Consider the following 451,586-nt stretch of genomic DNA (forward strand, 5'->3'; position numbering starts at 1 on the left):
GTGGATGGAAAGGCTGCCTGGCACTGGGTAGAAGAATGGCCACCAGCTGGAGACACATCGACCTGTCTCTATGGGGGGCTTATTGGAAAAAAATAACCTCAGATTCTTCCATGTTAGTTACCCCCTGCGGCTATGCCCCAGGCCACTTTCCTTACCACAAATCACCTCTAAGAAGTCTCCTACGAGTGTCCTGTCCTTCATTTAACCCTTAATCATATATTGTTTTAGGTTAGAGTGCTTCGTGTACTTGCCTTTTAACACAGATTGTAAATGCCTCAAGGGCAAAAACCTTGGTTTATAATTTTTATTCATTCATTGATGAACAAATCAGTGATTAAGCCACTCATTTTGCCAGCACCCACGATAGCTGAGAGCACTGAGCAACGCTAATTTTTTGCTACTGCAGAGACCCTAGAGATTTCTGCCTCCAGGCAGCTCACAATGTTGTTGGCTAAACTCACTGTGTATGGAGAGAAAGATACTAATGGATTCACATACAGTGAGATCACAATGGTTCAAAAACATAAAAATCGCTACAAGACAAAACTTTAATACCGAGTTTCTTTAGTTACTACCATTTGGGTTCTTTTTTTCCCTTCTACTTTTTGGATTTTCCAGATTTTCTATAATGCATATGCATTACTTTATTAATCATAAAAATGAAACCTTAAAGAATCCATTAAGGAAAAGGACATTTTCCCAAACTCATCAAAACTAGCCAGACTTGTCAGTATGGTGATCAGTCTACCCGCTAGAGTTGTAATTTGTTGACCTTCAAACTGTTACGATGTTTTCACATTTTAAAAGCAAACCACCAAGGGGGAAATATTTGGTTTTCCTGGCAAGTATGAGGAAACTAAAGCTGATTTCAATTATTTTGGTAAAGCAGATCAATCCCATTTGTTCTGAGAAAATACCACCTTGGTGGACTTACACTGAAATGGATAACCCATGAACCAAGTTTTGGTAATATTATTTCGGACGGAAATCACTTTTTGAGGATAATGAGGAGAGAAGGGAGAAGGCTGATTGATTTTTCCAAAGCTGGTGTGGGAGTTGGGAGGCTGAATCCCTCTAACCTGTAGAGAAAGCTTGTAGACTGCTGGAAGAGATCATTCCCTGGTACCTACTAACTGGACCAACTCTCCACCAGCCTCTGAATATTATCAAGCTGCTCTCCCCACTGGGTTCATGCCCAGTAAAATAAATGAAGTCATACTTTTGTCTGGCATAAATTATTAAGTTGTTCTATGCACGATTGCTTTAAATCAAGGGTGTATTAGCATATTCCTGCCACTCAGTGTCCTACCTGCAGCATTTTCATGTACATTTGGTCTCGGGTGAATTTGCCTCATTCATTCATGCATTCATTCATGGGAACTCAGGATGTGCAAGGAATCCTACACCCTGTGAAAGAATAAAAAATGAAAAAGGCATTTGCTCTGCTCTTTAAGTACCTTCCTCTGGTGGGTGGGGGTAAGAACAACATATGCGTCAAGCACAGATACTTCAATGATGGAAGCGCTAAGGGCCGCGGAAAAAGTTTGAGAATGTTCAGGAGAGGGAGAGGTTATTTCCTCTGTCCTTGGGGGATGGGGATCATTGAGGACTTCACAGTGGAGATGGTCCATAAGCTAGCTCTTCAACAGGTAGGCGTTGGCAATATAGACATGCCTGGGGGAGGGCTTTCCAGGAGGTGAGAATGGCCAAAGCAAAGACCTAGAAGGAAAGCCTGGAAGAAATGGGATAAATACAGACTGGGAACTGGTATGGTTTTATTGCAGGGTAGAGATGGAAGGCAGGTGACAAAAGTGTCAGGAGAAGTTTGAAAGATCAGCCTGGGCCAGATCAGGGAGGCCCTTAAATCCTCTGGAAGTAATGGCAGTCTCAGCAAATCTGATGCTTTATTTGAAACAAAAGATGTGCTAGCTGAATAAAGATATTACTTCTGAACTCTGTACTTTACTGGCCAACCTACCCACTCAAATGTTAACAATTTCATTGTCTGACCTTTCTGAACATTGTTTTCTGCCTAACATGGACAAGGCTATTGATGGAAGTATGGAATGTGGAATGTAAAATGGAAGTTGACCTGCATTGCTCTACTTTGTTCTGGTTGTGTTCAGTAACAACAGTGGCTTTGCCTTTTGTCTGGTCACTTCTTTTTTTTTTTTTTTTTTTTTTAATTTTTTTTAAGGTTTTATTTATTTTTGAGACAGAGAGAGACAGAGCATGAACGGGGGAGGGGCAGAGAGAGAGGGAGACACAGAATCGGAAGCAGGCTCCAGGCTCTGAGCCATCAGCCCAGAGCCCGATGTGGGGCTCGAACTCACGGACCACGAGATCGTGACCTGAGCTGAAGTCGGACGCTTAACCGACTGAGCCACCCAGGTGCCCCTTGTCTGGTCACTTCTTAACGCTAGAGGAACTTTGCTTTGCAGCTGACAGGGGTGGAGGGAAGAGATTTTAAGAAGTCAGCTCAGGCGTCTTCACACTCAACTGGGGAATGGGGGAAAAACAACTTTTTACTTCATGCATCTACATATACGGTTGGCTTAGAAATAAATTACATCAAAGAGCACTCGGTGAGAACCAAGCCAGAGGATCAAATCCAGCAATATTATCTAGTGGCATGTTGAGGTGGTCACGTAGAGCATCCTCTCTCTTTTGAAATGGGCATAAGGAGCACGGAGACAAGGTCTGGGCTAAACCGCTGCATGCGCATGTGCGCGCATGCGCACGCACGCTCGGTTCACCTTGCGTTAAGGGGAGAGGGGAGCCGCAAAGAAAAAAAATAACTGAAATCTCTCTGTATTGAACTGTTTTTCATCTGGTCCTCTTTAAACTGGTTCCTCAAGTCCTGTCACTACATCTGAGCTAGCCGGCATGCCCCATCCCGTGGTAATGCCGCCTGAGGCTGTTTACCTACTTGTGACTTCTCTCCTTGACCTTCACATTTGACCAAGCTTTGGTGATTTCGAAATGCTTGCCTATGCTCACTTGGTGCTACAGGATTACAGATGATGTGGAAATGGAAGTCACATATCTGTTATTCTTAATGGAAAAGCTACCAAGAATCTAATCAGAACAATCCAAGTAGAATAACTTTCCAGGCGGACTCCGTGTGCTATGGATAACAGGACGGTTTAATGGGCTGAAAAGGAAAATTGTTCTAAAATGTTCCTGTACATCACAAATTGGGGGGTTTGGTTCTGTATTGATTTTTGACATTGGTTCCACACCTTCGGTTCTGTATTCACACTCCCTTCCCCCCCACCCCTGCAATTTAAAAATATTTTACACACACACACACACACACACACACACACACACACACACATTTAAAGAGCTCATCATCCACTTCAGACCATTTCACTGCTTATTTCAGTTAGTCTTTATGTATTCTATAGGGCTAGGCTGTTTGTTTCTGCAGCTAATCCCATTAATATAATTTAAAGAAGCCCTGGAATGAGATAGAAGTAAAAGATCTCTAAACAGTGTCACGGTGTCGGCAGCAAACATGAAGAAACATAATAGGAGAGCTGGAATCTCACCAAAAGGAACACCGTGGGTGACAAACAAAACAATAGCAACGACAAGCTATCTCTTATCAGAAGAGCGCCCCATTCGTCAACAGGAATTAACCATATTGCACTCCAAGCGAGATGAAGCACAGTCTCATTTTGCTGGCCATCAGAAAGGTTTTCAACACCCCCAAGTCACAAACACCCCTGCTTCCTCCACTAAGCCCATCTCAACTACCCAGAGTCCTTCGCCCTTCTGAATTTCTACATGGTTTATAGTCCAGATCACTTTGATATTTCATGCTTTACTCCCTAGGTGAGTTTTGTCTATCCAGGCAGAGTACAGATAATTTCTTCCACTTCTTCACTACTTGGCCACAGAATCGAAAGTGGCACTGTGTGTTAAAGAAATACCCTCTCAAGATCACTCCCCAACCTGAAAAAGGGCCAGCAGGGTGAGAGGTCCTTTGGTCCCTCTGACTTCTCTGGCATAGTCCAAAGAGAACATCAGATTAGGCCCAAGAATATGAAAGCTGGCAGGATCTTTCAGCTAATTCTCTAGCAGATCATTGTGCTTACGTGTTTGATCTCCATCCTCCATGATATGAGCTCTGCACACGCTAACCCACTACTAGGGTCAAATCCCCAGACACAACCGCAGTCACAATGCATTGATTCCCTCAACACGCTTCAGTACGTTCCAGCCAGGGAAATATTTATATGCATGCTCTTAGCTAATATCAGGACAGCTTATATGCTCAATTGCTTTACGCCCCTTCCTTCTTAGGGCCTCAAGTCTGCCATTTCCAACCGGAGAGGTGGTTTTCTACTTTATTGCCTTTGTAGACTTCTTTCTCTCTCGACACCAATGCTATTTGTGTCATGGTAAAATTAGGATTTTTTCACTCATTAAAAAAATTTTTAATGTTTATTTATTTTTGAGAGAGAGAGAGCGTGAGTGGGGGAAGGCCAGAGACAGAGGGAGACACAGATTCCAAACCAGGCTCCAGGCTCTGAGCTGTCAGCACAGTGCCCAACACAGGGCTTGAACTCGCAAACTGTGAGATCATGACCTGAGCCGTAGTTAGACGCTTAACTGACTGAGCCACCCAGGTGCCCCTCATTCATTTTTGATTGAGGAGTAAGACATTAATAAAAATTTGAACAATTACGTTCTATCCAGAGTGACAACTTCTCGTGCCTGGTTGTCCTTAATATGTAACAGGTTTATTGATCCCTTTAGTTCTAAAACTTGGGAGCCTTTTTTTCCTCTGGAAGCCACATCAAGTTGTGAAATATACCTATATCTTTTTATATAGAGATACATATAAATTTACATTCATATTTATATAAAAAGATATTTTAATAAAATATTTATTTTTTCTCTAGGAGAAGAGCTTTTTGAAGGTATGACATCACCAATCTTTGAGGGACACCGTTGGATGACCAGATTAACAGACCCTGGGGACACTCTTTGGGTAATGGTGGGGACTTGCCTGTGGGGAGAAAGTCCCCTTTCGTAGAGAGGCTGGGAATAACTCATAGCTCAAGGCAACTAAAGGTTTAATTTCTGTCTTCAGAAGGCCCCATAGGAAGCACCAGCTTTAAGCAAAATCTTTATGAAAGGATTCCTTCTCTGAATTTTCCAAACAGGCCTCTTTGTTACTCCCCCAAGAGAGTGAACAACCAGTCAGGGAATTAAATCTCCCTTATCGTTTCCAGACTATTTTACCTTGCTGCTCACACCCCATTGGCGGGAAAGGCACAAACGGTTCTCTCAAGCTTCACTCCAACCACCAATCTGCCGTGTCTGAAATGCCCCAGCCCTTTCTGGCCTCATGTATTTGACTCCTACACCATGGGGAAGTCCCCCTTGGATTCCAAAAGAAAATTCAACTCCTTGGAATCCAAAACTAATAAACTTTCACAGAGTGGCCCCAGGTGGATTGGTTATCATGATATGTCAGTCTCACCTAACCAATAAGACGGCCGGCTGGCAAGTTCCCAGGATGAATATTCTCATATGAGCATTGGATTAGAGGAAGCCAAAAGATTTTCGGCCATCTACACGCTCAATTTACACCCCACCTGGGTTCTGGGGTAGAGATCTTGTGACGGTTGGGGCCCTGCAAGGCAATTAAAAGAAATAAAGCAAAGTATTATATTTTAATTGATGTAATCTTCAAGCTCCCAGTGGAATCTGGGGTGATATCTGACTAGAGTTACCCTAGGTAGCAATAGATGGCTATTCTGTGAAAGTGCATTTAGGAAGACAAAACCCTATGAATCCTGAACTTCATTAACATGTGTATCCGTTTGGGGGGGGGGGGGGAGAGGGCAGTGGTTGGCTCAGACTCCCAGGACTACAAATTGAAAGAAGCCACCTAGACTTTCCTGGGATCTGAACAAAGAGCTCAAGGGGGTGGGGGAGTGGAGAGGGGAGAAGGGGAGGAAGAGAAAGAGATAGAAAGAGAGAGAGAGAAGGGCAGGTGGAGGGGAAGACACCAAGTGGGTTTATATTTTTATTTGCTTTTAGGGTACCTGGATGTCAGACACACCAAACTATTCTCCCCAAACCCAAACAGCTTTCATCCATCACTAACACTTCAGGGTTTGTTTCTGTTTTATTGTAAATATTCCAGTTGAAGAAAGATAAACAGACAAGAAAAAACTGCTTTGTACAGTATACAGAGTCAGATAGAAAATACAGAATGGAAAAGAAAGCCAACGACGAACAGATAAAAAGCGGAGACATACCAAGGAAGACAACTAGTTGGGGGCAGGTTCACTCACCAGCTGGAGTGAGGTGCAGCGATAGTCCAGCAGCTAATAGAAACTGTCTAGCGCTGTCAGTCTTATCTTTATTCCACGCAGTGAAAGAAACAGACTTTATAAATGATTCATGGGGACATTTATTTCCCTAATCCATTAAAAAAAGGTTTGCTATTGATCAAGATATCCTGCTCATAAAAATGAGGTTGGTTTTTTTGTTGTTGTTTAAAAAAAAAAAAAATACCCAACGCTTCCTGCCCCAAATGTGATCTAACAGTAGGGACCACATTGTGAGAAGCAAGCGATGAAGCTGCGGGTTGGAGCAGTGTGGCACCATTGGGGTCTGCGGTCAGGGGGCCTGCGGTGTCCTCCCCACCAAATCCGTGGGACTTGAGGCAAGGTGGAAAAAAATACTCGTGTCCTCTTGTAGCTTGTCCTTATTTGATGGTCAAAGAGGAAAAGGAAAAAAAAAATTGAGATTCATGACAGAGAAGGTCAGCCTAGGACAACACTGGCATCCCTTACAGGAATAACCAGGAGACCATTTGCGCCCCTCCTCTTCCCCCCAAGGTTGGGTGGATGTCAACCTACCCAAATGGTAAAAAAAAATAAAAACAAAAAACAAAAAACAAAAACCATGGAATTAAGCTCATCATCTTCCAAAGATGTCTTTATTTTAGTACATTCAGAACAGAAATGTGAGGGCAGTTTGATTCAAGGTGGTGGCGGTGATGGGGGGGTGGGGCTGGGAGCGGCTGATTACTTCTCTCTCCCTCTGGATTTTCGAAGTTGACAATCAGAAATTGCATAGAATTTGTTTTCCATCAGCAAGTGAAGACTCTCTGCGTGAAACTCCCAACTGGTGAAGCCAAGCAAAGGTCAAGGTCAAGGTCAAGGTGAAGCAGCGGCTGGGGAGCCTCACCCCGCCCATCAGATGAGGGCTCCCTACGGACCCTGCGAACATCTCACAAGTACAGCAGTAACTAGCAGCCATCTGCTAGCCTGGAAAGCATCAGTAACTCAGATCTTGCAGATGAAAGAGAAGTTAAATGCTTTACTTAAAGTCACGCAAGGGGACTTTTGCCCAAGCTGAGGGTAGGACTCAAGAGTTCCCAGGCCGGTGTATGAGCTGTGACACCCCACCTGTCTCCGAAGAAGCTGGCAAATTCTTGATTACTTAAGGTCTTTCCATTTAATACACACAGCGCGCGCACACACACACACACACACACACACACACACACACACACACATTTGCACCCAGGTCTCACATCTAAGAAATCACCCGATCCGTGACAGCCTAGGGGATCTGGCTTCACAGGCAGCTACTGGGTTTGGTTAAAGAGATAGCGTTGACAGAGTGTGCACCATACTGACAGGGCAGCCCCATCCTTCCTTCCCTGTGAACAGCACGCTCCGGGGGGAAGCCAAGGCCAGGGTGTGGGAAAAGTGTATCACCTGCCCCTGCTCCTTAAGCAAGGTCCCAGGGCACCTTGTACATTCTGCTCTCCTCCCCTGTCTCTCTTCTTTAGAGATCACATTGACAAAAGACCAAATCGAACCGGTCATAGTGAAAGTCAGAAAGAGAAAGAGAAAGAGAAGACATATTAACCCCTGAAATCCCAGGCATTTCAAGGTCTCTCTGAGTAAACTATGAGTGGGTTGGATTTTGGCATTTAAAAAATTACTTTAATGGACTTTTGAGACTCTCCACCTCCTTCTTCCCAAGACTCTTCTCCTATACTCCCCATTATCCCCAATCCCCACTCGGAAGAGAGAGGTCAGCACCTGAAATCAGACGCACTTGGCCGCTCGAAATCCTAAAATTTAGGAAAAAGAAACAGGGATTATTTAGAATTCCATTCCCTAACCCAGCCTCCCCCTCCAAAAACAAAAACAAAAACAAAAACAAAAAAAATCCCAAACAAACGAATAGAACGGAGAAGACAACAAAGAAGAAAAGGCGGGGGCGGGGGGGGGGGGGCGCGGTGCAAGGGAGGGGAAAGAAAAGGAAAATAAGAGAGCATTAACAAAAATATACAAATCCAGAAAAGAAAAACTTCCCTGTTTAGTTTAATTTGTTTGTTTTCCTGTAAGAACTAGACCCAAGGTACAATGGCCCCTTCCTAGGGGAGAATTCCACTGATGGTTCCACCAATTCATTGGACAGGTCTGGGCAAGGCCCCCCACCCCAGACTCTGTAATTTTGGCGGGAGGGAAAGGCCCACTGGGAGAAGGTGGGTCCTTGCGGTCGGGAGGGCGGGCGTCCCCTCGCCACTCGGGGTGCAACGTCTCTGGGTGGACCCAGCTCCCGGACCAGGGCGCTGGCTCTGGCTGGGGCGTCAGGCTCTCCGCTCTGTGTGTCAAGTTCCTGGATCCAGGCTCCGGAGAGAAGCGTGGACGCTGTACAAGTCCGGGCTCCCTGCGGAGCGCAGCATCTGCCCCCCGGCCCTCCCGCCTCCCCACCTGGCCTCCGCGTGTCCGGCGGCCCCCGAGGCTACTCGGGCTCGCTGCTGTTGGTGGTCTTTTCCCACTCCAGGCTCTCCTCGCTGCGGGCAGGCGACGGACGCGCCCGCAGGCCCTGGAACCTGCGGCACTCGGGGCAGACGCGGATGTGTGTGCAGCCGCGGGCCACCAGGGCGGCCTCCTGGGCCAGTCTCTGCGCCAGCTGGTCCGGCTCCCCGGCCCCGCACAGCTTGCCGTTGCTGAGCGTGGCGGTGCCCCGCGGCCGGCGCTCCTCGGGGCCGGGGGGCCGGGGCGGAGGCACCCCAGCGCGCCGCCGGCGGGGGTGGACACTGTCCTGACACAGGATGATGCTGCGGAGCTCGGTCACCATCTCCTGGCAGACGGACACCTGGAGGGAAGGAGGAGGTCACAGCCTAACCTCTCAGAAAGAGCCCCTGTGGGTCTCTTGAGCGTCCCCTGCGTGTCTCTGCAGGAGGGGGACTGGGGGGCCCGTGTCTCAGAATCACATGATCATAGGGATGAAGATAACATGAAGGCCTTGCAACCCACCCCCTCCTTCCACCTGCCACTAAACATTCCAACGCCCTCCATACCCTAGAGGTCAACAGCCCTGCCAGCTGGTTGTCCTGTCTTTGTTCGGAGGCCTCCAAAGATAACGTCCTCACCATGTTGGGAGATAGACCGTGAAATGGTGCTTCCTTCTACTGAGCTCACAATCCCTCTGCGTGAAATTGTCATCCATCGATCCCAATTAAATTTGTAACTTGAAGCCTAATAAATGAATATCCCCTCTTCTGCAGGTCTGTCAAGTATTTGAAAAAAGCCATGTCTCCAGGAACGCTCTGTTCTCAAGCTAAAGACTCATTCTTTTGATCAACTGGGTATAGCTGGAGACGATAATCACTGTAACAAAAGCAACAACAATCACCACCTCTCCAGGTTCATAGTCTCCTGATAGGAAACCCTTGGTCCATCTATGTTTCGGAACGTTTTAGATTTTAGGGGCGCCTGGGTGGCTCAGTGGGTTAAGCGACTGACGCTTGATTTCGGCTCAGGTCATGATCTGACAATTGGTGGGACTGAGCCCCACGTTGCATTCTACTTGGGATTCTCTCTCTCCTTTCTCTCTGCCCATCCCCCGCTGAAAACAAATAAATAAACATTAAAAAAAAAAGAGAATGATTTAGATTTTAGAGAGGTAATAAAGCATACATAGAATATATTGCACATCATACCCCGTGGGGTCTAGGGCAGACTCTATATATTCAAGCACATTAAAAGTTGTTAAGAGTGGGGCGCCTGGGTGGCTCAGTCGGTTGAACGTCTGACTTGGGCTCAGGTCATGATCTCGCTGTTTGTGGGTTCGAGCCCCGGGTCCGGCTCTGTGCTGACAGCTCAGAGCCTGGAGCCTGCTTCGGATTCTGTGTCTCCTCCTCTCTCTGCGCCGCCCCCCCACCCCACCCCATGCTCATGCTTTGTCTCTCTCTGTCTCTCAATAATAAACAAACGTCAAGAAAAAAAAAATTTTTTTAAGTTGTTAAGAGAGTAAAGTCTGAGAGTTCTCATCATAAGGAGAAAACTGGTTTTCCTTTTTTCCTTCTTTTCTTCTTATTGTATCTGTGTGAGATGACACACGTTAGCTGAACCCATTGTGGTAATCATTTCACAATAGGTGGAAATCAAATCATTATCCCGTATGCCTGAAACTTACACAATGATGTATGTCAATTATTTGGCAATAAAACTGGAAAAAGCACATTAGTTATTTATGCAGCAAAGCCTATGTACCTTACACCGAGTGAGATAAAGACCATAAATACTAACATTAGCCTCGCACCGGTTCGCATGTTGTCGCCAAATGCGTTTTGCATCAAATTTATAAACAGAACTCGGCACTTTCTAAGCTTTTTAGGCTTCAGAATTGTGGGTGAAGAATCACAAGCCCGTGTTACTGCTGCTACCACTTCTACGTCTACTACTCCCGCTGCTACGTCTATGATACCCATTTCACAGATGTGGAAACAGAGGCTCCGAGAAGTTATTTACCTTGTGAAAAATTACTTGACTCATCGATGGCTGACCCGGATTTTGAACCTAAACCCACCTACTCCAAAGCACATGTATGCTCAGTTTAGTTCTCTACTCTGTGCTGGAAGGGATGCTTTCCTGGACTCTGATGGAAGAAGAAACCCGCTCTTTCATGGTCTTTCTTCCAATCTTCCGGTTCTGTCAACAGGACAGTTGTTCTACCATGGCCAGATAGCTAACGGAGACTTTACTCTTCATTTTGGTTCTCGGAAGTCCTCGCTGAATTTTTTAAGGTACATCCAGACCATGGGTGAACTCTTGGGAGAACCAAATGTGCACAGATCCTCTACTTAAAGCAGCTACAGAGAAGTAGTATCACCTGATGGGATACGGCCAGCATCAAGAATGAGGACCTGGGTTCTGGACCTCCTACTGTTACCAAATATCAGAGGTTCTGGGCAAGCCCCTTAACATCTCTGTGCTTCTAATAATGACTGTAACAGCTAAAACAATACCACCTGCCTACTCTATTTTATGTGGCGAGACACTCATTTGTTGGATGCCAATTAGGTATCAAGCACCGTGCTTTGGGGGGAAATATAGAGACAGAGGACACGGTGCTTTCTTTCAGGCAGTGTTTAGTAGGAAGGCAGATCCAAAAATAATTGCAACACAGTGTAGGAGTGCTCCGTGCACAGGTTATAGTGGTGACGGAAAGGAGGAGAAATGATCAACTCCTCTCATCCAGGGCAGAAGGCACGAGAAAAAGCTTCACAGGGAGAAGAACACTTAGGTTGAACTAAGTCTTACCAAGTAAGTAGCACCACCATTTTAGCAGTGGACAAAGAGAGAAAGCCAGGAAAGCTGGAGGGAGAGATAGGAGGGGAACCAACAAAGCTTGGTGCCGGGAAAGGCAAGGGAGGAGAGAGCTCCTGGAAGGAACTGTCCACTTCATCAAGGGGCACACTGAGGTCCAATAAGGCCCAATGGGTTCTCTGGTTTTGCCCACTGGGAGGGGTTAGACCTCTGAGCAATGACCTTTCAGTGCAGGGATGGGGAGGAGCCAGACTGCCTTGCATTAAGGACTGGCTGGGAGGTCCGGAAATGGAGACTGAGATAGTCGGATCACCTTGGTCGGCCAGAGGGAAAAGACAGCGCAAGAGCAACAGTCATCCTGTTATTATTTTAAAACAGAGGATAAACTTGCGCATAATTTTAGATTTTGGGGAGTCAGCAGGCAGCAAAAATAAAGGGGAGAACGAGGAGGACCCTAGAATAGCCAAGGAAAGATGGGATCAAGGGGGAGAGAGAGGGATGCCCGGGAGCATCTGCGGTGGGCCGCAGGGGTGGTTTTAGCTGTGGGTAGAGTTTTAAGCGGGAGTTGTAACTTGGGGCTGCCCACTCCTGATTTCCTGGGGAGATGGGAGATAAAATCAACCTCTGTGCACGGAGGGGCCAAGAGATGTGAAGAGTGGGTGACGGTCTGGAAGTATTAGCGGGTATGGGAAAGAGGCTGAGCACAGAAAAGTAAAAGGACGGGCAGGCAGTGCTGTACTGACGGCCCTCCCCCCACCCCCACCCCCACCCCCACCCCCGCCTGAGGCTGGACTCCACTGATGGACGGGCACACGTACACCCCTGTCCTGCTAGGAGTTGTTTCTCCAGCATCAGTGAAGCCAGGAGGCTCAGGGAGATCCAGGGTTGAGAAACCGAGAGAGAAGCGACTGTACTTTAAAAGCCGAATGATGCGATCAGCACATAAGGATTTGTGCCCCTTCTCTGAGGCAGAAAAGGACACAGTCTTCTTCCTTCTAACCAGACCCTTCAGTCTGTGGGAAATCTACATTAACCCAGTTGGGAAGCCACAGGTTCGGGAATTAAAGTTACTCAAAATCCCCGGGGGAAAAAAGACGTAATTCTTGGGCTCACGTAAATTGGGGTATCTCTAAACACCTTTGCCGGGAAGTGAAAAACATCCTAAAGATCCAAGAACTAACGTCAACGGTTTCCACTGGCAGCCTGGTACGTTTGCCTGTTTTTCTCTGCCATACTACATCTTAAATTGTAGTTGTAGAAGGCTTCGTTGTGCATAAAACATTCATCCCATATGTATTTTGGCCGTTTCGGAAAAGAATCTGCAGCTCAGAGGTTAAGTGTGCTTTCTGTGGCTGCATCATTAGTAAGTGATAAAGCATGAACCCAGATCTCTCGCCCTCAGGATTGAGATTCTTTCCCCTGCACTGTCTCGTGGGCGCTCCACCCTTTTATGGGGTCTCAAAAAATGATTTTTGTACATGCCCGAGCCCGTCTGCCAACACTCCAGGTCGTACCCCTTTGAAGGTTTACCTCAGTAGCTTCCGAGTGTCGGAGGGTCCATAAAAACTCCAACATAGCCATAAAAATGGCCACGATTAAGCCACAAATAAGAACCACAAAGATTCCACCAATATTCTCCATTCCCAGTCCTGTAAGAAAGTGAGAACAAACGAAAGGTAACGTAAGAGGGCTGGAAGACATTATTATTCCACCAAAGATGCTGAAGGTCATTTACATAGCCAGAACTTGAGTCGTGTAAATACTTTACACACATATTCCTTGATAGAGTTATTCTTTTGAAACAAACAAACAAACAAACAAACAAAGGAGCGGCATTGATGAAGTAAAAGAGGGGAGAAGGGATCTGGTTGCAAAAAGAGGAGACTAGAGAGAAGCCTTCAAAAAGCCATCTGGGGGTGGGAGGGGAAGGTCATTTTAAGAAAAGGGTCATTGAGGGGCACCTAGGTGGTTCAGTCAGTTAAGCGACTGACTTCAGCTCAGGTCATGATCTCATGGTTCGTGAGTTTGAGCCCTGCATCTGGCTGGCAGTGTAGAGCCCTCTTCGGATCCTCTGTCTGCTTCTCGCTCTCTGACCCTCCCCGGCTCCTGCTCTCTCTCTCTCTCTCTTAAAAATAAATAAACATGACGGGTGTGCCCTGGGCATCTCAAGACTTCAGCTCAGGTCATGATCTCATGGTCTTTGAGTTCGAGCCCCGTGTCAGGCTCTGTGCTGACAGCTCTGAGCCTGGAGCCTGCTTCTGATTCTCAGTCTCCCTCTCTTTCTCTGCCCCTCCTCCACCCACACTCTGTCTCCCAAAAATAAACATTTAAAAAAAAATTTTAAAAAAACATTAAAAAGTTTTTTTTTTATGAAAAGAAAACAAAACAGATTAGTGAAAATTTGATTTAGCCTACAGAGACATGATAGCAAAATACCTGTAAAGTCTAGACGTTTCATAAAAAATTTAGTGAATCTCTATAACACTGGGTTTATCGGATATAAAGCAGTTGTTTTAACTGAACTGTCGGTAGAAAAAATTCCGTTTACATTATCTGCGTCAACATGTTAGTTAGACAGTAAAACTTTTAATCCCTCCAGACCAGTGTTTGTCAAACTGGGCTACCCAACAGAACCACCTGGGAAGCTTGTTCAAAATATAGATTTCTAGTCCTTACACCAGACCTATGGAATCCATGTCTCTGAAGATGGGGCCTAGGAATCTGCATTTTAAATGTTTTAAATGTTTTTACTCATTTTTGAGAGAGAGAGCGCGAGCGAGTGAGCATGAGTGGGGGAGGGGCAGAGTGAAAGGGAGCTGCAGAATCCAAAGCAGGTTCCAGGCTCTGAGCTGTTAGCACAGAGCCCAACGTGGGGCTTGAACCCACAAACCGCAAGATCATGACCTGAGCGGAAGCCAGACACTCAACCGACTGAGCCACCCAGGAGCCCCGGAATCTGCATTTTAAAATACATTTCACCAGTGACTCTTTTCTAGCCAGGCCTAAAACGAGTGTGCAGATTGGTATTTTCAGAAGCAAGGTACATGACTAAGTTCCTTGAAGTCAGGCAGTTCCCAGTCGCCTCCTCGCTGCCTAGCATGATATACAGCACGTACTCAGTAAATATTTGTAGGTTGTTTCATTTCCACAGTGTCAAACACTGTGTTTAGCTACGTAACTGGATGCTCTGTTTGGTCTCAGAGAAACCCAAACTTTAGGGGCAGTGTCATAAGCACAGGAGACCCTGATTCCCCAGGGGCCACATTCATAAATCAAAAAGCATCTTTTATCCAGGAAAATGCCAGGAGGGTAGCTTACACCCTGGGCTGGTCTAGAACGCTTGCATGTTTGAGTGTTTGTTTAATCGGTGAGGGGATAGGGAGCTATGTCAGTGTCAGGGAAAGCCAGCCTCAGGCAACACTAAGAAATGAGCCTAGTTCAGGAGCAGAAATCCGACACTACTTTCTGCACCTTGGAAAGCTGGAAAAATAGCCCCACCTAGTCATTTCAAGACTCCCTGGCTTTCCTCTCACGAAGCCTCAAGTGTTGCTTTTTTTGTTTTGTTTTTACAACAGCCCGGCTGGGTGCAGTGCCCGCCCACACTGATAATTTGCTACCACGGCTTACACCATGAATGCATCGCAAGGACCCTATACTTTGGTCTGCAGGTCTATGCAGTTGACTTTTGGAAACCAGTGCAGATATGAATCCTCTATTTCGAATAATCAAAAACAGCGGGGTAGTTAAAAACTCAATTATAAGGGAAGGCATAGAGGGTTTGGAGTAGATTTCTACTTTCCAGGAGGAAGATGCTTGGGGTTCCTTTGAACACCAGCCCCAGGTTACTGGGACCATTTGGGCAGAAAGTTGTTGACCATGGGAACAAGAGGATCCAGGTGAACGGGGCAGACACAGGGGGACACTTGAGAAAGAGGGCACAGAGGGGCCTGGCTGGGGCGTTCTGGCACATGCTCCAGCAGCAGGTTAAGGGGTGGCGAGAGCCGGGTGTCCAGATGTGCATCTGAGCCTCATGGATGAACCAGAGCCTCCAGCTGGCCCCTGTGGAGAAGGCCGGATGAGGGCCTCAGTGAAGGGGAAGGTGACCACAGTGATCCCAAGGATATCCACCTGTTCAGGTAAACGGAGTCCCCAAGCGACCACTGAGGTATAGAAGACTCTCTGATCACTTTGCGATAGTTCTGCCTGATACAGGAAAAATCCCCAAAGAAAAATAAGGAGCCTTTCTTCCCCTTCCGACTCCATCTCTCTCCTTCCTTCCCTGGCCAAGCTTTCTGAAACAGTTGTCTATATCAGAACTGTTTTAAGACATTTTCAAGCCCTTAAAACCGCGTACCTTTGGAGGCCCCGTCTCACATAAAAGCCAGAAGAAGAAAATGCACCCACATCTCCTGTTAAATGCGTTTTAAAAATTTTGCTCGTGACGTGGCTGAGTAGCAGGCAACAGTTAATTTCTAATGGGCTGTGATTTCTCAGCAATCATCGCGCATACCAGGGAATGTTTGCAAAATGAGAAAAAAAAAATCTAAGCAAAAAAACTGTCTCTAAATGTAATGAAGTTTTTATGAATATTAAATTTAAAAATTAATGAAGTCGAAACAATGTTACATTTTGGGGATATTTAATTAAACATGTCTTAATTTAATTTTGCCGTTTCTTTTTGCGTGTTAGAGCTAATACATTTTTTCAGACCTCAAACATAATTTTGGATTCTTGAAAAGCTTTTAGGCCCTGGGTATCTGAAGAAGAAAGCGGTTCTGTTCTGAATTCACTTTTTGTTTTTCCTGTTCACTCATCACCCCATGTGATTTTGTCTCGCATCACCAAAACCAGCCCCCTACCAAGGTCACCAACGAACAGTGTGTTTCGAACCTACTGGAAGTTTTCCAGTCCTGATCTTAAGTGACCTCTTGGGGCACCTGGGATTGCCAAGCACTCTCCCTTCTTGGCTTTTTATAAAGACATCGCTGTCTTGCAACCTCCTCGGTGCCTCCGCTTGCTCTGAGGCACATTCTCCCATTTTCCTGAATTTGGTCTCTTGTCTCTCCTTCCCGCACTGGCTCGTACCAAGTCCTGGTGATTTTACCTCCTACATGCTTTTCAACTTCTTACCCTGCTAGTACTTCCCTAGCTCAGGCTCCCACTGTTTCTTGCTGGGACTGTTGCATGAGGCCTCCAAAATGATTCCCTGCTTGTAGTCATATAACTCAGCTCTACCCTCCACTAAGTTTGCCTGAGTGATCTTTCCAAGATGCTAAAATCCAACCGCAATAACATCTCTAGTAACTGTTCCCAGTTCCCAGAGCACAGCATTCTGTTCCCAGCACCCTACCTTCTGTACCTTTACTCCCACTGGCACCTCTCCCTGGAGCCTACCCCCCCCCCCAGCCCCCAGACACGCACCAGGCTAACCTTACTCTTTCCTTCAAGACTTAGCTCATCTTACCTGGCTCTGTGAGTTATACCGCTTTGGTGTTTCATTGACAATGCACCGTGAATCATTCTAACGTTGCATAAAATAGTACCCTAGTTTAACCTGACAAATCTGGATTTCCCGCTAGGCTGTGAGTTCCATAAGGGGATGATCCAGGTCTGGATCAACTCTGTAACTCCACCATCATGGGGCCTGGCCCATAATAAGAGCCCAGTAAATGTCTGCAGAAAGAATGAACAGAAAGCAAGAGGATAAAGACATCTCATATGTGGAATCCTGCGTTATCAAAAGCTTTGGATCCATACTGTGAAATGTATTCATTCCTAATTCATTTTAGTTTGAAATAATAGTAAAGTGCGACAGCCCTTGTCGCGTGCTCGCAGCCCGATCACAGAGGCAGAAGGCCCAGACTGCACAGAGTGGCTGGCCAAGGTGGGACTGAACACTGACGGTCAACCTACCACGCGGACCAATGGTACCGGGTCCCAGGCAGGTGCAAGGGAACTGGGGAGGGTTATAAACAGAAAGGTGATCTGTGCGGGGAGAAGTCTGATCAGATTAGGGAAAGCCTCTTGGAGGAGCTGAGGTTTTAACAGGATGCGGGTAGAAAGCACGAGTCACCAAAACACCCCACGGTCCTTCTTTCTCAGCTCCTCGTGTTTCAGGGCCAGCGTGTCAATCATGGCTGTTGGCTCAAGAGTGCCGATTCCTGGCTGAGCGGCCTCCCCACCCAGGAGCGAGGCTTGTATGCCACCGGTGCCTTTAGGAACTTACTGGAAAGTGGAAGCAAGAATAGATTGCTGGCAGAGCCTGAGTTGAGAAACAGATGGAGCGGGAGCAGGCAGCGAGCTCTAGGAGAACACAGTGGTTCCACTTAACACTGTCATCAGTCACTCTGCTAAAGTCAAATGCCTTCCGCAGCACACAGCCTCTACGCTGGCATGGGCACCCTCCAGTCCGACCACAGGCCCTCGTTGTGCTCACAGGCGCCCCGGCCCTTGCGAGGGGACGGCCCGCCAATCACCCCTCCCTTCCCTTCTTCAGACGGCCCACACAGACGCCACCTAGACAGATGGCTTTCAGACAGAGCCTCTCTTGACACGTAAGTCTCGGAGCCTCAGCTATGCCCCAGCCACGAGACTGCATTCACTGACATAGAATCGAACTCCCCCTGCAAAGTCTTGGTTGATTCAATCCTAATGCCGGCATCACTCATAGCTTGTCCACAAATACAAATTACAGTTGACAAATGCCAACAGACAGCATTCCGTGTCTCTAGAACTAACAGAGGGAAATGGCAACCTGGAAGGGACTGCCGGTGATAAGACTGGAATCTCCACCCAACTGCTCTGCCATCAGCTCTGACCCGGAAATAATCACCTCTTGGATTCAGCGGCACATGCGTCTCAGGCCTTAACACCCTCTAATACCTCCAGATGGCACCGGGGAAATTTGCAACGGAGATGCAGGGAAGTTCCTTTTGAACGAGGAAGGGGCAGGGCTAGCCTGGGAGGCAAGAAGGCAGAGGCCACAAGAGCCACGGAGGTAGGTACACAAGAGACTAGCATCAGCATCCCAGCAAGGGAGAGTATAATTACTCTTGAACAACAGTCAACATACCTTTCTTGAGAAACCTCCCTGACCTGAGCCCTCCGCTGTGTGCAGAAGTGCTGTGCAAAGTTCCACACTGAAAACGCTTGACGAGACCATGAATTCCTTGACCAATAGGACTTTCCAGCACTTTCTATTTCAGAATCACCTTCACCTACATCCATGCAAATAGCTTCCGTGGTCTCATCTCCACGGACTTATTGATCGTAAATAGCAACTTCGCGAGTCCGTGTGGGAGCTGACCTCTGTGACCTTCCCAGAGAACACAGAACAATTCGTCAGGTTTGCACGACTGAGGACTGTGAGACCGTAGGCATCCCACTTACTCTTACTGTGACATTCATTGACTAGAACTGGCTGAGTCTGGAGACAGTGATGGAAGGAGAGCAGGCGAATGGACACGAGATAGAAGAGGGATGGCAGAGGCATCTGATAAATTTTGCAATTTATCAAAACATAAGCCTGGGGGAGGCACTTTACAATTTATCAAAATATGAGCGCGAGCGCCTCGGTTTTAAAAACATGTGCTATCTCATTCAATTATCATTAAAAACGCTGTGAAGAAGGCTCACTGTCGGCATTTTCCAGTTAAAGAAACAGGAATTCAAGGAACTTAAGCTAAGTTGCCCACGTTTTCAGGGCAGAGGTGTGAAATCTACATAAATCTGACTACCCAGATAGTGTTCTTTATAAAAATAGGGCCGACCTTCATGACTGTTTACTATGAGCAAGGTTACCAGGCTAAACATTCTAATTTCATCCTAACAGTTGCCCTGTGAAATTGGCACTGTGTTTACGTCCATTTTTCCGACAAGGCAAGTGAGGTACTGGAGTCAGCTAACTTGTCCGTGGTCCTGTGGCCAGTACGAAGTGTCAGATCCAAACTGAAGCCAGAGCCTGAGTCCTTACCCCCAGCCCACACTGCCTCTCCCTGGAACGAGCGTTCCTGATGCTACAGGGAGAGGGGATACAGAACTCACCCTGACACTTTGATGACTGAATTCATTCCTGGGACCCCTCCCCCAACCTCGCGTGACCAGAAAGAGGGTCCTATTAGTTCCGCTTATAAAATTCCCTGCTCTCCTTGACAATGTTACATCGAATGTTTGAATCGACGCTTTATCGACCTAACCTTGGCTCAGTATCCAAAGTTGGGCTGCAGCCTTCGGAGTGGCTGACCTCCTCTGATGCAGACACACTGGACCACCGTCTACCTCTGTTCCTGATCGTGCTTTCTGGCACCCCCCGGGAGTTTCTCCGTCTCTCAGCAATCAATCTGATTGGATGAGGGAGAGGCTTCCTCTGCGAGCATCTCTCTGAGACACTATCTAAACTCCCATATTCAGATTTCCCGTCTTGGCTCTCTCCAGAGAAACCAGAGAACCGGGATAATCAGGCTGGGCCCCCTGAGAAGAGAGAGAGAGGATAACAGCCCCAGGTTCCATCCCCCATCCACCCCTTACCCTCCTCTTGCTGAGATGTCTCACACTTTCATTCCCACTGTGCCAGACAGCAAACTTCCTGCTCTCTAAGGATTTTGTGAGTCAATACCACTGGCCTCTTTTCCATCCTTGAAAGGGGACCCTGATTTTCACAGCCTGGTGGTGTATTTATGTTCCTTTGAAGCCCAATTGTGAGCCTGTGTTTTTCAAGATAAAGGTATTTAATTTCCTTGGAATTTACCGACTACCTTTTTGTCTGACAATTGTTCTGCAAAGCCTTCAGTAACCCAATCCCCTTGAATTGGGGTGCCGGCATTCTGTGAGTGGCTAACGGGATTTCTTTTTATAGGGGCGGAGTGAGAGAATAAACAAGTGTTGCTGAAAAGAAAAGGCAGAAGAAAATGCAAGAGCTTGGAATGAAGCCTGCTGCTTTTTGTAAATTCCCACGTAGCCTTCCACACGCTCCATTTCATTTTTCAGCTGCAGACGAAGGCAGATGGTCACTGAGCCATAGGCAGGGAAAGAAATTGGGGAGATAAAGCGAAGGGGTAATGTTGTGGTTGCCACCAGAGCCAAGGGAGGCCTGGCAAAAAGACTCAGGAGCAGTGGCTCCATCCCAATGTTAGGGTTCTTCTCCGAAATTTGGCAGCGATGTTTGAACTGTAATATTGGATTCGAAGCAGGGTAGCACCAGATCCTTTTCTTTGAAATTGCTCGCATTTTAATAGGATGATAAAGTAGAGACGAATTTCATCAGCTACTGCACGCTGCCTGCTACCTTCGGCAGATCGTCCTCGACTTAACGACGGCATCACGTCCCCGGTAAAAACCCATTGTAAGTTGAAAGTATCGTTAAGTGGAAAGTGCATTTAATACACCTAACCTACCCAACGGGATGGCTTAGCGTAGCCTACCTGAGACGGGCTCAGGACGTTAGCCTATGGTTGGGCAACATCATCTCACACAAAGCCTGTTTTGTAACAAAGCGCTGACCAAAGCGAAAACTAGAACGACTGAACGGGCACCGGCGGGTGGTCGGTGTATCGACTGCTGACCGGGGTGATCTTGGGGTGACAGGGAGCTGCTGTCCAGCGTCACAGGAGAGGAATCACCCTGTATATCGCTAGCCTGGGAAAAGATCCAAATTCAAACTTCCAAGCACGCGGTACATTAAAACGTGTATAGCTTAGGCACCATCGTAAAATCGAAACACTGCCAAACCATCGTAAGTCAGGGACCGTCTGTACTTGAAAGCAAAGTGCCTACAGCCACGGTCAGCTTCAGAAGTCTCTGCAAAAAGGACCTTCTTCACAGTTCACTTCATTGCCATCCCTGTCTGCGTGCTCTACGTTCTCCCCCTTCCCTTAGGCACACGTGAGAGCCCACTGACTCACATCACGAAAAGAAAGATCACCTACGAGCTACTCTGGAAAGCAAATTAAAGCGACTGCCCTTTGTTCAGTCTGAGACACAAGGGGAAAAAAAAAAAATGTTCCCGTGGCTCCACTCCGGGCAGCCACTTAAAGACTTAAAGGAAGAGATCCTTCGGGTTACACCGGTCCTGTTCTTCTGCCGCAGGAGGGGCTCCGTTGAGCAGTAGCTTATATTCCATAAGTCTGATGGCTAATTTGCCAGAGAGAGGCCAAGCAATGCAATGGTGCCTTCCGTTCCAGGCTGGTGCTTCTTGCTTGGCTTGGAGGAGGTCACACGGACTTTCGCTTGGCTTAGGAAGCCTTTGTCGCCTCACTGAGTAACGTTTGTCTGGGCTTCAGCCATGGCAGAAATGGGGCCGCTGCATTAAATGGGCACTAGCTGCCGTGGCTGGGAAGGGAGCCGAAGCCCCAGCTCTTATGATGATTTGCACCGCGTCTCCCAGACAGCACCCTTTGGACAAGACTGCGTATTAATACAGCTCACATCCTTTTCTTCCAAAGGACGGCGGCACAGAAGCAAGTTAACCCCGGCCAGTTGATAAAACCCTAGCATCTTCTGGGGCATTTGGGACCCGGGCAGGAGGACTTGTGCTATTTATTTTTCCTTTTCATCTGTTCCATTCTCTTCTCTGTGCCAGAGAACATTTGGTCCCCAAGTGCAGCTGGGAGCCTCCTGTCACTATGTCCTACCTTCCCTGGGAGCCCGATCTCCCTGTCTGCCTCCCTTCCAGCCCTCCTGAACTCTGCTGTCAGATTGGTCCTCCTCAACCTCTGTGGCCTGGGGAAGGATTTCCAAAGCTAGTCCCTCGGCAAAAATTCTAACGTAAGTTTCCTCTAAGTTACCGAATGTCTACCTCAAGCCCCCATTTCCACCTGATTGCCACAAATGTAGATTTCTCAGTCATTTCAGGTTTAAATTTAGCTAAAGGCAGTGTTGTTTCTGTTCCTGCTTCACCCCAGATATATTTCAGGTCCGAGGATAAGGAGGTGATGTGCCATGGGGGTGGGTTAGGTATCTGGTCTTAACGCAGGATTCCACTTAGATTTCTAGTATCTTTGGAGCCTAGGAAAATGCAACCCTGCCACAGGACCCTCCCTGCCCTAGGTCCCCATGTCCCATCCCTCATGTCCCTTCCTCACCATGGCACGACACATATTTCTGGGGCTTTCCAAACTCCAGAAGTAAGCAAAAGTCTCTTTACCTCTTAGAATCCCCAACTAGTTCCATCTACTACTGTCTTGTGTCCCAGCAGGGCACAAGGCTCCCTCTCAGGGAACCTCCCGATTCTAAAATATCCTTTTCCTGCTCAGAAGCTCCCTGTCCCGGCCAGGGTGTTTTCTGTCTGGTGTGCAGACTGGGTGGCCTGGGTTTTCTATTATTTTTCCACTCTCTAACTTCATGCCAAGCTTCCTTTAGTTATTAGCCTTCTGTATGGCAAAATATTCTTCTGGCAAATCAAAAACCTTGACTTCCAAGAACAGTGTCTCTGCTGAGTTGCAAGAACTGTTGAAACTTAAAGTCAGTAAGTTGATTATTTCTTCCTCCTGAGGCAATGACTGTCCCCTGAGACCATGTATGCCACCGAGAGCTCAGAATTCCACCCCACAGCACCTGCTTTCATCATGCCACATCTTACCCCAGCACCTCTGAGATCTGTAACTAACACTCTCAAACCCAGTCCAGTGTGCTATCATAAGCAATGCTCAGGATGTTGATGGGGCATCGTCCTGGAACGCTAATTTCACTCAGAGTTGAGGTACAAAAAGCATTTTTACATTAAATAAACGTGCCTATGTTTTGTTGTAAGTTGCAGAATTCCTGTATGTTTTTAGGATAAAACACAGGACTCAGGATATTCCAAGCATGGTGAGCCGTTTTAGACTATGGCCCCAGCCCCCCGGGGTATTATGTTCAGTCTCTGCTGCTACCAGTTCCTTCCATGGAAAATCCTGGGACATGCTGGTTTGCAGTCCAAATGCCTTTATCTAGTTTTCAATGCTCTCTTAACTCCAACCCCATCTTACTTATCAAAACCAACTTCTGAGTGTGGTGACTGTGCTCTACAACATTCCGAAAGCAGTGACTCCTGATAGAGGCTGCAAGGTTCAGGCCAAATGTCCCTAAAGCCTTCCCTGACCATTGCTCAGAATTAATCACTTCCTCCCCTGGGCTTCATAAACACTTTTTTTTTTTTTTTATAGTTCTCATAAAGCATTCCTACAGTGCAACCATTAGAGTGATCATCTGTGCCTCTCTCTAGGTTTCAAACCTCTTGAGGACAGGGCCATGTCTTACTCCTTTTCATAATCTCAGAGCCTAGCACAGTGCCTGATGTGCTGTGGTTTACGATGTGTGCTGGATGCAGTGGGGGCTATGTGAACACTTTCTACGCCGACACCTGGGGTGTCAAGGTTCCTGTTTGGGAGCCAACAGACATAGGAAGTGGTACCAGTCTGGAGGTCCATGAGATGATTGCCCACCCATTCATTCATTCACTCATATTCACTCATATTCATTTATTCATATTCATTCATTCATTCATTGCTCATCCTTTCATCAAATACTGATGTCAGATGATCATGCTGGTCACTGAGATACAAAAACAAATAAGACACAGTCCCTGCCTTTGAGTTTTTCATACTCCATGGGGGACAAATGTCAATGGAAACAAAATAGATGTCACAAGTGTTGATTTTAGAAGAGCTATCTAGCCTCGAGGAGCACAGCCATACTTGTGGCTGTGGACGCTGTTCAGACCTCTCACTGTGCCTTAATTGCTCCCTTAGGCCTAGATTCTGGGATAAAATTAGTTCTCATTTCCTTTGTGACAGTCGGTTTTGTGGAGGGTTTAACACGGTTTGTGTCATTCACTCTTCACAATAGCCCCGGGAAATGACATTATTATTATCATCCCTATTTTCTAGAGAAGGAAACTGAGGCTCAAAGATGTTTCATAGTGATTATAACGAGGCCTTTTATGGAGTGGAGTCCATTTGACCCAATGTCCATGATCCTGAACCCTTATGAAAACTGCCTGAGGGAAGAGACCTAGCCTCGTGCAGACAGTAGAACCAACACGTAAGCAGGAGAGTAAAAGTCTGATGAGCTTTTACTCATCAGAAGGAGGGTTGGGGAGGGGCGCCTGTGTGGCTCAGTCGGTTAAGCGTCCGACTTCAGCTCAGGTCATGATCTCGCGGTCCGTGAGTTCGAGCCCCGCGTCGGCCTCTGGGTTGATGGCTCAGAGCCTGGAGCCTGCTTCCGATTCTGTGTCTCCCTCTCTCTCTGGCCCTCCCCCGTTCATGCTCTGTCTCTCTCTGTCTCAAAAATAAACGTTAAAAAAAAAAAATTAAAAAAAAAAAAAAAAAAGAAGGAGGGTTGGGGAAAGTCCACTAGACTTTAGGTAATACCTAGAGAGGGAGAGAGATGATCCAGACTGGGGACTGTGAGTGACAACTCTAAGGCACCCAGATCCTGTGTCATCATTCCTATACTTGCCAATTTTGCTGCCTTCCAACTGTTCCTCTGTAGGATTAGCAGGATGCATAAATAAACACAAACAAAGAAATATGTGCACAAAAGGGAAAGACCGGTGGCTGAGTTCAGGGGTCAGGGATGAAAAGGGAAACTGGAGACATGGGGCCAGCTCAGCAGTGAGCCTCAAGGGGACATGTAGATCAAATGGGGGTCGTGTTTAAAAAGGCAGGGGAGCTGGGGAAGACTGCAACTAACTAGTGGGAAGCAGGAGGGGAGGGAGATCTGGAATTGGAAGAGCCAGTGCAGGCCTGGGTGGCAGGGGAGCGGGGGGTGCGGGGGGCATGCAGGATTCTGTGGGGGTCCCTGCACAGCTCTGAGCCCTTGCTCCTGGCCACTTCCCATTGAGTTCTAGCCTCCCTCATCGAGAGTGTCTCTGCGTTAACCCATAAGTTTGGTTGGCTGCTCAGAGGCAGGAAGGACTGGACCTAGGGGACAGCTCTGGGTCTGGAGGTTGCTCAGGGAAGTCACTGAGGCACCATTTCATTGGTTGCTTTACTAACGTGACCAAGGAGAACACGGCCACTGGTAGCTTTGGACAACTAGCAGCCGGTAGCTTTAATCACACATCTCACAAATATGTATTGGGTACCTACTATGTGCCAGGCTCTGTAGGGGGCGCTAGGGACACAGAAACAAACAAGACTGGGTCCACATCTAAGGTGCCGTCTACCAAGCAGAGGAGATTGAGAGCTGCAATGCAGAGTGTTGAGTTCTCTGTCCAAAGTCACAGAAGCGCCCAACTCCCTGTGGGAGACCAAAAGCCACGACTGTTTCCCTCCATCTGCTTGGTAAGACAGGGCCCTTCGCTACCACTCTCAAGTTCACCGTTACCACAGAACAACATTGGCGTAAGTTAGCTTATCAAGGATCGCCTCTTATTTTGACTATTCCAAGCCCAGACCGCTTGAGATTATTTTCAGTCCGTGTGTCTTTGGATGGGGAGGGAGTGGTGCAGGAGCATTTTGCTACCCTGTCTTCCCTAAGGACCGACCCGCTGTCCACCTCAGAGCTACTCGTGGGACTCTGGCTCTGTTCCACGTGCAGCACACAGAGCCCTCGCCCACAGCACAAATGTCAGCTGCTGCGTCTCTCCTCAGGGTGCTTATTGCCTGCAATACCCCCTCCGCCCCTCCCCCCCTGGTCAGGTCCTGAGTATCTTCAACACCTACTTCATTCTATCAAATCCACAAAAGTTTCCGGAAACTTCTCTCTGTACCACCCTCATTTCTTTCTTCCTGTTTTTTCTTCTGAACAGAGTTATAGCCTCCTCCCCACTTGATCTTTGGGGAGTGGAGAGCCAAGGCATGTGTGGTCTCAGGGGGTTCCTGTGAGGGGAGGGGCAGAGTGTCTAAATTACAAAGGGCCTGCCCCCCCCAGGTCTGTATTCCTGAGCTCCTTCCTTGCAGGAGAGAGATCCACAGACAGACACTTGGAAACACAAAGTCATTCATTCACTGTCTCATCACGGATAATCATTCACGCTGAGCAGAGATGGAAACACATGGTATTATTCATTTTATTCCTGAGCTGCCTTCCTGGGGGGACAGCGTGTAGAGGTAAATTTGTTGTGGATTTTAGCAAGGCTGCAGGAGATTGCGAGGGTGACCACAGGATTTATTGCCCCAACCAGGACATTGTGAGACTTAAAGGGAGTTCTAAAGATAACTAATAGGCATTAACTGATCTATAACAGATGTAGCATGGGACTATCCTTCGCAACCCCCCTACAAAATATCCCGGATGCTCAGGGACCCTCAAACTCCTCAACCACACATATCAGTCAGCGACTGCTTTCTATCCAGCGTGATTTAAACTTCATTCATTCATTCATTCAAATATCCACCTGCCAGGCCCTGTGGACCACCCTATGAAGAAGACAGTCCTTGTCCTCACGAAATTTGCATTCGAGTAGAAGAGGTGGACAGTAAACAAAGAAATGCATAGAGAACAGAACATGAGGGAGTGATGAGGTCTGAAAAGAAAACCACAGCAGAGCTCACGTGATGGGAGGGATGTGTGGGGAGGGGAGGGAAGACCTCTCTCGGGGACCCTCCCCAGGGAGGCCACGGAAGGCTTGTGTTTTATTCTGAGAAGGGAAGGTTTGTGCAGGGGAATGCTGGGGTTTCCTCGAATCATGAAAAGATTCACTCTGATTACTGATGGAGAAGATGCTGTCGAGGGGCAAGAATGGGAAAGGGAGACCAGCAGTCGATCGGCTCTGGGACTAGCGAGCCGATGGGCACTGGATGCCTTCAACCAGCCCAGACTCTGGGCCAGGACTGGCCCTCAGCCCAGCCCAGCCCAGCCCAGCCCTCCGTAGCTTGCAAGGCTTGCTGTCCGTGTGTTCCAGCAATCATCACCTGGACCTCGGACGCCAGAAACAAGGGACAAGCGCGCCTCTAGAACAGGAGGGGGAAGCCGCTGAACGCACTCACCTTTGGCTCTGTGATCTTCCTCCTTGGGGCACTTGCCGCCTTCCCACCATTTACGCTTCAGAATTTCGAGGCGGTTGTTCTCCTGCAGCTGGAGAATGGCCAGGTCGAACTCATCCCGGAAAACCGAACCTGTGGGGTCACAGGAGAGCCCAGAACACAGGGCGTGAGTGCCCTCTCAGGCATCACTCTGCTCCTTTCCCCAGTAGACCTCCTCACCAGTTTCCCCACCTAACATCAGGAGAAGAGAAACAGAGGTGGCGGGGGTCCCTGCAGGAGCATGGCTCTCCCCTCTGCTTGTTCTGAGGACCCTCCGTGCAGAGGAGGGAGTTCTGGCTTCATGCAGGGCACTTGGGCCTTCCTACTTTCCTTCTCTCTATGCTGACTGGCCTGTTCAGCCCATGGCCAAGAGCCCAGTGTGGGTCAAGTTGAAGCTTTTCAGACAGCATTGTGGCCCTACTCACCCACCACTTTCTACTAAGGTTACCCAGCCTGCCCACTGACACTCAGGAAGCTGGCTGCAAGGCATCCCGTCTGCCTCCTCCAGGTGGGAAATCTGTGCCATAAACCTCTCCCTTGGTCAGTTGTCTTCTATTTTATCTAAATTAATTTCTCAGGCACTTGCAACTCTTGCCACATTACCCCTGACAACTGTTTACCCAGAGCAGCCTCCAGTGAGAGAAGCATCACCCCAGAGTGTGACGGAAGCCACCTCTCATCTGTGTGCAGAATCCGGTCACCAGCCACCCCAAACTTCCCACCTGCCTGAGTGGCCGACAACCCCCCGTCCCCATCCATCACTCTGTGCACACCGCTCCTCCCTCTGTCCTCAAACAGAAGGCTTCTGTTCAGTGCAATTCCTTTTTAATTTTTCTAATGGAATATGGTCAAGGAGCTTTGGTTCTGGAATTTGGCTTTAATCACAAAAATAGGCTTAAATGAGACCGTGGAAAGCTCAATGTCCCAGCACAAGCTGAGGCCGGAGATCATAGAGAAAAGGCTGCCAAGAGGCTGGAAACCAACTAAGCTGCTCAGTTTTCTTGCTCAAGCTCTGTGAAGGCCTGATGTGGACAGAGGCCTCGGGGCGGGGGGTGGTGGGGGAGGCTATGATGAAGGATGGAGGCAAAAGCTCAGAACAAGTAGATTTGTGCTCTCAAACCATCACAGGCACGGGAATGACCTGGGGATCTGACTGACCCGCCGACTCTCATTCTGTGGGTCTGGGGTGGGGCCTGAGATTGCGCATTTCTAACAAGCTCCAAGGGGATGCCCCGCTGCTGGGCCACAGACCGCGCTTTGACAGGCAAGGAACTAGATCAGCTCCCAGATCTCTTTGGACTCTGACAGCCCATGACACCACAGATGGAACCTTCCCTACTGGAGATACAACCACGCTTGGGCGGGTGAACCCCAAGCCCGCAGCACAGAACATGTCTATGCAACTTATGTGGGCCCATGTATAGTAGGTACTTAATACACTCGTGCAGTGGATGGCTACTCGAACTAACAGATGGTGCTAGGTGGTGAGACTAATGAACATTCCAGGTTTACAGACGACTGTCCAGCCCAGCCAGGCATTTCTAGCATTTCCAACCCAACCTCAGTGGCACACCAGGGGCCTTGAGAAAGGATTATTCTGTTTATTCCACATTTGCCTACTTTGCTCCTAAACCACTTGACTAATTGTCCATCTCATTCCTTGTACTGTTTCTCTTCATTTCCCTCAGTCCCACCACATTGCTTATTCTCTGGTTATGCCCTTACCTCCCGCAAAAGAATGACACACATGCTTTCTTGGACGTGACCTCAACTCAGATAAATTCTGGCTCATCAGTGGGTGGTGCGGTGCCCTTCTCAGCCTGATCTGAGAACCCGGACAAGCCCGTACCTCACTTCCCCACCTATCCTGTCTTGTCGAGCTGGTGGGACCCCCTCCGGCAACATGATCCAGTAAGCGAAGCACTGAATTTGGAGACAGGCTCAAACCCAGCTCCTCTACTGACTGTGTGACCTTGGACAAGAAACTTGCCAGCTCTGAATCTCAGTTCTCTCCTCTAGAGTGGGAAGGACCACATCTAACTCAGGTGGGATGACATGTGAAAATAGCATCACATTAGGGGTGCTTGGGTGGCTCAGTCGGTTAAGCATCCGACTTCGGCTCAGGTCATGATTTCAAGGTTTGTGAGTTCAAGTCCCGCATCGGGCTCTGTGCTGACAACTCAAGAGCCTGGAGCCTGCTTTAGATTCTGTGTCTCCCTCAATCTCTGCCCCTGTCCTGCTCACACTCTGTCTCTGTCTCTCAAGAAGTCAATAAACATTAAAAAAAATAATAATAAAAATAAATAAAAAGAAAAAAAAGAAAATAGCATCACGTCAGACATAGAATAAATGCGTTTCCTTCCCTTTTTCCTTCGTCATTGATAAAAATTTCTAGAGTTGGTCCGCTTTAGGTCAACTCTCTAATAGGTGTGTTCCACGAAAACTTTGGAAGCATTTGACATTTCGGTTAAATTTCTTAAATTGCTGGAGTATCATCAAGGTGCATCTCACATTTGTTTTGCGGTTTACTCCACCATCTTGAAATAAAATGTAAGCCAATACATTTCTCAAAGGGGCCCATGATTTGCATATTAATGAACATCAATGAAATATGATGGTAAGAAGGGAGTACGTGGGTTTTCAAGGGCCCCGAGTGAGGCGTCTAGTTTATAGAATTCGTAGCATCAGAATTCACAGAGTTCGAAGAGGAACCGTATCATTGCCTACGGTCACTGGTGTGGTTTCTGATCGGTGTTTAAGGAGTCATCTGCTTTTATCAAATAACACAAGGGACTATGGAAAAAATGGGGAGGGCACCAGTGTTCCTCCTGAACAGGCTAAGTATGAGACACTGTAGTAAGGCACCTGACTGGATTTTTAGGCTTATCCCTCAGTTGCCCCAGTTTACAGAATAACTGAGATTCAGAGAGCTTAAATAACCTATCTGAGGTCCCACAGGCCGGAGCCAGGTGCATTCCCAGGTCTGCCTGACTCCAAAACCATGCTTTTCACACTCCACAGGTATATAGTGAAGCCTACAGAGTTCTGAGTTAGGTAAAGATCAAGAGAAGGCATGTGTAAGGTAACAGCAAAGTTGTGTATACTGTATATTGATCTCCCCACATTGGTCTGATGGCCTCAGTTCCTGCCTTTCCCCCTGCTGCCTTGTACAGGACAACCTCCTATAAGAAGAGTGTTGGGCGAGGACAGCCCTATACGGCATGGCTCTCAGCGGTTGGGTGGGGGAAGGGTCCATGTCCCAAGCATCTGGGGAACATTTTCAGATTCCCTCTTCAATCCAAAAAGCCGGTCAACGTGTTCCCTCTCATCTTCCAGTTGAGGTACTATCAAGGCATGAACATCCTTTAGAAAGCACAGCTGGGATACCTTTCTGGAAGCCAAACATCCCTACCTTGGTATAAAACACCGGAAGGTACACAGCTAAATACAGAGTTCCACTACCTATTCTCAATTACCTACGCTGATTTGGAGTAGATGGGTCCACGAGACCCACAAATGAATTGAAAGCTACCCCATCAATCATGTCAGTCTCCTTCTGTAATAAGCCTTTCACCAGGGACACTAGCAGCAAAATTCATGGAGCTTCGCCATTTCTTCCTTCTCCTTCCCACTGCTAGTAGAGAGACCCTCAAAAGGGATATGGCCAAAGGGCAGGAAGCAGGAGGAGGGAGAACAAAAGCCCTAAAGAGTCCACCGAGGGCATCAACCTGCCCTTTAGTAATTAATCAACTACTAACAAACCGATGGCCAGCCCTTCGATAACTAAAGATTGAGAACTGATCACTGATTAGTGGAAGTATGGGGGTTTGCTTATTATTTTTTTAACCTGGAAAATGCCCACCTAAAGTCCCTGTTAAGTGGTTCTAGAACGGGGTTGTCAAATTCAATGTTGCATTCAGTGGTCCTAGCTACTCTGACCCTGCCTGGATGGAGCCACCCAAAGAGGCTGGTCCTCTCCCGCATACCGACTGGCATGCCAATCCCATAGCCCTTGGTGTCCAGCAGGCCCCCAATCTGAGTGAGGTTGCAGTTTCGCTGCCGGTAGTACTCATTCATGGTAGATTCCAGAAGGAAGGCGTAGTTGGAATTCAACACCCTGGCGATCCCCTCCTCTGTGCTCTTCACAAACACGCTTGGCTGCTTAGAATACATGTAATTCCACATGCGCTGGTAGGTCTGATAGCGGGAATTCTGGGAAAAGAACACACGGAAGCAGGCTTAGGAAAAGAGGAAGGAAATGTTTTCCTAATGGGCACGTTGTCAACGTGGAGCCTGATGTGGGGCTCGCGCTCACAGACTGTGAGATCATGACCTGAGCCAAAATCCAGAGTTGGACGCTTGACCACCTGAGCCACCCAGTCACCCCAGGAAATGGTGGTTTTAAAAGGGAGGGAATCAAAGTAGACCTTAAAATCCTGGCCCCTCTATTACTCAACCCCCTCATTATATTCAATAACCTTTTCCCTTTTCATCTCTCAACTGCCACCGCATCACGGCAGGAGGCGGGGATTGTGCCTACGATAAACTTTTACAGAAAAGCAAGGAAAGAACAGGGTCCTAAGGCACTATAAACTCTGTCTACTGGTTTGATCATTGGTTTTGCCCCATCTACCCTTGAGAGGTCTACCACTGCCAACCTCCATGTTCTGACAGAATTAAGAACGGAAATTCTGGAACTATCCTTTGCTGTCCTTCAGGCTGGAGGTGGTGGATTCAGGTTCATCAGGACGTCTAAAGACACCATCTGAAGGAAGAGTGCCGGCTATTTTCTATTGATCCTAAACCAACTTGTCAATCACATATCCAGCACCGGCTTCTCTCTTACAAATAAGAACAAGGCCGAGAGAATTCTGGGGGTCTATCCACACCTGGGTTTGCACGATGCCTTCAGTGGTTATGGGGCCAAGAGACACTGAGACTGTCTAGGAAACAGAAAACTGAAGGCCTTGGACCTGTGTCCTGTGACAATGGACTTCTTGGGCGGTAGGTTGGTTAGACACCTATTAACTGCAGGGTAAGTCTGCTTTCTTAGAGATCCCGAAGCATATGAAAACTGCCCCTCTTGCCTGGCCCAGATCTGCCAGTCTTGGTGATCAGTCACTTGGTTTGTTGGCTAATACACAACTGCGGCAAGGTCTTCTCCAGAGCCTTGCAAGGAAACCTCAAAGCCAACAGGGTCCCGATCTGACACCTGTCTAGTTTGGGATATGTGCAATCAGTTCATACTCATCTTCGTGTTCCTTATACTTCAGACATTTGTGTAGTGTTCTAAACTTGCTTTATGTAAGTACTGCCGATAAAATTTAACCCACTTAGCCAAACTTAAATGTATACATTAGCCTCAACCTATGCAGTAGTAGAAATAAAAGTACAGGTTAGATTCGCTGCATTTACGTGTATTTTTCTAATCGCCACTAAAACAAATACGAAACTATTGCCATTCAAAGATAGTTTCAACACGTCATGCTTAAAAGCATCTCGACTCCCACTAACGGTTCTTGCACAACACTTTGGGAGGCTGAAATTAACCCCAAAGTGCTTTGGGGACCTCATTCCAGGGGTATTTTGCAGAAGGGGGGGGGGGAAACGAGCCCCAAGTGAATCTGCAGACTAGATGTTCAAAAGAGATAATGGGATGAGGATTGATGTTTTCATCTGCAGAGGACAAACATCTCAACTTTATCCTGCTCAATTCCCCATGTTGGTGAGCAACCAAATGGGTTTACTTGGAAGAAGGTCATGCTGGAGCCTCCGTGAATTGTGCCATACTCAATGGCGGTCTGGTCAGCCAGGTCATCCACTGACTCAATGGGCACATCCATGCGTTGCACAGTCAGGAAGGCTGCTAGGTTGGCCGTGTAGGATGAGATGATGATCAGCGTGAATGCCCACCTATGTAGGAAAAGACCAGGAAGTCATCGTTGCCCAGGTACGCCCAGGAGTCTTAGCCCCCGTCCCCAGTCCTGCTGCGACATAGGGGAGACCAGGTGTCCCTCTTTGGAAGGAGCTCCCAGCTCAGTCGGTGGGGGGAAGAGGAAGGAGGCAGGGCATATGATGTCAACAGAAATGAATCGGGTGTGTGAGGTTGCTTGGGAGACCATTAATTTTTTTTTTTTCTTGTTTCCAAAAGGAGGTGGTTCTTGGGTTGCTATTCAAAAGAGGTGTGTCCATGCACATGAGACTGTCTGGAAGACCGTGAGAAATGAGATAGGGAATGAGCTAAGGGTGCCGGCTCTGGGGGCTCTGTTTAGAACCCGAGCTGGGTCAGCTGCCCCTGTCCTCTCATGATGCGGTCCACCATCAGATGAACATCAACCGTGTACTGAGCACCTGCCCTGAGCCAAAGACACAATCTCATGTAACCCCTACAACGAAGGGAGGCAAAATTCTTATCCCAATTTTGCTGATGAGAAATTTGCCAAGTAACACAGTGATACATCCATATTTTAAAACCAGTCCTACAAAACCAGAAACCCTTTGAGATTAACTGGTGACAGGCACCTTTGAAGTGCTAAGAAGCTGGAATTAGAAACTACCCTTACAATGGGCAAGCTATTTCAAAACAGAAGAGTGTTTTATTGGGTAGAGCAAACTCATTTAAAATTAGAATAATTTTGCAAGTCAGGCGGTATACATGTTAAAGGCGTTAAAACTAGTTTGTTCACTTAAGTAGGTTAAATAAGCCCTCTGCCATCTGGTCAGCAGTGTGGATCTGCATCCCAATCCATTTGTTTATGGGAATTCAAAGACATATCCAAGCACAAGTGAGGCTGGATAATCACAAATTCGGAATTAGTGGAGTCTGAATTAATGAGGCTTTAGTCATTATGAAGACATTGCCAACTAAAGCGTAGCATTTGCCACAGGATTCAGAGGCCAGCAGCTTCCAGGAGACTTTTAAGAGTGGGAAGTCCCATTGTCTCCTTGGCCTCTGTGTCCAAGGACCCCTGCTGGCGGCCTCCCAGATGTGAAGTGACGGGCATCTACCGACTCAATGGGTGCATCCGTATGCCAGACCACCAGTGAGGTGAGCTGGTTTAGTTCTGGCCTTGTTCCCCTCTCCCTGTGAGACCTTAGGGGAAAAGCCACATTCCTCCTCTGAGCTTGCCCGCTCAGGGAGAATAACGCCTGCTCTGCGTGTCTTTGGAGAACTGTGAGATCAAACGATTGGTGACTAATAATCTGTAAAGGACCAGATGAATGTGAGATACAGAGAAATGCAGGGATAGACCGTTACGCCGAACATGGGATGACGACCATCTGGTCAACTTCCCTATTTGTGACCTATAAGTGCCCGGTGTCCATCCATTCCTAAGACCTGCCTTCCTTGCTGCTGCCTCAGCTCATACACGCTGCTGGAAGTTCTTTCTCGTGACCATCCCCCAGAGGAGGCCAGGGAGGTGGGGTGATCCATCCCTAGGTGGAGGCTAGCATTCTGAAGCTGTTTGTGCCCTGGCTAGTGCCGTGAGTTAGTGAGCCCTGGGTGTGGCCTTGACCTCAGAGTTGGCTGGGGAAGTTCCCTCAGCCCCACGGCTACACTCCAGCGTCTGTTCCACCCTGGATGGCCATGTGTCTCTTTATGCCACTGGTCACAAGGGAATGGGTCAGAGAACAAAGTAGCTCAGGGCAAGCCTATCTTCTCTGCTGAGGAAGCAAATCACACACTCTCTCCAGAGGGGTCAGGGGAGCCCTGCTCCCTTGTGAAAGGGGCATCACTGGTTGCAAAGTTGGCATTCTTGTTAGCAACGTGGTATCTTCCATCACTTGCTCTGGGCGAGGACTCTAAGGGAGGCGGCGATGGCCCTGTCTTCTGACCTCACACTCCTGCAGGGAGCTGACCAAACTGAGGCCTTGATTTGATAACTCAGAACTCCGAGAGGCAGAGGGGCTCCCTAACAATTCAGGCACCCCCCCTTCCCACACACCCTCAGGAGTGGCATAATGGAGCTCCCTAGGACATGGCATAAATGTCCTCCCTAGGACAGCTATTTAAAGTACTGGCGACCCTGTGGGCCAGGGCGGCACAGCCTGCAAGACTAGTGGCCCTCCCAAGCGCTCAGGCAGACGTTGTCTGCAGGAGGGAAGTCCTGGGGTTCAGGGATCTGACAGGTGGATGAACCTGACAATGGGGCCCTACGTGCAGTGCATGGGAACACCCCCCTCTGGAAGGCAAAGCCCCAGGTAGAAAGAGATCAGAGTCTGCAGCTGACTTCTGCAGGGCTTCTGTCCAGATTTCCAGGATTTTGAGGGAACTCTGTGATTTTCCCTGCCAAGACCGCCCCTTTTTCCCGGTGGAAAGTTAAACCGGGTTGTCCCAGTTGATCCACTTGGTGATTTCCGGGCACAATCTGGGAACGGGTGAGCACCTTGCCCAGATGTTTTAAATCCTACTGTATTCATCATTTAGCAGAGAAAACAAAAGTCCCAGCTGCGTTTTCACCTCTCCATCAGCTCTAGTCCAGTGGTTCTGGTAAATGTCCAGACACCGGTGTCCAAGGGTGAAAACGCCACTTTTCCTTTGGTTTACACAGGCTGAGAAGGAGGGGAGAGAACCAGGGTTGGAAGTCCTATAGGCTGTGACAGCCAAACCTGACAGCGGGTTTTTACGTGAGGGTGGGGACCGGTACTCTGCAAATGTGCCTCTCTGTGCTACACGCACGCACACACACACACACACACACACACACACACACACACATATGTATGTCTGTTTCATTCCCCCCCATAATGCTCAAATAGCAACTATGAGTCCACACATTTATGTATCATTTTCAAGTTTGCAAATTGCATTTCCATGCATCGAATCATTCGACCGTATTCTTTTCGCCCTGAACGAGCCAAGAGGAGAAGGGAGTTTCAAGCTGAGGCTGGCGGACTGCCCGTGTGGACGGCTCCTGAGGTCCTGTCCAGCTCTGAGCCACTAAGAATTTGCCTTTCCCCACACCTGCCGAGGTGGACAGGTCAGGCAAGGCCCCAGAGCCGGGTGCAGAGGGACAAAGTTGGAGGAAGCTGGTAGAGGAGGAGAGATGTGACAGCCAGGTTTGAATTCTTCCAGCAGCCAAGTCCTGTTTCACACTCACATTTGCATAAATCTGCATATGCCTTGGCAGGCCCAGCCACCCAACCTCAGGTCATTTTCAGGTCAGCAAGTTACAATCGCTTTGCCTTGGGCCTTACAAGGCTGTTTTCTGCATCTCCTTTCCTGCCCTGGCTCCCCTCTGTATCCAGACCTCTGAGGCAGAGGGAAAGAGGAACCAGATAAGATGGCACAAAGTGTGCCCAACCCGGTGCTCCCGGGCCTTTTGAGCTGGCGGAATGCAACCCAGCTCCCTGCTAATCTGTTTTGAAAGGCAGAGCTCTCTGTGAGGTTCCTGCCTACCCGCAGCCAGAGCAGGGCTTATCTGAAGACTCCCTTGGTGTCCCCACCCCACTGGGCCTGGCCCCTTCTCTGCCCCGGATCTTACCAGACGCCACTGACACAGCGGGTGGATAAGGCTCGGGGGGCGATGGTGGACCCCTGCTGCATGAATCCCCCAACGGGAAACCAGAGGCTGTTGCCAAGGGAGTACTGATTCACCAGGAGGTTGCACCGGCCTTGGGCACAGGGGTGTGGGCTGTACCACTCGTAGGGGGTCAACCTGTGGGAGAAAAGGAACATAGACTAGTGCCACGGAGGGTGGGCATGATGGAAAGTGCTGGAGTCAGTGGGAGCGGCTCTCCTTTCTGGCCTCGCCTCTGTGCTTCAGGACCTGGCCTGTGGCCTTGGGTAAGCCACTTCCCTCTGCTGGACTTGGATTTTCCCAACCCCCAAATTGAGGGGGTTGGAGTATGTTGGCAGTTTTCAAACTGTTTTTCTTTCATCAAAAAAAAAAAAATGTTTTTTTTTTTCCCAAATAAATTATGATGTGGAACTCCAAACCTAGAATAAAGTGACTGGAAGCTGGGAGTGTCAGGGGTGGACAGCGGGGAAGCTCCGTTTTCTGCACCCCCTAGTCCCCAAAGTGGTCACAGAGGGATCCCAGGGCCCCACAGAGCCAGTTAGGAAACTCTCAGCCTAGGGGCGCCTGGGTGGCTCAGTCAGTTAAGCGGCCGACTTCGGCTCAGGTCATGATCTCGTGGTCTGTGAGTTCGAGCCCCGCGTCGGGCTCTGGGCTGACAGCTCAGAGCCTGGAGCCTGTTTCAGATTCTGTGTCTCCCTCTCTCTGACCCTCTCCCGTTCATGCTCTGTCTCTCTCTGTCTCAAAAATAAATAAACGTTAAAAAAAAAAAATTAAAAAAAAAAAAAAGAAAACTCTCAGCCTAGAATAGCAGTTCTTGAACTTTAGCCTACATTGGAATCACCGAGAAGGCTTGTTAAAACACAGACTGCTGGGGGCGCCTGGGTGGCTCAGTCGGTTGAGCGGCCGACTTCGACTCAGGTCATGATCTCACGGTCCGTGAGTTCAAGCCCCGCGTCGGGCTCTGTGCTGACAGCTCGGAGCCTGGAGCCTGTTTCGGATTCTGTGTCTCCCTCTCTCTGACCCTCCCCCATTCATGCTCTGTCTCTCTCTGTCTCAAAAATAAATAAACGTTAAAAAAAAAAATTAAAAAAAAAAAGAAAACTCTCAGCCTAGAATAGCAGTTCTTGAACTTTAGCCTACATCGGAATCACCGAGAAGGCTTGTTAAAACACAGACTGCTGATGGGGTGCCTGGGTGGCTCAGTTGGTTGAGAGTCCGGCTTCGGCTCAGGTCATGATCTCGTGGTCTGTGAGTTCGAGCCCCGGGTCGGGCTCTGTGCTGACAGCTCAGAGCCTGGAGCCTGCTTCGGATTCTGCGTCCCCCTCTCTCTTTGCCCCTCCCCCACTCATGCTCTGTCTCTGTCTCAGAAATAAACAAACATTTAAAAAAAAGTTAAAAACAAAAACAAACAAACACAGACTGCTGGGCTGGGCCCCTGATGCTCCTGATTCAGTAAGTCTGGGTGAGGCCTAAGAATATGCAAGTTCTTCCGTGATGTAGATGCCACTGGTCCAGGGACCACGCTGAGAAACACTGGCCTAGACCGTCCCTTGGGCCGAGGGTCTCCACCCTGTTTCTGTTTCAGACTCACCTGGGGGCGTTGAAAGAAACGTCAAAGACGAGATTCTGCTCCCAGAGGTTCTGATTTACTTTGTCCAGGTGGAGCCTGAGCATCAGGAATTTTTAAAGTCCCCCAGGTCAGTGTGATGGGCACACGGGGTTGAGAAGGGCTGCTCTAAGCTCCCTGCCCCCACCTTCCCTCCCTGATGCCCAGAACACCCCGTCTTCCCGCCCACCAGACGCACGCCTTCCCTCCTCTGCTCAGTGGCCCTGGCCGGTCGCCCACGCAAAGCATCCCAGCTCTGAAGAGAGAGATGTGTCTGGGCATGTGCCGAGCAGGGCAGGCACTGTGTGCTCACAGGGTACTATTCGCATCACTGGTCTTCCTGTCCCTCCCCCAGCCTCGTCGGCACTCACTCTACAGTGGCTCGCCCACATTTCCACTGCCGCCTCTTGTTCCTGAATATGATGCCAGCGTGTCATCGTTGGCCCGCGTCCTGACATGTGCTCCTTCTCTCTGTGGCCTACGGAGCTGGCTTGCGCTCGGTGGTTCCCAAGCCTACAGGCCACTGGAAGTGAGCTCCAGAAATACAGATTCCCCGGCCCCGGCCCTAGAGGTGCTGAGATGACGGGACCTGGGAATCAAACTTTTTAAAAGCTCCCTGTCTGACTCGGATATCAGCTGGCTTGGGAACGGCTGCCTTAGATCAGTGGTTTCCAAACATTTCTTTTCACCTCTAAAATCTTACCCAGCAGTACAGTAGCTCAAGAGATAAAAGCGGAACTGGTTTGGATGAAGAGGAGTTGAGGCTCCAGAGCTCAGGCTTCTTCTCACCTCCAGAGTCTCTGGTGCCTCCCAAGAGCCTTCCTGACCTATGGAACCCTATTTGAAAACCAGTACCTACCTCAGGTCGGTAAACTATCCTATGTTCATGTACATACACACACACACACACACACACACAAAGTGGTATAATCAGACCTTTAGTACATTTTTTTGGTTAATCTTTTTGTTAATGCTGGATCCTGGGGGTAGTGAGTGAGAGTGTGTGTGTGTGTGTGTGTGTGTACGCGTGTGTGCGTGCCGCGTCTAGGGCAGGGAAGAAGGGTTGTTGAAGCCCCTGGGGCTGGTTGAAAAGCTTTAGGCTGCAGTGGGCATGGTGAAGCGGGTTTGTATGTCTGTATATCTAGGAACCAAGCCTTAAGACTATTTCCAGGGCCTTCGGGGTCCCTCGAGAGCTGTGGCTGTCTACCCGCGGGGGCTCAATCGAAGGGGGCAAGAGTGGGTTTCAGAGAGGTGGAGCCAGGGCTCAGGCAGACAGCTTCCTAAAAGCTGCAGCACACAGTGCGGTGGAGAGGAGAGAGGAAGTGTCACGCAGCGTGCCAACCTCCTGCGTGTCTCGTCCGTTGTCACTGACAACAGATCCTTGATAGTGGCAATGCCTACAGGCCCAAGGGGGTAGATGAGTGGTACACAGCAGCCTTTGAAGACTACTGGCTTGTAAGCAAGGCCTTCCTCTGTCTGGCTGGATCTCACGGGTTCAGGATGACTTTCCTCAACTTGGCTTTGATCTCCACTGGAAGAGGCAGAGGCTGGGTGATAGAATACTCCCTGGGCAGGCTGGGGGCTGCCCTGGGGGTTAAGCACTCCGCTGTCCCTTGGGGCTCCGTGTTCCAACTGGAGAGAGCACATGCTCTCCCTGAGCCACTGAGCAGACATGCCCTTGGGGAAGACCCTGCCAGGCAGAGTTGGGACGTACGCTAGAATCATCTGGCCCCGCCACTGTGGCCCCGAGGCAAAGGAGACTGCTATGGAGGCAGCTGGAACAGACACTGCCAGTTCCCTTGAAGCTCATTCTGTGGTTCTCTGCTCCTGGGTAACAGCCCTTTCTGGTCCCCCACTATGGTCAGCTGAGCACTGAGCAGGGAGCTGGGATTCTGAATGAGTGACCTGTGAACCCCAAGGGCTTGTTCTGTTTCCAGATAGGTAAGCTGGCTCTCCTGAAGCCCAGGCTGACCCAACGGCCCAGCCCCAGAGAGAAACAACCCTCTCTGTGCACATTCATGGGCGGCCTTAGCCATGGGATGGTCTCAGGTTCTTCTGGAGGCCCAGGGATAGTTTCTATTTCTAGCGAGAGGGGAGGGATTAATTGTCGCCAACCCCTGATCTGGACCAATTGTCTCAACTCAACACAACTTGCGAATGCCTCTCTCCAACCCGTCCTCCTGTCGTGTACCACCCTCCATGGCTCCCATTCACCAAGGCAGCTGTGTTTTCACTGGCAGATCCAGGCTAGGGGATGGGCCAGACCCTCTCCAGAGGGAACCTCCTCCTTCGCCCATGCCACGAGGCCTCTGGTCCCCTCACTCTGGATTCACAGGCTCTGTTTCTTGTCACTTAGCACTCTGCAGCAGATCCTGGCGAGGTCTGATGCCAGGACAGCCAAATGCATAGTGATCAATCCTGTCTCCCTCCTCCCCACCACTCTCTCTCCCCAAGCCCCCCCCCCCAAGCAGGGGGCTCAGAGATGGGAGGGAAGAGGAAGGGGAAGAGGAGGGATGCAGAAGCAAATTCAGACAAGCTCACCTGTCTTCACCATGCACCTTGGGGAACATGTGCACGTAGGTGGGGGAACGGGTAGTGCCAGGTGGACAGCAGGGCAGAGGGCAGGTGGGGTCCTGAGTCCCTCTCCTACCCCCTCCAGTGTGGTGCCAAGGTGTCCTGCTCCCCACCCCTCCCATGCAGTTCTCCGCAGCGGACGCGAGGTGGCGGTGTGAGGACAGGGACGGGGAGAGGAGCGTTACCGAGCCACCAGGAAGAGGACGCAGCTGACGGCCAGATAGGCTAGAAGCATGAAGAGCCAGACGCCTGGAGAAAATGGGTCCAGGAAGGAGAAATAGCCAGGTTTGCGCCCCTGGAAATGGAGACAAAACCAAGATTCACCATACACATTCAGTCAGGATGGCCCTTGGGCAGGGCAGGGCAGGGCAGGGCAGGGCAGGGCAGGGCGGAGGGTATGGGGAGTGCGGGTCTGGCCCCAGATGGCATTGCGTCGGGTTCTGGGTGACCGGTTTCAATGGCACTGGGACCCAAGGTGCAGAGGGGCTGCTCCAAGACCTATTCAGCCCTGACCTCAGCAGATGAAACAAAGGAACAGCTGGAGGCATGTCACTTCCTAGGTTGAGGAAGGCTTTGTGCTGGGCCAGGGGAACAGCGCTCAGCGCCCCCTACATACTGCCCTGTGTCGCCCCCGCCCCCGCCCCCGGGGACGGCATGGCGGGCTCAGGGGCACCTTAGAGCCACCGGTGTCTGCAGTGCTGGAGTACAACAGCACCCCTCTCGGACTCTCACGTCTTTCTCATGAGGATGCTAACGTGACACGCCCCTTGATGTTTTTGTTTGCGGGCTGATCTCACACCGGGTGAGATTTCTCCCGTAAACCTCAGGACGGTGCCATGAGGCAGATTATTATGTTCATTTTACTAGCGAAGAAACCAAAAGCCAAGGGCAGTCAAGAGATGTGTCCAAGGTTACACAGCTGAGGAGTGGAAGAGTGGAGTCTCAAATGCACGCCTTCTGACACACAGCTCAGGGCTCTTAGCGTAATGCTGTGGGGAAATGTGGGCTGTCCCCAGCCCAGGGATGTGCCTGGCCAGAGTCAGAGGAGACAGCGGATGGAGCCAGGAACAGACACCTGGCCACCAAGCTCCCAGACATTTTTCTGGAGGACAGCAAACTGGAATGAGCTGTCTGCAGCTGTGTGGTCTTGGACGAGGGCACACCTTTCTCTGGTCTCGGTTGGAGGTACCTTAGATCAAAGGTGACACACTGGTGACTTACCACAGACAGCCCTCCCCTAATCTGTCTACCCTGCAATGTTTACCTATTCTGTATCCATTGCTAACATTACATGATTGGGAGATGTCATGTAAAAATCCAGGTTTCCGGCTTTTTCTTCCTTTGTTTTTTTTCCAGCAAAATGGGGCTTTCTAGAAACACTGGGCCCACCTTGTCAACTGGCTGGAGCTCAGTGGTGGTTGCCCCCTCTACATATGGCCTGCTCTCTCCAGCTCGTCTTTCTCTCTGTCCTTCCATACTGCTGCGGTTTCTCTGGGCAAACAGACATGAATTCTAGTGCCCTGTCGCTCATGACTACTTCCTTCTGTGTCTCTCAATTGAGAAATACCCAGGGGGGAAAAATCTTTCATTGTTGCTTTCTGAATCTGAAACCCCATTAGATGCTCAGTGTCAGAAATCTATACCTGATTATATCACAACGAGTGAATCGAGAAAAATGACAGCACTATTTAAAGCTGCCATATTTGGTTATGGGTGATAAGGAATGACACACAGTCATGGGAAAAACTCCTGGAGACTCAAGTTATAAAACACAGAACATCACACAAACGAGGATCAAGACATAAACATAGCTCCACTGGAAATGTATCAGTCATGCTGGCAAGGGAACATCTGATACTTCCTGCGATTGACTGACGCCAACCAAAAGAGCAAGGAGGGGGCAGTTATTTGAGATTTGGGTCTGGGCGTCTACCGCCTTGGTCGGGGCTGAGCCCAAGCTGTTTAGGTGATGCCAAAGAGAAGTACGTTCCTTGCAGGCTCTGAACACCTGCTATTGTTTTTTTTTTTTTTTTTTTTTCCTATGCGGATGCATCAGAACACTTCCTTCCCCAAAGACATCTGAGTTACTGGTGCTTGGGGGCAAATCAGGTGTTATACGCCACAGGCATTTCTTCCGAATAACAGCTTTTCCTTAACCCAGAGATATATGATGGTGATACTTTCCTTCTGGAGAACTCAAAATGTTTCGCGATGTTCCCTTGATTTCAATACCCGGTCCTCTCTATTGACAGATGGAAGAACTGAGACCCGGGGAGGTTAAGTGCCTTGCTCAAATCAGTGGCGATGCCTTCCATTTCTCCGGTGCTCGTTCGTCAAGCTGCGCCATAGAGATGCCACTTCTCTTTCGTTCAGATGGCAGCTGTACCGCGTCTCCCTCTTCCTCCTTTATCTTTGCAACTTGCTCCAATAAACTCCCTAATTAATCTCACGCCTGCTCCCCAATGCCAGCAGGATCCCAACCTACTCCATCTCAACCCCTGAAAGTGTGCTGACGCATTATTTATTTATACCCATCATCATTTATTTTGACTCTGTCATATTGATAGGCATTTGTATTGATTTATACCTGTCTCTGTTGACTGCGAGTTGGGCCGGTTGCTTCTGGGGGACGATAGCCACTTTGGAGGCAGATAACTGATTATATCCAGTCTATGCCCCAACCATCTAGGACAGGCCAAGCCCCACGGACGGAGCTGAAAATCAGATGGCACCAAAATTTAACTAGTTCCTTGACTTTTGTACCGTACTTCAGACAGACCACACCAGCGCCAGCATTCATGATGCTGTCTGATGGTGGCAAAGATTCAAGGGGCTGGTCACCAAATGATGGCAATCCCAGCATGGTAAGGCCCTTTGAATGTTAGCACCGGACCTGCAAAGTGGCCCTAAACTCCCCTTGCATGTTGAAAATCCCTCTCTTATCGGGGCGCCTGGGTGGCTCAGTCGGTTAAGCATCCGACTTCAGCTCAGGTCATGATCTCACAGTCTGTGAGTTCGAGCCCCGCGTCGGGCTCTGTGCTGACAGCTCGGGGCCTGGAGCCTGCTTCAGATTCTGTGTCTCCCTCTCTCTCTCTGCCCCTCCCCTGTTCATGCTTGGTCTCTCTCTGTCTCAAAAATAAATCAAAACATTAAAAAAATAATTTTAAAAATAAAGAAAATCCCTCTTATCCACAAAAACAACCTGATGCGTGATACTGAATTCTATGCGTACTAGAAGAAATGAATTATAGTCAGAATGCTGCTGCTCTCCCAGGGTCCGGAGCCAGATGCGTAAGGACACCAGAGCCAGGTGACTCAGGACAGGCAGTGAATTGAGACACAGACTCTGGAGCTAGCTTGCCCAGGACTGAATCCCGGCTTTGCCACTTACAATCGAGTGACCCTGGACAGGTGACTTAACCTCTCTGGGCCTCCGTTTCCTCTTTTGTAGCATGAAGGTAACAATAAAACCTACCTCAGGGGGTGGTTTTGAGAGCTAGGTGAGTTAACACACAGTGAGGGCTACATACGTGTTGGCTTCCCTCTAATGGTAGCCATGAGGGAAGGGGGAGGGAGGAGGCAGTAAGTGACAAAGGATGGAACTTCTTTTTATATTGATTCTTGCTCAGCGGACAAGAAATCCCTTTTTCTGTCTTGTAGAGACACACGCTAAAGATGCTTGGGGGGAGAACGCTACGTGGCCACAGTCACTTTCCGTAACTCCTAGCATTCCTGTGTGTTATGATACACGAATCGTGAGGATTCGCCAGGGCTCTCCAGGGAAGCCATTAGCGCAATACCAGGCTCTCTTCTGGAAACATGGCTTTTAGAAGCCAGCGATTCCAACCTTTGGAACTCAGTTCCGCCTCAGCCTTTCCGCCAAAGTCACGGAGTGGGTCAGACGTGTGGCGGGTTCTTCCGTGTTTCTGGAAGGGCTGTGTATCCTAGTCACCATTTCCTTAGCGGTGACATCACAGAAATTAGCGACGCTGACTCTCTTCCTGCCCCCTCTGCTCTCCCCATGCCCTCCATGTGGTTTTGCCAGTCTTTAGAACTAAATGGCAGCATATTCAGAGTCTTCTTTCAACTACTGGCCGTGGTCAGCGGTCAATAAAAACTCTTTAGGGCTGAAGCGATAAAAGAACAAAGTCTCCGTGTCTCCTGGAAGAGGCAGAAGAAGATGATTTCCTCTTGTCCCACCCTGGGAACCCATGGACAGCTTTCCTCAGTGTGTCTGCAATGGGCTGCCTTGATCATAGTTGGGTCTGCCATGCACTTCCCACCCCTGAAGCCAAGAAGAAAAAAAAAAAAGCAAGCAATTCATCCCTCCTCACAAAACCTACCCACGTGGGTTTGCTGCCTATGTAACCCACATACTAGCTTATCTATTTTCACTCTGCTGATTGGAAGTCTAGTATGAGGAGACCTGAGTTCTAATCCTGACACTGACCTTGACTTGCTGAGCGATTCTACACAAGCTGCTCAACATCTCTGGGTGCGATTTCCTTCTTCCAGGAGATGGGACCCAACAATCAACATGAAGGGGGAATGTGAGAATTACTACAGCAATGTTGATAAAACACCTTGAGCTTCTTGGGATAGGAACGCTCAATAAGTAACCCAGATTAAAATGATCATATGCTCAGGAAACCATATTTCCATTATATGGGCTATCATGTTGCTTAGCTTTAAGGAACAGAACTCGATTCATTTTCTGTTTTCTTACAGCAGCTTATTAAGCAGTATTAGAAATGACTCACTGGTTTACTTAGCATTGTTCTCCATTTTTCTAGGCAGTCTTTCCAAAATGAAACCGACCTTCTTGAAAACATGGGTAATATATCCAGCGAAAACGCTGGGCATTAATTTAATGTTGGCATTTATTTCTCTCTCACTTTTTAATTACTGTCTTTTTTTTTTTTTTTTTTTTTTTTTTTTACTTTTCTTGACAGAGAAGACTCTAGCTAGGAGTTAAGGGAAAAGAACAGAGTATAAAACTTTCCCATTTGTTGATCAGAGGTAGAGCGGGACAGTACAGGGAGAAAACAGTAAAGTTACGTTTTCAAGGTAGTCCAAGGTGCTCTGGCTGGCTTGGGACACTATATAGGATAACAGAGTACGATAGAGTATAGTATGGCATAGTATAGATAGTATCCTCAGATTAGAAAGGATTTTGAGGGTAGCCTAGGTGGCTCAGTTGGTTAAGTGTCTGACTCTTGATCTCAGGGTCATGAGCTCAGGCCCCTCACTGAGCTCCACACTGGACGTGGAGAACTTCCAAACCACCCCCCCCCCCTTTTTTTTTTTAATGTTCGTTTATTTTTGAGAGAGAGAGAGGGAGAGAGACAGAGCATGAGTGGGGAAGGGGCAGAGAGAGAGGGCAACACAGAATCCGAAGCAGGCTCCAGGCTCGGAGCTGTCAGCACAGAACTCCACATGGGGCTCGAACCCATGAACCGTGAGATCATGACCTGAGCCAAAGTCAGACGCTTAACCAACTGAGCCCCCCCGCCCAGGTGCCTCCCTCCTTTTTCTAAGTCGAAAAAGAAAGGATTTTGAAAATTCCGCTGACACAAGGCCTTGACGCAGAGAAATACACCCAACTATACCATGAAGATGGGTAGTTGGGAGTATATGAACTTGCAGACCAGAAACTTGGTTCAATACAACTTCCACCGTTGGGCTCTTTCCTCTTTCCATGGCACCGCTAGCCACCGCTAGCCTTAGAGTCCTTCCGTGGAAAACGGGAATCCCGCTACCTGCCTCAGGGGATTGCTGTATGAAACCAGAGACTATAGGCGAAAGAGCTCCATAAATAAAGAGGTGCCAGGCAGATGTTAGTCAACACACAAGTATCCTGGACGTACACCCAACCTCGCTGAATATGTCAACTCTGAATTTTTTAAATGTAATTATGCATCTGGGGGCTACCTATGCCAAATGTCAAATCTCAGGTTGGCTTCCGGCACGCTCTGATGATGCCTTGCTACGACAGTCAGTGCGTGCTTGAGAAATACAAACTTACTTTAATATTAATCTGAGCAAAACCTCATTAGGCAAATTACTGCTGCAGAAAGAGAGCAGAAACTGCATGAGACGCTCTAATGTTAAATAGGAATGTTTTCGTTTTTCTGGGCTCTTCTCCCCTCCATTCACACAGATCTTTGAGAGCTTATGGTGTGCGTCAATTTCATTAAACCCGGCACTGCAGATGGCCTAGGGGTTCTACCGTTACATGCAGAACTTCTCAGTAAGAATGAAGGAGCCGATATGCCAAGGAAATCGAGACAGTCTTGAACTTCAGATGTCCTGTCACTTGATTCCCATCCGTAGAGTACCAGGGGACACCTCAGATTCTAATGGCTGGACTCTGTATGTATGGCTTGGGAGATCATCTGGCCCCGGCCAGGGATTCCGATGCCCCGTCAGGTGGGTACGATGCTGCATGAAGGATACGCGGGCTCAGGGCGGGAGGGAGAAGTGAGTCCTGGTGGTAGCCATGTAGGCCTGGAGCAGAAGATGCCCCTAGGATGCCTGTGATATCTGCCTCCCATCTCTTCCTGTTCTCAAGACCACTGGAGTCAAGGTCAGGAAGAAAAAAAAAAAAAGAAATCTATTTAGGGCATTCGTTCTGCTGCTTGGGATACTAGGCCTCCTAACGGAAGTCAGGCTCCTAGAGCTCTGCCCTGCGCCATCAGGAGCCACAAAGGAAGGTGATGCTCACTGCCCACAGGACCACAGGGTACTTCCCTCATCTTCCTTCCTGCCTTTCTTCTCTCCATAATCACGAAGCTAATATTGCCTGTTTGGGATGATCACATTTCCATACCAAAAATCAGATCATAGAAATGTATGGCCTGACAAGAGGGTACCTTCTCCTCAATGTATCTCCCACTAGGATCCACTTGAGGAGAGATGAAGAATAGCGCAACACAGCATATGAATGCTATGCTAGAGGTGTGGGCAGGGGGCAGCCGCTCGGGGAAAGAAGCAATCGGCTCCATCCGGGGGACTCACACTGAAAAGCAAGTGCCATTTGAGCTGGGTATTGAAGGCTAGGGAGGAGTCTGTTACATGGTTGAGAGGCAAGCAGATGGGCATGAATCCAGGTAGGGGACAGGAAGAGGCCAGCTCGATGGTGAAGCGGCGAGCAGTATGGGGTACAGATGCCTGCGGTGAGGCGCGGAACAGGAAAGATCAGCTTTATTCTCCAGGCTGAGAAGGATGGACTTTGTCTTGCAAATGATGGGCAGCCAGTGAATGATTTGAAGTAGGAGGCTGATACGATTGCATTTATTTAAAAAAATAACAGTAAACTAAAAAACTACAATCCTCAGCAAGTCACATACATTTACGAAATGTAACAGCTAACACTTTCTTGTGTATATGTCGGGCACTGCTGTAAGTGCATGACTTATGTACTGCTGTATCCTCATCAAATTTGCATGACAACCCATTTTCGCAGATGAAAAAACTGAGACACGGGTGATATGCAGCTCGTACGTGTTTGATCTGGTTCCAGGACTTTCACTCCAATGTGTCTTAGTGAATGTTGGCAATGCCCTTGACCCCCCTTTAAAAAAAATTTTTTTAATGTTTATTTATTTTTGACAGAGAGAGACAGAGACAGAGCATGAGTGGGGGAGAGGCAGAGAGAGAGGGAGACCCAGAATCTGAAGCAGACTCCAGGCTCTAAGCTGTCAGCACAGAGTCCAACGTGGGGCTCGAACTCACGGACCTCGAGAGCATGACCTGAGCCAAAGTCAGACACTTAACTGACTGAGCCACCCAGGCGCCCCTGGGCTCCTTTGATGAAGATACTGTACTGCATAAGAAACACTCTAACCTCAAGGAGAACACAAGCCACCATAATGGCAGGTTAGAGACAGAGAGCAGCAGGTTAGGGACAGAGAGAGCCTGAACCAGGTGGAGTCATTGGGGGATGGACAGCATACTTGAGAACTGTTTAGGAGGTGAGCTGACCAAGTGAAGGTGGAGGGGTAAGAGAAGTGAAGGGCAGCTCAGCTCACTGGGCGGAGATGCGATGATCTGAGATGGGACAGAGGAGAAGCAGGCAGAACTAGACTGAATACAGCCTCTGACACTGTTTTTGAGGTGCCCGTGAGACACCCAGGGGCCCGTGAGACATCTAGGTGATGTCTAGTTGTGTGTTCAAAATACGCTCCTAGAATTCAGGGGGGTGGTCAGGGCCAGATTTACAGATTTGGTAGTGGGTGAGATTACCCAAGCAGAGAGTTGTCAGAGTGAGAAGGAAAATGGGTCAGGGACATTCATGGGGTAGACAGACAGAGAAAGAGGGGTCCACAGAAATGCAGGAGAGGCAACGATCAGAACAGCAGGAAGAAACCGTGACCCGGATCCCAGGAATGGAGAGAGTGTTCAAAAGCGGGGGAGGGACCAACAACAACAAATGCCAAAGCCAGAACGCTCAGCTGGCCTCTGAGCGGCAGCGAGTAGGTGGTCTAGAGAGCGAAACATTCTTCTGATTTTGGTCCTAGAGATGCCTGGGCAGAAACAGACGTTATACCCCAACAGTGAGAAGAAGGAGAGGACCACATAATTACCTCTTGGTGATCCCATGTTCAAGAAAAACCCTAGATAATCTCAGATTGCCGGAAATTCCCAAATAATTTCTGATTGCCTTTCGACTTCACAGACATTCCTGCCATCCTTATTATTTTTGGAGGGTCCTGCGATATTTTCTAAACCGGCATTTATACTCCGGGTTAATTATTTTAACCTTTGCACACAGGTTCGACTATCGCCAGATGCTCACTTTTTGGTAATAATCACTCATGACTCAGGTGACCTCAGACATAGAATAAAGATAGAGATTCTAGGTCATGAATAGATTATAAGTGAAATTAAATTACCATATAGTTGTTCACAGGTAACTATCGATTAGAGAAAATTCACAAAATAATAAATACTCAGTATTCAACTTTAATTTTGTTAACACCATTTTATGAAGGATAGCTTCTCTGTGTAATTTTAGATCTAGGCTTTTGTGGTGAACTCGGCTGGGCTATCCTTCGGCATCCGCTGTTCCTGCCAGTTCAGGGTACAGATGTTTCAGATGCGGCCAAGTTCACCTCCAATTTGTTCTCACCAGGTCTCCCCTGGTTTCATTGATTCAGGATTGTTCTCTCCCCAGCTGACTTTTTGGTACTTTCTGAGCAAACTGCCTCACACACAGAATGCATTCAATAAATATTTGTTGAATGAATGCATAAACTGTCAGTTCTGCTTAGTGTAAGCTGTTCACGCCAATACTCAGTTTTTACCCAGCTCGGCCCCCCGTTATAAATCAGATCTGAGCAGCCATGTGGCGTACTAGGCTGGAAAAGGGGAGGGGTCCTGAACAGAAAGGGGAACCGTATCAGTTAGGGTTCTCCAGAGAGACAGAACCAACAGGGTGTGTGTGTGTGTGTGTGTGTGTGTGTGTGTGTGTGTGTGTGTAAAGAGATTTACTTTAAGGAATTGGTTCATGCCATTGTGGGAGCAGTTAAGCCCAAATATATAGGGCAGGCTGGAAATTCAGGCAGGATTTCTAAGCGACAGTCTTGAGGCAGAATTCCTTCCGCTTCAGGAAACCTGTTTTTGCGCTTAAGGCCTTCAACTGATTGGATGAGGCCCACCCACCTTAGCAAGGGTAATCTCCTCTACTGATGATAGCGGTTAATCACCTCTACAAAGTATCTTCACAGAAATCTAGGCATCACAGCCAAGGCAAGCTGACACATAAAACTTCACAACCCAAGAACTAATGCGGTCATGGGTTTGTGGTGGTAGGAAACACTTGGCCAACAATCCAATTAAGGGTGTCCAGAGGGTTGGTGAATGGGAATTTTGTTCTGGCCAGAGCTGATATTCCAGGCAGTGGTGGCCTGGGTGGTGAGGGCAGCCTAACAGCAGATGTCCCCGGGCAGTGAGTGGAAATACTTGGTGTCAGGTGCCTTCACCCCCACAGTCCATCGGGTCATGAGCGAGGCTCTAGAATCCTTGGCATTCATCAAGAGATCAAGGCCAGAGCCTAGTTGTACAGCCTGGCCACAGCAATGTGGCGTGGAGAAAGCTTCTATGTCCCCATTACTTTGGGATGCTCCCTCAGGGCTCGGTAGCAAGATTGGGGTGGGTTCAAGAGACTGTGCTCGCTGGACAATAGCTGAGGGAGTAGTGACAGGTGTGACAAGAACACTGTCCCCAGAATTAGGAGACTTGGCTTCCAGGCCCAGCCCTGTATTAGTTCCAAATGTGACTTTAGCTTCCTCGCCTGTCACTTTGGAATTATAATACCTTCCCTCTCTTCTCAAAGAACAGTCCGAAGGACCGAATGAGAGAAGGCACACAAGAATGTTTTCCAGAACACGTTATCCAAAAAAGATCACACAGATGAGGGGGTGGCAAGCCTGGTGTCACAGAGAGAGCAAGCTCGAATCACACCATTCCTGGGTTTGAACTCTGCTCTTTCACTATTATAAGAATAACCCGAGTATACTGGTGTCCTAGGGCCTGCTATGACAAAGTGTCAAAAATTGGGTGGCTTAAAAAAAACAGAAATGTATTGTCTCAGAGTTTGGAGGCTAGAAGTTCAAAATCAAGGTGTCAGTGGGGCCGTGCTCCCTCTGAAGGCTTTATAAAAATTTTTTTAAACGTTTATTCATTTATGAGAGACAGAGAGCACAAGCAGGGTAGGGGCAGAGAGAGAGGGAGACACAGAAGTGAAGCAGGCTCCAGGCTCCGAGCTGTCAGCCCAGAGCCCGACGTGGGGCTGGAACTCACAAACTGTGAGATCATGACCTGAGCCGAAGTCGGACGCTCTACTGACTGAGCCACCCAGGCGCCCCTTAGACGTTAGGGGAGGACTCCCTCCTTGTCACCTGAAGCTTCAGGTGGTCCTTGGCGTTTCTTGGCTTGTAGATACATCATCCCAACCTGTCTCCAAATTCACACGGTCTTCTCCCCTGTGTCCCCATTTCTCTCTTTTTATACAGACACCTCTCGTTGGATTAGGACTCACCCTAATCCAGTATGACCTCATCTTAACTTGATTGTATCTGCAGAGACCCTGTTTCTAAATTAGGTCACAGTCACAGGTCCTGGGGCTTAGGACCTCAACATGTCTTTTGAGGGGATACAATTCAACCCATAACAAGAGTCCATAACATCACAGGTGTCTGGCACATGGGAGGCGCTCCATGAACCGGAGTTCTCTTCGTCGTGAAAGAGAGGAGGGGGAATCAGAATCCCCCTTAATTCACAAGACACACACATCAGTGACAGCGTCTACAGAGACCAACTGCTCACATTTTTTTCTGTTTTAGCCTAGAGGGCTTGGGATTTCGATGCTGCCTCCCCTCTCAGAGGATCGGCCTCCTCTCCTAAGACGGGCCGTGATCGTGACGGATGCTGAGGCCCAGCACGAGACAGCGCTCTTCCGAGCTGCTTGAATGGGCTCTGTGACGAGGGGACCTTTCCTCCTGCAGAAATGGGCCGTAGCGGCTACCAGCTCCGTGCGCCCAGGCTGGGACTGTGAATACAGGCAATCCCCTTTCTGCAGGGCTGGGATTTGGGGCCTGGGAAGGAGTCAGAAGCCAGAGGGTCACTTCTTCAGCTGGCCCGTGGGATGAGCTCTTGATCCCTCCCCTGTAGGGCAGGCTTTGGTGGTGGCAGGTAACACACTGGAAGACACCATGTTAACGTGACCTTGGACACCTATAATGACTCGAGTATTGGGGGGGGATCCACGTAATAGCTGTGTGCTTAGAGACAGTTTGGATGAAAGGATGAGAACAAGTTTCTTCTGGTTCGGTAAGAAAACTACGGAAAGTCAACTCTGCACGGGCAACGTAACTATCCACTTTGCGGATGGGGTACAGCCAGGGTACCCTGGCAGGCCCGTCCTCCGCTGCCCATTGGTGTGCTTTCGCAAACTCCTGTAGACGCTCACTGTACTTGCGCCAGCCAACCTAACCAGAGAAGCCTTTCTTTTCTTTTGTTTTTCTTTTTTTTTTCGAGGACGCAGAAGAGGGGACAGACCAGAGATAAGCGATGTTATCTATTCACCAGTATGGATAACCCAGAGAGGAAAGAGTCCACATTCCCTCACCAGACGCAATGCTTGGCGTGAACCAAGGTGCACCGGGGAGTCGGTGAGATCCTTGAAAAGGCTGGGATAACTTATCGGGACTGGGGACCCTGTCCCTAGGCAGAAGCAGAGTGACCACTCTGTGGTCCCACACCCTGTGCACCAAGGGATGAGCAATCACTCTTGGTCATCTCTATTCAGTGAGGCAGAAGCAATTTTTACTGGAAAGCCCACAAGTGTGACTTTTCCATTCTTCCTGTTTGCAAGTCCGTGCAGCTGATGGGGGAAAAAATAGCCCAGCTCATTTGCATTTAAGTCTTGAAATCTAAATATTTCCGTGAGTCATTCATTATTACCATATAACTCAGTGTTTGCATGCAAATAACTTTAATGACATAAATGCTTATAAAATAAGTCTCTTACCATATGAACTCGGTAAAGAATGCTAATTCCCAGAGTCATGAATGGCTTGGAGAAATCAATCACCTTCTCCCGTTCAGCAGTAATGGTGAGGCCTGCCACAGCCAGGTCTGCTTTCTGAAAGGGACAGAGAAAGCCCATCAGTGGGGTGGCCATGTTAGATGCAGGTATGGGGACTTGTGACCGGAGGTCATCACTACTGGGGAGATGTCACTCTGGTCTGGTTTCTCTGTGTGGGAAGTGACTCTAGATAGTCACAGTACATCCCAGGCCTGAACATAACAGGACATGGGTATTGAAGCTATAGCTCATGGTCATTTGAGGTCAGACCCCTCTAAATACATCAGTAAGTATAAAAAGCCGGGGGCATCACTACAGACCGTTCAGAGATAGTCTCGCAACGCCCTAGGCGAGGGAAAACTGGCACATAGGCTGCTGGATTCTCAACATCAAGTAGTTTTTAAATTCAACTTCTTAATTTGCTCTGTCAACAGAACTTGATAGAGTTGCCAGGTTGTAGAGGATGCGTGGTGGGAGGCAGTTACAGCGAAAAACAAAAATGATGTAACCACGGAAATGAGAAACAATCTAATGCAACCCCACTCATTTCATGGTGAGGACATGGAGGCTCAAATTGAGCTGGTGGCCCGACGTCACAGAGTCTGTCCTTGTCGGAGCTGGGGCTGGACCCAGGGCCTCCGGGACCACTGGCCACTTACGTTGCTGTTAAGGTTAAAATTCAGGTGCCATAGAACTAAAAGAAGGGTCTCTGGCCCTTCATGCAAAACCACCAGAATCTGTTCCAAGGACATTTCCTTCCTTCCTTCCTTCCTTTCTTTTCTTTCTTTTTCTTTCTTTCTTTCTTTCTTTCTTTCTTTCTTTCTTTCTTTCTTTTCTTTCTTTCCTTTCTTTTTCTTCCTTCCTTCCTTTCTTTCCTTCTTTCCTTCCTTCCTTTTCTTTTTCTTCCTTCCTTCCTTCCTTTCCTTCCTTCTTCTTCCTTCCTTCCTTCCTTCTTCCTTCCTTCCTTTTTCTTCCTTCCTTCCTTCCTCTTTCTTTCTTCCTTCCTTCCTTCATTTCTTTCTTTCTTTCTCCTTTCTTTCTTTCCTTCCTTCCTTCCTTCCTTCCTTCCTTCCTTCCTTCCTTTCTTTCTTTCTTTCTTTCTTTCTTTCTTTCTTTCTTTCTTTCTTTCTTTCTTTCTTTCTTTCTTTCTTTCTTCTACTTGCACCTCAGGTGCCCAATTTGGATAACAGTCTGTCCTGAATTCAAGCCCTCTGGGTAAGGAGATGCTATAGGCTTCCTCGATGCTCCTCTTGGCCACAAAGTCCTTCCTTGAACCTAACTGAAACCCATCCTGTGGCAAAGCAAATTCAATTTCTTCCTATTGGGTCGGCTCCCTTTGCACATGCTATGGAGGGGACAAGCCCAGAACTGGTACACAGTTCTGGTCTGCGTGCTGCCCTCATCAACTAACTTAGCCTAGTCGCTTCATGTCTCTAGATGTCCTTGACCTCATCCTTAAGCCAAGGATGTGAGGTGAAGACAGGGCGAGGACCCTTCCCAGAAATTCTCTAACAGGGATTCTCCACATCTAGTCTCTGACCACCAGCATCAGAATCACCTGCAGGCCTTACAAAAATGCGAATTTCTAAATTTTCTTAATGTTTATTTTTGAGGGGGAGGGAGGGGCAGAAAGATCTTTTAAAATGTTTATTTTTTTTGAGAGAGAGATGGGGAGGGGGCAGAGGATCTGAAGCGGGCTCTGTGCTGACAGCAGAAAGCCTGACATGGGGCTTGAGCTTACGAACCGTGAGATCATGACCTGAGTCGAAGTCAGATAGTTAACCAACTGAGCCACCCAGGTGCCCTTAAAATGCAAATTTCTGAGTCACATCCCAGACCCCTGAATCAGACTGTGCTGGTGGGTCACCAGCATCTGTATTTGTAACAAGTTGCCCACGTGATCCTGACTACCACAAATATTGAAGAGCCATGTTTTATAACCGGGGCGTGTATCTCAGACTGGCCTCCACCGGTTTCCATTTCAGCTTAACTCCTTCTTCTAATTCTGGTGGATCAGCTGATGGAGAAGAGGTAGACAGAAATAAGAAAGGGAAGTGTCCGACCATCTACAAACAGGCCGGGCTGTTCTGAACGAGTGCACACACATACATACACACACACACACACACACACACGCACGTACATGATTCTTCCTAAATCACTGCAAAGAAAATAGAGAGATAAACACGCTGGCCCTCATTGTGCACACAAGGGAATCTGAGATTTGTGTACAAGAAGGATAAATCCATTGGCAAAGGTCAGTCTCTTCTGCATTTCAACCTTGAGTCTCCACTCCTGGTCCGTGTTCCGTCTGCCAGAGCAGCCACGTGATCCTGGCGTAGGTTAACAAACTCAGGGCCTTATAAAGCGAGACCGGGCTTAAATAAAAGAAACAAGGGTGAAGACGTAAGAGATTTTTAATAAAAAATAAACATGTGAATGCCTCATTGTGCTCATTCTGCGTTTCTCCAAGAGAGCGCTGATTGCTGCTATCAAGTGAATCAATCCTTGAGATTAAAAAATGAAGTTTGATGAGAAGATTGTTAACACCTTCATTTGGGACACTTTGGAGGGCTGCTGGGGCCTTTCAGAACCTCAGCCCCCCGATGACAGCGGCACTGGCTGGAGGCCCACTCGAGAGCACAGGTGTACAGCAACAGAAATCAACCAAGCACAAAGGCCCAGCAGGTGCGATGTCAGACTCATGAGTGTGGGTTTCCAGCCAATTGGCAGCCCAAGCCCTGCATGAACCTTCGGAGGAGACGAGTTAAGTGGGTTGGATTGAAGGAACTGAAGAAAAGATCAGGAAAACCAAAACTCATAAAACGGGCAAAGGTACACAGCTTCCGGTCCCTCCTCTGGTTCTTTAAGAGCACATATTCCATCCACCCCCCAAATTAACCAAATTCAACAACTCTAGCCCCAAGGTTTTTAATTTTTTGATGTTTGTTTATTTTTGAGAGAGAGAGAGACAGAGCATGAGCGGGGGAGGGGCAGAGAGAGAGGGAGACAGAATCTGAAACAGGCTCCAGGCTCTGAGCTGTCAGCACAGAGACCGACGCGGGGCTCGAACCCACGGACTGTGAGATCATGACCCGAGCCGAAGTCGGACGCTCAGCCGCCGAGCCACCTAGGCGCCCCTCTATCCCCAAGTTTCTTTTCCTCACACAGCTTTCCTCCAAAAAGGGCAAACTTTGAATTGAAATTTGGAAATCATGGCACACGTTTATAAAAGTTGGCCAACAATGACATTAGGGTAAAACAATTCCATATGGAGAGAAAGGTGGAAATGGACGGTGTCACAGGAGTGATACTTTCCTGGGTGCTTACAGAACTACCACATACCCAGAGGGGGTGTGTGCCCCAGGCTCAGACAGGGCATTTCTGTCCACTCACAAAGAGACGCTTCCCAAACTAGTTGGGGGCAGGGGAGGCAGGAAAGGAGGGGTGGGGTGGGAAAAAGCTAAAAGAAACCACGGAGGTGTGCTCGTGGCTGTTTCTTACACTTAACTTAGTATAGAATAGTAATTGTCTACCCTGGCTTCCGTGCATCCTGAAGTATCAGCAACAACCTCTCAGGGTCAGGTTATTCCAAAAGATGTGCCTGCATTTTATTTCATCTGAGTTAAAAAGACATTCTGCTACAGGAGCACCTGGGTGGCTCAGTCGGTTAAGTGTCTTACTCTTGGTTTCGGCTTAAGTCACCATCTCACACTCCCTTGTGTTGGAGCCCCGCATCGGGCTCTGCGCTGTCAGCACAGAGCCTGCTTGGGATTCTCTCTCTCTCTTCCTCTCTCTCTCTCTGCCCTTCCCCCACTCACGCTGTCTCTGTCTCTCTCAAAATAAATAAGTAAACCTTAAAAAAAAGACATTATGCTATAGAGCCATCTTCGATGAGACGATATGCCACGAAACCAAATGGACAGCCAAAGGGAGGTGGGAATGTTAAACTGTTAGCAACTGTCAGTGTGGGGGAAGGAAGGAAGTACGGGCATGCCCATAGCTCAGGCCAGCCCTGCCGGGTCTCTTGGCCGCTCACAGCAGGAGGGCTGTGCTCTCCCGTGGAAAAAGCAGTAGGCAGGACATCTCAAGACCCGGCTCTTGTTGCAGCTGGGCCACAAACTCATGGTGCCCGTGGGCAAGTCATTCCCTTTTCTGGGCCAAAGTTGTAGCCACTGTAAAATGAAAGGGTTCAACCAAATGCCCTCTAAACTCTTCTTCCAGCTCCCAGACCTCACACTTGGCATTTCGCTTTGCTAGAAGAGGCGGAGCTTAGTTTAACCGACTCCTTTTGCTCAAGGAGATGACGGCGGTCGGCAGAATCGGATGCTGTGGAGCAGTTGGGGAGAATGAGCTCGGAGGAGGAAACTGCCAGACGTGTCGGGCCAAGAGCAGCAGCCGACAGGGACCCCAGGCAGGGGAAGGAAATCCAGAGAGGTCGGGAAAGTGCACCACCGTCTGGAGAGCAGGTCCGGGAGCGGTCCCACGGGCAGGGAAACCAGCAAAGGCTGGGACCCCCAGAGCCAGAGGAAGAGAGGGAGGGCTGACAAAAGAGAACTGGTAGAGAGTTCTGTATGCAGCATGGTGTTCCTGATCTTGGGGTGTTGAGTGTGTGTGTGTGTGTGTGTGTGTGTGTGTGTGTGCGCGCTGCGCGCACATGCGCGGGCACACAGGGGCATATAAATACATTCCCTCCGAAAACCCGCTCTCCTCCCCATTTTCAATTGAAAGTGTTCTTTGAAGAGCTTCATGTTCTGCCTCTGAGAGATCCCCCTCTTTTATCTCCTGGATGTTTGTAGAATTTACAAGGGGAGGGCAGGCTGGAGCCAGCCTGGAGGTGACTTCCAAAACAGACTATCCTTTGCCTCGTGGAGTTTAATAGGGGTCATGCAACTGCCTCCATTGCTATCAAAGCCTGGAGGCCCAGTGTGGCTGCCGCTCTCCTCCCGGGAGCTGGGGCTTGGCTGGGAAGAAGGCGGCAGGTTCCCAGCAGGGCTCCCGGGTCGCCTGAACCTGCTGCCGCCACCCTGCGCCTCCCTGAGAACACCACTACCACCGGGAAGGCGGGAAGGCGTCTGATGGCCGCAGATCCCGGATAGCCCGAAGGGAACGAAACACTCTTCTGTGTCCTTCTCCTCTTTCAGAGAGCTGCTGCCCTCTTTCGGGCAACATGCGCTCCCACCCCCTCAGCAGTGCCCCAGCAGCACTGGCCGATGGCCTCCGGTGGCCTCAGCCCAGCCTCCCCCTCCCACCTCCCAGAGAACCAAGCTAAAGAGAGGTGGGACAGGGTGGAAGGCCATGTGCCCAGAGCAACTCGGCCTCTCTGGGACTCATTTTACCGGGCTATACAGTGTGGACAATGCCTGGGAGAGTCCAGAGAGATGCTGGACCTATGTCTGGAGTGGCCGTTGACACAGGGCTAAGACTCAGCCTTCTGTGTGGGGCAGACCTGTCCTGACTCTGTTAGTACGCACTTGTTTGCTGTGTGACTTTAGGCGAGACATTGAACCTCTCTAAGCCCCAGTCTGCCCGTATGCAAACTGGGGGTCATCACAGTGCCTACCTCCTAGAATTGCTGAGAAAGCGAATGGTTCAGAGTAAGTACTCGGTAAATGTTTGCCTTTAGGATGATAATCTCAACAAGGGCCTCTGGAGACGATATCTTAACCCGGGATGAGATATCTTAACCCGGGATGAGTAGGAACGTCTGGGCGGGGGTGCTGGGGGCAGCCAGGCTGTTCTACTTCCAGGTAGGGCAGAGGCCTCTGGACACTTGGCCCCTGGTGGTCTTTCCCGGGTGACCTGGGACATGCACAGAGCTGTGCTGACAGGACGTGCTTCTCTGGTGTGGCTGCCTGTCTCTGAAGATTCACCTAAGGACCCTCTGAGGCCTCATGCTGTCCCCATGCTTAGAAAACTCTGGCTTTTTTTTTTCACCGGGTCCCCCTCCCCCCCCCCCCAAGTCCTCAGTTTCCTGCCCCCTGGGCGGCGGGGGGCCTGGCTGTTTTTCCATGCCAGCCCCTTTCCGCCCCTTTGCCAGTCACATCTGCACATCCCTTATTTCACCTGCTACTCAGGCCCCATAGTGCCTCCCATTCTTTGCTGCCATTTATTTAACTCTGTAATTGTGTTACTTAACTCTGGAAAGCTTTGGGAGGCTACAGTTGGAATGAGAAAATGCTACACAGAATGAGGTTGTACTGAGCATTCCTGGAAACCTTCACTCCAAGGTAATTGTGTCTGGAGATCCCTTGTATATCGAAGAGGCTTACAGAATTCCAAGCAAGGCCGGTCTGAGGCTGCAAGATGGGAGCTGGCATAACGCATATAAATACCCAGATAGGGAGGAGCTCCGTCCGAGTCCATCAGGGAGGCTTGCCAGGGAAGGATAACTAACGCACATTAGGCCCTGGCTGAGGATGATATGGGGCCACTGAGCAGGCGCTGTGTCCCGGGTTCCCCCCTTGAGTGTGGGCTCTCGGGGTAGGCAGCGACAGCCTGCACAGCCCCCAGTGTCCCCTCCTCCTCTGCAACGCTCAGCATTCCCTCACCCCTCTTTACGGACTCTCCACCTTGCTGTAGGCAGCGTGCAAGGTGCTGAGATACAGGCGTGGCCCCGTGCCGCAGAGGGCTTGCAGTCCGGAGGGGAGGTGGACAGTCATGAGACAGTCGAACTATTTGTAAAGTGACAGCTGCAACAGGTTTTATAAAAGGGTCATATAAGGCACCATGAGAAGGTACAAGAGGGGGTGGATAGAGTCTGGGAGGTCTATGGGGGCTTCCCCCAGAGGAGATGCAGTTGCCTGAATAGGAGCTACCTGTGAGAAGGCCTGGGGTGAGCACGCCCAGTGGAAGGACCGCATGTGCCAAGGCCCCGAGGCAGAAAGGTACTTGGTGCATTCCAGAGATTGGAAGAAAGCCAGAGTGGCTGGAGAACACAGGACTGAGGAGCCTGCTATAAGATGAGGCTGGAGAGGCAGGCAGAAGAGGCGACAGCTTGAAAAGCACTTGGATGGCCCTGAGTATTTTAAGCAGTGGATGGCCTACAAGATACAGTTTGGAATACTAACCTCGCTAACACCTATAGCCCTTCCTGTGTGTCAGGAGCTGGACCGAGCACAGTATGTGTGTCATCTCACTTACTGCTCACAAAACCCCTAGGAGGTAAGTTACTATTATTATCCCCATTTTACAGGGCACAGTGAGGCATAGAGAGGTTAGGGAACTTGCCCAAGGTTGCACAGCAAATAAAAGGCAGAGCCGGGACTCCAACCTGGGCAGTTTCATTTCAGAGGCTGTATCGTGAACCTGCACCAAATTCAATTGGCTCTAGTGAAGAAAAAAGATTAAAGAGAGGCAAGAAAGGACCATCCTCATTATTATTTTCCCATGTTCGCTATTTAAAAAAAATTTTTTTAACATTTATTCATTTTTGAGAACCAGAGAGAGGCCAAGCATGAGTGGGGGAGGGGCAGAGACAGAGGGAGACACAGAATCCAAAGTGGGCTCCAGGGTCTGAGCTGTCGGCACAGAGCCCGACGTGGGGCTCAAACTCGAGGAGTGCGAGATCATGACCTGAGCCGAAGTCGGACGCTTAACTGACTGAACCACCCAGGCGCCCCGCTTGTTTGCCCTTTATACCACTCCACACAGGGCAACCTGATGTCCATGCCCCCACTCCATCAACATCAGCCAGCTGGACATGGTACCACATCCCAGAGATGCTTTCCAGCCCTTATCCTGCTGAACCTCCTAGCCAGCCATTCTTCTCAGCCCCTTGCCCGGCCCTCCTGAATGAGGTCAATGTCAAGGACACACAGCCCTCCCTCCACGTCTCTGACTCCATTGCCACGCATCACCGGCACCAGGCCAAATCGGGCTCACGTTCCAGCCCTGCCAGTCACCGACTGTGTGACAGTGGGTAGGTTTTACATCCCCTCCAAACTCACTTCTCGCTTCTGTAAATGGAGACGATAATCACCAGCTCGGGGCTGTTGTGAGGACAAATGACACGTAACGCGCAAAGCACGGGGCCCGGCATATACAGAGGCTCAATACATAGTGGCTATTAATATTCTTTTTCTACAAAGATGAACTTTGACACCACGACAACTCTACCCTTCCTCCCTCTTAAAAAATTATCCACGATCCCCACTCCCCTGAAGTCCGCCCTCATGAACTCCTGTGACTTCAGCCTCACTTCCCAGGACCCCTTGGGCTCCCCCACCCTGCACCAGTCTGGCTCGGCTGACTCCAAACACCTTGTACTTCCTGACAGCAGTGGCTCCCAAGGCGTTGCTTCCTCCACCTAGAATGTCCAACCCACATCGCCACCTACCCTCCAAGGCCCATTCACAGCTGACCTCCTCTGCAAAAACTTCTATGGCCTCCCCAGGAATGAGCCCGTCCTCATATCACCAAAGGTGATAAGACACTGCTTATACCACTCACGTGGCATAGGCCATATAATGCCCTGGATTCGAACAGGGGGCCAGGGCTCGTACTCGAACTCTGTACTTACTAGCTGTGCGACCTTGGGAAAGGACTTACCTTCTCTGTGCCTCAGTTTCTTCTTCCATCAAGTGGGCAAAATAGCAGTTCCTACCTTCATGGGGTCTCTGTGGGAATTAAATGAGGAACCCGTGCAAAGGCTCTGCCTGGCACAGAATAACTCAGAAGATATTAGCCCTTCTAATTATTCTTAGTGTCATTGTAGACATTCATATCTTAGCTCCTCATTGGATTATAAGAAGCAGGGACAAGGATTTTAAAATATTTAATGCATATAGCATTTCAAAGTTGCCATTGGTCTCATTTTACAGAGAAACCGAGGCCCAGAGAGGTTAGTAATTTGCTCAAGTACACAGAGCTAGGACAAGGAGAAAGTGAGCTTCAGACCCATATGGGGTATTAGGACCATTTATGTGGCTTTCTGATGGCTGCACTGGGCACAGTGATTTTCCCAAAGTGGGCACACGGCGAGTCCCTAATGAACAACCAGGACGGCCCATGGTGCAGGACACGGGAGGACAAGCCACCAAACGTGGCCTGCCCTCGAGTCCCTTCATGCTGACAGCAGAATCAGGCAGATGTCTGACACGTGCCTGTAAGCAGGGGGGATTTTATCAGGAAGTCAGAATGTTACAACCAGATTCAGGTCATGACCCGGATCGGTCAGATACAATCCTCATCCTCCAGCCTAAGGCAGACTCGGGGCCCTGGATCCCGGCCAGAGGGCTCCCTTTTCCCCTTATACCCTCCCAGGCCCAGTCCCCCCGTAAGCCCGCTCAGGAGAGAGCTTGCCCAGGTTCTGTGCTTACAGGCGGCTGTCAGGGGAGAGGTGTTCGTTCTCCCCCCAGGAAAGTCTAGGGATGGTGAGGACAGTCACGTCCTCGCCGGGCCCGGTGGCCGGAGAGAAGAGGAAGGACTGGCTCCATGGAGCCAGTTTCTAGACTCTGGCCGGCCCTCAGTCCCTGCTGTGCAGTGGAACAGATTAACATCTGCAGCTCAGCCCATTTGAAATTAGATTATCTGCTTACTTCCTGTCTTTTGATCGATTTACCTGCTGGGTGTCTTCCTCCACCCCCCTCTCCGCCACCTCCCGCCTAGTGAGATGCCCAGGGACCTGCCATGACTCACTGAGGTCACCAGGCAGAGCGGCAGTGGATTCTGAAGGAGACGGGGGAAGCTCACTCCCACTCCTGGCGCGAGCTTCTGCAGAAGTCATCATTTAGGCCTTCCTAATAACATGCCTGAGAAGGGCGCACATCTGCTCTCCTGCCACAGGAGGCAGGCTGTCTTCCCCCTCCTCCCCGTGGGCACTGGGGCCGAGCATGAACTCACTCTCAGGGCTCACATGCCATCTGCACGACGTCCGGCGTCCTCGTCCACTGGGGACACTGGATGCCAGCCCCACCCCTTCTGCTTTCAGGACATGGGAACAGGGGTAAGGGCAAAGACAAGAGCACCCAGTTAGCACGCACGCCCGCACGCACCGACCAGCCAGCACCCGGGCCCCCGAGGCTGCCCGCCCCTATCGAGGGGGAGGCTCTGATCAGAGCTTTCGCGAACCGGTCTGAGCCCAAATGTGTGGGATTTATCCGTGCTCACTGGGCTGGGTCCGTCCTCAGTAATGCTCGGGGCGCAGAGGGCCAGAGCAGCGTTAGTATTCCTGGGGAAGCGGCGATGTCATTCGCAGGTCCGAAGGCTCCCCGGTGCTATTTCTCGAGGTGACAGTCTGCTCTCAGGGTTGGATGAATTTCTTTAGAGTTAAATTAAAATCCCCATGAAATATTTAGTTGGCTCAGCTCAGGGCTGTATTATTGGCCTATGCGGGCAGATTTCAGTTAAGAACCAGGCTGAAGGTAAGAAGGGGTTGGCAGGTCAGCCACCAGTGAAGTGGTGGAGCACCGGAGGGTCTGAGCAAATGTTGACCTTTGACCTCTTGTCATAGTCTCCCATTCACGGGCCATGGGCCTTCTTGCCTTTTGGGGAGAGACAGATGTCTGTTTAAATCCCAGCCCTGCCATTCGCCAGCTGAGCAAATTACCTCCAGTCCGGGCTTCAGTCTCCTCCTCTCTAAAATGGGTGAAATAATGTCTTTTATGTTTGCTGTGAGGATTAAATGTAATAACCTATGTAAACGGAGCTCAGGTGCGGTCCTGCCTCTTCCTCTCTCCCCTTCCAAATGTAGTTTTTCAAGGGTCTCTTGAAAAACGAAAGCAGATTATGCTGTTCTAGTCTGTATTGACTTAATCTTTTTTATGCCCGTGGCCCCTTTCAGCACTCTGGTGAGGTCTGTGAACCCCTTCTTTAGAAATGTTTAAAAATGATTATTCTGCCTGGGTGGCTCAGTCGGTTAGGCGTCCGACTTCGGCTCAGGTCATGATCTCACGGTTTGTGGGTTCAAGCCCCGCGTCGGGGTCTGTGCTGGTAGCTTGGAGCCTGGAGCCTGCTTTGACTTCTATGTTCCTCCTCTTTCTCTGCCTCTCCCCCGTTAGCACTCAGTCTCTCTCAAAAATAAATAAAATTAAAAAAAAACTAAAAAATGATTATTCTATTTACTGTATTGCATAACTGTATTACACAGAAATACAGTTGTCAGGCTGTCTGGGTGGCTCAGTCACTTGAGCGTGTGACTTTGGCTTAGGTCATGATCTCACGGTTCGTGGGTTCGAGCCCTGCATCGGGCTCCGTGCTGACAGCTTGGAGCCTGGATGGAGTCTGCTTCAGATTCTGTGTCTCCCCCTCTTTCTCTCTGTCTGCCCCTCCCTTGCTTGTGCACTGTCTCTCAAAAATAAATAAGCACTGGGGGGGGGGGGGAAGAAATCCAGTTGTAAAATATTTTTACATCTTTGTGTTACAGTGACCTTGGAGCTACAGGTAGGTCTAAGACCAGCACTATACTGACATGACTGGTGACAAAGTCACAGGTATGGTTCATATCAGTATGCTTTGTTGCCCACATTCGTAATTAAAAGAAATAACACATTTCAGTTTAAATTTAGAAACCAAATAGATGTAAATTTTCCTCTTCTAAGTTTATGGACTCTCCTGATGCTATCTATCCTCAGACCCTTGGGCGGGCAGGCAAAGAACCCACAGAAACTTCTCAGCTTACAAACAGTACAGGCTGATCCTTGAACAATGCAGGGGGCGGGGCGCTGACCCCCTGCCCAGTCGAAAATCTACGTAAAACGTTTGGCTCACCCAAAACTTAACTACTAATAGCCTACTGTTGACCGGAAGCCTAACCGATAACAGTCGATTAATTCGTATTTTGTAGGTCATATGCATTAAATATCATATTCTCACAATGAAGCGAGTAGAGAAAAGAAAATGCTATTCAGAAAATACGTCGTACTGTATTACACTACTGTACTGTATGTATAGAAAATAAATCTGTGTCTAAGTGGATCCAGGCCACTCAAACCCAAGTTGATCAAGGGTCAGCTGTAATCGTTGACCACGGCCCACGGGCGTCAGGGCCCGCAGCCTACTCACCACACTCCGGCCATGCTGGCCTTCGTCTTGCTCCTCCGACAGGGCAAGTTCATTTGCATCTGCACATCTACGCTCTTCTCCGGCTGCAGGGCTCTGCCTTGGCCTTGGCCTTGGCTAGGCTGGCTTCTTCCCACCGTCCAGATCTCCAAGTGGTTTTCCTCGTGTGCCCATCTAACGGACCCCTCTCTCTGACGCTCTGTCTTATTGTCCTGTTGTGTCTTCTTCACAGCAAACATTACAATGCAAAGCTGTCTCATTTATGCGTTCATTTCGCTGTTTATTGTCTAGAATGCAAGCTCCAGGAGGCAGGAACCTGTAATGTGTTTTTTTTTTGCTACAGCCTTATGAATACCCCATTTCCCCCAAACTGATAAATCCCCCAGGCCACGTGACAATAAAGTCATCAGCAGGCCGTGTGTTAAGAGGCACTAGATCTCTACTGGCAAGCTTTCATACTTCTGCCCGTCTCCCACTCCCGCCAGCTGCCAAAAAAGCCAGGTGGGATCTGGGGCACAGCGTGGGGCCCCGCCACTGAGCGCCGCTAACTGGCCCACGGGGGGATCAAACTCGCAGCCCCGACTTCATAAGCAGGGGGCTTGCACTGACCACGCCAGCTCTACAAGGTTCCGGGCCTACGCCGTGAGAGCACGTTCAGGTTCAGACAGGCTCAGGCAAGTGGCTTCTGCTGCTGGAGGAATCTGACAGCACCACTAGCCCACGATGCTGTCTTTCTTTTATTTCCCTTCCCACCTGTCAGTCTTGTAATGAAAAATGGTGCCACTCGCAGGCCTGTTATTAGGACTGTTTCGGTGCGATGAAATCAAGCAGCACCAGGTGTTGGAAGCATTGCTGAAGTTACAGAAGCTTCCCCTCCTCCCCCGTCTCTACTCCAAGCCGATAAGTCCCCTCCACTGTCTCACTCAGCCCTCACTGTCCTGTTGGACAGGAGGGAGCCCCCAGCTCTGCTTCAGACTGGCCACTGAGCTGCCCCACGGCACGAGCAAGGGTGAGCGGTGATCTGACCAGTCAGATCCAAGAACCGGGTAGCCCCAGCTTTGTTCTCGTCTCTTATCAATATAGGCACAAGTCAAAACCGTTGCAAAGGGCAGGAGGGGAGGGCATTTTCTCAGGGATCCCTGTAGTTTTTTGAGGAGAGAGCTAGAGACGTCGTCATAAACCTCTGGCCACTCTTCTTGGGTGGCAAAGTCCATCTGGTCGACTTCAGAAAGGTGTCCCACCTTGTTCATATGGGTCATGTGCCTACCAATAATAACATCCTCAAAGCGCTTTTCACAAGGCTGCATTTGGCTCCACAACAACTACAAGGTCAGCAGTAGCCAATTTAGAGACTGGGGAATGAGGCTCAGCAGAGTTATGTGGTATTAAATTGGGGGTAATGGTTGCCTTTGGGAAGGAGGGGTGTATAGAGAGAAAGGAGGCGTGTTGGCGGGGTGGGACAAGGGGCCCTCAGCGTGCTGGTCATGGTGTTATTTCTTGACCCGGATAGTGATTCCATAAGTATGTCCCCTTGGTGACAATTCATCAAGCTGGCACTTAAGATTTATGTGCTTTTCTATCTGTGTATTTAAATTAAAATGTTTTTCAAAAAGTTAAGTGATTTGCCCGAGTAGAAGAACGAATGGCTGCCTTCACGCCTGACACTGAGCACCTTGCTGACTCCGAAACCCACAGGGGCTGCAGCGGCTGCATTAACTGTGCCACAGTCTGGGAACTTCACACACCCAAGAAAGGGACACTACTGTGGATCTCTGTTTAAACGCCTGAGTGATGGCTAATTCAAGAAGGACGGGAAGGGACAGCTGGATGTTTTAACGCGATTTGCATTCGCATCTGGATGGAGAAAAGTCTAGCTCCCTAGTCTGGTCCAAACAGCTGAACAGACTGAAACTTTTGGACGAGCCAACTCTTTGTCCAATGAACACCGGGCAAAGCCCCGGGGAAGCCTGGCTTTCCCCTGGGGAAGCCTGCTGGGAGCTGCAATCACCCTCCAGCACTGAGTGGTTCCCATTCTAGGTGGGTCTTGAAACCTAGAGGAGAGGGGAAATTCAGCCTGTCACAGATTCAACAGCAATGCTCTCGTAGTGCTTTGTGACAGAGAGTTGTCAGAGGGCCCCGGGTTTAAGTCTGCCTCTTGGTAGCTGTGTGACCTTGGGCAACTCACTTAGCCTCTCTTAACTTGTTGTCTCATGAGCAAAGTAGGAAGGGTAACGGCTTCTATTTCACTGGGCTGTGAGGGTAAAATGAGCTAATGTATAGGGCCTGATGCAGAGGAAATGTTCATTGATCAACAAATGCTCACTGCCATTGTCACGCTCTTCCTGATCCTGGCATCCTGCCTCTATCCTCTGTCTGTTCTCTTTGAAGCCCCCAGGACCTGGCCTCTACTCTGGGCTGCACCATCCTGCCTGGGGCGGGGCGGGGGGGGGTGGTCCTCTGAAGGCTAAGCCCTTCTACCCGATTTGCTCCTATGTGAGTCCCCTTCACTTTCGACGGACACCAACGTACACGCGTGCTGTTACCTGACGCCATCCACCTTGTTTTGATCTCTTGCCTGTGGCCCCACTGTTCGCCACTCCCCAGCTGCCAGCCAGGGCCCCAGTCCACTGTTCCACTGCCATCCAGGATGTGGTGGGTCTGCTCAGGGTGTCTCCCGGATTTGGATAGGGGATCCATTTGGCAAGAGTCGACAGCATCTTTCCGAGCAGTCCAAATTCATTGAATGGACCCCAGGCTGCCATTTTAAAAGAGGTGGGCCTTTGTTCTGTTGCCTCAATTGCAAATGCGGATGCAGTTGGAGCAGGAATGTGTCACCAAGCAGGGGAGCATATCTGAGGGCTGCAGAAGATAAGGAATCATTCCACAGGTTCTAGAAAGGGTGGAGCAGAACAGGGCTCCCGGCTGCTTCGAGAGCTGCCAAAACACCACCATTGGCACGATCAAGACAGGCCTGGTTCTCATGCTGACAAATGGCGGGATGTCAGCTGCTCCTGACAAGCTATGGGATGGCAAGAAAAATAGCCTGTGAATAAGCCCCTCAAAGCATATAACGATTCTGGCCGAGAACTGTGAGACGGGGAGGCCAAGCCATGGCAACAAGCAAGTTGAACACCACAAGACCTTCTGGTGCAAATTCATTTCTGTGAGTGAGAGATGGCCAGAGGACAGAGGGAGCTGTCACATTCAGATTCTTTGAAGCAGGCCTATTTATTCACAGGGAGACAAGAGATGAGCGGGGCCTGCCTGCTGGGGCAGGGCAGGGAGCCACAGCAGCAGGATCTGATGACTGAGGTACCGCTAGGTAAGCAAAGCCTGGTATGTGTTCGGGGCGGCTCTGTGTGGTAATTAAAAGAACACACCGTGGACCCATCTGAGCTTGGAGTCCACCACTTTGCAGCCACCACGTGGCTTGGATGAGTTCACCTCAGGGCCTGTTTGCGGATCTACAAGACGGGGGTAAGAAGACATTGCCTTGTAAGGTTCTTTAACGATTAGATGAGATAATATTTGCAAAGCGATTGTTAGTACGTAGTGAGTGCTCGGTCAAAAGCGCCCGTTAATTATCTTTAGAGTACTTTCCAGCCAAGGGACAGGCGGAAGGTCAGCACAGGGAGCCACAAGGGCTTGAGCACGGCACATGAGTCTCAGGTGAGGTGACTCAGACGTCCGGGCAGGTGATCCGGGAGCCTGCTCCATGATGCTCAGGCCACTGCTACCCCTCAACACACAGACTCAGGAAACAAAGCCAGCAAGTACAACGGGACAAGGTTTACTCCAAGGGCAGTTGGAAGATAAATGTATGTGATGGGGGCTGAGAGGATACCCAGTTAGGCTAACTGAAGATTCAAGAGAGGACAGAGGTGGGCTGTGATTCGGGGAACAAATTAGGAGACGGGGGTCGGGGGGTGGTGGTCAATTTAAAGCCAGACAGCCAGCCCTGGACATCCTTATACCTTGGCGAGAGGAAAGAGGGGTGAGGTTGCTTATGCAGGGGGTGAGCTGGAGGCCCAGCTGTACGTTGTGGGGGAAGGCAGAGATTTATAGGAAGCCTGTGTAGGCCCAATGGCTGCTGTGAAAGGGCAGCCCCAGAGAAGACATCAACTCCTACAGCACCAACCTGCTGAATGCACCAGCATATCTAGGCCAATTGTGTGCTTTCCCTGTTGCTAGTCAAAGGGATCATCTGAAAACTTGTAGCTGGTTCTTAGCATCGGGCTGTTCTGTCCAGGCTTGAACTTTCTTGGGGCCAGGGGGTGTAATGGTCCGTTCTTTTGCACATGCCTTCACAGCATCCCATCCATCCATCTATCCATCCGTCCATCCATCTATCCCTCTGTCCATCCATCCATCCACCCACCCATCCATCCACTCATCCATCTGTCCATCCGTCCATCCATCCACCCACCCACCCAACCATCCACTCATCCATCTACCCATCCACCCACCCACTCATCCACCCACCCACTCATCCATCCATCCATCCATCCATCCCATAATTGCTGAGTGCTAGTGTATCCTGGGCCTGTTCCAGGTGCTACCAGTACACGAATAAGACAGATGTAGTCCCTGATCTCAGAGAACTCACATTCTAGTGAAGGGAGATGCACAAGAATCAAATAGTCCCATTATAAGCAAGAGGATTTCAGATGGTGATGATCTCTTTGAAGATAATACAACAAGGTAATGTGGTAGAATGTAACTAAGAGAAAAGATGGGGGTTCCTTAGGGTGGCAGAGAAAGAATGTATCTTGGAGGAGGTGACACCTGGTTTAGACCTAAATAATGAGAGGGAAATAGTAGATTGGAGACTTGGGGAAAACAGATTTTTGGTAGAACGAAGAGCAAATGTACGGGTTGTATGTTGGCATGAAGCATGCTGTGTCCAAGGAACCAAGGCAAGGCCAGTAGTGATGCAGCAGAGAGAGCGAAAGCCAAGTGACAGGAGATACAGGGCCCTGGGGGCTCTTGATCAGTCCTTCAGATCCTAGGGATATTGGTGAAATTGTGGCTGATGCAAAACAGGGCACAGGGGGAAGAGATACGCTCATTTAACATGTGAGCAACAGTAGCCCAGGAAGATTCAGCTGCTAATTTACGATTCAGGGACAGACCTTGACTTGCAACTCAAGGTATTTTTCTCTAAGCCTAAGAGGACATGTGGACTGCCTAGCACCTTGTCACCTAACACAGGTGCCTCTTCCCCCAAGAGATGGCCCGGAGAACCTTCCCTCCAATTTCTGCTCCTTGTGCCCCCCTTTCCCACAAGAAAAGGGCAAGAAAAGAGGGGGGCTCAGAACAGTACAGCAGGCCACCACTATTGCATGTAGCATCTGGAAAGCTGCCGGACCTCCCCACTGTGAGAGCAGGACTGGTTATGGGCTGCTTGCTCTGTTGATCTGGTAAACTTAGGTAGTGTCCAGGCATGGTGTGGCAAAGAGGAATCAACCCAGGTCAGCCTGGGAGAGGGAAGGACCAGCCCCAGGTGCCTACATCTCAAGGGAGCAGGTGCACATCCCTGAGTGTGTGTGTGTGTGTGTGTGTGTGTGTGTGTGTGTGTGTGTAGAGGGGGATGGATGGCAGGGAGGCTGAGGACCTGAGCTTTAGGCCCAGAGACGAAGTACAAGGACAGCCTCCTGCAGAGAGAGAGGGGTAACAGGCGACAGGGACAGGAGAGGGCTTGCACTCCCTGTGAGTTACCACATGACAGGCACACTATGGAGACTGTAGTTCACTGATTTCTAACCCGGAGGTGGCTGCCATTATTTCCACTTGGAGAATGAAGACCCGGGGGTCAGAAACGCTGGGTGACTTGCCCTCACAGCTTTCACCTGGAAGAGCAGAGATCTGCACAGGTGGCCCAGGGGGCAGGAAAGGGGTGTGGGGACAGGGGTGAGCATGGCCACTCCTTCCATTTCTGCACCGCGTGTATCCTGATGACTCCCAACTGGAGAGCAGGCCCAGCTCTGCCCTCCCGCTGGCCTCCCTCACCCACGACCTCCTGTCCTTCTCGCCCTCAGAGTCCTGCTGGCACTTCAGACCCATGTCATGTACTCCGTGTATGTCTTCGTCTCCTAAAGGTACTCTTTTTCTATGTACTATTTCTCAGTTCATGACTTTACCAGCCACCTGTCATCCAAAACAGAGAGCAGGAGTCAGCCCGGAGTCTGCCCTTGCCCTCCCTCCCTTGCTCTCTCCCCATTCAATAACCAAGCCCCATCCATTTTACTTCTGCAATGCCTGCTTAATCCATTACCGCAACTCGACTCTCACTGCTGCTGCCATCATTCAAGTCTTCATTTGAATTATTCAGTAGTCTCTGCACTGGTCTCCTTGCTTCCAGTTCCTTCCCACTCTATCCATCTACTGAACTGCACGGGCAGCAGCGGTTCTCAAAGTCGAGAGGCATAGGCACCAGCGGTTCCCGAACTGGAGATCACGGGCACCAACCAGTGCTCTCGAACTTGAACGTGCATCACAACCACCTGAAAAACCTGTTAAAATGCAAACTGCTGGGCCCCACTCCAGAGTTTCTGATTCAGTAGGTCGGGATGGGGCCCCCGAGTTTGGATTCTGCACAAGTCCCGGATGATGCTGATGCTGCTGGTTCAAGGTACACAATTTGAGAACCACTTCCTTGGGGTCTGTTTCTACACCAAGGACCTACTCAGGTCAGTCCTCTGCTTAAAAAACAAACAAACAAACAAACAAAAAAACAAACACCCCAGAAACTCCCTACTATCTTTGAAATCTTTAAAATCGAGCCCAAACTCCTGCAGCACCTGGGTGGCTCAGTTGGTTAAGCACCCAACTTGGGCTCGGGTCATGGTCTCAGAGTTCATGGGTTCGAGCCTCGCATCAGGCTCTGTGCAGACAGGAGATCCTCTGTCTCCCTCTCTCTCTGCCCCTTCCCCACCTCTCAAAAAAAAAAAAAAATCTTAAAAAAATAAAATCAAGCCCAAACTGCTTACAGTGATCCTCACCACCTGGCCTAGCCATGCCTTTCCCGCATCACCTCAAGCTACTGACCTCCCTTCAACCTGTAATGAGCCTACATCGCACTACTCACGTTCCTTAAGGCTGTCAAATATTTCAGACTCTGCGTCTGCCCACACAGTTCCCGGCCTGCAACTCTTTCCCCCCTGGAGCTTGTCCACTTCCTACTTGTCCATCAAGGTCCAACTTGACTGTACCTGCCTTTCAGGCATCATAGTGTGTTAGAAGGGCTGTGGACTTTGATGTCAGCCAGGCTTGGCTTTGAATTCCAGATCAATCCCTTGTTAGCCGTGTGACCTTGAATTAGCCTCTCCGTTAAGCTGGGGTTAACCTCAGCGTCTTCATTATAAAATGTGAATCATAATAGTCATCTTTTAAGATTGTTGTTGGAGAGGAAATGATGTATGATAAATGTCTGACAGGTAGTAGGTAGTCAACAAACAATAGCTATTATTATCATTAGCTCTGTTCGAAAGTTCTGCCTGGCTTCCTGGAGACGAACAGTTTCCTTTTTCCTCTGTGTTCCCACAAAGTTTTGTATGATTCCATTTTGCGTACATCACATACTATGGTCTCATTATTTTTATACATTGGACCTCATTCCAAGTATAGCTGGGGCCATTGTATGACTTAGAAAAAATTGATCCTCTCAGCAGGCGTAGTGGGCACATGGTTTGGCAAACTAAAGGCTTCTCTGTAGGAAGAGAATCTACAGGTGGATCCATGCCCCCACCACTGCACATGCTTGGTGAGCAGTGCGAGTGTTAGGTTTCAGGCCCTGTTCACTCCTTGTACAATATACTACCTGTACAACTGTATTTGGAGGTTCTATGTATATAGCATGTGAGTTCAGGGCAAGTAAGAACTGTGTCTTATCTACCTGAATCCACAACTGATGTTGAATCAATGTACCCACGGGCAGGTAATATTGGCTGAGGATGGGAAATACATCAGCAGGGTTAGTTAGGGCTCTGGCCTCAGGTGCAGGGGTAGGATCCTTACTCCTGTGGAGAAAGGGAGCCCAAGGACCAGGGTTAGACTCAGGCTTGAGGAATAATCAGGGGCCGAATTGCTAAAACTAGGTGGTGAACAAGAACGTACTTTGGGGACTGAGACAGAGGTTAAGTGCCCAGGTGTTGAACTGGAGTTCGAGAAAGAGCTCTTAGAGCCCAGAATATGAATGAGCCTGCAGATAACATCTTACCTCTGCCATATGGGGTGGGCAATCAGGACCAGAGTACCCTTAGAAGATACTAACATACCATTTTCTATAGCTTCCTTCCCCACCCCTGCCCCACATCAATTCCTTACTGCCTGTCTCTTCTGCCGAACAGCAAGCCAATCTCTTAGAAGGCTTTCAGATGCCTTAATTAATACATTTCCATTTCTTTTGCAGACCCCTCGCTCCCCTTAACAGCTGGCACTCAGTGGGGAAGGAGGAAATAATTCCCAAGAAGTGAGCCTCTGACAATTTCCCAGCCTGCTTCTAGACGCCCATGGGGTTTGGAGGAATTCCCAGTCTGAAGCTGCTGATATAACTCTGAACACGACTGAAGCCCAATCCCCCCGAGAGTCCCATGTCAATTCCTGTCGAGGTCTTTTCCTGAATCTGGGCCGACCTTCTCTGGACCTCACACTCTACAAGGCCACTCTAAGGGAGATAAGGATTGAGGTTGTGTACCTTCACAGGTGATGCACAATGCCCTTACTTGGCCCCGCCTTGCTCAGGGCTGAACTCACATCCGTCGTGGCCACACCGGAGCAAACATTTCTCTGATGGGTCTGTACTCCCCCTACCTCCACACCACCTCGTCTGTAACCTTTCAAAGGCAGAACCAAATCTGATCTGTCCTCTTACCCCCACCGAGGGTAAAAGGGCACAGTGACCTACACACAGTACGTGTTAAATTACCTTCTGCTGATTGATTATTCAATTGATAGCCTGGTTTTCTAAGCCTTGGGTTGACATCTGCATTGACATAAACTCGCTGATGGGTGACCTTTCTAAGTTTATGCAAAGAATGCTTATTGTATGGCGCCTCGTTCCGTAGGATTCGAAGGAACTGTTTCTTAATGCTTTGCTGTGTTCTAGAAATTTCTGCTTGTCTGCCTGCCCTTCTAGCTGGAGGGCTCCTAGAGGGAAGGAACCTGGGTTCAAATCCGAGCACTTCCAGTGTTGGCCTCTTGGGGGCTGTGCCTTCTTAGCCTCTAAGAAGGAAGCAGTTACAAAAGCCCCCACCCCCAGGATTAACGGCAGGGAGGACAGAAGTGTCATCCGGGTGTCCCTCTCAAGCTGGCCACTCAGAGCCACCTGCAGCCTATTCCTTCCTCCCCGTTGTTCCAGCAGATCGGGAAGGTTCGGCCGCAAGCGTTCTGTGTGCCAGTCAGCAGTTCACATGTGCTCTTTGCAGCGCAGTGAGGAGAGCGCAAGATTGGGGTCTGGGGGGGGGGCAGGAGTCCGGGCTCTGGCCACCCGGGGTGTATCTGCGCTTGCGTTAATCACTCAACTCTGAGCCTCCATATCCTCATCTGTGCACGCTGGAACAAGAATTCCTGCCTCTCGGGTCATATGAGGGTTAGATGAAAGGCCACGCGTGGAGTTCCTATAAAGTGCCTGGCCCTTGTCAGGAGTGATCAGCCCCCTCTCCTCCTACGTGCTTTCCTGGGGGCTCAGCTTGGAACTCAGGAGAGACGTGACCAAATGTCTGGAGCACAGGAGACCCCCATCCTGATTCACCACAAAGCCAAGGGAAGTAAGAGGAAGAAAAAAAAAAACCCTGAAGGCCTTAGCAGAACCCTCTGGTGGATCTGGGGGCTCGTCCCAATCTTGCGGGGTGCGCGCAGGTCGCCTCTGGATGGGGAGAGGGAAGCAGTCCCCAGAGGTAGACGGGACAGCCCAGCTGTATTGGTGGCCGCCGTCACAGTCATCTCAGAAGAATGGGAGTGTGGCTGCAGTCTCAACACTGCTTTTATTGGCTTTTTATCGGGTAGGTAAAAGGAGGTGCGTGGCAGAACAGAAGCTTTGAGAACTAGAAATGAGACAGAGTCGTGTAAAGGCAGGGACTGCTGAGAGGGAGGGCGGAGGCGGCCGTGGCCCAACATGCAGTCCAGGGCTCTGGCCCTTTTCTTCTCAAGGACAATGGTCTGTGAATAATGAGCCAGACAGGACGGATTTTCTCCCGTCCGGGTCTCGGGGAGTCGCAGGCCAGCACTGCGACTTGACCTGCATCCCTCACGATGCTCTTCTAGAAAGGGCCATTCCCAGAGTCAAACAGCCATCCCTCTTTCCCTGAGAGGCAGGTGCCCAAACCCACACTTAAAGGCTTACACAAGAGGGACGTTCACCCCCACTCAATGGGCCCTAGAATTAAATGGTGAGATCCCCACATGTCGCCATCTTTTTCTGGGCACCTTCACTGCCACTGCCTTGACTCGAGGCCCATCCCATCCACCTGATCCTGGGACAGCTGTCTAGTGAATACGCCTGCATCTGGTCTCCCCAAATCCAGTCCATTCCCCTCTCTCCTGCCAGAGGAACCTTGGCGACCAAGACAGAGCCAATAATGCCGCTCCCTTCTTCCAACAAAACAGACCATCTTGCTCTTCAACAGCTCCCCGTTAGCCTCCTGGACAGAGTTTAAATATCCAAACACACGAGTCCTATCACAACGGGCCCCTGTCTACAGCCCTACTCGCCTCTGCTCCTTCCCATGTCTGACTTCAGCCACACAGAATCACTCACGCTGCTCAGTACGTATCTTGGCGTTTGCCGCATCTAGAGTATTCTCTTCTACCAAGAGGATTCTTCTCCATCCTCAATACTTCCCTTTCCTTGGTGAGCCCTTCCCCGTTCACACCTGTACCACCTTGCCTGTCCTTCTGCCAGACCTGTCCTTGCCCCTCACTACCCACCTGACCGTGAACAGGTTCCTCATCTGCAACATTTGATCGCTGTGTGGACTAAATGAGTTAATACAGTCAAGTGCCTAGAACAGCACCTGTCTCATAGGAAACACTCAATAAATGTCAGCCATGATTATTATCACTATTAATACAGCGCGTATCACATGGTACTGTAATTCTTGCTTTACCTTTCTGGCTCTTAGAGTAGACCCTGGACTCCTTACTGGCCATTCCCCACATCCAGATAGTGCTTGTCAGGGAGTGGGTACTTTGATGAATGAATGAGTGATCACTGAACCCCATCTCTTCCTGATTTGAGTAAATTCAGAAACCAAGGGGAAGATTGAGTAAAATTCTCCCTGAGCTTGGATATCACATGGGGGAATGCGCTGAACACTCAGTTTTAGCCCTTGGATTGGTATCTTTCTTTTAAAGAATAGAATTCTCTGACCTATTTGCAGTTAAAATAGTCTGGCTTCATGGTGAAAAGTAATCCCAGGGGGACTAGTTGTGGTATTTTTTTAGTTCAGCAAAATGTCTCTGGACAACCTTCCCAAGTGGATTGAGGCCACGGACAGCCCACAATACCAGGCCTCTGGCAAACTCGCTCCCCAATCCTCTCTCAAAGGGGCCCGGCAGGGGAGATGGAAGGAGGCATTTCGGCTTCATTTACACTTAACTCATCAAAATGTCACTGGAAAGAGCGATTTGATGTCAAAGGCTTACGAGCCTTGGTTCTAAGCCTTCCAAAGCCCTTTTCTCTTTGAACCTAAATGTGCCATTCTGCCAACACGGTGTTGAATGCCAACAGGGTGGTTGGTTCTGAACTTTGAAGCCAGAGGAGGACTCTTCCTCTTCCCGAACGTGATTTGCAGCTGGGTCCCGAGGATGTGAAATGCAGTCTCTCCCCTTCCTGGTTACCAGTCCTCGGGGCTTAACCGACAAGAACGCCTCACCCACACTGGGGGAGAGAGGAAGGGGTCACAGAAACCATTGCCCGGCTCTTGCCCTTCACAGATGGAGTGCAAACCCTTCATAGGCCAGAGCCAGATCTGGGTACCAAGTCCTGGGCACCCTCCAAATCCTCTGCCTAGGAGGACATCTCCAAAGTGAATGCCAATGGTGGCTGCGGGGACCCGAGGCTGCCATTGCAGCAGGTGAGGTCGTGTCCTGCCGCGGACTGGTGCCTGGGCTTGACCCTGCTTCTCCGCTTGCTGGCTGTGGGACACTGGGAGAATCATTTTGTACTTCTAAGTCTCCGGTGGCTTATCTCTACAATGGGGATAACGACATCTACTTCACGGCGCTGCTGTGAAACGGGTAAGGAGTGAATACTGGTGAAAGCGGTTTCGGATGGGAAGTCACTGCAGAATCTTGTGAAGCGTTACGGAGACAACAGCCCGGACGGATATGCCCCTGATGGCGCTGCTTCCCAGTTATCCGCCTTGGGAAGAAGTTCTCGCGCCTTGGCCAGGACTCCAAAACCCTTTCACAAATGCTCCACCCCCCACCCCGTGCTCGGCCCGGTCCTGACGGTCACCCAACCCTGACACTGCTCCAGCCTCGTGGCGGGCTCTGCGTCCTCCCCCCGTCCCCGCCCCCATTCTCAACTCTGGGCAGCTCTTGTCCATAGGGAGTTCATTTTGAACAACAGCCAACCTTTCTGCTCCACAGCTCCCTCTAGCGACAACCCCTTCTCCTGCTTTCCCATAAAAGCAAGGCTTCTTTACAGACCATTCATTCCTCCCAGGTTCGACCACTGCCATCGTATCTCAATCTGGCCACCCACGAAACTGCTCTTGCCAGTGACTTCTGTATGGCTAACTTTCTGTACTTCCTTTCAAGGGGTGGAAAACGTCTTTACCCATTTTCTTTCCGGGGCCTTCGGCAGCCTCCCGAGCCTGTGTTTTCCTCCTGGGTGATTCCTTCCCCACTCGTGGCTTCAGCAGCCACCTCCGATTCACCGCGCACCCTAGCACCCACAGCATCAGGGTGCCGAGCCCACTGTAGCCAACTCCTTGCTGAATGCCTCTACCTGGATGTCCGAAAGGCATTTCACAGTTCCCCATTCCGAAGCTAACTTCGTCCTCCCTTTTCCTCGCAGACCTGATTTCCTTTTGAATTTTCCACCTCAACGACTGGCATTACCATCCACCCCGATGTCCAAGTTAGAAATCTAGGAGTCTTCTTACTGAAATACCTGTCTCTCGTGGTCCACTCTCATTTGGTCCCTGTGTCCTGGTGACTTCTGTATTAACATATACTATGACCCCATTTTCACTTGTGTAAAATACATATTCATTAAGAAATCAGAAGGGAAGGGGCACCTGTGACTCAATCAGTTGAATATCCGACTCTTGATTTTGACTCAGGTCATGATCCCGGGGTTGTGGGATCGAGCCCCGCACTGGACTCTGCACTGAGTGTGGAGCCTGCTTAAGATTCTCTCTCTCTCTCTCTCTCTCTCTCTCTCTCTCTCTCTCTCTCTCTCTCTCTCTCTCTCTCTCTCCCCCTCTGCCCCTCTCCCCCACTTGTGCGTGCTCTCTTGCTCTCTAAAATAAAATTATTTTTAAAAGAAAGCCAATTTAAAGGATTCACCATCTGACCACTGACAAGTAGCATCTATTATAAGCCTTTTAATGGCTTAACCAAAGAAGCAAGAGGCATCCAGACAAGGCATAAATGAGGTAGCCCCACGATCCAAAAGTTTACTCCTGAAATGAGTCTAAGAAAGCCAAGACCTTTGTTGCACAGGCAGGCTCCCCTGCCTCTGTCTTGTCCCACTCCTCCAGCCGTCCACACTCCACACTGGGGGCCCTTCGTCACGTGGGACCTTCATCAATGACCGCTGCCTGCTTCCTAGCCTCATCTCCCACCATGCTCTGCTTCAGGCATCCTAACCTAAAATGGAAATATCCATGCATCTTCAGCCTGGCAGCTCATGCTCCTTCCCTCCCGGCACGCTCTTTGCTCTTCATGTCCCTCCTGTGCCTGGCCAACCTCTCTTCGTCCTTAAAGACTCTGGTCAAACATGACCCCCTGCAGGTGTCTCTCCTACACGTCACCAGCAGAATCAGGAGCCGGTCCTTCAGCCCTTGGTCCATACCCTGCTCTTCCCCATCAATGCCTTTCTCACTTTTACCCAACTTTCACCCAACTATCTCCCATCAAAGAGAGACCCGGGAGCCATCCACTCATCTTTGTATCTGAATACCTTGAACAATTTCAATTAACACTGTAAGTAAGTTTACTGGAGTGACACAGGAGGATCCCTGAGACTGTTCCTGGGGTACCTCCTTCTTCACACTACTTCACTCCACCCCTTCCCCTCCAAGTTCACCTCCATCAAGACAAACCATCACTGTGGGCAGGCCTGCTACGGGCTCATCCGGGAAGGATCTGACTGGGGCCAAACGAATCCAGATCCCCAAATAGATTCATCCCGCTCACCTCTGCGGCTCAGCCACAGGACCGGGGGGAGAGGCCACCCACCTGGTCCAGTTTATGTGAATCTACTTGTCACTCCAAGCACATTCCCACCTGTAATGGGATTTGTGCCAGAAGACATATTCCGATGATTTCCAAACAGATGCAGAACACATGCTTGAATGCTCTTCTACAACTAATAGGCCATGTGTCCAAGCCCAAGAGCCTTAGATAAGCAGGTGATAATGGACGTGAACTCTGAGGCTCTCGAACACCCACTGGAGATGGCCCACGCCTCTGTACTTCACTCCGTGTCACTCAGACATGCGGGAAGCTGTTGTGCTCTTCAGACTGTCTACAGAAAGAGATTCCTTAGCCAAGGGCTATCGGCCCCTTGTGTGTGGGGTGTGATTCCCCTTTATATCTAGCCTCCGTCTCTCTTACTGCAGGCCAACCAGGCCTCATCTTGCTGGCTGTCCAGGGGAAGCGGGTGGGCAGCCTTGTCCATGCACACCCCGGGGGCCTCACCCTTTACACGGTCTCTTCCCCCAGATGTCACATGTGCCACGTGGGTGAGCAGCCCCCAAAGCCACAGGCGTGGACAGTGCGCACGGACGCACTGGCCCAGGACTGCTGCGCCCCCATGACAGAATCTCAGGCTTACCCCAGTGTGATGTTGTGAACAACTCTTTTCACTTGCAGCTGTTAACAGATGACGGGCTTAGTTTCCTTTTTTTTTTTCCTATGGGGGAAGGCATTCTCCTTGAACAAGAGGGGGTCACGGAGACACAACCTGGTGTACCTCCAGGAGCCTAATAATAATCATTCCTGAGGGGTGCCTGGCTGCCTCAATCCGTAGAGCATGTGACTCTTGATCTCAGGGTTGTGAGTTCAAGCCCCACGATGGGCTTTGAGCTTACTTAAAAAAAAAAAAAAAATCACTCCTGGTCCAAACCAGCTAAGGCTCGCCTCCGGGCTCCCCCAGCGAGGAGGGGGATGGAGTCATGCTCAGTTTTACCCGTGGCCCCTGGACAGATGGCGCGACAGCAGCTGTGTCCTAACAATCCGTAGCACATTCTGTCACTGGACAAGGCCGCAGGCAGGAAGGGGGTCAGCTGCTCACACCCATTGGCTGCAGCTTGAATTAGGGGAGCTGTCACTGTTGATTCAAGATCTGACTTGTCTGAAGGCAGCCACAGGGTTTGGGGCACATGGGGAGGTGACACCCTGCGGGGTGAACCTCAGCCGAGGAGACTCAGCAGGCGCATTCTCCTCCCCATCGCTACGGGCTGTCCGGTGAGGCGGCACTTTCCTGGGTCTCTCTGAAGAGCGAACACTCAGCTGGGCTTGGAGCAGAGCTATGGCCAGCCCAGGGGACGTACTCCTTTAGAAGGACGGACAGATGTCCTCTTGGCCTACCACTCCCCTCCCCTCCCCCTCACTTCTGCTGCCTCGGAAGTGCACACCCTCAATTAGCATGGGAACTTCCCCCTTGGGCTCAGTTTTCCAGGGAGCCCTGACTTAAGGCAACTCCTATGCCTCCTATATGTCAAACCCTCTGTATGTGTGTGTTATTCCTCTGTATGTGTGTGTTATTTTATTATTATTTTTAGTTAATTTACTTTTTGAGAGAGAGACTGAGCAGGGGAGGGGCAGAGAGAGAGGGAAAGAGAGAGAATCTCAAGCAGGCTCAACACAGCACAGAGCCCGACACGGGGCTCGAACCCACGAACCGTGAGCTCATGACCTGAGCTGAAATCAAGAGTCAGACGCTTAACTGGCTGAGCCATCCCAGGCGCCCCCATGTGTGTGTGTTATTTTAGATCCTTAAAATTCTTCCCAATGAACACTGAAGGCTTGCAGAAGGGACAGAAAGGATAAAATAACTTGTCAAAGAACACACAGCCAGTAAGCGCATGGACTGAAACGTTAGCTTAGGTCTAACATCGGGATCTGTGCTCTCTCAGACCATGAGCGCTGAAGCCAGAGAGCCCAGGGCTTCAATGTGGACTCGGTACTTATTAGCTATGTGATCTCTGGCAGGTTACTTGACCTCTCTGACCCTCCCTTGCTTCGTCTGCAAAAGTGACAGATTTAGATGTGGTGAGCTCTGAGGTTTCCTTCCGTTGGGACATTCAAAGCCCTGCCGTTCCAGCCTCTGCAATGTTTCTGTACGACAGGATGGATCTTGGCTTTAGGACTAATGGAAACCTAGGGAACATCTTGGCAGACACATCTAATTGTTGAACCTGGGGAAGGTGGTGGTCCCAGCATCACCCGTTCCAGCCCAGAATCAATCCCAGTGGCATCCAGACAGCCTCTGGGCTGGAATGCTCTTCCCATCCTTCAGATACCAGCTCCAACGTCACTTCCCGAGGGAAGACTTCCCTCCCCTGCCCTCTCGCCTCTCGAGACTGGATCCCACTGCCCTCTGATACGTCCTCACGGCTCCTTCTACTTTTCTTCCCTTGCGCTAACGGTTTGAAATTCTATATGCATGTGATCCTTCATTAACATCTGTCTCTCGCTGGTAAGTTTCATGAGGGCAGTGTCTGCGTTTATGGGGTCCCCCCCACTGTATCTCCAACATCTGGAATAGCAGAAGGCATTCAATAAATATTTATTGAATTAATGGTTTAAGTAATTAACTAGTTGATATGAGTAGCTATGTCTAGATGAGACCAAAGCAGCAAGGGTTTGGGCTTGAAAGCCAATCTGGGGTGAAGTTGAAGATCCCTGGCTGATTGCCTAAGTCATTCAGTGTGTAGCCGCATGTCCTTGAGTCCCAGGCTCCTCCCCTCTCCCTGCCGGTCCATGTCATAGCTCATTAGGGGGCTGATAAGGGGACTGGCTATATACTAACTCTGACATCCCTGAAGTCGCCCTACCAGTCACCAGGTAGGCCAAGGAGGGCTGAAGAAACGGACTCAAGGTGACCAAGTTTGCCGGTAAGAGAAGGAAAAGTCATGGCAGTTCAGCTTCCTGGGGTTTAACCACCGGGCTCCACCTCTGCAGTGAAATGCAAATAAAAAATCTGTTTTTTTTGGGGGGTGGGGGATGAGGGGTTGAAGCATGGGCACCATCAGCAGGGTGGGCTCGAATCTCAAAGATAGCAGACAGGGTCACCTTGGTGGCTCAGTCGGTTAAGCATCCGACTTCAGCTCAGGTCATGATCTCACGGCGTGTGAGTTCGAGCCCCGTGTTAGGCTCTGTGCCGACAGCTCAGAGCCTGGAGCCTGCTTCGGATTCTGTGTCTCCCTCTCTCTCTGCCCCTTTCCCGCTCACACTCTGTCTGTCTCTCTCTCAAAACTAAATAAAAACATTAAAAAAAATCAAGATAGCAGACAGCTCTCTGAGGAAATCTTCACCCCTATGCCCTGCCCCTGTGAAATGCTCCCTGGGCTCCCTAGGCCTTCTGTGGCCTTCTGTTGACTGGTCTGTCCTCTGTATGAGAGCCTCTCCTTGCCAGCAAGGCCTCACTTCTGAAACAGCTCACACTGGAGGGTTCAGAGTCTTGCTATGTACCCTGTCGGGTCACTGCAAATGCTGTCTATACAGCCAGGCAATCTCCTAAGCACCCCTTCTCCTCACCTCTTAAATAGCTTTTCATGCTCCTGTCTATACAAACCATCTCACCATGAGGCATCAAAGACTGCTTATTTAATACCCAACAGATATTTTTATCCTTGAAGACGATCATGGCAAAAATGTATCTTGTACCCCAAGCCTGGTACATATAAAGGGTTAAAATCGTATTAACTCAAGAGATAAAGGGCAGAGAAAAAAGAAGGAAGGGAAGAAAAGAAGAAAGCCAGGCAGAAGGGAAGAGCAGTGTGGAGGGAGGGAGCATGAAAAGGAAGGAGAGAAGGCGGGGCCCAGTTGGAAGGGTACCTTTCTTGGTGACATCAAAGTCCAGCTGTGGTGGGGTGCGGCGGTGAGAACAGCGCAGGCCCGGCTATTACACAGATCTGGGTTCAAATCCCAGCCCTGTCTCATACTAACTATGTGGCTTCAGACAAGTCATTCAAGCCCTCTGAGCTTCAGATGGCTCATTTGTAAAGTGAGGATAACATCGAGCTAAAGGGTATGTTTAAAGAGGATTCAAGATAATGTATGTAAAACCCTTGCACGTTGGCATTCACTGGGAGGCTGCAGGGGCTCCTTCTGCACATGGAAAGCACAGAGAGGGAAAGGGCTTGGTTCAAGGTCGTGCTAGGAACCCAGGTCTGTGCTCTCTGCACTGAGTGCCCATCACCAGGACCCGGCCACAAAAACTCGGTTATGGAAATAGGGGCCGTGAAACAGTAACGACTTAATTAATTTGTACAGCTGTTAATAGTGTGTGCCAAGAAAACAAGAGATGTCCCCCAGGAAGAACTTTCTATATCCTTGCTCTAACCAAACAGATGACTGACATTCTACGATGCTCACCTGCATTTTAACCAACTCCCCACATTCACCCTGAAAATCTACAGCCTGTCCAAGTGCACCTTGGCTCGGGTCTGTAGAAGCACATTAACGACAGCAGAGAGTAGTACGAGAAGTAATAACAAAATAGCCGTAACCGTGACCATCTCCTCTGACGGTTGAACCTTTTCCCCCTGTTATTTTACCATGTCTCCCTTGACCGCCACTTCTCCAGTGTCAAAGTCAACTGATGTGGCGTGTTCTATTCTCCCAGGCCCACCCAAACTCTGCCAGGGGGTGCTACCGAGCCGTAAAATCGTTGGAACGAACAGAAAGCACCAGGCGTATCCAGAAAACGGACCCCGAACCCAAACCTCAAATCCGTATTAATTGGTCAAGACCTCCATTACCTGTTACAGGTGCTGAACTGGGAGAGCCACAGGGCAGGGATCATGGCGGTCTGCATCACTAACGTTTACCGCCAGTGCCTGGCTCAGTGCCGGCACGGAAAAGATTTGTGCAAAAAAATGGACAAATACATGAAAAAGGCATGACTGCCTGAATACGTGGATGGTTCATGAGCATTCGGCAAACCTCATGCCCTTCAATTCCCCCTCCCCAGCCCACCCCCAAGTCTAGACCACCTGTTCTTTCCTTACCCTAGCGATCAGCTCCCCGACCATTCCCGTCCAGGTGCCATTGGCCTCAGGAACACCGTACACACCATCCCCGACCAGGCGGATCTTGTAGTTGAACCGGAGGATCTCTGCCAGCTCCTTGAGCATGTCCACACAGAAGCCCTCGTAGCGGTCATTGCCTTCCATCTCCTGGTGGTTCCCCTTCAGCATTAAATACGGGTTTTCCTGCAGCAAAACTGGGCAGCTGTCATTCTCATCTTAGCCCTGGTGTCTCAGCCACGAGGGATGGGGGTGCCGGGGCAGAGGTCGGGGAGGAGACGAGGTAGAGGGACGGAAGTGACTGGGGCGATGGGCTGCTCTGGAGGTGGCAATTAGCTCCCCTCCCGGCCTCAAGACACTTCTCTTACCAGGAACACACAAGGGTCTCAGCGCACAGAGGGTCAAGCTGAAGCTCCTCCCTCTGGTGCAAGGTCATCATTTGACCTCACCCCCTTCCCATCCCTTCTTTCTTTCCCTTCTGTTTGTTTATTCCACATGGACCTGTCACAGGGCATTATGAGATACTAGGATACTGACAATATAGTGGGTGAGGTAAGAACATGTACTGACCAAATGCAACCCAAGGCAGAGCAGGTCCAACCACGAGAGCTCTGGGAAGAGGGGTGGGTCTCTCTGGGGAAAACGTCCAGAGAAGTTTCCATGGGGGAGGTAAAACCCAAGCTGGGTTCCAGAGGGGGATGGAATACAGATGGAATAGTGTTAATGGAAGGCATCAGAGGCAGGGGAAAGGCAAGATCAAGGGCATAATCTTGAGTGCAAAGGAGCATGGCCTCTTTAGGGGACAACGGACCCTCCATTCCGTTGGAGCATGGCTTGTGTGCCCGGAGGATAAATTAGGGTCAGAGGGGCCTTGGGTGCCAGGGCAAGGTGGGTACACAGCCTACATACATAGTAGGGGAACATGGATGGTTTGAAAGACTTAAGGATTAAGAATATTAAATAATAAGAGAGAGCATCTTGGGGCTAGGGCAGACTCTCTCCTGATGTGAGATACTGAGTCCTGAGCCATAGTTTGGCTCAGGATAGAGCGCAGAGAGCTGGAAGAAACACAGAGAGGGCCAGGCTTGAGGGCAGGTGGGGTGTGGGGTACAGAGGGTAGGGGTCCTCAGACTATTGGAGCCTGGGTGGATGTCCAGAGGAAGGTGTCATCACGGGCATGGATGGTCTGGAAGGGAAGACGATTGGGGACGTGTTGAATTTGGGGTACCGGCAGGCTATCCCGGAGGAAACCCCTGACCGAATGCTTAAAATGTGGACTGAGGGCAAGACCGGGGCAGGCATTGGGAGGCCTCTGTACAGAATGGACGGCTGAAGCTGCAGGAAATGTGAGGCCATCGGCGGGGGAAGACATGGGGGAGGACAGAAGGGGGACAAGAGGACAAGGCCCTGATCTTAGACAGTGGGAAAATGAAGAGCAGCCATAGAAGATAAAGCAGAAGCAACCAGAAAAGTTGAAAATCAGGAGAATGGGGCCATGAGAGCCAAGGAGCAAGGAGGTTCAGGAAGGAGGGTGCACACGTTCCCTTACAGAGATGAAGCAGGGCTGTGAAGGGGGCCCCTGGCCAGGTGTTGCTGGCAACCCTCCCACGGCAGGTGCAGCGGGGCGGCAGGACTCCACAGGAATGGGGAGTGAATGCAAGGTGCATGAGAAAGAAGGTACCGGAACTTTGAGAAGTCAGGAGATAAAGGCAGGCAGGCACACGGCCTCTCCACCCACCTTCTACTGGCCTCGTCTCTCCTCCAGCCTCGGTTGCCCCATCTGCAAACCACTGGGCTGGAGGATTCCCCGAGGGCCCACCAACACCACGACTTACAATCCCCCAAGCTGGAGGCAGCTGGAGGGGCAGCAGGGTGTGGGCAAGGGGGTGGCGATGGTATCTGAGGATGGGAGAGGCCAGGGTGTATTTGCAGGTAGAAAGGAAGAATCCCATGAGAAGGAGAGATCAGAGAAGGAAGAGAGGCGCTAGCTGGTGCAGTGAGGTCCTGGGGCCAAGTGGAAAGAGACAGGGCCAAGGCGGCAAAGAAGCTGGGAAGGAGGCCTGTAGGTGAGGTGGAGACATGGACGTGGACACAGAGAGGAGGGGAAGGGACAGAGGTGAGGGAATCCGTGCCAGGCCCCAGAGTCACGTTGGGGGCGGGACTGAAGGCTTGGTGTGCAAAGGACTTAGCAGAACTGCTCAGGGGATATGACAAGGAAGGGGTAAGACGTGGGCCCAGGGAGTACCAAGACCCAGAGGAAGTCGGGAGGCTGACCGTTGATGGGTAGCTGTGAGTGGGGATGGTGAGGACGACCGGGCTTGGGACCCGCACGAGATGAGATGGCTGAGCATCAAGGTGGAGATCGTGCTAGAAGCTAAGAGACACAAGTGCTGAGACACTGGTTTGCTGAGCTCAAGTCAGAAGGGGCTTCAGGGTTGGGGAGGGCTGAGAGTCAGACAGCCCAGAAGTCATGAGGGGAGGGTACAGGAGGGTGATTTTGTGAGCGTGAAGTAGGAGAGAAGAAGGCAGAAGGCTGTTTGTCAGGGAGAGGGAGCTCTGTGTCGAAGGTGGCCTGGTTCTGTTTCATGGCCAAGTTCACTGCCATGTCCATGAGGTGGGCCAGTCTCCTGTCTTCCACACCTGCTGTCCTCCACTCAAGGGTTTCTCTCTGCCCCAGCTGCTCTCCCTCCCTTTCTCCCGCCTAACCTAACTCACCTCTGTCCTTGGGGGTCCCATCGCCTCCTCTGATGCCAACTCATTTCTCAGAACTCTCACTGCCTCACATGGCCCAGTCGTCCTCTAGGCCATGCTCCCAGGTAAAATGTAAGTGGGGCCTGGACAGACTCTTCCCCTTCTCTGGTACCCCTCTCTGGCTCCGGCACCAGGCCCTTGTGGACTGAGTGAATGCACAATGCCAGGACAGGGCTTGGCTGGGGGTTCCAGCCCTGGGTTGGCAACATCCCAGGCTACCTTTACTTATCCCAGGGAGTACCATGAAATTCTTTTCCCAGAAACATTCTACTCTCAAATTAACTTAACACTCACGGGCACGTTCATAGTAAACATACAAAAGGCCAATCTTGGGGGCGCCTGGATGGCTCAGTCAGTTAAGCATCCCACTTCAGCTCAGGTCATGATCTCATGGTTTGTGAGTTCGAGCCCTGCATTGGGCTCTACAGAGACGGTGCAGATCCTGCTTGGGATTCTGTCTTTCCTTCTTTCTCTCTCTGTCCCTCCCCTGCTTGCGCGCACTCTCTCTCTCTCGAAAACAAAATAAACATCCAAAAAAAAAAAAAAAAAAGCCGATCTTGGGGGAGGAAACGTGGGAAAGCCAAACTGTCAGGAAGGTTGGGGCTCCCCAGCACTTTGAAAAATGTGGGGGCCGAGTGCTGGCTTGGAGCTGGAGCCCCTCTGTGCTGGCATGAGGGTTGGGAGAAGGGAAAGGGGAACACAGGCAAAATGTTCAACTCGGGGTAAGCGCTCAAGGAGTTAAGAGCTACGGCTAATTCTGTGTGTGTGCTATTAACCAATAAATCGTTCACATGTCCCAAGTGTACCCGGACAGGGATATGTGCTGAGTGTTAAGGGGTGAGTCGTTCAGGATTACTGTTTGCCAAGGATAACCCACAAATGGTCACCGGGGACTAAATTAAGATAATCGTTCCTCGTGAGAGTTGTAGCAGCCATCTTAGACACACAGGCACAAGAAAAGACGTGTGTCCGGATCATACTTACCATGTTGTTAAACGTCACCCGACACCAAAGTGCCCTGCTGTCACAGTTGATGAACACACGTGTGCATATGTGAACCACATGCGCGTGTGCGCACACACAGAGAGTCAGATTGACTTTCCCCATCTGGAAACACACCCCTGTGGTCTCCGTGTCCCCGTGGGTCTGTGCCAAAGCTCTCAGCACCGTCCAATTCCAGCCCCTGAGAGGCAGGAAGTACAACCCAGCAATGTCCCCATCTCCCTCTCAAACTCGCGTTGGCTTTTAAGGGACATCCTTCTACCCTGTAGGAAGGAACTCCTTTATTCAAATTCTAATCGCCGAGCTCCTACTTTGCGTCAGGAACCCCAATCTTCGAGGAGTTCCCATTCTAGAAGGGGATATAGAATGTAAACAACAACGTCTGATAGGAGAAATGCCACCATGGAGGTGTGGGCAAAATGCTAGAGACAAGGGAGGGCAGGAGTCAGGTTAGGGAAGATTTCACGGAGGAAGTGACATCTGAAGAGAGGTCCGAAGGGTGGGTGCAGAGGCATTTCCAGTTGGAAATGGGATTTCGGGGGAAGGGTATTCTGGGCTGAGGGAACAGCAGGGGCAGAGGCAGGGAAGGGCATGATACAGTGAGGAAGTGTCGTGCAGTCTGGTACTGCTAGATCCCAAGTTGCGTGGAGAGGAAGCAGGTAGGGCAGGCTGGGCTTGATTAGGAGGGGTTTCTACTCCGAGTGCAGGGGTGGAGGGTCCTGGGCAGTGCTGAAGGATTGTGGGTGACGAAATAACAGCATAATTCTGATTTCAGAAAGACCACGCTGACAGAGGGGCAGGGAGTATGGGGAGGTAGACTGAGAAATTGAGAAGAGAGCCTCTCAGGACGTCGTGCTCAGGTGAAAGAGGTAAATGGGCCTCAGTGAGAGCACGGGCTTTGGGGACGGACAGCATGGGACTCCAGAAGCCTGCGGGCGGGAGGTCCCAACAGTGATGCTGTGTGCTGACCCCCCCCCCCCCTTGGCCAGGACCGCAGCTCACCACTGCCCAGCTCAGCCAGGCTCTAGGAGCCCTCAGGGGCTGTGGTGATACCACCACTCTCCAATCTTTCTGGCATTTCCAGGTTGGTTCAGAGAGGCTAAAGCTGGAGCTGACAGTGGGGAGTGACCAACAGTCTGGGAGCTGGAACTGCTCTCTCCATCCTTCGCTCCAATCGTTTCCTCCTTCCGCCTGGAATATTCCTTCCCGGACAGCCACCTGGCTCTCACCTCTCCCCGTCAGGTCTCTGCTCAGATTTCCCTGGCTCAATGGGTCCAAACTGACGCCTGTGATCTCAGCTCTGTCTATTCCTGGGTACCCACAACAGCACCCAGCATAGTGTCCCCCAAATATTCACTGAAAAAGCGAATGAAAATATTCAGTGACTCCGTGTCTCACATGAAGGGAACACTCAACAGTGTGGCATTCAAGTTCCTAAGCACCATAGCCCGTTTTCTGGCCTCCTGTTCCCTCCTCCACCAATGCCCATTTCCTGGAAAACCGGCCCTTTTCAGCATTTCCTAAATGCCCACAGTGCTGTCCTTCATTCACCTCTCCCTCCCCATCTCTCCCTGTCTTTTGGAGCCTGTCTTCTGTGTCCCTTCTTCTCCGGGGGGCTTTGCTAACCTTCCTGATGGCATGGGAACCCCTTCCTCCTTCAACCCCCATAGGGCTAGCTGTGCACCTTTTTTCCTGACTTTTACCCCAGTCTGCCCGCAGATCAAAAATTCTAGTCTAGGGTTCCTGTGCCCCAGGAGTTCATGAATGAAGTGATGGAAGTCCCTGAGCTGTTTCATTATCTCAGAAAGCCTAAAGAAACAGACGCATTTGCAGACCCTGCACATGTAGCAGTGATAAGGCTGAGCAGACTACCCAGCGCATCGAGTCTCTGCTTTGGGCTGGACTTATATCAGTGTGGCAGCATTGGTTATCTCCTGCTGATAAGATACTGTGCCAGGCAGGGAAATACGCTTTTGATTAGTCAAAAGCGGAGAGTGAGGGGAGAGAAACAAACTAATTATTGCTTAATATATGCAGTTGGTTTAACGGATACATCTTTGAAAACACGAGATCGTCACGGGGGAAGAGGCCGACCTTGGCCGTGAATGCACTTGACCCAGGCCACCTACTAAATTATGACCTCTTTGAGGCTAGAGACCGAGTCTTCTTCATCTTCGTGTCTCCAGGAATGAACACGGTGCCTGATCCATGGGGAGAAGGGTTTGGTAATTGTTGAGGAGAATTGAATCAAATAAAAAAGGCAGATGGTCCCTTGCTCTATAGATTGAGAACTTTCTTTTGACCATCTGGAAATGAAGAAACAGGCCATAAAAACCCCCTGGAATTCAGATGTCCACTGCAGGGGGGCATCTGGTACACAGTAGGCACCAAGCAAAGTAGGCTGCCGTGAAAGAGTAGGGGCCACCCCGGTGGACCGGATCCAGCCCCCTGCTGGGCTTCTCGGTCATAAGGTTCCCTTCCCCGGGCCATGCACAGCACCCTGGCTGTCAGGGTGCCCCTGGAAGAGGTATGCACAAACTGTGGTGTCTCTTCACCCCATCGCTCTTCCCCAGCTGCTCTGGAACTCATCAAATATCATTTCCATATGAAACAGCAACTCGAGTTTAATTACACTGTCATAAATTGGCCTCGGTGCTGTGATTAGAGCGCCCGTCTTGTGTTCACTGGGACCCCGGGAGCTCCTGGAGCTGGAAGAGGCACCGTGGGGAGCTGCAGCTGGGAGGCCCAGGACCACCCCGCTTACCAGGATGGTGGTGACAACCAGGGTGGTGTTGAAGAGACTGTCGGAGATGTTGGAGGCGTAGAGGCGGCTGTCCATGCTGAGGCCATCAGCCACGTGCCACTGGCCAATCTGAGGAGACAAAGGAGAGAGGGCTGGGAAGAAATGGGGAAAGGAGGCGGCTGGGGAGAGCGGGGTTGCTGAGGTCACGCAGGCCTCCAGGGTTGAGAAGCAGCAGAGAGGCCAGTCCCCTGCCTTCGGCTGGGCTATATGTAAGGCACAGAAGGAGGCAGGGATATGGAGCATGGACAAGAGGGGCGGGATTAGGGCAGGGTTACCGTTCCATAGGGTTGACGGGGTCAGGGAAGGTGGAGGAGGGATCTGAGAGGGGACAGGAAGATAGGGGCAAAGACCTAGGAGAGGTAGAGGAGGAAAGCAGAGAAACAAATCAGGAACCGAATGCAGTTTGGCGACATTCTCTCAGACAGAAGGGAAGGGACCAAGTGGATCACATTATGTTGTGGCAGGCATGAGCCACAAAGCTCCTTCGCTTCAGCCTTTCCTTTCCGTGATTCTGATTATCCAGATAAGAATCAGAATGGTATACCGGACAGAAGTGACATCGCACTAGGTCCTTCAGTGAACGTCGCTGAGGGTTCAACGAGTGAACGAACCCGGAGAGGAAAGAGCTGGGTTCTTGCCCTGGTCGGTTCACTTGCTGGCTGTGAGAACCCGGGCAAGCTGCTTAGATCTTTCTGAGCCTCAGTTTCCCCAGCTATCAACGGGGGTGGTAATGTGTGCCTTGCCTTCTTCTCCGAGCCAACCAAGACCACGGATGCTCCAGTTTGAGGCTAGGTTATTCAGCCAGGCCCAGGAGCATGCACCTCAAATGCGTAACCTCCCCCCAAAATTACTGAACCTCTCTGAGCGTGTCTCCTCATCTACAAAACGGGAGTAATAGCAAACCTTCCCTGGGTCATAATCAGAACGTATTTAGCCTGACACTATTTTCCTCCCTCTTCCCCGTTGCCTTCACTTCTAGGGGGAAAAGTACACAACTTACCCAGCTCTCCATTCTAGAAAGTCATCTACACCTAAGCTCAACATCACTGGGTTTTCAGATGGTTTGTTTTCTCAGCGGAACCCTTTTTATAAATACGTATGTGTGCGTGTGTGCACACGCATGTGTGTAAATACCAATATATTTCTACTAGCTGAAGCCCCTGGCAAATCATGTCTGTTGCTGAGTGTCCGAAGTGGGCGGCCAGGAGACGTGGCTGACAGCTGGCTGGAAACCCAATGAAACGCACACATCTATCTCTGCCAGGCACCTCCAGGCACCAGCAGCAGCTTCCCTGGAAAACCATCACAAGTTCCATGGATGCCATGTGGCTCTGCTCACCAGAGCTGGGCTCTGGGTTCCCCTTGGGGAAAACTGAACAACAACGAAGACGCATCTCACCCTTGGTCCCCACCCCCTCCCACTCCGTAGGGCCAGAGGGTTGAGGGTCTTGGGGAACAGTAATCACCCCTCTGACATCCTGGCCTGGAGCTTGAAGAGGGGAAGGCCAAGCCACAGGACCGATGGTGTCCACGGGTGACACCATCGGTGTCACCTGCCGAAGGGGAGATGACCCAGATGACCCCAAAACTCCTCTCCAAGACTCTGTGAGGATGCCACTTGAAGAGGGGGTGGACAGCTTTCTCCGCCTCCGCACGGGCAGAAGGGTCCTGGACATACGCATATTCATTTCTAGTTTATAAGCAGCGTCTCGTGCACGTCCACACGGGAGGTCCCATTTGACAGATAAAGAAACTGACATTGAAATAAAAGAGCCTCCCCAACTTGTCCTGGGGCCACCTCACCCACTGGCTGAGAGGCCTGAGCTTCAGCCCCAGGCACGTCTTCCCAAGGAAGCCTCCGTGGCCGTCCTGCCTGGCTCTTCCAATGCCCTACTGCACGTTTCTGCTTGCCTGTCTTCCCCACCAGCCCGTGTGGGGCTTGGCCAGTTTACGCTCATGCCCCAGCATCTCGCTTAGGGGCTGGTACTTGGAAGCAGGGGAAGCCATCATCTCATGTCAGCAGGTTGCTGCTGTTGGTGAAACATGGACAGAAGGCGAGGGAGCCTCGTCTGGGTCTCTGGAGCACCTAACTGCCTCTCAAAGGGACCAGCCACATCAGGTTCTTGCTGCGCTTCCCTTCTGCCTCTCTCTGCAGGCGAAATGGGTGGGGAGAATGAGGGATGAGCTTCTGGCTTTTCAAGCACAAAGGGGAAGGGGAAAAACAGAGACCAGACACCTGCTGGGCTAGATGTGTTCAATCATCTCTCTGAACTCTCCCCGCAACTTTGCGGATAGTGGTGGTGTTTTGATTTATAAGGAAACTGGGGCTTGGAGAGGTTTAGTGCCTCGCCGAAGCTCATCCACTCGGTAGTGGTACCCGGGCTTGAACCCAGAGCTGTCCGACACCCAGAACGAGACTCTCCTGTCTCTGCTGCTGGGCCTTGGGTAGGGACGCCGAGACGTGCTTCATGAAAGCGGGCCCAGCAAACCAGAGAAAGGAGCCTCAGCCATTGGGCAAGAACCCCGGACAGAGCTTTCCTCTCCTGGGTTTGGACCCTGCACAAAGTCAGGCGGAAACGACTATCCTCTCGGAGGAGGCTCATTTGAAGATAGATCCGGCCCGTCTGCAAAATGGCGAGAAATGGTTCCCCATGGTCTCTGAGGGAGGGAAGGGCCAGATTTAGACAGAAGGACATAAAGAACGCTTGGGCTGGATGTCAGCATTTGGATGTCTGACACAGGAGTGAACTTCTCAGAGTCCTATCTATAGTCACCGAAGGGCCCGCGAGACACAGCTCCCCCCAGCCTCACCTTCCCACCTCGGCTGTGCTCAGGGGACCTAATCTTCACGAACCGCCTGCCCTGGCCCCGGACTCCCCGATCTTACCCAAGCCACGAGATAAGTTCCCACAAAAGCCAGGGATAGAAATGATTTACCCGGAGCCAGATCTGAGAAGCCTGAGCAGTGTACTGCCCCCACCCCCCACCTCTGGGGACACAGCAAAGAGACTAATTAGCCCCTAAGCGCTAGTCAGGAAATGCATCTCCCACCCACCCTCCCATTAGCCCCCAAGAAATTAATAAACTCGTCAGATGCAACAAAGCGGCTTGGCAGTGATTCCTCAGAGCAATCTAATTGCAGAAAGGCGGTGGGAGGGAAAGCGAGAGACAGAGCCAGGCGCCCTGGGATACAGGCTAATTGCCCCACCCACCGGGCACCTTCCATGCCACACACATGCCAGCGGTGGGCAGGAGATCCGGCTCTCATCGCTGACAATCTGTGACTCTGCCTCCAGCCAGATTCCCTCGCTCCACCGTGCTGACGCCTGCCCTCAAAACCTCCTGCAGGAACAGCTGTTTTGTAAGCCTCTTGCACATGCCCACATGTGTGGGCCTGATTATGTTCAAATAATGTCTTTCCATGGGCCTCCCTCTGCACTTTCTGTCTCTGCCACTTGTTCTGCCTTTCCTCCGTGTCCGTGGACTCGGGCAACACCGTTAGCCTATACGGAGCCTTAATGCAGGTAAGGAAAAGGCCCCCTCCTCCTGGGCTGATGTGGCCCCGCCCTGCAGGTGCACAGCTGGGCAGGCCGGATTTCAGCCTCCGCTCGCCCTTGAGCGCTACGCTGTGTGCATCACGAATGCAGTGGCCCCGGAGCGGGAGGACCTGAGTTGAACTTGGGTTCTCTGCTTATGAGCTGTGTGGCCTTGGGTAAGTTACTCAGTCCCTCTGAGCCTGCTTCCTCCGTCTACCAAGTGGGGGTTAAAATAGTGATTATTACTTCATAGAGTACTTAGGGAGATTAAATGAGACAGTGTATGGGCAAGTACTATGCAAGCGTTCATTAATTTTTAACGCCGCGGTCTGAGGCAGAAGGTGGATCTCTTCTGTGCCCCACAGAGGGCTTTGCACTGTGGACTTGAGTTTATTAGACCGATGAGACCAGCGTCTCAAAGTCTGGTTCCGGGATCAGCAGTACCAGGGACAGAAGTACAAATTCCTCGGCCCCACTCCAGACTGACTAAGTCAGAAACTCTGACTTAGGAGAAGGGTCCAGCCATGTGCGTCGTAGCAAGCCCTCCAGGGGATTGCGATGCAGGATGAAGGAGAGCATCGCAGGAAGAGCAGCTCAGACGACAAACACGATGACGGGGAAAGGCGAAGGTGTAGAGGTTAACAGGGATTCGGTGGTGGGCCAGGAAATGTTTAAAATCCAGCTCTGCAGGAAAAAAAGGCTCCGATTTGTAACGCTGGGGAGTAAACACTCCCGGCCAAGGTTGAGTGCAGGCTACCAACGTGATGTCACGGAACAGAGTCGGGAAGAGATGTGTTTAGCAGCCCTCGCTAGCTGGGGCAAGCTGGCTCCATCACCACACTGAGGCCCACCTGCCCTCACAGGCTCTGTGTTGGATGCTCGAAGTAGATGCTTACAACTCTCATTGCCACTTCACTTTATTAGGAAGGAAAGTAGGGGCACCTGGGTGGCTCCGTTGGTTAAGTGTCTGATTTTGGCTCGGTCACGATCTCACGGTTTGTGAGTTTGAGCCCCACATTGGGCTCTATGCTGTCAGCACACAGCCCGCTTTGGATCATCTGTCCCTTTCTCTCTCTGCCTGTCCCCCATTCATTCTCTCTCTCTCTCTCTCTCTCTCTCTCTCAAAATAAATAAATTTAAAAAAAAAAGGGAAGGAAGGAAAGGAAAGTCCATGTAAGATCATAACCAACCCAAGTCACAGAGCTGGTGAGTAGAAAAAAAACAGGATTCAAAACAAGGCCAATGTGCTGCTTAATGGAGATCATAATTTTGAAAATGAATGTGTACTTTGTCTCACAACCCATTCTGCTGCTCCTACAAGAAATATCTCATGATTGGAGTGCTCAGTCGCATATGAGCATTTCTGAAAATAAATGATACGGGATGTGTTTGCACGGGCACAGAAAGTATCATTTACCCCACATTCCTAAAGGACACACGACTTATGCTAATTTGGGTCCATACACATTAATTAGCGTCTTGCTCCTTAAGCACTAACAGTTTGGAGATTTCAATTATTTACCCGAATATTCTGTGAAAGAGAATTCTACTTTCCACTGTCCTCTCAAACAGAGTGAGCGTCTTGACCTTGGTACGGTGTCATTGTTACAAGGCCAGTTATTATTACACTGTGCTGTGAGATAACGTTGCTATGGATTGCTGAAATGTAGATGGCCACTTCATTTCTGTGCTTTGAGAAGTTAATTTGTCCACTTTACACAGCGTCTACTCTCCTTAAGAATTGTCACTTGGTAGTGCTGTTGGGACAGCTGCCTTTGACCCCAGGGCGAGCAACCAAGGGACCGGGCTGGAAGGAACCGTGGTAAGGAGAACACAGATAAGGCTGGCCGGGGCGCCGGGGCTCTGGTGAATGGAATCCGTGGCATCGATACAGAATACCCACAGTCCTTTGGGAAGGCCACTGGCTGTGCAACTGAATGAGTGTCTGGGACCGGCATTTAATTGGTGTGTGACCCTGGGGCAGTGTAAGCAAGCTGTTCAGTCCTTCAGCAATATGCCTCGGGAAATGCCTATCCAGGGCCATGACCACAGGGGTCCCCTGCTGCTTCCCGAAAGAGCTGGTAGCGTGTCACGTGGAGTCTGGAGTCCCGCATTAGCATCTAGCACTGTCACCACAGGGCCTGGTGGCCCTGAGCAAGTGGGCAAACTTCCCGGACTCTCCCCCTTCCCTGGCCTCCACTCTAGTCCTGGTCCCCATGGAATTTCCCCTGGACGAGGTTACACTCTGGGCCTCTGTTCTGCTCTCCACATAGCCCTGGGCGGTCATCCCTACAAAATCTCAAATATGATTGCATTAGCCCCTGCTTAAAACCTTTCAATTGTCCCCCTTTTGCTTTTTTAAGGACAGAGATCCTTCACACGGCCCAGCAGGCCCTGCAAAGCGGGCCTCTGCCCACTCTCCACGCTCACCTCACACGATTCGCTCCAGCTTTCTCTGCGTTCCAGCCACACCTACGTGTTCAAGTGCAACAAGCTCCTGTTGCCAGGGTCTGTGTGCATGCAGACCCCTCTAGAACTTTCTTTGCTGCATACCACCCCTGACCCCTAGCCTTCTCTCAGCTCTTCAGGGCTTGGCAAATCAGCCTACAGGCTAGATCTGGTCCATTGCCTGTTTTAGGAAGTAAAGTTTTATTAGAACACAGCTAACCACCCCCATTCACTTACGTAGTATCCATGATTGCTTTCATCTATAGGGGTAAAGTTGCAAAGTCTAAATATATGTTTTTTAGATGTTTATTTATTAATTTTGAGAGACAGCGTGAGTGGGAAAGGGGCAGAGAGAGAGAATCCCAAGCAGGCCCCACGCTGTCAGCTCAAAGCCCTGGCGCAGGGCTTGAGCCCCTGAACTGTGGGCTGAAATCAAGAGTTGGACAGTCAACCGACTGAGCCACCCAGGCGCCCACAAAGTCTAAATATTTGCTATCTGGACCTTTGTAGACGTTTTCCAAACCCAGACCTAGTTCCTAACAGTTAATCCTTCAGGCCTCAGTTTGAGAGTCACTCCCCCCCCCCACCCCCCAGGAAGCCTTTCCTTTTTCTCCCAAAGTCAAACTTGTCCCCAAACCATATTCTCTTTCCTTTCAGAACATTTGGCTAGGCTGTAATTGCGCACTTAGCAACGAGACCATTGCTCACTGCTTGTCTTCTTTTGCTCTGTCATCAAGGGAGAGCCCTCTGCTGTCACCTGAGGAGGGTGGTCCTGCCCGGAGCAGCCACACCTGCCTCTCCCTCACAGCCCTCTCCCTCCCGCCTAGAATCACTCTGGGCTGTCATTTTGCCCATTTGCTCTGTCCCAAGTAGGTAAAATAGGGATTCGCTGTAAAAGCCCTGAGGGATTTCCTCACATCCCTGCTTGTGTCTGTGCGTGTGCACTCTGCAACATTTAATACTTTATGGACATTTAGATGATTGTTCTTTGCACTTAGCGCTGTCGGGATCCAGCTTCTACAGAAGCTGACGTAACTCCAAGGCCAGGTGAGTCCTTTTGCTCCACAGTCAGAGTTTGGAAATACTTATCGATCACCCTTGTGTGCTGGGCACTCAGCCACTGGTTGGCTTCCATAAATTTCCCAAATTCTGCATAACAGCCCTGTTATTCTTCCCACCTGAGAGATGTAGACACTTCAGACGACAATAATAATGCTTAACACAGGCACTTCATACAAGTTATTATTGGGTGAATGAGCAAATTCGTGAAAGAAAAGAAACCGAGACTCAGAGATGTCAGGCAACTTGCTGTGGGTTCCAGTTAACAGAAGGTTAAACTGGGATTTGAGCCCATGTTCTATTTACTACTCTACTGTCTGGTCAAGTTGGGGCAGGTGTAGGCCATCTTGACCTTAAGACCTGGGTCTTCCCACATACCTCTCTGATCACTCTAAACTAGTTTGTTGGTGAATACAGCCCTGAAGACGGTCCGCTATAGACCCCACAAAAGTGATCCTGGTCAAGGTGCAGGGTGCTTGCTTAGGGACTTGACACAAGGGAATGCAGGGTTCGGGCGGGGGTGGGGGGGTGGGATGTCCCAGAAGATCCACATTTTCTTTCCTAGTCTGCCATGCCTAAGCTGTGTGGTCTTGGGCAAGTCACTTAACCTCCCTAAATCTTTTTCATCCGTAAAATGGAAACAAGTGAACCTACTTGTCCATATGGCACAGCATGACTTGATAATCAACTGAGATAGTGTTATGATGGCTTTTGATGGGCCACAAATGTGAGATAACGGTAGTACAGTCTGGTGGCAATGCAGCTGACCAGAAGTCAGGAGATTTGACTTCAAGTTTCATCCTGCCCTTGCCATGTGGCTTGGGAAGTCCATTTTGCTACCGATAAGATAAGGGGAATCTTCCTTCCCTTCTCTACTTACTGGGATGATCTGAGACGATCACATGTGTGACAAAAGCTTAAAGTCCTATCCACACGGAAGCTCTTTTCATTCCAGATCCTTGTTCTCTGGGACCATCCAAAATTGGATAAACCATAACCACGGACTCATTTTTTTTTTTTAAACCTCAGGTTCAGGGTTCAAAATCGAAATGCTCATTAGGAAGGATGCATATAATAATATATATTGGCATCTCGTTGAGTGCACAGAACTGTGTGACATATAGGCTGGAAAAATGACAGTCAGGTGTGAGACACTATGGCTAGAGACCCCAGGAATGAATTGAGACGGGCTTACAGATTCAGAGTCTCCACAGTAGAGGACTGTACCTCGTTTGATTGAAGGCCAGTTACAAAAGGCTTGTAATGTAAGCCGCTACAGTAAACACCCCGGGCATGAAGGAATTAAATGTTTACTGAGTTTAAATCCAATATCTCCAACCATAAAAGTTTAGTTTCAGTGGGAGGTGGGAGACTGGGTCAGAACTAAGGACCCAGTTGATTGCCTGAGGGGTGATTTGGGGAACAAAGGGTGTTGCTGATGTCGGCCAAAGACCGTCCCTTAGCCAAAATATTCTTTCAATACAAAACATGTGTTTCCATGCAGAATGTTGTGAAAATTCAGGATCAAAGGACCACAATGGCAAATGCCAAAGATAAGAGATCAGAAACAAGCCTGGAGGAAACTGGGAAGACAGTGGTATATCAAAGGAATTTCACGGGTAATTTCTATGAAGCCACGACCCAGTTGGTCTAAAGCAGTGTTTTGTTCAATTGTGGCTGCCCCCCATTAGTGGGCTATGAAATCAATTTGGTGGGGTCAAGACCTGAACCTTAAAAGTGAAATATATATCCGGACTATATCAGAGCACAACGCGCGTGACAGGGGCAACCATCGTTTCATAAGCTTTTGTTTCGGTTATGCGCAGCCGTGCTGTTAACGTGCATCTTGGATCGCAACCTACATGCGGTTCGTGCTCCAAAAGTAGGAAAAAAGTATCGGATACCTTGCCTGTTCACTATCATCAGCCCCTAGCAGAGTCCCTGGAACAAAGCTGATGCTCAATAAATACTTTTTTGGCCTCAATAAACTCCTAGTCCTAGTCACTTATAAAGACTAACTATAGGAAAATCATACAAGCTATTGCTTTTGAACATTTATTTACCGCATGCCAGATACTGGACTAAATGCTTTATATTCATTAACTTAATCTTCCCCACCACATGACTAGGGTGGATGCTTCTATCATCCCGTTTTACAGACTAGTAAACTGAGGCTCAGGCTCGGGAAGATGAGGTTTCTCGCCTAAAGTTCCACAGTTAGGACAGAGTCAGACCCGGGCAGGTCCACGGGACTACACTGTCCCCAACATATTAATTCTCCTGGGCTGTGGATGTGTAGTTAAACAGTTAGGGGACATCTGAATTGCTATTCTTTATCCACTGGTATTTGCCGTAAGGTTCCTGAGAGTCCGCATCCCTGAAGTCAGCCTTTGCTTTTCCCTCTCTTTGATTCCAACCTAGAAGAGGATATTTAAATAAAACTCGAGGAAGGGAAGCTTCAGAATTCCAGCCTCGCAACCTGGTTGTGTGCCATCAACCGGCTCTGGTCTCAGAGGCCCGCACCAGACTACCCGCTCTGGGAGGCCCTTGTTTGGGCTCGTCACGCTCCCCTTCACTTGGGGATGCCCCCCACCCCCAACTCAGTCAAGTCCCCATCATAAAGACTCACGCAGAGTGCCCCGAACCTCTCCTTTGCAGCATGCATCGCACTTGTAATCACACAATTATTTTAGGTATTATCTGTTTCAAGCCCATCTCCCCTACTAGACAATACACTCCATGAATGATGAGGCCCTGTCTCATTCCCTATCATATCCCTAAAGCCTAGCACGGAATCAGGGCTTAGTAAGTAGTTGGTGATTGCATTAATAAATTCTTCTTCGTAGTTCTAGCTCCCAGGACAGTGCTTGGCCCGTAATGTATAACGGGTGCTCAATAAAGATCTGATTAATTGCATTATGAAATTCCTTTGGGAAAGTCACTTCTTTTTTAGCCTATAAAAGAAAGATATCGTCTAGTCCTATCCAGTTCTAACCTGAATTCCTAAAAATGCTGGGTATATTTTATGATGTGGTATAGTGTTTCTCAGTGCCTTGGGGGCAAAGCCAGGGAGAGAGAGCTCCGAGAGGGACAACACAGAGGCCTTGGGCAGGTGACTGGAAGCTCGGCTACCCAGGCATGTAGAAGAAGCACCATGAAGGTGGCCATCAAGAAAAGGGTGTAAGGAAGGGCCCTTTCCTTCCTGCCATGAAGTAGCTCTCTCTGAGCCCCGTGGCGGATGCCTGGCATTTCTCCATTAGAGCTTGGTCTTGGGGCTAAGACCCTGTGTTTGGTTAACATGAAAATAAACTGGAAGCGTTAGCATTTCTCCCTTGTGGATACCATTTACGAAGGGATGGCTGGTTTGATGCGAGGGAAGAAAGGAGTCTTCTACTCAGACCACACCTGAAAAACTGCATACTGTTGTTCCAGGCACCCTCTTTAAGTGGAGCTTAAGTGGAGCACCTTCTTTAAGTGGAACACACTAGTGAGTGTTTTCCAAGGAAACTGAGCAGGCAGGTAAAGATATTAAAATCATATTATATAAGGAAAAAGGAAAGGCAGACATGGGAAGGGTACATGTGTGGACCCAGGAAACAGAAATAAGGACAAAAGGAAGAGGCTGCAGAAAGAAGTAATTCTGCCCCATAGATAGAAAATCTTTCTAACAAGAGCTTTCTACTTTCTATAGGCAGTGAGTTCCGCGACACTGGGGGCATTCAAGCACACACTCTATTTCAGGAAAACACATTTGCGAGAATCCAAACATCTGATGAGAGTATTGGTCTAGAGGACCTTTATGATTCCTTTTTGGCCCCAGGATTGTAAGACCTAGATTCTACTTCCTATGTCAAGGGAACCAGAAGAAAGGCCAGGGCATCAAGGAGCAGATGAGGCCCTCTGGCATGATAAGATAACAAGAGAGGAGGGGTCTGGGGTGGTGAATACAGAGAGAAAAGGCCACCGTAGGACAAGTGCACACATTCCTGGTCTTCTCTCCTGGCTGTATCTGATCACAGTCGATTCTCATCATTTGCACTGAATGACATTCACTAAAGTTGCCACAAACACTGAACTAGGGAGATGCGGGATTAGGTTCCTAGGAGCCTCTGTTTACAACATTTTCATCAACCAGACCACACATAACCTCGCTTTATGCGTGTTTCTGCTTACCACCACCTTATTGAATATATATTGCCAGTTCATTGATATTAAACAACAGGCTATAACTCATGCCTGAATGATGCTTTCTGAAAACCTGTATTTTGTCCGTAAGGCACATCACATCTTTCTTGAGCTTAGCTCCACTAGACAGCATGTCTGCACTAAGCTGGGGGGTCATTTGCAACAGCAAAGTGACCAGGAAAAAACACACCGGTGTGAAAGACATGACACTAAGTGGGCCACAAGAAAGGCCACGTGTTTACCATACCAGGGCTGAAACAAGAAGGCAGACACTGCCTGTTCGACCTCAGCTGGGAACGTGCCTGTCGGCTGACTCACATTTTTCACTGTTCTTTGCACGTCTTATTTTTTTTTTTTAATGTTTGTTTATTTTTGAGAGACAGAGTGAGCAGGAGAGGGGCAGAGAGAGGGAGTCACAGAATCGGAAGCAGGCTCCAGGCTCTGAGCTGTCAGCACGGAGCCCGATGCAGGGCTCGAACTCACGGACCGCGAGATCATGACCTGAGCGAAAGTGGGACTCTTGACCGACTGAGCCACCCGGGCGCCCCCTCACTGTTCTTTGCCCGTCTGAGGAAGCACCATGAGCCCAGACTCCGGGATAAGGTAAATTTTAGGGAGTGGACAGGTTTGCAGAAATGGAATCCACCAATAATGAGGATCGGATGCACTCTGTGTGTGCTCAAACGTTGGGCTTTTGCCAAGATGTGCCCAGACCTCCATCCCGAATCCCGAACCTTTGGGATGCGAAGTGGCGTTTGCCCCAGCCCTCACCACTTCTGCCCAACAGAACAAACCCACAGCGGCCATTTTCGGGGACTCTAGCGACAGATAAATACCATCCAGGACAGAAGCAGAGCTCAGTGCACAGCAGCTCGGACTAAAAACGCCACCCTCCAAAGATGCGCTCGGGGACTTACTAGGCTCTCTGACCAGCTCAGGACTTCAGCAGTTAAATTTCCCTGCTCAGGGCAGTGACAGTGCCCAGACTGCCTTTCATTTTTGTGGTTTTGTTTCTCTTTGTTGGACAGAAGTGCTTTGGGAGTTGAATAATTTTCTTTATCAGGCCCTCCTTTTCCCTCGTGTGGTCCAACATCTCGCCGACTCTCTTCCAAACGTCCGGGGGGGATGACCAAACCGGTCTGGCTCAGACTGGCACGGGGTGGGTACATGGCAGAGCCTGTAAATATGAAGGGTCAGCCGCACATCCCCCTCTCACCTCCCAGAAGGTGGAAGGTATTGCAAATTAGCTGCCAAGGAGAGAATTTATCAGGGAGCTCAGGAATGCTTGAGATTTTTCATCTTCCAAGGAAATTACCGCCAATGAACATGCCACAGTCAGGGCAAGGAGAGAGCCTGGCTTCATTTGTTCAACTCACCAGGTGGAGAAGTGTCTTGGGAAAGCAGTTGTACTAATAACACACGACTCTGGGCTCTGAGCGGCAGATGCCAATTGAGCTAATGGTTCTAATGAAGTGTCTGCGCTTGAAGGAGGCTGGTTGTTCCCTGTCCTTCAAGACCTGGTAAAATGCTCAGCTCTCAGGGAAGGGCTGAGAGTGGCCCATCGCTGCCCCGGGAGGGATGTGGGCCCACAGGGCGGCGGCTGGGCCTCACTGTACTCCGGGCAGATGGGGAGTTTCTAGCGTGGGGGTGTGGTGTTAGAGAGGCCCTAGATGGTCCAGATTTCCCCCAAGGAATGGAGCCTTGACTTCTGGCTCTTGTCTTCGCCCCTCCCAGAGCCACTGCAAAGTGGTGGTACATGGGACGCTGTCACATTAAGGAGCAGAGGAAGGACAGAGGTCAGGGATGGAGAAGAAGAGAAGGGGAGAGGAAGGCAGTGAGGAGCCTACCCTGAAGGAGGGAGGGAGGGCTGGACGGCAGAGCTTATTTCCCTCAAGCACGGGCCGGCCTTCGCAGCATGCTTGCAGCGGGAGTGATGAGGGCACATGGCTCAGCCCTGCTTTGTCCTTCTCTCTGCCATGAACCAGCCGACAAGCAAGGGTCCGGGAATGCCGCGTTCCAAGATACAGAGAACTATCCACACAGACATCTTCATGAGAGATGACAGGACTCAATTTTGCACCGTAAAGGAGAATCCCCCAAACACATCTATAAACAGCATCTCATTTTGTTCTCACAGTAATTCTATAAAGCCCGCGAAGCAGATATTATTACGACCATCAACCCTATTTTACCGGGGGAGCCGCTGAGGAACAGAACTCTGGGGACCGTGAGAGCCGGGGCCCCTGCACACGGCTCCCCGTCACCTCCCTGGGTTTTCCTTCCCCACCCCCCCGCCTTCACTCCCCACACCTCTGGTCTGTGGCGTGCCCATCTCGCATCAGAGCGGATGACGCGGGCTGCTTCATGAGACCAAATTAGCAGTCAGCCTCTTCCAGCTCTCCCAGGCATGAGCTGGCTGAAGAGGCGCAGAAAAGAGTCACTCTGTACTGGCAAACTTCCCCAGGCTGGGCTCAGGCGGGACGCGTGATGGGGCACAGTGCAAGAAATATATTTAAACTGCGGCACTTTGAAGCCCCGCTCGTCTGCCCAAACGCGGCCCCCCGGTTGAAAATTTAAGTAGCTCTAATTTGTTTGCCGGCTGATGTGTGAATAAGCTTCTGCAGTCAGTGAATTTCCCATCAAAGCTGATAAGCAGGAAGTGCCAGGGCTCTGGGAGAAAGAACCAGATGTATGTGGGCCAGGGAGACAGGGGGAAGAGAGGGCCCTTCAGGTCACGGCCTTCCAAAGCCAGCTCATCTGCCCCTTGGCTGTCATCTGGGGGGTGGCCGGGAAAGCCAGATGCCCTCACAGGAGGAGGTACTGAGGAGCCCTTTAATTAACTAGAGAGGTGCTGCTCTGGGGGCATCGAATGAAATGAGAAGGGACACATGGATGGTGATTTGCAGGCCTTTTCATGTCACGGCTTCGAATTCCAGCTGTCAGCGGGGAGGCTTGTCATATGAACTCTGAACAGACTGGGGAACAGTAGCTTTAGAGAGCTCTCGTGACAGCATCCTAGGTCCCCAGGGCTCTGGCGTCCCTACGGGATGGGAGGGCTCCTCAGAGCCGAACGGCACATCCCGAATGTTCCCCACACAGTCCCCGGACCCTGGCACACGCCAGACCCCCGGTCGCCGGCTCATCCCTTTCTCCAGGCCTGTGCTGAGCCCCACTCTCGGCAGGGGAGGACCGGGTCTGCCCCGAAGGGGTGCCCAGCCCTGGTGGGTGACTGAGAACACCACAGGAGAGGCAGAGCATCTGGGCGGTTGTGGCACCAGGGGGGGCTCAAGGTGAGCAGGGCCCAGGGTGTGACTGCCTCGCTGGGGAGCGGCCATTTTGCTCTGAGAGCCAACGGGGCCACTGAGGGGTCTGAAGCCCCGGGCAACACACAGGCCCATCCACATTCTCCGGCGGGAAAGCCGGACCAGATGGCCTTTCGGGTCTCCGCCAGCTCTAAGAATTTATGATGTTCTAGGAGACGTCGGCTATTTCAAACCTCACGCCAATTCCCTTCTCCTGACTCCTTAACTAAAAGGAAGCCGTAAGTGACTTCTGAGTAACCTTCAAAGCAGGCCCCCCTCTCTCCCCGAGACAGGCCGCCTCAGAATTTCCTCATCAAAGGCAACGTCGCTGGCTTGCGGGGAACGGCCCGCCGAGTGGCCTCCCCAGCCGGCCCCCTCTTTTCAGGTCTGTCCCCCAGCCGGGGAGCTGGCACACGAGGCCGCTGATTTCCAGCAATCAAACCCCCGCTCCAGCGCTCTGAGCCAGGTTCCGCACAGGCAGCTTCAAAGGATCTGCATATTTATGGTAAACTCCTTCCCCAGACTGAAAATGTATTAGACGGTAGCAGGCATGACACTCTCTGAGCAGCGTCTCCCCCTGGCGACCTGTCTGAGCCGTGATGGCTGTTCTCGTTAGCGCAGATGGGACCTGGGCTGTCACCGAGGCTCGTGAGGCAGGGGCCGGGGGAAAGGGCACAGATGTGGGGCAGCGCCTCCCGCATGGACAGGAGACACCCCCACCCCCCCAACCCCGGCCCTCACTCTTCTCCCAGGGCCACCTGCAGACAATGGTAGCGTAGGCTCTCATCCGACACGGTATTTTTAGGGGTTTCTGGTGTTCCTGGTTTGTTTGCTTCTGAAGTGGGGAGCGGGTCTGGAGGTGGGGACGGGGTGGGGGGGACGCCACCAGCAGGTCTGTTAAAACTGCCATCGAAGCAGCGGAAGATATTTCCCGCGTCCCCGGCCATGATAAGACATGTGGCTGGCTGCCTTTACACGACTCAGGGGTGCCATCAAAACAAGCCACAAACACTGGACCATCCCAGACGTCCCCGCCAAAGGGGCAGGCGTGCCTGTGTGTGGGCCTGCAGGGAAGGCAGCAGGAGAGGAAAGTCAAGAGAGGCAGCCTGTCCTCCTAGCAAGCGGTGGGACCTGTAGGGACTCAGGAAGCTGGGGCTGGATAGCCTGAAGCTTCTGGAGGACATGGGACCCCTGAGTTCTTGGTTTGCAAGGGTGACTCACAAAAGCCATCTGGCCCATCCTCCTGCCTCGTTAGAACTACACGCAAGTCATTCCAGAGAACCAGCCCCTCAAAAAGCTGAGTTTACATCAGCTTTGGAAAACGAAACATGGCCATCAGTTCCCAAGGCTTTTTACTCGCCCACTCTTGGCCAGATCTGCAAATCTCTCCATCTCCATAGGAACAGACTTAAGTAGATAAGTGGTCCAAGGAAAGGGTGGCTCAGGGATGGTTTCTATGAAAAGTTCATGTGAAAATAACCCCGGGTATTTTGGGGGGAGGGGGGCACGTGGAACAATGAATTGACCCCAAGGTCCCGATTTCAAAGTGAATCAAAAATGTGAAGGCTAATTCCGGAAAGGAAGCTAATGCAGGGAATGGAAAGTTAGTGTTTGTGAGGGTGGTGCTCTCAGCTCTGTGCCATTTGGCCCCATCTGGAGTGTGGTCCTCAACTGGGGCCTCATGTTTTAAGAGAGACCCAAACAAACCCAGAAGCGTCAGTGGCACCAGATTTGGAAGCCACGTTGCATTGGGAACAGTTATGGGCCACTGTTTGCCGAAGGAAAGAAATCAGAGAGGCCACTACAGTAACTGTTGACCACAATTTCTGCCTTTCCCCAAAGACCATGAGCCCTTGAAGAAACCATGACTCCTTTATCTTGCATTCCCAGCCCTTGACACAGAGGAGGTGCTCAAACAGTGCTAATGCTAAATCTTAGGAAGAAGAGAATGAATGAAGAGAAATCGAACTATCTTCAAATATATGAAGAGTTGGTAAAAAGAAAGAAAGAAAGAGAGAGAGAGAGTGAAAGAGAAAGCGAGCCATTCCGGCTGCTTCTGAGGGAAGAATGAAGAGGCAGACTTTGATCTAGTACCTGGAAGACTTGGGAATGTGTCCTTGGGGAGGTAGTGAGTCCCCCAGCCCAGGACAGACTCAAGGAGAAGATAGGTGGCTGCTTCTCTCGGGGTCCCCACGGAAAACATTCTTGCATTGGGATGGGACATTAGACTAGAAGCCTTGGAGGTCTCCCCCAACACATTCTGGGGCCAAGCTGCAAAGTAGAAAGATGTGGACGTTGAAGATAGCTAGACCTGGACTCAGTTAAGCCTGGAACGTACTAGCTGTGCGGATGTGGACACATTACTTTATCTCTCTCTGTCTCAGTTTCTTCACCTGCAAGACAGAGAGCGGCCTTCAGGTACGGCTGATACAAGATGACAAATCTTAAACATCTCTGTATACCACCCAGTATGGGGTGCCATGAAGGAGACACCCAATAATACCGTGAGCTAATACTGTCATACGTCAGTAGAGCCAGCTTGCTACCCAACCGTAGGCAAGCAGAAGACAGTGCCAAGCAAATCTAGTGTCAATCATCCTTGGGTTTAACGAGGACAAACGTCGAGGGGCCAAATCATCCACATCCCACAGAGGAAGAAAATGGAGGTACTCCTCTGGTGATAATACAGTCTAACAGGAAAAGTGAGATCTGCATCTTTGGCTAGGGAGGTCCGGCCCCCATGTCTTAGCCCTCCCTCTCCCAAAGGCTTAATTAGAGCCTGTTAAGTCACTTCCGATCCTTAGATGAAAGGTGTGCTCATCTTATTACAGCCCTCCCAAAGTCACTTGGGGGCTGCTCAGAATCTCTGATCGTTAGACTAAGTGAAATGAAGGAAATCAAGGGCCCGCTAATGCTGTACTTCTATTTTTCCCTTGTCTCTTTCAAATCTGATTTATCCCGAATGAAGTAGGGAGATTATACTATTCCAATGCCATCCAGGGCATCTTCTGGGAAATGAGAAGGGAGACTGTGGGATGGAGAAGGGAGATCTCACGTCGGCAGCACTGGAGGATGGGCTTAGGGCACCTAGAAGCAATTGCCTTGACCTCTATGGCCATAAATAAGCAATATGGAGCTGGTCCAGGTTCAGAAATGTCACTTAGAGGATACTCTGGGGAACATGTTCCCCCCTCCCAACAGAATTCCAAGATGGAAAACACTCTCTAAACAGAATCAAAATAGTAATTTTTTTTAAATGGTAAAAAAAAATAACCCTGGATTCTGAAAGACTATTTTTAAAATGGTAATAATCCCTTAATCAGCCACCAGCAGGGAATATGGCATTTGGTTCAGACATTTTACCAATTACAACCCACTGGGTCCCTGTGTGGTGCTTTCTAAATAATCAAAACCAGCTCTTAATAGTCACTCGCCCAGACAGGAAGAGAAAGAACGAAACCAAAGCCCGATGAGAAGACACCATTACTGAAGAAAGCCCAGCCCAGCAGGTCACTGGGAGTAGGTGGCAGACAAGCCACAGGCCTGGGTACAGTGTTTTGATTTGGGGGCTTAGGGATTGATTCCAGGGAAGTGAGGGAAAGCCAGGAACATGGGCTTTGGAGCTGGACAGGCCTGAGCGTGAATTTCAGCTCTGCCCGAAATGCTTGCTAATAGTGGGCTTTGGTCAAGTTCCTGGTCTTTCCTGAGCCTCGGTTTCCTCATTTGTGAAGTGGGAGTTTATCTGCCTTCAAGGGCTGTTCGCCAGGTCAGAAGTGATCTGTGCAAAGTGTCTGCGTGATGTCTGGTACACGACAGGTCCTCAAGAGATGTTAATTCCCTTGTTCCTGGTCACTCTCCCTTCCTCTGTCAGCACCACCTTGGATGGCATTGGAAGAATGTTAGAGCAGAGATACTGACATTCCTCCCACCCTGGAAAAGAAACCCAATTAATCATCACTCCCCAAACCACTTCTTCATCCTATAATAATCAGGGGAAGGACACCTATCAAGAGGCAAAGATTCAGCTGGTGATTGAGATGGGACCTGGGGACCAGAACTGCAAAGCTGCCTCCATGCCCATGATACAGTGTTCACTGATATTCACAGAACCTGAGCTAGACAGGAAAGCAGCAGGACAGTCACTAGATCTGTTGAAGAAAAATGGGTAATAAAAGAGGATTATCACAATCCACTTAATAAATCCAGTCAAGAGTCGTGTCCCTGGAGAAAAAGGAGCCCTCTTGCACTGCTGGTGGGAACGCAAACTGGTGCAGCCACTCGGGAAGACAGTGTGGAGGTTCCTCAAAAAAGTTAAAAAGAGAATCACCCTGTGCTCCAACAATCGTACTATTGATACCAAATGATTTCACTCATGTGTGGAATTTAAGAAACAAAATAAACGGGAGCAAAGGGAAAAAGAGAGAGAAAGACAAATCAAGAAACAGACACTCAACTACAGGGAGCAAACTGATGGTTACCAGAGGAAGAGGGTTAAATAGGTGATGGGGATTAAGGAGGGCACTCGTGATGAGCACCGGGTGATGTACGGAAGGATTGAGTCACTATATTGTACCCCTGAAACGAATATAACACTTTATGTTAAACAACTGGAATTTATATAAAAACTTAAAAACTTAGGGGAGCCGAAGGTCAAAAATACCATCTTCTCTGACGGTCACACGGGCTCAGAAAGATGGGGATGGGACGTGGGGAGGTCGAGAGGAAATTCTATGCACAGAGAACACTATTTGTCAAAACACAGCCCGTGGCCCACCTGCACTGTAATCATCTATCTGGGCGCTATCAAGAATATGCAGATTCCTGAAAGGCACTCAGTTCTCCCGACTCAGAATTTATAGCTGTGGGGCTTGGGAATGCACAATTATAGCAAGCACCGTTGGTCACTCCCGTGCACATCTAGGTTGGAGATGCCCTATCTACACCGACAGCATGTGCCGCCGAAGAAGGACCAGTAGCTGCTGGTTGGGATGTCCCAGAGCAGAACCCTTTGCTGGGCTGGGCTGGGCTAGGACCTCGGGGCCGGGGGCTGGTGATGCTGTTTCTTAATGACCCAGGCAGTCCTGCAGCCTGGCAGCTGGGAAAAGCCAGGCTGAGTGGCAGCTGCTAGAGAAGCAGAGTTAAGAAGAGGTCCTTTGAGCCTAATCAGCTGTCATTCAAGCAGACGGTGGGATCAGGGTCACCAGCCAACTGCCACCGCAGGTGTTGCTTGGGTGATGGAAGGGGGCTCTTTCCGGGGGGCAGAAAGCAGGCCTGAGGTCTAATGGGGAGTGTTTCAGAGCCTAGAATTGGGCTTTCTATGGAGTAAGTCTGGGGCTTGGTATGAACGTTATGTTCTTCTAACTACTGCTTCCCCACCATGATTATCTCCACGCACTTCATTTCCTTACCCTATTTAATTTTTTTTTCTATAGCACTTATGACTACTGACGCTATATTATACATGTATTTGCTTGCCTAGTGTTTGTCCCATACTACGATATAGGCCCCACAAAAGCAGACACTTTGCCCATTTTTTTAAAACCTGTGCTTAGAAAAAAGTCTGGAACATAGTAGGCATCAACAGGTATTTATTGAAAAAATGAATGAGCGTTCTTCACTTCACATCCCTGAGCACAGTGGGGGCTCACGGAAGAGTCAACCTAGCAATTTCCCTCCAGGCTGGAGGCTTCATTTGTTCAGGGAATTATGAGCTCGAGGGCAAGATCTGAGCTTAATAACCCCAAATTGTACTTATTTTGGCCCTGTGTCACCAGACTGTGAGCTCTTTCTCAGTTCAGGGACTGTGCCTTCTGCAGCCTGGTTCCCTCTGTGCCCAGCACAGTGCCTGACACATAGCACATCCTCATTTATTGGTTAGCTAAATGCGATGACCATTTGGTGATATTCTATCCCAGAGTTTCTGGCTATCTACCTAAACCTGGACTCTCCTTTTATCTTGTTTTCCAAGAAGGGTGACCTTGCCTTGTGGCCTAGCATAATCGCTGTCGTTCTGGAAGGCACTGCACTCAATGTCATGAGAAGGGCTGAACTGCAGCCTCTCAGACATGGGGACAGGATGGTGGGACAGAGATGTGGCAGGGACTCCACAGCGTAGCCTAGGGTTTCATTGGGGCCACCTTGGGTGCTCAATGACCATATCAGTTCCTGGGTCCTAATCAAGGCTTACCCAATCAGACCTTTATAGGGTGGAGTCTAAAAATCTGTATTTTTAACAAATTACCCAGGTGATTTTGATGCATGATTTGTCTGTCATAATGGCTAAGAACTTCAGCGTCATAGTCAGAGATCTCTGGGTTCCAAACCAACTGGCATTACTAACCATTCAAGACCAGGTCAGTCCATCTCCTTGAGCCTGGGTTTCTTCACTTATAAAATGGGGATTAATAAAAGTACCTATCACAAACTACCAACTAAGACGAACAAACCCTAATGAGGATGAGACAAATAACCTGAATAGTCCTATAACCATTAAAGAAATTGAATTTGTAATTTACGAGTCCCCGCAAAAGAAATCCCCAGGCCCAGATGGCTTCCCCTGGAGTCTTTTACCAGACATTTAGAGAAGAATTAACAGCATTTATATACAACTTTTTCCAGAAAACAGAAGAGAAAGGAAAACTTCCCTATTCATTTTGTGAAGCCAGTATTACCCTGTTACCTACACCACACAAAGCGGGTAAAAACAAAGCAAAAAAACCCCTACGCTCACGGTAGGCCAGTATCACTCAGAAGTTAGATGCTAAATCCCCAAGAAAATATTAGCAAACCAAATCCAGCAATGTCTAAAAACTATACACTATGTCCAAGTGGGATTTATTCCAGGTGTGTGAGGTTGGTTAAACATTTGAAAATCAATTAATATAATCCACCATACGATCCAGCTAAAGAAGAAAAAAATATGATTGTATCTGTTGACCCAGACAAAGCACTTGACAAAATTCAACACCCGTTCACGGTAAAAATTCTCGAGAAGTTAGGAAAGGGAACACCCCCAACTTGATAAAGAACATCTACACATCACCTACAACTAGCAGCATGTTTTTAAGTTTCATGGTGAAAGGCCGAATGCATTCCCCCTAAGGTCGGAAACAACTTAACAGTATTAACGTTGAAGTTCTAGCCACTGAATAAGGCAAGAAAAGGGAATGCATGGCGTCCAGATTGGAAAGGAAGAAATAAGATCGTCTCTATGCGCAGGTGACAAAGAATTAAAATACAAAGAAACTGAAAGTACTTAGTTTGTAAGGTTAAATGAGAAAATACCTATGACACACCTAGCATGGTGTATGGCCTGTGGCAAGAACTTAAGAAATGAAAGCTGCTATGTGATGACGGTGACCATGGAGAAGGAGAGAAAGAGAAAAAGAAGGGAAGAGGAGGAGGGAGAGGAGGAGGAGGAGGAATTGGAAGAAGAATCTTAATGATCTCCCGGAAAGGTGAGACCCTTCAGAGGCCCTGTTCAGCTACTCTGACAGCCAGATGTTCTCCAATACGTCTGTTTCCCGCTCTAATCAGTGCATCATTTCCTATTTCTCTGGCTTTTCTAAGGCTGGAGAAGGGCTAGCCTAAGAATAGAGGGTTGATTATCCGGGCGATGGAGAGGCTGGGAGACCTTCAGAGGCACCTGGGATGGCTGTCAGAATCCCTGTTTCCTCTGGTGCGAGAGGACGGGAGAAAGGGAGAAGGAGTTGATGGAAGAGAATGTGGAAAGGAGTGGGGAGTTGGAAGGGGCCTCAGAGGCCGGAGACGTCCTGGGCAGACGGGAGAAGACAGGTAGCAGATGGGAGAGGAGGGCTGTGACCAGCATCAGCCGGGCGTGGGTCAGTCAGGAAAGAGCTGGCGGAAGAGGACCGGCCATCCACTCCGATGCTGAAGGGATCCAGTCGGTTCCTTCCCTGCAAGCTCTGGAACCTGACACTACTTCAGGGTTAGGGCGAAATTCAGGGAGTAGAGGAACCCAAAATAGCAGGCCAGGCCTGGGAATTCCTTCCTTATGTGATTCCCTCTCACCACCCCCCCCCCCCCCCCCCCCGCCACCGGCGTCCCCTACAGAGCATGACTGACTGCTCCCTCTAGCTAATCTGCTAGAACAGCAGTCCCTGACTCACGCCAGCGGACGCGGTGGCGGGAAGGGAAGCGGGGAGGCCTGTGCATGCCAGCATCTGTGCCCAGGATGCGGCCTGTAGCTCCTGGGGACAAGGGAGAGCAGGGGCCATCCTGATGACAGGGGAGAAACGGGAAGGCTGGGGACACGGAAAGGAACAACGAGGAAGGATGTGCCACCATGGCGGCAGACCAGGACTTACCTGCCGGAAACCGTTCCTGGTGAACTGTAAGATTTTCAAGGCATAGTTGGACCTCTGGCCTTTGCTGTTGAATTCGATGTGGCCGGTGAGACCTTCCAATTCTACCTGTCCAAGAGAGAGTGAGTTACAGCACCAAACAGGCCCCGTGTGCCACTTGGCTCCAAGCATTCCACCCGTGTGCTGTGCAGGATGCCCAAGAGAAATGAGGCCATCAAGGTCCATTCTCCCGCCTGTCTCTCAGCCACAGGAGCTGGTGACTACAAATGCGATGTCTCTGGAACCAATTCAGACTTGGCTGGGGCTGGAGGAGGAGAAGGACGCCCCACACCCAGGGACCTCGCAGCTGCCGTATAAACCAACACAATGCCGGGACGGGAGCCTGAACTCACATCCTCCCGTGTCCCTCCTCCAGGCTGTTGGCTGCTAGTAGAATCTGTCCTCTTTGGAGGACACCCACCTTCAGGCCTGCAAGAAGTCAGGGAGACCTGACTCTCAATGCAAAACGCGAGCTACGGTGCACCAGGCTTCTCTGCCGGGAGAGGTCTTCTTCGTGGGCTAGAGATCCATTTCCATCCCGCTAGAGGACACGTGGGCAGCACAGCACCAAGCCCGGCCCCCTGGGTGGGACTTCCGGGATCAGAGGACAAATGTGATCCGCGGTGCACCGAACGGGGTCACCGCAGATGGCTGTTGTCTCTGGGACTGTGATGTACGGCGGAGGCCCGGAGGAGCAGGGCCTCGAACCGGGGATCCCCCCCCCCACGCCCCGCAGGGCCCCTGCCGCCCCTCACCATGCGCAGGTAGTTCATGAGGCTCGTGCCGTGCTGCCAGATCTGGGCCGAGCCGCAGGACAGGGGCTTCACGCCGATCTCCTGGCTCCGGTTCAGCTCCTGCACCGCAGTCACCACAGCATAGACGGCGTCAAACAGCAGGGCCGAGGAGAGCTGGGAGAGGGTGGACAGCGGGCCGGGGGGCAGAGAGAGAGAGGAAGGGATCGGTGTAAAGGGGGAGGGGGAGGGGGAGGGAAGGGAAAGGAGGAAGAAAAGAGGAGAGGAAGACAAGGGAAAAGAGAAACAGAAGAAATAAGGGCACCTCTTTGTCGCCCTTGGCTCACCTCCTGTGTCTGGACCCGCTCTGCTCCTCACCTACGAGTCCAGGCGCTTGCCCAAGGCAGACAGGGGTGGCAAAGGCTTCTCTGGGATTCGATCATCAAGCTATCCCTTTGGACCCCAAACGACTTCAAGGCTATCCCTTTCTCTCTCCGCTCCAGGGGTGTAGCAACTTCCATTGCTCTCAGAATCCCCAAGAAGGGGATGGAGCTGCCTACCTCAGGACAGGGAAGGACCCGGGACACTACGTTCGGATATGCCCGTGCCACAACACTCAGCGGAAGGTCCCTGACCCCTAGAAGACCCCACGATGTCCTTTCTTCCTGGAGACACCATCCTACCCTCAGTCTACTTTGTGCCACTCCGTGTAACGGGTAACTGTTGAAGCACAGGGTTGAGTTCAAAGCCCGAAGATGAGCAGGACCCTATTCTTGTGACAGATTACAGCAGGATGGAGGAGGCGTGTGGGGAGGCGGGACCCAAGTAAGAGTAACGTGAAACTGAGTGAGGGGGCGCACAAAGGTCTGTGGGGTCCAAAGAGGAGGATCCCGTGGGGTGATGAAGAAAATGTTTCTTGGAGGACACGGCGTTGGCACTGAGCGCTGAAGGATTTTGGTAGGACTGTCATTGGATCTGGGAGGGGGAGCGGCTGGGAAAGGGAGAAAGGCACTCCAGAAAATGGAGAGGTGGAGAGTGTGGTATGCACTTGGGGGGGGGGGGAGAGGTGGGAGGGGAAGAAGCAATAAACCAGAAATGCAGACAGGGGTCGCGCTGCAGAGGGAATTAGAGCCAGAGGAAGAAGCCAGTGAGGTCTGTTCATATTATCACCTCCCTATTAAATTGCAAGCTCTTCGGGCAGGACCAACCGAGGTCATAACTCTGTATCCCTCACAGCATCTAGCACCAGGACCTGGTATGTGGCAGGACCCCCCCAAGACATGTTTCTTGAACTGAATGCAGCTTGGGAGTGAAATCTGCCCACAAGACTCAGCCAGAGCACTACTCGATGAGGTCACTTGGATGTCCGCAGCTTTGGGGAGGTGCAGAAAAACAGAAGATGCCCGTCCTTGAGGGGTGGGCCCTCTCAGGAGGCAATGACACCACGCTGGGCACACAGTGTCCCTGACAAGAAAAACCTACGGGGAGTAAATGATGATAGCGTCAAACCATACAGGAGCCCTGAGGGGAGGCCCCGGGGGAGCAGTGAGATTGGGGTCCGGAGGCCCACACACCATCCGATTACCAAGCAAGCCCCTCCACTGAAGAGCGACATTGCCATGGGCAATTCAATACTGTCCCCCTGGACGGTCCCCTGCTGTGACTTCTTACAGCCTTCTCCTACCTGGCCAGGCCCTGGGAGAGACACCCCTCCGAGGGCGGGGGCAGGGAGGCCACCTTGGGACCGCTGGGATCTTTTTCAAGCCCTCAAGACAGAGTGTAAGCATCTTGAGGCCGGAGGTGCAGGAGAGAGCGCTTGAAAGCGGGAAGACCAAACCCAGAGTCTGGATCCCAGCCCTCGCGCAGGTGCTGAGCGATCCCAAACACGCCGTGGAACCTTGGAGAGAACAACGGTTTCTGCAAACGACTGGCAGCATCCTGCCTCACAGATCCGCAAGGTGCTCTGCAAACTGCAAAGGTCAGGTGCCACCGTTCCTGAGGGGGGGGTGCCGCGCACCCCCAGGTGCGGGCAGGTGTCAGCTGAGGAAGCAGTTGCTGGCTGAACTAAGGCTATGGGGAGTAGCGAGAACGGGGAGCTGCGAGGCAGGAAACAGGCTGGGAAGAATGACTTCTTCCCTTTGCACTTCTGCCACCTGCCTGTGACGGCAGCTGGGGAGGCTGACTCGGGATAATCTTTCTAAAAGGCAATTACAGGGGAGAACAGCCCAATAGAGTTTCTCTGCCCTGATCCAAGCTCACTTGTACTGTAAAACTGCCTCGCGCGTGTATTCATTCCTCCCCCTTCTTAGTCCACCCCCCCCCTCCTTCTCTCGCTCCTTCTTTTCTTTCTTCCCACATTTATTCAGCTTCCACCATCTGGCAGCACTGTAGACCTCAACATCTCCCATTCTCCTCTGAGACATCCACACAGGCAGGAGCACCGGGTCCCCGGTGTCTGCACTGGGCCTTCTTCCCTCTCAGTGCCATCTTTTCTGTCCCCTGGTCCCAAAGCACCCTGTGGCCAGGACCGATAGAATCCTCTGCAGTCCTGGTGACCAGCCACCTCCCCCGAGTCCCTCCCACCGGTCACCTTCCGCTCTCTCTCCTCTAGCCGCTGCCCTTCCCCTCTGCAGCTCAGCTCCTTCTTCATTGATTTGAGGGTCACCTGCTGGCACTTGAGGCTTCCCAGCAAGCCTACAACTGTCCTTGTCCTTTGCACATAATTCATTTTCCCCTGCGCACATGTGGCTCCTTTATTAATGGACCTCTCACATTTCCTTGCCAAGAGGACATATGGAAATGATCAATGCCACAGACTCTCCCCTTCCAGCTTAGACAAACGTTGACCCGAGGTGAGGGGGGGGTTGGCTACCCCTACTGACATTGGCCCCTAGACCCTTCTGTTTGGCTATTTAAATGGTACGGTAGGCTAATTTCTGTCCCGCCTTCTCCTTTGTCTCCCAGCTAATCTCTCCGTCCGCAAAGTCTCAAAATCTCAGCCTGTTAGGTTGGAAAGGATCCTAGAAATCAAATAGTCCAACTCTCTCCTTTTACTGATGACAAAACCGAGGCTCAAAGAAATCATCTCCTGCCCAAAGTCACCAAGCAAGGCAGTGGCAGGACCAGGACCAGATGCCCGGGATCCTCTCCTCAGTCTGGTTTTTCCTCCTGTGCCTGCAGCATGGTCTTTCCACCCTGCTCCCCGCCACCACCACCAACCCCCCCCCCCCCCGGGTCTCCTCTTGAGAAGCTGGTGGTGAATCCTCACTCTGTCAGATTTATTCTTGTGCCCGGCCTCACGGGACTACATGGGCAATCTTCTAGATGTGGTCACCTTCTCAACAGCAGACAGGAGAGACTCTTGGGCCAGAGAGTCAGCAGGGGAAGGAGAGTGGGCAGGCCTCTCTCTTGTCCTGGGTTCGGCCATCACCCACTGCGCCTCCTGTTCTGATGGGTTGTTTGTTTTCACGCTAGCCTCTCCGTTAAGAGCCATCTGGAAATTCTGTTGGGACAGGACTTATAAGCAGGACAGAGGGGCAGTGGGAGGTTACTATCAGTTGCTTAGATAGCGCCCTTCTCCCCTTTTTCCTATCAGAACCCCCATTTTGTCGCGGGACGCTCCATCCCCCAAGCAGCCATGTGCTTCAGGGGTGGCTGACCCAGCCCCAGCCCTCCAGTGACGCTGAATGGTCCAAGAGTCATCCCATCCCCCTACCGATAAGTGATTCAGGACCGGAAAAGTGGCCCAAGTCTGTCCAAGGAGACATGAACTGAGGCCCAGAGCAAGGGGCCCCTCCTCAGAAGAGCTTCCTGTCTCTGCCAGAGGCAGCCCTTCTTCCTCCACTGGGCATTACTGTGTTGGGACGTGATGCCTGGGCCGATAGCAGTCAGCCTAGCTCCAGCCTGAGGATGGATTTGACACCAAGGGGAACGGAAGGAAACCCGATTTCCAAACACACCAGTCCCGAGTCTCGACTCTCGACCTGCTGTGACTTGAGGTGACACATTTCCTTTCTCTGCATAAAGCGATTTAATACAGGATTCTCCCTGCTGGAAGCTGGATGTACTTTAACCAGTACCGAGGCCACAGGGATACCCTTCCTCCCAGGACACAGCTGCCCCAGGCCCCCCAGAGAGGCCTGGGCCGCACCCCTCCAGAGGCCCTTCTTCTCAGGAGGCGGCATGCTAGTCCCCGAGAGACCCCAGTCCCCATAGACCGGCAGACGCAGCTCACCGCGCCATTTCTCACACCCTCCCACCAGGCCCCACGCTCCTTCCTGCCACATGCTTGCTGTTGTTCCCACTCGTCTGGGATGCGGGTTTCTTGGCTGATGTCCCCTTATTAGCAAATGATCCGGATGCCGGGAGACTGGCGTGTGGCTGTTTGCCGTGTTCCTTGACGTCTCTGGGACCTTCAAGATTCTTCCAGGGCTTCTAGTAATGACACCCCAGAGGGGGATGCTGGGGGCAGGGGCCGGTGGAAGGGTCAGCCTCAAGGCCCCTGTCTCCTCTCCATCTGCATACTTCCTTCAGAGAGGCGACACGGTGACTGTCCCCGGTGCGCTCGGGGCTTCACGGTCCTCTCCGCGGCTCAGCCTGGGCCGATCTGAGCTGAAGACCTCCCAAGCCCCGAACACCATCCCTCCAGACTCCCGTCTCCTCAGGGCGCTCCGGACAGAACCCGACCGCCCCTCTCTCGCAGGCTCCTGGCAGCCCGCCCTGGTCTCTCACCTGGATCTTCCAGCGGCTGCTCTGAGCCCCGGCCGCCCATCCTGAACTCCTCCTGCTCATCTGCCCCCAGATGCCAATCTCCTCCACTCAGCCCATTTCACCTCCGGCGCGACAGCCCGTAATGTCTGCCTCGTCAACTGTCCCATCGCGCCGCCGATCTCCATCCCCAAGCAGCTCGCTGCTTTTCTGCTTGTTTCCTCCCTCTGCTATTATTTACTAATTTAGCTCTGGCAAGCATTTGGGATTGCGGTTGGGGGACAAGCGGCTCTGGTACCAAAACAGCACTCTGTCCAATGCTCCACTCTGAGGCCCCAGTCCCCTCTGTCTTCGCTCCTTCTCTCCTCCATCCCATTCACCACCCTTCCCTCCACCGCCCGGCCTCTTCCTGTGGCTTCTGTGCCCCATCTGTGAGCGTGTCTCTCTTGTCTTGTCTCGGCTCTTCCCTGTCCCCGTGTCTTCTAAATATTAAATCCCCCAAACGGCTCAATCCTTGTTTAAAATCCTCTCCTCTTTCTTGGCACCAAAATGGTGCTTGGCAAGGAACTCTCGATTCTCTTGCTTTTTAATATTTTTATTTGGTTCTTCATTGTTATTTTCTTTTGAGCTGTTTGTAAATTGTTTAGGGGAGTGCAAGGCTTAGTATAAATTAAGATGAATCGATCCGACTCAGGGAGTTGTGGCTTGAGTTTCTTCCCCTTCCCCTGAAGGAAAAACTAAGAGTATCTCCCAAGCACACACCTGTAACCCTCACCTCCCCCAATGTTCTCGCCCTAGTTCTCCCGATGCCCATTCTCTTGGATACCCGTTTGTCTCTGAACCTCTGCAGCTTAATCTCTACCCCTCAATATCAGACCAGGACAGGAACCATTAAAATCTCATCGAGTAGTCCGTACAATCTGGGTTTTATTCAATGAAATAAACACTTAATGACAAACATCTGTTTGAGCCTAAATTCTAATTACTTAACCTAGCCATCTGTAATTTTAATGATTTTCCGCGATTTTTGTTCTTTGCAGCGTGATTAATGGGGCCGGCGTGGGGAAGTGGCGGTTCTGTGTCTCCATCCTCGGCTCTCCCGCCTGCAGCTTGCACAGTGTTGGGCAGGGGGCACGGGCGTGGCTTGCGGTCAGCCAGCTGGTGGTGCCGCCCGGGCCCGGGCGGCCACGCTCAGCTTGAACCGCTGAGTCCCGCAGCTCGGAAATGCGACGAGTGCAGAAGGCACATGGGGCGTAGGGGAGGCGGCGGAAGAGAAAGGGAGGGAAAGGAGTCATGGGGGATGTCAAGCGGGGGAAGGGAAGAGTTGCGGGGAGAAGACACGAGAAGGAAGAGAGATTGGAACTGAGACTGAGGGCAGAGGAGAAGGGGGGAAAGAAGAGGGCCCTGGAGGCAGCAGAGAGCAGGTCCCCAGAGAGCAGGAAGCTCGAAGGGGAGACAGAACCAGCCTGTGCCTTCCTGGAACATGATTACTTCTCGCCTTCCAGCTCCCCGGCAAATGAAAGGGCTGGGCTGTTTGTGCTGGGAATTTCAGCCCCCAAAGAGACAGGAAGAAGCACCGCTTTTCAAAAGGCAGTTGCTAAGTGAGAATCCTCGAGAAGGATTTGTTGCTGTTTGAAGCTGTTCACCCTTTCTTTCCACATTCTTCCGGGTGCGGGGTTTCTGTAACACTTTCCCTTCCCTCTCTGGGGGGTGGGAGGGGTTGCACCGAGACCATGGGTGCAAGGCTCCTGGCACCGAGAGGCAGGCTTAGGCTCTAATCTCACTCTTCCGTGCCTCAGTTTCCTCATTTGCCACGGAGGGGTGTGTGACCACTCTCGCTGGCTATTGGGATGTCGTAAGGAGGAAAAAGAGGTGGGGGTGGGATACTTCCGTGGGAAGTGCTGCCGTAGACTTCAGCTCTGTGCACGGATGAAACAAATGGAAGGGAGCGCCCCGGTCCCCTAAGCTAGAAAGAACACATGTCCCGATTTTGCTGGCAAGAAAACCACAGGGTTTGGCCAAGAGAAAGCCGACTGAGGTACAACCACAATCCGGGACCCAGGACCGGCTGTCCCCTCCCGGTGACCGGGGCTAGGTGTCAGGCTTGCCCTTAAGCTCCTCACACCTCCCCTCTGAAATAGGCTTGTACTCTTGTTCTCCACCCCCAGCATGGAGGGAGCCTCTGGACACGCCCCCTCCCTGAATGCCCCCCAACATTCTTGAGGAACATAAGGTGCTGAGGCTTCGGGAGGTCTGAGACTGGGATTGGGAAGGAGAAAAATGAGGTCAGGAGGGTTGCTTCCACGTGACAGGACACGCGGCCTCGGCTCCACCCGGCACAGCGTCTCACACACTAAGTGAGCAGCAGGGCGGTCTTGGCTTCCTCCTCCTCTGGGATGCCCTCCCTGATCGTTCCAGGCCGAACTGAGGGGCTTCACTCTGCTTCCACAGGGGGAGCAGCATCCCTCTCAAGGGACATTCTGGGAAACTGATTAAGAGGTCTGGTGTGTTACCACTTGATCTGTTACTGTCCTGCCACCACTACCACGAGACTATGCCAGGCTGGCCTCCCTGCTGGGCCAGGGGAAGCAGGAGAGACAATGTGGAGCAGAACTGCCCTAGCCCAGATTCACTGAATGAGTTGTTTAGACGAGCTGATCCCCGGCCAGATTAGGAATCCGGAGCTAATCCCTCCCCCCCTCTCCCCCTCCCCCCAGGTGCTCCGATGCACGAGCGGCACAAATGCTTCGCGTTACACGCTTAGTGAGATTTAGGGGCTGGTCGTTACACAGCATTTCTAGCAAAAGCGACCTGATGTATTTACTGATGCCTATCCCAGTGGCTGGCAGATAGCATGTTGAATAAGCCCATTCAATGAGTAACTGTCACTTTAAGACGGCATTATAGCCCACTTTATCTTCCCGAGAATCTTCTAAAGTGGTCTAGCATAATCAGCCCCAAATTATAGATGAAGAAGAATCTGAGGCCCCGAAGCGTTACAAAACTGCGACCCAAGATCACAGAGCAAGAAAACGGCAAGGCTGGTATTTAAATCCAGATCCTGTGCCTCCGAGGCCAGTACTCTCTTCGGCACGTGTGAGCACGGCCAGCCCTAGAGACCCGTGAGAGGCACGGGGCTGGCTTCCTCGTTGGGTCCTTACAAATTCCCCCACTGGGTCCCAGGGAAGGCCTCTCGCCTGCCTGCTTGTGGTCAACGTGAATGCTGATGGAAGGGCTGAGACCCTCAGAGAGTAACTGGAAATACGTCACACGGAACTTTTATTTCACGAGGGCCAGATGCCAAACGTGGGACAGCCTGGGTTGGAGAGCAGGCAGCAGTTTCCTTTCCTGATGTTATGCTGTGAGTCTTTCCGGTCCGCCAGCCTCATCCAAATACCGGAGCCACGGTGGCAGGACCGGGAAGACAGGCCTGCATCCGGCTGGGAGGGATGCACCTGGTCCTACCGCGACACTGTGCTTGAAGACATCCCGCGCTGTCCCTGACGCATCTACCGGCAGTGAGAATCCCCCTTCTTCAGATGTTTCACCCCTGCCAACTCCTTTCTACGGATTCTCACTTCTTTTGGGTCTAACATACGTTGTTGGGATGTGCCCCTTAAGCCTTTCCTGAAACTCAGTTCTCAAGCGCCCTTCTCCCACCTGGCTCCTTGATCAAAGCCCCCTGAGCTTTGCATGAGCTCTGACCCTTTAGTTATCTCTTCCTCCCTAAGATTTCTACCAGGCTATGCAATCAAAGAAGTACAATGTTTGCTGGGAGGTCACTCTGTCCATGCCCTTGCCTTCAGCAAGTCTGCCACTGGATGACCGCCTTGGCCAACCACTTAGGTGTCCATTGTGCAGATGTTCAGAAACGTCCTTGCCCCGGACGTGTACCAGAGGCAGGCGTGCTCCTATTTTTTACATGTTTTTTTCCCATTTTTTACTTACTTTCAGAGAGAGAGTATGTGCACAAGTGGGGGAGGGGCAGAGAGAGAAAGAGAGAGAGAGAGAGAGAGGGAGAGGGAGATGGACAGACAATCCCAAGCAGGCTCCATGCCGTCAGCAGAGAGCCCAACATGGAGCTCGATCCCACAAACCATGAGATTATGACCTGAGCCGAAATCAAGAGTTGGATGCTCAACTGACTGAGACATCCAGGTGCCCCATATGGCTCCCATTTTAAAAGCCACAGAATGTCCCATTCCAGTGGGGTGCCCAATTCCCCTGCACCTCTCAGGCCTACTTCTTTTCCGGTTCTTTCTATCTCTAGCTCACTGTTCCACCTGCCTCACTTACTCACTCATATGACAAATACCCACGAACTACTTTCACTTCCCCAGGCCGACTGACAGAGGCAAGAGAATGATGGCCCTAGAAAGAGGTAAGATGGCCGAGCAGTTAAAACTCTGAACTGGGTTCTGATGCTCGTTCCTTTGTTCACTAGCCGTGTGACCCTGGGCCGTTCACTTAACCTTTCTGGGCCTCAGTTTCAACAGCTGCGAAGTGGAGATACTGACGGCAGCTCCTTCAGAAAGTTATGTGAGCATCACCCGAGCTGTCTTATGGGGCTTCGCGGGGCTGACACGTCACACGGCTGGGACGGGACCTAGAAAGCCAGGCAATCCCAGTCCCCTGAGGACTTGCCTTTTACCAGACGGACACGAGCACACATACTTGACCTGTCCTCACAGAGTAAGGACATCAAACCCAGCGGAGTATGCCAGGGACGGCTTCCCTTCCATCACATACGCCGCAGGGGAAGGGAGTACAGAGAGGAAGAGCGTGGGTGAGGGCATAAAGGAAGCCTCCCCGGATGAGGACCTACTCAGGGCGGTGGTCCAGTGTGATGGAGAGAACCGTGGACCCGGAATCAGGAGTCTCCGACTCGAATTTTGCCCTGCAAAAGCCCTGGCGTTAGACTTTGAACAAGACCTCCACGGCCCCACCCTTACCCCCATTCCCAGTCTGGGCTTCAGTTTCCTTTATCGAAAAATGAGGAAGCAGATGAACTAAAAGTGCCTTCCACTCAGAGGATTCTTTTTTTTTTTTTTTTTAATGTTTATTTATTGAGAGTGACCACTCACGATCAGGGGAGGGGCAGAGAGAGAGGGAGAGAGAGAATCCCACGCAGGCTCCACACTGTCAGCAAAGAGCCTGACATGGGGCTCGATCTCACAAACCACGAGACCATGACGTGAGTCAAAATCAAGAGTCAGCCGCCTAACCGACTGAGCCACCCAGGTGCCCACAGTCAGAGGATTCTTGGATCCTAAACTCAGGCAGGCCCCAGCAACAGCACGACCGGGAGTCTGGCCATAGGGGACGCGCAGACATCACTAAACGACGGCTCCGTGGCCCTGCAGGGCGGTCGGCCTGCTCCCCTCCACCAAGCTCTCCGTTTACAGCTCATCCCCGTCAAACCTCTCTCGTAACCACTTCCCAGCACCCGTACACACCTCTCTTTGAGCTGGGTGGGGCCGGGCAGGGCAGGGCTCTAGGAGGGAGTGTGTGTGTGTGCAGGTGAAGGGGCACCGGGGGTAGCGGGGGCTCCGGCAGGTACTTACCGCAGGGCCAGTGAAGGGCACGTGGTCGCAGTTCTCCTGCCAGGACTGGTTGAGGCTCTGGGCAAACTCTTGGAAGAAAGCATGCGACTGGTTGAAAATGGAAAATCCCAGGATGTTGACACGATCATCCACGAGGCTGTCCATTCTCTGGAGCGAGAACTCCTGGAAGACCCGGCAGTCAGAGAAGAGGGTTAGGTTAGCCAGGGAAGAGGTGTGGGGACGCACTTGGCTGGGGCGCATCTGGGGGGCACATCTGGGGGACCAGAAGGACTTCTGGTCCAACGGACACTTGCGGGTGGGCACCCTGCTCGGTACTCAGGGTCCAGAGAGAACCACGAGTTGTTCTCAGAGGGCTCACGGTGTTGAGGGAGGGGAGGAGAAAAGAAGCGAAAAAAGCGGAATGATCTCTAAGAGAGGTGTGTGCGACACGTGCTGTACGGAGAGAGGAAGGAAAACAACAAAACTAACGTGCCTGGTGGAAGCAGGGCTGTGTCCAAAGAAGACGCGACCCCTGAGCTGAGTCTTGAAGGAGGCAGAGGCATTTTCTGGGTGGGGAATGTAGATGGGCAAAAGCGATGCCACACAGAAGTGGCCGTGATACAAAGGCATGGAGGTGAGGAAGTGTGACCCCCCCCACCCCCCCCAGCCAGCTGCCTGCGATGTACTTTGACAGGGCATGGCTCCTCAAAGTGTGGTCTCCAGAGCACCTGCCATCGGAATTCTCCCGGCTGTCTTTTTTTTTTGGTTTGTTTATTTATTTAGTTTTGAAATCGAGCGAGAGAGAGCATGAGCAGCGGAGGGAGACAGAAAATCCCAGGCAGGCCCAGTGCTGTCAGCACAGAGCACGATGATGTGGGGCTCAAACTCGCGAACCATGAGATCGTGACCTGAGCGGAAATCAAGAGTTGGATGCTTAACCAGCTGAGAGCCACCCAGGTGCCCCAGTCTCGCGGGTAACTATTTATTTTAAAATTTTTTTTCATGTTTGTTTATTTTTTGAAGGAGAGAGACACGGAGTGTGAGCGGGGAAGGGGCAGAGAGAGAGGGGGAGACACAGAATCTGAAACAGGCTCCAGGCTCTGAGGTGTCAGCACAGAGACCGACGCGGGGCTCGAACCCACGAACCGTGAGATCGTGACCTGAGCTGAAGTCAGATGCTTAACTGACTGAGCCACCCAGGCACCCCTCCCGGGTAACGGTAAAGGAAAAAAAAAAAAAGTGACAATCCCTGGGCCCCACCCAACACCATCTGAATCACCTGAGCTGAGGCCCAGGAGTCTACGTTTTTAGCAGGTGCCAAGGCTGTTTGCACACCGATGTCTGGGAGTCACTGGGTGAGCACGTGGGATGCAGGGGCGTGGGGGATGGTGAGAAATAAGGCCGGAGAGGTCAGCAGAGGCCAGAGCACAGGGGCTTTCTCCTGTAGGTGATGGGACCCGAGGGGACTGTCAACAGAAGAGTGGCCAAACCAAGTTTGCTGTGGAAGAATCTCAACCTGCCGGTCTGCACGGAGGGTTGTGCCTTCACTTGTTATATTTTTTTCCATTCATTTAACAGACATTCAAGTGTTTATCATGAGCTAGACACAGGCACAAAGGATGTTCTGGGTACAGAAGATACGAACAAGAGAGACACGTGTCTTGCCCTCAAGGAGCCTGTGGGCTAATGGAAGAGGCAGATTGTAAGCCCGTAAATAAATAGATATAATTTTGGTCATCTATGGGAGGCCGTAGTGTGTGTGGGGGGGGTGCTGCTACTTTAGAAGAGGCAGTCAGAGAAACCCCATGTGCAGCAGTGACGTTTAGAAACTCAAGGGAATTCTCCCAGGACCCGTGGCTCTCTTGCAATCCCTGGGCCGGAGCCAGCCGATCCCTCAGCAAGCGCGAACCTGCGGGCATGAGTCCCATCAAGGCTAGTCCGTGTCAGAGGGAGAAGAATCGCCCTCCTCAGGCAGGGCTGAGCTCAGCGTCCAGGACCTCTAAGGCTCTAGGCAAGGAAACCAGGCAAGAGGGTGTGGATTGGTTTAGCTCACCAATCCTGCTCCTGGAAGAATTCTCCGAATGCAAGTCAGGTCACTTTCACACACTGAAGTCACATTCGTCACACGTTCGCTCTGAGTACCTCACACACGGCTCCACACCCCGTGGGCACACAGTAGTTATGGACCCCAGGACTAACCCATCGGCCACTCTGCCTGACATGACAGATGGGAGGTGCCTGGGGCTTACTTTCCGGCTGGGCAGAAACATTGCTTTCCTTCAGGCAGACTCCCTTCCTTAAGACTTAGCTCCTCCAGGCCCCTGGCCTGGCCCCTCACATCTAGAGCCACTGCCAAGGCCACAGGTCTGATCTCCCGTGCCCAGAGTCTAGCCTGATAAACTGCAGCTTACAGACCGAAGCTACAAAGATTCCTTTGGAGCCTCTCATCCCTGACAGCGTGGAGTCGGATGAGGATTAGGTAGATGTTAGATCCTGCCACATTCCCGTTAGGGGAACACAGACACCTCAGAGAATGTATTGATTCACAAACTGATACGATCTCCGGGCTCTCAAACAGGGCAGCTGTCCATGCACCGTGGCCTCCCAGCAGCACAAGGCACAGGTGGCTAAGAAGAAGAGATGCATCTGGCAGGGGAGGGGTGTGGCGGGACAAAGAGCCAGGCTGCTGTCAGGCAACTGAGGGGCCTCACCAGCTGGAAGATGTCCCCTCTCCCTTGGTTTCCTTGTCAATGTGGCCACAGATCATCTCTCCCCCTCTTCCTCCTCTCCCCCACGCAGGCTGACAGAAGGAGGCTCATCTCAAGGGAGCCCTGACGTCTCAGGTGTCTGCAGACTCACAGAGGCCATAAGAGCATAGAGTGACTAGGGCTTTGGTGTTCAAATCCAGGTTCCGCAAATGCGTGCAAAAGGCTTGGCATCGTCTTGGGCACACAGAAGCGCTCAACGTATGACAGTGACCAAAATCCGACCCTGAGATCTCAGGCAGCTTCTGACCCTCTACCTGAGTTCCACTTGCTGTGGAAACCTGAGTTGGAAAGGCGTTTCCTTCAACTCTGTGTTCTGGGCAGAGGAAGAATGAATGAGTTAATTACCGACACTTAAGAGACAGCCCCTCCAGAAGTCAGCCAGGGTGTCTTTTTGCTTTTAATTCCTACCTTCTCATCCCTCAATTATATCCTTTTTCAAAGGCCCCCTTAAGATAAAAAGATCCAACAGCTTCCTTGATAACTCAATCTATTTATAATGACTCACGGGAGAGCTTGTGGAAGGACAAGAAAGGGGGCGGTGTGTTCTCTTATCAAAATTTCCCGGGACACTCTTAGACTCTGCTCCCTGAGTGCCCTCTCAGTTAGGAAGTGCCTCTTTATGTCTAAACCTGGCCTCTCCTGCCGCCGTTGAAGGCTGATTTCTAAATGAATATGCAAAACCGCCAGTTTCTATACAATGAACATCTTCTAAGCCAGCGTTTCCCAAAGTGTGTTCCTCAGGACACTAGCTTTTTCCAGGATGTTAACAGGAATTGCACCACAGCAAGGTTCCACGTTACGGTAAGAACAGACTGCTTAGGACACCTGCCTTTTCACGATTCGTAACACACGCTAGCATGTTAAAGGCTTAAAGACGTCCTTCAGCAAAGCAGCTCGTTTACGTTTTGTTCAACCCAGAACCTTCCAAACATATTGACCATGGAACGCTTTTCCCCTCCAAAACCTGAGCGTCTCACAGTAGTGCTCTACAAAATGTACTCAGGGAAACGCTACTCTAAACGCATTCAAGCAAACATGGATTATAAACCCCAAATCAAGCGGTGGAAACATTTTGCTGAGAGGGATGTTTCCTAAAGTTAACACATTTGAGGATTGGAGGGGATTAAAAGCCATCTGGTTCCTGCTGCCCACCACAAGCTCTAAGAATGCACACCTGGCTCCCTTGGGTTCCCTATGTTCCCCTAACCACACAGCCTGGCTGGCTGCAACCTTCCTTGAAAGGAGAGGAAGGACTGGAAGCCGTGGGGTGGGACAGATTCTTACAGGAGCCTTCATTCTCTTCTTGTAAGTGCTTCAGGAAGGGAAATCCTAAGGGTCCCCACTCCCAATGGGAGTGGATTCCATCGTTGTGACACCGCGGGAAAGCAGGGGGAAGAGCAAATGGTAAAGCCGAATGGCAGAGGACGCCAAGACCAAATCTTCCGTTACTCCAAGTCTGAATGAATTTGTGACAGGCTCTGTACTGCACCTAGAGGCCTGATACCCAGAGGCTCTTTGGTAAATGTTGGCTGAGGACTGTTGATTGAAGATGTTTCTCATTGACTGAGGACCCTGGGGTCCTCAGCGCGCCTAACTCTTACCACTAATCCACAGTCTTGCTCCTAAAGCAGGCGTAAGAACACGCGTAAAATTTGCGCCACCCCCCGCCTGTCCTCTGGACGTCGCGTTATCGTACTTCAAAAGACATGTTCCTGACAGCTCGTTTTCTTACCACTTGGCTTTCGCATCAGGACATTCTTAAATGTGTACGCGTGCACGCACGTACGGGTGAGGGCGTGTGTGCGAATTCTTGAGTATTCAATGATTTGCAGGGAACTCGATAGCTACAGCCGAAGGTCATGTCGTGAACGAATTCAGGGGTTACCCTTGGATGAGGGGTATTTTGAACAGGCGTGGAGCAGGGCTTGAGAACACCATGGAGAGGTCATCGTCACGAGTGGCACAACCCGTCTGAGTGTCCCCTCACTTTCTCCAGCAGGTGGGACGTTTCCAGGGTCCTGGTCTACCAACGGGCATCTGCTCACGTGCCAGCTGCAGAGACTTCATGGCTCTCCAGCCGCCAAGCTTGGAGCACGGGCAGGCTGTGAGCCCGGGGACAAGGTCGGGCGACGAGAGCGCAAAGCGCAAGAGGTTTGAATGGTCCAGATTCAGTTCTCTAAGGAGAAATGCAGAAAGCCAAACAGAGGCCCCCGGGTGCAGTCCATTACCTCACCCTACATCACCTGGGCCTGGGCCCGCGTCAAATGGGGAAGTAGCGGAAATGGCATTCTATGATGTTCTATTTGCCCTACAGCCCCTTCTCCCTTGTATTTCTAACCCAGTAGCATATTACTCTTCCCCCAGCTACATAAGCTAGAAATTCCAAATTTTCCTTCATCTTTTAACTCCCCATCCAGTCCATTGCCAACTTTGTCAAATCTGTCTCTTGCACGTCCCTCGAATGTCTCTTAAGTCTGTCCCTCCCTTCCCATTTTTTTAAAGATTTTATTTTAAGTTCTTTTATTTATTTTTATTTATTTTTTTGATCTTGAGGGAGAGAGTAAGAGAAGGGGAGGGGCAGAGAGACAGGGAGACAGAGAATCCCAAGCAGACTCTGCAGTGTCAGCACAGAGCCCGACACGGGACTCGAACTCATGAACCGTGAGATCATGACCCGAACCAAAAACAAGAGCTGGACGCTTAACCAACTGAGCCACCCAGGCACCCCAAAAACTGTACCTTTAAATAATCTCTGCACCCAACGTAGGGCTCCAACTCACAACCCTGAGATCAAGAGTCACCGGGCGCCCCCATCCCTCCCTTTCCAATCCCACCAGGTCAGGCCTTCATCGTTTCCCCTTTCTAACAGCCTGTTAACCAAGGCCACACATCCGATCTCAGGAGACGTGGCCACTCCACTGCACAACCCCCAGGGGCCATTTACATCGATGGCAGTGTGAGGGGTGGCCGCTAGAGTTGTGCCGTGTGGCAGTCCCATCACGAGACATTAGGGTGCAGCAGAAAGAACACAGGGTTTGAAATAAGACAATCCTGGGTTCTAATCCTGACTGGCCACAAACTAGTTGAGTGATCTCGGGCAGGTCAGTAACATCTCTGAATTGCTGCCTGGTCACCTGTAAAATGCAGAGAATACCTGCCCTGCAGGGATAATCCATGGCAAGCGGCTGGCGCAGAGTAGGCATTCGTAACATGTGAGTTCTCGTCCCTCCAAGTGCCGTCCCTCCTCCACGCTGCCCCCTTCTCTTTCCTCTTCCTGCTCCCCACGCTACAGCTGGATCCTGACAAAGGGAAATATCGGGCTTGGGGGTTTCTCCTCTCTCCCTCTCTTCCCCCTCACTCTTCAGGAAGCTTTTCTTAGCTACTCGTCAAATGAGAAAAGTTTTGCTAAATAAGTTGCCATAAGGTGTTAATTGCTTGGTGTGGCTATTTGTGTCAAGACAGAAGGCTTGGCGTTCCAGATCTTCCAACCATAAATAATTACGACAAAGCAATATTCACAATAATAACAACCGCTACAATTAATTGAGCGCCTACTATGTGCCTGGCCGAATTAAGCACTTCACACGCAGGATTTCAATCCATCCTTACGGCAGCCCCATGACATAGAAGCTGCCACAGTCATCATGTAGCTGAAGGAACTGAGGCCCAGAGTCGTGATGTGGCTCTTCAGAGGCCACACAGCTGTCAACAAAGGGGTTTGGATTCAAACCCAGGCCCAGCTGACTTCAAAGCCAGGGCTCCGTGTTCTCATACCGCCTACTACTCACCACTGTGCGGCCGCGGTGGGGAGAGCCCCAAGGGTCAGGGGTGCTACGAGCTCACTGGGAGAAGGCGGTAGAATTGCCAGCAAAATGGAGTTAAAACTGATTTCAGAACACACGACTCGTAAGACCGATGAGATTTGCAGCTACAAAACGGACACTGATAGACTGAGTAAGGGGATTACCACACATCAACTAAATCTCGGCACGAGAAGGATTGTAATCACAAAGGGAAGGGGTCTGGGGCTTGGTGGGGGTCCCAGACCGAGCAACTAAATGATGACCTCGAGAGCACGGGCGAGCCAAGGTTTGTGCCACACCACGTATGCTCAGCATGAAGAGCCCAGAGAAGGAAAGTGAGCGGACCCCAGGGTGCAGCAGGTGGGAAGGAAGTGGAAAGAAAGGCGGTATGATTGAAGATGTGTGTGGCCGAGGTGCATCGAGAAGTGGGCAGTGAACGCAGCTTCGTGAACTTGGCCGTCTTGCGTGAGTTGCTCAGGACCCTCAGCCATCCCTAAGACGCCTCTGCGGTCACCATCGTTTGCGCCACAAACGCTTCCCTGCTGGCTTGTCGGCTCTCTCGCTCATTGCTGCGTCCCTAGTGCCTAGAGAAAGGCAGTGAAAGCCAAAGCTGCCTCATTGGTTTAATTAAACGATTAGGAGAATAATTGTTCCGGACAGAGCAGGCATAAATGTAGAGTTATAACGTTTTAAGGCACATACTATCAATTGGTACTTTGTCCTCGATTTTCCTCACTGAAATCCCATGTTCCGAAACCAATCTTTGCTTTTTGCATTTTTTAATCTCTTTATTTTTATCTCTTTTAATTAGACAAGTTTTCTCGTTACAAAGTGAGGGGGAAAAAAACACTTCACAGTGAGGCTTAAAAGAGATCACGTACAGGAAAAGCACTATACAAACTCAAAGGAAGATACAAACTCCTTGAGTGATTAGCATTAGTAATAGTAACAATAAAATCGCTCAAGGAATGCATTTTGCGTGCACTTTCAGGCATCGTTAACAGGCAGCGAGGAGGCAGCATGGGGTGGAGGCTCCCAGATTGTGCCACAAAGGCGAGCCTCTCTGTTCCTGCGTGAAACCCTCAGCTCCTGGTGGCCCGTGGCAGTGGCCCAAGAACCTGAACAGCTCCCTTCCTGCCACGCCCATGGACAACCCCTAAAACGTGCCATTCTGATGCCTGATGGCCTCTGGAATCTCCCTGAATTCTGCCACCCAGACCTAGCTGGGTTCTTTCTTTGGTTTCTATTCTTTTTTTTTTTTTTTTTTAATTTTTTTCTTAACGTTTTATATATTTTTAAGACAGGGAGAGACAGAGCATGAACAGGGGAGGGTCAGAGAGAGGGAGACACAGAATCTGAAACAGGCTCCAGGCTCTGAGCTGTAAGCACAGAGCCTGACGCGGGGCTCGAACTCACAGACCATGAGATCGTGATCTGAGCTGAAGTCAGCCGCTTAACCGACTGAGCCACCCAGGTGCCCCTGGTTTCTATTCTTAACAGTGGTGTCTTCAAACACACCCTTGCTTTGTGGCTGCTTTCGCCCAAGACTCTGCCTTTGATCCCTTCACCTCCATGCCCAGCCCTGGCCTCTCACTGCCTGAGAGGGGAGGCCAGCAGCCTACCTCACCTAAAGCCCAAGTCATTTATTAAACATCTATTTATTACTGAGTTAATAACATTCACTGCTTCTGTCGTCACGGCTCTGCTTAGCTCACAAGGCACTTCCATAGATCACTTCTGGTCCCCACAAGGACATTCATATTCCCATTTGCGGGAAGAAGAAACCAAGGTGCCTGGGAGTTAAGTGTCTTACCCAAAAGACAGACACAGGATTAAGACCCGGGTACTGGCATAGAAGATCAGTGCTTATTATCCCATTTCTCCCGACTGTGCACCCAGAACCAGGTCACCAAGAGGCACAGGATAAACTAAATACATGTGCCCTTCCCTGAGGTTGCTCAGGATTGACAACCTTTTTTTAAGAACTTTTTTTATGTTTTATTTTTGAGAGAGAGAGAGAGCGCAAATAGAGGAGGGGCAGAGAGAGAGCGAGACACAGAATCCAAAGCCGGCTCCAGGCTCCGAGCTGTCAGCAAAGAGCCCAACACGGGGCTCGAACTCCCAAACCACGAGATCATGACCTGAGCCGAAATCGGACGCTCAACTGACTGAGCCACCCAGGTGCCCCCATGACTGACAGCCTTTTATGTTCTCACCCCAGGAGTACTGAGAACACCAAAGGATTCCAACTTCTTAGGCTGTTATGATGAAGCAAGATATCCTTAAGACTTTATCATTCCCATACTTGAACTCCTGATCCTTCCTCCCCCATCCGATTCCCGCCCTTGGTTGCCTACTTGTGAACGTGACCATCATCCACCTGCCGTTCAGTTTAGAATTTGTAACTCCTTCTCTGTTTCTTTCATTCTCTCACGTTGCCCATCTCATTCAGTTGTGCATGCATTCATTCCTGGTCATCGAGAACATTTTACATCCTCCACATCTCTTGAATCTTTCGCCTGCCCACCATCCCCACCACCTCTGCCTCAATTCAGATCTTCACCAGCTTGTTCTTGGACTGCCAACTAAGCCATTTACACCTCTCCGAGCTCCTTCTCGGGGCTACTGCTGGAAGGATCTTCCTAAACTATACATTTGATCACGAGTCCCCCTCTACTTCCCAATGCTCTTGACCGCAAACAGGGCAAAAACAAACTTAGGTTTACGCACACGTCTTTTCATGCTGTGAACCCTGTCTACTCCTCTGTTCATTTTTCACCTTGACCTCCTCCATCCCCCAAGACAGGCGGGACGAGCCCTTGCCTCAACCCGGCCACCACCGTAGATATACATATATCAGAACTTTATATCATGTGAGTTTGTCCAAAGCTGCCTTCCAAGGACTGGGTGCTCTGGAGACAAATGTGCTCATATCACCAGCACTTACACTGGTGCACGACACAGAGAAAGAAATCAACACTTTTGGTTGAACGAACCTAAGAAGAGAGTGCCTGGCCGCTTGTCCCTCACCTTACCCCATGGACAGCATGGACCTTTCAACTTCCCGAGGCTCTTCTCTATGGCTATATCCATTCATTTTTTCCGGGGACCCAAGGCATGGCGGAGGCCAGGTCCCAGACCCCTGTCTCATAAGTGCCCTCTCAGCTTGTCTCAGGAAAGCCCTGATGGCTCCAGCCATGAGGAGTCCAGAGCGGTGGGTACCCGTGCATCCCCTCCCTCCCCACACCCGGTTTCTGTCTGTCTGTTAATCTGCATCAAAGCCTCTGCTCTCTGCAGGCTGGGCAATCGCTTTTGTGGAATAGGGCTTTGAAGAAAGTAGCAGCTGGGAGGCTAATTCATACCTGTCAGTGAATTCCATTTAATGGGAGATTTGGTCCTAAACCTCTCAGCCCCCAGATCTCCTGGATTCTTCTCCCTACATGCCTCCTATTCATTTCTCCCCGTGACCTAAACACGCGTATCTGTTCCTCCCAGGGACCCAGTCCCTTCTCTGCTTCTCTTTCCCAACACGAATCCACAAACAGGACTTCAAATGCAGACCATATTCCGTCTCGTTTATTGATCTGTTCCCTGTACCTTACCCCATGCCTGTGCTTAGCAAATGCTCAATATACACTCGTTAAATGAATTAACGTTCACCTGTAAACACCCGTCAGGGTGGGATCGCCTTTCCAAAGCCTTTGGTCATTTGCTCCCAGGAAGAGGAAGGCAGAGGCTAGGGGGAAAGACCTTCCTATTTCCACCCCAGCAGCCGTGACCGTCTTCGTTTTGCACTTAGAAATCTGTTCTGTGCCTCTGGGACTCAATAAGTGGTTATCAACTGTGAAGCTGAAACCTCCGTGGGTCAAACTGACATGAGAAATAGTGGACACTGTGCTCTCCCCTTAGGCTGGGGATTGCTACTGCTTCTCTGCAGGTCTGCTTCCTTTATCAGACATCGATTCCTTACTTCTGAGGTCCCCTGCACTCAGGATCCATTGATCAGGCCTCCCGTCTCCACATCAGGCGCTAAACCTCCCTCTTCCCAGGTCCCAACTCATTAGCCTCAGGCACGTAGAGACTCGAGGCATCCCTTTCACAAGGGACATAAGGAGATTCTGAGGAAGGTGAGTGATGCGGTCAATCCGTAGCCCTGGCCTCCTACTGACTCTGCCCCTCGGCATCTCTGCAGCAGGACCAAAACGATGGGCTCCCGCAGCGGCTGGGACTCTCGCTGTCTCTGACATGCTCAAGATCAGTCAGGACGAATGTGACTAAGGCAGGACCAGAACCCAGGCCACCGGGCTCTCAGACTGTTTCCCACAGGGGAGGGAACTGTAATACCAGGAGACTTTCAGATCTGGGCCATTTTTACCTCATTCGTCGCACAAAAGATATGAGCATCTCCTATAGATGACACATCCCACTAGGCACTAGATACACAACAAAGCCTGTCGCTGTCTTCAAGGTCTATATATACCTACTCGGTGGCAAGCCGGAGGCGAGTCCCAGACAGTTGGTCAGTACAAGTGCTAGGGGTACGGATCAAGGGGGTCCCTTGTATCAGAATTTCTGTGGATTTTCCTAAGCTGAGGGCTGGTTGCAAGACAAGGCCTGACGGAAGAGCAGGAGCCACCCGGATGGAGAGGTGGGAGGAGGGGCCCGGAGCCCCAGGAGCGAGGGTGTGTGATAAATTCAGGGAACTGTACGTCTCTCAGTCTGGCTGGGGCGGGCTATGGGTGGTAGGGAACAGGGCAGGGTAAAGCCCAGAGAGGGAGGTTCGTAAGAGGCTGCTTTGGACTTTATCCTGAGGGTAATGGGGAGCTACTGAAGGATTGCAAGCAAGACAGAGCATCTGGAATGGTTTCCAGAAGATCTTAACTCCTGGGCAAGATAAATCCAGTTTTGAAATCCATGGGGGTTATTGCCGGAGGCTTCACCCGGTTGGGCAGATGTCACGTTCACTGCTGGGCTGGGAACGTGAGGTGTCAGAACCGCAAAGACGGGGCTGGGGGGAGCCTCGGATGGTGATTAATTGAGCTGCTGATGCCTCTGACACTGAGTGGAGCCTGATGCTGGTGACAGAGAAGCTGGATTGCTTAATAATAACATTACTTGATACTCCTAATGGTGCTTGTAATACAATAGCACTTATAATGTAATAATAATAATAATACGATTTGCCATAACGTCTTTTATTCTCAGACTCCCTATGCTTTCCAAACATTCAGTAAACCGCAAACATTCTTCTCAGCAGGGCCCAAATTCCTCAGGACCAGGAGCTTCTGTGGTGCGAATGCAGTGCCAAGTGGCCTCAGTTTCCCTCTCCGGCTCTCAATCTTCTCTCTGGGGCTGGTTTACGGACCACCAGCAGGAACTGGGGTGCTCCCTGCCCAGAGCCCTGCAGCGGGCCAGCAAGGAGAACCTGGCTGTATCACCTCTCAGGAGATATGTCATTTCCTGTCCCAAGACTCTCCAGTCCCTTCTTCCTGGTTCCACGGCTGTATCTCTTGTCTATCCTTTCAGCAGGTAATGGCGGGGACAGATGGCAAAAGAAATAAACCAACATACAAGGTTGGCGCGTGGTAGGGAGGATTGGAAGGTGGCCCCCCAAGAGTCCCCCCCATCCCACAACTCACTCTCTCTCTCGTCAGGACTGGGGCTATGATGGGTTCTACTTCCATGATTATGTTATGTTATAAGGCACAGATTATCCAGGTGGTTCTGACCTAAGCACTTGAGCGCTTTAAAAACAGTTTTCTCTTGGGGCGCCTGGGTGGCTCAGTCGGTTAAGCGGCCGACTTCAGCTCAGGTCACGATCTCGTGGTCCGTGAGTTCGAGCCCTGCGTCGGGCTCTGGGCTGACGGCTCAGAGCCTGGAGCCTGCTTTGGATTCTGTGTCTCCCTCTCTCTCTCTGACCCTCCCCCGTTCATGCTCTGTCTCTCTCTGTCTCAAAAATAAATAAAACGTTAAAAAAAAACATTAAAAAAAAAACAACCAGTTTTCTCTGGCTGGTTACAGACAAGGAAGTCACAGAGATTCCAAGTGTGAGAAAGGCTGACATAGGAGGAGGTTCTGTTAGTGAGATGAGATCGGGATGTCACAGAGGACCAGAGAGTGGCCTCTGAATGCTGAGAGCAATCCCCAGCCAAGAGCTGGGAAGAAAACAGAGATTTCAGTCCTGTAACCACAAGGACATGAATCCTGACAACAGAAATGAGCCTGGAAGAGGCCCCCGAACTACGGATGAGAAAACGGCCAGCCACCATCTCGATTTCAGCCCGAGCAGAGAGCCCAGCCACGCCATGCTGGACATGTGACCTACAGAACTGTGAGCTAATAACCGGGGTTATTTTAAGCTGCTTTGGAGTTATTTGTTGCACAGCAACAGAAAATTAATACAGCACGGAAAAAGCAATAAAGATCAGTGTGATAAGGACAAGGTGTGGGCTGGGAGGTCACGGGCAAATTCTCAGCTCCACAAGCTCAGCACATGTTGACTGAAGGACCCCAGACCGGGCTCTCAAACTTCTCTGGTTCTCACTTTCCTGCTTCGTAGAACTGGAACACCTATCTGGTGGTGATATTCTGAGGACTCAAGATCCTGGACGTAATGCTTAGAACGGTGTCTGCACATGGGTGGTACTCAGAATCAGGAAGCGATCACTATTTCATTGCCAGCTATGGAAGCGGGTAGATTTTTTTTAAAAATATTTACTTATTTTGAGAGAGAGAGAGAGAAAGTGCCTGCGTGTGGGGGGGGGGGGGGGGAAGCGGCAAAGAGAGAATCCCAAGAAGGCTCCCCGCTGTCAGTGCCCAGATCGACTCAGGGTTCCATGTCACAACCATGTGACATCATGACCTGAGCCAATATCAAGAGTTGGATGCTTAACCGACTGAGCCACCCAGGCCGCCCTGTAAATGGGTAGGTTTTTATGATCAGACCCGTGATTGGACATGACCGGGGACTACTGGGTCACCGGACAGAAGGGGAGGCCGATTCCTCTCACTGAATTAATGGCACTTCTGAATCGTTAACAAATTTGTGACAGAGGGCAAGGCAAGTCTTCCTTTCTCCCAAAGCTCTATTGCACAGAAGGCCTGGGCAGTCACAGGGGTCCATTTCCATTACGTTTCCAGAGATTCTAAACCAGAGGAGTCCCCCGGGTCTACTTCTTATTTCAATTTGATTGATTTCATATGCACAGTCTGGTGCACCCAGTCGGCGACACACACAGGCGTAGATGAGCGTGTGCGCGTGTGTGGGTATGCGTGTTGGGGCAGACAGAGGGAACAACTTTCAATTACTATTAAACGGATGATACACAAATATCTCAACCTTAGTTCTGGGAGCCCCGCGGGACCCACGTTCACTGTCATGCTGTTTGTCAAACATCAGCAAAGGGGTTGTCTGATAATTGGCTCCTCCGATGCGAAGCAGTTTTTTCCGCCTCCGCTAGGGTCTCAAAACCCCCTATCGAATGCTTCTCCGGTTTCCATCGATTTTCCTGGCAATATTCATTCCACTCTTGCATCCCCTGCCCCACGTGGTAAGGATTCAAGTGCATCTGGAAGCTCCTGACTCAGCTTTAAAAACCAGACTCCAGCGCGAAGCCCAGATGCTGGGCTCCTCCCCCAACCCAAGCTCTGGGATAAAGGCCTAACTGGGTCATTTCCAGTTTCAATGATCCCGCATCCCTGCTACCGGTGCCTGGTTCTTCCAGGATAATTGACCACAGTGCCTCATTCCCCCACCGCCCCCTCAGATATACGGATTAATCAGCCCCGGCTGAGACCAACTCTTGCTTTGGGTAGACAGCAGATGAAGAAACACGAGCGGCATATCTCAAATATGGTAGTTCTTGGAGAAGCCTCCTAGGCAGCTCGGGATGACTCTCTCGGTCACCCGGGCTGGCCAAGGGGAAGGTCCTCGCCCAACGTGACTCGATGAACATAGCCACACATCTGCCAGCCCAGGCAGGCCGTGGCTCGATTCAAATGCCTCCTGGTCCGTAGCCCCCTACCGGGTACGGTCAAGAGTGAGGAGAGAGGAAGTTTCAGAAGCTCCGAGGCAGGGGTGGCCATCTGAAGAGCAGCAGTAACACAGGAGGACTGAGTATTAGACACGAGTCCTGCCGGCCCAGGGCTGCTGGAGCTCCAGCTGAAGTTAATCTACACCACCTGGTACCTTGAGTCGGGTCTGGACCCGTGCCTTCTGTCATCTGCCCCCTTGACGGCCACCACAGCCGCCTGCGGCTTTCCTTCCCCAGGGCTCGGGCTTTGAAGGTCCTGCCAATAAAGAAGAGCAGAGGACGGGCCACTCTGCCAGTCCAGGCTGAGCCTGCTTCACGACAAGGAACGGGGCAGAATCGTTCGTCCATCGGATACTTACAAGTAGCTGGCTTCATGAGCACATCAGGGCCACCCCACTATAGGACCGGCCCAATCTCCCTACTTTTCCCCAGGCAGCCCTGGCTTCACTTCTCTCCTTAGGTCAGCAGTGCCCATCACCTTGCAGGGGGACAACTGTTGACAGCTATCCACGTGAGCCTCAAGTGTCTCAGGCATGTGTGACAAGCTATGTCCACACTCGAGGTGTTAACTCGGGTCCACTTGGGACTCAACCTCCCCTCTCCGCCCGCCTTACACAGGACAGCAAAGCTGGCTGCCTGTGTGAGGAATGAAGGCTCTGAAAGGTTCTCCCCACCCCAAAATACCTTCCTCACCAACTTCACAATTTTCCACATTATCTGCTTCCTTGGTTAAGGCCTTGGTTAAAAAGCAAATGTTGTCTAAGGCATTAAACTGTGTGTATCCTTCATTTAGATAGAACGTCCTGCCCATCCCCCTTCTCCACCTGGCTAATCCCCAGAGATTCTTTAAAGGCGCCTGGGGTGCAGCCTCCTCCAGGAAGCTTTCCCTGAACCTGTCGGGCTAGGCCAAGGGCGCCTTGTTTGATGGTCCCATAACGCCCTGGGAATATCTTCCTCGCTTTATTTAACCTGTTCACTTACAATAATTTACTTGGGTTTATCTCCCCATCTAGTGTGACCTCCTCGACGACGGAACTTTATTCATTGTTGCATCCCTGACACAGTGAGTCCTCCGTCAGTGCTGATCCAGTGAACGTGTGGGCCTGCGGGCCGGGGGACCTCCGGTCCCCACTCCTGGCTCTCACTAGGAGAGCTCAGGTGAGTCATAACTCCCTCCTCAGTTATGTCCACAACTGTGAAATGACAAGATTTAGCTAGATGCTCTCAACGGTCCCCAAATTCGATGCTATCCTCATCCATTACCATATTGGCACAAACTGAGTTTTGAGACCGGGGAGGCCCGTCATCCATTGGGGAAGCAGGCTGGGCACAGGGGACAGGATGGCTACTTCCGGGCAAGGGAAAGTAAGAGAGCCGCACAGCTCAAGAGTCAGGGGTGCTCGGTCCCACTGTGGGGACCTGGCCTGTGGGGGCCACGGGAGAGATATGCAAGGCGGACAGAGACACTGAAAAGCCGTGTGGAGGAAAATCACCTACTTCACGTGGTAAACATGCTGGTCAGGAGAAGTCACTCAGCCATTATCATATAAATGGAGTCCAATTCATGAAGTCAACAGCATTTCAGAGTCGAGAGATCTCTGGAGACCCTCTAGTTTATTGCCAGGGGAGGAAGGACTTGTTCAAGGGTACACACATGGTCAGTTGGTGGGACAGCCAAGACAAGACCCTGGGCCTGCCAACGCCAATGTTAAAAAGTCCATCAACTCTGCGGGGCAGATGGGATGTCATCTGACCCAAACCTGGCTTTGCTGGCTCTGGTTCCATCTGTCTCCACCCCCCTCCCTCGCTCCAGCCGCATTGCTGCCCCCACACCCTTGCTCAGACTCATGCCTTACCTCTGCCTACGTATCCCTCAGCCATTCTCATTTCTCACCATCCTTTAAAACACGATGAAAGGAAGCCATATCTGTAAACCTTTCTTCACGCTCCCGAAGAAGCACCAAATGCTCATCTCCTCTGGCCTTCCATACCTCGCAATTACAAACAGAGCTCTTCAAGCCCCACCACGCGGCTGCTTGGATTCCCCAGCATACAGTAGGCACTTAATAAATCTCTGCTGAATAAGTATAGTCGATTTTAGCATTTTCCAAAGGTAAGTCGCTAAATCACGGCTGACTAACCACTTTATAATCCTATAACTCGGGCCAAGGGGCTTCCAGCAGTCAGCCACAGTCTCCCCAAGTGCAATTGCAACGAATAACTCTTCAGTCAATACCTCCTAAATCTCCTTCCAATTCTCCCTGCCATTCCTCTTTCTGAATACACCCCCTCCGTACCAGCGACCTAGCTCAGAGCACAGGCACAGGGGGGTCAGCAGCCAGAGAGCACAATTTTGGAGTTAAGAGCTTCTCCTTAAGATGCTGGCATACCCACGTGTGTGCCCAGGAGACATTCGATACTGCCGGACCCGCTACGTCATAGGGTTGGCTTTGGAGGGGGGTGGTACCATGGAGGTTCAGACAGACACATGGGGAGCTTCCACTCCATTACTCCTTTCCTAGTTACACTAAAAACATATTTATTCACCAAAGTGTACTGTATTATGCAGGGTAGTTCTTCTAGAAGGCTCAATAAAGGTGAAGTATGTAGATTGACTTAATAATTTTGCAATGAACTACACTTTAGAATCAATTGCTCTGGCACTAGAAAGTTGTCTGACTGATGGATTGTTAGCTGCTGGCTAGCTCTGTGTGTGCATGTGTGTGTGTGCAGGAGTGTGTACCCGTACGGTGTGTGCTTTTGGTAAAAGACTAAGCTACAGAAGACGTTTGAGCACCGTGGGAACTGTCATTCTAACTAGGTGAGAAGCCAATTGTGAAAGGTTTCTGATATTAGCTCTGATAAAACTAAAGGCAATAAATTGGGAAACTGAGGTTTAAGGATGGACATACCCAACAGAGAAGCGGGAAAGAAGGAAGGGAAGGGAATAATGTTTACTGGCAGCCCACTGAGGAGTTCCACGTCCTTCACAAATATGTTCTGTGAACGGAACACAGGGTGCTGGGAAGGTATCAGGGGAGACCCCCCTGAGGAAGTGACATTTAAGTAAGATCTGAAAAAAGACAGGGAGGGTTGGCTCACCAAAGCAAGGATCGGAAGGGACGGACAGTGAGCACTTCCTCTGGAATCAATGGTTTTCTTCCTCCCTGTCTGCCCTGGCTCCCCTTTCTGTAATCATTTCAGCAATTCCAATTCCTTAATCTCTCTGATAGACCTTTAGAAGAATAAACATAGGCTTGGTCTGCTTGACAGTAAAAATGAACTCGGAGGAGAAAAACTGGCTGCATATATTCATTCTGCCCAAACAAGACAGAGACAGGGGCTTAGAAGGGTTATTCCTTGCAAGGACTCATTGGGACCTGGCTACTCTTTGGGAAGCCGAGGAGCTGTTGGCTGAACAGAAACTGCTCTCGTGGGCCATGCAGGCCCTCCAAGTTCATGGTCATTCTCCCTCACCTCCAGGAAACATTCTCAATCTGAGGGTGCTGTGATGTGGAATGCCCCTGGCAGGGTGTAGGATAAAACAAGTTCAGAGCTGGAAAGACCCCGAGAGATCACCTAATACAACTTCATCATTTAAAAAAAAATGTTTTTTAATGTTTGTTTACTTATTTATGTTGAGAGAGAGACAGACAGACAGAGCGTGAGTGGGGAAGGGGCAGAGAGAGAGGGAGACACAGAATCCAAAGCAGGCTCCAGGCTCCCAGCTGTCAGCACAGAGCCCGACGCGGGGCTCGAACCCACCAACTGTGAGGTCATGACCTGAGCTGAAGTCCACCGCTCAACCACGGAGCCACCCAGGTGCCCACAACCTCATCATTTTATAGATGAGGAAGTCAAGCCCGATGGGGGCACAAATGTGATAGAATGAAGTGGTTAAGAGCTAGAACCACCTGGGATCATGACCCAGCTCTACTACCTTGAGTTTTAGGAGCCTCCACTAGCTCATCCCTAAAATGGGAATAAAGCGGTGCCTTCCGCTTGAATGGTCTTGAGGTTTACGTGAGAGAATAACTGAGAAGCACTAATGACAGAGCCTTGAGTGTGGAAAGTATTCACTAAGTCAACCATCATTACTGCTGTGTCACTCAGCTAGTTCACAGCAGGGCTATAACTAGAAGTCATAGCTGCTTCTCTGGCCTGTCCTCTATCTGACGAGGGCTCCTGCCGCTGCAAACCCTCCCCATGTCTCCCAACATGGCACGGCCAGCACCCAGCCCCTTCTCTCTAGATTCCCCAAGGGAAGAACTCTGCGGTGGCCGTGGCCTCTCTCTACACCCCACAAATGGCAGTCTGCCCTCCGGCACAATGGTGGGACCAGGAGCACCAAGGTGTAGGCCCGGCCTGGGGCACCACAGCGCATCGGTGATCACGGCACCCAGCCAGCCATGCCACCGACACCTGCCAGCCCAGGGCCCAACTATTTCCTGCCTTTCGCTGACATTTCACCACTCGTGACCCTTAACCTTAACTCTCTACGCTTCTCCCCAGAGGCTGCAGCTCCTTCCTTTGGCACCGGGCCCATCTGTAGTCTCTGGCAACAGATTAGGGTGATTTTATCTTTTCTATTAGGCGGTGATTGCAAATCTCCCTGGGTTCATTAGTAGCTGGTAATCCCTCCAGATTTATTAGCTCAAACTGTGCCTCCTCCTTCACCTCCTCTCTTCAGACGACATCTCTGCTGTCTCAGCGGCCAACTGGGCTTTGCCCAAAGGCCCTTAATTCCTCGCGTCCTCTGTCCGAATTTCCATCACTCTTGCCGAACAGTGGTTCCTCTGCCAAAGCCCGAGGCCGAGTGGAGGACAGAGACTCCTTCCAGACTCCAGAGGGGAACGAGCTCGGCGAATCCATAACAGTCCTGAGCGTGCCCCACCTGGAGGTGCCAGATGGGACCGCCATCCTGGACACGCACTCCAGGGGCCGACCCTTTTAGTTCTAAGGGAGCCGACACCCTTATGACTAGGTGCTAGTCAGACTTCCACGTGCACGATCAGTTGTCCCGTAACAGACTTGCCAGGGCTTCGCATGCTAATCGTTTTTCCAGCACACGTGAAAGATATGTGTGACAATGATTAATAATTTAATAATGTGGCGGTGTGGCTAACGGATCACCAAACCCGTTTCCTCATCTGCTTGGGTGCACAGTACCCTGCTGGCAGGTAGGCAGGTAGGTGCAGGCATGTGACTGGGTGCTAGCCAATGGAATCATGAGGAGAAATACTGTGTGTCGCTCTCACAGCCTCCTGTGTCTGACCCGCCATGTTTTTCTCCCATTCCGGGCCACTAGGAGGACATTTTTACAAGCCGGAAGAAGCCTAGGCCCTCAAACAACATTATGGAAGGCTGCCCACTTATCAGGAACACCCTCTGGGGGCTTGAGTTGAATGAGAAATATAGTTCGGTTGTGTAAAGCCAGGAGATTTAAGGGTTTATCTGTTACGGCAGTTGGTATGACCTACCAGATGCAAAGTGTTATCAATAGCTGATTTTTAATCTCACCCGAAATTTTTGAGATGGATATTATTATTCCCGCTTTACACATGAAGAAACTGAGGTCCCCAAGAGCTTCAGGGGGCACACAGCCAGGAAGCTCCTGACCTGGGGGTTTTCACCAGTTCTGACTGGGTTTTTAACACACTGGCTACTTTCTCTCCTCACAAAGCTTCTTAATCAGTAGGACTCTCAACTTCAGCCATTCTTCAACAAAGAAGCCTTGCTTCTTTTGATTTGCAAACTCCAGAGAGAAATAAGAAACACATCTGACCACTTCACACCCATGAGGATGGTGATTATTAAAAAATAAATAAATAAATAAATAAATAAATAAATAAATAAATAAAATAACTAACAAATGTTGGTAAGGATGTGGAGGAACTGGAACTCTCACACATTGCTGGTAGGGATGAAAAATGGTGCAGCCACTCTGGAAAATATGTGGGGGGCTCCTCAAAAATGAAGCATAGAATTTCCATTTGATCCGGCAATTCCATTCCTCGGCTTATACCCAACACGACTGAATGCGGGGACTCAAACAGATATTTATATACTCACGTTCATAGCAGTATTATCTCCAATAGCCAGAAAATTGAGGAACCCTAGTATCGGCTGATGGATGAATGGATAAACAGAATGGTCTACACATACAATGGAACGTTATTCAGTCTTAAAAAGGAAGGAAATTCTGACACATGAATGACCCTTGAAGACGTTACACCAAGTGAAGTAAGTCATACACAAAAGGACAAATAAGAGGTACTTAGAACAGGCACATTCATAGCAACAGAAAGAACAATGGTTGCCAGCGGTCAGGGCAGGGTGGTGAGGGGAAGAAAGGATGGGGAGTTATTGTTCAGTAGGTGTGTGAACTTTCAGTTCAGGAAGCTGAAAATAGTTCTGGAGACAGATAGTGACGACGTCAATGTGAGTGTACTTATTTCTACTAAGTAGAAATTTTATGTTTTGTGTATTTTCCCACATAAAAAAAGTAAAAAAAAAATAAAGCTGTGATGCCTGCCATAACATGGATGAACCTAGAAAACAGTGTGCTGGTGAAATGAGCCAGACACAAAAGGACAAATATTGTATGATTCCACTTGTATGAAATATCGAGGAAAGGCTAAGGCACAGAGACAGAGAACCTGTAAGAGGTTACCCGGGGCTGGGGGGAGGGGGATGAAAAGTTACTACATAATGGGTACAGAGTTCCTGTCTGGGGTGATAAAAAAAAAAGTTTTAGAAACAGTGATGATGGTTGTAGGACATTGTGAATGTAATTAATGCCAAGTAATTTTCTTGTTTGCCCTGCTCTGCTCCCTGTTTGGGTCTGGACTCTCACCCTCCCTCTGGTCTACCTGCCAGGACTTGCTTCCTTCTGGTTCCCGTCCTGATCTCTGGCCAAATGAACATCCTGGTTCGTAGTTTTCCATTAAAGTTTTAAAAGTTATGAAGTTACCACTCCTCTGCCCTGGGCTCCCACGTTAGCCAGGTACCCGCAGAGGCCTGTTCCCACCTGTTCATTAGAGATTTGCTTTGTTGGGACTAAATCGCGACCCATCAGAACCAGAACCAGGGCAAGAAGCTGTTTCACCAAACCTCCGACCCCAGTACAAACTATCCCAAATCTCATTCTGAAATTGATGTGTAAATAAAAGCCCTGGACATCTGTTTTGCTGTTTGCTACAACTGTGTGCCTCCAACATCTATAAATTTCCCACCAATGACACCCTCCTCTGGTCAGGAGAGGGCCTGTCCCTATACCCTGGTCTCTCCCATCTCACTGAAGTGTCTCTCTCATTGCCTGACATCTCACTGTCACTCCTTCACTGAGCCTCGGCCTCTGCTCTACCACCAGACCTGGCTCTTCCCTGGACCTGTCCAGGCCTCCCTGGCTCTGTCCATGGTAGCTGCCTGGTCCTCCTGGCCAGCAAGCTCTGGCTCACTTCCTTCCCTGTGTCAGTCACCCCTGGCCCCCAAAGCTCGGGACTGGCACACTCAGTCTCCTGCTGCCCAGACCCCGACAGAGAGAAAAAACGGCTTTCTATAGGGTCAACTAAATTGATGGGTTAGAAGTTTGATTCATGATGGATATTTTTCTCCCAGCTCTTATGATGGGCAATCAACTGATCAAATCTAGAGTAGTCAATCGAATTCCTTTATTACAGATGCCCTAAATCAACCAGCCTTCTTTTTTTAAATTAAAAAAAATTTTAATTTCCATTTATTTTTTCATGGAAATGTAGTTGACATATAATATTACATTAGTTTCAAGTGTATAGCACAGTGATTTGACAATATTTTATGAAATGCTCACCACGAGAAGGGTAGTCACCATCTGTCACCATAAAAAGTTATTATAATATTATTGACTATATTCCCCATGCTGTACTTTTCATCCCTATGATGTAAATTTTTTTTGTAACTGGAAGTTTGTACCTCTTAATCCCCTTCACACATTTCACCCATCCCCCCACCCTCGTCTCCTCTGGCAACCATGAGTTTCTGCTCTATATGTGAGTCTCTGTTTTTGTTGTTGATTTGTTTTTTAGATTCCACATATGAATAAAATCGTGTAGTATTTGTTTCCATCTGACTTATTTCATTTAGCATCATAGCCTCTAGGCCTATCTGTGTTCTCACAAATGGCAAGACCTCATCATTTTTATGGCTGAGTAATATTCCATCACACACACACACACACACACACACACACTCTTCTTTATTTATCCATCGATGGACACTGGGTTACTTCCATATCTTAGCTGTTGGGGATAATGCTGCAATAAACATAGAGGGTGTGTATATCTTTTTGAACTGGAGTTTTCACTTTTGTTGGGTAAATATGGACAGAAGTGGAATTATTGCACCATACGGTATTTAGATAGGCAACAGACACATGAAAAGATGCTCAATCATCACTGATCACCAAGGAAATGCGAAAGCAGAACCACAATGAGGTACCAACTCACACCTGTCAGGATGGCTAGAAACAAAAAAAGGTAAGAATAAGTGGTGGTGAGGATATGGAGAAATTGGAACCCTCACGCACTGTTGGCGGGAATGTAACCGGTGTAGCCATCAGGAAAACAGTATGGCAGTTCCTCAAAAAACTAAAAATGGAAGTATCCATCAGCCTTCTTAATGCCTAGAAGGGAATGAAGTATGAGAACCTGATCAATTACTCAGTAATTACCAACACAAACAAACCCTACTCTGGTCAGTTCAGCCATGTATAGTAACTAACCTAGTTCTATTCATCCCTTGGAAATAAATAAGATGGCATTACAGGAGTCACTATTACAGGCCATTAGAGGCTGGGTAGCAGATAAGTATCGCCTGTTCTTTTTAACACATGGGAAGCATCAATAGGACTTCTAAAAATAATACCTTCTCTTTACGAAACGTGTATTGTGAGGCGGTTGCTATGTGGTTATCATCTCCAGAGGCAGGTATTATGAGCGTCCACTTACAGATGAGGTGTCTGAGGCTCAGAGAGGTTAAGTTACCTGCACAGGATCACACAGCCGGTAGCTGGTCAAACTAGAGTGCTAAATCACATCTGCCTAATGTCAAGGCCCATGCTTTTCCAGCTCATGGTGGTAGCTTTCAAAAAGCTAATCTGAGTACCCGCTGCATCACGGTGGCAGAATTCAGAGAGCTGGGCCATGATGGTCATCCCCGAGGAATTCAGAGAAGGAATATATAAGTATTAAAGTCCAGGCGGCATGTGTATGTGGGGGAAAGGGATGTGAGAAACATGGAGGGAACTCATTCCCTCTGTACAAAGCCCCTCCCTCTCTGTTCCAAGGCTTCAACTGCCACTAGGCAGGAAGAATGGACTTACAAATAGTTTCTTTACTCTTGATAGGGGCCTGTCCTTTCTAGAAAGCCAAAGCACTAACGAGAGGCTTCCAGAATATTCTCCCACTGATTCTTGCAATGGCTCTGCTCCTATTTTCTTGAATGTTATTCAGCCATCATCACTCATACAGATATAATTTTTTTAATTTTTCCTTGCAAACTTACAAACTGTGTGAGTCCTGTTAATTCCAGGTTCAAAGAACTCTCTGACTGAGGCATGTTCCCAGAGCTCATCACATTCAGTTTCGGGCCCCCCGAAGAAAAGAAAGCTCTTTGAAAGCTGCAAGTATCACAGTGTTATATATAAAACAAATACAATGCCTTAAAAACACACAGTACTTTTCAATTGACAATGCAGTTTTGACTTATCCTCACAACAAACTTGTGAGGTTTTATCATCCCCATTTTTTTTTTACAAAGGAGAAAACAGGCTCAGAGAGTCAGCGTGACTCCCCCCCAACGCCACACAGCGTATAAAGCAGAGTGGGGCATAGACCTGGGTCTCCTGACTTCACAGGCCTGTGCTTTTTCTCCATGAGATAAATCGTCACACTCATTATTATCAGTCCTGAAAAGAGGCAGTGGCAGTACATAGCGTGGGTGATGCGTTCTTAAAAATCTCCAAGCCAAGCAACTCCACCTCGTTCTGGTGACTGTCCTGGGAACTCATATTCCAAATGACTGGCCTCCTTCCATCTGCTAAGTCACGGCTATGACTTGCTACTTAACTTTGTCCTCCTTTGCTGACGTGGCTGCCCAATGTGGGGGGCACCCCTGGCGGGGGTGCATGAGGCAGCCCCTGGCTTGCCTCTTCCCTCTTCTTCCCTCCACTTCCCAGCTCCCCAGATGGAACCCGATTGTACTTCCATCTCCCTTTACTCTGCTGCCAACTTCCCCGGGCTCCCCCAGATGCCTCCTTACTTTAAGCAAATGCTTCTGCATTGCTCTGGGAATAGTCTAATCCTTTTCTCCCTTTTTACATGTTAATGCCGTGATTTACAGCAGCAGTGCTGGATAGGAAAAAAATAAATAAGCAAACAAAGAAATTCTTTCTGTTCTACATTTTGCCCGGTAGTCACTGGGAGGGGGCATGAGAGGGACTGGGGTGCTGGTCGTGTTCTAATGCTGGATCTGGGTGCTGCTTACACAGGTGCAATCACCTGAAAAACATTCACTAATCTGTGCACCTATGATTCGTGTGGTCTTCCGTATGTATGCTAGGACTCCATTAAAAATCCCAACCACAGGGGGCGCCTGGGTGGCTCTGTCAGTTAAGCGTCCAACTTTGGTTTTGGTCAAGATCTCGCGGTTCGAGAGTTCGAGCCCTGCGTCAGGCCCTGCGCTGACAGCTCAGAGCCTGGAGCCTGTTTCGGATTCTGAGTCTCTGTCTCTCTGTCTGTCCCTCCCCCACTGTGCTCTCTCTTTAAATAAAGAATTAAGCATTGAAAAAAAAATTCCAACAACAGAGTAGGCAGTTGGGTGGGGGTGGTGAACTGGGAAACGCTGAATGGCTTTCTGGCAAGCCTGTGTTGAGGGAGTCCCTATACCAGAAAAGAAGCCACACTCGATTCCTCCAAAATGTCTCGACTCTGAGAGCAAAGGCCTCTGCACGCTTCAGGGATAGCAATTCCACAGCAGCCCCGAGAAAGGGCTCTTCATAAGAACCTACATACAGCTGGAAAAGAATACAGATCACAGAGTCCCAGCCTGTCTCTGGGAGCAGGCATCTCCTCAACCGTGCAGGACATTTCAGGAAAGCAGGTCCCTAAATCCAGGAGGGACACTGCATGATCCCCTAGATCGCCCATCACATATGTTGGCTGAGAAGGTCGTAACTTCTCCAGAGCCTTTTTCACTTTAAGATTTAAGAGTCAAACCTGTAGATGTCGTGTTCTGCTCCCCAACCTAGCAGGGATCTTAAAATTCATTGACATCGGCCTTAAATCCTCTCAATAAGTAACTTTCAAGGATGGATGTAAATAGATAAATGAACAGTAATTAGCTAACATGCCCATCCTGGAGCAGGCAGTAAGTCTGAAGTGACTCACTGTTTCCTGGACTTGCCATGTCCTTTCAAACCTCCAGAGACGTGGATAAGCTGTTTCTTAGGCAGAACGCTCTTCCTTTTTTAATCTAGAAAAAACCCTTAACCCCCTTTAAGGCATAGCCTAAAGGCCTCTTCTTCGGTGAAGCATGTCCTGCCTGTCCCACATTGAGCAAGTGGCCCCTGTTCCAGGATCTAGAGTGCTTTGTCCACACATCTACTAGAAGTTACCCCTTTGCAATGCAGTAGGTACTTTGAGTTTTCCCAAGGCAGGCTTGGTTTCTTATTCTCATTTTCCTCCCTAATGCCTGGCCCGGTCCCTGTTACACAAGAGGTGGTCAAAAGCACGTCTGCATGAAGGGGCCACCGAGCTAAGTGATCTCGACATCCACGCATTTATGAAATAAAATAAACCTCTTCTCTGAATGACTGTTTATGACAGCTCTGTTTGTAACAGTCAGAAAGTGGAAACAACCAAAATGTCCCTCAGTAGGTGGATGGTTAAGCAAACCGTGGTACATCGACACCGAGAAATACGATTCAGCAATAAAAAGGAACGAACTACTGATTCATGCAACTTGGATGGTCTCAAGGGCATCACACTGAGTGAAAAAGGTCATACACTGCATGATTCCATTTATGTAACACTCTCAAAATTATAAAACTGTAGAAATGGAGAACAGATTAGGGGTTGTGAAGGGTTAGAGGTGGTGGGAGGGAGGGTGGCGGGTGAGACAAAATGGCGGCATGAGGGAGATCTTTGGGTGATGAGATGGGGTCGTTTTGGTTACAGTGGCATTTAGATATATCTACACAGGTTTGATAGACTGGATATTTTGATATCCTGGTTTTGATAATCATACCGCAATTATGCCAGATGTAACTAAATGGAGGAAACTCAGTTGAAGGTACATGGTACCTCTCGGTACCTCTCTGTACTATCTTTGCAACTCCTGTGAATCTATAATCATTTCAAAGTAAAGTTAGAACATTTTTTAAAAAACCAGTTCTCTGAGGTTCCTTCTACGGAGTGTCCATCCTTCACCACAACCTTGCATATTTCTTAGTATTTTACGGTTTCAAAATGCCTCCGTGTAGATTAAATCATGCAACTCTATGACATATCTGTTCTTATCCCATTTTACAGATAAGGAAACCAAGGCTCCATGCTTGTTGAAGAGCACACAGTGTGTGGCAAAGCTAGTTCTCCAACCTGAGTCAATAAAATTTCTATAGACCTGTTTTTCTCATCTGCAAAATAAGGGGATTCGGCAAAGGCAGCCTCTGTAGGTGGATCCGGTTCTAACCTCGTACGATGTGTACTTTTGGGGCCCGGCTGTCCTACCTTTGAGCATTAAGGGTCTGACAATCCATGGTTGGACTGCAGGCCAGTAACTGGACCTACAGAGAAGACACATCCACCAGAGGACTCGATGCTAGGTAGCTGGTGGCATTTGGATGGAGGCATTAGACTCCCCCAATTCCCACCCTCCCAAGGCTAAGAGTTGTTGAGATGAGAATCCCAGTAGCTCCTGGACTTCCATGTTTCTAGAATGCCTTGCCTCTCTGGTTGGCTTCTGTTCCTCTGCTTTAATTTCCCCCATTCCCCATCTCCTGGGCTTCATTCCGTCACACCCCGCTGACTCTAATTATTGATACTCTGTGCCAAGGAGGTGAGCTGTGAAAATGTCTTACCAGATTAGTGAAGATGTATGTGTAATAGGCCGACACCATCCCGAGTTCAGCTGCCTGCAAAGGGAAGAGAAGGAGATTAGAGAGAAAACAAAAACCCACTAGAAGTGAATGAGCAGTAAGGGCTCCAAGTGTCCGCCATTTGTCTGACCCCCTTCCCTTCGGTTCTTACATTGCCCTTGACTTGGAGGATGACTTGGTGGAGGGTCTCTCCCCTGCCACCCTGCTCTCCACCCCTGCAGTGACACTCACAGCAGCTGATGTTCTCATGCACAACACATTCCCACGGATATAACCAGATATTATGGAAACCAAAATGACTTTAAGGGAAATGAAGCAAATAATAAAACAGACTAAAATAATTATCTCCCAAACTATTAGCAATAACAATGGCTAGTACGTACCCACTCCTTAGTATGGGCAAAGCACTAGAAAGCATTTCGCTTGGGTTAAGTCGATGAGGTAGGCACTATGACTCCTCCCCCACGCCCCATGTTGACAGCCAGGGACATCAAAACACCAAAGGGCTATGGAACTGGTACAAGATCATACATCTCATAAGTGGAAAAAGATGAAATTAAAGCCAGGCAGCCTAATTTCAGTCCTTTTAACCAAACTATACTCTCCCCCAGAGGACCGTGATATTGATGGAGGTACTGACAACTCTCAGGGGCCGAGGCAGAGTCGGGAGAGTCTGTGGGTTGTAGGCAATTCCCAAATTAACTCAACCCGACAAATGCGAGCGAGCCAGGCTCCTAAGAGTCTTTGAATCTGCAGTAATGTAGGAAACAAGTGAATCATTTGCAAACTTTGGTCCTTTATTAGTAGTAAGGAACAAGCTGCTTGTGACATGCCTCACCCTTGATCAGAGCACACCCGCGTGTTATCGTCCCAGAGTTGGGAGGCTGTGACTCCAGAACAGCCTCCCTCTTGTCTGATCTTTGTAGCCATCACAGGTCCCCCACACCAACCTCCCCCGTCAGTGTGCCCGGCTTTGAGCATGACAGGTGCCACAGAAGCCGACAAGTAGATCAGGTAAATAATGAGCCCGGCTCTCCCCAGGGTCCTCATGCCTTCTGACAGTCAGATTTTCATCATGTATCTTGCAGCCCCAGGGCCACTGGGAAACCGCTTCTGTCGTGACTATGGAGGTGCGTGAGGGGAAAACAAGGGCCAGGGTGATTACATTTTCCTGTTACAAAGTGTTTTTCTCTTGAGGAACTCTGGTAACTTTGTGAACGTTCTTATAGGAGCCCCCACAGACTCCTCTAAGAGCAGGCTGGAGTCCTTCTATTGCCACGATTCCACTGGAGACCGAAGTACAGAAGGGCTCTACACCAGGGCAAGACGGTGCTGGGGTCGGTCACATGGGGCTCGAGGCCTTGCTTCCTCCTCAACTGCCAAGAGGCTGGTATGGCCTGATGCCCATCCCCGCCCCCCAACAGTCCATATAAAAGTGCCGTTGCCGGTTCATCACTGCCTAGATGGGTGGGAGCCCCCTGGTTGCAGGGATGGGCAGGGGCCAGGGGACGGGGAGGGGGCACCGTCAGATAGTTAAAACCCATTTGTGAAGTCTGCTACCCAAAGATAAAAGACAAGAGATCCTTGGTTTTTAAGACCGGAATTCTGGGTAAACACGAAGTTTGTTGCCGGAACAGCTGCTCAATAAAGTAGGGGATTACTCTGCAAATCCTTCTGAAATCGAGAGACAGCAAGCAGAGTGTTGCCAAGCTCCAGGGCCAGGCTTGCGTGTGCACACCGAGCCTTCCGGAAGCTCCCTGTGCTCTCTGCTCACACTGCTTCCCACACTGAATCCATCCTTCGTGGAGCCCCACCCCCCAGCCCCCAGGGCTGTGCTGTAACCCTGGAGAGGAGCTGCCTGCAGCCCCAGCCCAGACCCGATGCAGGGCATCCCTGCTGGGGGCACTAGGAAGTCAAACGGAAACAAAGGGAACTGGTTTCCGAAGCCTCGCTCGTCATTGACGGGCTTGGTTCTAAGGTCACAGGGGCTGAGGGCAACAAGTGGTCCCAGGAAAGCCTGCCACTAGTCACCCAGCAGAACCCTTTGCCAATAATCATCATTATGGGGAGAGTTTTCTTCAAAAGCACAGCCACTGACAAAAAAGTGTCGTGAATGAAAATACCCAGTATTGGCAAGGGTGCCATAAGATACCTATACACTTATGGGAGTATAAATTGTTATGGCCTTTTTAAAAGGCAATCTGGCAAATCATATCAAAACCCTTAAAAGCATGCATATCTTTAACTCGGTAATTTCACTTCTGGAAATTTATGCTAAGAAAATATTCGTGAACATGCATAAAGATTTATGTACAAAGATGTGCATCCCACATTGTTTATTACAGCAAAAGATTGAAAACAACCTGTACCTCCAACGATAAAGGGATGGTTAAATAAATTATGGTATGCCCACATGATAAGAAATGATGCGCCATTAAAATATTTGCAGACAAATACGTAACGACACAAAGCAAAACGCATGGCATATCGTTGAGTGGGAAAAAAAGCAGGTTACAGAAGTACATGGGCCATGCGACGATCATTTTGAAAACAAACAAATGTGTCTACAAAGGTAGATAGGCTAGACCACAAAATTTCACAGTGGCTGTCTCTGGGTGACGGAATGTCTTACTTTTCCATGTGTCCCTGTAAGATTTTTCTATCAGACCTCAAAGTCAAGGCTTCAAGAAAGAAAGAAGCAGCTATGATGATTTCTATTTGCTTCTATGTGCTTTTCTGTACTTTCTAAAATTTCTTTTTTTTTTTTAAAGTTGAACTGAATAGAGGTGAGAACGGTTATATGGTTTTTAAAAAATTTTTTTTAACGTTTATTTTTTTTTGAGACAGAGAGAGACAGAGCATGAACAGGGGAGGGGCAGAGAGAGGGAGACACAGAATCTGAAACAGGCTCCAGGCTCTGAGCTGTCAGCACAGAGCCCGATGCGGGGCTCGAACTCACGGACCGTGAGATCATGACCTGGGCCGAAGTCGGATGCTTAACCGACCGAGCCACCCAGGCGCCCCTGTACTTTCTAAAATTTCAACGATAGACATATTATTAGAAAATAAAAGAGCCCGATCACGCATGCTGGGAGCCATAAAGCATTCCGGAGGTTATTACACTATCATTATAAGGGATGCCCCCAAAAGGCTTCAGCCTGGAGGCTGTCCAGGGATGGGCTCTGGCTACTGCAGCAGGGACTGTGCATTGTCCTGACTGCTCTCTGCAAGGAAGGGGACGATTATCTTACTCCCTGCCCCCAGCTTCCCCTAAAACCTAGAGGATTTTTTCCATCATTGATAACTTCATTGATCATAGGCCCAGACATAAGAAAAGAAATACAGAAAAAAATTCTGTTTGAGTGTGTGTGTGTGCATGTGTGTGTGTGTGTGTGTATGTATGTGTGAGAGTTGGAGTATATGCTCCCAGACAGACGTGGGTTTGGAGCTGTGCAAAATTACTATAGCAACGGGCTGAAGGGACAGCCCTCAGTACTCAGAGAACTCATTCAAATCTCTTATTAACTCTGAGACCAAAACTAGCTGAGGAGGGGTGGGTAGGAGAGGGAGAGGGGGAAGGGGAGGAAGAGACAATCAGCTGAGTGTCTGGCGGGCTCCTCACAGCTTGGCAGAGGTTAACAAGGAGCCTCGCTCCCCCAGTGGAAGATGGCAGGTTGAGTTTAAATGTGCAATTAGAGGGGCCCTGGAAGAGGCCAGTGTGCCTGGGGGAGCTGCTGGGAGCCACAGGGGAGCCCGCAGCAGGGTCTGTCTGGGGTTACATGGCTAGCCCAGCCACCAGCCCAGGAACTGGTGGCAGGGGACTCTGAGGCTGCCCAGATGTTTCCAGCTGTTCCCCTGGCACCTGACTTCTCTCTTGGTCTTCCTCTGTCTCTCTCTCGTTCTCAGATGGGCCTCACTCACAGAGCTCCAGGTTCTCTTACTGTGAGTTCTGATCCAGGGACCGCCACCCTGCCCCTTGTATTCTGAGGAGGGGTAGGTAGAAGAAACTGCTGATTAGCTGTCAGAGACAATGGGTACCGGCCCGACTCTGCTCCTCACTGGTGGAGCCTCGGACAAAGCCGTTCCTCTCCCAGAGTCTCAGTGTCTTCATCTGTCGAGGGAAGACAGGATACCGGCCCCACACAGTCATCGAGAGGATTATGCTGGGATATTACACAGCAGCAGTCTGCAAACTAGTACACCGTACGGGGATCACAGAGGACGGTACACACTCACGGGACTGCCCAGCTTGTCAAAATACGGAAGTACTTTTGAACCACTTGGCACACAGCCTCTGCCCCAAGTGCCCTGCCCCCACTGCCCCGGCCCCTCCTGGGAACCCACCGACCCTGGCAGGGTCTTAGCTGGGGGCTGCCCGCCCGGCTGCACCAGGAGTTAATATTTTTATAACATCATCCTCAATCTGCTTTTTCTTTCAGCTTGCAGGAGCCATCCATCGCAAGTGAAGCACAGAGAAGTCTGCCAGGGTTCGGAGGCCATGACCCAGGGAGAACACCCAAGGCAAAGAGGGAGCAGGGCACCAGCTCAGGAGGAGAGAGGGAGGAGGGAGAAGGATGCTCCCCGCCCACCGCACCCGGCCCGGCTCCCACCTTCAGGAGGATGGTGTGGGACATGGAGGCGTTGGCATGGATGATGATGGTGGCTGTCTTGTCGTCCCGGATCTCCTTGAGGAGCGGGGTGGGGTCCCGGGTGTCATCCAGCATCCGGACGGAGAGTGTGTCCTTGGAGATAAGGAATTGCCGCAGCAGCCTCTCCAGGTTTAAAAGGCCTGGAGGGGAGAGAGGATGAAGCCCCTGAGGGTCCGCCGTGCTGCCTGGGGAGACACTGGAGCAAAAGCGAGACAAGCAAAGACCGGGGCTGGAGGCGGGGTCGTGGGTCCGGCCCTACTGCCGGTGCTGAGCAGGCGTCTCAACCTCTGTGGGCTTCGACAGTCCCTTCTAAAGTAAAAAGGATGCTCCCGAGCCCCTATGGCCTCCCCCAAAGCCCTCAGCAAGGCTCTTCTAAAGAGAGACGGAGGTCCCTCGAGTGGGTTGAGGGCCCACTCTCCTTCCCACAGCGCTCGGGAGCGGCCGAGACCAGGGTTCAGAGACCAGCGGGCTTGGGGTCTCCCCCTAACTTGGCCACCCACTCATGAAGTGACCTTTTCATGTGGCCGGGGCTCTTGGCCTCAGTTTCCTCATCTGAAAAACGAAAGTAACAGCAGCCGGCTCCCAGGACGGTGGCGAGGACTAACTGAGATAATCTGTAAAGTGCTCAGGCCCACGCCTCACCCGTCACGAACGCCCATGGATGTTCACAGATGTTCCATCTAGCCCTACAAGAGCCCAGCCTTTGTTTTCATGTAGATGTGGGGGAGGCGTTTCCTCAAGATCATAAGGCCCAGTTAACAGGCCTAACAAAACCCTTTGAATTCCTCAGAGCAGGGTGGCTGCATTAAGACCAGGTATCATTATGATGGTAAGAGGACAGGCTTTGAACTGCACTCCAGCAGGCAATAACGTGGGCCCAGAACAAAGCGAAAATATGGGATTGTGAGCGAAGGACTCTCCCCACCACCCCCTCCCTCCCCTCCCCCCAGCTGTCTGCTGTCTAGGAGCAGGGGTGGGAGGAGGGTTTCTGGAATGTTATCACTGCGACACAAGGGTCTCAATTCAGCTTTGCCTCTGAAAAGGCAGGCCAGGAAGAAGGTGTGTGTGAGGGGTGGAGGGTGGGGTCTCCCGGGAAGACAGTGGTCTCAACTCCAACGGAAAGAGAAGCAAAGGCATTCGTTCCCAAAAGCAACGACAAGAGTAACAGTTATTGGATCCTGATTCTGTTTCTATTCTGTTCCTATTCTGTTCCAGAAAATGGGCTAAATATTCTACGTGGCTTTTCTAAGTCCTCACCACAATCCTACGATGCATTTCAATCCCACACACAGAGGGAAACATGAGGCTCTTGGACCCGGCTCCATACCCTGGATGGCAAGGAAGGACTGGCTTTCTAACCAAAGGCCCCTGGGCTCCACTCTCTGCCCCAGCTACAGGATGTTCATTGCAGGCCTGTCTTGAACGTGACCCCAGACTCCCCTGGTGCAGATTCCTCACCCTCCCGACCCTCAAAGATCAAAAGGTGAGAGAGAGACCGGGAGGGGGGCGCGGGGAGGGCTCTGAAGGGCATCTCTTCGACCTCCCTTGATTTGTAGAGATGATGAAACTTGCCTAGTCACACAGGGACGCAGCTGGGACCAGAGTCCCCACTTTGTCATCTCCAGCCAGCCCTCTTCCCATGAGACCGGGTGCCTCTCAGGACACACGCATAAGCAGCAGCACACACAGAACCTAGGAGGGGCTCGGGGGCGTGTGTCTTACATCTCTGGACTCGGGGACGAAAGCCCCACACCGGGCATGTTATCTGACAAGGATGAGGTGGCAGGGTGGAGCCCGAGGGCCCGGCGGTGAAGCCAGGGGCTCTGGGAAGGTAGTGCCAACCCCCATCCTCCCACCATGGGTCCCAACAAGGCGGTCCGGCAAGCCGGCAGCTGCAGCAGGAAGGGAAAACTCTGGGAGGGGCGGGCGGTCATTCAAAAGAGGCTCCATGGGGCACCTGGGTGGCTCAGTCGGTTAAGCGTCCGACTTCAGCTCAGGTCACGATCTCGCGGTCTGCGAGTTCGAGCCCCGCGTCGGGCTCTGGGCTGACGGCTCAGAGCCTGGAGGCTGCTTCCGATTCTGTGTCTCCCTCTCTCTCTGCCCCTCCCCCATTCATGCTCTGTCTCTCTCTGTCTCAAAAAGAAATAAACGTTAAAAAAAAAAATTAAAAAAAAAAAAAAAAAAAAAGAGGCTCCAGAACCAGTGGGCCTCTCCTTCCTTCCCCCACAGGGTCTCGAAGGAGACTTGTGAACCTCCACTCCCACTGCTGTCTGTGCCCCCTGCAGCCCCTCACCACCACCCCCATCAGGAGGGGCTTGACCCTCACCAGCTGTGTGATCTTGAGAAGTCGTCTAACCTCTCTGAGGCTCCGTTCCTCATCTGCAAAATGGGTGTAACAGGGGAGAACTCACTGAGATGCTGGAATGTGTGGTTTCACTGTTCCTTCCGCATTTACTCATCCCCACGACAGCTCAAAGGCAGGTGTGGTGGCTCAGTGAGGCCGAATGAAAAGGGACTAAAGTCCAAGCCTGTTCAACCAACATCTGTGCGTCCCAAGAAGCCAGGCACTGGGCCCAGAGGACGTCAGCAGAGAAGAGGTATCATACGGGCCCTGCCCTCCGGGAGCTTAGAGCACAGGGACTTGTAAGTAAGTCTATAACAAGGTTCCCACCATACCCATATTTTGTTTGATGGGCTAAGTCATCTGGGTTTCCACGGGGCAGCCTCTTTTAGTTCTGTGTGTAAAATGGAGAGAACATTCACCTTCCTGGAGAATATTCACGCCTTCCTCAGAGCTCATGAAAAAGCAAAACCCCACCTGCACGAAGGTCGGAGCACCTGACCCCAAAGACCCTATCCAAGGGGGGCAGGGGAGGCCACAGCCGGTGCTCCCGGAATGCTGGCCATCTCTTTGGCTCAAGAAAAGATCTGCCTGGGCATGCGATGGGGGAGAGGGCAGCTGGAGGGGTGAGTCAGGGAGTGGAGGCAGAGGGCAAGGCTACTGGTCCTGGAAGGTAGCAGGGAGGGTCTGTAGGGTCTCTAGAGTCAGCCTGGGAAAGAGGCCAAATCCCCTGGGATTCCTCGGAGTGGCGGTGCAGTTCAGCGGGACGAGACGGGGAAGCTTGGAGGATGCCACGGGGATTAGGCACAGCATGGAGACGCTTGGCCAGGGCAGCATAGGGGCAGTTCATCCCTTTAAAACTGGCAGGTGCCCTGAGCTTCCAGGGAAGACCTCCTAGACGTGAGATAAACTGGGGACCCTGCTTCAATTAATGCCCAGCGTGCCTCACCCGACTGCCCCTGGGGTGCTTTGCTGCCCTTTCAACAAGGAAGTAGCACCCCCCCCCCCATCTCCTCCAGCACACTGTGCACATGCTGAGTGAGAAGCAGGGTGGGGACAGGGAGGGGAGAAGGGCAGCGAGTGCTCGGAGGGCTCTGCATCCCACCCAGGATCTCTGATCCGTCACCCCTTTCCCAGGCTGGAAGCAGCAGACAGGGAACAGGGTGGCAGGTGAATTCCAGGTGCTGCTGGGATTGGTTAGTTCTGATGGCTCCCTCCACCCCCACCCCTACCCAGCACCTCAGTGTCCTTACCTGTAAAGTAAGGATAACAACTGCCTTACAGGGTTAGTAAGAGGATGTCAAGTAAAGCAGAGCAGTATCCGTCCCCTAGAAGATGCTTCACAACTCTGGTTTCCATTCGACCCCTCCCCCACCCATTCACATCCTAACTGTCCTTTCATCCCATCTCCTCCTCTTCCCAGATTTATTATCCAATCCGCAAAATACGGCTCTTGGTTAGAAACCACGTAAAATATTTGGTAGCGTATACGCATGCATATAGGTATATACATTATAGTATATGCATAAGCACTCAGTATTTCATGGTGGTGGGTAGGAATCCCACTTCAAACTCTTCTGCACACACCCAGCGTGAGGCAGGGGGCACAGTGCTGGCTGGTGGGCTGAACTAGAGACTCCCAAGGAAGACTCCCAGGGAAGACTCCCTGGGAGACTGTGGCGGGGGAGGGGGGGTGCAGAGAGAGACCCTACATCTCAATAGAGCAGGGGAGCAGCGGTGCCAAGTGGGGAACAGACACCATGCCACTTGAGGAGCAGCTGAAGGAAGGGGGTGCCTGGCTCAAGAAGGGGCAGACTTGCTCTTGGCAGCCTGAAGGACGACACCCTAGAACAGGGTGGATGGAGGTCACAGGGAGACAGATTTAGCTTAACCTAAGGAAGAACCTCTGTCTGAGCTGTCTAAAGATGCAGTGGGCTGCATCATAAGGTAGTGAGTTCCCCGTCACTGGAGGTAATCAAGGAAAGCCTGAAGCCCCTCTTGATGACTGTCAGAGAGTGAATTAACCCAGGGAATGGTAAGTTGCTCTAGAAGAACACTGATGTTTTTCCAGTCTAGGGATTCTTCAGTTCTATGAATCAGAAAGGGATCCCTTTTTCTTTTTTATTCCGGGCAGTGGAAGGAATTTGCAGAAGGGAAAGTGTGGTTTAGTTACATTAGGAGTTTTTCAGCGCAGTGTGGCATTTTCCAATCGTCATTCTCTTCCCCTCGATCTGTTTAATGGCACTAAGGGATTCGCCGAAGGCTGCTGCTGCCACCAGAGGGGTTAAGAGCTGTTCTCTTCCCAGCTTCCCCTCCACCTCCACCCCAGCCCTCTTCTCCTGCGGGGCCCTTGGCCCAGCAGCAGGTCTGCCTGCCAAGTCCAGGGCTGAGAGGGACCTGGGGAACCCATTAGTCTCGCTCAGGATGCAACGGGATGGATCGATGAGAGCCTCAGCAGGCCGGCTGTTCTGGGAAGAAGGAGGGAGGCTGGCTTCTGCAACCGGAAGGCAGGGGGCCAGGCAGGGCGGGAGGAGGAGAGAAGAGCTGTGAAAGGCACAGCCGGGGTTGGACAGGGCCGTAGGACAAGGACACAAATACCTAAGTGATGGGTCTACAGGGGCACAGAGGACCCTTGTATCAAAAAAAAAAAAAAAAAAAAGAATAAACACCCATTTCGACTGGCATCCCTCTCTCTCCACAGGCTGATTCCCTTGGCTACGGGCTTTGGTTCTAGAAAAATGCTAATACTCCCAGAACAGACAGCACTTTGACATCTTGTGGGAGGCAGCTGATGTAATAGTGACCTCAGAGGTCTGTAGCAAGGATTTAGGGAGATAACATGGTTCACCATTGCACCCACTGCCCTGAACCTGGAAAGGCTCCATTTCCCTTCTCCCCGTGCCGGCCGCACAGGCCTCAGGGTGTGTCATTTTCAGTTTTCAGACCTTTCCTCGGCAGCAGATCCTGATGGAGAGATGGGAATGAGAGTCTACGGTGTTGCCAGTAGGGAAAAGGCACAGAACAAGTTCAAGGGCCTGAATGGTGCATTTCACCTGCTTCTTGGTTTTTGTCTCATCCCACACCTGGGCTTGGCCCTGAGGCCAGGCAGGGGAGACCAGGCTACAGGAGCCAGAGGAGGAAAAAGACAGGGCCTGGGGGACGAGGTGAGGCTTCCTGCTCACAGGAGGGCTGTCCTCTGCCTTGCCTGGCCCTGTGGGCCATCTTCTCTGATGGTGAGGGTGGGTGTGGGAAGAGCCTGGCCTCTGCACTCCTGCTGTCTCCTGGAAGGAGGAAAGAAAAGGTCTCTCTCTTCTGCCTTTTCCACAGTACTTGGAGAAGCAGGGGGAGGAGGTAATAAGAACCATGTGTGTTAAAACACTTAATCTCTCTTTTCCTCATGCATCTAATAGGAATGTTTATGGAGTTCATCTTCTGTGGTTATCACGAAGTTTGTTTATTTATTTATTTTTAACGTTTATTTATTTTTGAGAGAGAGTGAGAGAGAGTGTGTGAGCAGGGGAGGGGCAGAGAGAGAGGGAGACACAGAATCCAAAGCAGGCTCCAGGCTCTGAGCTGTCAGCACACAGCCTGATGCGGGACTCAAACCCACGAACTGTGAGATCGTGACCCGAGCCGAAGTTGAATGTTTAACCCACGGAGCCACCCAGGCGCCCCCATTATTGTGAGATTTAAATGGGATACTTTAAAAAGCCTTAGCAGGGTTTTGGGCACATAGTGAGTGCTCAACAAATGGTTAATTTTTTCTCATATGAGGATAAGGCCTCCCACAGTGAGTGCCTCCTGGGGCTGGCATGGAGAGGTCCACTAGTGCCCCAGTATTTTCACAAGGGGCCCTGGGTCTCCTCCACCCCTTGCTGCCATGACCTCAATTACAGGATAAAGTAACAGTGAGTAAATGTTTATTATGTTCTGGGCCCCCATACCTTCCACCCGAATGCCCTGAAAAGCAGTATTATTCCCACTTTACATAGGAGGGAACTAAGGCTCAGAGAGGCGCAGTGATGTGCGTGATATCACACAGCTCCTGAGTGGCGGAGCAGCTTGGTTTGACTCCAAAGACGGTTCTCTTTTACTGCACATTCTGCACTTCTCTCCAGCTGTGCCTCCTCCCCGGGATCGGAGTCTGCTCCTCTCCCACCACCTGGACTGAGTTTCGCAAGCACAGGGACAGTAGGAGGACAGAGCTGAACTCTGGTGGCTGTCCTCCAGGTCCTGACTTGGCGTTGTTCACTAGGGCTCCAACGGGGGCGCCCGGGGAAGCTCAGTCGGTTAAGCGACCCACTTCGGCTCAGGTCACGACCTCACAGCTCGCGGGTTCAAGCCCCGCGTCGGGCTCTGGGCTGACAGCTCGGAGCCTGGAGCCTGCTTCAGATTCTTTGTCTTCCTCGCTCTCTGCCCCTCCCCCGCACGCACTCAGTCTCTCTCTCTCAAAAACAAACATTAGAAAAATTAAAAAAAAAAACAACAAAACGGGCTCCAAGAAGGAAGGGAAGGAAAACTGGAGTGTGCCTCTTGTTTCCTAAGTGTGGCTGCCGTGTCATGCTCGGTGTATGTCATCCTATTGAATGCCCTCAGCCATCCTTCCAGGGATGTGTCGTTGTCCCCACTTTATAGGCAAGACAACAGGAGGCTAGAGAGTTCCTAAGTCACCTTCCCAAGGTCACACAGGAAGTAAACAGGTGGCAGAAGGCATAGCGGCACACGACATGGCCACAGAGAGCGTAAATACTTAGAACGCCAAGGCGAACGTAAGAAATATACATGTGATTTGAACTTAACACAAAGGTACCAGGAAGATACGTAATGCCTGTGACCAAAGGGAGTCTAAGGCTCTGGGTCCATCCCGAGCGTCTCAAAAGCTTACTGTGTGTCAAGGCTGGGTGATCTCACCAATGGGGCCTCAGGGGCCATGGTGGGAACCCCAACTCTCCTTGGAAGCCCCCGAACAGCCACGTCCCCTACGCTCAATGGTGATGACCAATATGGCATGCCCAGGCCCCTTGCCTCTCCCCCAGCCTCATTACAACTAAGCACTTGTGGGTGTTCTTTCTCCCCCGATTCAAGAAAAAAAAAAAATAATGTAAAACACAATACAACTCTACTTGGTCCAAAACCCGCTTATTAAAAATCTACTTTTGGAGAGAAGGAGAGTGAGTGGTACAATTCCCCATGGAATGATCTCTGTTATGCCTAATTCTGATGGCTGGAAAATAGAATTAGATGCCTGTTCCTAATTCAAATTGCAGTGTCTCCTGGACCTGCATTAATAAGGAAGGATGGCAGAGTTTCTCCTCCGAAGCTCTGAGCTACATTTCCCTTCAGTCCCTGATTTCTTCACCCTTTGATTAGATTTTAATCCTCCTTGCCCTTGAACTTCTCCTGCGCTGCCCGCCCTTCCCTGGGCCCTGGTGGGTGGGACCGGAGTCACTCAGCAAGCCTCAATGGATGAGTTCTTCAAGCAGAGGCAGCACTGTGTGGTCGATGAGTCCCTCCTGGGCTGTGGCCCGGCCTCTCTGGGACTTGGGCAGGCTCATCCTTTTCAGGACGGGGTCTGGGCACGGCCATCCTGCATCCCGCTCAAGGGAGCGAGGGGACACGCTGCTCCAGAGAGAGCTCTGCCCCTCAAAGGACAACGTGCCCACCCTGAGCTGGGGCTCTGAGTCTGTCTGTGCAGACCAGGAGGGCGGGAGGGGCCGTGGAGGAGGACATTCCGGCTCAGAGTCAGAGGACCTGAGTTAGAATCTCGCACCAGCTGTGCGACCTCAAGCAGGTCCCCGAGCAGCTTCAAGACTCTGTTTTCTTGGCTCTGGAACGACCGGGGAGGAGGGAAATGGAATGGCAAAATCGTAATTGAAAGTGCTTTGCCATCTGCAAGGACTCATATGAATGTCAAGGAATATTGTGATTCTAAGGGAAAGACCCTGGTCTAGGAGGCAACAGACTCTAGCACAGTGCTCAGTGCACAGTAGGTGCTTAACTGACAGAGGAGTAACTTCCTTCCCAGGAAGAGCTGAAGCGGAGAGAGCAGGGCTCACCCTACGCGCAAGAAGGACTGAGGCTAGACGTAAGAAAGAACTTCCCATCAGGCTGGTGAGACATTGGACTCGGCACTAGGGAAGGGCTGCAGGAGGATCTCTGCCAGGAGAGATTTACGGCCTGCCCTTTGTCTCTTAACATTCCTGCCATATGCATGGAGGGCACCAGTTCGGTCCTGCCCGAGTGGGTCTCTGGCAAACATTTCTAGGGGAGAATCCTTGAGTTTGCGACACCATTCGGCGATTCGAGGATGCCGTACGAGGAGGGCCAGCTGGTGGAATGCGACGTTGCCCAACTCCCTTCTATCAACTACTAGCATCCGGTGGGCTTTTCTATCAGCAGCCTTTTGGGACTCATGGTCAAAACTATTTGGAAGGGAAGAGGTAAGTGGTTGCTTTGGCCACAGGACAACTCAGAGCATCCGTGCTAATGTGTGCTGTGAATCTCCATGAGGGGGAAACAGAATGAAGTGTTTATCCAAACGTTTCTCCTTTTTGTTTTTTATTTTGGCCACAAAACACTTCTCGTCTAAAGCAGTGCTGTCCGGTAGAGCTCTCTGGGATGCCAGACATGTTCTGTGTTTGCACTGTCCACAGGTGGCCAACGAGACTGAGGAACTGGATTTTGAGTTTTATTTACCTTCCACGTGGGGGAATTCCAAGACCTCCACACCCACTGGGTCCTTGTAATAATTAAAGAAACTATATAGAACGCACACAGGGTTGGGACTGTTACTTTGTTTCTTGGGTAGCACCGAGTAAATCATACATCTGTGTTTCTGCGAATAAGGGAATGAATACACATCACCGGGAGGCCGGGGCGTGCAAGTGCCTGGTAAAGAAGGTGGTTTTGACCCTTGACAGGGAAAGGGCCTTTGTTTACAGATGCTGTAGCGATTCAGGGTAGAGAAAAGACTTAAGCATGCAGAGCAGTTCGGGGAACCCATAAAAAAAAAAAAAAGGAGCCACGATGGGAGGTGACAAACCTTTGCCAACAGAGCCCACCCAGCCCTGCAGGGTGAGGCCTACATAGGCGAGGTGCACAGGACACAGATGCCTGGGGCTCGGGCACTGGGCCCCAGGGGCAGGTAGTGGCCAGCACCTGCCTGACCACATGTGGGTACACAGCTGTCACTGGAAGCACACAGATGCACAGATTTGCTGGCTTAAATTAGCTAAATCTCATAAACACTAAATTTATGTTACAAATCGTCTGACAGTCAGAGACACCGTATTTCTAAAACCTGCATTTGCAAAAAAATGCTTTATCAGGAATTGCCCTTGGACCTCGTTCCATCAGCAAAACCCGCTCTCCAGGGGAAGAAGCTTTTCAACCCATCAAGTACAAAATGCATCCAATTTTATATTTTCCCTCTCTCTCTCTTTTTTGTAGCTCCTTAACAATGAGGCTGAAAATGTGGGAATTGAGTCTGTGGATGCAAAAAGGCTTGGAGGTTGGCCAGTCTCCCTGTAACCCAGTTCTCTCTGTTCCACCCATGCCTGGCAAAGGGTGTTCCTGGATGTCTCTCTCTCTCCCTCCCTCCCTGCCACCATATAGACAGACAGCCAAGGACACATGGGAATCATCCCCGCCATCTGAGGGAGCCCTCCCCAACCTGGCTTACTCCCAGCCAGGGGCAAATCGATCAGGCTGAAATCCACAAGCCAGGACTGTGTGGGGTGGAGCCCGGCTGGGGAAACTTACATTCTGCTTTGGCACAGATGAGGCAGGCGGTGGTGCAGTTGAAGAAGTTCAGGATCCCAGCTACAGCCACGCTGATGTCGGTGTTGCTGGGGTGGAGGTTCAGGGTTGTGAATCTCTGGGACTGGAACTTGATAAATTCCTCTGGGGCCACTTTGAAATGGGGGACCTGGGAGGAGGAGCAAAGAATAGGCAGCAGGGAGGATCCAGGATGAGTGAAAAAGCCAGCAAGCCTGAGTGAGGCGGGGCTGTGGACGGTGGATTCTTCCGCGTAAGAAGAAGGTCTACGGAAGACCTTTGACGCACGTCGGTGGAGGTGCAGCTTGCGGGATTCGGGACCCTCACCAGAGGAAGAAGACAAGATGACATCCTTGATGTTGTACTTGACAGTGCTTAAAACAGGACCACCCAGGATGAGAACCCCTTCCACCAGAGACCCGTATAAACATACTGTGGGCCTTGGAGCTGGGGTCTGTGGCCCTGAGAGGCCAAAACAATAGGTCTTTATTCTCAGAACAACTGCCCACTGCAAGGCAGCCAGACAAAAGGCTCGGGGAGGCGTAATCCTTATGATATTTTATTTGTAGTTAATAAATCAGAGCAGAGACGACAGAAAGAGAAAAACACTGCCCTGGGGACTAAGCAAGGAGTCCCATCAGACCAGCCTGGCCGACAAGTGTATAAACCAGCTCCCAACAAACTTCCTATGTGACAGCCTGGACCGGGTGCCTCCACAGACATACACATGGAGTAGGGAGCGCCTGCCGCAGGCTAAGGAGCCATCCAGAGAGCCTCTGAACAGAGCCAGGTAAATAAAAACCTGCTCTGGCTTCATTAGGACCGTGTCAGCTTCTCTCCGCGTCTATTACTGATCTTTCCGGCAGGCACTGCCCCTGCCTGCTGCCTCTCTTCTCCCGGGAAGAGATATTAACAGGCTGTGATGCTGCTTTATTGGCAGCTTAGGCTATTGGGTGGGTAATAGGAAAGTTAAAGCGTAATAAGCTGCCATCCACCTTGATTTGGTTTTGTCACCCTCATCCCTGGTAGCCAGAGCCAGGAGAGCTGAAGGCTACTTGTGTCTATCAGAGATGGACTCAGGAAACCTCAACCCCTGTCCTTCCTTAGGACCAGTGCACTATGGGAGGGCCAAGGTACAGCCAGCATGGTTTGGAATGATGTTAAAGCAAGCAGGACTGGGGGTAGACAGCAGAAAGGACTTCCTGGTGGTGAGTTCACCGGCTCCTAGAGTGGATTATTCAGAAATGACTGCAGACGTTTTCTTTGCCTGGGCCAGTCCGAAGTCTGGGATAATGTTGAGACGGTGTTTATAGGGGTCTGCTACCTTGTCCTTTTAAGATTCTGGGAGAGGTCAGCCAGAGACCAGAGCTCCTCTGAGACTGGGGGCAGGAGAGAGCGAAGATTTAGCAGAAATCAGGAAACTCTTGAATTCAACTAGGATTAGCCCTTGAACCACAGAGAGGGCACCCAATATTTTCTAGCAGAGACTGAAAAATGCACACCTGGAGAAACCCTGGCGAGTTATGAGACAAGACTCAGAAGAGTGAGGTGGATCTAAGGGGTGTCACAAGGGGTCCTTCTTCCCAGCTTGTATTTTGCATCCCATACAATCTAAAAAGAACAAATGCACCTTAAAAGGAGAAACCGTTCACCAAGGAGCAAGATGGAGGCCAAGGCCAGGCAGGGGCAGGGTGGCCAGGCTGGCTAGCCGCTTCCTGTGTGGCCACCCAGCCTACGCGGTTCCAGCTAACTCACCCCCAACAGAGTGTAACCTTAGAGACACCCTTGAATCCACAGACCCTAGAGATGGATCAGGAAAAATATTCCAGATATTCAGGAAAGTGAAGGACAAATGAGGATTTTGGGGAGGAGGAAATGAGAGCCTGTGTATGAAGGACACAATGGCCCAGTACCTAACATGTAGTAAGCGTTCCAGTAATGCCTACTTGCTTCCCTTCCCCTTTTCTCCCCAAATCTAGGGGCTCCTGAAAAAGCTCTTGAAACTCTTCCGTGCAGGGGTGAGGCTGGAGGGGCCTCCCCAGGAAGTGGAGTCGGGTGGGAAGTCTCCCGCACAGCCCGGCCATCTTGCAGGCGGCTGGAAAACCAGCCAGCTGCTCTGATGGGCCCAGGCAGGGATGGCCCGGGCCAATCCAGCTGATTCTCTCTCTAGGACAAAGATCAATCCGTAATCAATTTGCAATTGCAAATGCATCCCAGCAAGTCATCGTGGAGGTGTGTGGGGGAAGGAGAGGTGAGGCAGAAAGCGAACTCCTCGGTGAGAACTCCATTTCTTTTCCCTGGAGCGGAGGGGAATCAGTGTGAGGCAGTTCAGCCTCATAAAATATGAAAAGAAATGCGTAATCTGAATGGAAAGGAAAGGATGCTCTGGAAGGGACATGACCAGACAAAGGAGGGGTAACCGGCTGGCTGTTCCCTGGGCAGCACAACCTGTCTGGCTGGTCAGTGGCACAGGGGCCAGGGTGGCAGGGTGGGGAACACGGTTATAAATCAGGGTCTCTGCCCCTGGCCTGAAATGCCAAACAGGGTTAAGGGATATGTGTTAGCGGAGGGAAAAAAAAAATCCACTGAACCCCACGAGGAGGCCGTTTTGGAGTGGGGGCTGGGGGGTGACTGTAAGGGACAGTGAGGCAGTGTGATGGGGAGGGGGGTGAGAGGAGAAAAGAGGAAACGGGGAGCTGAAGTCTTGGCAACCTCACTTGGTGAAGATCACAGGGACTGCTGGAATAACAGCCTGCCAGAGATCTGAGCTGTTTCTTGGAGCACGGCAAGAAAGATTTAAATTAAACATCAGCTCTAACTTCCTGGGGCCAAGGCCTGTCAGATGGGGGGGGGGGGGCGCTGAGTACAGGGGTGGCGGGGGAATGCAGTGAAGACAGAAGCACCTTTTTTGGCCTAGGATGAGTCAAGAGTCATCTTTCAGGACATCTGAGGGGGTAGGGATGGGGAGCTCTCCGCAGAGACCTGGCCTGTGGCAAGAAGGCTCAGGGGGCTTAGCCTATAGGGCAGTGGCCCAGGGCTGGGGAGGCGGGGGTGGGGGGACAAGACCAGCCACAGGACTAGAGCTAGGACGGCAAAACACTTTAAAGTGCAGGTAACGGGGCGCCTGGGTGGCTCAGTCGGTTAAGCGTCCAACTTCGGCTCAGGTCATGATCGTGGAACTTGCGAGTTGGAGCCCCACATCGGGCCCTCTGCTGTCAGCGTGGAGCCCGCTTTGGATCCTCTGTCCCACTCTCTCTCTGCACCTCCCCCGCTTGTACATGCTCTCTCTCAAAACTAAATTTAAAAAATTAATAAAAAAATAAAGTGCAGGTAACAATTCTGAGAGTGGGTTCATGAAGAGGCAAGATAGATATCTGGGCAAAGACTCAGGGATTCGGCGGGCGTTCTTCTGACTGTGAGAAAAGTGGGTGACATTAAGGGCATAGGCTCCAGGGGACAGTAGGGGGGTGGTGGTAGGCTCCAGGGGACCGGGGGGAGGGGGTTAGGCTCCAGAGGATGGAGGATAGGCAGCAGGGGCGGCTTGCTGAGGCAGTATCTGTCCCGTGGTGGGTTTTCTCCTATTTCTAGAATCAGATCCTCCCAAAGCTACTGCTCCTGGAAGGCTGAGCCTCCAGGCCCCAGAAAAGGTGCAAGACTGATCCTTCCTTCCTCTGTCCCTCTGCCCTGCCCTCTCCCCGGCTCCTGACCTTGCACCTCCCGTCACTGAGCTCTGTCTGTTCTCGAAGGACCCTGGCTAGAAGGCTCTTCGGGGCAGAGAAGGGCTGAGGGGGTACTTTGCCACTGTCTCCCAGGGATGTATGTGAAAGGGAAGACTGACAGATTCCTGGAGAAACTAGGAAGGGTTCCAGCAATAAGCGAAACAACAAAGTTTCGAGTTCGTTTTCTCCAGGGGAAAAGGAGGGAGAGAGTTGATGGAACAGAGAGCAGGCTATTACTCAGAAACTCATCCCCAACTGTCTTTATCCCCTATGGAACTGGAACCAGTGGAAATGATCTCAACACTGAAACGACGGAAGCTCAAGTTCGAGGTGACACCTGAGGAAGAATTCACTGATTGAAGAAGTAAACACTGGAATTGGTGAATGGGGAAGAAAACCAAAGACAACCTTTTCCTAGAGAACTTAGACAGCAAGAGTTTCAAACTTTATTTTAGCAATAAAATGTAGCAGTGCCTCCCCCGCAAAGGCATTCTTTGCCAGAATCGCCGTATCTAAACAGAATCATGAAGCAATTCCTGGGGAGCTCAGACTTCTGTCTTCTTGGTGTCCACAGCCTCTCCCTCCACCCATCACCTCCAAGGCACCCCCCCCCCACCCCCGCAACGCCCCGCCCCGGACGCAAAGACCCAGAGCAGCTCAGTTTAAAAGTCCTGTTGTGAAATCTCCCCTCCGTGTCCCCTCCACCCAAACAGCCTGGAGAAAAGTAAGTACCCAACAAAGGACCACTTCTTTTCACTGTTTTGATGTTGCCGTTGTTGGTAAACACCAACCAGGCCCCAATGGGCTCCTCCAGACCTTGAGAATCCATGACATCTTTGGGCCCAGGGCACAGGTTGCCAGCCCGGAGACAGTCCCCGGGCTGGCGTAGCACTCACCTCCTTCTCCCCACAGATGTTGCTGATGATAGAGCTGGAGGCCGGACTGGAGGAGGGTCCCAGGACGGCGACCACCCCCTTGGGGAGGATCTGACACACTGCGGCCAGCAACAGGACGGAGCGTGGGCAGCAGGAAAGGAAACAAGGCACTCATCAGGCGGGATGGGGGCCGGCTCCCCTGCCTGGGGTTCAGGCTCATGCCCAACCTTCACCTGCAGGACCCTCACCTTCCGCCACTCTCCCCCCAGCCTCCTCCCACCTTTCCAAACTCGGTGCCTCTCCTCTTCTGGACTATGGGGCTCCAGGACAGCTTTATTGGAGTTTATGGAAGGTATTAAATGAGGAAATGACCCAGGTTATGACAACATACGGCCACAGCCAACAGGGTGTGTAAATTGTCTTGGCTGTCACTGAAGGACGGGGGCTAACGGCGGAAACCTGCGGATTCCATCCTGCCAGACCTGCAGCGAGGGTGCTGGGAGCCTCAGCATGGCTGCCTTGGGGGCTGAGGGCCCAGCTCACAGAACGGTCACCTGCCGTGCAGTCTGTCAGCCCCTCAAATCTAAAGAGGAAGGGGAGGGGCGCCTGGGTGGCTCAGTCGGTTGAGCGCCGACTTCGGCTCAGGTCACGATCTCGCGGTCCGTGAGTTTGAGCCCCGCATCGGGCCCCTGTGCTGACAGCTCAGAGCCCGGAGCCTGTTTCGGATTCTGTGTCTCCCTCTCTCTGACCCTCCCCCATTCATGCTCTGTCTCTCTCTGTCTCAAAAATAAATAAACGTTAAAAATTTTTAAAAAATAAATAAATAAATAAAGAGGAAGGGGAGGGGCGCCTGGGTGGCTTGGTCGGTTAAGCGTCAGACTTCAGCCAGGTCACGATCTCACGGTCCGTGAGTTTGAGCCCTGCGTCGGGCTCTGTGCTGACTGCTCAGAGCCTGGAGCCTGTTTCGGATTCTGTGTCTCCCTCTCTCTGTGACCCTCCCCCATTCATGCTCTGTCTCTCTCTGTCTCAAAAATAAATAAAAAAAAATTTAAAGAGGAAGGGGAGGAAGAAAGGCAGACAAGCAGTGGGACAAAGGGTGGTAGAGAGGATACAGAGAGAAGAAATAAGACTCAGCTAAAGCCAAGGGAGCAGGAGGGAGATAAGCAGAAAGAGAAAACAAGAGGGAGAGAGAGAGAGAGAGAGAGAGAGAGGCAAGGAGGAGTCTCATGTCTCGATGGCATCCCCTGTCACTCTTGCTCACCTAGACCCCAGCTTGGTGCACCTGCTTCCCTGAGTGTATTGGGCCCTTTGTGATCTTGGGCTTCCCCACGGAGAAGGAGCCCTTCCTTCCTCTACTCTGGACACTCACCCTGTCAAAGAGCACCTCAAATGCCCTCCTCCTTGCGCCTTCCCCGGCTCCTTTGTGTGGAATTAATCTTCCCCATCTCCCCCAGGGCCCCTGAGGCCCCTCGTGGATCCCTCTGTACTGAGACGCTTGTAAATGTGCCGAATTCAGCTTGTTGCTTAGATGTCTTTCTGCTCTCACTAGATTTCAAACCCTGTAAGGGCAGCAGCTGAGCCATACTTGTCTCTAAGACCCCGCTTCTCACCTCCTCGGTGTCCAGCACAAGGTTTTCTAGGTGCCCAGCTCACAGTCATTGAACGAATGAGTGGAGGGATGGATGACTATGCAATCAGAAGAGCAGGAGAGAATCTCAGATTTTAAAACGCTACAGACGGAGCACCAAAGGATGGGAGAAAAAGGAGGTGACAGAGAGAACCTGACCGTGGTATCAGAACCCAAGAGTCGCCCGCTGGAATATGCACTGAGGTTCCCGGACACCCTGCAAGGCATTCTTCACTGCACAACTCGAAACTTGACTCTGGACACATTTTCTTCCTACTCACGTCAAGAGGCAGGCTGAGCCATTTCCAAGGCCAGTAAACTGAGGTTAAGGGATCAGTCCAAGGTTCCTTACTGGGGAGGCGGCTGCAAAGCCACACCTGCAACCTAGATGTTCTTTCTCCTAGGGTGGGGTCCTAAACATTGGTCCACACAGCCACGTGATGGCCCTCAGGGGCCCTCACGGGGGGAGCACCAGAGTCCAAATCCCAGTGTTGCCGTTTCACACACAAACCACAGGCTGTCCTCCCAGCCTGAGGCTCACGCAGGGATCCCGCCACACCGGGCATCTCAGCTGCGGGCCGTGGGTACCCGAGCGGAGCTCATCTGTACTGTGCCCGAAACATTCCCAGTGACAAAGTAGCCACAAGCCGGCTTCATCTCTGAAGACTGCTTTTCCAAGTTAAAGCAGTTGGCATGTAAGTTAGGCCATGTGATCTCAGCCAGCTTAACTCTTACTGGCCACTAGACGCTCTAAGTTCGTCGGCCGTCAGACTCCTGCACCTTAGTGCGTCTTAGTTCCTGATTTTACCGATAAGGAAACACCACCCGAGGGATGTTCAGTGACTCCTCCTTAGAGGAGTCAGGCACCTAACAAAGGTCAGAGCCAGCACCGGAATTCAAGGGTGTTGACCCCATCCTGTCCGGTGCCCATTTGGCTATCTCGAAGCCCCCCCCAGCTCCCTGCAGCCACCCCACCCCTCCCTACCCACCCCTCCGGTCCAGACCCCCATCCCATCTCTTTCTACTGAATCTGCTTCCCGAGGTCACCAGTGACCTCTTAGCAGTTTTCCCATCCCATTCTCTTTCTGCAGCACCTGATGCGGCTGACTGCTGTGTTCTTTTGAATTTCATAACCGTCCAACCCTGATTCTGGTCAGTCTTCTTCACTTCCTTTGCTGATTCCTCTTCCTTTCTCCACCTGCTAAATCCAGGTTTGATCTGTGCCTCCCTCTCCCCGGGCAATCTCACCCTTGCCTTGACCTCTACTCTCCTCCCTGCCCAGGTGATCCCGTACTCCGACCTATGTCCTGGGTTAAAGGTCAAGTTCCAACCACCTGCCAGACATTGCCACGGGGACTTCGCTCTGGTATCACGCACCCATCATGTCCATGGCAGAGAGGAAAGCCTGTCTTATTTACCTCTGTCTCCTCCATACTTAACACAGGGCCTGTGCTTCATAGTTATGTGCTCAATAAATAGTTGCTGAACCACCCTGCTGCCTGCTCAACACTTTCCATGGAAAACTGGAAATAAGCTACAGGTCCAGTCATAAGGGAACACTTACCTTAAATGTCGGTCATATACCCACATGGAGTATTATTTAGATATTTAAAATGCTTAGGAACAGTTTATGACAGTATTAAAAATATTTATGAAATAATATTAAGAGAAAGAAGCAGGATATGAAATTATACATATATCCACATGAAGGCTACAACCAAGCAAATACAAAAAACAGGCGCTCAGGAACAACTGTAAGAAGATGTTATAAAAGCCCGCATTTACTGAGAGCTAATTATGCACTTTATATGAACGGACGTATTTAATTCTCATAACGACCCGATGAGATAGGAACTATGACTGTCAACTTCATTTTACAGATGAGAGAGTGGGACAGAAAAATTAAAGGGCAGAGTCGGGATTCACACCCTCAGTCCCTGAACCCAGGTCGGCACCTTCACCTTGGCACCCTGCAGCCTCCCACCGTCCCACGGTGATTAACTGGGACGTTAACGGGGATCACTTAGGCCAGTTCGACGTTGCATGATTTTCTTCCCCCTCTTCTTTTCTGGTACTTTCTATAATGAGCATCTACACATTTTATAACATGTCATTATAAAATACAGAAGGCATAAAAAAAAAAAGTTTCTTCCAAGGAGGAAGTAAAATTCAAATGTGTGTGATTTCCTCAAGATACTACCTTTCCTGGGGCGCCTGCGTGGCTCAGGCGGTTAAGCGTCCGACTTCGGCTCAGGTCACGATCTCAGGTTGTGAGTTCGAGCCCCACATCAGGCTCTGTGCTGACAGCTCAGAGCCTGGAGCCTGCTTGGGATTCTGTGTCTCCCTCTCTCTCTGCCCCTTTCCTGCTCACACTCTGTCTCTCAGAAATAAACATTAAAAAAAAAAAAAAAAAAAAAAAGGATACTACCTTCCCAGCCCTTCCTCCCATCGCACAACTGACTATTCCACACCAGCCCACCAGGAACATACTTCCAATTTTCCTACTCGAGTAGGAAAGTTCTCCCTGACCGGACCTGGGATTCTTAACCTGCTGCCTCAGATCTGGGGGGTAGAAGTCAGTGGTCTGTGAACACTTTGCGGGGGGAAAACGACATCATTAATTTCTCTCCTAAGTAAAACTTGGCATTTCCTTCAATTGTGAACATAGGCGACAACCACGGTATCTCAACAGTACGTGTGACTTTGTCACCAACGGACACCCCAAATCTTTTCCTGCCACGTTGCAGTGCTTCAGATAATCTCAAGATAACATTTATATCATTATTTCAAAATCAGGCCAGCAGTTGCACCTGTTGCTAGGTGTGGCCATTTAATACCTTAATGAAGAAGCACATTTGTTAATGTATCGTTATACAAATATTTTTAACTCATTGCCATATAACTGGTTTCCTTGGTCATCCTTTCTATCTTATTCATTTAAAAACACTTTTCTGAGAGGGAGTCCATTAGCACTATTCGCGCCCCCAGGTGACCGTGGTCTAGGCCCTCTCTTGCCCTTCGGCTTGGCAAACTCCTACTGATCCTCCAGTGCCCAGCTCAGACCTTGCCCCCAGGCAAGAACACACTTCCCCCTCCTTCTACCACATCACACTGTGGCTCTGAGTCAGTCCTGCCCTGGAGCTGCTGAGACAGATCCTTCCCTGTTCTCTGAATTCCTGGCCAGCTTCTGCCCCAAGCTGGTTCATTATGTTGGGCCTCAATAGAGAGAAGCTTCTCCTAAAAATAAATTCTTTTAGAAGGCTACAATCCCTTATTCCCAATTCCAAAAATCCGAAAGGCTCTGAAACTGGATGGTTTTCATCAAGCTCATTTGGTGGCAAAATCTGATCGAAACAGACAGATGTGAGGTTATTTATAGTATGCGAATATTTGAACGTAAGTATGCATTTATTTGAGTCTGGGGTTCTGCCCGAAGCCCCGCTAGAGAGGTTACTTGATGCATGGTGCGTGCACCTCATGACTTTTCCCGTAGCTGGAAAGTTCTAGATTCTAAAAACATCCAGCCTTAGAGGTCTGTGGACCTGTGCCGTTCCGACCATCCATTGTCCATCTCCCACAATAGACTGGGAATCCCTTGAGGGCTTGGGTCACATTAGTTCGGTTCTGACAAAAAGGAACTCTTCAAAAGATGTTTGCTCAACTGAATTGAAATGATCCAAAATGATCCAATAATCCCCATGGCCTGGGGACCTCCTGGGGTCTGGGAATCGTTCTTTCGTTCCTTACGAAGGATGCCTTGCTCAAGAAAAATGGAAACTTTATAAAGGGCCTCAGCTCTGAAACCTCTGGAAAGCTGACTCGATGGGCCCGGGCCAGCTGCATGACAGCCCTGGGCAGTTTGTGAGAGGGACCGCTGGGGAGGGAGGTGCACCTTACCTCTGCCTCCCAGGGGGGCAGGGAAGAGAGGGAATGGAGACGTGAATGACATTGCCATGGCAACAAAGTTTCCCAGCCAGCAGAGAGGCATCGGAAGACCAGGGTCAGAGAAGCTGCTGGAATAAAAGACCATGATGGGGTGTTGTAAGGGGGGAATGGGGTGGTTCTTCCCCTCAAGATGCCAGTTCTGGCCTTGACCCCGAGTCCTTCTCTTGACTCTTTACAGGGAGAGGAAGGGTCTGTCTGTGATGCAGACGGCGTAAGAGGGGTTAAATGTAGGCATCGCTGATTACAAGGCCCTCCAGGGCAGGGGCAGCTTCCTGGGTGGGGCAGGGTCCTCCTCACTCACAGCCTGGCACTCGATGAGTCACTCAGTGGCTCCCTGAGCCCCTTGGTGAACAGGCCTGGCCACGGGGAGCTGACAGTGAGGTGGACCAGCGGGGGCTGGGAGAACTCCGAGCCCCCTTCCGGTCAAAACACCTCGCGATGCTAAAGCCCAAGTCGGGCGGGAGGGCAGGGTCTCTGGGTCTGGTTACGCGGCAAACCCAGTGCAAAGCGAAGCCTGACTGCCCCGGAGCAAAGCAAACAACGGCCTCCATCACCCTGGAAGAACCAGCCTGTGCCAGAGCCTGTGGGAGTGTGCTCCATCCTTAACCCTCCGAGAGCGGACAAGGGCTGAATGGGGGGCCTTGCCGACCCCTGAGCCGATGAAGGGGGCATGTGACGGTGACAGCACCAGGCCTCTGAACCATCCTGCGCTGTGGGGGGAGGGTTCTCCCTGGTCAGAGAACTCAAGTGCCCTGGCTCCCCCCACCCAGGGCGTCTCTTGAAAGCCCTCAGCCTGGTCCTGAACAGCACCACCATTTACTGGGACATTCCATGTGCCAGGCACCGGGCTGGCAGACGGGCCGGCGCCCTGTATTCTTACAGTCACCCTGCAAGGGAGAAGTTGGTATACGAATTCTCCTTCTACTCCTACTCGTATTGCTGCTGCTGCTTCGTAAAATTTATCGAGAGTTCACCCTATATTGGGCACTGCTCTCAGTCCTGTCAGCCCATCGCCTCATTTAATACACACACACACACACACATACACACACACACAAAACCCCTCTTAAAGTAAGAACTTTTATTATCCTCATTCTATAGGCGAGGAATCTGAGGCACAGGAGCTAAGCCCAAGGTGCTGGCAGAGCCCAGGATTAGGATCCTGGCCCGTCCGACTCCAGACCCTGACCCCGAGTCTACACCGCTCTCCAACCCCGGCCCTCACCACTGCCCCACAGAAACTCTCTGCTTTAGCCACGCCCAACTGTCACTGTGCCCCCAGCCAGTGTGGCTTCCTGCCTCGAGCGCTGGCCCGTGCCACCCCGCAGTCCGCATGGGTGCCTTCTCTTCTCTTTGCCCGCCAAACATTCCCAAGTCCAGCCCAGAGGCACGATCTGACCACCAGCTGCAGCTAAACACTAGGTATTTCCACCCGCCCTCTGCCCACGTCTGAGCCACGCGGCACAGCTACTGAACTTTATGTCACGTTTCAGACGTTTCTGGGTTTTAACTGCCTCCTGGGAAAGACTGTGAGCCTCCGTCTCCCCACCTGCCCCCCAGCCATGAGGAGGTTGGACCAAATGATTTCAATGCGTTTCTGAGTCCACATTACACACATGGGATGTGGGGAGCTCAGAGAGGGGGCAGCGAGGGATGTTTGTTGAGTGACTCATCGCCGTTCATAAGACTTTCTCTTGGCTTCTCACTTTCTCCCCTGACCGGACTTGGATTTGGTCTACTGAACTGATGGGAGGAACGCTTGCCCTCACTTACTGGAGGCAGCTTTGCATCACCCGAGGTCATGCCGCTGGAGCCTGTGAGGCGCTCGGGAGCTCATGGAGGAAGGGCAAAACCCTGCGGCCCGAGCACCCCACGCCGTGCTCCTCTCCGTGGGCACAGGGGCCGCGTGGGGCCGGATAACCAGTGCGCCTCTGGGTCTCCAGGGGAAACAGTGTGGACAGCTGATAGCACGCTTGGCCTCACAGAGACAAGCCAAGGCAGAGGCGAGGGGTTGACAGGGAGGCCCCTGCTTCTGGCTCTGCAGTAAATTAAACTTCAAACTGGCTCTGGCAGCAGCAGGGACAGTGCCTCCGGGCGTCTGGGTGATAAGGGGGCGGGCGCTCAGTTAAGCTCAGATACAGCAGCCGCGGGAGACGCGCTGATCTGTGGAACAGAGCCGGGCAAGGCCTGTGGGAACCTCCCTGCACGAGAAAGGCTGATAAGGTGCAGATAAGATACAGAAGCAGGGAGGGAAAGGGCCAGGCGGGAAAGAGATGACCTAGCAGGTCTCGTCCATCCCTCTCATTTCAGATCTGCGGGCTGCGCGGAGGAAGTGGGGAAGCCAAACATCAAGAAGCCCGAGGCAATGACAGTGACAGGGCAGGGGTGAAGGGAACCCCACGTGGGCTTGAGGAAGCCTTACGGGCGACCCTCACTTTAAATAAGCCCACTATCTGAAAATCTAAGTGAACCAGAGACAAGAGGAGGTGATTTTGCACTTGTAACTTTCCAGCGTCTGGGGTTGTTGTTAATTAATGCCCCGTCTGGTCCTTCCCATCTCCCAGCCTGGTTTTCAACCATCAGATGAGGAAGTGGAACCCTGGACGTCAGCATCTTCGGTTTCTTGACACTTTGAGATCTTAGATTCTTGAAAGAGTCGTTGTTCTCCTCGACGGATAGTCCCGCCCTGAACATAATTCATTAAAGCGTGATCTATCCAGAACTTTCTGAAACCCACCTACTGCTAATGAAAGTGGACAGCATGGTACGTTGCTGGATTGCTACCGCAAACTTAGAGCTGGCCTCTGCTTTCCACAACCAAGAACCGCTGGCGTCTCCTTCGTCCCCTTGGAACAGAGCTCCTGGCCGTGGGTGACAGGTGTGAGTCTGGGGGCATTGCTCAGGGCCCCAGACTGACTCAGATAGTTTTAAGTTAATCATGCAAATTAGCCCTGGGCCACCAGCCTGGGGAAAACACAGCCCATGACACTGAGCAGCAGCTGGCTTTGGGTGGCCCGTCACAACTTCCAAAGGCTCCACGCTGTCAGGTGCATCAAGTCCGGAAAACTGGAAAGGGAAAGGGAATGTCCAGTTACGGCGGACGCCCCGTGAGGCGTGCTGACATTAAGACAGGCCACTCGAGAAGAGCTGGGAGGCAGACGGTGCTGTCACCTCCAGGTGGCTGGAGTCTGAACACAGGAGAGAGGGAGAGGATGATGAGACAGGAAGGAAGCCTGCTCAAAGGAGACGAGGAAAGAAAGCCAACAACAAAGTCCACAGGGGCCGTTTACCGAGTACCAGTAACACGCAGGGTACTAAACATCTCACCTCCACCGACTCATGCTGTGCCCTGAGCGACCCTAGGAGGTGATATTACCATCACCCTCATTTTACAAACGAGGAAACTGTAGAGGTGACTGGGTGGTTCAGGCAGTTAAGCATCTGACTCTTGATTTCTACTCAGGTGATGATTTCCTGGTTTATGAGTTTGAGCCCCACATCATTGCGGTGCCTGCTGGGGATTCTCCTCTTCTCCCTCTCTCTCTCTGTCCTTCCCCGGCTCATGTTCTCTCTCAAAATAAACTTAAAAAAAAAAAAAACCACAAAAAAACAAGGAAACTATAGTACATCCTATGCACACACAGCTAATAAACAGTAGAGCCAGGATTTAAAACTGACCGGTCTGATTCTAATATCCATGTTTCACTCTTTATAACACAGACTCCCCAACGTAGGGATTGCAGATCTACCGTCCCTCCTTGATCCGGGGACCCCATCTCCCTCCTATCTCCTTCCCCCAACACGGCCACTGAAGTCCAGTCCCTGCCTGGAATCAGCCGAGAGCACTAACCCAACCGCCTGTTCTCTCCCTTACTTCGGGAGGGAAACAGCTGGGCTGGAACATTCCTATGAACTATCTGGGTGGTGTTTAAAATCCATTGTGGGGAAGCAGCTCTGGCTTCAGATGAAAGGCCTTTGGGGTAGAAAGATCCAGAAACCCTGTTTCTAACGAATGCTAATCATGCCTCAAACACAGTGAGATGTAAAAGCTGAACCATGGGTTACTAGCTAATAAAATACTTGCGCCTAAAAGAAGGGCATGAAAAAGACGCCCCAAAGCTCTGTAACGTGGAATAAAAGTATCCGTTTCCTTCATTCCCCTGATTCATCTGGCTAAATATTTTAGATGTATTGACTTTACTAAGACAGGCTGCATGGGTCACTGGGAGAGGAAATTTACATCTGCTAATGACCCCCAACCACAACTGGCAATCTGTGCTCTCTGTTCTGCCCCAAGAAACCAAAGGGAAGGAGGGAGGAGTTGGCTTTTCAAAGTACGTGCCGCAAAGCTATTTAGGAACCTAGATCCTTGTCTGGGACCCAACCTCCTAGACAAAGATCCACGACAGACTGGACTAGGAGATCTCACAAGACGTTGCTGGTATTTCTGATTTCATTCAGAAGGTGTAGACATTTGGAATCTTCCTTTCATTGTACTAGAATTTCATCTCTTTGACAGCTAGGATTTCCATCTGCTCCTTGCTGGATCCCCATTGCCGAGAAGAGAGTCCAAGAGGCACTCACTAAATATTTATTGACTGACCTAGTGAATAAGCGAAGGACTATTTCCGGTACCTGTTCCCTCATTCCCCTGTCCACAGGAATCTGTGTCAATAGATCCTGTTGGACTCAACAGTCCTGTTCTGTATGGTCCCTAAGAGTGTTGACTCTCCCCAAGGGTCGTTATCAGGCCATCTGGCCAACACCTGTGACTTGTGACATCTGCCATGGCAAGATGAGCTGGACCCATCAGATCCTCTACCTTGCAAATTCAAACCAAGAGGTGCCGAGGGAAGTTGCCACTGACGTGCACGCTGAGCAGAGACTGTAAACCCCTGATGGCAGGGACCGTGTCTACCTTGTTTTCTGCATCGTTCCCAATGCATGATATTCCGAATCATGCCTGAAATAGAGTAAATGCTCACTAAAAGTTTCCTGAATAAATAGACATTGGGCCTGCATGGCCATTATGGAACAGGTGCATGATGAATGAGCCAGGGAAAGCAATAAGCCAGAGAGGGAACAGCACAGATTCGATATCACAAGAGCCATAAAGGAGCTATGAGACAAAGATCCTAGGCTTCTTCCCTTCCTGCCCTCTCCGGAGCCACACAACGTCCTCCCTACCACACGTGGGCCAGTGTGATGTGTCTCTTCTCTTGCAACACTAATGGTCCAGATCAGAGCAGTGCTGAGTCCACACACAGAAGACCAGTTGTCTCACATGTACACCTGAGCGGGTGGCTCTTTTATTTTAGTCTGGTTTTGCCAGTGAGCGTAACCAAAGGCTGACGTGTGTTACAAAGGGAGGAGACGGGGCAAAGTCTTGGGGAAGAGACGTTATCACCTCTCTGGGCTGAGAGGCTCCTCTCCTTCCCTCTGCACTGGGGTTGTTCATTTCCAGCTCAGCTACGAGCACCAGCGCACCGAGTGGGAAGCTCATCCTGTAAAGTCGTCAAAGGGATACCAGCAACACACCAGAGAATTCCAGGGAGGGCATAGCAGACCAGGTGCCAGCCTTGCAGGGTGACCACGTGAATGCAGGCTTCCAGACCCGCTCAGCCCTCAGCTAGCTCTGTGGATGGGCAAGATATTCAACGTTAAGATACTCAACGTTGAGCCTCTGTTTCTCTTATAAAGTGGGGCCAATAACACCTAGCTCTCGGGGTAGTAGCGTCAAAATCAGTGCCTAGCACATAGTAGGGGCTCCACGCATGTGACTCGAGCGACCTGTTGCAGAGGGTCGTGTGTTATTTTAAGTGATTTAAATCTCACACCAACCTGCAAGATTTGCAAAGTAGAGGCTAGCACTCACATTTTGCAGATGAAGAAACTGAGTTAAACGGGAAAAGTAACTTGTCCAAGGTCACCCACACAACAGCCAAACTCCATCCCAAGTCCCACGGTGCTGCCCTCACCACAAAATTGCAAGACGGGTGATCAGATGTGCCTGGATTAAGCTGGCCCTGGGCTGGCCATACCTCTCTTAATCACACACAAGGTTTCGTTCAGCGGTTTGCGCACGATACGTCCAGGAGTTGGATGAATCAATATATGAAGGAATGAATGGGTGGGTGAATGCACGAATGAGTATCCTGTCTTAATTCTACTCCACACATAACTGGCAACGAAACCTGGGGACCTCATCCAGACTAAGCCCTGTGGGGCCTCCTGGTGCATGTTTCTCTCCCTCTCTTGGGAATGGCTGATCGCAGGCCTGGTGTGGGGTACAGCTCACACTATCAGCCCCTCCTCTGCCAGCAAGGAAAGCAGAGGGCAGCCCTGCCCATTCTACGTACTGGTTTCTGCAGTCTCGTACTCGCTGTCTCTGAGAAGCTCAAAGATGTCCACTTCGACCTTGGCCTTGCCCAGCCTTTCAGGAGCGCGGTTGATGCGGTTCTTGGCCAGGGTGATGGAGAGCCGCTCCCCTCTGCTGCACTCCATGGGGTCATCCAAGATAGCAGCTGTGGGCAGGCAACCACACGGAGACAGTTGGTACCCTCTCCCGTCACCCTCCTCTTTCTCCAGTCTCCCCCCACTGCCACCTTCCTCTTCCAGGCAGCTCCCCGCGTCCCCCTCCACCCTGCCATCCTCGGAACTATTCCCAAAGCCAGCTCTCTACATGCTAAGGGTCGTGGTTCGTAGCCAGGTGCAGCCATGAATTCTAATGTGCATCTCTGCCTCAGGAACCCCATCACGTCATAGCAGGGCCCCGGGGGCCAATGTGTACGAGGTCCTGAGACCCAGGCGTGGCGATACGCTTGGATGTACATGTGCACACCGGCCCGCGTGTGCAAAGGAAGGGAGACGGTGGCTGTCCTGTGAAAATGGCATTCTGGGCCTCTGCGAAACTCTCCCTGAGATGAGAGGGTTAAAGGAAGCCAGGCATGAGAGGGAGAGCTGTGGCACGAAGGAGCAGGGTCAGGGTCCTGCCGAACCCGGGTGCTCCCGGCTCAGACACTGACGAACCATGGCAGCCGGTGAGCGAGGCAGTTTCTCTGAACTTCCTTTCCTCACTGAATGTTAACAGTAGTAAGAGAACCTCCAGGGGTTGGTGTGTGACTTCAGTAAGATAATGTACATGGGTGACACATCACACGGATTTCATCGGCGTGACTTAATAGGAATGGTTGGAGGGAGGTGGTACCGATAGCTGCCCAACTTCCGGAAGTACTATTCAGGTAGCACAGAGGCCTAGGTTCGAATCCCAGCTCCATCCTGAATTAGCTACGAGACCTCAGTTTCCTCACTTGGAAAATGGGGAGAGCGCCCAGTCCTTGGGCTTCTGTGAAGATTACGGGAACAGTGTATGCAAAGTGCTCAACATAGTACCTGGCACATGGTATAAACACTCAACAAATCGAGCTCGGGATATCGTTCATTCTCTCGGCAGAGGAAGTTACAAAATCGAGCATCTCTACAAAGCTCGTATGTGAATGCTCAGAGCAGCACTATTCATAATAACCCCAAAGTGGAAAACTCCAAATGCCCATCAACTGACGAGCGAATAAGCTAAATGTGGTATATCCACGCAATGGAACGGTATGTGACAATAAAAAGGAAGGAAGTTCTCACACATGCCACAACATGCATGACCCTCGCGAGCATGATGCTAAGTGAAAGAAGCCAGACGCAAAATACTGCACATTGGATGATTCGTTTATATGGAATTTCCAGAATAGGTAAATCCACAGAGGTGGAAGGTAGATTAGTGGTTGCTTGGCGGCAGTGGTGGAAAAGCTGGATGGCATGGGGGAGTAATTGCTAATGCACACACAACGTTTCTTTTCGGGGTGATGAAAATGTTCTAAAATTGATTATGGTGATAGATGCATGATGCTGTGACTATACTAAAAACCACTGAGTCGTATACTTTTAGTGGGTGAATCGTGTGGTATCTGAGTTATATTTTAATAAAGCTGTTACAGAAAAAAAAAAGGAGAAATATGAAGTTTATCTTTCAGAGGTTTGAAGGCTCAGAAAAGCATCACGGGGAATCACGCCAAATAGATTTCACCGACTCGTGGCCCTTGAATCTCTGTGGCTGGTGTGGACTGAAGAGACCCAGGTCCCATGCTGTCTTCTCTGGATCCTGCTCCCATACCTACTGTGACCCATTTTCCAAACCAAAAACCAGGACACAGAATATTACAAAGCCTTTTTTTTTTTCTCATTTGTGGATGTATTTATACGCGTTGCCTTGTTGAACGATGAAAATCAGATTCATTGACACAGGTTGGGCCATACACTGGGCAACGGAGGTGCATCCAAAGACGTAGGCATTTAAGTGGGCTTCCGTGAATTAAGTAGCAAAGTCCTCACACACCTGGCGTGATCACCACCTGCCTGAAGACACCCACAACCTGCCCAGGTGGCCTCAGAAAAGCGAGACCAGGATGAGACTACTACTTGGGAAGCAAAAATCTAAACGATTGTACGGGGCTGGCCCAGGAGGAGGACCCTGGGAAGAGAAAAGAAGGGCAACCTACAGAAATGATTTTCAAATGGTGTTCCTTGGAGGGCCCTGGGTCCCATTAGGAAGCAGCGGGGGAGGCCACATGGAGGTCTCCAGCCCACGCCAGCTTCAACCAGCACACCTCCCCATCAGTTTTGGATATTTGGGGTTCCACGTAAGACTCGATATGAAAAAAAAAAGTCGCACCATTAAAAACAAAATAAGGGGCACTCAGGTCATGATGTCACAGCTTGTGGGTTCGAGCCCCGCATCGGGCTCGGGGCTAACAGTGTAGAGCCTGCTTTAGAACCTCTGTCTTCCTCTCTCTCTGCCCCTACCCTTCTCATGCTCTCTCTCTCTTAAAAATAAGTAAACATTTAAAAAAATAAAATAAAACACAATAATATAAAATAAAGTAAAATAAAATAAACTAAAATAAACTAAAATAAACTAAAATAAACTAAACTAAACTAAACTAAAATAAAATAAAATAAAATAAAATAAAATAAAATAAAATAAAATAAAATAAAATAAGAGTTAGAAATCACTAGTCTAGGGGCGCCTGGGTGGTGCAGTCGGTTGGGCGTCCGACTTCAGCCAGGTCACGATCTCGCGGTCCGTGAGTTCGAGCCCCGCATCAGGCTCTGGGCTGATGGCTCGGAGCCTGGAGCCTGCTTCAGATTCTGTGTCTCCCTCTCTCTCTGCCCCTCCCCCGTTCATGCTCTGTCTCTCTCTGTCCCAAAAATAAATAAAAAACGTTGAAAAAAAAAATTAAAAAAAAAAAAAAAAGAAATCACTAGTCTAGCCTTAAAGCATAGAAAAGAGACATCTGAAATGCCAGGAATGGGCAGAGCCATCCCACACAACTCACGGGAAAGAGGGACTAGATCCATGGCACGCGAGCTTTACGTTAGCGGGCACGCATTTATTCAGTGACAACATTAGCGTAAGTGCTTAGTAGACACGATCTCACTCAATCTCTGCAACACCTCTGTGAGAAGTGTGTGTTCTGTGTGTTATTCTCATTTGAGGATGAGAAAACAGAGGTCAGAGAGGTCGAGGGACCTGCCCCAATTCACAGGGCTGGTGAGCGGTAGAGGCAAAAGGTAACCCCAGGTCAACCTCACGTAGACCCTGGGCCCTGAACCAAGGCTCATCTTCCTTCGGTGCAATTCGTCTTCAGGGGAATTTGCTGCCGAGAAGAGGGTGTACCAGGTAGGTGCATCTCAATCAGCTCAGGCTGCTGTCACAAACAACCACAGACTAGGTGGCTTATCTAGCAAACATTTTTTCCTCACAGTCGTGGAGGTGGGGGATCTGAGATCAGCTAACATGGTTGGGATCTATTACAGACACCTGCCTTCTTACATGGTCCTCAGATGGCGGAGAGGGAGGGACAACGTTCTTTGGACTCTTCTCAGAAGGGCACTAATCCCATCACGGAAGTCCCCCCCCCCCCCGACCCTTGTGACCTCATCAAAATCGAATCCCCTCCCCAAGGTCCCACCTCCCCCAAGGTCATCTTGGGGGTTAGGATTTAACACATGCATCTCGGGAGGACACAATTCAGTCCATCGCAACAGGGTGCACGAGCCTTTCACACACCATAAAGAAAGTCTTGGGGCCCCTGGGTGGTTCAGTCGGTTGAGCATCCGACTTCGGCTTAGGTCAAGATCTCGAGGTTCATGAGTTAGAGCCCCGCATCGGGCTCGCTGCTGTCTTGCTGCTGACAGGCTGACAGCACGAAGCCTGCTCTGGATCCTCTGTCCTCTTCTCTCTCTGCCCCTCCCCTGCTCCCGCTCTCTCTCAAAATATAAGTTAAAAAAAAAAAAAAAAACATTAAAAAAAGAAAGTCTCATCAAGGCAAATCAACTCTGAAACACTAATAGACAGGACCCTGGGCCTCTGGAAATTCCCCCTAGCTAATGCTCCCAACCCCCAGTAAATTTCTAAACTGGGAGCCTTTTTCTCTTTGGGCTATATGACCTCGCTCTCCCCAACTTTTCCATCGATCACCTTGTAAATATTAGTAAATCGCTTGTAACCAAGTAAATTAATAAAACAATCTCTCGGAAAATGCCCACGTCCCCTGTAAGTCTGGGAAGGAGCTCAGCCCTCTAGGGGGGCGGGGGGCGGGGGGGAGCTCCCTCAGCGATGTTTGGATCAGGCTCATGCTATCGACGCCTCACTTGTCTCTGTCACATCAGTACACGAAGGGCACAATCCCACCTGGACCAACAGGAGGCAACACACATACGATCGTCTGTTCCGGGTCTCTTCTCCTCGACAGCACACCTTCAGGACACATGCTGGGAACTGAATGTGTTCCCCCCCCCGACCCCCCACATTCACATGTTGAACCCTCAGCTTCCAAAGTGACTGTGTTTAGAGACAGGGCCTTTCAGAGGTAATGAAAGTTAAATGAAGTCATGAGGCTAAGTCCCTGCTCTGAGAGGATTAGTGTCCCTGCAAGGAGGGACACCAGAGAGCTCTCTCTTTCTCTCCCCCGGTGTGAGGGTGTGGCAGGAAGGCAAGCCAGGGAGCAGGCTCCCCCCAGAAAATGAGTCTGCTGGCATCTTGACCTTGGACGTCTGGCCTCCAGAACTGTGAGAAATAAATGTCCGTTGTGGATGCCACCCACTCTGTGGTGTTCCGTTATGGTGGCCCGAGATGACAAGGAAAATGTGCCAACACCAACCCAGATGTACAGGACGGCCGCCAGCCACGGAACACCACATAATCAACTCACAGAGCATCACTGGACACACCCGGAGACAGAGGGATCATGACCAGGTGGGGAAGAGGGAATGTGGCAATGTTATATTAAGGGGCATATGAGGTCCCCTGAGCACCTCTTTCTTCTTTTCCTCCCCACTGGGTTCAACGAAGGGACTCTGCAACTCTCTCCAACCTCCATGCTGTTCTGGGCACCACTTTTCAATTCAGGGTTTAGGTTTTTGACAATGATCAACTCCTGTCTGGGAACAGCCTCAACTGGGTGGCTGGTTGGCCTCGGCCATATTGAGGTCAGAACCCAGATTCCGGGGCTGTGGGCACAAAGGATGAGGTACAGGCTCAGGCTCTTAGGACACCAGAGGAACACGTCCCCAACAGGCAGTCACCAAGAGCAGGCTTGCTGTTTGGCAGTCCCTGGCGAGGGGCCCCGTGTGTGTCTGGAGAGCAGCGTACTCAGGACTGAGTGAGCAGCTGACGCTCCTGTCCCCCAGGCCTGGCTGTCCGGTTACGCCAGGATGCTGCTCAGAGTTCCTAGCCGCCTGCCGAAGGAAGAACAGTATCATCTGGCACATCGTCCAGCCCCGGGGATGGTTCTTCAGAGAAGTCAACGAGGAAGCATGGTAATTACGGCTGGGAGATCGGGGGCTACAGCAAGGACAAGGCTGAGATGGAGAGATGCAATCAGGGGCCAGGGTCTTTCTCATGCTTCCGGCCATGGGGACTCTGTGCCCGGGGACTCTTCCACAATAAGCTCTCAACATGCCTCTTTCATGCCCAGGGAGCTGGTGACCCCTTACATTGGGCCTTTCTCCCCACAAGCCAAGAGCTTTACCTCTGCCCAGTTCTCTCAGAGTTCCTTTCAGGCTCATGTGAAGGAAAGGGTGGCCTCCCGACTCTGTGCCCACCTCCCCTCCAAGGTCTCCTCCATGTTCTAGACCCAGACCGAGCTCTACTCCAGAGAGGACACCTCCCCTGGGGCTGGCTGGCCTGGCTCTGCCCACTCTACTCCCTTCTGGTTCACCCAATGAGTGTGGCCATGATTATCACTGACCTGCTCAAAGTTCTCAGGCCTCCCCATTATCCAATGGTTGGTCCCATTTGAGTTTCTAAGATGGCATCGGGGCCTCTGCACTCTGGCTTCCGCAGAGCACTCCCTTTCACCCCCATAGCGACAGCGCCCCTATATCAGGACCAGGACTGGCCTACGTTCCTTCCTCCATTGCCTCTGCTGACACCGGCCCCACCCCTATTCCTCCTTTCCTTATAAGGACCCTCCTTCTTCCTCCTCAGACCCACCTCTTCTAAGAAGCCCTCCTTGACTTCCCCAGCCCAGTACTCTCCTGAGATTTCCCCAGCGACCACTCATTGCCCTGGAAGGGTGCTTACCTTAACATCGAGGTCTTTCTGTAACTTCCCTCAACTAAATTGAACCTTAAAAGCTCAGAGTGATCTCTCCTTCCTTTGAAACTCCCAGGTTCCCCGTCCCAAATTAATTCCCTCTTCCTTAAAACTCCCACAGAAATTTCTCTGTACCTCTCATGAGACACTCATCACTTTTGACTTTTTTATTATGCCTATCTGTTTATCCGTCTTCTCTCCCGGAGGCGGCCGGCTCCTTGAGGGTGAGGGCCAAGCCAAATTCATCTCTGTACCCTCACGATTCCAGACACGTATGCCGGAGGCCCTTAATGAATGGTTATTGAGTGAGTGAATAATAGGAGGGGGTGCAGAAGCATGAGATATCACTCAGACTGAGAACAGTCCCTCGGAACCGGCACTGCAGGGTGCAGGGCCCGCGTGGGGGCCTCTAGGGCACCTGGGGGCCGGCCCACCAGCTCTCCCTCCTCGAATTCTCAACAGCCTGGAAATCACCCCTCAGGTTGGAAAAATCAGCCTCCTTTAATCCCTTGGGTCTTCTAGAATCTCTCTACTCAAGATTTCCAAGCACTTTGATAACTTTTATCTCTGTAAGGTGGGTGGGGGGGGGTGTTGCAGAGAATTACGGGAGAGCCTTTACAGGCAGTATCTGTAACACCGCCCGCAGCTGTTAGAGCCCTGTGCTCAGAGAAAGAGATGCTTGGAGCCTCCAGGGAACCAGTCAGCTTTGCTCCCAGGCCGAGCCCCAGCCCCAGGATCACCATTCACCTGACACCAGCTTCCCATGCTCACCTCTGACTTCTCGTGCCTCTCTTCTTACCCCTGATGGTCCCTGTCATCCTTCCTGTTGGAGGAGGTCACATCGCTGTGTGGGTCGCTCCACCAGAAACCCACACCCTTCTTCCTCACCTGGGGTGCAACACAGGACTGCCATCTGCCCCTGGCCTCGCCCGGCCAGCTCCCCCTCACATTCTGGACTGTATTTGTTTCCTGGGGCAGACGTGGGGAGGGGGGGGCTTAAATAACAGAAATTTCTTTTCTCACGGTTCTGCAAGCTAGGAGTCCAGGATCAAGATGTCAGCAGAACTGGCTTTTCGGAGGCTTCTCTCCTCAGTTCATCTCCCTGTGTCCTCACGTGGTCTTTCCACAGCTGCATCTGTATCCTAATCTCCTCTTCTTATGAGGACACTTGTCATTCTGGATTAGGGCCCACCCTAACGACTTCATTTTAATTTAATTACCTCTTCAAACACATCATCTCCAAATGCAGTCTCTTAGTTAGGACTGTAACATATGAATTGCAGGGGGGCGGGTCAGTCTTGAAATACGTTGGACTTGGGCTCAGGTCATGACCTGAGGATTCTTGGGTTCGAGCCCCACATCAGGCTCTGTGCTGACAACCCGGAGCCCGCTTCAGATTCTGTGTCTCCCTCTCTCTCTGCCCCTCCCCTGCTCACACTCGGTCTCTCTCTCCAAAATAAAGAAACATTAAAAAAAAAAGAAGAAGCATATGAATGGGGGGGGGGCACACTAGTGAGCCCATAACCTGGACCTTCACCTCCAGCCATTGCCCAGCTCCCACCCCCTCTCCCAGTCCTCAGAGAGATTAATCCGAGGCCACTTTCTGGAACTGCCTTCACTTTGTGCCCCCACCTTTTTTTTTTTCATGTAAGTATGTGAGTAAGTAAGTAAGTAATCTCTACACCCAATGTGGGGCTTGAACTCATGACACCGGGATCAAGAGTCACATGCTCTTCCAATTAAGCCAGCCAGGTGCCCCTTTCCAATAGGCTCAGATAATGAGGTCTCCGGTTCTAGGAGAGCCTCCCCGCCCGCCCCACCACCTCACCATGCCCAGCTGTCCTCTCCTGACCCTCTGCCTCTCACCACACTTCCCTTCCCTCCTTTACCTTCAGTCTCTCCCCAGACCAGCTCGTTCCCTTTTGCTAAAACGTGCTCAGGCCCTCCCCTCCCCCAGGGACCCTCCATGGACCACAGTGACCATGTGTCACCCTCTGACTGTCCCTTCCATCTTACCTCCGATTCGAGCCAGACTTCTCAAGTGATGACTCAACTGATGCTAACTTCACTTCATCTCATTTTCCCTTAAACTGCTGTAATCCGCCTTGTGCCCCCACCACCCCACTTGGACTGTATGCACAAAGTCACTGTCAACAACCATGTGTACAAAGCCAGGGGACGCTTTTGATTCTCCGTCTAACCGCATCACTAGCTGGCAGTATTGTTTACTATCTGACGGGTGCTGTTCCAAGGACATCGTATGATTGTTCCGCTTAGTTCCACACAACCCCACAGCTTACGGTCCCGTTTTACAGGTGAGAACACAGAGACAGGGGCAGGTGGAAACAACTTGCCCGAGGTCACACAGCTCTTGATGGCAGCCTGGGTCCACAGCCTGTGAGCTGCCAGACCACTTGGTTAAGCTGCGTCTCAGTTTCCTCTGAACCTGAGGGTGCTGAGTGTTCGAGTGACAAGTTCTGAGTCTTTTGTCTGAAACCCTCAATTTCCTTGGCTTCCATGACAAGAAGTCCCTGGGGTTTTCTTGCTGCTCCTCTGACCATTCTCTCAACGTCCACAGTCTCTTGCCTACCCTTTAATACTGGTGAGGCCCCAGGGTCTGTGCAGAGCCTTCTTGTTGCCTCCCTCAGAAGCTTCCTAAGTGATCTTGTTCACAGCCCCCTCCAGGAGGATGTCCTAGGTCACCTGCCTGATGACATCTCCACGTAAATGTCTGATAAGCATCTCAAATTTATTAAGACTCAAGGCAAACTCATCCTCTTCCCTCTTATGTTCTCCTTGGGTTTAGCTAATGGCAGCACCAGCCACACAAGCATCATGGCCTCACCCCAACTCCTTACCTCCAAAGGCCCCGGCTTTGCCCCTCACTGTATCCCGAATCAGTCCCCTGCTCTCCATCTCAACACCACGGTCCAAGTTCAGTCCTTTCACGTCGGCTACTCAACTGCAACCTCTTGACTCTGGTTTTCCCACCAAACTTGCCGCCACCACCTGGCAGTCCCCCATCATGCCCACACACAGCTGCCCGTCACTCGAAGGTGCCAACCCCTGCTTTTAGCTTTGAGTCTCAAAATAAATGGAACTCCTTGGCATGGCAGACAAGACCTGGCTCTCCTTCTCGAACCTTATGTTCCGCTTCTCTGCTCATCCCTCTCTACCTTCTGGAAATACCAAACTACCCTAGCACCACCTAAACCCACACACATGCCGTTGAGTGCCTGCACGTTTTTACTCAGGCTCTTCCTTCTGACTTCCCACCTTTGCTCACGGATCACTCTTATTCAGAATGAGTCCTCCACTCAGACGCCCCCTCCTTCCAGAAGCTTTCCCTGAACACAGAAGTTGATCAAGGGCGGCAAGCATGCATCCCCATAGAATCCCATGCATCTTATACTCTATTTCAATGATCAGTTTCATCTTTAACTTCCCCTCTTGAATCTTTTCTATCCCCAGTGCCTGGCATCCTGCCTGACAACAGGAGGCACTCCGTAAATGTTTAAGCCAAATCTGTCTTGGCTTTTGAGGGATGTTATGCCAACTTCTAATCCTTCCTTCAAAATTACTACTCTGACCCATACGTATATGGCCAGCTGATGTTGACAAAAGCGCAGTTAGAAAAAAACGGTATTTTCAACAAATTGTACTGAAACAGTTGGATATCCATACGTTTAAAAATAAAAAATAAAAAAAAAAAAAAGAACTCCCAACCCTGCCTTGTGCTATGTATAAAAATTAACACAGAATGGATCCTAGCCCTAAATGTAAAACCTAATGCTATAAAACTTCTAGAAGAAAATATTTGTGGCTTTTAATTAGAAAAGACTTCTTAGACATGACACCAAGAGCCAAACCCATAAAATAAACAACTGACAAACTGGAATTCATCAAGATTTAAAATGTCTGCTCTTCCAAAGACACCATGAATGGGAGAAAAGACAAGCCACAGACTTGGAGAAAATATTATACAGAAAGCATATATGTGATGAAGGACTTACATCCAGTATATACAAAGAACTCTCAAAAACTCAATAATAAGAAATCAAGCAATCCAACTTTTTAAAACACGGGCAAAGATTTGAATAGACAGTTCACCAAAGAAGTTACATGGGTGGTGAATAACATATAAAGATATACTGCTCCACATCATGAGTCATAACAAGATGTCACCATAAATCTTTTTAGAATGGCTAAAATTAAAAAGCTCAACCACATCAAGCTGGCGACGATGTGGAAGAATTGGAACTTTCATAAGCTACGGGCGGGAATGTAAAATGGTGTAACCACTTGGGAAACACTTTGATCATTTATTTTTATTTTTATTACTTATTTTTGAGAGAGAGACAGAGTGTGAGTGGGGGAGGGGCGGAGAGAGAGAGGGGGAGACACAGAATCCGGAGCAGGCTCCAGGCTCTAAGCTGTCAGCAGAGAGCCCGACGCGGGGCTTGAACTCATAAACCGGGAGATCATGACGTCAGCTGAAGTGGGACGCTCCACCGACCGAGCCACCCAGGAGCCCCAACGGTTTGATCGTTCGTTAAGAGGTGAAACATGCCCCAACCATATGACGCAGCCATTCCACTCCTAGGTATTTATCCAAAAGAAAGGAAAGCTTGGGTTTAAACAGAGACTTGTACATAAATGTTCACAGCAGCTGGCTCTGTGATAGTCAAAGATGGAAACAAGCATCGAGAGGGAAGTGAATAAATACACTGTGGTATATCCATACAACAAAAGACTACTCAGTGACAAAACGGAATTTAGGAAGCCAGACAGGGGCTCTGTGCTGACAGCGTGGAGCCTACTTGGGATTCTCTCTCTCTGCCCCTCCCCTGTTCTCTGTCCCTCTCAAAATAAACATTTAAAAATAGAAAACTTTCACTGCTTTGACTGTGGTGATGGTGTGAAGGGTGTACGTATGGCAAAACTTACCAAATTGTATACTTCAAAATACAGGCAGTTTACTGTAGGCAAATTATACTTCAACTTAAAAAAAAATGCCGTGATGAGAAAAAAGTTACTACTCTTCTGGCTCCTTCCCACTTTCTCCCCACCCTCTCTCCTCACCCTCAGCAAATGAGACATTTTAAACTCTGTGGTCTATACCTACTGCCTCCAATTCCTCTGCATCTTCTCTGTCCTGAGCCTCCGCCATCGCTGAATTCATCCCCAGAAATCACCAAGGTTCTCCTTCCTTCCAGATCCAAAGGTCTTTCTGTGGCCTTTTAGGGTTTTGAGGCTCTGAGTCATATGCGACTGGAGGGTTTTTTTGGGGTTGCCGTGTTTTAACATCCATGCTATGACCCTAGTCTGATTTTCATTCTGGTCACCTTTGCTTCAACCCTGCTCTGCCTCCAACTCCCTTCCCTCATTCATTCATTTATTTATTGAAGTTTATGTATTTGCTTTTGAGAGAGAGAGAGAGAGTGCAAGTGGGGAGGGGCAGGGGGAGAGAGAGAGAGAGAGAGAGAGAGAGAGAGAGAGAGAGAGAGAATCCCAAGCAGGCTTCGTGTTACCAGCACAGAGCCCGCCGCGGGGCTCGAACCCACGAAACCACGACATCATGACCTGAGCCGAAACCCAGAGTCAGATGCTTACCTGACGGAGCCACCCAGGCGCCCCTCCTCCCTCTTTCATACAGCCCTAGCTGGCAGTGTTCCCCAGACCTCACCCTCCGCATTCAGTCCTCGGTCCACATTTTCTTCATTGTGTACTTTCTCCCTTGAAGGATTCATTCTCAACTAACACCTCTACGCAGGTAGGTAATTCCAAAACCCCTATCCCCTGCCCCGCTGCCCAATCTCCACGCCAGACTCCTATCTCTGGGTGCTAAAGGGAAATGTCTCCTTGGAGGTCCCGCCAAACTCCATGTCCCAAAGGTAACCCATTATCTTTTCAGAGAACGGGGGGCTCCTTCTGCCTTCCCAGTTTCAATGAATGGCCCTTCTCTTACACGTGGTCCACGGCACAGCCGTCCTGCACTCTCTCTGGCCCTTTGGCCACTCCACTTGCTCACCGAGGACCCCTGCTCTCTTTCTGCCTCCCCTGCCACCAGCCCTGCCTCTCTCCCGCAATACCCCTTACCTGTTTCCCGCCTCCAGGCTCTCCTGTGCTAACCCAGCGTCTCCGCATGGCAGATTCACCTGCCCGGTGCCCCCGTCCTCCACAGTCCGGCGCCCTGACCCAGGCACGTGCTGGACTGCTCTGGCCCATGCTGATTCTGCCCTCTTCCAATCCCCTAACGTGCTCACGGTCCGTGCCATTCATTTAGCACTTAACCCGGTGCTTTGTAAGTGACAGAGGCAATGCATCCATCTACTTAATCATTCCTTTGTTTATTAATTCATCAAATACCTATTAAACATCAATCTTAAGCAGGGCACTATGTACACAGAGACGGGTAAGATGTATTTCTGCTTTCAAAGCGTCCAGATAGGGCCATCAAATCAAATGGCCACAACCCAATATGGTAAGTAATAGGACAGAACCCCATTATGATCCACCCATGAGCCATCCAGGTGCACTGGGAAATGGCAGAAAACTATGACTGGGTCTTTGGCTCTCAAAGACATTTCCGGGAAGGGGTGGAGACACTCAGTGGTGTAACGGAGAAAAATCACAAAGCCCCCAGCTTTTCTGGGAAAGAGAGAGACGTTTTAGGGAAGGCCTCACGCACACACGTGTTCAGTGCCTCCTACGCACCAGGCTTCACAGAAGAGGCAGCCTCGAAGTAGGCCTGTGAGCTCCCTAGAAAGGCAGGGAACTGAGGCGTGTTCCGGTGCGCAGAGCCCCCAAAGGCGTGACTGGTTCAGTGGATGCGGGACCGGCTGGAAGGGAGGACAGAAGCCCGAGCAGGAAGGATCTTTGTCCTGCCAGGGACCCGGAAGGTTAACAACAGAAGGACCTGTGACAGACGGTGACATCATCAGATTTGCATTTTAGCGCCATCACTCACAGCACTGAAGATGGGGGGGGGGGGGGGTGGTAACTGAAATTTGAATAGGGGAAGGTGAGTTTGGGGGTGACTTTAATAGCCCAGGAAAAAGAGGTGAGGCAGGTATTGAGGGGCAGGACAACGAAGATCAAAGAAGGGGGGGCAGAGCCGAGCAAGATTCACGAGGTGTAAGGCAAGGGTGGCCGGCTGTGGAGGGGGAGGAGGAGACACAAAGGGCTTCTGGCCTGACTACTTAGATGGTGACGTCACTGACCAACATCAAGAACACAGCGGGGTAACGACGAAGGCTGCTCTGTTTTGCTTCTGGAGAAGGGCGCAGATGATGAGATTGGGGTGGTACTCGTTTAAGTTTGGGGCACACCGTTTAGCAGCGGACAGTCACTGGCCTGGCTCCCAGAGAACCATCCAGGCTGGACACGCAGACCTGGGAGAGCGCAGGGCGAGGCTGGCAATGACAATTTGGATCTGCCAGCGAGGAGAGAGGAGGAGGGTCGAGTCAAAGACCCCGGGGACTCGACACCTGGGGAGAATGTGGAAAAAGGGAAGCTGATGCGAGAGGCTGGACGCAGCGGTGAGGCCGGCTGGAAGTCAAACGAAATAAGGACTGGGAATTGTCCATGAGATTTGGCAACCAGGAGGTCACCAGGGACCCCGGTGAGAGCCATTTGAGGGGAGGGGTGGGGGCAGCACGCAGACCCAGCTGCTTGAGAAGGGGCTAAGAAGGCCAACGAGTCAGGTATAGCTCTCTTCTGGGGAAGGAGCGTGATTAGGGCGGAGGTGGAGTGAGTCACATTGCCCAAGGGAAGGGGCTATAAATTCCGAGGACAGGGGCTCAGAAGAAGGAGCCCGAGGGGAGGGAGAAGCGGATAATGTCAGCAGCAAGGGGGCACTTTTGGAAGCAAGTCCTGCAAAAAGGCCAGTAAGAAAGAGCCTAGAGCACAGGGTACAGGTTCATGCAGGCTGAGGGAAGGGAAAAGCCATGGCAGAGACTGCTCGCTGGCCACCAGGGGTTCCTTTTTTCTCTTCCTTTTAACAATAAAACACCCTCAGTGTTACCTGGACACGTGATTGCCCAGCTACAAACCACATTTCCCAGTGTCCTCTGCAGCTGGGGGAGGTCTGGAGCTGAAGTGGGCCCGTGAGTTTGAGTCGAAGTAACCACGGACCATCGGGCCATCCCCATGCCCTAGACGCTCCTTTCTTTTTTTTTTTTTTGCCAACTGGAAATGGTGACATTGGAAATGGTGACACTCCAGGAATGGAGTGGAGGGGAACTATAGACTGATAATGGCAACAAGGCTTCTTGGCTCCCCTCCGGCCAGCCCTGAATCATGACTGACCTATAGACTCACTCACACTCCTGAGCCATACCCTTCGATCTTTGAAATTCGACACGTTCGGTCTCTTTGCTACTGAAGCTTAGCCTATGCTCCAGCTCGGTGCTGTCCCACAGAAATACAACGCAAGCTATGTTTGTAACTTTAGGTTTTCCAGGAGCCACATTTAAAAAAGTAAAAAGATATTTAAGGGAAGGGAAGCAAAAATAATATAAAAACAGGGAGGGGGGGCAAAAACATAAGAGACTCTTAAATATGGAGAACAAACAGAGGATTACTGGAGGGGTTGGGGGAGAGGGGATGGGCTAAATGGGTCAGGGGCATTAAGGAATCTATTCCTGAAATCACTGTTGCACTATATGCTAACTAACTTGGATATAAATTAAAGAAAGAAATAAAAACTAAAAAAAAAAAAAAAAACCAAAAAAAAAACTAAAAATAAACAGGTGAAATTATGAAATTAAGTAATACATTTTATTTAACCAAAATTTCCAAGTATTACTATTTCTATATCTAATCAATATAAAAGTGTTGAGGGGCCCCTGGGTGGCTCAGTCGGTTAAGCATCCGACTCTTGATTTCAGCTCGGGTCACGATCTCACCATGTGGGAGTTCGAGCCCCATGATGGGCTCTGCACTGACAGCATGAAGCCTGCTTGGGATTTTTTCTCTCCCTTTCTCTCTGCCCCTTCCCCACCGACTCACGCACTCTCTCAAAACACATAAATAACATCGAATATATATAGACGTATAAAATCGTTGAGATCTTTTGTACTGTTTTCATACTAAAACTGTAAAATCCAATGTATCTTTTGTACCCAACAGTACATCTGAATTCAGACAAGCCGCATTTCAAGCGCTCAAGAGATAGTGCCTCTCATCCTAGACCATGCAAACGTAACACTAATCGATACGACTCTAAATAACCATTTGGGGGAAGGGGGGTTGAGACAGACTGAGCTTGGGAGCTTTATTTTCTCTGAAAAGAGGCAAGACTGTCACCTTCTGAGCCGTCACTGCACAGATGGGGGAGACGGTTTCAGGCTCAGGCTTAGAAGAGGCGCTCCAACGTGTAAATAAACGTCTTTGTGTCGGCCAGGTGGAAAGGCAGAGAAGTCGGTGTCTCTCTGCAAGCAGCCTCAGGGCAGGCAGGTGCCAGAAGTATCAACAGTGGGAGTTACTGGGTGGGAGGGCAGGACGAGGGGACAAAGGAGGTGAAGGCACTACCAGGAGAGGGTTTGGTGAAACCCACAAAAGGTTATCCAAATGAACAGACCCTGCGGGGCTGAGAGGCTGCATAGGACTTGGACATGTGGATATGGCAAGAGCGTTACCAGTGGGAGCAAGATGGAAAAGGGGGGAGTATATAGGAAGACTGTGGGGTTTGAAATTTAGGGTTTCGGAGGCAGAAGAGGGTCAAGCGTTGCCACAATCCAGGGGGTGGATTAGACAGTGATGTGGACAGGAGAAGGCCGCTGGAGGTGTCCCTTAAGTATCCTCAAGGTAATGGGACTAGAGGGATGGACTCATGGACACAGATGATCCAGCGAGAACAGAGAGGTAGAGAAGAGAGGAGGCGGTGAGCCAGGGACCACAGCCGTGCACGACAATGGCAGGTGCAAGGTGAATGGAGACACGTCCTGGGGGACACCGCAGGACGGGCGGGATGTCTGTGGGCTGCACTGGGAAGCAGGGAAATACATCTGCCACTCTCTCGAGTGAACAGCTGTCCCCGGAAACAGGTGAAAGGGAAGCATTCCATGGGACAGATTTGGGTTCCCCACAGAATGGAGCTCCGTGTCAAGCTGAAGAGGGCCCACAGGGAGGTCCGGAGAGGGGGTACGAACTGGGGAGAAAGCACAGAGCAGCAGGGGGAAGTGAGCCCAGGGAGGACGGGCGGTGGGGCCAGCACACGAGAGGGGGGCACAGTGCCATTTCCTGGCGCCACGAGTGGCTCTCTGGACGGTGAACACCTCGAGCGCAGGAACCACGTCCCATCGTCTCCCGTGTCCTCCACCGGACTCAGCACAGATCCAGGCAGACACGAAACACGCGTGCCTTCCAGACTTGTCAAGAGACCTGGGCCTGTGGGCGCCTGGGTGGCGCAGTCGGTTAAGCGTCCGACTTCAGCCAGGTCACGATCTCGCAGTCCGTGAGTTCGAGCCCCGCGTCAGGCTCTGGGCTGATGGCTCAGAGCCTGGAGCCTGCTTCCGATTCTGTGTCTCCTTCTCTCTCTGCCCCTCCCCCCTTCATGCTCTGTCTCTCTCTGTCCCAAAAATAAATAAACATCAAAAAAAAGAAAAAAAAAGAGAGACCTGGGCCTGATGTGTGTTGACTGTTGGACTTTCACAGCACGGTTCACCTTTAGCTTCATCCCTTAATCCTTCATGCTCCCATAGTTAACAAAAGGACATGACCCCTGAGAAGAAATTTATGAATAAAGTCCCTGCCATAACCAGCAATTACATCTGCATTTAGTGCCTTATTAATACGGCCACTCTGTAAGGTCTCTGCATACCCCATTGATATTCCCAGTTAACCCGAAGCTGTTCCTTTCTCCCTCTGGATTGTGCCGTCTCCCTCTGGGTTCTCTCTGGGGGAGGACAGTCCCCAAGTGTTCTCATGGTCACAGAGGGAGCCACCGGCTTCGCCCGTGGCAGCTCCCCTGGCCGGCTTTGGCTGCACCAGACGCACGATGGTGGCAGGGCAGTGCCTGGCATACCCACGCTCAAGGCTCCCTGCGCACAGAGCCAGGCAGGGGAGAGAATTAGCGGGTGCTGGAGTTGCCTGTTTGTCTTTTCTAATAGCTGCCGGTGACAGCCTTCTGGCCGAGTTATGGGCTAAAGCAGAAGGAAGACAGAGGCTCAGGGAGTGATGGGGGCTGGTGGGAGCCCTCACGGGTCTAGCACATCCAAGGATGCCAGGGAGGTCTGCCTTGCGTCCAGAGGACGCTGAGCCCGGGTCAGCTTCACTGTCCGGGGGAGTTCAAGTCGATGAGCTAGCAGAGCAGACGCAGTTGAGAACACAGGAGGTGGAGACACGAAGCAACACGGGCCCCTGATATCCAAGACTCAGGGACTAGCTGGGGAGACAAAAGTGGGGAGTGAGGCAGACAGCACAGGCAGTGTGCCAGGCAGACTCTGCCAGGTGAGCTCGGCGGGGAAGCGGGCAGGTGCCACCCCCAGAATCCCTCCACCTCTGAGTCACCGGCGCTCCACATGGTCTGTGACTCTCCCCCATCAGTCTTCATCTGGTTACATCATCATTACCTCATCCCCCTCCCTGAGTCTATGGAGAGACCCTAAGCCTAAACACTGAGGGGCTCTTGTGTTTGTCTCTGCATTTTCCCCAAGAGTGTGAAGAAAGGAGGGCCATGCCTCCTATAGCTTATAGCGCAGGACCTCGTCACCTCCAATCAGAAGTGACAATTACAAGGGGAACTAGAAGTCTGGCACCTGTGGATGATGCTGACGTCTCTCTACTCAAAGAGGGCAAGTAAGAGATAATGACCGATTAGAGCAGCTTTGAGTTCTCTGTAAGAATATGGCCAGAAAAATCCAAAAGGCCATGACTGTGACTGTTTCCGCCTTATGGTTACCTGTCTCTTTTCCCAGGAGGTCAAAGCACAAATAATGGATCCTATTCATTGTCCTCATCCCCCCTGGGAGTGAGACCCGGACAGGGAACATTTGTCCAGGAGGACAGTGGGGTTGAGAGAGTAAGCTAGGGCCTCACAAAGGGAGAAGAACAGAATGTTCATTTGCTCATTCATTCAAAAAAAAAAAATTCAGATAATGTCAGCTGCTCTGTTGCCTTCTTCCTAATGTGGGAAGAGAGGAGCTTCATATCAACAAAATGTGTCAAACTTCTAACTCACATTGTAATTCCTGTTTGTGATTGGGGAGGACAGTCACTGTTCGCTGTGCTGGAAAGCAATGTTCCCGTGGAGCCTCCATCTAGAACGTAGGTAGGAACTCTGTCTCACTCCCCATCAGCCTCCCAGAGGCTGGCACCTCCCACATAGTCCACTGACGTCTCAAACATCTTCCGTAGCACCTCACCAGAACAAATACCTCTCACGTCTATCCTCCCTCAAAAACTCATTACGTGTGCCATATTTCTCCTTGAGACTAACTTCCGTTTTAGCTGGTGTCCCTGGGCACCTCAGGGTATCCCTGGGGAATCATGGAGGCAGTGCTTGGTGGAGGGGATGGTGAGGAGGGGTTGGGTGGCCCCGTCAGGGGAGATCAACAGCCTTTGCCACCTAGGGTCCGGACGAGCAGCCCAACATGCGGGAGTGAGACACGCTGACAGGGGCATCTGCCCAGGTTCTGTGGCGGGACTCGGCAGACCACATCTGGGTCTTGGCAACCTCACGCCTGACTGGCCGAGTTTCCTGAAGACAATGCTGTGGCCGTCATCAGAATATTCAAACGCACAGAGGGACAAGGGAAAAGAAATAGCTCTAACCTGCAGGAGATAAAAAGCAGCCCCCATTCAGATGCCATATGCCACAGAAGGAAAAAGCTAGTAAATTTAATTTAGTATAGACTATGCAATTACCTGCTTTAAAAATTAAGGACTGAGACCATAAACCCACTAAACTCCGAATCTTCATAATGAGCAGTTAAGTGAGAGAGAGAGGAGAGAGAGAGAAGAAGCAGAGAGAGGAAGGAAGAAAAAGGCAAGAGGAAAGAGAAAGGGTGAAGGGAAGAGGAAGGGAGGAGGAAGGGAGAGAAGGAAGAGGAGGAGGACAAGAAGGGGAAAAGCGGGATCAGCAAGAGCGTGAGACAGGTGCCAAGTCAAACAGGGCGAAAGCATGACACACGCACGTTCCCAGGGGAATTTTCTGTGCTTGGGGTCTGCTGATTCTGTTGCCAGAAAGACGTAAAGTCACAACTGCAGGCACAGATGAGGACAAAAATCGTACCCTGTTGAATAGAAAATATTCACTTTTTTTTTTCTTTCTACTCCTGCAACCACCAGCCCGCTTAGAGCGGGGTTTCTCAGCCTCAGCACTGCTGATACCTGGACCAGGAATGTTCTTGCTATAGGATGTTTCCGGGGGTGGGGTGGGGGGCACGTAGTAAGTTTAACAGCACCCTGGCCACCATGACTAGATGCCCGTAGCACCTTCCCCAGTTGTCACAGCTCCCCCTCCCCCACCCAACGCCTCTGGATACTGCCGTTGGCCTGGGGCAGGGGGAGGCAGGCTGCCCCCCGGGGAGAACCACCAGCTTAGACCCCTGTCACCTCACAACTCCACTCTAGCCTCAGCAGCTCCCCTCCTTTCCTGCTCCACACCCCCAGCCAGCACTTTGAGGGTGTCACCTTCACTATTCAGAAGCACCTAAAAGCATCCCAGGGTCTACGGAATGAAGAAAATAATACTGGATATCCACTCGGTGCCAGGTTGTGAAAGAGACCGGCGAGCTGGACTGAGACCCACACTCAAGATGTCACGCCCTTGTTGGAGAAAGCAGACAACGAGCATGTAAAGAAGGACGTACAGGATAACTGCAGAGAGCAGGAAGTGCCATAAAAAAATAGGGTACACCACGATGGAAGGGGTCAGGGAAGGAACATCTCTGAAAAGGCGTCACCTGAGCTGAGAGGCAAATGAGGAGGAGGAGGAGGAGGAAGCCATCCATGGGGAAGAGGGCAAGGACGTTCCGAGCCAAAGGAGCCCGACAAGAAAGGCCTCAGCAGGTGCTGGCGCTCAGTGGCTTAGTGAATGAGGGGGAGAATGGAAGAAGGTGAAGAGGGAGACAGAGGGGATCATATTGCCTCATGGGCCATGGTGAGAAGTTGAATCGTATTCTGGCTGCAACGGGCAGGCACTGGAGGGTTATAAGCAGAGCCGGAACTCCCTGGCCCAGCACTACGCTTCATAAACTAGCCTCTAACCCACGCCCAGCTTCATCAGCTTCTACTCCTCTGTACAAACTTGAGCTTTGCATTAGGAGCCCCTGGAGGGGTATGAAAGCAAAGACTGCCAGGTCCTGCTCCCAGAGTTTCTGATTCAGTATCGGTGTGGGAAGCACCCCCGCACCTTCATTTCTAACAGCTTACCGGGAGCTGCAGACATCGCTACTCCAGGGACCACACCCTGAACAAACTTGACTCTTTTCCGAGATATGTCTTCGATCCACGCCATTTCCATTTGGAGACTATGCACCACTCCATCCCTCCTCTGCAATCTCGATGCATTGAAAACCGGGTTGTTCTCAAGGTCTGGCTCCAAAACGAACTCTCACACGTACCTTCAGTGGTCACCCCAGGCAAAGGGGCCACTCCCCACTGCCCAGCCATCATACAGATTTTGTTTACAAGTGACCTGTAATAGACACACTCATCAGAGAATCTCAGATCCCTTCTAAACCATGACCTCTAACCAGGGAGGGACCCCATCTTCATCAATCTGTTTCCAATCCCCCTCTATTTTCTGTTTTGAAGGAGGTAAGTTACAATTAAATCTATTGCTTCTAAGAATGACTAATATCGTGTCCTCTTTCCACCTCGCACCCATTCGGATGCCTGTTATAAAAAAAAAAAAAAAAACACACAAAAAATAAAACAAAACAAAAAACCAGAAAACAACAAGCACTGGTGAGGATGTGGAGAAAGTGGATCCCTTGGTGCACCATTGGTGGCGACGTAAAACAGTACAGCCGCTAGGGAAAGCGGTACAGGGTTTCCTCAAAAAAATTAAAAACAGAATTACCATGTGATCCCGCAATTCCACCTCCGGGTATATATCCAAAAGAGTTTGATGTATATGGGTGTATAGCAAAGAGATGTTTGTACAGCCATGTTTATAGCAGCATTACTCACAATTGCCAAAACATGGAAGCAATCCAAGTATCCGTCAAGAGATGGCCGGATAAACAGAATGTGGCATATAACTATAACGGAATATTATTCGCCCTTAAAAAGGAGTGAAATTCTGACACGCGCTACGATATGGATGAAGCCCGAGCACATTCTGCTAAGCGAAAAGCCAGACACAGAAAGACAAATACTGTACCATTCCACGATATGAGATACCTCACAGTGTTCAGCTTCATAAAGACAGAAAGTAGAAAGGTAGTTGCCAGAGGCTGGAGGACGCGGGGAACGAGGAGTTATTATTTCACAGGTACGGAGTTTTGCAAGAGGAAGAGAGTTCTGGAGACTGGCTGGTGGCAATGGTTGCAAAACAGCGTGAATGGACGTAATACCACCAAACTGTGCACGCAAAAATGATGAAGGTGGTTTTGGGTTATGTATATGTTACCACACTTAAAAATGATTTTTTAAAAAAACACAAAAAAATTGTGTGTTCTTTTATAGCTTACAAAGCACTTTCGGCCATCAAATCTCACGTGTATCTATCTTGTGCTAATCCAGGAGATAACGGTAAAATCCCACCAGTCCCCCTTTCATAGATGAGTACGCAGAAGCCCAGAAAGATTAAGCCCACTCGAGAACACGCAGCTGACGTGTCGAGGGATTAGAAGCAAACATCAGATCCTCTGCTCCACTACAATACGCTGCCCAGTATATCACAATGCTTCTCCTAGAATGTTCTGTGTAGTAAATCACCTTTAATGTGCTAAGTGATGCATAAATAGTAGCTGGCTAGTTGAGAGGAAGGAAAGAAGGCAGGGAAGGGAGGAGGGGACAGAAAGAATTATTTGACTTGCGGAGGCTTCCTCTCTCATGATTTAGGGAAAGGGGGAAAAAGCACTATTTACTGGATGTTACCATGTGCCCAGAAGTTGGTATATGTTTTTCCTCTTAACTTTCACATACCACAACCCTATATGGTGGGCATTACGGTTATCATTTTACAGATGATGATAAAGAAAAGAGACCCCTGAAATCAGGGGTCTGACCTCTTTCACTATGACTTTGAATCCAGATCTGTGTGACTCTGGGCTCAGGCTCTCACTCCCAGGAGACACAGAGTTCTAGAATGTTCTAGAATGTTTGGTTGCCAGCATGAGGCATCCATGTCTTCTTGCCTTTGGCTGGCAATCAACCCAACTCTCTCTCTCCCTTCACCACCCACCCACCGGAGTAACTCGAACTGAAAGGGGACGCTTTCCTGAAATTTTCTCCCCTCCTCATGGACTCACCCACCAGCTGTATTTTGCCCCATCCTGACCACCCACTCTGTCTAGGCTTCAGGATGAGGAAAGACAGGGCCTATGGGAGCTTCTCTTCTCCTCTGCTTTCCTCCTGGCCCACACAGGCTTACGGACCATCTCCTCCAACAGCCATTGGTCCCTCCTCTGTGTCACTGGACACACACCTCCCAGGGACTTCACAGGGGGCAGAGAAGAATCACACCCAGCCAACCACACCTTTCTCAAAGACCTCCCCCTCCCTCCTGAAGGAAGGTACAACTGGTTCTGGTGCACCTCTTCTACCGAGCCAGCACTCACCCCTCCCCAGGCTGACAGATGAGCAGCAGGGGTGTGTCCCATCCAAGGCTGGACAGGTTCCCAGGGAACCCACTCTCTGGACTCACAAAGACATCTCAGATCACCTCTTCTGAGTCAGTGCTTTCTCCCACCCTTGCCTCCAAGTAGTCTGCTATCCCGAGCTGCCTGAGCCAAAGGCATCCACAGGCCACTCTGTTACAAGAATGTGGAGGGATCTGAGTTCCCACTGATTAGAAACAAAGGCTCATCGACCTCTGCGTAATGAACTTGGTTGCAAATGTGGCTCCAGCCCCTGATTCGCCATCAGAATCTATCATTTAGTACTTTCCTTCCTCAGCACCCAGAACCGGTTAATCTCCCAAACGTTACCCCACTCCATGAATCTGAGGGTAATGAGGTCGACTTGCGCTTTTATTTATCATTAGAGCTGGCAGACCCAAAGGGTAATTTAGTGTTTGAAAAGGCTGATTTTAAAACTTTATGTCAGGGGACGCGTTGCCAAATGCAGTCTAATAACTGCATCATTAAATACAGACTAAAGTCTTTATTTAAATTCACGTTCATTTCACCTCTGTCTATAAAACATAGGGATGTACAACGGAGCAAGCCCTCAATCCTCAAAACAAATTTCTCTCGCTCGGTTTTCTCCCCACATCAGTCGTCCTGGAGTCGGTGGGAGTTCGCTGGGTGTCTGATCCTGTCTCTCGCACTTTTCAGCCCCCCACTCATCAAAAGGACACTCATTGTTCCCCAAGCTTCTACAAGGCAACACTGTGCTAAGCAGCGGGGATGCCGAGTCGACGTGCTCCCGGTCCCTGCCATCGAGGAGCATCCAGAAATGAAATGAAAGCACGTTTTCCAACGTGACAGGTTCAGAACACTCTTTCTCCAGCTATCTCCCCGAGTCAATCCTCACTTCCTTCGGGTCTCTGCTCTGCGTGGCAGTAGAGCACCGAGTAGGAAATAGCCCCTTGTCTCCACTGTCCCCGACGCTTCCCCTCACCCTGCTGTGCATCGGTTTTGTCCCCAGCACTTATCAACATCCGGCACACCGTGCGTTTCCTCATATGTGGCGGGCTGGTCCCGACTGCCACGTAAACCTGTGGGCAGAGGGTTGTGGGACGGGCGGGGATTTTGTCTGTTGTGTTTCCCGCTAGGTCTCCAGCCCCGGCAGAGCAGTGGACCCACAGCAGGCCCTGGAGCCATACTTGTCGGTGAGGAAGGAGTCGATGCTGTAGTAGAGGTACACGTACAGGGACTCTGGGGTGCTGGGGAGAGACCTCCACTTTCTGTGGGGGGTCATCCAGGAAGGTTTCACAGAGCAGGAGGCAGTTACACCGGGTCGTGAAATATACATTTACTGGCTGGGGAAGGGAAGTTGCCTAGTCCACAGGCAGAGACATGAAAGCACCCTGTTCATCCAGCAGGGACCGGGGGTAAATGGAGAGAAGGGAGAAAATGAAGCTAGCGGTGGTGGTGGTGAGGGGGGTGGGCTGTGAAGGACCTTTTAGGCCATTTAAAGGGATCTGAACTCGGGGCGCCTGGGTGGCTCAGTTGGTCAAGCGCCGACTTTGGCTCAGGTCAGGATCTCACGGTTTCTGAGTTTGAGCCCCGCATCGGACTCTGTGCTGACAGCCCGGAGCCTGGAGCCTGTTTTCGATTCTGGATCTTCGTCTCTTTCTAACCCTCCCCCACCCACGCTCTGTCTCTCACTCTCTCTCTCTCTCGAAAATAAACAAAAAAAATTTTTTTAAATAAATGAGGGAATCTGAACTTTATCTCAAAGGTGCTAGTTGAGCAACCTGTTAACAGTACCTGGGGCAGACCTCCAGGCGAAGTTTCTAGGTCCCTAGCTGCTATCCCAGTACAGGTCTCTGCTAGTCAGCCCCCAAGGTGGCCCCTATGACGTCAGCCTCCTGGGATTCACAGCCCTCACACCTTACCAGGGTTGGTCTGCCCTGCAGCAGACAATAGGAGTGATGGGATGTCACTTCTGACACCGTGTTCTATCTTAGGGACACACACACCACCACCACCACCCCCCCCCCCCCACCACCACCCAGGCTCTGCTCTGGGGACAGCAAGCTGCTGTGCATCAACCAACCCTACGGAGAGACCCACAAGGTCAGGTGCTGAAGCCTCCAGCCAATAGCCACCGAGGAACCTAGGTCTGCCAACAGCCACGTGTGTGAGCTTAGAGTTGACAGCGGCCATGGTCAACAGCACAGCTGCAGCCTTGTGAGAGACCCTGAGCCCATCCACCCAGGTAAGCAGCCCCTGGATTCCTGACCCCGAGAACCGCATGAGATGATAAACACTGCTTCCGTCACTAAGAAGAGAGAGAGAGAAAGTGAGAGGCAGAGACAGAGGGAGAGAGAGAATTCTAAGCATGCTCTGTGCTGTCAGTACAGAGCCTGACGTGGGGCTCAAACTCGTGAACTGTGAGATCATGATCTGAGCCTAAACCAAGAGTCAGACACTCAGCCGACTGAGCTGCCCAGGTGCCCCCTCGTTAATACTCTTGATAAGACGGCTTCGGTGCCCAGGTTCTCAGCCACGCCAGACGCTTTTTCAGTGAAGTTCTCCCAGCCTGCCACGGCACCACAGGGTCAACTGTCTACCAGGGGACCACCGAGTGGCAAAAGAGGCTCGGCCTGACCCCAGTGACCATATTTTATTTTCTTTGTTATTGAGATATCATTACCATATAACACTGTGTTACTTTCAGGTGTAGGCACGCTGGTGTAATACATTTATGTACCGCAATATGATTACCACTGAGCTAACATTAGGATCACTTAACATTTCTTTCTGTGGTGAGAACAATGAAAATCCAGTCTCTTAGCAACTCTGAAGTTTACAGTATAGTATTGTTGACTATAATCACTATGCTGTGCATTACATCTCCAAGCCCTAACGACAATAATAAAAATACCTCGCAAACAACCCAAGAGGGGTGCACTGTGTGATGGGGAGACAGTCACGTACTCTCAAACTCCACTTTCCACTCTACCATTTCATGTTGGCCCTTGGGCAATGCGCGTGGTTTGTCTGACCCAAGGGTTTGCCATTAGAGTCTCCATGCGGTTTAAATAAGCCGCATATCAAGCGGCCCCCATGGGGTCTGGAATACAGCAGGTGCACGGTAAAGGTCTTCTCCCGGATGATACGTCAGAGACCTATTCTACCCCATGCCACTCCACCAACACACTGGAAATTCCCCTTTTCTGCGCTCCGTGCACCCATGAAATATCCGCAAACAGTTCCTGTCACTACTGTCATGTTTTATAATTTGCGAAGTGACCTCGTTAGATCCTTAGATAACCTGCTGAGGTCTAAGGGGCCAGTATTGGTAGCCTAGGTCAGCACAAGTCAAACAGGTGGCAAAAGGAAAAGTGGGGACTAACTTCCAGGCCTCTTAGCCACCTAACCCCTGTTGCACCTCTATGCACATCCCCAGCCTTTCCCCCTTAGGGGTTCCTCTTGTGTGGTTTGCATGCGGTTTCACACGTGAGAGCCCAGATTCTTCAATCCACGCCACATTCTGGGAAGCTGGGGCCCCAGGCTTGTCAACAGACCAGGTGCAGAACAGGCAGAGGCCCAGGGGCGTTCCAGAACATGGGATAAGGCGTGCCATGTCACAAGGCTCTCATCCAATACCAACTCAAATGAAGCTAAAAGTATTGAAATCATAAAGCAACCCAGGGTGCCCAGGGCAGAGAAAGGGGTGGGAAGGAAGAAATGCTGGGCTCCCTCATTTTCCTCCCCACCCCCAACACCTAGCTGCACCTACCTCTGTCTTTATCTCCTGTCCCACCTCAGTGGCAGAGGGGCCACACATGCTAGCATCATCTAGTCCTTCTGCGGTCACTTAGATTTTCATCCATTCATTCATCCATTCCCTCATTCACCTACCCTCAGCTGGGCCACCACATGGCTCAGCAACCCCATGCCATGATCCTACCGTGGTATCTCGGACCCCCCACTCTCCTACCTTGCCTTACAGATGACAGAGAGAACACAGGCTATCAGGTCCCACTTTGCCATGGTTAATTCTGTGTGTCAGGTTGGTGATGGTACCCAGATACATGGTCGAATACAAGTCGATGTCACTGTGAAAGCATTTTCTAGGATGTGATTTCCATTTAAATCAGTAGACCGTGAATAAAGCAGACTACTCTCCATCATGTGGGTGGGTCTCATCCAATCAGGTGAAGGCCTTATAAGAAAAAAACTAAAGGGGTGCCAGGGTGGCTCAGTCGATTAAGTGTCTAACTTAGGATTTTGGCTCAGGTCATGACCTTGCAGTTTGTGGGTTCGAGCCCCACATCGGGCTCTGTACGCTGACAGTGTGGAGCCTGTGTGGGATTCTCTCTCCCTCTCTCTCTGCCCTTCCCCTGCTCCTGTTTGCTCTCTTAAACAAATAAACTTAAAAAAAGAAAAGAAAAAGGCTAAGATTCCCAAGGAAGAAGAAATTCTGCCTTCAGACTGCTTGTTGGCCATTTGTATGACCTCTTTGGAAAGATGTTTATTCAGTTCCTCTGCCCGACTTTCATCAGATTGAGTTCTTTTGTTTTTTGTTTCACATATGATTTCATATGTTTCATATATAATTTGAAAATATTTTCTCCTATTCCATAGGTTGTCTTTTCCTTTTGTTTCCTTTGCTGTGCAGAAGGTTTTTAGTTGGATATAGTCCCACGTATTTTATTTTTGTTGCCTTTGCTTTGGGTCTCATACCCAAAAAATTACTTCCAAGATCGATGTCAAGGAACTTACCCTCGATTTTTTCTTCTAAGAGTTTTACGGTTTCAATGCTTAAATTTAAGTCTTTAATCCATTTTGACGTAATTTTATGTATGGTGTAATACAGAAGTCCAGTTTCATTCTTTTGCATGTGGCTGTAGTTTTCTCAACACCATTTCTTGAACAGACCTTCTTTTCTCTATTATATATTCTTGGCTCCTTTCTCATAAATTAATTGACCATATACACACGGGTTTATTTTTGGACTATGATGTTCCATTGATCTATGTGGCTGTTTTTAAGTCAGTACACACTGTTTTGGCTACTCTAGCTTTGTGATACAGTTTGCAATCAAGAGTATATGCCTCCAGCTTTTACTTTGGCTAGTAGGGGTCTTTTTTAGTTGCATACAAATTCTAGGGTTGTTTTTTTCTATTTTTGTAAAAATTGGCATGGGATTTTGATAGAGATTAACCGAATCTATAGATTGCTTTGGGTAGTATGGATTTACACCAATATTAATTCCTCCAATCCACAAGCTCAGAATATCTTTCCATTTGCCTTAATTCCTTTCATAAATTATAGTTTTCAGCGTACAGATTTTTCACCACCTTTGCTAAATTTATTCCTACGTATTTTATTCTTTCGGATACTATTATAAAGGAAATTGTTTTCTTAGTTTTGCTTTTTGATAGTTCACTGTTAGTGTATAGAAATGCAACCAGTTTCTGTATGCTGATTTTGTATCCTGCAACTTTACTGCATTTGTTTGTAGTTTTAACAGTTTGTTGGTGAAGTCTTTAGGGTTTTCAATATATAATATCTTGTCATCTGAAAAGAGAGACAATTTTATTTCTTCCTCTCTGATTTGGATATTCTTTTCTTTTTCTTGCCTAATCGCCCTGGCTAGGACTTCAGTACCACGTTGAATAAGAGTAGTGGACATCCGTGTCTTATTCCTGATCTTAGAAGAAAAGCTTCCAGCTTTTCACCAATGAGTATGATGTTAGCTGTGGGTTTGTCTCATGCGGCTTTATTGTGTTGAGGTATGTTTCCTCTATACTCAGAGAGTTTTTAATCACGAAAGGATGTCTGCATCTACTGAAATGATCTTATGATTTTCAGCCTTTCATTGCAGTAATGTGATGTATCATAGTGACTAATTTGCTAACGTTGAACCATCCTTGCATCCCTGGAATAAATCCGACTTGATCGTGATGTACAAACCTTTTAATGTCCTGCTGAATTTGGTTTGTTACTATTCTGTTGAAGATTTTTGCATCTATGTTAATTGGGGATATTGGCTTGTAATATTTTTTTTTTCTTGTAGTGTGCTTGTCCGATTTTGATCTCAGGTAAAGAAGTAAAGTCTCATAAAATGAGATTGGAAGTGTTCCCTGCTCTTCTACTTTTTAGAAAACTTTATGAAGGGTTGGTATTAATTCTTTAAAGGTTTGGGAAAATTTACCAGTGAAGCCATCTGGTCCTGGCTTTTGCTTACTGGGAGGGTTTTGATTATGGATTCAACCTCCTTAGCAGTACTTGGTCTGTTCAGAGTTTCTAGTTCTCCATGATTCAACCTTGTAAGTTGTATGTTTCTAAGAATTTATTCATTTCTTCTCAGTTGTCTTTTTAGTTTCTATTTCATTGACTTCTGCTCTGATCTTTGTTATTTCCTTCCTTCTACTAACTTTGGGCTCAGTCGGTTCCTCTTTTTCTAGTTTCTTGAGTTGTTAAATTTGATTGTGTATTTGAGATCTTTCTTTTTTCTCAATGTAGGGGTTTATCACTATAAACTTTCCTCTTTGAGCTGCGTTTGCTGCACCCTATAGGTTTTAGTATGTTGTATTTCCAGTTTTCTTTGTCCCAAGATATTGAATTTCTCTTTAATGTTCTTCTTTGCCCCATTCGTCATCTAGTAGTATGTTGTTTCATCTCCACATATTCGTGAATTTTCCGGTTTTGTTCTTATAATTGATTTCCAGTTTCATACCATTATGGGTTAAAAAAATATGCTTGATATGACTTCGATCTTCTCAAATTTATTAAGACTTGTTTTGAGCTTAACATGTGATCTATCCTGGGGAATGTCCTCTGCGCACTTTAGAAGAATGTGTATCCTGTTGCTGCTGGATGGACTGTTCTATGTCTAATAAGTCCACCTGGTCTAATGTATTGTTGAAGTCCAATGTTTTCAAGTTGTACTTCTTGAGGGTCTGATCCTGATGTCTGCTACACTTGTGAACTCTCGTTCATGGGCTTTATCTGTGGAAATCCTTTGCAGCCAGGGCTGAGAGATTTATCCACTTGTGGGGCTCTGCTTTGCGGTCAGGAGCTTTGGGATCATTACCAGCCTGCTACCACTTTTTATACTGATGTTGCAACTTGCTAATTCTTGGGCCGGCAGTATAAATTCAAACCTCAAGCCCATTAAGGGTACCCCCTGGTTATAAAGTCTCAGAGAGGCTATTTATTCTCACTCAGTGCCCAAGTTATCACCCTGTGCTTAGGAGTGGACTATTTTATAAGTCCCATTTCACTGAGGGCGTCTTTATGTGGGATTCTCAATTCTAACACTCTGTCTTACACAGTTCCAAGGTCTTGCCTCTTACCTCTTCATGGCCAATGAAATCCAAACTTCTTGAATCCTAGCAATGCCCCTACTTCCCCTTTCCAGGCTGCCACAGCATCAATTTACATGCTTACCACTTCACTTTTCTGCTTTCTCTTCATTTTCGGTCCCTGGTGGGTTTCTTACTTTCCTTCTTGTTCTGTTAGAGCTCAAAGGTTTGTTACTGTATTTTATCCAGCATTTCTTGGTATTTTCTAGGAGAGGGGTTTTCGGTTTATCTAGCCAGCCATATTGCCAGAAATAAACATCTGCCGTACTTTAATTGTTTGCCTGAACATCTGTCTACGACCACCACCCCCTCCTCCCCCCGCCCCCCCGCCCGGGTCTGCAAGCTCCTCGAGACGGTACTCTCAGTGGTTACAAGCATGGGCTTCAGAGCACAGGCTGACCGGGGTCAAAGCCTATTCTTGCCATCTACAACTATATAACACTGGGCAGGTCACCTAATCTCTATGCCTCAGTTTAGCCATCTAAAAACAGTAATAACATTAGCATCTACTGTGTTGATGATTAAATGAACACGTGCGAAAATCTTCAAATGAAAACCAGAACACTTAATACATATTGCTATTATTGTCAGGGTAGCACACAGCAGATAGAGGCTGAGCAAATATGTATTGAATTCATTATTTTCAACTTTATATCCTCATTACCTAGCCTAGTAATGCTGGCCCATCACAGCAAATACATATTTGATGAGTTAATATGATGATATGAGTGAATGAATGCATCAATATTTATGCATATTCTCTTTACCGTCCCAGGGGAAGAGACACCCCTCACCTGTGTAAGACCAAGACTTCCAGCAATATCTTAGCTCCTGCCCTTCTCCACCTTTTCACATGCTTTGTCTCCTAACTCCACCTTCCCACCCCTCTTTCCCCTTAGAATATAACACGCTCTCATTTGTCCCATGTAAAACGCACATACACCACACACACACACACACACACACACACACACACACACACACACCTTCTTTGACTAGAGGTCTCTTTCTTGCATATCCTTGGCTATTCACCAAATTCAGCTTCGGGACCAACTCCTTTCTTGACCTTCTGAGCCTGGGGCAGATGTCCTTCCCCATGAGCCACTGTTCCCTGCCCGAATTTCCATCCCAATGCTTAAGCACGGCATGGTAATTGTCCATATGCTAGAGGCTAGGGCATACAGCTCTCCTCTTGGCATCCCCAGTGCCCAGCACAGAGCCCAGCATGTGGCAGGTGCCCAATAAATGCTGACACAATAAATGAATGACTACAAGCCAGTGATGACACAATATTTTTGCAAAAAGTTTTTTAAGTTTACTTATTTACTTTGAGAGAGACAGAGATAGTGTGAGTGGGGGAGGGGCAGAGACAGAGGGAAAGAGAGAGAATCCCAAACAGGCTCCGTGCTGCCAGCACAGAGCCCGAAACGGGGGTTGAACTCACGAAACCGTGAGATTATGACCTGAGCTGAAACCAAGAGTCAGACGCTTAACCAACTGAGTCACCCAGGTGCCCCATGGTGACATAATATTTATTATTCCTACTCCCATGAGCTAAAAGAGAAAAAAGAAAAAGGGAAGGAGGAAGGACGGATGAACCTTCCATAGTTGCAGCCCCATCAGCCTCGGGATTAGCTAAGTGACTCCATTAGCTGTGAAAGTTCCTAATTAGATTTATCTTTATGGCTGTCCTGATGAACAGGCCTGGAAGAAATGATGGCCAGGGGCTAGGAAAGAAGCCGCATCTCACACATTTTGACACAGTCTGAACTTCTAGGTTCAACTCTCTGTCCCACCAATACACTAGCTATGGAGCAACTCTGGGCTTCTAGTCTCTCTGAACCTCAGTTTCTTCACCTATAAAATGGGCATAATGGTAACAACACTATCATCGCCTTACTATCTCCCAGAGTTTTGTGAGAAACAGTGGGTGTGCGTGCAGGCATGCATACGCACCCTGTAAACAATAGAGTAAAACCCAAACATTCTCGGATGTTGCTGTGACGTCTGCCCTTTCTCTCCCAGCATCGATCCCCACCACGTGCTTGCTTTGGCCAGAAATTATCTGCCCCAGAGACAAAGTCTCATCGCATGAAATACAAAATTAAGCCTAAAATACCAAAATGTATACACAGGGTGAGGAAAAAAAAACCCCTAAAATTCATTCAAAACAAAGCACACCCTGCCAGCCAGTCTCCAGTGGGACTGGCCAATGGCAGATCCTTCTTTATAAAGGACAGAGCAAGGTCAGAGAGGACACAGAGCCTGATGGGGTGATGGGGCCGGGGAAGAGTTTGCCTCTGACGGTGGGAACGCGTCTTCAGAAAGGCTAGCTGGAGTCAAAAAATGCACTTTGGTTGACTTCCCAGTTTTGCTGAGGGTCAGCCCTCATTAACTTTCACTGTGTGGCATAAACAGATGCTGGGAGTTGAGGTCGTTTTATCATGCCACTGTCACACGAGTGGCTCTGCACCGCAGAGTTTGGAAAGATTTGTGTGTGTTTGTTTTGTACGCCACGCCTTCACTATAAAGGAGAATCATTCAACCTTCCTGCTTCCCCGACTACACCCAGGGGGGCTGCAAACCTGGTGAGTCTTTCGGTGACTTCTTACTGACTAATTGCAGGCGCTCCTTAAGGTCTGGCAACAAAAGTGGGGGTCCCGCGCTCACGAAGGCCCTGCTAACATGCACGCATTTTGATGTTACTGGGAAATGTCAGGGAGACGGCCCAGCCACCGATTTCCAAAACTCACGCTTTAAATGGTATGTTAGTTAAGCTGGGAGGGTGTCATGGCAGTACCCAGGCAGGGAGAAGGGGAAGAGCTGCCCGCGCGCTGTTGACGAAGGCTTTGTGCACCACGAAGCGCTGCCCAGATGTTATAATGTCCCATATTCACAGTCAAGCCACTTCCTGCGGCCCCTCAAGAGTCCCAGTGAAGGACACTGAGGTTGTCTCCCCATCCATTCTACCCGCCTCGCACACTGTACGACAGCAACATGGTTTAGGGACTGAACCCTGCTCTGGGATTAGTTTAAATCAGAAGTCAGCGTGCTATGTGGCCCGTGAGCCGAATCTAGCCTGCCACCCATCTTTTGGGAGGGTTTGTGGACGGCCTGCAGGCTGCGAACTGTGACATTTTAAAATGGTTGGGGGAAAAAAAAAAAAACCAAAAGAAGACTATTTCGTGACACGTGAAAATGATGCGACATTAAAATATCGATATCCATAAATAAAGTTTCATTGGAGCACAGCTATGTTCATGTGCTTCGGCCACTACAAAGCACCATATGCAAAGACTGTATGGCCCACAGAGCCTAAAATATTTACTATGCAGCCCTTTATGGAAATAAAAAGGTTTGGTGATTCCTGGTCTAAGTCAATCACAGTACTCTCTTACCAGTGTTTCTCTTGTAAGAACCCAGACTAAGCCATTCAGAGCCAGGCATTCCCCCATGACAATAATTGGTTCAGGGTGGTTAGCTTGCTCCAAATTGGCCCATTAAGACTCGTGGAGAGAGAACTCTGTCTGGTGCTCATTCTCGTGCTAGACCTGAAAACATCGCTACTGAAAGCCCACAGTATCAGGGGGGGCCAATCTCAGGATAAAGCCAATGCCACGGCCAGCGCACTCAAGAGGTGGGAGCAACCCGAATCCCTGCTGCCATCACTGAATCACCAGAAACAAACAACAATGGCTCCCGCCCGCCCTGCCCCCCCCCCCCCATCCACTTCCTGCTGTGGAAGCCGATTCATTACCTTATCCATTAAGCTGCACTGGGTTTGGTTTTCTGCTACTTGCAGACTAAAGCAACCCTCAATTTTCTGGCCATTTGCACATGCTATTCCCTTTGTCCAGAAGGTTCTCCTCTCCCTGTCCCTTGTCCCGTCAGCCCTGCTCATCCCTCGAGTTTCACGATAAATAACAACATCTTAGGAAGGCCATCTGTGACGTCCTAGACTAGGTAATGTCCCAGGGCTATACACTGTCCCCATCCACAGAGCCCTGGACTCACCCTTCTGTAACACACACCATGTATCTACCATTAAGTGTTTGTCCCTGACTCCTTGCTAGTCTTCTCGCTCCGTTATAGCCCAGACCATGTTTGTCTTGTTCTCCACTGTGTCCTAAGTGCCCAACGCAGTGCCTGGTAACTAGGTGTTATCTAAACGGCATACAAGCAGCATTTCCCTGCCTATATTTTGTGGAATAGCAGTGTCCCATGAGATGTCATTAGGTAAGACACCCGAGACATTCTCATTTATTCGTGCCTGTGTAGACCAATTAACATCCGGTGATTATCTTCAGCTACTCCCTTTTGTCTTCTGCAATGTTTCACTCCGTGTCATATACGACCTATATAGTCAAGAGACACTCAACTGTTATTAAGTGTGCAAGGTCTGAGATTTAAATAATTCCAAGGAACAAAGCTAAGCCATTGTCTTCACCGCAGGATTTCTCAGAGACCTCGTTACACCGCTGGGCATCGCTGAGGCCCTGATTCGGCGCTGCTAAGAGTGGAATGTAACATGCGCCATTTTCCAAACTTATCTGCCAATGGTACCCTTTTCTCTAAAGCAAGTCATACCCATGGGGTGCCTGGGTGGCTCAGTCGGTTGAGCCTCCGACTTCGGCTCAGATCGTGACCTCAAGGTCGGTGAGTTCAAGCCCCGCGTCGGGCTCTGGGCTGACAGCTCAGAGCCTGGAGCCTGCTTCGGATTCTGTGTCTCCCTCTCTCTCTGCCCCTCCCCTGCTTATGCTCTGTCTCTGTCTCAAAAATAAATAAAACATTAAAAAAAATAAAAAGGCAAGTCATACCTTACTAGACTAAACCTAAAGTTTGTGGAATGCTGGTTTATAGCCTTTGGGGAAAACACAAATATAGAGGCAAAGCACTAAGAGGTCCCCAGAAGTCTCCAGAATAAAGTAGCTAGTCTGCAAAAACACTCCGGAAACACGGATGTTAGGCACAGGGCCCCCTAGGTCCTCAGAATGGGAAAAGCGAGGCAGATAGCTAAAAGCAGGGGTGTGGTGCAGGGGAGGTCCTGCACCCACGTTGTGTCCTATTGCTGAACAACGAGCCGCCCCTGCTCCCAGCGTAGTGTTAAGGGGCACAGATTGTGTTGCACTGAGAGTAAGGGATGTCCAGGCAACTGGGTCCTCAGGGGTCCCATAGAGGCCAAGGACAATCCCCTGGCTCGCAGCTCAGCCCGACCTTTATCCTGCACGGGGAGCTAACACCATCCCTGACACTTGGATTGTTGGCCCTGGAAATAATTCCTCTCTCTGGTGAAGTGGGGGCCAGTTACTCTGCATGGTTCCCCACTGCTGGCTACAAGAGTGGGCTCCACCCTGTCGGTTCTCTCAACTGCGAGGGATCTGCAAAATCTTTCATTAAGGTATTGCCGAGAAGAGGTCCAGGGGAACAGCCCGAGGCTTCGGGTTCCCTTCTTGTTTTCTGACAGCATCCAGTGCTGGGAGTGCGGAAAGCCCACCCCCAGAAGCCCAGAGGGCAGGACCCGCATGGAATCAGCATTTTCCCTCATCCAGTCTCTCCTCCACAGACACGTGAGACATGGTCACAGCTCTCTGATCACTGCAGACCGGTGGCTCCACGCCCAAGAAGGAAAACCAGTGTTTGAATGTAGCCCTCCCCCTTTTTGGAGACCAAGTCTTACTTTGCAACCCCCAAAGTAAAAGAGAGGGCTGGGGGACTGAGGTTTCCCTGCTGCCCCCTGACCCCACAATTTTTCTCCCTTTTATAGCTAAGGAGGTAGACTGATGATGGATAGAGAGAGGCTAATGGTTACTGAGGCCTCCCTGGGTCACTGGAATGTTCCATACGTTACATAGTTCTGCCTCCTAACCCCCTGGGAGACAGACAGTACCATCATCCACGTTTCGCAGATAAGGTACCCGAGGCTCAGAGAAGTTAGGGGACTTACCCAAAGACATAGCCTGAGAAAAGTCAAGCCACGATTTGGCAAGAAGCCCATTCTCCTTCCAGTAGGTCACCCTACCTTCCAGAAAGGCCCAAGACAAGTATCATGGCCCAGTACACAACACACACCAGGCCCAGCCTAGCAGCTGCCTCCCCAAAGGCTGCTTTCAGGGAGTCTGCTGGTGTCTGCAGGGCTGGTGGCTCCTGATGGCCAAGGACACGCCACCAGTGGCCTCTTGGGTCCACTCTTGGAGGCTCTCCCCTGCCGGGAGAGGGGGCAGCCCCACCTGATGCTGCTGCTGTGCCACCGATGAGACACTCACGGGCCATTGAGCTGATGAGCAAGTACACGGGGCTCACTCAAGGGTGGAATTCTGTACCTCCTTCAAGAGCAGAAAAATCAGCTCCACTGAACTGTGTTCTTCAGGCAGGAAATGAGCTGAGCATAGGCTGGGATGTCTGGCTGCAGGTGCCTTGTACAGTGGGAGGCAAAGTGGAAGGGGAGCGGAGTTATCCAGGCTGCATCAAGCCCGCAGAGAAGGTAGCCGGGTCGCAGCCTCCGGGTGTGGTAGGCCTAAACGCTCCCCGAAACCTGCTTCCTGCCTCTGGAGAAATGAAGCCGCCCAGGGGCCAGAATCCGAGCTGTGTGCTCACATCAGGTCAATGGCAAATCTGGAAGATCTACAGGGTGGGACTACTGGGATCATTTTGCATGAGGGACTGAGAAGACACAAGAGAGGAAATTCTCCCTGAGAGAGAGAGAGCGATGGTAAGCTTGGTTTAAGCGTTTAAGAACTGGCAGGAAGAGAAATGATCTGGGATCCAGCATTGCTCATGGATATCACCCTATGCTTTGAGTCAAATCCTAGAGGGCATGCAGTGAAGAACAAGCAAAAACAAGAGAGAGGTTTTCTTTAGGATAGTGAGCAGAGAAGCCAGTGCGGTTTCCTTCCCTGTGCAGCAGAGGGGGACACATTTCCTCCACATTAGGACACCACAGAGGACTTCAGGGTCAGGAGTCAGAGACGTGCCGGGAGCCACTGGGGCCCACAGAGGATCTGAGGGCGGGCTCCAGCCATTTGCCGGAGTGTGAGGCACGATACAGAGAGGGCGCCTACGCTAAACTGTTATTCCTCAGGCCGGTGTGGCAAGAGCAATGCCATCCATCAGTTTCGGGTGGTGCCGGGGACCAGCTTTACCATCAGGCCGGAAGCATCCCTCCTGTCTTAGGGAAGGCACCACGGGTGGGGTCTGGAATCCCGTAAACAGATGTCGCTGGGGGAGGCACACGTCCAGCACTCAACCCCAACAATTAACCTCCGCCACCCTGGGCAAGCCACTTAACCTCCCCAAGTAAGTTCCCTCCTCTGTAAATAGCGACAGTAACAGTTTACCCGGCAGGTCATCGTAAGGAGCCAAGATGATAGAATGTCTGGGACCTCACAAGACGCAGCAGAAGCAACCAAGTCAAGATGCCTCCCAGGACAGGAGGACAAGGCCAACTGTGTCTTCCGTTAGCATCACCATGAAAGTCATTACGGGGATTGAGGGGCTCTCCAAAAGCACTTTGTTTTCCTAAATGGTTTTCACTGCTCATTTGCTTAGCAAACCTTTTCTGAAGAGCAGAGTTAGCTCTTCCTTCCCCGGGGCTCTGCCATCAGGGCTCAGCCCACTGGCTGGATAATGCGTGAATGTTCTCCTCACTACAGACTGTGGACTGCGAAGGCAGGCACTACCCTATTCACGCCATTTGCCCCTCTATCCTCCGTGCCTAGCCCAGGCCTTGACCAGAGACCATCTCAATCACTGTCTGTTGAACAAATGGACTTTGAACCTCTGCCCTGACTAATTCCAAATTACCAGAGCCCAAAGTAATGGGGTTTCAATGTAATTAACATGGACACGTTTTTTTGCAATTCAGATTGATATCTCGCTTCAAAGGACGCCACTGAAAAAGTGAAGAGACAATCCACACAAAAGGAGAGGAGATTTGTAAATCATGTATATGCTAAGGGACTTGTATCTAGAATATATAAAGGACTCCTATAATTTAATGAAAAGACAAATCACCCAATTAAAAATGGGCTAAAGATCCGGATAGATATTTCTCCAAAGAAGATATACAAATGGCCCATCTGCACATGAAAAGATGTTCAACATCCTTAGCCATTTGGGAAATGCAAATCAAAACCACATGAGACAGGATGAGGACAAACACATCCTGGCAGGAATGTAAAATGGTGTAGCCCCTTCAAAAAAACAGTTTGGCAATTCCTCAAAAAGTTAAACACAGAATTACCATATAACCCAGAAATGCTACTCCAAGAAATAGGCCCAAGAGAAACGAAAACATGCGTCCACCCCAAAACTTAGACACTAACGTTCAGAGCAGTGTTATTCACGTTAGCCACAAGGCAGGAAAAAAAAAAACCCTCCAATGTCCATTAAGATGAATGGATAAATAAAACGTGGAACATCCACACCATGGAATATTATTCAGCCATAAAAAGGAATGAAGTCCTCGCACATGCTGCAAGGGTGAGTCTTGAAAACATGACACGTTCGAAGCCAGACACAAAAGGCCACATTTTGTAGGATACTGTTCACGTGAAATATCCGGAACGGGTAAATCCATAGAAACGGAAACTGGACAGGTGTTTTCCAGGGGCTGGGAGGGATGAGGGGGTTGAGGAATGACTGCTAAGAAGGTACCGGGTTTAGGGGCACCTGGGTGGCTCAGTGGGTTAAGCATCCAACTTTGGCTCAGGTCACGATCTCACGGTCCGTGAGTTCGAGCCCCGTGTCGGGCCCTGTGCTTGGAGCCCGGAGCCTGCTTCCGATTCTGTGTCTCCCTCTCTCTCTGCCCCTCCCCCATTCATGCTCTCTGTCTCAAAAGTAAATTAAAAAAAAAAAAATTAAAAAATTAAAAAAAAAAAGAAGGTACCAGGTTTCTTTCTTGAGGTGATGCAAATGTTCTAGAAGTGATGCTGTTAATGGGTGCACTCATCTGCACACATGCTAAAAACCACGGACTGGTTTACTTTAAGTGATGAGTTGCAGGGTTTGTGAATCCTATCTCAGCAAAGCTGCTCCAGAATACAAGACAAAACAGATTTGGACGATTTCATTTTTCTGACATCTCACTCTTAAGACTCTTAACTCTGGAAAACAAGGGTTTGAGCTGTATCTTCCCTACCCAATCCCCTCCAGCATCTAAAACAGGGCTGGGTGTAGAACAGTACATCTTCGTTGCGTTGAAAGTCATGACTATTTCAGCCCAACATGAAAACGGGGTATGGAGACTCTCGTTTGAATTCAGTATCATCAGGGTCATGATCTCCTGGCATCTAGAGGGGACACGCTTACCTACTTTACTTTTGTCTGACCACAACTGGCTAGGACGGTTATGATCTCTATTGTGAAGAGGAAACAGAAGGCCACTGAAACTAAACGCCTTGTCCTAGGCTGCAGTTGGTGAATGACAATGGTACAAACAGATTCCAGTATTGATGGCCTCTCTACTATTCCTGTCGCTAGGCAGAGCCACCCTAACTTTCTCTCTCTCACTCTGTCTCTCCCAGCAGGCAGGCAGACAGACACACACACACACAGCCCACACTGCTGTCCGCTGGCCCAGGGTTCGGTATCTGCCTCTGTTCCCCAGCCTCTGGCCGGACGCCCTCGAGACCTCTCAGATTCACCTAGACAGGCTGAATGCAGAGCAGGGCTCAGGCAAAGCAGCTCTGTTCTGCTCTGGGGAAAGCCGGGCAAAGCTCCAGAGCTTTCTTGTCGTCGCCAAATCACCCATCCTTCACTCAGCCTCCCCCCATCCCCCCGACCCCCCGCCAAGGACATGGTAAGAGGAGCAACCCACACTCTCAGGATGACTTCCCTGGAGGCTGCAAGATGGAGGGGGGGGGGGCACGCCCAGGAGGGGGCACCCAAAGGGCATCTTCCAGCCGATTCCGGCATCCCTGCAGCCTCCAAGCCAGGATGGAACAGGGGCTCCTCGACCGCACTGCGTAGAGAAGGCAAACGGGCCCCGAAACCTGCTCTGTGTCACATTCTTGGCCACACTCTGCGCCTTGGCTGCGTAAACAATGGCAACAGGTGGCCCTTTCCCCTGATTTCAGGACCAGAGAGCAGAACAGAAGAGAAGCACCCACGAGGAGATCTCTGAACGGGAGCCTGGCCCCTCAGCGAAGCTATGAGCTCCCTGCCACCTGGCTGCCATAGAGGGGGCCATGAGACAGTCAATCTACAAAAGTGGGGTGCCTTTAAAAGGGAAACACAGGGCGCCTGGGTGGCTCAGTCGGTTGAGCGTCCGACTTCGGCTCAGGTCACGATCTCAACGGTTCATGAGTTCGAGCCCCGCGTCAGGCTCTAGGCTGATGGCTCAGAGCCTGGAGCCTGCTTCCTATTCTGTGTCTCCCTCTCTCTCTGCCCCTCCCCCATTCATGCTCTGTCTCTCTCTGTCTCAAAAAAAAAAAAAAAAAAAACATTAAAAGGGAAACACAAATTTAAACTGATGACCTTTTAGGACTCATTCAAAGGCCAGCTTTGTAAGACTACCCAGGAGCGTGAGAAGAAGCCGCGGAACTCAAGAGAGGAGCGGAGATCCCCACTCCCCATCCCACTGGGACTCCTTTGGTCTTTGAGCCACTCCTCGATGATGGGCTGGCCCCACCCCGGCGGGCTGAGCATCCGGCAATATGGGAGGGGGCCACCATGCTGAGGATGACTCCCCTTGCACAGTGACGCCCTCTGTTCCCCACTCGTGACCACGGACCACCTCCAGGAGAGCCGCCGCCTCATTTTCAAGGACTTCTACTAAGACAGAGCTGGATTTGAAGTCTCAGGAAGGACACCTTAAGGGTTTGTTTTCATATTTATTTATCTCTTTTGAGACAGAGACAGGGCACAAGCAGGGGAGGGGCAGAGAGAGGGAGAGACTGAATCGCAAGCAGGCTCCACGCTGCCAGCACAGAGCCCGAGGCGGGGCTCGATCCCGCGAACCATGAGGCCATGACCTGAGCCGACATCAAGAGCCGACACTTAACCGGCTGAGCCCCCCAGGCGCCCCTCAAGAACGAGATCGTCAAACTCTCCTGCTCCCTGGCTGAGTGGCCCTGGGCAGATCCTGACCCATCTGGGGAGGGTCTTTTCCTCATCAGTCATCTCTTCTTCTCAGGTTGTGAGGGCAGGGCTTGGTATGAGGATGCTGTCACCGGGTGGGGAACACTGGGTGTCTTATCAGAGCCCACCCCAGTGCCTGGGAGCAGGGGTCCTCAAACGGTGAGCTCCCTGCCCCCAGCTATGTGCTGGAGGTACACATAGATCCCTGGGCCCCACTCCTGACACACCACGTCAGTCCCTGGGCTGGGACCAGGGGACCTTCGTTTCGACAAGCTTGCCGAGGACTATTGTGCTCCCTTGTCTTGGAGAAGCGATGTTCTCAAAGCACAGAGCCCAGCCCGGAAGGCCCGCGGAGCTGGGAAGGGAGGGGCAGGGCCCGGGAGCAACCTGCAGACCCGTGTTCTGCTGGAACAGCGGGGCTGCTCTTACCGGGTCCAGGTGGCTGCCCTACCATGACCCTGACCTGCCTGCTCCCTCAAAGCTGCATCCCGCCCCTCCCCCGCCCCCACAAAGAGCCTTGCAGCAAGGGCTCCTGGGAACTCTAAGGAGAGCCCAACAAAGCAATAACTCCCCTCTCAGAGCACAGGCTTTGGGAGTCTGCCTGCCAGCTTCGCCAGCCCATTCATTTTATTTATTTTATTTCATAAAGCTACCGATAGGGCTTCCTATGCAAATGACTCCCAGATGAGATGCAAATTGGGATTCCGAGCCAAAGAACCACCGAGGGTTTTTTTTTTTTTCTTTTTTTCTCCCCCCCCCCCTTTTTTTTTTTTTTCCTTTTTTAATTGTAATAGCACTGCAGCACCCCCTGCCTGGTCCTCTGCCCTCCACTCAGCAGCCTCCTTGCCACGTGCTTCCTGCTGGCAGCCACGGGCAGGGCTCTGCTCCCTCCTGCCAGGCATGGGTTCTGTGCTTGGGAGAGCTGGTTCACTGTGCATGGGGAGGGGGCCTGGGTGGTGAGCAAGCCCAGAGGGGGTCTTGTCAAGGTGAAAGCATAGCTTCCTCTCCCCCTGAGATTCTCCTGCTGGAGTCTTCCCCCGCCCCCCCTCCTCTGCACCAGTCACATCTAATGCAAACATTGTTGCAAGGAGACTTCTCCTTGCTTAACTTTCGCGGTTGCAACCCGGCTTGACTGCCCATGTGTTTCTTTGAGCCTTGCAGAGCCGGGTTCAAATCCTAACACAACCACAAGCCAGCCACGGGACTCTGAGCAAATGACTTCATTTCTCTGAACTTCCATCCCCTCATCGGTGATGAGGATAATAATGCCTACCTCCTGACTTGGTGAAGATCACGTGGAATAATTTATCTAAAGTACTCAGTACAGAATAGCTCATCAGTAGACTCTTATACCATTTTTAAAAAATGGCACGTGGGAGAGCTCACTTTGAGGAGCCTGTGTACGAGAATGAGAGAGGGAGGAACAGAGAGAGAGGGAGAGAGAGAATCCCAAGCAGGCTCTGCACCGTCAGGGCGCACCCCAATGCGGGGCTTGAACTCGCAAACCGTGAGATCATGGCCTGAGCCAAAATCGAAAGTCAGACATTCAACAGACTGAGCCACCCAGGTGCCCCTCAATAACATGTTTTTAATGACCGTCGTCATGGGAGAGACAAAGAGGCTCCATTTTTGTGCTCAGTAGCTTATCCCTCGTCTCTCCACAGAGTGGTATCAGCTGGGGGGGGTGGGGTGGGGGACAGCCTCAGGTCCTGGTCTCAACTCTGCTACAAAGTAGCTATGTCAACTCCAGCAAGTCACTGCCTCTCTCTGCCTCACTTTCTCCACCTCTAAGACGCGGAGGTCACACCAGGACCTCTGAGGCTCCGCGCAGAGCGAACACCTCGGGATGCTCTACGCCAGACTTTGGCCTCCCCTCGGCTCCCCCTGCACTGCCAAGAAAGCCCATTAACAAATGGCTCTTGCACACACAGCACAACATCAAACTTGGGACCTACTGCCAGATTGATTTCTCTTTCTCATCCGTCAGCAAAACAAAATAATAAAAGCAAATTTTCAAGTAATTCCGAAACTTTTCGCCACCCCGCCAGAGCCCATTAGCCCTCCCCCGGGGAGTCATGTCGCGGCTGCCTCAGTGGGACCGCCCTTCTGCAGAGTGGCGGTGGGTATTTCCCGTCTCTTGGCTGCCTCTCCTTTGTGGGGCTGTGCTAACTGCACTTGGCTAAGCCTCCGAGTCTCAGCTGAGCAAACCCAGACCTATGGGGTCTGACTCTTTTTGGGGAGTTCCTCTGCTCTGTTTTGCTGCCTGGAAAGCTCACAGCAGGTTGATCTGATCCACACGGCAGCATGGTTTCCACAAATGGGGGTACACGGGGACAATGGCAGGGCTGTTCGCTTCTCTGGAGCTCCTCATCACTATATGAGAGTTGGGCAAAGAGAAGCCCGCTGGTCGTGTTGCAGCCCCTCCCCCAAGTCATGCCCACAGCACCCGGGGCCACGGGAGCGAGGGGGGGCTCTCTTCTAGCTGGCACCATGGCTGTCCGGGTCCACAGGACAGCTACTCTGGAGTTCGGGAGGGCTCTGTGTCCTCCCCAGCCACACCAGATCAGCAGAAGACTGTGATGGGCAGGGAGAAGAGGGAGGAAGTGTTCGCAGAACTCACGGGAGCACAAACCAGTACAAGGGGGGGCCGAGTACAGTTGTGACTCTGCCTACAAAACCCCCAAACCCATGCAGCTCTCACTCCTGCTTAAATACACCCACCCTAGGCTGAAGGCTCGGGGGGCAATAAGACAAAAGAGAAGAGGGTGGCTTAAAACACTTAAGAACAGCCCCTGAGCCCAAGCCAGTGAGTTAGAAACAGATACCCACGAAGTTTTCAATCCAGGCAATGGATGGTCAGCAGACCATCCATAGGAGGCTGATTGGATTAAGAGGTTCTCAAGCTCTTCTGGGCTCAATTCCCCAGCCCCACTCCTGACACACATACCAATGACATGGATTGCCTGGAATTTGGCTAAAAGGCATTACCATTGTCCCGAGAAAGACAGGGATGGTTTGTAAGAGGTGCCGGGGAAGAGAAGCAGATTTCTATAATAATCCTAGGCAGATGGAAGGCTGAAGCTTGCCCAGCCTCTCTTGCTCCCAAAGGACCCTGGGTGATTCACTGTCCAGTGGTTTCAATAGAAACCTTATCTTCCACATGCAAAATGCTACAGCACATCTATGAGACACCGAAATTCTCAGAGGCAAGATATTAATATCACCCTCATAAGCACGGACAAATATTAATGGAGGGCTCAATACTGGGTAGCGAACACTGCCATCTATCTTGTGAAGGGTCTCAAAGAACAATAACCTGATGCCAATCCCCCAGCCACTCCTTAAATAATTGTAGGGGGAAAATAACCAGTAAAGACAGAAAACAAGTGGCGAGTTGCCAGGAGAGAGAGGCCGGGAGCTCCAGAGGAATCTCAGGATCTGAATGAAGTCTTGCCCTAGGTGTGCTGTGAGATAATCCTGGAAAGGTGACTCTAGGGTGGGGGTGGGGGTGGGGGTCACTTTACTCTTTCTCGAAATGAGAGTTTGGAACGAGATGACATCCAGTGGTCAGCAGAGGAAGTAGGTTTGGAGTCCTATTGTGAACGATGAGTAGGAGTGAGGGGGGCATTCAGCATCAGATGAGAGCCAGGTACAAAGACTAGAGCCAGAAAAAGACAAGGCACGTTCCATTCATTCATTCGTTCATTCATCATTCTCTCCAGCTAGTCATTACTCTCTCATGTGCTGGGTGCTTTCAAGAAACCGGGGTCACAGCCAGGAACATTACAGCATCTGTTTGCCACACAGCAGCCCAGGACACATACCCAACTCTCTCTTCTCCCTGCAGACATGGGGGCCTGCTTATATCAAGGAGAGGTTTAAAAGTGATCAAAGAAAAAAAAAGCGAGCAGAAAATGAGGTACAAGAAGAAGACAGAATCAATTATTTCAAGCAAATTAAAAGCGCTCAGCAGGGGCGGACGGAGATGGAAGGAAGAAGGAGGAGGCTAGGAGTGTGTCTGGTGGACTCAGCAGCCAAGTGCTTGAGGAGGGCCACAGAGGGGGCGGGGGGGGGGGGTTCACCTGTCCGCAGGCTTCCCGAGACCACCTTCGGAAACGACCGCAAACCCCCCAACCAGGGTTCGGTGGTGAATGGAGAGGCTGAAGGCTGGTTCTCAGAACAGAATCACATTCCGGACCGTGCTTCTTAGAGAGGATACTGAATTAGCTACATTAATCCACAGAGGCGCCTGGCTCGGGGTAGCAGTGATAAGCTTAATTAAACCATTGAGTTACTGGATCATGGGCTTGGGCTGCAAACAGTCAAGTTCACACATCATGTTAAGGATTCAAACCCACATGGCCCTCACCTTGGGTCTTATTTGAAAAGCATACTTGAAGAGGGCGAGCCTTCAGAATTGGTGTGTGTGTGTGTGTGTGTGTGTGTGTGTGTGTGTGTGTGTGTCTGTGCACGAAGACTTTGTGCCAGGCCCTGTGCCCATTTCTAGAAACCATGTTAAAATTCCGATTAAATTATCTGACAATAGTGTGCACAATATTAACCACAATACAAAACATATTAACAGTAATACTGGGCTGTGCTCGCAAGAAGTCATTAAGCTCAAGTATGGCAAATGGCATATGGAACCAGGAGTCCTGGAAGCCTGTATGCCTCCTCTCCCCGCTCACACACACCTCCGGACTCTTCTGAATATTTCTAAAGCAATTTCTAAAGCCTTAGCTATTTGACTTTCTCATGAGCCTCAAACCACCTTAACACTCCTGACTTTACATCTAGGGTAATCCGTTTATGGGGGTTTTGGATTTTTTCCATCACTCCCTGGCCTCCTTCCAGACACCTTCACCACCCCTAACATAGACTCGGTTTGCCACAAACCCTCAGAGGGGACAGGACTGCGGCGTGTTGAGACAGGCCGGGGATGCCCAGGTCTTGCTCAGAACTGAGTCGCCGGGCGCCTGTTAGGACATGCAGTTAGTTAAACAGCTTCCGGCTAATGTGAGCTAACGACCAGCAGATGAAAAGGATACGCTGAAGAAGCGCCTTCCGCTCGCCCACTAATTGCTTGTTTGTGTAACTGATGATCATGGTACTCATTAGGGGTTGTTAGCACATCAAGGCAGTGCCTGCTGCTATTGGGGAAGGCTTGAGTTTGTGGCCCTTAATTGGTTGTTGGGAGTTGGGCAACAGCACACACATAGCTGTTACTTCAGGGGTGCTCTACCTCACAGAGCCACCGGTACTGAGAGCTTGCTAGGTTCCAGGCATTTTACTTCATGTAATTCTCCCAGCAAGCCTGCTAGGAAGGTATTATTATCCCTTGTTTTAGAAATGCGGGAACCCTGGCTCAGAGAGGTTAAGTGATTTACATAAGGTCACACAGCCTACCAGTGGTACAGCAGGAATTCCAACTCCAGAGCCTCAACCACGTGGTTGAACTGTCCCCTTCTTCCAACACCTGCCTTCATACATCCTGTCTTCATAAATTCAAGAGTTGTCTGTGTTTGAAATTCTACTGAGTGATATGCTAAGAAAAGGTGAGAAAGCCTGAGCTCTACCGCCTCTCTTCTGAGGAATCTGGGTTTCCTGATGATGACGGAAGAGACCTTTCCATCTGATGCCTGCAACTCCTGCATATTTCTTGATTTCCCCCACAGCACGGCTGATTACAAATGGCAACTTCATTCCACCTTTTGGGATGTGTGCAAGCAAGCTACTGCCAGTCTGCTACCTTGGACAGTTCCTTGGCTCCTAGGGTGTCTTCTCTGCCAGCACTCCACGTTCTGAGTCCTTGGTCTCTGAGGGCACAGATCCCTCCCCTCTAGGCAGGACAGAAGAGGGGTTTGGAGGAAGCAGCTGTTAGCACGGCTCATCTTGCTCCCATGACTTATGTATCTACCTCCCTACTCGTCCTACCTGACTGTTCTGTCTTATCTACTTATCTGCCTGTCCTCCCTCCCTACCTGTCCTACCTCCTTACCTATCTAACCCACACTCTAGTCAGCAGAGCACCTCTGCTTACACGTACCAAACTAGATGGATGTACTCTGGCAAAAGACGCTACGGATCACAAGTTTGAGCTCCTTAAACGACTGTGCTTCCTTCAAGTTTTCAGAAGGGGACATGACATTCTGGCTTAGAGAAGTTTGGAACGCGCCCGATCTCGTCTGATCTCAGAAGCTAAGCAGGGTCGGGCTTAGTTAGTTACCAAGTACTTGGTTAGTACTTGGATGGGAGAAGTGTGATAACTTTCCCAAGGTCAGCGAGCAAAGAGGAACAAAAAGACATCCTTGCTCTTTAGGTCCTAGGACACTTGGCACTGTGGTGGAGGCTGGAGGAGGAGGGAGAACACTGGTCCACTTTAAATCAACCCCAGATGCGTTATCAATAAAGACACTGACATTTAAGGAGCGCTTTCTACTTTACAAAGCAATATTACAAGAAAAAATAATATTCAATTCATATAGTAGCTCTGTGAGCTGTGTGTACGATGGTGTCCATCTGACCCAGGGAGGGGTTAAAAACCACACTCAAAATCATGAGTTAATAGCACCATTCGAATCCCAGCGCTGGTGCTGCATGGTGAGTCCTGATGCTGGATGGCGAGCCCTGAGGGCTTCATTCAGGCTTAGCGTTCAGTGGCAGGTATTACTGTCACCAGATGAAGTAGCACAAGGGGCTCCCATTACCCTCGAATCCCTCCCAGGTCACATCACTGACATCATCAGTGGGGATGAGGCTCGACATCCTGTACTCCAAACCCAGCTTCGTCTCCCTCTCAACCTTTGTCCTGACCCCTAAATAAGCAAAAGCACCAATTTCCAGAAAGATCTTTCACAATTTTGCCCACCTGTCTGACATCACAAGAATCCCTTTGACGTATGGGACAGAGGTTGTCTGGTCCCGTTTTTCAAGGTCAGTAATGCTCTAGTTGATTCTAATTTAAAATGTTCATACCCTGTCCCCAATCTTTCACTTCAAAGAATTACTTTCCAGAAAAGCTCCCGTAAGTGTACAAAGACTCGAGTACAAGGATGGAAACAACCCACACGTCCATCAAAAGGGGAATGTTACTTAAACAACAGAATATTCATATAAAGGAAGAGCATGTAACTTTTAAAGTGAAGTAGGTACATTTATATAAACTGAATAGAAAGCTGTTCACAATATAGTGGGAAAGGCCAATTGCAATACAATACGTAGAGGACGATTCCCCATTTGTTTTGGAAAGAAGAAAAGTATATAGATTTAGTATGAATAGGAAACAATCTGTAGGAATGTTCCTCCATGGTGGTTAAGCTGGCAGGTGGGGGAAGGGAAACCACAGGGGCTGGGAGTAAACTTTCTAGAAGAGTCCAGCAGACTCTGGCAGGAATTGCTCCTGTTTCCACTGTTTGCCCTCCAGCTGGGACTAAGATAGAATCTCGAGGCTTCTCCCCAACAGTCATATTTGGGCATCAGTATAGATGCTTCGGGCCAAGGTCATTGCTAGTTACACCCCACCCAACTCCCTCAGCCCCCAAGGCCCATCCAATTCAGAATAAAATCAAATCATAAAAGTGAAACACAAATTTATTTACCACCATGGTAGGATTGGGCCATTTATTTCTATCAATGTTCTACCCAGAAATTGCCTTTTAAATGGATAATGATGATTGTGAGGGTCCAGTTATTACCTTGAAACCTCACATTTTGATCTATCCAATGCTGTTCTCTTATATAAATAACAGTTATTACTGCAAAGTGATTTTTTCCCTTGCACTTCCAAAGCGTTCCTGCAGGAGACGGCAAGAAAATGGATTCCATTAATATTCCACTTAGAACGGTTGCTTTTTCCAGCACTACCTTCCACATACATCTCCTCATGAGTCTTTATTTTTACAAACACCATTCCCTCCACCCCGTACCGCCCCACTCCCTCCGCCTATCTCTCTTCCTGCTTCCTCCACGCTGGAGAAACAACACTCCATCCCCTGGGTGGTCAGTCCGTAGCTGGTATGAGGCCGCCACCTGTTTTGCCAGAGACCCAGCGCCGAGTAAATGGTGGCTGACATTATTATTGTCACCATTTGCAGCCCTACTCCCTGCACCGGCCAGAGAACAAGGCTTTCAGCATTTTTTCCCCGCCCATTTGGTACTAATTAAAACCCCAAAGCAAAATGCATAAACAACCAAAAGTCACACTGAGTGACATAAGCTGAGGACGGTGGTATCCTGGGTTCGGTCCCATGTCCAGGCCTGGTGGGGGGAAAGGAGGCGGCTGAAGCCCCACACAGCTTCTTGAACATTCCCGAGTCCACGCGGAGTCTGATGGAGCCTGGTTTTAACAGACCCCCAACAGTTTCTTTAATGCTCCCTCCAGCCCCACTCCCTCTGGAAATAGGTTGTTGTTATTAGGAAGTATTTATTAGGAAGTATTCATGAAAGGCTCTGTCACCGCAAAGTGCTTTACAGCCATTGCATGGGAGAGACCAGGGGCTGGGAGAATCGCACTCCTGAAGTCGCTGTCGCGAGAGTCCTTCCGCAGAGCACCTAAAAGGACCAAACCTGTCATTCCCTGCAGCAAACCCAGATCCTGACTTCCCTCCACACAGTGCCATGCCGCTTGTTACAGTGAAGGGGCCAGTTCACACCCTGAAGCTCTTTCATTTGCAGTAAATCATTTTGTCCTGACCATAATCTTTAAAGGCAGATAAGATTGGTCCCATTTTATAAATGGGACAATTGAGGCTCAAGGAGATTAGCTAACTTGTTCAAGGGCATAAAGCTAGGAAGTCAAAAAATATAAATCAAAAAAACATTTGTGAGACCTCGTCCGTGTTAAACCCTGTGTTGCCTCCTTAGACACATCATCTATGCAACAACTCCACAGTAATTGGCAGGGCTAGGACCGTCCTTATGCTAACTCTGATGATACCCAACCTTTCCTCAGTTCCTGAATGAGATCCCCATCTCCAGATTCCCAGATCAGGTACATTCCTCTACATCTCTACTGCTGCACCTGCTTGGGGCCATTGGGTGTTTCCAGGCCTGTTCTCTCAGCCTGACCACTCCTCCAGGGCAGGCAGGGACTCATCTTACTCCTCCTCTCTCAAGCCCCAGCATCTACCACAAGGCTCAGTGGCACTCAACAGGTTCTGGCTGCAGGCAGGCAGGCAGTCAGGCAGGCAGGCAGGCAGGAAGGAAGGGAGGGAGGGAGGGAGGGAGGGAGGGAGGGAGGGAGGGAGAGAGAGGAAGGAAAGAAGGAAGGGAGGAAGGAAGGGAAAGACAATGATTGTGATGCATATATATGTGTGAGTATTTGCATACGTGGGCATGTGCATGTGTCGGATACCCAGGAGAACAGAGGCATTTTATGTCTGACCTGGAAGGGTCAGAGATATGGGGAGGGTGGGGAGGGTCGGGTCCCTCAAAGCAGTCTCAGCCCTTGGGTTCATATAAAACCAAAGGGAGACGCTGTCTCCCTGGTAAGGTGAAGGTGCACAGGAGAGGTGGGAGAGACACAGGAGATGGCCCATAATCAGAGCGTTTTGCAAAGCACATGGCCAGGAGAAGGCTGAGGGAGGCCACCGCACTTTATAGATGCATTAACGAAGGCACTCACAAGGAAGGGGACCGGCTCACAAGGAGGAGAAAAGTCCCTCCCGCTCCGTGGGAACACAGTGGCAGGGAACCCGGGAAAGCCAGGATCTCAGGCAGATACCCGAGATAGCTACCCAGGTCACCAGACAATGTTGGATTGCTTCCCTGGCAGTTCCCCCGCCCTCCGCCTGCTGGGGCTCACTCTCTATGGGTGGGGTGCACGGCAGGTCGTGATGCTCAGAGGCCCGGCTGAGACAGGGCCATGGGGCAGCCGTGGATGATGTGGGGTCGGCAGGTTCCTGAGCGGATGCCCCAGCCCTTACCCTTACTCTAGCTGGAGTCTCTGCCCTTCATGTGAAGGTGGGGAGTCTGGGGCTGAGAGCCACTGCCTCTGTGAGACACCAGCTGTGATTGTCCTCAGTCCCCTTGATCTTCAGATCAAAAGCAGCTGCCTGGGCAGCATGTGACTGTCCCAGTGGCCTAACTACAACCCACTGCTATGCGCAGGTATAACAGATTGTAGATTCTAGAGTCCCGCCAGGCTCAGGCATTTTATGAAAATTCCCGGAGGCTGAGAGTGGGCTCAGAAGGGGAGGGGGGGGGTTGCAAGAGAGAGCAAGCTAGACCTATGCGATGCCAGACATCTGGTTGGATCTGCACAGGCTCAGCCAACTGCCCATGGAGTCCAGATCCCAAGCTGTTCAATGTCATGCAAACCAGCCATCTGCATTTACCAAATACAGACTCTGGCCACCAGATGGGCTTTTCTGGTGGACAAGCTTGCAGCACGTGAGGTCTGCTGGCTGGAGCACAGTCGTCTGACACGGGCAATGGGTTTGGTGGGCGTGTGGTCCTGTTAGTGCGATTCTGTTTACAGCCACAAGAGTCACCTTTAGCCTAGGCCTGCCCTTTAGATATTAGACAGGCAGGGACTGGGCCAGTTCCGTGTAAATTCACCACAAGTACGAGACAACAACTGTATCATGTAGAACTAATGCTGAGCATTGCCACCTGAGGATCGAAAGGCTATCTATCCACAAAGCAGTGTACGATTCTGGCTCCGATGTATTTAGAGGAGAGAGCGAAACATTTTGTCTCCCAGAAAATCAGAATGGGAGAGAAAACTCTAGAAGCAAAAGAGAAAAAGGAGGATTTCTCTCCTATGGGCCTCAGTTTTCTCGTTTACAGAAACCTTCCTCTGGCGCCCTTGCACCTTACGACTCCCCGGGGCAGGGAGCAGGCCGAATGTGCAGATTTGCAGCCCCGTGAGAGCTCTGGGAGGTGCAGCAAGGCTTGCCGGGGAGGCTCCGCAGAAATGTCCAGGCCACCCATGGAAAGCTTACGGGGCCAGATCAGCTAAGCTGGCCCCCCTGTGTGGCAAGCTGCGTCCTAAGTACTTTTGAGACAGCAACCCATTTCACTCCTACAGGAATTCTCTGAGGTGGGTATTCCACACTATCTCCATACGGATGAGGAACCCCAAGTCTGGCTCTGTATCACTATGCCATCCTGCTCGAGTGCCCCTGACCATTGAGGGTGCGTGGCTGCAGGGTGGGCGGGGTTATCAAACTGGGCAGTGGAGGTCTGGGGGACAGGTGTGGATCAAGGACTACCATGCTCCTTTTAAACTGCCAGGCTGCTCTGAAGAAGGCATCCAGACATGCTGTTAAAGTTTCTCCGCCCCAACTTTTTGGCTCTGATCTTTCAACGAACAAAGGGCTGCTGTGCTTCTCTATTTGGACAAGTCAGAGCCGGCTCCCCACTGGCTGCGTCTCCAACAGCAGACCCCCGCTCCACGCCTGCCTTGTCATCAGGCGCCAGGCCCTCCTGTCTCATCGAGATGAGAAAGGGCCACTGCTGAGCTTCGGAAGGAAGGCATGAACAAGACGCGGGGAGAACCGGCTCTCTCAGCTTTGCCAAAGCAGGTGGTACCAGAGATCAGAAATCCGGGCCGATGGCTCGTTGAGCCAAGTAGCATCCTCCCGACAGTTGTCTGTTGTTGCCAACAAGCGTGGTTCCTCCTGCCCTTCAGGCCCCGCTTGCCCAGCATGGAAAACACCAGCTGGCCCCCCACCAGCTTGCTCCAGGTCACTGGCTGGGGCAGGGTGTGGGGAGGGGTGTGGGGTGGAAGGTGATGGACTCTGGCAGAAGAATATGCCATGTAGCTCATCTTCTGGGCAGAATGCCCATGTCATGGAGTTGGGTAGGATGCCCTTGCTGCCTGGCACTAAGGTTGTTCAAGGGCTTTGCTGACCCATCCCTCAGCCCCTCTTCTATATCACACGATGCGCCCTTGAAACCGTGGTCTTCATAGTCTCCATCTCACTTTCCATTCTCACCTCAACACACCCCTCTGGGCTCATCTCCTCCACTCTGAGATGGCCCTGGCCAAGGTCACCGATCACCTCCATCGCTCTGAAGCCCATGGGTAATCACTCTGCTTAGCCTCTCAGATACATCCATCAGTGAAATACCTTTCACTGGGTTCCTTTTTTTCTTTTATGGTTTTGTCACCCACGTGACACTGTAGTTTAGTCTTGCCCATTTCTCGAAATTCTTTCAATATTCTTCAACTTACACAATTTCTCCTTCATCTCCTCTTTTTCTTTACAACCTACCCGTTCGTCTGCCCGTGGGGCTTCCCACAGTCTGGAATCTGAAGCCTGCACACTCCTAATGCAATTCAGCATGCAACTGTCTGTGTTCCCATCCAGAGGCTGCATCAAGCTCAAGTCCAAACCTTTAGCCGAGACTATAAGCAATGCTGCTATGCCCTTTCGTCACGAGGCATATAATGTCTGCCTTTTGTTCTTTTTCCAGTATGAGCAACTGTTGTTGCTCAGTGTCTGAAATCTAAACCTAGATCCATTAATTCATATTTCCTTTAGTTTTCATATATCAGCCTGGATCATTTTACACAGAGACGCTACGTCCACCTAGTAGTTGGTTACCCAGGGTCACAGTTCATAGAGGAAACATAGCAGACGTGCTCATTGCCTTTTATTTACCTGGTTTTCAAGGTAACAGATTAGCTTCCTGTCATCCTCAGATAATGACCAATTAGGTAAGTTTTAAAATGTCATTATGAGGGGGCACCTGGCTGGTTTAATCGGTGGAGCATGTGACTCTTGATCTCGGGGTCACAGCTCCGAGCCTCACGTTGGGTATAAAGATCACTAACAAAAATAAACCTAAAAAATGTCATTATGGACTCACGGATATACACATATTAAGCCCGTGCTTAAACATGGGTTTCAATTCACTGCAATTATTATCTTTATTAAAGCTCAAATTGTCCCCTTGACCAACGGGAATCTCTTTAAGTTGGCCTTTGACATGACCTGTTCCAGTCTTATTTTGTATATTTCCTGCCCAGACCTGGGGAATCTGTCATTTCTCCGGGCAGCCCTGGTTTTTTAGTGGGAAATGGTGCAGCAAGACCATAATCTGGTTGCATCTTTTGGTCAGTTTCTATGCCTTTTTCGGTGGACGGAGCCAGGGGCGGCAAAATAAAATAGAGCCATGATATTGCATATATTATGTGTGACATACAAATACAATGTCTATAAAACATGCACGCAAAATTTATAAAATAAAAAATGCAATTCAGGTCAACAGGGTTTTTACCTTCTCTACTACTTCTATACTATACTATCAGCCCCTTCTACACTATTGATGATCTGTATTTCCATTCTTTTTACACTGACAATCCTGGCTCACAAGGAGACAGCAATGATGGAATTAGAACAACCCAGAATGACTCATTTGCTTTATCCCACACCAGACATACAACAGTCTCAGACTAACAGTATCAATACAAACACTACTATGTGCAATTATGATTATTAAAAAGTCTTAGAATGTTTTTGGAAATGTTATCTCTATTTCCACCTTTTTTTTTTTTTAACGTTTATTTATTTTTGAGTGAGACAGAGAGAGAGCCCAGGTAGGGGAGAGGCAGACAGAGAATCTGAAGCAGGCTCCAGGCTCCGAGATGTCACCACAAAGCCCAACATGGGGCGTGAACTCACAAACGGCGAGATCGTGACCTGAGCCGAAGTCAGACGCTTAACCGACTGGGCCACCAAGGTGCCCCCTGCCTCTCTTAAGACTATGTCTATACTGTCAGATCATGTTGACATTGCATCGTATACTACAGCCCTTCCAACCCTCACATAGTTCTGGTGATACAAGGAACCGTGTGTTTAATGTTCACTCCCGGGCTCGTGTCAATGTGTCTCTGGTCATTTGGTTATCGGAAGTCATTCTCCAGCAGGTTCCTGAGGAAGGACTTGTGGGAACAAAATTCTCTGAGTTCTTACACGCTCTTCTGACAATAGTTTGTGCTCTTAATACTTGAAGGTCAATCTTGTGGAGTATAAAATCCTTGGCTCTCACATTCACATTTTCTTTCTGGAGCACCTTTAATATGTCACTCCATTTTCTTCTGTCATAACATGTGGCTGCAGAAAAGTCTGATGACAGTATCATTTTCTTCCCCGTATCAGTCACTTACTTTTCTGCTTAGATGCCCTAAGGATTTTTTTTTCTTTTCCTTTAAAGCTCAGGAATTTCACTAGAATATGTCTTGGTCTTTCTGGGTCAGTATTTTCAAATGTACAGTGTGCTTTTCCGATGTGCTGCTTTAAATATATATATTTTTTTAATTTCAGGAGATTTTTTTCCTGAATTCTAATTTTTAGGATTTGTTTCATTGTCTCACTTTAATTTTTTTGTTTCTGTTTTTTTCTTCAGGGATACCCATCACCCACGTATTGAATCTTCTTTGCCTTCTTCAATATTTGTCACTTTCTTTCAAACCATGGTTACCTCTTGATTTCTTTTTGGTTTTAATTTTGTTTTCCTCCTTTACGTCTTTTATTTCTCATAAGGCATTATTGACAATGTTTATTTGCTTTCATGTTCTTTGTCATTTAGTCTTTATCTGTAAAACAATATTTTTTCTCTTATTTCTAATTGTTTTTTTTTTTTTTTACGTTTTTTCGTCTTTATTTATTTTTGAGAGAGACAGAATGCAAGCAGGGGAGGAACAGAGAGAGAGGGAGACACAGAATCGGGGCAAAGAGCCCAATGCAGGGCTCGAACGCATGAACTAGGAGATCATGACCTGAGTCAAAGTTGGATGATTAACCAACTAAGCCACCCAGGTGCCCTGAATTCTTAAATTCTATCGCTAAATTTCTAAGTTTTTCTAATCCCGATTTGTGTTAGGTTTCATGTCTGGTATCACTGCTAAATTTAAGCTCATTGTGGAAACAGCATGTTAGTGGGTTGTTGTGTTTTGCTTTGTTTTGTTTTGTTTTGTTTTGGAGCAGGTCTTCCTGCTTTGGACACACCTGCTTTCACTGCCTGCAGGGATATTACTCTCATTCTCTCTTACAGGAACTTTTATGGGGTTTGGATACAACCAGTTCATTTTTGTGTGAAATGAGTTTTCCTGAACTTTGATAAAGAAGCTTCGTGCAGGTGCCTTTTCTAACTCCACAGAGCTCCCTCTTGTACGGTTCATGTGATGTTAAAAACACAGAGGCTTGCTTGCTGAGATCTCCTGGTCCTGTTCTCTTCCCCCATCTCTTACCTGGACTTTATTATGATTTCCCCAACGCTTTGGGTTTTGATTCCAACCCCTGCAGTTGCTCTCCAGTGGGGACTCTGGCAGGGAGCCCTGGCAGGTCAGGTTCAAGAACATGCAGGAACCATCCCAGCCCCTTCGGCCTGCGTGCTGGGCTCCCTGCCCTCACCTACTACTGTAGGGAGCAGAACCAAGGCGGCCCCCCAATTTCAGCTGCTCCTCTCGAAGTGCCCCACCAGAATCTCCACTGAACATGTGTTGCTACTTGGAGGTTCTCCTGATCTCAGGTCCATCTCTCCTCTATCCTCCCTGCTCATCAGGTATGGACATCAATAACCAGGTATGGGCATCAATCAATAACCAATCAACAAGTCTTCTATTTGTTTCATGGGTCCTCCCCATCTTATTGTAACTTGGGACTCCATGGGGGAAACCCTATCACCTAGTTTCGTTGTCACTGTTGCCTACAGGGTTTTGGCTTTGCTCTCCCATTGTTCTGTCTCCTTTACGTGGGGATTTGGGAAGGTCCAAAAACTGTGCCACCACTATCTCACCAAAATCTCTCCTGCTAACTTTCACATATTATCTCCAGGCCGCATGTCTCACCTGACCTCATCTACCCCAACTACTAATCGATATGGCCACATGGAAGTCTACTAGGTGCCTCAGACTTAACTTGGCCAAAAGAAGCCAATTTCCCCCCTCCAATCTACCATCTCCAACAGTCTTCCCCCTCTCAATAAATGGTACCACTTCCTCCGCCCCCCCACCCCCCCACCAATTGCTCAGGCCAAAAACCTCTTACCCTCACACCCCAAATTCACCGTCTCCATCAGCCCTGGCCATTCTCCCTCCAGAACACATCCCTGATTCAATTACTAGGTCCCGCCTCCATGTTTTGCCCTGGTCAAGGCCTCCTCTTCTAGACTTTTGGCCTCCCTGCCTCCACTCTCCCTTCAGGGTAGCCAGGGTGGTCTTTCTAAAGCATAACTCACCTTATGTCATTTCCCTTGTTTAACGCAACCCAAAGGTTTCCCACTGCAGATTGCCAAATTCCAACACCTCACCATGGCCCGTAAGACCCTGCCTAATTTGGAGCATAGCATTTCCTTGGATTCCATCTCTTTCCACTTTCTCTATATTCTCTCTGTTCCAGACACCTGCTCTTGTTTTTGTTTTTGTTTGTTTTTTTTTTTTTTTTTGTCCCCCAAAGAGCCCCATATGTGTCTCATCTCAGGGCCTTTACCCCTGCTGTTCCCTCTGGTTGGAATGCTATTCCCCTATGCTTTTGCTAACACTGCCTTTTCCTCATCATATAGGTCTGAACTCATACCCTAGGCAAAACTGTTCACTACTTTATCTTACTCTTAGCATTTTGCCTGTATTTCTCTTTTTTGTTCATTCGTATATATAAATATTGTCAGCATGTAGATCTTCCACCACCACCGTGAAAATTCTCCTTGTGGACGGTGATACCACCTGGTACATATTAGGTGCCCAATGAATATTAGTGAATTATTTTTCCATATACCTCTGGATGTGGCCAAGGGAACCAAGCCCTCTGCCACAGCAAACTCTAGAACATGAATATTTTCCTAAAATTGCCAGCTGCCAGCCTCAACCTTTCACTCAGGACAAGGCCCTGCCTAGGCTTCTGGATAAAGTGTCTGGACCACCTAATTCCTGTAAAGAGTCATGAACTCTGTTAGAACCAACACTCCCTTTCTAAAACCAGTATTTTATAACACACCTTTTCTATTCTGAAATAAAATTTACATATAACCGCACACATCTATCTCATTGTGTTTGAAAATCCACATAATTCTGTATAATACAAAGAAATAATTTCACAGGTAATTTATAATGAACTATTTTATTATGCAAACACTTGAGTATGACTAACCCGTAAGACACGATGAAGTAGATGTTTGCACCTTATGCAGAATCACCGTGAGCACAGCAACTATAAATTCAGACCAACAGGGAACGTTGTGTTAGCAACTCAAAGGCCACATGCTGAGTTGGCTACACTAATGAAGAGTGATGGAATTTTCCAAAACGTTGAACAAGTTTTGGTAAAGTTCAGAACACAACAAAATTACTTAGTAGTTACATTAGTGGAAAATTCAATGCATGCTCAGCTTTTCCAAAAAAATATTCTGTATGTATAAATAAAATGTACTTCGTGTCTAGGTTCAGGTATTTATAGGTCAATAAGTTTATCACTTACAAACATGTCCAGTAAACACCTAAGTCTTGCAGGAAGCAGGATACGTCTTCATTGTGGACTCTCCTGAACCTTGTAGAGTGCTGGCCCATTAAACACCCGTAATGCTCCCTCCTCAATCATTGTGAAGCCAGAAGTGACCCAACACAGTTACAAAATGCCTCCTCTGTTAATATTACTGTAAAATACCAGCCTTGCTCATGGTCACAAAAACTGGAAACAACCCAAAAGTCCTTCAGCTGGTGAACAGATAGACAGACGTGTTGTGGCCCATCCATACGATGGAATACTATGTCGCGATAAAGAGAAATACACTTCTGTTACAGGCAACAACACAAATGACTCTCAAATGCATTATGCTAAGTGAAAAAAAGCCAGACTGAAAAAAAGGCTATACTACTGTAGGTCTTAGAATACCATAGACTAAACGGCTTGTAAACAACAGAAATTTGTATCTCATAGTTCTGGAGGCGGGAAAGCCCAAGATCAAGGCACCAGCAGATTCAGTTTCTGGGGAGGGCTCACTTCCTGGTTCACAGACGGCCGTGTCTTCTCTATGTCCTAGCATGGTGGAAGGGGAGAGGGAGTTCTCTGGGGCCTCTTTTATAAGGGAACTAATCCCATTCATGAGGGCTCCAGCCTCAGGAACCTAACCATCTACCAGTCTATAGCACTGCCTGATTCCACTTCTATGATCTTTTGGAAAAGGCAAAAAACAAAACGAAACAACAAACAAAAAAAACTACAGAGCTAGAAAACAGTTTAGTAGCTGTCAGGAGCTAGGGTGGGGAGAAGGTCTGACAACAAAATGACCCAAGGGAGTTTCTAGGGGGTGATGCCACTGGTCTATATCTTGGTTGCAGTGGAGGGTTAAATGCTCATATGTGTTCGTCAAAACTCACAGAATTGTACACTATAAGAAGTGAATTTTACTATATGTAATTATACCTCAAATTATTAAAGTATTAAAAAAAAATCGGTACCACCCCCACTGAGAAACACTGGTACAGAGCTTCTTAGCTTCAAAGCATTTTCAGATGCCCTGCCCACTGTGAGGAAGGCTGGGCAAGACTCACTGACCCAGTTCTGGAAATAAGCAGGAGAGCACGTGGGAAACTATATGGGACTTTATATGGAAAAACCAACATTTAGGTTGATGATCTGGTTCCAAAACCTGAAATTGACCACTTGGGTATATTTGTGTGACCCAGGGCAAGAACATTTCTCCTCGAACCTCAGTGGCCTGTTAGTCCTGACACTCTCTGATTCAATGATTTGCCCTAGGCTGTAGAGCTCGTTAAAGGCTGGTTAATGACAGGCTTCGAAGTCCTGACCTGATTGTTACCCATTACCTTCCCTGTGCTAATAACGAGGAGACTTCTCACAGGCCATGCACAAGGGAGACCCAGCAGCTGTCCCCTCCTGCTGAGGGTCAGCACAAAAGCCAAGGGATGGGGACAAAACCTAAGCACAGCAATGGGTGGAAATCACCGGCAAAGGGTATTGGAGGCAAGTGCCTATTTGCATGTGGGATAGGAAGCCCAGAAGGTGGCAGGCAAGTCTGGGCAAGGCAACTTTGTGACAAAATCAGAAATCAAGGCCATTCTTGCTGCGAACTGTCCTGACTTTGACAAGGTCCTCTTTGAGGACCACAAGGTCCTTTGAGGTCCTCTTTGATGACCAGAAGTACAGGGATTCTCAGGGGCTATTTCCCACCCCCCTCCGCCACCTCTCCCCATCTTACTCTGCTGCCCCATTTACAGAACACTTACGGCTCAGTCTTTCCTGAAGGCTGCCTGTCTAATCACCTTTAAGGGGTAAAGGAAGACACTTCACACCATAGACCTCTAGAGGGTCTTCCCAGGCTGGGGCCTGAGCTCCAGCTTCCAAAGGAAACGCTTAGGGTACCTTCAAGAAGAGCCAATACTAACTGAAGACTGTTACAGACCCTGGGGCCTTACCCAAACAGGAAGGAAGGCCAGTTATCAGAAATGGAAACCTACACCCCAATCCTCACTATTTCCTTTCTCCCTCTTCAGCTCACCGCAGCCTTTCAGAATTTGAACCCTTCAAAATCTTTTGTTTACGGTGCTGCTACTGAGGCGCCATTTACTGAAAGGCTGTGTTTCTGAATAAAGCCCTGCTAGTTACCGCCTCCTTTAAACTTCCTTAAGGAAAACATAATTACCAAGTAAATCTCATTTGGGTTCACTCAATGCTCCAAAGGCTTCAGTACTGACTGTCTTTACCCCTTCAAAAGATTCCTTGAAGCCTGGAGACACTTTGTGTGCATGCAAATGAAGAAAGGGCAATGTTTGGGGGAAGCCTGTTCCTGCCTCCCAGGGTGGGAATCGCCAGTTCCTTTCAGACAAAGTGAGGAGGCTGGCTCCCAACTGAATCAAGATGCCTCCTCGGAAAAGCCTCACAATCTTTCTGATCCTCAGCTAATCCAGCTGCAAAATGCCATTACTTCTATCACGGTGGAAGCGGTAGGATCAAGCAGAGGGTTCTGAAAAAGAAAAATGCCACCACAGAAAGGCAAGAAATTCTCCCCTGGAGTGAAAATGGTTGGGACTGATTGAATGTCACTTGCACCCTGCGGTAACCTGCTGGGCACCCACTAGGGTGGCGGCATAGCACAGTGGGTGAGCTGGCCCGAAAGCCTAGTGCTGGGTGGGACTCCAGCCACTTCCTAGCTGGGTGCCTTAGCTCAAGCTAACTTCAGTTTCCTCATCTGTAAACTAGTATTTCATTCCTAAAGATGCTGTGAAAACTGGGCTGAAACCTGTAAATTACCGAGAAGAGTACCTGACACATAGACGGGGTCATTAAATATTATCTATGATGGGGCGCCTGGGTGGCTCAGTCAGTGGAGCATCCAACTTCAGCTCAGGTCATGATCTCATGGCTCGTGAGTTCGAGCCCCGCATTGAGGTCGCTGCTGTCTTCTGTCCCTGGCTCTCTCTGCCCCTCCCCCACTTGCGCTCGTTTGCGCCCTCTCTCTCTCTCTCAAAAAGAAATAAATCTTATAAAAAAATGTTATCTATGATGATTCCTTTAACTGCCTGTATTAACCATGTCTGTCATTTTCTGGATTGAGGCTTGGACCTCTGGGGCCTTACAGGCCACAGATGGACTGACCCTCTCTCAGGGTCAGCCAATTCCTAAAGATGATAGATAATTACTTTTCAAATACAAACCAGCCAATCCTGAGCCCACACCTCCAACCACCTCCTTTATTGGGCTCTTCCACGCCAGGCCACCATCCACCTGCCCTCATCATCCCAGGCAACGGGGGACAGCCCCTCTGCTCCACAACCCACAGGAATGACTCAAACCAGCCAATCCAAAGCCTGCTCACCTTGCCTCACCCCTCCCTTCCCACAAAAACCACAACAACGGATCTTGCCCACATGTTAGCCTCACTCCCCTGCCTCCAGACCGGCCCTGGTGTTTCCCCACGTGTCCCCAAGGTGTGGCATGTCCCCGCCTCTGGGGGAACTGTGAGTCATCTCCTGATCTGTTGGCTTCACCAATACCTCAAGTTTTCTAGTAACACACTGTATTTTAAAACACTGCCTTTGTCATAGCTTTTATTCTCCCCAAACTGCTCTCCTGACGGTCACCCACGATGTCTTAATTGCCAAGCGGGTGGCCTCGTGTGTGTCCATTATTTCTCTTGCCTTTACTCTAGTATCTGGGTTGGTTGACTAGCTCACAACTTAGAGGTCACCTATTCCAAAAAGTTTTCCTAAACCACCTCCCCGAGCTCCCCGACCGGTGCCCCTCCTATGTGCTCCCACAGCGACTGTAATTGCCCATTTTTGTGGCTACGGACCTGCCCTTAGCAAGTCAGCTCAGGAGAGCCTGAGCCGCATCCTCCCTGCGGTGCTCAGCCGAACACGTGGTGCTCGGTAACCATTACTTGAGTGAATGAATGACTGCACGAGGACATAAACTCATCCAGTTTTTATAACTTAGCAGCCCTCAACTATTCACCCCTCTCTCTTCTGTCCCCCATTCTTCTCTCTTCCTTTCCTCTTCCTCCACCGCCTCCTGGCTCCTCTGTCCTTCCATCACGCTCGGAAACACAGCAGTTACCTCTTTGTCATTTCCTTTATTGCAGTATGTCCCCCTCCAACGCATACGGCACCCCCACGGTAAAATTCCTAACACATAACTAAAATCTTCAGTCTACATCCGTCCCTGCCCCTCCCCGGCCTCTGCCCTCCCCAAATAAATATGAAGTCCCAAATGCTCATCCTTGTGCTGGCTCCTCCCCTCTTCCTCCCCTGCCCCCACTCGGCCACCACTCCAACCTCCAACTACCCATGGCTATGCACCATCACTTCCCATTGGAGAGCTTACTGCCTTCCCTGAGTGAATCCCGACCAAGGCAGGGCACACACACACACTCAGCCTGCCCCCCACACTGTCCAGGCCTGGGATCAGGGTGGGGGGCGCTCTCCGGCACCACCCCAAATGACCCCTTCTCCCCCATGGCCGTAGAACTGCAGGGGACTCAGCCTTGAGACCTGGAGTATGGTGGGAAAATCTGTATTTGCTCACGGCCAAAGACACATCAGAGGATGTCTGGAGAAAACAGTCTACAATAAACCAGAGTCAAACACAAAACACGGTGTTGATCAATTTCATGACCAATCCTGCCTCCGCAGACCTTAATGTGCTATGACTGTGACCAGGAGAAGTCATTTTAATGGTCATGCCAGCAGGAGCCCTTGCTTCTCAATCTCCCCCCTGCCCTCCTCTCTTCTCTCCACACACACACGCGCACACACACAGTGTGCTCCACTTTCTAGATATGGGGCAGCAGAGTGTTGTTCCTCAGCTCAGGTGCACTTTGCTTTACATAAATTTGTTTCCTGAAAGAACCTGAATTTTTATAAATCAAATCTCAGTTTCCCCAAATCTGACTTTTCTGGTCTACTTATCCCTTTCTCTAACTGATCCCGTAGGAAACAAAGGTTCCCGACATTTCCTCATGTTTTCGTCTTTCGCTTTCAGCCTCTCTTCTCGGCCTGTCACACGGGCAAGGATGCTGTGTAGCAGAAGGAATCTAGCTAAAACCTCCATGCACAAAGAAGGTCCCTTCTGCTCTATGTCTAGCCATTGCCCATTAGTTTTCTGTTTCGTAAATTCCGATTTTGAAAATGAGGTGGGAGAGGGGCGTGTCTAGCTCTCCCGTGCCAGATGCATCTGGTTCTGAAATGAAACGCCTTTTTCATATGGGAAGGGGTGTCTACAGATAACTCTGGACCCCTGAGGCCTGAAGGAAAATGAGAAGGGCAAGCAGGAGGTAGCACTAACATGTACGAGGTTGCCAGGCCTCTGGGAGCCTGACTGCACATCTCAGCCCATCTTCACAACTAAGAGACAGGTATCACTATCAGTCTCCCTTTACCAAAAGAGCCAGCATTCAAGATCCGAGGGGTCAGGCAGGGGATCCAAGGTCCCGCAGACAGGGGAGTGTCTGAGCTGGGATCTGAATTTAGATCTGACTCTAAAACCTTCACCTGCTACGAGGTAGTCTCCGGAAGGAGGCCCTCTGTGCAACTAATCCCCCCCACCCCAATGACCTCTGAGGCCAGAGGACAGGAAACACTGCCTCATGTGTGTCTACGCAAGTTGCTATACTCTTTCTGTATGTTAAAAACCCGTTGTTTTCCTTCTTTAAAGCTCTACCTCGTTCTAGAAAGGACCGGGCGGGGGCGGGGGGGGGGCGGGTTTAGCAACTCTTGTTAAAGCTAGACTCAGCCAGTCATGAACGATGGAGAGGAGAGTTATCATGAAAGGGAAACCAGCCAGGATGACGGGGAAGGGGGACAAGGTCCAGGCAGCCAGCTAGGGAGGCAGGCCGCAGACAGAGTAAGGAGCTTCCTGTGGCCTCGACGTAAGGGCCCAAGGCAAAGAGGCCAAGGCAAGGCAAGGCAAGACTGAGTCAAGGCAGGGCGCTGGTGGACGGACCGTGTTCTGGGAGACAGGCATCAGCAGGGGGGCTGACCTTCCCGGTGCATCAGACTCCAGCCCTGGACGTGCATCTCTCTGTCCGAGCTGAGGACGGCACAGGAGGTAAAAAAGCACTATGCTCAGCTTCCTCCTACAGGCAGCGCTCAATACGCGCTTGATGCTCTCCCTCCTTTCTTCCGTCTTGGGGCCAGGATTAATCTCATGCTGGGACAAGGCTGTACTTACAGCTGCAGGTTAAGTGTCCCCAGCTTAGAATACCAAAGAGAAGAAGGAGCACGAAGCCGGGCAAAATCACTCTATTCAACGACACCAAGCTCTTTCTTAACCTCAGCCTAAATCCGGCTTGTGGCTGTCTACGTCTATTTCTTCTCGCTCAGTCCTCGGGGAAAATGGAAACTGGCCAGCATCCACTTCTGAATATGAATGCTTTAGCAACTTAGACACGTTAGCCACATCACTCCTCAGTCTATCAAGAGGGAGGTTTCCCCGCTGCATTCCCTTCCAGAATGCCTTGGTAAAGGCAGAAGAGAAGGGGTCCGGGGGGCCCCGACTGCCTTCCAGAGGCACTGGGAGATGGCGTGCTGCTACCTTGGGAACTCCAGTGACAGTCTCGGGGCCGCTGTCTCGTGGCTCCAGCGCTGAGCCCCGTCTTTGTTCTTGGTAAGGCATCAGAAGGCAGGAAGGCATCGGAAGAGAAGGGAGACCACAGGCTTCTCAGCACCCAAAGCAGCAAGCACACGACTTATGACCTTCCTTTCCCGGAACCATGTGTGTGTCTAGACAGACACTTAAGGGGGAAAAGCCGCACTGACTTAATTCTGTTTGCACTTTCCCCAAGCCCTCTTGCAGCAGGCGATGGTCTCAGTTCAGGGGACACAGCTGGCACCAGCGAGGCTCTGAGAGGTGCGCCTTGGTGATGTTCTGCCCCAGCACAGCGTGGAGCTCAGTCCCCATACGTGCACATTCAGCCAGAACGTCACCGTGGGTTAGGTTTCTGCACTAGAAGCCCCTACACACACACACACACACACACACACACACACACACACACACACACACACACACACAGAGAGAGAGAGAGAGAGAGAGAGAGAGAGAGAGAGAGGGAGGGGGAGGGTGCTTTCCACCGAAGAGCTCTTTTACCACCTCGTTCAGCCTCCTCACGTCATCCTGGTGAGACAGGAAGCAGGATGATTCTTCCTTCCCTTCTTTCAAGGAAATGGGGACTGAAGAGGTCAGCTGCTATAGCCACAGACACAAACCAAACTCTGGAACCCAGTTTTTTGGCTTTGGGGCTCGAATTTCCTGGCCCTACACGGTCCTTGTAAACAGGCTAGGCGGTCGGGGTGGGGGTGGAAGAGAGGGGAGGCGAACCCTGTCCTTCTGCACCACCTTAGCATTGCTGGGGCCTTGGCAGGCTCACAGCACCTGAGAGCAGAGTCAGGAGTAGACTGCACGAGGGTGGAAGAAACCCAGAGGGGTGGCAGGGTCCCCACCCTGCTGACAGTAGGAGTACTTCCAACAGGACCCCAGAACACTTTTCTGGAAGCATCTGCTCCTGCCCTGCAGGGCTGCTCACCACCCGTGTTTGCAGTCCCTTCCTACTTCTCTGCCCTCAGTCCTGCCTGCTGCTGCCTTAGCCCAGCCAGACAGTTCCCCCCAACCCCCTGGCTTCCAGAAAGGCAGCCAGGTCTGCCACAAGCATGGGGCATTTGGCCTCCAGTTAAAAAAAAAATTAATGTTTATTTATTTTTGAGAGAGAGAGAGACAGACCGAGACCTTGAGCAGGGGAGGGGCAGAGAGAGAGGGAGACACAGAATCCAAAGCAGGCTCCAGGCTCTCAGCAGTCAGCACAAAGCCCGACACGGGGCTCGAACCCACGAGCTGGGAGATCACGACCTGAGCTGAGGTTGGATGCTTAACAGACTGAGCCACCCAGGCGCCCATCATTTAGAAGTCATTCGGTCATATGTGGCAATCTTCTGGCTGGACCCCAGACTGCCAGTCTGAGCACCAGGGGCTGCTTCCTCACCATCCCCTCCCCTCTTGAGTATGAAGTGGTCCCCACAGCAAATATTTATAAGATTTGGCCCCTGATCCCTGCCAAGACTCCATCTCTAACCCTTCAAGCTAAAATCCCAGCTCAGGGTTGTGCAAATAGGCCATTGTACCAGGGCCCGAACCCACTAAACGTGGTTCAGGGAGCTATCATGCAGCAGACCACCCCTCCCCGTGAACCCCTCATTAGGGGTCTACTCAGGGATGCTTTCTCTCCGAGCCCCTGGAGGAGAAGATTCTCTCTTTCTCTTCGCCCTCTTGGAAGGGATCCTGTGCAGGGTGAGTGATGGCTGGGGTGGGGGCGGGCCAGGGGCCTGAGCTTCCTTCCTCCCCGTCTACTGGTCACACTGCGTTTCTGTTTTCCCAGCCAGCCTGCCAACTCTTTGAAGGCAACGACTGCATCCTTTCTTTGCGTCCTTCGGTTTGCGATCTGAGCCTGCAAATAGCAGGCACTCGAGTCACGTTGGGTAAATTAATGAGTTCTGTAATTGCACCAACCCAGGTTTGAGCTTCCGCAAATCAGGCTCTGGTTCCTCCGCCTCAGCTCTGACACGGTCAGTCCCATTTCAGAAACTGTGGCCAGCTCCCGACTGCCCTACAGAACGGTCTGGACCCCTTGCCCTCCTTGTATCTAAGATCACCGCCATCAGGCTCCCGCCTACCCTCTGGCCCCACTCTCCTCATGGCGACTTCCCATGCACCCAGTTCTTAAGCGACCCCAAAGCCCCTTCTCTGCTCAGATTGTTACTGACTGGGTGCCTCTGCTTGGTTTATTTCCCACGCCTGGAATCCACTGCGCTCCCCACAAAGAAAAGGCTCAGGAAGAGGAGGCTAAATTCATTTGAATTTAATTAAAATTGGAACCCAGAGGAGGCCGTGTCGTATTTTCCGCTTCAGTTTCTCCCGTTCTATCTGCAAAGTGAGACTCTCTGTGCCCGAGTCCACTGCCCCCACGGCAGCCAGCCAGCGAGTCACTGTGGAGCCTGGCGCGAGAGAGAACGCTGTAGGAGCGTGATGCTTCCTTTCCAGTGGCTTGGGGCCGCCGGGATTCAAGAATCCTAGAGCCCTTTGCAAATGTCATTCTCCATACCTGACTGGAAAGTCATCGGTGGGGAAAACGAATGTCTAGAAGAGGAAATGTGAAGGGGCGGGGGCAGACAATCGGGGAAAGGGAGAGGAGGGTGAAGGAGCAGACATCCGTGCCCCCTGTTGGGAGGTGCCCAGGGCTGCGGGTTCTTCTGATCAGATGGACTTCACCGGCCAGCCTCTGGGAGGCTCGTGAGCTTTTGGTCTCTTTGTTTGTTTTGAGAGAGGACTCACAGCTTTCATTGGCTATGACTCCAAAAAGGGCTTCTTTTTCCTGGATTATCTGCTTGCCCTGCTACGGGAGGCAGGGAATCCTGTCTCTTCAGGATTCTGTCCCCGGCCCTCTGCTCCATTCTGGTGGGAGCATCCACCCCCAGGGCCTCAATTACAGTTTGAAAAGCAGACTCCCAGCACCTGGTCTGGACCAGCGCTCGTGACCCTGTGCGAGCACAGACGTGGTCAATCCCTATCGCCAGCTGCATCAGTCTCCTGAGCTCCAGATCCACGTGCATATGAAGTTACCCACAGGAGGCACAGCCCCACTGGGAAGCCCAGAGGCACTTCAGAATCGGCAGGACTCAAACTGAACACCTCCGGTTCGCTCTCCTCACTGCAGCTGCGGCAGTGTCTCGAAAAAGAAATCTGACCACGCTCTTCCCTGCTTCTCACTCTTTAGTAGCTTTCCCCTGCACTAGGCTAAAGTCCAACCCTGCTCAACAGGATTGCTAAGGCCCTTTATGATCTGGCCCCTATCTACCCTTCCAGGCCCATCTCTTTGCCCTTCCCCCACCCCTACATTTCATGAGAATATCAGGTACTCTCTCACTCAAGCCTGTGAGCATGCTTTTCCCTTTGACGGCCCTGCCTTTCCATGCTCTGTACACCCGTGCCAACGCCCACTTTTTATTTAAACTTCAGTTCTCAGTTTATGTCACGATTTCTTCTAGGAAGGCTTCTCTAGTGGCTTGATCAGGTCACAGGCCCTTGCTAAGTGACCCTTCGGTACCCCATCCTTTCCCCTGTGAGGGACGTATTTGACACTTTTCAATCAGCGCTTAGTCCTCTGTATCGTCCTCTAGATTCTAAGTCCTAAGAGGCCACAGACTGCTTCTGCCTGCTCACCACTGGGTCCACAGCATGTGGTTCAGTGCCTGATACACAATAGGTGCTCAATAAATAGTTGCTGATAGACAATATAACTGGGAGAATAAACGAATGGAGGGAGGGAAGGAGGTGGAAAGAGAGGGAAGGAAGGAGGAAGGAAGATATCAGTCTTTTCCTTCTGAGAGTCCCTTGTCTTTACTCCTGTTTGCAACAGACACAGGCACCAGCACTTTCCTTTCTCCCAAAGCCCCAGATTGTGGATATAAACTCAAGAAGAGCCTCCAGGCCGGGTGAATTCCTGGCATCATTAAACATCACTCCTACCGAAAAGCCAGGATAGCGCATCACGCACACGGCATCCCGTGTGGGGTGCGGCACCGTGTCTTGGACACAGCAAGTTCTCGGTCCTAACGACGGACACTGTGGACAGCACCGCCAGGCGTCAGTTTAAAGCATGCCCGTCACACCCGTTATCTCGCACGGAAAAGGTGGAAGAGGAGCAGAAGTGCAATGCTGTGAGTAATGCTGGGCATGCCGTGCGCTCTGGGGTACGACGATCAGGGTCTGAGACCCAGATCCCAGCCTCCCTTCTGTTCCTCTCAGTGCGACCGGGAATCGGCAGCAAATCCCTTCTCGACTCACTTTCCCGTTCTGTAAAATGGAGACTCGAGCCCTCTTCTCTCTCTCCTCCAAGGCTGCTGTGAAGAGATAAGGCTAGCGATGTCCCACCTAGGCAAACGGAACCATGAATATTCATGTTGTACATCTCCTAGGACGACCTTAGCGGCCGCAGCTCATCCAGTCACTTGTGGCCACCTTGCAGAGCTGGTCCCATTGTCTCCCCTCCTCCCTGAGAAATCCTTTGTAGCCAGCGAGGATGAAAGAGACATAGCCACATCCATTACCTCCTACAAGCCCCGGCCATAAATCCCACTGCAATTAAACCTAGCCTGGGAAAGGGCTCGAAGCACAAAACACGCTGCTGCTTTTGCATTTGCCAGTTACCACATGACAGTGACTGAGGAGCCCAGTGTCAGCCACGAGGGGCGGGGGGCCCACGCAGCCTTCTTCCTGAGCCCATACGGAGTTTACCAGCCAGGGTCTGGGGGCTCACGGCACAGGAGCACCACCCCCCGAGCCTGCCGATCAAATCTGCAGAGGGCACAAAACTGGGAGGGCGTGCACTCAGCCTGTCAGGTGACAGGACCCAGATTCAGAAGGACCAGAGGAAAAGAATACTGAGGGCACCCGACAAAATAAAATCTCAGGCGGAAAATGCAAAGTCTTACATTTGGGTTCTAGAATTCAATAGCAGGCCTATAAACAGGGGGACACTTTGGGTAGGTTTACTAAAAGAAAAAGATGCGGGGGCGCCTGGGTGGCTCGGTCGGTTAAATGTCCCACTTCGGCTCAGGTCATGATCTCATGGTTTGTGGGTTCGAGCCCCATCTCAAGCTCTGCACTGACAGCTGGAAAACTGGAGCCTGCTTCAGATTCTGTGTTTCCCTTTCTCTCTCTGCCCCTCCCCTGCTTGCGCTCTCTCTTTCAAAAACAAATAAGTGTTAAAAAAATTTTTTTTACAGAAACAGGTGGGCTTTCCTCATTCGTTACTAAAACCACAAGCGTGATAAGGGCCGACGGTGACGAATTGCTACTCATTTTTTAAAAAGCACAATTTGGGTTGTGTTAATAGCACAGCGTGTGGGTCAGGGAGGGGACGGCCTCTCTGATCTCGACTCTAGCTGGATTAATGCTCAACACGGTGACCAGGGTGGTCACCACTCTCAGAAGGACAATGACAAACTAGATGAGGACAGAGTCCAGCCAGTGACACGGAGAGGAATCAAACCACGTGACAAGTGGCTGAAGGGGCAAGAAATACTCATCCTGGGAAGAGGAGATCTGGAAGGGGCATGGAGACCGACTTCCAGGGTGTAAAGGACCATCAAGAATTAAGAGCCCGCTTCCCTAGGCCCGTGAGGGCCAAACCAGGGCTTGCAGAGGGAAGCAACAGGCTCAGATTTGGACTCGACATCAGGAAAAACCGACCCTCAAGAGGCAGCAAGCAACCTGTCCCTGGCAGGATTTAAGCAGAGGAGGCATTTAGGAGACGGCAAATATGTGAGAATCTGTGGCCTCAGCTGATATTGCCTCTGCAAAGCACAGAACTGTGCTGGAGAGTTCCTGACTGAGCAGAACAACGGTTACAGACCGCTTTGGCTGAGATGCTCCCGGAGACCAGCAGGCCAAGTGCAGAAGGGGCAGAGAGAGAGAGGGAGACAGAGAACCCCAAGCAGCCTCCACGCTGCCGGTACAGAACCTGACGCGGGGCTTGAACTCACAAAACCGCGAGATCATGACCTGAGCCAAAACGATGAGTCGAACGCTTAAACCTACTGAGCCACCCAGGCACCCTTCCTTTTTCTCTCTCAAGTCCTGCCTCTCGGGACACAGTTTCTGCCACTTCTGCCTCCTCTCCGCTCAGCGCCCAAACCAGCATACCACATGGCTGGACATCAGGACGCAGCGTCTCCAACAGCTCTTCTGAGGAGGCTTCCGGAAAGCATCCACAAGAGCAGGTCGGGTGCCCCTGCACCCCAGCTCCCTTAGCACAAAGTATTTTCAGTACCAGAGCACTTAAACGTTTTACAGTTACCACCTACTAATCTAACGTCTCTGCCGCACGAAGGCTGAAGGAAGGCAGGACCTTGGCAGGTCTGTCCGCTACCGTCTCTGGGGCACCTGGCACCATGCAAGGCCCACTGCAGGTGCAAAATAAGTATTTCTGAATGCATGAGTATATGAATGAACCGGATTCTAAGTGAAGGGACTCAGAGTACAGTATGTTTGGGTGGACCCAGGACTTCTAGGCTTCTCATCCCTTCAGAACACCCCTCCTGTCTCCTCTGGGTCGTATGTCACCTTTGAGGCTTTTCTGCCCTGACCTCAAGTTCTGGTGAGGAAGTGCCTCTCCCCTCCAAGCCAACAGGACTCCTGCAGCTTCCAGATGCATTAGCTAGCTACACCTTATCACTGGATAGTACCATTGCCAGCAACATCTGGGGAAGTTCTTTCCTGGGAAACAGGAAAGACTGATCTGTTTGATATGGTTTTGCCAGACACTAGAAAAGGTGGTCTCCCTTCTGTCACGGGAATCTCTGCCCTGGGATTCTATCTTCCTGAACTTGGGCTATCCTGGGAGATGCCCCTTCAATGAAAACACGCCCCACTCCAGGGTGTGACTTGGCAGTATTTGAAATGGATCCACAACACCCCCAGGCCCAGAGGCATGAACCACACCAGGGTTAATATGCTCCTTCCCCCTGCACGCCTTGACCTAGGCTTGTGGCAGAGACAGGTGAGGGTCCCCAGGAGGTCTCTAACTAGGGCCGACAGATAAAATGCAGGATACCCACCCCAACCTGGCCAGCCCACTGAAAATGTGAAGCCCCAAGAAGATAAATGCCTTTGCCCTATGCCTGAAATGCTCCTTCTGAGGAGTGAACACGGCTGATCTTAAAATGAACATTTTATACCTCACTTTTGTTTACCTTCTGCCTCTGCTTGCTGCTGTTGCTATTAATATTTAATGTCTCTCGAGGAAGGCACGCTTCCTGGACATAACAGGCTCTGGCGCAGAGGTGCTCACCGCCTCTTACAACTTAGAGGGGCCCACCCTGAGCCCTACGGCAGCCAGGGCACCCTCCCCACCTCCTACAGGCATCCTGGGTACAGCTGGGAGGTTCTGCGCTGCCCTCCAGAGAATGATAGTCTTGGAGTCTGCTGAAGGTTTATTTATTTACCTGCTTCCTGACTCACTGGGCCTCTGGCAAAGAGGCCTCTGGGCACACAAACAGATTTTAAAATAATACAAATCATTAACATTTAAAGTAGTAAAGCGGCAACAGTTCATCCCGCTTTCCAAAGCTGGCAAAGCGGCTGAGAGAGAGGAGGGGAGCGGGGGTGTGTGTGTGCAGGTCTCCATCTGTGCAGGTCAGACCCACTGGGGAGTCAGAGTCTGGAGGTGCGCTTTCTTCCTGGGAGAAATACCAGGGGTACCTGGCGCCCCCTGCTCACAGAAACCCCCATTCATTCCAACCGATTAAGAAATGCTCTACGGTGAGGGGTGAGTGGCAGTGATCAGGAGAAAGGGGCCCACAAAGCTGGTGCCTTACACAGCCGGAAGCGGGGACCAGTTTACCCCAAACTGGGGCCAGACTCAGAACCAATGTTTGCTTGGCCGGTGAGGGGTCAGCGTGAGACAGCACGGTCTACCAGAAGAACGTGGGTGGAGGGCCAGAGGCCCCAGCTGCATCCTGACTTTTGTCATTCACAAGCCGGGTGTCTCAGTCAGACCTCCTCGCCTCCCCATGCCCCGGCTCAGTTCAACTCAGTTTTCTCATCTGACAAGTAACGGCGTTATTTAATTTTAGGGCTGGAAGATGCCCCAGAAAATATCTAGTCCAATCTCCTCGCTGTACAGAGAACATCTGGCCTCCTTACTGCTCAACGCTGCGGTAAGGATTCATCGGCACACAGGAAGGACACTGGTACTTTATGGCATCAGGATTTAAGATTTGGGGTCAGTCATTTCATTTTGTTTTTGTCTTGCCTCTCGCTGGCCACGATTCAGCCGCGACCAGAGGCATCTCTGAAACAAAACTCAGAGTTCCTTTTACTTATCAGAACGTGCTGCATGCGCGTGACTACTGAACCGTCTGATCCCTATGAGGGAGGCAGGGCGGGTGGGGAGAGGGGGTAATCAGTGTGGCAGATGGGAAAATGCAGACAGAAAGGCACACTCTATGTCCCATGGGTCATAAGTGGCTAAGGGAGGACTTCCTGGTCATCTTACTCTCTGTCCAGGGTTCTTTCTTCTACACGACTCTGGGTTTTTTTGTTGTTTTTTGTTTTTTTTTTTTCTGTTTGTTTGTTTTATTTTATCTTGTTTCGGAAAACTGAAAACTCTCTTTGGTGTAACCGGAAAACCTCAAAGAGCCTCAGAAAGGAAGGAGCTTTGGGAAACGCGTGAACAGCTGTCCAAAGCATTCTGTGTATGAAACAGTTTCTAGATTTGTCTATTTGCAGGGATAGCCAAAGGTGTCATATAAAAGGTAAGTATGGTTACTATTAAAATCCCACATTGCAAAACCAGATGGCATTAATTCCCCAGGACTCCTATCAAACTGACCTTTTGTTTTCTATAAGCTAGTTAGCATTTGGAGAGAATCCCTTAGGAAATAATTCCAAAACGCTGGTAGAAGGTGATGAAAGGGGTCAAGGAAATGAAGCCTCCTTTTCAGATGATAACACTTAGTCCAGGAATCTCTGGAACTATTTCTGGAGTATCCCTTCCCTGGCCGGTACCATGTCTTAATTACCGTCACGTCTCCGGCACCCAACACAACCAAAGTCACAGAGTGGGCACGCTGGCATTCTAGATTCGGGGGAGGGGCTACAGTTGGCTCTCAAACTTCAGGATTCTCATGAATCACTGGGGTGCTCGTTAAAATGCAAATGCCAGATGTGAAGATTCTGCAAGTCTGCGTTTGAAAGAAGTTCTCCAGGGAAGATTCTAAATAGGTGATCTTCGGCCCCCACCCGCCCTTTGAAAAACACGGACCGGAAAGGACTCTGAGTTTCCAAGCTGGCAGTCCTCCTGAGGGCTATTAATATATCTCCCATCCATAGAGTCTGCCCCCAGGCTCTTGGGTTTTATAAATATCCCTAGGCCAAGCAGGTAAAGGTTACCACCCAGACTTTGCTCAGGCTCTGGGCCATTAGCAAGGAGCCAGCTGGCTTTGCTGGAGTCCTAGGAACACCCAGGCAAACCTCCCTCAGTGAGGGAGAGGGTGGGGGGTGGGAGACGGGAAACGGGCATCTGCGGACAGCAGTCCTCGGCTGTCGGCCACGGAGCACTGGACTGCCGCACAGCAGAGCCTCAGCCTGTGCAGCAGCCAGAGAGGAGAACATCAGAAGGACAGTGGGGGCTCAGCGACTGTTTTCTGGCCCAACACAGCTGAGGGCAATTAACCTTTGGAGGGGCAGCTTCATTTCTGGAACGAGCAGCTGCCTCTGTCTTCTGGAGCCTGTTCACATTCCCACAAGGAGCATCGGGCTCAGGGCATCTCCCTGGACGTGGCTCCGTTCCAAGGCCCAGAGATTCAAAAGGGGGAGGAAAAAAAAAAAAAAACCAAAAAACCAGAAGCTGGCCAATCTGCCAGCTGCCAGGCTATACCTCCGAGCCCCACACTCATCCCCGCCTCTGCCTGGCTGTTAAGTAGGAAGATATTTCTGGTTTCTCCCTGATCAGGATTATTCATCAGGGATTTCTGGTGAGCTGAGATAGAGGTGGGAGGGGGTGGGGAGACTCACCACACACAAATCCCACTTCGCGTTTTTCTCACAAAGGGTCTCTCGCGTGTATCAAAGAAGCAGATCGAAAGCTTCATGCCTGTGCCCCCCGCCCAACCCAGAGCAGAAATGAGGGTTGTGGCCAAGATTCGCTTCCTCAGCACCTCGCCTTTATACCCATTACTACATCACCAAGTCCCTTAGGGTTCCGAGCATGTGATGACATCCAAATGACTATTCCTTCTCCATGGCTCACGGGGAGACTGTATTTTCCAGAAATGGTCACACCTCCCATTCCGTACGCTTGTCTCATGACGAGACCCTGGCACACTTCCCATTGAGAGGTGGGGTCTGTGGCCCTCTTCCGGAGTCTGGGGACGGGGGGTGGATTGGGCTATGATGGAAGTGATGCTATGTGATTCTGTGAGGTCAACCATAAAAGGCAATACAGCTTCTGCACAGTTCTCCGGGGTTGCTCAGTCTTGGGACCTAGCAGCCGTGCTGTGAGGAAGCTGAGGCAGCCTGAGGAGGACCCCACATGGAGAGGTCCGTGCGGAGGAGAAGAGAGGTCCCTGGTCTTCAGTTCTGGATGGGTCTCCAACCAGCACAACCTGCCAGGCACCTAAGTGAGCCATGTTGAAGCGTATGGTCTAGGTCCACACACACACTCACACACATACACCCTACTCTCAGCCACCCCCGTCGATGCATCATGGAGCAGAGACGAGCCTTCTGAACCCACCCCCACTGAGCCTTGCCTCACGGAAGGTTCGTGAGCGAAATAAATGACTATAGTTGTATTAAGTCACTCTGGCTGTCCTGCCTATCGGTCCCTCTCCCTTACCTTTGCCAGTCTGTCACCGAGAGGGCTTTCTGAGGTTATGACGCCATATGGATTCTTGGAAAGAGACAAATGAATCTGCAGGGGGACAGTTCAGAGTTGATTCTGCCCTCCTGGACAGGTCCCTCCTCAGGCTCCCCCTCGACGGTTTGCCCTGAGCAGAGGGGCTGTGCCTGGCAGGCTGGTGGCCAAGTCAGGGGGTCTCAGCCCGTGAAGTGATACATTAAGAGCTGCCAGCTCCAGCTCCCAGGGCATGTGGTTCTAGCTCAGGTACACAGCCCCCGCCCTGTAGCTCTCTAGAGCTAGCTCGTCTCCATACTTTCTCACACACAGCCCCCTCCTTGTCTCCAGGTCTCTGTAAATGAGCAGCACGATGCAGCATCCTCCTGAGGAGCCCAGCGCTGGCAGGGTCACCCAAGCCTGGGCGTGGGGGGTTCGATGTTGATAAATACAAAAAAGCCCTGCTTGGTTATAACGAGAACTCTGAGGAGCCTCAGGATCTTTGCAAGCGTCAGAGAGGATCCCTGGCTATTTATTCCTTTCACGGTGCCTGAGATAGTGTCAGGCCGTGGCCATGTGGTGTCAGAATCCGGTATGGTAACATGGTGATGACAACAAGAACAGTGCTTGTAAGGGACAAGGCCCCCGAAGAGAAATCAGGAGACCCCCCCCGGGCAGGCACCCCACAGAGGGGCTGGGACTGGCCGCCATCAATTCAGCCAACAGCTTCCCAGGGCCTTGCTCTTAAGCCCTCCTCTCTCAACCTTCCATAGTGCTCTGATATGGCATGGAACAGACCACCTGCTCCCGTTTGTCTGGTGTGACTAAGATCCCAGCGGGTTGAGTATTTCCTGGGCCAGAAATCAACCTGTGAGGGGTTCCCTGTGCTCCTAAAACTTCAGAAACCACCACACACAGCCTATCAGCCAGGAGTCCAGCTGCCGTCCCTTCGCCCGTGTGGCTTATCCAATGGCCTCCGTGCTCCCGTGTTCCGCAGAAGAGGAGGGACTCAGGGCAGACTTGAGCAGAGGTTCACGTACAGACCCATGAACACATCCCCACGTGCACATTCACACCCACTCCCTCAGAGCCCCAGCAATGGACACAGTCACAATGAAAGAGGTGGGGAAGCAGGAAATGAACAAAACACGGGGGCTGAATCAGACAGGAGACCAGAAGAAACCTGGTCTGAATGTTGACAAGAAATCTACACAGAGTGGCTAGAGGGGTAGGTTTAGGGGTAGGTCAGGGTCGGACCTTGGGCCTTCCATCCCTTCCTGGGAGAGGTGTGGATTTCAGGGTGGATCATCAAACTTCCATAAACAGGCAGGAGGAGGTTTCTGTGCTTCCCCTGAGTGGATACCAAATGGGCCTGGTCACGGTCCATGACCATGGAACTGTGCAATGCTCAGACCAGGCTGGACAGCAGGAAGCAGTTCTGGGACCCAGTGCTGGGAGTAAGGGGGTCCTGGAGGCCTCACAGCAGCTACAGGAGGATGTCAAAGAGTAGTCTGAGATACTAGGCCTCTGGAGAAGCCGAGTGGAAAATGAAGATTGGCTTTGGACTTTGGCATTGAACTTGACCCCCCCAAAAAAAGAGGTCACGGAACTGTGTAAAAAGTGGCTTTGAAGTTTTATTAACCATGACCCACGGGGAAAAAAAATATCTATCACATCATTAACCAAGATCCACATACCTCTGTGTATAAAACCGAAAGACTATTTCATGAGACAATAACTCTTCGCTGTCTAGGATGCCCCTGGTGTGTTCTAGTCCCTTCTTTTTTAGTTTGCTACAATTACTGGTTGCGACCCACTAAATTGATGTCCCAACCTACTAATGGGTCCTGGCCTGCAGTTTGGAAAGAGTGCTCTAGAACAAGGGTTGGCTAATGATGGCCCACGGGCCAAATCCTGCCACCTGCGTGTTTTTACTTGAGGTGAAATTCATACAGTTCATCTGATTTCAGACACGTGCTTCAAAGGGACTTCATACACGTGCACCAAACTCAGGGGCATTTGGTGCATATGCATTTACAATGTCGTGCAACCATCTCTCTCTAGTTTCAAAACGTTTTCATCACGCAAAAGAATGCCCCATCCCCTTTCGGTAATCACCCTCATCCCACGTCCCCCCATCCCCTGGCAACTACTAACCTGCTTTCTGTCTCTAGAGACTTGCCTATTTCAGATATTTCACATGAAGGGATTCATAAGATATTTGTCCCTTTGTGACTGACCTCTTTACATAGCGTTTTCAAGATGCATCCATGTTGCAGCATGTATCAGGACTTCATTCCTTTTTTTTATGGATGAATAATATTCCATTGTACGGACAGACCACTATTTGCTTATCGGTTCATCTGCTGATGGACATTTAGGTGGTTTCCACCTTTTACTGATGCTATGGATATTCATATACAAGTCATATACAAGACATTCATATACATATGATACAAGAATATCATACACAAGATATTCCATACAAACATATGCGTGGACACACGTTTTCATTTCTCTTGGGTACCTACTGGGGAGTGGAATTGTTGGACCATATCGCGATTCAACGTCTAACTTTTTGAGGAACTGCCGAACTGGTTTCCACAGCGGCTGCGCCATTTTATATTCCTACCAGCAGTACACAAAGGTTCCCGTTTCTCCACATCCTTGCCAATGCTTGTTATTTTCTGTGTGTTTTTTAACGCTTCTCTATTTTTAAGGTAGAACCATCCCAGTGGGTGTGAGGTAGTAGGTCACTGAGGTTTTGATTTGCATTTCCTTAATGACCAGTCAAGTTTAGTATCTTTTCGTGCACAGATGATAGACATTTGTATATCTTCTTGGAAGAAATGGCTATTCAAATCCACTGCCCATTTTTAAATTAGGTTGTCTTTTTGTCGTTGAGTTCTTTGTATGCCAGATACTAAATGCTTACCAAATATATGATTTGCAAATATTTTTCCCCATTCCGTAAGTTGTCTTTTTACTTTCTTGATAACGTCCTTTGATTCCACAGAAGCTTTTGATTTTGATGAAATCCAATTAGTTAATTAATTTTTTGCTTATGCTTTCGGTGTAAAATCTAAGAATCCACTGCCACATCTAAGGTCCTGAAAATTTACCCCTATGTTTTCTTTTAATAGTTTTGTAGTTTCAGTCCTTATACTTAGGGTTTTGATCCACTTTGAGTTCAATTCTGTATGTGGAATGAAGTAAGGGCCCAAACACATTCTTAGCAGATGACCTTTTCCTATGTATAGAAAATCCTGAAGAATCCACCAAAACACTACTAAAGCTAATAAACAAATTCAGCAAAGTGGCAGGGTACACGAACAACATAAAAAAAATTAGTTGTGTTTCTAGGCATGCCTGGGTGGCTCAGTCGGTTAAGTGTCTGCCTTCGGCTCAGGTCATGATCTCATGGTTTGTGAATTCAAGCCTCACATTGGGCTCTCTGCTGTCAGTACAGGGCCCACTTTGGTTCCTCTGTCCCCCTCTCTCTCTGCCCTTCCCCTGCTCGTTCTCTCTCTCTCTCTTTCTCAGAAATAAGTAAACTTTAAAAAATTACTTGTGTTTCTAGGTATCAGCAATGAATAATCTAAAAAAGAAATTAAGAAAACATTTCTATTCATGTTAATGTTAAGAAGCATTAAATAGCTAACAATAAATTAAACTAAGGAGGTGAAAGATTTGTACACTGAAAGCTAAAAAACATTCCTGAAAGAAATTAAGACGATCTAATTAAATGGAAAGACATCCCATGTTCATGGATTAGAAGACTTAATACTGTTAAGGTAGAAATATTCCTCAAAGCATTCTACAGATTCAATGCAATCCCTATCAAAATTCCAATGGCATTTTTACAGAAATGGAAAAGCTGATCCTTAAGTTCATATAGAATTGCAAGGGACCCTGACTATTGGAAGCAATATTGGAAAAAAAAAAGTTGGAGGACTCACACTGTCTGATTTCAAAAATACCTACAAAGCTACAGTAATCAAAACATTCTGGTACTAGCATAAAGATAGACAGGTAAACCAATGAAATAGAATTGGGAATCCAGAATGAATCCAAACATCTATGGCCAACTTATTTTCAACAAGAGTGTCAAAACTATTCAATGGGGAAAGAATAGTCTCTTCAACAAATGGTGCTGGGACAACTGGAATACCACATGCTACCTGTTTTAGTAAATTAAGTTTTATTGGAACATAACCCTGCTCATTTGTCTATGGCTGCTTGTATGTATCATGGAAGAACTGAGCAAATCACAACGGAGACAACATAACCCACAAGTCTAAAACATCTATTATTTGGCGCTTTAGGAAAAAAAAAAAGTTTACAGACCTTTGTATAAAATATTGCATCTCATACCTACCTGTGGGGGCATTCCTTCATTCAACAAACATTTATTGAGCAATTACCATATACAGCAGGTGTTGCTCTAGATACAACACTGCACAAAACAGACTAAAATATCCTCCTGGAGCTTACATTCTAGTAGGTGAACTATCCAGGACAGCCCTGCAATCTAAAGAAATTCAACGGCCCCTTGGGGAGGAGAAGCAGTAAGATTGTCTGTAAATTACAAGCAGGCTCCCAAACTGAGATAGAAGCTATGAATTCCCTAAGCCTGGGCTCACCTAAATGCTCCCTGTTTGTTGGTCCATGTCTCATTCAGCTGTATCTCCGGAGTGGGGGCCAGAGGTGCCTAGCAAGCAATGAATCATACGGCTCTTTTAAAGATCCTAATACGGTTACAGCATTGCTACAGAGGACAATGGTAAGTAAAATGCAGTCCCTACATTGCGGAAGATCCCAGTCTAGTGAAAAATGAACCAAACGCACATCACCATAAAACACTATCTCTTAACGAGCACCTGATAGGTGCAAGGCACTATGCAAAAACTTCTCTAGTTATTACCTCATTCAATCCTCACGGGAACACAAGAAAGTCTGTTATCACATTTGATAGGTGAGGAGGCCGAGTTTCAAAGAGCTCAGTATTTTGCACTTGGCCACGAAGCTCGCGGATGGACACCAGAAACCTGAACCGAGACTGTATGAGTCTAAGGTTAACCATTCGATTATGAAATAGAGATACACAGAGCTCTCCCAATTGTCAAAGCACCTGTCTAGGCTCTAATGACACAATGATGATGGAGACCAGTACTCCTTACACCACAGCATCCTGTATCTGTATCCACCCTGACCCGGAAGCAGGACCTGGCATAATTCACCTGCCTGCAGGAATCTATTAGTGATTCAGAAAGCAGGACACAGACGTTAATGAGACAGTGACAGGAACACCAGGTACATCCTCAGTGCCCCCCCCCCCCCCCAAGAGGCTTAAATAACAGTATTTCAAAGGAATTGCTTGGGGAGATACAAGAGACAAGGAAAGCTGCAACAAGGAGAGGAAATGGACGGACAGCAGGATTTATAAATGATCACAAATAGTAGGTATGTGCTTCTCTCCGGTTCACCCAGCCCACAGAGCTGGGGCTGAGCTGAGCAGTAGGCTCTAAAGGCTTCAGAGCACGCTGGAGAACCTATAAACTGACCAATAAACACAACAAGTCTAGGTGAGCCCTTAAGTTGTATATATTATCTCCTTCTCCCCCTCTGCTCTCTTCAAAACATATCAGCTCAGGCCAGGCTACCTCTTTGGAACATTCTACTACCTTCTTGGGAAGCAGAGGGCAGACTGAGAAGACCCGAGGCCTTGGGTCAGAGATCCAGGTTTCCCCACTTAGCACCGCACTGTCTGTTCACGTGGCCTTTAGCCACAGGTGGTTCTTTAAATTTAAATCTAAATTAACTTAAACACAATTGATAAGACAGCTCAGTTGTACTAGACACATTTCGAGTGCTTGATGGCCACACATAGCCCATAGATCCAATATTAGGCAAAGCATCCATAGAATATTTCCATCACTGCCGGAAGTTGTATCAGCCAACACTGATTTAAAAGTCCAAGACCACGGCCACCCGGGTGGCTCAGTCAGTTAAGCGTCTTGACTTCGGCTCAGGTCGCGATCTCACAGTTTGTGGGTTTGAGCCCTGCATCTGGCTCTGCACTGACAGTGTGGGGCCTGCTTAGGATTCTCTGTCTCTGTCTCTGTCTCTCTCTCTCTGCTCCTTCCCCCACTCGCATGTGCGCTCTGCCTTTCTCAAGATAAATAAATAACCTTAAAAAAAAGAGTCTAAGACCTAAAGGCAGCTGCGTTTCCTCTTTGCACCTTATTTTCTTCATCTGAAAAGGGGAATAACACTACAAATACTGCCCTAACAGGACTTGCCATGGGAGTAAAATGAGATCACGAACTCACAAGTGTGCTAATGTATTCTTCTTTCCCTTTTGATATAATAGGTCTTCCTCCCCTGACCTCTACCCCGCCTCCCCCCCAAGCTGCTTTCTGCAGGGCTCAGCCCTTCAGAAACATCCCTACCCCTGGCTCAGCTACTCTTTCCCAGACTGTGACCCATGGAGTGAAGACAATGGGGAGCATTAAAAAGCAAAGTGAAACAAAAACACCCACAGGAGTGAGCCCCACCTCTCAGTCCGCATATTACTGGATCTCTTGGGGGCATTTGTTAAAGCAGACCACTCTTCCCTTGGCTTCCAGAAGACCACACTCATCTGGTTCTTGCTGTTAGATCCTGGCTGCACCTTCCCATCTCTTTAATCTCTTTTCCTTCCTTCCTTCCTTCCTTCTCTTTCTCTCTTTCATCTTTTAAAAAAATATTTATTTATTTTAAGGGGGGAAGGAGCAGAGAGAGAAAGAGAGAGAGAGAATTCCAAGCAGGCTCTGCTCTGCCAGGGCAGAGTCCAATGCAGGGCTTGATCTCACGAACCATGAGACCGTGACCTGAGCCAAAATCAAGTCAGAGGCTTAGCCGACTGAGCCACCCAGGCACATCCATTCTTTAATCTCGTATTGTCAAAGCACCGAGAGCTTTGTCCTTGGTCCTCTTCTCTAGCCACAAAAACCTAGGGTCATGGCTTTGAGCATTATCTGTAGGCTGATAAGTTTCAAATCTGTATCTCCAGCACAGTCCAGGGCTTGAACTCCAGACTCACATTTCAAATGCCAGCCGCCAGTCCTCCGACCGGCCTCACAGACTGAGCCCAAGACCAAACTCAGGCAGCAACTTCTTCTGAAACCGGCCCAGGTCCCTTCCCCGTCTCAGCAAACGCCAACTCCAACCTTCCGGAGCCAAGCCAAAAGCCCCGGAGTCCCTCTTGCCTCCCCTCTTTCTTTCACATCTCCTGTTTAAGCCATCAGGAAATTCTGCTGGGTTTACCTTGAAAATCTGTGCAGAACGCCACCCGTTCTTGCTGCCTGTGCCAGCCGCCCACATCTCTCCCCCGGAGCCTCACATCCACATCTCTGACCTTACCTCCTGCAGCTCTGCCACTGCTCCTGGCCAACCAGCCACGTGGTCCCCGCGCCGTGCCCTGAAGGGGCCAGGCCTGCTCCTGCCTGGCGGGGGCCTCTGCGGTTTTGGACTTGGTTCCCCCTCTGACATGCTCTTCCCCTCACATCCGCATGGCTCCTTCTGCCACTTCTTTTAAGCCTCTATTCAAATGTCACTTTCTCAGTGAGGCTTTCCCCGGCCACCCTGACATGTCACACCCCTTCCCTCGGACCCTCCCCAGCCCCCCTCCCTGCTTCATTTTTCTCCCTAATACTCACCCCTAACAGACTGGATACACGCACACCTGTACCTGCACATACAATGCACACAATTCACTGTTTATATTCTTTATGAGGTGGGGATGACTGTTTTAATTCACCGCTTCACACCCAGTGCCTAGGACAGTACTCAGTCCAGAGGAGGCACTAAATAAATATTTGCTTGGTGAATAAATGGACCAAGAGGCCCTGGTATAGACCTTACACTTCATGGGGCTATGGAGGCCTCCGTGGTCACCAGTGGCCCCAAGTCCAGAAGCTCAAGGGCAAGGGCCCTGGAGGAGCCAGCCTGATCTTTCCTCAGAAAGTACAGTTTGCCGCAGGCTTTGGAGGAATGGGGCTGGAGAGCATGAGCCACCAAGAGGGGATCAGGGCAGTGGGACAGCACCTTGCCACCCGGGGCCAGAGGGCCACACGCAGCCATACGAACTGAAGCGACTGTTCTATTAACACCTAGTAGCGATGGGAACCATAAAGCAGGAGACAAAATATGTGCTGGGGGCTGCCAGTGATGCCCGCAGGAAGAATTCCCTGAGCCAGACAGGGTTTCTCCCCATTATATACAGCAGGAGGGTAATGGAGTGTTAATTAAAAACTCTTACCTGGGGCGCCACCACACTGGGGGCAGATGAAAGCCAAGAGCCCACTTGCCCTGATTACAACAACACACTGACAATATATAAAACATATAAACTCAGGGTGGGGTAAATGGGCTCCTGAGATCTGTACTCCCTCCGTCCCAGGGTGGCAGAACCAAACAAGCCTCAGGACCATCAGAAGCTCAGGGAGGTTTGAGGGGCTGGAGGGCAACTAAGAAGCAGGTAGTGGCCCGCTGGGATGGTGGGACGGGAGCCGCAGAGATGAGGAGTGGCGGGGGCGGGGGAGGGGTGGGGTGGGGGAACCCAGGCGTCATGGCATGACCAAGCAAAATCGCTTCCCAAGGTGAAGTACAGAACAAAGGTGAGGGTAAGGATATTATGCATATTGCCTGGAGATGGGCATCTGGGGCAGAAGCAGGGGGGAAGTCAGCCCCATGTAAAGAGCTCCGAAATCCTGCATCTTGTTAAGGTCTCATCCCCCCGGGGGGCGGCCACGGTTCTGCGCAATTTACAGACGAGGAGCCAGGGCTCAAAGAGGTTCACTGGCCCAAGGTCACGCAGCAATCGGCGGCCAGGGACAGAATGTGAGTAGGGGGTCCCTCTAACTCCAAAGCCAGCGGTTCTTAACAGCAACCCCTACGAGCCTTTCTGGAAACCTGGGGCACATTTTTGCCCTCCATGTGTAGTAATGACTAGGCATTTATGTATTGAAATCCGTTTTGTTACTTCCTTTTAACTTATCCTTTATATCTAAGACATTATGTGTTTTTAAGTCACGTGCGCAGAAAGGTTATATACTGTCTCTAAATTTCATTTTAGGACAAAGTGGCCTTTTACAAAAGACTCGTTATAAAATGGATTGGGCTGAAACTGCGAAAAAAGGCCACACCACACAAGGCCAGAGAGGCGAGTGGCATCACTTTGGCTCTGGCCAAATCACTCCACCCCCTACCCCTGGGACCCTGGAACAAGAGAAGAACAGGGTAGTGCAGGAGCTGAGACCCCCTGTCAAGACCACTCTGGGCCCCCCCACTCACTGCTACCAGCCCTTCCCAGAGGGACGGGCCCCACCCCCACACCACCCCAATACAAATCCCACCCTGGGAGTGTGCGGTGGCCCACATGCCTGAGCGTGCTGCTGACACCTTCACAAAAGCCATTCTGCGGCTGGGGAACTTGTCCCCCCATGTGCTTTGCAGCTCGCTCCTAGCTCATCTGGAACCCCGGAGCTCCCTCCCCTCTGGCAGCTGGCGGGGGCTAAAGGAACGCATGCTGTCCTAAAGGTCAGACTTTTGTGAGACAAGTTTGAAGACAGCGTGCTGTCAGGCATTTAGGATTTGCAGTGAGCTGATGCTTCAGGCTGTCCCTTGTCATCCCCCTTCACTAGCACAGCCAACCAAGGGCTCGAACGGTCCCCCCTTCGAGAATAGAACTGGCCGCTTAATCCCAGTTGAACTGCAAGGCAGAGCTGGCCCTGGATGGGACTGGAGGGCCACAATCAGAGGGACCAAGAGAAAAAGTTGGGGACAAAGGTGACTTTGGGTGGGTGGAGGCAGAAGGCAGCTTCTTTCATTAGAGGCAACACACAAACACCAGTGAAGTCCAGCGGTGACACCGGACAAGGGCCACATCAGGGGTCCAGAGGTGGGGCTGTTCCACACGTCTTATCTACTCCTTGGGTCTGTTTCTCTTCTGAGACACGAAGGAGTTGGACCAGAAGATCTGTAAAGGCCTCTGCTCAGGTGTGACAGCCTATGAGCTGGGGTTGGGGGGGGGCGGGCCGGGGGGGGGGGTAGGTCCGTTCATTGGCAAGGGCGGTCCAGAGAGCAGAGCAGGCTCGCTGTCGCTGCTGAAGGTGCCAGGGTCTGGGCGTCACCCCGGGCGTCTTCCTGTCCCTCACGTCCATCCCTGCTGCCACTGTCTTCCTTGGCCAAAGCCTCAACATCCCTCGCCTGGCCTGTAGCACTGGCTTCATCCCAGCTCTCCCTGGTGCTGCCTTAGCGCCATCCCAAGTCCATCTGGTTGCCCCTGGTTCTCTTCCAAATAGAATCATGAGGAAGCCCCCACCTACACCGAGTCCCCACCGCTCCCAGGACAACACCTTGACTCCATGCTGGACACAGGGCTTCAAAGCCCCTCTCTGACCTCAGGTCTCTCACTTTGGGCCTCACTGAATTTGAGCTTCCCGGGCTCCTCCCCTGATATTTCTTTCTAGAACCACCTTGATGAAAATTTAGCTTAGACTTCACCTTCCCTAGGAGGCCTTCCTGTACCCCTGGGCAGAGCAGAGCGTTTGCTACTCAGTTCAGATCGTGCCTCCAGTGCCGTGCGTACTGGGTTATAATTATCCGTAGAGACCGCCTCCCTCGTTAGACCCTGAACACCTCAAGATGTGTGGGACCCGCACACATCGTCCCAGACGCGAGGCAGGGAAGACTGACCTTCCTAAACCTCAAGTTCAACCTTGGCTCCAGCTGGCTTTGTAGCTTTGGGAAGTCCCACCTCCTCCCTGGGCCTCGGTTTCCTCATCTGCAGAACTGAGTGCATAGGATCTGATTCTGAGGCTCCATTCTGGTCTGATGCTCTGGGCCCTGTCCCTCCCTGCCCACCGAGCAGGACTGTAAGATACCACGTGGGTGCGTGTCTCTCCCTGGCTGCCACTGGGGCAGACACACTTCGGCACAGACATGCTCAGACACAGCCCCTGTGGAGATTCATCCTCTTGCTCTGCGCTCCCAGGGTTAATTAGCCTGCAGCATCCATAGGGCTCCTTTCTCCTTTAATAGCCAATTAGATCTCGTTAGCTCTATTGTCATTTGTAGGACAAGTCACAGAGGCGCTCCCATCTTGCAGAAGAAGGTAGCCCAGATCCCTCTGCTGGAGAGGGAGAGCCGGAGGTCTGCTGTTGGAACAGGGGCTTCAGGAAGAGCACGAAGGGAGGTCCCCTCGGGAGGAGAAGAGTGTCCAGGCCCCCAGGCATGTGAGAGCTTCGTGCTTGCCTCCACCCGGCAGACCACGGGGCAGGGCTTTGCGTGACTGGTGCGAGGTCCCTCGGGCCCACGCCGGTGCTCTCATGTCAGAGGGCTCCTTGGGGGCGGCACACAGCTGGGTCCACGGGCAGTGGTCTGCATGGTGACTCCATCTGCCAACCCGCCAGGCCTCGACAGGGCCGATCGACATCCAGCCAGACTGCTCTGCTAATCACACTGCAACTCACCCTGGTCACCAAGGGCGTCGGCCTGCCGCCGCTTCAGCTCAACACGGGGCTTTGGCTGCGCTAACGAGGCAGGGATGGCTCTGCCCGTCTCCACCCTCCCCACCCGCGGCTGCCTTCCCGGCCAGATCCCGCAGGCTGACCTCTCTCCCTCTTCTGCATAAATGAAATTTCTGACAAGCATGGCCTGAAGCACCCTTGGCACCGAAGAGCTAACGTCTCGATGTGGCCAGAGAAACCTCCCTCCAACTTCGCAGTGAGAACAGAGTGAGTCGTTCTCACGGGGGCCTGGGTGAAATATGTGCCTTGGAAACAATCCCTAGGCAAGCCGCAGGAGGCCCTTCACTGGCAGGTCATGGCCGTCACCCTGGCTGGAGGGAGAGCCAGGGCCTCTCTGGAAGGACAGACTGACGCCATGACAGGCTGGACAGTCGGGGCGGGGTGGTGGTTGGGTAGTGGCAGACAGAAAGCCTCCAAGCACAAGCCCAGGGCCACCAGAGCTGAAGGCCACTGGCCCATCGACAGCCCCTCTGGGGTCACGCAACAGTTTGTAAACTCCCAGCTAGGAACACAGGTCACCCATTTCTGTCTACAGGTGCAGCTTAGCTTGTGTGAGGGATCCCTCCCCCGCCTTCTCCTGGGCCTGGAGGAGCGGGAGGAGGGCTCTTAGCCAGGGGTCTGTGGGTCTCCTCCCGTGGGACTGTGATCATAGATGGCACAGGCCTCCGACGGGGGGTGGGGGGCAGGGGGTGAGAAGCAGAAAGTAGCCTCAGCTGAAGCTCAGGATCGTTTTTTTTTTGGTTTTCTTTTTTTTTTTTTTTTTTTAACCTTCCTAAATGCTCTGGAGGGGAAAAGGAAATAATAAGGTTCCTGTGATCAAGCCTGAGGATGATAAACTAGGAAGAATAAGAACTCCAGGAGGGAATGGGGAAACATTAGGGAAGGCTGCAGTGTTTTATGGTCTGTGCTGCTTTTCTTTCCTTCTCTCTTTTTTTTTTTTTTTTTTTTAAAGGGAAACAAATTAAAGGGCTTGGATTTTAATGAGGCTACAGAAAGATACAAATTATCCTGAGTTTGTTGGAGGGGAGTGGGAATAGACTCCAGGCCTCCTCTTTCTCCTTAGCCTCCCGCTCGCCCCACTGTGACCTCCGGGAGATTCAAGTGTCTATTTAACCACACCCAAGTGACCTATGAATCAGGCTCCAGGAGGCCGGTGCTGGATGGAAGGGACCTCAAAAACCTCATTAATTTCTATTTCTCAAAGTGTGCTCCCCACAATACCCTTGGGGGCCACAGTGGGGTGTTGGGAGGCAGGGAGAAGGGAACCTCATCCCTAAGCCGCTGATGCTCTGGCTTTGACCACAGCGGTCCCATCTTTACCTCCTGGGATTCTGTGTGTGATCTTATCTGCACAAAAGGTTGAACCACTAAAAACAAGTTTGGAAAACACTGAGCTGGTCTGATCATCTCATTTACAGATGAGGGCGTCCAAGGCTCTCCAAGGGGGAAGAGCTCAGGTCATACTGCCAATGAATGGAGAAGCGGAGATTCAAGCCAAGGTATCTTGACATTTAGGCCGGCGTCCTTCTTCCCACGCCACTCTCCCCCCAGCCATGCTGTCTGCTCTCATAGTTTCTTCAGCCGACAATGCAGAAGCGATGCTTCAAATCCAGACCCCTCCTTCACGTCCCAGAGCTATGCATCCAGTGTTTGCACCAGTACTGCTTAGATGTCCATGGGCACCTGCAGTCCCCCACATCTGCCGCTCACTGCCTGCCCCTTGCTGGATGCCTGCCTCATTGGATGGATCATCTGGCCATCCAGGCACCCAGTGGCAGCTCCAGGATTTTTATGGTTGGGAATAAAAGGCGGTCGGGCTGAAAAGAGGGGATGGTGCTAGTGAACTTGTCTCACAGCTAAGTCTGCAGGACAGGCATACTGCTCTTCCTTAGGTTATATACTTAATTGGGGTGCTAGGGATGTAATGGGAGATGTCCTCCTGACTCAGCCACTACGGTCATCCTAACTAGAAAATGGGAGACATCCTTACCTCCTCCCTCATGTTCACCACCTCCCCGCCCAATCGATGACCAAATCCTACTAAATGGACCTCCAGAACGACTCCTTACTTCATGGTCCTTCCTCTATTTGCTCTACAAGACAGGTCCAGGTCTCCTCACCTCTCCTAGATCAGCTTTGGAGGGCAGGGACTCTGCCTTTCTTACCTTCTTCTGCATACTCAACACTCTCCAAGTACCAGACGCATACTGGGTAAATACCTGTTCAAAGGATGAATGAACAGACGGATGGATGGATGGATGGAAAGATGGAAGGATGGAAGGATGGAAGGATGGAAGGAAGGAAGGAAGGAAGGAAGGAAGGAAAGACTACTATAACCTTCTCTTGATTGGTCTTTTTTATCACCCTCTGGGGCGCCTGGGTGGCTCAGTCAGTTAAGAGTCTGACTTTGGCTCAGGTCATGATCTCATGGTTCATGAGTTCAAGCCTCGCATTGGGCTCTCTGCTGTCAATGCAGAGCCTGCTTTGGATCCTCTGTCTCCCTCTCGTTCTGCCTCTCCCCCTGCTCGTTCTCTCTCTCCCTCCCTCTCCCTCTCTCCCTCTCTCAAAAATAAATAAACATTTAAAAAATTACATAAAAAGTAAAGTTTTATCACCCTCAAATATGCCTTCCAGCTTACCGCTGAGATGACTTGTCTAAAATGTAAATTTCTAGGGCGCCTGGGTGGCTCAGTCAGCTGAGCATACGACTTCAGCTCAGGTCATGATCTCATGGTTCGTGGGTTCGGGCCCTGCATCAGGCTCTGTGCTAACAACTCAGAGCCTGGAGCCTGCTTCAGATTCTGTGTCCTCCCCTCTCTCTGCCTTTCCCTTGATCATGCTCTGTCTCTCTCTCTCTCTCTCTTTCTCTCTCAAAAATAAATATACATTAAAAATTAAAAAATAAATACAATGTAAATTTCCAAGGCGCTCTCCTCACCTAACCCCTCTCTGAGAGTTCGCTGTTACTCCCAAAGTTCTCTGGCACACTGAGTCTCCATGGCTTGGCCCTGGATTCCTCTTCAGCCTCACATCCCTGACTCCCTTACTGTCTTACTTTTTATTCTCCTTTGGAGTATCCTTCTATCTTCTTTTCAACCCAGCTCAGGGGACATCTCCCTTAGAAGCCATCCCAGCCTCTGCCACCCCTGTTCTAGGCTGGTGGGCACCTTGCCTCCGGTTCCACGGTGCAAATCTCCTTCCCTGCAACTGCCACACTGAGTTATCATAATCTGTGTGTCATTTCTCCCACTAGACTGCACACGCCTTGAACACCAATCCCGTGTCTTACTCGTCTGTCTCGCCAATGCCCAGCAAAAAGACCAGCACGACGAGCACAGTTGGGTTTTGAAGTGAGTGCATGTGCCCCCATGCAGTTATTTCTGAGAACTGAGACCCCCTCAAACACCTTCCCCAGAGCTGAGGGTGCTCTGAACAGACGGGTGTCTCCACCATGGACGAGCCAAGGCTTTCCCGTGACATTTTCTGATGGGGCTCTGCTCTTGTGGGTCTACTCCTATGACAGGCTGGGTGTGGGGACACGAGTAGAGTGGCCCCTTCCTTAGCTCCCACCAAGTACACGAGCACAGTTGACCCTTCCTACGTCCCACCATGTACACCGGTATGGTAGACCCTTCCCTACCTCCCACCGTGCAACAGGGAAGGTAGCCATTACAGCCGGTACCACTAAAACTTGGCTAGTTGTCCACGCTGGGCCATCCTGTCTTCCCTCTGTTGCCTGGCTGGTCTCAGAAAGGATGGGATGGGAGGCCACCCAGAGAGAGGCCATGCTCAGGCCAATCCAATGCACACAACAGAGGAGGGTACCCTCACAGCAGCCCCAGAGGGGAGCAGTGAAAGGTTGGGTGCAGTGTCAACCTATGGGGAAAATTCCTAAACTCTAGGCTACAGAAGGTGTTCCATCCAGCTCTACAGTGCGTGGGGGGCTCCAATGTGCCCCTCAGGCCAAGGGCAGGGGAGCTGGAGGCACGTGCGTCCCACTGCACAAGAGGTGGGGAAATAACCTGAGTTCAGGATACAGGCATTAGGACTAAAACAAGTGAGTTTGTTGTTTGGATTTTTTTTTTTTTTCCTATCAGACCATGCCAGAACAAAGCCACTAGCCCCCAGAAGCTGGGTTCAATGAAGACAAAGGAAACCGAGTCCTCAACTTAATGCTACTCCCTCTGCAAAACCCTCTCTCCCACTTTCTTTAAAAGAGGCTGCATATTGCTTCAGATTCTGCGTTTCCCTCTCTCTCTGACCCTCCCCCGTTCATGCTCTGTCTCTCTCTGTCTCAAAAGTAAATAAACGTTAAAAAAAATAATAATAGGGGCGCCTGGGTGGCGCAGTCGGTTAAGTGTCCGACTTCAGCCAGGTCACGATCTCGCGGTCCGTGAGTTCGAGCCCCGCGTCAGGCTCTGGGCTGATGGCTCGGAGCCTGGAGCCTGTTTCCGATTCTGTGTCTCCCTCTCTCTCTGCCCCTCCCCCGTTCATGCTATGTCTCTCTCTGTCCCAAAAATAAATAAAAAAACGTTGAAAAAAAATTAAAAAAAAAAAATAATAATAATAATAAAAAAGAGGCTGCATAGAGTGGAAAGACAGACTTTTTTGGAGTCGCCTCACAGCCTGAGTTCAGATCCCAGATGCATCATTCACTAGCTATATACTCTAGGGAAAGCAGCTTCACAATGCTGAGCTCAAGTTTCCTTAACTGCAAAAAGGAGGCAGCAACATATGCTTATGTGTGAATCACGGAGGTAACGCATGTGGAAGTCTCACACTGTGCCCATGACACCACAGTGCCCAGGCACTGGTACCTGCTGGTTCGCGCCTCGGTCCACTCTCAATCTTCCCGACCTTAGCATCTACACACTTACAGACTCCTAATCCCCATCCCAAATCGGGGAATCGGATCACAGTGAGAATAAGCCCATTGTACGGGAAGGTAAAGTTTAGGGTAGATGACTGGGGAACACTGAGGCCGAGGTAAGACAAGAAATACACAAGAGCATCATCGGGGGGAAAGGAGCAAAAAGCCTCCAAAACAGGGGTCCCCGACTGCCCCCCATTTGGTTGGAACACACTCTGAAGTTTGCGCCCTCTTGTTTTTACAAGAAGCTAAGGAGGGAGACTGAATACGACGGAAAGTAATAAAAATGATTAAAGGAATTAGGAGGCTTGACCTATAAAGGGAGGTTAAAGGCACATAATATGTGGAAACCAGAGAACTGGGCCCTACGAGGACATGATAACTTCCCATAATTATGCGAGACAGAGCCACATAAAAGAAGGGCAAGAATTATTTCAGGCAGCTTGGGACACCATTAAAAGAAGAAATGGCCTGAAACTAAAATAAGAGAAAGTTAAATCTGGACCTTGGGAACAATGGCTGGTGTGTGTGTGTGGGGGGGGGGGGGAGGGGGGGAGTTAGGGGACAAGACGGCACCTGGCTGCTGATGCCAAGTCATCAGAAAGTGAAAGCCACAGGTCCCAGGGCTGTTGTCCCCGTTTGGGAGAAACGGCCCCTTCGGGACCCATCTCGGCTGCTCAGAAGGTGTTCTCACTCTCCACGCTGAACTGCTGTCTCCAGGCATCCGATTCATGATGGGCAGGGCCCTGGCTCCCGGTGCCCAGCTGCCCAGCGTCAACTTCGCTCTTGAAATAGAGAGACAGGTGCAGCCAGCTCCTGCTGCGGCAGTTGGTTCGGCCGGCTGGAGCATGAGGCCAGGAGGCCAAGGTCACGAGTCTGAGCCCCGTGTGGGCTTTGCCAGGGTTGCAGTGACAGAACGTGCTAGACAAGAGCTATCCCCACCGGTGCAAATGTGCCTAAGAGCACAAGCCCCACACAAAAGGACCATCCCCAAACACGGGGCTGCAGAGTATTATTACATGTGAATGCTACTCACCAGCACCCTAACACACTCTCAGGAGTGAGCATTTTCATGAAGTACTTGACCACCACACTCTAAAGCTTCTCCCAGGCCTGGGGCGGGGGTGGGGTGGGGGGGGTGGGGGTGCGCGGCATTCTGCCTGAGGGCCTCCGGCCTTGGCTATGGCTGCCGAGGGGCAGCTGTGCCTCTGCACAAGCTCGGGCCGACGCTGCCTGTGAGCATCTCCCCAACCTGTTTGCACAGATCCTCCCACCCAACCATAAATCATTTTTACAGCGCTTCTCAAAGCTCACATAAAATTTATCTTGCTTTTTGCCTGAAATTGACTCAAAAAAAAAAAACTTTAATTACAATAAGAGACACCTGGAGCAAAACACATAGAAAGCCCATTCAATACTCATTTATTCATGCGATCAATAAATATTTATCGAGCACCAGGAACGCACAGGCATTGTGAGGCCGATGGAGGCTACAAGATGAAGAAGGGATTCTCCCTGCCTTCAAGGAGATTGCCTTGGTGCAGGTCGGGGCTGCTACCAATAGACGGCACAAAACACAGAGAGGCAGGACAGGATGTCTGTTAAAGGACGAGCCAACTATCAGGTAGCTCGGAGGAGAAATGAATCATTCTGATGGGGAGGATCGGGGAAGTTTTCAGAGAGGAGGTGACATACGATCTGGGTGTCGAGGAAAGAGTAGAATTTCATCAGTTATACGGAATGCCATGAACAAAGCCGAAGCCAGGGGGTGAGGAGAAAGCTGCATGTCTGCAGGAAGGGTGAGTGGCCCAGTAGGACTAGAGAACAGGGCCCCAGGGTAGGATGGGGGAGGGTGCAGAAGAGGACAGTAAAAGGGAAGTACGTGTTGGTCAGATCGCAGAAGAGCTTAACCCACACCAATTATTAGGTACTTTACTTTATAAACCCTAAGAAGTTCTCTTTTTTTTTTATTAAAAAAAAATTTTTTTTTTAACGTTTATTTTTTTGAGACAGAGAGAGACAGAGCGTGAACGGGGGAGGGTCAGAGAGAGGGAGACACAGAATCCGAAGCAGGCTCCAGGCTCTGAGCTGTCGGCACGGAGCCCGACGCGGGGCTCCAACTCACGGACCGCGAGATCATGACCTGAGCCGAAGTCGGCCGCCCAACCGACTGAGCCACCCAGGCGCCCCAAGAAGTTCTTGAGCTGTGAACAATGGCCAGGTCTACATGTTAGAAAGAAAACACAGGTTCGAGGTGTACAACAGACTCAAGAAGAGGAGATGGGAGGCAGGTAGAATGTTCTCCCAGGCAAGAGGTCAGAAAGACCAGGGTAACGGCAGTGACCATGGGAATTCTGTTTCTGCAAAATTATGGGCACGTTATAGCAATACTGGAGCAGAACATTTCCTCAACCTGTTCCTTTTGCCTGGAATGTTCTGCACCCCATCCATTCGGCTCACTTCGGAGGTCAGCTCAAGCATTTTCTGGCCCACCCAAGCCCTGTCCCTGCCCTGTGCTCCCAATGCCACAGGGACATTCTTGCATCCAGAACCCAGCACCTCTGTTATTAGTCATCTGGTTACTTGTCAACCTCTACCATCAGACTGTGAGGTCCTTAAGGGTTGGACTCTGGTCTTCTATTTATCTCTGTATTCCTGGGACCTGGTCCAGACTGGGCACCCATAAAGGGTTCTGTGATAGAAGGGAACATCCCGGAAGCACTCTCTGTGCATGCATTTTCTCTTTCTTTCACACCCACACACATAAGCACACTCTAATGGGGTCCACACAGGGGCCAGTCCCTTGTCCAGTGCCTCTCGGCCATCCCACCCTCACAGTGAGCCCCATCGCCCTACTTCCATTGTAAGCTATCCCGCCTAGCCTCTCTCCACCCCATTAAAATATGACAAATTATTTTCAGCTCTCATGCAGGACTCCATATTGGGTTATCTGGGCTGAAACACAATCTGTTTGCTGATATCAAAATGCTGCTGCTCACCCCGGGGATTAACACTCTGACAAAATCATTAGAAACCTGATGGAGTGGCGAGGCCTCCTGAGCTTGCCGAAAGCTCATTCCTCAGCCTAATGAATGCCTTCCTCCCGGGTATGTGCTTACAACCCATCCATTTCCTGGCATCTTCCTGGCCAGGCAGCCTAGACACTCTAGTGAATACCTCCAGGAAGGTTCACACCAGTAGGCTGGGCCACCTATCAAGACTCCCAGCTAAGAATTGCCCTTGTAAATTCCGTGGCTCTTAGACGTTAATAATAAACATTTGATTTCTACTTCCGGCTAGGATGGGATAGTATGTGGCAGATCAATACTTCCACTGAGAACAAGGAGAAATGATGAATAAAATACAATAATCTTCTGTTTTAAGGCAGCATAGACCTGTTGGAGCAACGAGGATCAGAGAGGCTACAATGACAGAGAGAGGAAAATGAGGGGAGGTGAGCTGATGTTCCCTATGATGTTCTCTAGTAGCTTCTAACCTGGAGGGATTTGCCATTTCTGGGCACAGGATGAGAGGCTGGAAGGCCAGGCTTTGCACTGGCATCGGGTGGCGGCTAGGGAACCAAAAAAAAAAAAAAAAAAAAAAAAAAAGCCAGCAAAGCTTCCAACAGAGTTAGGACTAGAAAGAGAAAATTAGAAATCTAAACGACTTCAAATGCATGGCCAGTTTTCCCCTGAGGTCATTTACAGAATTCTCAAGCTGATGGAGCAGAAGGTCAAAAAACAAACAAACAAACAAACAACCTAAGCACAAAGCATCTATCAAAACAGAGATTTTCCTGTAGTTTCAAGGTACTGAAGAGACAAGACTAGAATCAGGACCCAGCAGAGAAGGGAACCAGTGAACACGCCAGGCTCTCAACGCTGGCTACTCCCTCGGGAAGGGGTGAATCAGAAGTAGATTAAGCCATATCAAAACACGATGCAGTTTGGACTCAGTTCAGTCTTTAATTGGATTAAGATCATTAGTTTTACTCTGCCTAGCAAAGAGTGAACTCTCTCTTGAAGATTACAGTGTCTATAGCCTATACAATGCCTAGCATTCAATAAAAAAAAAATTATTAGGCATACCTAGACATAGAACCATATGACCAAAATCCAAGAGGGGAAAAAACAACAACAACAACAACAACAACAACAACAGATGATAGAAACAGATCCATGGGTGATTCAGATATCAGAGTTAAAAGGACTTTTGATGAATTTGTTCAAAAATGGAAAGTGAATGTACAAGATAGATGAAAATAATGAATTTCACCAGAAAATTGGAAACACCTGGAACCACCTGGAAATGTCACAAGTGAATAATAATAAACATCTTAAAGAACTGGAAGTTCATTAAAGGAACACGGTAAAGTGGGAAAAGCATTGGGACCCAAGAATAAAAAGACAAAGGCTTGTGGTCTCTGTTCTGCTCGTATCTAACTAAGAGAGCCTGGGAAGTCACTTTACTTCCCTGAACCCTGGTTTCCCCATCTGTCAAACAGGCTAGAGAGCTACTCTATCTACCTCAGGGCATCAGGAAGATATAATAACATACACGAAAGCTCTTTATAAATGACCAATCATTACACAACTATAAGGTACCATATTATATAATAGTCTGACATCAATTCAAAAGCAAGTGTTTCAGCTCCATCACCTAAAGTATTTTCTGTTTATGACAAGTAATTCGCATGCCCTTGACTAATGCCCGTAGTGTTATAAAGGGTTTTTACCAGAGAAAGCTAAGACAGGAATAATAGTAAAACAGCCAATGCTCAGTTATGCTGGGGTTGAGTATTCACTCTGCGGGTTATCCCCACAGGACATTTGAAAATCCTAACCTAGCTTCTCCCCCTGCTCAGCATGCTTCTGGATCATCCCCTTCTGGTTTCCAGATGGTGTATGCTCATGGAATGCACACCCATATTAATGTATGCCAGAAGAAACATAATCAGCAAGGTACATCTAAAGCACAAATACCTCAATGCCTTCCAAACCCAAAGGCAGTAATATCAGGACAGTCTGGTATTTTGATTCTCCACACTCTGCTAGTATACGGAATGGAGAGTAATGGATTAACTTTCACATGTAAAGCCAACACAGCCCATCCCCTCCCAGTAGGACATTTGAGCTTCCCTGGCACGGGATGGACAGGCACAGTGCTACGCCTTTTAGAGAATAAAACTATCGTAAGGTCATAAGCTGGCCCGAGTGGAGATTTCAGTCTCCCAGGGAAGATGCCATGTACCCAAGTAATGACCATACGAGGTATAATGTGATTCAAGTACCATCGGAGTGACAGTTAAAGAAGTACAGGAGTTTGCGTGAAAGCTGATTTGGGATTGAGTTGATCACAGACTTGGCCAAGGTAGCAACACAGTTTGGCCTTGAAAGACAGCAAAATTGGAAATAATCCCAGCAGAGGAAAGAGGATGAGCAAAGACACAGAGCTAAGAAAATGCAGGGTGGGTACAAGGAATTGAGTTCAGTTGGATAGAGTTATCAATCATGAATAACTTTTTTTATAAAAGAAACTCATATTTATTAAGCATTTGCTACGTATTATCGTTTCATACAAATTATTCCAACCGGATTTGGTTCTGAAGCCCATACACTCACCGCCTCTGAGGGTAGCATTACTGACCCATGGCCTGAGTGGCCCTATCAATAAGTGTGGGACCTTCTGCACACAGCTGGAGCTGCAGAGGGGTAGGGTGGCAGATGATCTGGAAGTTGTTTACACAGAGATGGTATTTACAGCCACAGAGTGGAAAAGACAGCCCAGAAAGGGTGAGGGAAGCAGGAAGAACTCAAGGAAGAAGAATAACCCGAAGAGAGACAAAAAAGGAGTCAAGAGTAAAAAAAGTGAGAAGGAAGACTCTGGTCTGATGGAAACCATTACCAACAGAGATTCGAATGGAAATTGAGATCAAAAAGGAAGGCGTAGTCAAAATGGCACCAGTCACCAAGAGGTAAAGAAGGATGGGAGGAGGAAGACCAAGAAAGCACCATTTAGCACTTTCTGATTTCATTGGAGAGAAGAAAACCAAGAAAGCACCATTTAGCACTTCTGATTTCAATGGAGAGAAGAAAGCCAACAGCAAGGTGTACGCATGGTGAGAAAGCTGGCCTGACCCAAGGATGTGGGCACAACCGAGAGATTTCAAAACTTTCCCGATGGCAGGCATCCTCTGGGGATGTTTTTCAAAAATATGAATTTCCAACTCTAGTCCCAGTCCTACCAATCAGAATTTCCAGAAAGGAGAGTCCGGGAAGCAGCCCAGAAGATTCTTAAGTCACCAGGACTAGATTGGTGTTTTCCAAAATTGAATGAACGTGAGAATCACCTGGGGATTTGGCTACACTGTAGATTCTGGTTTTGTAGGTCTGGGGTAGGGCTTGAGAGCCTGCGTTTTAACATATTCCCAGGTGATGTCAATGCTGCTAGTCTGAGAACCATATTTTTCATGACAATGGACCAGACCAAGGCTACCTTATCCCAGACAGCTAGGTAACAGCACCTGGCTCCTCTTGGCAGCTTTCGTTGTTACCACCTGAGGACCGTACTCCTGGCTCCTTTCCACACTCACCAACAGATGGCAGCAGATCTAAACGTCATCTTCCAACAGAAGCACAGGCGAGATTTCCATCCCATCCCATCTGGACTTCCTAGATGCCTTAAAGAGCACCCTTTATTCACTTTCCCAAAGTGGATCAGGTGAGCACAGAAATGCTTCCCTTGACTACTTCAACAGAGATAGAGGGTGAGTTCTCCCTCTGCGAGGCTCTTATACCATATATTGTCTCTACTATCCACTGGGCACTTAAAATATTTTGCCTTACTATAGTTATTAAATTGTCTTGCGTCCTCATTCAATTTTTCATGCGTGTTAGTATTATCTCCCCAAGCTCTTAGAGGTCACGGAATCAAATACTATCCTTCCTCTCAACCTTGACTTGTGGTTTGCCCATAACACTGAGTATGAACGAGTGACTGGATCAATCAGCCATCAATTAAATCAAGTGCATATTCTATTTGTTTCACTCTTTCTTCCCAGGAAAGAAGAATGCTTAGCAGAATTTGTTAATGGTCTGGAAAGGCTCTGTACTTATCTGCAAGTCTGCATTCATGATGTATCCCTTGAGAATCTTACAACACATCACTAGGGAAAACTTCTCCCAGCCTGGCAAATAGACGCTCCAAGACTAACGTTTACTTTATCCAGGGCAGGATGGCAGGCTGCACTAACCACAGTATCAACTGGCCCATCAAAAGAAATACTGGTTTTTCAAGACAATTCTTTTCTATGGCTAACCTAGCATTATCAGCCAATATGCTCCTCAGACACAAAATTCACAACTTTCCACTCTTTCTTGCTGGTTAAAATACTTGGGGCTGGTTAAGATTCGTACCAAAGTCCTTTAGTTTTGCACTAGACTATGGCTATTTTGCAAAGTGGCCCCTGAGCCTTGATTCATCTTTCTTCTGTGAGCTCAGTCATAGGCCCTCCACATGGTTCTCTCCCTAGAAGACTCCCAATAACACCCCGATTTATATATCTGTCCAAGACTTCCTGTCTGAGTTTAACATGTTATTTCCATTTGACACTCTGGCATCTCCACTCGGACATCTGTGGATTCCCAGATGGAATCCTTGATCTCCCCTTATCCTCCACCCCAACCAGGCTTGCTCCTCTTCCATTCTCCCCTTCTTAATAAATAATACCTCTGGCTACCTAGTTGCTCAAGCCCGAAACCTGGTCATTCTTGACCTTTCCTTCATGCTCTACGTCCAATCTACTACCAAGACTGGGCAATTCGACTTCATTTTTTTTTTTATTGTTTATTCATTTTTGAGAGAGAAAGAGCACGAGGCAGGTAGGGACAGAGAGAGAGGGAGACACAGAATCCGAAGCAGGCTCCAGGCTCTGAGCTCAGCACAGAGCCTGACATGGGACTTGAACCCACGAGCCATGAGATCATGACACTTGAAAAAGAACGATTCACTTCTTCTACTGTTCCCAGATTGTAAGCCAACATCATCGCTGGCCTGGATTATTAAATGGTACCCCCAAACTATTTTTTGATCTTTCAACTCACTCGTTCGTTTGTTCCCTCGACAATTTATGGAGTGTCCACTCTGTGTTAGTCAAAAGAGCGTGACAAGCTCAGGAAAGACCCATAAACAAACCTGCTAGACCCTAGGCACTTATGAGGCATGATGACACTGAGGAAGGGTGTGAGCACCAGGAGGGAGGGGAGAACGTATCAGGGAACACTGCATGGGGACTGTGACATCCAAACTGCATTTTAGAGAATTTTGGACAAAAGCGTTCTGGGTGCGGTGGCAGGTAGAAAACTGTGGCATGTTCTGGGTGTGTCAAGCACAGCCCAGAGTTGGGAGAGTGAGTGGCAATGTGACTGGGGGGATAAGTAGGGGGACTCTCTGAACTGACCTGTGTCCCCTGAAATTCATATGCTGAAACCCTAACTAACCCCCTATACCTCAGAGTGTGACTGTATTTGGAAGGAGGGCCTTTAAAGAGGTGACGAATGTTAAAATGAGCTCATTGGGGTGGGTGGGTCCTAATCCGATCTGACTGGTGTCCTTATAAGAGGAGGACATTCTGGACACACAGAGACAAACCAGGAGTGCACCTGCACAGAAGGAAAGACCACGTGAGGAAATGGTGACAAGGTGACCATCTGCAAGCCAAGGACAGAGGGCTCAGGAGAAACCAAACTTGCCAGCACAGTGATCTTAGATTTCCAGCTGCCAGAACTGTGAGAAAAGAAATTTCTGTTGTGCAGGCCACCCGGTCTGTGACACTCTGTCATGGCGGCCATAGCAAATGAATCCTGCTATAAAATTGCTACCACATGCACCTGAGTTGGGACCTTCTCCTGGAGGTCACGGGCAACCAAGGAAGGGTTTAAGCCAAGAAAAGACTCTCTATCCATCTATCCCTCACTCCCCATCTCCAATGTGGGGACTGGGCCAGAACTAGAAGTACAGTCCAAAGGTTTATCTGCAGAAATGATATCTTACCTGAGGGATGAATAGGAGTCGGCCAGATTGGGGGGAAAAAAAAAAAAGGCAGCAGGACAAGTAATGGTCTAGACAGAGAGAACAGTGTGTGTGTAAGCCCCTGACACAGGAAGGCTCTTGGCACAGGGAAGAAACTGGTGTCAGGTCGGTGTGGGCAGAGCTCGGGGAGAGAGGGAGGGGGTCAAGGCTAGATCATGCCTCATAGGCCTCAAAGGCAAGTGTGTCCCCCCTCTGGAGAATTTTCCTGGAAATTTCCAGGCCAACTGGAAGGGCCTGCTTGGGGCAGAGGCTGCAGCCACAGCCTCTGGTTGCTGGCATCTTTCCTCCCACTGGGCAGCCAGGGAAGCCCTCCCCGTGGCCCCGACTGTCTGCCCATCAACGCCAAGGTGACACCACCAAATTGTCTTCCCAGCCAGTGCTCTGAGAGACACCAGGATTTGCATTTCAATTTGACTTCGTTCTGATGATTCCAGCCAAAGCTTGGAAATCGCTCCCCCTGCCATTCTCTGCCCGATTCTGTTTTCCTTTTTTCCCCCTCCACCCCTGTGGAGGGCTGTTTTTTTTCCTTGACGTCCTGCTCCTCGATGCAGAGAAAAGTCATCCTTAACAGCAGTTTTATTGCCCGGTGATATTAACACAATGAAGGAAATCACTGCTAATTTTTATGAATTATCTCATCATCTGCAACTAATTAACAGCTGCTCCAAGAGCAAGGCCACAGGCTTCCCCTCGGAGAGCCTTTACCACAGCCCTACCCTTGCCGGCAAGGAGGGTCCTCTGCTGGGGACGGGCACGTCCTCTCCGACAGGGCTCCCCACCTCGAGGCCCCCAGCCCCAGTGCTGCGCTCTCCTGCCTGCCCCAGCCTGGGGAGGCAGCACTGGGCAGACAGGCACGGTTGGCGGTCTCTAAGCGGCCCGTGACGAGGATGATTTAGGTTAGCTGGAAACTTTATTAAAATCCAATCTAAGTGGGCCGCCGCTGTGCTCTGTTCTCATTACCCTCCCTCTCCAAAATCAGGCCTTGGCCTCTGTGCCACGCTGAATGTGTCTATAAAACTGAGCGAACAGGCAGCCAACAGCTAAATGGCACTTAATCAGGGGATAATCCAGACCCAGGTGGACAGTAAATACTTGGAGGGGCAGAATGAAGAGAGGGAGGGAAGAGAAAACAGCAGAGGAGGAGGACAGCAGGGAGGTTACGATGCATCTGTTGCAGCCCCGAGAGAGACGAGAACTGCACAGAAACACCGAACCCCAGGCTGGGGGCGACCACGGCTTGAGAAACAGAGGCCCAGAGAGTCAGCAGTTCCCGCAACCCGGGACTCGTTCTCCTCCTGGGTTTCCCTCCCAAGCCCTGAGTTTCTCCAGTCACCGTTCCCGCCGCAGCCTGGCTGTCCCCCGACCCCTCTCTACCCCTCCCCCCAACCCGATCTGACCCTGTGAGACTCCTCTCCTCAAGTCCCCTGGCCCCCTGGCATCTGGCCAAACCCCCAGGCAGCCGCTGGCCACGTCTGCACAAAGGGAAGGCCACTGAGGGAAGATGTAAAAGGGTGACAAAGCCTGAGGCCAACCCACTCCATTGTGGGGTGGCACCTCCCTGGGTGGGGCTCGGGCATCAGAGCCAAGCAGGGCAGGGGGCCCCTGGGATGCCGGGTCACAAGCATATACAATCTCTAAAGGTCAAATGCTTCACGCAGCGTCTTCCACTATAACTAGAAAGGCTGGAGACAGCACATTGTAGTGACAGATAGATAGGACGAGGTATGGGGAGGGCGCACCTGAAATCCCCCTCCCAGGTCTCTTCCTCCCTTCCAAACTCTGACACAGCCAGTTAACAGCTTCCCCCCTTCCCCCAACCAGAATGTTCCAGGCTCTTTGCTGTTCTATTTCAAGATGCATAACTTAGCTCATTTAGTCCCTGTTTCCTGCCCCAATGTCCCCATTTTCAAAGCCAGTGGGTATACGGTCCCATGTGGAACAAATTCCTCCTCCACAGCAGCCCAGGATAAGAATGAGTCATTCATTTACTCATTCATTCCAGCGATGTTTATTTACCACCTGCTATGAGCAAGGCCTAGGGAGTGCAGGTAATAAGAGAAACCAATGCCTAAAAAGCTCCCATCGCTGTTGTCTCTTGAGTCACACACACCGTGGAATGGGTACACAGGAGAGGCAAAGTCCTGGAGCTAGAAAGGGTGGAAAGGGAGGTGTCTTACAGGAGGAGCTCACGGGTCAGCAAGCCGTTGAATGATGACTAAAATCCCACCGGCCGGCAAGGTGAGAGGGTGAGCATTCCAGGCAGAGGGAGCAAAGGCCCAGACACCTGAGAGGCAAGGATGTTCTGGAGACTCCCATGTGTCTAGCGGGTGGGAGGCATGCTAGTGAGTGGTCATGTGGCAGACATGGGGAGGAAGGCGTGGTACCGCACGATGATGCCATCTGGAAAGTCTGCAGCCTGCCTACAAAGGCTTCAGATAGCCTGAAAAGAAGTTTGCACTTTCCTCTAGAAACACAAGACTACAAAAGAGTGGGTAAGTGAGAGGTGACAGGGAGGGCGCCAGGGGCTGGGAGGGGTGGCAGTGGGTGTTGAGAAGGTCAGTGAGCCAAGTTCTCCCCATGAGGCAGGTCCCGCTCTCCTCCAATACCCGGGTGGGGAAGCCTTGGCTTTGGATCCTGGTGCATTGGGGCCTGGAAGTGCCCAGGATCCCCGCCACCTGTCACTTTCCATGGTCTTGGCTGCCACACTCCGTGGTTTAGGCAGGATGGGGTCCACCCATCTGAGAAACCTTTCCTCAGCATCCCGAATGGCACATTCCCTGCCCCTCCCTAAGGGGCCCCCCAGGTCTATGTTAGGTAAGTGGCCTGTACCCTGGGGACCGCAGACGTCTCATCCTGAATGGCTTGTCAAGCACCGCAGGAGAGCACAGGGAAGCCAAGGACTCCAGCCTCCACGGACAAGAAGCTTTCCATTCTCTTCCTAAGCTGTTTACTCAAAAAGTTAAGCTTGGTCCAAAGAGGAGAAGGGCACTGGTTTTGAAGTCAGGCAGGTTGGTATAACGGGCATAGGGTCTCCAGAGGCAGACGGGGCTCCAGCCTCATACCAGCTGTGTGACCTTGGGTAAGTCATTTAACTTCTCTGAGCCTCAGCTTTCTCATCTATGTAAAATGGATATGACAACAGGATTAAATAATTTTAATCTTTACATTTTATTTATTTACCTTGAGAGAGACAGAGACAGAGAGTAAGAGCAGGGGAGGAGCAGAGAGAGGGAGAGAATCCCAAGCAGGCTCCACGCTGTCAGCGCGGAGCCAGATGCGGGTCTCAAACTCACAAACTGTGAGGTCATGACCAGAGCCAAAATCAAGAGTCGGATGCTTAACCCACTGAGCCACCCAGGTGCCCCAGGTTAAATAATTTTGAAAAGCACAGTCCCTCGCATGTAATCAATACTCAATAAACATTGCTATTATTATAAGCCTAGACATTTCTGGCCCCCAGAGGCCCAAATCTTACCCCCAACTTTTCTCTCCCTTTTAGAGTACTCCCTCTCACCCCCATCACCACTCCCTCTACCTCAACGGATTGCCCCATTTTATATAAACTCTCGATGAGACCCCTTGCCTGCTCTGTGGGGCCACCTGCCAAGCCACCTCCTCTATTCTCCTTCCCCTGGGGTCTCCTGCTGATCGTACTTCTCAAGGATTCTCCAGGCCCTTTTTCTCGGTGCCTTCCAGGAAAAGAAGCACCCGGTACATTTAACAGGGCTGAATAAATAGCGATAATAATATATGTTCAGCCATTAGCCGCATAAGTAATCAAAGATCACTGCCATATGATTCCTGGTTAAACATCATTTGGAATCTAATAAATAAGTGGCTATAAATAAAGGCAGCATGCAGACTCGTCCCTCTGTGCAGTACAGCCTCTGGTCTTATTTTTAGCCTAAAGGTGCCTTCAGCGCTACTCCTATGGTTCAATTTTGAGTTAATTTCTCTCTCCCAAATGTCTGAACAGGAAGCCTGCAAGGGTAGGACACGGAGGAGGGCACAGGTACCGTGTCTGCCTTCTGCTCCTTTAAAGAACTGAGGTGTCCCAGGGGTCTTGGGTGAACCTTTTCATGCCCACCTTCTCCCCGCACCTCCCCCAGGGGCTCCATGGCGGGGGGGGGGGGTGGGGCGGGCACCACAGCAGGGAGCAGGAAAGGGAGATAGCTGGTGTGGCGGACAGAATAGAGGGATGCCACCAAAAACCTGGGTTCAAACCCACGGTCTTCCAGATTCTGTTTGAGTGACCGTAGCCTCTCCAAGCCTCGGTTTCCATACCTAAACACCGGACATTATCAACTCTACCTCTGGAGACTCTCGCAAAATTTAAACTATGCCATCTATAGAAAGTGATGGGCACGTATTAGGGGCTCGGTAAACATGGATGTCATTCCATCTCCCGTGACAAGGCCTTCTCAAGGGCTGGTCCATCACCCTCCCATGAAGCCCATTCTGGAGGGAAGTGGGAGATGGAAAGGCAAAACGAGCCCAAAATGCCCATGTGCCCATGGTCCCCGGACCACCACCGTCACCATGTTTAATTCTAGAGCTGACCCTCTAGCCCTGGATGCCTCCCTGTTTTGTACTGCCCTACGAACTCCTTCATGTCTGAGAGTCCTGCCTTTTCCTATTTAGAACATTCACCAAACAGTTTCTGTCCTGCACTTCCAAAGAGGCTGGCCCACTGCAGGGTGCTGTCAGCATTCAATAAAGCATTCAGTAAGTACCAGGGGATGGAGAGACAGGTTGGACCAGCTTCTAGGTCTCCAAATTCCTTGCCCAGAGCAGTACCTCCTACATCATGTTGTTTCTCAAAGCACTATAGGATCTGTCCCTTTCTGGAAGGATGACAGGCGAGCCCCTGGGGGATGTTATTCTCTCCGGGCCCTGTAGCAGGAAATAAACACAGCCCTCCCAGCCAAGCCCAGCTGAGCCCACCTACCATGGCCTCAGAATGACATTCAGCTTGTAGGTTACTCCTTTAGAACCCTGACGTGTTAAATGAACATGATGAAGGGCTTCCTGTTACACAGTCTCTTCCCGGCTCTCTCTCCCCATGTGGTACAATCTCGGTCACAGTCACCTGGCCGTCCTATCGAGCTCCCTCCACCCAGCAAGGAAATGCACTGGCTTGGCTGCTCTCAACTGCCGGGTTCTCCTGCGAGATGGCTGATCGTGAGAGGAGTCAGGCAACGTGGGCCGAGGACTGGACTTGGGGACGGTTTCCGAGTGCGGGTACTGTCCCCTGAATAAGGCACTCCTCATGAGAAGGCTTTCCAGTGGCTCAGCCTCCCATCTTGGAGGCTGTCCAAACAGAGGAGCAGAATAATGGCCCCCAAAGACATCTACCCCCTAATCCCTGGAAGCTGCCAGTGTGTTACGTTTCATCTACTGTTGCAGATGTGATTTAGGTTATAGACCCCGAGATGGGAGATTATCCTGGATTATCCCAGTAGGCTCAATATAATCTCCTGAGTTCTTAAACTCGGACAGCCTTTCCCGGCTGAGCTGCCACGTGAAAATGACTTGACCCCCAGCTCTGAGGATGGAGGAGAGGGGCCACGAGCCAAGGGATGCGGCAGACTCCAGAAGCTGGGAGCAGCCTTAGCTGACAGCCAGCAATAAAACGGAAACCTTGATTTTATAACTGCAAAGCACTGAATTCTGCCAAAAACTCAAATGAGCAGGAAACAGATTTTCCCCTAGAGCCCTCCAACAAGGATACAGCTCAGGCGACATCTTAGTTTTAGCCCAGCGAGAGCCATGCTGGACTGCAGAATTACAGACTGGAAGATAATGAATTTTTCTTGGTTAAGCCACTAAATTCATTGTAATTTGTTATGGCAGCAATAGAAAAACTACAGTTGTAATCATTGTGATTATAGTAATAATTAATAGAACTGCTGATAACTATTATTTATTGACCTATTAGTTATCAGGCACCATGCTAGCCATTTTGCATGTGTTATCACACACATAAGCCTCAACAATCATCCAGGTTGAGTAATATTACTCCCCTTTTATACTAGAAAACAGCTGCCGAGTAATTTGTCCAAGGTCACATGCTGAAACTGTAATTCAATTCTGACTTTGTCAGTAAAGCCCATCCGCATCCCGTTACCCCATGACGAGACCCAAGATGATGTTTGCCACGACGTTGAGCAAACTGTTGCTATTTTTAAAGAAACAAAAAACAAATGAACTAACGCTTCTTACGTATTACTAGATGCACACACCAGGCACAGCACTTCACACATCTCCTCTCAATTAATGCAATAACGTCCAATGGCAAACTGTTATCTCCTGTGTACAGATGGGAAATTGAGTGCAGGAAAGGTGGTGTAATTTGCTTAAAGGAATATGGACAGTAAGGGAGAGTCATAACCATGAATTTTTAATCCAACGCCGACTTGTTCCCTAGTGCCCAGGATATGAAGCCTCAAATGTGAACTCCAAGCTCCCCGAGGGGACCGCCCTTATGGCTTCCCAGTAAGACAGGCACTACTAGCTCATGACCCAAAAGGGAGCCTCCCACCCCACGCTACCACCCCAAGCCTACAGCAGCGGCCCTCCAAGAGAGCATGGCCCCCGTCTGCCCAGGGGCCAACATTGCTCTCTGGGCCAATGAGGCAGAAGCTGATTAAACACGGGAAGAGTCCCAATAGGGGCAATCCACAGATGCCTTCACTCATTTCCACAAACCCCACTTACGTCCACTTAATCTTAATTCCTTTGGCTCTCTGGCTTTTCCAAATTGGCTCTGACGGGGAAATTAGCATTCAACCACCATTTCCAGGTAAAGGTCCCTTTAGGTTCAGAAACCCCAAGAGCTCCACAAAGTGCAAGGAGAATTCCTTACTGGTGATCTTCGCAAAGCTCGCCCACTTGCCCAGAGTCTGTTGGTCTGAGACTTCCAGGTGGCTGCTGGTGGCAGGTGGGCGGGGGATGGGGTTGGGGGCCACCTGGTGAAATTCTCCTCCCACACAAACGGATGGCTGGTGCCTCTTTGGAACAACTCCTTAGCAGAGCTTCCTGCTGAGGCCCCCAGGGCTGTATGTTTCCCTTTTCTGTCATCTCGGGGAAAATCCCTGTTCTTTCATCTGTGAGCTGAAAGCTCAAAGTCTCATGTTGTTAGATCCCTGCCACTGGGGCGAATTTATGAGTGTTGCCAGCAAAGTGGCATTCCCTCCCCTGCCCATGTCACTCCCTGCTTGAAAGACCATGTACTAGAAAGGATGGGAAAAGCAGATCTTGGAAGAAGCCACAGGGGTGACAACTCAGCAAACCTCCGGCACCAGGCTCCCTAACACAGGTGTGTTTACCCAGGTGACACTGGAGCATCTTGCTGCAGGAGTGACACCGGCTCTGGGTGTTGAGAGCAAAGCCTAGCCTGTGAAGAGCCAGAGGGGGGACGTTTCACAGGCATAGGTGCGACCTAGATGAACGTCCTTTAGCCCAAAGACTGGTCAGCCAGGGCTTGGTGGGAATGGGTCCACCAAGGGCTCTGAACCTGGAGACCAGACCCCACCAGCCTGGAACAGGTGCTTGTGTTCGACTGGAAGCAGTTAAGGGGAGGGCCTGCCTGTGATTTGGGGGCCACACGCTAACTGGGAAGAAGAAAAAGAACCCATTCGGAGGAGGGTGACCAGGATGCTGAGAAGGAAGGAACAAAGGTACTGATGATGCGTCTCTGGAAAAAAGGGAGACAGGAGGAGCTGTGAAATGACAGTGTTACAGATCTCAGAAATGCCATCACCGGGAAGAACAGAGACTGGCTCTGCATGCTCTTGAGGGACGGGCAGTGCTAGGACAGTAGGCGGAAGGCACAGACAGACAGATGTGGGCTCAGTAGAAAGAAAAACCCATAGTCGGCACTACTCAAAGTGGAACGGGTTAGACTGGGGTTCCTGCCACCGTCAAGATTTTGTGAATCTCAGCACAAGTGGACAGGCGGAGTTTAGCACCGGGAAAATCTGCTGGCAGACAACAGGCAGGTACCCTGGCCAATGCCGGAAGCGTCAGGAAAGAGCTGGAAGCAGGTGGCAGGGTCGCAGCCGGGAGGCTGGGTCCGGATTCAGGTCCCCAGGCCCTCAGAAGACGGAGACCAGCAAGGCCCGACCACAGGCGCAGGGGAGCTTGCGCACAGGCAAAACGTCAGAGTGAGGTCTCAGACTTGATGACAGGACAGAGCACCGCAGTGGCAGCACAGGTGGGGGATGATTGTAAGTCACCAGCCTGGTGTTTGGATCTGAGGGGACGAAGTAAGACCAGCAGCCAAGATTCACTGTGATGCTGAGTCATTAAACTGCTGGCTTAGGCTTCCTCGGAATGGGATCAAGATTGGCCCCAGGACCCGGGGTTTGCTGCAGGGATCAGAGAACACAGGGACAGGGAACCAGCACTTAGAAAGGGGCACTTGTTCAGAACTGCTTCTGTGTCAAGGGAGAGGACCATCGTCCCTGGTTTCCAATAGCTGGCAAATGTGAAGCTCCTTTGGGGCGTCCCTTGGGGCCACGTTATTCATTTGTTCAGTAGCTATTTAGTGAGCACTTTCTATACACCACGCACTATCTGACATGCTGGGGAAGTAGCAGAGAACAAAACAAAGGGCTTTTCCTGACGGGAAGACTCAGACGATAAGCAAGTAGGACCAGTTTGTCAGGTGGTGATAAGCGCCATAGAAAAAAATCAAGCAAGCGAGCGAGAGAGAGAGAGGGGGTACTGTGGGGCAGGGCGTGGCCTGCAGGAGATGACAGCGGACCATGCAGACATCCAGGGAGGAGAGTTCTAGGCAGAGAGCCCAGCAAATGCAAAAGCGCTGAGGTGAGAGCATACCTGGCACGTCTGAGAGGAAGCAAGGAAACCCGTGGGGTCGGGGTTGGTCTGGAGTGAGCAAGAGACGGAGCGGTAAGAGATGGGATGGAAAAGTAACACAACGGTGGGGCAGATCGTGGAGGGCCTTGTGGGACGCTGGAAGGATGTTTCCTGTTACGCTGACGTGAGATGAGAAGGCCCTGGGGAGGTCAACAGAGGACTGAGTCCAAACAGATCGAATGGCACTCCCATTCACGAAATGGTGGAGATGGGAGGAGCAGCAGGCACGGGGAGAGGAATCCACACCCCGATTCTGGATATGTCAAGTCTGGGTTTCTCTTAGCCATCCACATGGGGAGGGTAAGCAGGGGCAGGAGTCTGGAGTCGGGGGAGAAGTGGGAGCTGGACAGGAGAGGAGAGACCCATAAACCCGTAAAGCCCTGAGACTGAATGAGGTGTCTAAAGGGCGGGTGTGGAGGGAGCTGTCTTAGAACCCTACGGCGCATCCATATTCAGAGGTCAGAGAGCTGAGGAGGAACCGGCAAAGGACACTGAGAAGGAAGAGCCGGCAAGGCAGGGCAAGAATCAAGATAGGAGTGTGACCACAAGTCAAGAGCAAGAAGTGTTTTGAGGAAGAGGGAGTGAGGAGCTACGTCAGTGCTGCTAGTAAGATGAGGCCTGGGGACAGATGACTGGATGTAGCCAGGCGGGCATCCCTGGCGGGGGCAACGTTCTGGGAGGGGGTCCTACTGAGACGGTAAGAGAGAAGAGGGAATGGAGGCAGCTTTGATCAGGCAATTCTCTTGCAGAGTTTCCATGTAAAGGGAAGGAGGGAAATAGCGGCTTAGCTGATGAGGGATGTGGGACCAGGGTGGTTTTTAAGATGGGAGAGCCTTCAGATCCCTTAGCCAGGACCTGGCACCATCATCCCAGTGTGGGAAGCCCACCTGGGTTGGGGGGGTGGGGACGACAGAGCTCATCAGGATGCTCTTCGGCTTGTGGGGTCGATGGAATTCAAATAAGGGACAGACGGGTACGCATCAATGACGACACATGCACAAGCACAAGCACGAGAACATTCGTGCGACTTGCATGGAAGATTCTGGAAGCAAGAGCTTTCCCAACCAGGTGAGGATTCTGAGCTCTGAGAAAGAGATGAATTTAAAGCAGGGTTTAGAAAAAGGGAAGTGGGGGGGGGGGGGGTTGCTGGGTGGCTCAATCAGTTAAGCATCCGACTTGGGCTCAGGTTATGATCTCACAGTTCGTGGGTTTGAGCCCCGTGTCAGGCTCTGTGCTGACAGCTCAAGTGCCTGGAGCCTGCTCCAGACTGTGTCTCCCTCTCTCTGTCCTCCCCTGCTCACACTCTGTATCTGTCTCTCTTTCAAAAATAAATATATACTTTTTTTAATTTTAAGAAAACGCTGCTAAAAGGAAAAGGGGAAGGGCGCCTGGGTTGGCTCAATCAGTTGAGTGTCCCACTTTGGCTCAGGTCATGATCTCACGGTTCACGAGTTCGAGCCCCACATCGGGCTTGCAGACGGCGCAGGGCCGGCTTCGGATCCTCTGCCTCACACTGTTCCGAGTGCTTTCTGTGTGGCAACTCACCGGCCTCTCATAAATGCCTGAGGTGGGACTCCTGTTGCCCCACCTTCTAGACGAAGAAATCGAAGCACTGAGTTATCAAGTGCTTGCCCGAGGTCACGCAACCAGTAAAGGGTGGAGCTCAGACTCAAACCCAGGCAGTCTGGCTAGAGCCCATGCTCTGGCATCGACATCTACACGATGCTGGAACCTTCCAGAGCCAACCCCAGTGCTATCCACAACACACCTGGCTCCGTTCTCCCTTGGCCGCCAGCTGCCGATAAACTTGGAATAGCCATGGGAGACACCTGGGCGAGCCCTAGCAGAAGGGATGAAGAGAAAGAGACCCACAGGGACCCTGTCATGGGTTGCCACAGATGGTCACTCGCCCCCCAGTCGCAGGTTTCCTCAGTAGGAGCACACAGAGCCAGAGGAGCTGAGAGCATGTGGCTAATGTCTGCCCTCGGGGTAGAGTTTCAGAATGGTGAACCTCTCCTCCGAGAAGGGTAACGCACACAGAGAATCTCAACGCCAGAGAGCCCCAGCCAGGGCTGCAGCGCCTCCCAAATCTAGCACAGTGGCACCATCTGCCCGGCCAGGGGCTTGGGTATGCCAACACAGGCACATGCTGTGCCCCAGCTGGTCTGGGCTCTCTTCCCTTTCCACGGCCCTCTTCGGCGGTGTGGGCTTCGTGGGCCTCGCCAACCCAGCCACCATAGCACCTGGACCCCATGACTCAGCTCCACGGGAAGAAGCACACAAGACGACACAGGGGGGGGGGCCGCTGAGCAGCCTGACAGGTGTCTGCATCCTTCCCGATGCCCAGCGTTCCTCAGCAGCCAAGGCCCAGGCCCCGTCAAGCTGGTACGGATCACATGCCTCCTCCCGCAGGCCAGAGTAAGTGTGGCCGCTGTCTTGCCCGGAGCCAAGCCACAAGGCTGAGAGTAGGATGTCTGGGCTCTGCTCGTGCACACCTGTGCTTCCCACCCACTCAGGCTCACATGCACCCAGGCACTTGGCTGAGGTCTGGCAACAGCTCCCACTGGTGCCCATGCTTCTCCGACTCCCCCATCAGCGGCCGCGGGGAGACAAGAAACACCTAGACAAATTTCCACTGACGAAGTGAAAAGAATCCGCAGGGCTCTGTGTCTTATCTGGCTTGCCCATGCAACTGGGGCCAAATGAGGTCACGGCCTAAGTTCAGTAGATGGTCACCTCCATCCTAAGGCTTATTAATGGTTGTTAATAAGAACACGATGATAATGGACTGTCTCCCTATGGGAGTAGGAGAACAGACCAAAGGCCAAAGCATTCTATCCCAGAATCCCAGGTTGAAAGTGGTCTTAGAGGTAACAGGCCCAACCCCCACCTGGATGCTGAAATCCCCGTCCAAACTATCTGTGGCCACCTCCAGCTGTACAAGCCTCGGTACCCAGCACGGGTCATTCCGTCCATCTAACAAGCGTTTCTTTACATCAAATCCAAATTTCTTTCCATAATTTCTACCTTCTCCCCACAGCCCCCCCCAAAAATAGAGCTTGCTAAGGATTCACTCCCACTGTGAGGGGCACAACGAGAGCCCGGGGGAAGCAGGCTGCTCTAGCACAAGTGAACAGAGGCAGCCACACAAAATTAGCCATAATCCGGGAACACCAGACCATCCCTTCGCTCTGATAGCCCTGCTCCTGGGACCTTTCCCGGTTTTGTCCCCGAGATCAGTCACGATGTATTTAAGAAAACACAACATTTCCTACTTACTTGCCTATCTCCTTCAGCTCAGCCTGATTTCATGAGGTCCTGGGTGTCGGCACGCTGGCCTCTGGTGGCTCTCGGTCCCACCCATCAAGAGAATACTACCAACAAGCTATTCAAGACTCTGTCACTTTGGCTGTCTATATTGCCTCTGCTCACCAGAACCACTCAGCCACCACCTGGGCTGTGCCCTCTCCTCTCCTCCCTTTGAAGCCACCACTCTCCTCCATATGAGCTTGGGCAAGTCACAAACTCTGGGAACCTCAGGATCTTCTTCCATTAGATGTGCTCCCTCCCACCTGCCTTGCAGGTTGTTGGGGAACTTGAATTCATACGTGTGTAAGAACACGTTAAACACTGCAAACCACGGCACAAATGCCACCAGGCACCTGGGAGTCAGGAGTTGTGACACCTGCCAAAGGGGTCCTTTGCTAACCTGATTGGGAACTTGGTTTTTCTTATCAGTAAAATGAAGCCCGTCTGTACCAAATTCAATCCCCACTTGTCAGCAGAAGAGACCGTGGCTGGAAGCCGTACTTCACAAAAGCGTTCTGGAAAGGCTAAGAATTTAAACTTCCTGAAGGCATCCTGTGTGAGGCTCTTGGAAGAAGACAGGCTGCAGGTGAAGGCAGGTGATGACATCGTGGGCTGAGTGACCCCACACAGAACACTGGCCTGGGTGCCTGCGTAGATACAGCTGAGGCTCCCTGCTCCCCACTGGAGCTGTAGCAGCAGGGGTGAGTCAGGAGGCAGGGGGAGACAGCCTTGGACAAGCATACATGCTGTAGACACACACACACGTGCACACACACACACACAGACTTTTTGGTAAGATATTTACTCTTCCAATTACATGTTATATACTTATTGTTAAATAAAGCTGCTTGCTTTTTTTGAGCACTGACCAATATCTGGGGAGGGAGAAATCTGACAGGTCAGCTCAAGTTTCAAAACTTGCCATCAGTTCATGCATCCAGCAAACATTTAGAAAGTATGACTATGGGGCAGGCACGGTGCTAGACCCAGGAATACGGACGTAATAAGGCAGACACAGATCCCCTAGGGTGCTGGGCAGGGGAGAGAGCGGTGTCTCAGAAATCCTTCTAGGAGACAGATGAAGGAGAAAGTCATCAATTTCTATTTGTCACTAATGTGAAAGACCAATTGATTGCCTATATGGGTGACTCAATTTGGAAGAGCGATGAAAAGTTACGTGCCCATCAAAATTCCATAAATCACATCACGTGGCAACATTAAGAGAGCCCCCTCCTCAAAAACACCCCCTAGTGAATCTTTTGCAAGACACAGAATTCAGCTGGCAGATTTGGATCTCCGTGTGTCAGATATATTTAATACACGGCAGAACAGGATAAAAAAAAAACAAACAAACTGTTTTTTATCCTTCCCTCTTACCTCCCCCAGTTCTCTTATTATCTCCATCTTTATAACATTTGAATGTTCTATGTTTAACGTTCTCTCTCCAGGACTTGGAGCTCATTGGGGGAAACCAACCAAGTAAAAAATGGTAGTTGTAAAGCGCCTGGGTGTCCTAGTAAGGCAGAGTGTCAAATAAATCCAGACTCTTGCTACTTTACCACCCAGGGAAACTTTAAACAAGAAAGAGGTCCAATTGCTCCAAAACCTGCTGGTGGGTCTGATGCCACCCACACTCCTTCGGACTTCTGTGCCACGGCGAGCAAGGCTCTCAAATCCCCAGCCCTCAGTTTCCCCATCTGCGAGATGGGCTTTCTCTGTGCCCAGAGGAACTTATTTGCGGGTAAAAGAGTCGACCAGAAGCTAGAACTCCATCAGCAATGGCTCCATCTGTCAAATCCTTTACCAGGTAGAACACGATAGAGTTAGTATGACCGTTCGGATAATGGGATATCCCTACCATCCCCGGAGGTGTCCCAGCCACAGTGAAGGAGAGTAGAAAGAGACAGCTTTGGGGACAGGTTCAAATTTCAGTATCTATGTGACCTTGGACGAGTCCTTTAAACTCTCCGAGCCTTTGTGTCTTCATCTGTAACATCGGGTCGTTAATTCTGACATGAAGATTGCCCTAGATCTGTGAATACTAGCACGGTGCCCGGCAGAGAGTAAAGCCTGTCCGAGCGGGAGGTACTCTGGTGATTGTTATCCTGCTGCCATATCCTCAGTGCTTGGCACAGAGCACTCAACAAACAGCAGTCCAGCGAATTAATAAATGGAGAACTATATCACCGTACTTATCATTACAGCCAAAATCTGCTTTGGAACCCAATCAGGATCCTTAGCCCACTCCCCTTCTCCATTGTCAATGACAGATTGGACATTTTCTCCTTCTCCTCTCTCTCCTTTCTCTTCCCCATCCTCCAGTAGGTCTATGCCTTTAATCGTATATACGTAAGACCAGAAGACAGTACTTTAAAACGACAATACCAAGCATGTTCTTGGGGAAGCAGGGGGCCAGGGACTCATCCGCACATCCCATTCATTGAGTCTGAGTGATACACTTGCATACACGAAGTGTGTCCAAGGTCGATCGCCCTTGGAGTTCAGAGTCTGGTGGGAAAAGGCCAAAATAGCTACATAACCCAGTAGGTGCTGGAACAGGCGTTAAGTACCAGGGAATGGGAAAATGGCAGGTAAGAGATGATTTCTCCCCAGGAGGGACGGGGTAATCGCGAGAAAGGACTCTGCAGAGGAAGAGCTACTTAAGCCAGGGAGAGCAGTGATGGGAGAGGAGGAGAGAGGGAGGAGAAAGAAGAGTAGTGGTGGTCGTTTTCCAGGCAGAGAAGACGGAATGGGAAGAGCCGGTCCCAGGCACGCGAGGCCGGTGGGGAAAGCCCAGAGTCAACCTTCCTGGTATAGTTGGGGAACAGCAAATCAGTGTGGCTGAAAGAGGGGCCGAGGAAGGAGTAACAGGAGACAGTCTGGAAAGCTAATACTCAATACTTGGAGTATTGGAATACTTGGAAAGCCAAGTACACAACACTTAAGCACATTGAGTACTCAATGTGTTCTGGGCAAGGGTGACCTTTGCTCATGTCAGGAACAGGACGGGAGAAAACCACCAGAGACAACACTGCTGACAGTGAATCTGCTTCCCCGGTGGCCAGGGGACCCCGCCAGTGGGCGGCAAAGAAAGCAGTTGTAAGAGGAGTCGAGGGGACTGGGTTCTAGTGCCGGCTGCCATCAGCCCGGCCACCTACTCGCGATGTCCCCTTTAGGCCGTCTTCCTCATGGATAAAATGAGCAGCTTAGACAATGGGATCCTCAGAATCCTTCATGGCTCTAAGACAGGATGATGAACCTTCGAAGGAATGACGGGCTGTAGAGATGGGGTGGGGTCTTCTCTGAGCACTTACTAACTTGTGGCTCCCACAGTCATCACTCAGAGAACCCAGAGGGACAGAAGCAAAATCAAAAGACATTTTCAGAAGACAGATGACTGAAGGGGGCTGACCTATGTGTGAGAGTTTGGGGAATTTATGCAGGCAGCCTCACAGTCATAAATAAAATCCCTTTCTCTTACCCAAAACCTCATTCGGGGGGTAAACACCAGGCACTGTAATAGACAATTTGGCTGTATCTCCCGCCCCGTGCCTCACTTGAATGAAAAGCAGCCGTCCCCAGGCACGGTAATGGGTCTGGCCGCCTCTTTACAAACATCCATATTGTCACCGGCGGACAAGCAGGGCTGAGGATGGAACAGGACGGGCAATTCATCTCTGAGATTCCTCACCCGTTCACACAGCCTCACCCTCCGAGCTATCTATCCTGAGGCGGAGGGGTTTGGAAGGAGCCCAGATCACCAAACGCAGGGAGACGTGACCCTGCGGGAAAGGGGATGAACAGCACCCTCTGCAGGTCGGGGGAGACTCCTGCACCCCCCACCACCCGTGCTGGCCCAGCCCACTGTGCACAGGGCTGCCCGCTGACAAGCACAGCTACTTGTTTTCTTGACCTACTTCTCTTCCCATCCCTGCCCCACTCCAGATCCCCTCCGGAGCCCACAGTAATTAGCACCTTTCCATCCATTAGGTTCAGGAGACTTTTAGAAAAGCTCCCGGCCCCCAGGATAACCAAGGAGACGGCAAAACGGGTCCCGGAACTGTGGCTCTGGTTTCCCTTTTCTTTTCTTTCTCTTTGTTGGCTTAACTCCGCTTCCTGGCCTCTGCAGGGGATCGGGCCCGGTTTGACCTTCCAGCCTGGCTGGAAACCGGCTGCAAGTGGCCTGGCGTGAACCAAAACACAGAGGGCCAACAGAGTCTTGACAGAGCTGGACAAGCGATGCTCCAGGGGTGGGTATGGGAGCACGAACGGTCCCTTTGAAGCCCTCCGTTGTCAGCGTAGCAGCCAAGAGAGGGCTCTGTCAGCTCCTCTTTCTGCTTCCCTCCCAGAGAACAAGTGTCAGGAGAGCCAAGGCCGTGAGGCGCTGCCGTTTCTGGCTCAATCCCTTTCCGCTTCCCATTAGCGACAAATGGAAATTGATGGGTTACCGCTTTATCCACTCATTTGGAGGGGGAGAAAACCTCGCAGCAAATGCTGAATAACTGTAGGCATCTTATAAATTAAGCATCTTAAGGAGATGAACCGTTTTGCATTGCTGCTAAGCAGAATTAAATTAGGTTTTGAAGTTTCGGTAGAAACGAATGGGGAAGAGGGAGGGAAGGTTTTGTTTTTTTAATTCCTTTTCTCTAAGCATGCAGAGTGGCGCGTCGAGGGCAGGGTGAGGGGAAGAACTAAGTCACCTGTCTGCATTTCTGATTCCAATCAGCTGCTGCTGCATATGCATGGCGAAATGAGCCCACAAGTTCACACGGGACAGCTCGCTGAGATGCAGTCCGGCCTCTGGCCCGTGGTGCATGGTCTCGCCAGGTCTCGGCTTCTGGCTCACCTCTGCCCACCCTGGGCACCCCAACCACCATCAGCACGCCAACCTCTGGGACTGTGGACCAGTCCTGATTGCAGCCGGAGAAATCCTGCAGCTTAAAAGCCAATTCCCTGGGACTCGGCGTCATGATAGCTTCCTTCCGTATCAGCCTCTAAAGCTTTCAGGTTCAGGTTTAGGATCTAGGATCCTGCCTTGTTGACACTACCCCATTTCCCCCCCTCCGCAGCTCAGCGTGGGAAGAGGGGCATCGGTACCCGTCTGTATAACTCGCCTAGGTCTGAGACCTTCCAGGGCTGTTGCCCAGCCTTGCTCCAGGGGTCCCGCTGTTAAACCAGCTTTCCTAGGACCAACGACCCACCTGCCTGGGCTTCTCACTGCTGTGCCCCCTTCTGTCCCCACTGACCCCCTTCCCCATCCACACACACAATTCCCCAATCCCTGACACTCCACGTCAGTCCTGGGCCATCAGACGACCACACAGCGTATGCCGGACCGAACCAACTCCTTGTCCCTAAGGCTGACGCTGCGTCCCCGGGACCCAGATCCGCAGCGCCTCAGCCTGCAGTTAACGCGCCTTGCTCGGTCCTAGGGAAGAAGAGGCACTTGATTTCCCAGGCACTCCCAGTCCTCGCTCTAGGGACGAGGTCGCCGACAGGGCAGGTGGCAGCATTGCCTGCCCACGCCTTGAGTGGGCATCCCAGCAGCAGCAAGGCCGGGGAGAGAACATGTGTCACTGAAGGGGCCTTGCCTTCCCTCTCCAGAATCAAGCCAGATACCAAGTCAAGGGCCCCGCCAAGGAGTTGGCCAGGGTCACTAAGAGCACTCCCTGACTTGATCTGAGGCACACTCTCCGGGGAGGGGAGGGGAGGGGAGATCTCTTCCCTGATCTCCAGCCCTGGATCTGGAATCCCCACAGCTCCTCCCAACCTCCTCCTTCCCCTAACAGCTGCCCCTTCGTGCGCCAGGCCGAGCCTTTCACACACTGCAACTGGGGACTTGGCACCCTTAGTCTCACAAGGGGGCTGGGCACATTGACCAGACCGGAGCTGTGCGCCTGTCGGCCGCCCCCTGCCACCACTCCTAGCCAGGCTAAACTCAGGAGGGCACAGTGTGGGGCCAGATGTCCCCGGTGGACACCTGGGATTAACAGGAGGAGGCATCCCCCAGGGCTGGGCTGTCCCCAGGGGGCCGTATGAGCAGCACTTACCGATCCTCAAGGAGTGTGGACTGCAGGCGACCATCACGAGCCACGCGGGAAGCAGCACCAAAGGCGCCGAGACGCGGGGCATCTTCTATGAATCCTCATGGAGCCCTCTGCTGGTCTGGGCATGACATAACTCTGCGAGAGAGTGGGGAGGGGTGGGGAGCAGGTGAGTCCCGTGCCCCTGCTAGGTAGCCACCCACCCAGCCCAGTGACTAGAGGTAGTGCCCAGAGGGCCCCCGGGGAGAGGGCCCGCAAGCCCCACCAGAACCGCCGGTGGGAGAGCTCCAGGCCAGCTCCGGGCCTCTGTCCTTCCTCCCTGTCCCCAGGCCCACAGAAGCCTCAGGTTCTAACTCCATCCCGCTGATCAGATCGGGGGCACACGGGTGTAAAGGTGACTAAATGATGCGTGGGGCTCCACTGTTCTTAAATCTCTAACGGGGGATGAAAACCTTCATCCGCTCTTACACAGGAGCCATGAGCGAGCAGAGGAGGGAGGGGTAGCAAGGCGGTGCCACGGCCCTGGGACACACTACACACACCGCTCGCTGGGGAGTGGAGTGGGGACGGCGCTGCGTTCGAGTCCTGCTCCTCCACATGCTAGTTAGGTGGCCTTCCTGAGGACTTCTCTCGGCCACCCAACTCCGTGTCCTCACGGGTAAGACCAGCAGGACAACAGCCACGTGGTAGAGCTGTCCTGCACATCGAGATAACGCCGGACAAGCGGCCAGGCTATACAACAACAGTCCCTCCCTGGCACACGCGGGAGAGGTCTGTTCTCAGCAAATGCTGAGGACAGAAGCACGCACACCAGGTCATCGGCTGGTTTCCACACCTGCTCTTGCTACCTGCTGAAAACCAACCCCTCCCCATCCTTCTTGCGCCAACCCCTCTACCTCCAGAGGCAGGTGGGCCTCTGACGTCAGAACCAGAGCTAGAGAGGGGACTGGGGCGGGGGGGGGACCTCCCTGAGACCTCTCGGACACCCTGAGAACCGAGTCGATAGCCTGCCAGCTGCACCCCATCAGTGGGGTGAAGGTGGGGCCAGGAAACACGTGGCTATGCCAATCCCGGGTCACCCTGGGTTAGGAAAGTAGTATTGAAATGATTCTTCCTCCACCCCCTGGACAGACAACCCAATAGATAGATGGGCAAAAGACTAGAGCAGGTATCCCACTAATAACTACATCCAAATGTCTCTTAACATTTGAAAAGGCGCTCAGCTTCACTGGGCATCAGGAAACGCAATCTCAAACCACAGTAAGTTAACACTATGCACCCAGTGGAAGGACCTAAAAAAAGGACAGTACACGGAATGCTGGCAGGGATGTGGAGCCCGTGGATACGACTCTAGAAAAACCGGTCTTTATGCTCTTGAAATCCGGAGTTTTGCACTTACCCTAATGCCCCAGCCGCCCCACAAGGAGTGTCTTTTCAACAAAAATGCATGGATATGCTCGCCAGAGATGGATTAGAATGTTCGTGGCAGCGCTCTCTGGATTCCTCCAAACTGGAAACTACCCAGATGGCCAGCAGCAGAATGGAGAAATACAGAGTACATTCGCATGATGGAATGTAACGTGGACGTGAAAAATCAACAATCAACAACCCCACGTAACCGTCCGGACGAATCTCATGAACGTGATTTGAGCAAAAGAAGCCAGGCACAGCACAGTACGTACAATAGGATTCTTTTTATAAGAAGTAGGAAAACAGGGGCGCCCGGGTGGCTCGGTTGGTTAAGCATCCGACTCTGGTTCAGGTCATGAGCTCACGGTTCATGAGTTCAAGCCCGGCGTCGGGCTCTGTGCTGACAGCCCGGAACCTGGATCCTGCTTCGGATTCTGTGTCTCCCTCTCTCTGCCCCTCCCCTGCTTGCACTGTCTCTCTCTCTCAAAAATAAACGTTTTTTTTTTTTAAAGTACAACTGTTAGAGGTCCAGGAAGTGGTTACCCTTGAGGGTGGGCGGTGACTGGATGGGAACAGGTGGGGTCTTTTGGGGGTGCTGGCCATGTCCCGTTTCTTACTCTAGGCGGTGGTTACACAAGGGTGTTCAGTTTGCGAAAACGGAGCTCTATACTTACGATTACGTTCGCTTTTCTGTGTGTGTATGTTACAGACCTCGGGTAAGTCTGTTTACCGACATCCCCCTCCGCCCCACACACACTCAATGTTCCAGCCACACCCAGCACTTGGCAGTTTCCTGTGCATACCTTGTTCGCTCTGCCTGATTCTCCTCTCCTGCACCCCTGCCCCTGGCCAGAATCCCGACCCTCTCTATGTACCCCCGCAGCGGCCTAGAGAGGCTTTGACAGAACGTCTCCCCATTGCTGCTGCCTTTATGTGCACACACATGGGATCAGTGTGGGCTTCCTAAGGGCAAGGACAGCTGCCAGCGTGCTGTTATATCCCCAGAGGCCACAACAGATGCACAGTTTGTACTTGTCCGATGGAAGGCCTCGAGCAATCACCCCTGCTATTGGGAGTCAGAGGGAAATAAAGGTAAAGTTCAGAGGCAAAGACAGCTCTGCTTGTTGGCCAATCCGGCCCAGAACCTTTGTCCTTTAATTCATGGGTATTGGTGCAATGACAGATTATGGCGAATACCGTCTCAAGAAAAGCTTGACATTCTTACTCATTATGGATGAAGTCGATCGTTCGGTGATTGTCTCCCCAGTGCAATGCAAGCTCCGACAAAGGAGGTGGGGGACGGGGCAGAAATCTTGTTCCTCTGTCCTCAGGGCCCGGAACAGGGCCCAGCATATATTACAGCTGCCGTAAATATTTGTTGAATGGGTAAATAAACGGTCAAAGAGGAAAGAACTGTAAAAAGCTGGTTAGGCTATATAAAACCAATACTAACCATAATCATTTATGTCAAATGCCTCCCATTTATGCCCGATCAGCACGCCGCATGGTAATTATTATTCAGACTGCTAAATAGGTGTCAGATTAGCCTGTGTAAATTCTATGTGATGACACAACTACACCCAGTTCGTGCGGGCCTGACTTCTGTCGTTCGCGGCGAAAGCCTAGCTAATTCTGGAGACCACGTGTGAGGACCACAATGTCTGAGGTCCCAGGCTGCTCTTCAGCCTCGACTGTATAACCCAGGGCACAAAGAAAACAATCTCCTCTCAAACCTTACAGGAATAAAGAGAGCCATCGTGTTACATGACTGTAACGCTCAGTGGTTTGCAAACTTCTTTCCACAGTCTCTTTCTTATTTAACACACAGGACAAACTCTATTACAGGTGAGGAAGCTGAGCCCCAGAAAGGTGAAGTGCCCAGTTCAAGGTCACATGGCGGCTATGGGGCAAAGCCAGGGCTGGCCAGGTCTCTGACTCCACTGGCTTTTCTTGTCTAGCCTAACCACTTACATACGAGCACAAGAAGATGAAGCTTTCAGATTCTTTGCCAAAAAGCACAACGAAATTTCAGGTCTTGTTTTCATTTTAATGTTTAGATGAATCTGGTCTTAGAACCAAAGAGGGCAGCCGTTAACAACTAAAAATATTTTTAAAACATTTTTAAATGTTTATTGATTTTTGAGAGAGAGAGAGAGAGAGAGAAAGACTGCAAGCAGGGGAGAGGCAGAGACAGAAGGAGACACAGAATCCAAAGCAGACTCCAGGCTCTGCACTGTCAGCACAGAGCCCGATGCAGGGCTCAAACTCATGGACTGCGAGATCATGACCCGAGCCAAAATCGGACGCTCAACTGACTGAGCCACCCAGTAGCCCCTCAACTAAAAATATTTTAGTAGTTTTTTATTTAACATTTGAGAGAGAGAGAAAGAGGGCATGAGCAGGGGAGGGGGAGAGAGAGAAAGAGAGGGAGACACAGAATCCGAAGCAGGCTCCAGGCTCTGAGCCGTTTGTTAGCACAGAGCCCAGTGCAGGGTTCAGACTCTCGAACCGCGAGATCATGACCTGAGCTGAAGTCGGACGCTCAACCGACTGAGCCACCCACGCGCCCCAAAAACATTTAAATAATTTAGGGATAAAAAAGACATGATCCCGGGGATACTGCACCAAGGCCCGCTTCCCACTAACACTGTCCCTCCCTGGGGAATGTCTCCTCCTCCTGTGGCTCCTTACCACCTGCGTGGCGTGGCTTCCAAATCACCATCCCATGCCCAGCACTCTGCCGAATGCACAATACAGCTGCCTCCTGAAATCTCACTGGTGTTGCACAGCACTTGAAACGCTCCCCGTCCCAGGCGAAAGGTATCCTCTCCACCACGCGCGCCACCTGCTTCTCCTATATCTTCCTTCTTTGTAGGCGGCACCACACCCCACTCATCACCCAAGCCAGAAAGCTGAGAGACGCCCCAGATTGCTCCTTCCCCACACCCCATCCTGAGCAGTCACTACTTGCCGACAACTCTGCCTCCGTGACCTTCTCTGCATCACCACGGACTCCCACGCTCCCCCCATCCGGGTATTCTACGGCAGGGACCCAGACCTTGGCAATAGCAGCCTTCCTGGCCTCCTTCCCTCGGGTCTTTCCCTCCCTGGGTGGCTCCCCATTCGGCTGGGGGTGGGGATTCTTACTAAAACCCAAACACGATCATGACACCTCCAGGCCCAGTCTCCCCGAGCTCTCCGCTGCCTCAGGGATCCAGGGCAAACTCCTCACTCCAACAGGCAAGCCCTTCGTGACCTGGCTCCCGCTCACCTGTCCCTACCGACCCCCCCCCCCCACTGCACCTGACACTCTAGCAGACCCTGAGCCCCGACTTCTCAAACATGTCACCTCTGGGCCAGCTTCCACACCGGATATGGCCTCAACCCGTGGTGGCCTGGGTTTCTATAGGCTAAACTGCATTCTCTCCCCTCTCCGTTTTTCTGTGATCCCGTCCCCATATGCTGCCACCAGGCCTGGAACATTCCTCATCAGGGCACACAACCTGCTACGAGGATGCTATCTTCCCACAGAACCAGCAGCAGTGATGGCAGGGACTGTGACAAGCACCTAGCATGCTACCTGGCACATAGCAGGTGTTCAACTAACATTGGTCAAATGAATAAATGGACAGATGACATCAAAAAGGCATTTGCTGGAGCGGGCGGCTGGCTGGCTCAGTCAGTAGAGCATCTAACTCTTGGTCTTGGGGTCATGAGTGCGAGCCTCACGTTGGCGACAGTTTACTTAAAAAAATAATAACAAAGGAGGCATTTTGTAAAAAGGCATTTGCTGAGTTTACACCAACATGAACCAAATTCCCGGTCTGACTCGTCCATTTTGTACATTTGCTGCGGTTAAAACCAACAACCTATGCAGACATCACGGTATAGATCCGGGCAAAGAGTAATCACAGCATGGGGAGGGAAACAAGCATTCACTGCTCTTTTTGGGCAAAATTTAAGTTCGAAGCAGGTATCTAAGTATGGATTCGGATCTCCCAGAGTCTCTGACAGTCCTCACCTGAATAGAGCCGGGCCTCACTAAGGTACTTTTGGGAACCTAGAAGGCAGAGAATCCAAACAAAGCCCTTTCCTGTGTCACTGAGGGCACGGTTCTAGACACGGGTAGTCTGCCCATCGGGCCACACCTGGATGGAAGCCAGGCTGGTTTTGGCTCTGAACCTCACTGAGGGAACACTCCCAAGTAGTTGACTCCCCCTTCAAAGCCCACCTCCTCATCGGTTTACATGGGAGCAGCAATGCCTACCTCACAGGGTGATGAGCACCAGGAGAGCAGGGAACGCGTTGGAATTTTCCACCTGTGTCTCCAATGCCTCGCACAGGCTGGCACATAGTAGGCACTCAAAAAATACCTGTGGAAATAATGAAAGAATCCGGTCAGCTAATGCATGTGGAAAAGGCTCTGTCAGCATGGAGTGTTCCCTTGTGACTTACATTTGGAGCCCTTGCCCACAAGGAACTCCCAATCTAGACCCAATTTCTCCACGGCACAGGCTCCCCTGTGAACCTCCAGCTCCCACCGTCCACCGTGGCAGGTAGTACCTGATGGCAGGCACACTGCCCCACGAGTGCTGGGAAGACGTGCTACGTACAGCCCCAGCTCTGCTCTACCATTTACCCGCCCAAGATGTTTCCTCATCCAAACACCAAAAAGCAGACGTCACCACTTCTTCTGAAAGGAGAACCTAATTTCCATTTTTTTAGAATCTCAGGACGGGTTGGCTTCCTCAAGGCAGAGGATTCCTTGATGTCTCAGACATCTCTGACTGCCCCCCTTCCATGCTTATATATATATTTTTTTAAGTGTTTATTTTTGAGACAGAGAGAGACAGAGCGTGAATGGGGGAGGGTCAGAGAGAAGGAGACACAGAATCTGAAACAGGCTCCAGGCTCTGAGCTGTCAGCACAGAGCCCAATGCAGGGCTCGAACTCACGGAGTGTGAGATCTGACCTGAGCCGATGTCGGCTGCTTAACCGACGAGCCACCCAGGCGCCCCCTATGCTTATATATATTTTTTAATTGTTAAGTTTATTTGAGGGGCGAGCAGGGGGGAGAGGGGCAGAGAGAGAGAGGGAGAGAGAGAATCCCAAGCAGGCACCACACTGTCTTCAAGGAGCCCGACGCAGGGCTTGAACTCAGGAGCCGCAAGATCATGACCTGAGCCGACGTCAAGAGTTGGTTGCTTAATCGACTGAGCTACCCAGGAGCCCCCATGCTTGTATTTTGAATGCACACTCTTATTCACTGCGACGACTTCTCCCTCTTATTCACTGCGACACCTTCTCCCTCTTATTCACTGCGACACCTTCTCCCTCTTATTCACTGCGACGCCTCCAGCACCTGGACAGCGCCTGGCGCAATGGCTGCAAATACACCTCATGAAATGGGTGAACAAACGGGCGAGCGGCTCTTTAACTCTACGCTTACTGATGCCCTCTCTCTCCATCACCAGACTGTGACGGGATGCAAGGGAACATCCCTTTTGGGTATCCTTCTGACACACCTGCCATGTTGCCTATACCGAGGAGCTTAGTAGGTGTGCCTGTAGATCCCCAAGAGTGTCAGTTCGTACTCACAGACCGCACAGCCTGCCCATGGCTCACTGTGTTCAGGCAGCGAGCACGCCGTCTGGACCCCCCTGGCCCAGTTGTGCTAAATGGCCTCTCGTCTCCCGATTTGTCAGCAGTCCCTCTGCTGGTCTCTCTCTCGTCCTCACGGGCCGGTTACGCTATTAATCGTGATTTTCCAGGGTGGGTCCGAGAGGAGGCTGACAGCTACCAGATGGTGTTTGGTGGCAGGGAGGACAGAGGAAATCAGAGGGGCAGCCAGATTAATTACAGGTTTCCTCTCATGTGTGGGCAACAAGATCTTGATTACTCCTCATGATGCTCCAGGCTCCTCAAGACAAATGGATGTGGGTTTCTCTGCTGTTCTGACCACCCCCCCCCCCCCCCCCGCCAGCTGGGAGAAACTCCCAGCAGCAGCCAACAGCGTGGACAGAGTGTGGAGGGAGGCAGGATGGCAGGGTGGCCAGGACAGGGGAGTGGAGCCCCCCCCACCCCCAGGCCCCATGGCCTCCTTAAGGGAGAATCAACCTTCAAGACCTGATACAGTTGGGCAGCATGCATAAGTATTCTGTGTCCCTGGCAAGTAGCATGACACCAGGACATAGGTCTGTCCCAGGAGGCAGGGACCTGGGTGCTCACTGGCTCTGGGAGATAGCTCTCCGGGCCTCAGTTTCTCATTCTGTAAAATGAGGGAACTGGAGTCAACGATCTCTAAGTTCTTTTAAGTTGTGCCATTCCGCAGTTCTAGGAATTACACTCCGCGGTAATATGTGCTGACTATTTACTTCCTCTGTGCAAAGTACTATTTCAGATCCACTGCTCCTCAGAAGAGCCCTGTGAGGCAGATACTCTCGTTCTCTCCACCTGCAGACATGGAAACCAAAGGGGGGAGGCTGAGTGAGATCTACTAAGGTAACTCGCCTGGCCAACGGGAGCCCCAGGCCACCAGCTCCAGGACCTAGTCCTGCTATCCTCTACACGTGCCTTCTCTCCTATCCCAAACCTGGCACACAGCTGATACTTGAGGAAATACTGCAAGTGATGATAATGATTATCATGATGTTGGAGAAGGGGAGTCGAATCCAAGGAGATCTAGGGCCCATCTGCACATTTTTCAAATCAGGAGACACAAGCAACGGAAAAATGAGTCTGAGTGTGTCCCTTGGCAACACGATCGGTCCAGGTGTCCTCAGTTTTTACCATTTACCATCAGGAGATGCTCCCAGGACTTTGTGATGAGACTGTGCCAGGTTAGCCAAAGGTGGCTTGTGTCGCCCTGAGAGTTGGACCTGGCCTGACTCAGCAAGATAAAATACAGAGCCGTGGCTGGCCCAGCCCAGGCCTGATATCAGGGGAGGACATTTAGGGAGGACAGCAACCCCAGGTATCTGCTAGTACTCAGGACACGTGACAAGGGACGGCTGTCCCCAATTCTTGGACACAAATGAGCAAGACATGGTGAACAGCCAGTCTCCTTTCCCCTCCAAGCCGCCTCCTGTGTAGGTATCAGACTGATGCCCTCAATCCACTTCTAAACAACTGCCTCTTACCAGGGACCAGAACAGACGTCCCTGGCTTCCATTCCCGGACGCCACTATGTGTCCTTAAGCTGGTTACTCAACCTCTGAGAGCTTCATTTCCACAAACGTAAACCAAGGGCAATCGGACCTCCCTCGAAAAGCTATTGAACTAGTCAACGTGAACCTCCCTTCTTTCCTCTCTCCACCCGCATTCCGGGCTCCCTCCGGTCCTGTACACAGGTACCCCGGACCACACCTGCATCCTCTCCCAACAAGATGGTCTCCCAAGCCTCTTGCCACTGCAGGGTAGGGGCGGGGGGGGGCGGTAAGAACCTGCCAAATGCTACTCCAAGCCAACGCCATACCACAAGCTTTCCCTGAAGAAGTTAGTCTTCCTTCCTCGCTCAGACTCAGCCTAGCAGAGGAAAAAGATCAGGGATTGGCAGTGGAGAGCTGACTTTGGCCCCATCTCTTAACCTCTCTTCTGTAAAGTGGGGAAATTCTACTCCTACCACCCCCCTTATAGCGTTGCCAAGAGGACCAAATGAGTGAATGAGCAGAGCGCTACTTTGCAGGTGAGTGAAATGCTTTCTAAGCAAAATGGTGTGCATATCGTTCCTTTCCGGTAGCCTGGCCAAGGTGTATAAATACGCTTAATACTGCCACAGGATTTATACTTTATTCATTCAACAGAATATTTCCACTGAGTGTCTACCAGCAGGCATTGTCCAGGCCCTGGGGCTTACAGTCAGGGGAGGGATATTAATCCCACAGCCAGGGCACAGGTGCCACAAGTACAGACAATGAAGGAAAAGTGCAGGACGCTACAGAGTGTGTGACAGGGGGACCTCATGTGGCAGGAAGGGAAGGCTTCCCTGAGGACAGGATGTTCGACCTGAGTTGGCCAGGTCTCTCAATGGGGACAGAGGGAGCAGGGAGAAGGAGATCCCAGACAGAGGAACGACACGGAGGAGACCCGGACTGCTGGTGGAGGCCAGCGCAGTGCATTTAGGAAATGGCAGGGGCGGGGTGCCTGGGTGGCTCAGTCAGTTAAGCAACCGACTTCGGCTCAGGTCGTGATCTTGCGGTCCGTGAGTTCAAGCCCCGCATCGGGCTCTGTGCTGACAGCTCAGAGCCTGGAGCCTGTTTCAGATTCTGTGTCTCCCTCTCTCTCTCTGCCCCTCCTCCATTCATGCTCTGTCTCTCTCTGTCTCAAAAATAAATAAACGTCAAAAAAAAAAAAATTTAAAAAAAAAAAAGGAAATGGCAGGGGATTCGTAAGGCTAGAAAACAGAAACATCTCCGTGTATCTGTTGTGTTTACGTCCAGTCTCCCTCATCAGGCGCCCCCAGGTCCCGGATATGGCTCTGCATCTAATGCCGGCTGCCTCCAAGAACCTCGTACGGGACCTAGCTTCCTTCACAGGCAAGGTGAGGAGGCCACAGCATATGGATCTCTTTCCCGGTGCAAAGGACATGGCTACCGGGGAGAAGACGGGGAATTAATCACCTGCCTTAGTGAGCCAGGAAGAGGATCCAGGGGTCGGATACGAAGGGCAAGACTGGCTCTGGATGGTGAAAAATGTCCCTGGCATTTATCTGAGGCCACTAGGCTGGGCCCTGGGGGAGACGAGCTCCTAGCAGAGACCACGTGAGCCGAGGCTTTGAAATAAAATTGCCCAGAGCCGGAGCCGTTGGTAACACATTTAGAGCAGAGAGACCTTGCAAGAGTGTCCACAGAGGAATAGAGAGTGAGCAGGGGACAAGGCAGTTGCAGAGAGAAGCTGCTTTTTCAGGACAGCATTTTAATTACCTGCAGATAAACACAGCTCTCCCTCTCCTGCTGTCTGGGTGTCTGGGAGGAGAGGGGCTATCCTGGAGAGGCTTGTCGGCACTGCAACCTTGCATACGGAGATCGGAGATCGGAGATCTGAGATCTGAGATCTGGAAAGGGCAGGCCGTGCAGCCTGGGAGAAGAGAAGGCTAGGCTGGGTGGGAGCCGCCTGACGCAGGGAGGGGAGGTGCATCAGAATTTAACCATCCGAAGCCAGAGCTGGGTTATTATAGATTCACAGGTGATGGTATGCAGACACTGTCCCAGCTCCACCGAGGTTAAAGCCAGAGGAAAGTGCTCTGATGTTAGTGACAAAGAAGCAAGCCCGGACCTGAGAGCTGCTGGGTCCCAGACACAGAGCTGTCCCTTGGCCTGGCCCCACCACGTCCAAGTAGAGACCTCACTGCGTCTGTCCTGTCCACAGTCATGTGCATACCAGTCTTTTCGGTGTCTCTGACACCATCGGCAGAAAGTAAGGTCCTGTCGTCTTTTCCTAAGTCCTAGCCAGAAGAGGGGACAAAGCAGCTATCCCTAGGTGTATTCATTCCTCGGGGAAGCCTGGGACATTCCCCCTTGTACTCCCAGGGGTACGGGAGGAGTCAGGGTGAGGAGGATAAGGAAGCTAGATATTGTAAAATAAAGGTGCACCAGAAAGTAAGGGGTGTCCCCTTCAAGAGGCAAAGCAATTGGGCTTATTGTGTGGGTGTCGCGCAAGCTGAGCACGATCTCTGGGAATCACCTAAGAGCCCGTGCAGGGTCCATCTACCCCTTCCTTGCCCTCCAGCTCCGTTAGCATTGATGGCCTTCTCCTGGCACCAGGCTCCGTGAGAGGCAGAGAACAGTCACTGGCTGCTGGCCAGTTGCCCCCTGGAGAGGGTTCTAGAACTGCAGTCAGGGTAGGAGGGGAGACTTGCTTTTCATTCTGAAGTGTTCTCTACTGTGTGCGTGTTAAGAGATTGGATTGCTTTTTCAATTAAGAAATCTAGTGAATAATTTAAAAAACAATAAAGAATCCCAACTTTCTCAATGACTGGCTCTCAGGTGGGCACGTTGCTTACGTCCCTGAGCCTGGGTCCCCTCCTCTGTACAGTGAGGCTAAGAACACCTCAGGTTCAAGTGCTCAGTGACTGACTGCTGGGCCTGCCCAGGTCCCTCACGGCCTCTCTGGGCCACTTGTCACCAGCTGCCAGAAGAGCAGGTGTGGCTGTTCTGAGCTGGCCCTGGGGCCTGGTCCAAGGACACACTCCCGTCCCAGTCACACTCCAAGCCAAACACTCACCTCCCCTCTGCTCCCCCCACTTCTGCCAGCTACCGCCCACCATCCCAGTCTACCTTCAGCCTCAGCGCTCACCTCTGAGCACCCCATACACGCACGAGCTCTAGTTCTTGGCTGGATCCCAAGCCCTGGGCAAAAGGAGGGCCTTCCCCCTGAAGGAGACCCTGATTGGGGGTGCCGCTGTGTTCAGCTAGTCTCTGTGGGGGTCAGGAATGCAGAGGGCATCCTCTCCAGCGGCTGCCCTGGGCTTCTGCCTTTGTCCCACGCCACAGAAGAGAGCACAGCTCTCATTCAGCCTGCTGATGTCCCATCACCTTCCCTGTGCCATGACCTAGAAGAAGTCACGGAATCTCCAGGCACACGACGCAAGTCTGTGGGTTGGAAGTCCGGGGGCATACACAGTCTCAGGGCGGCCTCAGGGAAATATGACTTCCTTAGCTAAGCAGGGGAGCTGTCCCCACACTCAATACCCCCCACCCAGGGACCGTGGTAAAACGGGCACATAACCAGGGGAGCCCAGCTCCAGCTGCCAGAAGGGGAGAGAAAGGCAGCCAATGAGGCTGCCCCCTGGGCGGGGCTAAACGCTGCACACTCAGTGATGTGCTGGGCAGTCACGGACCATCGGACCTCTCAGATGTGCGGTCTGTCCTCAAGGAGCTCACTGAGAAGTATGAGGTCATAAGCAGCACACTGATGAATGCAGGATGCAGGGCAGTAACGAAGCGGCTTCCACAAGGCAGGGCAGCCTTCGCCGCCAAACGGGAAAGAAGCGCTGGGAAGACAGAGGCAGAAAGCATCCCTGGGCCTGGACAGGTGAGCACGATTCTTGGACAGTGTGGGCACACGCTGAGCCTTGAGGCACACGCTGCTTAGGAAAGGAGACCTTCCAGCACGTGCCAGGAAAAGCAAAGGACAGTGTCCAAAGGACAGTGACTAACCCACTTGGCAGAAGCACGCTATCCAGAGAAAGGTAAGTGTTGGGGTCAGATTCTAGAAGGCCTCGAACGCCAAGGTTAAGGAGCTTGGACTTTATCCTCCAGGCAATAATGAACCGCCGAAAGTTTCTGGGCAAGGGAGGGCCAATACTGGAGTTGCGCTTTACGGAAATCAACGTGCCCAAGGTGTGCCAGATGTCCTGGACAGCAGGGAGGTCGGTGAGTGGGCACTTAGCCACGTGTGAGGGGCTGTGAATGGGGGGCGAGTCGTCCCTGAAGGGAACTGACCCCGCACTGCCTGAACATTAGGGTACTAGATTTTCCCACAAACTGGAAATCAAAGCTTCTGGGCCACCGAGTTTTGGGTAGGGACGCAGACTTCACGGATCTCCAAGGAAAGCAGAGCTCGCTCGAGGCAGCTCCAGAGTTGTGGCATCAGCAGGACATGGGATCATCAAACATTTGGCAGAGACTGGATAGGGCCCAAATGAGAGCGACCGGGGTCAGGAGGACCTGGGGTCAGGAGGCCTGTGTTCAAACCTGGCTTTGCCGCCGTTCCCTGCAGGACCGTGGTGTCCCGGGTCCCGAAGTCTCTCTGCCCCTCAGTGTCCCATAAAATAGCAGACAGTGCGACATGCCCTGTGTCACAGGGGGGCCCCAAAACGTTTTCATAACACGTGATCAGAAAGTCGGGAAGATCTCCTTCTAAACTGATCTCTCTGGTTGGTTTCTCCTTACCTCCTCCGTCCCCACCCCCAACGTTTTATTCTCTGTCTTTTGTTCTAGAATACACGCTTGACTCCCCGTCTCTCAGATTGATCGAACAGATGAATGATTTACCATTGTTTCCTCCAAAACACCTAAGACAAGGTTTTCCACCTAGTTAGAGCTCAATGAATGTATGATTAATTAATAAAAGTGAACCTATAGAGGATGTTTTAATCCTATCCGTCACCGCCCCCACCACCACCCTCCACTCAGTGACTCATCTTAGTAACAATGCTGGGGAAAAAAAACAATTAGGATGGCAAGCTGGGAGATCTCCCCCCTGCCCCCCATCTCCATCCGCAAAACTCTACATAATTCCTCCCAGAGGAAGGCAGGACAAGGCAGGGGTTAGGAGCACAAACTCTGTGTCCACTTCAGACCATTCTCCGAGCCGGGGCTCTGCTTCTTACTAGCAACGACCCTGGGAAAGTGGGTAGCCTCCCCCAAACCTCATCTTCCCTGCCCACAAAACGGAGAAGATGGGAGACGTTCCTAAGGCGGCTTTCAAAGATTCGCTGTGATCTTAGTAGTGTTGGTACCGAGCTTCCTGAGAGCTGTTACTATGTTATTGTGACTATTGCTGTTATCGTCCCGAGCCAAATCACCGTGATTTGAGGGGACTGGCATTTGGGTACAGACTTCCCATTAGTGTGGAGGACTGGGAGCGCTCTGTGACTGCCAATACATCAAACTTCTCGTAGTTCTCACCTGGAGAAAGCACCTCAGGTTGAGCTCTGAAATGCCTCGACCCCCAAGCCAATCTAACATCCTGCTATCAAGTGGCATCTGGGGCTGGGGGGCACAGAGTGGATCAGTCGCCCTTCTGGCGCTAACCCAGCGTTAATGGTGCAAGTGAATTACAAACAAGGCCCACCTGCTGTGCTCAGCAACAGAACCCGGCAGGAGGGTAATTGTCCAGAACTTGAGCACAGGGGGACACAGCAGGCAGGGAACACATTAAACATGGGGAGGAACGACTTCCCAACACTTTCCTTCTCCATACAGACCCAAGGAGAAGCCAGCGGGCAAGGGGACGCGAAGCCAGCAGGCGCCAGATGGGGAACGCTCCAGAACTGCAGAAGAAAGGTCTCCCAGCAGACCACAGCTGGCTGTCCAGGCCAGCACCTCCACAGATCCGAGAGCAAGGGAAGAACATCCAGCTCCACGCAGCCTGATACTCCTACATGAGCTTGGATGCCAAGGATGTCCAGCATGGCCAAGGGCTCCACCCCACAGGAGGGCACCCTCCGTGATACCAGCCCCCACACGAGTGACCAGGGGTAGACGACGGGCTCACCAAAGCTGGTGGAGGCCACGGTAGCACGAAGACCGTTCATCTGCTCATCCATACACCCAATATGCATTTATTAGGCATTAGGGGCAAGGGGGGGAAAAGCTAATATGACACAGACGTGCTTTCAAGGAGAGATAGGCAGAGACATCGGTCACTGGGCACAGACTAGGCTGTGCAGTCACTCAGCGAAGGCCCAAAGCAGTGCTGCTATAAGGCAGAGAGCTCCAGCGCTACCCAAGCACAGCTCAGGAGGCTTTGTAGAGACAGACCATTATGCCCATCTTGAAGGCTGTAGATACACACACACACGCACACACACACGCACCCTTCATACAGACGTGCATTGCATACCACATGTGCATCTACATATACGTGTAGCCAGGTTTTAGGCATCTAACAGGGAAACATGAGGCCCAAGGCTCTCATATTTCCACCAAGTTCTTAACATGCTTTGAAGCCGAAAGGAAAAGGACAAATTCAGGCACACAGCACAATGCAAGCCTTGTCTTTGACCATTTTCATGGTTCATGGTCTCCTGCTGGCAAGGTGACCCCTTCCTCGTTTCCCCTTTTACTGCAAAGGGTCATTTGCCAATGACCTGAGAAATGCCTTTACTGAAGGGACTTTCCTCCCGGGGTTGGCTGCAAGGGCAGCCTTCCTCCTCCTCCTCCTCCTCCTCCTCCTCCTCCTGAGAGATCAGACGATGAAAAGGGGCAGTAACATTTCAGGCAGGTGCAAGCTCCGGAAGGCTGGGTTCCAATCCCTGCTTCCCCCATTTACTAGCTGTGGTCAAGACACTGACCTCTCGGCCTCGGATGTCTCATCTATAAAACAGCAACGTAACAGCACCTACCCCACAGGGCCGTTGGCAGTTTTAAACGAGAAATGCATATAAAGTGCTCAGTACAGTGCCTGGCACATAGTTAAGCGCCCAGTAAATATATTCCAAATCTAATTCGCAACGGCACCACATTCCTACTACCTGGGAGCAAACAGCTCTACTGATTTTGCCCACACGTTTAATCCAGCAAAGAGCATTTCCATTAGCACAAGTTCATTCATTCAATAAGGATTTACTGAGCGCCTAGTGTGTGTGAGACGTGTAAGGTCTTATATAAAATGGCAGGGTCCCCGCCCTTGAAGCATTTACGAATCATAAAAGAGAAACCCGCCTGGGTCCTGCAGAAGTATACACACACACACACAATCTTACACACGTTTATACACACAGGCACACACGTTTGTGCATACACACATAAACACGGTCCCCTGCCCCTGGAAACTGGCCATCTACGTCGGAAGTACTATTATCTACGTCCTTTGACTTGGAGTCTAGGCAGAAGGCAGACTGGTGATGACTATACTGTTTCTGGAAGAGGAAACTGAGGCTCAGAGAAAATAAACGTTTGGCCCAAAGACTAGGGAGAGGGTGTCCCGGGGACTAACATCACTGGGCATCCACTCTGCGCCATGCATGTGCAGGTGAGTAAGCCTCTTCCACGTGTTTTCGCTATCCGGTCCCACAAAACCCCTCTGAGGCCCTCGTCAGAACCCTCCTGCAAAGACGAAGAAACAGCAACTCAGCAAGGGTAAGCGATTTGTCGAGGATCACAAAGCTAATATGCGAGGGGCCAGGATGCAAACAGCATGTCTGACTCAGACCCGCCAGCTTCTCCCACGGGAGCAGAGAAGATTTAGTACATGGCACCGGTCTGATGAATTGCGGCCCGTCTGGCTGCAGGCCCAGCAGTCTGTGCTTAGACCCTCCCATAAATACTGGTGGCAGGCCTACTATGCACCCGGCATTGCGCTCTGAAGTGTAACCCTGAGTCCCCCAAGTTCCTCGTGCACTCCATGCATAGTCCCACCTCAGGGCCTTTGCATGGGTTCTGCCCTTCGCCTTGAACATCCTTCCCCGGAAGACTGGCACATGCCCTCGCCTTCTTCTAGACCCCGACTCAAATCCCAGGCTCAGGAGGCCTTCATTCTCCCTGTTCTACTTTTCCTTTCTTCCCAGAGCACTTACCACTTCCTAGCTTATTATGTAATTTACTGCCTTATTTATGTTCCTCATGTATACGGGTTGCCCCTACACACACCTTCCAAAACGTAATAAGCTCCCCAAGACAAAGAATTTTGTCTGCTTGGTTCTTTATGTGTCCAACGTACCTAGAGCAACGCCTACTATACAGAAGGTGCTCAATAAATGTAGTGAAGCAATACGAGAAACGCTGTGAGCAGTAAGTGGGTATTAAGACTCTATCCTCAGAGGGCGGATAAGGCTGTGTGTATTCTGGGGCGGGGGCTGTGGCCTCCAGGAGTCTCCCATTTCTTTCTGCTGGGGGAAGGGAGGCCTCAGGAGCATGAAGATTCGAGGACTTCCTATCGATTCCTGTGACAATTCAGACACAAAGGCAGCATTGGAAGCTTCCTATTTACAATGTTCTGACAGCAAACAAGATGAAGTGAGAAGGGCATCAGAGAATTTCAAGGCGTTCTCGTCCTGGATACAAGGAGAACCCAAGGCTGTGTCAGAGCCCAGCTGAAGTCAGGAAGCCAGGCTCTGCTTATCAGCACATCCCGAAGGGACAGGAAGACGGACGGAAGGGCAGGGTGACGGCGGGTCCTCACAGCCTGGAAAATCAAGAGAGTGAAGGAAAGCTAACTCTTGGTGAAGACAGATCCCAGGATCTCAGTGCTGCAAGGGACCTTGGAAATCACCTAATACATGGTCCTCACCTCACAGATACAAAACCGAGGCTCAGAGAGGGTAAATGACTTGATCAAGGTCGAGAACTGGTGCCAGACAGAGCAGCCTCTAAAACCCAAGTCTCCTGCCTCGATCGACACCCTTTTCACGTAGTGAGTACTACTAAAATGTTTTGGGGTTTTGTTTTTCCTTTATTTTAAAGAGAGAGAGAGAGAGAGAGCGCACATGCACGCAAGCAGGGGAGAGGGGCAGAGGGAGAGAAAGAGAAACAGAGAGAGAGAGAGAGAGAGAGACAGAGAGAGAGAGAGACAGAGAGAGACAGAGAGAGAGAGAGAGAGACAGAGAGAGAGAGAGAGACAGAGAGAGAGAGAGACAGAGAGAGAGACAGAGAATCTCAAGCAGGCTCCATGCTCAATGCAGAGCCCAACGTGGGACTCGATCCCACAACCCTGGCCTCACAACCTGGGCTGAAATGAAGAGTCAGACACTCAACCGACTGAGCTACCCAGGCGCCCCTAAAATGTTTTGGTGTTTTTTACTATCTTCCACAAACCAGCCCCGTACTAGGTGCCGGGGACCCATGACAATGAGGAAAACAGATAAACATACAGACGGCCATCAAATTCAAATACGAGGTGCACAGTGTTATCATGGAGGAAGTGTGGCCTGGTTGCCATGGGAACACTGGGAAGGGGTCCCCCATGCCACAGTCGGGGCATCAGGAGGACTCCTCAGAAGCAAGCATGTTTAAGCTAAAGTCAGCCAGAGGGAAGGGGAGTGACCTGAAGGGGAGAGGAAACAGGGATCTTCGGGGATCTGAAAGCAGTGAGAAATGATGCCCAGAGGGAGGCAGGACCCTGCCATCTAAGGCTTTGGCAGCCACACTTAGAAATTTGAATGTTATCCTAAGGGTAATGTGAGCCATTGAACGGTTACAACTAAGCGAGTGACACAATCAGAATTAATTACTTCTAGAAAAATCACTCTGACTGCAATCTGAAAACAGTGTTAGAGGGTTAAATCTGGAGTCTGGGGCGATCGGTTGGATGGGAGCCGAGGTCTTGGGGAGATCTAAGGGCGACCCGAACTAAGGTAGCAACAGGGAGAGGCAAGTTTGCATCGGAGACCTTTTTAGGAGGTGGAACTAACATACCTGGTGATAAGTCGTGGATGGTGAAGAAATGGGAAGGAGTTCCAGGCTTCTAGAATGAACAACTGTGGATGCTGGTGCCACCGGAGGAGAAACTCAGGTGGCCAGGGAGAGAATGACACCCCACCCCCAAAGAACAGAGGGACGAACCATCAGGAGAAAGGGACAGCGAACCCCGGGACGGTCAAGAGCACCTGTGGCACATCTGTCAACCAGGAAGACGGTTAAAAGCGAGCCCTTGGAATTCTCCCATCCGGAGCTCAGACCGTTTGGGCCTAAACTCCAAGTTCACTCTTGCACCTGTCCGCGGTGCTCTGGATTCAGCTGAGCCCTGTGCAGGTGTGACTTCCTTCCCAGGGGCTGACCCTCTACTCTTCTAAGGTCAAGGGGCCATCTCGGATAGGAAGGATGTTAAGAAAGGGACAGAAAGCTATTTCTCACTGCTGAAAAAGGTGGGCCCCTGGTTATCAGGCCACTTTAGAAGTCGTAATTGAGAGACGGCAGAACGTAGTAATGAAGAGCTCAGACTCTGGGGACAAACCCCAACTCCACCACCAACTAGCTGTGCGATCTTGTGCAGGTTACTTAACTTCTCTGTGCCTCGTTTCCCTTGTTTGGAAAATGGGGTTCAAGATAGGTGCCTTTGCCTAGAGCCGGGAAGGTGAAGGGAGTATTTGCTAAAGAGCTTAAAAGAGGGCCCGGCAGATAGTGAGCACGACCTAATTGTTAAATTAATGAAAATACATGCATAACATGGGGATTTAGATGCCGTCGCCAGGAACAAGATAACGGGGAACAGGGGAGGTGCGGTTTTGCAGGCAAAGGGGCTCGGGAGGAAGAAGCCTTCTGCAGTGGGGGCTTTAAGCGCTCTAGCACACTCCTCGCTGGGGAAAAAAACTGGGCTGAGCCAAATGAATAGATTAAACCAGGTTTAGCCTCAGATCACTCCAAGAAGTCATTATTCTGGGTGTGGATCCTCTTTGAGAAGTAATGTTTACTTCGGAAACACAGCAGTGGCACCCCAAATAGCTTTGATGTATGATGTGGAATTTGACCAGCCTCCGTTATATTAGGGGAGGTAGTCCTGTTTTATGCATCAAGCTCTCTCTAAAGCACTGAAATTTACAGCGTATTTGCTATGCAGCTCAGCGAAAGGTGTATGAATAAAGAAGAGCCTGCTCAATCAACACTGCTCAGCCAGGGAGCCCGAGAAGCTTCTCACTCGGGCTGCGACAGGGGTCTGCCAAGCGCTGAGGCGGGGGGTGGGGGTGGGGGGGGGGGTGGGCAAAGGAGCCCATCCCTCGAGGGCACCCTGACATTGTATTTCTACAGCCTCGTGTTCCTGCTTCCACTTTGTCACTTGCTAGTGAAAACAATACAGTCCAAACACGAGGTCACTCGCTTCCCCCGAGATCACAGGCTCCGAGCCTTGCCTCTGGGAAGGAGAGGAAAAATATTTGTTCACGTGTCTGCTCTCCCTCTTGCCACCACCCCCGCTTTCCCTTCCTTCCTGCATCTTCTTTTTCTCTTCTGTTGTTCCCGACTCCTCCCTCCCAGCCGGCTACCAAAGGCCTACGTCCAGGGCAGCCCAGGGCACCGGGGTCCTCAGACACAAAGGAGGGAGAAGCTCATTTTGTATGAGCTAAGTCTCCGGGTCTCTGGGAAACTTCCAGAAAAGGTTGCTCCTGCCCAGCCAGACATCTCTGACCACGGTCCTAAACTCCAGTCCCATTCTCAGGACGCAGAGATCAACACCGTCTCCAGGGAGGAATCCTGGCCGGTCCCCAAGATGACCCAATACAGCTTTCCTAAACTGTTTTTCTTAGACCAGCTGGTATAAAGACCAGCCCTAAGCAAATCTGTTCACTCATTTGTTCAACCAACACTTCTGAGCATCTATTCAGTGCCACGCACCGGCCTAAGGAGTTAAAATGTTGCTGTTCAACACTCCTGCCCTCGGGGAGTACTACAGAGTGCCATGGAGGGGACAACGGGTGGGGGGTGGGGGGGATCCTAAGTTCCCCTAGAGATGGAGGTCAGAGGAGGCTTCCCAGGAGAACACCATCCACCCTGAGGTGTAAAAGAGAACTAAGACAGACAGACATGTCTGGGGCACCTGAGTGGCTCAGTCGGTTAACCATCTGACTCCTGACCTCAGCTCAGCTCAAGTTTGTGGGTTCGAACCCCACGTCAGGCTCTGTGCTGATAGAGCTGAGCCTGCTTGGGATTCTCTCTCTCTCTTCCTCTCCCTCTGTCCCCACCCTGCTCGTGTGTGTGTATGTGCACGCGTGCATGCACACTCTCTCTCAAAGTAAATAACTTACAAGAAAGACACGTCCAAGAACCTTCAAGGCCTCATTATTCATGACAGTCAAAAACTAGACATCCCAACGCTGACCAAGCACAAAATCAATAAACTACAGCATATCCACACAATGGAACACAGCAACGAAAACAAACCGTAACATGGATGAATCCCACGAAGAGGAGGTTGAACAAAAGAAAGCCAGACGCAAGAGATGCGTATTGTAGGACTCTGAGTTCATACGGTTCAAAGAGAGGCAAACTGGGAGTCAGGACAGTGGAGACCTTGGGGTCCCAGGGACTAGCTGGGCGTCTGTGGGGGGTCAACTGTGCTATTTCTCAACCCAGGTGTTGGATAAGGGTGTGTTCACTTTGTAAAATTTCAAACCCGTACTCTTATGATTTCTTTACTTGTTTATACAGTTGACAGACTTCCATGAAAAAGTTTACACTAAAAAAATTTTAAGGGGCGCCTGGGTGGCTCAGTTGGTTAAGCGTCTGACTTCGGCTCAAGTCACGATCTCACGGTTCATGAGTTCAGGCCCGGCGTCAGGCTCTGTGCTGACAGCTCGGAGCCTGGAGCCTGCTTCGGATTCTGTGTCTCCCTGTCTCTTTGCCCCTCCCCCACTCGCACCCTGTCTCTCTCTCAAAAATAAACATTTAAAAAAAATTTAAAAAAAAAATTTAGACAAATGAGAGATAAGCTGGCAAAGTAGAGATCCTGTTCATCTTCAATGCCCTTGGCTCCCTTCTTTCACTATCCCTCTGCTACCACCCAAGTGACCTTATGCCCCTTCCACTCTACGCTGTACCTCTCTCTCTGTAGCCACACTGAAAGCATCAGATTAATTAATTCATACTAAATTGTCCATGACTACAAGCAGCTCCACAGTACTACCCCTCCCTGGGGGATTTCCTTTTTGATAAAGTGGATTTGCCTGAACTCAAAATCGTAACTACTACTGGGCAGGAACAAGGAGACATCAATGGCGGGCACCTCCCTGGCGCCCTTTACAGCACCTGAAGCCACTGCTCAACCTGGAGGCCGTTTGACATGCTGAGTTTCTCGCTTCTTCCTGGAGAAAGGGGCACGGTACAGGGAGGCACCTTTTGCAGGGGGCCCTGGAGGGAGTAGACGAAGAAATGTACAAATGCTCGGGGCAGAAGGAGGCTGGCGGGGGTCACGGGTGTGTCCACGCACAGCTCGCCAGGGAATCTGCAGTTGGCAAAGAACAGACAGGATTTTGACCTCTGCCTCTTAGTTTACGTAGCTGATTTAGCGTGCTTTGGGCAGCTCCGTCGTTTCTAAGAATTACCCAAATATTTCCCCGCTCCTGAGCAGGAGGGAATTGCTAGGTGTGTGACCCCACAACCAGATTACCTCTGACAAAAATTCACAGCAGCCAGAGCTGGAGCCCACGACCTAAGGCTCCAAAGGGATTTCTGGCCACACCTAGCTGCCCCCTACTGTCCTCCCATCTTCTCAGTCCGGAAAGGGGAAAAGAGAAGGAAATAAATCCCATGACTGTTCAAGGTCCCGGGGTCCCAGTGGTCCGTTTTCTCCCAGGCTTTGCTCCCTGGCTGTCAAGACTGAGCGCAACTGAGCAGGGGGTGGGGGAGACGGTGGCCTCTAGCTTCCCCCGGGAAGGAGGAGATAAAGGCCACCCGGTCTGGCCATCTGCTCCGGCATCCAGGCAGTCATGCGCCCGCTGGCTCCCTGAGCTGGACAAGGAGACTGGCAGAGAGAAGAGAGAGAAAACCCCTGGGAGCTGGGAATCGTCCCCCTCCTGCCTGTGAGGGGTCTCATGAGAGCTCTGGAGATGAACCTCTATGGTCTCCCAACTCTGTTCCCAAACCTGCTGTCTCCAGATCAGTGGGTTTTCCAGACATAGCAACAGGTCCCCCGTCTGACAGACTCTGCCCTGAATAGATCCCCAGGGGAACAAAGACTTTCTCTGAAGTGCCTCTAGGGGAAGGCAAGCTGCCAGGCTGGGAGTCTTGCACCTGGGAGAGCTCCTTCCAGAAAGGCCAGAGCAGGGCCCTACAGACAGGCTCTGCAGGGAGCTAACCAGGGCTGGACCCCTGAGGGAGCAGAAAACTGCGTGTAACAGGTGGAGGCCTCTCCGGGCTACCTCTGCTCCCACCTGGGAAGCAGCAGCAACGGACAGAAAGGAGGCGTGAATCCCTCCCGCACCTTCCATGGGCTGTGCGACCTCACACACGGCCCTGGCATGTAGCGGGGTCTCAGCGAATCTTAGCTGTCACGTCCAACAACAAACACTCTAACCACCTCAGAGAGAGACAAAGAGAGTGCCATCAAGCACAGGGCACCACAGTCCACCTCTTGGCATTTATTAGGTGACTTACAACATGTCAGGCACCACGCCAAGCACTTTACGTACATTATCGCTCTTAATCCTCCCACAAAGTGCAAGCAGGTCTGAAGAGCCCCATTTTAGAGATGCGGTTCGGCAAGGTGCCGCTGCTGTTCTGACATTACACAGTTTCAAGTGGAAGTAACGTGGGATTTGAACCCACATTTGGCCCCCCCAAAGTCCACACTGCTAACCGCTACGCTACCCCCACATGCTCACAGCTACTCAGCTGCATAAGCTAAGAGGTTTGCGGCGGCCTTTTTTGCACATCTCATGGTAGACGTTCTGCGAGTGGGATGCTACTCGCACGAAAATCTCCCAACCCGGCCGTGCTTTCTTTCTGCCTCTGCTTGGCTCCTCCCGGCGACCACCACCAAAACCCGGCAGAGGGGAGAGGGGTTCACATGCCCTGCCCCTGCCCTGCCCCCACCCCACACCCCAACACGGCCCTTCCCCTTTCACCTAGGAAGCTTTTCATCTTCATTTAACCCCTTTACTTGAAAAAGCTCCGTCAGTACCATTTTCGCGCTTAGAATTGATCATAGAATAGTAACAGTGAATAGCTTCTCGGGTCCCTAATTGAACACCACCAACGGCAGGTGCAGCAGTCTCACTTCAGATGCGGGGTAACGTGCTGGAAACTTCTAAGCCAAAAGATTTTTTTTTTTTTAACGTTTACTTATTTTTGAGACAGAGAGAGACAGAGTGTGAACAGGGGAGGGGCAGAGAGAGAGGGAGACAGAGAATCCGAAACAGGCTCCAGGCTCTGAGCTGTCAGCACAGAGCCTGACGCGGGGCTCGAACTCACAGACCACGAGATCATGACCTGAGCCGAAGTCGGACACTTAACCGACCGAGCCACCCAGGCGCCCCCAAAAGATTTTAAGATCAATACATGAGAACACACCCGTGCTCGGGGGTGCAGAGACGAGCCGGAGCCTGCTGGATGCAAGAGGGCCTGCCGTCTGCTCCTAATCAGGAAGGGCTGGGATGCCTAGGAGATGGGCCCCCGAGTAGCTGCCTCTCTGATTCAGAGAGCTGCGCGAGCCTCACATGGCTTCAAATATTTAAGCGCTTTAAATATATGCCGATGATGATAATTACCCTGCCGACGGCATTTCATCCTAAATGAAGGTTCAGGCCAAGAAGGCGCAGAAATCACTGTCACCGCACAGACAGCGCTCTTGCTTGACTCCGGTCCTCGCCATGGCACCAGTGGCCCCGAGGGCAGCTGTTACCCAAGGCAAGAGGCAATGAACTTAGAGCCAGGTGACAGAGGTGCTGCCATCTGTGTCCCTGAGTGAACCAGGTGACTACTAGGTCTCCCCATCCATAAAATGAGGATGATGCCGTGGCGGGCCTCACAGGCTCTAAGCGAGGAAGAAGGAAACCACGTGTGAACTCTAATAGGAGGGTGACAGACATGGACGGTTGGTGAGGCATTAGCGGTGACTCCCCCAACGCAAGTGTCCCTAGGAAGCAACGCCCCGCAGAGAAATGGACCTTAGTGTCCCCATTCTTGGCACACAGAACGAACGTGCCCAGGTTTCCGGGAGAAAGGCCTGTTCACCCACGAACACAGAGGTCTCTGGAGGCTCTGGGTGCAGACACCTGCAGGGGACTGGGAATCCCCAATTCAGCTGGCACTTCTCCACCCCTCCCCCCAACCCCCGCAGGACTCCCTGGGCAGTGCGCCTCCAGCACCGAGCACTGAGCACCGTTCCTAAAAGTTTTCTGCAAGATGAACTGGGGGCGGGCAGAAAGGGGAGGGGCACTCAGGAAAAGCGGGACAAGTTTCAGACCTTCGTGACTCACGGCCTAGAGCGAACATGGAGGCAGGCCTGGCCGGCACAGCAAAGCCCCTAGAGATGAGCACAGAGCTCTAAGTGGCTCCAGGATGCCAAGAAGGCATATGCTGCAGCTTGAGAATGCAGGTGAAGATAAAGAAGGGAGATGAGGACAGAAAGGGAGCAACCGGGTACGGAAGCCCCACCATGAGCTGGGCCCTTCACATGCTTTGTCACCTAATCCCCATGAATCTCACAGGTGGCTGCTCCCGTCCCCAGTTTTCCAGATGAGGAAGCTTGCAGAGGGAAGGGCGCGTGCCCCTACCTGCTGCGTGACAGTATGTGGCCGTGCTGGCCTGCAGCCGGGGCCACCCGGTTCCAAAGCCCACGTTCTCACCCCGCACCCCACCAAGTTCCGAGGCTGGGGCTCCAGGCCGATGTGTCCCGCGCGCCTCCTGCAAATCCAGATAGATTCTGGGGAGCTCTGGGGTGAGAAGAGATAGGACACAGACCCTCGTCCTCAAAGAGCTTTCAACGTAATTTGAGAAGCAAGCCCAAGACTCATAAGGCCGTCATAACAATCAGCCCTAAATTATGAGAATTAAGAGTTCAAGGAAAGGATCATCTTCAAACTCTTTTTCGTGACGTCAGCGGGGAAAGACCTCTCCTGACCTCATGGCCCCTACCGGCCTCCACCCTCTCTCTCCTCCGATGACTGGGTTTCTGAACTTACGAGACTTGTCACATCTCTTCCTGGACCCCAAGAGGCTCCCATCCCACTCGGAGGCCTGGCCCTGGATGACACGTCTACCCAATCTGTGCCTCGATGCCCGAGATGTGCACCTGTGCCCTAGCTACTCAGAGCGTGGCCTAGAGACCTCAGCAGCAGCATCACCCCAGAGCTGGTGAGAAATGTGGAACCTTGGGCTCCACTGCCTTCTTTTTGTTTGTTTTTAATGTTTATTTATTTTTGAGAGAGAGAGAGAGAGAGAGAGAGAGAGACAGAGCACTAGCAGGGGAGGCATAGACAGAGAGAGAGAGAGAGAGAGAGAGAGAGAGAGAGAGACAGACAGACAGACAGAATCCAAAGCAGGCGCCGAGCTGTCAGCAGAGAGCCGGATGAGGGACTCGAACTCACAGATGGCGAGATCATGACCTGAGCCGAAGTTGGACGCTTAACCGACTGAGTCACCCAGGCGCCCCAGAATCTGCCTTCTGACAAGGTCTCCAAGTGATTTGTGAGCACATTAAAGTTTGAGAAGTGTTCTGGAACTCCCAACCAGCCTGGCAGCCAGCACTGTCAGAAATGGAAGGCATGGTGATGATAATGATGCTGGCAATGAGAGATGTGACAGCTGACATGTTTGGGGTGCTGTCTCCGAGCTAAACGCTGCGCTCCATGCTTTCTGTGCATCTCTACTAATTCTCACGAAAGCCCGGGAGGGGCCGGTGCTAGGATTACTCCCATTCTACAAACAAGAGAAGTGAGGCAGAGATGGGCTAGCCAGCTCGTCAACGACAAAGCAGGGACCTGGACCTAAACCATCCAACGCTATGGCCCCTGCACATTCTTATCTCCTTGGCCAGAGGGCTTCTCCAAGAACTTAGACGTCACCTGGGCACACGTTCTCATCTCACAGAGGAAGAAACAGGTCTAACAAGAGAAGGGGCCTTGCCCGAGATCCCACAGCCAAGACTCCAGAACCTGGTCAGTGTACTTCCCAGCATCCCACACCACCCTTCCTCAGCACCTGATAGTAATGCACAAAGGGACCTGGAATAATTTTAAAGTCGGCAAAACTAAATCATTAGCTCTTTTTTAATTTTTTTTTTTTAACATTTACTTACTTTTGAGAGAGACAGACAGAGCGCAAGTGGGGGAGGAGCAGAGAGAGGGAGAGACAGAATCCGAAGCGGGCTCCAGGCTCTGAGCTGTCCGCACAGAGCCCGACGCAGGGCTCGAACTCAGGAACCGTGAGATCATGGCCTGAGCTGAAGTCAGATGCTTAACTGACTGAGCCACCCAAGTGCCCCTCATTAGCTCAACATGATATGGACTCAGGAACCATAACAGAAGCTCACCCCCAAGAGTTTCTCCCTTACCGGGAGCTCGTGAGACAGGGTCCCAGCCACCCAGAACACAGCCCGGCGCCCTGAGAAGAAGAGTCAGGAGCTAGCGTCTCTTCGGATGTCACGTTTTCTTGGCAGCGCTGGGACGGGTGGAGACGGCTGTTAGCTCAGAACCACGGCACAGGTATTGCTTCAAAGCCTGGACTGCCTCCTCCTCCCAGCAGGCTGCCAGGAACACACGCAGCCCAAGACTGTGATTCACTGCTCTCCTTCAAGCATGTTTCAGTTTGTTTCCGAAACACTCTCAGAATATTATCACAAAATGGTCAGGCAGCCTTTTGTCTGAGCTAAAGAGCAGGCCCCTGGAGGCCTGGCTTGCCCACTCCCGCGGGGCTCGGCTCGCACGTCTGGGCTGAAGGGCCTTCTGTTCACCCCAGAGACTGACAGGTGAAAGGCGGCCAAGGCTGTGAAGGACAAGGAAGAGGCACAGCCATGCAGCCTGGGGCTGGGAGGAAAGAGAGGCAACTCTCCAGCCACTTGACTTGCAGAACGAGCTCAGTGGGCTCCTAGACCCCAGCCGGGAAGGGGTGCTCCCCGCCCTGGGCCCACCGCGCCCCTGCCACCAGCACAACCACCGAGTACCTTTCGCGTCTGGGCCGGGCGTTCTGCACCAGAGTTTTGCCAGTCCAAACCGCAGGCTCACGATATTGGATTAACACTAGGAAGGCTGGGCCAGGTCCAATCCGCACGGAGGCCTCTGGCCTGGTGCAGACAAAATGTCAGGCTCCAGAGGGGGTGGGCAGACAGTGCCTCTGAGGGCAGAGCATCCCGCCTCTCCCAGCGAAAGGCCAGCTCCCCAGCTGCCCAGCACAGGGGGGATGCCAGGGAGGCCAAGGTGGCTGGAGCTGTCGATACAAACAACAGCGGGCTGGCGGGGAAACTCTCTGCCGGGGAGGACGATTGGAGGAGAGCAGGAGGGAAGCTGGGTTTATTCACACCTGCTAGAGGTGCTCTGGCCTCCTCTGTTTGGGAAGAGGGGATTGGCCAGAGGCCTGAGCACGTAACCAGGTGCACGTGTGGCCCAGAAGAGAGATTCAGGGAGGCTGGGAGAGCACGAGGAGCATAGAGGGGGAGCAGCTGGAAGGCGAAGGGCAGAGGACAGCACCGGCAGCGGCGGGAAAAACAGCGATTACCATTTCTTAAAGGTGTGCTGACTTTGGAGCAACCTGGCCCCACGTGGTTGGGATTTTATTTCACGTAATCCTCAAACAAGCCGATGAGGGAGGTACTGGTATTGCCCCCATTTCTTGCAGCGAAGAAACTGAAGCTCAGGTAGCAAGGTGATTTGTCCAAGACCACGTGGGCGTCCAGTGGTAGAGACAGGATACAAACTCGGATCATCAACCACCACCCTGAACCAGGTCTGTTCTCACCACGTGCTTCCCACCTCTCCAAACCCCCACTATCGTCCAAGGCCCAACTCTGGCCACCTCCTCCATGGTGCCCTCCCGGACTCCACTGGGCTTCCCCAAGCTGGCCCAGGCCGGAATGGCTATGGCACTGCCATCCGTGCGTGCAGGCCTGCTTTGACTACCTTGTTTGGTGGTTATTTCATCTTCCGGACTAGGCTGTGAGTTCCTGAGAGGGCAGGAGACACGCTCCTCACGCCCGATGTCCTAGCATAATGTAAGGCATACACAGCTTGCTCAATAAATATTTAAGGAAGGACGGAGGGAGGGAAGGAGGGAAGAGGGATGCATTTTTCCCTGAAACCCTCTTTACTTCGCATTTATTTTTCATGGTGTAGGAGGGAAAAAATGAGAACGGAGCATGGGGTTTCTTACCCTTTCTGGAGAAACCTCCCACCCCAAAAGCTGACGAGACTGCCAAGGCCTCAGGGCCTGCCTGGGCCCCGCGGGGCAGGCTCCCACAAGACCCTCTCCTCCTCTATCTGACAATAACATGGACCAGCGCACGGTGCCGGGATGCAGCTGGCAATCTTTGTGGCTTCACGGGCTTTGGCTCTCCGCACAGGCTATGTGTTGTCCGGGGGATGCTGGGAACCCAGTTCCTGGCTTTAGGAACCTACTGTCTCCAAGGGATGCTCTCACCCAAAGGGGCATGTGACAGTCAGAGAGGCCCAGCGAACACCAAATAAACAGGTTTTCAAGAGTCAGAATCCTCATTTCTGCCAAGGGAACGGGCAGCCAAGAAGCAGTGAGTGGTGTCAGGGGTGGCTGGGGTCTCCTGACGCCAGGGACTGAAGATATATTTCCAGGGCAAGATAAATAACTCCTCTAAGCTGAGAAGACAGCACTCAAATCCATGAGCTGCCAGGGTCAGAGATGTCACATCAAGGCCCAGGGGATAAAGACGGAGCCCACTCACCCTCCTCCCTCTACCCACCAGCTGGCCAAGTGGGGAGCTCCTCCGCGCATCCAAGCCACCCTTATAGCACCCCCTCCATGGAGCAGGCCTCCCTCCCTCCCCCAGCCTTCCTTTAGCACGCCTGCCGCAAGCTGCCCCCTCTCCCCCAAGGCTACGCTTTTCAAAGCACTGTCACAAGCTCTCCCCTTATCATCACATCGTGGGCATTCTACGCCCATCGTGCAGATAGGGAGACTGAGGCTCAGGGGAATGAAGGGGCACGGGGATTGTGGGCAGCACCTTGACGTGAGCTCAGGAGTTTTCTCTGGAGTGTGCCTCGCCATTTATTCTGCCGGGGATATGTTATGACCTGAAGAATGAGCCGACTTTGGCTCAGGTCATGATCCCACGGTCCGTGAGTTCGTGCCCCGCGTCGGGCTCTGTGCTGACAGTTCAGAGCCTGGAGCTTGCTTGGGATTCTGTACCTCCCTCTCTCTCTGCCCCTCCCCAACTCGCACTCTGCTGGAATCCTGCTGGAATTGGGGAGTGCGCAGACTGATGGGGGCCTCTCTCAAGGGCTCCTCTCTGCTTGTCTGGCTCAGCTGCTCCAGGCAAGGATAGTCAGGCCTTTGTGCATGGCTCTAGCAGGTGCCCCCAGGCCGCGTGCTCACGCTGCCTGGGGCCCAGGAGCCGAGGGGCCAAGAGCTGTACTTACAGCTTTGCAGTGCCTGCCCCTCAGGACAGGTGGCCTTTCTCCCCAGGAGGTGACTTGGGAGTTCAGGAGCTTCTGACCAGCCCCGGGGTTGTGTGTGTGCAGCAGATTGATAAAAGGATGGCAAGGTCCCGGTCATACAAGGCAAGCAGGCAGGAGGTGAGGACCACAGGGAGGGGACTTGGCAACAGCTGGTCCTGCAGGCCTCATCCCACTGCCCAGCCTGGCTCTCCCAGAGGCACGGGGCCCAGGAGGGAGCAGGGAAGACAGAAGGAGAGAAAACTCCAGAACCGGGGGGGAGGGAGTGGAGCCCGCCCACCCCACTGCAGAGAAGCACGGATGGACACTTGGGTGAAGAGCCCATGTTCACAGCCAACGCCGGCAGAGCGGCGACTAGAGCTCCGCTTTACGGCTCTCAGTCTGGTGCTCTCCCCGCACCTGCTATGCGCCTTTTCCTCTGGGGAAGGAAGACCAAGAGAGCGAAGGCTCCCATCTAATGTCAGTTCTGCGAGTAAACGGCCAGTGGTGTAACTTCTTATGAATAAAGATCTGGAGTAACTTAAGCTCCATGATGCTCATTCATCAACCAATATTAGTGAAACACCTACTATGTTCTATCCTTGGGGATTCACAGTAAATAAATTGGACTATGACGCAGATGGCCAGTGAACCATACAAACCCACCTGTACCCCCAGTACCAGCCCAGGGGCTCCCAAGAATAGATCAGCACGGCCAGGTCTGCTCCTGGGTGCCACTGACTCGTGTGCCTGGGGCCTCGGGCAGAAGAGACCCTTGAGCCTCCAGGCACCAGGTGGCACTCGGGAACTGGTGTGCTGACCATCGGTGTTGGTCAGTGCTCAGGCCGGCTCTCTGCCAATCACATCAGGTACATGCAAACATTCTATTGTGTTCTGCCCTAGAACATTCTGGCTAGGTGACCCTACCATCCTCCTGAAAAGCCCTGGACAAGGAGGCATGGGCTGACAGAACAGCGAGAGGGTTTCCAGACTTTGTAGGTGCAGAGCAAGGACTGGACAGCAGCTTGGCCATCCTTAAGATTGGATCCAGATGGAGGTTCAGACAGAGTGATGGGCGGCACGAACTCTGGGGGGTCTCTCGGGGCTCGGTGCTCCCCGGGGAAAGCCCGGATCAAGGTGAGCTTGAGAAGGGAGCTCATCTGCAGGCAGTATTGGTCTGGTGGTGGAAAGATGGTCAGGCCATCGGATACAGGGTCCTAGAACCGCAACCCCGTGTGGTCCTGAGACAGCACCACCTTTTGAACAGCTTGCCTTCCCACTCAACACAAGTCATGCTTCCTCCTCCGGTGGCACAGGATGCTCACCAGTTTCCTTCCAAAAAAGTATCTGCACCAAGTCAATCAAACAGGTAAAATGGCTTCAAAGTTCTTCCTGGTGTCTAATGAGAGTAACTCAAACCCACATTCCATGACTTGGCCGCTGTTCCCCTGGGGGCAGAGTCCTGGGGGCGTGTCACCAGCATGTAGGGGAACGGGCAGGGAACTGAGGCCCCCTTTCGTGGACTGCCAACAGGCTCTAGATCAATAGCAGCTGTAACAACTCAAAGAGGTACTCATACATAACCTTTTTATGTGATTCCCCCAAGTGAATTCTTTCTTAAAGCATCTTTTTTTGGGGGCACTCTGAAATAATTAAAGTCTTCCATCAAATTATCCTAGAGATCTCTTTCCATGAAAAGCCTTTAATTTCATCCTCCTTAATGTAATTCTATCCTGGCAGATGAACTTGGCTTTTCATATTTCTTCAGATATTGTGTCAGGGCCCTTAATCGGAGGTAGAATCTGAATGCAAGGGGTGTGGAGCGGTGTCTGTGCATCAGAGCCTGGGGCGGGGCAGGGGTGGCCACCACGGACACCTCCCCACACCCTCATCTGCCCGTCTCCCCCTGCTGACCTGTGGGTCCCCCCACGTGTCAACTCCACCTGGAAGTGCTGACTCACCGGTCCACCCACCACCTCCCACCAGACACCCTGCTGACACCATATCTCTGGCACTCTGCTTGGAACCGGGGATGAATAGATAAGACAACACAGGCCAGATGGAACTTCTGTCCGCCGAAACCCCGACCAAAACGTTTCCTCTACTGGACAGATGGCGCGGTCCCTATTAAAAGGGGGGGGGGGGAGGGACTCCAAGATCTAAAGAGAAAGAGCAGCCGAAGAGCTGACCCATCAGTCATTTCCAATGTTAATGACAAGAGGCAGTAACACTGAATGCCTAACCTAAAATGAAGCAGTCTGTTAATAATTCACCCAGGCGTCTGGGTGGCTCAGTCTGGTAAGCGTCCGAATCCTGATTTCAGCTCAGGTCATGATCTCACAGTTCGTGGGTTCGAGCCCCATGCCAGGCTCTGCACTGACAACACAGAACCTGCTTGGGATTCTCTCTCTCCCTCCCTCTCTCGGCCCCTCCCCTACTCTCTTTCTCTCTCTAAATAAGCGTAAAAAAATTCACTCATTTCTCTTTCTGGCTCCGTTTTCCCTCCCGGCTGCTCCTTGGTCATTCCCTTCCTTATTGCCCTCCCGCTCGATCTCTTTCCCAGCTGATCGCACTGTGAAATTAAAGTCTATTTCTAAATATTTGTTTAAAATGAAGTCTCATGATTGCTGGTCTTTACTTTTATTTAACACGGGTGCATTTCACCTTACCGAAGTCTCTCTTCCACCCCATGGCCTCCCCATCAGATAACCAGATGCATGAAGCGGTCTCTCTCTGGTGTGGTTTTCCGAGCTTTTTTTCTGGGGCAGCAGGCGGGGCAGGGCTGGGGGGCAGGAGGGGAGGCGGGAGCCTGTTCACAGTACTGGAAGAAAGAGTTGAGGGTCCGCACTAACGGGTAAGGAAGGTGGAAATGCCAGCAATTCCCAAGGCATTCCAAAAAATGCAAAATACTCTGGGAAGGGTAAGAGATCAAGGGTCTGTCCTGTGAAGGACTTCACTCAGTTTGCCTTCCCTCCTCTGTGCCAGCTGGCTCCAGAGACGGTACTGAGACAACCAGGAATTCTGGGGTGGCCAGTGCAGAGAGGCGGGCGAGACCTCCAGGAGCACCTGTGGGCTATTTAGAGTGCAGAGCCTGGATGGGGGGCCAGGAGGGGACTGCTGGGGGAGGGAGGCCACCAAAGGCAAAAATTTGCTAGAGCCTGGCCTGGGGCCCAGCCTTTGCACCTGGTTACAGGTGAGAGGCTGCAGTGAGCACAACCACACAGCCCAGATCTCTGTCCACAGGTGCCACACTGAAGACCACAGAAAGGACTGGGCAGCCCGTCCTTGGGTTGTCTATAGGTGTTGCTGCCTGAGGACCCCCACGGGGGGCCTCAGGAGCCCTTGATGAGAGGCTGAAGCAGTACACGGAGATGTTTGGATTTTGGCATAATTATTGCAATAACAATTTAATCATTTAAAAACACTATATTGTGTTGCTCTAATGAAGAGAGAGGCTCTTTTCCATATTGTTTGTGCCATCTGTGAGCAATTTTCACATTAGCCTCTTAGAATGGCAAAGCGGAGGCCCGACAGTGATGTAGAGGGGCAGAATGGGGAGGCGAGGACGTGGGGGAGGGGAGAGCAGGGGAAGGGAGGAGAGAGCTGAAGCCCAGAAAGGGGAGGCCGTCAGCCAGGGGTCCTAGGGCCAAGGGAGGGCCAGCGAATGGAGCTATGGCTCTGCCTTTGCCGGTGCTTCACAGCCAGAGGAGAAAGAAGTTCCTGAAATTTGGGGGAAGGACAAGGAAAGGCAGAATAGCCCAGCACTATAATTTTCAAACTGTGGGTCCTTGAAATCAGTTAAGTAGATTGCAACCAATATATGTTTGTAATGACATAGGATGAACTGTATCACAAAGAAACAGTGCTCACCGCTGAGAGAAATCAGGGCAGCCTGGACAAGTTCCAGGGCAAGGGCAAGGAATGCCCAGGTAAGCCTGTGACGTCTTGCGCCAGTTAGCAAGGAATTGCTCCTAGGCTAACAAGGGCGTATCCAATATTTTTTTAATTTTGTGTATTTTTTTCATTGATTTTTTTTTTCAAATTCCAGTATAGTTAACATACAGTGTTTATTAGTTTGGGGTCCTATCTGATGAGCAAGAATAGTGAGGGTAACGGATGGAAAAACACTGAAACATACACAAGTCCCTAACTGTAGTGGGATGAAAGGTGGTCCCTCAAAAGCTAGGTCCACATCCTAATCCTTGGAACCTGGGAATATTACCTTAGATGGCAACTGGTTTGATTCAGCCGAAGACCTTGGGGGGAAGGCTTACCCCGGGTTTTCAGGTGGGCCCTGAATGGGATCACACGTATCCACGTGACACAGAGACACAAGGGACCGTGTGGCCAGGCAGCAGAGACTGGAGTGATGTAGCCAGAAGCCAACGAAGGCCTGAAGCCCCCAGCAGCTGGAAGAGGCATGGAACAGATTCTCCCCTAGAGCCTCTGGAAGGCACACAATTCTGACAACACACAATTCTTGACTGGGGGCGTCCGGCCTCTAGAACTGTGACGGAATAAACATCTGCTGTTTTCAGCCACCCAGTTTGTGATCACTTGTTACGGCAGCCACGAGACACTAATACAATAACGACACCCAGAAAAGACAAAGCCAAGAGCGATGAAGATAGGAACCCTCACAGCACACAGACATAGTATTTCAGTTTGATAATACAACTACCTGTGGGTAATCCGGGTTGGGCTCTGAAACGTATTTCTTGGATCACATCAGAAAGACGGAAAAGCTGGCCCATCTCTCCGGCTGAGATTCCGGACGTTGGAGTCCAAGTGCAGACAAGCAACTCACTTCTGCCCCCTGCAGGCTACGTGGCCTGGAGCAAGTCACTTACCCTCTTTAGGCCTCCTGTCCCACAGAGTCCCTGTGTACTGCATCCTAAAGGAACGTTAGTTGTTCCATATTTGCTGTTGTGGCTAATAGACACATGAAGACAAGCACAAACTATACCCCATGCCGTGTTAATTATTACAAAGGCCCTTTGCTGCCCCAGCTGAGAAGCATCTAGGGATGCCAGAAGTGTAGAGTGAATGGACTAAAATCACGCAAGCAAGCCCCTTCCTTTCAGCGAGGAGGAAACTGAGGCCCAAAGAACAATGCCTTGGCCAAGGCCGTGTGGTTAGTAAATAACCAAGATGGGACTAGATCTTAGTCTTTCAACTGCCAGTCTAAGGCAGAGGCACGCTAACTCCAACTCCCCCTCAGACAGCACGGCCGCCACTCCTGGTGGCCTCTTTCCAGCCCAGGCCTTTGTCCCAATCCCAGGGCCCTACATAAGCCTCCTTTGTGTCCAACCCACAGGAAATCCCCCAGATGCAATGCCCATTGATTATCTGGGAGAGGCTTTCTGCGCCAATGAGCTTTCTTTGCACCAAACAAGCTCACATTATCCTATGATTACCTGTTCAAATGATTCCAATATTTCTCCCTGACAGCTCCAAGTGCCCGATCCCCTGATCCCATCTGGCAAGGGGCCTGCAGACCTCCAAGCAGCCAGCTGATCAGAGACAAGAAAATGGACCGCGAGGAAGGCCTGAGCCGGGAGAGGACCCTCGGGGTCACCCGCCAACCCTCCAGACTCAGTGCAGCCCCGGCAGCTTTCCTGACCTCACCCAGGACTCGGAGTGATGTTCCTTCCCTAGCTGATAGGGGCTCTGGGCTGGGCAGGCCGTGTAGACCGCTCTATGGCATCACTCAGCCAATCTGCAGCAACAGAGACGAGGCTAGAGGAGTCCTTGTTTTCAGCACTGAGCCACCCAGCCCTGAAATTAACCTGAGGATGCAGGTTTTGGGGTCAGGCAGATCTGAAGTGGAATTCGAGCTTTTCCGCTTCCTGGCTGTGTGATCTCGGGCAAGTGACTTAGCTGTTGTCTGAGCCTCGTCTGTAAGAGAGTGGTAGTGATATGTACTCGACCGGACTGTTGTAAGGATTAACGAGATCGTGTTTGCAGAGGGCTTAACACAATGCCCGGCACATCACGCAGGCCTAATAAATAGGGGCTGGAAGAAGCACAGACAGAGTGGTGGTAGTCGCTGAGGCAGTAATAGTTCTATAACACTCGGCAAATGGCAGGCGCTAACTAAATGCTTATTAAATAAATTGAACAAGAAGTTTTCCACAGGGCCGTAAACGTCTGCATTAAAAGCTTTCCCCATCCACATGAACCATTATGCCTTTTAATCATCTAGTCATCCAACAATTATTGAGCACTGCTTTAAACTGAATATACCCGCCCCCCAAACTCGTATGGTGAAATCCTCACCCCCGATGTGATGGCATCGGGAAGGGGGAGACTTTGGAGGTGATTAGGTCATGGCGGCGGAGCCCTCGTGAATGCGATCAGGGCCATAATAGAGGCCCCAGAGAGCTCCCTCACCCCTTCCGCCACGTGAGGTTAGAGTGAAAAGATGGTTATACTGAACTTGCCATGCCCTTGGACCGTCAGCCTCCAGAACTGTGAGAAACAAGGGCCTGTTGTTACCGAGCCACCCAGTGTGTGGTATTTTGTTGTAGTGGCCCAAGGGGCCGAGGCAGGCACTGAGTAAGCGTCAGGTGCTGGGCTGGACCCGGGAATACAATGCAAAGGGAGGCAGACAGAATGCTGCTCTCAACAGACCTCCTTGCGGTTCTAAACCTTAGCCGCCTGGTGGAGGGGAAAAGGCCACGTTGAGAATCTGACTGAAAGTTTCAGACTCTTTTCCAGAAAAATACACATCACTACGTAATGTGTAACATTTCACCAACATTCAGGGGGCTCAGAAAAGGTTGGCAAGGAGAATGTCTGTCCTAAGCGAATTTTGCTCCAGCCGCAGTGGTCTATTATCACTCCCGGAACCCCCTCTGACCAATCTAGCAGAGGCTGAGGGGGGCCTTCAAGGAACCCCCGAGCCCGGTAAAAAGAGCTTGATGCGGAGGGGTGGAGACTGGCATCACTCGCACAGGCCATCATGGTGTATCACAGGCTTGTTCAGAGCGAGAAAAGCTCATCGGTTCATTGCCTGATGCACAGGGGTATCTGGTCAAATCTGAGCAGCCTGGTCTCATGTCTGCAACCTGTCTGCTCAACTTGGCTTCACCTGCTGACCTTGCGTTTTCTGACCATTCTTGGGAGGGGTTCGGCACCTGGCGTTTGTCCGGCTCCAAGCTTTCTACCGCCCACGCAAGGCTCTGCCTCCCTTCTGGCACATGGGCTACAGCTGCCCACTGTTCCCAGGTGCTTGTTACAGATCTAGCCTCATCTCCCCTGGCTCATCCATGCTGGGCCGGGACACGATCCTGCCATCAGGCCTTTGCTTATGCCGTTGTCCTAGAGAGAAACCCCACCCCCTCCCCACCCTCACACTGGTGAATCCTGGGGAATTTTCACCTATATCCCAGTCCACGGCACTCTCTCCTCTTCTGTATTCATCTTCCACAGATGCCAGGAACATGTGCACACGTCCTGTCTCTGCCCATGGGAGCTAAGCCCCTCGAGGGAAGGGTCTCTGTCTGACCCACCGGTGAATCCCCTAGAGTTTAGCACAGTGCCAGGCACCTAACAGGTGGCTCGGTCAATGTTGCTTTCTTCTTTGGGAAAGCAGAGACGGTGTCCAGAGAGGGCTGGGTTGAGGGCTGGCTGGGAGGCTGAAGACACTCGGGCATGCTAGCTGAGCCCAGCTCAGGCTGAGGCACTGTAGGGCCAACCTCCTATTCCATCCACCCTGGCTGGACAGCTTAGGGTCAAATCTTCTGGAACAAAGTAGCCAGCTTGCATCTGATGAGAGAGAGAGCTCGTAATGGCTCTTAGAGGGCCATGTCTGTCATAGCCGATTTGAAAGAACAATCTAATGGGTTCTTCCTCCGGACCTCCTTATGAAAGCTCTGTTCTCCAGTGCTATCTTTATGACTTAGCTCTGGCTAAGCCGTACCTTGGGATCCCTCAGTGAAGGGATTACTGACCCAAAAGCCCAGTGGGTACAATCCATCATGGCCTGGTCTGTTCCTCTGGCCCCTCCGCTCCCGGGGCTGGCCCAAGCCCCAGTGGCTCACATCTGGCCTCATCCACAGCCCTTCTCCCCAGCCACACTAGGCATGCATGGGTCTCCACATTTTCCCTCTGCCCCTTACCCCCATAAAGATCCATAGCCAGCAGTGGGGCGCCTGGGTGGCTCAGTCGGTTGAGCATCCAACTTTGGCTCACGTCATGATCCCATGGTTCGTGAGTTCGAGCCCCATATCAGGCTCGCTGCTGTCAGCCTGTCAGTGTAGAGCCCCCTTCACACCCTCTGTCCCCCTCCCTCTGCCCCTCCCCTGCTTGCGCTCTCTCAAAAGTGAATAAATATTAAAAAAAAAAAAAAAAAATCAATGGCCAGCAATTTTTTCAAGCTCCTAGGACAGGCAGGACCCCAGGTCTCTGTGACTGTTATAAGAACCCTGGGTGCTTGAACTGCGGGCTGGCAGATGGCCAGGACCCAAGGGAGACTTGGGTCTGAAATCAGTCGTTAGCCTGTTGCCCTTGGTGTAACCCAGTCACATCCTACGTCTCCCTGACCCCTGGGATCTACGAGCTACAAGGGATAATGGATTCTATTACTTATCACATGAAAAAACTAGGGCCCAGAGAAGAGAAGTACAAGGACACACAAGCAATTAGTGGCTTTTAAATCAAGATCTCCTACTCCAGGGCTCCTCAGCTGTACGATTAAAATGAAAACTGAGCACCCAGTTAAAGAGGGCCCTGGGACCCTCGGTCCATGAGCCACAATCAGGAAGCCTGATGACAAAGTGACTGCAGCAGGCCCTGGGGGCAAGGGGAGTGCCAGCCAGGCCCAACAGGTAGAATGTGTTACTGAGAGATCTCCAGGGGCTCCCTGGGACAAAGAGAGTGACAAGCAGGAGCTGGCATAGCCGGGCTTCCTGGAATGGAGGAGAGAGCTGGGCCTGGGCAGCTACCAGACCCTGCCAGGCAGAGACAAATTCATCAAAGGGCCGGAGGCTGGGCCATGCCTCAGAGCCTGGTTTAAAGGCAGCTTCCATCCACCCAGGTGCAGGTACCGATCAATCCATAATCCAGGGGGTAATTAACGGACTTTTGAGACCAATTCTATCTCATATGGGTGTCATTGAAGAAGGAGGCCCACCCAGCCCGTTCAGCACCTCGACATGCCTGCCGGCATAAGCAGGCCCCCAGAGCCTGACACGAAGCGGGAGAGCTGTGCAGGGCGGGTCGAAGGGCCTGGTTAGAGTCCCAGGTCTGCCTCTTACCAGCTGCATGAACCGGGGCAAACCACCTAAGCACCCCGCGCCTCTCGGTCGCCTCAAATGGAAACTAAGCATAATGAGACCTGTTTTAGCGGAATAGCACGAGAACGAAGGTGAGGTGCGCAGGAAAATCACTTCGGACGCTGTCTGGGCACACAGGAAACCCTAGATAAATGATTGCCTGTTTGCGGTTTTCATAAATCAGATCACCACTGCCAGGCTCTTCAGGAAATACAAATTGCAGAAATGCTCCTAAGCCTAGATGGTGGCCGGCATCTGAGTGCGAGCGGGGGACGGCCGCAGGAGCTCCCCTTACCCCAGGGGGCCAAGCACGGGTCAGAGTGGCCGGGAGAAGCCAGGGGGCCCCGCCCACCGCCCCTCGCACTCAGCGACCCGAGAACTTCCAGCTGCAGGCACCTGCGACTCACCCAAGAACTTTCTGGTCTCTGCAGCCCACGCAGCCCACGTACACAGGCAGACGTGGCACAGTGTGCAGTCAGTGGCCAACGGGATACCTTGCCCACTGCTCTGCGGGATCCCTCACAGTCCCCAGTGGCCGGGGTGCTGGTTGCCCACAGTGACAACCTCGAACCCGCTCTATTGTCTTCTTTCTCTTTGCTCTCGTTTCTCAGGCAAATGATGGTTCCCCGGGATCACCTCCCGAGTAACCACCTGCACTTAGGGTCTTCATCCCAGATGGGCCTCTGGGGAGCAAGCCTGACACAGGGTGTGGGCCGGGCCCTGTGGCGAGGGCCTGCTCTCATCACCTAGCAGGGGGGCAGGAGGGAGGGAAGAGGAAAGAAACTGGCAAGGACGTGGGCAGAGCCTTCCTATGGAGAGAAGGACGGAACAGAGGAGAGGGTGAACCCACCAATCCCGTTAAGACCAAAACTGAACGCTGGGAGAAAAGGTTGTGTACCACTGAGTCAAAGTAGAACAGAGCGTTCACGCACTCCCCAATCCCAGGTTACAGCAGGGCTGCTGACGTCGCCAGAAGGATTCATCAGGCCAATTTTTAAATCCTACCAGACATCCTGAGACAATGAGTGGGTAGGCTTGCAGAAAGCCCACCCTGTGCCAGGCTCTTAGATCATGCCCTTGGACCATATAGATGTGTATTCAGAACGTAAGAGCTTCCCTGTCTCCAAATCTGGGGTCACCTTCCAACCAAGGATAGAATCACACAGTTTCTGTAATGGAAAGACATGGAGGGCGTCTCCCCCAAATCCGAGCTGATACATTATTCCCCTTCCATCATTTCCGCAGCACCCTCAAGGCGAGCATATATAATGCGTGCACACGCACAGACACACGTAGGAACATGTATGCACACACAAAGGCACAAATGCATTCTCCCTCCCTCTCTTTCTGGACTGCCCTGCACTCCTGGCCAACTCCCTCAGTGCTATTTGCCTCGTACATTCCATTCACACTTTAGCCCTATGCAGAATTAAGAGGATTAGCTCTTATCGAGAGCTGTGTATCTCCAAAGCTCTTACCAACATTAGCTAATTAAACAGACACGGTCCCCTTTCCCTTGGCTGTAGCGTGTGGAAAAGTGTAAGACATGAATTAACAAGACCCGGGTTCTAGTCCCAGCTGGGGAGCCACGTCTCCTTCTACAAGATGCAGAGAAATACAGGCATGCCTCAGAGACGGTGTAGGTTCAGTTCCAGACCAGTAAATCAAGGATCATTCCAGACCAGCTCAGTAAATCAAGGATCACAATAAAGCAAGTCAAATGAACTTTTTGGTTTCCCAGTCCCTACAGAAGTCATATTTACACTATACTATAGTCTACTAAGTGTCCAATAGCAATATGTCTAAAAAACAACGTATGTCCCTAAGTTAAAAAATACTTTAGAGGCGCCTGGGTGACTCGGTTGTTTAAGCATCCAACTTTAGCTCATGATCTCATCATTTGTGGGTTCAAGCCCCACATCAGACTCTGTGCTGACAGCTCACAGCCTGGAGCCTCCTTCAGATTCTGTGTCTCCCTCTCTCTCTCCCCCTCCCCTCCTCGCACTCTGTGTCTCTCTTTCTTAAAAATAAATAAACATGAAAACAGATACTTTAGTGGCACCTGGGTGGCTCAGTCGGCTAAGCATCCGGCTCTTGATTTCAGTTCAGGTCATGATCCCAGGGTCGTGGGATTGAGCCCCATGTGGGACTCCACACTCTCTTCCTCTGCCCCTCTCCCCTGCTCACTCTTTCTCTCTCTCAAATAAAAAAAAAATAAAATGGTAACAAAAAATACTTTATTGCTAAAACAATGTTAACCATCATCTGAGCTTTCAGTGAGTTGTAATCATTGATCACACAGATCGTCATAAATAAAACACAGTAATCATGAAAAATTCGAAATATTGTCAGAGTCACCAAAATGAGACATGGAGACACAAAGTGGGCAAACGCTGTTGGAAAAAAACGGCACCAACAGACCTGCTCAAGGCAGGGCTGCCACAGACCTTCAACTTGTAAAAAGCACAGTATCCGCAAAGTGCAGTGAAGCGAAGCACGATAAAACGGGTGTGCCGGTAGTTACTAGAATACCCCACACAAGAGATGAAGAAACAAAGGGTCTAAGTGGCTCACACGAGGTCAGTCAGCTGGGAAGTGGCTGGCCTCAGCTGCAAGCGTAGGTCTCTCCAGCCTCCAGAACCCCTGCTCTCTCACCCACGACTACATACAGATAGTGGTGATCATTCCCATTATCCTCACACCCCAAGATGACCCGGCAGAGGCCGGCCCTTCCGGCTCAAATGACTGTCTAGCCCAGAATCCCCACCGCCCACACACAGAGCTCTACGCTTCCTAGGCGCGTGACTGTTTGGAGTGTGTTTTTCACGCACGCTCAGGTTCACATCACGTGATCACTGCCCCGCTCGCCTCCCTGGACTCAGAGGTCATTTCCCTTGCCCTATGCCCCCTACCCCATGCCCACAAGAGCCCCTAGCCCAGGACTCCACCCGTGACGGCAGCTCAGAGCCATGGCGTGGTCTCAGCCTGGAGCAGAGCAAGCAGAGGTCCCCTCTTCCTTCCACAGATGTCACAGAGAAAGCCCCAGTGCCGGTCACTAGCCACCAGGAGGCAGCTCAATTAACCAAGCTGTTAATGCAGGATACATTTACAACTTCCATTGTCAAGTCTAATAATTCCCTTCAACTGAAATCTTTTGCCTTCATTAATGTAATCGGTGCCTATCAGGGCATGATCAGAAAAACTCTTAGGATTTCTACCCATCATGTTGAATCCTACATGCCATATGTTTCATCGCTGGGACTCAGGCTCAGTCAATTCTTCCGAATGCTGTTACCCCTTAGCAAGGCTAATAAGGTTTTGTTTTTTTTTTTCTTCAAAAGTCTTAATAGGATAGAGAATTTGAAGAAATCAATGAGTAACTAATTACCCATTAAACATTATTTGCCCAAGGGAGCCTGGGTGACTCAGTCAGTTAAGCATCTGACTCTTGATTTTGGCTCAGGTCGTGATCTCATGGTTCGTGAGTTTAAGCCCCATGTTGGGCTCTGTGCTAACAACTCAGAGCCAGCTTGGGATTCTCCCCCTCTCTCTGCCCCTCCTCTGTTCTCACTCTCTCTTTCTCAAAAATTAAAAAAAAAAAAAAATAAGAAAACAAAACAAAACACAAACACTATTTGTCCAGTACTCTGAGGACACAGAAGTATTTCAAAAGATCCTCGCTTTCTGAGAGCTTAGAACCCTGTAGGAGTAAGAAAATTAGCATAACAAAAAATGAGATAACAGGTGATAGGTTCCTGTACTAGAAATATAGGAAGGAATCATTCATTCATTCATTCATTCATTTATTCAATGAAACACCATTTAGACGATATTAATAGTAGAGTCTATTACAGACATACCCTGAAAGTTCAAAGTGGTGAGAGGTGTCCAACAGGGATAGAGATAAGGTATATCCCCAAAGAGCCTTGCAGGAAATAGGCTATGTAAGCAAAGTGAGCGGTGGACAAGGTAAGATGACAAGGAAGTCAAAAGAAGAATGAGCAGAAAAGATGGAATTAGCCGGGATGGTTTTGTGGAAGCAGCAGGACCGAAGGTACCACTGGCCTTGTAAAGAGGTAAGCTGGGTCTCGGGCTCCCCGTCCCTACGAGGGGACCCTGAGCCCCAAAAGCACAGCGTTCCCCGCCAAGCATGAAAAAACTGATGATTAATCTTGAAAAATGAGAAGCTGGTACGTTCAGGCCCGCTGGCTCTGTTCCATGCTGTGCTCACCAGGCCTGCAGTTAGATCAGTCATTCTTTTGCCTGAACATTTACCAAAGGCTGGTACCGAGGATGCCAGAGAGGGCGAGGCCCGGTCTCTGCCCTCACTGAGCTCCCGGTCAGGTGGGGAAGAGAGGCAAGCACAGTCCGGCGACAATGCAGAGGGATAAATGCTTGTACCACACACACACACACACACACACACACGAGGGGGGACATCCAGACGCGGGCGGGGGGCAGTAAGGCAGCAGCCCCAGAGGAGGCGATCAGTTCAATCCTGAAGGGCGGGCGGGAGGTGGGTGGGCAGGCTGCAGCCACGCAAGCAGACGATGATGACAAGAGTACAAGAATTACAAGAATTACAATGCACCACTGGTAGCCTCCGTTTTGGAGTGCCTCCTTTTGGTGGCAGAAACCGTGCTTGGTATTTCACACACCCCCTCGCGCACGCACACACCACTTCCGATCACGGTGGAGTAGGTCTGTTTGGGGATACAGGCGGTCCTCGTAGCGGCACGACATCTTAAGTATTAGTGCCTCGTTGGATAAAGCAATGACTTTCTCATGGCCGTGCAGCCCGTAGGCGGCAGCGCTGAGATTCAAATCTGTGCCCACTGTGCCCATACTATCTACTGTTCTGTACTTTGGAACTTGCAGGGGACGGTCACACGTGAATTCCTCCCTGGCTACCCTGCACAACTGAGCCATCCACAGGTCCACGCAGCCAAAGGACCGACGCCGTCGGGGGGCGGGGGGGGGGGAGGGACCCGTCCCCAGCCTTAGCGCTCCGGTCTGGCATCCCTGGTTCTGCCTCAAGCTGTGCCCCACTTCCAACGATCAACTATGGCAGGCTCTTTCAAGACTCCCTGCTCTGACATTCTCCGACTCTGGCTCTAGTCTTTTTTTTTTTTTTTTTAAGTTTATTTATTTATTTTGAGAGCGAGAGAGCACACAAGTGGGGGAGGAACAGAGAGAGAGAGGGGGAGAGAGAGAATCCCAAGGAGGCTCCACACGGTCAGCACGGAGCCCGACGCGGGGCTTGAACTCACGAACCATGAGATCATGACCTGAACTGAAACCAAGAGGCAGGCGCCCAACCAACTGAGCCACCCAGGCGCCCCTGGCTCTAGTCTAAAAGGCCTGACCAAGGCACCAACAGGGAAAAAGAATGTAGTCAGAGTGTCCCATCAACATGTTTCATGTGGGCCAGCCTATGACTTAGCAAGGACCTCCCATCCAGGAGGGGAGACCTCCCCAGAGCAGGGGGGTGAATCCCCAAAGTCCCTGAAGTTCAAGACGCCCCAGGGGGTTCCTATCTCCCTGTTTTTCCTCACTTCACCCTCTCTGAAGTGGGGCTGTCTGAAGATGCACCCCGTTTGCTCCTTCCAACGCCTAGAGTCTGCTCCACGAGCCACGAAGAACATGCCACATCGTCTTCCGGGCACGCTGCTTCTGGAGAACAGCGTTCTCCACCGTCTGGTCCCCCGCTGACCCCAGCTCTCCACCTGCCAGGGTCCCCCGCCCTCCGCTCCCAGCTCCTGGGCCAGGTGAGAGACAGGTGGGAGGGACAGCTCACTAGCAGGACCCATGATGCCAGAAAGCTGTCCCTCCCACCCACTCCCTCCTGCACACACACAGCAACACGGTGTTTTCTCAGGCTTAAGGGGCCGGGATCCAGGAGTGCTGCACAAGAGAATAAACAATCTCATCTCAGAGTGTATATTTTGTCTTCATTATGCCACAGTGAAGGTGTTAATATACAACTTACAACATATTAATCACCCCTCTAACTTCCAAATGCTAAATGCATCATTAACATTCATGTTTTCTTCAATTACTCGGCTGTTCTGGGGGAGGGGAGCAGTCGGCTGTCTCCTAAATCCGTCTCCTGTGGATGGCTCAGAGGCCATAAAAGGCAGCCTAGGCCCGTACCATGGAGAGCGGAAGGTCCTGCTCCCTGCCTGGCCCAAATGCAGGCTGGTCATAAAAAGCACAACTGAAGCCAAGAAGCGAGGGGGAGAAATCCAAAGAGGGAGCAAAAGGCACGGGGGGGGGGGGGGGGGGGGGTGGAGAGAGGGACGTGGAGGAATCGAATCCACACCAAAGGATCACAGAGGCCAACGAGCCTAACCGCCTGGTTTCATAAATGAGAGGACTGTGGCTCAGAGAGGGTAAGTGACATGCCCAAGATCACACAGCAGGTTAGAGGGAAGATCAGAAAAAGAAGGGGTAGAAAAACTGAGTGTGGAAGAGGAAAAGGCAATAGGAGGACAAAGTGGCAGGAGGCAGGTCTGGAAAACAGTACAAAGAGGGAGAGAAAGCAGCAGCAGAGAGGGAAGAACAAAGGACGAGCGAGAAAGGGGGGGAAATCTGAGCCCAGAGCGGTCTCCAGCGTCACCCCCAACTGCCCAGCCTCCCAGGCAGGAGGCAGCTGGGCAAGGGGGGTTAACACCTCTGATAGGGGACACACAGACTGGGCTTGCGGGGGAGGGAGAGGCTGGGGCTGGGCCTCTGCCCCAGGCCTCCAAAACATAGCCAGACTAAATATGACACGCAATTAAAATGTCATTACCCCACAATGGTGCTATCCAAACTTCAGTCGGAATTTGTTACAGGCGCTGGTGGCTACAAAATCAATTTGCTATTGTACTTCAGCAAATCAGATTCAATAAGCTCCCTGCTAGTGGGTTGCCGACCAGCCCTGAATGGAAGAGGGAAGAGAAGAAAAGGCTTCTGCTGCTAGGTCACTTTTTTGTCCACAGGCTGCCATCCAGCCAGGCCTGTCCACCTTGAGGGGGAAGCATCCAAGGTCAGCACGCGACGGCGCTTCCAAAAGGGTGCGACTGGGGGGTGCTCGGGGCCCAGCGAGCAGAGAAGCAGGGCAGGAGAGCAGGATCAGCTCCGGCAGGTACCGTCCTGGGCCTCCCAAAGACGCAGGTCCTGATGATAGTTAAAAACCCACACAAGTCATCACAACCCATGCGGCGCTTTGAAAATACCAGCCGTTGGAGCCTCACAACTTGGGAGGTGAGCATCACTGTTTTCCCCACAATGAGGAAAAGCTTCAGAGGGGTTAGGAGCGCGGCCAAGGTCACCCTCTCGGTAGGGGTTGGGCAGCGACTATGTGTGCCAATGACAACAGCGTTCAGCCCTGAAACCATCCCTCCCCCCCCCGCCCCTCTGCGCGCGCACACACACACACACACACACACACACACACACACACTCATGATACAGCAGAGTCTGCAAAGCCCCCAGCAGAGTGTGACCAGCGGGGCCGGCCCGAGAGCCACCATAAAAGCGCCCCACTCAGCCTAGCGATTCTGAGCACTATCAAGTCTTCCACACAAGCTGCCGCCCATCTGTCTCCTCTCTTCTAAGCCCACTGCCACATTCCAGGCCAGGACCCGGGATGCCTGAAGCAGCCTCGTCGCTGCCTCTCTTCTCTCCGATCATGCACGCCAGCTCCAGAAACATCTTCTGAAATGCCACACTGACCTTGACACTTCCTTGCTCATAAACGTCACACAACTGCCTCTGCTCTTAGCTTCTGCTCCCACCACTCAACTGAGAACGCCCCCCGCCCCCAGCCTAGAGTCCCCTCACTGACCTCCTCACTGCCCGACAGATGCTGTCAGTCCCATCTTATTGTCTCTTGGTAGCCCCTGTTACCTCCTCCCACCTCCTTCCTGGAAACTGCCTCCCTGGGTTCCTGCGGTCTCACTTGGCTTTTGTTTGTCCTCTCTGGTCACTCCTCAGGTGGCTTTTCTTCCTTAGCTTGTGCCATAATTTCTCGTGTTCCCCAGCTCTTTCCTCAGTCACCAGCTCCTCTCACCCCTTACATGACTGTAAGTGACTTCATCTGAGCCCATGGCGTTGGCCGCGTCTCTACCCAAATGAAGCTCAAATCTGTGTCTCGAGCCCACATCTCTCTCGTAAATTCCAGATCCCATCAATTAGCCGCTTGCTGGATGCTTCCCTGTGGCACCCCGAACTCAACATGCCCAAGCTGAACTAGCCAACCCCCTTTCTGCTCCCAAATGATTATTCCTCCTAAATTCTCTCTCTGAATGGCGTCACCACCCCGTTATCCTGGGAATCACTCTCCACATGCCCCTCTCGCTTACCCACCGCACAGATGCTGGCAGTTCCCTGCCCGCAGCCCCTGGCAAGTGCCCGGACACCCCTCCACAGCACACACTCCCTCATGGTACGTCCTCATCCTCCCTGTTCCTTCTGCACACTTACTCTTAGTCCCCGAGCTCAAGGATGGAAAGAACGACCATACAGCCTCTTCCCCTCACCCTCTGCCACTGGCTTGGCCACCGTCTGATGTGGGATCTGGAGATGCTTGGCAGAGACCTTGCCCTTCTGCAAATGTTTACAGTGCTATGTAAATAACCTTTCCTGGAGATGATATATGTGGCCTCCCTGCCCTGGGCCTTCACAGGTCCATGCCAACTGGCTGTCAGGGTGGCTGTTCAAGTGAGACACCGAGGAATGTGGGTCTGCACCAGAGGGGTGGGGAAGGGGATATAATAAAATACCGTACGAGGACAAATCTGGGCCCCATGCCATGAAAAATGTGAGTCTGTCCTTGACTTCGGTGGCAAATGAGGCGTGAAAACATATCAAAATGTGATATTCAATATATGGATGTATTTAATATTTTATGAGACTGGAAATCGGTTACCGAAGGTTTGAACGATAAATCAAGCACCGAGCAGATGAACTTTTTCAAGTGTCTGCACCTGATATGTGCCACTCCCCAGGAGGAAAAGATGGAAGAAAGAGGGCAACAATGAAGGGCCTAGAGACTCTGGAAGGTGAGATCCAGAGGCCCCGGGACACAGCTTGTTTAAACCCCTGCCCCTTTGCACGTTCCGCGCTGGCTGTCTACAAGCCCTCTGCACCTTACTTGTCTAAAGAACTTTATTCATCCTGCAAAATCCGGCAACTTCCTTGGGAATTCTCTCTAAGCGGCTTTCCCTGGCCTTGTACGCTCTTGCCCCAGACCCACGGGAAGCAGGGCATGTGTGTACAGTGTGGCCTGGTGTTCTGTACGTGACAGCTGGGGACTTACACACCCACCTCCCTACCACACTCTAAGCTCTCTGGTGATCGAGACCAGGTCTCCCTCACTTCAATATCCTTCAGCGCCTGGAACAGTCTGGACACACCACGACGGCCCAGAGGCTCAGCTAGGAACTTGCTGATGGTTTTCACATTGTTCTTTGAAGTCAACTTCATGGAGACCCTATGCTCTAAGTAGTACCTGTCCTGTCCAACGGGTGAGAAAAACAAGGCTCAGAGCGACTGTCACCCGTGCCTAACACTATCCTGTGCTCACCTAGAGGACAGGCGGCTTATGTGCCCTCCTGCAGCAAGCCCAGAGCCTTGCCTGGGGCGAGTCTTCAAACATTTGGTGCATGAATGACTACTGATTCCTAGCCTCCCTCAAATACTCATTTGGATGTTGAGTGGCCCTCACATCCATCTATCCCAGGGGACCTCCAACCCGGTGGATCATCACGATCACTTTGGAAATTTTTGAAAACTCATGAGTTCTGGGCCTCGCTCTTGGTATTTCCAGTTAAGCCTGGGGTGGGGGCTGGCCATGTAAAATTTTTTTCCTTACAATGGCGCACCTGGGTGGCTCAGTAGGTTAAGAATCTAGCTCTTGACCTCAGTTCAGGTCATGATCTCACAGTTCATGGGTTCAAATCCCGCATCCGGCTCTGTGCTGACAGTGCGGAACCGGCTTGGGATTCTCTCCCCGCTCTTCTGCCCCTCCCCCACGTGTGTGTGTGCACGCTCTCTTTCAAAATAAATAAATAAACTTAAAAAATTTTTCTTTCCTTATAAATTTTTTTTAACATTTATTTTTGAGAGAGACAGGGAGACAGAGCATGAGTGGGGGAGGGGCCGAGACAGAGGGAGACACAGAATCAGAAGCAGGCTCCAGGCTCTGAGCTATCAGCACAGAGCCCGACACGGGGCTCGAACTCATGGACCATGAGATCATGACCTGAGCTGAAGTCGGACGCTTAACGGAATGAGCCACTCAGGCGCCCCTTTTTTTCCTTATTAACATTCCCTGGCCTATTCTGACAATGAGGCAGATTTGGGGACCACCAATGTGGCCCCTCTAAACCTCTCATTTGAATTGTGACTACGTTTTTCTCCAGCTCAGATTTTAGGGCTCACAGAATCCAGCTGGCTGGCTGTCCTTCTTAGGACAGGAACTCTTTCTGCTTATTATCACCTTCCCCCTACTTCTTTTTCTTGTGAAATCCTCCCATGTCTCTCCATTCAGGGCACAGCTCCCACTGCTTGGTGGTGACTATGAGCTTATTTGGACTCCCTGGTCTGCGCCTACACCAGTCAGGGCTGAACCAGCCCCATTCTGAAATCTGCCTTGGCTGGACCATCAGCTCTTCCCAGACAGTGCTCCCCCTTCCCGGCCAAAATGAAAGTTATCTTCATTTAGTTCCTCTCTCCCTGAGACAGGAAAAGAAGGGAAATATTCGATGGGGCACCATCAGCTATGCCAGGGCACCTTGACCTTGACCCCACTGACACATGGGGCTGGATGACTCCTGCGGAGGCTGCCCTGTGCACTGTAGCAGGGGCGGCAGCACCCCTGGGCTCCGTCTACTTATGCCAAGAGTGCCACCCCCACCTGTGAAAACCGAAAATGTCTTCAGACATCGCCAAATGTCCCTGACGGGCACAACTGCCCCCAGTTGAGAACTAAGGAGCTAAGCCGGCAAGGGGGCAAAGGACTTATCTTTGAATCCCAGCTCTGGCCCTACCCTACATGCATTTCTTTGTCTTCAAGATAGGATCAATGACATCCCCCATGCAGAGTTTTTGAGAGAAGAAAATGAGACCGAATTAAATAAACTACTTAGGTGAACATGCTAGAACAAATTGGGAGAGGTTTTTAGAGCAAGTGATGAAAGCCCATCCATAGTGGGGTGCAGGTACACCAGCTTTCAAGTGATAAACTAACTCAAATAAATAAAAAGCTCTGATGTGTAGTGTTTGCTGATATCTATGCTGTGAGTAGGCCCAAAATGGCCAATTTCAAGCTACCAACCTGATGTTACTGAACGCGGAATTGGGGAGAGATGTGTAGAATCACTCTCTTGAGCCAGCCAAGCCAATAAAGTTAAGTGTGACCTGGGCAGGCAGGTGGCAGTGGGAAAAGGTGGGCCTGTGGCCTCACTGGAAAGTGCCTCCCTGCCCAAAGATGTTCAAAGTCATTTCAAAGGAACAGCATTTCTGGACAAAGCACGTCTGCCCATGGGACCCAACCCCCCTGCCCCCAATTTGTGATCTCAGCTCTGGAGAGTCCCCAGTCAAAAATCATTCCTCAGCCTTCTTCCTCCTTCTCTTCTGCCTTCAACCTCTCTTATCAGAGCTAGCACTGAACACAGTGGACATGTTTCTAGTATTAACGAAATACTAATGAAAACACAGTAAGGGGGTGCCTCGGTGGCTCAGTCAGTTGAGCATCTGACTCTCGGTTTCAGTTCAGGTCAGGATCTCATGGATCGTGGGATCGAGCCCCATCTTGGGCTCTGTGCTGACAGTGCGGAGCCTGCTTGGGATTCTCTCTCTCTCTCTCTCTCTCTCTCTCTCCCTCTGCCCCTCCCCTGCTCGTGCTCTCTCTCTCAAAAATAAATAAACATTAAAAAAAAAAAAAAGACTGGCGTGTGCTCCTTCACTTCTCTGGGCCGTTATTTTCTCATCTTCAAAATGGGCTATCAATGCCCGCCCCAAAGGGCTGTGATGCCAAGCCGGTCCCTTCCTTCCTCTTCAGGCAGTCCCCATTAGGGCCATTCACCCAATCCCAGAAAGGGCCTAGCAGTCTCTGAATGGGGCTGCCGGCCTGTGAGAAGTCAGCAGGGTGGTAATCAATTCCTACAGAGTTCTATTTTATCCACTAAATGGAGACTGGCCCCAGGAAGCAAAAATGCTTACCAGTTGAGAATCGCAAAAGGATGTTTCCTACACCCTCATCATTACAGAGAAACCAGAAGTGGGGGGTCCAAGGCCTGTCAAAGGTAACACCCGAAGAGGAGGGGCCAATCTGCATGGAGCTGGCCCTCAGGAGCTCTGGGATCAATACCATAAGTGGTGCAAGCTGGAAATTTAAGGAGATGCCCGGATGAAAGAGAAGGATGAGAGCAGACAGAAGCCGGCCCCAGGGTACCTGGTGGGTGCCTGAGCTGGGTGGCAGGGACCCAGGCAAAATCAAAGGCGAGGATCCATGGCCCAGAAGGCTAGAGTTCCACTTCAGTCCTCTGGGCCCGCAGGGGCCTGCAAAAGTCGGGGCCCACCCCAAGCCCGGGGCTCCACGTTTAAAGAAAACACCAACCCCTTAGCCCCACGGTAGCAGAAAACAAAATATGGAAACGCGCCCTAGGTTTGCATCATTTATGCTGCTATTTTTCCGTCTCATTAACTCTGGATGAAGAACACATCCGGGCCAGCTTCAGTTGTGCCCCATTCAGCTTTGAGTCAGTTTTACCCCAAACTCTCAGTGGCTTTTTACTTTCCGCTTCCCCCACGCGATGGGCCTGTTTATCCCTTATTTATTTTGCTCATCTCAGCCCCTTTACTTCTGGGAGTGATTCCAACAACAGCAACAACAACAACAAGGCACCACCACACACACAATCAATTAAGAAACAAGCTGCTTGCAAATCGCCAGCAAAGGAGAAAAAACCTCCCCTCCTCGCTATGGCCTCCCTCCCCCTTGAACATGGGGATCTGATCTTTAAACAAAATGCCACGGATGTTCTGTGTGATTCGAATCGGGTCACTTGCCCGAGGCCCTTCTGGCCCAAAATGAGGGAGCAGGTGAGTTCTCGTGAGTCCTCGATCTTTTTTTTATTTTTCCAGGTCCCCGACCTCTCTGGGTGTGTGAAGCAAGCAACAGATTTACCCCTCCCCCGATTTCACTTTTAATACATAATACAAAACGTTCCCGAAGGGGATCCCCACACAGCCCCGAGTGGAGGAGCAAAGTGAAGACCCACGTCCCTCCTCAGCCCTCTTGAAGGAACAGACAAGAACCAGGCAGGCCTTGTGGGGAGGCCCCGAGAGTGGGAACCCCACCTTCCCGGGGTTAGCCTGAGGCACTGCTTCTGGAAGGCTGCCATTTGGGCCAACAAAGCTGATCTGACATTTCATTTGCAGGAAAACACTTTATCTTTTTTTTTTTTTTTTTAAAGACAAAGGGGAAAAAAAAAAACCCACCCTCATAACACCTTTTCAAAACTCTCTAGGCTCTGAGCGACCCATAAAGTCTGACAGTACAGGTGCCTAAGGAGTCAGCCTGGGGCCAGGAGGGGCTGGGTGCCTCACCCCCACCCCCCACCCCCTACCCCCCCACCCCCTCACCCCCCCTCCACCCCCCCCCCCCCAGAGAGGCAGCCTCCACTGAGAGCAAACAGTGTAGCCTTTGGTGAGATAGCCTCAGGGTCCCCACACTGAGGGCCTCACCTCCCGGCCCCCCCTTCCACCAGTTACATTTCCATCTAAATGGGAGCTGCCAACACCGTCCTCCCCAGAACCTCTGCCAGAGGGCTTCAGCCACCTGCACAGGGGTCAAGGGGTGAATTCCAGTCCCTTCTGGAGCTTTTCTCCTGGGCCCTGTGCTAGGTGCTCAAGCCAAGGCCAGAAAGGATAAAACCAAAAACCAGACAACAGTTTTAAGCAGCCCCAAAGCCTTTCACCTCTGGGTCACAGGCCTTCGGGGCCTTGCTGTGTTTGACTTGCTCTCAGAGTGACAGATCCCAAGAAGGTGCAGCTTGGGAAAGGCCCAAGGTGCTTATACCTCCTACTGCCCTGTTCTCTCCCTATTGGAAGGAGAGCTTCAGAAGCAACCCTGAAATGAAGCCCACGCCCCAAAAGTGCCGAAGGCAGGCTGCCTTGGAACTGGTGCCACAAATCTCTGATGAGAGCGGTTTCTGCTCACAAAACAGGTCACTATGGCCTTGGAGGCCTTGGAGGAGAGAGCTGGTGGGCCAGGAATACAGGATCTGAGATGGAGCTGGCAAGATAGAGACTCAATCACTACACTGATTCCTCTGAACCTCTCCCTCCCTCGATGAGCCTAAAACTCTCCGGTCTGCATCTCCCAGATCATGGGGGTGGAAATATGTAAAATTCAGATGGAGAAATGAGAGCAGGCGTGAGCCCCAGAAAAAGGATGAGGCATGGAGCACCGAGCTGTCCCCTCCATCATGCCTGCAGCCACAAGCCACGGAGCAGGAACGGGCCCTACCACCAAGTCCAAACATGGACTCTCAAGCGTCTGGTCCAGAGAAAGAAAAAAATAATGGAAGATAATGGCCAGTTATGAGGCTGTGGAAAAACTACCAAAGGGAGGTGCTGTTTTCTCATTCTCTGCACGTTACAAAAAGAAAAGAAACATCTGTCTGGCACAGCCTTGGTGACATCCTGTCCAGATACAGAGGGTCCATAAGGCCCCCCTCTCCAAGCCCTTAGTTTACAGGACCAGGAATCGAGAAACAGCCTTCTGAAGAACATTACCCTTTATGGGAGATCGCAAAATGCTCACAGCTTTCCCACCGCTGGACGTATGCCCTTTGTCATGGGGCTCCCTAGCCCTTCCAGTTAAGAGACGTCTCTTCTCCACCTCCTGAATCTGAGCATGGACATGTGACCTCCTTTGGCCAACCAGATATGAGCTGACATAAAATAACAGAAGCTCTAAAAGTGGTTGTCCATTAGGATTTCCCTCTTCTGCTCCGAGGAACCTTCTACTGCCACATGAACGAGTAAATATAGGGTTCACGCTGACAGTTACGGGCAAAGAGGAAGGATGGATATCTGTACCTATGTCTCTGTTTACATCCACCTATAATATATATGGAAACAGAGGCCTAGAATAGCCTTTTGGGAAAGGGGGAGACTCTATGGTGTTTGCCCCAGCAGAGACCGAGTGAGGCCATCCCAGACCCTGCCTTAGTCAAGTCAGTCCACACCAAAAGAACAACTGTGCTAACACAGAGCTGTGAAAAACAATAATGTTTGTTTGTTTTTTAATGTTTGTTCATTTTTTGAGAGAGAGGGCATGAGCAAGGGAGGGGAAGAGAGAGTTGGGGAGACAGAGGATCCGAAGCAGGCCCTGAGCTGACAGCACAGAGCCCGACACGGGGCTCGAACTCACGAACCGTGAGATCGTGACCCGAGCTGAAGTCGGACGCTCAACCCACTGAGCCTCCCAGGCGCCCCATGTTTGTTGCATTAAGCCACTAAATTGGGGGGAGGTTTGTTACACAGTGGACGTTAACCACCACGCTTTGCCATCCACTCTTCAGAAAAAGAATTGGTTGGTTCCCTCAGGGTTAAGGCGGACTGGACCAAGCAGGCCAGGAAGCGTCCGGGGGCCAGTGAGGAAAGACCATAAAGTCAGCACCAGAAGGCTGAATTCAAACTACCATTCTGCCACCTGCTAGCTGTGTGTGGCCTCAGGCAGGATCCTGACTCCGAGCTTCTCACCCTCACAATGGGGCTGGCAACCTCTTGCAAAATGTCGTTGTGAGAAGGAAACGACAGAATGGATGGGAAAACCCTGGACAACACAGCAAACGCTCCATAAGTCCTCGTCTCCTTTGTACTCAGCCACACTAGACGGCCAAGGGGTCCTTCCACCTTGATGCACACAAGAGTATCAAGTGCAGGTCCCTCTTAGGACCCACGCTCCCTGACCTCAGATCAGCTTAAACTGCAGGGCCACACAGGGGCAGGAGGGAATCTGTCGCCAAGACAGCCACTTGGATCAGTCGCTGAGGCGCTTGGTTTTTAATCTCTTTGGAGGAAAGAGACGTTTCATCCAACATTCACTGCATCAGCAACTCTGTAAGTAAAATGCAGAAAACACAATGTCTTTATTCATTCCATCAAGCGGTAATTAGGGCCCAGAATAGGAATCTTCGTCGGCAGGCACTCTGGCTCCTAAAAGCCAAGCAGGTTTCTAATTGGGCTACAGCACGACTTTGGGGGCATCGCAAGGAGGCCGCTGAGGAGGGACTCATCCAGAGCCGCAATTTCCCTTTCCCTCTCATACCTGAGGAGAAAAAAATTAGCGTGCTGCACTGTACCAGGAAATTAGACAAAGTGGGAGCCGCACCAAATAGGCAAAACACACACAGCCCACAACCTGGAGGACCCCCGCAGATCCCTTAATGTAAAATGTTGGCAAGGCGCTCGGCTGAGGCAGCCAAGTACGACGGAGAGGCAATTTGATTTTTGTTGTTTAAAAAGAAGCAGCGAAAGAAATTGCCTTCACGTTACACCGAGACTCTGCTGTCCGCCATGGGGTTCAGCTGAGGGAGTTGGAGGGCTGAGGCAAGAGCAGGGGAGAGGGCAACACCTGTCGGGTAGAGCCAGCCAAGAAGGGGACGAGCAAGGAGGGATCTAGCAATCACGGAGCTCCCAGAGTGCTTTGCATGCTTCAGCATCCCCCTGAGTCCTCTCAAGAACCCCACTTGGGAAGCATCATCACCCTGTCACAGCGGGAGGGGCTTTGCACCCTGTCACCCAGCAGCTAAGGAGCAGAACCAGATGGGAACCCAGGAGGAAAGAGGTCAGCCTTCCAAGGTGAATGGAGATGCTTCTGGTGACCAGGGACTGTAGGAACAAAGTCACCTGAGGCTGGACTGGCGTGGGGCTGGTGTGTTCCCAGCTGTGTGAGAGTAGCCACTGACCAAGCCAAGGTCCTGAAGCAACCACCCCCCGCCCCAACACCCCCCCCCCCGCCCTCCGATGCCCCGTCCCAGTATTTACACATAAAGAAGCACCAGGTGAGGAGGAAACTGGATGGAACACATGTCTAGCTGCTGAAGCCCCTTTTCAGACTCCAACCCCCCATCCACTTACCTCCCTACCCCGGCCCCTTCTTCTATACATTCTAGAGACACAGATACCCAGACATAAACAAAGATACATAAATACAGATATTCATCCTTCCTCTTTGGAAATAACTTTGTGGACTGGAATCCTACTCCGGCCGTTTCCCCACTTCATCTCTGAAGCTCTCCCTGGCTCCCCATATCCTACTATCCAGGCATAACTCACCGTTCCCTCATCCGTGTCCCCACAGCCCCTTTGCCCACACTCACCGCACTGTATTATGTCTACTGGTTACCAGGGTGGTGTCCCTTTCTAGAATGTCAGAAGAGAGACAATTTCTTATTCATCTTTGTATCCCGAACACTGAGCACAACGTAGGACACACAGTGAGCACTCAGAAACATTAGAGGAAATCAATTCAGCAACCGAGTTTCGAATACTTACTATGAGCCGGGTGTTAGGGGTACAGTGATAACAAAGGGATAAACAGGCAGCCCCTCAAGGAGCTCAGAGTCAGAGGAGGGGGCAGACAATTAGGGACCTAGGCTACAGTCCAGGAAGGGCTCTGCTGGGTCAGAACAACATCCTGGAAGAACACAGTCTGGGGAGGGAAGCTCTGGGAAGAGGTTGCATCTCAGCCAAGACCTACGGAAGCGTTGGGAGTATCCGTGAGAAGAAGAAAGATCTGTGCCAGGCACATGCAGAGGTCTAGAGAGAAAGAGACTAGAGAACATTCTAGAAACTATAATGTCATAGGGCAGTACAGCTAGGGTACAAAGTGTGAGATGTCACTGAGTAGCAGAGGACAAAGGTGGGAGAGTTAGCATGGATCAGACTGTTCCTCCATTCACGCGATCAGTGAACACAGGAGCTGAGGACCTTCTCTCCGTGACGTACTGTATATGGCGAATGGGCCAAAGTAGTGTGCAAGAGACACAGTCTCCGCCCATGTGGAGCTCACAGTCTAGACGGGAAGAAAAGAGTAAAACACAAGAAATACTCTCAAAATGTGCTAGAGGCTACCAACGAAACTCATCAGAGCAGAGACAAAGAAACAACAGGGGCAGGAAAATCTCTCGATGGGGAGGCAACATGGGACCCAACGCACTGGCCACGACCAGGTAGAGAGGATCCAAACAGAGGGGACAGTATGTGCAAACCTCCTGGGGCAGGAAAGAGCGTGGCCTGCCCAAGGGCTGACATAGCTAGTGGAGGAAGAGTGTCAGTGAGGATGGGTTCAGTTGTAAGCAACAGAAAGCCTTCCGAAAAGTGGCCGGAACCATAAAGACGTTTATTATCCCACTCAAGAGGAGACTGTCGATTACAGGCTGGATTCCGCAGTTTAATCATGTCTTTGGGGACCTGCTCCCCCATCTGTACCCCTTCGGCATTGGCAGTGTCTCGCCTGATGGTGTCCAGGACCACATCCTCACCCAGCATCTGAGAAGCAGGAAGGGTGCCATGGAGCCAACAACTCCATGCACAAATCTCCCACCTTTCCTACAAGCTGCCGGCGGACATTTCCCTGAGTCCCAAGGCACAGAACCAATCACACACCCGCCATGAAACCAAACACTGGCACTGAAGTCATGGCATTACCATGATCACCCTCCTGGCACGGAGGTGGAGGGAAGGGCTCATCTCCCCTGAAAATACCACCACCACTTTCATGGAAAAAATCCCCTCTGTGTGAACACAATCAGGCTTCTGCTACGATGGAAGATGGGAGGAAAGAGGAAATGGCTGTTTGGAGGACAACCAAATCAAGAAGAGGGCACAAGCTGAGGCTGGATAATTACAAGGATGGGCCAGATCATACAGAGCCTCATAAGGCACAGCAAGGAGTCAGGATTTTATTCATTATCCTTAAAACCACTGAAGGGTTTTAAGCAGAGGAGTAACATGAAATGGCCTATGTTTTGAAAATGCCGTGCTAAGGGAAGGACAGGAAGCAAACGTGGAAGTAGAGAGACCAAGGAGGAGGCTACTGTCCTAGGTCAGGAAAGAACATGGTGGCCTGGACTGATGGGTGGTAGGGGAGTTGGCATAAATTCGAGACACATGCGGGAGGTGCCCCGGCTGGACGTGATGGGATAGGAGATGGGAGGTGAGAGATGGGAGAAGTCAGGGATGACACCCATGTTTCTGGCCTTGCAAACTGCTGGATGCCATTTCGTGAGACAGGGGAAGATTGAAGGAGAAACAGATTTGGGGAAAGAAATCAAGCATTTGGGTTTTTGGGGGACTATATATATATATATATATATATATATATATACATATATACATATACACACACACACATTTGCGATACCTGTAGGGCATTTGAATGAGAAATCCAAGTACACGGAAGGAACTGCAAGATCAGAGCTCAAGAGAGGAATCTGGAAGTCATCTGTATAGATGGTATTTAGCGCCTGGGAACAGGTGCGCTCACCTAGCAAGAACAGAGAGCGCAGAAGCGAAAGAGAAGGCGGCCTGGGGCCGACACTTGGGACATCCGATATCTAGGCAAGAGGAAAGGAGGAACAAGCACAAGGCGGGGTGGGAAGGGAGCCAGGGGAGTGCAGTGTCCAGAGCCCGGAAAAAGTGTCTCCAAGCAGAAGAGGGTGCCGAATGCTGTTGAGAAGCCAAGATGAGCAAAGGGTCCGTGGGACCGGGCCACATGAAAGCTACCGGTGACCTGCCCAGGGGGGAGGGGAGGTGGGGACAGAGGTCAGACTGAAGCGGGCAGGAGAGTGACTGGGAGGTGAGGGAGCTGGGCCCAGTGTGCCAACGACTCCGCTCATGGCCAGGAAGAGGGGCAGAGCTGGAGCAGGCTCTGGTCCACATCCTCTGCGGAGAGATGCTGGGCTCGGCCTGAGAGGGGGTGGGAGGGGAGCAGGGAGGTCCGAAGTGAGAGAAGGTAAGCAAGGGAGCCTTGGGGAGCAGAGCAGGAGTCTACTAGAGAAGCAGCAGACTACAGGAAAATCTTCTAAGGTCAGGAACTGAACCCTGATTTTCAGCGGGGCATTCCCACCCCTAAGGGCCTCCAGGGGATGTAGCGCTGAGGGGGGGGATCAATCGGGAAAGTAGCGCAGGGTCCATCATTAAAGAAAAACAGGTACATTTCTGTAGGAATCCCCGGCAACCATCTCTAAAAGGGTGAGTGCGGCCATGTTTTGGCGAGCCAGACAGCATGTCCCCAAGGGCTTACACACAATCTCTGAGATGCTTCATTTCTGAAGAATCTGTAATTGGCACTGGTTCTTCAGCTCGAACATAAAGTTTTCCGGTCCCTAAAGCCTCTCTGTCAAGTACTTAATGACCTGTAAACCAGTTACATAAACTAACAGAGCTCCAATTTTAAGGAACCTAGCAGCAAATCCTTCTGTAAAGTGACTTTTTTTTTTTTTTTTTTTTGATGATGATGCAAACGGCCTTGACCTAGTGGGTTTTCCTAAAGAGGGGCCCACCTGCATTCCTGGAGCTGTGCGGTCAGAGCAAGCACAGGTGATTTGTACCGACATCTTGTTATTTCCTAGGACACTGACACACATCTGCTCAAATTAATTACTCTTCCAAGATCTCTCCCCTGACTCATCTGATGGGCCAAGCTCCTGTGCCGGCAAACACAGATGAGGAGGGGGAGCTCGAAGGGGGGCCCGGAACAAGGACCGTGCAACTCAGCAAAGCGGAAGTATCAGCACTTCCCTGGCACCAAAAACATTGGTCTGTGAGCATCAATCCAGAGCCTCAAACAAACACCAGAGCCCCCGGACAAAGACAGGGGACAGCTGTGTGTGACTGCCCTGACCTAGGGAAGTTTCCGAGGAGAGGCGGCAGTAGAGGGGAGGGTGGGAAGGGCAGAAGGGAGCAGGGGTGCACCCTGAGTCATCTGGGGTTCACCTTTCCAACACGCTGTTAGGCTAAACTGACGACATGAGAACTCTGGCTACGATGAGAAGACCTCAGGAGGAGGAGCGTGAGGTGACATGGAATGGCACAGACTTGTTCAGGGAAGGCGGCTGTAGGATGGCCCTGGTGACGGATTCGCTCCCCTGCCAAGCAGGGGCACCGTCATGCCCAGGCCCGCCCGCCAGAGGCCGGCTGTAGGCCCGGGGAGAGGGGTGAGACAGCCCAGTCCCCAGATAGGGCCAGATCCTTCCACGTGGGGTGATTTGCCTCTGTTCACCCCTCCAGACCAGAAGGAAGTGACTGTCTCAAGCCTCAGTTCAAGAACAGCCTCCAGAAAGCCAAGGAAGGGAGGGAGCCGAGGACTAGTTAAGGCAAGACCCTTAAAAGTTCCTCAACCTCTCAGCACCAACAAAGATGGCCCTACCCATCTCAGGGGCTGCTGAGAGAATCAACAATGGGTGTGAATCACTTAGCAGGTGCCTGGCATTAGTCAGTGTGCCACAAATGAAGGTTAGGTGGGGCCTGGAGAAAGGGACCCTGTGGCACAGGCTGCCTCCTAAGGGCCTAAGATCCCACTGACATGGGTCACTCGCTCAAGCATGAGTCCCTGTAAGGTCGGATTTGGAGTTCCCAAGAAGACACCCAAATCCAAATCAAGGGAAGGAACAAAGCATATCTATGCACCCACTTAATGACTCCACAATCACACTGAGTCCCAATTACATCTCAGGCCCTGTGCACAGCCTAGAGGTACAGCAGTGAGGGAGACAACAGGCCAGCAGCAGGTGGCTGGAGAGCAGGGTACAGGGGATTAATAACTAAGGATTCGTCTGGGACCGCAGACCCAGGCCACCAGGCTGATACACAAAGCCAAGTGTTTGTTCCAGGTAGGACGTCAGGGCCTGCGTGACAGTTTCACTCTATTGCCCTAGGAAAGACCGAGTCAGAGGCTGTGAGGAAATGTCCTGCTCAGGCAGGATGAACTCAAGAAGTGAGGCACGAGGGCCTGGGGGGAAGGGCGGGGCAGCTGAGAGGAAGCAGAGGGAGGTCAGGGGCAGGCGCTGGGGTGGAGGTGAAAACACTAAAGAGAAAGAAGAAAGAGCCAAGGTACTGAGACCTCCAGGTATGTATGTACCTCTACCTATGCACGTACCTCATACATGGGTATGTCCTTGAATTGGCAAGATGCACCAGTAAGAAAGACCAGGGTCCCAGGGTTGACTCTGCCCCTGCTTGATGTAGTGACCCTGTGACCCTTACCTCCCTCTCTGGCCTCAAGGGTTTGGGTCGAATGACCTTTAAGGCCCTTTCCTGTTCTGGCCTTCTGGGAGCGAAGGAGAGAGAAGCCTTTACATGGGAAAATGCCAGCTGCCGAGGCAGGGCTGTGCATGGGTCCCCCCAGCCCTTTTGGCTATCAATACCTTTTAAATATATATTAAAAGAGACAAATGTGCTCTGCCCTGCCGAGGACAGCCATTATCACGGACAGACGGGCAATGCAGGCAGGGGGTGGTGAGAGGCCCAAGGGGATCCTCTGTGGGAAGGGTCATGTTTTGTTGCCTGAGTCCCCCCCGCCGGCAGGCACAGAGTGCAAACAGGAAATGCTCCCAAAGCTAACGGGTCAAAGGCTCAGTGTCTTTGTGCATTTTCCCAACACTCTGAGCTCTGCCCTCCAGCCCAGTAGTTTCATCTTATTCAAGAGGCCCAGTAGAACGAAACATGGGTAACCAACACGGAGAAGATTCCAGTGGCTGAGCCAAGAGGAGTTCCTGACACTATCTTGGGCCAAAAGTAGGAGCCTCCAAACTGTCAAGCCCTCCCAAGGTAGGTCCTCGCCATTCAGAAGGTGGCCAGGGTAGGATGTTGACCTCTGCTAGGAAGAGGCCTACAGCCTGCAAGCTGTCTTGTTTGGCCTGGGCAGTGAGTTAAAATCACAAAGTAGAATGGCTCTCCCAGACCAGCAGCATCAGAATTACCGGGAGCATCAGAATTATTCATCAGAATTCCTGACTCTCTACTGATTCAGAAACTCTGGGGGTGGGACCCAGCAATCTGTGTTTTCACTAGCTCTCCACATGATGCGGATGCCCGGTAAAACTTGAGAACCACTTAGCTAGTATAACTAGATAGGGGTCATTCTTGGGCCCAATACAAGCTGTTGAACAACTGCCTTCCACTTGGCCTGCTTGTGACATTTATGTTACCAGCCAGCCGGGTGCCATACTGCATCTGACTTTGGTGACCCCTGGCAGAGAAGGTAGTTCCAAACTGAGCAAAAGCTCTTGATGACGAAAGAACTGGGGAGGGGGGGAATCTTCGATGAATGAAAGGGTAAACAAACGGGGTATGCACACACAATGGAATATTGTTCAGCTTTTAAAAAGGTGGAGCGTGGGGCACCTGGGTGGCTCAGCCAGTTAAGTGTCCTACTTTAGCTCTGGTCATGATCTCATGGCTTGTGAGTTCGAGCCCCATGCCAGGTTCTGTGCTGACAGTTCAGAGCCTGGAGCCTGCTTCAGATTCTGTGTCTCCCTCTCTCTCTGCCCCGCCCCCACTTGTGCTCGCTCTCTCTTTCTCTCTCTCTCTCTCAAAAATAAATAAAAACATTTAATGAAAAGGTAGAGCTTGAAGACATTAAGCTAAGTGAAATAAGCCAGATACAAAAGGACAAATATTCTGGGGCGCCTGGGTGGCTCAGTCAGTTAAGCATCCAACTTCAGCTCAGGTCATGATCTTTCCACTGTTTTCCACAGGTCGTGGGTTCCTGCCCCACATGGGGCTCAGTGCTGACGGCTCAGAGCCTGGAGCCTGCTTCAGATTCTGTGTCTCCTTCTCTCTCTGCCCCTCCCTGCCTGCGCTCTGTCTCTCAAAAATAAATAAATGTTTAAAAGAAAGACAAACAAAAAAAAAAAGGGAGGGGCTCTCTATGAGAGAGCTAGAGTAGTCAAATTTATAGAGACAAAGAGAAGAATGGTGACCCAGGGGCTGGGGAAGGAAGGAATGGAGAGTTAGTATTTAATGGGTACAGAGTTTCAGATTGCAAAGTTGGAAAAGTTCTGGAAATGGATGGTGGTGATGGCTGCACAGTAGTACCTCTGAATCACCTGCCCATATCTCCCCGTTATTTCCAGAATTAAGTCTTTTCTTTTTTTGATTTTTTTTATTATAGTAAAAAGCACATATCATAAAACCTTCCCTCTTAACCAGTTTAGGCACACAGGTCAGTCGTGTGAAGTTTATTTACATTGCTGTGAAACAGATCTCCAGAACTTTTCTTCTTGTAGAAGTGAAACTATACCCATTAAACAACAATTTCCTTTTGTCCCTTCTCCACAGCTCTGCAACCACCATTCTACTTCATCTATCTATGAACTTGACCATATACCTTGTATGAGTGAAATCAAGCCACATTCATCCTTTTGTGACTGGCTTATAGCACTTAGCATAATGTCCTCATGTTGTAGCCTGTGATAGAATTCCCTTCCTTTTGTAAGGCTGAATAATATTCCATTCTATGTATGTGCTACATTTTGTTTATCCACCGATCCATCACTAGGTATCTGGGTTGTCTCCGCCTCTTGGCTATTGTGAATAGTGCCACTATGAACATGAATGTGCAGATATTTCTTCAGATCCTGCTTTCAATTATTTTTGGCTATATACCCAGAAGTGGGATTTCTAGATCATACAGTAATTGTACTTTTAATTTTTGGGGGAATCACATTACTGTTTTCCACTGTGGCCCACCAACGGTGCACAACTCTATACCCCTGTCGATACTTAGTATTTCTTTTTTTTTTTTTTTTTTTTTTGGTAGTAGCCTTCCCATGGAGTGTGAAGTGATATCTCACTGTGATGTTGATTTGCACTTCTGATGATTAATGATATCAAGCATCCTTTCATATGCTCATTGGCCCTTTATTGATCTTTGGAGAAATGCCGGTTCAAGTCTTTTGCCCATTTTTCAGTCAGGTTGATTTTTTTTCTGTTGTTGGGTTATATACAGTCCCAACCTTCTTAATGTGAAACCCAAGGCCCTTCCAGACATGGCCCAGCCAACCTTTCTTCTTATCTCTGATTATCCCCTACACCACAGTTCTCAACTGGGGGCAACTCTGCATGCAGATGTCTGGCAAGTCTAGAGACACAGTTGGTTGTCACAAGTCGGGGCTGTAAGGCTTGGCTATAACTGGCACCTCGTGGGTAGAGGCCAGAGAGCCGCTTCGTATCCTACAATGCCAGGGCAGCCCCCATAACAAAGAATCATCCGACCCAAAATGTTGAGAACACTGTCCCGCACTATTCCCTGACACCAAACTCTTCCATTCATTATTCCAAACACTTTGCCCTTGGCTTACACCCTTGACTCCTGGGATGCCTCTCAGGCCACCCCACCAACTGAATCCTACAGGCCCCACTCCTGCTGTAAGACTTTCCTCACTCATCTAGCTCACAGTAACTCCCTGCCCTCTGAAAACCTACTCGAGATTAGCCAGTAAAGACTCTGTATTACTTGCTGCCTCCTCCTCCCGGTGAAACCCTATCCCCTTCTGTGCTTTCACACAGTAAGTACCAGATATGTACTTACTGATCAGTTGCCAGGCAGTAAGAGGGAGAGTTGACTGGCAGGGTGGTCACCTCGCCCTAACACTCCCAACACCAAGAACACCATACTCCAAGAAACTTCTGCCCCCACGGACCCCAAATCCAGGCACCGCGAAACCTGAGGACAGAAGCATGAAGAGAGCCCCACCTAAGCTCTTTCGCCTCCCTCTGGATTCTGGGCGTCCCCAAAGGCAGGCCAAGTCCAGCCACAAAACAGCAGAGATGAGAGCTCCGGACATCTGTCTTGCTCACCTCCAGCCGCCCGCCCTCTTGAGTCTGCATGCCCACTGTCTGTGGGCCGAGGCTCACAATCCAGGGTGATAAACTGAATTCATGAATACGATTTAGCAAACCCGGGAGCCAAGTGACTGCCAGCGGTTTTCATACAGAGCCCTGCAGGGCTGGAACAATTACGCCATATCAGTTTGGAATTAGACAGCTCTCTTAATAATGCAGCCGGCTGCTCCAGCAGCGGCATCCTTGTCCAACAAGGCCATGATCCACCCACCCAGTGGGAAAGGCAGCTCACCAACCTCCAGCCGCCTGCTGCCTCCCCGTGAAAACACACCCAGCACCGCAGCTAACCGGTACCTGGCCCGGGAATCCGGGCCCAACACCAGGCGTGCCTGCTGCGTGAGCCAGCAGGCTGGCCTCGCAAGCAGGATCTGGGACTTATGCGCTGGGCCCGAACTTCAATCCTGAGCAGCTCTGACTTGCCCAGTACACAAGCTGCCGTCCCAAGCACCTTAACACGCCCACCCTGACCTGGAACCCCATTCTGGAGAGATCAAGAAAGAGCGTAACTCCCTTCTGTCCCTATGTCTCATGCGGTGCTAAGCGATTCACATAGGCCATCCTATTAGATGTCCTTATCCCTATTTGGGGTGTCAGGGACTGTAAGTAACGTCTCCGAGGTGACACAGGCAATAAACGGCAGGGCTAGGATTCCAACCTTGAGCCATCCGATCCAAAGCCATGCTGTTCTCCCCATGCGACATTAGAAGAATCCTTTTTCCATATCAAAATGGCTCCACGATTCCCTGCAACCACTCATCCCCGCCAGCGCCGCCTTCCCTGGGGGCCTCTCACCCCTGATTGTCAGTGTCATTACATGAGGCTTCTTTTCACCCCAGCTCCCATTATATCATCTCAGCCTGGCATTGTAAAGCAGCCCCATCATAAACATCAGCTTGATTATAAGCAGAGACTGTTGCCTCTAATAAATAAGCATGCGTAATGTATACAGAGGGAGAAAGAGACACCTCTATATTTTCAGTTTTGTAAAGACAAATCGCCTCGATTGTTTAATCAATAAAAATGCCTCTCTAACTCCTACTGTTATTACAAAGCAATTTCAGACAGAGTGAAGAAGAAGCATCGCATCTGTATTCCTGTCAGGACAGACAGGGTCTGATTAGGCCAACAGATGAAGATCAGACCCATCACCCATCCACGGAAGGCCTGTCTGGTCCCCCCCTCACTGCCATGCCCGGGAACAGGAGAAACGAGCAGGTGTCTTGATTTCAACGGCACATTAGGTTTGGGGAAGGCCAAAGCACAGAGAGATTCAGCTAATCAGGGATCCCTAGGGACAAACACACTCTACAACTCAGAAGGATAAGTCTTGCTGGTGTGGGGCAGAAGGAGGGGACACTAAAAGAGGAGGGTACTTGTCCTAAATGTCCTCACCGTCATCTCTAACCTTCCATCCTTCCAACCCCTGTCAAGTGCAGACACTCTGCTTCTCACAGTGAACAAACTCCTCCTCCCTGACCTTCCTGCTTCCCGTCTCCTGGTCCCTATGGCCCTGGTTCTTTACCTGAAACAAACACGTGACGACAGAGGGATGGTCAAGACATCACAGAAAGTTTGTCACTGATTCACCCAATGTCCACATGAGAAAGTTTAAACTCTGCTCTCTAACTAATGGCTCTTCCTGAATCGGCCTTGTCTTCTTCCAGACTCATCCCCTCCCCATCCTCCTGCCCATGCGTCTTTCCTCTGGCTTCTCCAAACTCTTTGTAGTTTCCTGAAGAACGTACGCTTTACGCCCCTCCACCTGTGCACGTTCTAATCCCTCCCCTGAAATGCCATTCCCCGGTCCTCTCTTGGCAAACTCCTACTCACGCACTGAGACCCACTCATGTGACCTCCCCTAAGGTCCTTCCGTGCTCCCCACCTTATGCCTTGCCCCAGAGCCCCGCCACCCCCTGCACACAACTCTATTGCTGCGCTGGGCGCGTGGCACTCTACGTGTTGGCTGACCTGCTTCTATGCACCAGTGACTTGCAAAACGTATATCTCCAGCCTTTACCTCTGTCCTGAACTCCAGACTCCTTTGTCAGCTGTCTCCTTGCCAAATGTTCTTATGCCTCATGGGCTTTTCCAAAACATCACTCCAAACTCCCAGCTCCCAAACTTGTTCTCCCCTATGTTCCCCCGTCTTAGAAAATCGCACCATAATCCAACCTGATGCTTGAGCCAACACTCAGTCACTCTGAATTCCTCTCTTTTTTCCCTCGTGTTCCACAGCCAAACACAAATCCTAACAATCCCATCTCAAAAACATATCTAATGTAAAAGAAACTCGGTGGAGGAAAGATAATCTTCTCAAGAAATGGTTCTGAGGGGGGGCCCAATGGCTCAGTTGGTTAAGTGTCCAACTTGGGCTCAGGTCATGATCTTGCGATTTGTGGGTTCAAGCCCCATGTCAGGCTCTGTGCCAACAGCTCGGAGCCTGGAGCCTGCTTCGGATTCTGTGTCTCCCTCTCTTCTCTGCTCCTCCCCCACTCATGCTCTGTCTCTCTCTCTCTCTCAAAAATAAACATGAAAAAAAAATTTTTTATAACAGAAATGGTTCTGAAACTCGTGAATATCCATTTGTGCGCACACACACAGACACACACACAATCAAAACAAAACAAAACAAAACAAAACACCTTAACCCATACCATACCCCTCACCGTATATAAAAATAGCTCAAAATGAATCATGGACCAAACCAAAAAAATCTAAAATTATAAACTTTCTAGAAGAAAGCATAGGAGGAAATATTTGTGACTTTGCATTGGGCAATGAGTACTTAGATACAATACCAAACTACATTCCATAAAAGAAAAAAAATGACAAATTAGACGTTATCAGATTAAGAGTTTCTGCTCTTCCAAAGGCACTGTTAAGAGATATGAAAAGAATCTAAAAGAGTTGAAAACAGGGTCTCAAAGAGATATTTTTACACCCAATTTTATAGAGGCATAATAATCCAAAAGTATAAGCAATCCAAATGTCCACTGACATTTGAAGAGTAGTATGTGTACACAATGGAATATATCATTCAGACTTAAAAACGAAGGAAAATCTGTCCCATACTATAGCATGGATTATATACCTTGAGGACACGGTGTTCAGTGAACTAAGCCAGTCACTAAAGTATAAATACGGAATGATGCCACTTAACGAGTAGCCAAATTCAGACAGTCAGAAAGAACGGTCATTGCCAGCAGCTGGGGGAGCAGAAAGTAGTGAGCTGTTACTTAATGGGTGTAAGATTTCAGGTGTGAAAGATGAAAAGAGTTCTAGAGATTGGTTACACAACAGTATACACGTATTTAGTGCTCTGGTACTTTACAGGTAAAAATGGTCACGATACTAAATTTGTGTTATTTTTACTACAATAAAAAAAAAAAAATAGAAACTACAAAATCTGGACCGTCAAGATAAAAGCCTCATAGAGGCTGTCTTCCGAAACCATTGTCTGAATGACAACAGAGGAGTGGGCTGTGATAAAAGAATTATTTTATGATAAAATTTTGTGATAAAAGAATATTATAAAAGATAAAAGGAGGTTTTAGTCTTCCTCCTATTTTCATAAATATCCTGGGGTCTTATGATTTAAGAGAGAGGAAGAGACAGCAGGTGTGGGAGACCAGAAAAGGACAAACCACAGACCGGGAGAAAATATGTGCAAATCACATCCCTGATGAAGAACTTATATCCAGAGTATATAAAGAACTCTCAAAATTCAACAATAAGAAAACGAACAAGCAATACAAAAATGTGCAAAAGACTTAAACAGACACCTCACCCAAGAAGACAGACGGACAGCAAATAAGCAGATGAAAAGATACTTACATCATTAGTCCCTGGGGACAAGCTAATTAAAACCACAATGAGGTATCGCTACCTATCCATTAGAATAGAGAAAGATATTTTTAAAATTGAAAAAAAAATTTTTTTCAAAAAAGGACAACTGGGTGGCTAAGCTGGTTAAGTGTCTGACTCTAGATTTTGGCTCAAGTAATGATCTCCCTGCCTTGCGCTCGCCAGCTCTCTTTCTCTCTCTCTCTCAAAAATAAATAAACTTAAAAAAAAAAAAAAAAAAGAACACCACCAAGTGTTGGTGAGGATTCAGAGCAAATAGAACTCTCCTACATCGCTAGCGGGGATGCAAAACGGCACAGCCAGTGGTTAGTTAAACACGCGCTCACCGGATGACCCAGGATTTCCACTCTTGGTATTGAGCCGGGTGAAATGAAAGCTTACGTTCACATAAAAATCTGTATGTGATAGTTTACAGCAGCTTTACTTGAAACTGCCAAAAATGAAAAACGGCCCAAATGTCCTTTAAGTGGTGAATGAATAAACCAGAACTTTCATAGATGGAATACTACCCAGCAGTAAAAAGGAGTGAACTATTCATTTATGAGCAGCATGGCTGACTCTCAAATACGTGACGCTAAGTGAAGGAACGCATGGTGCTAAGACTGCAAAAGCTACATCCTGTATGATTCCGTTTGCATGACTTTTTAGAAAAGGCAAACCCAGGGGCGCCTGGGTGGCTCAGGTGGTTGAGCGTCCGACTTCAGCTCAGGTCACGATCTCGCGGTCCGTGAGTTTGAGCCCCGCGTCAGGCTCTGGGCTGACGGCTCAGAGCCTGGAGCCTGCTTCCGATTCTGTGTCTCCCTCTCTCTCTGCCCCTCCCCCATTCATGCTCTGTCTCTCTCTGTCTCAAAAATAAATAAATGTTAAAAAAAAAAATTTTTTTTTTTAAATAAAAAAAAAGAAAAGGCAAACCCATAGGGACAAAACCAGACAAGTGGCTGGCAGGGGTGGTGGCAGGGGAGGGGCTGAAACGGGCCCAGGGGAATCTGCAGGGCGATGGGAAACGCTGCATGTCTTGACTGGCGATGGTCACACAATGTGGGCATTTGTCAAAATTCACAGAACTTCACGCTAAATGGTGAATTTTAGTGCATGTAAAGTGGGCCTTAATAAAAAAGAAAAAAAAAAAAAGGAAAGCACACGTATCTGAATCCTGCCCGATAGGCTTGTGTCGTTGTTACCAGGGCCGCCCTCTGCCCAAGCCTCTGTCAGCTTTCAGCCAGCCTGCTACTCAGTCACTTCTTGACTTTTCCTCCCTATAGTTTACTCTTAAAGAGCAGTCAGAATTACTTTCAAATATAAATCAGATTATGTCACCCCCTGCTTAAGACTCCCCTGTCTCCTCGTCTCATTTGAGAGCAAAGTCCAAAATTCCTTCCGGGCCCCCAAGGCCACGCCTGGAGCTCTGGCCGCACACCCTCCCCTTTGTGTGCCGCGAGCCAGCCACTCTGGCCATCTTTCTGTCTCTCAAGGACACCAAGCATGACCTACGTGGGGGATTTTGCTCCAGCCTAATCCCCCCTCCCCCGGAAGGCTCTGCCCTGACCTCCGTGTGTGGGGTTCCTTCTGACCTTCCAGGTCTAAGAGTAAAGTGTCACCTCCTTGGAAAGGTGCCCCGCCAGTTCCCCCTACATGCCATCACGCCAGCCTTAGCCTCTCCAGAATCCTCGGTGCCAGGGCAGGCACAAAGTCTGCATGGACTTCCTGGTATCTTCAGGAAAGAATCTGCCTCCGAGCCTTCCAGGGCACTCGCCTTGGGGTGAGACGTGACTCAGGCACGGGGAAGGCACAGCGCTGCCTGCGGGATGTCCAACCCCCCACCCCCCACCCCCCTGGGTGGGAGCACCTAACCCAGAACTTGCAACAGCCAGTGAGGGGCAGAGCCAGGACTCAAACCCGGCCGCTGAGGGGTTAACTGGCATGAGCAACCCTCTCCACCTCTCACTCTGAGTACCTGTGGAGGTGGGCCACACAAGACAGGAATACATGACAGGGCACCATAGGGGGCGCCCAGCCCCCTTCCCCCATCCTGCTGTGCAGCTCCAAAATGGTTCTCGGGTTCCAGAGTCTGATTATACCGTGTTGGACTAAGAGCCAAGCATGTGTATGACTAGGCAGCTCGTTTACAGAAGGAAGGGAAGGTGGCTAACAGCGGCTCGCCCGCTGCCCGGTATGTCCCAGAAGTTTTTGTTGTGTTGTCTCATTAATACTCGTGACAACCCCGTGCGGTTGGCAACAGCATCCTCACTTTTACGTGACCTCAGAGAGGGCGCCCCCACTGTAAGTGGCAGAGCCTTCTGGGGTCCACACCTACAGCTGGTTCCATCGCGTGCCTACGGGCAGCTCTAAACCCCCCTCCTCTCTCTGGCTTCTTGGAGGTCTTTAATCCAGCACATTCTCAGCCCAAGAGCGGAGACGCAGACCAGAGAGCCCCAGAGGACTGTGGACTGTGCCCACCTGGGCCCCTCCATGTTCTTATTTCCAGGTTCCTGTGGGTATAGACTCACAGCGGAGACCAGCCTGGACCACACGTCCCTGCTCTGGGGAAGGCAACCACCGCCCTACTCTTTCCCTGCCCCCCAGCCTTGTTTCTTTCCTTCTCCCGGTCTGCCCTGTCTCTCTCCCTTTGTCTGCCCGTCTGATTCTTTGTCTCACACACGCGCATGCACACGCATGCACGCATTCGCACACTGCACCCCCTTCTCTAACTCACTCCCTTCAGCTGTTCGGCTCACTCTGCCAAAAGGGTAGGATCCTGACAGATCAAGGCTCTGGAAAACCCGCTGCAGGGGATCAAGGGGATCAAAAGGATGTCTGGGCTGCGGCTGTGGTCCCCAGGGCCAGAGCCAAGGAGTCTGTGCACTGCACAGGGGCTCGTGGCTGCTGGGCCCTGCTCGGCATCACCAGTCCTCGTGAAGCTCTCGGCACTGTTAACCACCCCCAGTGTGGCTGTGCTGCAACACCTGGCCGCCAGGGGGGAGGGACGCTGTCCAGCAGCTGCTTTGGGCCAGCACAGCTGCAGCCCAGGGGTGAGGCTGTGCAGGGCTGGAGACAGAACAGCACGGACTGGCATAATTTCACGCCTGGCCTTTGCTAGCCGACAGGTGAAACGACTCTGTGATCCCCTAGCTATCTAAATTAGTTGCATCTTAAGAGCCCCCTGTCCGGCAGGAAATGTCCCGTTAAATCTTAATGATCTGCCTTCCGAGAAGCTCCCCGGGCCTCCTGCTCCCTTAGTGGATACCTGGCCCTGGAAGAGCAGAGTGGGACACGGGTGGGGGAGAGGGGAAAATGAGCACCCAAGACATGCTGCCCGGAATGGGGTCCCATGCAGCTTTCATTGGGCAACTGTCTTCAGAAGCTAAAGGAAGAAGGTCCTTCCAAACCAAGAGATCTCTGTCATCCCATCCTGTGCTTTCCACAGGACTTCACCCCCTCCCACACTCAGACTCTGAGGCCACCACCCACTCACCCACCCAGAAAACCACCTGGCCCCCCTCCATCTCAGGCATTTGCTTAACGGCTCGACTCCACAAGATACAGAATTTGGGACAAAACCGTACCCCACCCTACTTCTCCACGTGTGCAGCTGAGGCTGGGACAAGAATCTCTCTTTGAAAGAAAGATGCCACGTGACCTTCAGATGATTCATATATTAACTACCTGGATAAACAGTTTCTCCTATATTCTCATTATCACCTCTCTTGCTGAAGCAACAGTGCAGTATTTCTCTTTTATATCCAGGATGGAAGATGCTTCTGGTGACTCCTGGGGAGAGGAGGAAAATGACGAGGGAAGGAGAGGGCAAAGCTTAGGAAAAGAGGGAGCAGAATCCTCCCAGCTCCCCACCCCAACATGGGCATGCCCAGCGGGAGCTACGGTAAAATCTCAAGCAGAAGGTCACCTGGAACCAAACAGCAGCCAACCTTGTCCCTGGCACGGCACAGGCTGGTAGTCACAGAGGGGATTTGGGCACACAGGCTCACGAGGACCCATCCAGCTCCAACGGCTCCTTGCATGACCTTGGCCATGTCACCATTTGGGCCTGCCTCTCCAGAGACACTGCCACTTGCTCCTGGCCAGCATGGCTGTCCATGATCACCAGAGCTACAAGCAAGGTTCTTCATCGACCCTTGAATTAAACGATACACATTCTTGGCTGGACCCTTCCCTTCCTCTTCTCTCTCATCTCCCATTACCTTTGGCCTCCACCTGCTCGGGTCATGAGAAAGCCAAGCACAGTTGTGTGAGCTCTCCCTACTTCCTCCACCACCCCTGGCCAGTCAAAACTCACCAAGTCAAGAACCCCTGCCTCTCCACACTCCCATCCCTCTCCTGGGCGGGGGGGGGCAGAAAGGGAGGCCCTGGTCCTCCCGAAGTCCAGCCTCTCCCAGCAGAGAAGACAAATCTATCACCAACTTCCATTATCGCAACCCAGTTTAAAGTTATTATTATGGATTCTTAAGATGTCAACAATGAAGAATCCTATTGTGCCACTAATTAATGCAGCAATCTCCCTGAAATAATAGGAGTTGTAATTATAATTCCAAACTCACCCCTCGACCACTGGAATCAACTAATTAAACAACAATTAGCCAGCACCAGGCTTTCATGGGGAAGACGGACCATTCCTTTTTATAGCTACAATTAGGCAACACATTCAATAATCAGAATGATATACAAATTCACTCAGGAGCCCAGTAAATTACGACCATTCATACTCTGTTTTCCTATGGTCGCCTCCTAGAAAACGAAAGGGGCTGTATCTTCCAGTGATGGCTGAATGTCGTCCGGACCCCCTTTGAGCCAGTCTGCTCAGGGCCCCCCTCAGTAGCTTTCTGCTGATCAGTTCATCAGCACAAGGTGAGGGTGGAGGGTGCTGGATGCCCACACCGGGTTCTGCCGGCATCCGTAGCGATGCCGAGCAGGAGGTCAGAGGGGCTGGCGGTTTCTGGAGGGAGAGTGGCAGAGAACCAGCTAAGAGCAGGAGTTGTACATACAGTGGTACCCGGGTCAGTGTGTGAGGCACGTGCCCCCAGCACACTCACTCTCACAAGCACACCCCGTTCGGGAAACCCTTGGCATCTCCTGCAAAAACATCACGGTGGGGAAGGAGGGCTTGGAGGATGGTGCTAAGACCCACATGCCCGAGGGAAGTGATGCAGGTGGGTTTCTTGAGGAGCCACCCAATCGGGTGCGAAAACTAAATCAGGTAAAAGGCAGTGGCTGGGCCAGGAGAGGGGAGGAGAGGCGTGAGACAACAAATGGAAAGACACCCCCGGCCCGCCCCAGGCTGAGCAGAAAACTTACCACGCTGCAGATTTTGCCAAAAATACGCATGTCCTCAAACGGAGCAAGCAAAGGGTCGTGGCACGAATGTGCATAACTGAATCATCTCAGCTTGTCTACCTGAGGGAAGGGGTGGGGGCGGGTATGGCAGGGTCCTCTGAAGGCTACTGGGAACAGCCCTCATGTGCCCTTTCCTAGAACTCACGGAAGGCAAAGTGGGCGGGGGGTGGGGGGGACTCAAAAAAGCACAGGAGAGCTTCAGGAGAAATTCAAGGGAAGGGATTCTTTTGCAGAAGATGTGGGAAACCTCTCGATGGCAGGGACCCCTTCCCTGTCACTCAGTATGGACCCGGGCACACGACAGGTGCTCAACAGACATGGATTGAACAGAGATGCCTGGTTCTGGGCCACTCCTCTGCTCAGTGGGCAATGTGGGGAAATACAGAAGAAAGAGCTCCCCCCCTGTGGACTGATCGAGGCGTGCTTCAGCAGAGGGACAGCAAAGGATGCTCTCGGTCTGTTCATTCACTCCTTCAAACCCATTTACTGGGCATCTACTCCATATCCACTGCATGCCAGGCACCAGGGGCTGCAATATGAGCAAGACTGGCCTGATCCCTGCCCCGACACGGTCAGTCCTAGGGAAGGGGGACAAGCCAACAGCCGGGAGGAGCAAGAAACGCAGTGATGGGGAGGTGGAGGGCATTAGAGCCTTCCAGAAGGAGAGAGACGTGAAGAATGCCAAGGAGGAAGCCAGGTGCCTTCATTTCCCCATCTGTAAAGTGGGAGTAATAAGAACACCTGCCTCATAGGGCTGTACTAAGAACTCAACGAGAAAAAAAAAAAAAAAATGAATTAAGTGAAAAATATCTGCGTAAGGTGCTCCAACAGGTCCTGGGGCAGAGCACGCACTGTGCAAGTGTTTGCTGTCATTACTATTACCATCCCGCCATCATTCTCGCCTTGAGGGAACACCGTAACCATGGCGGTCCATCCTGCCCAGAGACTCCATCTTGGATAGTTGCTCTCTGCCCGGTTCCCTGCCCATTCTGGCATAGCCGTATCGCATGTGGCCCACTGCTCCATTCGCCCACCACGTATGGAGCCCCTGCCACACCCTGACACATGCTAGGGCATGTTGGGACCATGGAAGGGGTTCCCAACTTGCTCTCAGGAAGCCTACGATAAGGCTGCAGAGAAGGCACGTGATGAAGGACTAAATCTCACATCAGGGAGTCTGTCCTGGAGGCCCTGGGTTGGTCCCGGAGGCAAGAGATGTGCCAGGAGAGGCTCTCAGGACTGAGCCAGTGGAGGGGAGTCAGCAGGAGTCCCGAGGCCATGCCATTAGCCACGCTTCAGCCACCTTCTGTCCAGGCCTCTGAGGCACAGAAGAGCCGGAGTGAGAGCAAAGGCTTAGCTGTTGGTCCAGGCCGCCCCTACCCAGAAGGGGCTGGCAGCGGGTCCTGAGCCCCAAGCCCTGAACCTCTGTGGCTCCCTGGCTCCTGGCTCAGGCCCATGCACACACCGTCTGTGGTGGGAGGACCACAGACTGCTGGCTGCAAGTCTAGCCCCACCCGCTCCCCCTGCCCCCTCCCACTCTGCTCTCTTATATACCAGCTCCCCACCATCTGAGTCCCAAATGCTCCAGTTCCAACTTTCCATCCTGACATCCACCTCCTCTTCCCCCCTCCTTGGGCGACAAGATTTGAGCTGACATCAAAGAACCTGCAAGCTTGAGCTGAAGGTTGCTAAGCTGAGGCCCAGGGTCCCCTGCAGCTGCGGGGTAGCATGGGTGGGTGGTGGGGCCCAGACTAATTCACTGAGTCCCTGTTTTCTGCTCAACTTCTCCATAGCAGCAAATTGCCAAGGCCCTTTTCATCATGCCCCAGCTCTTGGAAACCATAAAGAGCCTGATTAAGCACCCTCAGAAACACGTTCAAGGGGAAATTCTCACACACGCGAGTACTGATTTATCCCCTGATGACAATGGCAGGATTAGCTTTATTGATCAAGCATCACCATCAACAACAAACATTTATGGGGCTCTCACTCTGAGCAAACTGCCTGTCCTGCTGCTCAAGCTGGATCCTGAGGGCCCCATGCCGAGTGAGCAAAACCAACCGGGCTCGTGGCCTTGGGGTGACTACAGTCCACAAGTGGTCACACTGCTTTAAATACACTTAATACCTCAAACAGCAAGATGCTGTGATTTTTATGACACCGGAGCCTAGAGCTTTCTTCGATCAGTAAGATACCATAGAGTGAGTGAGTGAATGAATGAATGAATGAATAGTGTACACTCTTGATTTTCTCTCTCCTTGCAGAATATTTAATGGCCTTACTTGGGTCATTTCATTGCTAATTTCTAGCTCAATCAGAAGGAGAGGGAGGGAGTGGAGGAAATGTAAAGGAGAAAGACACAAATCAATCAGTGATGTTCCCTTCAGCACTTCGGAGAAAGGTTTTGTGGAGAGGCAGATGAAAACTAACAGCTACGGCAGAGCGGGAATTATCTGTGGATGGTATTTGCGCAGGACTTCCGGCATGAATGGCCGTCTTGCTTCCACTCTGCCTGGAAACCTTCCCAGGAAAGGTGATGCTTTAGGAGAGGATGAAAAAGGAGAGGATAGGAGGCAGCCTCCTCCAGCAGGGCCAGGCAAGTCCTCCCAGAGCCGGCCTGTGAAGAAGACAGCCTCTCCCACCCTGTTTGCCACCACAACATGTGCCTACGACTGAGTTACAAGGGACTTGATGGAGAGGAGCCTGACTCTCTCCCTGATGCGCTCCTCCTTCCCTTGCTTGATTCAGACCCAAATTCTTCCAGGCAAAGGCAACCAGGCCTGTTGTAGAGGGAATCCCCTCCACTGACTTCCTGCTAATTCAGAGGGAGCAGGCTATGTGGTAGACAAAGGGAGGAGGCACCAAGCAGACCGGCCACCCAGAAAAGGATAAGATGCCGGGTCATCTCGCAGACTCTGGGGTTTCCCCCGGGGGACACCATGCCCTGGACAGGGACCGGGCCAGGGCGCAGGGTGTTGGAAAGACACACATCAACAATGGGACTGGCTAGGGAGGAAGGGGAGAAGAAGGGAGGGATGTTGAGTGAGACCAGAGGGATGATCAGTGGCAAGGACCAGGGAGCACTGGTCCTGGTCATGGTAGGAGGAGCACAGATCACAGCTCAGAGGGAAGAAGAGCACTGGACTTGACCCTGTGGATCTGGGTTCAAGACAGTTCTGATCCTCACTAGCGTGACATGTCTGGGGGCCCTGCCTTCCTAAAAATCAAAATGCTTCAGCAGGGGGAAGGGATAAGAAATAGGGTCACAGGGGCTATAGAAAGCAGGAGATCCTACCCAGGCGGCTGGTGGGGGGGCGGGGGGATGGGGGGTGGAGGAGGAGAGTGCTGTGCACCTGGTGCAGAAGGCACCAACCCAGGGCACGTAGCACCACACTGCGAACTGTCCTCACCAGGCCTTTGGCCACTGCTCACTTTCTGAACCAGAGAAAACTCCTAGTAAACTCCAAGCCAAAAAAGAAGATGTGAGGCCCTAGAAATAAGGAATGTATGCAGGAAGGCAAAGGGAATCCCTGGGACCAGAGAAGAGGAAAAGTCCCAGGAAAAGTCCCAGGATAACAGCCTTACTGGTCATCCAGCCACAACAGCGGGGTGGAGGCAAAGTCTCCAGGGAGCAGGTTGGAGCTAAGTGTCTGATGAGACTGACCTAGAAGAAAATTCTTCTTCTTCTTTTTTTTTCTTAAGTTTCTTATTTATTTCAAGAGAGAGCGAGAGAGAGAAAGAGCACAAGTGGGGGTAGAGAGAGAGGGAGAGAGGGAGACTCCCAAGCAGGCTCTGTGCTGCCAGCACAGAGCCCATCGTGGGTCTCGACCCCATGAACCGTGAGATCATGACCTGAGCCAAGATCAAGAGGTGGACACATAACTGACTGAGCCATCCAGGTGCCCCGAGGAAAATTCTCCTGAGAGGCTACTGGTAAGTACCAAGAAAATGAAAGCAAAAAAATTAAGCCAAACAAAGCAGTTATTAACTTCAGGGAAAGAAAAAAACAAAAAGAAACATAACCACAATATAATAGTCCACTGTGAATAATACTCAAATAGGCACAATGTAAATCCTGAGTATTGATTTAACTAAAATTTAAATATTCTATATAGAGGGTAAGAGTCAGAGGAGACGGCAATGTAAGAGAACTAAATCCTCATTACCATAAAGAGAAAGTCAACAGATAATATAATTAATGCATTAAACCGCACTACACGTATTATTTAGACCTATGTATGTATGTAAATGTCAGAAGAAACATACCAAGTTGAAAGCCATCGCTTCTAAGGAGGGAGGCTGAGAGGTAAGGGAAGGGTAAGGCAGAGAAATACTGGCTGTTGTTAGAACCCTTATAAGCCTTTTGACTTATCACTATGAGCAAGTATTACAATCAGTGATTTTTCTTATTGGTAAAATACCCAAAATGAAGTTTACCATCTCAGTCACTTAAGTGTGCAGTTCAGTATAGTTGCAAGTATATTCGTGTCATGGTGTACAATCAGGTTTCAAAATCCTCAAACCCCGACCTTCTACGGTTGGCAGTAGAGGGAGGCTTTCCAGTGAGACGGACAGCAGGCTCTTTCTTCCCCTACCCTTGTCCCCTAAGCGGCATCTTGTCCCACTCATTACTGCAGACACCAACAGGATGGACTCAGAAAACAGCCACCATCCCTTTCAAATAATGCTCTGCTGTGGACACAGTTCCTTTGCCGTAATCCCCAAAGCGCAACTAATGAGACTAGAATGATTCGATAAGACTTTTCTAACAGCCTAGAAATACAAAGGGGAAAGGAGCAAGAGGGACACTCATCTACCCAATCTGCCCTTTGTCAGTCCACTTAGACCCTCTCCGGGGCTCTCGCTTTACCCTTCCTAGCCCCTGCCCATCTGTACGGAGACAGTCCGGCTTCCTCCAAGTCTGTATTCGCCAGAGTAAGGCCCCAAGTTTCTCCTCCGCCACCCTGACGTGCTCTTGACCATTCGTGTTTCCTAGTTAACGGCCTTCCTCTTGTCCCGGTGACCGCCACTGTGCAGCGTTACCCTTTAGGGAAGCCCACACCTCCTGCTCCAAGCCAGAATTCAACATAAAATCCCCAGTAATTTACGAGGGGACACTCACATATGGAAATGAGAAGGGGGGGACAAAAAAAGGGGGGCTCTTACTGTGGACAAAGTAGTAAACTTTCCGAAGCCTCAGTTTTCTCATCTGTAAAATGGGGGTGAAAGTATCTGTTTCAATCTCCGGGTGGTTCTCAAGATCCCATCAGATGATGGATAAAAGGCAGCGCGGTGAACTCCAAAGTCCCTCGCAACTGTGAATTGTTACTGTTAACAATACTTTTTGAAAATTAGCAGACTACAAAGAGATCTTTGAGTGGCGGGAGACCAGAGCACTGAAGTTAAAAGCCTCCACCACTGGGGAGCCCTGTCCCAAAGTTAACCATGGGGTATTCTTGTCTGGTTGGTCTGTTATCCAACCTGCAACAGTGCCAGCTGCCCTGCCTGGAGCTACAGACGCCCCGGGCACAGTCCTTGATGCCTGAGGCAAATGGCTCCAAACACCTGTGCCACTTCCCCTTCATAAAATAAAATTGCTCACTAATGCTCTCCGGCTCCTTTCATACGAATGGCAACAGCCGTTGTTCTTATTGGATTGTAGATGAATCACTTGGAAAATATTTTTGGGCACATTATAGAGGCAATAACATAAAAGTACCTGGAAAATGGTTCTGTTTTGTTTTCCACTTTGCAAACCCAAACTGGAGCCTGGGGTTGTATTACATATTTTTGTCTTTTTTTTTTTTTTTAACAGAACTGTTTTGCTCATTTCCTCTCCGTGCTGGGAAAAGGGACATGTTAATCACTCCTGAATGGGAAGCAAAACCCTTCAGAGGGTCTAGCTCAGTCTTCGGCAGGAAAAATTTCAGCGAGGGGAGAGGTCAGCCTTAAAGGCCAGCCTTCAGATCTAGGAAGAGGGACAAGTAAGAATGTCTCCACATCTGCACGTCTGTCTCCACTGAGGACAGGAGAGAAGAAAATGGCAGGAAGACGCTGTTAAGCTTAGTCTACAGATGTAGCTTTCGATCATCTTAAATAGACCCTATTTTTAAAAAGCATGGATTTATCTAACATCTGAGGCCTTATTCAGTAGGAAGGAATGTGGGATCTGATCGCCTTTCTCCACAGTCAACTCCAGGCTGGATGACCCCCAACAGGTGGCTTAACATCTCTGGACCAGTCACTTCCCCAAAGAGCAGAAAGTAAATAGTATCTTACCTCCACCGGAAGATCCTGAAATCCCCTAGGGTTCGAGAACTACAATTCCTCACTGAAGGGTCTCTACCAACGAATACTTTTTATCCCCCTTTTCATTTTTCAGCTAAAATCTGAGACCTAGAGTCTGAAGGCCCAAAGTGCAAGACCAAAAGCTGCAATGTTACCAAACCTTGGATATAGGACTTAACCTCGCTGGGCCTCACCCACGTGTCCATCAAGATGACAGTCACTGGCACCACAGCTAATGCTCCCTAAACGTGGCATCATCCCCCTTCCAGCTTAAGTACCAAAGTCACCCTCCAAGCCCAGAACAGCCGCATAGCTCAGCTCTTTCCCCTTGATTTCCTGTCTTACTTTACTCCCTTTAGGAAAAGATGGCTTTGTCCATTCCCTACCAACTAATGTGCTATTAGTTAAGTTTTCTCTTGTGGCCAGATATTACCTCTGAATTATAAGCGGAAACGCGGAGATGTAAGAAAGAGCCAGGGGGGACGGGAGTAATTAATGAGACAAAGCCGTGAGCCAGACCCCCTATTTCTGCTCGGGTCTCATTAACCAGCCAAGGCTGCCCTGGGTTGGAGGCCCTCTTCCCTTACCTGTCCCTCCCCACTCGGCTGTTCTCTGTTGTACCTCCTACAATATTGGATCTGTTAAATGCTTTATATTCCGTTTGCCAACGCAGGGATGATTCAGAACAAGATTGGGTTATTACAAATTCAGGAGGCAGTACACACACGGCTGTCATGTTTCAGTTACCCTTTCTCTCAGTTTAATAAAATTTGCCACACTAATACAAAGCCATCTTTTATCGTTTTCCCTGCAGTTGTAACAACTTGTCCAGCTCCCTCCTGCTAATTAAAGGAGGGGATACAGCAGCTCATTGGAAAGCGAGTTTCCGGGGAGGCTGTCAATATCTTCGCAGCCACTTAGCTCTGGTTCTTATGGTCCTTTAACCACCCGCTCCTCCATGATACGAGCCCTAATGAGGTCAGCAGCTGGTGGCGACAAAGCCGGCAGAGCCGCGCGCGCGGTGGCGGTGGTGGCCGGGCACCTCCGCCCGCTGGCAGGAGAGCAGCACAGCGCTCCCCACGGGCCGGATGACGCGGGCTCCGCAGTCCGTCCTCCCACGCCTGCCCCAGCATCACTGCCTCGGCCCCAAGCGTGTGTCACCTCCCTGGTGAAGGGTCCCCAGCAGGATAAGCAGGACTGGGGCGGAGGGAAGGGGGGAGGGGATGTCAGACGGGCCCCCCCTCGCCCCGCCCCCGCGTGGAGCAGATCACCGGAAAGGGGGAGGAGGTGGGAGAGAAGGAAATGGGGGGGGCGGGGGTGGGGAGAGAGGCGCTATAAACAAAGAGCTGCCCTTGTGCGAAGTCCTGAGATGGGTCCAAAGCAGCCGACTTCCGGAAGGCCCACGCTTTGTTCGTCATCCCACTCGGGAGGCTTCAGGGAGCGAGGCGGGGAGAAGGGCGGCCGTCTCCACTGAGAACATCTACTTCCGCGCCCGGCCCCATCTGTCCGGCTGATTACCTGCTACCGCAGCCGGGCCGCTGCCCTTTCAGAATAAGGAGGCGCGGGCGCATCGTCATTCCGGGCGCAGGCTGCCTCCCCACGCGGGGTGGGCAAGCGCCCACGGGCTGCGTCTGCAGGGAGCCCAGGGCCTGGGGAACCCCCACCCCCCCAGGGCAGGAAGCCTCTCAGTCTCTTGCGTCTGATGGGTGGGCGAGTTGGGGGGGGGGGTGAATCCTGCCCCAGGAAGCACCTGTCTCCTCTCTGGGTCCTAAGACCCTTCCCAACCGTGAGTCGCTGGGACCCCACTCCTGGCGTAGCGTAACGTCGGAGAATCGGAGCAGACAGGGCCAAGGGCAACGCAGGGGCAGGGGCTCTCACAGCCGGCTGCCCCTGCCCGCCCCTCGGCTCAGCCCGGCCCCCTGATTAGCATGCGGCGGCCGTCGCCCCCTTCCGTCGCCCCGCGCGCGGCAGCCCGGATTCCCGGGCCCTCTCGCCGCGCGCGCACACTAATAAGTTTACAAATGGAAGCCGGTGGCGCCGGTTGCAATAAAAGGCAGAAGCTCCGCTCGGGCGCTTCAATGAGAGCATTTTCCCCCCTAACAAGGGGCTGGATTCAGCTGCCTGCCGCCGTCTGAGCTGGACGAGTTGCCAGAGTAACGAAAGCCTAGCGCACACGTGGTGAGAGGGAGCCGGGCGGGGGCTCCAGGCTCGGCCGGTCACCGCGCCGTCCACGCCCAGGCCCCAGGGCTCTTCCTTCGGGCCACCAATCCATTCCTCCCGGACGTCACCAAGCCCCACTCCCCAGCTTCCCCACTGCACATGTTCTCACCACGATGGCGACGACGACCCCCTCCCCCCGCCCCGCGCTCCCACCCCGCGCCAACCCCCAACTTCCAAAGGCTTCCACAGGCTCCCTGGAAGTCTGTATTGAATTCATGAGACACAGCTGGCACACTTACTCCGGGAGGGACAGATAATGTACCAGGCCCTCGGGCATCAGTCAGGAGTCAAATGAGACTGGTGGCTGGTGCTCAAGGTAGGCCCGGGAGGCACAACCGATCCCAGAACAGGCAGATGGGGATTCATAAACTCTCTGAACAAGAGGTGGGCTTCTATGAAGCTCTACGAAGGGTGGCGGGGAATTCAGAGCCAATAACCAGGAGTGCCACATGGAATTTCCTTGGATGGAGGACCAAAGGCCAGAGTTCCGTGAGTGCTTAGGTCAGCTAAGCCAAAGAAGCCTGCTGGATGGTGAACAAAGGGCACCCATCCCACCCTTAACCACAAGATGGCTGCTGCCGCTCCCTGCCAGCTGCTGGCCTAGCTTGGCCTCGGACTGAACTTAGTTTTTGGTCCTCAGTCCATAGAAGTTCACATTTTACTCCAGAAAGTTCAGGTTGTCACCCACCCACCCTGCTTTCTTCCCCAGAACCCGGAAATATAGGGGTTGTCTTATCTCTTTTTTACAAGCTTTTCCTTGGGCACTAGTTCATCCAGGCCCTAGAAAGTGTCCCCTAGAGCCCAGAGAGGCTGGGGGATAGGAGAACTTGGAACTTGGCCCTCCTGCACTGAAGGCTTCCCGACAGCTGCCTTCCCCATGGCCATATGCTAGTAACCTAGGAGAAGCTAGGTCCAAACACAGTACTCACTGGCCAAGCACCCCCTAGGCCATACAGGAAAAGAGGCCAATAATAGACTCCGTCCATATGTCCAATACAGAAAGAGCCTACTTCGTTTGTAAGGGACAAAGAAGGGGTTTGCCTCAGGGAGGGGAGGGTGGGGTAGGCGCTGAGCCAGCTGGGCCCCTGCCTGCATGACTGACATCTCAATAATCACACGCTTCCCACAGCCCAGTGGTCAGAATGCATCTAGTTCAACCACATAAGGCCAGCACAGGGCTCGTGTCCGTGGTGAGGATCCCCACTGCCACCAAGCAGGTGGGCCACACGTCTTTGGGGACAGCCTGCCCACCCTGGTCCCTCAGACCCAGTTTCTCCCTTTTCTCCACGTGACAGCCCAATATCTAATCAGCACTAAGTTCTGTGGATTCTGCCTTCTAGAGATCTCTCAAGTTTGTCGACTTGCAGACCTTAGTTTCAGCTTACATTTCTCGTGAATATCTGTCGCAGCCTCATGATTTTTATACCTCCTGTCGTCTAGCCACCCTACCATCCCCAGAGGATCTCAACCTGTTCCCTTATGGATAAATCCTTGCCGGTGGCTTTCTGGTGCCCTTAGCCTGACACAAGGCCCTTCACGTCTGATCTCTGCCACCTCTCTGGCTTCTCTCTCCCTTGCACCTTGGCTCCAGCCTGCCAGCCGTTGCCCAGACACAAATTCTCACTCAATTCTGGGTGTCTGTTGAAGCTCTTCCCTCAGCCTTACTATGCACTGAAAGGGCGGGCCTACGCCGCCGACTCCATTTTGTTCTGTGTTCTTCACCTTGACCACGCCTCCTCCCCTTGAGTAACCTCCCGCTCACCTGTTCACACTTCCTAATCAAAACACGCCCGGTGACCTGCGTAACAGGACTCCGACCCTTCCCCAGCCAATCAGCTGAGGCCACAGCCATTACCTCACCAACTGCCCCTAGACCCCAATAAAACCTTTGTGCTTTTGAAACTCGCTCTCTCTCCCCAGTATCTCACCGCTGCGTCGGTGCAGGTAGGGGATTGAGCTCCAGCTAGCTCAAATAAAGGCTCTTTTGCTTTTGCATTGGACTCGGCTCCCTGGTGGTCTTTGGGGATCACGAATTCTGGGCATAACAGCACCACCTCTGTTTCTTCCCTTGGCTGCCTCCTGTACATCCTTCTGGACTCAGCCTAGGTGTCACCTCCTCCAGGAAGCCCTCCCCATTCCCTGAGTTTGCCCCTCAAACATACTCACCTGTTCTCCTTCTCCACTGAGCTTCTCAGGAGCAGAGCCCGGCTCCCTCCTGACTTTTCAACAAGGCCTTACTGGCAAATGATCAAAAGTGATCAGAAGTCAGATATGGGTTTGATTCTCAGCTCTTCCATCTGGGAAGGTCATTTCATTTCTCTGAATCACAACCGCTTCCTTATTAAAACGGATAACGGGGGCGCCTGGGCGGTTCAGTTGGTTAAGCTTCCGACTTGGGCTCAGGTCATGATCTCACAGTTCGTGGGTTCAAGCCCCACATCAGGCTTTCTGCTATCAGCACAGAGCCCGCTTTGGATCCTCTGTTCCTTACCACCACCCCCGCCTCTCCCACGCACACATGCTGTCTCTCTCTCTCTCTCTCCCTCTCAAAAATAAATATTAAAAAAGCAACTAAAACAGCTAACAATATTATCGTAAGACTTGGGGCTAAACGAATTAATGTGTTTAAAGGATGTCGCACAATGCCCAGCACAAGGTAAGCGGTCTGTTCTCGCCGCTACGTGTATTTCCTCGGTATCCAGCACATAGGGCATGTTTCAACCACTTATCCACGCTTGCTGAGTAAGTGACTGCATGAAGGGAAGAACAGCACGTGGCTTAGAGTATCTTCACCAGCCCTGGCCCTTCTCCCCCAGATGGGCTTTGGTTTGTTGGTAGCCTGTTTCATGTGGGTCCACAAAACCTGGGGGCTGGTTCACACTCCTAACATCAGATGTATGCAGTGTAGACAAGAGTCAAACCCCGATACGTGGATGGGTAAGCAGCAGGAAAGAGAAACACGGATAAGTCGGAGGGTCTCTGGGCCACCCTGGGGCTTGGGGAGGAGAGAAGCAGCTGCGGGAATGGTCGTGTTCTTCTGGAAGACAGACAGTGTCCTATGTAAAGAGGCCTCCCCCGCGTCTCCTTGTCTTTGCTGCGTCCTGACCCCTGGGGAATATGTGTGCTGCTCCTCTGTGTGGTCTGGGAGGCCCTTCCTCTCCACAAGACCCTCTCACAGCTTTTGCCTTTGCCGGGGCAGAGGACGCCCAGAGTGGCTCTCCAGCAGCAGAAGGAACTAACGAACGGAACGGCTCTGGTCAGCAGCACCCCCGCTTCCTCCGAGGCAGGAGGGCAGGGGGCCTCGCTGGTGGGTGGGCAGGGCTGGTGGGTGGGCAGTAGGGCCAAAGTAGGAGGGAAAGAAGAGAAGGCGGCTTCAAGCCCAGCAGGAGCTGCCCCCAGATGCAGATCTAGAACACAAGGCGGGAAGTCTCCATCAAAACGAGCTGAACTTCAAAGTCTACCGCAAGCTACCCTCTCCTGCCTGCCTCAACCCCCCCCCCCCCCCCCCCCCCCCCCCCCCCCCGGGAACTGGGAACGCTCGCGTTCCTGTTCCAAAGCTGCTGCCGCTGAGAGCCACCCTCCTACGGAGACCACACACAGGGGGCTGGCCAACTCGCTCCCCTCCCGGGCTGTTTTGCAATTTTAATTTCTCACCTTCCTAAACAGCCAAGATTGATAGCATACTTGACAGAAATATTTAATTTTCCAAATGCCTATTATTCAAAGGCTGTGGAAATCTCCAGCCCTCATATTTCTGCATTAATATCCATCTAGCGCCAAGGCCAAAGAAAGATCTTCCCAGAGGCATGGGAGAGGGGAAGAGGAGGAGGGGGAAATCCTGGGCAGAGAGGAATGACCCCTAGAAAACCACCCACGAAGCTCACACCACTCTCCTAAACCAAATCAAACGTTTAGGCTTTTTATCGTTGTTATTAACATCCCCGAGTGGTTACTACATGCCAGGTACCTGCTAAGCGATTTTAACAGCTATCTTGTCATTTAATTCACAACTCTGTGAGGCAGCCACTGTCACTATCCCATTTCTGAGATGAGGAAACTGAGGCACAGAGTAATCTAAAATCACCCAACCAGTAAAGGGAAGGGCTGAAATTACAGCCCCCATTTTTACCGAGTCTTACCCACCATCATACTGTCTCTTTTGTACACATGATAGAAATACTCTTTTTCTAGTAAGTAGTACTTCTATGCTATAGTCAATTTCATCTCCTATCTCATTAAGTAGATTCACTGATAAATTCAGTGTGCACATATGTCTGAGGTCCCTGTCACACACGGAGCACTGCTGTGGGGAGAGCATAACACACGGAAGGTGAAGTCTCTTGTCTACCATGATCTGAAAATCCATCTGGAAAACTGGTCATATATGATCCCTGCGCAATCTATACAGATATCGAATCATTATGTCGTGCACCTGACACTAATATCATGCTAAATGTCAATTATGTCTCAATAAATGAACTTAAACACCGGGCATGTCTGCAAACAAACAAAAAAAAACAAAAACAAAAACAAAAAAACCCAAACTGGGCATGTGTGCAAACAATGCAGCAACAAAACAAAGCAGTCTGATAACACCACCTACCCAGGGGACTCAACTCTGAGATCAAAGAAGAAACAAGACTTCAAAATAAATAAGAGACCCTCCCAGACTCCACTCTATGCCTAATGCAGATAGAGTTTATTCACACTAAATGCAAAAACGGACATGAAGACCAGGGAGGCAGGCAGGCTGGCAAGGGCGACAAGAAGCAACTGGTAAAGAGGAGAGAGGAGAAGATCATGAAACAGACAAAGGACCCAAGAAGTTAGCGGTTTGGGGCCACGTGATGTGGGCCACAGAATATCCGGGGGATAGCTCATGTTTATCATAATGACCCCGAGTAATGAGAAAAATGATCAAACTGTGTTCTGTGTACAGGGAGCGCCCAGGTGGCTCAGTCGGTTAAGCGAATGAATGCCTCTTGATTTCCGCTTAGGTCATGATCTCACGGTGCGTGAGTTCGAGCCCCACGTCGGGCTCTGTGCTGACAGTGCAGAACCTGCTGAGGATTCTCGCTCTCCTTCTCTCTCTGTCCCTCTCCCCTGCCTCTCTCTCTCAAAATAAATAAATAAACTTAAAAAAAAAAAAAGATGCCTGTTGGTGAAACTTTTTTTTTTTAACGTTTATTCATTTTTGAGAGTCACAGAGAGACAGAGCATGAGCAGGGGTGGGGCGGAGAGAGAGGAAGACACAGGATCCAAAGTGGGCTCCAGGCTCCGAGCTGTCAGCGCAGAGCCTGACGTGGGGCTCGAACCCACGGACCGTGAGATCACGACCTGAGCCGAAGTCAGACGCTCAACCGACTGAGCCACCCAGGCGCCCCTTAGTGATACTTCTCTCATGGCCATTTGGATGGCAATGTTTAAAGTGGCCAAAATATATATATATTTTTTTACATTTTGGCACTTAAAGAAGGAAGTTATACCCTGTAACTCATTCTGTAGTGAAGCAGCACAGCCTGACTAGGACTGGGAGCTCCCGGTGGAAAGATTCTGTCTGGCCCTCTCTGCTCAGGAAGCAGCACTGGTAAGCACCCGACAAAACATGACCGGCCTTCACAGGGGTGCTGGTGCCCACATGCCTCATGCATGCACAGCTGAGAAGATAGAGGAAGCTGGGGAGCCCGGGCCCCCTCCAAAACCAGGCCTGGGGAGCCCAGGACCTCACTTTCCCAGCTCCCAGGAGGCCGAGCTTAGAGCAGAATTGCCCCTCCCTGGCCCAAGGGGGGTCTTTGCTACCCCCCACGGAGTCACCACCACCATTCCTTCTCTGGAAGGAATCCTAACATAGGTTGTCAGCACATAAGAAAGGAGGTGCCTCTACCTCCCTTTGCCTGCTCCTAAATGGATCTAGTCAACTGCTGCCTGGAAAGGTGACGGAAACAAAGCCAAACAACAAAGCAAAAAGGTGAGCGTCCCTTTGGTGAGCAAAGCTCATCACTATGGTGAGGCCCTATCAAGGACCTCAGAAGTCTCTGTAAAACCACCCACTCACAGGTGATGAGCCAGAGCAAGAAGAAAAGTAAGACACAAGACAGGGACCCACCGATGGAACCCATGCCATGTCCGAAAGGTGAAAACGTCTGCCTGCTTTCTTTCTATGTGAACCTAAAACGTCCCCTGAAGCCATCTCGCTCCCCTTTGTCAACTGAATATGTTGAACCGTCACGGGCACATCATCGACTCACTTGTTCGTTGTTCATTGACTCACTTGTTCATACCTCTACGTCAGCATGACTGAATGAACCAAAAACATCCATGAGGCTTTTTACTTACTTCATAAGGGGGAAAGGAGCTAATATTTCCCGAGCACTTACTCTAATACAGACACTTCACGTAGGCTCGTCTCATTTAATCTCGTAATAGCCCTCTAAGGTAGATATTATTTCCATTTTATGCGTTTAAGAAAACTGAGGCTCAGAGAGGTTAAGCAACTTGCTCAGAGCTGCAGAGCTAGAAAGCATCAAAGCAGGGGTTCTGTTTCCGGACCATCTAACCCTGAATCCCAAGTGCCGCCAACAATGCCTTCTCGGCAAAAGAGCAGAGAAAGGCCTCTGGGGTCACGGGTCTGGAGACAAGGAAGACCCCTCTCACTTCACATAAGAATGTTCTTCCTTTCTGGCCTAAGCTCGTCTGGCATTTCAGGGGCTGACTTTCATGATAAATGGGCCCAGGGCACACACGAGATGTAATATGTCTTGATTTAGTGAAGCGCTTGATAGGTCGTCTGATGAAATTTTACTTGCAAAATTAATTCAGATTGTCTTGGCCGGGTGCTCCCGTCACCCAGACGGCAGAGAGGCTGAGACACTGTAAACAAGTGGTCAAGAGAAGAGGCTGGGACGGCAGGAGTGCAGCATCAGAGGCAGGTGACTCCAGCAGCAGGAAGTAGAGGGTTCTTTCCCCTAACGCGAGGACAGGTGCCTGCAAGAGGTGTGCAGGGAATGGAAGATGAGCTGGACGTGAGAGGCCCTGGCCGGGGAAGAGCGTTCGTCCTCGGTGCTTGCCAGTGGCAGGGGGCAAGGGGAGAGCAAAATGACCCCCAGGGGCTCCTGCAGTCCTTAATTCTATGTGGTCATCACACAGGGCCCAGAAACGCACTGATGGAGGCAGAGGAGAAAACAGTCAGCCTCGGAGGCTGACACGGGGCAGCTCCAAGAGGCAGCTGCCTGCCTGAGAGTCAGGGTGATCTAAGCCTATCAGGCCAACTTTGCAGCGGGAACGGGAGGCGGGTGCCTTCCAGGGGCAGGAGGCTGCCCGGAGGGGTCAGCCAAGTGGGGGATGTCAGCCCACCCCAGGAAGGGGAGGCTGGAGGCCCAGGAGGGAAGGGTGGCGAGATGGAGCAGGGGGGAGTGACTGAGGAGGAGGAATCAGAGGCGCTAGACTGACACAGGGGCGGGAACGTGACTGCCACTCACAATTAAGGACAGAGTGGAGAAGAGATGAACCTATGGAGCACAGCAGGAAAAAAAAAAAAAAAGAAAAAGGAAAGAAAGAAAGAAGGAAGTGTTCTCCTGTCCTCTCGTGTGCATGCATAGTAGGTAAGAGGAAAGAGGTGCCATTTTTGTTGTCCTAAAGCAAAGGCTAGGTGTTAAGCCCGCTCCAAAGACAGATGTCACCCAGGATGTTGAGGAAGTAAGCAAGAACCTAGGGACGAAAGGAAACTAGGCAGATCCAAAAGGAAGCAGGTGCCAGAGAAACCCTCATCCCCGTCTCTCCGTGGCGTTGGCAGGAGGTAAGCGGAATTGATCGGATAGGGGGTGGAGGGGTAGGTGCTGCCTCCTGGACGCACCCTGTGTCATCCTGGCAAAATGACTTGAGCTGACTTGCATTTTAAACGGCTCACTCTGGCTGTGATATTAAGAATAGGCGGGGGGGGGGGGGGGGGGCAGGTAGGATGCATGGGGAGGGGGAGAATGGAAGCAGGGAGGTGGAGAGGGAAAGCAAATGGGACTGGGGTGGTGGTAGCCAAGAGAAGGGGTTAGATTTGGGGCATATTTTGAGGATGGAGAAAACAGGAATTGCATATGGGTATGAGATGAAAGGAATCATGAATGAATGAATGCATGCCCCAGTCTGACTGCATTATTATGTGGACCCAGGGGCAGTAACCTTTTCCTTACCCAGGCTTACCCCCACCCCTGGCAATCTTCTCTTCAGTTTAAACCTTGACCTATAGCCCACCCCTTCCAACTATCTGATCCCCGGCTTTCATCCAAGTTCAACAGCCCTTTGTATGCCGGCATGGAAACCTAATCACCACCTGAAAGTGTATTTCTCTAAGAACCGGTTTCAAGTCGCCAACAGCCAATTTGTAAATAAACCACTAGAAATATGACCTCTACATAAGTAGGAAGGGCCCGTATAAACGCTGTCATTGCCTAAATCGTCAAATCCAAGGCAAAGCAATTTCTGTTGCCCCTGAGACTAATGGCCTGAGCCCGGCCATGATTCTCAGTGGGCAGGGGCATCTGTAACGGTGACGGTGGGAACAAGCCCCAAGGCCTCTCATGATGACAGAGTGGCTGGGGACAGACATAAAAGGAACTTGCATACTTTGTGCCACTCACAGCTCTCCTGGGAGGCGACAGAACTGCAGGTGGAGGGCAAAGCCTCTGCCCCTCCTCCCACCTCCCTATGGAGACACTGGACGCTTCTCAATTCTATCTGCCAAAGAAACTGCCTAGAAGTGGGTAGGTCAGGAAAGGCAGGTGGGCCGGGAGAGGGAGGGATGCCTGCTGTGTGCATCTGGCAGCAGCCTCAGCCCCACTGTGAATTCTACTGAGGGAAGATGAGCAAGTCTGGGAGTGCTGGCTAGGCTAGCCGAGCACATAGCAGACCCGGTAGAAAGCTTTCTTAGCAACCTCGGTGCAAATCCGACTCAGAGAAACAAAAGCCAGACCTCTGAGTGCTGTGTCAGCTGCGGAGATGCTTCTCCACTCCTCCTCTGGCCCCGCTGCCTCACCGTGGCTTCTGGTTCACCACTCAGTAATGAGAGCTCCCACACCTAATGAATAAACAGGAAGCCGCTAGCTGGGCTCTGCATTCGGAATCCCAGCCTGCGAAGAGCACAGAAACACCGTGCTTTCTGGGGCTTCACGTCTCCATTTGTGGGAGCGAAGCATGAAGTCATGATAAGGATGGGTCAACGGCACAGCGACACCTGCACTTTGACCCAAGCGTGCAGAGCCCGGAGGGCGCGTGGGCAGCAGCTTGTGGTCTGGTCTCCCAGGCAGCTGGAGCAGCCGCCCCGCCAGTGGGCTCCCGTGGGCCACCCTTCCAGGATGCTGGCATTACAGTGTGGCTGCAGTCTCCTCCCCAGACCTCCTCCAGGGATGGCCTCCCCACACCCCCAAGCTGAGCACATTCCTCATCTGGCAGGAGGCGGAAAGATGCCCAGGAGCTCTCCAACCGAGCCCCTCACAGGAGACTGGAAGGGATCAGGGCCCCGGACCTCCCCCCTTGACTTTATGCCACACACCAGCTTGGGGAGAGGGAAGAGAAACTTGGAGAAAAAGAAAACCCAGGGGGAGGCAGGAGCCCATGCAGGGCGGGGGTTGGGGGGGGGGGGCTATAAGACTGAGAGACACTGTGGTCCCACACGGAGATGTGACCACCGCCCTGACACCAAAACAGAGGGCGGAACAAGCTAGGACACATGCAAAGGCTTTCATGGCAAAGAATAATGAATTGCCCCCGCCGACTATTCAGAGCAGAAACTTGTCCCTGCCAGTGATAGCCTGGGTTCAAAACACTCGTGCAATCCACGGATATTTTTGCTAATCCCGTCTGGGCCTGACCTTAGTTTTTTAATGTCAGATATTCATCCACCTTTCTTTCATTCAGGGAGCTGTGTGGCTGCTGATAGCATGGGGCAGGTACCAGGGGGCGCTGTGGAGGTAGGGGGGGCCGGGGCGGGGGGGGGGGGGCGGGGGAGGGGGGTGGTGGTGAAATCTACAACATCCGCCTTAACGTAAGTGTCCCTGCATGGAACCCATCACAGCAGCACCTCCCTCCAAAGTGGTTTCTTGGGTTTACAGCCTGACCTTGACCCTGGGGCCTGGACCCTCCCCCGGCCCCTCCCCCACTCTGCCAGTGTTGAGAGCCCACAATCTGTTGGGAGCCCACAGTCAGCTTCTGTACAGGGTGAGAAATCTCGGGGCACAGGTGACAGACGGGCAGGCAACGCGCAGTTACTCGGCCTGTTCAGAGTCAACAGTACCAGTCCTCACTCCTGGCCTGTTCTCTGACCCCTTTTAACTTCTCCCCGCCTCTCCAGGCCCAGAGGACTCTCTCACTCACAGCTCCAGGCCCTGAGGAAGACAAGTGCTGCTTTCTGGTTCCAAATATAACCCCCGAGTTCAGATCATAACTTCTTTTTCCTACAGCTTCTTGGAAAATTAACTGATTTCTCATTTCTCTAGACCTGGGTCTGGTTCCCTCCGTATCTAACACTGTTGATCCTCTGACCCCACTCCCTGTTGCTGCCTCCTCCCTTTCCTTCACCGCTCCAGCTGGCCCCTCCACCTCTCTCCTGGAAACCTTCTCCTCTCTCCCGGGTGGCCTTCACGTAAACAATTCTAGCCTCGGGGACTGCCTGGAAGCAAGCCACACGGTTGGCCACAGCATCTCCTCATCCCTTGTGGTTTCCATGGCACCGCCTCGCCTGGTTTTCCTCCCTCAGTCTCCCCGAAAAGGCTGCCCCACTCACCCCATAAGTGTTGACTCTCAGGTTTGGTCAGTGACCTTCCTCCTCCTCACCCCACACTCTCCCGTGGCGATCTGTCTAAACCCTCACTGCTGCCTGTTAGCTGATGACCCCAAACCTTTATTTCCAGTGTCTCTTCTATCTAGAGAGTTGGGGGATATGCATCATTATACCGCGTTATAATGATGCATATCCCCCTTGCAAATTACCCCTAATCCTTCGCGCCTTCCTCCCCACCTTTTCTCACCTAGCTAAATCCCAAGTCCCCCTGCCCTCAACTACACATCTTCTCCATGCCCGCACCTCAGCACCCGAACATTTCTGGACAAACCCACACGACCAGCTGGCTACTAGCATCTTAGTGTATAACCAGAAGCTTCCAATAGGCGCTCATCATTGTCCTGTCTGCAATTCCCCCCACAGATCCCTGGGAGAGCGACCCCAACTCCCTCAGACTGGCATTTTACACCTTTGCCCATCACGTGTAGCTCATGGCCTTGACCCCCAGTCCACCGAGAACACAAGTCAACAGGAGCCCCCTGAACTTCCCACCACCTGGTCTACAGACTTGCCTCCGTCTTTTGTCACATTCTCTGTCATCCGTCCGACTATACGCCAACCCATTTGTTTTCCAACCCCTCCCTTTTTCAAGGTCTTCATTCTGGAAGTCACCCCCTCTCCCCTATTATCAGTTTGGTCACCGTACCCCTTGTCATTTCCATCACTATACACATGCGCTCTGGCGTCTCCAGACTTTAAAGATAAAATGCGCTCAGAGCACCTGGGTGGCTCAGTCAGTTATTAGGCATCCGACTCTTGGTTTCAGCTCAGGTCACGATTTCATAGTTTGGAAGTTCAAGCCCCGCATTGGGCTCTGCACTGACAATGCAGAGCCTGCTTGGGATTCTCTCTCTCTCTCTCTCAATAAGTAAATAAACTTAAAAAAAATAGAAATAAAAAAAAATAAAAATAAAATGCGCTCACTGGCACCTTCCATTCCAACCCCTAGCCACGACTCCTGTCCCTGCGTCTGCTCACAGCATCCCTCAAAGACCTTCCCACGCTCTTTCCCCCAGTCCCTTCCTCCTGTCTGCTCTTCCATAGCTCCTGTCTGGCTTCTGATCAAGGTCCCCAAGGACCCCCCTATTGCCAAACCCTGCAGACACTTCTGGACTTGTCTCCTTCCCGTGTGACCCCTCAGCACCATGGATGCCATTGACTGCTCCCTCCCCTCCCCATTCTCCAGGCCCTCCCCCGCCGTGAGATGCTGGGTACCACACTGCCCTGGCCTCCTCGCTCCCTATCTCCATGATGCTCTCTCCACTTCTGCCTGGCTCTCAGCCCCCAGGGCTCTGTCCCCACCCATCTCTATTTTCTCCGCACATTACCGTCTTTCCTCCTAATCATTGGCGACTCCCCAACCTGGACCTCTAGCCTAAGAGACCCACATCCGACTGCTGACCTGTTATCCCTGTACTCGGTCATATAATCAGCATCTCAGATGGAGAAACCCCAGCCCCTTCCTCCTCAAACCTGTCAGATGTCACTTTGCAGCCTGGTCCTCCTCCTAGGCGCCCCACATCCCTCCAGATCACTGATGGGTGGCGGTCCCGCTGATTTTATGCCAGCGTGCACCGTGACCGTGGCATCTGCCCGCTCGGCCACCACCAGCCCCCGTGTTTAAGCCACTTCTCCCACCTCCTGAGTGGTCTCCAGCTCCCACTCTCACCCCGCCACGGTCCCTTCTCCCCATGGCTGCCAGAGCGGTATTTTTCAAATATAAATCAGATCCTGTCACCCCTCAGCTCAAAATCCTTTAACGGCTTTTCATTGCACTTGGAATCAAATCCACGCAAGTGACAAAAAACCCAACTCAAACTGGCTTAAATGATAAAAGCTAATTTATTGATGGCAGAGTGGCTGGAGGTGTTGCAGAGCTTACGTCTTCATACCTCGATATCCACGGGTGCCTTTTCCAGATGGCACCCCGGGCAGCTGGGGGTCAGGGGTCGGGGGGGGTGGTGCTCAGGCCCAAGGGGCTCTGTCCGCTCAGAGACTGACCCCCCCCCCCACCCCCACTCCACTGGCTGCCCCCAGGCCAGCCCTTCTCAGCCTCCGCTCTTTTTTGTCCCAGGCTCCTACTATGAGCTGAGCGGCATTTCGGGACACGTCACCTTTCCAGGCTCAGGGCCGGGATGCTGGCTGTACCTCCCCTTGCTCTCTCCTTCTCTAAATCCTTTTAAAGGAAAGAGCCCTTTCAACACCTGCTACTACCGCTCACATCTGGCCGGATGTTATCACTCTTTCTTTGCTACACTTTGCATCTGTCCACAACTGCCACTAACTGGGCCTCCAGGGGGCATGTCTCTTACGGGAGGACCAGCCAGGAAAGAGAGCATCCTTCAGAGCCCACGATCCCTCAGCTGCCTGCCACGGTGAAGCAGGGAAGAGGGAAGACCCGGCCCCGCACAAGACCACAGGCCACGTATGGCGCCTGGGCCTGCGTGTCTGACGGGCATCGTATGGGTGCAGGTGTTCTTTGCCCTTTCTCCCCTGCAAATTCCGCCTCCTCTGCTGAGCGACTTTCGATGAATCTCAACCCCTCAGGACTCTGGTGTCCTGTCTGTAAAATGAAGGGGCTGGGAGAGTGACCTTCGGGTCTATTCCGGCTCTGACATGCAACGCTTCTCTGGCCTAGAACGTGAGTCTGGAGTCGTGCATCCGCACAAAATGTCTGACCCCAAAGAAGGTTGCTGATGCAACATAAGGGGTCTCGGGGCTGGGGTAGGCGGCCCAGGGACGTGCCTCCACTTTAGGGCGTGTGCCCTTCAGGTCTCTCTGGAGACCCCCACTCTCCACCTGTTGGCCCTCCATACTGCCATCACAATACCCTTCCCAAAACCCCAACAGGGTCCCGTCATTCCCCTTAGACCCTCCTACCTCGAAAAGAACGTTCTGATCCCCCCCAGCAAGGCAATCGGGAACCACGCCGCCTCCAGCCGCTACTCCTCTCCTCCCTCCCGCAAGCCTGACGTCCAGGAGAGCGAGACGGTGCGCCCTTCTCTGACCACCCCTCCTATTCCCACGCCAGCATGCCTTGGCTCGGGTGTTCCCTCTGCTTGGAATCCCTTCCCGGCCTCCACGCCTTTTCCTCAACTTCATGCAATTCTACCTAACGATCAAGGCTCCGCTTCAACGTCCTCTGTGCGTCCTCACCCACCCCTGCCGCACAGTCAGAATTAAAGGCCCATCACCTGGACATCCGTGTCCCGGGCCTTTTACTTATCTACACGCCTACCACAGCCAGCACTTGTAACATGGCCCGAGGCCCGGTGCAGGCGGGGGGGGGGGGGGGGGGGGAGCAGGGGCCTCTGGAGAGTCTGGCAGGCCTGAAGGAGCGGCAGGCTGAGTTGCGTCCTGGCACCAGGTAAAGACTCTCAGCTGGATGCCTGCGCATGCGTCTCCCCGGCGTCCTTCCCCCGTGTGTGCTCCTTCAGGAACACTCGGGAGTCCCCCCGACAGAAGGCCAGGCAGCCTGCTCACCCTGGCAGGAGCCCAGCAGCCGTGCGTTGCACATTCCCCTCGCACCCAGCACATTTATCCCGCTAATGAGAAGTTTCTTAAAGCTCTAACAAGGCTCTCTCCACCGAGCAGGTTCATAGCAGATTCTTATGAAAAATAAATTCAGCGCATTAGTGGACCCACAGGGAGGGGCCCGAATGTACCAAATACCGAGCAGTTGCTGTCTTTTAATTAAAAAATAATGATGAGCTCACGTAATTTCTGGTCTCTCCCTAAGAAAGATTTTCTGATGTTCGTGCAGAGAATGCGCATGTTTTTGTTAGGACTAAAAACGACCTCTGAGTGGCTGGAAACAGGAAGAAGTCTTCCATGCTTTGGGCTCACCAGCTCCAGGCCCCACTCGGGCACCTTCTCCCCTCGCTTATCCGATTACTGTCTTGAAAGCGTGTGTGAGACCTCACGCCGGTGTGACCAGCCTGAGGGAGTCCCGCTCTGCTTCACCACATTCGTCTGTCTGTCCCTGCAGCCATCTAGCCGCCCGCTGAGGTCCCCGGGTGCTAGGAGCTAGACACGCAGAGATGCCCGAGGCAAGGTCTCCGACCTCCGGGAACCCAGGGTCTAGCTGCAAAGAGAGATGTCAAAACAAACTAGCAAAGACACTAAAGGCCACGGTGGAGGTCTGTCTGCCCGGGGTGCTGAGGGGGCAAGAGAAGAGGAGTGTTTTCTAGGAAAAGCTTCCAAGTGAGGCTTCCTGGTGGAGAACACCGCACCGGCGCCTGAGGAGGAGGACGAGGGGAGGAGGGGAGACAGAGGAGGGAGCACTCCGTAGTGGGGCGGCCCAGGCAAGGGCCTGTAGCAGACCAGGCGCCAGCGTGGAGAGGGAAAGCTGCTGGAGCCCGGGAGGGAGGTTCCCGGGGGGAGCCTCTGCACGCAGGAGGTTTAAGCTGGACGGCCAAAGCGATGGCAGAGCCCCCTCACCGTTCGGAAGCTGTGCTCGGTCCCAGAACCTGGGATTAGAGATCGAAGTCCTAATTGGTTTCTCCAGCAAGATTCTGAATCTTGGAAATATAAGACTTCTTATGTTTCCGTTTTAGAGCCTGTCCGTGGAGGCCTAAAGCACCCCCAAATTCCCTCCTTAGTCCTAGGAACCACACAGTAAGGAGCTGGAGGTAGATGGGAGGGTGTCTGTGACTCAGAAGGGGCAGGGACACGTAGAAGTGTCGACGGCCCCAGGCACCATGCTTGTGCACACCAGAGACTCCAGTCTCCGCCTTCCACACACTCTGTGTGGCAGGACTCCCACGGGGTCACGCTGTGCCCAGCCCCCTCAAGGTGCTGCACTGCGGCCCAGACTGCAGCCCCCCTCCTCAGAGTGGATCTCTGGGGAGAAGGAACCGGGCCATTGGAACAGCAGGTGCAGAAGCCACACACCCACAGCCTGGCAGGAAGCGGGCAGGCACGGTCCCTCAGGAAGTCCCTCGCTATTCCAGAGGGAATCGTTCCAAACTGTCTGGTCTGTTCTCACAGGCTCACCCTCCCTCCCCTCTCTCCGCCTCCTTGGAACACACCCCTGATCACCTCTCTGGACCACATCTAGTTTTAGGCCATTTTTCTTGAGGTGCAGCCCTGAGAAATCCACAGGCAAACCCCCATCAACGGGGGATGAATCGACGAGTCTGAAATGGCTCAATTAATGCTGTAAGGGGTGGTTTTCAGCGAGGGAGGATGTCATCCCAAGGGACCCTGGGGGGGGGGGGAAGGGGACAGGGGACGCAGAACCCGCTGTGTCTCAGGGCCAACCCCTGGACCAACCACAAAGACCAAGGATTCCTGGTCGCTGGCCACAGAGGTGCCTCCGGGAGAAAGTGAGGGTACCCAGGCCACACTGTGGGGCACCTGGCCACAACGTGGGGCCCACAGGTGAAGTGTGAAGCCCTCAGGCCCTGAGCCACGCCCCTCGCTGAGGCGGGAAGGACCCTGTTCCATCCACGGCTCATCACACAGCATCAACCGAATGAACTTCTCATTATGGAGTGCAGCTCAATGGTTCTCAATAACTCTTGCTCTGTCTTCATAAAGCCTGAATTAAAGAACCTCTAGGTGTTGTTATCTAAAGATTCTTGGGATTGGTGGTCCCTACCTGACAATTATAATCAAGATTTCTGGAGTCCTGAGTAGTTAAAACCTAGTAAACAGCTTCAACTCCTCCCTTTCCAAATTCATAGCTGTTGCTATTTCTTTCTTTTTTTTTTTAGAGAGCGATGTTTATTTTTTTTTTAATGTTTTCATTTATTTGTGAGAGAGAGAGAGGCAGAGTGTGAGTGGGGGAGGAGCAGAGAGAGAGGGAGACACAGAATCTGAGGCAGGCTCCAGGCTCTGAGCTGTCATCACAGAGTCCGACGTGGGGCTCGAACTCACGAGCCGCGAGATCATGGCCTGAGCCGAAGTCGGACGCTCAACCGACTGAGCCACCCAGGCGCCCCTGTTGCTATTTCGTATAAGAGACAGGGAGTCTGAGAGCAGGGGTCCTGGAGCCAAACTGTGTACATTAAAATGTCCTCATTTTCTGGCTGTGTGACCTTTGCCGAGTTACTTAACATCTCTGAATCTGTTTTCCTCACATATAAAGAAGGGTGGGGTGCCACGGTGGCTCAGTCAGCTAAGCAACCAACTTTGGCTCAAGTCATGATCTGGCAGTTCGTGAGTTCGAGCCCCGCGTCGGGCTCCGTGCTGAACGCCTCAGAGCCTGGAGCCCGCTTCGGATTCTGTGTCTCCCTCTCTCGCTTTGCACCACCCCCCCAGCTCATGCTCTGTCTCTCTCTCTCGAAAATAAATGAACATTAAAAAAATTTTTTTTTGAGTAAAAACTAAAAAATCATGAATAAGGGTTAATAATAATAATGTCTTAAAGCCCTCAGAATGGTTGCTTACTACGTCACAATTCTTCAACACATGTCACTCATTATTACTGTTATTAATTTTACTCTCCATGGTAGGATGATTGAAGACTCCCACCCTCTCACATTTGCCTCGCTGTATTTTTAAACGATCTTCAACAAGCATCTATCATTTTATAATTAGAAACAAAGTATCTTAGGAAAATAACCTTCCATTAAATTGACTTAATATAGTTTCAGCCAAAAGAACAGTCTAAAGACTAGAAGACAAGGTGGTTTTGAGTGAGCAGAGCTCCATGCTCGGGATGACTCCCAAACACACAAATGTGCTCTCAGGGGCACCTGGGTGGCTCAGTCGGTTAAGCGTCTGACCTTGGCTCAGGTCATGACCTCATGGTTCGTGAGTTCAAATCCTGCATCGGGCTCTACGCAGACAGTGTGGAGCCTGCTTGGAAATTCTTTCTGTCTCCTTCTCTCTCCGCCCCTTCCCTACTTGCGCACATTCTTTATCTCACAATAAATAAAACTTAAAAAAAAAAGTGAGTAGGACCAGCCCTGCCCTGAGGAAGTGCCTAGTCGTCTGGGGAAACAGACCCAGGAATAAACAGTGTCAACACCCTGAGTGACAGGTGCTCCAGGAAAGTTGGTTAAGGTTTAGTGGCGGCTCAAAGGAGGGGCAGTCAGCTCTGCCCAGAGGGAACAGCCCAGCAAAGGCTTACACTGGGTTTTAGAGAATGAGTAGGAGTTTGGTAGCTGGGGAAGAAGGCAAAGACAGAATAACACCAGCAAAGTCCCTGAAACCTGAGCTAGCACAGCACATTCAAGAAATTATACCTAGGGGCGCCTGGGTGGCTCAGTCAGTTAAGCATCCAACTTCAGCTCAGGTCATGATCTCACAGCTCACAGGTTCAAGCCCTGCATCAGACTCTATGCTGACAGCTTAGAGCCTGGAACCTGCTTTGGGTTCTGTGTCTCCCTGTCTCTCTTAAAAATAAATAAACATTAAAAAAAAAAAAAAAAGAAAGAAAGAAATTATACCTAAACCCTGTGCCTGGACCCCAACCTTCGGTGGGGGGGGGGCGGGGGGAGTGGGGTGTTGTAAGGGGGAATACACTGAAGTGATGAGCAGGGCCAGTTGGGGCGGGCCTTATACAACAAACAAACAAGTGGTTCTTTGTATTTATTTTTATTTTTTTTATTTTTATTTTTTTTATTTTTTTTTTTAACGTGTATTTATTTTTGAGACAGAGAGAGACAAAGCATGAACAGGGGAGGGGCAGAGAGAGAGGGAGACACAGAATCCGAAGCAGGCTCCAGGCTCTGAGCCATCAGCCCAGAGCCCGACGTGGGGCTCGAACTCACGGACTGCGAGATCATGACCTGAGCCCAAGTCAGACGCTCAACTGACTGAGCCACCCAGGCGCCCCTGTTCTTTGTATTTCTGAGGTTACAGCCCTCTTTGAGAACCTGATGAATGCTGTCAACATTGTACCCCGACCCTGAACCCTATCAGTGACCCCTACGTGCTAATAAACCCCAGGTTACAAACCCCGGGTGAGCATCCTCAGGAAGAAACTTGGTAATATGACCACACCCCTTTGCTGAGAGCCTGCACTGTGTGGTTTGGGTTATTTCCCCCCCTTAAAGCAACATGCCATACTTTCTCATGATAAAGCCACCCTGCTCTCTCCCGGCTGGATGCCCAGCTCTGTGGGACCTCGGTGATCTCTTGCCAGACCCTCTGACAAACCCGGGGTCACCATCACGGACAGGGGCTCAATGAACCGAGGCCAGGCCAGCTCACAACGGGCTCTGTTCTCATCCCCATCTGCCCTACCCTATGCCGTCTGTTGCCAAACACTTTCTGCACCTGTGACAAAGTCACAGCCAACCTCCCCCCCATCCCACCCCAACAGTAACTCAAGTATTTTTAAATTCCTTTTGGTGAGCAACCTTGGAAGGCCTTCAAGAGCCAAACAGCCTACAGCTGCCGGTTCCCTTTACCTGGCTGCCTCCTTACCCCCCAAAGGGATCCACTGAACCGCCCCAGCACACACGCCCTCTGCAGAGACCCACTGTCCGGCTCCCAGCGGAGGCATCTGCCTTCTGTGTCTGGCGACCCTGTTCAGCTGGGAGAGGCTGACATGGCTCTGAATATTTAACCACTTTAAATACCTTGGATAATGATAATAACTTTGCCGATGGCAGCTCGAATTAAGCTCCGGATCAAATAGGATTTGTGGGACCTAAAATACTTCCAGTTAGATCCCTGGCCAGCTTCCCTCACGGTAAATGGCCACAAGGGGCAACTGTGTATCCCAGGCAGAGCACTGGACTTGTGAGTCCAGCTGTAAAGAGGGGCGAATAGTACTCTTTCCCATGGTGTCGTTGTAAAAAGCAAAGGAGGCTGTGTTTGCAAAACGGCTTCCTTTGGTGACACGGATATGAAGGTAAGGGACCATTACCACTGCGAGTTTAAGATGCTCACGGTTCATCCACAGGGGTCCACCCTGTGATTTTCTGGACCTCCTACCTAGAACCTCTTCAAGACCATAGTGACGCAAGGCCCAGGACCATCCCATGAAGCTACCCCAGCACCCCAGCAAGGGGGGCTGTGCTCTCGTCCTACAGGGAGATGATCCCTCTTAGGGCACCTTCCCCTCAGCAGAGTGCCCCAGTGCTAACCTCCTACCTTAGGGAGCCCTCTCCCAACCAGAGCCTGAGTCTTCTCAACTGATCTAGAAGTGGCTTTGGCCTTGGGGATTCCCCGGGAGCTTTGGGGGCAGGTAGTCAGGGCCACTTCCCTTCCCTTGCACAGAATTTCCCAGCACAGAGAGTCAGGAGAAAAGAAACCTCTAACCTGGCCCCTGGCCCAGCGAGGACACTGGCCTTCCTTCTGCCGGGAGGCTCCTCGCCCACCCTGGGATACAGTCGGAGCCCTGAGTCCTGGCCTGGAGTCACCACTGTCATCGTGCAGACTCAACTTGTCAATGAATCGCACTGACTCGCCCATGGAGAAACGAGCCCTTCTTTTTCTCCTGACTTCCTCCTTCGCTAGGATGAGCTCTAGGTGACTGACCAAGTAGGCTGCCTGTGTAAAGGTCTCAGACAAGCAGCAAACTCCAGCCCCTGGCCTATCTCGGCACTTCAGAAGGAGAAGGAGAACCTGAGGCAGTGTGCCCGGCCAGCCCTAAGAGGCAAGGAAGCCAATGATAATGGCTAATGCAATACAGACAATTTCATTACTAATGTGAAAATTGATTCTAACTCACGGAGAAAGAAAGGGGAAATATGCTTGGAATGTTAAGTCCCAAGGATCTGGAATGGCTGGATGTGCCTGCCCTGGGAGAGGGAGGCTTCTGCAAGGTAGACCTCGTGGTGGGGAATCAGACACCTGCCTGGTGTGGACGGGGGTGGGGGCAGGGGTGGCCCCGGACACTGGCTACCTCCCTATACAAGCACCTGCCTGTAACCAACTGCTGTGCTCCATTTTCCTTCCCAGGAAGGGACAGCATCTCCACAAACATCCCCCTCCCCACTGACCTGGTACCAAACCCGTCTGAGAAAGGAGACCCACCTGCAGACAAGCACAGACCCGGAGGGATGTGCGGAGCTTCAGACACGGTGGGTGCCGTCAGATGCCTGTTTCTTCCTGTCTCCAAAGAAAGCCTTCTGCCCTCATTACGGCTGTGTAATGTATGAAAGTCGGTGGCTGTGACATCAAAACACACTTTTGTTTATTAAAGCTAAGTAATTAGGCCGAGGTTCTTATTTAAACACTGGCCTTGGCAATAAATCACAAACTTGCTCTGTGGTTTTCCTTGCTGTATGACATACGAGTATCTATACATCCCTGCCCTCCACCCTGGCTGCATCCTCTCAGCAAGGAAAAGGCTTGTTTGTTTGGGCGGTTTTTAGGAACAAATGAGTATACGTTCCAACCTGTGCACAGAAGAATGTGTATTTATTCTACAACAGATTCGCTCATTCATTATTGAGCAACTACTTTGTGCGTGGCGTGGGGCCAAGACGGAAGCGACGAGGAGAAGGCAGTTCCACGGTGTGGTGGGGGTGGGAGGGCAGCTTTGCAAACGCACGGCCATAATGTATACATGCACATACACCTGGCAGACGTGGGTAGAAAGTGTTGGGAGACCAGAAGAGAAGGAAGGCTTAATTCTGTCCGGGGGAGGGGGGTGGGATTTGGAAAGAACTTCCAGGGGGCATTTGCGTCTGCTTCCAGGGAGGACTCCCCTAGGCAGTACAGAAGCTGCTCTGGCGAGGTCCCCGAGGTCGCATTCATACACATGCATCTGCCTTGTCTTTGTGCCCAATAAGTAGCAATGCAACATCCCTATTAAGGACAGTGACTATTTTGTTTAAAAAAAATTTTTTTAATGTTTATTTATTTTTAAGAGAGAAAGAGAGAGACAGAGCATGTGCAGGGGGGAGGAACAGAGAGAGGGAGGGAGACACGGAATCTGAAGCAGGCTCCAGGCTCCCAGCTGTCAGCACAGAGCCCGACGCAGGGCTCGAACTCACGAACCGTGAGATCATGACCCGAGCCCAAGCAGGACGCTTAACCGACTGAGCCACCCAGGTGACCCTGACTATTCTGAAGCTTGCTATGCAGCTGGGACTGTAGTGTATTTACACTTCTCCAGCTAGGTGCTTTCCCCACTGACCGCCACCCACATTTCCCCCCGCTTTCCATTCCCTCAATTTTAAACAATCCAGTAGCCAGGTAAGGAGAGGATGATGGAGCTGTGGGAAAGAAAAGGAGGAGCCCTATATGTCCACTCGTGGGGCAAAGGGTAAGGGACAGTGACACAGAGAAGTTAGGCTCTCTCCTTTAGCCACACTGAAAACCTTCAAACGTCTGAAGCAGCCACGGGGAATCTTCTCTCCCACCTTCCTGCAGCCCCTTGCCACCTTGCCAGCCTGCTCCGGAATGCACTGCGGCACTTGTCAGCATGTCTCAGAGCGAGACTCTTGGCACGGAGCACAGAGCACCGTGAGCACGCTCTCATGAGGGTGCAGGGTGGAGAACAGGCCCCTCGGCTGAGCACGCGGTGGTCCTCAGCACGCACTGGGCGGCCGGAGCTCGTGGTCAGCCCCACTGCCAAGGATGTGCGAGGCCCGGCCTCCCCATCCTGCGACCATGTAATTGATTTTTTAGAAAATCTATACGCAAGACTTCCCATTCGCTCAGGGCTAATTCCATCGTCTTCGGTTTGGGCCCATCTTTCTGCCTATCGATCGTTCTACACGCTGATTAGGTCAGCCAGTGGGGTAGCCCTTTCCTGGCCGGCCTGGTGCCACGTGTGAATTTGACAGTCTGCCTTCTCTCTCCCCATCCAAGACCTCGATAAATATGTCACCCGGGACGGACCCAAGGATGACGCCCTTGGCACTAGAGACCTACAGAAAGGGCTCAGTTAACATTCGTCACACAAATATGAGTTCTTGCTAGGTCTATCCCCATCCTTAATCAATGCCCTGGGTCCGACTGTTCAGCCAGCTATGAATCCACCTGTCTGTACCGCAGGGGAGTTTATAGCCTTCCCTTCCTTCCTTCCTTCCTTCCTTCTTTCCTTCTCCTCCTCCTCTTCCTCTTCCACCCTCTTTTTTTTACAGCTTTCCATCTTATCCCTAAAGACACCATCAAGACATGGCTTAAGACCCTCTGAGATTAAGACACCCATGTCTAAGATACTCAAACGTGGTAAGCTTTTGAAAAAGAAAGGGAGGGGGCTTGGACCCGGCGTGTTCTTCCTGAACTGCTCCCAGCCCTGGTGGGTGCCTCTCTTGTCTTCCCAGAGCTCCAAAACCAGCTGCTTCACAGATTCTTTCAAAATATTGGCGGAAGAGGGCACCATACTTATGTTTTATCATATTTTTTAACCTACCTTTTCCTTGTTTGTGAAAACATTTGCCTGTCTGCAGACTTCCAGCACCTCTCACCCTCTCCACGATGTCTCAGCGCGATGCTTCCAGAACCGCCTCTACGCTTTCCCACTGCTCCCCGGAGAATGAGTTTACAGTCACCTCTTGTTGGTCCTGGTTCCCAATGCAACCCTGGCTTTGTCCCACCGAGGTATAAATGCAGCCAGGCGGCCAGCAGGAGCCCGCTGAGTTTACAAATACCTGATGCACATACAATCGTGCCTCCTGCCGAAAAATTAACACCAGGCCCGCTGACTTGAAGGCAGGTGACGGCTTCGTTTTCCTATCTTAAGGACGGCTCGTTGTGCACGAGCGAGGGGTGAATAGGCGTGGCAATGCAAATGTGAGCATATGTGCAAGGATGTGGATATAAAAACTCGGTATTCACTGAGCTCCTGCTGTAATAATAATAGTTAATATTTTATATCACTTCGCTCAGGTACTAAGTGCTTCATAGATTTAACGCACTAATCCTCACTACAGTCCTGTAGGTGAGTACTGCCATTATCCCCGCTTTGCAGCAAACAGAAGCCTGCAGCTGTAAGCGGGGGAGAGAGCTCTCTTGGGATGGGCACCCAAGCAGCCCGGACTCAGACGCTGGGCTCTCAACGATGGCTGCCTCCCCCTAGGCATGATTACAGACATCGGCAAGACCCCGTCCCAAGCCTTACACTTCATCTCCTCTAGACCACAGCGTCTTTACATCTAGACCCCCCACTACTCTGGGAACATGCCATTCCCACCACTGCGTGAACCACGTTTTCCACCACTGTGCCCTCTGTTCACACCACCGGCTCTGCCTGGAACAGCCTTTGTCCTCTTGCCCACTCAGGAAACTCCTATTCATCCTTCAAAGCCTAGTTCAATACCGTCTTCTCTGTGAATCGTGTCCTAGGGTCCCCCTAGGTAGAATGATTTGTTCCCTCTCTCCTGGGCCTCCAGCAAGCTGTCTGTACTACGCTATGGCAAGCCCGTCTAGATCAGGCTTTATAAACAGTGAAAGATTCTGGAACGGGGATGTAAGAGCTGACAAAAATAGCAAGGATAAGTCTGCAGGTTGTCTGGGGCTTTCACTTACTAATTCATTCAATAAATATTTACTAGATACCTACTGTATACCAGGCACTGACTGTTCCATTTTTTTTTTAATGTTTTATTTATTTTTGAGAGAGAGAGCGCGACTGGGGGGGGACAGAGAATCTGAAATGGGCTCTGTGCTGACAGCAGTAAGCCTGATGCGGGGCTCGAACTCACGAACCACGAGATCATGACCTGAGCCGAGGTCAGACGCTCAACCAACTGAGCCACGTAGGTGCCCCTGGCTGTTTTTGATGCTGGAGACAGAGCAGTGAATACAACACAGATATTCCTGCTTTCACGGAGCTTACATTCTAGCGAGGGGAAACAATGAACAAAACAAGTAAAATATACAGCATACTAGCAGATAGGAAGTGCTGTGAGGAGGAATACAGAAGGGAGGGAATAGAGAGCAGGAGGGACAGACAGGGATGTTTTCCCTTTGGATCCTAGTCCAAGACTCATTCTCAGCTGCCACTGGAAGGTGCCAACCAGAATGCCAACCAGCAGGTGTTCTTTAAGAAGACCCTGAACTTGGACAGGGCTTCGGAGAAACTGCAGGGCCCCTCAGCTGCCTCCCTTCCACCTCTAGCGGTGGAGACAGGGAGTCAAAGCACCCCGCTCACCCAAGGAGGTAGATGCGGATGCGAAAGAACATCTGAGGGCACAGCCAGAAGGGACACGTGTCCACAGCGATCACATCTAACATGAACTGAGCGATGTCTGTGCGCATGGGCACATGGTGCCCAACACTTTCCATGGATTATTTCATCGAATCCTCACAGGTCTATACGGTGAGGGCTACTGTTATTCCCCTTTAATGGAGGAGAAAACTGAGGACTGGAGAAGTTAAACATCCTAACTAAGGTCTCTTGGAGTTTAAATGATGAGGAGGGGACTTAAACTCAGGTCTTTCCGATGCCGAGGCCACTATGCTGCCTCCCTAAGCCCCAGAAGTCATTAGTCTAGAGCTGCACCAGCTCCTGTTGTCTGGGTCACCCCCGACACATGCCCAAGAGCAGACACAAAGCGCAGCACAGAGAGAGAGGGATTCTCCAAGCTGAGCCTTATTCCAAACGGGGAGCCTGGACAGTCCTGGGGGGAGGGCCGGCTCCCAGGCTGGGCATTCAATTTTGCAGTCAGAATGAGGGGGGCCTGGCTGAGGAAAGAGGCTCCAAAACCTGCAGGCGGGCCCCCGCCAACGTCTCCCCTGCCTCCTCAGGCCCGCCCAGCGCTGCTGATCCACACCCCGACCTTGCCCGCTTGGTAAGAGGGTTTCCCCACTGCCCCCCTTAGCAGCCAAGTCACAGCGCAGACATGGTCGTCCAAATATGCCCTTGGCTGCCCCCATGGGGCTTCTCCCTCCTGCCAAACCCGGCTCCCCGGGGCTGCAGGGCTCCTGGTCACTGTTTCTTCTTTCCCCAAACCAGAACCAACTGCAATATTTTCACCTGCACTCCTGGCCACATCTGCCCTTGGGGGTCACGCGCCCTCCCAGGCTGATCTCTTCGCTCTCCCGGCCCTGGTCCCTGGCCCACCGCACCCCCTCCAGGCGGGGGTCTCACTTCCGGGACTGGTCTGAAATCCATGCCCAATCGCTGCATTAACCGTGACCCAGAGCCCCTCCTCCTCGCTCTGGTCCCCATCGAGGGACCAGGTCTCCCAGGTCCCCCCCTCTGGTTCTCTCCTGATGTGAGCCAGAGCAAGCCCAAACCAGCTCACAAGACTAGGTGTGATACTTCTTCCCAACTGTGCCTTCAGCGACATCATCTTGGTAGTTTAAAATGGACTGTGGCAAGACCGTTCCCCCCATACACGGGTGTTCACACCGTGACGAGAGCGTTCACACCACGGCAAGAGCGTTCACACCGCGGCATTCGGTAAACACCACACATCAGGGCTTCCTCCAGAAGAGCTCCTTGTCAAACACTGACCAGCTCGCCAGCGGAAGTAAACCCTCCCAGGATGACCAGCCGTTCCAGTGTGCCCAGGAACATCCCAGGTTTAGTCCCAGGTGCCAGGAAACCCCTCAGTTCTGGCAACTGAAGGCACCCTCAGCTCTTTACCTCTGCTGATCTTCCTCAGCCAGTAAACCGTGCTCAGGCCTCTCGGGCTGAGGAACCCCTGGCGGAACCTGTGCCCCCGCCTGAGGCCTTTCCTGGTCTCCCCTCTCCTCCCAGCCCGGCCGTGGTGAGTGACTCCCAGCTGCCCCAAAAGAAGAGTCTGAGACAGCAAATGGTGATGAGAAAAGGGAACCCTCGTGCGCCGCCGGTGGGCATGCAAACTGGTGCAGCCGCTGTGGAAAGCACTATGGAGGCTCCCCCAAAACATTAAAACGTGAACTACCACATGATCCAGCCATCCCACTTCGGGGTATTCAGCCAAGGACGATGAAAACACGATGCCAGAGCCGTATCTGCACCCCAGTGTTCGCTGCAGCCTTATTCGCCACAGAAAAGACACGAAAACGGCGTAAGCGGAGTATTACTCAGCTACGAAAAACAAGGAAATCCTGCCCTTTGCAACAGCGTGGATAGAGCGAGGGCATTAGGCTAAGTGAAATAAGTCACGCAGAAAAAGACAGACACCCTATGATGTTGCTTATATGTGGAATCTAAAAAAAAAAGAAAGAAAGCCAAAAGCAAACATCCAAACGCCTAGAAAAAGAGATCAGACTCGCGGTCACCAGGGATGGGGAGCAGGGAGAGAGAGGGGGAATCGGAGGAAGGTGGTCAAAAGGTACAAACTTCCAATTATAAAATAAATAGAAGTCCTAGAGGGTGCCCTGTATGTGCCAACTGTCATTAACACGGGTGTAGGCTACACAAGAAAGCCATTAAGAGAGTTGATCCTAAGTTCTCATCACAAGGAAGCAAATCCTTTCTCTTTTTCTTTTTTGCTTTCTCTTTTTATCTATCTACCAGCTGATGGATGCTACCTAAATTCCTTGATCAATTCCACAATATACGTAAGTCGAACCATCAGGCTGGACGCCTTAAACCTACATAGGGAGACACACACGTCAATTGTATCTCAGTAAAACTGGGGAGAAGAAAGCACCCTGTCCTGGATGGGGAAACCGCGGTGAGGAATTCTGTAGCTAATGAGCCTCGCAGTCCCATCTAGACGGTACCAAGTACTAGGAATGCTTTCTTTTTCACCCTGTGGAGTTTCGATACGCATCTCTTCTGTGTTTGGGGAAACATGCTATTAAATAACGCTGGTGAGTGGATGGTATATCAACTAACAGTCTTCAGCGTAAGGTCCGTGCAGTAAGTGAGTCTCCTCATCAGCAGGCAGACCCAGCCTGCAGCAGCTACAGGCATTCCCTTCTCGTTTTTAGGGAATGTGAGTGTAAGGCCTTTCCACGATCAACAAAGATATTTCTCACTGATTTGGGAATCATAACGATAAGTTGACTTCTGACAAGACTGTATTTTGATGAGATTTATCCGTGTATTTTTCAAAAAATACATTTTTGTAACCTTTGGCTAAAAAACTAAAAAAAGGTGGCACAAAAACAGACACTCAGATCAATGGAGCAGAACAGAGAACCCAGAAATGGACCCACAAACGTATGGCCAGCTAATCTTTGACAAAGCAGGAAAGAATATCCGATGGAATCAAGACAGTCTCTTCAGCAAGTGGTGCTGGGAAAACTGGACAGCGACATGCGGAAGAATGAACCCGGACCACTTTCTTAACACCAGACACAAAAATAAACTCAAAATGGATGAAAGACCTAAATGCAAGACAGGAAGCCATCAAAATTCCTCGAGGAGAAAGCAGGCAAAAACCTCTTTGACCTCGGCCGCAGCAACTTCTTAACACATCTCCAGAGGCAAGGAAACCAAAACAAAAATGAACTACTGGGACCTCATCAAAATAAAAAGCTTCTGTACAGCAAAGGAAACAATCAGCAAAACTAAAAGGCAACCGATGGAATGGGAGAAGATATTTGCAAACGACATATCAGATAAAGGGTTGGTATCCAAAATCTATAAAGAACTTATCAAACTCAATGCCCAAAAACCAAATAATCCAGAGAAGAAACGGGCGAAAGACATGAATAGACACTTCTCCAAAGAAAACATCCACGTGGCCAACCGACACATGAAAAAATGCTCAATATCACTCAGCATCAGGGAAATACAAATCGAACCACAATGAGATACCACCTGACACCTGTCAGAATGTCTCACATGAACAACTCAGGCAACAACAGATGTTGGCGAGGACGCGGAGAAAAGAGGATCCCTTTTGCACCGCTGGTGGGAATGCAAGCTGGTGCAGCCACTCTGGAGAACAGTATGGAGGTTCCTCAAAAAATTAAACATAGAACTACCCTACGACCCAGCAATTGCACTACTAGGCATTTATCCAAGGGATACAGGTGTGCTGTTTCGAAGGGACACATGCACCCCAATGTTTATAGCAGCACATCAACAACAGCCAAAGTATGGAAAGAGCCCAAATGTCCATTGATGGATGAATGGATAAAGAAGATGTGGTATATATATACAATGGAGTATTACTGGGCAATCAAAAAGAATGAAACCTTGCCATTTGCAACTACGTGGATGGAACTGGAGGGTATGATGCTAAGTGAAATTGGTCAGAGAAAGACAAACATCATATGACTTCACTCATATGAGGACTTTAAGATACAAAACAGATGAACATAAGGGAAGGGAAGCAAAAATGTAAAAACAGGGAGGGGGACAAAACATAAGAGATTCTTAAATACGGGGAACAAACAGAGCGTTGCTGGAGGGGTTGTGGGAGGGGGGATGGGCTAAATGGGTCAGGGGCAGTAAGGAATCTGCTCCTGAAATCATTGTTGTACTACATGTTAACTAACTTGGATGTAAATTTTAAAAATGAATTAAATTTTAATCAATTTAAAATAAGAATCTGAGAATCATCTAAACACTTGACTTTTACCCACCACCCTTCACCCATACGCAGTCAACCCCTAGGTGTCCTGCCTCCTCCTTGCCGCCAAAGCCCCCGCTCCCCCTGCCTTAGTCAATACCTAGTTTTTGCACAGGGTCATTGCCAAACTAGGTTACTGCTCTCTATGCCTCTGGTCTGGGTCAAGTCCCACCCATCCTCCATACTGCAGCCAGAGTGGTTTTCTTTCTTTCTTTCTTTCTTTCTTTCTTTCTTTCTTTCTTTCTTTCTTTCTTTCTTTCTTTCTTTCTTTCTCCCTCCCTCCCTCTCTCTCTCTCTCTCTTCTTTCTTTCTTTCTAAGTTTATTTATTTACTTTGAGAGAGGGGGTGGGGGAGAACAGAAAAGGAGAGAGAATCCCAAGCAGTCTCCACACTGTCAGCACATCTCAAAGCACTTAAATCCCCAAAGAAATGTACCAGGCCGACTCTGTCCTCACCTGGGTCTCCAGATACTTTAGAAAACTCCAGCTGGGAAATGAGTCATGCGAATCCACTTGGGAGAGACTAGTGGCTACAGGGAGGCCAAGGCTGGTACCAGAAAACAAAAGATGCTCATGATGAAGCCAGTGAAATGAAACCAAGGTTGGGGGGTGCAGGGGAGGAGTCCGCATTAGGGAAAGAAAAACGAGGACCAAGCAAGCAAACTGTTTAAGCAGTCTACTGAGATTCAGAAGGGAAGGACAGATTAAATCAAACCTCTGACAGGCAATCAATGGACATTCAATTAACAGTTACAAAATTACTCATTTACACGCAATGTCTAAACAATACCCTTTCCCCCTCAGGGAAGATCTTGAGTCAATGCCTCCCAGTTGTTGGGACATTCCCGGATAGCCCAGCAGGGTCCCTGTGCCCCTGCTCAGGTAGACCCCAATGGGACACACAGATCAAGAGACCCTGGGGTGCAGGGTGGGCCTGGGCAGATGCAGATAGCCGGGCCTGGGGCTGGGGCAAGGATGTTCAGAGCAGGTGGCCGGCTCACTTGAGGACTCGGGAGAAACAACCACAGACTCAAAGAGGCCAAAATCAGAATCAAGCAACCGGGCGAGTGGGCACAGACCCTGGCTCAGCCTTTGGAAGCCCAGCTCCCTGAAAACCATGGCACTTCGGAGGCAACATACGTGCCAGGGGCACTGACATCCTTCTTCACGTTCAGGGCATCCAGACACAGGGCAGGACGGAGGCCTCCGTTTTGGGGTCAAGGGGAGAAAACGGAGGGCAGCCACTTCACGGGGACACCCCAAGGTCACTGACAAGACCCTGGGCATGACATCCTTGGGCCGGAACCTCGAGGCAACAGGGTGCTGAAGGAGCCAGGCAGAGCCCAGTTCTAACTGTGACCTTGGGGAGGCCCCTCACAGCTCGGGGCCTCAGTTTCCTGCTGCAGGAAGAGGGGATCATACGGGTGCCCACCTCAAGGCCGGGTGAGAGCTGGACAGCAGGCGTGCAGAGCGCCCAGTCCGGTGCACTGGTGACGCCCGGTGTCCGAGCACTATTTTGGGCAGCATTATGGAGCAGGTGCGTGGTGGGGGCAGGGAGGGCGAGAAGAGGAAGATGCCCTTCCTCCTTCCATTGTTCCCGACAGCTACATGCTGAAAGCTGTCTCGAGTACTACCTACACACACAAATCCCAAGTTCCCTCCCATTTTCTAAGTCCTCCAGAAGCCCAGCTTGAAGCGAAGCAATTTCTTGAGGAAAGTGTGAGCGCGGTCTCCAAATATCGGAAGGCCCGGCACCTCCCTTCTGCTCACGCGGCCCCGTTTTCCCTCTTGATCTATGACGGGCCAGGTCTCATCATTCCCATTCTACAGATGAAGGAAACCAAGTCACAAAGAGGTTAAATGGCTTGCTCAGGGGGCACCTGGGTGGCTCAGTCAGTTAAGCGCCCGACTTTGGCTGAGGTCATGATCTCACGGTTTGTGGGTTCAAGCCCCACATCGGGCTCTGTGCTGACAGCTCAGAGCCTGGAGCCTGCTTTGGATTCTCTGTCTCCTCTCTCCCTCTGCCCCTCCCCCGCTCACACTCTCTCTCTCGCTCAAAAATACACATTAAATAAATAATATATAAATATTAAATGATTTATTAAATATCAATCAATCAGTCAATGGCTTGCTCAAAGTCACAGAGTAGCAGGCCTTGTCTTTCTTAAAGTATACTCCTTCCAGCCCACGCTGCTCCTGAGACGCAAGCAGGACCGATGAATTATAGGGGTTTGAGGTGCGGTCTACTGCAGGGGAGAGGGGAGAGGGGTCTAACGATCAGAGCTGTCCTCACCCCCAAAATGCTCTCCGGCTCCGAGTCCCCTCAACACCCCAGGGCCCTCTCTCCCTCTTCCTACACTCTGACATCGCGGAGCCTACGGTCTGTCCCTCGGTTTGTCTGAGAAACTCCTTAGGTCCCTGCCCTGCCTGGCAGAAACCAGCCTGCTGTCCCAACTCCGGCGTCAAAGGCAGAGGTGCCCACTGATCGCAGGCATGGGTCACTGCAGGAAGTGACTTTCCAAAGTACGCATTTTAAGCACAGATAACTGAAATAGATACCTGGGAGGTATCCACCCAGCCCGGAGGGTGGCACTGCCACCAGTGACAAATGCTCTCTGACAAACGTTAACATGCAGATTAACGACTCCCCGAACCAGACCAGGAGTGGAGAGCTGTCCCCAGTAACGGTCCCTCCCATCCCCTAGCCAGTAAGGAACCTGCAGGAGCTAGGTCCCCCTGTCACTCCGCTCCATGAAATATCCTTCTCTGCATCCTCTTCCCACAGGCCATCGACCAATTCATTTGCTCACCATTATTTTTAAAACTCAAATTTTATTAGCAGTGGAGCATGAGTAATAAATACTAATACACTGTTTGCACTTGAATTAGCCCTGCATGTCCTGGGACCACGGGGCCATTCGTCAAAGCCAGACTTCCCCCTCCCACCCACACTTTGTGGTTGGGACACAGGCCCTTCCAAGGTCACAGACTCTCGGGCACCAAGCAAGAACCGGAAGGTGCTCTGAGGACTCACCCTTGGGGCTCCCCGATTCCTAAGCAGGGCACCGAGCTGCCTGGGAGGAAGGGCAGCTATGGTAGGGCTGTTCTGCCAGACGAACTGGATCTCAGGATCCCAGCTCTCCCGCTTACCAGTCAAGTTGACACGGTGCAAGCACGCCTGCGAAACCACCCGGAACTTCCCTTTCCTCATCTGTGAAATGGGCCAGTAACACTCACCTCCCGGGGTTGCTGGGAGCATCAAATGGAGAAGCTGGATAAGAGAGCACCCAAAAGCAAGCAGGCCCGTAGCGGAGATGGTGGCCGGGGGGGGGGGGGGGGGGGGGGGGACACGTGGGAGGAAGGCTTCTCTCTACCAAGAAGCGTAGGATACGCGTACCACCCTCACCCGCTTCCACGGAAGGATAAATGATGGCCAGACCCTTTCCCGGTCCCCTCCCCACTCCCTGCAGGGGTCTCACACATTCGCTCTCGAGGCATATTTGTGGAGCACTGTTATCCCACAGAACACACACCTGTGTGCAGCTGCCAGGAACTCGGCGTTGAGCAAAAAAATGCGGTCACTGGCGCCCAGGCTGGGCTTTCGACCCCTGCCTCTAGCAGCTGTTTCGGGGGCTCATACTCAGCTGGAAGGAGTCACAGACAAGGGCAGCCTTCCGGCACAGGCAGGGACAGCAACCGGGCTCCCGAAAGAGCAGCTCTGGAACCTTGCTCCCTTCTTGGGCGCTCCACGGTCTCACCTCTTTCAACAAACATGCTGCGAGCTGCCAGGCACTGGGTTGGAGTCTGGGGCACAGAAGTGGCCAGGACAGCCCAATCCAGTCCCTGGTTCCCCAGAGTTCACGGCCCAGTCAAGGAGACTCCAAAGGGAAGGAGTGCTGGAGGCTATGGAGCACACAAGACAGACCTCGTTCAGGCTGGAGGAGGCAGCAGGAAAGGGCTGCCTGGAAGAGGAATCCGTATACAGGAGTGAAGCAAGAGAAGGAAAGGAGGTAGAGGAAGGGGTTCCAAGCAAGGTAAACAGCATGTGCAAACATCCTGGGGCAGAGAGCCAAGGCTACACTGGGCAGCTAGAGTGAGCACTGCAGACGGGTAAGTAGATGGAATCCCCAAGACAGGCTCAAAGGAAGGGTCCTCATGCTCCCTGCCCTCAGTCAGCCTCCAGTCAAATGGGGAGTAACAGGATCAGTGTCCCAGAGATAGACCTCAGACAAAGTAAATCATAAACAACCAGAACTTGCTAAATGTACTTACTCTATTCACAGTGTATATGTCCTTGCTGAGGGCCGGGATGTGACGGGAAAGGCCTGAAAGGGGTTAAATCAGGGCAGGCCCCCCAGAGGAGGTGAGCAGGCTCATCCGGTAAAGGAGCTGTCTGCCCTCCGGCACCCTGAATGAAGCCACCAGGCCCTCTTTTTCACCATCTGATTGGAAACCTTGGACAACAATGAGGCTTCATCCGTTTTGCCAGTTGCATATAAACACAAACACAATGCCACCTCTCTCCCGGCAGACAAGGCCACACGTCAGGGTGGCTTAGTCTGAGTTTGGCTGACTTACTTAGCCAAATAATACGGGCAACAAAAGCACCTGACTTCCCATCTTCCCCCCAGCCCCCAGCCCGCTGGAAGATGCCAGCGTGTGCCTTGGCTTCTGAGCAGGAAGGTGTCTATGAAGATGCAAATACATTAGGAAGAGCGGCTCCCTCCTCCTTCTACGACTGCTGGGAGAAATACTGCGTTCCCCCTCTCTCACCTGGCAGGGATCCACCCCGGAGGGCTCCACGCCGCCCCCTCCCCACCGCGACCCCGGAAACCCTCGCACTGAGCTCAGCACGGCTCGCTCCTGTCCAGACAAACGCGCTCCTCCTGGCTCCTGCTTCCCACTGACTCGCATTCTAGAGGCATCTCCAGATTGGGACCAGCACGGCAACAGTGGCCACTCGCACATTCCACCACAAGCTGCCGGGCCCAGCAGGAGCCTGGCACAGTCGGATTTGCGACGACAGCACAGGCCAGGAGTCTCGCCCCCGGTTAGCGGAGGAGGCGGTCAGGGCAACGCTTCCGTCCTTCACACTCTGCCGAGAACGCCGGCCCCGGAGTCACGCCTGACCTGGGCCCCCCTCCGCCACGGGCTGGCTGGGTGACACGGGGCAATTTACGTCACCTCTCCGAGCCTCGGTTTCCCCACTTGCAAAATGGGGTTTGTTGTAAGGGATCAAATGAGAAAATGCACAGGAAAGGGGCGGCACCCTGCCTAAAATGTGTTCAACAAATATCACCTTCTATTTCCTATTAATGCCATTCCAGGCCTCCTCTTCAAGCGACCAGACTTTAGCCATTATAACCACTTTTAAAAACTTTTAAAACAGAAGTATATGGCTCGTATACTTGGCTCAGCCGGTTAAGCATCCGACTTCGGCTCAGGTCGTGATCTCGCAGTTCGTGAGTTCGAGCCCCGCGTCAGGCTCTGTGCTGACAGCTTGGAGCCTGGAGCCTGCTTGGGATTCTGTGTCTCCCTCTTTCTCTGCCCCTCCCCCACTCATGCTCTGTCTGTCTCTCTCTCAAAAATAAACATTTAAAATAAAACAAAATAAAACAGAAGTATAATGTATGTACAGAAAAGTGCACGTACACGTAGCACTCAGTGAATTTCCCATATGATCAGTTCTCACATCAAGACACGGAGCAGGTCCCAGTCTCTAGAGGGAGCCCCCCGCCCCCTTGCAAGGGTAACTACTATCCTGACTTCCGTTACCGAAGATTGCCTTGCCTGTTCTTGAATCTTATATAAATAAAGTCACACAGTATGTACTGAAAGCACCTTATGATTTAAGCTGCCGTTCACAGATGCTACCTGATTTGTTCTTCCCCAAGCCCTAGGAAAAGAGGCTCTTTATTGTCCCCATTTTGTTGCTGGGCAGAGGCTTCGGATATGGTAACTGAGATGACTAAGGCTACACAGTAAATAGAGACAGGGACTCATGCTGCCAGGAAGTCCCCTCTTCTAAGAAGCTTCTGTGGATCGCTCCGAGGAGAGTCGTCGGCCTGTCCTGCTCTGTGCGTTTCAACCCGGACCCTGGATCTCAACGCACAGCTAACCCGGGCACGTACCCGACAGGCCCATGGGTACTGCCCGCCGTGGGTCCGTGTGATGCCTCTCCCCGCCTCTTCTCCCCACGTCTCTTGGGATCACAAGTCCCAGAGAGCAGGGCCTGCCTCTGTGGCTCATTCGGCACCCTGTCCAGGATGGATGGCTAGAAGCTGGGGAGGGCCCCGGCCGGGGAGGGGCGGGGCAGTGGAGCAGGGCACTGGCTCCCCTGGCTCGAAAGGAGGCTCCCTGTGAGTCGGAGGGGGCGCGAGACAAGAGCAAACCAGGGGTCAGGGGAACCCCGATTCTGCAAGCCGAGTGACCTTGGGCAAAGTCACCTCCCCTCTGCGAGCAGTTCCCTCAACTGTAAAATGAGATGGTCGGCCTAAATCTCCCTTGATCCCTAAATCCCCGGTGGTGGATACAAGTCACCCCAGGCCCGGCCCCAGACCCCTCTCAGCCCACGACCACCCATCAGCAGAAACGGGCACAGGAGGAAACCAGGCTGACACGGCTGACCATGGCCAGCAGCAGGTGGCAGGAGCCACTGAGCCCCTGTTTCCACATGTAGCTCCTGATCACGCCCCAGAATCCAGGGGGTGGGAGGTCAAGCAGGACCTCCTCTCTTCCCCTACATCCTGGGCCCCTCTTCCTAGCCACGCCCTGCCCTGCCCACCGCCCTCCGACACAGCTAATTCCACGTGGAAGTGAACGAAGTTCAGGGCACACACGGTCCCAGCTCACCCTGCATGTCTGGAGGAGCATCCACGGGGCTCAGGCCTCTGCTCCCCGAGCCACCCCTCTGATCTCAAGTCAGAGCCCCTCACCCATGCATGGGCCGCCTCTGTTCTCACTAGACACCCCTGTCCAGTCCCCCCAGCCCTTCGTGCCAGGCTCGGCTGGGTTGAAGGACGGCGTGAAGTGCTCAGGGCCAAGGTCCAGGAAGACCCACGGTTGCTTTTTTTTTTTTTTTTTTAACGCTTATTTATTTTTGAAAGACAGATGGACAGAGCGTGAGAAGGGGAGGGGCAGAGAGAGAGGGAGACACAGAATCCGAAGCAGGCTCCAGGCTCTGAGCTGTCAGCACAGAGCCTGACACGGGGCTCGAACTCACAAACCGCGAGATCATGACCTGAGCCAAAGTTGGATGCCCAACCAACTGAGCCATCCCGGCAACCCCCCACCCCCCCGCCATGCACAGTTGCTGTTTGTACTGGTTCTGTTCGTTATGGGTCACGCTAACCCCGCAATGCAAGGAGAAAATGTATTTTGAGATCCTCACAACTGAACAAGTCTGAGTTGAAGCAGCCCATCCAAGCTTTCCAGAACTAACGCTCATCCCTAGCTTAGGGATGCCACATCCACGGCCTCTGCAGACAAGGGGCTCACAAAAGCAGCCGACCATTCTGCAAATATTTATTGAGCACCTACTATATGGTGGGACTGTCCTAGTTATTGGGGAGGCAATGCTGAGAAACAGACCCAGGCCCTGGGCCAGTGGAGCTTGCGTCTCATAGGGCAGACAGACCATGACCCCTGCTGACCTCCTGGAGGCATCAGAGTGTGGCCTGACCCTCCCCCAAGAGAGCTGCTCCAATGGAAGTCCCTCCTCAGCGGAGGCTGGAGGGCTGAACAGAGACACCTACTGGCTCCTTGGAGAAGCACAGGCCACCGTGGAGAAGCCATGGATGCGGAAAAAGGGCAGTGCTGTGGTTCAGCTGCATGACCCAAGGCAAGCAAGTAACTCCGGCTCCTGGAGCACCCCTTCTCTCCTGGGTCAGATGGAGCTAATAACCCCTACAGTGCCCAGCCGGGGCTCCAGTCATGACACGGGACAATGGACACAACAAGACACAACAAGATCAGCAGCGGTTATCGGCTTAGGAACATGGGACAAAGGGCGGCTCCGTCCCAGCTCCCGAGGCCCCCAGTCAAGTATCCCCCTCGGCTAACCCCCTCTCCAAAGAGGAGCAGAGGGTCAGAGGGACGGCCGGCCAGCCGCCTGCCTGGCCAGCCTCGCGCTGATGGAAATGCGCTTTCTCAGCCGACTCTCCACTATCCACACAGCCCGGTGGCCTTGTTACTTCCAATCTGCACCCCACCTGGCAGATCGCATGTTCCAGCCTATTTACTTTGGACTCCGGCAGGACTCTCACTTTTCAAAGGAGAATGGGACGGTGCTATTTCAGCTCAAACTGGTGAGCTTTCTCCACCTAGCTGCCCACTCTGTACTACTAGATTTGGGTCATCTGAACTTTTTGGCCCTTTCGGGGAGGGGGCGGGGTATCTGCAGCATCCCCTAGCCTCGTAGGAGCTCAAAGGAGCAGGGGGCCACCTCGGTCCTCAGCCACCTGCCCCCAGGACACGAGGCCCAGTATAGCACCGGACAGATTCAGAAGGGGTCTGCGCACGTGTCATATAAGGGCCCGGTCCTGGGGCACGCCCCAGTGCCACTCTGTGGCCGTGCCTGGCACACCAGAGGCGCTCAGGAGACGATCACTGGGAATGGATGTGTGGCCACTACCCACAGAGCCCTGTGGCCAAAGGTCAGGCACCTACCCGCCCATGCGTCCTGGCCTTAGCCATCTCTCTGAGCTCCACCAAGCCATCTGATCTTCCCAGGCAGGGGACTCCGTGTGGGGAAAAGAGTCTTGGAAAGCAACCCAGTGAGGAAGAGACTGAATGCTGGCTTTGCCGCTTGCTCGTGAGGTATCTTCACAGCCCGAGGACTGGAACAGGAAGAAGGGTAGAAGTACCTTCTGGGGTTCCCAGGAGGGGTGCAGAACAAGGACCCATGGGAAGTAGACTTGGCTCAGTATCAGGTAAAACCTTCTGGTATTTTTTGAAGAAAATCGCTAGCATTTCCTGAGCGCCTTCTGTATGCCAGACTGCATGCTGGGTGTTCTCACATGACCCCTCGTTTCCAGCTGCCGCACAAGTGGTCAAGCGCATGGCCCCGACGGCCAAATTTATACCACTCACTAGTACATCACCTTGAGCAAGCTATAGGATCTCTCTGGGCCTCAGTTTACTCACAGGGTTGGTTGTTGGTAGGTCAACTTAGCATACATAAAGCATCTAGAACATAATAAGTGCTCAGTAATGTCAGCGTTCGGAAGACGGGGAGGAACAGGAGGAAAAGGAGGCAGCCGAGGCTGGATAACTAGCCAGCGGACGTCCTGTCTGCAGATGAGAGGACAGCATCAGGTAGGATGCTGAACAAATGATCAGGTTCCTTCCAGGAACAAGGCTCTATTTTTCATTACCCTGGGTTTCAGTTTTCCGAGCAGGAAAATAGGCATTTCTGGACCAATGCTGCTTGATTCTGTGCAATAGTCTCAACCTTGGGCAGAGCAGGTGCGCCCAAGGACCGCTGCCTCCACTATTTGCCCGGAGCGCGGGCGACCTTCAGAAGGCACTGGGTGTGCAGACAGAGCCCTGAGCGGGGGACGGGAGTCCTGGAATCTGACCCAACCTCTCCACCAAATTGACACTGGTTTTCAGCTAGTTACTGAAATTCGGAGAGTCTGGGACGATACTCCCTAGGTGCCCCATCTACCTCTGAGAGAGATCCTTGGGGCAGGGGCAGAAATCACCAAGAAGAACACTGGAAGCCTTTGACTATGGGATCCCCACCAGGAAGCTGCACTGGCAGCTTCCGCATAAGGGCTGATTGTCTGACGGGAGCCCAGGAGCAGAGAGCAGCTGGGGAGAAGCTCCACAACCACCCCCAGGAAATGACTCCCCAGGGGTCTTCTGGCCCTCCCTCTAGTCTTCTCCGCCTCTGAGAGAGGTAGCTGCCTCCAGAAAGAGATGCCCAAATTCCTACCCTGTCTCCATCTTGCCGGGGACGTTCTTCTATCATGATCTGACGAACTAAACTAGGCTAGGGGAGATGCTGGAAAGATCACCAAGCTCGAGTGTGACAGCGGTGCTCCATCAGATTTCTTCCAGAGACACCCCGTCACGTCTCTGAGAGTCCAAGACCCCAGCGAGACCTCCCTCCTGATGATGCAGGTAGCCACGCCAGCCAGCTGGGCCCCAGGGCCCTAAAGGGGATGGTTGGTAAACTGATGCTGGTTGGTGTGGGCAGGGTGGGGCGGCTGTGACCTCGAGGAGCCAAGGGTCACCTGAGCTCCATCAACACTCAAACTTCTCATCTCGACGAGAGAGTCCCGTCAATGGTTCATGGCGCTGCCCTGGTCTGGCTTCCACCCCAGGCCCTCCTGGCCCGGATGGAAAAGACTGACACAGGATTCAGGGCCCACTCAGGAGCTCTGATGAGGGTGGTCTTTAACCGATTCCCCCACATTGCCAGTGACCTCTCGCTTGGGGGTCAAAGAAATCAGGCCAAGGAAAGACAAGCAAAGCACCAGAGTGTAGGGAAGATTTATGCCCCTCCAAGCTGGCCTCCTTGCCTACAAGATGGGGGACAAGACAGTGAAGCAGCCACAGGGGGACTCCAGGAGGTGAGGGGAAACCCAGTACATGTGTCACATACACGTGCGTGCACCCACACAGGCACAAAGAAATTTCTGACACCTAGTTTGAAATCAGACCACCTGAGGGGTGCCTGGCTGGCTCCTTTGGTAAAACATGCAACTGTCGATCTCAGGGTCGTGAGGTGGAGCCCCATGTTGGGGGTAAAGTTTACTTAATGAAAAAAACAAAAAACAAAAAACACTTTTTGTTTTGTTTTGTTTTTTTTTTTTTTAAATCACACCGTCTGGGTACAAATTCCAACTCTGCTACTTACTAGCTAGGGGACTTTGGGCTAATTAATCATCTACACTGACTCTCAGCCTCCTCACCTATAAAATGGGTACAACAGTACCCTAAATAGTACCTAAAATAATAATAGAACCATAAAGAGTATCTTCAAGGTTAAAGTTCTTAAGAGGATGAACTAAGATATGGAAAGAGCTTTGTATTGTGCTTGATATATACTAGGCATTTGAAAAGCACTAGCTGTTATTATTATTACACTTTGTCCCTACTACTTGAACCTTCTGCTAGAGACAAAAACACAGGCCATATCTCTGCCCCCAAGGAGTTCACAATCTAAGAGCCTTCGAGAATTAAGATCATTCCCCTGGTTGGTGCCAATCCAATTGGGTTTGGATGCCAAGATGGGACCAAATGGTTTACTGATGTCGCTCACTGCCTCCCCTCTCGCTCCTGTGCGGAGGGCCACAGAGCCCCCCGGAAAGGACGCAGGCCGGGGAGCCTGGAGCCCTGGGCTGACACCCCAGCTCCGTCACTACCCACCTTATAACTTGGACCAAGTGACTTCACCAAAAACAAGTCCCAAAGGGCCATGCCCCATCTCCCATCCCGTCACCAGCCTCGCCAGGGACGTGATTCCGTGGCGGCTCATGAGCCGAGCCGGGCTATGAGAAACTCTTAAAGATGGAAACGTAACCATACTTGTAACAGCCACGACCGCAACCATTCGCTGGCCTTCGGGGGCACCTGCTGAGATGCTCCTAGGCTCCTTCGCTCCCGCCCAACGGCGCGCTGCTGCAGCTGGAAAGGCCCGGATTTGAATCCCGTGCCATCGGGGCCAGGCGTGGCCGACCGCTGTACCACACAGCCTCTGGCGCAGGGAAAAGGGTGTCTCGGAAAGACCAAGAGCAGCAGAGAGCTGCCCCAAAAAGGTGAGGGCAGCACTATCCACTCCCGAGACCCCGTCTCCCTGCTCAGGAGCCTCCGGGCTGGAGAACGGCAACTACCCCGGCCGCCCCGATGGGTGCTGCCATCCTCCACGGCTTCTTAAAATCTTTCTTTTTCATTAAGTGTCCCTTGTAGGCAGCCTCTCACTTTTGCATCTTAGCCTCCTCTGGGCTATTGATTTCTCATTCTATTAAATCCTCCTCTTTAACTCTGGCCCTTAAACGCCCATTCTCAACTTGTGTTCACTCCGCAGCCGCTCTCCCAGACCACCGGCTGTGCCCCCCCCCACCTCCATCCTGGGAGTCGTGCCCCCTCCACCTCCCCCCTCCAGAGAGCCAGCAGAGGATGATCATCATGAGTCAGGCGCTCCGTGACGTCAGGTGTGTTATGTGCCCGAGATCACAGAGTAAACTGAGGCAGCCGGGGGAGCCCCGGCACACCCCACTCCTGGAAGCCCAAGGCCCACACGGCCCTCCTCCCCTCTCCTCACCCACCGCGTTCCACCAGGAATTTCTCTCTGGAACCAATACTTGTGAAACAGGACTTGGGGCCACTTAATAAGACAAATACTCATGTAGCACCTGCCCAGCGCCAGGCACTGAGGACACACTCCTGTGAGCGATGCTCACAGCGAAGCTGGGCTCGGGCCCCCCCGGGGGTGACACACACAGGAGTCACTTCCCGCACAGCAGCCTGGTGCCAGGTCGGAGGCGCCCACCTCGCTCAGGGCTGCTCAGAGTCCCCAGGCCACCCAGGCTCCATCCCCAAATGCTCCCGCCGCCTGCTTCACAGCATGTCTGGGAACACACACACTCGTCAGCTCTCCCTCAGGCCGGCTTCCCCTTCTGGCTTCCCTATTTCTGATGCGGCATCACCATCCTCCGGGGCTGTAAATCTCAAAGTTCTCGGCGACACTTGCCCCTCCCTCATCTGCTGTTCCCAATCTGTCCGTGCGTTCTGCTGTAGTTTGGAAACGCCACTCAGATGCACCCTTCTCCCGCCATCTCCCCCCCCCGGAGCCCTCAGACCCCTGATGGGGCCCTCACTCCTCCGCCCAGGGTTCCTCCGCGAACCCGATGCACCAACCTGAACCTTTTCCTTCCGGCTCTCAAGGCTGGTTACCTCTGAGTCAGTTCTGCCCTGCCCCTGCCCAGCCAGGCCCCTTCTTCCCCGGCCCTCAGGACGTCCCCGGCCCCCACTCTGCCTGGGCAGCCCGCCTTGCCCACCGCGTCCTTCCTCCTCCTCACCGAGCTCCAGCCCCATGTGGCCGCCAGCTACCACGGTGGCCCGAGCACGGCCACACAGCCCTCATGTGTGTCCTCCTGTGCTCCCCACCCAAACCCCAGACCTGCTTCGCTGGGCCCTGCCTCGCCGAGGTGTGTAAATGGCGGAAGCGTTGAGCTGTCCGAAGAAACCCTGTGTCGAATCTTTTCGCGGAGAGCCGCTCCCTCCCAGTTTGAGGCCCAGGGAGAGGGGAAGGGAGTGGTGGGGTTCTGGAGCGCTCCCTAAACTATGACGTGGCTCCGATGGGCGCCCCCCCCCCATCTGGAGAACTGGAGGTGCTCACGTGTAACTCACCAGGTAGCTGGGGCGACTCCGTGAAATGAGCAGAGCGTGCGGTCAGTACAGCGTTCAAACCGATGCCCTCCATCCTTCCCACGAGTCACCTTGCCCGGTACTGTGGCATAAATTGTTTTCTCATGGTGGACGTGTGAAACGTAAGGCATACCCTGCTTTCTGTAACTGAACGTTCCAACCAACCAACAACTATTTCTTACGTTCCCACTCTAAGCAAGGGGCCAATCTGTGGGTGTTGAATGACCGCGCACGCTCGGTGAGGAATCGGGGACCGAAAAGGCACGAGGCCAAGGCCTGGCTCCTCAAGGGACTTGCCTTCTGGGTGGGCGACAAACAGAGACGGATAAGCAGCAGGAGCAGGCAGGAGCTGGCAGCGTAAGAGGAGCCCAGCTGCAGGTGCTCTCAGCATTATATGGGTGAGGCCAGTGAGGCTCAGAGAGGTTAAGCAATTTGTTCAAGGGCACTCAGACAGTGACACCAGGAACCCTGGGGGGTGGGGCGGGGCACTGAGACTCCCGAGACGTGCTCACATGTTGCAAGCACCACCTTTCGTAGGAAAGGGGGTGTGGCAGCAGGTGCTGGGAAGCGGAGCCTGTAGGCTGCCCAGGGAGGAGGCTGTGTTGGCATAACCCGGGGGTGAGCTGCTAGCCCCAAGCGGGACAGTGGCAGTGGGCAAGGAAAGGTCAGGCTGGGCACCGCTGTCTAGAACCGAGGGCCAAGAGGGTAAGGCGCAGAGGAGTGGAGTGGGGGAGGCAGAAGGACACAGAACCGAGGGGTCCGAGGTGTCCAGACCAGTGCCTGGGAGGAGCAGGAACTCTCTGCAGGAGGCCGTCAAGAGGAAGAGCTTGCCTGGGGTGGGGACGGCCGGACATCCGGGGTGCTGGAGCAGCCAGGCGAGGGGCTGAGGGTGCAGAACCAAGAATCAGCCAGATCCGAGACCTGGGGCGGAAGTGGGGACGAACGACCGGCCCACCCCACGGGGAGGAGAGAATGTTGCGCAGACACCGGGGAACGTAAAGATGAACCGAAGCATGGGATGGGGGGAGAGAGGGCCGAAGAGCGGAGACAAGTTGCGGCACGAGAGCACCGGGCCGGGAGTCCGGCGGCCTCGGGAGTGGCTGCGGGGCGTCGGACAGGTCATCTGACCTCTCCGAGCCTCGGTTTCTGGGGGCTCGACGATACCTCCTTGAGGGTGACAGTACCGATGAAATGCTTGTAGGGCCCTAGTAGAGATCAGATGAAGCATTTGGAAACCCGTGGCACTCGCTCCACGCATAAGGGATTCGTACTACGCAGAAGTAACAGAAGGTGCTTTCTTCCCACACGCTCACTGCCACTGCCCCCCCACCCCAGCCACACAACCGCCACTTCCTACTTGCTGCTCCTCTCGCTTTCCAGCAAGCTTTACCCTCCCTCACCCAGGACAGGTCTTCCTGCCCTTCTCCCTTCCTTCCATCTCTTTCCAGGAGCCCCTGCGGCCCAGCGGCTGGGACCTCTTCTCCAGGGTCCCCACTTTTCTCCCACTCCACCAAAGTTCCCTCCCTCTCCATCCCCGGGGAAAAGCAGACTGGAAAGCCAGAGCAAGATGCAGACCCAGTGTCTACGAAGAACTTTTGGTGCTGGAGAAAATGTCAGCCAATGATCAAGACGCCTGGGTGGGGGGGGTGGGTTGGGGAGGGGGAAAACAAAGAGAAACCAGAATGTCCTCCCCAGGACCCCTCCGCTGCACCCCACCTCTTCCCCACCCAGCACTGCCAAGAGCTCCGGGGACCAGCCTGGCCTCTGGTCTCCGGTGGCAGGCCCACAGGAGGACTGCGGGACGGGGCTGGCCACGCAGGCAGGAAGCTGGTGGGCAAGCCCGGGCCATGGCTCCCCACGGAAGGTTCGTTCCGAAAGAAATGAACAAAATACGGAAAATTAAACAAACCCAGACACTGTAATGTGTGCATATTAGATTAACTCTCCAAAGGGTCGCGACCTTGAGGAACACATCCAGCCAGTGTGGAAAATAATAAACCTGATTAATGATGAGACATGGGCTGCAGCTTCAGCAAATACAACCAGCCTGATGATGCCCGGTGGAGTTCCTGGGGCTTCCGTCCCAGGTGGGAGCGGAACACGGCTGACCTCTCCAGACCCCTCGCCCCGATCACACGAGCACAGACACTCAGGGAGCAAAGTGGGACCACACTGCTCTCTCAGCTGCCCACTGCCGGCCCAGACCGCCTCTATCCCAGGGGACAGCCTGCTGTTTGCAGATGCTCTGGGAAGTGTCCCCGTCACCCAGGTGACCATAGGGAGCTTAAGGGAAGGTACTTCTCTTTGTTCCTGGCAGGACTCCGTACTCCTGGCCAGTCCCGGGACCACTCGGTCTGGTCTCGAAGGGCCCCAGCCGTGCCCAGAGCTCCCCTCCTCTTTCCAGACAACCCAGGCCCTTGGGAGACATGCCCAGGAGAGCCACTGGAGGGAGGCAGGGAGGTGGCACCTCGTGGCATCACCAGACAACAGCACCAGGAGGAAGATGGCAGCATGAAGTAGAGGTGCCAAGAGCCGTGCAGCCAAAGGTCCAGCGGGGGAGAAGCTCCGGCCGCAGTGCCCCACCACTGCCAGGCAGGCAGGCCCCAGGGCCCTGGCCCAGCCCCCCACCGCGGCCTCCCCCTCCCCGGCCGGCTGGCCAACTCTCCCCGGGCTCCAGCTCCTCCTCTCTCACTTTCTTCAGCTCAAGGGAGCCAGGGAAAGAGACACAGGTGCTCTCAGTGCCTTGAAACCCCTGTCCCAGCTGTCGCAAGCCGGCCCTCCACCCTGGCCAGGTCTGAGCAGCTCACCGCTCTGCCAGTCCTCACTGGAGAGAATCTCAATCAGCTCCCCTCCCCCCCCCCTCCTCCTCCAGCCCCCTCCCCCATCACACGCCCAAATGCAGGTCTCCAGAGTTTCTCCCTCACTTCCCACTCGGGTGAACTAGGGTGAGATGGGTGGGAGCCTCATTAGTCCAGGGAAAAGAGGGTCATTCCTGATAGGACGCCGGTCCCCCGAAGCGAGCCGGCGTGTCGGGTGGGGGGTGTGGTGGTGGCCGGAGTCCAGCGCAGGGGCAGGGGGCAGCGGAGGCAGATGGCAGCGAGGAAAGGGGGAGGGGGGCCCCGTGGGCTCCGGGGCTGCGCTGGGATGGGGCAGTGAAGCCGGGGTCGGGCGGGAAGCGGGGGTGACGAGGGCTGGGGGAGCGCGCCGGTGGCGGGCAGGGGCCGGCAGCCCTGCAGGGGGGCAGACGCTGGGCTGGGAGTTGCACAGGGGAAGGGGAGGACCAGAGCGGGAGCACCGCGAGCCCGGAGGAGGGCTGCGGAGGGAGGGAAACGGGGATGGAGACTGGAGGAACTACGGAGCGGAGCGATGGGGGGTCCAGAGCCCGGGAGACGCAGGGATCCGAGCGCAGGGGACCGGCGGGCTGAAGGCGGGAGAGGGGAGGCAGGGCGCCGGGGAGACGGTGGGGGCGGGGGGCAGGGAAGGGTGCGGGGCAGCGGCCCCGGGGGGACGAAGAGGCGGAGACGTCAGAAGTAGGGGGGACGGGCGCGGGAGGGGGCGCGCGCGGGGCCCGCGCGGCCGGGACGCGGGGGGCAGCGTAAGGGGCAGGCTGGGGGGACGCCGCGGAGGGCCCTGCCCTTACCTGGGCGGCTCCGCACTCCGGGGGTTGAGCTGGGGCCGGGCCGCCGGGCTGTTGTTTTCCGGTTTTCCCTGCTTCCGCAGCAGCCGCGGCGGCCCCAGCGCGATCCGCCGGCAGCTGAAGGCAGTCTGTGTCCGGCCGCGAGCGAGCGAGCGGGGAGCGGGCAGCGCGGGAGGAGCGCGGCCGAGGCGCGGGGCGCCGCCCGGCGGCCAGCGCCGGAACTGCGGCGGCCCGCGCACGCCGGCCGGGGGGGCGCCCCTTCGGGGCCCGGCGGCCGGGCGGCCCGCAAGCCCCGGGCGCCCGCTCCGAGCCTCGCCCGGCGCGCCCCGAAGCCGAGGCGCAGGAGGAGCGGGCGGCCGCGGGCAAACTTGCCGCCGCCCCGGGGGGGGGGGGGGGGGGGGGACCGAGGCCGAGCGGGAGGCGCGGGGCTCGGGCGCGAGGGGCGCGCGCGGCCGGGCGGCCGCGGGACGGGAGAGCGGGCGCTGCGGTGTAGCGACCTCGAGGGCGGGACCCCGGCGCGGCCCGCGCCCTGCACCGCCCGGCGCGAGGGGGGCAGCCCGCTCCGGCCCCCGGAGTTAGGGCCCGGCCGGCTTCGGCGGGCGAAGGGCGCCCCCTGGTGGGGCGCGTGGGAAGCGCACGGGGGACGAGCGTGCCCGGGGGCCGGAGACTGCGGCCCCGCGGCGGCGAAGATGGAGAGCGGGAGGTTTCGCTGGCGGAGGCGGAAGAGCGAATGGTAACCAGGGGGCTGGAGAGACAGGCACAGCGTGCGTCTAGGAGGTCCCGGGCGCTGCTTTCTGAGTACAAGCGTCTGGGGAGGAGCCGTCTCCTCGGGTTACGGATGAGGACCCCGAGGCTGGGAGAGGCGCACGGTCCAGCCCGGAGCGCGGGGCCCCAAGTGAGCAAGGGAGCGAGGGGCGGGGACCGGGAGGGCAACCCAACTGTCTGACACGCGGGCGGTGCGCGTTTTACTACGGCGCGGCTGCCCTCAGGAGGAGGCTGGGGACCCGGGCCCCGATCCCGAGGAAGGAGGCCCGAGGCCACGTGACCTCCTCAAACGTTATTCCTCTTTTCCACCCCGCACGTCGGCCTTGGGGAGGAGACGAGCGAACTGATCGCAGAGCCCTCCCGTCTTCGGCGGCCCGGGCCCCCACACCCACTATCCGCACACCCACAGCCTAACCAGACCCTCCGGGGGCCGCTTGTCCCCAGCCCCACCGGTTGGGCTTACTCTCGGAGGACGGGATACTCTCGTGGTCAGTGCATTCCCCAGGGAAGGCCAGCCGTCCTGCTCTTCCCACTCCCCTACCACCCAGGCCGCAGGCCGGAATGTGGCTCCCGACTTGGCTTCCCATCCCCCACCCCACACGCTGGCGCGGTGCATGCTCTTCGGGGAAGACATTATTTAGCACCTACTGTGTGCCGTGACTGCCGCACTTAACAGTGTCGTTTTCGATAACCTTGGCCTCAACTTTGCAAGGTGACACTAACCCCACTTCGCAGGGGAGGAAGCCCGCAAACCGGCCACGCCGGGGGCGAACAGGCTACACAGAACCCAGTTCTAATTCCAGCCTTAGTCCCCGGGGCTGGCGCCTCATTTGGCGAAATGGGCAGAAGGACGGCCCTGGGCTAAGCAGCAAGTACATTACAGGGGCATCCCTGGGATCCTTCTTGGGCAAGGGACGTCACGTCCCTCGGCTTCCGTTTCCACATCTCTAAACCGGAGAGAAGCAGACTAAATAATCTCTAAAGTGACTTCAAACTCCGAAATGCCAAGCGTGGATCCAGGGCCCTAAACCGGAAGGGTGCAAGGTCAGCAAGAGGATAGAAGCTGTCGGGTGGGGGAGGAAAAACACGAAGTGCAATGCTTCATCTTGTTCTTTTGCCTGGTGAGCTCCAGCCTATTAACCAAGGAGGCGGGAAGGAGCTTTCGACAAGGTCAGAGAGATTGCTAACAGGTCTGAGGTGGCCTGGGCAGTGACCTACTGAGGACCCCAGTCGCTCCCCTCCCTGCGGGGGTGATTCTGACTTTCTTTCCCTTCAGGCCTCTGCCCCTTTCCAAGTCGGATGGTTGAGAGCCGCGGTCAGCCCCACGCTGGCGCCAGCCCCGCCCCGGCTGTGCCTTCTTTCTACTTCTGGCTGCTGAGTGCTCACAGCTTGCTCTCTACTTCCTTTACTCCTCGACCTCAGTGCCACTTGCCCATCAGAATTTGATTCCAGACAAGCTAAGTTCCCAAGCTCCGCTGGGGGGTGGGGATGGGGTGGGGAGGTTAGCCCAGACCATTTTGGAGATTCCACAGGGGGCTATGTCAAAGGGGAATGAGTCTGGTCCAGCTCAGCTACCTTCAAGGATGCTCTCCTCTGTCTCTCTCTCTCTCTCTTTTTTTTTTTTAGTTTATTTATTTACTTAGAGACAATCCCAAGCAGGCTGTGCACCGTCAGTGCAGAGCTGGACGCGGGGCTCGAGCTCACAAACTGTGAGATCATGACCTGAGCCAAAATCAAGAGTCGGACGCTTAACCGACTGAGCCACCCGGGTGCTCCTGATGTCTTGAATGAAAAAGCAGAGTAAAGCATCCCTCACAGCCTGGGCGTCATGGGGAAGTCTAGTGGATCTGAGGAAGGAGTCTGTGCTCCTGGATTTATTTATAGCTTCTTCCTTCTTTGAAAGTGCCTCAGGTATATCCACGAAAAACACTCGATCTGAAATTTACCTACCCTGTCTTTTCCAAAGGTGCCTTTGGAGGTTTATCACTAGTGCGTAACGAGCCCACTGCATCGGTAGGGCCAACTGAGGACCACAGTGACCAAGTGACTTGTGCACGCTTGACTTCATGGGACATGCCATCAGTGTGCCACTGTCTCTCAGAAACCAGTGCAGTCTCGAACTGATGCCCCCGCCTTTAGACTGGCTTCCTAACGCCCCACAAATGGCTGCCCGAGGGATGGACCTAAAATGAGCCCCCAGCTCAAAACCCTTCCACGACCCCCTATGACCTATAGAGTAAAACTGAGTCCAACACGCCTCAGCATATGTGCTCCCTGCTGACTTCTCCGGCCTTGCCCATCGTCCACCACTGCCCGTCTCATACCCCATCAAAGCCAAGCTGCCCGCAGTTAGTTCTCTGGTTCTCCTGTTCTATGTCTCTCTGCTTTAACACATTGGTTTCTGCCTGGAGACACCCCCACCCCCATGCACACACACATACACACAAAACCCAGTTTAGGACTCTCCTCCTACAAGAAGTTTCTCCTACCCTGCTGTCTGGTCTCTTCCCAGCAGAATTAATTACTCCCCTCTCTAGAATTCTCTTGCACTTATTAGAGCTTACGGTTGCTTACTTGTTTCATGTCTGTGTTCACTAAAAGACTACAGACTTGTTCTCTTGGATTTATTTTTAGCTTCTCCCTTCTTTGTATTAGCCTCAGGTATATCCACAAAGCAGAATAGCTGTTCTTAAATTTGCCTACCGTCTCTTTTCCAAAGATCCCTTTGAAGGTTGATCACAAGTTCCTAATGAGAGTATGAACTTAAAAAATCCATATGAACAGCATAATGCCTGGGATAGTAGGTGCTTGGTAACTGTGTTGAATGAATGAAGCAACATGAAGTAAGGGCTAGGGAGGACTGCCATTCTGGAAAATCAAATTTGCTTCTGTCGCTGGTCTAAATGAGCCAGATGGGATTACCTGACCGGCGGTATGGAACCACGGGTCCCTGCTAAGCTTGAAGCCTTTATGAACGTAAGCTGAAGGTGGGGTTCGACTTGAGGGGCTTGAGGGTGAAGCCAGCAAGAGCCTGACGGAATATCCTTATCGCCACGTGGTGTTAAAAATGCAGCAACCCCCGCTAGCATACTACGCTCAGACTCCAGATTACATGAAAATAATTCTGTGTCCTTCTCGTCACCTGTGTGGGGGATAAATGGTTCATTCCTGAGGGATAATGTCTAACAGAACCACTTTAGAAGCAGAATTGAAATTAGAGAGAGAATTGTTCTTTGATTTTACTTCGAGTTTTTACTCATGCCTTAAAAGGATGCGCTGAGTGTTGGTTTTGCATAATGACATTATGGCCAAGGGTTGTGTGCATGTGGGTTTCGACGTACATAGCCCCCAAGCCTGCTCGGAAGAAGACTCTGTCGAACGGGGAAGAAGCCCCACCTCCGCTCGACAACTATGTTATCCTGCAGCTCCCTTCCCCCAACCTCTCTTATCTCCATTCGCTTAGTCTAGACATACAGAATACCGCTCACACTGAAATTGCAGCGAAAACTTGGATCCTCCTCGCTCAGAATACAACCTGCCTCTCCTTCTGTGGTCCTGCTCCTTATCCTAATGTAAGAACCGGAGTCGTTCCCACCCTGTGTCTCGGTTTCCATTTACTGCTCTGCAGAGGAGATCAGCTGCCATGGCAGTCAGTTCTTCTTCAGGAAATCTTCGGTGCCTATTACGTGCCAGGCACTGGAGACGAAATAGAAAAACGAGGTGAATCCAGGGCTTGGCCTCTTGGGGTTCGTAGAGGTAGTACATCTCCTTCTAGTGCTTATGGCCCAATTCTGAGACCAGGTCGTTTTCTGTATGATATTTCCCATACAGTTAACTCAGGTGCAGGGTCGCAGTCTAGGCTGGCAGACTGGGTGGGGGTGGTGGCAGGGGCATGCGGCTTATGGCAATTCCAGCGTTGGGACCGAGGTTCCTCAGCACACTCGGGCTTGGGTGGGCACCCAGAATGCTCTGCCTGGAGCCTCTACAGACCTATACTGCAGCGGGAGGCCCGCCGCTCGACTGCACCTGCATCCTGCGTGGGAAAGGGGCAGTGGCGTTCACCTGCACCATGAAGGCTGGTAACCTGTACCAAGGTCGTAGGATAAAATGCATTTTACTTGCGGTGGGCTTTACACTTCCATACCCACCCTTCCTCATTTGCTCCCACGCTCAGTATAGGCAGGTTCCATTATACCACGGTATCAGTAGAAACCATTCAGTGAAGTGGTTTCTGTCTAGCAAAGCTGAGTTAAAACTCAGGGCTTCTGGCTCCAGGAGGGAGCTGCGTGAAGGACATCGGACAAAGATCACTGTGAGGAAGGAAGGGGTAAGCCCACCTAAGTGAAATTGGGTGAAGACTAGGCAAAGACTAAAGAAGCTGTACTTTTGGGGCTCCTGGGTGGCTCAGGCGGCTGTGTGTCTGACTCAGGTCACGATCTCACGGTTGGTGAGTTTGAGCCCCCCACCCCCCCCACCCCCCGCGCTCACCCCCTCCCCACCCTCCCCAGCCCCTCCCATCGCATCAGGCTCGCTGCTGTCAGCACATAGCCCGCTGGGATCCTCGGTCCCCCTCTCTCACTGCCCCTCCCCCACTCACACTGGCTCGCTCCAAAATAAAAAATAAATATTAAAAAGAAAAAAATCTCTCTTCCTCTGCCTCTCTCTCAATAAATACATAAAAATTTTAAAATTATAGGAAAAAAGAAGTTATGCTTTCTCTCCCCCTTCCACTGTTGTCCTTCTCAATCTCCAATAACAAGAGTAACTTGAATAACAAAAGGCAATCCAGTTGAGCAGGAGGGAGAGGTGGGAAGATGAGGAATAGGGGTGCCTAGGGGGGCACATTCTACCTGGGGGCAAAGCACAAGCACGTTAGCAAGGGAGGGCACACAGGAGAGGGTCTACCTTCCCAAGCCAGCCACCTCAGGATACCAAGATGCCAAGATAAGTAAATAAATGAATAAGATGCCACATGTCACATTACCCCAGGTGTTTAGGGTCTGCAGTTGACCCAGAGAACGGTTTTGTCTGTACTGTGGCATTAAGTCTTCCTATGAACTATTATGAGATGACCCCAGGATAGTATAAAGGTAAAAAAAAAAAAAATGTGTATGTGTATATATGTGTCTCTCTACAGATAGGTAGGAAGATACATGATAGATAGATAGATGCATGTGAATGTGCATTCCCAAATACGTGTATATTTCAACATAAGGTTGGCCAGTTCTCTTTTTGAGCTCAACAAACCAGTAAATCAGCAAGCAGCTTCTATCTGCCAGGAATGATATCGGGCACTAAGGGGGACAGAAAGAAAAACTGGACATGGTTCCTACTTTCAAAAATTTATGTTCCGGTGCCCTTGATTTTCCCTTGTAAAGGAAAACCTTTACATTTTCGCTCAGTGAGTTTTAGGAGCCTGTGCCCTCTGAAGGAATTCAGAATAGTAAAAAGAATGAGATAGTAGGATTTCTCTTCACCCAGGACAGATTTCTTACGACTCCTAGCTAAATGAGGGATGAGTTACATCCAAGAACTGTACTACATAGTGGGCTATGCCCAAGTTTGAATATAGAAGAGGCGCTTTTTTCTTTTATGTTTATTTCTGAGACAGAGAGACAGAGCTGGGGAGGGGCAGAGAGAGAGGGAGACACAGAATCAGAAGCAGGCTCCAGGCTCTGAGCCGTCAGTGCAGATCCCAACACGGGGCTCGAACTCACAGACTGTGAGGTCATGGCCTGAGCCGAAGTCAGACACTTAACCTACTGAGCCACCCAGGCGCCCCTAGAGAGGGTGCTTACCAGCCAGCCGCAGTTGTGACAAGTATTGTGTTCTGCGATGGCTTAACCCTCAGCTGTTTCCACTATTGTTCTTCCAGATTCCAGGCAAGAGTCTTAATTTAGAAGAATCCAGTTACCTTAATTGAAAAAAGACTAAAGGAAGATGTGACACTTAAGACCTTTCCTATTTGCTCCATAACCAGGACAAACGGATAGAAATTACAGGCCAATTTTAGCTCAAATAAGAAAGAATTTATGAGTCGCCTCAGGAGATAATGAGCTCCCCAGCATTGGAAGTATACAAGCAGATGGATGGCCATCTGCCAGGATTGCCAGAGAAGGGATTCCAGCATTGGATTAGGAGGTTGAATGAGGTTTCCTCCATCTCTAAATTCCTTGATTCTCAGTCTGTCTCCTTGGCCCAAGGCTAAAAAAAATAATAAATAAATAGAATAAAATTCAATCTTGGGAGAAATGTAACTCCTATTGTCAAAAGTAAAAACACGCCGTATGCATTTGGGTTTTTCTGTTTAGATGCATGGGCACTTTCCTTTAAATGTAGTGAAGATACTTAATATTAGAAAATGCAATAATCACTTAAATGCTTCATCGACAAAATTAATATGATTGATACACTCAAGCGTTATTAGGTAAATAGCACTAATGGCCTTGTTAAAAAAGGAAATCTGTTTACAAGAAAGGACGGCAGTTCCAAAATAAGACCAATCTGAGTAGATGAACGTCGTGCTTGTTTTTTAAATGACTTCTTACAACACGCACACATGCATACACACTCAGGAAGGAAAACAGTGAGTGGAGGAAAATGAACACGTATCTCAATATATCTACTGCTTTTATGCCTTGGAGTCAGGCTGTACCACCTGCTGCAGGAAGGATGGTTTTCTTCCTGCATTTTCAAGCATTAAGCACTTTGGTGAATCTTAGCCTGCACAATAACACCTTGTTCCTCGGAATACAAATCGACTCCGAGGTCTCCTCCGCTCCCCCCCCCCCCACCCCAGTCTGATGGAATGCACTGCTTTTCGAACGCTAATTAGGCCGGCAGTAGAGGTGAGACGGTCGACTTAAAAATTGGGCAGGTTAAGGGGCGCCTGGGCGGTTCAATCGGTTAAGGAGTGAAGCGTCTGACTTCCACTCAGGTCATGATCTCACGGTCCGTGAGTTTGAGCCCCACGATGGGCTCTGTGCTGACAGCCTGGAGCCAGCTTCAGATTCTGTTAAGAAGCATTAAAAATAAATTAAAAAAAAAAAAAAAAAAGATTCTTGGCGGGGTAAGAAAAATAGAGAAATGAACTTGGGGAAAGAAAAAAAAAAGGCAAAAGCAGCCCTGAGCGCAAAATACCTACACATAGATCGGTAGACATTTAATAACCAAAATAGAATGAGAGTCTCCTCTCTCCCAACCCGCAGAGACAAGATTTTTTTATTTTTATTTTTTTCACGTTCACAGATAAGATCTGCTTCGTGACATGGTTGGATGAAGAAGTGGGTGGGGGCAGAGGGGAGAAAGTTTGTCAAATAACAGTTACCGCGGGGCGTGGTTTTCAGGGTTCAGCTGGCTTTAGTGAACAATTTCTTCTCACTGGCTGCTCCGTGCCCGGTCCTGTCCTAGGTGCTGGGGACACACGCATGAGTAGACGCGGTCCCTGCCCTCCAGAAGCTCCCTCACTCCTGAGAGGCATGGAGAGGCATCTCTTTAGGAGTTGGCCCCTGTCAGTTTCAGCCCTCAGCTCAACACTGCCGCCCATGCACCCTACTCACTAAAAACAAAATAAATCTCTTGCATATATATGCAAATAGACAGCAGGCATTCTCAAGAGAAATACCTTTCGATTCTATCACGTGGGCACCTGGCCCACCTGCTCTGACACAGCAGGCACTAACAACTGGCACAACACCTCACAGTTTATAACACGCTCTCACAAGGCACGATCGATCGTATCTGTTGTTCTTCACTTGTCATCCGCATCTCAAAGATGGGAGAGTAAGCCATTTAGTAGTAAGTTATGAGCCTTCAAGTTGTATCTTCCGATTTTAAACCAGAAAATTCCCCTTCCGCTGCTCTGCCGTCCTGATGTAAGACATACATTTTTTTTTTAATTTATTTGTTCAGTTTTAAAATTTTTATTTTGAGCGGGCTCCATGCCCGTGGGTCTTGAATTCATGACCCTGAGATCAAGAGTCACATGTGGGGCGCTTAGGTGGCTCAGTCTGTTGAGCGTTCAGCTCTTGATTTCAGCTCAGGCCATGATCCCACAGTTTGTGGGATTGAGCCCTGCTTCAGGCTCTGTACTGACGGTGTGGAGCCTGCTTGGGCTTCTCCCCCTCTCTCCCTTTCTCTCTCTCTCTCTAGCCGGCGCACTCTCTCTCTTTCTCAAAGTAAATAAATAAACACGAAAAAAAAAAAAGTCACACACTCTACCGACTGAGCCAGCCAGGCGCCCCCATGATGTAACACATACAGAACCTGTGGAACAAAGTGTTTAATTGAACAAATCTCTGCCACTTCTTGGTTAAGTGAGCTGCAGTCCAAATTCCTGCTCCTTAAAGTTCCAGGCTTTTGCCTTGTAACTGAGCCAAGCCAATTTTGCCTTGGGCCAAATGAAAAGATCAAAACGTTCTTGAGAGAATGGAAAACATTGGTAAGACCAAAACCCAAAGTAGCTAGAAAAATCAACCTATCACTTGAGACAAGAGCAAAAATTAAATCTTTATTTTATTTTAAATGTTTATTTTTGAGAGAGAGAGAGAGAGAAGGGGAGGGGCAGAAAGAGAGGGAGACACAGAATCCGAAACAGGCTCCAGGCTCTGAGCCGTCAGCACAGAGCCCGACGCGGGGCTCGAACTCACCGACTGCGAGATCCCGACCTGAGCTGAAGTCGGATGCTTAACTGCGCCACCCAGGTGCCCCTAAATCTTACTTTTAGATCCATCTTACTTTTAAAGTAAGTTCCAGTGTATTTTATTTATATCTCTCTTATCTCGTGCCTTGTTTTGTATCTGTCTCTCCCAGGGGCAGGGTCTAATGTTTATTAATTGCACAGAAAATATTTGGAAAACATACCCTAGGACGACATACACTGTCCACTCTGTGTATTTTTAGTCGCCGGCATTGAAACCGATCTCATATGCATTCTAGATTCTTAATTCAGACAGAACCAGACTATTCTTTGTGTTTAACAGAGCACATGGTTGCCATTTAATAAATGTTAGATAATAAAAATAGAAGCAATGCTTCAAAGTAGCAATATCTGAAGAATCTCATTAAACACAAAGTAAGATAAACAAGCTACCGTCGCACATCTGGATTTGTGTAGATAGGCAGCTTCCCCCCTCTGGCTGCTACAAAAGACATGGGCCAGCTGGGATCTCACCCGACGTGCCGGACGGCATTTTTCACCCCGACACCATGGTGAGAGAAAGAAAAAAATGGACTCTTTTGTCCAGCTCTCTTCCCTAATTATACCTTGGGTCTAAATAAAGAAAATACAGCACACGTAATCAGAAATAATTTGAAGCAAATGGAAAGCACCAGAGTGGAGGGTTTAATCATGTTATCGGTGGCGAGGGTCAGAGGAAATGGACAGATAAGGGCACCAAATTATCTACAGTGGCATGCAACAGAGAAAGAGACGCAAAGCCAGAGGAGATGACTCAAGAAATTAAGTTTGGTTTCCAAGTTACTTCCAAACTGTTTGGCAGCTGAAGGAAGGAAGGAGCAATGACATCTCCAGCAGGCACTCTGCTCATTAATAATGTCCTAGCAGAACAATAACCTCGGATAATAAGAAATACCATGCTGTCTCCAGAGGCGAGAGAAGTCAGGTTTACTTTCCCATCCGCGGAGTTCCGTTGAATAGGGTGTGTGCCACCTAGCTGAATGAATTTCGAGGAGGTTCAGACATCGATTAGGGGAAATGTTTCACACCAGCGACATCTGGAAACAAACCAGCCAGTTCAGGGAGCAGGTGGGGACATTTCAGTTGTACTGAGCCCCTGAAAGGCACACCGGTGTTTCGAGGTTCTAGCTGCCCCGTGTGGGGAGCGGGTACGGGGTGGGCAGCAGGAAGCAGAGGAAATGAGAGGTGGGAGGGACGCTCCCCGGGGGCAGAGCTACTGAAGGCTTCTCTGCTTGGGTTTATTACAGTGTTTTATGAAGCCGTGCGACAGGTCACCCAGACATCTCCAGCCAACACAGGCCCACGCTGGACTAATGTAACGTTACCAAGTGGCTTGTAAAAGGTCACCAGATCTTCCAGATGGTGGAACCTACATAGATTGTCTCCTGTCTAGGATTTTAGAGCCGCATCATTTCCTAGCTCTTGCCCGACCGTAGCCAAAACCACGATTAAAAATTCCGAGATTAGGACAAGAATCTACGAGACGACTCGTCATTACTCTCGTTCACTTTCCAAACTATCTTCCTTTCTGTCTTTCAGTTACCAAGAAACATAGGGATATTAGGAAGGCTTGGGGGGTCTAGGTTAAACAAAGACAGCCCCCAGCTCTTAATATCATTGGATCTTTGGGGGAGGGCCTGAAACTAAACACAAAGCCTGCCTGGCATCTTGCTGGGCCGTCATGCAGCGGTCCAGATCCGAAAGCACCTCAGGGTAGATCCCATCGAGATTCTTTCAAATCTTTTTTTTTTTTTTTTTTTTTTTAATGTTCACTTATTTTTGAGAGAAAGAGACAGTGTGAGAGGGGGAGGGGCAGAGAGAGAGAGAGAGAGACAGAATCCGAAGCAGGCTCCAGGCTCTGAGCTGTTGGCAAACAGCCCGACATGGGGCTCGAACCCACAAACCGTGAGATCTTGACCTGAGGCAAAAGTCGGCCGCTCAACTGCCTAAGCCACCCGGGAGCCCTGTGGCTTTTTTTTTTAAAAATAAAACCACTCACCAACCTTCACATTTTCACAGATTATTCCAATAATGTCATTGCTTCAACGGGCTTTGTAGGCCGTCCGATGACCAAACACGTGTGGTAATTGAGCTCTTACTAGGTACTTAGTGTTGTAAAGGGCAGGCGAGAAGCAAGAAAAAATTGTTGCCATTTATCAAGTGTTGACTACGTGCTGGGTACTACATGCTTTACATTCATTTATTGCTTTGTTTTCATCCACACAAGCCCATGAGGTGTGTGAGACAGCCAGGTCCCTGTGACAGGAGCTCTTTAAGCACGGAGAACGAGTGGGAGCAGAGATGGAAGAAGGCGCTGAGTCACCCCGTATGGGAACAAAGTATGTGATCTTTGAGGTACTGTTTTCTCTTCCATTTAAAAAAAATTTTTTTTAATGTGTATTTATTTTTGAGAGAGAGAAAGAGCGCGAGTAGGGGAGGGGCAGAAAGAGAGGGAGACACAGAATCTGAAACAGGCTCCAGGCTCTGAGCTGTCAGCACAGAGCCCGACACGGGGCTCGAACCCACAAACCGCGAGATCGTGACCCGAGCTGAAGTCGGACGCCCAACCGACTGAGCGCCCCTCTCTTCCAGTTTTCAAAAGGTATGATTCACATGCCACAGAACTCACCCTTTTTAAAGCGTACGATTCAGTGCTTGTGTATTTGTGAGGTTCTGTAACTATCACCACCGTCGAATTCCAGAACATTTTGATCCCTCCATACCCATTCGTATTCTCCCATGTCCCGGCCTCTGGCAACCGGTCATCTGCTTTCTGTTTCTATGGAATTGCCTATTTTAGACACTTCATGTAAACAAATCCTACACTCTGTGGTATTTTGTAACCGGCTTCTTCACTCGGCGTGGAGTTTTCAGGGACCATCCTGTTGTAGCACGTGCCCGTCCTTCGTTCCTTTTCGGGGCCGGATGATATTCCATCGTGTGGATGCGCCTTTCGTTGACCTGTTCATCAGCTGATGGGACTCTGAAGTACTTTGCACTCCGAGGTCTTGTGGACACAGTGTTCCGGTTCTATATCCAGCCAGGACACTAGCAGGTATGACCCAATACAGTGACGCTGCAGAAGCCCACTTGCAGCTTCTTGGGGGACATCTCTGTTGACAGGCTGCTGTCTAAACTCAACGTGTCAAATGAAACTAACTTCTCCCCACGGCCTCTCTCCTTCACGCTTCCTCACTTCTGTTAATGGCAACACCAGTCTCTCAGGTCCACGAGACCGTCTTTTCTTTTAACTCCTCCTCCCCCGCACGATGACTTACACGCCGACATCTGTAAATCGTACCTCAGTGACACCATTTTCCCCTCCTCCGTCCCGAGCGACTTCGAGCCTCCCGTTGGCTATTACCACAGCTTTCCGCCAGCCTCCCTAGGTACTAACTCTCCCCTTTCCACTCTACTCTGACTCAGTTGCTGGAATTGTCCTTGTTTTTTTTTTTTTGAATTCAGCTGGGTCCAAACCTGTCCCAAGATCAAGCAGCTGAAATGAAATGTAAATTTCTGCCCCTTGGTCCGGCGTAAGTGACTTCTAATTCAGTCAGGGAGGACGACAGAGGAGTGACAGTCGTGCACCTGTCTTCGCTATTCGGTCGTAGGCACCTCTAAGGGAAGAAACTATTTCCACAGCAGGGTTGTAAAGACAAGGCTTTGGTGGAAGCCAGACTTTCTCTTGAATTCTAGCTATTCCATGAGGATCATCAGAGTCATTACTAACTTCAGTTACCTCATTTGTATTTAAAAAAAAGGGGGGGAACCCCTTACCTCTTGGGGAGCCCATGGAGATTAGAGGTAACGCACTTAGGGGTAGGACCTGACATGCGGTTCGCACACAGTGCGCTGTAGCTCCTGCTTTTCATCCTCCCAAGACGTAGCACACTACTCTGCAGAGTGGCTACTCGCCTACACTCGTACTGCTAAGTGGAAAAGGGGGGGTCTGGTGGAATGCAGCAGAAAAGCACAACTGCAGAAAAAAATGAGGCAAAGCGAACAGCAACTGGCAGTTGCATAAAAATGAAAAAAGTGAGCTCGAAAAGATAAGCAAGACATACATGGCCAGGTAGGTTTCAGGCTGGTGTAAAAGCCGAGGTCGAGGCAGGACCTGGGAGGCAGGGTGAGGGAGGCGGGGAGGAGGCTGAGCCTTCCTGGAGGGGAAGGGTCACAATGGCTGGGAGAGGGAAATCGAGTCGCCCACATAAATTATGACCGTCTCAGAAACTGAGCAGAGTTCAGTCTCCACACAGCAGTCACCATGAAGCCACCATGGTTCTTGGGCAGGCCAGTGACACAAGGGAACTAGCGGCTTTTTGGAAAACGGGATAGGGAGCCATGTGCATGACAGACAGAGGAGCGGAATGACCTGGTCGTGGTGGGAACAGAGCAAGGGGTAAATCAGGAAGGCACTTTGAGAGAAAAAAAAAAAAAAAAAAAAAATCACAGGCCCTCGTAACAAATACTGTAAAGGATCCTGGTGTTTTGCCTCTTTCCTCTAAGGCCCATATTTTATTCCCCCCCCCCCCCCCAAATATTTCAAACACCTTGCTCCTCCAACTCTTTGTTTTCTGAAACAAAGCTAGGAATACACTGACCAATTAATCAGTCAACCCGCAAGTCATGGCTGCCAAGATACTCTGACCCAAGATAGAAAGATCCCTGCTTATTTTAATCTGCCTACATGTGCCCGGTCTTAACTGCAATCTGCTCAGAACTTCTCTGAAGAGACAGGAAAAAAAAAAGTTGAGAATATAAGCCAGTCAATCATAACTCACATTTCAAGATCCAGAACCTTCCCTACATACTCCTCTTACGGTGCAAATACCCCCACAGGAAGCAAACGTTAGGCTCTCTGTGTCTTCGAGCCAAATGTCACTGACTGCCCAATGGAGTTAGAATTTATCTTGAAGAGGCCACTTTCTAAAAGGAAAAGAAAAAAAGTGGAGAAAATTTTAGGCTTTTACTTTCAATAGGTGGCAAGACATAGGGACAGTTTTGTTGTGTCTCTTTTCCTTTCACTTGAGCTGTTAGTTCACAGACGTTTGATTGCATGAAAGCTTCCAAGTTCTCTAAGACTTATTCTTGCTGGCTGGACCAGTTTTTCTGATGGTGCATTTGCTTGCTAAATAATCAATCCAGCTACCTCATGTTCCGGGCACTCAGCTTTTGTGAATTTGCCAAATTTCATAAACCTTTCAGAAGAGGCCATCACTCAGGACACGAGTGGGAACAGAGGTAAGATCTGTCAGTCTCTCCTCAGCCAATGCTCAAAAAGTCTCCTCTAACAGGGAATGTCAGATTTGCTTCCACCAAAGCCCCCAAGATTCTTACAAACCGGCAGTGAGATTGGGACAAAAGAAGAAATGTAAATAATGCTTCATCAGACTGTAGATAATACTGAACTAGAGACATCTATCAGAAGAGATTCCAAAGAACGGGAGAAAAACATTTCTAAGGACAGACTTCAGTGAGTGATGTTAAAATTATATTCTTATTTGGAGAAACACATGAGGTCAGGAAAGGATAGAGCTTACCTGAGACTACCCAGCGAGAGAGCAAAGCTCTACCTCTGTGTTCCTGTGCTATCAATTTCACAGGACTATCAGCACTGGAGGGACCTAAGAGAACAATCATCTAACTTCCTCAGTATAAGATGAGAAAACAGAGGTCCAGATAGGGTAAATGACTTGTTCTAGGTTAGACAATGAACTAATAATATAAGAGCAGAGAGTAGAAAGAACTTTACTTTGGTCTTGCTTCCTTGGTCTTATCATGGCTCTCCCTAAGGACTGGAGGAGAAGGCAGGGAGAAACCCCAGAAACCCTGCCACAAATGGGACTCCAGGCCACGATGTCTGGGCTACAGGGTTTGGGTTCTCTAGAAAAGGTCTCAAAGTATATGAAATTCATACTCATATGAATTTGAAAATTGTTTATGGTCTTCACTACAGTAGATATGGCAACATATGCATTTTCAGGAAGATAAAACACAAAGTCTCATTAAATAACCACAATATAACTCAGTTTCCCATTAGTTAAAAATATAAGCAGCACAGGACGCCTGGATGGCTCTGTCGGTCAAGCGTCCAACTTCGGCTCAGGTCATGATCTCACGGTTCGTGGGTTCGAGCCCCGAGTTGGGCTCTGTGCTGACAGCTCAGAGCCTGGAGCCTGCTTCAGATTCCATGTCTCCCTCTCTCTCTGCCCCTTCCCCCACTTGTGCTCTCTCTCTCAAAAATAAACAAAAAAGTTAAAAAAAAATAAGCAGCTCATATATTTTAAGGAAATAAAGAGGTTTCAAACCAGCCAAGATCTAGCTTTAACTGGAAGATAAACCCAAGGAGTACTAGCACACTGCATACACATGATTTCGAAGTTTCTGGAACATCGACTATCAACCACACTCCGCCCCATTATGACAGTAACACCAAAGCAGCACACATCCAACATACAGGTTTCTTAAAAACCAAGGTTCTTACTAAATCAAGTTTTTTCTTTCTTTACATTTAAAAGAACAATTAGGTTAAAAGAGTATATTATAGAGGCTAGCAACGAATTTTGAAAAAATGAACATACACTCTCTCCTCCCCTTCCTCCTTCTCTCTCTCTCTCTCTCTCTCTCTCTCTCTCTCTCACACACACACACACACACACACACACACACACGAGCCTAGAGTTTGGACATACAAAACCTTTATAAAACATGAAATATGGCTGCATTAGTAAGAGAGATATTTACATATTCTAAATTCATTAATCATTTTTCACCGTCCCTGCTTTACGCATTCAACTCCTAGAATAAAACACCACCACCACCACCATCTTTGGACACCAATCGCATGCCTGGAAATTTCTCGTTCCCTCCTCGCAACAACTCCGTTAAGTATTATTGACTCTCATTTACGGCTGAGGAAATGGAATCTAGAGGGAACCTGCTTATGGTCACACAGCAAGTAAGCAGAAGTGAATCTGGATTGTCTTAGTTCAGGGTCTTTTCACCACACCATCAGTTTTCCAAGTATGGTCTCCAAACCCCTGGCAGTCCCCGAGACTCTTTCAGGGACATAAAGAGTCATAACTATTTTCACTGAACTACTGATTTGGAAATTTGTGTCCAGCACCATGAAGCTTTCTGATGAGATCAGTCATTGAGGTCAATAAACGTGAGCTTTGGATACCATATAAAGAAACGGGGGCGCCTGGGTGGCTCAGTCGGTTAAGTGTCCAACTTCAGCTCAGATCATGATCTCAGGTTCGTGGGTTTGAGCCCGGGGTTGGGCACTGTGCTGTCTGCCCAGAGCCTGGAGTCTGCTCTTGATTCTGTGTCTCGCTCTTTTCTGCCCCTCTTCCGCTCATGTTCTCTCTCAAAAATAAACATTTAAAAAAAAAAAAAAAAGGGTCAACATTTGAAGGCCTACATAATTCGGCAAATCAGTGTTTCCCAAATTACTGATACAGGATATAGGTAAAAGATTCCATCCTTCACCCATTTAAAGCATGAAATGGACTGATGGATTTTAGTGTGACAAAGGACAAAAATGTTACTGATGGGGCTTCAGATTCCACACTGCAGCTCTTTTAAGAAACTACTACCTGTCAAAAGTTTCAGGGTGGTATCCAAGAAGAAGATCCACAATCATCTGAAGAAAGCTATTAAAATACTTTCCCCCTTTTTAAAATAGATGTGTGAAGCCGGATTGTCTTCATAGACTTCAACCAAAACAACATGGCACACCAGACTGCATGCAAGAACAGAAATGGGGATCTGGTTGTTTTCCACCAGGACAGGCTGAAGGCATTTGAAAAACTAGAGAGGCCTGGGTGGCTCAGTCGGTTGAGTGTCTGACTTGGCTCAGGTCATGATCTCACGATTCGTGAGTCTGAGTCCCGCATCGGGCTAGCTGCTGTCAGCATGGAGCCCGCTTCAGATCCTCTGGGAGCCCTGCATCAGGCTCTGTGCTGACAGCTCAGAGTCTGGAGCCTGCTTTGGATTCTGTGTCTCCCTCTCTGCCCCTCCCCTGCTCACACTCTGTCTCTCTCTCTCAAAAAATAAACATTTAAAAAATTTAAATTAAGATTCTCTCTCTCTTTTTGCCCCTCTCCCCTGTTCACTCTC

The 451,586-nt window shown here is 51.0% G+C and overlaps 1 protein-coding gene and 1 non-coding gene across 4 annotated transcripts; both read right to left on the reverse strand.

Moving 5' to 3' along the window:
• Positions 1 to 8,351: 8,351 nt before the first annotated feature.
• Positions 8,352 to 434,123, reverse strand: GRIK4 (glutamate ionotropic receptor kainate type subunit 4). Of its 3 annotated transcripts, XM_053900359.1 has the most exons (21): positions 434,006 to 434,123; positions 310,491 to 310,596; positions 304,820 to 304,951; positions 184,728 to 184,892; positions 172,818 to 172,915; positions 168,188 to 168,353; positions 158,047 to 158,225; positions 153,419 to 153,472; positions 125,719 to 125,880; positions 115,472 to 115,624; positions 114,681 to 114,785; positions 91,785 to 91,892; positions 85,250 to 85,453; positions 53,784 to 53,897; positions 41,437 to 41,546; positions 37,036 to 37,209; positions 33,298 to 33,463; positions 31,537 to 31,762; positions 27,515 to 27,643; positions 13,137 to 13,255; positions 8,352 to 9,150 (listed from the first exon to the last, which is right to left on the reverse strand). In XM_053900359.1, exons 3-21 carry the CDS (start codon positions 304,899 to 304,901, stop codon positions 8,794 to 8,796), a joined length of 2,871 nt encoding a protein of 956 aa, XP_053756334.1. In that variant the 5' UTR covers positions 304,902 to 304,951; positions 310,491 to 310,596; positions 434,006 to 434,123; the 3' UTR covers positions 8,352 to 8,793. The 3 variants fall into 3 exon arrangements, with proteins under 3 accessions (XP_053756334.1, XP_053756335.1, XP_053756336.1); XM_053900360.1 differs by lacking the exon at positions 184,728 to 184,892; XM_053900361.1 differs by lacking the exon at positions 85,250 to 85,453.
• Positions 393,139 to 393,223, reverse strand: TRNAR-UCG (transfer RNA arginine (anticodon UCG)). The gene has a single exon. It is a non-coding gene; the product is annotated as a tRNA-Arg (tRNA).
• Positions 434,124 to 451,586: the final 17,463 nt, after the last annotated feature.

Source organism: Panthera pardus, unplaced genomic scaffold (genome assembly GCF_024362965.1).
Source record: "Panthera pardus isolate Hobbes unplaced genomic scaffold, ASM2436296v1 HiC_scaffold_12, whole genome shotgun sequence".
Classification (NCBI taxonomy): Eukaryota; Metazoa; Chordata; class Mammalia; order Carnivora; family Felidae; genus Panthera; species Panthera pardus.

Excerpts from the sequence above, each read along its gene's own strand:
- GRIK4 (XM_053900359.1), bottom strand. The coding sequence starts at position 304,901 with ATGCCCCGCGTCTCGGCGCCTTTGGTGCTGCTTCCCGCGTGGCTCGTG. Across the intron at positions 114,786-115,471 it reads TCATGAACTACCTGCGCATG|GTAGAATTGGAAGGTCTCAC; the intron begins GTGAGGGGCGGC and ends TCTCTTGGACAG. Across the intron at positions 27,644-31,536 it reads TGGGATTGGCATGCCAGTCG|GTTCGGTTTTCCGGGATGAG; the intron begins GTATGCGGGAGA and ends GTGACCCCACAG.